This window comes from Nylanderia fulva, unplaced genomic scaffold, assembly GCF_048542155.1.
Source record: "Nylanderia fulva isolate GAGA-0341 unplaced genomic scaffold, ASM4854215v1 Scaffold4, whole genome shotgun sequence".
Lineage (NCBI taxonomy): Eukaryota > Metazoa > Arthropoda > Insecta > Hymenoptera > Formicidae > Nylanderia > Nylanderia fulva.
Genome location: NW_028190476.1, coordinates 7,156,164 through 7,730,550, shown reverse-complemented (window position 1 = coordinate 7,730,550; position 574,387 = coordinate 7,156,164). Strand labels below are relative to the sequence as shown.

General features: G+C 28.3%; 47 protein-coding genes and 6 long non-coding RNA genes across 93 annotated transcripts; 20 read left to right on the top strand and 33 right to left on the bottom strand.

The window, feature by feature from the left end:
- Nucleotides 1–20,528: 20,528 nt before the first annotated feature.
- On the top strand, nt 20,529–28,957 carry LOC114945501 (uncharacterized). The gene is made up of 4 exons (XM_029321753.2): nt 20,529–20,871; nt 21,914–22,030; nt 24,966–25,035; nt 26,239–28,957. Exons 1-4 carry the CDS (start codon nt 20,777–20,779, stop codon nt 26,314–26,316), a joined length of 360 nt encoding a protein of 119 aa, XP_029177586.1. The 5' UTR covers nt 20,529–20,776; the 3' UTR covers nt 26,317–28,957.
- Nucleotides 28,958–33,954: 4,997 nt separating this feature from the next.
- LOC114945517 (uncharacterized) lies at nt 33,955–37,846 on the top strand. The gene is made up of 5 exons (XM_029321779.2): nt 33,955–34,318; nt 34,971–35,090; nt 35,170–35,307; nt 35,526–35,633; nt 37,442–37,846. Exons 1-5 carry the CDS (start codon nt 34,227–34,229, stop codon nt 37,443–37,445), a joined length of 462 nt encoding a protein of 153 aa, XP_029177612.1. The 5' UTR covers nt 33,955–34,226; the 3' UTR covers nt 37,446–37,846.
- A 10,143-nt stretch (nt 37,847–47,989) lies between these two features.
- On the top strand, nt 47,990–61,959 carry Sos (Son of sevenless). The gene is made up of 20 exons (XM_029321754.2): nt 47,990–48,172; nt 49,231–49,494; nt 49,587–49,670; nt 49,779–49,859; nt 51,485–51,634; nt 51,807–52,015; nt 52,093–52,276; nt 52,812–53,055; nt 53,153–53,392; nt 53,492–53,855; nt 53,935–54,127; nt 54,215–54,457; nt 55,164–55,319; nt 55,386–55,568; nt 55,943–56,060; nt 56,135–56,424; nt 56,756–56,972; nt 57,475–57,764; nt 58,747–58,996; nt 59,457–61,959. Exons 1-20 carry the CDS (start codon nt 48,062–48,064, stop codon nt 59,540–59,542), a joined length of 3,957 nt encoding a protein of 1,318 aa, XP_029177587.1. The 5' UTR covers nt 47,990–48,061; the 3' UTR covers nt 59,543–61,959.
- A 392-nt stretch (nt 61,960–62,351) lies between these two features.
- Nucleotides 62,352–77,142, bottom strand: LOC114945544 (anoctamin-4). The gene is made up of 14 exons (XM_029321801.2): nt 76,948–77,142; nt 75,395–75,731; nt 72,541–72,688; nt 69,966–70,248; nt 68,249–68,400; nt 67,757–68,002; nt 66,996–67,195; nt 66,340–66,477; nt 66,050–66,267; nt 65,663–65,971; nt 64,481–64,790; nt 63,999–64,204; nt 63,449–63,739; nt 62,352–62,771 (listed from the first exon to the last, which is right to left on the bottom strand). Exons 1-14 carry the CDS (start codon nt 76,987–76,989, stop codon nt 62,484–62,486), a joined length of 3,168 nt encoding a protein of 1,055 aa, XP_029177634.1. The 5' UTR covers nt 76,990–77,142; the 3' UTR covers nt 62,352–62,483.
- Nucleotides 77,143–83,032: 5,890 nt separating this feature from the next.
- On the bottom strand, nt 83,033–86,955 carry LOC114945539 (uncharacterized). 3 transcript variants are annotated; one of them, XM_085485857.1, is made up of 9 exons: nt 86,812–86,955; nt 85,823–85,942; nt 85,593–85,710; nt 84,924–85,185; nt 84,552–84,668; nt 84,337–84,431; nt 83,413–83,569; nt 83,164–83,296; nt 83,033–83,083 (listed from the first exon to the last, which is right to left on the bottom strand). In XM_085485857.1, exons 1-9 carry the CDS (start codon nt 86,953–86,955, stop codon nt 83,033–83,035), a joined length of 1,197 nt encoding a protein of 398 aa, XP_085341983.1. The 3 variants fall into 3 exon arrangements, with proteins under 3 accessions (XP_085341983.1, XP_085341984.1, XP_085341985.1); XM_085485858.1 differs by having other exon boundaries at nt 83,413–83,549; nt 84,341–84,431; XM_085485859.1 differs by having other exon boundaries at nt 83,413–83,533; nt 85,593–85,704.
- Nucleotides 86,956–88,228: 1,273 nt separating this feature from the next.
- On the bottom strand, nt 88,229–95,747 carry LOC114945525 (uncharacterized). Its single transcript, XM_085486110.1, has 10 exons — nt 95,542–95,747; nt 94,551–94,670; nt 94,321–94,438; nt 93,656–93,914; nt 93,284–93,400; nt 93,073–93,163; nt 92,002–92,138; nt 91,754–91,886; nt 91,575–91,660; nt 88,229–88,349 (listed from the first exon to the last, which is right to left on the bottom strand). The coding sequence occupies exons 1-9, from the start codon at nt 95,683–95,685 to the stop codon at nt 91,607–91,609; spliced, it is 1,173 nt and encodes a 390-aa protein (XP_085342236.1). The 5' UTR covers nt 95,686–95,747; the 3' UTR covers nt 88,229–88,349; nt 91,575–91,606.
- Nucleotides 95,748–98,564: 2,817 nt separating this feature from the next.
- LOC114945526 (uncharacterized) lies at nt 98,565–103,176 on the bottom strand. Its single transcript, XM_085485897.1, has 11 exons — nt 102,905–103,176; nt 101,915–102,034; nt 101,685–101,802; nt 101,472–101,482; nt 101,021–101,331; nt 100,649–100,765; nt 100,438–100,528; nt 99,167–99,303; nt 98,920–99,052; nt 98,741–98,826; nt 98,565–98,631 (listed from the first exon to the last, which is right to left on the bottom strand). The coding sequence occupies exons 1-10, from the start codon at nt 103,124–103,126 to the stop codon at nt 98,773–98,775; spliced, it is 1,314 nt and encodes a 437-aa protein (XP_085342023.1). The 5' UTR covers nt 103,127–103,176; the 3' UTR covers nt 98,565–98,631; nt 98,741–98,772.
- Nucleotides 103,177–106,664: 3,488 nt separating this feature from the next.
- On the bottom strand, nt 106,665–114,978 carry LOC114945527 (uncharacterized). Of its 3 annotated transcripts, none has more exons than XM_085486108.1 (9): nt 114,630–114,978; nt 113,636–113,755; nt 113,406–113,523; nt 112,739–113,000; nt 112,360–112,476; nt 112,149–112,243; nt 107,081–107,237; nt 106,796–106,928; nt 106,665–106,715 (listed from the first exon to the last, which is right to left on the bottom strand). In XM_085486108.1, exons 1-9 carry the CDS (start codon nt 114,849–114,851, stop codon nt 106,665–106,667), a joined length of 1,275 nt encoding a protein of 424 aa, XP_085342234.1. In that variant the 5' UTR covers nt 114,852–114,978. The 3 variants fall into 3 exon arrangements, with proteins under 3 accessions (XP_085342234.1, XP_029177620.2, XP_085342235.1); XM_029321787.2 differs by having other exon boundaries at nt 107,081–107,217; nt 112,153–112,243; XM_085486109.1 differs by having other exon boundaries at nt 107,081–107,201; nt 113,406–113,517.
- Nucleotides 114,979–116,382: 1,404 nt separating this feature from the next.
- LOC114945538 (uncharacterized) lies at nt 116,383–122,558 on the bottom strand. The gene is made up of 9 exons (XM_029321796.2): nt 122,085–122,558; nt 120,654–120,773; nt 120,399–120,516; nt 118,965–119,226; nt 118,149–118,265; nt 117,998–118,088; nt 116,794–116,939; nt 116,537–116,669; nt 116,383–116,433 (listed from the first exon to the last, which is right to left on the bottom strand). The coding sequence occupies exons 1-9, from the start codon at nt 122,226–122,228 to the stop codon at nt 116,383–116,385; spliced, it is 1,182 nt and encodes a 393-aa protein (XP_029177629.1). The 5' UTR covers nt 122,229–122,558.
- Nucleotides 122,559–125,220: 2,662 nt separating this feature from the next.
- LOC114945535 (uncharacterized) lies at nt 125,221–130,188 on the bottom strand. The gene is made up of 9 exons (XM_085485896.1): nt 129,994–130,188; nt 129,156–129,275; nt 128,865–128,982; nt 128,249–128,510; nt 127,874–127,990; nt 127,645–127,807; nt 125,606–125,751; nt 125,360–125,492; nt 125,221–125,274 (listed from the first exon to the last, which is right to left on the bottom strand). Exons 1-9 carry the CDS (start codon nt 130,135–130,137, stop codon nt 125,221–125,223), a joined length of 1,257 nt encoding a protein of 418 aa, XP_085342022.1. The 5' UTR covers nt 130,138–130,188.
- A 2,739-nt stretch (nt 130,189–132,927) lies between these two features.
- On the bottom strand, nt 132,928–137,968 carry LOC114945537 (uncharacterized). Its single transcript, XM_085485926.1, has 10 exons — nt 137,454–137,968; nt 136,622–136,741; nt 136,327–136,444; nt 135,704–135,965; nt 134,498–134,614; nt 134,339–134,429; nt 133,506–133,651; nt 133,283–133,415; nt 133,104–133,189; nt 132,928–132,994 (listed from the first exon to the last, which is right to left on the bottom strand). Exons 1-9 carry the CDS (start codon nt 137,595–137,597, stop codon nt 133,136–133,138), a joined length of 1,185 nt encoding a protein of 394 aa, XP_085342052.1. The 5' UTR covers nt 137,598–137,968; the 3' UTR covers nt 132,928–132,994; nt 133,104–133,135.
- Nucleotides 137,969–138,996: 1,028 nt separating this feature from the next.
- LOC114945536 (uncharacterized) lies at nt 138,997–143,847 on the bottom strand. Its single transcript, XM_029321794.2, has 9 exons — nt 143,668–143,847; nt 142,150–142,269; nt 141,872–141,989; nt 141,219–141,480; nt 140,383–140,499; nt 140,224–140,314; nt 139,380–139,525; nt 139,157–139,289; nt 138,997–139,066 (listed from the first exon to the last, which is right to left on the bottom strand). Exons 1-9 carry the CDS (start codon nt 143,809–143,811, stop codon nt 139,013–139,015), a joined length of 1,185 nt encoding a protein of 394 aa, XP_029177627.1. The 5' UTR covers nt 143,812–143,847; the 3' UTR covers nt 138,997–139,012.
- Nucleotides 143,848–145,209: 1,362 nt separating this feature from the next.
- LOC146721915 (uncharacterized) lies at nt 145,210–151,243 on the bottom strand. The gene is made up of 9 exons (XM_085485846.1): nt 151,088–151,243; nt 149,557–149,676; nt 149,279–149,396; nt 148,656–148,917; nt 146,599–146,715; nt 146,440–146,530; nt 145,589–145,734; nt 145,366–145,498; nt 145,210–145,272 (listed from the first exon to the last, which is right to left on the bottom strand). Exons 1-9 carry the CDS (start codon nt 151,229–151,231, stop codon nt 145,219–145,221), a joined length of 1,185 nt encoding a protein of 394 aa, XP_085341972.1. The 5' UTR covers nt 151,232–151,243; the 3' UTR covers nt 145,210–145,218.
- A 3,954-nt stretch (nt 151,244–155,197) lies between these two features.
- Nucleotides 155,198–159,543, top strand: Lac (septate junction protein lachesin). Of its 3 annotated transcripts, none has more exons than XM_085486053.1 (6): nt 155,198–155,554; nt 155,729–155,970; nt 156,420–156,676; nt 157,106–157,509; nt 157,902–158,014; nt 158,093–159,543. In XM_085486053.1, the coding sequence occupies exons 1-6, from the start codon at nt 155,509–155,511 to the stop codon at nt 158,225–158,227; spliced, it is 1,197 nt and encodes a 398-aa protein (XP_085342179.1). In that variant the 5' UTR covers nt 155,198–155,508; the 3' UTR covers nt 158,228–159,543. The 3 variants fall into 3 exon arrangements, with proteins under 3 accessions (XP_085342179.1, XP_029177585.1, XP_029177584.1); XM_029321751.2 differs by having other exon boundaries at nt 155,199–155,554; nt 157,902–158,013; nt 158,109–158,240; XM_029321752.2 differs by lacking the exon at nt 157,902–158,014 and having other exon boundaries at nt 158,109–159,543.
- Nucleotides 158,779–165,266, bottom strand: LOC114945542 (uncharacterized). The gene is made up of 5 exons (XM_029321800.2): nt 165,080–165,266; nt 163,664–163,921; nt 161,999–162,236; nt 160,593–160,771; nt 158,779–160,245 (listed from the first exon to the last, which is right to left on the bottom strand). Exons 1-5 carry the CDS (start codon nt 165,218–165,220, stop codon nt 160,042–160,044), a joined length of 1,020 nt encoding a protein of 339 aa, XP_029177633.1. The 5' UTR covers nt 165,221–165,266; the 3' UTR covers nt 158,779–160,041.
- Nucleotides 164,533–165,072, bottom strand: LOC146721914 (uncharacterized). The gene is made up of 2 exons (XR_014925466.1): nt 164,704–165,072; nt 164,533–164,625 (listed from the first exon to the last, which is right to left on the bottom strand). It is a non-coding gene; the product is annotated as an uncharacterized LOC146721914 (long non-coding RNA).
- A 926-nt stretch (nt 165,267–166,192) lies between the features above and the next one.
- LOC146721913 (uncharacterized) lies at nt 166,193–168,079 on the top strand. The gene is made up of 2 exons (XR_014925465.1): nt 166,193–166,373; nt 167,163–168,079. It is a non-coding gene; the product is annotated as an uncharacterized LOC146721913 (long non-coding RNA).
- Nucleotides 168,080–173,717: 5,638 nt separating this feature from the next.
- LOC114945543 (uncharacterized) lies at nt 173,718–182,966 on the bottom strand. 2 transcript variants are annotated; one of them, XR_003822422.2, is made up of 6 exons: nt 182,494–182,617; nt 175,332–175,792; nt 175,167–175,237; nt 174,988–175,105; nt 174,809–174,926; nt 173,718–174,745 (listed from the first exon to the last, which is right to left on the bottom strand). It is a non-coding gene; the product is annotated as an uncharacterized LOC114945543 (long non-coding RNA). The 2 variants fall into 2 exon arrangements; XR_003822421.2 differs by having other exon boundaries at nt 173,718–174,926; nt 182,494–182,966.
- LOC114945540 (tyrosine-protein phosphatase non-receptor type 5) lies at nt 182,739–191,823 on the top strand. Its single transcript, XM_029321798.2, has 8 exons — nt 182,739–182,973; nt 183,499–183,691; nt 184,023–184,200; nt 184,397–184,615; nt 185,342–185,752; nt 186,337–186,632; nt 187,705–187,914; nt 188,065–191,823. The coding sequence occupies exons 1-8, from the start codon at nt 182,859–182,861 to the stop codon at nt 188,177–188,179; spliced, it is 1,737 nt and encodes a 578-aa protein (XP_029177631.2). The 5' UTR covers nt 182,739–182,858; the 3' UTR covers nt 188,180–191,823.
- Nucleotides 191,824–193,288: 1,465 nt separating this feature from the next.
- Bx42 (Puff-specific protein Bx42) lies at nt 193,289–197,241 on the bottom strand. The gene is made up of 8 exons (XM_029321799.2): nt 196,782–197,241; nt 196,384–196,537; nt 196,033–196,200; nt 195,580–195,887; nt 195,343–195,478; nt 194,996–195,254; nt 194,392–194,773; nt 193,289–194,283 (listed from the first exon to the last, which is right to left on the bottom strand). Exons 1-8 carry the CDS (start codon nt 196,793–196,795, stop codon nt 194,073–194,075), a joined length of 1,632 nt encoding a protein of 543 aa, XP_029177632.2. The 5' UTR covers nt 196,796–197,241; the 3' UTR covers nt 193,289–194,072.
- A 988-nt stretch (nt 197,242–198,229) lies between these two features.
- LOC146721912 (uncharacterized) lies at nt 198,230–200,278 on the top strand. The gene is made up of 2 exons (XR_014925448.1): nt 198,230–198,298; nt 200,141–200,278. It is a non-coding gene; the product is annotated as an uncharacterized LOC146721912 (long non-coding RNA).
- Nucleotides 199,690–237,681, top strand: LOC114945516 (myelin regulatory factor homolog 1). Of its 4 annotated transcripts, none has more exons than XM_085485916.1 (18): nt 199,690–200,375; nt 219,752–219,845; nt 224,165–224,392; nt 224,637–224,728; nt 224,806–225,113; nt 225,187–225,450; nt 225,949–226,127; nt 226,208–226,427; nt 226,937–227,095; nt 231,533–231,859; nt 232,418–232,677; nt 232,972–233,307; nt 233,398–233,572; nt 233,833–233,908; nt 234,246–234,358; nt 234,645–234,898; nt 235,013–235,229; nt 235,644–237,681. In XM_085485916.1, the coding sequence occupies exons 1-18, from the start codon at nt 200,327–200,329 to the stop codon at nt 235,719–235,721; spliced, it is 3,429 nt and encodes a 1,142-aa protein (XP_085342042.1). In that variant the 5' UTR covers nt 199,690–200,326; the 3' UTR covers nt 235,722–237,681. The 4 variants fall into 4 exon arrangements, with proteins under 4 accessions (XP_085342042.1, XP_085342043.1, XP_029177611.2 ...); XM_085485917.1 differs by having other exon boundaries at nt 199,691–200,375; nt 226,223–226,427; nt 234,243–234,358; XM_029321778.2 differs by having other exon boundaries at nt 199,691–200,375; nt 234,243–234,358.
- Nucleotides 237,682–238,912: 1,231 nt separating this feature from the next.
- tweek (transmembrane protein KIAA1109 homolog tweek) lies at nt 238,913–277,079 on the bottom strand. Its single transcript, XM_085486041.1, is given in 52 exon segments — nt 238,913–240,536; nt 241,358–241,569; nt 242,127–242,257; nt 243,082–243,105; nt 243,445–243,654; nt 243,965–244,153; nt 244,363–244,647; nt 245,296–245,519; nt 245,631–245,823; nt 246,092–246,403; nt 247,058–247,387; nt 247,943–248,346; nt 249,446–249,828; nt 249,999–250,203; nt 250,281–250,460; nt 250,949–251,104; nt 251,180–251,251; nt 251,842–252,060; nt 252,135–252,364; nt 252,843–253,054; nt 253,125–253,285; nt 253,923–254,620; nt 254,768–255,015; nt 255,088–255,532; nt 256,363–256,778; nt 257,600–258,106; nt 258,686–259,084; nt 259,224–259,527; nt 259,656–259,685; nt 260,016–260,272; nt 260,520–260,765; nt 261,801–261,939; nt 263,669–263,794; nt 263,893–264,054; nt 264,593–264,975; nt 265,553–265,781; nt 265,867–266,048; nt 266,616–266,949; nt 267,184–267,260; nt 267,350–267,685; nt 267,946–268,204; nt 268,737–269,240; nt 269,839–270,036; nt 270,038–270,224; nt 270,364–270,675; nt 271,018–271,321; nt 271,563–271,849; nt 272,610–274,884; nt 275,350–275,676; nt 275,759–275,902; nt 275,968–276,290; nt 276,888–277,079. Coding segments are annotated over 51 exon segments (15,123 nt in total). The 5' UTR covers nt 276,224–276,290; nt 276,888–277,079; the 3' UTR covers nt 238,913–240,316.
- Nucleotides 277,080–277,243: 164 nt separating this feature from the next.
- Nucleotides 277,244–278,906, top strand: 140up (RPII140-upstream gene protein). Its single transcript, XM_029305947.2, has 5 exons — nt 277,244–277,393; nt 277,523–277,742; nt 277,897–278,151; nt 278,235–278,483; nt 278,747–278,906. Exons 2-5 carry the CDS (start codon nt 277,543–277,545, stop codon nt 278,871–278,873), a joined length of 831 nt encoding a protein of 276 aa, XP_029161780.1. The 5' UTR covers nt 277,244–277,393; nt 277,523–277,542; the 3' UTR covers nt 278,874–278,906.
- A 384-nt stretch (nt 278,907–279,290) lies between these two features.
- On the bottom strand, nt 279,291–285,379 carry twf (twinfilin actin binding protein). Of its 2 annotated transcripts, none has more exons than XM_029305944.2 (5): nt 285,171–285,378; nt 284,940–285,017; nt 284,072–284,731; nt 283,864–283,982; nt 279,291–279,640 (listed from the first exon to the last, which is right to left on the bottom strand). In XM_029305944.2, exons 1-5 carry the CDS (start codon nt 285,193–285,195, stop codon nt 279,470–279,472), a joined length of 1,053 nt encoding a protein of 350 aa, XP_029161777.1. In that variant the 5' UTR covers nt 285,196–285,378; the 3' UTR covers nt 279,291–279,469. The 2 variants fall into 2 exon arrangements, with proteins under 2 accessions (XP_029161777.1, XP_029161778.1); XM_029305945.2 differs by lacking the exon at nt 279,291–279,640 and adding an exon at nt 280,047–282,472 and having other exon boundaries at nt 285,171–285,379.
- A 732-nt stretch (nt 285,380–286,111) lies between these two features.
- Nucleotides 286,112–289,650, top strand: Arl8 (ADP-ribosylation factor-like protein 8). Its single transcript, XM_029305946.2, is given in 4 exon segments — nt 286,112–286,304; nt 286,307–286,380; nt 287,005–287,321; nt 287,426–289,650. Coding segments are annotated over 4 exon segments (558 nt in total). The 5' UTR covers nt 286,112–286,258; the 3' UTR covers nt 287,547–289,650.
- Nucleotides 289,071–310,777, bottom strand: Asator (tau-tubulin kinase asator). Of its 4 annotated transcripts, none has more exons than XM_085485945.1 (15): nt 310,763–310,777; nt 306,129–306,261; nt 304,983–305,130; nt 304,655–304,869; nt 304,125–304,394; nt 303,942–304,028; nt 303,524–303,793; nt 303,166–303,352; nt 302,223–302,560; nt 301,640–301,942; nt 299,932–300,195; nt 298,565–298,832; nt 296,783–297,157; nt 295,631–295,949; nt 289,071–294,709 (listed from the first exon to the last, which is right to left on the bottom strand). In XM_085485945.1, exons 2-15 carry the CDS (start codon nt 306,183–306,185, stop codon nt 294,655–294,657), a joined length of 3,156 nt encoding a protein of 1,051 aa, XP_085342071.1. In that variant the 5' UTR covers nt 306,186–306,261; nt 310,763–310,777; the 3' UTR covers nt 289,071–294,654. The 4 variants fall into 4 exon arrangements, with proteins under 4 accessions (XP_085342071.1, XP_029161782.1, XP_085342069.1 ...); XM_029305949.2 differs by lacking the exon at nt 310,763–310,777 and adding an exon at nt 310,626–310,719; XM_085485943.1 differs by lacking the exon at nt 310,763–310,777 and adding an exon at nt 306,817–307,176.
- On the top strand, nt 307,285–311,844 carry LOC146721911 (uncharacterized). The gene is made up of 3 exons (XR_014925451.1): nt 307,285–307,441; nt 307,667–307,773; nt 310,719–311,844. It is a non-coding gene; the product is annotated as an uncharacterized LOC146721911 (long non-coding RNA).
- On the bottom strand, nt 311,728–341,226 carry sff (BRSK family serine/threonine-protein kinase sugar-free frosting). 3 transcript variants are annotated; one of them, XM_029305939.2, is made up of 14 exons: nt 340,634–341,226; nt 338,116–338,292; nt 328,731–328,911; nt 328,516–328,656; nt 328,259–328,409; nt 327,902–328,117; nt 327,432–327,631; nt 327,077–327,307; nt 326,306–326,607; nt 325,460–325,608; nt 324,976–325,128; nt 323,904–324,078; nt 323,050–323,279; nt 311,728–322,044 (listed from the first exon to the last, which is right to left on the bottom strand). In XM_029305939.2, the coding sequence occupies exons 3-14, from the start codon at nt 328,820–328,822 to the stop codon at nt 321,820–321,822; spliced, it is 2,265 nt and encodes a 754-aa protein (XP_029161772.1). In that variant the 5' UTR covers nt 328,823–328,911; nt 338,116–338,292; nt 340,634–341,226; the 3' UTR covers nt 311,728–321,819. The 3 variants fall into 3 exon arrangements, with proteins under 3 accessions (XP_029161772.1, XP_029161770.1, XP_029161771.1); XM_029305937.2 differs by lacking the exons at nt 338,116–338,292; nt 340,634–341,226 and adding an exon at nt 334,629–336,556; XM_029305938.2 differs by lacking the exons at nt 338,116–338,292; nt 340,634–341,226 and adding an exon at nt 334,629–336,556 and having other exon boundaries at nt 323,068–323,279.
- Nucleotides 338,101–342,666, top strand: LOC114933409 (uncharacterized). The gene is made up of 3 exons (XM_029305941.2): nt 338,101–338,423; nt 340,625–340,756; nt 342,083–342,666. The coding sequence occupies exons 1-3, from the start codon at nt 338,324–338,326 to the stop codon at nt 342,115–342,117; spliced, it is 267 nt and encodes an 88-aa protein (XP_029161774.1). The 5' UTR covers nt 338,101–338,323; the 3' UTR covers nt 342,118–342,666.
- Nucleotides 342,552–345,422, bottom strand: rept (RuvB-like helicase 2 rept). The gene is made up of 7 exons (XM_029305940.2): nt 345,339–345,422; nt 344,791–344,898; nt 344,200–344,634; nt 343,688–344,120; nt 343,101–343,369; nt 342,902–343,007; nt 342,552–342,833 (listed from the first exon to the last, which is right to left on the bottom strand). Exons 1-7 carry the CDS (start codon nt 345,342–345,344, stop codon nt 342,799–342,801), a joined length of 1,392 nt encoding a protein of 463 aa, XP_029161773.1. The 5' UTR covers nt 345,345–345,422; the 3' UTR covers nt 342,552–342,798.
- A 294-nt stretch (nt 345,423–345,716) lies between these two features.
- Nup98-96 (nuclear pore complex protein Nup98-96) lies at nt 345,717–359,407 on the top strand. The gene is given in 21 exon segments (XM_029305936.2): nt 345,717–345,783; nt 346,948–347,015; nt 347,102–347,326; nt 347,713–347,955; nt 348,209–348,409; nt 348,492–348,578; nt 348,687–348,866; nt 349,279–349,403; nt 349,478–349,790; nt 349,906–350,089; nt 350,368–350,479; nt 350,546–350,686; nt 350,952–351,247; nt 351,475–351,716; nt 352,018–352,260; nt 353,038–354,005; nt 354,007–355,325; nt 356,145–356,456; nt 356,759–356,856; nt 357,210–357,459; nt 358,036–359,407. Coding segments are annotated over 20 exon segments (5,766 nt in total). The 5' UTR covers nt 345,717–345,783; nt 346,948–346,984; the 3' UTR covers nt 358,232–359,407.
- Nucleotides 359,408–360,767: 1,360 nt separating this feature from the next.
- Nucleotides 360,768–388,217, top strand: stol (voltage-dependent calcium channel subunit stolid). 2 transcript variants are annotated; one of them, XM_029305942.2, is made up of 24 exons: nt 360,768–362,140; nt 364,141–364,222; nt 364,712–364,822; nt 365,677–365,893; nt 366,705–366,836; nt 367,145–367,747; nt 368,121–368,257; nt 368,431–368,511; nt 368,802–368,882; nt 369,118–369,192; nt 369,455–369,469; nt 369,604–369,711; nt 369,801–369,872; nt 370,221–370,362; nt 370,449–370,670; nt 370,998–371,097; nt 371,706–371,738; nt 374,789–374,896; nt 375,224–375,336; nt 376,046–376,182; nt 377,139–377,311; nt 377,813–378,018; nt 378,553–378,847; nt 379,436–388,217. In XM_029305942.2, the coding sequence occupies exons 1-24, from the start codon at nt 362,040–362,042 to the stop codon at nt 379,734–379,736; spliced, it is 3,645 nt and encodes a 1,214-aa protein (XP_029161775.1). In that variant the 5' UTR covers nt 360,768–362,039; the 3' UTR covers nt 379,737–388,217. The 2 variants fall into 2 exon arrangements, with proteins under 2 accessions (XP_029161775.1, XP_029161776.1); XM_029305943.2 differs by lacking the exon at nt 371,706–371,738.
- On the bottom strand, nt 387,342–390,143 carry LOC114933427 (uncharacterized). Its single transcript, XM_029305971.2, has 3 exons — nt 389,465–390,143; nt 389,064–389,184; nt 387,342–388,979 (listed from the first exon to the last, which is right to left on the bottom strand). The coding sequence occupies exons 1-3, from the start codon at nt 389,604–389,606 to the stop codon at nt 388,652–388,654; spliced, it is 591 nt and encodes a 196-aa protein (XP_029161804.1). The 5' UTR covers nt 389,607–390,143; the 3' UTR covers nt 387,342–388,651.
- On the top strand, nt 389,760–395,226 carry LOC114933426 (solute carrier family 35 member E1 homolog). 2 transcript variants are annotated; one of them, XM_029305969.2, is made up of 3 exons: nt 389,760–390,242; nt 392,653–392,861; nt 392,950–395,226. In XM_029305969.2, exons 1-3 carry the CDS (start codon nt 390,050–390,052, stop codon nt 393,457–393,459), a joined length of 912 nt encoding a protein of 303 aa, XP_029161802.2. In that variant the 5' UTR covers nt 389,760–390,049; the 3' UTR covers nt 393,460–395,226. The 2 variants fall into 2 exon arrangements, with proteins under 2 accessions (XP_029161802.2, XP_085342077.1); XM_085485951.1 differs by having other exon boundaries at nt 390,174–390,242; nt 392,634–392,861.
- Grip (Glutamate receptor interacting protein) lies at nt 393,737–400,152 on the bottom strand. The gene is made up of 5 exons (XM_085485950.1): nt 399,133–400,152; nt 396,503–397,014; nt 395,850–396,169; nt 395,243–395,452; nt 393,737–395,165 (listed from the first exon to the last, which is right to left on the bottom strand). The coding sequence occupies exons 1-5, from the start codon at nt 399,650–399,652 to the stop codon at nt 394,844–394,846; spliced, it is 1,884 nt and encodes a 627-aa protein (XP_085342076.1). The 5' UTR covers nt 399,653–400,152; the 3' UTR covers nt 393,737–394,843.
- Nucleotides 400,153–401,615: 1,463 nt separating this feature from the next.
- On the bottom strand, nt 401,616–407,880 carry LOC114933423 (uncharacterized). The gene is made up of 7 exons (XM_029305965.2): nt 407,844–407,880; nt 406,495–406,935; nt 405,821–405,987; nt 405,245–405,332; nt 403,925–404,368; nt 403,237–403,683; nt 401,616–402,732 (listed from the first exon to the last, which is right to left on the bottom strand). The coding sequence occupies exons 1-7, from the start codon at nt 407,861–407,863 to the stop codon at nt 402,537–402,539; spliced, it is 1,803 nt and encodes a 600-aa protein (XP_029161798.1). The 5' UTR covers nt 407,864–407,880; the 3' UTR covers nt 401,616–402,536.
- A 5,399-nt stretch (nt 407,881–413,279) lies between these two features.
- On the bottom strand, nt 413,280–415,937 carry LOC114933424 (uncharacterized). The gene is made up of 4 exons (XM_085485895.1): nt 415,921–415,937; nt 415,601–415,767; nt 415,003–415,121; nt 413,280–414,396 (listed from the first exon to the last, which is right to left on the bottom strand). The coding sequence occupies exons 1-4, from the start codon at nt 415,935–415,937 to the stop codon at nt 414,358–414,360; spliced, it is 342 nt and encodes a 113-aa protein (XP_085342021.1). The 3' UTR covers nt 413,280–414,357.
- A 6,522-nt stretch (nt 415,938–422,459) lies between these two features.
- LOC114933418 (uncharacterized) lies at nt 422,460–425,169 on the bottom strand. The gene is made up of 4 exons (XM_029305954.2): nt 424,922–425,169; nt 424,057–424,503; nt 423,197–423,640; nt 422,460–422,675 (listed from the first exon to the last, which is right to left on the bottom strand). The coding sequence occupies exons 1-4, from the start codon at nt 424,978–424,980 to the stop codon at nt 422,480–422,482; spliced, it is 1,146 nt and encodes a 381-aa protein (XP_029161787.2). The 5' UTR covers nt 424,981–425,169; the 3' UTR covers nt 422,460–422,479.
- Nucleotides 425,170–427,299: 2,130 nt separating this feature from the next.
- On the bottom strand, nt 427,300–433,673 carry LOC114933416 (uncharacterized). Of its 2 annotated transcripts, none has more exons than XM_029305951.2 (9): nt 433,592–433,673; nt 432,286–432,579; nt 431,424–431,867; nt 430,557–431,003; nt 429,693–430,139; nt 428,995–429,179; nt 428,594–428,663; nt 427,954–428,141; nt 427,300–427,602 (listed from the first exon to the last, which is right to left on the bottom strand). In XM_029305951.2, the coding sequence occupies exons 1-9, from the start codon at nt 433,618–433,620 to the stop codon at nt 427,490–427,492; spliced, it is 2,217 nt and encodes a 738-aa protein (XP_029161784.2). In that variant the 5' UTR covers nt 433,621–433,673; the 3' UTR covers nt 427,300–427,489. The 2 variants fall into 2 exon arrangements, with proteins under 2 accessions (XP_029161784.2, XP_029161785.2); XM_029305952.2 differs by having other exon boundaries at nt 427,954–428,099.
- A 12,151-nt stretch (nt 433,674–445,824) lies between these two features.
- LOC146721909 (endoplasmic reticulum aminopeptidase 2-like) lies at nt 445,825–449,957 on the top strand. 5 transcript variants are annotated; one of them, XM_085485989.1, is made up of 5 exons: nt 445,825–445,955; nt 447,911–448,005; nt 448,288–448,743; nt 449,173–449,356; nt 449,888–449,957. In XM_085485989.1, the coding sequence occupies exons 2-5, from the start codon at nt 447,989–447,991 to the stop codon at nt 449,900–449,902; spliced, it is 672 nt and encodes a 223-aa protein (XP_085342115.1). In that variant the 5' UTR covers nt 445,825–445,955; nt 447,911–447,988; the 3' UTR covers nt 449,903–449,957. The 5 variants fall into 5 exon arrangements, with proteins under 5 accessions (XP_085342115.1, XP_085342117.1, XP_085342113.1 ...); XM_085485991.1 differs by having other exon boundaries at nt 447,522–448,005; nt 448,368–448,743; XM_085485987.1 differs by having other exon boundaries at nt 447,522–448,005.
- LOC114933422 (aminopeptidase N-like) lies at nt 449,898–455,791 on the top strand. 2 transcript variants are annotated; one of them, XM_085485992.1, is made up of 10 exons: nt 449,898–450,026; nt 450,236–450,317; nt 451,086–451,426; nt 452,075–452,361; nt 453,846–454,036; nt 454,172–454,489; nt 454,572–454,638; nt 454,752–454,856; nt 455,013–455,508; nt 455,600–455,791. In XM_085485992.1, the coding sequence occupies exons 1-6, from the start codon at nt 449,969–449,971 to the stop codon at nt 454,185–454,187; spliced, it is 975 nt and encodes a 324-aa protein (XP_085342118.1). In that variant the 5' UTR covers nt 449,898–449,968; the 3' UTR covers nt 454,188–454,489; nt 454,572–454,638; nt 454,752–454,856; nt 455,013–455,508; nt 455,600–455,791. The 2 variants fall into 2 exon arrangements, with proteins under 2 accessions (XP_085342118.1, XP_029161797.2); XM_029305964.2 differs by lacking the exon at nt 455,013–455,508.
- A 6,797-nt stretch (nt 455,792–462,588) lies between these two features.
- Nucleotides 462,589–467,025, bottom strand: LOC114933421 (uncharacterized). Of its 2 annotated transcripts, XM_029305961.2 has the most exons (5): nt 466,935–467,025; nt 465,572–466,006; nt 464,898–465,064; nt 464,228–464,417; nt 462,589–463,697 (listed from the first exon to the last, which is right to left on the bottom strand). In XM_029305961.2, exons 1-4 carry the CDS (start codon nt 466,970–466,972, stop codon nt 464,275–464,277), a joined length of 783 nt encoding a protein of 260 aa, XP_029161794.2. In that variant the 5' UTR covers nt 466,973–467,025; the 3' UTR covers nt 462,589–463,697; nt 464,228–464,274. The 2 variants fall into 2 exon arrangements, with proteins under 2 accessions (XP_029161794.2, XP_029161796.2); XM_029305963.2 differs by lacking the exon at nt 464,228–464,417.
- A 3,520-nt stretch (nt 467,026–470,545) lies between these two features.
- Nucleotides 470,546–475,341, bottom strand: LOC114937832 (uncharacterized). Of its 3 annotated transcripts, none has more exons than XM_085485984.1 (5): nt 475,276–475,341; nt 473,538–473,972; nt 472,864–473,030; nt 472,192–472,383; nt 470,546–471,658 (listed from the first exon to the last, which is right to left on the bottom strand). In XM_085485984.1, exons 1-4 carry the CDS (start codon nt 475,311–475,313, stop codon nt 472,376–472,378), a joined length of 648 nt encoding a protein of 215 aa, XP_085342110.1. In that variant the 5' UTR covers nt 475,314–475,341; the 3' UTR covers nt 470,546–471,658; nt 472,192–472,375. The 3 variants fall into 3 exon arrangements, with proteins under 3 accessions (XP_085342110.1, XP_085342111.1, XP_029167330.2); XM_085485985.1 differs by having other exon boundaries at nt 472,265–472,383; XM_029311497.2 differs by having other exon boundaries at nt 472,864–472,988.
- Nucleotides 475,342–479,914: 4,573 nt separating this feature from the next.
- Nucleotides 479,915–483,458, bottom strand: LOC114937833 (uncharacterized). Its single transcript, XM_029311498.2, has 4 exons — nt 483,388–483,458; nt 482,003–482,445; nt 481,329–481,495; nt 479,915–480,158 (listed from the first exon to the last, which is right to left on the bottom strand). The coding sequence occupies exons 2-4, from the start codon at nt 482,227–482,229 to the stop codon at nt 479,962–479,964; spliced, it is 591 nt and encodes a 196-aa protein (XP_029167331.2). The 5' UTR covers nt 482,230–482,445; nt 483,388–483,458; the 3' UTR covers nt 479,915–479,961.
- A 347-nt stretch (nt 483,459–483,805) lies between these two features.
- LOC114937829 (uncharacterized) lies at nt 483,806–489,430 on the bottom strand. Its single transcript, XR_003820943.2, has 4 exons — nt 489,368–489,430; nt 485,348–485,791; nt 484,478–484,929; nt 483,806–483,963 (listed from the first exon to the last, which is right to left on the bottom strand). It is a non-coding gene; the product is annotated as an uncharacterized LOC114937829 (long non-coding RNA).
- Nucleotides 489,431–490,363: 933 nt separating this feature from the next.
- LOC114937757 (uncharacterized) lies at nt 490,364–505,086 on the bottom strand. Of its 5 annotated transcripts, none has more exons than XM_085485841.1 (7): nt 504,779–505,083; nt 498,318–502,426; nt 495,924–496,025; nt 494,598–494,734; nt 493,534–494,028; nt 492,686–492,940; nt 490,364–492,555 (listed from the first exon to the last, which is right to left on the bottom strand). In XM_085485841.1, exons 1-7 carry the CDS (start codon nt 504,859–504,861, stop codon nt 492,349–492,351), a joined length of 5,388 nt encoding a protein of 1,795 aa, XP_085341967.1. In that variant the 5' UTR covers nt 504,862–505,083; the 3' UTR covers nt 490,364–492,348. The 5 variants fall into 5 exon arrangements, with proteins under 5 accessions (XP_085341967.1, XP_085341968.1, XP_085341969.1 ...); XM_085485842.1 differs by having other exon boundaries at nt 498,336–502,426; nt 504,779–505,082; XM_085485843.1 differs by lacking the exon at nt 495,924–496,025 and having other exon boundaries at nt 504,779–505,082.
- Nucleotides 505,087–513,314: 8,228 nt separating this feature from the next.
- On the bottom strand, nt 513,315–516,708 carry RanBP3 (ran-binding protein 3). Its single transcript, XM_029311357.2, has 5 exons — nt 516,452–516,708; nt 516,108–516,227; nt 515,869–515,946; nt 515,004–515,695; nt 513,315–514,472 (listed from the first exon to the last, which is right to left on the bottom strand). Exons 1-5 carry the CDS (start codon nt 516,465–516,467, stop codon nt 514,161–514,163), a joined length of 1,218 nt encoding a protein of 405 aa, XP_029167190.2. The 5' UTR covers nt 516,468–516,708; the 3' UTR covers nt 513,315–514,160.
- Nucleotides 516,709–516,964: 256 nt separating this feature from the next.
- Nucleotides 516,965–525,448, bottom strand: Syt20 (synaptotagmin 20). 5 transcript variants are annotated; one of them, XM_029311421.2, is made up of 12 exons: nt 525,023–525,447; nt 523,925–524,159; nt 523,562–523,716; nt 522,126–522,155; nt 521,917–522,036; nt 521,075–521,163; nt 520,565–520,696; nt 520,207–520,401; nt 519,198–519,350; nt 518,705–518,825; nt 517,924–518,096; nt 516,965–517,674 (listed from the first exon to the last, which is right to left on the bottom strand). In XM_029311421.2, the coding sequence occupies exons 3-12, from the start codon at nt 523,701–523,703 to the stop codon at nt 517,468–517,470; spliced, it is 1,362 nt and encodes a 453-aa protein (XP_029167254.1). In that variant the 5' UTR covers nt 523,704–523,716; nt 523,925–524,159; nt 525,023–525,447; the 3' UTR covers nt 516,965–517,467. The 5 variants fall into 5 exon arrangements, with proteins under 5 accessions (XP_029167254.1, XP_029167255.1, XP_029167256.1 ...); XM_029311422.2 differs by having other exon boundaries at nt 525,303–525,447; XM_029311423.2 differs by lacking the exon at nt 523,925–524,159 and having other exon boundaries at nt 525,023–525,448.
- Nucleotides 525,449–527,245: 1,797 nt separating this feature from the next.
- Nucleotides 527,246–530,423, top strand: snsl (snustorr snarlik). Of its 4 annotated transcripts, none has more exons than XM_085485911.1 (6): nt 527,246–527,306; nt 528,395–528,534; nt 528,766–528,846; nt 529,056–529,183; nt 529,261–529,434; nt 530,111–530,423. In XM_085485911.1, exons 2-6 carry the CDS (start codon nt 528,477–528,479, stop codon nt 530,333–530,335), a joined length of 666 nt encoding a protein of 221 aa, XP_085342037.1. In that variant the 5' UTR covers nt 527,246–527,306; nt 528,395–528,476; the 3' UTR covers nt 530,336–530,423. The 4 variants fall into 4 exon arrangements, with proteins under 4 accessions (XP_085342037.1, XP_085342039.1, XP_085342036.1 ...); XM_085485910.1 differs by lacking the exon at nt 527,246–527,306 and adding an exon at nt 527,377–527,442; XM_085485912.1 differs by lacking the exon at nt 527,246–527,306 and adding an exon at nt 527,467–527,536.
- A 1,709-nt stretch (nt 530,424–532,132) lies between these two features.
- On the top strand, nt 532,133–565,315 carry Wdr62 (WD repeat domain 62). 3 transcript variants are annotated; one of them, XM_029311358.2, is made up of 25 exons: nt 532,133–532,319; nt 536,470–536,617; nt 537,990–538,081; nt 539,694–539,916; nt 540,352–540,567; nt 540,680–540,862; nt 541,002–541,162; nt 541,294–541,630; nt 541,741–541,907; nt 542,527–542,851; nt 542,950–543,157; nt 543,450–543,699; nt 544,389–544,839; nt 545,377–545,445; nt 545,815–545,922; nt 546,211–546,380; nt 546,465–546,752; nt 547,493–547,631; nt 547,708–550,081; nt 554,739–554,878; nt 554,959–555,163; nt 555,239–555,365; nt 555,949–556,136; nt 556,357–556,377; nt 557,601–565,315. In XM_029311358.2, the coding sequence occupies exons 2-25, from the start codon at nt 536,534–536,536 to the stop codon at nt 557,975–557,977; spliced, it is 6,903 nt and encodes a 2,300-aa protein (XP_029167191.1). In that variant the 5' UTR covers nt 532,133–532,319; nt 536,470–536,533; the 3' UTR covers nt 557,978–565,315. The 3 variants fall into 3 exon arrangements, with proteins under 3 accessions (XP_029167191.1, XP_029167193.1, XP_029167192.1); XM_029311360.2 differs by lacking the exon at nt 545,815–545,922; XM_029311359.2 differs by lacking the exon at nt 556,357–556,377.
- Nucleotides 562,349–570,445, bottom strand: GlyS (glycogen [starch] synthase). Its single transcript, XM_029311395.2, has 12 exons — nt 570,295–570,445; nt 569,314–569,479; nt 568,455–568,639; nt 567,656–567,852; nt 566,597–566,789; nt 566,265–566,527; nt 565,974–566,184; nt 565,719–565,855; nt 565,373–565,505; nt 564,812–565,198; nt 564,138–564,338; nt 562,349–563,951 (listed from the first exon to the last, which is right to left on the bottom strand). Exons 2-12 carry the CDS (start codon nt 569,450–569,452, stop codon nt 563,919–563,921), a joined length of 2,079 nt encoding a protein of 692 aa, XP_029167228.1. The 5' UTR covers nt 569,453–569,479; nt 570,295–570,445; the 3' UTR covers nt 562,349–563,918.
- Nucleotides 570,446–571,236: 791 nt separating this feature from the next.
- Nucleotides 571,237–573,205, top strand: Pex19 (peroxisomal biogenesis factor 19). The gene is made up of 5 exons (XM_029311413.2): nt 571,237–571,422; nt 571,715–571,915; nt 571,997–572,148; nt 572,383–572,613; nt 572,683–573,205. Exons 1-5 carry the CDS (start codon nt 571,350–571,352, stop codon nt 572,902–572,904), a joined length of 879 nt encoding a protein of 292 aa, XP_029167246.1. The 5' UTR covers nt 571,237–571,349; the 3' UTR covers nt 572,905–573,205.
- Nucleotides 573,206–574,387: the final 1,182 nt, after the last annotated feature.

Here is a 574,387-nt window from a genome sequence, read left to right as displayed (position 1 = left end):
TAACTTTTATAATGATTATTAATGCAAATTTTATAAAATAAGAACGTAGATATTTGAGAATCGCCAGACAGAATTTAAAAAAAAGTAAGAATTATAATTTTATATTTATTTTTGCAAATCACATACAATTTTTTTATATTTTTTATATTTATAAGTAAAATTTATTAGGGGAAGGAGGAAGGAGAAAACTTCTGGACGGCAAGGGGTGTGAGGCAAGGTTGTCCGATGAGCCCACACTTGTTCAATTTGTTGATAGCGGATATAGAGGAAGTGCTGAAAAAAGGAGGCTGGGGAGGAGTAAAGTTGGGAGGGGAAAAAGTGCACTGCTTGGCATATGCTGATGACATGGTGTTGTTGGCGGAGGAGGAGGAGGGGATGATACATATGTTGGGGAAAATGGAAAATTACATGGATAAAAAAAGGCTAGAGGTAAATGTTGATAAGACAAAAATAATGAGGTTTAGATAGGGGGAAGGAAGAATGAGGAAAATGGAGTGGAGATGGAAAGGGAAAAAATTAGAGGAAGTGAAAGAGTTCAAGTATCTAGGATATAAGTTACAAAGGAATGGAGGACAGGAGGCGCAGGTGAGGGACAGAGTGAGGAAAGCAGGAGCGGTGATGAGACAAGTATGGGGTATGGGAAAGAGAAGATTTGCAGGAGACTGGATGAAAAGAGTATGGTTAATGGAAAGGTTGGTGGGAACGGTGATGGAGTATGGGGCGGAGATATGGGGGTGGAAGGAGAGGAGAGAAGTAGAGGCAATGCAGGAAAGATGGATTAGGTGGACGCTAGGAGTAGATTGGTGTACGCCGGGGTATATGGTAAGAGAAGAGATAGGAAAGGATAAATTCAGGATAAGAGCAGGAAGAAGAGCGATAGGGTATGAGAAAAAATTAGAGGAAGGAATGGGAGGAAGTTTAGCGAGGAAATGCTATGAGGAGATGAAGGAGAGGGTAAAGGAAGGAAAGGAGAAAACGGTGTGGGAGGAGGAGAGGGCAAAATTTTTTGAAGGAAGGGGGATAGAAGAGAGGGAGATGGAGGAAAAAAGAGAAAGGGGGGAGGAAGTATATGAGGGATGGGAGCAGAAGGACAGAGAAAGGCAAAAGGAGGAAAGATGGGAGAAGATAAGAGAGTCGAGATACAATAGATGGTATGGAGAATGGAAGGAGGAGGGTTTACCGGAATACTTGAGAAAGGGATGGGGGGAAAGCAGATGGAGAAGGATAGTGAGGTATAGAATGAACAATGAAATGAGGGGGGCGAGATACTGGGAAGAGGAGGGGAAAAGAAGATGCAGACTATGTGGGATGGAAGACGAAACTTGGGAACATGTAATAGGAGAATGTGGGGGAGAGGGGAATAAGGGAAACTGGTGGGAAAAAATGAGGGAAATACTGCAAGAAGGAGGAGAGGGAGAAGGATGGATGAGGGAATTAGAGAAAAAGAGGATGGAGGGGAGGGTGGAAGGGGAAGAGGAGGAAGGAGGTATGAGGAGAATGTGTGAAAGTATGAATGAGGTGTTGGGGAATGTATGGGGAACTGGAAGCCGAGGCGAAGCGAGAAATAGGTTAGGGACAGCTCTTTCTCTCTCTTAATTAGTAAATAGGTAGTTTAAGTTAGAGATAAGATAATTGTAAGATAGATGTAAGAGTAGAATGTAAGAGTAGTCTATAAGTTAAGATTGTAAGAAATTTGTAAGGTTTGGGTACGCTCCTCAAAAGCGCCTTTAATCCCTGAGGGGGCAAATAAAGTATTGATTGATTGATTGATTGATTGAAGTAAAATTTATTATGCAACTTATTGTATATGAATTATTTTTTTTGCACGTATAAGTTTTATAATATTATACGTACACACAAAAAATACATATGTTTATATGTGCATATGTTAACATAAAATATTCATTAATTTGATTTTATATTCTTAATTGAAGTATAAAAATAATACAAGTTTATTTTTTGTTAACTTTTATAATGGTTATTAATGCAAATTTTAAAAATAAAAACGTAGATATTTGAGAATCGCCAGACAGAATTTAAAAAAAGGTAATAATCTTCTCTCGACCGTACTTGAGTCCTTATCAAGTGATTTGTAAAAATAAAAATAAAATTATAATTTTATAATGGTTATTAATGAAAATTTTTAAAATAAAAACGTAGATATTTGAGAATCGCCAGACAGAATTTATAAAAAGGTAAGAATCTTCTCTCGACCGTACTTGAATCCTTATCAAGTGATTTGTAAAAATAAAAATAAAATTATAATTTTATTTTTTATGAAATATATTAAAAATTATAATTATAATTTTTTGTGATTTGTAAAAATAAATATAAAATTATAATTCTTACCTTTTTTTAAATTCTGTTTGGCGATTCTTAAATATCTACGTTCAATTAAAAATATAAAATCAAATTAATGAATATTTTATGTTAAAACATATGCACATATAAACATATGTATTTTTTGTGTGTACGTATATTATTATAAAACTTATACGTGCAAAAAAAATAATTTATATACAATAAGTTGCAAAATAAATTTTACTTATAAATATAAAAAAAATAAAAAATTTTTTTTTATAAATATGATAAAGATAAAAAAAGGTATTCATAAATTGTTATAAATACACATTTCAAAAAATATAAGAATAATTAATAACACATAGATCTGTTAACTAAATTTAATAGTATATCAATTTTATAATAAACACAATTCACTTATCAATCACTTAATTTTTGTCGTATATTTCTATACAAATGTACATATATAATATAGACATCATTAATAGTATTGCCTTCATTATAGAGTGCACTTTATTTGACTTTACATATGTTCGTCATCTATATCAAAGATTGAACTCAACTTTTTCTGACCTAATACACATTCATATACATTTACGTATACACATATCTCTATCGATCAGTTAATAAGAGAACGCAAGTCAAATAAACTATCGTAGGAATGTAATCTGCAATAGATTAAAGCATCATCGATTTATAAGACAAAATGTTTGTTTGTTAAAATCAACAATTTTATTATATTTTTACGGATGACACTTTTTTGATTTTTTCATATCTTTTCTTTATTTCGTATTGTGTGTTAAATTACGTTACGAGTAATTTAATTTATACTGCGATTATTATAGTAATTACGTCGTGCTCAATTCGCTTGTATCAACATCATTTATATACAGGAGGTCCTGGAATTAGCGGATTACCTGTTGAAGGCAAATTTCTGAAATCATTTGGAGGCAATTTGTCTTCAATAAAAATGTTGAGGCATCAATAATTTTCGAATTATAAACGACTGAAAATAAAGAGTTTGTCGCAAACTAATCTAAATAGTAAATATACGTCAAATAATGTCAAACGTCAAAATAACGTAATTTTGACGTCTAATGATGTCATTTTGCTACTTGAGAAGCCTTGTAGAAATAAAATATTACAAAATCACATTTTTCAATTAATTTCCAGTAGAGTTTACTTTAATAGTAGAATTTACTTTAATGACGTCATTTTGACGTCAGTTTGCTACTTAGGAAGCCTTGTAGAAATAAAATATTAACAAAATCACACTTTTCAATTAATTTCAAGTAGAGTTCATTTTAATGACGTTATTTCGACATCTAATGACATCAGTTTGCTACTTGGAAAGTCTTGTGGAAATAAAATATTAACAAAACCACATTCTTTAATTAATTTTACATTTATTTTAATAAGAAATTTTAATTTAAGGGGATTCTAAACGTCCCTTAAAGTCTGTTTTTTCCTGTTTTATCGACAAAATGTGAGGTTATATAAACTATAAATTTATTTATTGGTTATACAGATTGTTTTTTACCTGAAATTAGACGAAGACAGATTTGGCATTGGATAAAGGAATATAAATGAATGTTTAAATATCGATTTGGAATTTGCCAAATCCGCCCTGGTCTAATTTCAGGTAAAAAAAATCCGTATAGCCAATAAATAAATTTATCTAACCTCACATTTTGTGGATAAAACAGGAAAAAGCAACAGATATTTCTCAAGGACGTTTAGAATTCCCTTAAGACTTATATTAACAAAAATACATAATGGCAAAAATTAAGAACAATATTGCAAAAAATGATATCTCTCTCGACATTTTTGTCTCTAAATAATCCCAGGAATCTGCCATTAACAGGTGATTCTGGGACACCCTGTATGTACGTAAATTTCCGTGACTAAAGGTTCCGATAGCGTATTCGTGTGTTTAAATTCGAGTCAAGATTTTGTGCATTATCTCTATGCATACCCGCCCAATTGTGAAATATCTTCCTGCGTTCGCGACCCCGAACGAGATATCGACTGCTGAAGACATAACGCATTCCAGGATATATGTTATTAATAGTTCTGAGTCGCGTGCCTACCGATAAACCCTGTAACTGTTTTTGCTTATATATAGCCGGGATTTATTATTTTAACATTTTTTTCTAACGTTCGAAAGAGCGTATTTTCATATTAAGTGCATCGACTCACAATAAGATTATTTCGCGCCGAACATCTGTGCAAACTGCACTGTAAAACAGTAAATTACATTAAAAATATGTAAAATTACATAAATAACAAATGTAAAATTACATAAATAACAAATGTAAAATTACATAAATAATAAATGTAAAAATACATGATAAATAATAAAAATAATGATAAATAATGAAAACATTTCTATTATTTATCGTGTAATTTTACACTTATTATTTATGTAATTTTATATATTTTTGTGTAATATATTACATATTTTTTTACAGTGTATATATTGTCTAATTATACTGGAAAAAATCCATGTACTTTTACATGGAAATTATACTTGATTAAAACCAGAAAAATTATTCATCAAAAAATTACTGTAATTTTTTTCCATATTTTTTAAAGTAAAAATACATATTAATGTAAAATTACTATAACACAAATATTTTTTCCAGTGTACGAACACGTATTAATTCTAATGTAAATCATTTCTAATATATTTCATTGTTTCTTCTATATTAAAAATGTATAAGAGATACAATCGAAGACAAAAGTCCAATTATTGCAACTATTCATCTTATGGAAAATCTTATAAAAAATTGTTATAATTTTCTAATTTTCAGCTGTAAATCGGGAAAAAAGCCAGAATTTCAACAAATTATTTTCTTCTAAACTGTTTAGTAAATATTAATGTAATTTTGCAACATTGTTTAATTAAAAAGTTAAACCTTAAACCTTAAAGTTCCAATTATATACATGTAAAAATTTGAAATACATGGTACAATTTTTTCAATATTTTTAACGTAATATATAATCGATCATAGTTAGAAATTTTTATAAGATTATATTAAAACTGAATTGCAATAACTTTTAAATGAGTTAGTGAATTAAATCCTAATTTTTTGACATCAATAGCTTTAGTATAAAAGTAGAAATGATCTATATAATTTTTATGAATTTTGTATTATTTTTATTATAGAATATCTCCCACACATCCTTAACTTTGTATCTTATAAATTTTAATGTTTGCCCTGTCATCATCGTAATCATATATTTTGTTCTTAAATAAATAAACGTTTTTCTTATCACAAATATGAAAAAACTGAGCTATTGGAGAATTTTGTGATCTCAATTTAGTTTCAGACATTAGAGTTATTTTTATAACTGTTCTCTTTTCGTGTCCGGTATTTAACGCAATTCTTAAAATTATTGATATTTTAAAAGCTCGGGATTCGAGGAATGTGATGCCGAAGATGTATTCGACATTCGCTATGAATCGTAAATTCGCTTCGGAATCGTACGAAGAAATATACGTCACAAGTTCGAGCACTATATCGAGAAATGTAATATACAAAGAAGATGATTCTTCGTACAAAAATAAATTGAAGAATAATATTTCATTCTTAAGAAAATTGATTTAGATTTTGCGGAAAAATGTGAATACTTTTGATTAATATTTAAAACAATCAAATGTCTGACTATAATTTTCAGAAACAAATCTAATACCTGGATACATTCAGATACTTATTGTGGAATGATTTCTTATTGAGTATTCTTAAATAAAATATAAATTTTAAAAAATCTGTATCATAATGATTTAATAAATATATTTATAATATTAACAATAATATTTATCGTAAATATTTTCTGATATTTATGATAAATATATATGATCTATTGAATTTAAGACTCCAAAAACATTTATAAAATATTGAAATAATTATTATAAATATTCTATAAATATTTTATAAATATTCTGTGCTGTCTGGGTATATAATATTCATTCCTATTTCTAATTTATTCTTTAAATAAATATAACTTATAATTCACAAATGCTCGTATATTATTTTTTGCATACGATTATTAACAAGAATGTGCTTCATTCGAAATAGATTTATTTAAAATAAAAATATAAAATGCAAAATATCTTGATTTTTTTTTTTGCATTTTATTTATTTTTTTTTTTTTTGCAAATTAAATATTAATCGAGATATCGATAAAATATGTATACAATAACAGTTAAAATATTATTAAAAAAGTCATTAGATAAATGTCTATAAATAATAATAAACATTTTTTTGTAATTTCATATATGTAAATATGTTTTGTATAATTTCTTTATTCTTTCATTTATATCAAAATTTATAAAAAGTGATATAAAGTTTATAAAAGTTTTAAAAATTTATAAAGTTTACAAAAATTTAATAAAAAATAAGAATTTAAATGTAAATAATAATATTGTAAAAAGTAAATTTAATAAAAAATAAGAATTTAAATATATTTTATATATAAATGTTAATATTTCCAAAAACCATTTTTATTTTTAAAAAATATTTAAAAAATGCCTATTTTCCATTTTTTTAAATGGATGTCCAAAAAGCATTTTGCATTTTACGTTTTCGAATGAAAAGCTTCCAACAGTTTTACATTTTTTTATTTTAAATGGATTTGGATATTCTACACATCTTTGATTATTAATTTTTCAAAACGTATATATGTCCTTCGCAGCGAAAGTATTGAGGACGCGTGCAAGATGCAGATATATTGATACACAGTTGTCAAAAGCTGAAAATGATCGTGTCATATTGTTAAATTCAACAGCTAAACGTAACCATTGATACTCGTAACAATGTAATGCGCGATAACGATGCATGATTTTATCGAGAAATCAATATCGAGCGAAAACCCAGAAATGATTCACGACAATACAATGCATATACATGTGTTCTATATTCCGATAAATACGGATCGTTCGCATTATCGCGACGCGTGCGTTTTATCTTGCAAAGAAATTTCAAGTATTTTTCATTTTCTCCATATCGTAAAAGATTTCTCCCCTCCTCTAAAATCTGAAACGACGGAAATGAAAAAATTATCTACTTCGCTCTTTCAAAGAAAAATCATTTTCTCGAATCTCTTCATGTTCATTTTCGTGGAAAAACGAACTGTAGAAATTTTGTATTATGAATTGTATGATAAAAGAATTATTATTATATGTTATATTTAATATGCGTTTTCATACACAGTAATTGAATCTTTTAAGAATATCTTTTATTTACATCATCGACGTATTTGAAGAGTTCGCTATATACTTTATATAAAGTGTATTATATAAATGTATATTATGCATATTATATAAAACGATTATATATTATTTAACCGAAAACATTGTATTGGCATACGAGCGAAGTGCAGTACATATTTGTAACACCAAGTGTATGTATAGATATACAGGGTGTCTCAGAATTAGCGAATCACTTGTTAATGACAGATTTCTAGGATCACTTGCAGACGCAAAATATAAAAGCAAGAATTAAAATTTTAATCTTGAAATAATAAGAGAACAAAGAAATATATATGCTCTAATAAATTTTGATCACGTGACTAATTTGTTGCTGCAGCATGCTGTGTATGGAAAGACACCTCAATGTTCTAACCACATGGCGGACAATATGAACAATATTCTCAGTCGAGGACATTCGAGAATACGTGTCGACCTTCGCGCTGATTTCAATTCATATCACGTTTTACACGTATATATATATGTATGTTTGTACATACAATCCACCCTCGTGTTATTTTTCTGCTTAAAAATTAATTTTTGCGCAGATTCTGAGAAATTTCTCGCTACGTTAAAAATGCAAAAATCCTTTTTGTGCAAGTAAAAAATCGCTAAATAATGTTTTTTAATAAACGCAGTGTTTGCTGTTATCTAAGTAAAATTATATAGATGATCATTTTATAATTTACATTTTCTAGATTTTTTTATATATATAATTTACACTTAAGCTGTCTTAAAATAAATTATATTATTATTATTTATAATATATTATATAAATATATTATAAATAATAAATATAAGTGATATTATTAAAACTAAAAAATAATATTTTCTAAAAATTATCTAGATGAATCGCCATATATAATTTTATCTAAATATATATTTAAAACAAAATCGTCTTATCTAAGATACATTTACATTTTTTTATCTCATCTTTATCTAACAACCATGTATTTCTTTTTTTAGTGTAAAAAATCCAATATGTATTAATATTTTTTTTCCTTGTTCATTTCCATCTTCATCTCCGCGCATAGCTTCTCTACTATTTCAATTCCTCTAAATTTCTTGCGTCATTTTCAATCATCCTCGCGATTATTGCTCGCATCCGTTGCGAATAAAATTTATTCTTAACTTACTTAAAGCTTTTACCGGATGTCTCTTCCGTCACTGCTTTCGTTCTCATTTATGCTTATGACTAACTCCTTTCTCTTCTCTTTCCCCTTCCTTTGCGACGGTATAAGTGACTCTCTCAAATGTCTGAACCGAATACTTGGAAGTAAGAGAGTGTGATGTAAGCGCCGCATACTCATCAATCAAAAATACATATTTCATACGAGGATACAGTGTATCCCAAAACGAGACGAGCAGCACCTGTACTTAAAGTGCGATCCATCTACTCGCTCCGCTCATTTTTATCTGGAAGTCGCTGACGCTCGTCAATTGTTTCGCACGTAAGGCACTTTCACGAGAAACGTTTTCAAATAAATTCTGGATTTTACGTTCCGGTGTGTCACGCATATATTTTGTTCCGAATATTCTTACCGAGTGCTATTAATACGATGACTATAGCTATTTTTAATCCAGCGAACGTCATTGCTTAGCTATGAAGGAGGCGGAAGACGGGAAAGTCCCGAGAGTTACTTGACCGAGAGATGTACGTAGCAGAAGAGAGAGAGAGAGAGAAAGAATTGGGTCAAAAGTAATTTCGGGATTTTCCTTTTTTTTATATCAAAATTTAACGGATTATCATATATCGCGATTCGATACCGATAAAAGGAGAAAATAAAGCACATATTTATATAGTTAAAAAAAATTTTTTTTTTCCATCTCAGTAGAACATAAAATTCATAATGACGTCATCATGATTTCATTCTTCCCTTAAAAGTTATCTCGACAAATGATTCAAACATTATTTAAAGATGACGAAAGAAATCATAGATTTAAAGCTGTCTAATATCCTAGATAAAACATATAAGACTCGTAATGACATTATAATAACGTCACTTAAAATTCATTTTTGAAAAAAAATTTTTAAAACGATTATCTTATATTAGGAAGCTTTAAATTTATGATTTGTTTTGTAATCTTTAAATCATTCTTGCATCACTTGTTTAGATAATTTTTAAGTGATAGATAAAATTATGATGACGTTATTATAACGTCATTATAAGTTTAATTTTATCTGATAAAATAATCGCTTTACGACTTTCAAAAAATTTATATTGCTTGAATAAATAAATAATTGTAATGTATAAAAATTGTTTCCAATATGATTTTTAAGTGACGTCATCATGATATCATTACGAATTTTATGCTCTACTTTAGACTGTTATGTGATTTATAAGCTTATAGTATGCTCAAAGAACATTTATTTATATATTTTAACAATAATTATTGTTAAACATTGTGCGAGATGATAATTGCCGCACATAGTTGGAAATTTTCGCTTTGGAAATCTCGGATTATATAAATCATAGATCCGAGCAATTTTGCTTACTTGTTAAGAAAGTCATGTCTTCCTATTTTTGCGATGTGTGCTTTCTTATTCGATTTTTTTTTAAATAAATTATTAATCGACATGTTAATTAATAACGGACCGACTTTCGCGATTCCGCAATGGAATTTCCGCTACAAACCGGATCGTGTTTTTGCGGGAACGATAGAATCATCTATGGGTGCTTTTAAGTGGGGAAAATGCGAAGAAGGGACGCGCGCGTCGTGACAAGAGTTTGATGACGTAATAAGGAAGTCTCAATAACGAAGCGCGCGCATATTCCGATGGACTAAAGAATATCGCATCGTATCTGCGTCGTACATGCATTATTGATTGGAGAGATCTTACGCACATATCTAATTTTTACGTCATTTTCAAAAATACATGTACTTATACATTAATAGCTTTGCGGTTATTTATTTAGTTATAGATTTTTTATTAACATTTTTTTCTCTCGAAGAAATATATTCCGGAGAAGAAAAGGTTCGTACGAATAATCAAACAATATATATAATTGTTTATGAAATATGTATGATCGTATATGTTTTCTTTTTCTGATAATTTCTGTCTATATGTATAAAAAATGAAAAGAATATTAAAAAAATAATTAGAAGAATAAAAATATAAATTTATATGTAGTATAGGTAATTTTTTTCAATTTTTCAAATTTTATTTTTTCTATAAAATGCGAAGAGTGATTTTTCTAATTATTCTTTTTATTATATTTTCTGTACATATACTCGTACAAAAAAAAGAAAACATGGATATATATTTGGTATATAATTAGGAATGTACATTATTTGAAATAGAAGCATTTAAAATGGAAATGTAAAATGTAAAATGCCTATTTTTGTATTTTGCATTTAAAATACATGTTTTCAAAAACTATGTTATCTTTACATTGAAGTGGTTTTTATTATCCATTTTTTATTTTAAGTGCATTTTTGTTGCAAGTTAAGAATTAATCGAGAATCCATAATATTAAAATCAAAATGTTATTAAAGAAGTTATTATAAATAAAAATATGTCTGTAAACAATATAATAAACATTTTTTTGTAATTTTACATGTAAATATATTTATGTCATCTTTTCTATTAAAAAACTTTTTTATGTTAAAAATATATAAAATTTATAAAAGTTTATACAAATTTAATAAAGAATAAATAAAAATTTAAATATAAGAAATAATTAATATAGAAGAAGTAAATAATAAAAAATAAGAATTTAAATATATATTTGAAAAAATTATTTTTATTTCAAAAAATTATTTGAAAAAATGCCTATTTTCCATTTTCTGTTTTAAATGGATGTCTAAGAAGCATTTTGCATTTTCTACTTTTAATGGGTTTTATCCATATTTTGCATATCCTATAATTATAGTATATATATATATATATATATATATATATATATATATATATATATTCATATTTTTAAGTATAAATATTTTTCCTAGATTAGATTACGATGAAAAATGACGTAGTAGATGAATATCCTATAACTATAGATTCCTGGCATTGAAACATACTAAATCATAGGGTCACTGTGTTAATATGTTAGTCCAGTCTTAGGTATTTCATTACCATTAACAAATGGCACAATGACATTCTCTTTGCGATGAGACGCATGCGGAATCGTTTAAGAGAGAGATACACCTTGCTAAGACGGATATCGGCCTTTCAAATTAAAATTACATTTCCTTTTGAATCGTACAATATCTCTCCGGGGAGAGCGTTTAGTTCCTGATAGTAAACAAAATTACGACGGAACAATAAACAATCGCGAAAGAGCGTCGGAAATTTCTTATCGTTATTATGTGATAATACGAATCGTACACGTCTTCGACTATTTATATTTGTCTTAATTATCTTTACATGCCGCGCTCACTCATCATTCACATGTGAGCGCGTCTCTTTTCCAAAGTACAATTGCGGTATAATAATTAATATTTAAATATTAATATGTATATATATATATATATATATATATATATATATAAGAATTAATGCGATAAAACATCATTTTTAAAACACTCTTTTCTTTTTATTCGTTGAATAAAATAATAAATGCTTTCCCGCAATTAAAATACATATAAAAAGAAAACCGGAATTCTATCGACTTTATTTTATAAGTAAAAAAATTTTAATTTAAAAAATTTTTTAAACTTTTAACAGAAAATCGGTAGGTTTCGGCTTTGTTTTTATATGTATACTTTAATCGTGGAAAAGCGTTTAATTCAATCAATATAACAAGAAAAACGAGCAGAAAAATAATTGTTTTATCAGTAATACTAGCGTTTAGAATTTTCTTAAAAAAAGAGAGAGAAAGATGTAATTTGTAATTAGCGTCTACATATTTTTTTCCAAAAATAATTGTGTTTTCTTTACACCAATTGATTCCTCTCATTATTTTATATAAAGTATTAAGGTAAGAAAAATGAATATTTTACAAGGCATATATATTTCATATAGTTTATGTAAAATTATATCAAATTAAAAAACAAATATGTGTATTTCGTAAACTATTCACTTTTCGGTCATTTTTATGCTAAATATTGCGAGAAATCGATTTATAAAAAAAATTAAGACAGTTCCATTTAAAAAAATAGATTAATTTTTAAGTGACCTTGAAAAACGTTATCTTAGAATAATTGTAGGTCCTTCTCGACATTCTATAAATTTTGCCTGACACATTTTTTTCTAACCCCGTGATTTTCAAATATTTGCCTATTAAATTAAAATGAATCACTTTGTACATAATACAATTAATAAAATTAATTATTTATTTTTTTTATTAATAAATTTTTTTATTGATAAAATGTTTGATTAATAAAATTAATAAATTTAATAAAATTAATAAAATAATAAAATTATAATAAAGAAGAAAAAAACAGAGAGATTTCTTGTTTCATCAATTTAATTTAGCTATTAATACCGTGTCAAATATAAAATTCATATGCTTATCAACGACGTGATACGCGAAACATCTAGATGAGAACTAGATATACGAAGATATGTGTATGTACAAATTCATCGATTACAGATAAAATACCGATCGTATCCATGCGACAAATCATTTTTTTTTTTTTTTTTTTTTTTTTTTTAAGGCGACACCCTACACAAATAATCAGCGATGCGTGCAAACTCGAGTACATATTTCTTCTACTTTAGCATCTGTTGCATCAGTCATTTCTCGTATCCTTTGTAAAATATTTCCAGCATTCTATATCAGCGCAGAAATGTGCTTCTTCTTATAAAATACGTTACGGAAATGAATAACATCTCTTCACAATATTGATAAATATTGAACGTCTAGAATTGTTGAAAGAGAGAGATAAGGAGGCTTTTTTCTTCTTTTATAAATGAGATTAAATTAAACCGGATTCGGAACGTGTACATGTGACCGATTTTTGATCACTCACACTTACATTACACTTGCATTACATAAACATTACACTTACATATGTAACATAAGTTAACTTGTCGGAAATAATCTTTGATCACCGAGAGACGTTTATCGTCGAGACAAGAAAAATTCCTTCCTGATCTTCGATCAATTTTTTTATTAACATATACTATTAATCGATCTGTTTGATCTGACGGTTAAGATAAGAAATAAATAATTTAGAATAATTTCTATCGCTCTCTTATCATTGTACGCAACACTAATTAATTACGTTACATTTCATAACTCGAGTTTTACATATACATAATACATGATGCATTTAGTCTATTTTAGTCGATTATTCGAGGATTTAATAAAATAATAGTGTAATAATTCTCGATCTCTTCTGAATTTAGATTTTTTACTTATTCAAATATTTTTAATCAATTTTATGGTGAATATTTGAAAAAAAATTTAAATAATAAAATAATAAATTAAAATAATAATAAAATAAAATAATATTCAAATATTTGTAATCAATTTTATGGTGAATAAAAATGTGAAAAAATTTTTGAAAAAAATAAAATAAAAAAAAAGAAAATTTGAAAAATCGGAAAAAATAAACTTGCTAATTTGAATTTTCTACAGTATGAAAGTATCAACAATACCGATTTCAACACACATTACTACGCCTACATTCACCCTTTAAGCAGACCATCGCCCCCCTTTTTTCCCCTTCTTCCCCCGAATGCCAAAACGATGTTTCACGTCTTTTATTAAGCGTTTCTACGAATTTCGCCGCATAAGGTGTGACGAATTCACAACTATTCGAAGGATTCCTCTGTTTGCCAAACAATTTCGAACATTACCCGTGCATTTTTTTGCTACCGAAAATATCAAGTTGTAAACCTGATCAAATTGTCGCCACGTGACTAAACGTATGCGTACGATGCGATACGCGCAAATATGTACGTAATATATGTGTGCTTTATATTGATTATATAATATGTCACACGCAGACTAAAGTGAAAGAAAGAGAGAGAGAATGAAAAATTCAAGAAAATTTTAATTGAAAAACGAACCGTAATAATAAGCTCGTATAATAATCAATATATAAATTTTATATTATATTTTAAGTTTTTTTTAACAACAATATTGCCGAAATAAATATACTGATAATTTCCAGATTATAAGAAATTAAGAAAAACGTTTTATTGTTTTTTGACAAGTCAAATTTTACAATTAATTTTTCTTGTAAATTTTATTGTAATAAAATTTTAATTTAAGACTTAAAAATTGTAAAAAAATAAAAATATAAAAATATAAAAATTGTAAAAATACATACTGCCAAAAATTGTTGATTTTCATGATATTTTCACCGATTAAGAGCAATTTGAGATTGGCTAAGAAATCTGTCATTGAAATTAATAAGATAGCGCAGAGTTTTGGTACATTTTGTATATGTATATCAATTACAATTTTATTGCGCAAAATATATCTAATTTTATGAAAATGAATAAAAAGCGTTTTCTATTAAATACACATATGTGTTGTATTTTATTATACACACATGTATAATTTTAATTATTTTAAAATGAATAGAAAACATTTGCTAACGTTAAAACACATATATGTTGTATTTATTTCTTTTTTTAAATTTTATTACATTTTGCGAGTCTAGAAATTTTCGATTAAAATATTTTACTTGTGTCAGCAATTGCACTCATGTACCAAAAATAATTATGTGCGTCGTTCACAAGTTAATATTATATATATCTCGCTTCTGAATTATCTCGCAGATGTGTTTACGAGAATTTTGGGCAAAGTACAAATTTGCGTCGCAGGTGGCAGCGACTGCGTGATTTCTTTCCATTTTATTGACGTTGAAGACAAATTATTTTTTTCATTGCAAAAAAAAGACAGCGACAGTAAAGTAAACTACAAAGTGATACGTGGAAACATTTCTTTTGTATAATAATTTTGTGTATTTTACGACGTTACAAGGAACTCACAGTTACTTATAAATACTGTTTCTCTATAAAAAAAATATATTTTTTTTCAATTAAATTTCACATAATTAAATCTTGGAGAGAATTTAAAAAATGTAATTTAATTATACTTGATATTATTATTATTTTTATTAAAAGCTATACCTTAAAAGTCCCATACTATGAACAAAATATGGTAAATTAGAAAAAAAAAACAATTTCAATAAATTTTTATAAATATTGTTTTTCTATAAAAAATTAATTTTTTTTCAATTGAATTTCTTATAATTGAATCTTGAAGAAAATTAAAAGAATGAAATTTAATTATACTTGATATTATTATTTTTATTAAAAGATATACCTTAAAAATTCTCTGAACAAAGTAAAATTGGAATAAAGGAACAATTTCGATTTATTAAAATAGAAAATTAATGTTAGAACGTTAAGGGATTTTTAAATATAGAAAATGCGTCTGAAAGTTCAATAAAAGTGCATATTAATCGACATGCTATACATATTCTTGATAACTATCGAATTCCACGACTGAGGATTTCTATGGCTCGCGTATACATCCGTATTAAATACTATTCTATAATAGATAAAAAGATGAGATTAATTTGAGAGCACAATTTATGTCGAGTCATTGACGCTTGAAATACTTGACGACCCTTGATTTTTAGCGTGAAATATATATGAGAGTATGCGTTCAATGTTCCGCGATAACCGGTTGTCAACGCGCTTAATAAGTATCAATTTGTACGTCATCCGTTGTGGTATTTGCGATTCAAATGCGATAAATTGACAAAGTAACATAAGGCAATCCACTATCAAATTCGAAAAGTAGAATGAATAGATGTTCTATATAATAATTGCTATAGCAGCTATCGCTCCGGGGCTTATTGTGTCGCGTCGCGAGAAAATAATCAGGAATTACAATACAAATCTGTACAAAGTACGTGAGATAACATTTAATAACATATTTATAATTCGATCGATGCTTTTAATTTCACAGATTTATGAATTATTTACATTATACAATATATATATATATATATATATATATATATATTTATCAAAAATTTTTTAATATCAAAGAATATAATAAAAAAAATATATATATATACGTATATTCAGGATGTTTTAGAACTGGAAAAGTTTTTAATGGCAGATTTCTGGGATTATTTGGAGACGATTTTTCCTCAGTGAAAATGTCCAGGCATTAATAATTTTCAAGTTATAAGTATTATTGAAAATGAAGGCTTTTTTGTAAATTAAGCTTTATGGAAATAAAATATTTAGAAGACCACAGTGTAAAAAAATATGTAGTATACTACATAAAAATATGTAAAATAATATAAATAATTAAATATAAACACGACAAATAAAGAAAAACGTATTTCATTTTTTGTAAACTAAATTTTATGGAAATAAAATATTAACAAAACCACAAAATATGTAATATATCACATAAAAATATATAAAATTACATAAATAGTTAAGTGTAAAATTACATGATAAATAATGAAAATGTATGCAATTTTATTATTTATATTGTAATTTTATTTATATTATTTGTGTATAATATATTTTTATGTAAAATTACATAATTAATGTAATTTTACATATTTTTTTACAGTGTACATTCTTCAGTTAATTTCAGGTAGAGTTTACTTTAATAGAATTTCCAGGTACAATTTACTTAATAGAATTTTAATTTAAGGCTTAGTTACATGGTGGCAAAAATTGGGAACATGAAAAAATGAATCTGCCATAAAATTTTCCCGCCAATTTTGAATCACCCTGTGTACACACACACACACACACACACACACATACACACATATATATATATGTATATATATATATTTGAAATTTTGCTTCAAAATTTTAATTAATAGTTTGATAAATATTCTTCCAAATGTTCTACATATATTTTTTCCTTAAACAAATGTATTGCATAATAATATGAGATAAATGTATATATAAACGCATATTATGCAAATCACGCTCGAAATACGTAACATATATCGCTCGAATAATTGGTACACATGTACATAATCGAGAGTGATATGGAAATATGTAATATTAGCGCGGCAGATTAAAAATAGATCGACAGTCATCGAGTATAGTTGAAGTTGATAACCGCGCGTCTGCAAACAGATCTCGGGAGATTATAGAATGAACTATCGCATACACGTGCGCAAGTCGCTTGTCACATTTCCTAGTATCTAAGAGGTATTTCCCACTTCAGCTCCGCAGTTTTACGTCAACCGCAATATGCGCGGGAGTACTTATACAAAAGAAGTTGACATAAAAGAATGCGTGATCGCGTATCCGTTTCGCTTATCTCTTACAATCTTCAATAAAAATATTCAAATCATGAGTAATTTCCGTAATTAGTATTTTTAATTACAAGTTTTTCTTAATTAGAATTTTAGTAGCAAAATGTAATTTAATTTTTTATTTTATTCGCAGATTTTGAGAATTAATTTTACGATATAATACTTTTTTATAAACTCAATATATTATTAAACAATAATTAATATATTATTAAATAAATCCACGGATGTTTGTTCTCCACTTTGCAAGAGTTTTGAGATAAATATTTCTTTAATCATATTTTTTTAATTTCTCGATTATTTTCTCGTTGCATTTATTAATATTATTTGGACGAAATAAATGAAATAAAATTAAATAAATTAATAAATTAATTTTGAAGTATCAAATATTTGCCTTATATTTACATATACTATTATTATAAAATAGGATCAAATTCTTATATAAATATATCAACAATTGTTGATTTTTATAGCAAAATGATTATCTTACAGTGGGATGTATCCGGGTATTTCCCAAATTATACAAATTGTTCGATTACATGTACAAAAAATACATGTGTTCCTGCAATATCTTCTCATGCGGAAAACTTTTCACATATAGTAAAGGTGTAAATTATTAATGACGATAAACGGGATAGTAAGAAAAAGAGAGAAGAAAGAAAGAGAGAGATAAAATTACGGATGAACCATGAACGACGTAATACTAGTGTATTCGCGTTAATTTTATTGTCTGTCTTCAGTAGTGTTTCGTTATTTGCGTCTCGCGATAAGATTCTGGAATCGAAAGAGAGTAAAATAAACTATTTAAGAATGAAAGTCTACAATACACTGCCCTACATACAGATCTTTTAATTTAAAGATGGGATTCGCTTCTTCTTCATCTGTCACTTGATTGTCACTAAAAATAAATTATTAATCTTCTATCACTCATCCTCGCGTGTGTGTCGCTAAAAAAATATGTCGCTGTCGGGAATAATAGAGAAGAAGCGTCATGTCACTTCAGAAAAGTGTAATGGATCCTGAAAGCAGGACCTTTGTCCTCGGATTCGCGCGACATAGACGCGCATGACGCAGAATTGCGTAAAAAAAAAAAAGAATAACTAATTTGTGTATTATACAAAGAAAGTAATTAAAGTTCTTTTTTTTTTTAAGTACACGGCATCGTAATTAGTTTTAAAGAGCTCGAGATATCGCTTTGAGTCTCTCGGCTAATCACAAGTCTGGCAAATTTAAGTATGCAAAGGAACAAAAATTACTATAAATTAGAAAATTCGTTCTATAATCAGTGTTTGCTCTGTTATCTAAATAAAATTATATAAATGATCGTCGAGATAAAGTTTTGGTGGCACATCTTATCTTTATATGGATAATAAAAATATGTTATCTATATATCCACATTTTAAAGAAAAAATGTTATTTTTATTATATTATTTAGAATAATGTTCAAATAATTTGGTTTAGAACCACATATAAAAATATTGAAGCAGCAAACAATAAAGCTTATAAATAAAAGTATGAATATATTTTCATATCTTTTATAATTTACATTTTTTTATAACTGTTTAAAAATAATATTATCTGGAAGTTATCTATAAATCGCCACCTAATTTTGTTTTGTTTTATTTAAATATATTTAAAACTAAATCATCTTTATTTTATCTAAAAGATAAATGTACATATTTTTATTTCATCTTTATCTAGCTAATTTTAAAATCATCTAAGTACAACACTGAATGTAATGAATGCCACAATGATGATGACATCATTTATTATTTCTCATAATAGTATGTATGTGCGATTTTCTTTCGATTTTAATTATTAAGATTTTGAATTTCAAAAGTACAACAATTATTTTAAATAATTTTAAATTTTAAAATTAACTATTGTAGATAAAGATGAGATAAAAATAAGTAAATTTATCTTAGATGAGGTTTTAAATATATGAAGATGTTTCAAATATACTTAGATAAAAGATAAAATAATATGGTAATTCATCTAAATAACTTCCAGATAATTATTTTTTTAGAACAATATTATTTATATTTATTATTTATAAAATATTTATGTAATATATTATAAATAATAATATAAATAATATTATTTATTTTAAAACCGCTTATGTAAACAGTTATAAAAAAGAAATTATAACAAGAATATAAAAATATATTCATACATTAATTACTTTGTATGTGCTTTAAACTAAATTATCTGAGCATTATTCTACATAATTTAGTAAAGTTAACATAATTCTAGATAATTTTTTTCATTTCAAATATAGATACATATCATATATTTTTATTACACAGATATAGATTATACATACATATGTATATATAAAAATAAGATGACGCTAAAATTTCATCTAGATGATCCTCTATATAATTTTATTTAACAGCAAACACACTGAATATAATTAATATTAATTTTCATATAATATTAATTACATTAATATTATATATATTACATTAATATTAATTTTCATATAATATTAATTATAAATAATTTTTTTAAATATGTTAGACACATAGATATACAACAAAAATATAAATATAAATTAAATTTCCCGTATACAGGAAAAAAGAGTGAAATTGGTGAACCCCGAGAAAAAAATTAGAAAGCAGGTATCGCGCGTAAAACGCGAGGGTGGATATGCGCCAAAGAATAAAAGTGGGGGCGATCTAGTCGTAGAGGGGTGGGGATGGGGGGAGGGCCGGGTTACGCCGGGTATATATGCTCGATGCGAGAGAGTAGCTACAGTTCACCAGGGAAGACAAAAGCAACGTAAGAGAAAGAATCGTGGCAAATCGAGTCGGGCTCGAGATCATACATAGTGAAGAAAAAAAGAAGTTATATATATAAAGAGAACTTCAACGGAGGTTTCAAAAAAAAAAAAAAAAAGGAGACAGAAAGAGCGACAAGTGTGTGACGAGATCGTGATCAATTACACGTGACAGTTCTTTTTTTTTTTTTTTCGTTTTTTGGTACTCCGTTGTTCGAATTGATTTTGTGCGTGCGAAGATGAATCTTTCGATCAGCGCGACGATCCTGTGCGTCCTGATGGTGGCACTAATGTCGGAAACGGCGTACATCAGGCCACCCGATTGGCATCTAAGGTACGGAAATTTTTCAGGAAATTTTCGCGATGCCGGAGATTAAACAAAAAAAGCGGTTTTTGAACAAGAACGTTTCTTACTTTGCGTTTTTAAGGCGCTACAACATGAGGCAACTTGCGAAATTGTTGCGACACACACATCGTTTCTCTTCTCTCGTTACCGGATCATTCACATTAGCCTTCAAATCGCGCCCCGATTTTTCTATTTTATTTTGTAATATTCTGTTATTTTGTATTTATTTTTCTATTACTTTCTCTACTAACGACCTAATATTTTTATCGTCAAATTATATATATATAACTTCCAGATAATATTATTTTTAAACAGTTATAAAAAAATGTTAATTATATAAAAGATATGAAAATATATTTATACTTTTATTTATAAGCTTTTATTGTTTATAAATATATTTATACTTTTATTTATAAGCTTTTATTGTTTGCATATAAAACTCAATTTATTTTAAATAAAATCTGAATGTTCAAGATAATATAAAAAATAATATAATATAATTAATTAATACTTGGTGATTAAAAATAATATTATATTTTAAATAATATTATATAATATAAAATAATATTATATTAGTTTTAAATAATACATGTGATATATAATTAAATAATGTTATCGTGTGAATTAAATATAACTGCGATCGATTTTATAATATATAATTTAATGATTATCATTTGGACATCAAATAATAATAATACCGCGAATCTAATAATCTCTGTAGTTTTCTCTCTCCTTTCTGAACCTTCCCTTACGCGTTTATTGAACATCGCCGAAGCTTTGTTTCAGGTACGCTTGTAAGATTAGCACGGTTATTAAAGAGATGAATCTTTTGCCACGTTTCGAGATTAAAATTAATTATCGCTGATTCGATCGATATAATCGATTGTTGACGACTTAGGCAATCTAAGGGATTTGCATATAAAAAATCAATTTTAAAAATAATTCTCTTTTTCTCCAGATTTATAATATCTCTTTACGATGATCGCTGTGAAAATATTCGATTAATTTGTAATCTTTCTTTTTGTTGCAGTCGATACAGACGCCTTTCCGATCAGAGACTCGCCGAGCTCGAAACGATTTTGGCGCTACAAAATGTGAAGGGTGTCGCGGTTCCCGTAGCATTTGGAAAAGTGGATCCAGCTGTCGTGTAAGTTTGCTCTTTTTATTCCACTAATAAAGTAGAAAAAAAAAACAAAAAATAAATTAAAAACAAAAAAATTTAAATTAATTAATTTTGCTATAATTGTGATATGATATAATTCGGTTTCAAGATGTATGGGAGATATTTAAAAATGATACAAAATAATTATGAGAAAAATTATATAGGTCGTTTTCACTTTGATATTAAAACTGTAAAAATTTGGATTTAATTCACCAATTTATTTAAAAGTTATTGCAATTTAAATTTCCGCTGATTTTACATTTAATCTTATGAAAATTTGTTACTATGCTCGATTATATTATGTTAACAATATATTGATAAAATGGTACCGTGTGTTTCAAATTTTTTACATGTATATGGAAACTTTAAGGAACATATATAAATATATATGTGTGTGTGTGCGTGCGTGTGTATTTGTTCATATATGCTAAACTTTTTCTTGAACGTATTAAAAGGCTAAATAAATTATCAATTGTCTTAGAATTTTTTAATTATATATTAACCGATTCAACTTTCATCTTTGCACTGTCGTAACACAGACACGATTAAATTGCAAAAACGTTAGTCATAATTATGATAAATGATATCTTTTCCTTAACTCCGGAAATTTTATAAAGTTCACGCCATCCTTTTCATAAGTCTATCGCCACTATGCAGATATGCTTAACGCGAAATTCTACTTTTTTCGAGAAAAATATGATAAAATAATCACTCGAAATATAATTATATATAATATAACTTTATCTTCAGGAAATATTCAAATATACTTTATTTTTTTTTATTAATGATAAGATCTTTAAGAAAAAATAAAGTTAAAATTATATATATTTATAATAATAAATAAATAAAAATTGTATGTTATTTTTTTATTTCTTCAAAGTTTTAAATTATTATGTAACTAAAAAACATTTAATTTAAAAAATGAACGATATAAAAAAGAGTTACGCAAGTAATCTAACATCGAAAAACTATAATGCAAGTAAAATGAAGGACGCTTTGAATATGTACAATATTTGCTAAAAGAAATATCTTCACGAGAAATAATATAAAATAGCACAACGGAGTATAAAAGACTTTTTTTAATAATAATATCTTGTCCCTATTCTTATATGACATCAACATTCGCTTTGCCCGCATTATTGATCTTAAGCATAAAAAGAATTGAAAGAAAGAAGAAGAAGATGAAAAGCACTTTCAAATACAAATTGCGCGAACGCGTATGCGATGGTGCCTACTGAATAAATAACATATATAACTGCATCGAGGTGAAAGAGAAAAAAATACGCGATTGTGCGAGAAAAGGAGAAGAAAAACGAATGAAGCTAACGAAGATGGCAGCCCTAAACTAGGTTAGGTTACTACACGTCGAACGTTTCGTGAATAAATTTCTATTATTCCCAGATAGATATTCTCATATATCTGTATTTTCTTACGTCTCTGCAAACGGTTCCATGTAATCGAATGTTAACTGTTTACACGAGTGAATTAATTTACTCCCAGCACATCATTACTGTAATTATAACGCGGGATGTGTGAACATCGCGAGTAATATTCTACCATATATTCTTCAATTAATAAATGGAAATGTGAAGCAATTCCATTTCTCTTCTCTCTCGCTTTCGTATCTTTTTGATGTATTTTAACACATTTTAAAGTAATAGCTGTAATACTCAAGTAGCAAACTGCCGTCATTAGACGTCAAAATGACGCCATTTTGACGTCATTGACGTCTAATGACGTCAAAATGACATATGCTTGCTATTTGGGCATTCAAAAAAGGTGTATGCTAAATATATGATATATTGTACACTGTAAAAAAATTTTGTAAAATTACATTAAAAATATGTAAAATTACATAAATAATAAATGTAAAATTACATGATAAATAATGAAAAGGTAATCATTTCTATTATTTATCGTGTAATTTTACACTTATTATTTATGTAATTTTATATATTTTTGTGTAATATATTACATATTTTTTTACAGTGTATGATGTAATACATACTTTTTGGAAGAAATTTGAGACACATATTTGAAAACTAATAAATATGTTCTGAGACACAATAATTTTTACGGGGATTTTTCTGAACACTATTCTTTTCAAATTTAAATAATATAGAGAGAGAAAGAGAGACAGAATAAAAAATTGAAACACACAATTTAAAGGAACACCTGTTGATAAGATTTTTTTCGCTAGTTATATTTATTAATAGAGATCTCTCTCTCTCTTCTTTTTTTTTTTTTTTTTTTTGCGACTTATCTCAACGACGACATTATCAGAAAAGCAATTAATTAAACTTCAATAAACAAATTATGCGTCATAATTTGCATGACTGTCATGTTTATTTGTCAGCGATAAAGTTTGAACGTCTGATATCATATAGTAAATTGACAGATCCTCAGTGATTGCATGACTATTGCATAGGAAGGCGTGATCTTTTCGTTTTTTGTATGTACATGAGCATGATATGAATATTTCGATAACGTGGCACTTGCTTTCGATAAAAAAAAATAATATCAAAAATAAAATATTTAAAAATGGTACAAAATTCATAAAAAAATATATAGATATCGTTTCTATTTGGATATTAAAGCTACTGTTTATCAATTTTGAATTTAATTCATTAACTTATTTAAAAATTATTGCAATTTAAATTTCCGCTAATTTTACATCTGAAAATTTGTTACTATATATATAATCGACTACATTAAAAATAAAATATCAAAAAAATGGTATCATGTGTGTCAAATTTTTTACATGTATAATTGAAACTTTAAAGAACACAATGTTGCACAATTACATTAACATTTCTTAACATTCTGGTTTTTTTTTTATATAACTTAATTTGACAATCGATATATTTCTTCGCACAATTTACGGCTCAAGTTTTAACATAATCTCATTATTGTTGTTTAGGGGGCGTAAACGAAGATCCATCACGGAATCAATTTTGGGTCAATCTAATCGGATTCGTCCCTTAGTTTGGGTAAGATAATATAAACTGCCATACCCACATGCGTCCTTGTTTCGCGTAACATTTCATAATATATCGTCTATTTGCTGATAAATTTTACGCACGAAAATGAATGTGTGGAGCGCGAGAATTGCTTATATATTATACATTTCTGTGACAAATGTTTTATATGAAAAGTACAATATGAAACACGCCGTCACATGCAACACTTTCGGTTTCTGTAGTGCTTCGTTCTCTCTCTCTCTCTCTCTCGACTCATTTGTCATATGTTCGTTCTCGGGTAATAATTCTACGACAAGGAAAGATCGACCGAACCGTCAGCGCGTGCTGTGAAGTCTAATGAACTTTCGGAACGTAATTAACGATTTCTCGACATACGTGATATACTCCGACATTTCGCGTTTCATCCTTCATTCCCTTGTCCTCCCTTTATTTATTTACTCTTGTCGTTCAATTATCGGTAAAGCGAACAGCCGTTACTTCGTGACATTCAACAGGTAGTTAAACAGAGTTTGCGAAATGCTACGACAAACTTGTAGGATACATTCCTTACGTTAATAAAGAAAACAAATTTATATAAATACCAGGGTTGGGTTATAGCTAGTTAATTAGTTAAAAGTTAAAAAAAAAGTTAATAACTTTTTTAGTTAATTTAAAATGTATTAATTTTTAACTTCAACTAATTATTTTTGACTTTAAACTTATATTAACTTTTTTGCTAAATTACTTATTATTTTTAATTTAAAGTTTATTAATTTTTATGTTTGTTTGTCATAAATTACTAAAAAATATATTTTTATATAAAAATCAAAATTATTCTGTTATTTGTTATTATAAATTTTAAAAAAATTAACAAACAAAATTCTAATTTAATATAAATAATGTTTTTAAAAATTAATTCCTGATATTTAACTCCAGTTAATTTAATCTTAACTTAACTTTAACTAAGTTAATTTTTTGATTATACAACTTTTAACTTAACTAAATTAGTTTTATAAGCAACTATAACTTTAACTTAACTTAGTTTAAAAAAATAATTAACTTACCCAACCTTCATCAATACTCATGTGAGCATTTCTTGTCAATTAAATGCGATGACGATTTATTTTAATAATAACGTTAACTTAATAAACTTTGTTTCACTATAATCCCATCTTTATAATAATTATCTCAAGATTCAAGAATTAATTTTATTTTTGTATATTTTAATTGCAGACGGAAGATCAACGGGAGGAACAGAGATTATCGGACGATTATTTAATTCAGAAGCTTTTCGGACTCACTCAAGGATGAGACGGAAACTAGAAAAAAGGAGCAGAAGAGAGAGAAAGAGAGAGAGAGAAAGAAAAAAGTGAAGAACGCAAGAGAAAGGGAAAGCGAGAGAAAGAGGAAATAGAGCAATTAAAATGGATATACACACTAACACACACATATGAACACACACGTACACGCAAACACACAAACTCGCATTTAAATTAATTTCTCAGTGGTGATCCGTCAGTCATGAGCTTTCAGTTTGTTTTATGTACCTTTTTTACGCCTTGAAGAAGTAAATAATTAACTTTCAACAAGCAGAAATTACTGCGTAACGTGTGTAAATAATGGACTAGAACGGCAACAGCGGGAGATAACGAAAATGTATATAGGGCATAAATTACCGTGTAAAGTAACACGGTAGTCTTCTCCTTGGGACGATCGTATCCCCGGACTGCGTCCTCTTTATTTTAAGTATGTATTTTAGAGAGACTTAACGAGAACACACAGTATTTTATATATATATATATATATATATATATATATATGCGAATATTAGCTCAGTATTTTTGTGACAATGAGCGTAATTTATTTCTATAAGGTATCCAAGTAGCAAAGTGACGCCATTTTGTCGCTCGATGACGTCATTCAACGTTAAAATGGCGCGCGCTTGCTACCTAAGAACTAAATCTCTTTCGCGATTTGATTTATTATACGATCGCGTTAATTTGTTTATTCAAGATGCTTAGATTAATAATTAAAATATAGTAATTTCGTAAAAAAATAGTGAAAAATTATTCAGTTTTTAAATATCGCAGTCCTTTCTCGACTGCGTCGGATGTTTAAAACGATATATATTGCTGTATCTATTACATGCAGACATCGCGTAATTTCGTAAGAAAACGCAATCGTTATTCTAAACTGGCTTTTCTCGATTACGCCAGTTTGTTTCGCGGAACGCGTGATCTCTCGATTATTCACAATATGACATTGAGACTTGGAAAGAGACTTCTGTTCTTTCATTTGAGATAAAAAATTACAGAATCTTACGAAATTTTTCCATTTTCCCAATAAATAATTTTCATTGGAAATTTTATTATTTTTATTTTTACTCATCGATTCGTTGAATACGCCATCGCGATCACTTTCAATTGTTCTCTGAGAATGGTGACACAAAGCTTTGAAACAAAGGAAAAATGGAGCTTAATTGTATTATATCTCTTTCTAGAATGCACAAGAGAATCAGAGAATAGTGCGGGATCTAAATGCAGCTTAATTTCGCACGATATAGCATTTAATGAGAAAATATCTATCTGAGTTTTTCCTTGCGACAAATTTAATTCGACAAATTTATTCTTACTTTGATGAATCTCTTTCCAATTATAAGATACAATTGTGTTTGTCCAAGCGAAATTACGCGTCCGTTCTGTCTTTCGCGTACAAATTTATATCGTGCTCGCCGGTATAAATTTTTTTCTCCTCCGTTATAACACGCAAAGTGCTTGTTGTACTTTATTGTTAGCATAAAGGACCAAAATTAATATTAATCGCTTCGAAAACTTTTACGTTCGCCACGCGAGCGACATACGTTGCATTCCGGGCTCGGCCATGTTTTCTTATTTAGTCTTTATTAGATTCTTATTTAGTCTCTTTTTTTTCTATATGCTGATGTTTAAAAAAAATGAGACTTTATGTCGGACAAGAAAAAAAAAGATTATTTGTTTGTCGATTAGGATTTATCGCAGATGCGACTGCGTATTGAGAAATGTTGCGCGAAGTGTTTTTGACATTTGACGAAATTATCTTTTAGCAAATGATTAATGACTCGTCTCTAGACGAGTTTTATTTACTTTTCTCAAGTTTTTTATTTAGAGAAATTAGTTTAAGTATTAATTGGACTCCGTTTCATGAGTCTTTACGTTCCTTACTATTTTTAATATACTTATTTAATATACTTATTTATATGTCTACTACTTATTTGTAAAGGAAAGAGAGATACTAAAACCGACATATATACAATTTTTGAACGGATATTCTTATGAAATTGTATTGCAATTTCGATGATTTCATTTCTTTTATATTTTTCTTTGAAAGTGAATGAAAATTGAGATCTAAGAAATTGGTTTTCAAAATCGACTCACTAAAAATCCACAGAAACACAACAAATAGATAAAAATAAAAATAAAACAAATATAGAAATCTACAACTAATATTGTAGAAAAATATCATATGAAAAAAACATTTTCTTATTACTACTTTTTTTTAATTATGTAATTTGACAGAAAAAAATTGTTATAATTATTGGAACTTTAATTAATTAAATGAACCAAATTCTCATAAAGTGCAGCATTTAAGTGCTGAAAATAAAAGTACGTCGGTTTGAGTATCTTTTTTCCTCTCAATATATATTTATTTATTATAATTATTGATTAATTTATTTATTTATATATTTATTTATTTATTTATTTGTGTATTTATTTTCTTATTACATGTGTAAATGCGTCTACATTGTGCAAATGAACTACAAACTACAAAATCTTAGGAGATTTTCACAATATCATACAAATACACACAAGCACTGACACATTTTCATTTTCTTTCTCATTTATTAATTATATCGATTACTTTGAACAAACATGTATACGCAATTGTGAATGCAATAAAATGAAATAATCGATTATTTGTGTAATTTGTTCTTTTCTCTTATATTTGTTCTTACAGATATAACACTTGATGAACAAAAATATCGTTCAGATATTATTGATTGTTGTTCAACAATCTTCTTTTTTTTTTTAAATCTTATTATCTCGTCATGTCATTTAATTATTTCGATATATATTTATTTTATATAAATAAGATATCATTCAAAAATCACGTAATTTTTCAATTCAAATATTTCGGTTAATATCTAATGTGTAATAGAAATAAAAAATGTTATTGAATAAATATCATTTTTTTTTTTAAAGAAAAAGAAGATAATCAGAATAATGCACTTATTTGCTAGAGTTTGCATTAATATGTTTAATAGCTGGCATTGCAAAGATTATGTATTTTAAGCTTGAATATTTATTGATTTATTCATTTATAGGCATATATAAATTTTTTATATCAAATTTGTGTTCGCAGCATAAAAAGGATAATTAAAACACATTTTGAATGATTGCCTTGAAGTATTCATGAAAATGACATGTAAAAAATAATATATATATTTATAAAAGACATATTATTTTATGTGATATGTATATAATAAAAACTACTAAAATTAGGCGCACAAAAATTACATTACGACTCCCTCTAGAAAGATACAGTGAAGAGAGAAGAGAATTGTACCTTTCTGTCGGTAAATACAGAATTCTTTCTTTGTGTACGTAGAGTTTTACATTATTACATCGTTATATTACCTTATATGTTACCACACATAGATCTTTTTACCAAAGTAATAAGTTTATTCAATATTATTATAAATTTATACACAAAAGACAGAATTGCCTGCATATAAGTTTGATATATATTTGTTAAAGGTAGATCAATTTTTAAGCACTTTATACTCTTTTGTAGAAAGAAAAGTTACACTCGATATTCTCACTAAAAATATTACATTGAAAGCATCAGCTAGTCTGCAGATATTTTATATATTATAACCGATAATGATTTAATCGGCGCAAAAATTACATATTTTCTTTAATAGCGAGTCAACCTGTCGAGCCAATATGTCGGACCAATGATGTTTTATACTACTTGCTTTCTGGAAAGAGGCGAAAACAACGCTAAGCAATCTTCATAAGTAGATTATCATTAATTGTCCATATACAGGGTGTCCCAGAATTAGCGAATCGCCCGTTAATGAGAGATTTCTGAGGTAATTTGGATTTTTTCTCATCGAAAATGTTGAGAGAGAGATCATCATTTTTTTGCACGTTTCCAATTTTTACAATCATGCATTTTTAGAACTAATCCTTAAATTATAATTTTATTTTTAAAAATGCAGTTCTGTTAATAATTTATTTTCACAAGACTTTGTTTGCAAAAATCCTTTATTTTCAATCAATAATTATTATTGATGCCTCGACATTTTTGCTGAAGAAAAATCGTTTCCAAATCAGATAAAGATTCAGGAATTTCCCATTAACGGATGATACGGTAAGTCTGGAACATCCTGTATATATTATAAAATATTAAAATGTACTTCAGCATGTGTGAAAAAATAAAATAATAATTTATAAATGAAAAATAAATAAAAATTTATTCCGCCAAAAATTAAATTCAAAAATTTGCAATTATTTATTATTCATTTCGGATTCGAGTAAAAAGAGAGAGAAAAATAACGCGCGAGAGAATGTAAATAGTAAATAAGAAATATTATTATGTGTATAGTACGCAAAAATATCGTAATCTAATCGTCATCCATTGGGAAATGAAACACAACAAGTAAAATTATGATCCGATTTCGAGGGGTTTTTTTCGTCATGTGTCACCCAATGATGCATTCAACATTTATCTAATAATATACAGGGTGTTCTAAATTTACCGTATCATCCGTTCATGGATTTCAGATTCCTAACGTCATTTGAAAACAATTTTTCCTCAGCGAAAATGTCGAGCAAAGTCATTATTTTTGCATATGTTCTTAATTTTTGCCATTATGTATCTTTGCAACCAACCAAGTAGAAAAAAGTCAAAATACTATTATTTTGACGTCATATTGATCAAATTTGGTGTCCAAGTTGACACTTGGGCAATAAGCCTTAAATTAAAATTCTACCAAAGTAAACCTAATAAGTAACAAACTGACGTCATTAAGGGGATGCTGACCATGTCTGTTTTACCGACTTTGAGTTCAAAGGTTTTTCTTTTTATTGGCTGTACAAATTGAAAAATCCTTTTCCACAATTAAAGTATTAATAATAATAAATGGGGAGCGCTGCTTCCGTATAAAAAAACAATAAAAATTTAAAAAATGCAGTTTTTTATCGATCACTTCCATCAGCTCATAACAATAGTTATTTAATACAAAAGTTCTGCAGTTTATTTGCACACAAAATATGGCGCTCCCAATAGAAATGACATGAAAAAATAATACAAAAGTAATAAAAATGAGATTAAAAGCCTGCATCAAAAGATTCGTACTTGAATTAATTATGTACGTATATTTGCGTAAGAAATCAATGTCGAGGCATAAAATGGCAAAAATTAATTGCAGGATAACGCTCCCCGCATTCATTATTATCAGTACTTTCATTGTGGAGATTTTCAATCTGTATATTCAATAAAAAGTGAACCTAACCTAACTTAAAGTCGGTAAAACAGAACTACGGCAGCATTCCCTTAAACGTCAAAATGACGTCACTCGACGTCAAATGACGTCATTTTGACGTTTAATGATGTCAGTTTGCTACCTAGGGAACTGTAGCTAAAATTAACTGAAGCATATGCTTTTGTTAATTTTTTTCCACAAGATTTAATTAATTTGCGAAAAATCTTTTATTTTCAAACACTTATAACCTAATCTAACTTAATCTAATATAATCTAACTTGAAAATTATTGATGCCTGGATATTTTCGCCGAGAAAAAATCGTCTCCAAATGACGTCGGGAATCTATACTGTAAATCGGATTCACTGGATACAGGACACCCTATATATACGAAATTGTGTGACGAATTTATTTCACGGGTGACGCATATTTCGCAACATAAAAAGAGGGGATCAATGTATATCATATCTGGCGGTGGTTACGTGTAACTCAAAACGTTACATGTACGCGCCTCTGAATGATCGCGCAATCGGTTCTTTTTTTCTGTCATTTTTTTTCTCCTCGACGAGGATCGGACGTTGTTAATATAGTCAACTTAATGATCAATGAAGCATGTAACTACGACGAATTGTGAAAGTCACACGCATATCTTTCTTTTTTTTCTTTGAATGATTTGCGTCTATCGAGAACGTCATTTCCGTTGCTGCATGTTAATGCAATAATTGTAAGGGGCTTTTTATCACGTTATTGCGGCATGTAACGTACATCTTCGATTTCAACTGCGACTTATTTTGCGACGGAAAAAAATTAATGATAATCGAGGGCGAGTTGGCTTTTGCTAAATTGATTCTTCTTTCGAAAGAGAAAATCGAGTTGAGATTATCGAGTTGATGCGTACGCATATTATATATATACATATATATATATATATTTCCAGTCTGGAACATGTATATAAAATTCCGAGCTTCAGCCTTGCTTCTCCATGTCGCGTGCGAGATAAAGATTTAACGAATTATAATAAAATCAATGCCGGAAGTGAGAAATAAAAATGAAGAGCGTAACGTTCAGCAGTACTAGAGCGGTTTCGTAATGATGACAGTCCAATGTTGCGTGATTCGTCTAATGGAGTTGATGGTATAACGAAACTGCGCGATTAGAGTATAAAATAAAATTAAAAAAAGATGCGCATTAAATAGAAGAAATTTCGAGAGAATATCGCAATTTAATCAATAAAAGTGGCAATTTATAAAAATATTAAAATTACATTTGCACACAGCGCAGCATTAAAGTGGTTTCGTAATGACATCACGTGATTCATTTAATAGCATTAATATATAATAAAATCCTGCGCGATTAGAGATAAAATTAAAAACAATAAATACACACACACATACGTACATATGCATATATTAATTAGATTTTAGAAAATTTAATGAAAAAGGCGTCAGAGTGTTTATAAAAATATTAACATTTTTATAATTAATTAAATTATACATATAAATACACATAAAATATTATAATAAGATTTGATTAATTATTACTTACGTTATTTTTTAAATTAAAATTTGTCACAAAAATTTTTTCTTGCAACATAAGTTCAATGCAAACGGTGTCATATAAAAGCAACGTAATTACCGGATATAGCACATAAATTACGTACATTATCTCTACCCAATCAAAGTTTTATATCATAATGAGGTCAAAAGTTCATTTTCTGCTTCTGCGAAACTGTCGAAATTACGTTTGGATCATTTCTCAACAAAAATTTATAAATTGTCACGTATTCGTTATATATTGAAATTAAAACTACGAAGTGAACGAACATCTCATGTACTTTGCTTTCTTACTTGACAGAAAAAAATTGAATCTGCGAACGATGTTGAAAATATACCAGATTAAACTAGAAAAATCAGCAATTACTACTATGCAGATTTTCCGCTGGAACAAGGAAAACGTACCATTCGCATCGAATATCGGGCATTTATAGGTTTGCTTTTGATGCCACGTTTCGATCAAGAATATTAGAGATTATACATTTATAAAATTATAAATAAATATTTAAAAAAGAGGAAAAAAAAGGAGAGTGCACGATCGCGAAATTTTTGCGATTGATATATGACGTCGATGACATGAATTTTGCTGTTTATATGCATATTTCCTATTTATAGATATTCTATTTATTGAATTTATAAATCTAGAATTTTCTTCTAGAAAGTGTCATCATATCCGGAATGATTTTCGCTTCAATTTATATGAATTTCCAACAGTTTCGCTTTCAAAACAACCGTTCATAACCTCTATAATAATCGAACTTGTTCGATTTATGTTCCAAGAAAGGATCACGCGAGATGAAATCTCTTCTGGAAATGATTGCGCAAATCTGCGCGTTATTTATATTGCGGAAAAGCTCATTGACAGACATTGACAGACAGAATAAGCGAGTACAAAGTAGCAGAGTTGCAAATGCGTTGACGCTTGCAAGATGGGAGGGGATAAAGGATATCGTCACCCTATATATATGCGGTGACGATCGTTACTCCAACTTAATAGTTTACATACAACGAACGAAGCGAGGGAACCTTTAAAGAGATTAACTCTCTCCGGTACGTCGCCTGATTTTTTCTAAAAACGAATTCCTCGAATTTTCTCCTCCTCGGTGAGAATAAGAAGAATAAATTAAAAAAAAAAAACAAGAGATGGGACACTCATTAATGGCGATCTGCGTCCTCGTGGCACTTATTGTGCTGGCGAGATTTATTCATGGACGTCCTGCGGTCGACGAGAGCGGGTAATTAACAAATTTATTATATTTTTGAAAATCCTTGAGAACAATTTTTTTATATATAACAATATAAAATTATATAAAAATATATGAAATTGTGTACATATAATAGCAAAATTATATATGAAATATGTCCATACATAATTAGATAAAAGTGCTTTCTATATATAATTATATATATAATAAATATTTTTTTATATATATAAATATATATGTTTCATATATAATTTGACATAATTATATATATGAACCCTTATAATTTATATATAAATTTATATAATTATGTATAAAAATGAACATATTTCACATATAATTTTCTGATTATATGTATAATTATGCAATTATTTATATATAAAAATTTTTTTTTCGGGTCGCGATAAAACCGAAAAAAAATTTAATAATAGGTCGGTTTTTGTTTTGACCTCTTCTTCTTCCGTTTGAATTTTCTCCACGTCTCCGCATACGCACTTATTACGTCAGAACATTATTAGCCATATTTTAACCTTATTACATCATATTGACGATAACATCGGCCCATCTGGATATAAATATTATCAATTATATCACGACTCTTCGAAGAAAAAAATCGACATTTTTCCGATTTCTCAAATATCGAATATATCTCGTTATTTTTATAATTATTTTTATTTCACGATAGATTGAACTTGAGCATGTCAGAGTCACGTGCATCAAAGTTGGAAGATGTCTCGAGATTCCACGAGTTAAAAGCAATCTCGGCATCAATCTTCCACGGAAGCTCATCATTTCCGGCTAAATCGTAAGTCGCGAATTAATTAATTCAATTCGATGTTCGTGTTGTGGCGTTAAATTAAAATTCGTGGCTCTTTTTTTTGCAGAAGACAAAAACGAACGTCGGACCAGAGAATAGCCGAGCTGCAGACCCTTATGAGTTTGTATGCGAAGTACACCGGCAAACGATCGTTGAACGCGACGCATGAAAATTGGCAAAACATTCCGTTGGATCCAGAAAAAATGTAAGAAAAATTCAATAAAAAATATTTTAAAAGTGATAAAAAATATTTTTAAAATATTTAAAAATTATAAAAAATATTTAAATAATATATGAAAAACTTTTGTTAGATATATATTATACAATATATTTTTTACTTTAAAAATAACTTGTGTATATTTTTTTATAATTTTTTTTCTCTCTCCAACTCTCTTCTAATTATGATAATTAATAATTTTACAGCGGTCGAAGAAAACGTTTTGTGAACGAAATTCCAGCCGAATCGGTAGCCACCAGCCGTCTGATCGAAAAACCGAAACGCGACGGTGATCCTACATATCCTCTGGTTAGGTAAGTCGTTTCTCTTTCGATTATTAATATAATAATATTATCAGTGTTGTGCTTAAATAATTTTAAAATCAGCTAGATGAAGATGAGATGAAAATATGTAAATCCATCTTAAGATAAGACAAAGACAATTTTGCTTTAATTATATAAAAAATAAATATATAAATTAAATATATAAATAGATAAAAGATAAAATTATATAGCGACTCATCTAAATAATTCTATTTTTAAGATTGCTCATGTAAACACAGTTATAAAAAAATATAAATTATAAAAGAGATATAAAAGTCTTATTCATACTTTAATTTCTGTTTATGTGCTATAGCTCGAAAACCAAATTATCTGAACATTATTCTAGATAATTTAGTAAAGATAATACTTTTTTTTCATCCACGATGCAGATATAAATAATATACATATTTTTATTATTTATATAAAGATAAGATGATGCCAGATTTTCATCTAGATGACCATCTATATAATTTTATTTAATATTAGATAATTGCAAACACTGAGTATTATGCAAGTCGGATAAATCTTCGTCGTACAAAATTAATTCCGACGATGCAAAAAGATCGGCGGAAGAATAATATTTCAAGGGTACGAAAGAGCGCAGACGATAACATCTCTTTCGCGGGAACGCTTTTTACGCGTGCGTAAATCATCGCGTGCTTTCGATAAGTATGTATACGCAATTGCGTAGGTCATAAATTCGAGAAAGCGAGGAGAGTCGTCGAATGTCGAAACATTAAAATCTATGCTCTAAAAGTGACGCAAGGCTATCGCTGTATCAGCGCTAAAGTCTTGCGATAAGTCCTCGGCGGTTCGTTGGAACGTGCCATCTTGCCTTTTTATCGCGTCGTTGCGTCGCGACATTTCGCAATTATTTCGATTTACATCAAAAGAAGTAATCGACCCCGACGATTACGTTCGAAGATGTTAATGAACGGGGGAAAAAAATTTATACACATATGTATATATACACGCGAGCGTTTCGCATCGAGTCTGCTTATTTCCGACGATTTCCACTGCGCACGCGCGATTCATTGATAAGGATATAATCTCTGATATATGTCTTCAAATGAAAAATTATCCTCGTGTTGTGTGATATATAAATAATTTCGTTTTTTATTATGTATATATTTAATATATACAGCGTGTGTCTAAATAAGTGCGAAGAATTTTCGGAGATGATTCTTTATCGAAAATTAAGGAAGGTTTCTTATATAAACTATCTATATATAAACTATCTATATATAAACTATCTATATATAAACATTGGATTTTTATATCCCTTCCTAAGGAATTATACTTTTCTAAAGAGAGAGAATTTTTTTTTCAAATTGTAGACAAATTTAAAAAAATGAAATTTGGTGGATATATTTTTCACTAATAAGAAATATTAAAAAAAGAGTACCTATATATGTTTATATACCTCCCTTAATAGAATCATCTAAAATTTTTTGCACTTATTTAAATACACCTTGTATATACAAAATATCATTCTTCAAATTTTATGTATATATATCTTTTTAAAATTTTATACATATATCTTCTTTAATTTTATATATATATTTTAAAAATTTTATATATAATTAAAAAGTTATATATAAAATTTTAATGTATATATATATACATTAACTTATATTTTAATCGAATAATATTTTTAATACATATCGCGCGCAAAACTTAAAAAGGAGTCAAATTCTGAAAAAACCTAGTTTTTAGCTTCGGAGAAAAAATTGATTATATTGCTAATTCATATATTTTTGTCGAAAAAAAATGTAATTCTTTTTATTTTTTGTTTTTAGTTGAGTAAACCGCTCTGATGTCCGAAGAAAGCGTGCATTTTTTCACAAGGGATGAGCCTGGCATATTCGAAGAACAATCTTTGAACATTGCATCGTTTCGACACCGCTTAGGAATCAATCGCGGAATTATGGAAATAGAAACGAAGATTTAAAATCATATTAAAGCGTTAATTATGATCGTGAGAAGAATACTCGGACAGTTCCATATATGTATTAGATTCGTTCTCACAAATCATCGAGATTAATGAGTACATTTTTTGAATGTATATTCGCATATCTTTAAAATATGTAAAGAAATATATACATTTTTTTTTTAATCTGGCTTTAAAATTTTAGGGGATATATAGCGACTATTTACATTTTAATTATGACTAAATTACTAATAAATACTTAATAAAGATCGAATACTATAATAAAATTGTATCCACAAAAAATTCTTAATCAAATTAAATTAGATTAGAATTTTTAATAATCATGCAGAGTTACATGTAATTTTTTAACAAATTATATTAAAACGTTTGATAAAAGTTTTTATTATATTAGTTAAGTCTCTTTACTTAACAAATCATTGATTATTTTAACTAATAATCGAAAATTGCAAATGTATTCACCTCTTTAGAATGTAAAGGAATATATATATATTTTTTTGAAAATCTTTGAAATGTAAGAGAATATATAGATTATTTATCTTTTTATATAGATTAGACATTTTTAATAAACAAAATTATTGTATGTAGTTTTGACAAATGATATTATAATAAATTATTTGATAAAAAAAATTTGTATTTATTATATATATATATATTAATCTTTACCTTAAACAATAAATTTAACTAATAATCGAAAATTAACCATAATTATGAATTTTTAGAAAAGTCGCAAAATATTTATTATTAATGGCACTAAGTCACCACACAAGTCAATTATATTTGTATCATTTTTATTGCCCCTTTCCCACACAGCACATGATATTATTAGAATATTCTATATGTATACTGTGAATATACGTACAGTATACAGGGTGTCCAATAATTGTCGCCTCAACCATCGTGTGCAGGTAAAGTGAGTTAAACCGAATAGGAAAGTCCTCTACCGTTTTGCGATTTTCGCAATAATTATTGAATTATTAAATAAAAAAAATCGGCCAATCCACGCGAATAGAAGCGCGCGACGAGAAGAGACGTCCTACTGTAACACGATACACGGCGCGCCGCAAAGCGGAAGGAGGAGCGAACGATGACTGTCTACGAATCGTGTTTGAAAAATCTTCGTGTATCGTGTTACAGTAGAACGTCCCTTCTCGTCGCGCGCTTCTATTCGCGTGGATTGACCGATCTTTCTTATTTAATAATTCAATAATTATTACGTAAATCGCAAAACGGTAGAGGACTTCCCTATTTGGTTTAACTTACTTTACCTGCACACGACGATTGAGGCGACAATTACCGGACACCCTGTATAATATACTGAGAACATCTCTTTAATGTCTCATGTGGTACATTATTTTTCGTATATTGTTAGAATATACTTATAATATCTTTAGCAGTATATTATTTAGTTATATCATTTTTCGTATATTGTCGAATAATCTCAGAACATACGTTAACATTTCTAACGGTATTATGATTTTCTGTATATTTCCGTATATTCTTAGAACATACTTTTGAGTTACGTACAGAATGTATAGCAAAATAGCAACGCCATCTTAGATACATGTAACTTCCGATCTTACCGTCTTTTGTCAATACTGGTCGATAGTGGCTTGGCCATCGGCCATTTTCGTTTTCTGAGTTGTGTGCTAATGTGCGACAAGATCAAACCTACGCAACGATTTTAATTTAAAGTAAGTAAGTCGATCCTTTTTCTTTGTAAAATTTATATCATTTAATTTTGTTAATGCTTTACAACTCTGTTAGTCTCCCTTATTTCTGAATTGTGTAGTGGCTTGATACATTTTAGATGAATGAGATTATTCGATCATTATATGCCCAGCAAACACAGTATATAAATGTTATATACTTAAGCATGTTACATGTAACGTATATGTTAGTTGTAATTTCCCACTCATAGATGTAACATTTTTAATATTACATATATTACATTGTAGTAGTTATATTGTCATTATATCCCAAGATAGCACTGACTTATCAATATATCAATGTGCTATTTGGTATATAATTACAATATAACTACAATGTAATATATGTTATATTAAAATGTTACATCTATGAGTAGGAAATTACAACTAACATGGATGTTACATGTAACGTACACGTTATATTACCTGTTATATTCCGTTTTATTATAGCAATGTAACAATTATATATCGGTATTTGCTGGGTGCTTACATGATTACATGCTTCATACATGTACTAGCACTGCAATGTATCTAATAAATATGTACCCCAAGACGCTATGCAATTCAATTAGAAGAATACATAATACATTTATAAAGTATTAGCGAAGATACTTCTACATATATATGTGATACATGTAAAGTTTGCTATCTTTTTATATTATGTATTTTTATATAATTTTATAGTATGTATTACATCAATCTAATCTTTATAAACATATTGTATTCGCTCTTTCTTGATTGCATTGTGTAATGACTTATTAGCACAGCTTTTAATATACTACAGTATCAGAGCATATATGGAGAACTTATATTTGTGTTACGCAATACAAATATAAATGCTCTATATTTGTGTTGACACTGTAATGTATCGAAAGCTGTGTTAATAAGTCACTACACAATGCAATCAAGAGAGAACAGACACAGAGTATACAGTTTTGTCACTAATCATTTATCGAAGACATGTATACATATTTATTTTTTGTAATTTTTTAATTTAAATTAAATTACAATTAAAGAATTTGTTTTATTTCTTAATAACTAAAAACTAATAATTTAACAAATTTTTCAGCTACAGTAAGAAGATTGCATACAAATGCAACGGACCAGGAAATTTCGGCGCCAATAAAAATATGGCTAGCTCATGCAAGAACGAATGCAAAAGCGATCAGCTCAGATGAGTAGACAGGATCAAACTGAAAGTGAACAGACTTAATTTATTTCTATCATATAACGATGTATATGTATACACGCACTAGCGGATCCTGACATCGATAATGAGGGAGTTTTGACGAAAATGCTTGGTTATATATCATACTTTCACAGTTAAATCTTTTTTTTTTCACTCTTAGCATCTTCTTAAACTCAGTTACAATAGAAATGGGTGCCATGTTTTTTTAACGCAAGTACATCAAATATTTTTATTTAGATTAATTTAGCGTCTAGCATTTAATGCTTTATATATGACTGTTAAAGATTTAAAACCGATGCACATGCAATGTAAAGCATCATGCTTCTTTGGGAACTTGAATGCGTCGCATAAACGAAATATAGTTGCACGTAGTAGAATTCTGGAAAATTAACGTGTAATTGCGGCTACGCTTAACAATGCAAATTTTGTGTTGTTTTGTATTATTACTAATATGAAGAAGTTCAAAGTTTATTTTTTGCGTTTTAGTACATAACACACATATTTTGCAAACAATTTTTAGATACAGCGTCTGTGGGAAGACAATACAAAATGTTTTGTGTTAGTAAAACAGTGCAATTTTATTACATCTAAAATATATAAAGAAAAATAAATAAAATATTTGCACTTATATATACATTTTTGTTTTATATTTTCTATTAAAATATTTTGTAGTACATGCGTTTTTTAATTTTTTCTATTTATTGATTTCTTAATTATTTTTTATCAGCAGTGCCAAAGAAACGAAAAATTCACAACGTAGTAGAAGATTATTTAGAAAAATCTTTAGAAATAAAAGCAGAAAAAGAGATAAATGCTAAAAAAAGACATGAAGGAAAAAATGACTCGTCTAACAAGTATTGAAAATTTAATAACAGAAATACTTAAAAAGTAATAACTCTTATATAATTAATATTTTATTGGTTCTTATAAAAATATATAAGACTGTTATGTATTCTCAAAATATATAAGACTGTTATGTGCATATAAGACTGTTATGTCACTTTCAGGTAAAATTATGATAAGAGTTTAATTTTATTTTAAATAATGTAAGAAAAACTGTAATAGTTTCTTTAATAAAGTTTATTATACATACAAATAAAATTATATATGTAAATTAATTGTGTATGTGGCTAGATCCCGTAAAGTATTTATGCGTGCATTTATCTATAGTACATGTATTGTAAAAGCTCTAGTACTATTTAAAAGTAATAGGAATAGGATCACGGAAAGAACGTAGGAAAGTACTCTCTTGCTTTCCTATGTTATTCCTTGTTCCTGTTATTTTTTATTGTGCAAAAGCTTTTTACTCAGCTTCCTTATGATTGTATGCGTGTGTGTGTAAATATATACATAATCTTATCTATTTTTTAATTGTATATTATATGGTATGAGGATCTAAAAATATAAAGATAATATAAGAAAGAAAATGTTTTATAATTTCATACATCTTTATTCAAAATAATTTTCATTTTGCAAATGATATACAATAGTGTTACGTTTCTCAATACCTTCTTCTCGTATTGAGGTATATTTTTGATTTCATATTGTATAGGTTCATTTGGCTCTACAATAATTGGAATATCATCAATGTTATTATTTCGTATTAAGCAAATATTATGTAAAACACAACAGGCACAAATATATTTAGGTATCAAATCAGTTCTTCTGATAGGTAATATATCCAAAAGAAATCTTCCTTTTAACAAGCCTATTGTTCTTTCTACCATCATTCTCGCTTCAGACAAACAAGTATTATATTTTACTTGTGCATCTGTTAAATGTCCGTTATCTTTAAACGGAACTATTATATATTTTTGGATGCTATATGTGGCATCACCTAATAAATGGCTATCTGGGAAGTTTTCTACAGTACACATGTCTTCAAAGCCAGATAATCTAAAAACTCTCATGTCATGCATTGACCCTACTTGTCCTGCATAAACATGAGTGATTTTTAATTCATTATCACATATTATCTAACAAAAGAGGAGATAATATTATTATTACATATGTCTGTAGAATTTTTATTTATAAAAAATATAATTTAACATTTTTACAAAAATGCCTGTGTCTGTATAGAGTGATAGCCTTTTCTATTTATGTAAACTTCTAGATGTAATTTCGGTGCTGCAATTTTTATATGAGTACCGTCTATCGCTTCTATCACTTTTGGAAATTTGTATTTGTTTTTAACATGTGTCCAAATATTTTCTGCTCTTGCTCTGTCTGGCCATGTAATGAATGTATGAAGATGTGAATATAATGCATTCACAACTTTGTGAACACATCTCCAAGCCGTTGTTTTTCCGACATCGAATCGATCAGCAACACATCTATAGAGTTAATAAATAAATGCTAAATATTAATATAAATTATAAATGTTATAAATTAAATACTAATGTCATTCAATAAAACTTACCTATACGAATTGAGAGTTGCTATCATCCATATTGCCAAGAATAATGTCTTCTCTGGTGAAATAGTATGCCTCCCACATCCTTCAGACTGTTTCAATAATTGTGGAGTTAACAGCTCCAATAAAAAAGTAAATGTTGGTCGACTAAGGCTATGGAAAAACATTAAAATATAACATTTTCTATTTAAATGAAACGTTATATAGTTTATTATTAATTATTACTTGTTATTATTAATTAATAAAAAACATAGTAAAAATATTTTATCTATTGTTTATTGCATAAATTAATAATAAGCAATTAATAATAATTTATTTTTATTAAATAAATAATTTACCGAAAATTGCTTTTAAAAGCATTGCCAGTATAATGCCACACTACATTTTTAACATAATTTTGGCACCGTACTTTTAGGTACACGTTTCACATTATTTTTCACTAATAAATTTAATACTTCTGCCGAATCTGAATCATCGTTTGATGATTCATCAGATTCATCTATTAAATTTATATATGTTGCAATCAAAAATATTTTTTGTTGATAGCATGCTTTTATGACGTCACGCTCACGGCACTGGCAGTGAATTTTGGAACATACCCTTTGTTCTATATTCAACTACATACCTGTATAGTATAATAAAAAGAATAGAATGATGTTCACAGCATTCAAAGCGTGCTACTCGACCACAGGCTATATTAGCAAAAATTCAAATTTGAATTTTTACTTATAAATAATGCGAAAAAATAGAAATAGAGTCTTTACGGTAACATCGATATAATTCATAGTATATAATTTCAAGAATATAAGTATATTCATAGAATGTCTTGAGTATGTTATCAGTATCTTATATATATAAACTAATAACATACTCAAGATATTTTACAAATATATTGAGTATATACGAAAAAATATTGTCAGTATGTACTGAAAAGCAGAAAACTCGGACATAGACGTATTCTTAGTACGTACTCAGGATATCGCAGTACGTATATCGAACGTTCTCAGAATATACGTAATATACTTCTCTGAAATTCTCAGAACATTCTCAGAATATACTTGTGCTGTGTGAGTTACTTTGTGTCGATAATTAAAATTGATTTTTCTAACTCGACAATAAATTAAAAAAAAATAAAGACAGGGAGCAGAGAGAGATAAAAATACCCATACAGCACCGAAAGATTGCAAAAACATTACAACAATCTTTCACCGCAATATTGCAATATTGCAAATTCACTGCAAAATGTTGCTACATCATTGCTGTTGAATTGCAGCAATGTTAAAATGTCCGCTTTTTGGAAGATTGCAACAAAATATTACAACAATATTGCAATATGTTATGAGTTTGCAATAATGCTTGTTATTGCAACCATAAACTAATGTTGCATATACAGGTATATAAATGTAAATAAATCATTAATGAAAATACGTTGTAGTTCATTTATATATATTACAATATATAAATTATAGAATTTGGATTACATGCAATATTTCCGAAATAATAATGTCATGTTGCTACAAGTGTGCTGGAATTTTGTGCACTTATATCTCTGCAATGTCTTTATAATGTTGCATTGCAACTTGCAACATTGCAACGTTGCTGCAATATAATTGCAATAATCTGTGCTGTATGGGTATAAAGAGAAAAATAACTAAAATATGTATCTATAAAAATGTATACTTATATATGCAGAGCATAATTAAAATGATAAAAAAACTTACATTCGTGTTTCTATTAATAATTATATTATCGGACACACACACAGACACACAGAAATAAATTAATTTTACATATACGTTAACTTACCTTCGAGACATAAAAACCGCGCTGTATTTTATTTTATATCCTACCGACACAGAATAAATATCGACGACAAAAATACCTCTATTCCTTACTCTATCCCAAACAACACGTTTATAATTAACACATTTCTCAACTCATCCGCGACACAAATTCAACAGACTATAAAAAAAGGGAAAAACCACGCACTCGAGTATAGATATGTAAATCGCGGTATGTATATATATATATATATATATATATATATATATATATATCGCGATATATATCAATCTCGATGACTTGAAGTTTGCGCAAAATAATGGCCACCATCTTGGATCCTTTGTCGCGACCGCGATTTACATATCTATACTCGAGTGCGTGGTTTTTTCCTTTTTTTAGTCTGTTGAATTTGTTTCACGGATATATATATATCCCAGCAAACACAGTATATAAATGTTATATACTCAAGCATGTTACATGTAACGTATATGTTAGTTGTAATTTCCCACTCATAGATGTAACATTTTTAATATTACATATATTACATTGTAGTTATATTGTCATTATATCCTAAAATAGCACTGACTTATCAATACATCAATGTGCTATTTGGTATATAATTACAATATAACTACAATGTACAATAATATATGTTATATTAAAATGTTACATATCTATGATTCGAGTGGGAAATTACAACTAACATGGATGTTACATGTAACGTACACGTTATATTACCTGTTATATTCCGTTTTATTATAGCAATGTAACAATTAATTATATATCGGTGTTTGCTGGGATATATCGATATATACCCCTACACCACGAAATATTAACGGAATATTGCAAAAATATTGTTTTGCAAGATTGAAATATTGCATGCAATATTCCTGAAAGCTTGCCAATATATAGATATGTCCGCCCTCAAACTATATTGTGCAACATTTCTGCAATGATACTGATTTATTTCTACAAAGATGAATATAATATTTATAAACTATTGCAGAATATTTATTTTTTTCATTTATTCAGACATTTATTTGTCTGATTTCTGAGCAATCAATTTAATATTTGAGTTCCCTGTATTAGGATCGTATCAGAAAAAATTAATTTGATTAAAAGTATTGATTGTAATTGCTACTTTTTGCATGCTTTATACAGGGTGTCCGGTAACTAACAGACCAATGATTAAGGGCGGATTCTCTGGCCAATTTGGAGACGATTTTTCCTTAGCAAAAATGTTGAGAAGTCAATGATTTTCGAGTTATAAGTGATTGAAAAAAATGGGTTTTTTGAAAACTAAACGTTTTGGAGTTAAAAGTCTAACATAATTACATTCTTCAATTAATTTCAGGTAGAGTTTACTATAATAAAATTTTAATTTAAGGCTGTTATAAAGATACATAATGACAAATATTGGAAAGTTGTAAAAAATGATGACCTTTTTCGACGTTTTCGCTGAGGAAAAATCGTTCTCAAATTGACCAAAGAATCCATTTGTAATCGTTGGTCCGTTAGTTACCGGACACCCTGTATAATTCTCGGGACTAAAACTTAGTGCAAGTTAGATCCCAGCAAACACCGATATATAATTAATTGTTACATTGCTATAATAAAACGGAATATAACAGGTAATATAACGTGTACGTTACATGTAACATCCATGTTAGTTGTAATTTCCCATATTTTTATTATAGTAAACTCTACCTGAAATTAATTGAAGAATGTAATTATGTTAGACTTTTAACTCCAAAACGTTTAGTTTTCAAAAAACCCATTTTTTTCAATCACTTATAACTCGAAAATCATTGACTTCTCAACATTTTTGCTAAGGAAAAATCGTTCCCAAATTGATCAAAGAATCCATTTGTAATCGTTGGTTCGTTAGTTACCGGACACCCTGTATAATTCTCGGGACTAAAACTTAATGCAAGTTAGATCCCAGCAAACACCGATATATAATTAATTGTTACATTGCTATAATAAAACGGAATATAACAGGTAATATAACGTGTACGTTACATGTAACATCCATGTTAGTTGTAATTTCCCATATTTTTATTAGATAGTTACATTTGCAAACAACATATATTATTGTTACATTGTATAATTGAATATACAAAAAATATAAAGTGTATTTTAACGATATCAAGTTACATGTAACATCCATGTAAGTTGTATTTCCCGACTCGAATCATAGATATGTAACAATTTTAATATAACATATATTATTGTACATTGTAGTTATATTGTAATTATATACCAAATAGCACATTGATGTATTGATAAGTCAGTGCTATTTTAGGATATAATGACAATATAACTACAATGTAATATATGTAATATTAAAAATGTTACATCTATGAGTGGGGAAATTACAACTAACATATACGTTACATGTAACATGCTTGAATATATAACATTTATATACTGTGTTTGCTGGAATAGTTCAGCTTGCGGCGCATAGTGGTAAATGAAAGAACTATATGATTGCATTATAATATATCAATAATATTTCGCAATGTCTCCAATAATAAAATAATAACTTATTATATTTGCACAATATTAAATTGCTGCAATATTTGTAATATGACGCAATATTGAAATATTTATACAATATTTAGTAATATCAGAAGAGAAATAAGTCTCTGGTAATATTTCGTGCTGCAGGGGTATCGATATATACATATATATCGATACATCGACTCCTCGCGCCATCGATCGAGCCGAGTGCGAAACGGAGCGAGGCGTGACGTGATGAAACGAGACGAGCCAGCGTAGTGGTGGGAGGTGGAGCCGAGGCGAATGCTCGCGCGAGGCTCCGCTAGAGTAGAGTGGCGCAATGATAGCCGTTGGTGATATTACGACCGCTGCTGATGCCCGTGGATTTTAAGGAAGGAAGACAGGCGGGATAGATTCGTGCGCGCGCGAGACGGAAGATGCATCAGTGCCGGAGCCCTCGGACTCTAGGCTCGCTCTTGGTGGCCGACAGGCCGAGAGCAACAACCGGACTGAGACAAGCGCGAGGATACGATCGGGCGGTTTAGTAAGCTGGCTATCGAACGTCGGGACAGACGGAGAAAGAGAAAGAGAGAGAGAGAGAGAGGGGGCATCCGATGAAAGCGGAACGGTCCGCGCTCCTCCTCGAGAAATGAAACTGATCGACGTCTCATCCTCCTGCGAACGATGCTCCTCCTTGGAAATTTCGTGAACTCTCAGCCACGGGTGGTCCCTCGTCTTCGCGGATAAAGCGCGCGTGTGTGTGTGTGTGTGTGTATGTGTGTGTACATGCGTGTGTGTGTGCGCGGGTGATTTTTTTTCTTTCTTTTTTTTTTTCAATTTTCTTTATTCTCCTCTCGAGAGCATCGGTGCGAGGAAATGTTCTCGTCGCCGGCGTCGGTGGTGGGTCAGGAGCCGCCTGGCTACGATTTTCAGAAGGAGGAAAACGCCGCCAAATGGAAGGGGGTGTTTGTCAACTCCCTGCGCAAGGTACATATCGTTGTTGCACGACTCCACTTCTGTGTTCCGAGCCTCACTCCGATGATTTTCTTGTCTCTCCCTCCCTTTCTTCTTCTTTCGCTCCGTGTCCTTCTTGTATTTTGCTTCCCAGGGAGCCACAGGAATTATTGACGTCACTTTGACGTCGAAATGCGTCATTTTGACGTCAAAGTGACGTCGATAATTATTTATATATTTATTATTTATTTTCATGCCGAATTTCATGTCAAAATGACATAACTCATAATTTTGCCGTCAAAATGATATGTCATAATCATTCCCGTGGCTCAAACACAATAAGAATACAGGAGAAAGAGCCGCAGGAATTATTGAGACCTCATTTTGACGTCGAAACACGTCAAAATCACGTCAAAATGACGTAAATTTCGCGTGAAAGTGCGTCGTTTCGCCGTCAAAATGACGCAATCGACGTCAAAACCCACCACTTTTTGCTCTATCTGGGTTTCTTATTGTCTTCTACTGTCCCCTCCTCTCCGGTTCATCTCCACCTTTTTTTTTTTTTTCTATATTTTTCCTTTTTTTTGTTCGCTCGAACGCTCGATCATTTTTCGTTCCAATGATTTTACGTCGGGGCTGGATCGATCAATGACACCGACCGACGTCATCGGTGCTGCGTGCGTGACCATATGACTTTTTTTTTCAATTACGCTCTGTACTTGTCGGTTGTCAAATCTGACAGCTGTGCAAATCGAATAGATGTTTTATGAATATTATACTTGTCAAAAATTGTCGCTCGACACGAGTATTCAAATTTATTGTTACTTAAGAAGAACAGAGAAAGTCCAAATGATGTCAATTTGATGTCATATTGACCAAATTTGAACATCAATTGGATATAAACTTGATCAACGTAACGTCAAATTGACATATTAGACTTATTTGTTTTCCTGGGATGATTTTATAATATAAGCATACATATACTATTTGTTTTATCTTTTTTTCTTGGCCAACGACAATTACCGGATCTGATATACGGTATATAGTTATTTTGTTGATTTGATTGCCAAAGAAAATTGTTAATTTTGTAGGTACTAGAGCAAGTACATCCTAGTCTCGAAGCTCGACAAGATGCATTAGATTATGTGGAGAGTTTAATTTTAAGAATGCTAGGCATGCTTTGTGGACACCCACCTCCTCAAACCCCTCAAGATGTAGAGGAAAGAGTAAGACGAACATTTCCTACTCCCATTGACAGATGGGCGCTGCGTGATGCAAAAGACGCATTAGAGAAAGGAAAGAAAAAGTCTCCGTTAGTGCTACCTGTCGACAAGATTCATCAGTTACTGCAAAAAGTAAATATCCGCATGTATACAACAATCAATTTACTTAAATTATACAGATTTTACAAAGTGTCTCAATTGTCTGTGATTTCTTTTTTCCACAGGAAGTATTACAGCACAAAATTGATTCGCAAGTCAGCTTATTTGTAGTTGGAGTTTTGGAATATATTTCTGCTGATATTCTGAAGGTATGTGCGATCCATTCAATTAAATTGTTTTAAATCTGTACTATCTTTTTTTTTAATTTATTCGATACTGTTAAATGAAATGTATAAAATTGTCTCTTACCTTTACAGCTAGCTGGAAATTATGTGAAGAACATTCGCCATGTAGAGATTTCGTGCGAAGATATACGAGTTGCAATGTACGCGGATATGGTAAGACATTGTTCGTGGAAACGTAGAATCTGTATTGTATCTCTGTATTGCACCTTAATTCGATCATCGTACACTCTCTTTATCATATTTTGTCATTTACATTTTTTTTTACAATTGATTCGAGTATATCCACGTACATTTGAACCAGTAAAATGTATCTGTATGTATGTTGATATACTCTATAATTGTGATATTAATAATGTAGTTTATATTGTGTAATACTTTATAATTCGATTCAGTTTTTGTTTACGAAATATTTTTATGTACAATGATATATTGTATACTCGATTAAAAAAAAGCAATACATAGAAAAATTGAAAAAATTGCTACAATTTTTTCTATTTTACTTCCTCATAGAGGAAGCTTTGTTTTTCTATTATACTGCTTTTTTTTTTATCAATTATTATATAGAGCTTATATAGAAATTTGTTAATATACGAATGGTATTACATCATGCATAAACTAGAAAGTAAATGCAGTAGAAAAATATGATACCTTTGCTAGTGGCTTACTTCTTGTTTACAGATCCAAGTTTTCTTTGTTTATATTATTTAATTTATTTGAGAATTTATTAAGTCTTTTTCTATTATATTAATTTAACGAGTGCAAATTAATTTGAGAAGTGCTAAATTTCTTTGTAATCTGTAACTCGAAGCATCTGCTACTAGCAACAGGTAAAATAATGAATTTCATAATTGGCTACATTAGGTTAATTGTGGCTGCATATATTCTATGCTTGATTACATGCTTTCCACTAATATATAACAACTCCAACCATGTTCATTCTTCGCTCATGCTGTTCTAGGTGGTACGTACTCGTGATTGCACAGAAAAAAATTTGAAATATCACGATTTAGTATCTTTCGATTATTTTTACAAAAGTTGCATTTATATTCGACATTTATTCCTAAATTTTTATTCTTTTACTTTTTACTATTCAATAAATATTTTCTTTATATATAATATTTATTATCCGTTAACAAATTTTTTAAATATATTTAATACATTTATTTTATATATTTAATATATTTTATATAACTCATTTTTTTTCTTTAAAGAATTGCTTATTAGAATATTTTTCTTGTGCAGTATTTATAAATTATTTGTACTAACATTTTTATATCAACAATAATGTTACAAGTTAGAAAGTAAAATTCTTAACATAAATTTTTAATTTTTTTTACTACAATTTTTTCTTTTCTTTTTAACTGTAAAAACTGTATAAATCTAGCAAATTGCATAACTCACTTTGCAAAGCATATTTCTCTGTTACTTATGTACAGTTTAATATAAATAACAAATGCAATATAATATATATAATTACTGTTTTACGCTACATTATACTAATGCATTTAATAATATGCGAATTGTAGGTCGACAGAATGTCATAGTAACTTAATGGTGCATCTAAATAATAGTTTCTTTTAATTTTACTTTTAATCTTACTTAAATCTTTAATCTTGCATGCTGATATGGGATGCATTAAATTTTATTCATCAATGAAAAGTTATCAACCAACTCTGATTATTATTAATTATTTCTTTTCTTTTTTAATATAAATGTTTAAAGATATAAAAAAAAGTCAGAGATTATTATTTCTAATATGATGTGTAATTGATCGATAGGTACTAATGGATATGTTTCATCAAGACGATTGTACAGAGGGTCCACAAAGTAGCTTAGGTGCAGTTGTTTCGCAGACTTATGAAGAATCTATGCGGGATCTCATTCACGATGAACGTCATTACATTCGTGACCTACATATGATTATCAAGGTAATATGTAAAAAAATATTATTGGAATATTTAAACCTTAATTATATATATATATATATATATATATATAATTAAATAAAATTAGTTTACGTTATGTAAATAATTAAATTAATAATTTAATCATTAAATTAAATTAGTTCGTGCATTATTTTATTTTATTTTTATTTTTTAGGTATTTCGTGAAGAAATTACGAAGTTGACACAAGATAAGAGTGAACTCGAAACGCTTTTCAGTAATATTACAGATATTTATGAGATTACTGTGACATTACTCGGCAGTTTAGAAGATACAATGGAAATTGCAGAGGAGAAACAAACACCTACAGTTGGTACATGCTTTGAAGAATTAGCAGAGGCGGCAGAATTCGATGTTTATATAAAGTGTGTATCACTTATGTTATGGCGCGATATGTCATGTGTATACAAATTTTTTGTTAATTATATTTGCATCTTTCTAGATACGCGAGAGATATTAATAGTCCCGCTAGTCGGGAAGTTTTAACGAATTTATTATCAAGACCAGAAGCTAACGCGGCTCTGCGAGCAGCAGGCCACGGTTTTAGAGAAGCTGTTAAATATTATTTGCCAAAACTTTTATTACAACCCATATGGCATTGTTTCCTGTATTTCGATTATATAAAGGTATTATAATTTACTTATTAATATTACACAGAATTATTTAAGCTTATTTTTGTAACAATCTTACAATCATTATTGAGTAATAGCTAGTTAATTAGTTAAAATTTAAGTTCATAATTTCAATTTAACTTAGTTAATTTAAAATGAATTACTTTTTAACTTAAACTTATTTTTAACTTATTAACTTTTAAAATTTTAAGTTAAAAATTTTTTTTATCTCTGAATACCACTTTTTTTCTATAAAATGTTAAGCATTGGTCAATTAAATTTTCAATAACGATTAAAGTGTAATAAGAGCATCATTCTATAATGTATGTCATTTTTTTTATAATTGTAATTACAAAGAAAAAATACATTCATCCTATATAAAAACAAATTTTTTTTTTCGTTATTCGTTATTTTATATAATTTTAAAAAATTAAATAAAATATTAAAATATAAAATATTAACTAAGTTAATGTTATATGCTATTAACTTTTAACTTAATTTAGTTTTAAAAAATCCTGCTTACAATACTTACTATATCTTTCAAATATAGGTTTTACACAAACGCACACCTAACACAGAAGATGGCGAAACGTTGGAACAAGTACAAGGTTTGTTAAGACCACTACAAATGGAATTGATGCAATCTGCAAGTCTTCCAAAAAAGGATACGGGCTTGCCAATGCAGAGCAGAGCGAGGAGGCAGGCGGCATTAGAAAAGATTAGCGAATTACAAAAGACTGTAGATGGTTGGGATCAAAGAGATATCGGGCAGTGTTGCAATGAGTTTATTCGAGGTAATAAAGAGGAACATCTTTTTAATATATACTTCTTGATATTCAATTCATCACCTTCAGCCCTTAATGTTTATATATTGCTAATTTTGTATTATAGAGGATACGTTGGGAAAAATGGCTAGTAATGGACGAAGATTAACTGAGAGAAAAGCCTTATTATTCGATGGATTGCTAGTATTGTGTAAACCAAGTAGTAGTAAAAGAGTTAGTGTTACTGTTGCAGCGGGTATTGTTGCAGTTGGAGTAGGTGGGCATCCGACTCACCAAGGTGAACTCCGACTGAAAGAAAGATTTTTCATTAGAAAAGTTGATATTATTGATAGAGAAGATACCGAAGGTAAAGAAATGTGCATCTAAATTTTACTGCAATTTTTTTGCATAAAATATACAAATGCATTTTCTTTTTATATATATATATATATATATATTATTACAGAGTTAAAAAATGCTTTTGAGATTGCACCGAGAGATCATCCTAATGTTATTCTTGTTGCCAAATCTGTGGAGGACAAGAATAATTGGATGGCGGATCTAGTAATGTTAAATACAAAGAGTATGTTAGAAAGGACTTTGGATAGTATTCTTTTGGATGAAGAAAGGAAGCATCCATTAAGGCTACCTCCAGCTCACTTGTATAAATTTGCCGAACAAGATAGTAAGGAGAACATTGTTCTAGAAGCCAGAGAAAATGGTGGTGTTCCATTGATTAAGGGTGCAACTTTGATAAAATTAGTAGAGAGATTAACTTATCATATATATGCTGATCCAGCTTTTGTAAGAACATTCCTTACTACTTACAGGTAAAGAAACATTGTTTTATTATACCAATTCTCTAATATATATAACAAATTGCTAATTTTTTAACAATTTATTTTGCAGAAGTTTTTGCTCACCTCAAGAATTATTAACGTTGCTGATAGAAAGGTTTGATATACCAGATCCTTCGTTAGTCTATGGTGAAGAAGAAACACCCTCTGTATGTAAAACGACGGCGCGAGAAGATTGGAAAAGATACAGAAAAGAATTCTGTCAACCGGTGCAGTTTAGAGTTCTAAATGTTTTAAGACATTGGGTTAGTAACATATATTTTTTTTACATTCTGGACGAATTCCACGCAATTCTTAAAACGTTATCTTTTTTTCTCAATTTTTTCCTTTAGGTGGATCATCATTTTTATGATTTCGAACGCGATCGAAATCTTTTGGAAAGATTGCAATCGTTTTTAGATACTGTTAGTGGCAAGTCTATGCGAAAGTGGGTTGATTCAGTGCTGAAAGTTGTACAAAGAAAGTGCGAACCATCAGAACAACGACCTATCACGTTTAGTTTCGAACGATCTCCTCCGCCGATTGAATCGCATCTTAAAATTCCGGAAAATAATGAAGAATATGGAATACTTACGGTATATATATATATATATATATATTTATATACAGAGTGTTCCATAGGAAGCTAATCAGCTATGGTTTTTTAACGCATGTAGTTATTGAAAAAACAAAAATTGTGTTGAAAAGAGGAAAGTCTACAGTTTTTAATGGATATAAATAAAATGTATATTAGTTTATTTTATTGAAAAAAAAGTAATGAAAAAAATGCGAATAATCACATGTAAACTAATGATAAATATTTTCGAAGTGCGCATCATTTTAATTTGTACAAAATTCTGTTCTTTTACGAAAACTCATAAAAATTGTCTTCTAACATGTCATTTTTAATATTATTTGCAATCCTTTTAACTGCTATTAAATCTGGCACTGTTGAAAATATTTATCATTAGTTTATGTGATTTTATGTGATTATTAGCACTTTTCATTATTTTTTATCAATAAAATAAACTAGTATACAAATATTTTATTTATATCCATTAAAAACTGCAGATTTTCCTCTTTCCAACACAATTTTTGTTTTCTCAATAACTGCATACATTAAAAAATGACAGCTGATTAGTTAGTTTCAGCAATTTCTTATAGGACATCCTATATATATATATATATATATATATATATATATATATATATATATAAGATTATGTCATCTTTCAATTATGTTATTTCAGGAAGTATTAGTCACTCAATTACTTATACTGAGAAATAACTTGTCAATTACAGATACATCCTATCGAATTAGCAAGACAATTGACACTATTGGAGTTTGAATTGTACAGAGTAGTGAAACCTTCTGAATTAGTTGGGTCTGTATGGACAAAGAAAGACAAGGAGAAGACGTCACCAAATTTAATGAAAATGATTAAACACACGACGAATGTAAGTTTTTTTTGTGGTTTAACAAAAGATGGGAAATGTAGCATCACTAAAGCTTGAGTTTTATAGTTTACAAGATGGCTCGAGAAAACGATAGTGGAGGCTCAAAATTATGACGAGAGAGTAGCCATCGTATCGCGCGCCATTGAAATAATGATGGTGCTGCAGGATCTCAACAATTTCAATGGTGTTCTGGCGATTGTTAGCGCTATGGGATCAGCATCAGTTTTTAGGCTAAAATTCACCTTTCAAGTATGTATCATGTACAAAAAATTATATATGTTGAGAGTGTTGAAAAAAAAGGTAAAATATTTTAAGAGGATTTCATATATCTCAAAATAAGTTAAAAATTGGTCTTTAAATGAGCCTTTTTTGCATATTTACAATATCTCACAATTAAAAAAATAATATTAAGAATAAAAATTTAAAACAAATTATGAAAATAAAAATATCTCAAGAATGGTTTATTTGCCCAAATATTTATTAGGCTTTTGTTTTTGGACATACTAAATCCCCTTAAAATATTTTATCCTTTTTTTCAACATCCTATATAAATGTACATCAAATCCATTTCATAATTCTTTTGCATCAAGTTATCATTTTTTTATACGCGTTTATTTTCACAGCCGTTACCAGCACGATTGGAAAAGGCTTTGGAAGAAGCACGAGAGCTTAATAACGATCATTTTCGAAAATATCAAGAAAAATTACGATCCATTAATCCACCTTGTGTACCATTTTTAGGTAAATATCGCAAAGTAACAATGATCTTTTATAGATGACAAAAGATTTAATCCTTTCCTTTTATACATTCTCAGGTATGTACTTGACTAATATCCTGCATATTGAAGAGGGAAATCCAGACTACTTACCGGGAAGTCCGGAGCTTATCAATTTTAGCAAACGGCGAAAGGTAGCGGAGATAACTGGTGAAATACAGCAGTACCAAAATCAACCCTATTGTCTTTCAATGGAGTCTAAAATAAGACAATATATTGAAAATATGTGTCCCTTCGATCCTAATATGTCAGATGCAAATATAGGCACTTATCTGTATAACAGAAGTTTAGAGATAGAGCCAAGGAAATGTAAAGCACCTACACGATTCGTAAGTGTTTTATATATTTTATTTGATATTTAAATAATTATATTATTTCACTCTCTCTCTCTCTCTCAATTACGAATTATTATTATTACAATATTATATATTTTGTACATATTTTATTTGATATTTATATATTTATTTTATATATTTTATTTGATATTTATGTATTTATTTTATTTCATATTTAAATAATTATATTATTTTACTCTCTCAATTACAAATTATTATTATTACAATATTTTATATATAATTTTATATATTTTATTTGATATTTAAATAATTATATTATCTTACTCTTTCAAGTTCTTACCAATTATTATTATTCTTACAATAGCCACGTAAATGGCCCGAGATAAACTTGAAATCGCCGGGCATCAAGGCTAGTAGAAGTTTGAGCGGGAAGCTGCCAGCTCCGTTGCAGACGGTGACGTCTAGCGTAAGATCGCACGATCCTCCGGCAGAAGCACCTCAACCTTCCGAATTGCCAGAAACACCGCCACATGCATCGCAAATAGGGGGGGACTACAGCGTTTTTGCACCTGTCTTATTAGGTATATTTATCAATCTTTAAGGCTCCTCGCTGCGGTTATGTCAGATTGTGACGTCAGAGGCGAGAAAGCACGCGTTGTAAATTCTTAGATGCCACTTTTAAATGAAAAGATATTCAATGACTATACTTCAGGAGTGTTAAAGCCATCTAAAGTGCTGTTTCATCGAAATATCCTTATTTATTATTTCGAAAAAGCATCTAAGAATTTTTAGCGTCATAATGACGTGTCATCATAATTTTATTTATCACTTAAAAGTTATCTGAATAATTATTCAAAAATAATTCAGAAAGAATCATAAATTTAAAGCTCCCTAATATAAGATAATCGCTTATTTATATAATTTTCAAAAATTTTGCAAAAATTAAGCAACGAAAAATTGTTCTTAAATATTGAACAATAGAATAAATAAATAATTGTAATTTTTTTTTTTTTTTTTCTCCAAATGAATTTGAAGTGACGTCGTTTTTAATAACGATTACAACTGAAGGTTTCCTTACTGCAGGACCTTCTGGAACTGTACCTCCAGGATCACCCAGTCCGCCTAGCATGTCGGGGCTTTCGATCGCTTCGTCGAGTAGCAGCCCTCAACTGGCATCCCCCGGACATTTCCCTTCGCAACAGTTTCAGTTCGCCTTTAATCCTGGCATGGTGAATACGTCGTCGTCAGGTGGAAGCCCAGGTGGGATGCCAACGCCACCATCTCCCGGTAACATACCTAGCCAACGTCCACCACCTCTACCGCCTAGAACCCACAGAAGACGAGAGAGTTCATTTAGCGAATCATCGCAACAGGTAAGATTTCGAGAGATCAATCCGGATTTTTAATTTTGTTTAATTGAGTGCTCTTCGCGTCATGTTAGATTGTAACGTCAGAGGCGAAAAAGCACACCCTGAAAATTAATTCTTAAATGCTAATTTTGAATGAAAAAAAGAGTTTTCGAGGTTTTTTAAGAATGTGTTAAAGTCATATTAAGTGCTTTTTCATCGAAATGGCATCTAAGAATTTTTTCGCCCCTGACGTCACAATTTCAACATTAGAAAATAATCAGAAAGGAATCAATTGTACAGAAAACACATAATTATTTTTAAGAAAAAATATGTAGTTGCTAGTTGCAAATATGAATATCTCTGCAGCGAGATTTATTGAAAGTAGAGTAATCATAGATACAGGGTGTCCCACAGAAAATTGCTAAAACTAATCAGTTTTTATTTGTTAATGCATACAATTATTGAGAAAACAAAAATTGTAAAAATTTTGAAAAGAGTAAAGTATGCAGTTTTTAATCGATATAAATAAAATATTTGTATATTAGTTTATTTTATTGATAAAAAGTAATAAAAAGTGCCAATAATCACATAAAATCACATAAACTAATGATAAATATTTTCAACGTGCCAGATTTAATAGCAGCTAAAAGGATTGTAAATAATATTAAAAATGACGTTAGAAGACAATTTTTACAAGTTTCCGTAAAAGAACAGAATTTTGTACAAATTCAAATGGCGTGCACTTTGAAAATATTTATCATTAGTTTACATATCTGATTATTAGCATTTTTTTCATTACTTTTTTCAATAAAATAAAGTGGTACACAAACATTTTATTTATATCCATTAAAAACTGTAAACTTTTCTCTTTTCAACACAATTTTTATTTTCTCAATAACTGCATATATTAAAAAATAACAGCTGATTAGCTTCAGCAATTTCCTATGAGACACCCTGTATGTTACATACGATAAAGTTTAAGAAAATCACTTTTAAACAAATGTAGGCAAGACAAGCGCCAAACGCACCAATTCTTCCGCCGAGGGATGATATATCTCCACCACCCTTACCACCACGAAGAGACGTACCGCCGCAGATTCCGTCAACGCTGAGCTCCAGCAGCTCGGCGTTATTGGCGCGCCGAAATTCTACATTAGAAAGCACATGCCCTGCCGTCGGTCATCCACGGAGGCACATGTCTTTCAATGGTCCTAGTTTCAATAGCCCCACGAAACTTCCATCGACGCAGCCTAACGGTAAGCTAATGATTTTTTAAAAAAAAGGTAATTATTCAATAAAAATTTACTTTAAAGAAAAGGAAAAAAACACCAATTGTGAAAAACTGTGTTATATGTAAAATACGTCTTACAAAGATGGTGAAAATTTTTTGTTGAAAATATGTGAAATGTAAATAATTAAGTTTGATACATTTCAATAGATATACATATGCATATATCCTGAAAAGATTTATTTAAAAAAAGATAATACAAAATACAAAAAAAACATTAAATTAAAAATTAATTTAAAAAATTGAAAACTAGGAATTAATACAAGAGGTGTTAAAAATTTATACGAAGATGAAAAATTAATACAAATAAGAAAAATAAAAATTTTTATTAAAATAATTTGACACTGCTAAATTTCAAAGTTTATATTATTTTGCGCCGCTTTGCTTACAATCATTTATTTTGATGTTTGATTATTTTTGTATTTCAGGATCAGTGACACCGAGGTTACCACCAAAACCGATAGGAGGTTCATCTACCATGTTTAATTTCAACGCTCCTCCTGGACCTAGTTAAGTGTTACTCTATGTCTCTCTTTCCTTTTTCTCTTTCTCTTCCTATCAATTTTCTTCTTTTTTTTACTTTGTTGGAAAAGAATATTTTCAATCGAAGCTTAATCCATTCAGTAAGCTGAATTAAGCTAAAATTTTCTTGCCGCATAAATTGTAAGAAAAGAAATTCTAACAACACAAACAGATTAGGTAGAATATTTATCTTTGACTATAAAAGTATATATTGTTAGTATTTTAAGTTGTGTTTGTTTTTTATAAAGTCAATGTTATGATTAAAAAATCATGCATTATGAAATTATGTAAATAATTGTTTTTATGTTCTGCTTATTTTAATTAGTATAAGAAAGTTACCAGTTCTCAAAAGATGTATATAATAAAATAGAACTCAAAATCAGGGAACTATCGATTACAGAATTGTTTTTTATCAGGTTTTTTAACATTTAAATATGTTGAAAATACTCGAGCAGAATGATATAATTTTAATTTGTGTATCATTCATTTGATCATGACACATATTTGCTAGAAGCAAAATGCATAAATATTTTATGGACGACAGAAATTCGTTTTTATTCAATTATATGTTATATAATTCATGCTTTTATAGTTAAAGATATTTATAAATTTATAATAGCACTCCTTAATATAATCCGATAACTTTGAAAATATAGAATTTATAGGACACATGTATATTATCAGGTGCTTATTTGTTTGAATAATATAGCAGAAATATTTCATCTATATTATTGAACTATAATATACATTACATAACTATATAACATACTGGAGCAAACTTTCAAGGAATGCGGTTCATTCTTTTTTTATTATTTTTTTTTTATTATTGATCAGCCACTGAAATTTATTATAAGAAAAACTTCTAGTATGTTATACGTTATTCTAATGATCTATTTGAAATTATTTATGCATTAAGGCTACTATTTGTTTCGTGTTTATATAAGAATATACATAATTATGATGTAAAAAAATAAATGTAACGTTGTCCAGCATAAGGATTATTAAATTATTGGCTAGCAATCAGAAATAATTTGTAATGCGATCGATGTAGCCGTATTTGGGATCATTTTAATCAAAGTACTTTGAATCATCGCGTATTCACGGAATGTTACATCTTATTACATCATGCACGCGTCATCCCTTGGATCATTTATATTCGATAGTATGATATAAAAGTCATATCATATAGAAAGCACATCAGTGTTAGCACATGCAAGCATCTGCAAAGAAATCAAAGTTATCGGGGTCAAACTAAAGGGGTTCTATTAGAATGTTGAATGTAAATATATCAACCCTTTGTGCTTCAAGTGTCGGTACAGTTTGAAGATTTTGGTGTCAATATTTAGTTGACAAAAATAAAATTTTATGTGATTTAAATAAAATTGCATAACAAGTACTATCATTGATGACAGATGGTGTCATTGATTTGAACTGAACATTTTACAAGATATTTTACATTTTATGCCAAAAAATTGTAAACTTTAAACTTTTATAATTTGAAATATACTTCATCAAACAACACTTTATTATAGGGTTTTGGAAAGCTCGTTAGATAAGCTATAAGAATATGTAATAAAAAATAGTAGGTTCCATTTAAGAAATTGAAGGTAACCTTCACGTGACTTTGAAATGATTATACAAGATTAAATCAATAACACCATTTTATGTTCCCCTCATAATCAACAAACTTTTGTTGTAAATATTTTTTTCCATCTTGCTTACTATACGAGATATTTACGTGCGTTGATTAAAATGGCTCACGATGTATATCTAATATCGTGTAATATGAAATATTTTTACAAAATATTAACATCTCTTATTTTGATATTATAATATTCGGAAATGTATAATTTTATATATTTTAATTTTTGTATATTTTCTAAATTAAAAAAAAAAATTGTGTACGAGAAAAACAATAGATACGACGATATAAAAATATCTATATATAATATATATATATATATATATATATATATATATATATTATATATATTATATATATATAAGTTTGATTTTTATTCTTCTTTTTTCGAAAATTGTATATGTATGATAAACATTATATAACATAATTATATATTTACATCATATAATTATAAATATTATAATTATATAATATGAACATAAAATTCATTATTTCTTTTCATACAAATAGGGGTATAAGATATACATAAAATTAATAATACATTATTACAATATTAACATATATGGAACAAACATCGCGCGAAAATTTGCAAAGTGCAAAGGGTAAAATAATTCGTTAGATTTTGACAATTCAGTCATTCTCAAGTTTACTATTTATTATAGTTAACGGTTTGGGTTTGCTGTATTTCATAATCTTACTGAATGGACTATGCTCAAGTTCCGATTATTCGAATGGCTTTCTTCCTATCTTTCTTTAAATCTATGTCTTTCCCTCAAACACAACTGTGATATAGTTTGAACATAAAAAATATTTTAATGTAATTATAGACGTTTAGATTTTAAAGTAACTGACGTAAGAAAGTGATGTGTATTGAAATAAATATACAAATAATTATATATAAAGAAAAATCAATGGAATCAATACCAACAAAGAAATATATATATATTGTATATAATATATATATTTATATTATATACATATATACATATACATGTATATTATAAATATATTCTCTACATAATAGCGATTGTAATAATTTCTAGGAAAAAATATGGCATTATGTAAAATAAAAAAAATATATTGTGTATAACATTTCGTGGTAACTTTTACCTTATCTTTACGTGTTTAAGATAATAAGACTAGAGGCGTGAAACACGAATATTGAAAAACATGTCAGTTTATTAACTTTTGAATTACAGATCTTTTATTATCATCTTACGTAATCGAACATTACGAATGGAATGCATGTATATAACAGAGTTACAGCTCTCTCCTCTGCTCTCGAGAGTCACTACGGGACTTCCCATACGGTGCTATCGCTGCGTCTGCTATGTCTAATGTTGTCACCGTGAACATCCAGAACGTCGCTCAGTTTGCTGAACCGTCTGGCCCAGCTTCCTCTGCCGATGCTACCGGCTTCTCTCAAAACCGAAATCAAATCATCCTCGTCCTCCTTTCCCTTTATCTCCTTATCGTATTTCTCCTCCTGTGCGATCAGCCGTTCGCGTTGTAACTGAGTCGACAGAGAATGCGGCACGGCTGGTATAACATAACTCATAATACCGGTGAGTGCAAAAACCTGTAAGATAAATTTTTTTGAAGTGGTTAATTTCCTATCTCGTCAATTTTCAAAATATAAATATCGGAAAATTGTGAAAATATTAAAAGTAAAATATCAGTATTTTAAAACTAAACATACATTAAAAATAAAAGAATACTTTAAAGATTTATTTATAATTATTTTATTATGCATAAAAAATAAATAAAATCATAAAAATAATAAAAATATATTACAGAAATAAATTACATATATTGTATATGAAATAATATATCCATTATAAGAATATAAAATTATACAAATTTATTTTATTAATAAAATAAACAAGTATGCACAAATAAAAATAATCTTTAAAGGTATTATATTTTTATTATTCCGCAAAAATTATTAAAATTATATTTATACATTAATAATAATAATTCGCATTAAAAAAACAAAATAATTTGTATCGAAAATAAAATTAAATAAAATAATTTAATGCAATAAAAATAATGTGTACTAAAAATAATAAAATAATAAATATAAAAAATTTAAGAATTAAATTTAAATATAACAATTTTGTGAAAATAAAGTCTTAAGCTATACTATATGAAATATATTGTGAATAACATATATTTATAGTCATACTGTATATCAATCTATTTTAATATAAAGAATGTAAAACTGTATTAAACTGCTGTATTAAATCGCGTACTTACAACGTGTTCGAAAACAACGACGAAGGCCAAACGTGCGGCGAAGACGTGCCAGTATTGCGGACTGAGCCCGTAAGGTTCTTTGGGATCATTCGGACCGTTTCTGTAGCCTCTATATTGACATGTCTCAGGATGTTGGTCCTCCACGTCGCTTTTCATATCCTCGCGATAATCGGAAGTATTGAATTCTGCTAAGGAGCTGTCGATGTAACCCACTAGGTCCTCAGTGGGTGAGTAAACGAATGCGTACACACTTCGTGGAATAAAATCGGAGGTATACGCAATAACAAAGGCCTAAAAAATATATTTATATATATTTAAAAAAATATATATATATGTATTTATTATAACGTATATAATATACATATATTTTATTTATTTATTATATATATATATATATATATATATATATATATATATATATATGTATTTAAACAGAATGTAGCATTTTTTATTTTCGACTTCATTTTCCAAAGATGGGATGTGATTTATACTATACAATACAGGGAGGATTAAACATCCTAATTTAAAATATAAATTTAAATATGCGTACATTTGATACTACCGCTACGTAAGTAACACCCCTGAGAATACCAAACCAGGCGCCGATATCTTCTACTCGTTCGGCCAAAGGTCGTCTTGCTTCCTTCACCATTTTGTATGCATCCAGTCTTATCTCGGCGATATTATTTAATAAAGCGAATAAAGGTGCCAATGGAAACGCTGCGACGAACAATGTTACAAATCCGTACTGCAAAACTATAAACAGAGATCGCAAAAAAAATGAAATATTCTTAAAAAGATATAAAGTTCACATATAATAAAAAGTGTTAAAACAAATAATCGGATGGTCTTTTAATGACAGATGTTTTTATCAATACTTGAAATTAACAAATGTGGTTTTGTTAATTTTTTTTATTATACAGATCATTTCAAATCCGGATTATTGATTACATCTTGATATTTTTGCTGAAGAAAAGTCATCATCAGATAGAAGAAAAATCTGCCAAAGATTTTATATAATTATATACTCACTCATTTCTAAATATTCATCGAACAAAGCTAGTCTTCCCGGATCTTGGAGCTGATAATTTTTCTCCCAAGAAGTATATCTTCTATCGTGATCCTTCGTCGCGGCAACTTGTGTTCTCTTGCGCCACCAATTCCATAATTTCGGCGATAGAATCTCGACGAAGTTATTGAAGCACTGCTTACCGATCATTATAATCGCAAGTTGAATGCAGACCTCCGAGAGGCAACCAGCGGGATCGCATACGTCTGTCTTGATGCGATAAAACTCCGAGGCTCTCGCGTCCGCGTCGCCAGGATGGACGAAAAATCTTCCCTAAAAAAATTGATCAGCCGATCAGTGATCAGTGTATCAGTAGTCATTGGCTGCGTTTAGTAGAAAAAGCAGCTGTGCAACTATTATAAGATTCCTAAATCTGATTGATGTATGCTTTTGATCTTATAATTAAATGAATCTAAGAGCATGCACCAATCAGTTTCACGAATTTTACAAGTGTAAAGCAGCTGTTTCTGCTGAACGCAGCCACTGGATCAGTGATCAGTGAATCAGTGATTACTTTAATAGCACACCATATCCGAAAGACATTCAGAGGACATTCGAACATCCTCAGGATGTTCTCTGAATGTTTTCGCGATATGTGTGCTGTTAGGGTAAAGATCAGTAATCAATGAATTAATAATCAGTGAATCAGTGATCAGTAAATCAGTGATTAGTGTATCAATAATCATCAATGATACACTATAATGACTGATCACTGATCATTGATAATTGATCCACTGATTATTAATCCTTTGATCATTAATCATTGATTCACTGATTACTGATACACTGATCTACTGATCATTGATAATTGATCCACTGATTACTAATTCACTGATCATTGATCACTAATCACTGATCCACTGATCACTGATTTACTAATCATTGATCAGTGATTAGTGATCAATGATCAGTGAATTAGTAATCAGTGGATCAGTGATCAGTGGATCAATTATCAATGATCAGTAGATCAATGTATCAGTAGTCATTGGATCAGTAATCAGTGAATCAGTGATCATTGATGAATGGATCAATAATCAGTGGATCAGTGATCAGTGATAAATAGATCTGTGAATAGTGAATTTCGAGAAATGAGAGTTTTCAATGTACACATATATCCTAATATATCGTACGTTTATATATCTTACTTTGAAAAAAGCGATGTAAATCAAGGAGGAATAAAAGTTGACGAACTCGAATAGAAAGATCTTGAACGTATAACTGGCTTCGTATTCAGTTTGCGTCCTCGGATTCTCCATATTGACCATCCATAGCGCCAATCGGTGATATATCCGTGTGAGTATCATTATTATCACCAGATTAATGAGGGCAGCGGTTACTGAGGTGAATATCTTCGCGTGTCTCTGTAGGAAAGAACCACCGCCGCCGTAAAAGACAGCGACCAACGAAATACGGTATACGATCGTCCCTAAGACCGCTCCAAGAACTACGCATATCTGTACGTAAACATAAATAAAGGTAATTAAATAATATGATATTACTGAGAAAAACGCGCATAGAGATGTACTAATTACCATAAAAAACACCATCGAGCCTGTAGCCAAATATCGTATGGCTTTAGAATACACGGGTAAATATGGTTCTCTTTCCTTTGTAACGGGATTTGTTCGGAACGTTTTCACGGATGTTTCGAATTCGGGTCTGGGCTCTTCGTCGTAATCGGTATTCTGGAGATCCCATTCCCAAACAATCACGGCTTGTCGTCGTTTCCAAAGCTCAAGAAACGTAGTAGCTGTGTTATGTCATATGAGAGATTAAAATCTTAACATTAATGTACAGAACGTATTATTTTTACGAGTCTTACCCCAGAAAGACATAAAAATAGCGAAGAAGACAGTTGCGGGATTATCGAATAGATAAGTCAATTTCGAAAATATACAGGAATCACCGAGTATCTGATAAGCACACGCTTTATCACAAAGAGGACATAGAGTGATATTTCCTGAAAAATTTAATATAATTAAAGTGTTTTTTCTGATCATGTGCTAAAATTCGAAGCAAATAAAATTCCAAGTAGAACAAAAAAGTTAAAATAATGTCAATTTGACGTCATATTGACATTATTTTAACTTTCTGTTTTACTTCCCAAACAGCACTATGTCCAAAATTGGTGCATAAGATATCATTGAGAGACATCTTTAAGAAATCTTATGATATGATATATCCCAAAAACATCTTAAAGATGTCCCTAATAGTACAATATATCCGAAAGATATTCAGAGAATATTCAGAGGACATTCGAACATCCTCAAGATGTTCTCTGAATGTCTTCGGGATATGTGTGCTGTTAGGGGTTTAAAATTGATGCATAAGACATCATTAAGAAATCCTTTAAGACATCTTTAAGAAATCTTATGATATGATATCCCAAAGATCTTAAAAATGTATGCATCAATTTTGGACGTGGTGCTGTCTTAACAGCACGACCCCGTCGTGGGATTGGAATATGCGAAGTTTTACCAGCTATATTAGGGTCGCAAATCTCTTTGCTAGGTACGTTGTCCTCGCCATCCATGCTTCCGAGGCCATAAACGAAGCACAAGAGTCCCACCACCGCCGGCGGATATAAGCATTTCGTGTAAAATCCTAGCCAGGCGAAGTAAAGGGCAACTTTCTCGCCGAAGTATCGTCTTATCAACCATAAGGGTTGTTTCTTATACCTAGAAAGCGCGTGAAAACACATAATTAGCCCGAGGCGTACTTGAAAATATTTGCATTACACAGTGTTGTGCTTTGATGATTTTAAAATTAGCTAGACAGGAATGAGAGAAAAATATATAAATTCATCTTAGATAAGATGAAGATGATTTTGTTTTAAATATAGATAAAAGATAAAATTACATGGCGATTCATCTAAATAATTTTCTAGATAATAATTTTTAAGACTGCTTATATAAATGCAATTATAAAAAAAATGTAAATTATAAAAGGGATATAAAAATGTATATGTTCATATTTTTATTTATATAAATGTTTATCGCTTACTACTTAGGTTCTACTATTTAAATATTTTTATGTGCTACGAGTATAATTCTAAACCAAAATTATCTGAAAATTATTCTAGATAATTTAGTAAAGATAATACTTTTTTCATCTAAGATACAGATATAAATAATACATTTTTTTATTATCTATATAAAGATAAGATGACGCCAAAATTTCATCTAGATGATCATCTATATAATTTTATTTAGATAACAGCAAACATTGGTATTATATACCATTGCGAGGGTCTTGCCCATATCAGATACAACAGGTATCTGTCGAGAATGTCTCCATTGGGCATGGGTTTATTGTAAGGACCTTCGTGCAAGGAGAAGCAATCGAGATAGGTTCCATCTGCTAGCAGCCTGCGAATGCCAGACTTCTCATTGGTTTCGTCGTATCTCGCTCGTAATAATATTTGCATCACTATCAATGATCTCTGAGCAGGTGTGTAAGCATTATCTCTCTCCTTTACAATGAACCTGTAAAATTATATTAAAATTCAATGTAACGATAAAATATTCGATTTTGCGGGATGTTTATTAGAGGATGTTCCCAAAAACCTCGGATATGTTACTTTAACAGGTTTAATACGAGGAAAAAACGTCTCCAAATATTAGCCAAAGAATCTGTTATTAAAATATCATCCAGTGGTTTGGAATGCTTTGCATAAATATATATATATATATATATATATATATATATATATATATATGTATATGTATTACCTCTCCTCGAGATCGCCGGAATCTATATAGTCGTAAAAATTCGGTTCCTGGGGATACTTCGTCTTGTCCCAAGTATGTATTTCACGTATCCACTGGAGGCATCGACTCCATCTGCCTAAGAATTTTGATGTTCCTTTGGCACCGTCTGCATCCTGCTTTCGCAATTATTATTTTATAATACAGATTAGTTTATAACCAGGGTTGGCATGTTTTAAACAATTTGTTTAAAACTGTTTAATTAAAACTTATTTAAAACAGTGGATATTGTTTTAAACATATTTGTTTTAAACAGTTTTAAACTACTGTTTAAAACAGTTTAAAACATTGCAATTAATAAAATATATGATTATTTGGAAAAGAAACTGCATGCAAAGAAAAACTAATAGACGTGCATGTTGCGAAAAGATTTTTATTTTAATTTTTTTAGTTTATCTATATTTATATGTAACCTTTAGTAAAATTAAAAATATAAACATAAATAATGAAATAAAAATAATAAGATAAGTATTATTTTAACAAAATATTTATTTTTGGATATTAAATATTAAGTAATAATAAATATAATTAAATATACAACTAGTGATAGATAAAAAGGACAACTTATCGAGCAATTATTAGAGTTGTTCTGTCAAATAAAATTTATTCCATGTATAAACTAAACATAAAACATTATGTGAAAGCTACAAACATTCTATACTCAAACTTAAGCAAAAATTACAATCATTATAAAATAAACGTTTCAACCGCACGTGGTCTTCTTCAGTATTATACATATTACAGTAATTATTAAAAAATACAAAATCATACAAAAATTCCACATAATATCGAAAATTAATGTTAGTTCTTCAATAAGAGTCGAGAATTTATAAGCAATTAAAGCGTGTTTCAATCCGTCATATCCAACAAATGTTCGCCTCTTATTGAAGAACTAACATTAATTTTTGATATTATGTGGAATTTTTGTATGATTTTGTATTTTTTAATAATTACTGTAATATAATACTGAGGAAGACCGCGTGCGGTTGAAACGTTTATTTTATAATGATTGTAATTTTCGCTTAAGTTTGAGTATAGAATGTTTGTAGCTTTTACATAATGTTTTATGTTTAGTTTATATATGGAATAAATTTTATTTGACAGAACAATTCTAATAATTGCTCGATAAATTGGCCTTTTTATCTATCACTAATTGTATTTACAATATACGAGCGAAACTTCGTATCAATTAATTTATAATTAAATATATTAATTAAAGATTATACATATATAAAGATATCTGCACAAAGCACAAACTATTCAAATTTAAATTATAACACATTGCATTTTACATTTTATCTATTGCAAATATAAAATAATGTAATTCCTTTAACTAAAAAGGTAACAATAATATATTGGAATTGCATTGCAGTCATTGCGTATTCCTACTATTATAAATTGAATTAAAATTAAATAAATTTTAAAATTAATAACTTAAAATAAAATAATGAATATATAAAGTGCTTACACAGAAAGCTATAAAATGTTTTTTTTGCTTGTTTAAAACATATTTTTTTGTTTAAAAAATATTTTTTCTTACTTTACTTAAAAACACGTATAAAACAAAAAACGTTTTAAATAAAAATGAATGTTTTTTGTTTAAAATGAAAAAAATAAGTTGTTTACCAACCCTGCTTATAATCCAGAATCTTAAGATCTAGCTTTGAAAAAAAAGACATACCCAAGTCTTCATAGGAATGGTCTTGAATCTCTTTGTGGGTAGTTTCAGATTCATCACTTCCGCGTATTGCACCTTTATTTTCCAAGGTATATGTAACTTTAAGAAATATGTTTTTCCATCAAACGAATTCGCTTTTGGTTCTAGCTCCAGTTGCAGTCCTTCCCTCAACAGATTTTGTTGAAAAACTTTTCTCTGTTCTCGCCGACGAGCTTCTATTTCAGTCATGACTCCTTCATTTTCTTCTTGGTAGACTAATACCATATCGATTCTCCGATGACCATCACTAAAATTATCATATTGGCTCAAATCAATAAGTAATAAAAGCCAAGAAGTATTAGATGTTAAGTATTAGAAATAATACACTCTCTTTTATTTTTAAGCTCGAAACTCTCTTAGCTAAAAGTTTAAAATAATAAAAATATATATTTACAAATATTTACTAAAGACTGATCTCTTATATTATATCGCACTTTTGATAATATAGTTTTCAAACTTTTTTTCAGCAAATACTTGAAAAAAATCGAACAAAGTTTCAGAAATTAATCCTTAAAACCGACATATTTATTGAGAATTATAGAAATAATAAAAATATAAAAAAAATACACTGCAATTATTGAATTAGACAAGTTTCTTGAAATTGTAAAATAAAATTATTTATTTTCTAATTTTTTATTTATAGAAATAAAATAATTTTTACGGAAAGAGACATTTTTTTTATTTTTCAAAGTTAAAATTTTTAATTTATCAAGACATTTTCATGTACGCACACATATTTAAAAAAATAAACTATAAAAATATAAATAGTCTATATTTAACAAATAGCATTCATTTAGATATCTACAAACATTTAGAATAATAGATATAATTATTATAAAAGATATATTTTTATCGCTATTTATTATCAGATTAGATACTTTGCCAGAAAAAAATAGAAAAAAATTTAACAAAATTGCAAAAATTCAATAAAAGCTAATTTGACAGATAAACAATTATACAAATTATAAATTTAATAAAATATAATATGATTGAAAAAAAAAAACCAATACAATCATTCGGCTCTATTAAAATTTTTAATAAATATTTAAGTCTCACTATGAGTTAACGATGAGAGCCAGGGCACAATTAATGAGGCGCTAATATTTCAAATTAAAAAGATTAAATTTTATATGTATAGTTTTTATATTATATGTATAATTTTTTATGATAATTAAAATTTAATCTTTTTAATTTGAAATATTAGCGTCTCATTAACTGCGCCCTGGCTCTCATTGCTAACTCATACTGAAACTTAAATATTTATTATAAATTTAATGTTTAAAATTAATAAGAGACCAAAAAAGGAGATCTATATTGACTTTTCCTCTAATTGTAAGAAATCGTTTTGAAGAACGACGCAATGCAATAATTCTTTTTTCCATACGTATATGCTATTACATTAAGTGTGCCTAAAAATAAACTAGACTTGAAATTAAATGACTTTCTCTATTCGTGTCATTCGCTTATATTCATGTTCACGTAACGACACAGGTAGCATAAAATATGTATATACGTATGTATATGTACATACATATAATGTGTGTGTCTGTGCACTATTGTAAATTAAGTATTTATATTGAAATAAATGAAATTGACATTCACAATATATATAATATAATATTTTATAAAGTTTTATAGAAAAAAACGTAAGTACAAAAAATTACTTATGAAAAATTAGTCTAATAAAATTGCAATTTATAGTCCAAACATTTATTTTTATATATTTAAAATTTTGTTTTATTTTATAATATGTCTAAAATTTTATAATATATCTAAAATATAAATTTTCTTAAAAATATATATTTGTGTATGAAATATATTTAAACGTGTGACCCGGGTACATTAAGTTTTCATATCTAACTTTAGTCTGAAGGCTTAGTTTACGACTTAGAATTTGTGTAAAACTTTCTTTTAAATTACATATCATAAAAGTGGCTCAAGAAATTTAATTTATTTAGTGTCGATTACAAATTGGTAGCATATAATTTACTATACTTGGCATTAATATTGATCTCATATCTGTATTTATTTTTTCAAATTTTTGTTGTATAGTAGTTGAAATATTTTTTGTGTATACTTAATGTACTTTTAAAAAAATTTTGTGTGTGTATATGTGTGCGTTATTTTAGTGGAATTTTATTAATTTCTCTAAAAGTAAACTTGTTTCACGGATAAAAAATCATTCTTTATTTTTAAAAAATTCTTTTATCGAAAAAGAAACATATATTTTAACTAGTGAATATTTTAATATGAAAAACAATTTTAGAAATCAGTTTTAAATCAATATGTATTTTTGAGACGTGTCTAAAATTACATGTTTATCTGAGAATAAAAAAATGATAATAAGACAATTGCCTATTTCTGAAGAATCGTATTAAGCTTGACATAATAGAAAAAAGATGCCTATAATATATATATATATATATATATATATATATAAGTGCATCTATGTATATACATGTATATCTCTATGTACTCGATCGCTTCATCGAAGAAAACTTAAAATAACTCTTGACATATGGCAGACAACTATACTTACCGAAAATAAAGTGTCTCGGAATCGATTCCTATTTCTCCTTCCTTTGGCGGCAATGAATTTCCGGTATTCTCGATAAAATCCAGCGACACCGGCGTGTCTGGTAACGAGGGGTTAATTTCCGGGGTGGCGGGTGCCGTGAGCTTAGGACCTTGTCCAAAAAAATAAAATAATTTTTTATTTTTTTAATATTTTTTTATTTTATTTTATTTTTTTTAATTAAAATTTTTAATTTAGCAAAGCATTTTTATGCACGTACACGTATTAAAAAAGAAATAAAACTAAAAAGTATGTAAATATAGTTTACATCAGCAAATAGCATTTATTTAGAATCTACACACAAGCATTCAAAATAATATAATTATTTATAAAAGATATTTATCGCTACTTATATATATATATATATTAATCAGATTAGATACTTTGCCAGAAAAAATTTACAAAATTGAAAAAATTCAATAAAAACCACTACTTTTTAAATAAAATTCTTTTTACTGTTTATTTTCATATCTATTTTCCATTTTTCTGCTTTCATATTATACTAAATTGTTAATTTTTAATTACAGTGTCAGGATTGCGTAAATTAATGATTTTTTTTAACTAAGTTTAGTTAAAATTATAGTTGCTTATAAAATTAATTTATTTAAGTTAAAAGTTGCATGAACAGAAAATTAATTCAGTTAAAGTTAAGTTAAGATTAAATTAACTGAAGTTAAATCAAAAGTTAATTTTTAAAACATTATTTATATTAAATTAGAATTTTGTTTGTTAATTCTTTTAAAATGTATAATAACAAAAATGACAAAGAAATTTTGATTTTTATATAAAAATATATTTTTATTTTTTTCGTAATTACAATTGATGACAAATAAAAATAAAAATTAATAATACTTTAATTTAAAAATAATACGTTTATAACTTATAAAAAAACAATAATGGTATTCAGAGATAAAAAAAATTTAATTTAGGAAAAAGTTAATAAGTTTAAGGTAAAAAATAGTTAAAGTTAAAATTAATACATTTTAAATTAACTAAGTTAAGTTAAAATAAGTAACTTTTTAAAATGTTTAATTAACTAGTTATTACCCACAACCCTGATTAATTTATTCTTTGTTTTCCTAATTAAAAATCCCTCTTGTTAATAAGACGATAAAGCAAGAGCGAACTGAATTAATAGCCTCTTTAAAAATTTTGCTTCTTATTTAGAAATTGTTAGTAAGGTGCAAGTATAATTTTGCAAGGCTACTGTCGCTATTACAAAAAAAAGTGCATAGAATTAAACGCAGAGTTGAAACGTTTATATAGAACTCTTCTTATAATATCGCGCTATCAAGAACCAAGTCTTAAGCGTTGCATTATTAATATCCGATATTCGTGACACGCTGACATTCGTATACGCATATTGATCGTGGTTTACTGACATAACTTTATTGCTATTATAGACGTCGGTTGCACGTTTCCACACGAGTTTCTCGTTTTTTTTATTCTTTTTATATACTTTTTATATAGATCGTATCCCTCGAGCTACTTTCAGCAAATTTCAAAGTTATTAAAGTGCGAAACAAAAATGAAAAAGGAGTTAAAATTAGTTTTTATTATCATGTAAATAATATAAGAGTTTGCGAAAAAAATGTTGCCAACCGGTATAAAGGGTGTGTCAAAAATCTGGATGAAACATGGTCGAATATTTCATAAACTAATATGCATTTTAGAAAAATAATGTTTCTCCGAGATATTGTAGGGTTTAAAAATATCTATTCATCAGGGTTTTAACAGTTTAATTTGACCATAGATGGCAATGCCCAAGGTTACGTGCAAGTCATCTTGAATTTTTTAAATGCAGAAACCCTCATTTTTTATTGTACATTCTTTTGTAGTTTACCTCGAGAGCTTTCCAAAACAATATAATGAAGTATTTTTTCGTTAAGAACTTTTTGAGCAAGGTTGAGTAGTAATAACTAGTTATATAATTATAAAAGTTAAACAAAGTTAGAAAGTTAAACTTAAGCTCATTAAACTTTTTTCCTAAGTTAAAAATTTTTTTCATCTTTGAATTAGTTTTTTTATAAAATAATCTTAGAGATATTGAACAATTTTTTAATGATGATTAAATTTTAATAAGAGATAACCATTCTATGACATATTCTTACAAGAATTATGAAATAAATAAAGATACTATTAGTTTTTTTAACATAATTCTAATTACAAAGAAAAAATATATTTCTATATAAAAACAAAATTTTTGTTATTTCCTTATTTGTTATATAATATTAATTTAAAAAATTAAAAATAATAAAATAAATTAAAAAATTTTGAAGTTATAACATTTTAATTTAATATAAATAATATTTTTAAAAATTAACTTTTAATTTAACTTAAGTTAATTAAATCTTAACTTTTAACTGAGTTAGTTTCTTGTTCATGCAACTTTTAACATAACTAACTAAAACTAAATTAATTTTATAAGCCATTAAACTTTAACTTTATTTATAGTTTTAAAAAATATTATACTTATTCAACTCTGTTTTTGAGTTATAAAGCAGTGAATAAGTTTACTAAAAGATTGGAAATTCATTTTTTGACATAAAATATAAAATATAAAAAATTCAAGATAACCTTGGCATCGCACTACTTATTGTTGTCAAACTGGTAAGACTGATGAATAGATAGATATATTTTCAAACAACTGAATTTGTCTGAAACTTTTTTTCTAAAATGCGTAGTTTATCGAACATTTGATCATTTCCAGACTTTTGACACATCCTATATGTTATATACTCGTATTAACCTTGCCATGAACCTCGAAATAAGTCTGTACGCGAGCGTTTCAGTTGATTGTTGAATTAAAAATTCTCACCGAAGGCATCCTGCGCGATCAGGGTCGTTCCGGAGGGATGGATCACGCTGGCCCTGGACAATTTCCTTTTGATGCTCGCCGGTGTTCCTCCGCACGAGAGACCGCCATTTTTGTCGAGCTCGTAGACGATCTCCCTGGTCGAGTGAACGGACAGATTAGCACATTCCGGTGATTTTGGAGCGCTGCGAGACCCATTTCTCGACGATTTCGCTGATGACGCGCGAGAGTTGGTGTTCCCCGAAACGCTTGACCTTTCCTCGTGATGATACTCGACTGGGCTGTTGTCATCGGGATGAGGAAAGGCGCCCCAGCTGCTACGCCTTCGGCTATGGTTGTGCTGAAATTATTCACAGATGGATGTTTAGAGGTCTCTGTAGCTATCACATTGTTCAAGTAATAACCTGACGTCATTTTAATGGTTAATGACATCATTAGATGTCAAAATGACGTTTGCTACTTGGGATCGTTCGATATTGAAATGACGTCGTTAAAAATAACGCCATTTTAACGGTTAATGACATTATTTGACGTCATTTTGATGTTTAATGACATCATTTTGATATCGAATGACCGCAGGTAGCAAATGACATTTTGACGTCTAATGATATCATTCAATGTTAAAATAATATCATTTTATTGTCTAATGACGTAGTTAGATATCAATATGACATTTTCTTGCTACCTGTCATTAGATCCTAAGTAGCAAACTGACGTCATTAAATAATGTATGTTTGCTGGTATATCTAATGATGTCAAAATGACGTATGTTTGCTACCTGGGTCAATTATATATCTTATTCATATTTTTCATATTCGCGTCCGAGAAAAAATGCAATAAAAATTATTATCGAAAATTTTAATCCCATAATGGAAAATCGATGATAAATGCTAATAAAATGCGTTCGCGAATAAAATGTCGGACGATCGATGTCTTAATCGTCTTTAAAGATCGAAAGTCAACATACATTAATGTAATATATGTAGCAAAAAGGTATTACGCTGAGTTAATATATTGTAACTTAAACACGATAATTTACATATGCGCATTAGTTATTGGAATAAAAAGAGCACTTTTTTCTTACAACTCTCTTGTGATGGCATATCACGATATAAGCTAATCAGATTAGATATTATTAAGATATAAGTGTTTTTCCTAAATGTTTTGCACGAATCTTTATTTTCTTTTACGTTTTACACTTTAGATGTATTTTGCACATATACGCATAATCTGACGAAAAGGGGCAAAAATTAATTTGTTACATGCAAACTATAAAATAATTTCAATACAATTTCTTTGTGAAGAATTAAAAATTAGTTTGACTCTTTATATTAGAATAATATATAATTTCTTCTTTATATCATATTGCATGTGCATGCATGTGCATGCGTTTAAAATGCATATACATATATGTATGTGTATGTAATGTATATATACATATATACATATATACATATATATATATGTATATGAAACATTAAACGATAACTCACTATGAGAAATATTCTCACATGCGCGGGATGTAAAACCGAATTTTGGGACAGTGTTAAGTATACCTGATGACTGTCATCGTCTAGTTGCAGCTTGTTATCGTCCATTATTGATCTCTTCGAGTTTCTTTCAAGATACGCAGAGGTAGATGAGAAGACTTCCGGCGAACAGTGTTCGTAGTGTTGCTGTATCGAATAACATATTTCCTTCCTTTCTTTCAAGAATAACTTTTCAAAATAACTGTTCAAACGATTACTCCATTAATTCGCACGCCGAAACACTGTCGAAAAGAGTATTTCGTTCCTAAAGTAGATCATTCTAGAATGAGATCTGATACTTTCACGAGGTCGTCCCCAGGATATTCGCATCCGACACTCTTCCTCCGATGGTTAATCGCAAGAAAACCAACATCGATCAGCGTCGATGGCGCGGGACAGCTTGCCAATGGCCTCGATTGGTTAAAGATTTAATTATGAACGGGTCAGGATTCAATCTAGCTCGAAGAAATATTAGTGGTCAGAGATAGATGTTTTCGCTGCTGGATCTTCGGTTAGGTTGTGCTCACGAGAGAAGAATCGAAGATTTCGAAGGAATTTTGGATTCAATCGCCACGAATTCATCTTCACGCATCGGAACATAGTGGGTTGGATCTTCAGTTTCAAATGTCATTATTGGATTCACGATTACGTCGATTGTTTATACACTATCTGATTAATTAGTCACATAGTAAGTATACGTCATTTTAACATCAAATGACATCATTAGACGTCAAGAATCGAAGATTTCGAAGGAACCTTTTTACCGATTCAATCACCACGAGTTTATCTTCACGCATATGTTCATAGTGGGTTGGATCTTCAGTTCCAAATGTCACTTTTGAATTTACGTTTACGTTAATTGTTTATACACTATCTGATTAATTAGCCACGTAGCAAGTTATGTCATTTCGACATCAAATATGACATTATTAGATGTCAAAATAACGCCATTTCGACGTTTGATAACATCAGTGTGCTACTTAGGTCGCACCAGTTGTCATTTCTTTAACTTTGGATTTCTTCTACACCTTCGCGTAATATTTCTAGGTATTTCTTATTTTTTTGTAATTCAAAAAATGTCTGCCACCCCTTTCTTAGATGATTCTTGCCGATAGGCGGGTGTGGAAGGATCCGGTGTCCAAATGAAGCGGCTGGAAGAGTAAACGATCAAGCAAGTAGCTCTCAGACTACATTGAAGAAACTCGTTGATTCGTACGAATGAATTTTCCTCGATCGAACTGATACACCGCACTTTCGCGACGGTAGTGTGACATATACTAGGCCAATAAAGAGCACAGTGATACTTATATATTGCACACATGTATCGTCCCATCAGTCCCTTATTTATGTGCTTGTACACGGTTCCGCGGCGAGGATATGTATGTGTATGTGTGTGTGTGTGTGCATTACCTTTGTCGGGGGGTGAAGATTTCACCCCCTCTCACGCGGGGGCGAAAGCAGCCGAGAGGCGGAATGTCGAGGCTTTCGAAATTGCTATGGTTACTCGATGGACACAACATGTGTTACATACATACGTCATGTTAAACACATTACTGGTTCTTCTTCTGAGCTTGAACTTGAAGAATGTCAGCGCGTGATCTAGGCAAGCTTCCTTTTGCTATACCATATTGTGTTAATTATCGTGTTGACAAAAAATAAATTAGATTGAACCCAAAGCTGAAAATCTTATCTCATTATTGTAACATTATTTTTTTTTTTTATTAAAACAATTACTGTATTTTGGTCAAATGTTCATCACATTTTAATATTGATTTTGACATCAAGTTTTTTATTTGAACAAAATTGTATATTATTTAAATTATAAAATTATATAAATTATATAAATTATAAAATGTATAAAATTATAAAATTATATAAATTATATTATTTCTTTATTATTATCATCCTACTAAATTGAAGAGAAATTTTTTTATTTTCTTGAATCTCTTATACGTATACACACACACACACACACACACACACACACACACACACACACATATATATGTGTATATATATATATATATATATATATATATATATATATATATATATAATACTTTGCTGAAATGTATTCGATGAACAAATATGATTATCTCTGAGGGAGTTTGAGACAATAAAAATGTATTAATGATAAATGTTGTTTCGTACATCTATATAATTGTCATCATGATTTAATATAATATTAAAATTCATAAAAATATTTAAACCATCTATTTAAAATATTATAAAAAAAAACACACAAATATATATTTGAAATTATATTTTATCATCTATTTACCATATGAATTTAAAATAAAGGTAATATAATAATACGTAAATGTCAATTTCATTGAAAACATATTAATAGAAAAAGATGATTAGAATTATTAGATGTTTCAAATGTCTGATTTGATCACTATCTATTTTTATTCTCATCTTTTCTATTTTTACTCATCATTCTATTATTTATTATCACACAAGCGCTTATTATATTGGATTTCAGTCTATATATTTTCTCTATATTACTCATATTTATTATAGTTTCTATATATTTATATTATGCGCCAATTTATTATCATTATTAAAATCAATCTTGAGAAATAATGCAATTTAATAAATAATTTTGAAAATCAATGTGATAATCATGACACTGTCTATATATAGTTACGATTCTTAAAAATTTAGATGAAATTTATTTTGAGAACAGCCTGAATTATTATGATTCTTGTAATTCAGTTCAGCGCAAGGTATTAAATTGCATTAAAAAGTTATAATTGTAATTAAAAGTTAAAAAAAAACTTAAAAAAGTTAAATCTTTGAAGACGCTATGTAAAGTGACCATATAGTGTTATTGTGCTTAGATGATTTTAAAATTCGTTAGATAAAGATGCGATAAAAATATATACATAAATTTATCTTACATAAAATGAAAATAATTTTGTTTTAAATAATATAGCTAAATAAAAAAAAATAAAATTATATGGAGTTACATTGCTAAATAACTTTTAGATAATATATAATATTTTTAAGACCATTTATGTAAACAAAATGATAAAAAATTGTAAATTATACAAAAGATATGAAAATATATTCATACTCTTATTTATAAATTTTTATCGTTCACTGCTCAAGTATTTTTATGGGCTATGGCCCTAAAATCAAATTATCTCACCATATATTCTAGATAATTTAATATAAATAAAATATTAGAAAGATTTTTTAATCTAAGATATAGATAATAAATAATATAATAATATTAATAGTATCTAATATTAATAATATTAATATCTTAGATTTATATTATCTAATATTTATAAAATATTAATATTAGATAATAGATAATATAAGGAATGCAGATATAGATAATACATATTTTTATTGTTTATATAAGGATAAAAACGATGTCAAAATTCCATCTAGATAATCATCTATATAATTTTATTTAGATAACAGCAAACACTGAAAGTGACTGCTTTGCGATCTGGCGATAAAGTAAAAAAGCAAATTGTCAGCGTCCCGGCTATAAATCGACGTTGTAGCACGTGTGTCACACAGTGTATGTATTCCGGTGATGGAAAGCACATGTAGATTGACAGTTGTGGGTACACCGTCAAGTTTCACATATGTTTGACATTGCCGACAAAAGCGACTGCATTAGATGAACGAGGTGAGTCCGAAGATCGGATATTTTGTGAACTTTCTACCGAACCAAGTGAGTAAGAGAAAAAATTGCAGTATATTTTCTTATTAAATAAAAAGAATAAAAACAATATACGCGCAGTCATTAAATGTATCATAATATCTAATTTAATTATTAAATTCTTTATTAGACTAATAATCAATTTTTTTATCATATAGAAAATTTACTCCACATTCTTATTCATATGTATAATAAATAATTTTAAATAATTTAAGTAATATTAACAAATTCATTAATTTTGTTTAATTAATTTATATATAATTAATTAATATTTATAATATAATATTATTAAAATTTTTATATAATATTGTATATTTTTATTCATATTATACACAAAATTTAAATATATTATTATATTAATCATGTTACGAATTAAATTTCTAATTTTTTTGTACAAACAATGTCTCGTCGAAATAATTTTATTCTATATTTTAACTAATTTTTCACGAATTTTTTTACTTTCTTGCTTTTTGAATTCTATTTCATTTTTGTACTATATATGTATATGTGTGTGACTTTTTATAATATTTAAATTATAATGTAATACAATATAAATAATTGTTATGTATATAATTTTTTATTTAAATTACAAATATAATTTGATATAAATATATAATATCTAAATATATGATAATGAGTAAAAACCTGTTATAAATCATATTGAGCTTAGCTTACAATATGAATAAGTGTTTTAGTGATTTCTTCTATTAAATAATAAATTTAAAAAAATTTATTATTTAATAGAAGAAATATATATATACATATATATATATATATCCGTGAAAAAATGATTTGATCAAATTACATCAAATTATATCTGATCACATATAATTTTTTATTTGATCTAATATGAATAAATCTGATTAGATATAGGACATATACGAATAGATCAAATTTGATATAATCATATCTGCTTATATCTGACCTTTGTCTATCATCATATGTGACTAGATCAAATTAGATTATAGTTTCTTTATTTGCCGCTATGCGACGCATGACTCGCTATATCTTTCTCGTATTTAAATAGTCAGAATTATATAAAGTTGACGAAATTGGCTCAAATAAGACTAAAAGTATTATACTTGTTTTATATCAGTTTTTTGTCTCGATTCCAACACAGAGAATTTATTATTTAAATACATTATATATTATATAATACATTTAATTACATTAAATTACTTTAACAAACTTTCAGTGCTGTATAGAAGATATTTTATGAAAAATATGATCATTCGCGGTTTTTATATCTGTTCAGATCTATATCTATCCAGATCTACATAAATCTGATTAGATAACTCTAAAATGCAAATCTGATCATATCTTATAATTGAGGTCTAATTTGCCCAAACCATATATGATTATTTTTTCCCGAGAAGAAAGAAAATAATTAACATAAACATTCTATGAAAACAAAAATATTACGTCGCGATACTGATCTTTTTTCTAAGATTTTCAAAATATGTCATTCTTTTTTCTTTAGTATTTTCGCGTTTTATATTAGATAACTCACAACTTCTTTTTTTTAGTATAAATTTTAGCGCAATTTATTTTAGTAAAAAAAAAAAAAAGAAAAAAATGATACGCAAAATATCATAGTGAGAATAGAACACGTGCAATTTAAAAATTTCCCCCTGAGGTGTCTACGATTACACGATCGATATAACACTAAAAGTGTTATTTCATAAATGTCCTTTTCCCACGAGTGGATGTGTATATTCCCCTATAGCCATTTTCCCCTCTAATTTTATTCTATGTGTACAAACACACATGTTTAGTCGTCGAATAAAATAAAATTTAACTCGAATATTTTGAAGCCGGATGATGCATTCATAGTGAAATTTAAAGTTATATTAAAATGTGGTTATGTAATAATAATTAATGCAATTTTGAATTAAAAAAAAATAAGTTGACGATTGATACAATTAAGATTTTGCTGCGGCCAAATTAATATCATTTCTTATTAAATATTTACGTAAACTTTTATGTAATTATATTTTTCTTGTTTTAACAAAAATATACATTATTAATTATTGAAAGCTCTAAATTTTTAAATGTTTCTACGAATGCTAAAATTAATCATTTATTCGAAGTTTAACATGTTAGATAACATATTGCATATTGTGCACTGATGATGTTGAAATTGAAAACAGTGAAAATGATAAAACATTTATATTCGATGCAAATTATGTGCAGTATTTAATTTCAATGTGTTGAAAGAATGAAATACATAATAATATCTTAAAACAACTTTATTTCTTACCTTTTTGCATAAAAAAAAACTACTTCTAAATTAGATGGACAAAATAGTTTTAGAAAAATACGTTTTTATTTTTTTAATATATAAGAAATATATAAATAAATATTAATGTTCTCTATTATAACAATATTCTTGTACCGTAATTATATTTAATTTAAATTTTTATCGTCTAATCACTGTGTAGAATATATAACTGTAAAATAAGATACTGAAGTCTTTAGTAACTGAAAATTGAAAGATATTTTAATATTATCTTTATGATATGTGTGCTGTTTTTATAAATATATATTTTACTATCTTATACCGTCGCAAAACACTCTATAGATGCGGAAAAAAGTCCTCTGACGTTCAAAGTAAAATTTTTGACATTTCTTTGCATCAGAAACAGTATCATTCTTTGTATACTTAATGGAGCTCTGTACCATTTAACGTTATATCTAGAAAAAGTTAATTTATAATGATTAATCTATAAAGAGATAAAATTTTAAACGCATTATGAAACAGTTCTTTATATATATCCTTATACATGCTATTTAGCAGATACGTTTCTTACACGGTAATAAATATATGCTCATTGTAATTTGTTACGATTTGACCGAGATAATTTGCTAGAAACATATACAAGATATAGACAAATGCGAATAAAAAAGGCAGTAATAATTCCTCAACATTTTCTTTGAATGACATAATCTGAAAAAGTTCAGACAAATCTAAGATATTTCATACAATATACATTATACATTTAACAAAAAAATTTTTTCTCAACAATAAGAAAAAGGATGATCATTTCCTATATTATTTTTGAACATTAAATATATACGGTTCTATTATTATCTATGTGATTTAAAATTTTTTAGAATTGTATTTTGTGATGAAGAAATTAAAAAGATAAAATATCAAAATCAATATTTAAAAAATACGAAAAATGATTACACTTTTCCTTTGCGTTTTTTGTTGAATTCTACATATAATCGTATATTCGTACGAAATATTCTGTAATCATTACGTTAACATAACATAAATAAACTGATTAATATTTTGTGGAATGTTGTTGCTCATTGTTCGTTCGATACGATAGTAAATAATATTTGTGTTCCATTTATACATAATAAATTCTTATATAAAATATTTTTAATTTTAATGCTAAAATAAGTAACTGATTTTATTCAATTACTTACGAATAACGATAATATTACGCTCTCTATTAAGAAAGAAGGTCATTTGTAAATTATATGTTTCCGAATTATAATGATTCTGACCATTCTTAATAAAAAGTAAGGAGATAACGAAGTCATCTCAGGTAGCAAGCGTATGTGATTTTGACTATATTAAACGTCGAATGACGTCATTAGATATCAAAATGACGTCATTATGCTACTTGGGACCTAATATACTGTGCAGTTGATCGTGTAACTTATTGTAAACTGTGGAAATTATCGAGTACGTGCTCAAGAATAGATTTAACAAAACAGAAGACTTACTCGAAACAGATTGAAGCTCACCGATAAAACTCCAAATATTATTAAACATAACATCATTGTCTCAATATTAAACATGAAGACTGTGGATAAGCTATAGAAATAAAAATTTGTTATTATGTGTATATAGCAACCCAAGTAGCAAACTGACGTTTAATGACGTCAGCTTGCCACTTACAGTTGGAGTAGGTACGCATATTATATATATACCAACTTCATAGCTTGTCGATGAATGTTCACAGCGCAAATTAAACCCTTGTATATGAAAATGTATTTCAACTGATTAATATTTTGTAGAATGTTGTTGCTCATTGCTCGTTCGATACGATAGCTATAAATAATATTTGTGTTCCAATTACACACAATAAATTCTTATGTAAGATATTTTTTCAGTTAAACAATTGCCCAGGTAGCAAGCGTACGTCATTTTAACATTAAATGACGTCATCACACGTCAAAATGACATCATTTTAACATTTAACAAATGTCAATTTGCTATTTGTGTGTTGAATAGTATTGTTTATAAGTATTCGTTCAAAAGTGTATAAATATTTATGGCGTATTTCGTGTTTACATCCGCACATACCTGGCAATTTTAAACATTCCACAAACAAGTTGAAGATACGTAATGAACATTGTTCCTATTGCTACCATTGCAGTCACCCCAATAATAAACGCTGCAATAGTATGCAAGAGTATAAAATAAAAATATTTTTGTTGATCGATAAAATACTCCGTCATGATTATCAAATGATGCGATCTTGACTCGTTTATCGATGAAATAATATTTAAAATATCCGACCAAAGTGACGCAAAAATGCCAAGAAATATGCTACAAATGGCAAATACTGAAAAGGTATCAGAAATATTATTTAATCTTCTGTCATATAAGTTTTTAAATTATCTTACATATTATCTAATTCTAATTGCATATTTTAATTGAATCCTTAATTTTCTTTCATTAACCAATGTGTGATTGATCTATAATATTAATGGCTGCCATTTTTATCACTTTATTCCAGTTTTGAAAATATTTGTTACAGATATATAATCTACACAAAAAAACTATTATATTGTATATCCTAAAAATGTTGCAATATTCTATGGATATTTTCTGAATATCTGTCGAACATTTCTGCTGTTAGGGTACTTTGTTAAGAAATGGATTTTTTAAGTTTTCAAAAGTGAAATAAAAAGTGAATAATAAGAAAATAGTATAATCGTATTTGTGTAAATTCTAAAACGATTATCTTACCGGTAAGTAACATAGTATAACGTACGCCATAACATCCATATTTGTTTATAATAGCAATTTCATTTTCGTCTTTCAATTCATTACACACATGCAATAATCGTTCCAATAAGTCCTTCATCTATTTCAATAATTTCATATCTTATACAATAAATAATAATGTCAGAAAACATGGCATAATAATAAGTTATTGAACAAATTTTTTCCGTCTTATAAGTTAGGTATCAACTTACACCGTTGATATTAACATAAAACATGTTGTATTTTATTATAAAACTTATAAAGAAAACTATAGAGGATAAAACTTTAATGATGAGATCCGTAGTACATTTTTGAGAAATAAATACTGTACACTGCAAGTAAAAATTAAATGTGTTTGCATTAAAAAATTATTAGGTTAATGTCATGTGTGCATATGGACACATGAACTGTATAATTTACATTATATACCACTAATTTTAAAAAATTATAATTATTTTTGATAAAATTTTATTTACAATAGAAGTATTTAATAAAGTCAAAAGCACATGTATTAAACACATATACATATATATACGTGTTTTGATATTTTGTATGTGTGTATGGGTGTGTAAATAATAAATATTAAAAGGTAACACTTCACCGATTATTTTAATTTTTATATCAAGAAACGCGATAGCATTTCATTAATTGTAAGACTTTATTCGCAGTCTCATCAGAAAGAGACTACCTCGTATTATTTTCTGAAATATAAAAACGCTTATTTAAGAATAAATTAAAATGTAATAAAGTAATTAAAGTATTATATATATCTAAATAATAAAATTAAATAATACTGACATACTTATTTGTACATGTGTATATATTATATTTATTTATATAATATTTTTCTATGTAATTCTATAAAAAATCTAGATTATTTTTGTATCTTAAATAAGCAGTTTTATTTAAATAAACAATTCATATATTTCAGAAACCATATTGTATGTATTTGCGGATTTAGTTGTTTCTAATACAATATATGTAAAAATCAAAATGATTTATAAGTGTAACCTTTTCGGACAATATTTACCATATACACAATTAATCTATATATAAAAGCAAAATTATGATTATATACAATTATCATGTAATTAATATTATTATTCGATGCTAATCTAAATTGTGATTTATAAATTTTATGGTAAAAATTGCTTGCCGTAATTCATATATTACACGATATTAGTTATTTATTAATACTTACTTGAAATATCATTTGTGTCGTTAAAATACTAGACAGGAAAATAAATTGAAATCGAGTGAGATTTGATTGTTGTAAGGGCCACACGCCTAGAGCGAGCAGAAGAATTTTATGTATACGAAAATGGTTAATCTTGACGCCGGTCATCTCTTCGCAAAGCCTGAGACATGAATGATTGTGAAGAGCAGCCGACGAGAGTCGGCTTATCCCCCTCTTCTTCTTCATCGTTTACCTATTATCTGTTATTTACTTATCACCTTTGGTGTAAATTCTAGCGCATAAATTACTTAATTTCGTATAATACAAGGTGGTATAATAAGATATCTTGCCTTACTATATTACCTTAGAGTCGGAGTATTCGTATTTTTTTAACACTATTTTTCGAAATTAAGTAGAATTACGCAATCATTTTAATAACAAAAGAAATTTACCTAAAATTTTTCTTCCTTAAAAAAAGGGGAGAAAATATTGATAGAATTATGTATAATTACGCGATCAATTTATATAACAGAAGAAATTTACTTAAAGTTTTTTTCCCCTACAAAAAGGGGAGAAAATATTGGTAGAATTATGTACATACCTATATTTACGCGCAAGTCGCGCATGCGTAATCGTCACCTTTTTGTAACAAAAATTTCACAGCCTTCATTTCATCGCGCGCTTTCGTGACATACGTATGTTTCTTGAGAATAATATTCAGCTTTCAGTGGTATAGTATGTAATAATATGTAATAATATAGGTGTATAGTATGTATCGTAATTTTAGCACACGGCATTCAAAAGATTATATTGTAGTTTATAGCAAATTTTATACCCTTGTAACAATTTTTAAATTGTAATGTTTTCTCGTCAGAGGTAGTGGTCCGCAGGTGACGTGAAATTACTCATATGGGAACCAAAATTTCCCGTTAGATTAAAATTATATTTGATCTTATATATATAGAGAGAAAAAAAGTTATATATATAGTTTTATATTATTACACAATTCATTTAATAACAGAAGAAAATGTCTTTTTCCGATATAAAAAAATAACAAAATATCAAGAGACACGGTAGTGTCTCGTGCTAAGTCCAAGAAAGAAAAAAAAGACACGCCATGTCTCTTTACGCGAGTCGAATAGTTGAGAGTATTCGATATTTTCAGTTCACATATAACCGCTGAATGGATTGAGTTATTTCTAGGCTCAATCGATAGCTTGAATATGAATTATGTAATGAAAGTGTCTTTATTTTTGCGCTACGTGCTCTCTAAACGAAGCTATTACGATACAAAGTTGAAATGTCAAAATTTTTCATTAAGAAACGTCGCGGCCCACGTATGCGACGTACTCTTCATATAACTGACGCAAGAAGGCGCTAACGTTTTGTGATGTATTAATTTATTGATTACCTGGTTTTAATAATTCATTATCTAGTTTTGACAGGTATGGGTTAATATAATAAATTTGTTTGAAAAAAATAAAATTACAGACGTAGTATGTATACAATTATTATTTTGCTTCGGCTTGATGCAAGCAAATGAATCTGTGTGGAATCGGTTTCTGCAAAGAAAAAATAAGACATCAACAAGTCATGTCAATTTTTTTGGTAGTTCGATTATGTTTGAGAATCTGCTAAATGTACATGTGATTGATATCATTATTATAAAATATGAAAAGATTGCTTCAGAGTAAGTAATTTTTGCTTTTATGTAATTAATATTTTTTAAATGCATGCTTTATTTTCTTCTCTTTCTGAGATTTTGTTGCATGATATAATTATACTCATGCCAAATATTTACGTATATGAATAACTTTTTTATATCCGATATTCTAATCTACAATTTATGTAGATAGATATTAAAAATTAGAAATTAAATAAAATAAATGTATAGTACAAAAAGGAGTAATATCCCTAAAAAAATTATCTTTTTAAAAGAAGATAAAAAAGGTGCTAAGTCCGCGTAATGTCCCTGTAAAAACCTATCCTACAAGAACTATTAATATAAAAATATTATGCTAAGTAAAATTAAAAACTCTAAAATATTGTAATTTTATTTAATTAACCAAAAAAATTATATAAAATAATTTTTTAATTTTCTACATCCTACATAAAATAATATTAAAAATTAACAATAATTAAAAAAATTAAACTTTAAAAATTTTTTAAAAATTATATAGAAATTAAATATGTAAAAAAAATTAAAAAATAATTTTAAAAAATTAAAAAACTTAGCACAGCTAAACTTTAATTGAAAGACATTCAAGCGAAGAAATACATTAATTTTTAACATATTGTTTGTTTAATTACGCAGTAATTTGCAAATTTTTAACATTATTTTTGGTAGGATGTAGGAAATTAAAAAATTATTTTATATAATTTATTTGGTTAATTAAATAAAATTAAAATAATTTAAAAAGTTTTTATTTTTACTTAGCATAATTTTTTTATATTATTAATTTTTGTAGGATAGGTTTTTACAGAGACGTTACGCGGACTTAGCATCTTTTTTTTACCTTTTTTTAAAAAAGTAATTCTTTAGGGATATATATTTACGCGAAAGTCGCGTATGCATAATCATCACTTTTTTGCCAAATTTTACACCTTTTATTTTATCGCGCGCTTTCGTGATATATACGTACATATTCTTAAAGAACCATTCAACAATTAGTACTTTAATATTTGTGATTAAGATGATGTTATTTTTGAAGACGAATTAATCAGATTTATTTTCAGCATTTTCAAGTCCTAAATTGACGTGATTAAAATTTTAATATTTTAGGAGCTATATATATCGATTTCTTTCTTTTCGCTTACAATATCAAATTATTCAGATAAACTCTTACTTCTCTCTTTAAATTGTCAAATTTCATACATATTAAAATAGACATTATTAGTATACTAATATTATAAAAAAGTCTGAGAAAATACAAATGTACAGATGAAATTGAAAGTATATAGTGTAAAGTAACTGAGTAATTATTTTACTTTATTATATTTTATATATATACATATATATATATATATATATATATATATATATATATATATACAGGGTGTCCCAGAATTGATAGTAGAAAAAAAATAGGCATATTCTACAAGTCAAAATAAGGTAAAATTGTTGTATAAACATATGTCCGGAAACGCACCCCCTTTGAGTTACACTCCTCCAAAGTTTCCCCAAAAACTTGAATTTTTCGTATATTGTCTAAACTTGGACTTAGAATTTTATGAAAATTGGTACATACACATTTCTTTATGCGTTTTATTCATTTTTATTGTCAAAAATTTTCTAACAAAATTTCGAAGGGGGTTTTAAGGGGGAGGGGCTACTTTTCAATATGACAAAACTTATGTGTGGATGCAATAAATTTGAAATACATTACAGTTTATGATGGAAAATACAAAAATAAGCAATTTTTGACTCTTTGATTTTTTTCATACGACAAACCGTTTTTGAGATAATCGACTTAACAATAAAGACACCTGTATTTGTACCCTACGCCTCAACCTACGGGCAAGTTTTACGCGAACTATGTAATGCTATTTTTGTTTTATGTTTGTTTTTATTTTTTGTAATCTACCATTTGTGAATTGAGCGGATAGTGCTTTGCGCGCGAACTACATAGTTCGCGCAAAACTTACCCGTAGGTTGAGGCGTAGGGTATAGATACAGGTGTCTTTATTGTTAAGTCGATTATCTCAAAAATGGTTTGTCGTATGAAAAAAATCAAAGAGTCAAAAAATACTTATTTTTGTAATTTCCGTCATAAACTGTAATGTATTTTAAATTTATTGCATCTACACATAAGTTTTGTCAATTTAAAAGTAGCCCCACCCCCCTAAAACCCCCTTCGAAATTTTGTTAGAAAATTTTTGACAATTAAAATTAATAAAACGCATAAAGAAATGTGTATGTACCAATTTTCAAAAAATTCTAAATCCAAGTTTAGACAATATACGGAAAATTCGAGTTTTTTGGGGAAACTTTGGGGGAGTGTAGCTCAAAGAGGGTGCGTTTCTAGACATATGTTTATAGAACAATTTTACCTTATTTTGACTTGTAGAAAATGCCTATTTTTTTTACTATCAATTCTGGAACACCCTGTATTATGTGCAGCATACAATTTCAACAAGTTAAAAATATGTAACGCATAATAGTACCTTCCCATACAGCACAGATTATTGCAATTATATTGCAGCAACGTTGCAAGTTGCAATGCAACATTATACAGACATTGCAGAGATATAGGTGCACAAAATTCCAGCACACTTGTAGCAACATGACATTAATATTTCGGAAATATTGCATGTAATCCAAATTCTATAATTTATATATTGTAATATATATAAATTAACTACAACATATTTTCATTAATAATTTATTTACATTTATATACCTGTATATGCAACATTAGTTTATAGTTGCAATAACAATGCATTATTGCAAATTCATAACATTGCAATATTTTGTTGCAATCTTCCAAAAAGCGGACATTTTAAAATTGCTGCAATTCAACAGCAATGATGTAGCAACATTTTGCAGTGAATTTGCAATATTGCAATATTGCGGTGAAAGATTGTTGTAATGTTTTTGCAATCTATCGGTGCTGTATGGGTTAAAATAACTTTGTTCCTTTCTATTATATTTTCTTTTCCATGAGAAATCATTTCTAAACTAGACGAATGAAATAATTTTAGAAAGTAATGTTTTTATTTTCTTCATATATAAGAAATACTTTATAAATATTATTTATATTTTTCATTATGATTATATATTCTCTTACCGTAATTATATTTAATTCAAAAGATTATCGTCTCATCCTTGAGTAGAATAAATAACTGTAAAATACGATATTGAAGCCTTAAAAAGCTGAAATATGAAAGACACATTTTATTTTTATACAAATCATAATATGTCCTATTTTTATAAATATATATTTTATTACTGTCTTCTCTCTACTACCGTAGCAAAAGTCTCTAGAGATCCACTGAACAGTCCACCAACATTCAAATTAAAATTTTTAGAACTTCTTTGCAACAGAAACAACATCATTTTCTGTATACATAATGGAGCTATATACCATTTAACGTTATATCTATAAAAATTAATTTATAATGATTAATTTATAAAGAGATAAAATTTTAAACGCATTATAAAACAGTTCCTTATATGTATCTTTATACATGCTATTTAGCAGATACGTTTCTTACACGGTAATAAATACATGCTCATTGTAATTTGTTACGTTTTGTCCGTTATAATTTGCTAGAAACATATACAAGATAAGGATACATGTGAATAAAAAAGACAGTAATAATTCCTCAACATTTTCTTTGAATGACATAACCTGAAAAAGTTCAGACAAATCTAAGATATTTCATACAATATACATTATACATTTACCAAAAAATTTTTTAACGTATAAGACGGGCAACAAGAGCCAAATCGCGGATGACAATACGTTATCCTAACGAAACTAAATAATTCTTCGTTAGAATTAAATACCGGTGCACAAGGCACCAAATTTTTACTTGGACATTACATTTAACAAAAATACTTTTTTTCAACAATAAAAAAAAAGGATAATCATTTCCTATATTATTTTTGAAAATTAAATACGGTTCTATTATTATCTATGATTTAAAATTTTTTAGAATTGTATTTTGTGATAAAGAAATTAAAAAGATAGAATATCAAATTCAATATTAAAAAAGTACGGAAAATGATTACACTTTTCCTTTGCGTTTTTTTGTTGAGTTCTACATATAATCGATTATTCGTACGAAATATTCTGTAATCATTATGTTAACATAACATAAATAAACTGATTCATATTTTGTAGAATGTTGTTGCTCATTGCTCATTCGATACGATAGTAAATAATATTTGTTCCAATTATACATAATAAATTCTTATATAAAATATTTTTAATTTTAATGCTGAAATAAGTAATTGATTTTATTCAATTACTTACGAATAACGATAATATTACGCTCTCTATTAAGAAAGAAGGTCATTTGTAAATTATATGTTACCGATTAATTATAATAATTTTGACCATTCTTAATAAAAAGTAAGGAACTAACGAAGACATCTCAGGTAGCAAGCGTATGTGATTTTGACTATATTAAACGGCGAATGACGTCATTAGATATCAAAATGACGTCATTATGCTACTTGGGACCTAATATACTGTGCAGTTGATCGTGTAACTTTATTGTAAACTGTGGAAATTATCGAGTACGTGCTCAAGAATAAATCTAACAAAACGGAAGACTTACTCGAAACAGATTGAGGCTCACCGATAAAACTCCAGATATTGTTAAACATAACATCATTGTCTCAATATTAAACATGAGCATTGTGGATAAGCTATAAAAATAAAAATTTGTTATTATGTGTATATAGCATCCCAAGTAGCAAATTGACGTTTAATGACGTCAGTTTGCCACTTTCAGTTGGAGTAGGTACGCATATTATATATATACCAACTTCATAGCTTGTCGATGAATGTTCACAGCGCAAATTAAACCCTTGTATATGAAAATGTATTTCAACAGATTAATATTTTGTAGAATGTTGTTGCTCATTGCTCGTTTGATACGATAGCTATAAATAATATTTGTGTTCCAATTACACACAATAAATTCTTATGTAAAATATTTTTTCAGTTAAACAATTGCCCAGGTAGCAAGCGTACGTCATTTTAACATTAAATGACGTCATTACACGTCAAAATGACATCATTTTAACATTTAACAAATGTCAATTTGCTATTTGTGTGTTGAACAGTTTTGTTTATGAGTATTCGTTCAAAAGTGTATAAGTATTTATGGCGTATTTTGTGTTTACATCCGCACATACCTGGCAATTTTAAACATTCCACAAACATATTGAAAATACGTAAGGAACATTGTTCCTATCGCTACCATTGCAGTCGCCCCAATAATAAACGCTGCAATAGCATGCAAGAGTATAAAATAAAAATATTTTTGTTGATCGATAAAATACTCCGTTATGATTATCAAATGTTGCGATCTTGACTCGTTTATCGATAAAATAATATTTAAAACATCCGGCCAAAGTAACGCAAAAATGACAAGAGATATGCTGCAAAAAGCAACTGAAAAGGTGTCAGAAATATTATTTAATGTTTTGTCATATAAGTTTTTAAATTGATTTACATATTATCTCATTCTAATTGCATATTTTAATTGAATCCTTAATTTTCTTTTAGTAACCAATGTGTAATTGATCCATAATATTAATGGCTGCCATTTTTATCACTTTATTCCAGTTTTGAAAATATTTGTTACTGATTTATTATCTACACAAGAAAACTATTATATTGTATACCCTAAAAATGTTGCAATATTTTATGAATATTTTTTGAATATCTTTCGAACATTTCTGCTGTTAGAGTACTTTGTTAAAAAATGGATTTTTTGAGTTTTCAAAAGTAGAATAAAAAGTGAATGATAAGAAAAAAGTATAATCGTATTTGTGCAAATCTAAAACAATTATCTTACCGATAAGTGATATAGTATAACGTACGCCATAACATCCATATTTATTTATAATAGCAATTTCATTTTCGTCTTTCAATTCATTACACACATGCAATAATCGTTCCAATAAGTCCTTCATCTATTTCAATAATTTCATATCTTATACAATATATAATAATGTCAGAAAACATGGCATAATAATAAGTTATTGAACAAATTTTTTCCGTCTTATAAGTTAGGTATCAACTTACACCGTTGATATTAACATAAAACATGTTGTATTTTATAATAAACATTGTAAAGAAAGCTACGGAGGATAAAACTTTAATGATGAGATCCGTAGTACATTTTTGTGAAATAAATACTGTACACTGCAAGTAAAAATTAAATGTATTTGCATTAAAAAATTATTAGGGTTATGTCACGTGTCCATATGGACACATGAACTGTGTAATTTACATTATATATCACTAATTTAAAAAATTATAATTATTTTTGATAAAATTTTATTTACAATATAAGTATTTAATAAAGTCGACTGCACATGTATTAAACACATATACGTATATATACGTGTTTTGATATTTTGTATGTGTGTATGTGTGCGTAAATAATAAATATTAAAATGTAACACTTCACCGATCATTTTAATTTTTACATCAAAAAACGCGATAAGCATTTCACTAATTGTAAAACTTTTAATATTCGCAGTCTCATCAGAAAGAGACTACCTCGTATTATTTTCTGAAATATAAAAACGCTTATTTATAAATAAATTAAAATGTAATAAAGTAATTAAAGTATTATATATATGTAAATAATAAAATTAAATAATATTGACATACTTATTTATACATGTGTATATATTATATTTATTTATATAATATTTTTCTATCTAATTCTATAAAAAATCTAGATTATTTTTGTATCTTAAATAAGCAGTTTTATTTAAATAAACAATTCATATATTTCAGAAACCATATTGTATGTAATTCCGGATTCTGTTGTTTCTAATACAATATATGTAAAAATCAAAATGATTTATAAGTGTAACCTTTTCGGACAATATTTACCATATATAAAATTAATCTATATAAAAGCAAAATTATAATTATATACAATTATCATGTAATTGATATTATTATTCGATGCTAATCTAAATTGTGATTTATAAATTTTATGGTAAAAATTGCTTGCCGTAATTCATATATTACACGATATTAGTAATTTAGTAAAACTTACTTGAAATATCACTTGTGTCGTTAAAATACTAGACAGGAAAATAAATTGAAATCGAGTGAGATTTGATTGTTGTAAGGGCCACACGCCTAGAGCGAGCAGAAGAATTTTATGTATACGAAAATGGTTAATCTTGACGCCGGTCATCTCTTCGCAAAGTCTGAGACATGAATGATTGTGAAGAGCAGCCGACGAGAGTCGGCTTATCCCCCTCTTCTTCTTCATCGTTTACCTATTATCTGTTATTTACTTATCACCTTTGGTGTAAATTCTAGCGCATAAATTACTTAATTTCGTATAAAACAAGGTGGTATAAGATATCTTGCCTTACTATATTACCTTAGAGTCGGAGTATTTTTTCAACACTATTTTTCGAAATAAAGTAGAATTACGCAATCAATTTAATAACAAAAGAAATATATTTAAATTTTTTTTCCCACGAAAAAAGGGAGAAAATATTGATAGAATTATGTATAATTACGCGATCAATTTATATAACAGAAGAAATTTACTTAAAGTTTTTTTCCCCTACAAAAAGGGGAGAAAATATTAGTAGAATTATGTACATACCTATATTTACGCGCAAGTCGCGCATGCGTAATCGTCACTTTTTTGTAACAGAAATTTCACAGCCTTCATTTCATCACGCGCTTTTGTGACATACGTATGTTTCTTGAGAATAATATTCAGCTTTCAGTGGTATTGTATGTAATAATATGTAATAATATAGGTGTATAGTATGTATCGTAATTTTAGCACACGGCATTCAAAAAATTACATTTTATAGCAAATTTTGCACCCTTGTAACGATTTTTAAATTGTAATTTTTTCTAGTCTGAGAGGTAGTGGTCCGTGGTTGACGTGAAATTACTCATATGCGAACCAAAATTTCTCGTTAGATTAAAATTATATTTGATCTTATATATATACAGAGAGAAAAGTTATATAAATAGTTTTATATTATTACACAATTCATTTAATAACAGAAGAAAATGTCTTTTTCCGATATAAAAAAAAAGTAAAAATAGCAAAATATCAAGAGACACGGTAGTGTCTTGTGCTAAGTTCAAGAAAGAAAAGAAACGACACGCCATGTCTCTTTACGCGAGTCGAATAGTTGAGAGTACTCGATATTTTCAGTTCACATATAACCGCTGAATGGATTGAGTTATTTCTAGGCTCAATCGATATCTTGAGTATGAATTAAATAATGAAAGTGTCTTTATTTTTGCGCTACGTGCTCTCTAAACGAAGCTATTACGATACAAAGTTGAAATGTCAAAATTTTTCATTAAGAAACGTCGCGGCCCACGTATGCGACGTACTCTTCATATAACTGACGCAAGAAGGCGCTAACGTTTTGTGATGTATTAATTTATTGATTACTTGGTTTTGATAATTCATTATCTAGTTTTGACAGGTATAGGTTAATATAATAAATTTGTTTAAAAGAAATAAAATTACAGACGTAGTATACAATTATTATTTTGCTTCGGCTTGATGCAAGCAAATGAATCTGTGTGGAATCAGTTTCTGCAAAGAAAAAATAAGACATCAACAAGTCATGTCAATTTTTTCGGTTTTTCGATTATGTTTGAGAATCTGCTAAATGTAGATGTGATTGATATTATTATTATAAAATATGAAAAGATTGCTCCAGAGTAAGTAATTTTTGCTTTGATGTAATTAATATTTTTTAAATGCATGCTTTATTTTCTTCTCTTTCTGAGATTTTGTTGCATGATATAATTATACTCATGCCAAATATTTAAGTATGTGAATAACTTTTTTATTTTAATTTATGTAGATAGATATTAAAAATTAGAAATTAAAAAAAATAAATGTATTGTACAAAAAGAAGTGATATCCTTAAAAAAATTATCTTTTTAAAAGAAGATAAAAAAGATGCTAAGTCCGCGTAACGTCCCTGTAAAAACCTATCCCACAAAAATTACTAATATAAAAAAATTATGCTAAGTAGAATTAAAAACTTTAAAATATTATAATTTTATTTAATTTACCAAAAAAGTTATATAAAATAATTTTTTAATTTTCTACTTTCTACAAAAAATAATATTAAAAATTAGCAATAATTAAAAAAATTGAAAATAAAAAAATTAAAATTAAAAAATTAAAATAAAATTATATAGATATTAAAAATGTAAAAAAAATTAAAAAATAATTTTTTTTTAAATTAAAAAATTAAGAAACTTAGCACAGCTAAACTTTAATTGAAAGACATTCAAGCGAAGAAATACATTAATTTTAACATATTATTTGTTTAATTACGCAGTAATTTGCAAATGTTTAATATTATTTTTTGTAGGATGTAGGAAATTAAAAAATTATTTTATATAACTTATTTGGTTAATTAAATAAAATTAAAATATTTTAAAAAGTTTTTATTTTTACTTAGCATCATTTTTTTATATTATTAATTTTTGTAGGATAGGTTTTTACAGAGACGTTACGCAGATTTAGCATCTTTTTTTTACCTTTTTTTAAAAAAGTAATTTTTTTAGAGATATATATTTACGCGAAAGTTGCGTGTACATAATCATCACTTTTTGCCAAATTTTACACTCTTTATTTTATCGCGCGCTTTCGTGATATATACGTACATGTTCTTAAAGAACAATTCAACAATCAGTACTTTAATATTTGTGATTAAGGTGATGTTATTTTTGAAGACGAATTAATCAGATTTATTTACAGCATTTTCAAGTCCTAAATTGACGTGATTAAAATTTTAATATTTTAGGAGCTATATATATCGATTTCTTTCTTTTCGCTTACAATATCAAATTATTCAGATAAACTCTTACTTCTCTCTTTAAATTGTCAAATTTCATACATATTAAAATAGACATTATTAGTATACTAATATTATAAAAAAAGTCTGAGTAAATACAAATGTACAGATGAAATTGAAAGTATATAGTGTAAAGTAACTGAGTAATTATTATACTTTATTATATATTATGTACAGCATACGATTTCAACAAGTTAAAAATATGTAACGCATAATAGTACCTTGAAATAACTTTGTTTCTTTCTATTATATTTTCTTTTCCATGAGAAATCATTTCTAAACTAGACGAATGAAATAAATTTAAAAAGTAGTGTTTTTATTTTCTTCATATATAAGAAATACTTTATAAATATTATTTATATTCTTCATTATGATTATATATTCTCTTACCGTAATTATATTTAATTCAAAAGATTATCGTCTCATCCTTGAGTAGAATATATGACTGTAAAATACGATACTGAGGCCTTTATTAGCTGAAATATGAAAGACACATTTTATTTTTATACAAATCATAATATGTTCTATTTTTATAAATATATATTTCATTACTGTCTTCTCTCTACTACCGTTGCAAAATTCTCTAGAGATCCATTAAACAGTCCACCAACGTTTAAATTAAAATTTTTAGAACTTCTTTGCAACAGAAATAGCACCATTTTCTGTATACATAATGGAGCTATATACCATTTAACGTTATATCTAGAAAAAATTAATTTATAATGATTAATTTATAGAAATAAAATTTTAAACGCATTATGAAACAGTTCCTTTTATGTATCTTTATGCATGCTATTTAGCAGATACGTTTCTTACACGGTAATAAATATATGCTCATTGTAATTTGTTACGATTTGACCGTTATAATTTGCTAGAAACATATACAAGATAGGGCTACATGTGAATAAAAAAGGCAGTAATAATTCCTCAACATTTTCTTTGAATGACATAACCTGAAAAAGTTCAGACAAATCTAAGATATTTCATACAATATACATTATACATTTAACAAAAAAATTTTTTCTGAACAATAAGAAAAAGAATGATCATTTCCTATATTATTTTTGAACATTAAATATATACGGTTCTATTATTATCTATGTGATTTAAAATTTTTTAGAATTGTATTTTGTGATAAAGAAATTAAAAAGATAGAATATCAAATTCAATATTAAAAAAGTACGGAAAATGATTACACTATTCCTTTGCGTTTTTTGTTGAATTCTACATATAATCGATTATTCGTACGAAATATTCTGTAATCATTATGTTAACATAACATAAATAAACTGATTAATATTTTGTAGAATGTTGTTGCTCATTGCTCATTCGATACGATAGTAAATAATATTTGTTCCAATTAATTAATGAAAGGCTCGTATAAATTAACAAAATTAAACAAATCAAATATAGTAGGCCAACTAAACGAGCAAATAAATCAGGTGTAAAAATTTATTAATAGTTAAATAATTAAATTAACATTCTGTTACAGAATCGATATAAATTGTAAACGTTTCGACTGCACTACAGTCTTTATCAATACATAAAAGTTAAATATTAAAATACAAAGTTAAATGTTAAAAATACAAAGTTAGTTAAATATTAAAATATAAAATTAAAACGATTCTTCGCTGTTGACCAATAGATATTGGTATACCAACACTGGCTTACAATTTATATCGATTCTGTAACAGAATGTTAATTTAATTATTTAACTATTAATAAATTTTTACACCTGATTTATTTGCTCGTTTAGTTGGCCTACTATATTTGATTTGTTTAATATTTGTTCCAATTATACATAATAAATTCTTATATAAAATATTTTTAATTTTAATGCTGAAATAAGTAATTGATTTTATTCAATTTTTAATAAAAAGTAAGGAGATAACGAAGTCATCTCAGGTAGCAAGCGTATGTGATTTTGACTATATTAAACGTCGAATGACGTCATTAGATATCAAAATGACGTCATTATGCTACTTGGGATCTAATATACTGTGCAGTTGATCGTGTAACTTTATTGTAAACTGTGGAAATTATCGAGTACGTGCTCAAGAATAGATCTAACAAAACGGAAGACTTACTCGAAACAGATTGAAGCTCACCGATAAAACTGCAGATATTGTTAAACATAACATCATTGTCTCAATATTAAACATGAGGACTGTGGATAAGCTATAAAAATAAAAATTTGTTATTATGTGTATATAGCATCCCAAGTAGCAAATTGACATTTAATGACGTCAGTTTGCCACTTTCAGTTGGGGTAGGTACGCATATTATATATATACCAACTTCATAGCTTGTCGATGAATGTTCACAGCGCAAATTAAACCCTTGTATATGAAAATGTATTTCAACTGATTCATATTTTGTAGAATGTTGTTGCTCATTGCTCGTTTGATACGATAGCTATAAATAATATTTGTGTTCCAATTACACACAATAAATTCTTATGTAAAATATTTTTTTAGTTAAACAATTGCCCAGGTAGCAAGCGTACGTCATTTTAACATTAAATGACGTCATTACACGTCAAAATGACATCATTTTAACATTTAACAAATGTCAATTTGCTATTTATGTATTGAACAGTTTTGTTTATGAGTATTCGTTCAACAGTGTATAAATATTTATGGCGTATTTTGTATTTACATCCGCACATACCTGGCAATTTTAAACATTCCACAAACAAGTTGAAGATACGTAATGAACATTGTTCCTATCGCTACCATTGCAGTCGCCCCAATAATAAGCGCTGCAATAGTATGCAAGAATATAAAATAAAAATATTTTTGTTGATCGATAAAATACTCCGTCATGATTATCAAATGATGCGATCTTGACTCGTTTATCGATAAAATAATATTTAAAACATCCGGCCAAAATAACGCAAAAATGACAAGAGATATGCTGCAAAAGGCAACTGAAAAGGTGTCAGAAATATTATTTAATGTTTTGTCATATAAGTTTTTAAATTGATTTACATATTATCTCATTCTAATTGCATATTTTAATTGAATCCTTAATTTTTTTTAGTAACCAATGTGTGATTGATCCATAATATTAATAGCTGCCATTTTTATCACTTTATTCCAGTTTTGAAAATATTTGTTACTGATATATTATCTACACAAGAAAACTATTATATTGTATATCCTAAAATTGTTGCAATATTCTATGGATATTTTTTGAATATCTTTCGAACATTTCTGCTGTTAGAGTACTTTGTTAAGAAATGGATTTTTTGAATTTTCAAAAATGAAATAAAAAGTGAATGATAAGAAAAAAGTATAATCGTATTTGTGCAAATCTAAAACGATTATCTTACCAAGAAGTGATATAGTATAACGTACGCCATAACATCCATATTTATTTATAATAGCAATTTCATTTTCGTCTTTCAATTCATTACACACATGCAATAATCGTTCCAATAAGTCCTTCATCTATTTCAATAATTTCATATCTTATACAATAAATAATAATGTCAAAAAACATGGCATAATAATAAGTTATTGAACAAATTTTTTCCGTCTTATAAGTTAGGTATCAACTTACACCGTTGATATTAACATAAAACATGTAGTATTTTATCATAAACATTGTAAAGAAAACTACGGAGGATAAAACTTTAATGATGAGATCCGTAGTACATTTTTGTGAAATGAATACTGTACACTGCAAGTAAAAATTAAATAAGTTTGCATTAAAAAATTAGTAGGTTTATGTCACGTGTGCATATGGACACATGAACTGTGTAATTTACATTATATATCACTAATTATAAAAAATTATAATCATTTTTGATAAAATTTTATTTACAATAAAAGTATTTAATAAAGTCAAATGCACATGTATTAAACACATATACATATATATACGTGTTTTGATATTTGGTATGTGTGTATGTGTGTGTAAATAATAAATATTAAAAGGTAACACTTCACCGATCATTTTAATTTTTACATCATAAAACGCGATAGCATTTCACTAATTGTAAGACTTTTAATATTCGCAGTCTCATCTGAAAGAGGCTACCTCGTATTATTTTCTGAAATATAAAAACGCTTATTTAAGAATAATTAAAATGTAATAAAGTAATTAAAGTATTATATACATGTAAATAATAAAATTAAATAATATTGACATACTTATTTATACATGTGTATATATTATATTTATTTATATAATATTTTTCTATCTAATTCTATAAAAAATCTAGATTATTTTTGTATTTTAAATAAGCAGTTTTATTTAAATAAACAATTCATATATTTCAGAAACCATATTGTATGTAATTCCGGATTCTGTTGTTTCTAATACAATATATGTAAAAATCAAAATGATTTATAAGTGTAACCTTTTCGGACAATATTTATCATATACACAATTAATCTATATAAAAGCAAAATTATGATTATATACAATTATCATGTAATTAATATTATTATTCAATGCTAATCTAAATTGTGATTTATAAATTTTATGGTAAAAATTGCTTGCCGTAATTCATATATTACACGATATTAGTAACTTAGTAAAACTTACTTGAAATATCACATGTGCCGTTAAAATACTAGACAGGAAAATAAATTGAAATCGAGTGAAATTTGATTGTTGTAAGGGCCACACGCCTAAAGCGAGCAGAAGAATTTTATGTATACGAAAATGGTTAATCTTGACGCCGGTCATCTCTTTGCAAAGTCTGAGACATGAATGATTGTGAAGAGCAGCCGACGAGAGTCGGCTTATCCCCCTCTTCTTCCTCATCGTTTACCTATTATCTGTTATTTACTTATCACCTTTGGTGTAAATTCTACCGCATAAATTACTTAATTTCGTATAATACAAGGTGGTATAAGATATCTTGCCTTACTATATTACCTTAGAGTCGGAGTATTCGTATTTTTTTAACACTATTTTTCGAAATAAAGTAGAATTACGCAATCATTATAATAACAAAAGAAATTTACTTAAAATTTTTTTTCCTTAAAAAAAGGGGAGAAAATATTGATAGAATTATGTACATATCTATATTTACGCGAAAGTCGCGCATGCGTAATCGTCACTTTTTTTATAACAGAATTTTGCACCCTTTATTTCATCGCGCGCTTTCGTGACATACGTATGTTTCTTGAGAACAATATTCAGCTTTCAGTGTTATAGTATGTATAATATATGTAGTGCTATTTTTGAAGGCAAATTAATTAGTTTTTGCTATATGGCATTATCAAATCCTAAAATTTGCGGGATTAAGAGTTTAATATTTTCAGAGCAAAATAACATTATCGATTTTCTCAGATCAATGCGTTGAAAAATGTAATACATAATAATATCTTGAAATAACTTAATTTCTTAATCTTTTTTTACATAAAACATCATCTCTAAACTAGATAGACAAAATAATTCTATACAAGTATATTTTAACTTTTTTAATATATAAAAAATATATATATATATAAATATTTATGTCTTTTATTATAACTATATATTTTCTTACCGTATTTAACCCAAATTATTATTGTCTCATCACTGTATAGAATATATAACTGTACAATAAGATACTGAAGTCTTTATACTAACTGAAACATGAAAAACGTTTAATTATTATACTTATGATATGTGTGCCATTTTTATAAATATATATTTTACTATATCTTTTCTCTTATACCATTGCAAAATACTCAACAAACACAGTAAACAGTCTACCAACTTTCAAAGTAAAGTTTTTAACATTTCTTTGCAACAGAAACAGTATTATTCTCTGTATACATAATGGAGCTCTGTACCATTTAATGTCATATCTAGAAAATAAATTTGTAAATGATTAATCTCTAATTTCTTACACGGTAATAAATATATGCTCATTGTAATCCGTCACGACTTGACCGACATAATTTACTAGAAACATATACAAGCCCATGACAAATGCGTGTATGAAGCATTATGCATTCCTTGATATGTTTGAACATTACAACCTGAAAAACCTAAGACAAATCTAAGATATTTCACGACACATTTAACAAAAATATGTCATTATACATTTAACAAAAATTACTACTCAATCACAAAAAAAGGATAATCAATGCTTAAACTGGTCCAAACGTTAAATACGGTTCTATTATCTCTGTGACTTTAAATTTTTCAGAACTTTATTTTGTAATAAAGAAATTAAATGTTTGAATATCAAATTCAATACTAAAATCTACGGGAAATGATTACACTTTTCGTTGAATCTTTCTGTAGAATTATATAATCGATTATTCATGTTAATCGATATTTTGTAATCATATGGATATAATATAAATAAGATCAATCAAAATTAATATTGGACGCTAGTGATGAAAATAAACTTGATTAGATTTAATTTTATATATTATTATATACTTTCAATTTTAATTCCTAAATGTCTATTATGTACATAATTTTAATTCGCCGAATTTCTATTATGCACTTAAAAATTCGCCAAATTTCTATTATGTACATAATTTTAATTCGCCGTATTTCTACTATAAACATAATGTTAAATCAATGAATTTTTATCATGTACATGATTTTAATCCATCGAATTTTTATTGTGAGCATAATATTATTCTCGAATTTCTATGTACAGTTATATACATAATAAAAATTCGACAAATTAAAATTATGTCCCTTTTTAAAAAAAGCATTCTTGCAAATATTGTTGCCGGTTTTCTGCGGTGCTGTTTGTTTCTCTCGATTCGCTTTGTTGTTAAATTGAAAGTATCAAGCTCTGTCATCGCGAATATTAATAATTAACTTGACTATTATAGAACCTATATAGACATAATACCAATGGCGCGAACGAAGCGGGCGCTTGTGTTGTCTAGTATATGTAAAAATCAAGATGATAAAGTGCAATCTTTTCAAAATATTTACTATAGACACAAATTATAAAAGCAATGTTATGATATATTACAATTATGATATAATTAAAATTATTATATTGGTGCTAATCTAAATTCTGATTTATAAATTTCATGGTAAGAATTACTTGCCACAAATCATATTACAGGATATTATTATTATTATTATTATTATGCAGTAATTTATTAAAGCTTACTTGAAATATAAGTTGTGTAAAATATATAAAAGAATGCAAATTAATTGAGTCCCAAATTCATTTATAGGAATTATATTGATTACATAGATAATTATAATTTATAGAATAATTTAAAAAATATACATATATATATAAGTAGACAAAAAAAATATATGATTATTTTTTCTCGAGAAGAAAGAAAATAGCTAACATAAACATTTTATGAAAACAAAAATATTACGTCGCGATACTGATCTTTTTTCTAAGATTTTCAAAATATGTCATTCTTTTTTCTTTGGTATTTTCGCGTTTTATATTAGATAACTCACAACTTCTTTTTTTAGTAAATTTTAGCGCAATTTATTTTAGTAAAAAAAAAAAGAAAAAAAAATGATACGCAAAATATCATAGTGAGAATAGAACACGTGCAATTTAAAAATTTCCCCCTGAGGTGTCTACGATTACACGATCGATATAACACTAAAAGTGTTATTTCATAAATGTCCTTTTCCCACGAGTGGATGTGTATATTCCCCTGTAGCCATTTTTCCCTCTAATTTCATTCTATGTGTACAAACACACATGTTTAGTCTTCGAATAAAATAAAATTTAACTCGAATATTTTGAAGCCGGATGATGCATTCATAGTGAAATTTAAAGTTATATTAAAATGTGGTTATGTAAGAATAATTAATGCAATTTTGAATTAAAAAGAAATAAGTTGACGATTGATACAATTAAGATTTTGCTGCGGCCAAATTAATATAATTTCTTATTAAATATTTACGTAAACTTTTATGTAATTATATTTTTCTTGTTTTAACAAAAATATACATTATTAATTATTGAAAGCTCTAAATTTTTAAATGTTTCTACGAATGCTAAAATTAATCATTTATTCGAAGTTTAACATGTTAGATAACATATTGCATATTGTGCACTGATGATGTTGAAATTGAAAACAGTGAAAATGATAAAACATTTATATTCGATGCAAATTATGTGCAGTATTTAATTTCAATGTGTTGAAAGAATGAAATACATAATAATATCTTAAAACAACTTTATTTCTTACCTTTTTGCATAAAAAAAAACTACTTCTAAATTAGATGGACAAAATAGTTTTAGAAAAATACGTTTTTATTTTTTTAATATATAAGAAATATATAAATAAATATTAATGTTCTCTATTATAACAATATTCTTGTACCGTAATTATATTTAATTTAAATTTTTATCGTCTAATCACTGTATAGAATATATGACTGTAAAATAAGATACTGAAGTCTTTAGTAACTGAAAATTGAAAGATATTTTAATATTATCCTTATGATATGTGTGCTGTTTTTATAAATATATATTTTACTATCTTATACCGTCGCAAAACACTCTATAGATGCAGAAAAGAGTCCTTTGACGTTCAAAGTAAAATTTTTGACATTTCTTTGCATCAGAAACAGTATCATTCTTTGTATACTTAATGGAGCTCTGTACCATTTAACGTTATATCTAGAAAAAATTAATTTATAATGATTAATCTATAAAGAGATAAATTTAAAGAGATAAAATTTTAAACGCATTATGAAACAGTTCCTTATATGTATGCTATTATATATGTATATATATATATATATGCTATTTAGCAGATACGTTATTCTTACACGGTAATAAATATATGTTCATTGTAATTTGTTACGATTTGACCGAGATAATTTGCTAGAAACATATACAAGATCAAGACAAATACGATTACAAAAGGCGGTATTAAGTCCTCAACATTTTCTTTGAATGACATAATCTGAAAAAGTTCAGACAAATCTAAGATATTTCATACGATATACATTATACATTTAACAAAAAAACTTTTTCTCAACAATAAGAAAAAGGATGATCATTTCCTATATTATTTTTGAACATTAAATACGGTTCTATTATTATCTATGTGATTTAAAATTTTTTAGAATTGTATTTTGTGATAAAGAAATTAAAAAGATAGAATATCAAATTCAATATTAAAAAAATACGGAAAATGATTACACTTTTCCTTTGCATTTTTTGTTGAATTCTACATATAATCAATTATTCGTACGAAATTATCTGTAATCATTATTTTAACATAACATAAATAAATAAACTGATTAATATTTTGTAGAATGTTGTTGCTTATTGCTCGTTCGATACGATAGTAAATAATATTTGTGTTTCAATCATACATAATAAATTCTTATATAAAATATTTTTAATTTTAATGCTGAAATAAGTAATTGATTTTATTCAATTACTTACGAATAACGATAATATTACTCTCTCTATATTAAGAAAGAAATACGAAGGTCATTTGTAAATTATATGTTACCGATTAATTATAATAATTCTGACCATTCTTAATAAAAAGTAAGGAAATAACGAAGTCATCTCAGGTAGCAAGCGTATGTGATTTTGACTATATTAAACGTCGAATGACGTCATTAGATGTCAAAATGACGTCATTATGCTACTTGAGACCTACCCAAGTAGAACATATTAGTCACAAAAACATCAAGATGACATCCTTTTTTGATCATTTTTTTGCATCACGGTGACGTCAAAATGACCCACCGGAGCACCTATTCATGACATCATTAAGACATCAAAATGACGTAAAAATGATCTTGTTTTACAAAGCAGAATTAATTAGATATTATACATTAAAAGTAAATTAAAGTAATATAATAGTATTTTAGCTAACAAATGCCGGGGATCGGAAATCGGTCGAGAGTGCGGAAATTGGGCGCAAGTTGTTGACTACAATATATTATGCGATCAGTGCCTGGAAAAGGATCCCTTTCTAAAATCGCTTCATGTACGGAAATGGCCACTTTTCAAGCGCTGATTGCATAAAATAAACATAATAACATGTAAGACATATAATTACGTGTAAAGAGATTTCTCTTTATTGGAATTTACATATGGAATTTACATGTATCATATAACAGAGAGATAAAGAAATTATATAAATTTTGAAGTATATAAAATAAAAAATATTGAAGATACTGAATAAAACTAAAATGCACTAATAATCCATACATAAACCAAAAAGTCTGTTAATTATTAAAGATATTTAGAAAAATTAAATGTACTAATACTATCTACTAATAATAATTGTTAATTATTAAAGATATTTAGAAAAATTAAATGTACTAATACTATATACTAATAATAATTGTTAATTATTAAAGATATTTAGAAAAATGTACTAATACAATTTGGTATTTAAAAAAAAATAACTGAGTAATTAAATATATTAAAAATAAAATATATATATGTATACATATATATAACGAAATAACTTCAGGTATTAAATACCTGATTAAAAAATAAAATAATTTAATATTCAAATCATGAACAAAAATTAAATGTTCTTACACGTTCTATTAATGCACAATGTGATTAAAAATTTTAGTCGTGGTTTTATAATATAAAAATAAAAATCTCATTAATACTAAATATCACAAAAGCAACTAATTTTTAAAGCAACTTATTTTAAAGCAACTAATTTTAAAATAATTTAAACTAATTTTCCTGTGTAAAGCCATCTTTGTATTTTTGACTTTACTGTTTTTAGGTCACTTTTTGGATGGTTTTTCAGAACAGCGCCTGCAATTTTTATTTATTATTTATTTCCTATCTATTATTTTAATAAAAAAACTATAATTTCTATAAAAGTATACTTACAGTAAACAGCCTCCATAATTTTACTATTTACTAATGCGATCTTAGTGTCCTTAGTACCTCCCCAGCTTATTGCTCTTGCCAATTTATTACTTATTAGTAATTTTGATTTCAAATATACAGCACTTTGTCAGTCATTACCTTGACTGATCGTGCGACCCACAAAGTATTGTACCTAAATCATATTTATTTGACAAGTTTGTTTGAGTATGTACAAAGAATAAAATCATATAAATTATTAATAAATCTTATTTACTTTAAACATACCGCTGTTGAGAGACTTGTACCATTATTTAAAAACTCTTCAAATTTGTCATATTCGTCAATTGTGTTTAGAGGAAGCGTTGGAAAGTTATCTGGTCTTAAAAGAAGACTTTCTTCTGGTAATAAATAAGTAAGAATTTTTGTTGTGTTCATTATTACAAAGTCGAGTTTGCTACTTATTTCTTGAAGCAACTCTGTCTTAATTTGATTTATGGCAGCAACAGTAGTGTTATCACCTAATTATTAATACAAGCAGAAATTATTAATATAAAGTATTAGTAGTTAATAAAATTTTAAATAATCTATATATATATATATATATATATGCTTATTTGATCGATTATTTTCAGAAGACTCTACTTTAACAAAGCTTACACTTTTCACTGCCCATTCTTGTAAATTTGTTAATAGATACAATTGCTTTTGATCGTCATTCTGAAGAAAATCATTTTGATTTTCAAAATTTTTTTCGAAAATTTCACTATCACTACTTAATACTTCACGTTCACTATCATCGCTACTGTGAATATTATTGTTGTCTATTTCAAATTCAAGCCTATCAGAATTATTACTACTTATATTACTATCAACTCCATTAGAGTTATCTGTGTTAATACAAAAAAATATTGTCATTTCTATTCTCATATCGATTAATATTAACACTAGATGTACTACTACTGTCACTATCATTAAGCAATTGTAAATTAATATGCTCTGGAATTCTTTTCGCTTTAAAGCCCAATTCAGCCACTCTAATTTTCTGCATTACTTTCTGTCTAGCATATCTTGCTCTACGACGTTTATTCTATAAAAATTATTGATATAAGATATTAGATAAAGATATTGATTAAGACTTAAATTCTGTCTGCAAACCGCTTCTATCTTTGTTTGATAACATTAGAAGTGAGAAATTCATGCCAAAAATTAAATTCTTAATATATATGTTAATATAGATATAAAATGAAATAATAAATATAGATATAAAATATGAAATAAAAATGTATATATTTGCATAAGATGACACTTATTGGGTATTTTCTTATTATAGCGACACAAATTGACACAAGCTGACATAAGCATTATTCTGTTTTTTTTCAATATTCAATATAAAAATAATAAAAGATATTAGAATAATACTTATGTATGTTAGCTCATGTCAATTTGTGTCGCTATGGAACATACCCGTATTGTAATCACTTTAGCATATTTATAACATATATTTTTCTTTTTATTCATATCAAATAATCAGTAAATAGCTAAAATAAAATATGTAAATATGCAATAAAATAAAATATAAAAAAATCATGAGAGAAAATAAATTATAATATGATTTCTTCTTTCTGATGTCAAAAGCAAAGTTAGAATATCAAAATGCATTAATTCTAATAAAGGATTGCATTAAATGAATTTTATATGTTAAGAGTTTAACACGGCTCTGTAATATAAATATAAATTTAAAGTGTAAGAACGGCAACAAGAGCCAATCGCGGAAGACAGCGCGCTATCCCAACGAAACTAAATATTTTCGTTAGAATTAGATATCTGTACACAAGGCACCAAATTTTACTTGTAACGGCCAAGATTTTAAAATATGAAATAATCTTATATTTAAGATTTAATTTCAATAACCCTTTAACCCCCCTACGGAAATAAATAAATGCAAGAGAAAAATATAGATCCCCGGTAGGGTTCGATTCCCGATTCAGCGACTTTCGGATCTATATTTTTCTCTTGCATTTATTTATTTCCGTAGGGGGGTTAAAGGGTTATTGAAATTAAATCTCAAATATGAGATTATTTCATATTTTAAAATCTTGGCCGTGACCAAGTAAAATTTGATGCCTTGTGCACAGATATCTAATTCTAACGAAAAAATTTAGTTTCGTTGGGATAGCGCGCTGTCTTCCGCGATTGGCTCTTGTTGCCGTTTTTACACTTTAAATTTGAATTTTATATGTTATATTAATATAAAATATGAGTATTTGAATGCAAAGCGTAAAAATATTAAAAGCAAATAAAATAGTATTTTTTTGGAAAAAGCTCATATGCCATCTAGTACACGTGCAATATTTTCACAAAAAGTTTATTATACTTACAGGTTTATCAGTCATATTAGAATTTTACAATATGCACACATGTACGATGATATCAGGAATCGTAACTATATAATCACTTTTTTTGCATAAAATTCTGAGCACATTGAATAAAATTCACGAATAAATACGACAGACAAAAGACTACATGGGCTGCGATCGGAACGCAGCCATGAGATGCGACCACATGGCAGATGATGCAAAATAGCGGGAAAAGTCACGCAAACGCATTATAAGTTTGTGGTCTATTCGTCTTTGCTGCGCACGCGCATTATATATATATATATATATATAGCTTACATTTTACTTCTCTCATTTTGACTGTTATATGACCTTTTGTTATTCTTTAAAAATATACCTTAATATTCTATAAAACTCGCAGAAAATTATAACAAATCATGTAATTTGTAATAATATATTATTATACACATCATAAATATCATAAAACTGCATGTCATAAATCAGTCTTTGCAAAGTAAATTTTGATGTCAATCATTATTTTATGACATAGAATTCATCATTTTAACGTCACATTGACGTTTTTGTGATTAACTTGTTCTACTTGGGTAATATACTGTGCAATTGATCATGTAACTTTATTGTAAACTGTGCAAATTATCGAGTACGCGTGCTCAAGAATAGATCTAACAAAACAGAAGACTTACTCGAAACAGATTGAGGCTCACCGATAAAACTCCAAATATTATTAAACATAACATCATTGTCTCAATATTAAACATAAAGACTGTGGATAAGCTATAAAAATAAAAATTTGTTATTATGTGTAGCATCCCAAGTAGCAAACTGACGTTTAATGACGTCAGTTTGCCACTTACAGTTGGAGTAGGTACGCATATCATATATATACCAACTCCATAGCTTGTCGATGAATGTTCACAGCGCAAATTAAACCCTTGTATATGAAAATGTATTTCAACTGATTCATATTTTGTAGAATGTTGTTGCTCATTGCTCGTTCGATACGATAGCTATAAATAATATTTGTGTTCCAATTATTATACACACAATAAATTCTTATGTAAAATATTTTTTCAGTTAAACAATTGCCCAGGTAGCAAGCGTACGTCATTTTAACATTAAATGACGTCATTACACGTCAAAATATGACATTATTTTAACATTTAACAAATGTCAATTTGCTATTTGTGTGTTGAACAGTTTTGTTTATAAGTATTCGTTCAAAAGTGTATAAATATTTATGGCGTATTTTGTGTTTACATCCGCACATACCTGGCAATTTTAAACATTCCACAAACAAGTTGAAGATACGTAATGAACATTGTTCCTATCGCTACCATTGCAGTCACCCCAATAATAAGCGCTGCAATAGTATGCAAGAGTATAAAATAAAAATATTTTTGTTGATCGATAAAATACTCCGTCATGATTATCAAATGATGCGATCTTGACTCGTTTATCGATGAAATAATATTTAAAATATCCGACCAAAGTGACGCAAAAATGACAAGAAATATGCTACAAATAGCAAATACTGAAAAGGTGTCAGAAATATTATTTAATCTTCTGTCATATAAGTTTTTAAATTAAGTTACATATTATCTAATTCTAATTGCATATTTTAATTGAGTCCTTAATTTTCTTTCATTAACCAATGAGTGATTGATCCATAATATTAATGGCCGCCATTTTTATCACTTTATTCCAGTTTTGAAAATATTTGTTACTGATATATTATCTACACAGAAAACTATTATATTATATACCCTAAAAATGTTGCAATATTCTATGGATATTCTCTGAATATCTTTCGAACATTTCTGCTGTTAAAGTACTTTGTTAAGAAATGGTTTTTATGAGTTTTCAAAAGTGAAATAAAAAGTGAATGATAAGAAAAAAGTATAATCGTATTTGTGCAAATCTAAAACGATTATCTTACCGGTAAGTGATATAGTATAACGTACGCCATAACATCCATATTTGTTTATAATAGCAATTTCATTTTCGTCTTTCAATTCATTACACACATGCAATAATCGTTCCAATAAATCCTTCATCTATTTCAATAATTTCATATCTTATACAATAAATAATAATGTCAGAAAACATGGCATAATAATAAGTTATTGAACAAATTTTTTCCGTCTTATAAGTTAGGTATGAACTTACACCGTTGATATTAACATAAAACATGTTGTATTTTATCATAAACAATGTAAAAAAAACTACGAAGGATAAAACTTTAATGATGAGATCCGCAGTACATTTTTGTGAAATAAATACTGTACACTGCAAGTAAAAATTAAATGTATTTGCATTGAAAAATTATTAAGTTTATGTCACGTGTGCATATGGACACATGAACTGTGTATTTTACATTATATATCACTAATTTAAAAAATTATAATTATTTTTGATAAAATTTTATTTACAATAGAAGTATTTAATAAAGTCAAATGCACATGTATTAAACACATATACGTATATATACGTGTTTTGATATTTGGTATGTGTGTATGTGTGTGTAAATAATAAATATTAAAATGTAACACTTCACCGATCATTTTAATTTTTACATCAAAAAACGCGATAGCATTTCGTTAATTGTAAGATTTTTAATATTCGCAGTCTCATCTGAAAGAGACTACCTCGTATTATTTTCTGAAATATAAAAGCGCTTATTTATAAATAAATTAAAATGTAATAAAGTAATTAAAGTATTATATATATGTAAATAATAAAATTAAATAATATTGACATACTTATTTATACATGTGTATATATTTTTTATATTTATTTATATAATATTTTTCTATCTAATTCTATAAAAAATCTAGATTATTTTTGTATCTTAAATAAGCAGTTTTATTTAAATAAACAATTCATATATTTCAGAAACCATATTGTATGTCATTCCAGATTCTGTTGTTTCTAATACAATGTATGTAAAAATCAAAATGATTTATAAGTGTAACCTTTTCGGACAATATTTATCATATACACAATTAATCTATATAAAAGCAAAATTATGATTATATACAATTATCATGTAATTAATATTATTATTCAATGCTAATCTAAATTGTGATTTATAAATTTTATGGTAAAAATTGCTTGCCGTAATTCATATATTACACGATATTAGTAATTTAGTAAAACTTACTTGAAATATTACCTGTGTCGTTAAAATACTAGACAGGAAAATAAATTGAAATCGAGTGAGATTTGATTGTTGTAAGGGCCACACGCCTAGAGCGAGCAGAAGAATTTTATGTATACGAAAATGGTTAATCTTGACGCCGGTCATCTCTTCGCAAAGTCTGAGACATGAATGATTGTGAAGAGCAGCCGACGAGAGTCGGCTTATCCCCCTCTTCTTCCTCATCGTTTACTTATTATCTGTTATTTACTTATCACCTTTGGTGTAAATTCTAGCGCATAAATTACTTAATTTCGTATAATACAAGGTGGTATAAGATATCTTGTCTTATTGTATTACCTTAGAGTCGGAGTATTCGTATTATTTCAACACTATTTTTCGAAATAAAGTAGAATTACGCAATCAATTTAATAACAAAAGAAATTTACTTAAAATTTTTTTTCCACAAAAAAGGGGAGAAAATATTGATAGAATTATGTATAATTACGCGATCAATTTATATAACAGAAGAAATTTACTTAAAGTTTTTTTCCCCTACAAAAAGGGGAGAAAATATTGGTAGAATTATGTACATACCTATATTTACGCGAAAGTCGCGCATGCGTAATCGTCACTTTTTTATAACAGAATTTTGCACCCTTTATTTCATCGCGCGCTTTCGTGACATACGTATGTTTCTTGAGAACAATATTCAGCTTTCAGTGGTATAGTATGTATAATATATGTAGTGCTATTTTTGAAGGCAAATTAATTAGTTTTTGCTATACGGCAATTATCAAATCCTAAAATTTACGGGATTAAGATTTTAATATTTTCAGAGCAAAATAACATTATCGATTTTCTCAGATCAATGCGTTGAAAAATGTAATACATAATAATATCTTGAAATAACTTAATTTCTTAATCTTTTTTTACATAAAACATCATCTCTAAACTAGATAGACAAAATAATTCTATACAAGTATATTTTAACTTTTTTAATATATTAAAAATATATATATATATAAATATTTATGTTATTTATTATAACTATATATTCTCTTATAGTAGATATAGATTAAAACAATTTTATGGAGATAATTTTATAAAAGAACTAAATATAAGTGAGTGACAATTTCATGTATTGAAGTTGTTATATTGATTTCAAAGATAATTATATTATATAGAATAATATGTGTAGGAACACAAATTGTTTTAGATCGATTTATTAATTTGGAAACTTTTATATAATTATATTTTTCTTATTTTTACTTTTAAATTTTAAATATCTATACAGATGCTAACATTAAATATTTATTAGAAATGTTAGATAATATATATAATATGCACTGTTGATGTCAAAATTGAAAGCAGTAAAGTATTTATATAAATATATGTTATATTTTATTATATTCAATGTATATATATATTTTTTTTTTATTTATTTATATACTATATATATATTTTTTTTTTATTTTATATATATGTATATATATAAAATAATATTTTGTATATATATATATTAAATGCAATATTCAATTTTAATGCGCTGAAAGAATGTAAAGCATAATATAATATCATGAAACAATTTTATTTTTTTATTTTTTTGCATGAGAAACTATTTATAAACTAGCAGGCGGACAAAATAATTTTAAAAAGGTGTATTTTTATTTTTCTAATATATTAAAAATATATTAATATCATTTATGTTCTTTATTATATTCTTATCTATATTCTTTTACTGTAATTATATTTAATTCAAATTACTATTGTTTCATCATTGTGTAGAATATATGACTGTAAAATAAGATACTGAAGTCTTTACTAGCTAGAAAATAAAAGACATTTATTATTTTTATATTTATCATATATGCTATTTTATAAATATATATATATATATATATATATATATATTTTATTATCTTCTTTACCGTAGCAAAGCACTCTATAGATGGAGTAAACAGTCCACTGATGTTCAAAGTAAAATTTTTGTAATTTTTTTGCAACAGAAACAGTATTGTTTTCTGTATACATAACGGAGCTATGTACCATTTAACATTATATCTAGAAAATAAATTTGTAAATGATTAATCTGTAAAGAGATAACATCTTTAAACGCATTATAAAACAGTTCTTTATATATAGTATATCTTTATACATGCTGTTTAGCAGATACGTTTATTCTTACGCGGTAGTAAATATATGTTCATTGTGATTCGTTATAACTTGACCGATATAATTGGATAGAAACATATATAAGACAGTAATCAATGTGAATATAAAAGGTATTACGCATTGTTTGACAGACTCTTTGACCGATAAAATCTGAAAAATCTAAAGCAAATCTGAGATGTTTCACGATATATTATACACGTTTAACAAAAAAAAATTTTCCTCAATTACAAGAATAAAAAGAATTCCTATATTATTTGCAGCGTTTAATATGGTTTCATTACTTTTTGTGGTTTAAAATTTTTCAGAATTGTAATGTGATAATAGAAATTTATAAATTAGAATCATTTTTGGTATTAAAAATGACTACGAAAAATAATTACACTGTTCTTGTATTTTTTTTTGTTAAATTATCTAATCGATTATCGTGCAGTATAATTTGTGACCATATCTATAACAAAATAAACTCTCCTTTTTTTCTTAATAATGTTCCTGGAATCTCGTTAACCATGTTGGAATTGTGATGTCAAAGGCGAAAAAGTAAACGCTAAAAATTCTTAGGTGCTTTTTTTAGATAATATATTTCGATGAAACATGATTTCAGATGGCTTTAACAAACTTAAAATATTCCGAAAACTTTTTCCCTTTATAATTATAGTCAATAGCTGTAAAATGACTAATCTAATAACAAAATAATTTTACAGTTGTTGATTAACTGTCAAGAGAAAAAAATATAGGAATTGTGTTTCGATCAATATATCATTTTATCTAAAAATGGTACACAAGAATTTTCAATATTTATTTTCTCGTCTCTGACGTCACAATCCAACATGGCCGCGAGAAATACCAAGGAACATTAATGCTAAAATTATAGATTTTATTCGATTTATTCGAATATAGAATATTATCTAGTGTCAATTACTTATGAATAATCAATCGATAATATTACGTTCTCTATATTAGGATTAAAATAAGACCATTTATAAATTATATGTTATCGATTAATTAATGATTCTATGACCATTTTTAATAAAAATAAAAAGTGACGAATTAACGAAGTCACCTGTAGCAAGCGTACGTAATTTTGATGTTTAATGACGTCACTTTGCTACTGGGACCTAATATAGTGAGCAGTTGATCTTATAACTTCATACATATATATCTCATGAAAATTATCGAGTGTTTTCTCAAGAATAGATTTAACAAAACTGAAAACTTACTCGAAACAGATTGAGGCTCACCGATAAAACTCCAAATAATATTAAACAGAACATCATTATCTCAATACTAGACAGCAAGTCTGTGGTTAAACTTTAAAAATAAAAGTTTGTTACTATATTATACCGTACGCATTATCGAGCACGTACAAACCTCATAGCTCGTCGATGGATATTTACAGCGCAAATTAAACCTTTGTATATGAAAATGTATTTCATCTGATTAATATTTTGTAGCATATTGATGTTCATTGCTCGTTCGATACGATAGCTACAAATAATATTCGTGTTCCAATTATACACAATTATTTCTCATATAAAATATTTTTTTAGTTTAAGGGGATCCTAAACGGTTGGCCGAACTCCGACGGATGCTTTGAGAAATCTTTTGTTTTTTTCCTTTTTTATCGAGAAATATAAGATTAGATATAAACTATAAATCTATTTATTGGCTATACCGATTGTTTTTTATATGAAATTAGATCGCTTCCTCTTTTGTTAATATTAATACTTTAATTTGTACAGGGAGGGAAAAAGATAGTCTCATATATCTTAGTTACAGAATTATAAATTAATAATTATATAAGCATTCATAATTTTGTAACCAACATATATAAAACTATACAGAATGATAAATCTTTTTCCTGTACAAATTAAAGTATTAATATTAACAAAGAAGGAAGCGTTCTAATTTCAGGTAAAAAACAATCCGTATAACCAATAAATAGATTTATAGTTTATCTAATCTCACATTTTGTCGATATAAAAAAGGAAAAAAACTTTTCGCAGCATGCGTCAGAGTTCAGCCAATCGTTTAGGATCCCCTTAAACTGCCCAAATAGCAAGTGTACGTCATTTTGACATTTAATGACGTCAGTTTGCTATTTGTGTGTTAAACTGTTTCGTTTGTGAGTATTCGTTCAAAAGTACATAAATCTTTATGGCGTAATTCTCGGTTACATCTACATACCTGGCAATTTTAAACATTCCACAAACATAATGAAGATATGCCAAAAGCATTGTTCCAGTCGCTATTATTACAGTCGCCCCAATATAAAGCGATGCGATGGAATGAAACATTATAAAATTAAAATATTTCTTTTGATCGATAAAATATTCCGTCATGATCAACAATTCATCTGATCTTGACTTGTTTGTCGGTAAAGTAATATTAAAAATATTCAACCAAAGTAGGAAAAAAGTAGAAAAGAATATGCAGCAACCGCCAAGTACTGAAAAAGATAATAAAATTGTCACTTAAATTTCTGTAAGTTTTTTAAATTGATCTACATTTTATCTCATTCCCATTGCATATGTTCCCAGACAGCACACAATATTTATAATAAAGAAAGATTTATGAATATTTATGAATATATATTTTTTCTAAATATTATATAAATATTTTCAAAATGTGTTATAAAAACCATTATTTAACATATTATTAAAACATAGATTAAATATTTCATATAATATTTATGGTATGTAAAGATAAATATTTATAGTAATTATTTTGTAAATATTTTTAAACTAAATTGTTAGTTCTTTCATTTACTGTGATGCTATGTGACGTAACTTTCTCGTATTTGATTTTTGTCGCGAGAATTATATAAGGCTGGCAAAAACAGAAATTTATAAAATTAAAAATAAAATTATTTCTATTTTTGAGCTACATTCTGCAACAGAATGTCTAATAACAAAGAAAAAAATTATATATATATCGATGTGTACATAAATTTATTTGTTAAACTATTCTGTTGCCTAAGTATATTCACAGTACATATTATAATTTTATATTCTATTTTAAAATAAATATCTAATAAGTTATTTATAAACATTTTTAACTTTTTATAAATGACTAATAGAGTTTGAAAAATACAAAAATATCTAATCGACCAAATTTTAGATTAGATTATATTAACAAATCGTTTTGATTAAAAAATCGTTGATTATGTTTTTTTAACTTATCATTATTCTTACTGAGTATTTATTAAAGAAAATATAAATTTTAAAAAATCTGTATCATAATGATTTAATAAATATATTTATAATATTTATCGTAAATATTTTCTGATACAAATATTTTTTAAATATTCTATACTGTCTGGGTTAATTAGAATTTTAATTTCATTTCGTTAAACAATTGATTTATAATCGATGAAATTAATGGCTGGCTTTTTTATTATTTTACTCGAGATATAAAAATATTTGTTATTAATTCAATGATAACTTACTAAATAAATTTGTTATTAATTATTGATCTACACAAGAAAATTATTGTATATTATGTTGAAAAATAGATTTTCTGAGTTTCCGAAAGTGAAATCTTCCGAAAGTGAACTCTTGCATTTTAGCACTATTAAGGAGAAAATATATCGTATTTGCAAATCTAAAACAATTATCTTACCTGTAAGTGACACGGTATAACGTTTGCCAATACATCTATATTTGTTCATAATAGCAATTTCGTTTCCGTCTTTTAACTCATTACATATATGCAATAATTGCCCCAATAAATCCTTTACCTATTTCAATAATATTATATCATTTCTTATACATAATAATGTCAGAAAACAAATGATATAAATTATTCAACAAGTTTATGCCATTTCACCAGTAAGCTGTCAATTTACGATAGCAATAATTTAAGCTGTCAACTTACAGTTTCAAGATTAACAAAGAACATGTTGTATTTTATCACAAAAATTGCAAAGAAACATACGGAAGATAAAATTTTGGTGATGAGATCCGTAGTACATCTTTGTGAGATAAATACGGTACACTGCAAATAATAATTTTATTTAATTTGCATTGAAAAATTATTGTTTTAATGCCACGCGCGCATCCATACATATATACTGACACATAAATTGTGTATTTTATATTATTTCTATAATTTTAAAAAATTGATTATTATTTGTGATAAAATATTATTCATTATAAAAATGTTTAATAAATTAGAATGCACACATGGCTTTAACACATATTGGTATTTTGATATTCTATAAGTGTGTTTGTGTGTGTAAACGATAAATATTAAAATGTTACACTCATCGATCATTTTAATTTTTACATTAAGAAATGCAGTAGCATTTTGCTAAGGTATTTTTTAATAACTGTAAAGTTTCCTCAAAAGATACTATAATTTTCTGAAATAAGAATGCTTTTAAAGAATAAATTAAGATATAATAAAATAAAATAATTAAAATTCATTTGTATATTTCATTAATTAAAAACTTGAAAAAAACATTCCCAAAAATTTGTAAAATTTTGGTACCAATTTCGAAAAAATCGATCCATAAATATGTAGATGCGTGGGTAATTGAGGGTGTAAAACTTTGAAAAAACTACATAGTAACAATCCCCGAAAAATTTGCAAAATTTTGATACCAATTTCGAGAAAATCAGTTTATAAATGTGTTGGTGACGGACAGTACCAAAGTTAGAGCAACAGACATTTCGAAAATTCAAAATTTTATTAAAAATAAAACAATGTATAAATGTATAAATAAAAATTAAAAAAACAATAAAACAATGTATAAATTTTTATAAAAATTAGACTAAATAAAAGAGTTGTATTACTTTACTTTTATATCAATTTGGAGTGCTGTAAGTCAAATATAGTTCTTGAGATATTTAAATTTAAATTTAAAATGGGCACATACATGTACTCATACATACATACACACTCACATACGGACATTTAAAAAAATCGTTCGATGTTTTGGAACATTCTGAACACACTGGCATAGAAATCGAAAAAAATATTTTCACGAAAACAGAATTTCCTTTAAAATTCGATAAAAATAAAAATTAAAATAAAAAAAGTTATTTTTCGACGTTTTGAAACATTCCGAACACACTGGCATAAAAATCCAAAAACTTTTTTTTCACGAAAACAGAGCTTCCTCTAAAATTAAAAAAAATTTTTAAATTTAAAAATAACCCACACAGCATCTTATTTCGAAGAATTTGCAACATTTTGATGAAAATTCGTTTATAAATGTAGTTCGCGGTCAGACAGAATAGACAGACCGATGGTACTTATATATATAAATTATTATTACATATATAATAATTTATTAAAACTTACTTGAAATATAACGTGTGTCGTCAAAATACTGGACAGGAAAATAAATTGAATTCGAGTGAGGTTTGACTGTTGATAGGGCCACAAGCCAAGAGCGAGCAGAAGAAATTTATTTACACTAAAATAGTTAGTCTCGACGTTAGTCATTTCTTTGCGGAGTCTGAGACATATATGACTGTGAAGCAGCCGTCGAAAGTTACGCTCATCCCCTCCTTCTTCCTCATTCGATTATCTATTATCTATTATTTACTTACCTCCTCTGATGTAAATTCTATTAAATTCTATCAAGTTACTTAATTTCGTATAATACAAGGTGGTATAAAATATATTACCTTACTGTTCCCTTAAACTCTAAATATTGCCATTTTTTCAACAGTGTTTTTCGATATAAAGTATAATTATGCAATTATTTTAATGATAAAAAAATTGACCTATTGTCTTTTTCCCGTAAAAAAAAGAGAAGAAGATATTGATAGAATTATGTATATTTACGCGAAAGTCGCGCATGCGTAATCGTCACTTTTTTTTGTAACAGATAAATTTCACCCTTCATTCTATCGCGCGCTTTAGTAACATTCGTATGTTCCTAAAGAGTACTGTTCAGCTTTCAGTGCTATGTATCTATTAATAAGGTGATATTTTTGAAGGCGAATTAATCAGATTTATTTACGGCATTTTCATATCCTAAATTAGTGTGATAAAAGTGTTAATATATTAAATATTATAAAATATATCGGTTTTCTCTGTTCAAATTGTCACTGACAATATATCATTTTCCTCAGATGTATTCTTACTTTTATGTGTAAATTTTACATATTAAAATATAGACATTATTATATCACAATTATTAATTTTTATTTATAATAATTAGTATTAAAAATGAATCAACGAAAGAAAAATTATAAAACAATTTTAAATTAAAATAGTTTAATTAAACAAATAATGTATGAAATTAATGATAGAAAATTAATTTTATCTTAAATAATTATTATAAACGTATACATTTATTTATTTAATGTTTAAAACATATTTTTAATAATTAAAAAATCTTAAGATTAATTATATATCTTTAAAAATAAGGTATGCTAGATAACTCATTAATATTATTTCAATTATTTAATTTATAACTGTCAAACTGTTAATCTTCGCGATGACTATTGCTCAATGCTATGATATGACTATAATTTTAATTCGGCAAATTTCTGTTATATATGTACATAATTTTAATTCGCCGAATTTCTAATATGTACATAATTTTAATTCATCATTTTTATATTTTGTATTATTTGATAACTATTGTGTATATATATGTATCTCTTTAGACATATTTTTTTTATTTCGTTTAGTATAATCAAATATAATTACGCACGCGAAGCGAAGTTATGCTATTCTCTGATAATAAAACCTTAAAAATTGCAACGTATTAATAAAATTATTATTGCAATGCACGCATAGAAATATATATTTATAAATTACGTGATTCATAAAAATTCAATATATAAATTTTTAACAAAAAACAAAAAAATTGAATTTTCTACAAGAATCTTACTACTTTAAATAATATAGTAAATAAATAACTTACATATTCATACAAAAGAGACACATATCTATTTATAATTCCTAATCATTCTTATAATTACTTGATCATTCTGTACAAATTTCCATCACATAATTTTAATCAATAAAAATTTCGTTTGATCGTATTTCATGAAATGTAGTTAAATCAGTTTATTCACGTTAAAGGCGGATATTTAATAAAATTACGATAAGTTTAGAAGTATATTTAGAAAAATACGCTGACCGCGCAAGATTTTGCCCTTGTAGAAATTTATCACTAGTAATGCCAATAATTAATCACTAATTATTTCGAGTACTTAAAATACTGAAATACAGTAATTTAAGTACTCAAAATAAGTGATTGAGTACTCGAAATAAGTGATAAATTGGCGTTACTAGTAATAAATTTCTATAAGAGTAAACGATAGTGATGTCGCCATGCGACATCCAACTTCACAGTCAATAATAATGAACCGAACCCGACGAAAGCACTCTCCCTATCCTTTCCATCAGATTGATACATCCCACATGTCCATCACGCTGCGCGGCTCGCGCGAGACTGGTTCTCAAGCGGAATATCGCGAGCGCGGGAACGATGGTCACATGACCAGTGAATCTAGTGGTCACGTGATCTCGGCTTCACGCTCGCGATACCTCGCACGGGAATCAGTTCTGCGTGAGCCGCGCAGCGTGATAGATGTATGCGGTATAGAGTCTCACGCGAATCTAATGAAAGCATAGATATTTGATCACAAAAAATCCTTGTAGAAAATTTTATTTCTTTGTTCGTATTTTCCGTTAAAGATTTAAATATTAAATTTGTATACGTTGCATAATTAATTAATATATTTTTATGCATTAATTGCAATAATAATTTTTGCATGCATGCGTCGCAAATTTTAGACTTTATTATCAAAGGATAATACAACTTCGCTTTGCGTATGTAATTATATTCGATTAAATTAAACAAAATGATATTGTATATATATATATATATATATATATATGCTACATAAAAATTTAGCATTTATAAGCAAATTTGTTAATACAGCAGAAAGTTACATGTGAAAGCAATTGTGTCGACTCATAAATAAACTCAGTTTTGTTATCAAGTTCAATTATGATAGCAAATTATTGTTATAGTATAGTAAACTGCGAAATTTGAGAAATACAATTCAATAATTTTCATTAAAAAATAATGCAAATATAAATGATGCTACAGTATGATATTAAACAGTTATACAAAGTGTATCAGACCCGTGCCAGCCGAATATTTCAAAAACCGAGAACGGCAGACAAAAATGTTTTCTACAAAGATTAACTTTTGTATTTTACCTTCTCAATTTTTGTGCTAAACAACATCTAACTTTATTAACTTAATATTATACAACATAGGTTATTCCCTAATTTTTTCTTTTGCATGAAAAATTATTTCTAAAGTAGACAAACAAAATAATTTTACAAAATAATTTTACGTTTTTATTTTTTTTATATAAGAAATATATATAAATATTATTTATGTTCTCTATTATAACTATATACTCCCTTACCGTACTTATTTTTAATTCAAAATATTATCGTCTCATTGTTGAGTAGAATATAAAACTGTAAAATAAGATACTGAAGTCTTTACTAACTGAAAAATGAAAAAATTTTATTTTTATATTTATCATATATACATTATTTTAGTAAATATATAATTTACTATCTCTCTGTACTACCGTAGCAAAAGTCTCTATAGATCCATTAAACAGTCCACCAACGCTTAAAGTAAAATTTTTGTAATTTTTTTGCAACAGAAACAGTATCATTCTCTGTATACATAATGGAGCTAGATACCACTTAACATTATATCTAGAAAATGAATTGTAAACAATCGTTTATTCGATAGATAAAATCTTTAAATGCATTATGCAATAATACTCTATATGTCTTCATACATGTTGTTTAGCAGATACGTTTCTTACACGGTAGTAAATACATGCTCATTGTGATTCGTTATAGTTTGAGCGATATAATTGGCTAAAAACATATACAAGCCAACGACAAACACGAATAAAGAAGGCAAAAAGCATTCCTTAATATTTCCTTCGAATGACATAATCTGAAAAATCTAAGACAAATCTAAAATGTTTCATGATATATTATACATTTAACAAACAAAGAATAATTTTTTCTCAACCACGAAAAAGAGGCTGAACAATTCCTATATATTGTTTTCCGGTAAAAAAAACAGTTTTATATAATCATATAAAACACTATAAAGTTATAAATATATAAAATACTGTATAAATTATGTATAATTGTATAAATATTATATATAATTATACATAATTTATACAGAATTTTATTTTATATGTATATTTTTATAGGAGTCAGTAAATATATTTAACATAAAATTATATGCAATTATATAAAGAGTCACGTAAAATTGTATATAATATTATACATATACATATAGCTAATATAGAATTTTATATATTTTTATTTTGATATAATTATAAATATATTGCTATATAATATGATTATATATATATATATTAATGTAGCATGTTTGAACGTTAAATAATGTTCCATTATATCTATGTAACTTTAAATTTTTCATAATTGTAATATGAATAAAGAAATATAGAGATTAGAATCATATTTAATATTAAAAGAGGACTACAGAAAATAATTACAGGTTTTCTTGTATTTTTTTATTGAATTATATAATCGCGATTATTCGTACGATATATTATGTGACCTTATTAATAACACAAATAAGCTCTCTTTCTTTTTTATTTTTAATGTTAAAAATTACTGATTTTCTTCCAACACATAAACTTATAAACTATTGTTATTCAGTGTGAATTACTTATAAATATCAATAACATTAAATTGTGTTTGTCAGAGTAAAAATACGAATGCTGTTTGAAAATTATGTTCTTGGTTAATTAATGATTCTTATAGTTCTTTAATAAAAAGTCTTTTCACATAATAATAAAGCCTAATATAACACAAGAAGTATAAGCAGTCTTATATTCTTATAAAGTGACCGGCAAAAATAAAAAGACTGATTTGCTTCACAAAAGTAAAAAAATATGTTATAGGTTTTTTTATATATAGCTAAAATTGAAAATCTCTTAATTAAATAATTTTTTAATTAAAAAAATGATTTTTTATTTAATATTATATTTATTTGCAAATAATTGTATATTTAAGAATGAAAAAGAGCCAGTTAAGATAACGTAGTATATTTAAAAAAACATTATTTTAATTAATTTATTATAATTAATAATTTTTTATAAATAATATTATATATATAATTATTTATTATAAATATTATTATATAATTAATAAATTTTTTAAATGTTATAAATTCAAATTCTCCCATGCTAATTTGACATTGATATAATTATAATTGAAGAAAATTTGGAAATATCTGTTAAATCTCAAATTAGAAAATAATTTTATTTTGTAAAATAATAACCAGCAAAAAAGTCAAGCTTCTTTCTGTCAAATCAAAAAACTCAAACAACCTCCAGATACGAATCTAATCAAAAATCTGTGGGCAATTCTGGATAATAAAATTAACAAATGCAAAATATTTAATAAAAGATTTTCTATTTTCAAACACTATAAATAATATTAAAGAATATTAAATCATAACATTTGAAAAATTAATTTGAAAGTATACGAGAAGACTTAAAAAAGTAAAAAAGCCTAAAGAAAATCAGATTAACTAAACAAATTAATAAAAATAATATTATTGTTTATCTTTAGATTAAAATGCTATAATCTAACGAATTTTTTGTCACTTTTAAATACATATATACTATTCAAAAATAAATATTATATTCCAACTAAACCTTCTCTTCTATGATGAAGCAATACAAATTATTCCTTTTTAATTAAAAACACCTTATTAACTCTTAAATTTTCAATTTTAGTTATAAAAATATATACAACGCATTTTCTTTTACTTTTATAAAGCAAAATCGTTTTTATATGCGATGCCTTTTTATTTACTGTATATCTTATGGAAGTTATCGAGTGTTTTCTCAAGAGTATAGATTGAACAAAACAGAAAACTTACTTGAAACAAATTGATGCTCATCGTTAAAACTCCACATACTAATAAACAAAACAGCATAGACTCAAAACTAGATATCAAACATGTTGATAAACTTTAAAAATAAAAATATGTTACTATATGTATACAGCGTACGCATATTTTTATAGCAAATACGAACTTCATAGCTTGTCGATGCATGTCCACAGCGCAAATTAAACCCTCGTGTATAAAAATGCATTTCATCTCATTAATATTTTGCAGTAAACTAATGTTCATTGCGCGTTCAATACGGTAGCTATAAATAATAATTGTGTTCTAATTATACACAACAATATATTATATCAAATATTTGAACTGCACAGGTAGCAAGCGTACGTCATTTTAACGTCGGGCGACATTAAATGGCAAAATGACGTCATTAGAAGTCAAATGACGTCATTTTTACATTTAATGACGTCAGTTTGCTATTTGTATGTTTAACTCTGTCTTGCTTGAGTATTTGTTCAAAAATTATAAGAATCATTAATGGCGTAACTTGCGTTCATATCCATACCTGGCTATTTTAAACAGTCCACAAGTATGTTGCAGATATGTAAGGAGCATCGTTCCTACTGATACCGTTACAATTGTTGCAATAGAAAACGATAGAATGAAATGCAATATTATAAAATAAAAATATTTCTTTTGATCGATAAAATATTCCGTCATGACTAGAAAATTATGTGATCTTGACTCATTTGTCGGCAAAATAATATCTAAAATGTCCGACCAAAATGATGCAAAAATGCAAAGAATTAAGCTGCTAATGCCAAAAACTGAAAATGTGTCAGAAAGAATTATTATTTAATATCTAACATAAGTGTTTAACTTGAATTACATATTATTTCATTCTCATTGCATGTGTTAATTAAAACTTTAATTTTTTTCCGTTAACCAATCTGTGATTAATTTATAATCGATGCAATAATAATAGCTGCTTTTTTAACACTTTATTCGAGTTTTAAAAATATTTGTTGCTCATTATTATTATTATCTATACAAGAAAACCATTGTGCAATTTGTTGAGAAATCGATTTTCTGAGTATCCAAAAGTGAAATTTTCCCGAAAGTAAATTCGCAATTTTTAAAAAGAAATAATTATATTGACAAAACTAAAACAATTATCTTACCTAAAAGTGATATAGTAGAACGTATAGCATAACATCCATATTCGTTTATAATAGCAATTTCGTTTCCGTCTTTTAATTCATTATATATATCCAATAATTGCTCCAATAAATCCTTCACCTATTTTAATAATTTTGTATCATTTCTTATACATAATCATGTCAGAAAAAAAATGGCATAATACGTTATTCAATAAGTTCATCTTATCTCATAAATAAGCTATCAATTTATGAAATTAGCAATTGTATATACATATATATAAAAGTATTCAAATCTTTAAGTTATTAACTTACAGCTTTGATATTAACAAAGAACATGTCATATTTTATCACAAAAAGCGCAAACAAAATTCCGGAGGATAAAACTTTGGTAATGAGATCCGGAGTACATCTTTGTGAGAAAAATACTGTAAACTGCAAATAATAATTTTATTTAATTTGCATTGAAAAATTATTGTTTTAATGCAACGCGCGCATCCATACACACATATTAACACACATAAATTGTGTATTTTATATTATTTCTGTAATTTAAAAAAATTTATTGTTATTTGTGATGAAACCTTGTTTATAATAAAAATATTTAAAAAGAAAAATGCTTTCTTAAGAATAAATTAAAATATAATAAAATAAAATAATTACAATATATATGTATATGTAAATATATTTGCTAACATATTTATCTATACATGTGTGTATATATATTATGTACAAAAATATAGTTCTATTTATTTTCTAGGAAAAGTCTATTATTATTAATTTAACTTTTAATATGATCTTAACAAAACGTTGAACTGATAATCCAGGTAGATTAATTTTGTGTCTTAAATAAGCAGTTTATATATTTTAGAAACTTAAATGTATGCAATTCTAGATTCTATTGTTTCTAATATATGTATATAAAAATCAAAATGATTCACGATGTGTAATCTTCTTGCAATGTTTACATAAAAACCATATACATAAATTATAAGAACAAAGTTATATGATTATATACAATTATGATATAGTTGACATTAATATTTGATCCTAATCTAAATTGTGATATATAAATTTTATGGAAAAAATTGCTTCCAGTAATTCATATTATACGATATTATTATTATTATATAGTAATTTGTTAAAAACTTACTTGAAATATAACGCATGTCGTCAAAATAGTTGACAGGAAAATAAATTGAAATCGAGTGAGATTTGACTGTTGATAGGGCCACAAGCCAAGAGTGCGCAGAAGAAGTTTATTTATACTAAAATAGTTAGTTTCGACGTTGATCATTTCTTCGCGAAGTCTGAGACATGAATGACTGTGAAGCAGCCGACGAGAGGGGATTCATCCCCACCTCCGTTACCATTCGATTATCTATTATCTATTATTTACTTACCACCTCTGGTGTAAACTCTAGCACAAATTACTTAATTTCGTATAATACAAGGTGGTATGAGATATCTTGCCTTACTGTTACCTTAAAGTCAGAATATTTGCATTTTTCCAACAGTGTTTTTCGAAATAAAGTATTATTATGCAATCAATTTAATAACAGAAGAAATTTACTTAATGTTTTTTCTCATAAAATAAGAGGAAAAAATATTGATAGCATGATGTATATTTACGCGCAAGTCGCGCATGCGTAATCGTCACCTTTTTTTAACAGAAATTTCACAGCCTTTATTTCATCGCGCGCTTTCATAACATTTATGTTTCTTATTGAGAACAATATTCAGCTTTTAGTGTTACGGTATGTATAATATAGGTGTATAGTATGTATCGTAATTTTAGCATACGGCATTCAAAAGATTATATTTTTTAGCAAATGTTGCACTCTTGTAAAAATTTTTAAATTGTAATTTTTTCTCGTCAGAGGTAGTGGTCCGCGGTTGACGTAAAATTACTCATATGTGAACCAAAATTTCCCGTTAGATTAAAATTATATTTGATCTTATATATATATAGAGAAAAAAAAGTTATATATATAGTTTTATATTATTACACAATTCATTTAATAACAGAAGAAAATGTCTTTTTCCGATATAAAAAAAGAAGTAAAAATAACAAAATATCAAGAGACACGGTAGTGTCTGGTGCTAAGTCCAAGAAAGAAAAAAAAGGCACGCCATGTCTCTTTACGCGAGTCGAATAGTTGAGAGTATTCGAATATTTTCAGTTCACATATAACCGCTGAATGGATTGAGTTATTTCTAGGCTCAATCGATAGCTTGAGTATGAATTATGTAATGAAAGTGTCTTTATTTTTGCCCTACGTGCTCTCTAAACGAAGCTATTACGATACAAAGTTGAAATGTCAAAATTTTTCATTAAGAAACGTCGCGGCCCACGTATGCGACGTACTCTTCATATAACTGACGCAAGAAGGCGCTAACGTTTTGTGATGTATTAATTTATTGATTACCTGGTTTTGATAATTCATTATCTAGTTTTGACAAGTATAGGTTAATATAAAAAATTTGTTTGAAAGAAATAAAATTAGAGACGTAGTATACAATTATTATTTTGCTTCGGCTTGATGCAAGCAAATGAATCTGTGTGGAATCAGTTTCTGCAGAGAAAAAATAAGACATCAACAAGTCATGTCAATTTTTTTGGTTGTTCGATTATGTTTGAGAATCTGCTAAATGTAGATGTGATTGATATCATTATTATAAAATATGAAAAGATTGCTCCAGAGTAAGTAATTTTTGCTTTGATGTAATTAATATTTTTTAAATGCATGCTTTATTTTCTCCTCTTTCTGAGATTTTGTTGCATGATATAATTATACTCATGCCAAATATTTACGTATATGAATAACTTTTTTATTTCAATTTATGTAGATAGATATTAAAAATTAGAAATTAAAAAAAATAAATGTATAGTACAAAAAGAAGTGATATCCTTAAAAAAATTACCTTTTTAAAAAAAGATAAAAAAGGTGCTAAGTCCGCGAACGTTCCTGTAAAAACCTATCCTACAAAAATTACTAATATAAAAAAATTATGCTAAGTAAAATTAAAAACTTTAAAATATAATTTTATTTAATTAACCAAAAAAGTTATATAAAATAATTTTTTAATTTCTTACATCCTACAAAAAATAATATTAAAAATTGGCAATAATTAAAAAAATTAAAATTAAAAATTAAAAAAAAATTATATAGCAATTAAAAATAATAAAAAAATTTTTTAAATAATTTTCTTTTTAATTAAAAAATTAAAAAACTTAGCACTGCTAAACTTTAATTGAAAGACATTCAAGCGAAGAAATACATTAATTTTAACATATTGTTTGTTTAATTACGCAGTAATTTGCAAATGTTTAATATTATTTTTTGTAGGATGTAGGAAATTAAAAAATTATTTTATATAACTTATTTGGTTAATTAAATAAAATTAAATTATTTTAAAATGTTTTTATTTTTACTTAGCATAATTTTTTTATATTATTAATTTTTGTAGGATAGGTTTTTACAGAGACGTTACGCGGACTTAGCATCTTTTTTTTTACCTTTTTTTAAAAAAGTAATTTTTTTAGGGATATATATTTACGCGAAAGTCGCGTATACATAATCATCACTTTTTTACCAAATTTTACACCCTTTATTTTATCGCGCGCTTTCGTGTATATACGTACATGTTCTTAAAGAATAAGTCAACAATCAGTACTTTAATATTTGTGATTAAGGTGATGTTATTTTTGAAGACAAATTAATCAGATTTATTTACAGCATTTTCAAGTCCTAAATTGACGTGATAAAATTTTAATATTTTAGGAGCTATATATGTATATCGATTTCTTTCTTTTCGCTTACAATATCAAATTATTCAGATAAACTCTTACTTCTCTCTTTAAATTGTCAAATTTCATACATATTAAAATAGACATTATTAGTATACTAATATTATAAAAAAAGTCTGAGAAAATACAAATGTACAGATGAAATTGAAAGTATATAGTGTAAAGTAACTGAGTAATTATTATACTTTATTATATTATATATATATATATATATATATATATATATAAATTATGTGCAGCATACAATTTCAACAAATTAAAAATAAGTAACGCATAATAGTACCTTGAAATAACTTTGTTCCTTTCTATTATATTTTCTTTTCCATGAGAAATCATTTCTAAACTAGACGAATAAAATAATTTTAGAAAGTAATGTTTTTATTTTCTTCATATATAAGAAATACTTTATAAATATTATTTATATTCTTCATTATGATTATATATTCTCTTACCGTAATTATATTCAATTCAAAAGATTATCGTCTCATCCTTGAGTAGAATATATGACTGTAAAATAAGATACTGAAGTCTTTACTAGCTGAAATATGAAAGACACATTTTATTTTTATACTAATCATAATATTTAATATTCTTATAAATATATATTTTATTACTGTCTTCTCTCTACTACCGTAGCAAAAGTTTCTATAGATCCAATAAACAGTCCACCAACGTTCAAAATAAAAATTTTAGAATTTCTTTGCAAAAGAAACAGTATCATTTTCTGTATACATAATGGAGCTATATACCATTTAACGTTATATCTAGAAAATGAATTATAAATGATTAATATCTATAAATAAAATCTTTAAATACATTATAAAACAGTTCCTTATGCGTCATACGTTTCTTACGCGGTAATAAATATATGTTCATTATGATTCATTATTGTTTGAGCGAGATAATTGGATACAAACATATACACGACACTGACAAAAGCGACTATAGAAGCCATTAGACATTCCATGATATCTCCTTCATATGATAGAGTCTGAAAAATCTAAGACAAATCTTAGAATGTTTCACAATACATATACATTTACAATTTTTTTTCAACCTCACGAAAGAAGATGAATAATTCCTATACCTATATTGTTTCCCGGTAAAATATTTATATATAATCGCACATAAAACTACCATATAAATTAATTTGAAATATATAAAATTTTGTATAAATTATGTATAATTACATATATTATCTTATACGACTTATTATATATAATTATTAATAATTTTATAAAGAGGAATCAATAAACATTAACATAAAATTATACATGTATAATTATAAATCATATATAAAAATTTGTATAATTATATAATACAAAATATAGAATAAAATCTAAAATTATATAATATTTTAAATTATAGAATAAAAAATTTTAAAAATGCAAATAAACTCTCCCTTTTTATTTTTGTTTCTAAAAATTGTTGATTTTATTCGAACACGTAGACCATTATTATCGTGTAAGTAAATAAATATCTAGACATTACATTCTTTGTTAGAATAGAAATACGAAAGCTGTTTGAAAATTATGTCAGCGGTTAATTAATGATTTTATCATTCTTTAATAAAAAGTTTGTCACATAATAATAAAATCAAATATAACACAGTAGAAGTATATTAGTCTTATAATTTTATATATCGAGTGTTTCCTCACGAGTAGATTTAGTAAAACATAAAACTTACTTGAAACAAGGTGATGCTCATCATTAAAACTCCAAATATTATTAAACAGAACAACATTGTCTCAATACAAGATAGCATGTCTAAGCATAAGCTTTAAAAATAAAAATTTGTTACTGTGTATATATAGCGTACGTATATTATAATAGCACATATACGAACTTCATGGCTTGCCGATGAATATTCACAGCGCAAATTAAACCCTCGTGTATAAAAATGTATTTCATCTCATTAATGTTTTGCAATATGTTAATATTCATTGCGCGTTTGATACGGTAGCTATAAATAATATTTAAGTTATAATTATACACAACAATATATTATATAAAATATTTTTTCAGCTAATAAATTTGAACTGTCCAGATAGCAAACGTACAGGTTTGTACGTTTTGACATTAAATGTCAAAATCACGTTATTAGAAGTCAAATACATCATTTTGACGTCAAATGACGTCATTATACGTCAAAATGCTGTCATTTTGACATTTAATGATATTATTTTGACATATAAGGACGTCAGTTAGCTATTTGCGTATTGAAATGTCTCAGGTAGCAAACGTACGTCATTTTGACCTTGAATGACGTCATTAAACTAACATTATAACATTTAATAATATTAGTTTCTCATGTAGAACATAAAACTCATTATGACATTATAATAACGCCACTTAAAATTTATTTTGAAAATAAGTTTTTACATATTACAATTATTTATTTATTTTAATGATCACACATATTCCAATAACAATAATATTCAAGTAATATTATTTTTTTTAAAATTATATATAAATGATTATCTTATTGTAAATGTAGAAAATTTGTTAAAGTGTAATATTTGGTCTATGTATATCTATATGCTTATATCTGTGAACAACATTCACATAAGCGAAGAAATTTCAATAATCTGTTTGTAACGACTTCTCCACTCCGCATGTCTCGCTCTCATTAGATCATATATTCGCGGACGGCGTTGTGCGCCGCTAGAGTAATAGAACCGCGGAATTCGAAAGTCGTTACGAACAGATTATTGAAATTTCTTCGCTTATGTGAATGTTGTTCACAGATATAGGCACGTAGATATACATAGACCGAATATTCCGATTTAACCAATTTTCTACATTACACTTATATTACGGAACTTTTCTTAAATTTATCATTCCTTTTGTCATATTTAAATCATTTTTGAATTGTTTTTATTCAAATAACTTTCAAGTGATGAATAAAATTATGATAACGTCATTATGACGTAATTTTGAGTATTATGTTTTACCTGGGTTATGCTATTTGTGTGTTGAGCTGTTTTGTCTGAGTATTTGTTTAGAAATTATATAAGAATCTTTATGGCATAATTTGCATTTATATCCATACCTGGCTATTTTCAACATTCCACAAATATATTGAAAATATGTAATGAGCATCGCTGATATCGCTATTACTACAGCCATTCCAATAACAATCGATAAGATATAATGCACTAGTATAATATAAAAATATTTTTGTTGATCGATAAAATATTCTGTCATAATTAGAAAATTATGCGATCTTGACACATTTGTCGGTAAAATAATATCTAAAATTTCCGACCAAAGTGACGCAAAAGTGCAAAGAAATATGCTGCTAATGCCAATTACTGAAAAAAAGTGTCAAAAAGAATTATTATTTAATTATCTAACATATAATTTAAGTGTCTAAATTGAATTACATATTATCTCATTCTCATTGCATGTGTTAATTGACACTTTAATTTTCTTTTATTAACTAATTTGTGATTAATTTATAATCGATGCAATTATAATAGCTATTTTTTTTAACATTTTATTCGAGTTTTAAAAATATTTGTTGCTGATTTTATCTACACAGGAAAACTATTGTGCACTTTGTTGAGAAATCAATTTTCTGACTTTCTGAAAGTGAAATTTTCCCGAAAGTGAATTTGCGTTTTAAGAAAAAAATATAATCATATACTAACAAAGCTAAAACGATTATTTTACCTATAAGTAATTTAGTATAACGTATACCATTACATCCATATTCGTTTATAATAGCAAGTTCGTTTTCATCTTTTAATTCATTACATATATGCACTAATTGTTCCAATAAATCCTTCACCTATTTCAATAATTTTATATCATTTCTTATACATAATTATGTCAGGAAACAAATGGCATAATACATTATTGTACATAATACATAATACATTATTCAATATATATATATATATATATATATATATACATATATATATATATATATATAACTACTCAAATCTTTAAGCTATTAACTTACAGCTTTGATATTAACAAAGAACATGTCGTATTTTACCACAAAAAGCGCAAACAAAATTCCGGAGGATAAAACTTTGGTAATGAGATCCGGAGTACATCTTTGTGAGAAAAATACTGTAAACTGCAAATAATAATTTTATTTAATTTGCATTGAAAAATTATTGTTTTAATGCAACGCGCGAATCCATACACACATATTAACACACATAAATTGTATATTTTATATTATTTCTGTAATTAAAAAAATTTATTGTTATTTGTGATAAAACCTTGTTTATAATAAAAATATTAAATATAAAAATGCTTTCTTAAGAATAAATTAAGATATAATAAAATAAAATAATTACAATATATATGTATCTGTAAATATATTTATTAACATATTTATCTATACATGTGTGTATATATATTATGTACAAAAATATATAGTTCTATTTATTTTCTACAAAAAGTCTATTATTATTAATTTAATTTTTAATATGATCTTAACAATATGTTGAACTACTAATTCAGATAGATTAATTTTGTGTCTTAAATAAGTAGTTTATATATTTCAGAAACTAAAGTGTACGTAATTCTAGATTCTAATGTTTCTAATATACGTATATAAAAATCAAAATAATTCACGAGATGTAACCTTCTTGCAATTTTTACCATATATACATAAATTATAAAAACAAAGTTATATGATTATATACAATTATGATATAGTTGACATTAATATTTGATCCTAATCTAAATTGTGATATATAAATTTTATGGAAAAAATTGCTTCCAGTAATTCATATTGTACGATATTATTATTATTATATAGTAATTTGTTAAAAACTTACTTGAAATATAACGTGTGTCGTCAAAATAGTTGACAGAAAAATAAATTGAAATCGAGTGAGATTTGACTGTTGATAGGGCCACAAGCCAAGAGTGCGCAGAAGAAGTTTATTTATACTAAAATAGTTAGTTTCGACGTTGATCATTTCTTCGCGAAGTCTGAGACATGAATGACTGTGAAGCAGCCGACGAGAGGGGATTCATCCCCACCTCCGTCACCATTCGATTATCTATTATCTATTATTTACTTACCACCTCTGGTGTAAACTCTAGCACAAATTACTTAATTTCGTATAATACAAGGTGGTATAAGATATTTTGCTTTACTGTTACCTTAGAGTCAGGATATTCGCATTTTTCCAACAGTGTTCTTCGAAATAAAGTATTATTACGCAATTAATTTAATAACAGAAGAAATTTACTTAATGTTTTTTCCCATAAACAAAGGAGGAAAAAATATTGATAGAATTATGTATATTTACGCGCAAGTCGCGCATGCGTAATCGTCACTTTTTTGTAACAAAAACTTCACACCCTTCATTTCATCGCGCGCTTTCCTAACATTCGTATGTTTCTTATTAAGAGCAATATTCAGCTTTCAGTGTTACCGTATGTATAATATAGATGTATAGTATGTATCGTAATTTTTAGCACACGGTATTCAAAAGATCATATTTTTTAGTAAATTTTACACCCTTATAATAATTTTTAAATTATAATTTGTTCTCGTCTCTGAGAAATAGTGGTCCGCGATTGACGTGAAATGACTCATATGCAAACCAAAATTTTTCCGTTAGATTAAAATTATATTTGGTCTTATATATATTTGCTTACCACCTCTGATGTAAATTCTAATATCAAATTACTTAATTTCATATAATACAAGGTGGTATAAGATATCTTACTTTAATGTTCCCTTAAAGTCAAAATATTTGCATCTTTTAACAGTGTGTTTTCGAAATAAAATATGCAATCAATTTAATAACAGAAGAAAATGACTTAATGTCTTCTTCCGATATAAAAAAGAAGGTGAAAATATATATATTTACGCAAAAGTCGCGTATGCATAATCATCACCTTTTTGCTTTTAATAAATACACCCTTTATTTTATCGCGCGCTTTCATGATATACGTACATGTTCTTAAAGAATAATTCAATTATCAGTACCTTCATATTTGTGATTAAGGTGATGTTATTTTTGAAGACGAATTAATCAAATTTATTTATAGCATTTTCAGTCCTAAATTGACGTGATTAAAATTTTAATATTTTAGGAGCTATATATGTATATCGATTTCTTTCTTTTCACTTACAATATCAAATTATTCAGATAAACTCTTATTTCTCTCTTTAAATTTTCAAATTTTATACATATTAAAATAGACATAATACTAATATTATAAGAAAAAAATCTAAAAATACAAATGTACAGATAATGTCAAAATTGAAAGTATAGTATAAGTAATTGAGTAATTAATATACTTTATTATATTATATATATATATACATATATATATATATATATATGTGTATATATATTTAATTCAAAAGATTATTGTCTCATTTTTGAGTAGAATATATGACTGTAAAATACGATACTGAAGTCTTTACTAGCTGAAATATGAAAGACACATTTTATTTTTATACTAATAACATTTAATATTCTTATAAATATATATTTTATTATTTTCTTCTTTCTATTACCGTAGCAAAAGTCTCTATAGATCCATTAAACAGTCCACCAACGTTCAAATTAAAATTTTTAGAACTTCTTTGCAACAGAAACAGCGTCATTTTCTGTATACATAATGGAGCTATATACCATTTAACGTTATATCTAGAAAATGAATTATAAATGATTAATATCTATAAATAAAATTTTTAAATACATTATAAAACAGTTTCTTATGCGTCATACGTTTCTTACGCGGTAATAAATATATGTTCATTATGATTCATTATTGTTTGAGCGATATAATTGGATACAAACATATACGCGACACTGAACAAAGCGACTATAAAAGGCACTAGACATTCCTTGATATCTCCTTCAATTGATAGAATCTGAAAAATCTAAAACAAATCTTAGAATGTTTTACAATACATATACATTTACAATTTTTTTTCAACCTCACGAAAGGAGATGAATAATTCCTATACCTATATTGTTTCCCGGTAAAATATTTATATATAATCGCACATAAAACTACAATATAAAATTATATAGAAATATATAAAATTCTGTATAAATTATGTATAATTACATATTATCTTATACGACTTATTATATATAATTATTAACAACTTGTATATTAGGAAAATTAATATAAACATTAACATAAAATTATATATGTATAATTATAAATCATATATAAAATTTCATATAATTATATAATACAAAATATAGAATAAAATATAAAATTATATAATATTTTAAATTATAGAATAAAAAATTTTAAAAATGCAAATAAACTCTCCCTTTTTATTTTTGCTTCTAAAAATTGTTGATTTTATTCGGACACGTAGATCATTTTTATCATGTAAGTAAATAAATATCTAGACATTACATTCTTTGTTAGAATAGAAATACAAAGACTGTTTGAAAATTATGTGTCAGCGGTTACCATAATTAATGATTTTGTCATTCTTTAATAAAAAGTTTTGTCACATAATAATAAAATCAAATATAACACAGTACAAGTATATTAGTCTTATAATTTTATATATCGAGTGTTTCCTCACGAGTAGATTTAGTAAAACATAAAACTTACTTGAAACAAGGTGATGCTCATCATTAAAACTCCAAATATTATTAAACAGAACAACATTGTCTCAATACAAGATAGCATGTCTAAGCATAAGCTTTAAAAATAAAAATTTGTTACTGTGTATATATAGCGTACGTATATTATAAAAGCACATATACGAACTTCATGGCTTGCCGATGAATATTTACAGCGCAAATTAAACCCTCGTGTATAAAAATGTATTTCATCTCATTAATATTTTGCAATATATTAATGTTCATTGCACGTTCGATACGGTAGCTATAAATAATATTTAAGTTATAAATTTGAACTGTCTAGATAGCAAACGTTTAGACGTACATTTAGACATTTTGACGTTAAATGTCAAAATGACGTCATTAGAAGTCAAATACGTCATTTTGACGTCAAATAACGTCATTATACGTCAAAATGCTGTCATTATGACTTTGATATTATTTTGACATATAAGGACGTCAGTTTGCTATTTGCGTGTTAAAATGTCTCAGATAGCAAACGTATGTCATTTTGACGTCAAATGACGTCATTAAACTGACATTATGACATTTAATGATGTCAGTTTCCCATGTAGAACATAAAACTCATTATGACATTATGATAATGCCACTTAAAATTTATTTTGAAAGAAAGTTTTTACATATTACAATTATTTATTTATTTTAATGATCACACATATTCTAATAACAATAATATTCCAGCAACATAGATTTTTTAAAAATTACATGTAAATAATTATATTATCTTACGAAGCTTTTTTTAAATGTATGATTCCTTTTATCATATTTAAATCATTTTTGAATTGTTTTTGTTCAGATAACTTTCAAGTGATAAATAAAATTATAATGACGTCATTATGACGTAATTTTGAGTATTATGTTTTACCTGGATTATGCTATTTGTGTGTTGAGCTGTTTTGTCTGAGTATTCGTTTAGAAATTATATAAGAATTTTTATGACATAATTTGCATTTATATCCATACCTGGCTATTTTCAACATTCCACAAATATGTTGAAAATATGTAATGAGCATTGCTGATATCGCTATTATTACAGCTATTCCAATAGCAATCGATAAAATAAAATGCACTAGTATAATATAAAAATATTTTTGTTGATCGATAAAATATTCCGTCATAATTAGAAAATTATGCGATCTTGACACATTTGTTGGTAAAATAATATCTAAAATTTCCGACCAAAGTGACGCAAAAGTGCAAAGAAATATGCTGCTAATGCCAATTACTGAAAAGGTGTTAGAAAGAATTATTATTTAATTATCTAACATATAATTTGAGTGTTTAAATTGAATTACATATTATCCCATTCTCATTGCAGTGTTAATGGAGACTTTAATTTTCTTTCGTTAACCAATCTGTGATTAATTTATAATTAATGCAATTATAATAGATGTTATAATAGATAGATAGATAAATATAATAGATGTTTCTTTTTAACATTTTATTCGAGTTTTAAAAATATTTGTTGCTAATTATTATCTACACAGGAAAACTCGTGCAATTTGTTCAGAAATCGATTTTCTGAGTTTCTGAAAGTGAAACTCTCCCAAAAGTGAATTCGCGTTTTAAGAAGAAAATATAATTATATACTAACAAAGCTAAAACAATTATTTTACCTATAAGTAACTTAGTATAACGTATACTATCACATCCATATTCGTTTATAATAGCAAATTCGTTTTCATCTTTTAATTTATTACACATATCCACTAATTGTTCCAATAAATCCTTCACCTATTTCAATAATTTGATATCATTTCTCATACATAATAATGTCAGGAAACGAATGATATGATAAAAGTTATTCATCAAGTTTATTCCATTTCACAAGTAAGCTATCAATTTATGAAATTATCAACTGTATAAGAATTCAACTCTTTAGCTATTAACTTACAGTTTTTACATTGACAAAGAACATGTTGTATTTTATTACAAGAATTGTGCACGCAAGTCCGGGGGATAAAACTTTGGTAATGAGAAGCGGAGTACATCTTTGTGAAATAAATACTGCAAACTGCAAATAATAATTTTCTTTAGTTTGCATTGAAAAGTTATTATTTTAATGTCACGCGTGCATATGGACATATATAAACTGTATATTTTATATTATTTTTCTAATTTAAAAAAAATGGTAATTATTTGTAATATAATTTTATTTATAATATAAACATTTAATGAATCGAAATACAAATGTATAAAACGCACGTACTGTATGTTTTGATATTCTGTAAGTGTGTGCATGTAAACGATAAATATTAAAGAACTTATACTTCATCGATTATTTTAATTTTTACATTGAAAAACGCGATAACATCTCGCTGAAATATTTTTTAATAAAAAGCAAAGAGATTTTATCATTTTCTGAAATAACGCTTTTTGATGAATAAATTAAAATAAAATAATTTAAATATATATATATTTAAATATTAACATGTTTATCTATGTGTATAAATATTATATACGAAAATGTTTTTAACATATTCCTATCAAAAATTAATTTCTATTAATTTAACTTTTGATATAATGTTAACAAAATGTTAATCTAATTATTCGGTAATTGTCTTAAATAAGCAAATATATTTCAAAAACCTAGGTGTAATACATAATTCTGGATTCCATTGTTTCTAATATATGTAAAAATCAAAATTCATAAGAACCTTATAAATAATTCATAAGATATAATCTTAATTATCGCAATATTTATGATATACACAATTAATAAAAACAAAGTTATGATTATATGTAATTATACAGGGTTGGGTAAATTAATGATTTTTTAAAACTAAAAGTTCAGTTAAAGTTATAGTTACTTATCAAATTAATTTAATTAAGTTAAAAGTTGCAAGGACAAAAAATTAACTTAGTTAAAGTTAAGTTAAGATTAAATTAACTAAAGTTACATTAAAAATTAATTTTTAAAAACATTTATATTGAACTAAAATTTTATTTGTTAATTCTTTTAAAATTTAGAATAACAAGTAACAAAGAAATTTTGATTTTTATATAAAAATAAATGTCTTGGTAATTACAATTGATGACAAATATAAAAATTAATAATACTTTAATTTAAAAATAATACGTTTATATATAACTTATAAAAAATCAATAATGGTATTCAGAGATAAAAAAAATTTAACTTAAAAAAAATGTTCATAAAAAATAAGTTAAAATTAAAAATTAATGTATTCTCAATTAACTAAACTAAGTTAAAAGTGATTAACCTTTTTTAACTTTTAATTAATTAACTGATTATTACCCAACTCTGCAATTATGATATAGTTGACATTTATTATTTGATGCTAATCCACAAATTGACATTAATAAATTTTATGGAAAAAATTGTTTGTCGTAATTCATATTAAATATATACACGATATTATTGTTATTATATATAGTAGTTATTAAAACTTACTTGAAATATCACTTGTGTCGTCAAAATAGTAGACAAGAAAATAAATTGAAATCGAGTGAAGTTCGACTGTTGATAAGGCCACAAGCCAACAGCGAGCAGAAGAGTTTTACTTACACTAAAATACTTAGTCTGGACGTTGAACATTTCTTCACAAATTCTGAGACATGAATGACTGAAGAGCAGCCGACGAGGAGCGGCTCATCCCCTCTTTCTTCCCCATTTGAATATCTATTATCTATTATTTACTTACCACCTCTGGTGTAAATTCTAGCACAAATTACTTAATTTCGTATAATACAAGGTGGTATATAATATTTTGCCTTACTGCTACCTTAGAGTCAGGATATTCGCATTTTTCCAACAGTGTTTTTCGAAATAGAGTATTATTACGCAATCAATTTAATAACAGAAGAAATTTACTTAATGTTTTTTTCCATAAAAAAGGAGGAAAAAATATTGATAGAATTATGTATATTTACGCGCGAGTCGCGCATGCGTAATCGTCACTTTTTTGTAACAGAAATTTCACACCCTTCATTTCATCGCGCGCTTTCCTAACATTCGTATGTTTCTTATTGAGAGCAATATTCAGCTTTCAGTATTACGGTATGTATAATATAGGTGTATAGTATGTATCGTAATTTTTAGCACACGGCATTCAAAAGATTATATTTTTTAGTAAATTGTACACCCTTGTAAAAATTTTTAAATTGTAATTTGTTCTCGTCTGACAATGAGAGGTAGTGGTCCGCGGTTGACGTGAAATGACTCATATGCAAACAAAAATTTTTCCGTTAAATTAAAATTATATTTGGTCTTATATATATTTACTTACCACCTCTGATGTAAATTCTAATATCAAATTACTTAATTTCATATAATACAAGGTGGTATAAGATATCTTACTTTATAATGTTCCCTTAAAGTCAAAATATTCGCATTTTTTTAACAGTGTGTTTTCGAAATAAAATATGCGATCAATTTAATAACAGAAGAAAATGACTTAATGTCTGCTTCCAATATAAAAAAGAAGGTGAAAATATATATATTTACGCAAAAGTCGCGTATGCATAATCATCACCTTTTTGCGAAATACATTCTTTATTTTATCGCGCGCTTTCATGATATACGTACATGTTCTTAAAGAATAATTCAGTTATTAGTACCTTCATATTTGTGATTAAGGCGATGTTATTTTTAAAGACGAATTAATCAAATTTATTTACAGCATTTTCAAGTCCTAAATAGACGTGATTAAAATTTTAATATTTTAGGAACTATTATATCCATTTCTTTCTTTTCGCTTAGAATATCAAATTATTCAGATAAACTCTTATTTCTCTCTTTAAATTTTCAAATTTTATACATATTAAAATAGACATTATACTAATATTATAAGAAAAAATCTAAAAATACAAATGTACAGATGATGTCGAAATTGAAAGTATAGTATAAATAATTGAGTAATTAATATACTTTATTATACTATATATATAATATATGTATATATATATATATATATATATATATTAAATGCGCAAGATTACCGTCTCATCCTTGAGTAGAATATATGACTGTAAAATAAGATACTGAAGTCTTTACTAGCTGAAATATGAAAGACACATTTTATTTTTATACTAATCATAATATTTAATATTCTTATAAATATATATTTTATTACTGTCTTTTCTCTACTACCGTAGCAAAAGTTTCTATAGATCCATTAAACAGTCCACCAACGTTCAAAATAAAAATTTTAGAATTTCTTTGCAAAAGAAACAGTATCATTTTCTGTATACATAATGGAGCTATATACCATTCAACGTTATATCTAGAAAATGAATTGTAAACGATTAATATCTATAGATAAAATCTTTAAATACATTACAAAACAGTTTCTTATACGTCATATGTTTCTTACGCTGTAGTAAATATATGTTCATTATGATTCATTACTGTTTGAGCGATATAATTGGATACAAACATATACACGACACTGATAAAAATGATTATAAAAGGCACTAAGCATTTTTTGATATCTTCTTCGATTGATAGAATCTGAAAAATCTAAGACAAATCTCTTTTAAAATGTTTCACAATACATATACATTTACGAAAAAGACGAATAATTTTTTTTCAACCACACGAAAGAAAATGAATAATTCCTATACTTATATTGTTTCCGGTAATAAAAATTTATATATAATTGCAAAACTACAATATAAATATATATAGAAATATATAAAATTCTGTATAAGTTATGTACAATTACATATTATTTTATACGACTTATTATATATAATTTTAATAACTTGTATATTAGGAAAATTAATATAAATGTTAACATAAAATTATATATGTATAATTATAAGTCATATATAAAATTTTATATAATTATATAATACAAAATATAGAATAAAATAATTATATAATATTTTAAATTATAGAATAAAAAAATTTTTAAATGCAAATAAACTCTCCCTTTTTATTTTTGCTTTTAAAAGTTGTTGATTTTATTCGAACACGTAGACCATTATTATCATGTAAGTAAATAAATATCTAGACATTACATTCTTTGTTAGAATAGAAATACAAAGACTGTTTGAAAATTATGTCAGCGGTTACCATAATTAATGATTTTATCATTCTTTAATAAAAAGTTTTGTCACATAATAATAAAATCAAATATAACACAGTACAAGTATATTAGTCTTATAATTTTATATATCGAGTGTTTCCTCACGAGTAGATTTAGTAAAACATAAAACTTACTTGAAACAAGGTGATGCTCATCATTAAAACTCCAAATATTATTAAACAGAACAACATTGTCTCAATACAAGATAGCATGTCTAAGCATAAGCTTTAAAAATAAAAATTTGTTACTGTGTATATATAGCGTACGTATATTATAAATGCACATATACGAACTTCATGGCTTGCCGATGAATATTTACAGCGCAAATTAAACCCTCGTGTATAAAAATGTATTTCATCTCATTAATATTTTGCAATATATTAATGTTCATTGCACGTTCGATACGGTAGCTATAAATAATATTTAAGTTATAAATTTGAACTGTCCAGATAGCAAACGTTTAGACGTACATTTAGACATTTTGACGTTAAATGTCAAAATCATTAGAAGTCAAATACGTCATTTTGACGTCAAATAACGTCATTATACGTCAAAATGCTGTCATTTTGACTTTTAATGATATTATTTTGACATATAAGGACGTCAGTTTGCTATTTACGTGTTGAATTGTCTCAGATAGCAAACGTATGTCATTTTGACGTCAAATGACGTCATTAAACTGACATTATGACATTTAATGATGTCAGTTTCCCATGTAGAACATAAAACTCATTATGACATTATGATAACGCCACTTAAAATTTATTTTGAAAATAAGTTTTTACATATTACAATTATTTATTTATTTTAATGATCACACATTCTAATAACAATAATATTCAAGCAACATAATTTTTTTAAAAATTACATGTAAATGATTATATTATCTTATGAAGCTTTTTTTAAATTCAGAAATAAATATTTTTATCGGCTCTCAATATAAATAATATAAGTATGCTGTCTTCTAAGCTGGGCAATAGAGCCAAGGAAACGAAACGAAAAATTAATTAAACGGAACTGTATCTCAATTTGAGATCCCAAAGTTCCACATATAAATTAATTTCGAAACTTACATATGGAGAAATAAGCGAGAAAAATATAGGTCCGAAAAGTCGCTGAAGCGGGAATCGAACCCGCGTCTTTCACTTTCCGGGCGACTGCTCTTACCAACTAAGCTATTCAGACCCTTTCGATCCTATATTTTTCATTTGCCTTTTTAGTAGATGTTAGTAAATACCGCCGTGATTAGCCCAAGGCGTGAATAAACTCAGAAATAAATATTTTTATCGGCTCTCAATATAAATAATATAAGTATGCTGTCTTCTAAGCTGGGCAATAGAGCCAAGGAAACGAAACGAAAAATTAATTAAACGGAACTGTATCTCAATTTGAGATCCCAAAGTTCCACATATAAATTAATTTCGAAACTTACATTTCTGAGTTTATTCACGCCTTGGGCTAATCACGGCGGTATTTACTAACATCTACTAAAAAGGCAAATTGAAAAATATAGGATCGAAAGGGTCTGAATAGCTTAGTTGGTAAGAGCAGTCGCCCGGAAAGTGAAAGACGCGGGTTCGATTCCCGCTTCAGCGACTTTTCGGACCTATATTTTTCTCGCTTATTTCTCCATATGTAAGTTTCGAAATTAATTTATATGTGGAACTTTGGGATCTCAAATTGAGATACAGTTCCGTTTAATTAATTTTTCGTTTCGTTTCCTTGGCTCTATTGCCCAGCTTAGAAGACAGCATACTTATATTATTTATATTGAGAGCCGATAAAAATATTTATTTCTGAGTTTATTCACGCCTTGGGCTAATCACGGCGGTATTTACTAACATCTACTAAAAAGGCAAAATGAAAAATATAGGATCGAAAGGGTCTGAATAGCTTAGTTGGTAAGAGCAGTCGCCCGGAAAGTGAAAGACGCGGGTTCGATTCCCGCTTCAGCGACTTTTCGGACCTATATTTTTCTCGCTTATTTCTCCATATGTAAGTTTCGAAATTAATTTATATGTGGAACTTTGGGATCTCAAATTGAGATACAGTTCCGTTTAATTAATTTTTCGTTTCGTTTCCTTGGCTCTATTGCCCAGCTTAGAAGACAGCATACTTATCTTTTTTTAAATGTATGATTCCTTTTATCATATTTAAATCATTTTTGAATTGTTTTTGTCCAGATAACTTTCAAGTGATGAATAAAATTATGATGACGTCATTATGACGTAATTTTAAATATTATGTTTTACTTGGGTTATGCTATTTGTGTGTTGAGCTGTTTTGTCTGAGTATTCGTTTAGAAATTATATAAGAATCTTTATGACATAATTTGCATTTATATCCATACCTGGCTATTTTCAACATTCCACAAACATGTTGAAAATATGTAATGATCATCGCTGATATCGATATTGTTGCAGCCGTTCCAATAGCAATCGATAAGATAAAATGCACTAGTATAAAATAAAAATATTTTTGTTGATCGATAAAATATTCCGTCATAATTAGAAAATTATGCGATCTTGACACATTTGTCGGTAAAATAATATCTAAAATTTCCGACCAAAGTGACGCAAAAGTGCAAAGAAATATGCCGCTAATGCCAGTTACTGAAAAAAAGTGTCAAAAAGAATTATTATTTAATTATCTTACATATAATTTAAGTGTTTAAATTGAATTACATATTATCTCATTCTCATTGCATGTGTTAATTGACACTTTAATTTTCTTTCATTAACTAATCTGTGATTAATTTATAATCGATGCAATTATAATAGCTATTTTTTTTAACATATTATTCGAGTTTTAAAAATATTTGTTGCTGATTTTATCTACACAGGAAAACTATTGTGCACTTTGTTGAGAAATCAATTTTCTGACTTTTTGAAAGTGAAATTTTCCCGAAAGTGAATTTGCGTTTTAAGAAGAAAATATAATCATATACTAACAAAGCTAAAACGATTATTTTACCTATAAGTAACTTAGTATAACGTATACCATTACATCCATATTCGTTTATAATAGCAAATTCGTTTTCATCTTTTAATTCATTACATATATCCACTAATTGTTTCAATAAATCCTTCACCTATTTCAATAATTTGATATCATTTCTCATACATAATAATGTCAAGAAACGAATGGTATAATAAAAGTTGTTTATCAAGTTTATTCCATCTCACAAGTAAGCTATCAATTTATGAAATTATCAACTGTATAAGAATTCAACTCTTTAGTTATTAACTTACAGTTTTTACATTGACAAAGAACATGTTGTATTTTATTACAAAAATTGTACACATAAGTCCGGGGGATAAAACTTTGATAATGAGAAGCGGAGTACATCTTTGTGAAATAAATACTGTAAACTGCAAATAATAATTTTCTTTAGTTTGCATTAAAAAATTATTATTTTAATGTCACGCGCGCATATGGACACATATAAACTGTATATTTTATATTATTTCTCTAATTAAAAAAAAATGGTAATTATTTGTAATAAAATTTTATTTATAATATAAACATTTAATGAATCAAAATACAAATGTATAAAACGCACGTACTGTATGTTTTGATATTCTGTATGTGTGCATGTAAACGATAAATATTAAAGGACTTATACTTCATCGATTATTTTAATTTTTACATTGAAAAACACGATAGCATCTTGCTGAAATATCTTTTAATAAAAAGCAAAGAGATTCTATCATTTTCTGAAGTAACGCTTTTTGATGAATAATTTAAAATAAAATAAATTAAATATATATATATATATATATATATATATATATTTAAATATTAACATGTTTATCTATGTGTATAAATATCATATACGAAAATATTTTTAACATATTCCTATCAAAAATTAATTTCTATTAATTTAACTTTTGATATAATGTTAACGAAATGTTAATCTAATTATTCGGTAATTGTCTTAAATAAGCAAATATATTTCAAAAACCTAGGTGTAATACATAATTCTGGATTCCATTGTTTCTAATATATGTAAAAATCAAAATTCATAAGGACCTTATAAATAATTCATAAGATATAATCTTAATTATTGCAATATTTATCATATACACAATTAATAAAAACAAAGTTATGATTATATGTAATTATACAGGGTTGGGTAAATTAATGATTTTTTAAAACTAAAAGTTCAGTTAAAGTTATAGTTACTTATCAAATTAATTTAATTAAGTTAAAAGCTGCATGGACAAAAAATTAATTTAGTTAAAGTTAAGTTAAGATTAAATTAAGTGAAGTTAAATTAAAAAAATTAATTTTTAAAAACATTTATATTAAATTAGAATTTTTTTGTTAATTCTATTAAAATTTAGAATAACAAGTAACAAAGAAATTTTGATTTTTATATAAAAATAAATGTCTTGGTAATTACAATTGATGACAAATATAAAAATTAATAATACTTTAATTTAAAAATAATACGTTTATATAACTTATAAAAAACCAATAATGGTATTCAGAGATAAAAAAAATTTAACTTAGGAAAAATGTTAATCAAAAATAAGTTAAAATTAAAAATTAATATATTTTCAATTAACTAAGCTAAGTTAAAAGTGATTAATTTTTTTTTAACTTTTAATTAATTAACTGGTTATTACCCAACTCTGCAATTATGATATAGTTGACATTTATTATTTGATGCTTCCACAAATTGACATTAATAAATTTTATGGAAAAAATTTTTGCCGTAATTCGTATTATATATATATGATATTATTGTTATTATATATAGTAGTTATTAAAACTTACTTGAACTATCACTTGTGTCGTCAAAACAGTAGACAAGAAAATAAATTGAAATCGAGTGAAGTTTGACTGTTGATAGGGCCACAAGCCAAGAGCGAGCAGAAGAGTTTTACTTACACTAAAATACTTAGTCTGAACGTCAAACATTTCTTCACAAAGTCTGAGACATGAATGACTGAAGAGCAGCCGACGAGGAGCGGCTCATCCCCTCTTTCTTCCCCATTTAAATATCTATTATCTATTATTTACTTACCTTCCTCTGGTGTAAATTCTAGCACAAATTACTTAATTTCGTATAATACAAGATGGTATACGATATTTTGCCTTACTGCTACCTTAGAGTCAGAATATTCGCATTTTTCCAACAGTTTTTTTTAAATAAAGTATTATTACGCAATCAATTTAAAAACAGAAGAAATTTACTTAATATCTTTTTTCCATGAAAAAAGGGGAGAAAATATTGCTAGAATTATGTATATTTGCGCAAAAGTCACGCATGCGTAATCGTCACTTTTTTTACAGAAATTTCACACCCTTCATTTCATCGCGCACTTTTGTGACATACGTATATGTTTCTTGAGAACAATATTCAGCTTTCAGTTGTATAGTATGTATAATATGTATAGTATGTATAAGTGGTGTTATATTTGAAGGTAAATTAATTAATTTTAGTTACGGCATTATCAAATCCGAAAATTTGAGCGATTAAGATTTTAATATATTCGGAGCATTAAATTCATTAATTTTGTTTAATTAATTTATGTATAATTAATTAATGTTTAAAATATTATATTATTAAATTGTTTATATATGATATATTGCATATTTTTAGTCCTATTATACACAAAATTTAAATTATATACAATATATTATTGCGTTAATCATGTTATATATATGTATTTATGTATATTTATATATGTTATTTTTTTTCTTTGTTATGTTCTTCTTATATGAAATAACTCACTTTTTTCTAACATAAATTTTGCGCAATTTATTTTAGTAAAAAAGAAGAAAAAGTGATACACAGAATATCACTGTGAGAATAGAACACGTGCAATTTGAAAATTTCCCCCTGAGGTGTCTACGATTAAACGATCGATACAACACTAAAAGTATTATTTTATAAATGTCTGTTTCCCACGAATGAATGTATACATAATATTCCCCTGTAGCCATTTTCCCCTCTAATTTCATTCCATGTGTGCAAACATAAATGTTTAGTCTTCGAATAAAATAAAATTTAACTCGAATATTTTGAAGCCGGATGATGCATTCATAGTGAAATTTAGAGATATGAAGCGCGGATCTCCTTTCGGACGCGGGCGATCCTGTGATTCAGTCTCTGAAGCACTTCCTTGTAAAATTGAGCGTTGACAGTCTGGCCGGGGGGTACGAATTCATGGTGCACTATCCCCTTTGCATCAAAAAAAACAATGAGCATTGACTTCACCCGGGACTTGCTCATGCGAGCCTTCTTCTGGCGCGGCGACGACGTCGTGTGCCATTCCGCACTCTGCCTCTTTGACTCCGGATCGTACTGAAAGACCCATGACTCATCCCCAGTGATAACGTTGTTCAGGAAATTGGGATTATCTGCACAAAACTTTATCGCATAGCGTTGCTCTATCGTTCTCTCCATCACAAGTTCGACGCGACCACTAAGCAGAGGTTCACAGAATAAGCCGTCCTAACCCTCCAAGCGCATGGAAACAATTGAGCGACCTACCGTTGGAAAGCTAAGGGTACCCCCCTTCCTCCCCAACCGGTCCCATCGCTCTGCGATGTATAGTCGCGTCACAAAAAATTCGACGCATTACCTTTCCGTGACAAACCCTGTATATTAAAATGTGAGTGTGAGAATTAATGCGATTTTGAATTATTACAAAAAAAAAGTTGACGATTGATACAATTAATATTTCGCTGCGGCTAATCTAATATCATTCCTTATTAAATATTTACGTAAACTTTTATGTAATTATATTTTTTTACCAAATAGTATATATATATGCACAAAAAATTTGTTGTATGGCAAATGCAATATCACTTTTAGCAGATATCTCTGCAAAAAAGTTAAACCATCATAACATCTTTAATGCGTGTAACAGAGGTGTAACGATGATTTTGTATATCAATCATGGAGAATATAATATATATTTTAATAGATTATTACAATCTATGGGCATGCAAAGCGTTTATTGTATACCGAAAAAATTGAATACACTAATTAAACGTGTCAAAGATCCTTTACCTTTAAAAGAAAAAACAAGAGTAGTATACAAAATTAATTGCGCAAATTGTTCCTCATCATACATCGGTCAAACTAAACGACAATTAGGCACACGTATAAAAGAACATTTCAATAACATTAAGGTACACAATAGTAATTATTCAGTCATTAGTAATTATAAATTGGATAATGGTCATGATTTTGATTGGTCCGCTCCTGAAATTTTACATTATGGGAAATATGTACGAAAACGAGAAATCGCGGAGATGTTTTTTATCAAAAAATTTGACAACACAATCAATTTACAAAAAGACACGGATAATCTAAATATTGTTTACGAAAAACTAATAAAGATCGTTTAGTTTGATCAAAGTAATGAGTATAAAGAGCTTGAAACCGACACAATAATATAGTTAATTGTTTCACATTATATCTTGTCACATTCTAAGATCAAAAATTAAGTTTTTTATAAAAAAAGTTATGTTTTAGGTAGGTTTACATATTATTGTGTGGAAATATTTATTGTTTTATTACAGTTACTTTGTTACTTTCTAATTTTTTAATTTTCTAATAATTGTCATTATTATATATTGTAGCACTTGATAAGGGCCGAAACCCATGGCCGAAACGTCGTGAATATTAAATAAAGATCACTTAAATTGCCAGAGTTGGTTGATTAAATTACTACCATTTATTATGCAATCAATTTAATAACGGAAGAAATTTACTTAATGTCCTTTTCCCATAAAAAAAGAGGAGAATTAAATGTCACTTTTTTATAGCAGATGAATTTCATCCTTTATTCTGTCGCATGCTTTCGTAACATGCGTATGTTTCTTGAAAACAATATTAGCTTTCAGTGTTTTAATATGTATAATTAATGTGGTGTTATTTTTGAAGACAAATTAATTAGTTTTATCTACGGTATTTTTTTATTTTAAATTAGCATGATTAAGATTTCAATATTTTAGGATGAGCTATAAATACATATATTGATTTTCTCTGATGAAATTGTCGTCGACAATATCATTTTCCCAGATATACTTTTACTTCTCTCTTCAAATTTTAATTTCAACACATATTAACACACTTATAGATATTAATTAATATAATATTTATATGGAAATACAATTTTTTGTATAAAAGAAAACAAGGTTAAAATTTTTTTATAATAGCATATACAATATAAAATTATATTAAAATATATAAAATTCTATATAAATTATGTGTATATAGTTATACATATATAATTAATTACATAAGTCATATAAAATTATATATAATTATACATAACTTATAATTTTATACTGTTATAAATAATTATATATAAAAAATTTATCGAGATGCGCAGAGTGATTTATATGTATGTATATATTGGCATTTAATGTTAAATTATCTTAATTATATAAAATATATAAAATTTAATATATAAAAAAGTTTTATATAAATATATATTAATTATTTATTTATATATATTAATTATATATATATCAATATTATATAATAATAAAATAAATAACTTATTATATAATATCATATAATACAATAAAATATATAATAATAAAATTATATAATTATACAGAGCTTTGCTGAAAAAGCAAATGAAACATTTTGCACACAATAGAAACGTTTTTCTCAATATTCACTAATCCTGTCATCTTTCGAACTCGAGATTTTCATATTCGAATATTCAAACCACTCGCAAAAGTAATCGAATTATGTTAATATTTGTGAAAACTGTATCGCAGAACGTCAACGCTAATCAATTTCAATCTTATAATTACAGATTATAATTTCCACACTGAAATATCCTCGTAATCGCGAGGAAATAAGATTATCGGCGAAGTGACACTTGATCTGCGACTTGACTAGAGACGTAGCATCACTCCGCCATATTTCCAACGCTCACGTCAGTCAACAGACACCTACCTGCATCATCCCGCCTGGTGGACGCTTGGGACGCGAGTTGCTCCTTCCTCTCACTCTCGATCACGGCAGCTGAATTGTTTCGCGTCATCGGTCGGATTCGCGCGCGCATCGCCTCGTTTCTCGAATGAACAGAGTCGAACTCGCGCTTCGTCACAGCCAGAAAGGGGAATCCTATGTTGAGAAATAGGAGCGTCGGTCCCATCGTGCAGAGAAGCTGAGGAGAGAGAGGTTCCTTCCGAATCGAGTGCTCCGTACTGGGTGTGTCACAATGCGCGCTGTTACTTTAGCTTTGATCTGCGCGTTTCTGCAAACAGGTATATCAATCATAATATTAATTTTTTGTATTTAAAATGATACCCTTAATGTTAGAGAATTAAGTATGAGGAAGAAATTATTCAATAATGAACAGAAAAAGAATTGTCAATGCTATATATATTTAATTGAGATGGAAAAATGTTCTTACATAAGGATTCTCAATGTTGTTTCAGTTGCGGCTCAGCGTACTCCAACAATATCTTACATATCGCAGGAACAGATTAAGGATATAGGAGAGACTGTGGAATTACACTGTTCGCTTCAGTATGCGCAGGATTATCCTGTTTTGTGGATTAAAGTCAACAGAGATAGTGTGAATGAACAAGTTGCTCTTACTACCGGCACTGCATTGATTATTAGAGACAGTAGATTCGCCATTAGGCATGACACGTCATCTGCTACTTATGTTTTGCAAGTAAGACTATTGAAATATGTTCCTGCGACCACAACCAATGGCTGCGTTCAGCAGAAAAAGCAGTTTTACAACTGTTGTTTATGAATCTGATTGGTTTATGCTCTTAGATTCAGCTAAGATGTATCTATTGATGATGATTTTTTATCATATTAGAAGATATTGTATTATATATTTTATATAATATTTTATTATATAATATTATATATGTAATTAATATATATTTATATATTATATTTTTTTATATATTTTATACAATGAGATAACGTTACATTAAATGATATTATATATGTATATATGTACATATAAATCACTGGGCATTCCAAAAAATTTTTATATATAATTATTTATAACAATGTAAGATTCACGAATTTTACAACAGTTGCAAAGCTGCTATTTATAAATTGTACAACAGTAATGATACAGAATTGATGTATTTGATATGTTTTCAGATTAAAGATATACAAGAGACAGATGCTGGATTCTATCAATGTAGAATACAAATATCTGTGAACAATCTTATAAATGCAGAAGTGGAATTGCAAGTTCGTAGACCTCCGATAATTAGTGACAACTCGACTCAATCTCTGGTAGTCAGCGAAGGACAAGCTATTATGCTGGAATGCTATGCCAGTGGGTTTCCGCTACCAAGAATATCATGGCGCAGGGAGAATAATGCCATTTTGCCTACTGGAGGATCAATTTATCGGTAAGGAATAAATTAATTTAATAAATTATTAATATATTAATATCTAAATATACAAATTAATATATTAATTTAATAAATTAAACCACATTATTCTTATATAAGTCAACTAACTGGCAAAAAATTTTTTATTTCTGATAACACGACGGGTTATATTTCGGTCCTTTTCAAGTGAAGCAATAGATTTACATATACCTAAACAAACAATATAAAATTCACATTGCAAAAAAACAAAAGGATAACAACAGTTGGTCGACTTATATAAGAATAAAGTGTTTTAATTTTTTCACTGGCGAACCAAAAGTCTACCTCGTTTATTTAATATATATATAAATTAATATTAATAAATTAAAAATAAAATTAATTTAATAAATTAATTTAAGTTTTATTATAAATATTTGATGTGCTGTGTATAAAATGGAAATATTATAGTGGTAATACATTGAAAATATCTACCATACGAAAAGAGGATCGAGGAACTTATTACTGCGTTGCTGAAAATGGTGTTGGACGTGGTGCTAGACGTAATATCAACGTAGAAGTCGAATTTGCACCAGTGATAACAGCACCGAGGCCACGACTTGGACAGGCTCTGCAATATGATATGGATTTGGAGTGTCACGTAGAGGCATATCCTCCGCCAGCCATTACTTGGGTCAAGGATGACGTACAATTGTCGAATAATCAACATTACAGCATATCGCATTTTGCAACCGCGGACGAGTATACCGATACAACGATTCGAGTTATTACTATAGAAAAACGACAATACGGAGAGTACACTTGTCGGGCAGCCAACAAATTGGGCAGTGCTGAAACAAAAGTCGAGCTTTTCGGTAAGAAGAAAAAGGAAAACACTTCTCGTATTTTTATGTATTGTATATGTTACCTGTAGATCATTTTATGTTTCATATATATATATATATACATATAGTGTATAAATTTATATAGTTGTTAAAGAGATTAATTATATTGGATCCAGACTTGTCAATATGTTGACTGGTGCATGGTAAAAAATTTATCCATCTTGTTATCTACATTATAAAATTCAATGTGCATATGAATGTGCATTTTACATCTTTTATTACAATTGTCTTTTAATTTTTATTTATCTTTAATTACAATTGTCTGTTAATTTTTATTTGTTAATTTATTTTTCTTAGCTATTTATAATACATTTATTTTAGTAGGTAGCATGTTAGATTTGTTCCCTTGTTTGTTTGCGCAGAAACCATTATTCCTGTTTGTCCACCAGCTTGTGGTCAAGCTCATTACGGAACTGGCGTAATTCCAGTTTCTTCGAATTTGGTAGTTCTAGTTTTATTAATTACAGTATTGAGGTAAGTCATTTTTCTGTTATGTCTTCTGATAATAATAAAAATTAAAATAATTACATTAAATATATATGTGTAAACGTACGTTGTGTTATTTACAGAAATCTCTATGCCAAATATTAACTACCCAGGCCTTCAGTGGGCAACAGCTAACAGGTGCGACTTCTTAAAATGGCCTTATGCAATCATTAGCTTTATTGTTGTCGCAATAATGCTATAAAAAACCTAAGCTACATGGGCCTCAATTAATGTTTTACTAACTGACCTTGTTTATTTTATATCACACAATTATTTTTAGAGTTATTTACGAACGAAACGATTTATATCATCGGTAAAAGAAAAAATACGTGCGCGTCGTAACATGTGATTGTATCACCACATGTTTATTATTTTTATCAACAATTGCACAGTGCAATCATTGATAAAAATTTCATATCATTATTTACATATTCTAGACTTACTACAGTTTTTTACGATACTTCCATTTTTTAAATCAATTTTTATGTATATATTATATAGATATGTTGTATAATTTTTATTGAAATTTCTATATATCTGTATATTATATATTATAATATATATCTAATATATATTATAATATATAATATCTATATATTATATACGTTTTACTTAAAAATCTCTGATTAATCTTGTCTTTTTATATTGTTTATAATTATGCTGCTCAATTTTTACAAATCGTACATCGAAATTTTAAACTTTATCGAAACAATATTAAACAAAATCGTGAATAGATTAGGATAGAAGAAAGTGTATGATATAATATATGTAATATATTTCTTATCTATCTATTATGCTAATTTACTACTTGTTAACATTTTAAGTTTTTAGAAAATAAACTTTCATACTTATGCATAGAGGGATCAATGATATACAAAAATGTTGGTAAGATACAAATCATAGCATGTAACATTCCAGTACACTTTTATGATGATACACGATATTATGCAACGTCGCGTGCAGATAGCATAACAAAAACATCTCTTGGCCTTTAACAGCTGATAAACGAGGAGCGAATAATAATGACGTTATAAAACATAATATTGGCTGCGTTCAGCAGAAAAAGCAGCATTGCAACCGTTGTAAAATTCGTGAATCTTGGTGTATGCTTTTGATATAGCTTTTGCCATAGCTGAATCTAAGATACATATTCTACGAATTTTATAATAGTTGTGAAGCAGCTTTTTCTGCTTAACACAATCATATTATCATATAGATAGTAAGATAAGTAGTTATTGGTAGATGCAAATCGACAATATGGATTTGTTAATATTATATAGGAGAAACCTGACAGTAGAATTTCCCAGCTGCTCTATTATTAACGAAAGGGTTTTGAAACGTCATGAACAAAGAAAACAATGTTGATTTTAGTGCCTTGTTCGTGATATATAATTCATATTGCAAGTAAAATTATAAATGTGTATATTATAGGCAGTATATGTGTTTATTATTTGTATCGCATTTATATTTATGTATGTTACTTGTGTCCGTACATAAATAAGATAATATTTAATTTTATCGAGCATATATTTCTTGACTATTTACTCTGCACGCTTATAACTGAATCTTTTTTAACAAGACGTATCATATGATATATAATTCTTGATAAGTAAAAATAAAAGGATAAAATCTTAATAAAAAAGAATCTCATCAAGGTTTTATATATATACTCTTTATACAAATTTATATCGTTTTATACTTGTTAATATAGCAATTTGTATTTGGAATCGAAACCATGATACTCATAATATCTGTAATAATTGTAGTATTTATATACATTGTAACACACAATTATATGTATCATCAAAATATATTATAGCTTTAAAAACAATAAAATAAAGTTTTATACAGATACTCATATACAATATATTCTACAATTGCATTTTATTATTCGAAATTCCGTGCATTTAAATATTATAGAACTTGTGTACGAAGAATTAGTAATAAAAACTTCATAAAAATATATATCCTTTTCTTCTTTCCATTTCAACGTATAAGAACGTATAGAATCTCATTTCATATTTTGAAAACAGCTTTACTTATGTCTCCCTTCTTCAAGGCATCCAGAGCTTCGTTATATTGAGACAAAGAGAATACTTTAATTCCTAACTTCTTGTAATCAAGATATTTCTCAGACATTGATTGCACCAAAGCTAATCCTTTAAGGAAGCTGTAGGGATTTACATTCACACCTAGGATGGTCAGCTCTTTCTTATAAATCTGTCAAGATACAGAAAAATTATAATATATAATTTTATATAATAAATTAATTTTAAATAATAAATAATATACACATATATATATATATATATATATATATATATATATATAATATATTTATAATATATTTTATATAATAAATAATTAATTTTATAATATATAATATCCCAGATAGCAAACTGACGTCATTAAACGTCAAAATGGCGTCATTCCACGTCAAAATGTCAGTCTGACGTTTAATAATGCCAGTCTGCTATTTGGATAATTTTATAAAATAATTTTATATGATAAACATATAATTTTTCGTCAGAATAATACTAGTTATTGGTGATGTGCGATGAGTTTACCTGATATGGTTCAATTGCCAGCTTCGCTTTCGGATTAGCGACCCCAAATACACAAAGGCGACCTCCGTGACCTAATAAAGAAACGGCCGCTTCCATAGCTGGAGCGGAGCCGCTGCAGTCCACGGCCAAGTTAAACTCATCTTTTATATCGGCTGGACTTGCAATTTGATAATCTAGACCTATAGATATATATATATATATTCGCGTGAAAATACATTTCTCGGTTAGAATTATTCTCCAAAATTGTCGCGTTAAAACGTAATGGTGTGTAAAATAACGCTTTAAGACTTTTGGCTTTTCACTAACCATATGTTGAAATTGTGACGTTATAAAAGCGAGAAAATTCCCAGAATATTAAACTCGTAATGATATTATGATAATATCACTTAAAATTCATTTTAGAAAAAATTTTTTATATATATTACAATTATTTATCCAGGTAAAACTCAAAATGACATCATGATATGACATCACTTAAAAGAAATTTGGGATTTTTATGTTACAATTATTTATTTATTCTATTGTTAACATATTCTAATAATTCAAGCAACAATTTTTTTGAAAATTATACATATAAAGCGATAGGAGGCATCAAATCTATGATTCCTCTTGTCATCTTTAAATCATTTTTGAATCATTTTTGTGGTAACTTTTAAGTGATAAATAAAATTATGATTGTCATTATGAGTTTTATGTTTTACCTGGGCATTTATATATTCTATTCACACTCCAGATAGAATATATAAAACACTCGTCATAATGATGTCATCATGATTTTATTCATCACTTAAAAGTTACCTGGAGAATGATTAAAAAATAATTTAAAAATGACATGAGGAATCATAAATTATAATCCCCCTAATATAAGATAATCGCTTTATATAATTTTCGAAAAATTTATGTTGCTTGAATATTAAATTGTTAGAATATATGTGAACAATGAATAATAAATAATACCCAAGTAACAAACTAACGTTATATTAAACGTCAAAATAACGTGTGCTTACTTGGGAAATAATTACAACATATAAAAATTGTTTTCTAAAATCAATTTTAATAAGTGACATCATTCTGATTGTGAGTTTTATGTTCTACTTGGGATATTCTAACAATATTTAAGCTACATATCAATTTTTTGAAAATTATATAAAGCAATTATATGTATAATTAGGGAGCTTTAAATCTATGATTCCTTTTGTCATTTTTAAATCATTTTAAGTTATTTTTGTCCAGATCATTATAAGTGATAAATAATAAAATCATGATGACGTCACTATGACGTCATTATGAATTTTATATTTTACCTGGCATCTAAGAATTTTCAGTGTGTGCTTTCTCGCCTCTGACGTCACAATCTAACATGACCGCGGCGAGGACCCAGAAGTCTTAATTTTTTTTTAAATTACCAAGCTGGGCAGCGATTTCTCTCCGTCCTTTTTGCGGTTCACTGATGGTGACGGTCTTCCTGAGACCGTGCAGATGAAGTTGAGAGGCCCATAGTAAACCTATGATACCGGCGCCTATTACGAGAACTTTATCTCCAACATTTACGTTAGTTAGCTTGTCCCAGCCGTGAGCAAGACACGACAATGGCTCACTCAGCACCGCTTGATGCATTTCTAAGTCATCTGAGAGCGAATAAACCTACAAACCGCAGATGCAATAAATTAAGAAATGTATTATGCTATAACGAAATATTATGTATATATATATATATATATATATATATATAGTAGTTATAATAATATACAGGGCATTTAATTTTAATATATATATAATTAATATAATCGAATATTGCTGAAACTGTTGCAGTAATTAAAAAAAATTTTATACTAAAATTAAAAGTTATTAAAAAAATATATAGCTGCTAATTTTAAATTGTCTTTTTTTAAATAACTGTTTTCTTTCCATCAATTAATTATTTCTCTCATTATTTTTTGCATAATAGTATTGAGATAAAATTATCGAAAAATAAATATATTTTACGAGGTATTTATTATATATAATTTATATATAAAATTATGTCACATTAATAAAATATCGCGTAAACTATTCGCTTTTTGGCTATTTTATGCTTGTAACTTTTATTTGTCAAATTTTGCGAGAAATTAATTTATATAAAAAAATTAGATTTACATTTTAAAAATCCTAGATTGATCTTCAAATAATCTTGAAAAATGAATACATATCAGTTTAAATTTAATATTATCAAGTTTTTCCCTCTTTGAAACCTTTTAACTTTTATATAAAATATTTTCTTTACACAGCCATAGTTGCAGCAATATTGAATTATATTATTTAAAATAAAACATCCTATCTAGTATAAAAGATAACCTTTTGACAATGTAATATATATTATGAAATAGTGATAAAGTAGCGCAAGAAAAAAAGTAGTAAAAAATAGAAAAACAAAGAGTAAAGAACGGAGTTTCAATTATATATTAAAATGTTAGATCCTGCATGTTTGTATAAATAAGCGTCAAATAAACAAAAATTTTAAATTAAATATCTGATAAAATTATCTGATAAAAAAAAAAATATATATATATATATATATATAGGTGTGTAAAAAAATGTAGTTTTTAATTTTAGTTCACTTATAAAGTCTTTTCTTTTCATCAAAAATTATTTTAGGAAAAAAAGTTAATAACCTCTACAGCACAAAGTATTGACAGAATATTGCAAGAATATTTCTTATTTTATTTCTGCAAACGTGAATATAATATTTACAAAATATTGCAGAATGTTTCTTATTTTTTATTTTCTTTATTTATATTCAGACACTTATTTGTTCGATTTCTGAGCAATCAATTTAATATTTGCACAATATTGCTGCAATATTTGTAATATGGCGCAATATTGAAATATTTATGCAATATTTTAGCAATATTTCGTGCTATAGGGGAAGTTTAAGGTCAAGAATAACTATAATTAAAGTTAAAAATTAATACATTTTAAATTAACTAAGCTAAGTTAAAAATTACTAACTTTTCAACTTTTTTAACTTTTAACTAATTAACTAATTATTACACAACCCTGATATACATATATATATATATATATTACTGCACCTGCGATTCCGGGATAATCGCGTGTGTGGCCCATCCTCCGTCCCTAAAAATTCCTATCCCATTATTTGTACCGCCGCACGCACAAAAATGATAATTCGCACTGTGACAGTGATCGCATTTATTGCATCCGCTGTTAGGATCGACGGCAACCCGTTGACCGACCTTAAATATGGTCACTTCCGATCCAAGCTCATCTATTGTACCTACGAACTCGTGTCCAAGAGTTACAGGTCCATTCTCTTTACACGGAAAGGAACCCTAAAAGACGTAAATAAGAATGCCTTAAAATCGCGAAGCTCATACAAAAAATAATGACAAAGTTTTTTTTATTGTATATTCTTTATCATAAATTATATTATTTCAAACAAAATATTGCATTACTGAATGCATTAGCAAAAAAATAGTTAAAAATTTATTAATATTCAAATATTTTTTATATTATATATTTTGAGATATGGCACGATTTTTTGATATTATTTAAAAATTCGTAAAAAAACATACTTGTTTGTAAAAAAAAAGTATGTAATTTATAACTAGAAGTTGTATATTTTTTCGCAGAAACATCTATATGTGTTTTCGTTATATTAATTGATTCTCTCCACTATTTTGTGTATAATAGTATTGAAATAGGATTATGGGAAAATGAATATTTTACGAGATATTTCATATAATTTATATAAAATTATTTCGAATTAAAGTATTAAAATATCTCGTAAACTATTCACTATCCTATCCTTATATTTTTCTTGGATATTATGAGAAATCAATTTATATAAAAAAGATGGTAATTTTGTTTAAAAATTCAAGATAACCTTGATATGACTTTGGCAATGTCATCTAAGGTCAAACCATTTAAATCGCAATATGGGTTCTTTAAAACATGACAATTTTTATTTAAAAGATTTTTTTATAAAATGCTTTTTATCCAAAATATTAGACCATTTCGGGACTTTTTGCACATCCTGTATATAAAACATAATTCATTTTAACCGGCAAATATATATAGAAACATATAGAAGATATGAAAAAACATTTCATACAAAAGTTTTATGACTTCAACGAAGATGTAAGATATGGTACTATTTGTTTGACCTTGGATAATCATTTGCAGGTCCCGTGAATGTTACCTTCAATTTTTTAGATGGATCTTTTTAGATAGAGAGCTCCGTTTATCACTGTAAAAAAATATGTAATATATATTACACAAAAATATGTAAAATTACATAAGTGTAAAATTACACGATAAATAATAGAAATTTTTACTTTTTCATTATTCATCATGTAATTTTACATATTTTTAATGTAATTTTACACATTTTTTTTTACAGTGTAGATGAATTATTACGAATTTTTTACATTTATAATTTTGATACTGAAAAAATGATGTATATTTATATAAAATATAATATTACATACTTCCAAAATATGAAGATCCGTCCCGCAGATTCCGGAATACGCAACTTTAATTCGTACTTCATTTGAGGCCGGTTTAGGAAGAATACCTCGCTTTTTCAGAGTAAGCGACTTCGTCGACGCATCGAAGCTTAAGTATTCCATTGTAATTTGCTTTGAATAGTATCACGAGAACACTAACAGATTCTATCACTCTCGTCTGATATTTATAAGTTCGTCAACACGTTATCAAATCTGGTGGTTGAGGAAAAAGTACATATACTTGGAGATTGTTTGTAACAGCGTGTGACGTCAAAAGATCACGATACATACTTGAGTGTAAGTCGTCTTCATGTCGTCAAATATCAATGTTACAGAGTAAAAGATAACGTATTTTGTACGCTGAAAAAAATTTGTTGACTTGACAAAACCTTCCAACTAAATTTTATTTTGTTACTTGAATAGAAATATTTAAATTAAATATAACATATATTTTTAACGTATAATAAATAATAAATAAAAAATAAAAACGTGATTAATATCGAAAATATATAAAAAGAAAATTTAAAAAACACAATATCTTCAAAAGTTTAAATTAGTCAAAGTGTAACGTATGAAAAAGTAATAAGAATTTAATTCTATAAGCAAAGCAGCTATTTGAAAACAATGAGAATCTAATAAAATATAATGTTGATTAATAATGAGCTAATAAGTGTTACAAAAATATAATTTATGTGTGTATAATCATTGCTCCAACATAGATTACATAATTCAATGTCGTCAAATATATTTTTAACCATCTTCTAAAACGTTTCAATTTTTATTAAACTGATTAAATAATAAGTCAGAAGATTATCAATGTTTATAAAACAAGTGAATAATATTTATACATATATTAAAAATTTTATATTTTTATATATTTATCTTACCTTTTATGTAGACACGTATTTATTTGAAGTAAACGGTCTGAATAAGAAAAAATATTTGTAAGATAAGATACTGTACAGATCAAACGAAACACCGAGATTTATTGAACAGGTCATATTAAGATAGTATACAGGTCAAAACACACAGATAAACAAATAATTAAAAATTCGAGACGTGCTAATGCAGCAAAAAATGTAAATATATTCGCTTGGAAACAAGAGAGTTCTCATTTCAACATTTATTGTCGTAAACGTTTCAATTTTTATTGATATCGTAAAATTATCTCTAAAATAAAATAAAAAAATAATTACAAATATTATAAATTAAAAACAAAAAGAAATAATTGTGTATAAATATTAATTAAAATCCGAATATCAATCAAAATACTACGGTAATAATAATATATAATTTTATTTTTTTTTAATATTCTAATATACAAATTTTAAAAATTAAAAATCTAACAAATAATCGTGTTTTATATGTTTCAGCTCTAAACCTAGTTTTAACTTTATTAGCATTACTGCCAGTTACAACTCTTACATTTGATTTATTGGCAGTTTTAACGCTAATACAATTTCATTTTTGTTTCACTTGTTTTCCAGTCTTTATACAAACAACGATATTATTTAAAACTTGGCATTTTATGTTATCTAACTTTAGTACTTCACGTTTGACTTTAATATAAGTTTTAACTGTATTAACGCTACTGATTAAATTTGACTATCTGGATAATAAATCACATAATTAATATAAATTGATTAATTTAAAAATTATATTTATAATTGTATTTTTGCATAATTTGCCGCAGTTTTATTTATTATTGACTTTACTCCCTTCTGCATTTCAATCACTGATTTCAATCTCAACAAGATTGCGAGATATATTTTCTGTAATAAAAATGACAAAAGAGGCTATAAATGACCTAGTGAGCTGATAATTTATTAAGTTTCGATAAAGTACGTTAATTCCACAGCAGTTTGGCACCTAGAAGTCTCTAAGGACTCCAAATGTTTCAGACGCGCATCTTTGTTTGGATAGCCAATATTTTTCTTCGTTCACAAAGTAAAAAAAAAGAAATCGCAAACTTTCAACATAAAGGAAACATCATTATACATCGGATCACGATCCTCAAACATGAGCTAATTATTTTTTCTTACTTCGATGTAAAATTGTGATGCAGAAGCAGAAAATCCATTCATGCATGGCAGATCGACTCGTTATGAACGAATGTCCTTCAATTCATGAGAAATTTCGGGTCAACGGGACACGAGAAGCTAGGCTAACTGGTTGCACTGGGGAGACCGGAAATGGGGTCGAGAATGACGTCATCTGGCGTTCAACACCGTTCATTCAACCCCCGGGGATAAACTGGGTCAATAGGACAAGCTACCCCTTTATCCTGATCTCTTTCGTAAAAGGGAGACTTCTAACTCTTCTAGAAGAGATAGAATCTCATGTTTATTATTGTTACAATACATGTAAGAGATGGTATCAATTATTCCGCAATCCTGAATGTGTTAACATCATTCCTTAATATGTTAGATTACCCAATATACCAATATACCAATTTCTCTATCTACCAATATACCAATTTATCTATCTGCTTGAAGTTTGCTGTGGAATCAAGTATTCCGATAGATCGATTATAATTTGGGATCGATATATGAGGAAATTATCGAATACAACTGCTCATCAGTTCTAAAAATTTAATTATGTCGCTTAGAGCTTGCAATTTCGCTTCTGACGATCTGTCTTCTCTAGACGAAAAAGTCATTCAAGAGGCAAAAATCTAATTCACCACTTCGGCGCGTTTTTCCAATGGTCTAAGAAAAATGATCAAAGCTTTAACGACCCACGGACTGACATTTAACCGGAGCAATACGGGCAGAATAATCATGTAATAGAGTGTAACTTAAATGTTTGCATATTTATTTTTATATCTTTCTTTTCCTCAAGTTTGCTGAACAAATGAACAGTATTTGTTGTTATCTAAATAAAATTATATAGATGATCATCTAGATGAAACTTTGGCGTCATCTTGTCTTAACATATAATAAAAATATGTATAGATAATAAAAATATATATATTCTAATAAAGTTGTATGTCGGTTCATTTAGATAATTTTTAAAACTCTTAAACGCAGTTAAAAAAAATGTAAATTATAAAAGAGATATGAAATTAGATGTATTCATATTTTTATTTATAAACATTCTTACCCCTTATACTACTATTTAAATATTTTTATGTGCTATAATTCTAAATCAAAATTATCTGAAAATTATTCTAAATAATTTTAGTAAAGATAATATATTTTTTTTCATCAAGATATATACAGATATAGATAATACATATTTGTATACATCTTATCTTTATATAGACAAATATGTATTATCTATATAAAGATAAGATGACACCGAAATTTCATCTAGATGATCATCTATATAATTTTATTTAGATAACAGCAAACACTGCATCCTCTATTGAAAATTAAATATTTCACGGCGTTTTCGGGCATGTATAACGAGATTAGACCATTTCCCGGATAGAAATCGCTCCCTTGAGTATTTCTAGGTAACCAATGATGGCACGTGCTTTGGTTTCTGAACGAGCTACAAGGTGAATGGACCATTCGACGTCACCAGCTTCCAAAGTAGGTCGCCGTGGACGAGTCCGGGTCGCCTTGTCCCTTGTACATCGCCATTAGCTACGGCAGTGCAGTTCATTGAAAAACCGCGAGTCGATCAATATTCTGTGGATAAATACATTAATAACAATCCACGAAGCGAATGAATGCCAGAATCCACGGTCCTTTGAGCAATAACGAATTCAGCTGCACTGAATCGCGACTACAAACAAAAAACCTGTTGGGAGAAGATGGGGCGAAACAAGGGTAGAAAAAGGGTCGCGCATACACACATATACACGTGGCGAAGGGAAAGGGAAAGAGGCCGCGAGCTGTGTTCAATGAAAGAGCTCTAGCCCCGTGAAACGGATGCGAATGGGTCGACCATTCCATTGAAGGTTACATTTCGCATTGCGTATGCGCGGTGCCCTGACGTGTTTCTCTCTATCTTTATCCCTGCTCGCCTTGTTTCGCATATTTATCACCTTCACTCTGTTTCTCTTCACGAGCAGTGTGTTTTGTGCTTAGATAATTTTCAAATTATAGCTACACTGATAACAAATTTGTTAACTTATGACTTTCCAGCAAACACCGATATATAATTGTTACATTGCTATATAATAAAACGGAATATAACAGGTAATATAACGTGTACGTTACATGTAACATACATGTTAGTTGTAATTTCCTACTCATAGATGTAACATTTTAATATAACATATATTACATTGTAGTTATATTGTAATTATATACCAAATAGCACATTGATGTATTGATAAGTCAGTTCTATCTTGGGATATAATGACAATATAACTACAATTTAATATATGTAATATTAAAAATGTTACATCTATGAGTGGGAAATTACAACTAAGATATACGTTACATGTAACATGCTTGAGTATATAACATTTATATACTGTGTTTGCTGGGTTATGACTTTCCAGCAAACACCGATATATAATTGTTACATTGCTATAATAAAACGGAATATAACAGGTAATATAACGTGTACGTTACATGTAACATCCATGTTAGTTGTAATTTCCTACTCATAGATGTAACATTTTAATATAACATATATTATATTGTAGTTATATTGTAATTATATACCAAATAGCACATTGATGTATTGATAAGTCAGTGCTATCTTGGGATATAATGACAATATAACTACAATGTAATATATGTAATATTAAAAATGTTACATCTATGAGTGGGGAAATTACAACTAACATATACGTTACATGTAACATGTTTAAGTATATAACATTTATATACTGTGTTTGCTGGGTTTCCAATCACTCATTTTTACTAGAAAAATATATGAATATATGAACTTTTTTTTACTTTGACGTAAGAAATCCGCTCTAGAAGTTTGTCCAAGTATTTTATAAATACTCTATACAAAACAAATAACAATTTTATTTTATCAATTCTATTTGAAAGAAAAATAGAACGAAATTGTAAAAGTCATATTGGATTTAAATCTTTTTCAAAATCTAATTCTAAAATTGTGTCACGTGATATAGATAATATCGAGCTACATATGAAATTCTATGTCGATTTAAAAATTAACAAATTCTATTGGATTTCTCTAGATTAATGCGAAAAATTACTTAAACTATTGTTAGAACTGCAATGTGTTAAAATGAATATTCATGGTTAATATTAATGTGATTCATCTTCTAACGAGCCATTGTTATCGAAAAGCTAATTATAAAAAGTAATAGAAAAAATTGAGACCAGAGACGTCTAAAAACCAAGTCATGTACAAAGACTCTAATAAGTTCCATTCATGTCTGGCTTACAATTAGATAATCTTTATAATCAAATAATAATAATAATAAAGCGAAAAAGAATTTTAAGACTACCAATCGAAAATTGATGAAAATAATCGGAGAATCTAAAATTTACGTCAGCTTTTTATCATTTTCTTAACGATGAAATTTCAACAATAGCATCTATTCTTTTCAGATTCCTCTTTTTCACTTAATAAGGCAACATAGAGTAAGATCACGTGCCTCAAGATCCTTTTTATAACACACATACATACTTTTTATAACAAAATCAAATTTCTGCCTCTTCCATATTAATAATAACAGATTATAGAAGAGATATGATAAATAAATTTGTGAATGAATAAAAACGTCAAAAATATTTTAAATACAAGTTGTAGTTTACTGGAAAAAATATATTATTAATTTAATTTTAAAAATTATTATTTATTTAAATAATTATTTTTTTCAAAAATTATGTTAGCCTCAAAATGACATTGTTAATATATAACATTGTCATTGTATTATATATACATATATTTCATCAGGTCACTACATTTTCTATTGCCTTCAAAATTTTAAAACATTTTTGAATTTTTTTTTTGTAACTCTTAGTTTTCCAGATTGAATATTTTAAAATGTATAAAAATAATAAATATATAGGATAGAATAAATAAAATATAGATATAGAGATATAGAGATTAAAATATTTCTGCATAATTTTTTTGATATATATAAAATATAATTTTTATAAAAAAAGTCTCTTCATAACGATTTTATTATATATTATATATATTTTATTTATTATATATTATATATATATATATATATTTTATTATATATATTTTGGTTTTAGTCATTAAAAAAGAATTTCATTCTCTCTTCTCCTTAATTTTGTAAAATCAGATAAGCTGCTATAAAAAATTATATCGCTATATCGCAAGCAAATATTTATCGCAAATTATTAATAATACAAATATTAAAAAACGGAAGAGATAAATTATTTTTATCGAATCAATGTTCAAATATTATCAATAATCTAATTATTTTTTGTTACGGAAAGATTATTTCCGGAGATATCTTATATATATTATATAAAAATATAAAAGAGATTATTTGGCCAATTTTTCAAGTCATTTTATATTTTTTTCTAAATTTTTATTTTTTTCCATTATCTAGCTGTATTATAATCAAGACTTGAATTAACATTCTATTAAAGATTGTAATTTTGAACTTTTTTATTCTACAAAGTTTAGTTTGTGAAATCCTTTTTAAAGCTCTTTAAAATCCCCTTTCTCAATCATTTATTCGTAAATTATTGATGACACTTGATATTTTCGAAGGAAACATTATTTCCAAATTTGGCCCGAGAATCTATTATTAAAAGATTCTAGTAGTTTTTTGGGATATCCTGTATTGTATATTTATCGTCAAAAACTACATTATATGTGTGTGTATATATAGGAGATATATATATATATATATATATATATATATTTAAGAGACAATAAGTGTATTAATGTCACAAATAATATATGTCCATATCTACAAATGTATCTAACAATCAAAATGTGACAGAGAGTATACATGTATACCTATATGTATTACAATACAGAATACATATTCTAAAAAAACTGTTGCGCGGTTGTAAATTACATTTTTGACGCGTTTAAAATTAGTTTTTGCATTTATGGAAAATATTTATTTAAAATCCATACTTAATGCAAGATATTAGTAAAAATACCATATATGTCCAAAAAAAATAAAACTTTTTTAAAAACGTGTTTTTGATACTTTAGATTTAAATACTATTAAAAAGAATCATATTTAAAAACAAAAACTATGCTTTTGAAAGATTTTGATATGTTATATAACATTACAAAATAAATATTCCACATATATATATATATATATATATATATATATTTAATATAATATATACATTTTATATGGACACATATTCTATCAAAATAGAGAATATTTCTCTATATTCTAATATATTTTTTTCTCTGTATGTAATAATTTTAAGAGTATTATATTCGCGTTACAACAAAATGTGTGCGCAACAATTTAAGAATTGAAAAAGCTTCAAAAGTATAGTATCTATTATTAAAAAACTAAGACAAAATAAAATAGACATTTAAAAAATTAAATGTAATAATATAAATATATTAAAAATGTTTAATATAATTGTTTTAGTAAATATTATTAAGAAATAATTTGCAATCAAAATATAATTATATTTACTACGATTTCATAAATTTACATTAAACACGTCTTTTAGAAAATTATATTTCAAATATTTGTTTAATAACGTAATATATATGTTTTAAACATGGTGGAACATAATCCTGCCATAAAGAATACGCATATATATACATATATATATATATAATATCATTGTCACAAATTGCGATCCACGTATTATAGCGTCATCAAAATAATGTTCGCAGCCCACAAAAAAAAAATATATTAAAAAATCCTGCCTCTTTTCTTCTCTCGCTTTAAGCTCCTTTGTACAATTTTACGTTAATTTCGCTAGTTAAGTGTAACAAGATGAAAAATTGACAGAGGCGGGTGGAAGAAGCATAAAAGTTTGTTGTGTGGATATCGATTGGGGACGCTGTTCGCCGACGAGACTAACCTACATTCTATCTCCTTTCTTCACCCTTCCCGAGCCGGTTTGTCCCTCCAACCCTCCTCTTTTCCACCCTCTTGTCGACCTCAAAGTTCTCATTCAACGTCTCTCCCTCTCTTTCTGTTCTTGTATCTACCCTTACGCTTTCTCCGTCTCTTTTTATCTGCCTCGTATAATCGTATATTCGACGAGCATTTGAAGAAAAATAGAGGCAATGAACACAGATAAAAAATATGAAATATACTTATAATCAAAAAGCGACGAATATGTAATATGTATGTGGTGTGTGACGCATTAATTTTTAATTTAAAAAGACATTTTTTAATCTATTTATTGAAATAATAAATAAATTTTAAATATCGAACAAAACATAATAACATCATAACGTTATCATAATTATTCATCACTTAAAAGTTATCTGGAGAAAAATTATTTATAAATGATTAACTATAATAAACAAAAAATATAACCCTTGTAGAAATTTATCACTAGCAACGCCAATTAATCACTTATTTCGAGTACTTAAAATACTGATATACAGTAATTTAAGTACTCGAAATAAGTGATAAATTGGCGTTACTACTAGTGATAAATTTCTATAAGGGAAATGAAAGAAAGAACAATTATAATAAACAATTGTAATATCTATAAAAACTTTTTCCAAAAATGTTTTTCCAAAATAATGATACGATGACGTCACTTAAGAGTTATTTTAGAAAAAACTTGTATATATTACAATTATTTATTTATTCTATTTTCACACATATTCTAACAATATTCAAGCAACATAAACTTTTTAAAAATTATATAAAGCGATTATCTTATATTAGAGAGCTTTAAATCTATAATTCTTTTTGTCATCTATTTTTAATTATCCCAGGTAGCAGACTAATATCATTAAACGACGTCATTTTGATATTTAATGACGTTATTTTGACGTTTAATGACGTAGTCTGCTACCTAGAATTTTTGTCCAGATAATTTTTAAGTATGATGAATAAATTTTTAAGTATGATGAAAAATTTTTATGTTCTACCTGGAGTAGCTTAATTCCGACCTGCCAAACAAAAAAAATAAAAATAGGCTCAAAGCTAAATAACAAACATAAAACCCATAACAACGTCATCATAATTATTCATCACTTAAAAGTAATCTGGACAAAAATAATTCAAAAATGATTAACTAATAAACAAAACAATATAAATAAAAAAGAATAACTAATAATTGTAATATAACTATAAAAACTTTTTCCAAAATTTTTTTTCTAAAATGATATCATTATGACGTCACTTAAAAGTCATTTTGGAAAAAAATTTGTATGTATTATTTATTTATTCTATTTTTCACACATATTCTAACAATATTCAAGCAACATAAATTTTTTGAACATTATATAAAACGATTATCTTATATCAAAGAGCTTTAAATCTTTGATTTCTTTGTCATCTTTTTTTAATCATCCCAGGTAGCAGACTAAGATCATTAAACGTCAAAATAACGACATTAAACGTCATTATGATTTTATTCATCACTTAAAAGTTATCTGGACAAAAATTTCAGGTAGCAGACTATATCATTAAGCGTCAAAACGTTATTTTGACGTTTAATGACGTAGTTTGCTACCTGAGATTTTTGTCCAGATAACTTTTAAGTGATGAATAGAATCATATAATGACATGATTATGAGTTTTATGTTCTGGGAGTTGTAGCTTAAAATTCCGACCTGCCGAACAAACCAAAATAGAACAAACTCAAAGCTAAACAACGAACAATATTACTGACTTACAATCAATATCAGACACTATATAAATTCGAGTTCTCCGTGAGAGTTCTTCGTTTTTTCTCTCCTTCCGTTTCCTGCAAATGAGTTTTATGTTCTGGGAGTTGTAGCTTAAAATTCCGACCTGCCGAACAAACCAAAATAGAACAAACTCAAAGCTAAACAACGAACAATTACTGACTTACAGCCAATATCAGACACTATAGAAATTCGAGTTCTCCGTGAGAGTTCTTCGTTTTTTCTCTCCTTCCGTTTCCTGCAAATGAGTTTTATGTTCTGGGAGTTGTAGCTTAAAATTCCGACCTGCCGAACAAACCAAAATAGAACAAACTCAAAGCTAAACAACGAACAATTACTGACTTACAGCCAATATCAGACACTATAGAAATTCGAGTTCTCCGTGAGAGTTCTTCGTTTTTTCTCTCCTTCCGTTTCCTGCAAACGGACGAGAGAATCTCATCTGAATAATTTCTCGCATAATTTTGTACTTTGAATAATTTCGGGGGGGATGTTCCATGTATATACATACGCGAGAGTCTCTCTTTTTCCCTCGACAAAACCGTGTATACGCAGGCGATAAAGCGAGGCTACCTGGCGAGGAAGAGGGTGGGTCGGTCGGATCTCGTATCCGTGTCACGAATGCGCGCGTCTGCTTCCTCGTATATGCACTCTCTCTTTCTCTCTCCACCCTTTGCCATCCCCTCTTCGGGGCGGCATAGTGTGTGTGCCCGCCGAAAGAGGTGAATGCAGTCGACTTTTGCGATCCGTTCAGACGCCATTCAGATGCGTCCGACGCGTGTCCGTTCCAACGCGCTCGTGCGATTCATCCGCTGCAGAGCCATGTTCTTATTACCATCCACCCCGGTGTCAATGTGCGCTGGGTGATGCCGGCGATCGCGGAAACGTCTTAGCGACACGTGACAGAACGCCCCGAGAAGAGGGAAAGGCTCGTCGTCGTCGTCCTCTCCCATCCAGCTCCTGCGTCTTCGCCTCGAAAAAGTATACGGCCAAGGAAAATGCAAGTGTGTATATACATATATATATATATATATATATATATATATATATATATATATATATTTGTATGCAGTAGTATTATTTGCTTGTCTTCTAAAATAAAATTATATAGATGATCATCTAAATGAAACTTAAATTTGACATTATCTTAATTATCTTTATGTAGATAATAAAAATATGTATTATATCAGAGTGTTTGCTGTTATCTAAATAAAATTATATAGATGATCATCTAGATGAAACTTTGGCGTCATCTTATCTTTATATAGATATTTTTTTTATATAGATAATTTATATAGATAATAAAAATGCAAAAGGAAAATGCAAGTGTGTATATATACATATATATATATTTGTATGCAGTAGTATTATTTGCTTGTCTTCTAAAATAAAATTATATAGATGATCATCTAGATGAAACTTAAATTTGACATTATCTTAATTATCTTTATGTAGATAATAAAAATATGTATTATATCAGAGTGTTTGCTGTTATCTAAATAAAATTATATAGATGATCATCTAGATGAAACTTTGGCGTCATCTTATCTTTATATAGATATTTTTTTTATATAGATAATTTATATAGATAATAAAAATGCAAAAGGAAAATGCAAGTGTGTATATATACATATATATATATTTGTATGCAGTAGTATTTGCTTGTCTTCTAAAATAAAATTATGTAGATGATCATCTAGATGAAACTTAAATTTGACATTATCTTAATTATCTTTATGTAGATAATAAAAATATGTATTATCAGAGTGTTTGCTGTTATCTAAATAAAATTATATAGATGATCATCTAGATGAAACTTTGGCGTCATCTTATCTTTATATAGATAATAAAAATATGTATTATCAGTGTTTGATGTTATCTAAATAAAATTATATAGATGATCATCTAGATGAAACTTTGGCGTCATCTTATCTTTATATAGATAATAAAAATATGTATTATCTGTCTGCATCTTAAATGAAAAAAAAGGATTATCTTTACTCAATTATTTAGAATAATTTTTAGATAATTTTGATTTAGAATCATAACACAAAAATACTTAAATAGTAGAACTTAAAAATTATTATCTAGAAAATTATCTAAATAAACCGCCATATAATTTTATCTTCTATCTAGATATTTAAAACAAAATTATCTTTATCCTCCCCCCTATCTAAGATACATTTACATATATTTATCTCATGTTTAGCTAGCTAATTTTAAAATCGTCTGAGCACAACACTATCTATACCTCTTGCATTTTAGATGAAAAAAAGTATTATCATTACTAAATTATCTAGAATAATTTTCAGATAATTTTGGTTTAGAATCATAGGACCGAAAAATATTTAAATAGTAGAACTTAAGCAGTATAAGCGAGACAAATTTATAAATAAAAATATGAATACATATATTTTTATATCTCTTTTATAATTTACATTTTTTTATAACTGTATTTATATATGCAATCTTAAAAATTATTATCTAGAAAATTATTTAGCTAAACCGCCATATAATTTTATCTTTTATTTAGATATATTTGAATTGAAAATCATCATCTTCATCTTATTTAAGATGAATTTACATATTTTTATCTCATCTTTAGCTAGCTAATTTTAAAAGCATCTAAGTACAACACTGTTAAGTAGTAGAATTTAAACAATAAGCTATAAAAACTTATAAATAAAAATATGAATATATTTTTATATTCCTTTTATAATTTATATTTTTTTACTGTTTACTTGAGCAGTCTTAAAATTATATATTATCTGAATATATACATATAATATTAACTGGAAATTATCTAGATGAATCGCCATATATAATTTTATTTTTTATTTAGATATATTCAAAACAAAACAATAAAATGAATTTACATATTTTTACCTAATCTTTATCTAGCTAATTTCAAAATTATCTAAGTCAACCTTGTCTGTATGTATATATACATATCCAAAGAGAATAGAAAGTCCAAAAAATGTCAATTTGACGTCATATCAAATTTTGACATCAATTTGATGTCAATTTGATCGATATGACATCAAACTGACATCATTTTGATTTATTTGTTTTCCATGGGTATTATTATTATTATTATTATTATTATTATTATTATTATTATTATTATTATTATTATTATTATTATTATTATTATCTGTGTTATTTCTCGATATAGACTCTCTGTCAGAGTATTGACAGTTATACGAAAAAATCATTTATTGTCAGATATATATATACAGGGTGTCTCGTAGAGACTAAATCAACGCTTAAGGGTAGATTTATTATTTGGAGACGATTTTTTCTTATTGTTAGCGAAAATGTTATAAGCGACTGAAAATAAAGGGTTTTTCACAAACTCTAAGCCTTGTGGAAATAAAATATTAACAAAACCACATTCTTCAATTAATTTCAAGTAGAGTCTACTTTAATAAAATTTTTATTTTGCTTAGTTACAAAAATACATGATGGCAAAAATTGAAAACTCGCAAAAAATGATGACCTTTCTCGACAGGTTTTTGTTGAAGAAAAATCGTCTCCAAATGATCCCAGGAATCTACCCTTAAGCGTTGATTCGATTTTTACGGGACACCCTGTTTATGTATAGTTTCATTAATATATTGTATATGACATATAGTCAATATGAACGGAACACAATCTTTATCATTTAGACGTATTTTCCCCTAGAAGTTTATTAAAATTATAATTTATAAAAATTATTATATATTGAAGATTAATTTATAGAAAATTTTCTCGTAAAATAGTCAAATAATTTATGACATCGAAAATAAAAGCAATTATAAATTTCCATATTTTCTATATTAATTTTGTATATACGATACGAATTTGAATTAAGTAGAATTTATTTAATAGAATTAAATTTATTAAATATAGAATTTATTAAATATTAAATTTATTAAATGTAGAATTATAAATTTTCATTTAAATAGAAATCGATATGAATAATTCATCGAAAAATTGATATATAAAATATTAATTCGATAACTGACAATTTATTATAAACAATTTATTATTATATCTCTTTCGCTATTTCTCATTAAATTAATATTTTATTCAATTATATGATTGTACACAGAAAAAAACAAGAAGTTTCAAATCAACTTATCTATTTATATGTACGCAACAATATAAATAATTTTCTAATAAGAGTCTACAAAAATTTTCTAAATCTTAAATTTTAATAAACGTTACAATCTTATCTTAATATTATATATTGTCTGAAAAATATGTTATTTTATATGAAGATAAATTATTTTCTATCTAACATGTTTCTTTTCTATTAAAAAAAAATTATTCTTAAATAATATAAGATTAATATTTTTCTTGGTTGAACTCTATAAAATGTTTTCATTATTAATCAAGCAAATTTGAAAAAAAGTGTTGATTTGACACATCTTTTTTCTGTCTATAAACTTTTTACCAGAGTATTGACAGTATACGAAAAAAATAATTTATCGTTAGACATATACACGCATACATAATATGTATATATTATATGTAAATATAGTTTTATATCTTTTCATCAAGTATATATTTTAATAATAAAAATCTGTTATCTATAATATAAAGAAACTCGTATAAAAATGATCATCAAAGATTTATTTAGAAAATTTTCTCGTAAAATAGTCAAATGATTCGTGACATCGAAAATAAAAGCAATTGTAAATTTTTCATGTAAATTTTATATATAAGATATGAAATTGAATTAAATAGAATTTATTTAATAAAGTTAAATTGATCCATTAAAGAATTTTCAATTTATTTAATTTGATTATAAATTGTCATTTGAGTAAAAAGCTATATGAATATCAAATGCATCGAAAATTTATATATAAAATACTAATTCGATAATTGACAATTTATTTTATACAATTTATTATTATAGTCTTTTTCGTTATTTTCTCATTGACTAATATCCTATTCAATTATATGATTGCGGATGTAATGAGTTAATTTTAGGCTTAATTTCTTATGACTCAACATCACAAGAAGATATCTGTTTCAATTTAAACTTTATATCATTGAAATAGCGAAATTTATTAATATGAAATAATTTTTTTATTTTTGAAGAGAGAAATAGAGAGAAAGAGAGAAAATTATCATAAATTTTAATCCTCTGTAAGCACATTTGATTTTTCTTTTTTCAAACAATTATCTTAACGCAATTTTACACGAATATGTGAATATATTTAACACATAATTTTCTATTACTATATTTTTATTAATTTCGAACAATTGTGCAAAAAAATAGAAAAAAATTTAATCGAATCGTTAGAAAAATATAAGAAAATATTTAAAAAATCGTTTAGTTACTTTGTCTATAATTTTATTAAGATGAAAGCATCACAAAGTAGCATTAAAGAGATTTTTATTAATTTCAAGCAATTTTCTTAAAAAAAAATAGAAAAAAAAATAAATCGAATCGTTAAAGAAATATAAGAGAATGTTGAAAAAATCGTTTGGTTACTTTGTCTATAATTTTATTAAGATAAAACATCACAAAATAGCATTAAAGAGATGTAGAAAAAGAGATGTAAAAGTAAAACGCAAATAGTGTGATTTGTAGCGAAATGAATGTGATGTTTAAGCGACCGTGAACGGCAAATACGTATATCCGGTTTCATGAATCATCGGTATATTCTTGAGAACTACATAGGCGCGTAAAATATTCGTGCAGGAAGATATTCATCATGAATGTCGCAATTATTTATATGATTGAGATCGATCATAATAATTTATATCAGAATTTTTATTAGAATTATTTTGTCTTATAATGGCAGTAAACTTATTTAGATCAAATAAAAAGTAAAAAAACTACGATTTGTCCAGGGAGAAAAAATGTCTGTATATAATCAGATATAAATAATTATGTGTTTTCTTTTCTTAAAAAAATTTTGTTCGTATGTTACAGAAAAAATAATAAAAGGAGTAATTGAAATATAATTAAAAGAATAATTTTCATATTGGTTTTTTTTTAAATAAAATTTGAAAAAGTGAGAAAGAATTGTTCATAAATATAATTATATATAAATTTATTATATATGTGGATAATTTTTTTACTTTATCGAATTTTATTTTAAAAAGCTATGAAAATTGCTCTAATTATTTGTCAATTCTTCTTCATATTACTTTTCTATGCATACGGACACAAATTATACATATAAGAAAAAGGAAAAATATATAAATATATTTTGTATTTGAATTATATATTTTTTGTAAATTTATAGTCTTATATGCACAAATTAATTCATAATAATTTATATGCAATCAAGATAACAAATTTAAAAAAATAGAATATGTAAATTTTATAAGCTATAACTCTAAAAAAAATATATATACATATGATTTTTTAATAAAAAAAGAAACAATAATAATAATTTTCAATAAATAATTCTAGAACAAATATGTATACATATTTATTTATATATATTTATTTAGAAATTTCCTTATATATTATATTTAAATATAGTAGAATCAAAATTAATAAAAATTTATTTTGAAAATTATTTATCAAAATTAATTAAAAAATGTAAAAATTTATTTATAAAATGACAAAATTATTAATTATTTTATAAATTTATTTTAAAAATTACTTCTCAAGATTAATGAAAATTTAAATAGAAAAAAAGAAAAATTTTTATCTATAAATAAAACATTTTTTCTCGAACGGCTGTTGGAGATAATACGGAAAGACAAAAAAATCGTGAATCATCCTACATAATCCGTATAAAAGCCGGAAAGGAACTTTAATTCATTCAGATCGTGACGGCAATGACGCCAATTCAAACGACATACGAGACAATGACTTCTCTCACTTTTTTCCATTATATGGAAAACACATATATACATGGTGTCCCTATTTAATGTCCCACGCCAAATAACTTTATTTTTTTATTGTAGAACAAACTGTTTCAGACAAAAGTTGTATATGATTTCGAGGATATAAAGGTAACTAAATATTTTACAAGATACTTCCCAAGTAGCAAACTGACGTCATTAACATCAAAATGACGTTATTTTGATGTCAATTTGTTACTTGGGTTAACATTTTACATCAAAAAATTGTTAACTTTCCTAAGTAGCAAACTGACGTCATTAAACGTAAAAATGACGTCAAAATGACGTTATTTTGACGTTTGATGACGTCAGTCTGCTACCTCCCTATAAGCGCATGGATATTATTTAATATTTAAGCAATATTCTAGGCGTATTTGTAGAATATTTAATATTCTAAGAGTACGCCTAAAATATTAAATAATATCATGCGCTTATAGGGCTGCGGGTCGAATCTTTATAACTCAAAAAGTGTACTTCATGAAAAAGTACTTTATTATAGGGTTTTGAAAAGCTCTCGAGATAACCTACAAGAATATGCAATGAAAAATCCGTGTTCCCATTAAGAAATTGAAGATGACCTTCACGTGACCTTCAAGCAACTATTCAAGGTCAAACCAATGGCACCCCCTAAAACCATCCAAACCTCTTGTCTAAATAAACATTTTCCCTTCTACATTGAAAAATAAAAAAATTTATTTAAGATATGAGACATCAAATAATATAGGACACTCTGTATACACATATGCACACACACACACACACATATATATATATATATATATATATACATCGCATTGATGTACAAAATCCATTGTTACCTGAGAGAACAATAAACGCAGCCTCCCTCGTCGCATTAATACCTGGCGTGCGCGCCGGATAAACGTGAAATGTCGATCCGATTGACGCCGTCGCATTAATCGCACGTGCTGGCGGGCGCTCATTCACGCTTCCCCCACTCCGGCGCGCGCGCGCTCTGATTGGTCGGCGCGGATGGGCCGGTGGCGCCAGCGCGCGCCCGATTGGCGCGCGCCTTTACTCCCGCGTACTACGCGCGGCGAGAGAGAAAGGGGGAGAGAGAGAGAGAGAGCCGGTCGCTAACACTATGAATAGAAGCGAAGCCCAGGTCAAGGCGCGCGAAACTCTTCTTTAAGCAGCCAGTTTTTCGATCTCGATATTCCGCAACATGGCCGCGATTTCGTCCTGTCACACGCGGTTGGCGCCTCCGGCACGCCAGACTCCCGGATCGCACGTCAATCACACCGTGCTCGCGCTGCTGGCGTATCTCCTGTTGATGAAAGGTATCGATCAAACCGATTTTATATGTATATATGCGCACGCGGACGCTCCGCATATCCGTTTCTCTGGTATAGGTATCGCGCATCGCTGGAAAACAGGATGTGATTTATTTGTGACCTCCAGATATGTAGTGGTGTTCTTCAGGATGTGTGTGTACACATGCATACGTTACATGTATGTGTATGCTACTGATCATGGCTGACAAATGACAGTCGGCATCTGTCTTATCTCCCCCAGCCTTATTTTCATCTGCTCTCGTTTATTTTAGACTTAATTAGCTCGTTTATTGCTTAATCTTTGGACGATAAAATTTGTGAAATTTATTCCTTTGCTGAATCACGAAAATGTGTGCTTATGCAACTTAGAAATATATCTAAAGTTACAGTATATACAGAGATCTTGTGTATAATTATATAAAAAATTTGCATACAATTGCCACACTACAATATTTTTGTAATATATGTAATAAAATATATATATATATATGTTCAAGGTATCTAATATATTATTTGTGTTGTTGTTTATAGATGGTACGAGCATTTCCTTGACTCATTATGCAAACGATGTAAATTATTATGATTCAACGATCAACAACAGCGATAATATAATTCCTGTAGAGAAATTCTATTTCGTGAGGGAACAGACGTGGCATAAGAATACAGTAGTGCCAATCTCCTTATTGCCATCTACAAAGGGAATGCCTGCGAGATCTCATCACAGGTACTGCTTAGGTGTTGCATAAGAATTCGTCGATATATGTATCAACAATAATTTTATTAAAAGAATGAATATTATACCACATTTGTAAGATTTATTAAATACATAATTGCCAGTATTGATGGAGAAATATTTATTCTTTTAATTTGGTGGTGATAATAAAGAATTCTAATCAGTAATAATTTCACAATATTTCATGAAATATTTCAAGTAGCAAGTTTGATGACAATATACTCGATGTCAAAATACATTTGCTATCTGGAATATTTCAGACACTATCTTATGAAATATTTTAAGATGTACTGTCTTTTATCTCAAAGTACTTTAAATGCAGGATCCGGCAGTCCATGACTGGACTGGATGATGCTGGAATGGATCTCCAAGTGGCTCAGCTCAGCAGTCAATCAGACAAGGGAGTGCATTCTAAGATTGCGCTATCATGGCTAGATTGGCAATTGCCTTTCTTTGTGACGCTTTTTGTCATCACAGGCACTATTCTTTTTACATTTCTAGTAAGTACATATTTATCATATTTCAAGTATCATATTTATCATTCTTTACATAAACAGATGTAAATATATACATAAAGAGAAGTCTATTTTTTGTCCTTGGAAGACAAAAATATTTGAAAAACTTGTATAAATACAAGGAGATGAACGATTTGGATTCTTTATAATCATATAATACTAACTTAATATTTCTTAACAGATCTTGTTATGGCTGCGGAAACAAATGTCGCGTGAAAAGGATACCGAAGATGGCGATCGGCACGGTTTAGTAGAGGAAGGTGCCATTTGCCAGTCAGAGAAGCCGAGTAAAGATGCAAAGGGATCTGTAGAAGCCAAATGGGTTCACGAAGTATTTGCAAAGCAATCGACATCCACACACTCGTTACAACCGGTTGTTCAAACAACAGGTTTACCAGAGGTAACAAATCTTATCTATATTATTTTATTATGTATCAAATTACAAGGTGTTTACTTCCTAAAAAAACCAAGAATTATCAGAAATTTTTTTCCACTTTAAAAATTTTCATGGAAACTTTATTGAGATTCAGGCAATTTTTACGCACAGAAATTATTTTTGATAATTTTATCTTTATTTAGTACATATGAAATATGTGCCTAATAATATTTTTATAATTAAATTGTTGTTATTAAAATTTTGTGTGAGTTTGATAATCTTTTTTCAATCATGGTCATACGTAAGACTCATAGAAAATTGTTTAATTTTTAATAATATATAAATAAACTAATACTTCTTAAGATGTTTATAATATATTATTTTTGTTTTATATTTTAATTTATACTTTTCTGCATACATTTTTAGTTTTGATAGTAATATATTGTACACTTCGTTATTGTCAAAATTAATTTTATAATTAGTAAATTTTATGATTAATAAATATTAAATGTTAGAAAAACTGCATTCTTGGTAACTTTTTTTGCAATTATATAAGTAGAAAATATAAAGAAATTATACGATAAAGAAACTTATTTAATAAATTTTATCATCTTTTCACAAATTTTTTCTTCTATCTTATCTGGAATTTTAAATGACAAGACCTGAAAGAATCAGGCAATGCTTTTAAGATTAGAGTAGTCAAATTATCTCGTGATAGAAATGCTCATATATTTCTTTTCACATTAACAGGTAATGTCCGTCGCGACACCTGAACGTAGACCGGAAGCGATACGTATAAAAGCGAAGGGATTATTGGAACGACGTGGTTCAAGCACAAGTTTGACCATAGAATTAGCACAAGCTCCTGAAAGTCCACCGCATATGGTCACTCCCACTCGAGAATGTACGGCGGAAGAATTTTTATTAAGCGCAGGAAACGTATTGTCGAGGGCTCAGCTGAAGAGAGCTGTTAACGACCCACCAACGTTGTACAAAGAATTTTGGGAGGTGCCATTGAATCTCCCAGACAAGGTGGATGTTTGCGGTGCAGGAGTGAAAAATCGATACGTCTCTGTTTTGCCCAATCCGCAATCAAGAGTGATTCTACCAGGTTTCTCCGATGATCCTCTTGGCGGCTATATAAACGCCAATTACATCCGTGTATGTAAAATTATATATACAGGGTATCCCAGGAAAATGCTGAAACTAATCAGCTGTTATTTTTTAATGCATGCAGTTATTGAGAAAACAAAAATTGTGTTGGAAAGAAGAAAGTCTGCAGTTTTTAAGGGATATAAATAAAATATATACCAGTTTATTTTATTGATAAAAAGTAATAAAGAAAGTGCTGATTAGTTTTAGCATTTTCCTATGGGACTTTATATATATATATATATATATTAGTCATTATATGTTTAGAAATGTCTAATAAGAGCCAAAATGCGAATAAGAAACTTCTAAATAATTTTAGGCAATTTTATTAATTGAAAATTAAACGTTTCGGTCTCACTTTGGACCATCTTTAATAATTTTGTAGCAAAAAAATAGAAACATACAAAAAAAAATCGTAAAAAAGTACTCTAAAAATATGTATATGTATTAGATTGATGCACAAAACTTGAAAATTTTTTGATATATATATATATATATATATATATATATATATATATATATATAACGATGCATAAGTATCTCTTGTCAAGTTGCACGAATTAAAAACTATTAATAGATTAAATAAATTGTAGGGATACGACGGCGAGGACGGTAGATATATCGCGACACAGGGACCATTAGCTCACACGATAGCGGATTTCTGGAAAATGATCTGGGCAGAAAAAGTTCCTGTAATTGTCATGATAACTAGATTGCACGAAGCGTCTAAACCCAAGTGTGACGCATATTTTCCCTTCGACGTAAACAACCGTATACAAGCTGGATCCTTCACCATTATCGTTAGCTGTATCGATATGAAGGATGGATATGCCATCAGAACATTAGAAATCAAACACGAAGGAGAACGGAGGCATTTGCGGCATTATTGGTATAATAATTATTATTATCAGATTATCTTTTTACAGGATGTCTACTCAAATTTTTGTTTAAAAAATTCCGTTAGAATTTTCTGATTTTCCGGATATTTTTGTTTAAAATTTCGGGTAAAATAAGGGAATAGATGCAGCTTTTTAAAAGTTCCTTTATACGTTTCTTAATGTTTTCTATTCATATGATTGAAAAGTTATCAAGAGCGCAGTTTTTCTAGCATTTTATATTAATTTATTAATTGTAAAATAATTTGGATAATAGAGTGCGATATATTATTATATTTAAACGCTAAAAATACATGCAAAGATCTAATATAAAATAAAAATAAAAAAAAAACAAATTTATTATAAATATCTTAAAGAATATTGATTTATTTAAATATTATCTATTAAAAAATTGAACAATTTTTTATGAAACTTACATAAGATATCTTGATACTGAAATAGATCTTGAATAAAAAAATCATATAAAATTTTAATAAAAAGTTAAATATTGCAAAGATATATTAAATATATATTTCTTAAGTGCTAAATAAGAATAATTATCAATAAGACAATTAAAAAAAAATTCTCTGAATCCCAATCAAATTTCATAAGAAATCCCTGATTTTTCAAGGTAAACAAAACTTCCTGAGAATTTATTCAGGTTTTTAAAACATTTTTTTCAAGAGTATGCACCCTGTTTTATTTTTAAATACTCTAGTTTTTGCTTAAATTGTTCAATTTCTCATTAAATTTTTTTATATTCATCTGACCAATAAATTTGATTGTAAGAAATTCTGATCCGATCTCTGATGATCAATTTTTTTGTAGCTCATGGATATTTTGGAATGGAATATTTTATGTATATTTTATTATTGGATTTTATATTTTTCTATTATATATATTTTATATATATTAAGGCTTCTGGAGCCTTAATATATATAATAGCCTTAATATTGTGACGTCAGAAACTCACACACTGAAAATTCTTGTGTGTTCTCTCACCTCTGACGTTACAATCTTACATGATCGGAGAGAAGCCAGGAACTTAAATATATAAAAAAACTAAACTTTAAAATGTATCAATAGGTACGATTCATGGTCAGATCATGCTGTACCTCAAACCGCAGATGCGCTCGTCAGCATGGCTGCAGAAGTAAACTCTTTACCAGGACCAGTGGTCGTTCATTGTAGCGCCGGTATAGGACGGACCGGATGTTTTATAGCATTAGCGATAGGAATGATACAACTCATGAGAGATGGAAATGTCGACGTGCTGGGTATTCTATGCCAAATGAGGTAAGGTTCTTCAAATAAGTTTTCACTTGATAGATTTCTCGCGAAAATATAATAGTATCTTTTTTAATGTTTTCTTTACATTACTTATTTTATATATATATATATATATATATATTTTATATATTATATTATTTTTATTTATTTTTTTAGATACGACAGGGGAGGAATGGTGCAAACAGCTGAACAGTATGAATTTCTTCATAGAGCACTTTATCTTTTTGAGCAGACGTTAGACAGTAGTAAACCGTCGACCTCGAGCGATTGAATGGATCATTATTTTATATTCAATACATTTTTCTCTTTTTTCTTTTCTTGAAAGGGGATTTATTATTGCCTATAACGAGAATATCACTTCACACAGATGTGCATAAGTGTGCGCGCATGTGTGTGCTGTAAAACCGTGTTAATTCATAACGAATCTCAATCTATGAACTGGCGCTCCGATCTTTATCTGAATATTCGAACGACTTTAAACTCGTTTAACAAGCTGCCATTTACTATACTGCCATGACAAATCGTTGACAATTAATATCAATCGCAAAGCTCAAGAGGAGAAAAAGAAGTGCATTTTTTTAAGCAGATGCTTCTTTGAAACTGAGGTATCATAAATAGCTTAATATGGAGAAAAAATATTTATGTTTAATGAAGAGTGACGCGCACGATATGAATCGCGCAATGCATACGCTTAAATCAAGATCACATTATGCTATATATATGTATATATATATATACATGTATGTATGTATACATATATATAAGTTATGAAGATGTTAATATATAATTTAAAAAATAATATAAAATCTTCACAGAGACGCGGCGATAATATATTCGCGATTAGTATCATAATTTGTTTTTAAAGATCAGTTACTGAATCTAAAATCTAATTTTTCTATACATTCCTCTGTATATTATAAATTAGCTAATAAGTTCTAATTAACTTCTAAATGCGCAAACATATATAGAAAACCCGTTTTTGTGACTATAGCAATTATGATACTAATATTACGATATTCTTCGCTTATTCACTACAAAATAGATATAAAAAAATTTATTAAACTGTTCCAAAACGTAAGAATTAAAATTAATCATAATATAACTACTTTAATGGAATTAATAGTTATATCCATATAACACGTGAATAACAGAAAAATAATTACTAATTTATGGGACCCAATCGATTAGATATTGTCCTATTTCTAGTTCCTACTTGATTTTAAAGTATTCCTTTCTGATTTTTACTTTCGTTTAATTCTCATTGACTAAGACTGAAGGTAGTACAACATAATAATAGAAAAAAATTGATCTTGATTAATTTTAAATTAATTTTATAATATATACATATGCAATCATTACATTGAACAAATGTTAATTTTTGTTAATTAAATATGAAACAAATTGTATCTATATATAGTCTATACAAGTCTGAATTATATGAAACTTTTAAGTTGGAATGTATAGCATCTTGATAATTGTATAAATCACATATTCTCTGACTAATTTGGAATCATTTTTTCTCTACATAAATATCCAGGTACTAAGTTTTTAATTTAAATAATTAATTTAGTTGACAAATATGAGGGTCTTTCTATAAACTAAGCTTCAGAAATATTATAAGAAATAGATAACAAAATCATATTTTTCAATTAGACTTTTTTAAATAGACTTTGTCTTCATTTTGAAAATTTGAATTTAAAACTTAAAAGATATGTAACATTACAGATTAAAAGAATGACAAAAAAACAAATAAAATTTTCCTCTACATTTTTAAATATCGACTTTAAATTGGCCAAAGAATATACTATTAAATTTTCGAAATGTTGGCAAGACACTTTGGACATGAATATATTCACTTTAACAACAATGCATTTAGCTTGTATTTGTTTATCAAATTGACATTTATTTAATACAATAATTGCTTAGATTACAAATTAATAACTGAATAATTCTTAGCAATTAAAAATGAATTTTTATTAATTCCAAAAGAATATTATAAACAAATGATATATAAATTGATATCATATACGTCTATATTTCTTGTTCTTGTATTTTATGTATAGAGATATATTTAGGTATCATTTGTTTTATATTAATTAATTTTATATTAATATATTATTTAATTAATTAATATATTAATTAATACGTTCTATTAATATCTTATTATTATTTTATATTAATATATTAATAAATTTAATATCAATATATTAATTAATTAATTAATAGATTAAAATTGACATGTGTTAAAATAATCAACTGATAATTATGTAAAATTAAAAATATATTTTTGAAAGCGTAAATATCCATTTTACGCTTCCAAAATATTACACTTTATATATATATATATATGTATACATTTTATTTAAATGTGTGAGATGCACTGGATTTAATATAAATTTGGATTTTGATTGCGAATTTAAATGACAATAAACGATTATTACATCATTAATATCTTTTGTTAGTTAAAAGCGTTTGATTCGGCTGCTAATATCTTTTAGGCTATTTATTAATAGAATAATAATCTTATACACACACAAAAAAGACACACATACATATTAAAAATTTTTTCGATAGTGTCAGCTCGAATTATACCTAAAATCCATGATAAATAGTATACGTGCATTTTGCGAGATTTTATAGCGACTATATAGTTCTCTTCTTGTGTCGTCAGATTTTGACTCATTCTCGACTTATCTTCAACAAACTCAATCTATCAGTTCAAACGGAATAAGATGTATTTAGCTTTTGTGTGTACACAAAAAGCATATAACAATTTCGTGCATGTACTGCAAAGAAAGTGAAGCTCTTCAATATATCTAGATTATTCATCTAGTAAATATATGAGCGGTCGAATCTTTTTTCGAAAATTTTCAAATCATTCAATATTACATATAAAGATTCAAATTGCTTTGAACATTATTTGAAAAGAGAAAATCTTGAAAGTCATGAAAATTTGACTTAAAAATGTTGAAAGAGTTTTTTAAAGGAAAAAATATATTTTGTTATTGTTTCTATAAAAACAGTATCTTGCATTGAATCTCTTATTAATAATTGTGTCTGTTTTATAGAAAATTTTTTATATGGTATTAATGTTATAAATTATTACTTATTTTCAGAGACAGAAAACATTCATTTTCAATTTTTTCAATACTCTAAGAATTGTATTTTAATTGTTCTATTCATATAAGAGTTTCTGTAATATAGATTTATATAAAACAATTATTTATAAGGTATTCCTCACGATTAAAAAAGCATTCGTTAAGCTGTTTCTTGAACAAAAAATAATTTAATTAAAAATATGAAATTTTAAATTATATGTTTATATTATATTATATTTAAAACTATATTGTAACAATAGTTGATTTCTGAAACTTTCTAAGATTTTCAATATTTTCATAATCTCTTGTCTTCGAATAATATTTAAACCGATTCAAAATTTTTAATATATATATATATATATATATATATATATATATATATATATTTATTTATTTGTGAAGTAATTAGCAATGTATTTGAATCTATTGCTATCCATATATCGCTTGTTATTAATTCAAATTATTGATGCCTCGAGAAACATTTATATATATATACTTACATGCATACAACAAACATGTAAATATATCAATATACATGTGTGTATATATATTAATATGTACATACATTGTACAGAAATGAAAAGTATATCTATAAGAGAGTATGTATTTGTGTAAGACAAAAAATATATATATTTATGAATGCGCAAAGCCGCAAGTGACTTAGCATAGATGTATAAATAAGCGATGGTAAAATAACAATAACAACAATAATAATAACAATGGTAAATAACAACAATAACACAACAATAATTTAGTAACCCCTTGGTGTTCAATTGTACTTATGTGATGTAATAAATGTTTATAGTATCCATGAAAATATGTATCAAATCTTTGATATTTTAGCAATAAGAGGAAGATGGAACAAACACATCACTCTTTACCATATAACTTTTCTAATTTAATTTAATTTAATTTTTATTTAATTTTTTGCAACATTTACAGTTATTTTTAACTATTAATTTGCAGCAAAAGGAACAAAATGGTAAAATTGCTGTTAGTTTCAATTTTTGAACATTATTAATATATGACAAAGAATATGAAATTTTAATATAAAAAATGTCTGTTTAATTACGAAGTTAACATTAAATTAAATAAGTTAATAAATTGAAATAATTTCCAAAATTTTAACAAATTTAAATTTAATTCAATTGTTTACAACAAACGGCTCGAATACTTTCTAATATTTTTTTCTTATATAAGATAGATATAGTTTTATTAAATTTATAGCTTATTAAATTGATATATATTTATATCTCTTGTTTATTAATTGTTGTATACGGTAATTTCCACAGTACTATATTTTCTCTTGCATTCACATTAAGGTGATAAAATTAATCATAGAGAAGATAGAATTAATATTATATTAAATATAGAAAATGTGTAAATAAATTATAAAAATTATTAGTGATTGTAAGACAAAGTTTCACTTTATTTTGCTCTATAATTATATTATTATTAGAGGCATCATTTTTGATGTTTAAACTTTTTTGCTTTAAACTGATGCGCTTATCTTTTTGAGATATTTTTCTTTTGAATTTTCCCAAATTTTTTGGATAACATTTCCATTTAATTTTTCAACAAATTTTCATATATACTTATTTCTTGCGCGAATTTTTCGAACGAAACTAATTTTGAATTACGTGATCCGCGTTCTTTGTTACATCAAAGATATATTTATCTCTATAGCCGCATAAAATAAAAATGCTATAATAGAATCACATTATTCTGAGACCCTCGGAATCAAGGTTGCCTGGTATTCATCTGTGGAATCTTAACTTCCATTCTATTTTAATGATACATATGCAAAATGGAAATTGCTCGTTTTATTTTCCATTCAATTTCTCGCTTTACGCATGATCATGTGGTCACGTGATGAATGAAGTAGGTGATAAAATTCCAATTTACAATTAAATAACTGGTTCGAATAAATAATGTCATTCAGGATAGCAAAGAGCACACAGAATAACTCGCATTTTGTTAAATATCGTAATTTTATCGATTTAAGTAGAGCATATTAAAAATTCTAGCTTAATAAATTTAATCGTATAAAAAATATAAGATTTGTTACATTGAAATATTATTGTATTGTAAGAATTTATAATAATCTATAAAAACGTTAAGAGATCTTTAATAAATATTGCCATTGTTTTAATATTTTAAAACAAAAATTATATTGTTATAATAATTACTCACACACAAATCAAACACAATCACAACAATTAATCATATATAATTTCGAGAGTTCTGCCATTACTTAATTAAGTAAAATAATCAAGAATTAATTAAATAAATAACATTTTTTATTATTATATTATTTATTATTATGTACAAGAATGTACATCGTTATTCATTATCATTTATCATTATATCACATTATTTTTGTTATTATTCATAAATATATCTTTTCCTTTAATATTATCTATCGGCTATTTCAACTGATCCAAGCAATCTTTCATTAACAGAAAAACTCTTCAAATCGTTAAAATGCGCGCGCAGATAAAAAAGAAAATAGTTAACAAGAGAAAGAAAAATCATTTAACTAACGCAAAAAAAGAGTGACCGAGAAAAACGCGCTGATCTGAAATCTAGTTTTACGTTAAAGTTGTTCATTTTCATATAAAAATAAAGAATATTTATGTAAATGAAAACTCTGTAACAAGATAGAACTACATAGAATGATTATATACTATATTATTTATTATAATAAATATATATATTATTAATTAATATACAACCTAGATATCGTACATAATTTCCATTTTCTATTTTTATAGTATATTAGCTAACAAGTGCGAGGGATCGTAAATCGGCCGAGAGTGTGGAAGTTTGACGCACGAGGCGACGCCTCGTGCGTCAAACTTCCACACTCTCGGCCGATTTGCGACCCGCACATGTTGGTCATGATATTTTGTGACCGGTGCGTGGAAAGGAAGCCCTTTCTAAAATCCCATCATGTACGTAAAGGGCGACTTTTCGTGCGCCAGCTGCACAAGACATTTGAAAGATTCAAAAGACAATAATAAAAAAAAAAATAAAAAATAAAATCTAATTAAAAACGAAAGAATTTTAATGCTTTCTTCGTTTACTTTCACGCTCATCCCTACGTAGTTCGCGCTCATCTTTGCGCTTCGTCGTTGTTGAGCTACTACTGGCGCGCTTGGCCTGCTTCAAGAACTGATCTAAACCGAAGGGATCTTCTTCCTCCTTCTCAAACTGTACCGGTCCTGATCGGGTGGCCGATCTGTCAGTGCCACCAAATTGTTTATCGGGAACGAATCTAAAATAGAAAATAATTTTGTGTTAAGTTTACATATATATAATATCGTGCAAAATATTTTAAGTGTTGCGCGCTCTATAAGAACAAAAATAGAAATAGAAACTTTACCTATTTGTTTTGATCAATTTTTCTAAATCGTCCCCGTACGAATCTTTGTCAATATTTTTACCAGGACGGTAAATATGTGAAGCAATTGAATTTCCATCCTTCCATGGTTTATCGTACACATTATATTCGTCCTCCTGCCCATAGCCGCTATCCAAGCCTTTACTGCTATTAAAGAGACGCTGGTCGAACTGCGCCTCTCCCGTATTGGGTATACTCTTCGCAGGTAAGCCGAGTGCTATCTGCTCGCTAATGTCACGCTCACGTTCGCGTTGCAAACGAGAACGTTTGTCGGGAGCAGCACGAGCTAAATTACGTTCGCGAGCACGATTTTTATGCCGTTCCTGTCTAAGTTGGTCCCGTTCGCGAATTTCTTCAGTCTTATCTGTAAAAAAAAAATCATGCCAACATTTGTTATTTAAATCTTCATTGCAATAGATTTTATATATGCAAATATATATATATATAACATAATAAATATAAAAATATAAATGTCTAATATAAAATAAATATAATATAAATATAAATATATATAAGTATATATAAAAATATACATATATAATAAATATTTATATGAAAGTAGCAGATGGAATACATATATACAAACCTAATGTCGCGCTAGATTTCAATCCGGCGCGCTCCTCTCGGGCCTTTTGGGCGAGCTGCCTCAAATGATCCTCTTTCTTCTCCTTTTCCTTTTGAGCCAACTTTTTCTCCAACTGTGCACGCATTTCAACAGCTTGTCTGGCTTTTCTATCAGCGATATATAATGCTTCAGCCAACTTGGCAAAATTTTCGTTGATATGCACCTGCTGCAAACCTCTACCGTCCGCGGCAAGACGTTTGTCCAACGGAATGGTGTAACCCTGTCAGCAATATATTTCGTATTATATTTCAGTATTAATCTTTCATATATTTCGCTATATATATCGAGTTTAAAATTTTTCAAAATACCTTTGCATTCTTCCAGTTGGAGATGCAAGGAGGGATTTTCCACTCCTTTTGCTCCTTCACCGTGACTTTCCTGGTTGGCGAATGCATCACCGGTGCTGGAGGTGATGGAGGTCCTCTGGGAATCTTTTTGTTAATCCTGTAATAGAAAATGTTTATATTAATGCACTTAAGTTTTTATATCTGTTAAATTTCATACAATTTTCATTAATTAAGTCATCTTATTTTCACTCTACATACTTGAATTTCGGCGGCTCCATCGGATCCACCTGTGCCTCCACCATGCGAATAACTCTCTGCTTCGCCCCGGAATTGAACGATTGTCCTTGCTGAGAGGGCGTGTAACGTATATATTGAGCCGGAGCTTGTTTCTCCGCGCATCTGACTGGCATAGCAGCCGCGATTTTCGATCTTGTTATTTTCTCCAATGCCTTTCTCGTTCGATCCGTAAGTTCAGCAAGTTCGTCATCGGGTGGTCGTTGCAAAGTAGGATCTTCCTCATTTGTTATTTCGGATGGCAATAAATCGGTCAGTTTGCTGTACACTATCTATAAAAAATTAAGTAACAGATTTTTATAAGATAATTAAGTAACAGATTTCTATAAGATAATTAAGTAGCAGACAGTCACAAAAGATAAATATAAAAGAAATACTAGATTTTTTTAAATGTAATCATAAAAAACCAAAACTTACTTTGTCTTTACTATGGCCCTGTTTCGCTATAAGATCATATTTTACTTTTCCCTGACCATCGAGTTGTACTGCCAAAGCATTGCTTGTGATTTCTTTGCCTTTAATACCCATTCCAAGTGGATATTGTGCCACATGAATTTCTGGGAATGCTCCTCCATCTCCAAAGTCCTATTCATAATGTATATGCATTATACTTTGGAATATTTTATGCATCATTCATTAATATACATCTTTTATTTAATCAAAAATAGTTAAAGTTATATTTAACCAAAATACTAATAAAAATTATACTAATAAATATTAGTAATATAGTTTCTAAAATGTTTTTAGCAAATTGCAGGCAATACTCACTTCTGGATTGCGTGGAACCCATCCTCTTCGCTGTCCATAAGGTGGAGCTGTAACAACAGCTTTCACAAGTGCCGAAACTGGTCTTTGACGGAGTTTCTGTTCACGTGCTTCATCGTCTTTGTCCCATACTACTTGAGTAGGAGCAGGTAACAAACTGAAAAATAAAAGAGAGACTATTATCAGAGATAGTACTCTACAACTCTATATAATTAATTTAAAAAATTTTTTTTTTTTTATCAATAATGAAAAATTATTAAAAATACTTTAATATATGTATATATATACATATATATATATTAATTATACATATATATATAATATATATTTAACTGTGCGAAAAATGTATATGAATGAAATGCTTGAAGTAGATAATATAAAAATATAAAAATTGCTCTTACTTCGTTAAAGACATCGTGATTAATAACGCTGGGCAGGAATGGCGGCGGCGCTCGGCTACGTGCTCTCCTTCCGGCCGTAGACCCTGTGTCTCGTGGCGTCAAGGGCGTGGTGGACGTTTCACTGTGGCACTCGGCCTTCTCGCCAGGGTCGTCCCGTGCGTGTACAGACCTTCGTCGTCGATTAATTGCCAAACTCGTCGTGTCCGCGCTGCAATCCTTCTCGAAGGACTGTTTGGTAACCTCCACGTGTTGATCACGTTTCCTGTTCTCGCGTGATCGGACGAGATCGAGAAAACGGAATGCTTTTTTCTAATTTTCACTGACTATCCGTTTTTCGTAACGTAATTATACACAGAATTTCTCGTGGGAACTAACAATCGCGCGTACTTACACGAATATTTCACAGATGACGTCACTCGGTTGAGCGACGAGACAAGAAAGACGCTTTAGACGCTGCGCATTACAGCGCATGCGCATCAGCGACGCGCCGCCTAAAGTCACTAGATTTACAAAGGATTTGTTTTCTGTTTCTGCACTAATAAACTAGTGCACACTGGTGCAATAGAGACAAGTATATTTTGTCTCACTCTAACTTAAGGCCGGTTGTTCCAATTCTCTATAAGTTTCACCCGACAAGTAATTTATCTTTGTCTCTTTTTTTAGAACTTATCTGAAAAGAGACGAAAGTATGCTACCTGTCAGATAAAACTTACCGAGAAGTTGGAAAAATCGGCTCTTATTGCATTAGTGTGCACTTGTGCACTAGTTCATTAGTGCAGGAACAGAAAACTATCCTAAAGTGCAATCCGTTGTCCTAAAGTCACTAGATTTAGAAAGTACCGTAATCCATTGTCCTCTTTGGAGTCAAAATGGCGTCAGAAATGAAACAATGCACACTTTGTGTAAGCTTTTGTGCAATTTTTTGTGATTTACGATTTTATTTTTCTTCATTCGCAAAAAATTAAATTATAAAATACATTTCAAACAAATATATAAGCTCGAAATTGCGTCAAAATGGCAATTTTTGTTACTAATTGCGGTACTTTGTAAATCTAGTGACTTTAGTACAGGAAGTCGATTGTGCAACTTTTTCTAAAGTAAAAACGTAAAAAGTGAAAAATTTCCAATCATGCATTGATTTTAAAATAAAATCGATGTACGATTGGAAAAAAATTTTCTCTTTTCACATTTTCACTTTAGAAAAAGTTACACAATTGATCTCCTGTGCGCAAATGAACCTCTCCTGGGTATCGATTCTGTAACTTTTTCTAAAGTGAAAACGTAAAAAGTGAAAAATTTCCGCCAATCGCATATCAATTTTATTTTAAAATCAATGCGTGATTGGTGAGAATTTTTTATTTTTCACATTTTCACTTTAAAAAAAGTTACAGAATCGATACCCTGGGATCTTCGGACTCCGATTGGCCGGTTAAATTCTGCACTTTGACGGACGGATTTCCGAACGTTTTTTTTAACGTAATATGGCGCCGTTTACGAGTCGCTTGAGTCATTCGTCTGTGAGTAAATGAGTTTATTTATTAATTGTTGTGTTGTAATGTGTCTGTGTGAGAGATGTGTATTGTGTATATATATATATATATTACTTAATTGAGTTATTGTGTTTAGTGAGACAAGAGCATTATTTCAATTATTAGATGAAACGTTTTATTTACGTTACTCTGTGTCGATGATTCGTGAGTAATTTTGTTGTTTTTCTCGTTTTCATAGATTTTTCGTAATACACGTAGTAGCAAAATCTATTCTTCCGAGCTATATTTTTTCTTTTTCTAAGCATTATTTCTCCCTACCTGTTCTTTTACATCTTTCTAACCTCCAAGTATAAAAAATATATGTATAATATCGGTTTGGGTTAGGTTATATATTATATATATTTTAGAATAATAAATATATATATATACATCATAAACTCACAGACGTAAGAAATAATTAATAATAATAATATGATGGTAATAATGATAATAATTTGATAAAAATAATAATAATTTTTTGTATTTAAAAAAAAAATTTTTATAATTTCCTACGTATATAGAAAATATATTTTCTATATTTTTCTATTTATTTTTTATTTATATATAATATTTCTTATTTTAATTATAAAAAACAAATAAAAGAAGACAGCGACAATTTTAAATTACAGATCCGTGTTTTTTTAATAAAAATATACAATATAATATGATTCCAAAGAGGAAAACAGCTCTCCTTTAGTATTATAAGCAAATAATAATATAGAAAAAAAATGATTAACATAGAATGAATATTAAATATTAGGAATTTTATTTAAAATAAAATATAAAAACTGATGTACAAATACAGACATAAAGCTCTTACTACTAATTTTTTAGCCTTACTAGTCCTTTTTTATATCCAAATTTATGTATTTGTTGTATACATATATATATATAATTTTTATATATAATTTATAAAATCTTCGAATTTAAAATTTTAAAATAATTCTTATTCCTAACATTTAATATTTACTCCCTACATTTTCTTTAATAATCAAAAGTTTGATTTAAAAAAAAATAGCGTTTTCGAATAAAGCGGATTTGATCGATCCGAGATCGATAATTAATCGCAGTCATTTCTCTGAAGAATAAATGCTGTAATTGGTCGATCGCATCATTAATCGATCTCGAATCGATCGAACCTGCTTTATTTGAAAACGCTATAACATATCCCATCAAGCATGTCTTTAGACGTCAAATGTCATTTTGACATTTAATGATGTCAGTTTGCTACTCAGGATAGAAGAGAAACTTGGGCCTCGAAAGCGACAGAGACGGCCCTGAGAATCGTCCGCTGCATTACATCTCTCTTTCGCGCGCGCGTGTATGTGTGGATACGTATGTATATGTGTATGTGTGTGTGTGTGTGTGGTATCGCGCGAGGAGGCTCGGATTTTAGTCCGTGACACGGTATTACCGCGACTCGAGCGCGGAACAGCAGTTCGCCGCGACTATATAGAAACAGGACGCCACGCACGACGGTATAAAAACACATCTACAGTAGTAATTGTTCGCATAAAAAGAATTTTACATATATATTTTTATCCTCGCGAGAAAAAGCGGAGTGCGCGCGCGCGCACGCGTAATAATAAACGCGTATGTTCATCTCTTCGTCCGCGCGAAACTATTCGTTCGGCCGCGTCCGCCGTGTATCGATGACACGCGTAATCGGTAGTCGCTCGCGCGGATTCGAGGCGAGTAGTTAGTGAGAAAGAGAGCGAGAGAGAGAGAGAGCGAGAAGGGAGCCAAAGTGCGTAAGGATCGAGCAAAGGAGGGCTCGCGCGAAAGGGTTACGCGTGCAACGAGTTAATATATAGGATATCTTTAAAAAAGAAAGAAGAAAAAAACGGAAGAAGAAGAAGAAGCGAGATTGCGAGCGCGGAGGAGCTTTGTCAGGTGGCTATGTGGGACATCGCGACGGAGCGGGTCTTCATCGCGGCCGGAACGTCGCGGAATGGACGAGCCCGTTGATCGGGTCCGCAGCAACGGGCTTCGACGAGGACCATCGACGCCGAAGGTATGGACGTCATCGGGGACGGGGACGAGCAGACCCTTCAGGCGATTCTCGGTGAGTTTTTGCTTCTCTTTTTTATTTCTGCGCCTCAAAGCAGCTGAACGCTGGATCCCAAACATCATCTCTCTCCCAGAACATCCCAGATAACATGTTCAAAATTGGTGCACAAGACATCATTAAGAAATCCTATGATATGATATCCTAAAGACATCTTAGAACCATCCTAAAGATGTCTTATGCGCCAATTTTGGACATGGTGCTGTCTGGGATATGTCATTTTGACGTCTAATGACGTCATTAAATGTCCAAATGACGTATGCTTGCTACTTTTAGGATATGCTGTGTCCCAAACATTATCTCTCCCTATAACAGCATCCCAATAGTAGCAAGTATACGTCATTAGACGTTAAAATAACGTCATTTTGACATTGAATGATATCCCTAATAGCATAACATATCCGAAAGATATTCAAAGAATATCCAGAGGACATTCGAACATCCTCAGGATGTTCTCTGAACATCTTCGAGATATGTGTGGTGTTAGGGATTGTTTTGACGTTTAGTGACATCAGTTTGACGTTTACTGACATCAGTGTGACGTTTAATGACGTCAATTTGCTTGGAACATATCCGAGAGATGATCCAAAGGATGTTTTTTCGATATCCTCCGAACGTCTCTGAGATCTGCTGCGCTGTCAGGATTGCGCCTTCTTGTTTGCGTTGCATATTGAACGATGTGTATAGATTTGTTCATCGCACGAATTGTTTGCATTGAGGTGTGTTACGCGCATTTTCTAAACGCGATTCATTAACCGTATAAACGCGGATCGTTCGAAGCGACAGCCGAGCTCACGGTGATAGCTACGGAATGTCGCGCGAATTTGACACCAACACCGTTATTGTACAGCTCGCTCGGCTGGACGCTTCTCTTCTCGAGTGTTGTGGCCACACGAGCGCGTACGTTGACCTTAAACGCACACCGGATGCGTTTTCATCCTTCAACGTAGATACAGTTAAGAGGAGCTGAATGTGGCCGACGTTGTTGGTTGGTCCAGTGATGCCTGCGATCGAAAATCATGAAATGGGATCTATTGGAATCGGTCCACAGTCTAGGACCCAATTGCAAGATTTCCTTATAGTGTTTTTCCACTTTGCGTCGCTCCATTTAGGAAGAGAACGAAGAGAGTCGGTTTTGCACTGACACCTTTTTGGTCTTTTTTTAGATCCATAAAAAGACAACAATGAAACGCGGTTGTCAGTTCAACACTTGCTCTTTATTGTTCGACATTATTTAAAAAATTTGATAAAAAGTGCAAAGAACCTTTTCTCTGTATTTCGCAAACAATCGAAAGATTCTTAATCTTTTGTTTACTTTTGATTATCTTTCCTTATAAAGTTTCCTTCTTAAATTTGATGATAAATAGCTGAAAAAACAAACTTACTGATCAGATATATAAATATAAATTAGATAGAAAATAGGATTAAAATTAGGCGCAACAAGAACTTGTTTAAAGATCCTTTATTCTGGTTCTTCCATTAGACTATCTTCAGATTAGCAGAAACATTCATTATGATATATTTAAAACAAAGACGAAATGAAGAACAAAGAGCGCTGGAAAAATATTCCAGCAACGATTTCAATTTTATTCGAAGCATAGTATAAAGATACACTAATTATTAGGGTTTCTCTAGTAAACCCAAAGACAATCTAGACTTCAAAAGATTAAAAGAGGAAAGTCATGCCGCTTATATGTATACGTTCATCCTACTTTTTCCTTGACTGCGGTTCTCTCCTCTCTTCTATACCTGTGGAAAAACCGCCTTCACATACTTGTTATGCACCTCTCTTAGTTTGATGTCTCGAGCATCAGCGTCGATTTTCTCGGCTGATGCGAGAATACGTCGCTCTCCGTATCCGCGTGTTCCACGCCGCTGAATAATTGCGATTACAAAACTTGGGACACCTTTCAAGACAATCGTTATATCTCACTCTCTCGCGGATATATTTGTATTTCTTTCGTGTGCACTCGCAATTTACCGCGTGTTCCACGCCGAGTGCATTCACCTGTAACGAGTCCAGCGTGGTATTCTTTATGTAGGTCGGAGGTTGTAACGCGCGTAATGTCTCCTTCGCTTCTCTTTCTCTTCTCTCGAGATGGATGTATCGTCTCGTTTAATAGCGCGATCTTTGAGATAAGAGCTCTCGTTAAATTTTTTTTACGTCATCAGTTCATTAAGTCGGATTTTATGGATGCATTTCATTTATTTATACGAAAAATCATAGATAGAACCCATGAAATTCATCCAAGTAGCAAACTGACATCTATAATGATGAATTTTTTGACAGTTGTCACTTTGACCTCTAATGACGTCATCGATGTCAAAATGACATGTGCTTGCTACCTGGATTATTATTACAAGTTATGTTTTTGCGACTTCTTTCAATTGGACATAAAGGAAATTTCTTATATAATTAATTTTTTTTAAAGATTTGAAGTATTTTCTTTGAAATGTTGATATGTGGACTCCAGGAACTTAATTTTTTTCTTTCCTAATTATGTCTTTCCAACCGTGTTTTATATACATAAATTTCTTGTTCTTTGCCTCCCGCATTCTGTCAGCATTAAAATGCTGTATTCTCCAGCCTATTCATCAACTATTCCACTGTTCTCTCTATTGCTGCTGCGAACCGATAGTGAAAGTCGCGTGGTGAATGTGCTTTTCCGTTTATTTGGAATTGGTGGTTTGATAATTCACGGTAACCTACCTATACCAGAACGGACAATGTATCGCGATTATGCATTCACTTTTGAAGGGTCCATGTCTCTATTTTAGTTAGCTTGTTTAGTTACGCTCTTTTAGTCGTATCTTTTATCTCTATCCTGTCACACAAATGACTTTTTAAAAAGATTGCAATGAATAAGAATAATGTATTTAATAAATGTAAAGCGTATTCATATGTACTGCTTGTTTTTATACTTATGTATGTGATAAAACACGTCGTGAGAGATGTGATTTACATGATGACAAAACGCAAATAGAAAGATACGAACTTAACCTCATTTTTTATTTATTTTTTATTAGCAAATAATATGATTAAACATATCTGGCAACTATATTGCCATATAGTAATAAATATTTAATTGCAATCTTTTTTACCATCTTATTGCTTTATAGATTTATATTATATAAAACTTTGATTGTGAAGAAAATCAGAGAAAGGAAAGGAGTCTTTATTTGTACGTGTATAATCTGTTTTATATTATTTTATTTTATTTATCGGAACACTTTTCCTTGAAAGAGAGAGATTGGAGAATAAATAATGCTGATGAATTTCGCATTTATACATATCGTTTATAAATAGTATAGCAAGTGGCTCATAAGTTGTTTAGCTTGTTACACTAGATATAATAATAGCAGACATAAATTGTAATAAGCGGTATGTGTTATCAAGAGAATCAATTTACTACTTAGAACTTACGCGCTCGGATGAGTCAAGATTCTCGCAATATTTCAAAAGCTTCGCTCTTTTTTTTTTAATCCTTATAAATCCCGACAAATATCCTCGATTTCTGGAGGAAGACAAACTCGCTTTATAATCGATAATTTGTTCCTGCGATTTATTTATTTATTAATTTTATTTTTTAATAATTTATATATCGAAACTTGACCTCCATTTGACCCTCGCAAATTTTTTCCGCTTCGAAGCTTAATCGAATTTCCCTGCAATTATTCCTCGCAGCAATTATATCGATGAGATCCGTTGGAGGGGATCTCGTCAGGTCGGCATCGATCGCGGCCTAAAATTTATTTCGGAACGTTTTTGCGACGAATTTAAATAAAACGATAATGAAAGCCGCGTTCGATCGTCCCGCGAGCTTAACGGCAATAGTTGAAGCACGCGGATGAATTATGGGATTTTATCGCGCATAGTATGGCCGCGCAAGCCAGAACCACCCACGAAAGCACATTGGTCGACGAAAAGCTACGCCAGATCCGCCTTTCGCGAAAAGCTCAGGCATGCGCGCTTTATACTCGCGGATTGAGTGGGAGAATAGTTTATTTACACCGAGTGTGTATTGCTGGCTCTTTGTATATAAAGAAACAGTCTTGTATATATGTAAAAATTGTTTTAATTAAAAACAATCAGGGTTGGGTAATAACTAGTTAATTAGTTGAAAGTTAATAATTTTTAATTTAGCTTAGTTTATTTAAAATGCATTAATTTTTAACTTTAACTAGTTATTTTTTATCTTAAACTTATTAACTTTTTTTCTAATAAGTTAAATTTTTTTATCTCTGAATACGATTATTCTTTTTGATAAGTTATTAACGTATTATTTTTAAATTGACGTATTAATTTTTATGTTTATTTGTTATCAATTATAATTACCATAAAATATATTTCTATGTAAAAATGAAAATTTCTTTGTTATTTGTTGTTATACATTTTAAAAGAATTAACAATCAGAATTCTAATTTAATATAAATAATGTTTTTAAAAATTAACTTTTGGGGTTTAACTTTAGTTTAATCTTAACTTTAACTGAGTTAATTTTTGATCATGCAACTTTTAACTTAACTAAATTAATTTTATAAGCAACTAATTTTGACTGAACTTTAGTTTTAAAAAATCATTAACTTACCCAACCCTGAAAACAATCAAAAATCAAAAACAAAATAATAAACATGTAGGCATAAACATTTGAAGGGAGAGAACAAAAGGGAGAACAAAACTCTTATCTCTTCTTGGAATCAGTAAAAAAATTAAACATTATTTGCTCTTTTTTTGAATAAACACTGGAATTTATTTCCATATTTAATATAAAAAAATAAAAATAAACAAAATTAAATTTAAAAATTATGGAAAAATAAAATTAAATAAATTTAATTATCCTCCCTCCTGGAAAATATCCTGCGAAGGCTTATGCTTGTATATACATATATAACTTCTGTATTTAATGTTGTACGATAAATAATATCTCTTCCGAGAGATTGTCGTATTTTTATTACATTCATAAATTAACTTTTAATTTGACAAATAACTCTTTTCCGAGAAAAATTCGAAATAAATTGTAGGTATATATCGAATTTTTTGTTCTCTCTATACAATTTTGTGACGCATGAGATTAATATAAAATAGATTAATAAGTCAATTAATGAAAAATATAAATTTATTAATGTAAAATTAATTAATAATGAGAAAATTGTGTCTTAGAAGATCTAAAGTTAAACTATAAGGATTAAAGATATGCACCTATATATGTACAGAATTTATATTTTAATAATAACATTTTTTTAATTTATAATACTTTTTTATTTATAATTATATTATTATAAAACTATTAAAACACACAAAGCATGGCATGTTAATAATATATATTATAAATTAATAACAAAGATGTTAATGATAATGTGTGTGCCTACACACATATTTTTTATCAGACACACTTTATTCGTTTCGTGATACTTGAAGAAAATATATACGTCAAAACACTTATCAGAATCAAAGGAGCTTATTATTACAAACAAATTATCCCATTATGTTTTCTACGATACATTGTATATAAGGAGGTACATCGTAAACATATCGTAACCCTCGTGAACCTAAACATAGACACGTGTCTCAGACATAATGGGGCGATTTGTTTAATCGATGATAAGTTCCTTTGATTCTGGTAGACGTCACGATTAACGATCACGTATTTTCTTCAAGTATCAGAAGTGAATAAAATGTACATGTGATAAAAAAAGGTGTGTAACATTATTATTAATATTTTTGCTATTAATTTATAATGTTATTAACATAACGTTATTTTAAATATTTTAGCTATATAATTGCAGAGTAATTTTTTAACAAGTTTTGTTACAAAACAGCCTTTTTCCGTTTTAATTAATTTATATTAATAAAATCAGCAATAATTATATCAGCTACTGATTTTTTTTTAATTAATTGGTACGAAAGGATGCTCGATAAAACTTTCAAAAATTCGACTTTCGCTTTTGATAATATAGCATTACGAAACTTCTATCGGTAACATCAACAATAATTAGTTGAGTTTTATAATAAATAATTTTAATCAACAAAAATGCCTCTATTTTTTTATCGAGGAGGAGTAGGATTAAATATACCAAAATTATCAAATCAATTAATCTCCCGTTTAGAACTAAAATAAGCTGTTCCGCATGCTATCCGCAGTTATTAAATATCTATAAATGAATATTAAATGTTAAAAAATGTTTAATTATTAAATGGAATTGAGACTCGATCTGCAAGTTTTAATCTCAACAATAGTTCTCTCTATAAGCGTCAACCAACACGTCATTGCGAACTTTAACTACACCGGCTGCTCTAGATTTTCATGGGAGATTGTTTATAATGCAAGAGAGAGGATGTGTGGACTACTTTTGTAACTTGCGAATCATTGCTGTTGCCGACATGATTGTTCAATGTACAAACATTCTATACACAAACTGGTCATAAACTGAAGGAAGTGATGGTGCTTTTTATTAGAATTTTTTAAAATCCGTTTTCAATTGCTTGTACGTTGTCGAAGTAAACCTAAGAATCATTTATTGAACCATAGAATTATTTATTGAAAATAATTTATGAATTTCGAATGCTGATAAAATTTAATGACTATAGAATCAGAGTTATCTTTGGCATCTTTAATAATAAATGAGAAGCATATATTTCATCAATAAGCATTTTATATATGTAATTTGATCAAACATCAATTTTAGATATTATTATATATTATTATGCATAATTTTAATAATTTAATAATTTTCATATATATTGAGATTGATACAAACTCTTTCCGAACATTTTTTATTGTCATTGCTTCGCAAAAAACTTCGACATATCACAAATGGTAATTTAACTTAATTTTGAAGTATAATCTTCTCTCTCGAAAAAATTCAAATTACTAGTTTGTCATTATTCCAGAAAGCTTTACTATTTATTTAATTTGAACGTCATTCATGATTCGACGATTATATTTAATCGTATCATCATATAAAGTGGCGCAGTGGCTAGTGAAAGCCGATGAATTCCATGAGCTAAAGTTCAGGGGGCGTATCACTGTGGGAATCATATGACTTTTCTCTCTGTGCATTGTGTAAATGTGTGTGTGTGTACATTTTAGGAAAATTATAATACTTCATTGAATATTGTTTATTATTATTTCAACGCAATCTAGTATATAACGCGTTGTCATTTACGCTAATTACGTCAAAATAATATTTATAGCTGCATCAAAATATTATAACAGTATCAAAATATTATATATTAATTTATATATTATTTTATATATTATATTTATATTAATATATTTTATTATATATTTTATATAATTATATTTATTAATATATTTTATTTATTATATTTATTAATATATATTTTATTATATATTATATATTATATATTATATATTATATATTAATATATTTTATTATATATTATTCACATATATTATATATATATATTATTCATATATTATTCATATATAATATATTTCCATATAATATTGTGATGCTGATATGAAATATATATTAATATATATAAATATATTAAGTTTCGTGTTGAAAAAGTATATAGGGAATTTATATATCCCAGTCTCCGCAAAAATTCCGCGAGCCTATCGATCCCGAAGACGGGGGATGCTTTGCTAACGTTGCTCGTGGATTCTCCAAGGAGACTATTATACGGTAACAAAACGATGTGCTTTGGGCTGAATATCAGTGACATACAATGAGACACGGTTCAACATGCGCATGATCGCGATGAGGTAGAGAGAATGTGGTTATTATAGGAGGAAACATGGCCTCGCCTGTTTTCTGTTGATGTCCCGATGTCATGTTTCCCGTTCGAGTCACGCTAAGTTCTCTTGCTCGTTCCCATTTTTTTTTTTTTTTTTTTTTTTTTTTTTTTTTTTTTTTTTTTTTAAGACTCTTCCGAGATTTGTGTCGATTTATAATATAATATAATATGTAACGCGCGAACCAATAATAATCTGTCGCGTCTCTTTTTATTCCGCAAATGTATACGTATGTGGGTACGCACACCCACATTAGCACTCATTACCATATTTATTGCTTTGGCAATAACATTTACGCTCGTAGGCGAGTGTGTCATGGTTGAGCGATGTATGGATAAGGTCAGGCGTTTGATTAAACGCGCAAGTGTAAGAATTCCCGATGCGAACCTATTATTGTGGTATATCAATAATAAATAGTATATATATATACTTTTTAAAATATTTTTTTAAATTATAAATTAGAAAATCTCTGCAGAAACTGGCGGGTCCTCGCCGCGGCCATGTTAGATTGTGACGTCAGAAACGAGAAAGCACATGCACACTGAAAATTCTTAGATGCCATTTTTATTTTAAACGATACACTATTTAACACTATTTTCTATTTTCGATGAAAATCAGACGGATTAGACCTCACATTATAGTCTGGCAAATCCTCGCCGCGGTCATGTTAGATTGTGACGTCAGAGGCGAGAAAGCACATGCACACTGAAAATTCTTAGATACCATTTTTATTTTAAATGAAACACTATTTAAACATTATTTAAACACTATTTAACACTACTTTCGATTTTCGATGAAAATCAGACGGATTAGGCCTCACATTATAGTCATTTTACAGTTGATGATTGATTATAAAGAAAAAAAGGATAGTTTTAAGGTATTTTAAGAGTATATATTAAAGTTATCTGAAGTGCAGTTTCTTCGAAATAGTAGCTAAGAATTTTTAGCGTGTGTTTTCTCACTGACGTCACAATTTTAACATGGTCTGCGAGAAACCAGGAGTCTTAAGATTTAATAAGAGTATGACTGAAAAAATAATGAATTCTTTTGAATTTGATCAAATAAATCAGTGTATATATCAAAGTAATTTGTTCACGCGCAAACTAAGACGTCGGGTGAAAGTTATGCAGGTGTGGCTAACGTAACAATTCATACTGCACAATAAAGTAAGACTTTAAATAATTCGCTGCTTTGGTACAGAATTACACATGCACTAAAAAAAAATATTAACTTGATTAAACCTTTCAACTAAATTACTATTTTAATTGAACATATATTAGTATTTAAGTCAAATATACATATGTATGTTTTGTTAGATTTAATATTTTATATTTAATTTAAATATTTTTATATGTTATTAATTAACAAAATATTATTTAGCTGAAACGTTTAGTCAAGTTAACAATTTGTTTTCAGTGTACATTTACTTTTTAAAACTATGAATCGTGAATTTGTGCAAAGTGTATATATTATATTACCAAATAGACAATCCAAAACTATAAACAAACTATGATTTACTCAAAACTATGATCACTGCACGTATTATTTAAAGTATACTAAGAAAGATTTTTTAATTAATTTTTATATTTTTAAGCATTTTAATAATAAATTTTTTTGATCAATTTTAAAGTTTTGATTTTTTGCGAAAATGTCAAGACATCTTATAATTTTTATAATGATTTACAAAGAGAATTTTTTAATCAATTCTTAGAGTAAAATAGATACTCAGACTTCATTTTTCAGTTTATTTTAGGTACAGTTTACTTGAATAAAACTTTACTTTGAAGTTTATTAATAGAAATATATACCAAAAATTAGATTACACAAATTGCTCAAAAAATTATTATTAAAAAGAACTTTATAAAATTTATACATATATGCATTTAAAATATTCGATATTCTAATACAATATTCATAAAAGCTAAGTTACTCAGATTTACGAATGTACGAAAATTATTGCAAAATATATCGTTAAATAATACGTGGATTGAAAAATCTGAATCGTAAAACAATACAAATCTCAATTATGGATTTTGAATCTTGGATTTTATAATTCTATGAAGTTTACAATTTTTAAACATTTTCTTTGAGTCGATGGACAAGCAAAAAAGATCAGTACTTTGAAAATGATTTTTACACATGATACCTTTGATAAATACAACGAATGATTAGTGATAATGACATCTGTAATTTACTTTTTGAAAGTGCGGACAATCGAGTTGGATGATTGTTTTCACAAACTTTGATTATAAAGTAGAAAATTTTACACTCTTCTTTTTTTTATATTCTCGTCACTAACTTCTACAATTATGAATCATAAATCATTTTGACACCTACATCGGTGAGTAGCCATTAATTGCATTCATTGTACTAACATCGAAACTGATAATTGCGCGCACGAAGCTTGCATGATTTAGACTGTTTAATTAATATTAATTATATATATATGATAGGTAAAAGAAATATTTGCATATTTATTGTTTTAGGATATATATATATATATATATATATATATATATGTGTGTGTGTTATATGCTATAAATAGATATATACTTTTAATAATATAATATATAAAACAAAATATTATAATTTAGTCTGATGCATTTTGTAACATAAATATATAATTTAAAATTATTTTTAATTATAGATATATAATTAAAAATTATTTTAAAATTATTTAAAATTATTTTTAATTCTAGATATATAATTAAAAATCATTTTAAATTATATACCTTTATGTTACAATCTTATTTTAAAAAGTTTACCATCTCTACTTGCAACAAAAGTTGTGCTAATCAGTCTTTTTTGAAACTATTTTCGCAATTATCTTTTTCCAATTTTTGTGATAAGCTTTGGATGCATTATAATCTAGGTAAAAGAGGCACGTATTTTTTATTTTTTTTTTATATTCATCAAGGAGGTCTTCTCAAAAGAGATAAGCTTCTATTTTTAATATCGTCGAAATAGTAAGAAATTATAGAAAAAAATGTTTTATAAAAGTTTTATAACTTAAAAAGATATTAATATAAAATAATATATTTAAATTTTCCGAAAATTTAAAATTAAAAATAAACACTTCTCTTTTTTTTAATTTTTTTAGGACAAACATTGAGGAGCATTTTACTTCAAATATATAATTTCATGCATGATAGAATTATTTTTCGAAATAGAACATAAATGCTCTTTTAGTTTCTTTTTTAAGATTATGATAAATTTTATTTGCTTTTTTCTCTTGTTACAGAGTTTGTGGAAGAATAAACTGTTATTTTTTTTAATTAGAGAAATTTTATATTTTTATGTAAAATTTTTATATAATGTTTTTTAATGTTATAGCATATAGCAACATTGCTATATTTTACAAATATTACATTATCTTTACGCGAGAATTTTCCGTCAATTATCTTTACATAAATTTCGCTTGTACAAAGAAAAAAAATAATGTTGTATGCAACATATTAATACATTTTTGCAATATACATTTTCTAAGTTTTACGTATTAAGTAACTATTAATTCTTTTACTAATTAGTTTTTTCACAAATTCTGTAACAAGAGAAAAAAATATATAAAAACTTATCACACATGAACTGAAAAGACATTAAGAAGAATAAAAATGTATAAAATAATAATTACTGATAATAAACTCCTATAAAAGAATAAGTAAAAAATATATATGTGCCTCTTTCTTCTAGATTACATGTCCAAATTTAGAACAGAACATTTGTGTTACTCTTGTTTGTATACGTAATTTTTCTTTACAATAGATTTTTTATATTTTATTACATTTTTTATATTTTATTATATTTTTATATTTTATATATTTTATTATTTTTTCATATTTTTTATATTTTTTAATCAATCACATAAGACATATTTACGCGAATGGTCCCTTTGTAAATTTGACAGATTTATACAGAGGGACGATTCTCTTATTTGTACGTAATTTTTCTTTAAAATAGATTTTTTTATATTTTATTATATTTTTATATATTTTATATTTTATTATTTTTTCATAATTTTTATATTTTGTATATTTTGTATATTTTTTAATCAATCACATAATACATATTTACGCGAATGGTCCTTCTGTAAATTTGACAGATTTATACGGAGGGACGATTATCCCTCTTACACAGACAAGAAACAACGAAAGACAAATGTAATCCGATGAATAAGTAAACGAGCGTTTAACCAGGAGCAAACATTTGCATATTATCGGCCTGCCGCCACCGCCGCTCTTTCTCATTCAATTGCAAGGGTTCCAAAATCAAGCCTGGGAATGTTCGCTCGGTCCCCGATCGCGTTAATGGTAATATAAACGGAGGGTTGATACACACAACATATGTATATGAAAGAGAGACGGACGGGTGGGTAGACTCGTAATGCGTGTCGATTACACGCACCCATGAACATTTACGCACGCGACGAGAAATGGATTCGTTCTTTCTCTCTCTTTCTCTTTATCTCTCTCTCTCTCTCTTTTTCTCGATGCACCCGAATGATAGACGTACGAACAGCAGGTGCTCTCATCGAAAAAATTCTGATGGAATAATTGGATGATCTATTATTATTATTATTATCATCCCTTTAACGCGACTTGCCGCGGCTATGTCAGATTGTGACGTCAGAGGCGAGAAAACGCACGCTGAAAATTCTTAGATGCTATTTTTTATTAATGAAAAGATATTTCGATGAAACACTATTTCAAGTGGCTTTAGCACACTTTTAAAATACTTGGAAAATTATTTGTTTTTATTTCGAAATGGCATCTAAGAATTTTTAGCCTGTATTTTCTCGCCTCTGACGTCACAATTCCAATATGGTCGGCGAGAAACCAGAATGTTTTGTTCGTGTTACTCTTGTTTATACGTAATTTTTATTTAAAATAGATTTTATTATATTTTTTATATATATTTTCTATATTTTATTATATTTTTATATTTTCTATATTTTTTAATTAATTTAATTAATAAATCGCAAATGAGACGAAAATAAAGATGGGACACCTCCTCTGTATATATGTTTTATATTTAGAATTTATAGCACATAAAAGGAGGCGCATTTGATATGCGATTCGTAAGAAGACATTGGTCTTCGAAGTTGCATCACAAAGTCTTATATGTGTGCGGTAGTATATACATTTCAAAGAAAGGGGTTGCGCGCATATAACCACCCCTTTCAACCCGAAATAAGCGCCGCCCTCCGGCCAAAGAGGAAATCCCCACTATACTTGGAATTGTGGAATAGAGGCACTCTTGGAGTTCTACTCCGATGGAAGAGACTTAAATCGCGAACCACCGTGGACTGTTGTAGTTTGTTGCTCCGGAAAATCAGGATTACGCGACTTTACTTTTTCGCGATATATATAAAAATAAATTTTTATAAATAAAAATTAATTTTTTTATTCCCTCCTCACAATCCGAAAATATAATTCTGTGACGAAATGTTCTAATAATCTTTTCGATCGAAAAGAAACAGCTTATAAAGTGCTATGTAAAATGTAAAGATTTATATATCCGAGCAATTATATGCAAACGCGAGATGATCTTTATTTTATACGAGCTTATTCAAGACGATAAATTTCGAGCGCGATGAAGTGTCATTCCGGTCTTACGTCACAAGGAACAATTTTCCGAAAGTGATCGAAGTTCAGTAAAACATTTCGTTGCCATGGAATTTTCATGGGCTCTTCAGCATCAAGCTAATGATCAGAACGGACGAAATCATCCAGAGAATCATCATGAAGATGTTAATATTATTAATCAAGTGAGCGCTCGTCGACTGCTCACCGTGACAGGTATTATAATTAAATACGTAATTTATGCAATATAAATTTTATTAAATATCGATATATAAGTTATGTAACTAGAGAAAAGGGTACTTTTTTATTTTTTTATTTTTTAACATTATAAATTTTAATAAATTTTAATATTATAAATTTTAAATATAAATTTTAATATTATAAATTTTAAATATTTTTAAAATATTATAAAATATAAATTTTTTAAATAATTACGAACAATATTTTTATATAGCTCATTTTAGTATATAAGTTAAATTGAGAAACGTATTACAGAGTGTTATAAGTAAAGAATAAGAATTAATGTTTTTTCTTTTACAAAAATGCATTTAAAGTGCAAGGTTTTTTCAAGATATTGTAATTTTTAGTGAATAAATTAATATACTAAAAATTTCTGTTTTTTGAAAATAATTACAAGACGCAGCGATAGCAATAAATCTTTCTGCGAAGATGCAATTTTCATAGAAATCGGCCGCGACTTTGAATATTTATTGGATTAATGCTATTTAAAACTTGCAAAAATATATAGTTTTTTCAGGATTACTGACATTTTCAAACGAAAATTTTTCTTTATTATATTAATCTAATTTTGTTCATTAAAAATTGTAAATAATCGATATTTTTGAAGCGAAAAATCTATTTTTTTAAAATAAGGAATTTAAATAAAGTAACATTAATTTTTACTTGTCTGTCTACATTCTGAGTATAAACTATCCATAATATTGATAAATATTACTATTTATCGAATTTTTTCTTTAGACGAAAACAGGGTTTGATTAACATATCAAATAATTTTAAAAAATCTAGAAATAGAGACAGAAAGAGAGAGAGGGATACGATAAAGCATAAAGTAAAATTGATATTAAATAATCATAGAGCTGATGATTATATCACAATCAAAAAAGGAGGAAATAAATTTTTATTTTTAAACAATACATTAAAGATATGCAAATATGGCATATATTTATGTTCGATTAAGTCAATACATCAATGCTATTTTTCCTTGTATCTCGGAATTCGATTTCATCATATTCTTTAGAAAAATATTTATAAACATCTTATATATAGCATGTATGAAAGTTATCAATATCAGGCAAATAATGTTAATCGTCATGAAATTTAAAATAATTGAAAATTGAAGGGACAATATAACGTCAATTTTCATTTTTTTACATTTAAAATATATATAGTTATGAAAGCTTTATTAAAAATTCTGTTTATAATCAGTCAGTTTCCAAATCTTTTTATTTTTAATTTTTTTAATTTATTATTTTGCTTATCTTTTCTAACAATGAAATATTCTATATATCTGTAATTGACACTATAATAAAATTGTATGCGTATTATAAAACTATATAAATGATATATGGCACAAATTGTAATTACCAGTGAATTAAAAAATGTATGTATTACGTCGTTTATATGTTTATACCAGCGCGTTTTGCGTCAAACATATTGCAATGCAATACATAAATTTTATACGATAATTATTTTTATGTGTCGATGTCATATATCGATACATTTTTGCAGGGATGAATAAAAATTAGTTAAAAAGTTTAAAAAAAGTTAAAAAGTTAATAACTTTTAATTTAGTTAATTTAAAATGTATTAATTTTTAACTTCAACTATTATTTTTCACCTTAAATTTATTAATTTTTTCCTAAGTTAAACTTTTTTATCTCTGAATACCATTATTATTTTTTTATAAGTTATAAACGTAGTCTTTTTAAATTAAAGTATTATTAATTTTTATGTTTATTTGTCATCAATTGCAATTACTAAAAAATATATTTCTATATAAAAATCTATACATAAATTTATTTAAATGTATCTATATATCTATATAAAAATCAAAATTTCTTTGTTATTTGTTATTATAAATTTTAAAAGTATTAATAAAACAAAATTCTAATTTAATATAAATAATGTGTTTAAAAATTAACTTTTAATTTAACTTCAGTTAATTTAATCTTAATTTTAACTGAGTGAACTTTTTGTTCATGGAACTTTTAATTTAACTAAATTAATTTTTTAAGCAACTAACTTTAACTTAACATAGTTTAAAAAAATCATTAACTTAGCCAACCCTGCATTTTGTGACTACACGTGAACGGTGGTTTAACACCTGTCCGCAACTCGTTCGAGAGCCCCTCGATAGACCCTTAATAGCCGTGAAAAAAAAAATGCTATGCACCCTGCTAATCGTTTATAGGGTTCAGGTGGGATTCGTATTTACAACGTGGCAGCTGCATCGGCTCTATTAACTATTAACAGGGGTGAAATCGACGACCGGGCATCGATTAACTTCTTCCGTTTATGATACGATCGTGACAATTCGCATGTCGAAAGTGTATATACATATATGCGCGTTAATATTACGTTTCATCGCCATGTAAATTACGCGTCGCGTATTTTATCATGAAGGATGAAAGCCAGTCAATTTTCATAGATGTGTCGCCATTTATATACCGGGTGTCCGATAATAATCTCTTGTACGCATATCGAACCGATCTGTTTTAATTAATATCCTATTATTAATTATTAGATCTACCTAATATATAATTAATATCTAATTATTAATTATTAGAAGATCGCAAAATGGTGAGGCTTTCTTTCCTATTCAAACTCCTGCTGGATGCACTCCTCGCCGCGGCCATGTTGGATTGTGACGTCAGAGGCGAGAAAGCACCCGCTGAAAATTCTTAGATGTAATTTTTTAATGAAAAGATATTTCGATGGCTCTTAGCACACTTAAAATACCTTGAAAACTATTATTTTCCCTTGACAGTGAATCAACAATTGTAAAATGACTTTGTCATGACGTCATTTTGACGTCTAATGACGTCAATTTGTCACTTGGAAAAATACAAAGGGTTTTTGTATTCGGAAATTTAAAATACGTAGTTGATATCCATACATTGATGAAAAGATGAAAAAATTGTATATTGATGACGTCATTCGACGTCTAATGACGTCATCAATATACTATTTTTCATCAATGTATGGGTACTAACTGCGTATTTTAGATTTCTGAATATCCTTTACATTTTTCCAATTTCAATAGCAAATTGAGTCATTAAACGTCAAAATGACGTCATTTTTGCTACTTGGGTGCGCATGCGCAAAAACCAGACAGACTGGGTCTCATATTACAGTCATTTTACAGCTGTTGATTGATTATAGAGAAAAAAGGATAATTTCCGAAGTATTTAAGTGTGCTAGAGCCATATGAAGTGCTGTTTCATCGAAATATCTTTTTATTTGGCATCTAAGAATTTTTAGCGTTTTTTGCCACCTCTGACGTCACAATTTCATGGTCGACTAAGAGTCAGAAGTCTAAAATCTCATTAATTATCACAAATTTCGTAGAACGGTAGAGAACTTTTTTTATTCGGTTTAACTTGCTTTACCTGAGATGTGCACAAGAAGTGAAACGATTGTTACCGGACACCCTGTATATGTACAATATACCATGCATTTCTATTTGCCTCGCTGGAGAAAGTAGTCGTTGCTTGATACATGGGTCGAAAACTTATATTACACGAGGATACTTGCATTATGATTATTCGGGAGTCGATCGGTTGGAATAGAGACGCAATTGTTTTATCGTACTATTGCTTTATCAAGAATCGGATGCATCGCTTGCGTGAATGAAAATTGACATTAGCATACACAATCGCATCGGCGAGGGAATATGTATACAATTGTATTCAGTAAAATTCCTTTGTGTCGTTGCGAATATTATAATTAATTCAAATTTACTACGAGTTTGAAAATTAGTGTTTTTCTTCTACTTTTCACATTTCAATTTATTTTCAACTTAAATTCAACCTATACAAGTATATGTATCTTCAAACTTTAATATACAAACGTAGATAATAATTTTCTGTAATAATTAAAAAAATTTTTTTTGTGTAAAACTATTAAAAAGAAATATAAGAGGTGTGCACAAATATAGTTTGATTCACTTATATGAGATATTTATATACATCTTAAGAAATTACGTGTATGCAGATTAGAAAAATTCGTTACTACGAGGCACAGAATAATATCGACCTTTCTAATTTTCATATATTGATATTGACTCGATAATTTATAACTGTGGCGCATATCTGGTACAATGTGATATTCACATTTAAACAGCCACCCATCATGGGGGGGTGATGTTTGGTCGATACCTCGATAAAAGCTTGTCTGGCAACGACTCACCATCGTAACTCACCCCTCAAATTCTTTTCTCAAATATATATTAAGTACTATCTTAGACATTGTGTTTGCCTAATTTAAAAAAAATGATAGTTTTTATTAAATGATAAATGGCGAAAAAAATTAAAAGTTATTTCTAAAGACATTCTTATTTGTCGAATTAGCACTATTGAAAATAATTATGTTCCTTTATTTTTATTAGCTTTTCCTAACTTATATAATACCTCTAATATTACATAATAATTTATAATATTAATTAATGATTTGATATAATATTAATTAATTATTGATTTATTATTTATTTATTTTTAATTATATTATTTCCATTTCTTTTCTCTTTTTATGTACTATTTTAGATTTTTATTACTTTGTATTTTTATATATAATTTTATTATATAATTTAATATAAATTATTATATATTTTCGAAATCTGCTTTTTTTACATATATTATTATTATCACTATTACTCTAATAAAATATAATATTTTCTTATTAAGTTGAGAATAATTCTTGAAAAATTCTTATATATAAAATTATATACTATATGATATAATGTTAAATAATAAATTGTTCGACCGGAAAAACACATTCGGCGAGACAACACGACGCGTCGTTACATCTCGTTATTCACTTGCAAAGTGCTCCCAACGACGTTGGAACGTCTATGAATATTTGACCGGAAGTAACGTATTACAACACTTAGATTGCAGTCTTAAGCGCTTAAACATATACAAAGTCTACATACATGCTGGTGTTCTTACATTTCAAAGCAAGATCAGAAGTCTCAACTTTCCTTAAGCAGCTTAATGACTGCTTCAACGATTTTTGACGAGCAATTTTTTTCCATTTAATTTCACGCAATTTTCATCACTTCAGAAAATTGGAAATATTGTAGTAATTATGTAATAAATAAATTATAATAATTATGTAATAATTTTTTTTTATCGATCATAAAAATGAATGTGTCTATGAAAACATGGCAATAAGAAATTTGGTTTTGTTTGCACGATTAATTTTATTTATTTATTGCTCTATATTCATTAAACTGCGTCATCTTTAAATCGCAATCATCCACGAAATTTGTTTGCATTCATTTCCATAAATTAAATAGACTTTCTACTTTCCCTCTCTAAAAATCGTCAAGAATGATAACATGCAATATTCTTATCTGAAATCTTTTTCTCATATGATTACATGCTTTCCTCACAGCTCTTGCATCTTATGACACAATAAATGACGACGCAGTTTGTGCGAAATATTGTGCATGACACAATAATTTTATGAATAAAATTATACATATAATATGCAAATTATATATGATATATTATGCAATATATTTTATATATAATATTAATATATAAGTAATATATATTAATATATAATATTAATATATATTATATCCCACAAAGAGCAAACGTACGTCATTAAACGTCAAAATGACGTCATTCTGACGTTTAATGACGTCAATTTGCTTAAGATATTATATATTACAATATATGTTGCAATAAAAAGAAAATGGCTAAATAGTGACATTATACATATATTTAATGTAAAGGACGACGATTTAATTTCACGCTAATACAGAATAATTCTTGTCTTCTTTCAGGTCGTGGTGATTTTGTCGGGGGTATAGACAACGAGGCTCTAGATTTTTCTCAGTTGGAGGACTTCATCAACAGTGATAGTGAACAACCTGCAACGTGAGTCTAAAGAACGATTAATCTTGTCTGCAGGCACAATTATTATTTTTTTTAATTTTATTTTTATTGTTACGCCTTGAGTTGGCTTGAACAAAAAAAAGAAAGAATCGATCAGACGAGAAACCTGATCTCGAGCATTGAAATATTCAATCTGGCAACAGAGTTTAACCACATTTAGAAGCCATGGTTAACGCCTACAACGCGCGTGTCTCTCTGTTACACGTGAATACTGCGTGTCTCGCAATAATCACAAATTCGAATTGTTTCTCAGGGAATACTACATGGCACCGATTTAGCAATTTATATCGATGAATTGCTGTATTTTTATGAAATTTGCGTCAACGCGATATTTCTCTCATTTCTACATATTTTATATTTTATACACTGAAACAAATTTGTTTCTTAACAAAATAAATATTTATTATAAATATTTGTAAATTATAAATTTATTATAAATATTTATAAATATAATAATTATTAATAAAATTATAAAAAAAATTATATATATAAAAATAATAGAAATAAAAATTATAGAAAAAATTATATGTATAAAAATTATTTGATAAATTTTCAAAATTAATAAATATACAAGCTTCAAGAAAAAAAATGTTTTCTCTATTTAACACAATTTTCTTAAAAAGAAAAATAATGTCTAAAGTGTAAGAAAAAATATATACAAGCTGTTATAATGAATTCACGTCTATTAAATACATATTAATATTCCGTGAAAAATAAGTCAAAAATTCTAATGAGAAGCGTAGAATTTCTGCGAAAACAGCCTTGCGCGACGCCACTTCCGCACTTGCAGGCGCCCCTTTTCAAGTTATGCTAATTAACGAATTTAGATAATATGGTTTTACCGTCCAATAGCGCAGGAGCACGCGTTTCCTGCGAACGACACAACCAAGTATCAAGCTAAATTCCTAAATTGCTCTATCTTGATTCTATATGTATTCAAGCTGTTCTGTTACTACGGAAGATTATCATGGGAATAATTTTGCTGTGTTTTTATAATTCCATATTGTGTATTAGAACTGCAATTGTTGCGATATATTTTAATATTTTTACATACTTTTGAAGCAATGGAAAACATACAAAACATGCAACTAAAAAAAAGAGATAAATCTTCGCCATCTCTTTATATTTAAAAAATGTTATTATTTAAAATATTATTTAAATTATTATTAAAAATATTATTTGGAAATTGAAGTATTTGTTAGATATAATTTAAAGATAATATATGATATAGTATGCTTAAAGTATATATGATTTTAGTAGATTTAGTGGTTTAGTAGATTACAGTATATTTATAATATATTTTAATTTTTAATATATTATATATTATTTATTTTATTTTACACTATTTTGTATAATATAGTATATTTTCTAATATACTAACAATAAATATAGAAAAAAAAACAAAAAATGAGAGAGAGAGAGAAGCAAGAAACTTAAAAACAAAATCTCAATTTCAAAAACAAAGAGCAAATAGAGGAAGATACAATCGATTCTGTTTTCCATTTATTACTTGAGGCACTGAACATCTTATTCCAAACCTGCATATATACTGACGTAATCATACATATACCCAGGAAACGCATCCTATTCTTTTATATGCAAACACAATCTCACGTGCGTGTGTACACTCGGTTCACATATACAGATATCTATGCAGATAACGACCGCAGAGGTGTAATGATATAATGGCACAGACGGAACAGAATTGATGGAATCACAGTGTTGTGCAGTGTTGTAACCCTGCTAATCCAACTTCCAACACTCGTCTTCCATTAAGAGGAATCATATCGCAACAGTAAAGAATTAATTGAAAAAATGAATTCACTTCTCTCTTAATAGTATAAACATGAGAAATTGTTTAATTAAAAAATTTTTTATTTTAAAATATATAATAATTGTAAATCACACTTTTTGTCTGCTAAAATATTGAATTATTTTATCTATTTATCTATTTATTATTATTTACCAACTTTACACTTTAAAATATCCTTATTCCTCTATTAAAATATTTATACGGTTTTTACATACATAATTAAATTTCCTAGACCTATATGAAAATTATTTTCCTTTATTATTATTTTGCTATTTATTAATTCCTATTTCAATATTCTTATTTTATTCTTGTTATTTGTTTTTAACATTATCTATTATTATTTATATTTGTTTGTTACGGTTTTAATTTGATTTTCGGCACTTTATTTGCATTTAAAAAAATGCTTACGATCTTGTCTCGCAGTGTTAGGATTCGAATTTCGATACTTGTATATCTATATAATTATCTCAATCTTCATATACTTGTATAGATAAATTAGTTATATTTTTTTACAATTTTAGATATGCTAATATTCTTTCTTTTTTTATTAGTATTTCTATTAGTATTTTTATTAGTATTCTATTATTTTTTTTGATATTTATACTTATCTTATTCCTGCAATTTTGTGTGAAACGCATATTTTGATGTGTACACGTGCATGCATCGTGATTGATCAATTCGCAACAGATATGTTATTTAAAGAAACATTAGTTAATAAGATAAGCGGAGAAAATGTATCGTGACGTAAATGCGAAATAATTTTGTACGAAATGGTCGCTTAGAGAAAGAGAAACCTATAAAAACGCTTATATCTTATTTTTTCCGTTATGTAATTAATACGTTAGTTGAAAAAAATGGAAAATATCAAAGTGAAAAAATAATATGCATTAGAGAGAATAATAATGAAAACAATAACTCGGCTATTAATTTATATTTAAAGACTTTCAAGAATTCCCAACTCTCTGACAGTATAATTACTAATTGCATGACTTATGCAATAAAAAAGAATGGGTTATTTTGCATGATTTTTTTTTTTTTAATGTGATCGATAGAGATTACGCGTTATCGAGTGAATGTTTTTCAATTATTTTCTAATCAAGAATTCGCGGAAAATTCATCAGACTAAAATGTAAATTGTGCGGCCAAGTCTTCAACACGGAAATTGCATAATATAATAGTATCCGTATACATCACATATGTGTGTGTACATTTACAGTGAAACATTCACGAGTTTTCTCAATTCGCGGGACAAAAAACACGAATCGTCAAAGCATCATTTTCCGCGAAATACCGAATCAAATGATAACGATATCTCGTGTTTTGCAAATTCAATTGCACTCTCAGCACGCGAAAGATCAGTAGGAAGTCGCTGTTATAACACATATACAATATTGTATAGCATATACACGGTTTTTATTAAATAACACATTGTTTTATGAAAAGAAGATATAAATTTATATCTTTCTTCACTATACACTGTCCACAAAATTTAATTATACATATAATTTATATAATAAAGATATATAAATATATATAGATATGTAAATATATATAACTTTTTTTTAAAGAAGATATATACTCTTACATCTTTAGTATATAAATATTATATAATTAATTTTAATTTATTTAATTTTTAAATTATTTAATAATTATTTTTAAATAACATTATTTTACATACATACTTATATCTTCTTTTCTATATTATCCACAAACATTAGTTATATAATATTTATGTAATAAAGATAAAAGTATGTAGTTTTTTTTAAAGAAGATATATACTTTCATTTCATCATTATATAAATATTATGTAATTAATTTTTAAATAACATTATTTTATAAAAAGAAGATATCTTCCTTCATTATATTGTCAAAATTAATTATATAGTATTTATATAATGCAGATATAAGTGTATAGCTTCTTTTTAAAGAAGAAATATACTTATATTTCCCTTTACTGTACTGTCTACAAAAATTAATTGTATAATATTTATATAATGAAGATATATAAATTTATATTTTCTTTTTAAAGAAGCTATATACATATACATATATATATATATATATATATATATATATATATATATATAAGTATATACAGTATATAAATATTAATGTTACAATTAAACATTATAATTAATTTTTATAGACTATAGGTATAATAAGGAAGATATAAGAAAATATAAAAAGAAGATATACGCATCTTTTTTTTAAAGAAAAATTTTCTAAGAAGAAGGTATAAATATATATCTTCTTTAAAAAGAAAGTAGAAAGATATACACACATTATATAACATATATACAAGATTTTTATCAAATAGCAAATATATATATTTTTATCTTCTTTTTATATCTTCCTTTTCCTTTCTTATATCTTATATCTTCGTTATATAAATATCTAAATAAAATGGTAAATGATATAATTTAAAGACATTTTATAGAGGAAAAATAAAAGAAACAAGTATATATCTAGATTTTATGTTCTGTATTAGATACTTTGCGGACACTCTCGCGCATAACGAAAATGGGGGTGCAACGGCGCCTCACAATGGCCGGATCGAGGCACCTACGTCGCAGCCGGTTGTCGTCCAACAGCAGCCATCACCGCGATTACCTTCGCCGCAGATGACACATCCAGTATCGATAGCATGCATTTCCGGTACTACGACGGTGCCGAACAATAACAATGGCTACAAAGATCCGCAATCATATGTTCATCCGTAAGTTGAGCTCACATATTAGAATTATATTCAAATTTAATCAAACCTAAATATTATCCTTTCCATCCCTAATAACACAACATATCCGAAAGCTATTCAGAGGATATCCAGAGGATATTCGAACATTCTCATGTTTTCTAAACGTCTTCGGGATATGTGTTGTGTGCTGTAAAGGATATTCTTCTGTAGGAAATTAATTTCGATGAAAAATTATATATTCAATTATGATTTTTAAATATTTCAGACATGCATTACCGGAAAGTCCACCGGACAGCGGAAGCGAGCCACCATACTCACCACCAGGACACAATGACACTCAACATGTGCATTCGCCACGTGAGTTTAAATTACGTAGAATATTTTACAATAGAACATAAAATTGCAATTCAACAATCGTATATAAATAATTGCAGACCAAAAGGCGGCTTTGCAAGAGATCCTTATGCATCACCAGAATAACCAATACACCCCAAATTTGTTGCCACCTTCTCCGAGAGCGTTGCCTTCAACGACGACGGATCCTCTGCTATTGACGCCGGTTTTGACGTCGCATCTTACGTCAGGAACATCGAGTCTTCCTACGCAGCCTCAGATAGGACCGCCTCTGCTGCCATTGTCGCAAGAACACAGCTCGACTGGCATCAACACCTTATATTCATCTCTGCAATCGGCTCCGAAAAAGAGAAAGCTCAGCCAAGATGGTCTCATCCACGTCAAACAAGTACTGGAACATTTTTGGGTTTGATTTTTCGATTTGAATTGAATTATTTTTGCAATAACTTCTTCTTCTTCAGGAACCTGAACTGGGCACCGTGGAGCACAGCTGCAGCAGCAGCAGCGCGGTGCTGGATAGCGACGAGGTCACCGACAACAGTTACATCGACGCCAGTTATCAATGCATCCGGTTCCATCCCTTTCAACAGACGTCCTGGCACGTTCTCTGCGATCATAATCTCAAGGAGTTGCCGGTGCCGCATTACAGGGTGGACGCGGACAAGGGATTCAATTTTAGCAATTCGGACGATGCGTTTGTTTGCCAGAAGAAAAATCATTTTCAGGTAAAAGAAGGACATCTAATCAAGAGTAAAGAATCTGCAGATTTTAAAACATAATCGCACAATTTAAGTCTCAATCGGTCGATTAATCAAGAATCTATTTCGGGTTGTCTGATATTTTTGATATATGTGTTCCTATCTTTCCAAGTAACAAACTGACATCATTAAACGTCAAAGTGACGTCGTCTGGCATATAATGACGTTTGCTACTTGAGACATCATTTTGTTGTCAAAATAAATACTTTTGCTATCTGGGTAGCGAAATAAGGCAAGGCAGAAGGTTCCGTAGCTAGATGGGAACAAAATAATGTAGGATGTACTCATGAGAACCTATATAGGTGATATAGTATAGCCTCGAACAATATTAACTACATTTTATATCAGGAAACTTTAGGAATAAAATCTTATTGTCTTGCTGTTGAGAATATTCAAGAAGCTGAACTAATAATGGATTATATTATTTTCTTAAACAGTATATCTAATCAGGAGTTGCATTTTTAGATAACGTGTCACTCGCAACTTCAAGGAGAAGCCATATTCGTTAGGACTGGCGAAGGTCTGAAAAAAATAAGTGGTTTTCAATTACACTTTTACGGAGTCAAAGTGGAATCTCCGTCGCAAACGATCAGAGTGGAACAAAGTCAGAGCGATAGAAGCAAAAAACCCTTTCATCCTGTAACGTAAGTCTATATACAAACGCAATACATATTATAGAGGTTTCGGTGATGTAACTGGATATTGCTGAATTACGCTACGATAGATATCGGTATTACAGAATCGAATTAGGCAGCGAGCGTGTTACGAAAGTGACGGTCGGTCGATTACACTTTAGCGAAACTACGAGTAATAATATGCGTAAAAAGGGAAAACCGAATCCGGATCAGAGGTATTTTCATTTGGTTGTCGGATTGCACGCCCATACCGCGGATCAAGCAAGCTATCAAGTGGTGGCTCACGCATCAGAACGCATAATTGTCAGGGTATGTCAAATCATGGGAATAAAGTTCTAATTTTGATGAAATTTTACACATAATAAATTTAGAAATTTTTAATTACGGTTTAAGAACGATTCTAAGGGATGAAACTACCCCTTATAAGCTTTCTGTATTTCTCAAGATATCTCAAAAAGTATTCTAGATAATAAAAATTGTTCCCTAGAAGAGTTTCATGGTAAAAACACTTCTATTTAACCACATTAATATTTTGAAAAAATAATTTTTATACCAAAAATTGTTTTAAATCTGAAAAAATTATTTTTGATATAATTAAATAGAATAAGTGTTCTTACCATATAAAATTTTTCAACCCCTTATAGAATCATTTTTAATTGTAACTAAAAATTTCCAAATTTATCTATTTATTTAATTTCCCTACAAGTGCGTAAAGATTCATTAAAATCAGAATTTTTGGGTCTGCGAGGTTTTCTTGTAAAATATTATACTTTAAGAAGAAAATGTAGATTGACTCTCATACGTTTTACACGTTACAGGCAAGTAATCCAGGACAATTTGAATCAGAAGGTAGTGGTGTAGGTGCTGAAGGTGGATGGCAAAGAGGAGCAGCTCCGGATAGTGTGTATCATGCTGGCAGAGTTGGAATAAATACGGACAGGCCAGATGAAGCTCTCGTTGTACATGGTAATATGAAGGTATGTTGTTTATTCTTATTCTGGAGTGTCTCATCTTTTATGCATTAATCAATATTTTCTTTAACTTTATTATTTGACGTTGCTTATATAAATTCCTTTGGTAAATATTGCTAAATTTTAATATCTTGCTAATATGGTATCATTAATTTAATATTATTATTATTACACATATATAAAATAAAAAGTAAGAGATATTTCCTATTCACAAATTACAATATTTATTATTTGAGTATATATTTATATTTTTTTGCACATATACAATTATATTTATTTGCATAGAATATTGCATAAAATGTAGATAAACGTATCTATAATTCAGCTTTTAGTTAAAGAAATTTTTATACTCTAAAAATAAAATATCTCTCTAATCAATATACAATAAAAATTTTTATTTATATCATTATTCTTTATATAAATAATTATTATTTACAATGAAGATAATGAATATTGAAAATATATTATTGGAACAAAAATATATAATAATTATTTATGTTAATAGCTATATTTTTATCAATTTTTGATTTTCATATATATTTTAGAAATATATAAGTCTATTTATATTGATTTAATCGACGATCTTATATAGTTTTCAAAACATATAAATGTTTAAGAAATATGTAGGCGAAAGGGAAAAATTCTACATAGCAGAATCTATATATAATTATACAATTCCATCAATTTATAATTTTTTATGTGAAGCGAAATATCCGATATCGCTTGATCTATAATTGTATAGTACATGATACATTCCATCGTTCGATGCTTATAAAGTGATATTTATAATTATATAGTTTCACATAAGTTTGTGACTTTCCATACAAAGTAAGGAGATTTTACTATTGTTGGTTCGCATCGAAAGTATCGCGTGAGTGAATGGAAAGAGTGAACTTTTACGCTTCGCGCAAAAAATTATAAATTCACAGAATCGAATAATTATACCCAGCTAGCAAAATGATACAAACTTTGCACAAAGATTGCGGCAAACTCGAGCAGGCCTTTGTAGCAAAATTGCAACACGGTGTGTCCGTATTAAGCTGAGCTTTTGCTGGCAAGGTTTGTCACAACAGCGTGACGCAAACTTCCCGTAAATAACAGAGCAAGCTTTGCCGTGCGCGTCATGATAGCAAATTTGTGGCAAGAATAGGGCAAGGTTTGATCTGGCACTATAAAACGCAAAATTCACGCAAATAACAAAGCAAACCTTGCCGTGCACGATGTGATAGCAAATTTGTGGCAAGAACAGGGCAAAGTTTGCTCTGACACAATGAGACGCAAAATTCACGCAAATAACAAAGCAAACCTTGCTGTGCATGACTTTAATAGCAAATTATAGCAAGAACAAAGCAAAGGTTGTCGTAACAGTGCGGATTGTAATTAATATAATAATTTAATGAATTAATGAGCTCATTAAAAAGATTTTAATTAATAGTATATTAAATTTTATATAAATAGATAAAAATAATTAAATTTTCTTTATATTTTATTATTATTATTAATATTAATAAAAAATATATAGAATTTTAATTATTTTTATATTTATTTATTTATATAAAATTTAATTAATGCTATTAAAGTCCTTCTAATGAGCTCATTATTTTATTATTAATTACAATCCGCACTGTTAAAACCTTTGCTCTGTTCTTGCTACAAATTTGCTTATATATTTGATTATATCAAATTTAATTAATACTATATATTAATCTCTCTAAATAGAGGGATAATACTTAAGCAATTTTTTTAAAGTTTCTATTATCAAAAATGTTTTATATTTATTTCCATATATTTATCTTCAAATTTTTATTTTTAAAAAATCGGATATCTATAATTTATAATCATATATATAAAGACATAAGCGTTTTATATGTATATATAGACCGCTATTTAATTAGTATATATATCACTGCTCAATCCTGAAAAACTCGATCAATCGGCGTCACGAAAGGAACTGACCGAAGCTACCTTTTCTTTCGCTATTATAATGATATTACATATATCGTACGACGAGTTTGTCGAACGTAGCAATTGGTTAACGAATAGAGAATTTCTAAAGTTTCTATCTAATATTCAATCGTTACGTCCGACCACCATCATTTTGTAGTATGAATGTAATATCGGCCTTAGACAATTGTGCTTTGCTTCACGCGTATTTAGACGGCGGGAAGATTGACACCATCTATTGCAGAATTATATAATGACCTTAAAGGTGCGTACAGACTTACAACAGAACATCGTAACGTAACACCGTCGCGTAACACCGACGAAATGCATGGACAATACCCCGTAACGCTTAAATGTTTGGTGCGAGGTACTGTCCATACATTGCGTCGATGTCACGCAACGGCGTTACGTTACGATGTTCTGTTGCAAGTCTGTACGCACCTTAATATAATCAACATAGTTAATTTAAAATCTTGAGCCTTAGAATTATTCGTAACATGTTTAGATTTTTAATCTCTTTTCAAATATAATAATTATAGACAAATATAAATATATTATCTATATAAATATAAATATACTGTCTGTAGATATATATTTGTCTATAATTATTATATTTGAAAAGAGATTAAAAATTTAAACATGACAAATTACTGTAGTATCAAGATTTTAAATTAACTATATATGTTAATTATATTAAAGCCATTATAATTCTGCAATAAATAGTATCAATTTTCCCGCCGCCTAAATACGCGTGAAGTAACGCATTATTGTCTAATAGCGAAAAAAAAGATGTTCTGTCAGTTCATCTGCGACATCTGATTGATTGAGTTTTTCAGGCCTTAACGGTGATATATCTAATTATTGAATAACGGAAACGATTTTTATTTCTTGACGATGTTATTGGACGCTGAGCCAAGTTGAACACCATTAATTTCGTCTTGGGAGTTCTGAACTAATAATAACAGCAACACCTGAAATATACAATATATACAATAGTACGAATATATCTAATACTATATTGTCCGTAAAAGAAACTTTATTGTCTGTCCGAAAAGAATCAGCAACGTTAAAGGAAGCAGCATTATCCAACTGTTTGTGCGTAACAGGATCTTGTGAAACATTTGAATGTAAAGTATTTTTAATTTCCAAAGTAATTCGCTTTCGTTGTCTCGCAGACAACCAGTGGAAAGATTTACGCGAAACAGAATATTTAACTGATTTCATACTTGCCTGAAAAATCTTCTAATCCTCTGCGATACCTTGCGGCACTTAGAACTTGGAAGGTCGTCTCAAAAATGTGGGAAGCTTCTAGAATTATAACCTCTGTGATAACCTTGCGGCACGTATGGTAGCACTCACGGTGGTTGAATTTAGAAGAACGCGGGAACAGTGCTGGAGGTTACAGGACAAAAATTCGCGCAAACGTAGTAGCGCGCATTAAAAGCGCGCAAACGTATGTGACACATGACTACGCCATGCACGGCAAGGTTTGCTCTGTTATTTGCGTAAATTTTGCGTCTCATCATGCCAGAACAAATCTTTGCTCTATTTTTGACACAAATTTACTATCACGCCATGCACAGCAAGGTTTGCTCTGTTATTTGCATGAATATTGCGTCTTATCGTATCAGAGTTAACTTTGCTCTATTTTTTTCGTAAATTGTTTGTTATACCGTGCATGGCAAGATTTGCTCTGTTTTTGTCACAAATTTGCTTTATATCGTGTATCACAAGATTTGCTATTATTGACGTAAAGTTTGTATTTCACCATGATACCATCATTTGCTCTCTTCTATAAGTAAAATTTACGAACAAACTTTTCTCTGTTAATTGCAGCATCATATAACGAAAAGTTTTGCCGTTAATTTGTTCGAAATATTTAGACAAGACGAAGCAAGGCAAATGTTTGCCAGAAAATTGTTGTTAAAATTAAAGCAAACTTTGCCGAAAAGCTTTAACGAAACGTGATTTTATCACTCTTGGCTAGCTGGGTAGATTCTGTCTTGCGTCAAAAGATCACGTAAATCTCACTTGATCACTTTATGCAAAAAATTGCAAATCTCTATAAAATCTTTCTCTCATTTATAATATATTGTATATAGTTGCACAAATTATATACTTTTTCTTAAAAACAATGTTTTTAAAAAAATATATATATATATCTTTACATCAATTAATTCTCTTTATTATTTTGCGTATAAAAATAATGAGATAAGCTCATTTAAAAATATTTTACGAGATATTTTATAGTTAATGTGAGAGAGAAAAATTATGTCATTAAAAAATATAAAATATTTTTTTTCTAATTAAAGTGATTCCATTAAAAAAAAAATGGGTTGAGCTTGAAAAAAAGACCTTAGTTAAAATTCAAGATTATCAACTTTTTTGTTACAACCATAGTTTCAGCAATATTTGACTATATGATTAATTAAAATGAGACGCTCTATAGTTAGCATTTTAATACATACATTATACAATAAATCGTTAAATTTGTTATAGGTAACAGGCCATATCGTTCAGCCTAGCGATGTGAGGGCGAAGCAAAGCGTTCAAGAAGTGGATACGCGTGAACAATTGCGAAATGTACAGCAGCTACGTGTCGTTCGTTATCGATATGCTCCGGAATTCGCGCAGCACTCGGGTCTGGATGTAAAACAGGAAGACACTGGTGTTATAGCGCAGGAAGTTCAGCAGATTTTACCGGAAGCGGTACTACCAGCAGGCGATATAGTTCTACCGAATGGTCAGAGGATCGAAAATTTCTTGGTAGTTAATAAAGAGAGAATATTTATGGAGAATGTTGGTGCCGTCAAGGAATTATGTAAAGTAAGATTCTAAAAAAAATTTTTTTGTATAGTACATATAAGATGCAAATGACTCCAAAACCATCATAGATATCTGTTTAATTGTAGATAAATTTGGAGACGATTTTTCTTTGGCGAAAATGTAGAGACATCAATCATTTCCGAGTATTTTAAACGAAAAAGAAGAGCATTTTTCACAAAAACTGAACTTTGTAAAGTTAAAAAATTTTTTTAAACTATATTCTTAATCAATTAGTTAATTTTAAGTCGAGTTTACTTTAACAGAATTTTTATTTGAGGCTTATACGGTTACAATTATTATATATATGAAATTATTTATAAATTAATAATAAATAAAATAATAAGAAACATAAATATGAAATATTATATATACGGAAAAAATTAGGAACTTGCAAAATATAATGATATGTATCTCGATATTTTTGCCAAGGAAAAATCTACTTTAAGTTGCAGAAAATCTACTATTGATAAAAAATACATTTGGTTTTGTGACATATATATATACATATATGAATAAATTTAAAAGGTACATCTTTTATATATAACGAATTAATTGCAGGTGACAGATAGTCTAGAAACAAGAATAGATCAATTAGAGAGAATAAATAAACGATTAGCAAAATTGAAACGGGGTGATAGTCTAAAAAGCTCCATCAGCACAGTATCCAGTATATCGGGCAATAAATATCCATCCTCTATCAATAATAAATCGTCTTTGCATGGAAAGACGAAAAGGCTCGAAAGAGAAGAAGAACTTCTCTGCAGTAATAAATTTATTCAAATTATCATTGTTATACTTATTCTCATCATGGCATTTTGGTAATTATTTTCTTAATTTATGATATTAATTATATTCATATCCTCAGCAAATTTTCCGACTTAACTACATTATATTTATTTATCTAAAAAGAAAATAAAATACCCAAGTAGCAAACTGACGTCATTAAATGTCAAAATGACGTCATTTGAGTATATTGATCCTATCTAAATAATTATCTAGATACTTTTATCTAGAAAAATAACAAAAAACAGATCCAAATAAATCTACTGGATGGAGTTTCCAATTTTATTTCCGTAAAATATCTTCCAATTAATATATTAAAATTTTCACAGCCTAGTTGCAATGGCAACTTTATATTTCTTGGAATATCAGAAACGCAGTAACATTGAATGGTCGACCATGGCAAGCAATGGGATGTTGGCCATTGGTCCAGCTCATCCATCGACGATGTCCACCATTTCTAATTACGAGCACCGATACAATTCATTGCTGCATAGTACACTATCACCTTTGTATACGAAGCATGGGTCTTACACGAGGGGATTAGACATTAAAAGTAATTCCCTGACCACACCACCACCTCATACGAAACAGCAATTGTACTCTCAGGAGATAACATGGTATCCGATAAGTCATGCGGGTTCCCAGCCTAAACTTGAAAAAAACAAGTCAGTAAATTTCTTGTTAAAAAACAAAAGAACTTTTCATTATATGTATCCTTTTTAAAAGTTTTTTATTCTCGTAATTTTGTTCTTCAGTGAATTTCCTGGAAACTGGCTCAGTAGAAATGGCGCGGGCGCCGTTCCTAGCAATGTGGATGAAAACGATCAGAGTTCAGACGTGGAGTCTTCGCCTGTTAACAAAGGTCCGATTCCATTAGGGAGGCCTGAAGAATGTCCCGCGCACTTTACCGAGCTCGAAAGTCCATGTCAGGTATCTATTTTTATCTGTTTTCTTAAGGCTTCTGGCTCTTCGCTCTCGCTATGTCAGATTGTGACGTCAGAGTCAAGAAAACACGTGCTAAAAATTCTTAAAAATGGCATCTAAGAATTTTCAGCGTATATTTTCTCGCCTCTGACGTCACAATCTAACACATGGCTGTGGATTTAAAGGAGCCTTAAATTTTTAAATAAGAATATTATTTTAGATATATATTTGGTATTAATTAAATTGCATAAACACTATTTTTTTAGATATATTGTTGCACAGCTGAGATCCATCAGTTGGAAGATCCTCAGCCTGATCATCCGGCAGAGAAGAAATCCATTTGTAAGTGTCATAGCAGTTTCTCTGTTGAATTTCAAAAATTATAATGGCAATACTTGACAAATTTTATTCAGTATAAATCTCTACGTTAATATATTTTATCAAAACTTAAAATAATCTCAAACAATTTGAGTATAGTAAATAAAAAATTCATTTTCTTCGAACCATGATTCGTATCAATTTATAAATAATTTTAAATGAGCAAATGGCTTTTGTTGGTTAGTCAACATGGTGATTTTGACAATATATGTCAAGATCATGAAGGGAGAGGGAAGAGGGATGAAAATAAAATCCCTATTAATGTATAGAAGTTTACCCTTTATTTTGTTATTTTTAGCAGATCATTTGGAACAGCCATTGAGCATGCCGCATGAAGAGAAACGGAAATTAGCTAAGGGTTTTCAAAATGGCATTAGTCCATCCAATCCTAGTACTCAAACTCTTGTAAAAGAGGTAATAATAATTAACATAAACTTTGTTTTATTGTAACTTACAATTACTCATTTTTTACTATGAATATATATAATTTTTTTTCTTTTGAGAAATATGTCTTCGAAGTTTATTCAAGTATTTTGTAAATATTCTATATTATATGTATATTAAATATTATATATCATACTATATTATAAATATATGTTATATATACTATATGTATTAAATATTATATATTAATATTATATATTAAATATTTTATAACTCCATATATGTATATATATAAATTCATATATCTATTTTACAGATTAATTACAAGTATTTACCGCATAAACGAGTAAGACGAGAGACTGGTGGAGATTGGGGAGAAGTGGCGAGTAACGCCGCAGGATTATTGCCACCGGAACCCAGACCACAATTATTCGTGGTGGCGAAAAATTTCAACGCTTCCCTAGATCAGAGATATTGTTCGCCATCGTCGCCGGATACCCCCAACAATATCAGTTGTATCATACCTTTGTCGAAACACATGCCGGATACGCATTTAACATTACATTTCGTGTAAGTTTTTCAAATATATGCATATTAATGTATATATATTTTTATCTGCAAATAGATAATACATATACATATACTAAATTTCTGCTCGATATATTAATTAATATGCAATTTTAGCGGCATGCCGTATTGGCAGATCGTGCAGCAGTGTCCCTTTTCGCCGAACTCTAATATTGACGAAACGATGGTGTGTGGCTGGAGTTACACTGTGTCCCAACAAGCTCAGTACATCGAAAATAATAATCAACCGGGCGATCAGTCCTTCTCACTTGACGTCGCTCATTATCTTAGGAAGACTTTGAAGTTTCGAATACCTACGATACAACCTCAAGAGGTAATTATACTGATTTTATTATATATTTATTATATTATATTAATATTTATTTATATAATAAATATATTAATATAATAATTAATAAATCATAAATATTATATAAATATATTGTATAATGTAATATTATATAATATAGGTATATAATATAATTATATATATATATATATATATATATATATATATATATTATATAATGTATATAGATATATCATTTATTATATTAAATATATTAATGTGTGTGATATATTATATTAAGTTTCTTCACAATGTTTATACAATGTGAGCCATTTTAATGTCCCACCCTATATATGTATACTTTTTTCATAAATAAGAAAGATTATTATTACTTGAAAATGACATCTTGTTTAATAATATTGAGTGACTCTACATACTAATTTTGTTATTTTATTACAGAATATTTGCAGAAACAAACATGGTGTCGATTATTTAGAATTTACATTGCACTTTTATCGAGATTGCGAAGAACAATAAATATTTTTCTTTCCTGTACAGTGCACAAATGTTGTTGTAGTGAGAAATTTCTAAGAATCTAAAAAAGTTTAGACTTTTCACCCTAAGAATAAAGAAGCCTTCGTGCCTTTGTAATCTTTGTTCTCTGCTTTTCGTAGTTTCCAGTACACACATGTATTTTATATATCATTGTATTGCATTATACACACATAGTATATTATTTACTAATATAAACATAAAATATATACATAATTTAGAATTCTAATTAACATAACATCATATTATGCAGGAAATTTCTTTAAATATTACATGCGAGAGAAAAGATATATATGATAATTATTTTATTCATTGCAAAGTATAGATAGCAATAATATGACAAACGAACAATCAAGTAGATTTTTTGATGGGTATATTTCTCACGTTATAATTTATTCAATATCTTAGCATATTTTGCTACATTATGTTAACAAATTAAATTTGATGCATCAATAGAAATATTGATACCTCAAAATTTTTGCTAAAAAAATAATTTTCTCAAATTGGTTGAAGAATCTATTACTAGTATTAAAAAGACATTTAATAGATTTGTAGAACACTTGTATATTATTATATATATATATCTTGTATACATCACGAAATGTATATATTAATAAGTAATTCAGAGATTTTATTTTATACATATATTTTATTTTATACTATATTTTATTTTATACCCATCAACAAATTACATATTTTCAATTAATATTGTTTATACTCCTTTTGAAACTTCTTTATAGCATAAAAAGGTTGCAAATATATTACAGAATAATTTCATTCAAAGATTACAAAACATTGCTGTAAGATTGTAAGAACGTTAAAATCATTTTGTAAAAGCATGTATTTATACATTTGGTACATATATATCTTTTATGTATAGGTGAGATTTTAATTTCTGAGATACACACTGACTTATAAATAACATTTTCTTATATTGTATAATATATATGATATATCATCCATAACGGCATTTTAAATATTTACAAAAATTGAATAAGCTTATTATCATAAAAAAATGTGTCGCATGAAAAAAGTATGATATAGTATTTAGTTGTAAAAAGTCATACATGTCTGCTATATATAATATAAATTTTATTTCATAATTGTGTAAAAATAACAATACTGATAAATTTAATGTAATGATAAATTATATAATATTGTTACTAAAAAACTACATAATTTACCGTTAATGTCGACTACAAGCATCTACAATTATAGTTTGAATTCTTTCATTCAAAGTAATAAGAATAGATATCTCATCGAGGCAACTAATCGTTTTAATATTTCAGTTCGCAGTATATAATACTATTTGTGTTTATATATTATACGATATAGAATTGCGAGTTCCTAAAAATATTGTACAGTAAATATTTAATGCGTATTAGAGTCTATATACATATATGCACATACTTTGCCACACTTTTATGTTAAAGAGTAAATAGGCATAAATATCTTATAGAGTAAAAAAGCAGTTTATTATCATTATTCAATAAACATATATATATATATTCGGCTGATTATGTACGCGTGTGCTGACTTTAATTTTTATATAATCGAATAAAAAACCTTTTTTTTAATTTAAAAATAATAGTCAACGGTATATGTGTAAATTATATATGACAAACATTTGAATTCGCTTTAATGGCGATATATAAGCGCACTTTCATTATCAAAATGTGAATCATGTTATCAAAATTGTTTAACTAGCGATTTTTAAGCGGTTTAATTATATATATATATAATAATTATATATACATTCTTGCCGTCCACGCGTATATTCTGTATGAAGGGAAGAGTAATTTATATATACACATTATACTGAACATTATACTTTATCGATTGATTATATCTGTAACATATATACACAGCTCAGTGCACAAATTTGTGATGTATTGTAGAGAAACTGAAGAATTTTTGGATAATTAATATATATATTTAATTATAATTATTATATAGTGTAGAATAATATAGAACATTGTTAAACGCGATATTTTTTGTAGATTTTATTTATTGATTGAATTTGTTGTTATAGAGTATGTAACAAATGTTGTTACGTTACATAAAAGTTTTTTTTAATTTATTATTTTAACAATTTTTTGTTAAAAATATGTTTTTTATAAGATATATAAATATCATATCATTTTTACGATGTGATAAAGAAGAAAGAAATAATCTTGAAAAACAAATTATTATTTTAGGATATGAGAAATTCATTTATTGTTTCATTTTTCTGTATTCATATGTATATTTCAATATTTTTTTTTATACTCTTCTTTAATCATTCTTTTATCATTATTTAATGTTATTGATACACTTTAAATTTTAATGCAAACGCTGTTATTATAATTTTTGTATCTTGATTTATAAAACAATAATCTATAATAATATTATACAAAATAGAATAAGATACACATGTAATATATAAAATTATGTATAGTAATAAGATATATCATGATATGAGTAAAAATATTTTTAAGCTCTACTCTTTTGCGCACATTTTTTTCTGCGAATGAATTTATATATTCATAATTATATTATGTTTTTATCAAATAATTTGTTTATTATTTATTATTTTATTTAACAGAATAATAATTGTGCATATACACACGCATATCACACATTTGTGTGTGTATATACATATATCTTATTAAATATGCATTGAAATAATGATATATAAATAAGTGATATATATATATATATATATATATATATATATATATATATAATAAAAATAAAAATTTCTAAAAATTAAGAAATTAAATTCATATATCATAAGTTGGATAAAATTTGATAGAAATTAATTTAGCATGTCGTGGATATCTATTGTATCCTTCTGGAAGGACAATTCAGAAGAAAGGAAGAATTTAGCACATTGTTACGAAATGGAACAATGCATGAAGTTTTGTTTTAAACTTATTGGTAGATTAAATAAATATCTAGAAATTAATAGATATTTTCTTGAACATAACTTAATAAAATAATTTTGATAAAAATATTTAATTTTTGAATTTATAATCAACTGATTTGGTGATTTCAGAAGAAAAATATTTCTTCTAGAGCTCTTTCTAGTATGAAGATCTATTACTTTGATAATAAAAAATTATATAAATTATATAAATTAATGTGATTAATGTAATTATATAAATTAATGTAGTCTGAAAATAATTTCAAATAGATATTTATAAATGCACATTTATTCCAGCATCGGCAAATACATATTCAATACATATTACTGTCAAACAAAAAATTCATATTTAAAGAACTGTGAGTTTTTGGATATATTTAGTGATTCGTTATTAGATATTTTGAGAACTGTGTGTGTGTGTCTATTGAATAAGAAATGCATACATTTTTCTCGGTTTAAATCTTTACAAAGCAAATATTTTTAAGATACATATCCTCAAGAATATATTCCTGTGATGGTGCTGGATAGATTTAATTTTTAATTACTTCAACTACTTTACGTATTTACACGCATATCAATATAAAACTTTTTACATTTTATTTAAGTTAACAAGGTGCTCTTTCTAGAACTTTTTCATGGTCGATAATGATCGTAGAAGAGAAATATAGAAATCTACTTATATATATATTTAAATCATATCAAATAACTTTCAAGAGATTTGTAAATAATTAAATCGTAGCGAATACATGTATACACAATATGTATAAAATAAATATAGAAAAATCACAGATAACATTTTACAGTCTAAGTCTTTAAGAAACGTATATATAATATATATGTATAAAATCCGTATTATATTATCGAATATAATTCACAAATTCATACTTACAATAAACAATACATGATAAACATTACAATTTCTTACGTAATTCTGCTTATAATAATATTCCATTGAACATAATAAGGATACGTATATTTTTCACATACTTATTTGCATATAAAATATTGATTTTAGAATATATATCCTGCATTATTATACATTACAATCATTACATATATACATAAAATTATATCATTATAATTTATAAAACAAAAAAACAAGTAGAAGACCAAAATGTGGATAATTATGTATTGTTTCATCACAGAAATTCTTGAAATATTCCCTGTATGTAACAAAAGTATATAATTAAGATATACTAACGTAATACCATTTCTTTAATTAAGATAAAAAATCTAATGTCTATGAACAAAAATTATATGTATATTGATAATATACAGTTGCTTAAAAATACACATTATTTTACGTTTTATTGTAATTATATTTCTCTATATTGAAACACATTTCGTAGTCTGAACGTCAGTTTTATAAATGTTTCACGTTGTTCTTTACGAAGAACGATTATTACCAACCACTATGGTTCTATTTTCTCCAATCATACCATTAAAATCTATTTGAACTACTTTAAATAAACGATAAAAAAACTATACGTATAGGCTTGATGTTACTTTATGCATAGATTTTTTTATCACATCTGAAGTAACACTGATTAATGTCGATTGTGTCGTTTATTTTGCGCCAGTTAATGCACCATTGCTAATATATAATTCGAATAGATATGAAGAAAAGAGATCGCGTTATATACATTGGACGCTTTAGTTACAAAAAAAAATCAAATTATTTCTCTCTTTTGTGTTCCTTTTGTTCGTCCGATGGCTCTTCGCGAACGGCTAATACCATTCTTAACATAAGAACGGCGAGCAATTTGTCTAAGGGATCCATAAATCCTCGTTGTATCCATTTTGGGATCGTTGTACGTGCATGAGAGAATCCCAATTTTTGAAGGATATAATCGATGCCATAAGGTTCTATACTTTTGCCGGCCCATGAGAGCAGCCTTAAATGACAGAGGAATACATATAATTATAAGCTTTATCTTTATTTATCCTATTATTGTCACAATTATTTGTGACAAAAAGAGATCTTATTTTAAGACTCCTGGATCCTCACCGCAACTATGTTAGATTGTGACGTCAGAGGCAAGAAAATAAATGCTGAAAATTCTTGAGATGCTATTTATTTAAATGAAAAGTAGTGTTGTACTTAAACTGATTTCAAAATTAGCTACATAAAGATAAAATAAAAATATATAAGATAGAGATAATTTAGTTTTAAATATATCTAGATAAAAGATAAAATTATATGACGATTCATCTAGATAAACTTCCAGATATTATTTTTAAAATTGCTTATATAAACGCAGTAATAAAAAAATGTAAATTATAAAAGAGATATAAAAATGTATTTATATTTTTATTTATAAATTCGCTTACTTCTTAAATTTTATTGCTTAAGTATTTTTATGTATGATGCTAAATCAAATTATCTGAATATTATTCTAGATAATTTAATAAGATGACATTTTTTTCATCTAATTGTAAGATATAAATAATACATATTTTATCTATATAAAAATGACGCCAAAACTTTATATAAATAATCATCTACATAATTTTATTTAAATAACAGTAAACATTGATGAAAAAAAGATATTTCGATAAAATTGAATTCGATGCTAAAGCCATTTGAAGTGCGAAATATCTTTTTATTTCGAAATGGCATCTAAAAATTGTCAGCTTTTGTATTTTCTCGTTTCTGACGTCACAATCTAACATAGCCGCGGCGAGGTTCCGAGTTCTTTTAAAACTAGTAACTCACCTAACTGTCGGTTCCAAGTGCCACGTTTTACATCTATAGGATCGCCAATCTTTTATGAACATTTCAGCCGGATCAAATTGTTTGCGCTTCTTCTCATCTTCTAAAGTTACACTGGATACGTTGGATACATTGGTCGTTGCACTCGCATTTACATTTTTTCTCTCTTGCTGATCAGGACTGTGTGCTCTCGCACCCATGTTTTGCATCGTGTGCTATAATAGAAAGAAAAAAAAATTTAACAGAAATTAAGAGTACGCCTTTCTTCCTCTGATAGATAAAAAGTCATTTTAAATGTACAGGGTGTCCCATAGGAAATTTCTAAACCTAATCAGCTGTTATTTTTTAATGCATGCAGTTATTGAGAAAACAAAAATTGTGTTGGAAAGAGGAAAGACTGCAGTTTTTAATGGATATAAATAAAATGTTTGTATACTAGTTTATTTTATTGATAAAAAGTAATGAAAAAGTGCTAAGAATCACATAAACTAATGATAAATATTTTCAACAGTGCCAAATTTAATATCAAATTTAAATGATACGCACTTCGAAAATATTTATCATTAGTTTACATATGTGATTATTAGTACTTTTTTCAATAAGATAAACTCGTATACAAACATTTTATTTTTATCCATTAAAAACTGTAGACATTCTTCTTTTCAACACAATTTTTGTTTTCTCAATAACTGCATGCATTAAAAAATGACAGCTGATTAGTTTCAGCCATTGGGACACCCTGTATCTTGAAATTTTTCTAAAAGTCCCTTACCACTCTCTCCTTTTCTTTTACATATGATGTAATGAGATCATGTAGGAAAAAGAAGGCTTCAGCGTCAACAGTAACAAATATGTGATCTTCAAATTCCGTTATGAAACTGCATTCGACTAATGGTTTCTCACCTGTAAATCGAAATAATAGTTAAGACATATAAACATGTATATAAAATAATGATTTTATTAAGTAATAAATAATTAAAAATCTTAAAAAAATATCAATTATTAAATCTGAACATTTTTGTATACTATTATATATTAAAATTATATTCTACAACATACATATCTGTTATAAATACATCTAAGTAGTACAACTAATTTCCCATGCTTATTGAAGCACTGCTAATCATACAATGTCGATTATATCAAATAATTATAAAAAAAGATGTTAAAAAGTGCTGATTTTCGTCTTCAATATTCGAATATATTTCGACTTTCATACATTTGTTTTCTTTTATTGTTTAATCCATTTCTAATGATTTAAATCTCGATAGAAACGCTAATAAATTATCCTTAGAAATATATGTAATATTGTAATATCTAATAAATATATATAAAGATAACAAATGGGAAACGACTTTAAAAATTATTATAAATATTTCTTTATTTTTTAAATCTTTTTTCATTAAAAATCATTAAACAAAATTTTTTTTATAGACGAAAATGTGAGTTGGCATTAGCCTAATACAAATCATGCAATATATGGTATAAAAGTATCTAAAATCCGCGATTCAAAATTATCTCCTATTCTATGTGATCAATATTTTTTAATTGTTTGCCACTGTTTTCAGAATAATTAAAATAATAATTACTAAAAATTTCAAAAATATTCAAAAAGTGCTTATTGCGATCTATCAACTATCTTAAGCATCTACGTAATAAAGCATTCTAAACAGGTTCCTTTAAAACCTTTTTCCAGATGTAATAAACTTTACATTCTCTGTACTTACTGTATAAAATATGCTTAGGAAGTCCTAAAATTATATGAAAGAAACCAATTGCAGAATAATTCGCGCAGTGAAAACATGTATAAATATTTTATTAAAACAATTCAATAAAAAAACTTGATGAGATATATACTTATATATTTATATATAATTTAATTTACGTTTCTGAATAAAACAATTGCAAATAATTAACTGCGTTCGTATCATTATGCGTGTGTATTTATCTTTTAATTTCACATCTCGGCAAATTATTTACTCGATAGCAGTCAATTTTTATATGTAAGGACAAGTAGATAGATTGACACAGAGATGCGTTTTAATAATTTTTACACAGCAATTATATTTAAAAAATCGACTTATACATACCTAAAACATCCGGCGTTCTGGCAGTTTGCAGATGCTCAGTTTTCAGGTGCAACTGCAACGAAGGCAAGGCAAATATCACCTCTCGGGTGTGCGAATGTTCTTGCAGCTTGCCGGATATCGCGGACGTGCTTCTTCCACGCGACGTGTTATTTCCATCCACCGATGTACTTTCCATCTTATCTCTCTCGACGCATGGAAATCTATCTACCGCTATATAATAAAAAGAACAGAGAAAGACATGAATATACACTATTAAAGATAAAAAAATTCATAAAATAAAGGATTCCGCACCAAATACATAGGATTTTAGCTTTCGAATTAGCTGTTTTTTTTTCATACCTATATAAAACCTATATAAAAATCCATATCTAGATCCTAGAATCTTAGAAATTAAATCCTAATAAAATCAGCTAATTTTCTCACATGTATTTGATTTATGACTTGCTGAATAAATTTCACCGAAAGCCAAAATTTATATATTTGGTGCGGAGTCTTTTTTATATATAGATTAAATATATACCATCGATCTCACTGCTAGCGAATGCATAATGAAACCATTCTTGCAAAGATTTAAATTGCGGTGGGAATAAAACGCTTCGACTTAATCTACAGACAGTTGCCATGGAGTGATGTCTCGCGTGCTGCTCCTGCTGATGCCCCAGGCTGATGGTTAACGTTTGCACGACGTGAACGTCGTATGTGTTAGGTGCTGCAACAAGAAAATAAAAATTTATAATAAATAAATTGATACAATTATAAATAAAAATAGTTCAGCACACAATATTTAATATATAATATACATATTATACAATATATAATACAACATATAATATAATCTATAATATATAAGTTATATATATAAAATATATAATATTTAATATATTTATAATATAGGTATTATTTAATATATATATTTACTTTCAACACTTGGTATCTCTTGTGCTTCAGTAGCGAAGCTTATACAGGGCTCTTTCAGCGAGAATATGGCCCAACTCTTGCTCTTGAAGTTAATTCCATGGAAACATGCTAAACTAATGTTAGAACCATGAAGTTCCATCGTGCCTCCTAGGACGGTGCCAGTTGACGGTAAGGAAAATCTTAAGCTTCCCAATTGAAGACCGGCTACTTGGGCTAATACCCTCTGCCAGTGTCTATGATGTCTAGCATCCGAAATCGCAGTCTGATTTAAGCTCCACGGACCCCCTATAATAAGTTATCAGCACTATATATCTTTACATCATGAAAAAAATGATCTGATCAATCATAACAATTTGTACAGGGTGTCCCATAGGAAATTTCTGAAACTAATCAGCTGTCATTTTTTAATGCATGTTGTCTGGCTAAATCGTTGATTACTAATTGTGTTGGAAAGAGGAATGTCTACAGTTTTTAATGGATATAAATAAAATGTTTGTATAGGAGTTTATTTTATTGGAAACAGTAATGAAGAAAGTACTAATAATCAAATATGTAAACTAATAATTAATATTTTCGAAGTGCGCACTATTTGAATTTGTACAAAATTATTCTTTTACGAAAACTCGTAAAAACTTTTTCTAACATGTCATTTTAATGTTATTGATGATCCTTTTAATAGCTACTATTAAATCTGACATTGTTGAAAATATTTATCATTAGTTTATGTGATTTTATGTGATTATTAGCACTTTTTTTTATTACTTTTTATCAATAAAATAAACTGGTATACAAACATTTTATTTATACCCATTAAAAACTGCAGACTTTCCTCTTTCCAACACAATTTTTGTTTTCTCAACTAATCAACTGGATGCATTAAAAAATGACAGTTGATTAGTTTCAGTAATTTCCCATGGGACACCCTGTACTTACCATCGGATCTCTTCTTCTGCTGCCTCTTTTTAAAACTACTATTATTTATTCTTTGATGTTTTGGTTGCAACGAGCTAAATACACGTTTGCTACTCTTGAATTGTTGACTGAAGAATTCGTCCAGTTTGTAAAACATCTTCAGTAAGTCAGCTGTTGTCGACTTGCTGATCATGATTTGTAATTGATCCCAACCCAGGTCACCATGCATGAAAATGATGGCAGGCCTGTATTAACATAATTAAAATTTTATTTATATATATTATTATGCATTGTATAAATATGATAATGTAACGTTTGCCAATTTTATTAAAATTAATAAAAACATGTATTTATACCTTCGTGTTGGCATAAAAGCATCACCATTACTGCTACGATTAATTTTCCACTCATCTCTGAGAGTAACATCCAACGAAGACACTCGAGACATTAACACACTTGTTCCCATATAATCCAATCGCAATTCTAATGCAAATAATTTCAATCCCACTGTATGATCAGGTTCTATTCCAGGTTCCTCTCGAATATATACTACAATACATAAACAAATAAATCAAATTCTGCATTAACTTATCAATATAAATATTAAATATGTATTATAATTATTAATATATATTATAATTATTATATATATTAAAATATTTAATATAGGGTGTCCCACTTTAATTAATATAGTCGAATATTACTAAAACTATGATAATGTAATGAAAAAATATTTCAAAAAATAGTTAAAAGAATCTTAAAGCAGTATTCGACTATATTAATTAATGAGACCTCGTATAACAAAAAGAAAACTCACTGTAAGTATCAATTTTACTCAATTCGATTGTTCCACCGACTATACCACCTTTCGCGTCTAGACTCGATCCTCCGAGACCGATACCTATGTACAGATTTTTATGACCTGTGCTGCCGATAGACAGTCTACCATCCGATCTAAAATCTTTTGTCATCCAGCTAACGTTGCCCATTACGTTCCCCATATTCATATGCACGTTCAAACGTGTAAAATTCACGGCGAATAACACCAAGGTCTCCCACGCAGATTCTCTCAATTTGATCTCCGATGATATTTGCTTGTCTGTAGTGAAACTCCATGCTTTCCCAATATCTGATAATAAACATGATAATTATATTTATTAAAGATGTGATAATTAATACTTATTATATATTATATTAAATTATTATTATAGTCATTTTTGTAGAAGCTTCAAGTTTGTTTTATTTTATTTTATTAAATATATTATTTATAGAGCACCCAATTTTAATCGATCATACCCAACAACTTTTTTCTTTATTTTTAATTGTATAACAAAATGTTTCAAACAAAAGTTGTTTGATTTGAAGAGAGGCAGAAGATGACATTACTGACTTTTTTGAAGAGCACTTTTCAAAATCATTTCAAGATCTTTTTATTTTTTTCTTTATAGAATTATTATAATTTCTTATATAAACTAATTTCTTGCAATTTTTGGCACAAAAAGTTATAAAGGTAAGATAGCCAAAAAATGAAGAGTTTATGAGATATTTTATACTTTAATTTTTGACTTTATTTTATACTTTGATTTAAAAAACATAAATGGCCTTCAAATGACCTTGAAAAGCATCCTTCAAAAAAGTTCGTAAGGTCATCTTCTGTCCCCCTTCAAACAACTTTTATTTGAAACATTGCTGTACAATCCAGAAATAAAAAAGATGTTAGGGTGATCGATTAAAATAGAACGCTTTGTATTTTTTTTTTTTTTTATAAAGTGCGCGTGGATACCTTTCAATCGCGCTGGTCTCGGCGGGTCGTTCTCCAAACTGAGCTTCAACTTTTCCCTATTCAACACAGGACTCCTTTCAGGCGCGCTCTTCGACAACGCGTCGCACGTGTGTCTATCGTAATGTTTCAGCAATGAGCTACCCATGACCGCCTCTTCCTGGTTCAACAGAGGGCTCCCGTCTCCCTCCGAGTACGCGGCGACCGAGCTCAGGTCCCCCAGGAATAAGCGTCTCACTATACTGCGTCTGTACCAGGCCTTCGGGAAGGCCAGGATCTCCGTTAATCGACGCATATCGTACTTAAAGGAAGCCGATCCGATATCGATGATTGCTGAAATGATGATTAATTGCTTGGAAAATCTGTCATTTTTTTTTAGATCTTTACACATACTTTATATATATATAGTGTTGTACTTAGATAATTTTAAAATCAGCTAGATAAAGATGAGATAAAAATATGTAAATTCATCTTTGTTAGATAAGATGAAAATGATTTTATTTTAAATATAAATATATCTAGATATATAAATATATCTAGATAAAAGATAAAATTATATGGCGATTCATTTAGATAATTTTTAAGACTGCTTATGTGAACACAGTTATAAAAAATTATTTATCAATTTTTATCGCTTACTGCTTAAGTTCTACTATTAAAGTATTTTTATGTGCTATGATTCTAAATCAAAATTATCTGAAAATTATTCTAGATAATTTAGTAAAATTAATACTTTTTTCATCTAATTGTAAGATGCACACACACACAGATATAGATAATAGATATTTTTATTACCTATATAAAGATATTATAAGATGACGCCAAAGTTTTATCTAGATGATCATCTATATAATTTTATTTAGATAACAGCAAACACACTACACATACTTGAGAATCTTATGACGGCGCGGCTGGTGTCCGAGAGCTTTTTAAGCTGTTCGCTTTGGAAGTTCAGTTTCTTGCTTCTGGATAGGTGGAATTTTACGAACTCGACATTAATGCTCAGCGAATCCTTCCTCTCGCTGTCCGACAAGGGCGACCATTGCGCTTCCTTCAACCCGGTCTTCTTCCCGCCACCGTAGGGATGAAAGATGTACACAGAGAAATCTGCTAGACAACCGGTGACGGATAATCCACCAATGGCCGAACCCGTTTCCTTTCCTGATGCGCTTTGGGATTTGAATTCCCGGAACTCTATCAGCTCTTCCTCGGCCCGCTTCGACGAGAACACAATGTCCAGGGACGGTAACTGCAGCATGCACTCTACTCGTGAAACTGGTAAGCACGAGAATCTAGAGAAGGAAACGATAATTTATTAATAATAGTATATAAATTATAATTTCTAGTAATATAATTAATATTACGAATTAAATTTAAACATGATTCACATTTTTAATTCAATGAATATTAAATATTAATTAATATTAATATAAGTAATAAAAGCAAAAATTGTTGATAAAGGACTCCGCACCCAATACATAGGATTTTAGTTTTCAGCAGAATTGGCTGTTTTTTTTTCTTCTTTTTTAATTTCCTTATTTGGAGACAATTTTTCCTCAGCAAAAATGTCGAGGGAGGCCATCACTTTTTGCATGTTCCCATCATGTATCTTTATAAATAAATAATTTTTGCCATCATGTCTTTATAAATGTCTTTATAAATAAACCTTAAAATTTTATTAGTAAACTCTATTTGAAATTGGAGAATATGGTTTGTTAATATTTTATTTCTACAAGGCTTAGTTTGCGAAACCCTTTATTTTCAATCGCTTATAACTCGAAAATTATGGATGCCTCAATTTTACTGAAAAAAAATTGTCTCCAAATAAAATTTACTTGTATATTTTCGGTATAACACCTTATGATATATATATACAACAATTCGCAAAGTCCTAATTTTTCGTATTTGACTATAAATCTGTAACCATCTATTATTTAGCTTAGAGTCTATTACATTTTTGGTTCAACAAGTTATAAGTTACATATGAGAAAATCGGCTGATTTTACCAGAATTCAATTTCTAGGATTCATCTAGGATTTTATGTAGGTTCAAAAACCCCTGTACTACTCATATAAAATTAAATCTTGATAAGATCAGCTGATATTCTCATATAATGTAGCTTAAAATCTGCTGAACAAAAAATGTAATAGGCTCAAAGCTAAATAATAGACGAAAAACTTGGGCTTTACAAGTTGATTGGCTATAACTTATTGTTAGTAACTATCTAATATTTAGCTCAAAACTATTATGTTTTTTATTAGGCAGGGCATAAGCTAAAATATATGGAAAAAAAGAAAAATCAGCCAATTCCAAAATCTTATGTTTTTGATGTGGGGTCCCCTTTTTTGAATTTCTCTTTTAAAAACTGAACATTCGGATCTCTTCTTTTACCTAAACGTGGACGGCTGCATATGAAAATATACTATAACATCGACGGGAAAACTGGCATAAACGTAATTGCTATTCGCAGCCGTGGCAGCCCACAACGTGTTCTCTGTATTTTCCGACAGGAAACTAGCGTTCGTTTGCGCGCTACTTTGGAAGTTATTTTTGCTTGGAATTGGCTCTAGAGTTTGCTCGAGAAATTCGAGAATATGAGGACTAATAATAGTCTCCTCCGGAATGCTCTGCAGAGTCATCCAAGCGAAGAGGCTGGCTTTTTTGGTGCTAGATTTTCTGAGCATCGTCATCGTGATCGGATTCAACAGGCTATTTTCCGCAGATACACGGGGAGACAACGATTCCTCTGGAAGAGTCTTGGATTCATAATGAACCTGTAAAAGAATTTTTTATTATACTTTTTTATTATATTTTATTTTATTTTATTTTATTTTATTATATATAATATATTATTTTTTATTATATTATTTTTTTATATCCGCTGTTTGAAAAAAAAATTTTGTTGATATATTCTAATAATAAATAATATCTGAATTTTTTTTACCTTAACATCTAAGCCGGGAATATGAAAAATTGTTAAATCTACCAAAGGCACATTTGTATGCTGCAAATATCTCAATCGAGATGTGCTGGCTACTGACGGTTTCTCTTTACTGTTCAAGTGTTTTCTGCTGCTATTGGGACTGCCGGATTGCTGAAATTCGAACATACCACCAGAACACGATCGTTCTTTCTTCATTCTACTCAAGCTGGAAGAGAGGAATTGATGTTACATTGAAAAATTATATTTCAAGAAATCAAATTAAAATCTGCTATAGATATTTACAATTTAATTTCGTCCTCCCTTCCTGGATCTTTTGTATGTAATACACATTTTCCACTATTAATTAGAACTTTGACATCAAGTTCGAAGTCTATATTTGGTTCTTGAGCTTTCTGAGAAGTGATGTATGGAGATGAAGTCGAGGATGCTTGCTCCTTTCCAAATGAATCGAGCAATGGTGCACTGAAAATGAATGATAAGTCTAATGTATTTCTGTATAATCAAATGTTGTAAAGAAATTCCCTGATCTTCCAAATTTTCATTAAAATTCTTAGGCAAAATAAGAAAATTTGTAGCTGCAGCTCTACAAAATAAGTTTCTTAAGTTTCTTTATTGTATGTGTTATACGATTGCAAAAAAAATTATCAAGAATGTAATTTTTCTAGCATTTAATATTGTTTTATTAATCAAACTTAATTTAATTAAAATAATTTAAATAACAATAAAAATCTAATATAAATATCATATCTAAATGTTAAAAATTTATATAACAAATATAAAATAAAAATATTAAATATTAAAATATAAAATAAAAATACAAAATATAAAAATATAAAATAAAAATATAAATTATAAAAAAATATAAATATAAAATAAAGTATAAAATAAAATATATATAAAATAAAACATAAAATAAAAATATGACATCGATAATTATTAAGACTACATACTTTCCCTCCATACTGTCATAACTAGATGTACAACTGGTATCTCTAGTCTTCTTTCTCAATTCAACACGTTCTCCTTCTATCTCAATAGTTTCTGGCCATTCTAATTCCCCTTCTGGTAAACTCAAGTCAGAACTAGCGCTTGGTAAGGATGATTGCCTAATAAAAGTAAATACTTATTTCATGCAAATACTTCTTCTTTCTTTATGACTAATGTGATTTTTTTAAACATACCTGCCCATTGTATGTGTATCGCTAAAGGTAACTCGTGGTCCACCAAGTCCCTTTATACGCAGGGAAGCTGATCTGTAATAATCATTTTTTAATATGAGAGCTTATAATTTTTGTAAAAATTTACTTAAATTAAAAACTTATTTTTGCAAATATTCATGGTGTCTATTCTCAAATTTTGTAAAAAAATTTCTTGATACTTCCTGAGATATTTCCTTTCTAGTATCTCCGTTTACAATTTCATTTAAATAAGAAAACAAGAAAATTTGTAGATACAGCTTTTTAAAAGTTCCTTTTTTGTATACGTTTTATAATGTTTTTCTATTCATATGATTAGACAGTTATCAAGAATGCAATTTTTCTAGCATTTAATATTGATTTATTATTTGTGAAATTAATTTGGATAATAATAAAGCAATATATCATTATATCTAAAATTATATATGCAATATAATTATAAAATAAAAATAGAAAACAAAAAATAATTTATAAATGTTTAAGAAATATTAATTTATTTTAATTAATTAATTTATTTATTAGTTTCAAATTATTTTTATTTTTTTATTTATTATTAGTTTCAAAAATTTATTTATTAGCCTTTCTGATTTTCAAAATTATTTATTAATATAGGGAGCTTTTCTTTAGTATTATAAAAAAATGCATACCGACTGGGGCCGCTTCTGGGGCTGCTCTCGTAACTAGCAGAATTTGCTGAATTAATTTCCGTATTCACGTCTTCTGGGCTTTCTAAATGATGTTCCGGTGTAGGTGAAGGTACAATAAATGATCTCGAGCGATATGTATTCGGTTTACTACCAAGACCTAATTTACCCTTGATACTGGAAGCTTTAACCGACTGTCTCCTCAACTTTTGAATCATGTCCCTGATAACAAAAAATATATGTAATATTTTTTTAAAAGGTCAAAATATGGAAAGAGGAAAAAAATTACAACATACCTTCTAAAATCTTTAAATACCATTGCTTCTAATTCGTGCAGACGTTTCATCTCTTGCTCGATCGTTCCGTGCGAAGCCCCCAGTGATCGCAAATCGTTTATAATTTTGGCCTGCTCGTTCATTTCCTTCTCTATCAATTGCGATCTCTTTTTTGCATCAAGTGTAGGATCAAAAATAAAGGCCGGTAGATTATCCGTCCAATTCTTTGATTTTTTTATTAATATACTTTCCTGTAATCACAAACAATATTGATTTTAAATAAGACCACTGCAGTGTAATTCTGAGATCTTTTTTAATAACAAAAGATATTGCAAACTTAAGATTTATTTCTTTAATGCAAGTTTAAAAATAAATAGGTTATACTGTTCTTTTCTTTATTATATATTTTTCATATAATTCTTTAAAAATAGTTCTATATTTTAAATAAATATAATAAAGAAATAATAAATAAATATAATAAAAATTAATTAATATAAATATTTTATACTCTCCTTTTCTTTGTTATATATTTTTCATATAGTTCTTTAGAAATAATTCTATATTTTAAATAAATATAATTAAAAAATATTAAGTAAATATAATAAAAGAAATAATTATATATATAAATGACATTTTGTTCTCATTATACCTATATATTACTTACTTTTAAATATAATACAGAAGTTACGCATGTAAAAATGGCGAAAAATAAAATTAATTAAACCATACTTTTTTTTTAACCTGGCTAGTGCTATGTTCCGGTTGATCTCCATCGTCGCTATCATAATCCGCAGGAACGTGAATATCATCTTCCTCTTCAGAACCAGTTAACATCGTTAATGTATGTCCAAGAGCCGACAGCTGTTGTCCTACACTGACATCAAGATGAATATCAACTCCTTCCATTTGCCATTGAACATTTAAGATCCATTTGGCATTATCTAGAAAAAATAATTATTAATTTTATTATTAGAATAATATCAACTTTATAAAAAAAAGTAAATTACACACCAGACTTGTCTTGTTTCTGTGCAATAGTTCTGCTACAAACTTCATAAGTGCCTTCTGATACAACACATAAATTCATTATATTACTATCAGTCATATCTGGCTTCCAATCATCCAAAGAAGTTTCAAAGTCTTCTGCGAATCTCAAACATAATCCTACAAATCTACAAAAAGATGACAAAATATACATTAAATTTTATATATATAATATAAGCCTATGTTCTAAGAATTTAAAAAACAGCAAATATAGGATGTTCTATTTTCGAAGAAAGTTTAAATGTATAAAACTTCTTCCCTCAGAACCAAATAATTTTTATTTTTGATTGTACAACAATGTTTCAAACAAAAATTGTTTGATTTAAAGAAAGACAAAAGATATTTTATTAACTTTTTCTAAAGATTTTCAAAGGCAACACCATATTTTTTTTCAAATAAACCAATTTCTCAGAATTTTCGACATAAAAAGTTATAAGAGTAAGATGACCAAAAAATAAATAGCTCAGAAGATATTTTATACTTAAATTTGACATAATTTTACACAAACTACAAAATATCTGGTGAATATTCATTTTCAGATGATTTTATTTCAATACTTTTATGCACAAAATAACGAGAGAAATCAATTGGTGTAAAGAAAACAAATGACCTTCAAATGACTTTGAAAGGCGCCCTTTAGAAAAGTCAGCAGCGCAATCTTCTGTCCTCCTTCAAATCAAACAACTTTTGTTTGATTCGAAACATTTTATTGCACAATCAAAAATGAAAAGGTCTGTAGGGATGATCGATTAGAATGATGCGTACCTTCCTTTGCTAACCAGACTACCGCTGCTGCACGCGGATATGCTGGTGTTTTCGAGCGTCACCACGACAGCCCCTCGCGATTCTCCGTCGTAAAGACTCCTGTTCAATCTCCAATTGTTCGGCGGCAATGGATTAAGTGGCACGCAGATGCCCATATCGTCGACTGTCAATTGCAGGAACAAAGTTCCGAGATGCGGCGCGCTCAGTTGACTCGTCAGCTGCCCGAACGGGACCTTCTCGAACACCTGCTGGGTGGCGGTCAACACCTCCTTATTCAAATTAGACCTCTTCTCGTTCCAGTACTCGTACGCGTTCTTGTAATTCAGCCAAACGAGTATAGCTTTATCGATGGCCATGGGTTGTATATAAATTAGCGGGCGTTTAAGGGTGATAAGGACCACTTCCTTGTCCTGGCCCTGCGCCATCTCCTCTTGGAACGCATTTCGCAGCCCGATTCTGGTATTAAAAAAGGCGAACTGCTGGAATTCTGGCTCCACCTCCTCGAACAGGACGTTCTTCAACAACTGTCCCAGACTCAAGTTGATATCAACTTGCGCTTTGCCGAATAATTTCATGTAGGGATTCGGCTGGGTGGACCCGGAAACATTTTGCACTCTGTTGGATAATTGAAATTCGACCGCGCCAGTTTCCAGCCGCACCGCCGAGCTTGTTGGAGTCGTTGCGGTCAATTGAATTCTCTGCGAGCAAATAAATAATGAAATTCTCCCTTTTCCTATATATGTACCTTTTAATGATCAAAGCGACTGCTACAAATTAATTCACGATTTTTATTGTCGATAAAATAAAGAAATATAAAGGGAAAACTTGATGAAGATTCTTCTTACTTTAATACGTATAATCAGCGAGAATAAGATTCGTTTCAGAGTAGAGTTGGTGGATTCGTCGTCCTCGAGCCACAAAGGCACCGGTTTCTCGCCTCCATAAACCTTCTGCACCACCTCATTTACCTCTTTCATAAATACTTTCTGCACAAATACTAAATGATTTAGGAGATCCGTCGTCAAGGAATGTTCAAATACCCCGATATCGGCAGTTGCGCTTAAATAGCTACCTTGTCTCAACACAACACCATCTGTGAAACAGGAAATTTGTTAAAAAAATATAATTATTAAAATTGAAAAAAAAACACGATCAACTGATTTACCTGCTAATTTACTATCATTCAAGTTTCCGCTTCCGTCTTGAACGTATTCGGCCGAAACGTGCACTTTAGGTAATTCGATGCTGGCTTCGGACGGTAGATTTGCCTCCGTTACTTGCAGTTTCGTCGTGAAACTCAGATTATGATGGGGCAAGTCTATGGTAAACTTAGCCTTACCGCCTGTTATGCCGGAACTATTCACCTGATCCATCTTGTACTGGGCTTGGAGGGACGGTAACAACGCCGCGGTTATGCTCAGGCTTTGAAGGATTATGTGGAATTGCATGACAATGGGCTCCAAAAGACCCGACACGGTCTGCCCCTTCTCCTTTTCCGGATCCACAGACGGAGCTGGCGCATAATGATGCGGACTCCCCGGAACAGCGTCCACGTCATCCTGTTGCTGTCCTCGCGACATTCTCGACGACGTTCTGGTAACTCTTAGTTCCTACAGACAAATAAAGCGTCCTATTTTAATCGATCAGTCTTAATTTTTTTTATTTTTGATTGCACATAATATTTTAAACAAAAGTTGTTTGATTTAAAGGGAGACAGAAGATGCTCCTGACTTTTTTTAAAGGACGCTTTTCAAGATCATTTGAAGGTCATTTGTGTGTTTTTTAAATGGTATCACTATATTTTTATATATAAATCAATTCCTCGCAGTATTTATTCTAAAAAGTTATAAAGGTAAGATGGCCAAAAAATGAATAACTTAAGAAGTTAAGAAAACACGTAGTTGTTTTATATAAAAAAAAATATTGTAAATTGTAACTAACAGCTACATATTTTTTCTTTCAAACTGGTTTTTTTGTACCAATTGATTCCTTTCATTATTTATACATAAAAGTTATTCAGGTAAGATTCTTGAAAAATAAATATTTTATAATTCATGTGTGTAAAATTATGTAAAAAAGTATAAAATATCTCAAAAACTATTCAATTTTAGACCATCTTTTATAACTTCTTATGCCAAACGTTACGAAGAATCAATGTATATAAAAAAATATAGTGGTTTTTTTTTTTTTTCATCAAAAAAACAAATTATTTTCAGATGAGCTTGAAAAGCGGTCTTTAGAAAAAAGTCTGTAGCAGCATCTTATTCTGTCCACCTTGAAATGAAACAACTTTCGTTTGAAATATCATGTACAATCAAAAAATAAAAAAATTATACCAAGCTGTTTGGTTTTGAAAGGAAAAAATACTGACGACCTCTTCTGATAAATTAAACTTATTCTTCAACAAATCGAACGAGCGTCGAGTAAGATCGACGCCTACCTGGAGCGTCGACGACAACTGCTTGCTGCCTCTGGTCATCATTCCGTGCAGGGCTACGGGATGCTGCGGAATATCGATGTTGACAGCACCGACGGTCAGCAGACCGCTGTTCTTGTCCTTCTGGCGCCTCGTGATGCTGGAATACAGCGCCTGCGACTTTCCCACGGTGACTTTTACGACCGTCTGCTGATTCGGGGCGACGCCCTCCAACAAAACGATCATGGTCCTCCCGATCTGTCCGGTCAGGCTGCACTCTAGGCTCGCGGGTCGCGACTTCTTCCGGCAGGTCAGACTGGCGTGGAGACTAGTGATCTCCGCCTCGAGCTTCAGGCCGCTCAAAGTGGCCAGTAATCTGGTCCTGTGGATCCTGGCGACGCCGAAGATGATCAATCTCGTTCTCTCGCCCGTCACGATGTCTAAAATCACGAACAGTGATGGGTAAGATACATTTTAAATATATATCTCGATACAGATACAGATACGTGTAAAAAATATATCTAGATACAGATACACAAATTTAAATGTATATAGATGCAGATACTTAGATACTTTAAAAGTATCTTAGATACATATCAGATACTTTTAAACTATGTTTTATTATAACAATGATAATATGCACAAAATGTACTCAAACTATTTCGTTATAGTACTAAAATTTGACCAATGCTTAATAATAGCTCAACCGATGTTGATAACTTGCAGTTTTGATCTTTTAATAATTTAAAGAATTAGGCTACTCAAAAAAAATATGTCTAAAAATGTATCTGAAAAAAGCAATTCAGATACCATGTTTTGTATCTAGATACAGATATAGATGCTTTAATTCGAATATATCTCAGATATAGACTCAAATACACAAAATGTATCTAGACACTGTATCTAGATACATGTATCTAGATACAGTATCTAGATACAGTATCTAGATACATGTATTCGAATATATCTCAGATACAGACTTAGATACACAAAATGTATCTAGATACATGTATTCGAATATATCTCAGATACAGACTCAGATACATAAAATGTATCGAGATACTGTATCTAGATACATGTATTCGAATATATCTCAGATACAGACTCAGATACACAAAATGTATCGAGATACTGTATCTATAGATACATGTATTTAAATACTATCTAGATACATGTATCTAGATATTACTCAACACTGATCACAAAGATGTCGATATTGATGTTGAAGAGAGGATAAAGAGTACCAAAAAATAAATCTCACTTAATTCTCTCGACGGAGGGACGGGCGTGGAATTGTTCTCCGCGTTCAGTCCCTTCTCGATGTCGATGTCCTTGGCCTCGTTCAGGATTTCGTACTTCCTGCCGCTCTTCCCGTGGTCCGCCGCGTCCGCCGGGATCGAGAATCGGTGAGTGATGGTCTTCGTTTCCGGCCGAGTCGCGTACAAGTCGAGAAGATAGTATATCGTCTTCCAGCATCGCGGCGTCAGGTGTCCGCTGTCCTTGCGGGCCGCATCCGTGAATTTGTCCAGGTTCGATCCGCTGGGGCTCGCGCCGAAACTGGGCGTGATAACACCCTCGCTCAGATTAATGTAGCCCTTCACGCTTTTACCGGTGCTGCGTAATTTCTGGGCGAAACTCTGCGGCCGCGAACGTTGCACGACCGTCGTGCCCGGCACCTTCTGTTGGTTGGCCTCGGCGAAGCCGCTGCCGAGCAGCGGCACTTCCATCTTCTTGCCACCGAGGAGAAACTGCTCTTGCAGATCGGATGCTAGAAATCAAATGTTCATCTCTTTTATCGTACGAAGTAAAACAAGTATTATATAGCTTTGAAGCTATTGTACATCTTTTGTTCAGCAAACCACAAGCTACAATATATAAAAAAACTAGTAAAAAACTATGAAAAATTGATTCAATTCCATCTAGGATTTATCATATAGATTTTCACACTAATTCTATATAAAATTAAATTTTGGTAAAATGAGCTAGTTTTCCCTCAAGTTGTAACTTATATGATCTGCTGAATAACTTACATCTTTTATTCAGCAGGTCACAAGCTACAATATATGAAAACTATGAGAAAACCAACTAATTCAATTCCATCTAAAATTCATCATATAGGTTCAAAAACCATCCACACTAATTCTACCTAAAATTAAATTTTGGTAAGATGAGCTAGTTTTCTCTCAAGTTGTAACTTATATGATCTACTAAACAACTTACATCTTTTATTCAGCAGGTCACAAGCTACAATATATGAAAAAACTAGCCAAATCCACCGAAATCCAATTTCCACAACACATACATAACTTTATTCGCTTCATGACTCTGGTAAAAATATAATACTTACTCGACGACGAGCCATTCTTCGCAGTGGTATCGTTGACGATTATATTAGCGCTTCTCTTCCGTTCAGGCTGTTGCTCCTTCAACTCCATCTGCGTTTCCTTAACGTTCTGATACATGTTACTTATCTGATGCAATAATCGGAGAAGAGGCATGTTCACTTGCTGACTTATGTACCGGATATTCAAACTAATGTTGACCACCGTGCTAGTATGCTTCTTTAATTGACCCCTTGATATGTATAAAACATTTTGCTTCTGTATCATATCGTCCACCGTCATATCGGCCATTTTTTTCACATCAATATCCACGCCGATTCTTTCGCACAGAAATGCTGGCGTCTCGGGTGGTATATCGAGATAAAACTTCGAATTAGTTTCTTTTCTTGACTGATACTTATTATCTGTAAAATTTAAAAAAATATATATGTATATACACAAAAATCTTATTAAAATTCAAGATTATCAACTTTACATATATATTATTTATAGAGATACTCCTGATAGCTTAATAAAATGGTTTTAATAATTTTGCAAACTTACTTTTCTTCTTTTCCATAACCTTTCCAAACTCGCTCACGACTATATCGATGCGCATCGTATCCATATTGCCTACAAGAGACAAGTTCGATCCTAACGAATCTAAGGAAGACATGTTATTTACATTTCCTGATCCGATAACTGATAACATCTGTTGTGGCATAACTGACAAAGACGACAAAAGTGGCTCAAATATCAGATGTGCGTCTAATAATCTAAGAGAATCTTTCATTGGATACAAAAAGGCACCGCTCTGTATATCTGAATCTTCGGTATCGTCGGTAGTCATAGTGTTGATTTTTGAGTCCTGCAAAAAAAAAGTAAAAATACTTTAATTAATTTTTATATCACAAAGCAACGTATTGTTGAATAGAGCACAAAACATTTTTAAACACATAATGTAACTAAAATACAACTAATTGTTTTTCAATGTACCTTCATAGATTTTTGCTCTGTACGAAAGACCTATGTAGCAAGGAAATGTCAACATAAAAGAGTGAACACTCAATTTTTCAATATATATAATTTTTTAATATATATATATATATATATATATATATATATATATATATATATATATTTATAATTTCAAAAATATATATATATACGTATACACACACATTATATATTATATATTTCAACATACATACATATATATAACATGTGTAATAACATGGTTAATATTTTCAACATATATAAATCTTTACATTTTCACAAACACGTCTCTTGCATATTTAATTAAATAATTAGCAGACTATAATAGTGTAATAATATATATACAAATATTGCACTTACCCAATTTCCCTTTAAATTTCCTTTGTCATTGTCTTTTATAAATTCTTGCTGCTTTGCCATCCAGCTGTACAGATCCTCCCCTGTATTTATAGGTTTAATAGAATGATTTGTGGGAGATGTTACTTGTTCCAGACTCCCAGTGCTATGTTGACTACCGTGTCCTATGCCTCCGGAATAAATGCTAGGATTGGAGCCAAGCTGATGCGAATGCGAGATATGAATTTGCGGGGTCTTGTCTTCTCTCAAGGTCCCATAGCCTGTGATACAAGAATAATTTAATAATGAAAATAAATACAATAAAAGATGATATTATTAATAATAATTAAAATAATTAGGGATAGTTTTTCATGATAAAAATGAGGATTAATATTTGAAAAATAAGAGACATACACACATGATAATAGTTTTTAATTGTCGTTACTCCAAGCAAGACAATTTACCAAAGATCAAATTAACTTAATGTTAATTACAACAAAAAAATTGACATCAGTCCCCCTTACTTACTTATATTATTCGCTTCTCGGGTTTGACCAAACAGTCCGCTGCTGGTAAGTAAAGGGAAAACAATACTCGCACGAGCACTAGCGGGTACTTGCGTCTGTTGCAACGTTTTTCCTCTCTTTGCGACAGCTACGGGCGGAGAAGGAGAGGAATATGAATCCGGGCCTGGAACCGGTGTTGCTATAGGAGTTGTATCTTTCCCGCGAGGCGAGCTTACGGGAACCGTCAAACCATCGCCACCACATATACCTAAGCACGTTATCGCACCAACAAAAAGCGTTTGTATACAAGGAAGTATAGTGTTACGTTTGTTAATTAAGAGGACAGACTCGCAAAAGCTCGGTTTAAAAGGAAAAGAGACACTTAAACGAAAGCATGCACAAGCATTTATATATGTACACAAGATTAAGCTTTTATGAAAGCAACAGAATCAATTAATGACGAATTACTGCACACCTCAATATATGGAAATGTGTAATTTTTTGTTCTTTTTTTCAATCAAAATGTAGGAAAAACGTGTATAAAAATATAAGAGCCTGATATAATTTGTTTAAATATGTAAAAAACAAGCTAAAACATCTTTAATTATTTTGTATAATATATATATACGCTCCTTTAACTGTAAAATCTTTTTTAAGGCTCGTAGGTCCTCGCCGCGACTATGTTAGATTGTGACGTCAGAGGCAAGAAAACACATACTGAAAATTCTTACATGAAACACTATTTCGGATGGCTTTAGCACACTTTTAAAATACCTCGAAAACTATTTTTTTTATTTCGAAACGGCATCCAATAATTTTTTTTGCCTTTGACGTCAATTCCAACATGAAACAAGAATCCAGGAGCCTTAGAACCAAAGAATTATTGTTCAAAACATTGTTTTCTACAACACAATAATTTTTATATATATTTAAGCATTTAAAAAATGAGACACTATAATAAATAATACCAACCAAAAATAATTATAAATTTAACATAAAAAATAATTATATTCGCTAATTAATTATACAATGCAGAATTAATATTAATATCATTATAATATTATATATATTATATTGATATATATTATACATATTATATTAATATATATTATATATATTATATTAATATATATTATATATATTGTATTAATATATATTATAATATATATATATATATATATATATATATATATATAATATTAATATTTTTTCAATTATTAAGAAAATTTTTCTTTGCAAATCTTTTGCCCTATTTTCTGTTGATACTTGTAATGTTATGAATGCTTGCTGTGATTTGTAGTACCTGATGTTTTATCTTGTCCGCTTTTGATATGTGCATGTTTATGCATATGGTCCGTATGGATGAGCATAGCACATTCATCTGTGACTTCCTGATCATCAATATCTCCCGCGCTACCCTCTCCATCGGTTAATAGATTCTCCTAAAAGTATCAGCAAAAAGCACCACTCAAAATAATTTTTTTTTTAAAGCTACATTTTTATTTGAGGAAACAATTTTATAAAAAGTAATATTTCACTGACATTAAATGTGTATAATAACTTTTTCTCTTCTTCCCTGTAGTTGTAATATCTAATTAAATTGAAAAAAATGCCTTAAAGCTGATTTGACGTATAGCAGAATGTAGCGTTACAGTTAAATCATTTTTTAAAATATAGAACATAAAAATATAAAAAAGTTTTATAATAATAAAAGATTTCAAGCTATTCCACATAATTGATTATTAGCGACATTTATTTCTTCCAAGCATAGCCGCACCTGTACACCTGATTATTCAATATAAATAATAATAAAGAGATAGAAAATTGTTATATTAAATATATATATTACAGTTTGTTAAAAGCATATGTGATACAATTCTCTGACAAGAAAACATGTTCTTTTCTTTCGATTCTGATAGAGACTTTGATAGACTTTGGAAATGATGTAAAAAACAAAAAGATATTTCTTATATTTTAAGTTCGTCAAAATCGGAAAAGAACACTTTCATATGTTTCCTTGTTAGTCGGTATTTAATATTTTTCAGTATTTAACAATTTTGCAAGAAGAATTTTAAAGCGTTTAGTCCAATTTTATTTTTAAGAAAGAAAAAATATATAAACGATTTTGTTATATATTGCACAATACAAAAATTCTGTAAAAAGTATTTTTACTGAAAAATTCTTACTCCTTTTCATATCGATTTCTTCCTCCACTTTTGTCTTATTTACTTGCTGAAAGAAAAAGTTCCTGAGTTTATATTTTTTAAAAAGTTTATATTTTTTTATTGATGACTCTTCAAGATCTTAAATATTTAAAAGACAAAACAAATAAATACAAGGTGCATATAAATTAAATATTTATATTGTATATTAATTATCAATTTTAATATTTACAATAATAATGGGCCGATACAACATAAAAAATATGCTCAAAAAATACTTTTTTTATAAAATAAATTAATAGAAAGTTGTCAAAATATGCTTTATTTATATAAATACGATGTTTCAGTTCTAACTAATGTCTCTTCAGTCACAAAGTATATAAATATATACATGCATATATACATGAATATATTTTGTGACTGAAGAAACATTAATTAGTGTAGGAAAGATTCCACTTATATCAATTAAATATATTTTCACAATTATCTACATTTCATTTTATAAAAAAAAAAAAATTATTCTTTAATAACTTTTTCTAGGCCGCATCAATTCATTTAATATTGGACTTATTTTTTCAATATAACGAGTTTTATTATATACTTATTTTTATTATATTTAATCAATATTTGGTAATTATTTAATGTAACATTTACATTTGACTTTGACTCTAAAATATACTGTCAAGGTCATAATTATTATTACTCTTTAAAAGATTTTAACCGCTTATTGTTTATTAAAAAATTATTAATAAAAATATAAGTTATTAACAAAGTATCGCATCTATATTTGTTAAGTTTTTAAATAAATAATGAACTAAAATTATTTAAAGATTTATTAGAATCTTAACTTTAATATATATAAAAGTTAAGGTCATCTGTGGATTTCATGCTAAAATCAATAATTATCTCCTATTTTTTCAGCATTTTTAAAAAATTTAACTATCAATATTAATGTTTAAATCAATAAACCCTAGAATATTTATTAATCTGTGCAATATATATATCTTACCTCATCTGGATCTGACACAGCAAATGTAACGTTCAATGGTTTAACATGTTTAGTTTTGTAATTATGTTCCAACAATAATGGTGTATAAAGCACATTCTTCCATTGTCTGCTCAATACGATGACACCCTAATAAAAAAATAACAATAATGAAAAATTTATATTGCAAAACCTAAATTATATTCATACATATTTTACAAAAAAATTATAGTCTTTAAAATTCTTACCTGTCGAAGTGTTGAAAGAAGCGGTAAATCGGATTCTTTTAAGTTAGCTTCAATATTTGTAATTTCAGACAGTAAAACGTAATTCTGTAATATAGTACATAATTGACAAGATGGATCTTCCTGTAATGTTTTTGCTAATGGTGTCAACCTTCCATAACGACTCTGTTAAAACATACAAAAATGTTAACATAAAATTAACAAAAAAATGCGTCAAGCAATTTTCAAAACGTCTATTCAAATTATGTAAAAAAATGTCCTGAGAATCCCCTGTTTCTCTATTTATTTTTTTCTTTAAAATTCCAAGTATAATAAAAAATATGTATAGATACTTTTTACAATAAGTTTCTTTATTGTATGCACTTTCTAATGTTTTCTATTCATACGATTGCAAAAGAGTTACGGTAAAGAATGCAGTTCTTTTAGAATTTATAACTCCTCACCATGATTAGATTGTGACGTCAGAGGCGAAAAATCAAACACTGAAAATTCTTAAAAAGAAAAGGGTAATTTTGGAAATATTTTAAGAGTGTGCAGCCACCTGAAGTGCTGTTTCATCGAAATATCTTGTTATCTTAGAATTTTCAGCATATGTTTTCTCACTTCTGACGTCACAATCTAACATAGTCGACGAGGAGCCAGGAGGCTTAATTTATTACTCGTAAAATTAATTTTGGACCATAAAACAAACTGCAATGTATACCTTCATAGGCATGTGTATTCCTTGAACGTCCAATGCTTCGGCCATGAGGCAAGCCACGATCGCGGTGGATCTCCGATACATGGTTCTGAACATATGAACGATCCGAATTGCAAACTTGTTACTGGGATTCATCCACGCGTTTATCGCCGGCGACGCTGTGCTGAGCAGATTCCAGTCCAGTCTCGTATAGTCGATCTTCCTCGTTATCGGGGTACGTGGGGGTGCAGCGAAATTAAACCAGACAGTCTTCAATTCGATGACGCATGACACCGTGTTGCCATTAGCCACCTTGGATGTGAGACTGTTGCATGTCACACTCATATTCATCTGAGTGTTGGCCGATGCAGTTGTCGGCTTCGTTTCCGCCTCTGTAGTAGCTGTTGCTGAAAGTAGATAGATAAATGAAACGAGTGGACGAGTGCAATAATAATTTTGCATCAAAATCAAGGTTGGCAGAAAACTTGCTTTTTGTTTTATATGTATTTTGCAAATTGCAATAGATAAAATGTAAAGTGCAATGTGTTATAATTTGGATTTTAATAGTTTGCGCTTTGTGCAAATAGCTTTATATGTATAATCTTTAATATATTCGATTATACTAATTGTTATTGTGTATTATTATATTAATTGTTACTTACTATTTAATATCCAAAAATATTCTGTTAAAATAATACTTATCTTCTTATTTTTATTTCATTATTTATATTTATATTTTTAATTTTATATTTATAAATATAAACTAAAAAAAATTAAAACAAAAATCTTTTTGCAATATGTACGTCTATTAGTTTTTCTTCGCAATTCCTTTTTTCAAATAATCATATATTTTAATTGCAATGTTTTAAACAGTTTTAAATAATAGTTAAACAAGTTTTAATCAAACAGTTTTAAACAAATTGTTTAAAACATGCCAATCCTGATCAATATTATTGGAATACTGGGGTATAGGTATTTTTTTACCAGCAGTATTGTTGTCCAATTCGTCTTGGCTCTTGATGCTATCCGTACAAAGTATTTCGGTTTCGCTCTTCTTATTAGTATCGCCGTTTTCGTTCTTCTCAAACTGAGATCTCTTAACTACTTTTAATTTAATTCCCTCTAGACCGCACTCGAACATGATAAATCCCAGTCTATCCTCTCCGCATCCCATAGTAAACTCTTCAGTCGCTTGCGGTAATCCAGTTTGTTTCTAAAATACAATAAATTATTTATTTCTCTCTTATTTTTAGATTTCCAATAAAGTATAATATTCGGAAAAAAAGATCTGGGTATACTTTTAGTTTTTCTTTGTCATCAATTGCATGATGCAAATAATAATCGATACATTTTAGCGGAGACGTCATTCTTGTGCAAGTAAATAATACTTTCGAATAATGAGCAGGAATAGCAGTTATAACAGCGTCCTTCAATATCGAAGATTCGTTTCTTAGCCTTCTTAATTGAGTATGCGCTTTGCCTATCAAAAAAGAAAAAAATTACATGCTAAAATGCGATATACAGGTTTGATTTTAATTAATATAGTCGAATAATTAAATTAAAATTATATAAAGTAATTTATTAAAATTATTTATTAATATGTAATATATAAAATAATTAAAATAACGTTTTATTTAAAGATCAATTAAAAAATGACTCGATATAAAATTATATAAAGTTATATAAAAATTATATAAAATTATATAAAGTAATTTTTTAAAATTATTTATTAATATGTAATATATAAAATAATTAAAATCATGTTTCATTTAAAAGTCAATTGAAAAATGACCCTAATTAAAATTCAAAATTATCAACTTTTATTTCTCCATCGAAACTTTTCAACTTTTGTATGAAATATTTTCTCGTTATAACCAAAGTTTCAAAATTAATCAATATAATCAAATATCTCTAAAATTATGATTGTAACAAAAAATATTCCATACAAAAGTTGTTTGATTTTGAGGAGAAAAATAAGCACAGTTTCAGAAATATTCTATTATATTAATTAAAATAAAACACCTTCTGTATTTTGTCAGTTATATACCGATATTTAAGGTGACTAGAATCTCTTCCTGTTGCTTCTCCGACGTTTCTATGTACACCGTTTCTCCGCCTACGTCAGCCACTACAGCAGCAGTTTGATGCCCGGGTAAGAAAGCTTTGCTGATCTTGTTCACCTTCTTCTGATTCGGCAATGCGGCTGGTTTGTGAAACATTTGAACAACCTCGCGGGCCTGTTTCCCCAGATAAAACCTCGCGGTGACGTCGTCCAGGCAAATCGCAAATAACGACACACACGTCAGATCGCGGATATTTTCCAGCGCGGAGAACGATATGATCTCTTCGACGACGGACGCTTGCAACAACGTTAAATTCAACTAAAAACAATAATAAAAATTAATCAAAAATGAATAAAAATTAAATTTATTATTAAATATTATTAATATCAATATAAATATTATTTTAAATATAAATAAAAATATAAATATTAATAATATGAAAAAATATAAATATTATAAATATTATTATTAATATTAATATTAAAACGTATAATTAAAGAACACAAAAATTTGTGGAGGCTTTTTTACAGTTTCTGTAAAATTATTATGTACCTTTGGTAAAATAATACTGCCTTGTACTTGTGTCGTGATACTTTCTTCATAAACGTTCGTCTGTAACGCGATTTTACCTGTTGATAAAAAAATTAATCTATATAAATATCCATTGCAGGCAGCAGGATAACAAAATGTCATCTTAAAAACTAACATTTGTCATCACCTTGATCGCTTTTGAGATTTCTTTCCGCTGTCGATCGCTTTGAACTGGTTTGGACTTGACTCCAATACGACAAACGCTGATCTTGCTTTAAAATATTCGCATCCTCAACCTTGCCTATGCATTCATTATGAAGGTGATTCAAGATCGTTAATGGATGCAGACTAGCCAGGGTCGGTATAATACTGTCGATGAAACGCTGAAGCGATTCTAGAACCATGGGGCTCAACATGATATCGACGTCTCCTTTAAATTTCACGATGACAGTTGTACGCAATCCAGTTTCGTGCAGTATCGCCAATAATTCCTCCTCATTATGCATCGCACTGTTCTCTTCGCCTGCGTAAAAAAAATATCTAGTTTTTCTGATGATCTCAACTCATACTTTTATACATAAAATAATGAGAGAAATAAATTAGTGTAAAAAAAACAAATGACCTTTAAATAATCTTCAAATGACCTTGAAAAATTCCCTTTAGAAAAAAGTCAGTAGCGACTATTCGAATATATGTATAATTTTCTATCGTAATTTACGTATATATTTTATAATTTTCTATTTTAAATTATGTATAATATTTTCTCCATAATTAATACAGTACCTTCTGTTCGGTTCAAAGATATGTCGTCCCACAAGTAAGGATGCGTAGGTGTTTTGTTGGACGAGCCCGCGACAGGCGAGCCATCGGAACGTGTTATCATCTTCAACGATGTGAAACCCTCGGTGACGGTCTCCAATTTCGGCACGTATCGTCCACCGACGTAAACCAATCTGCCGTCCTCCGTGCGTTGGAATACAGGAGTGGTGAACGCGTCGCCACCCGCCGGTAGCGAGGATTGATTCCAATTTGTACAACGAACCTAATCAAATTTGTTTCATGTTTTAATTTTATGTAGATTATATATGTATAAGGTGTCCCATTTTAATCGATCATTCCCACAAATTTTTTAAAAGGGGACAGAAGATGGCGCTACTGACTTTTTTCTAAAGGGTGCTTTTCAAAATCATTTGAAGATCATTTGTTGTCTTCACGTCAATTGATTTCTGTTATTATTTTGTGTATGAAAGTATAAGATAAGATCATCAGAAAATGAATATTTTATAGTTTTTTATATATGTAAAACCTATTTATTTTTTCATCTTATAATTTTTTATGCCGAAAAAATTACGAGGAATCATATTTTAATTTAAAAAATATGGTTTCAAAAAATATTACATTTAAAAAATGTAAATAACCTTCAAATGACCTTGAAAAGTTGTCCGTCCCCCTTCAAATCAAACAACTTTTATTCTGATTAAAATAGGACATCCTGTATAGCACACATTAATTATATTATTAGAGTATATTCAATGATTAATTATTAAATAAATTTCGCGACATCAGCTACAAACCTGCGTCAGATGACTGACGTAACTCGACATCAGTAACGGCGAGTCCACGATCGGCTTATTCACTTGCATGTGCAAGTTCACAAGCGTGACATCCTCTTGGGACGACACGGCGGAAATGAAACTGGTGGACGATATCGAGTGGCTGTCCGAGGAATCCTGCATCCCGCGACCGTTTTCCACTTGATCAGCCTCATTTTGAAAACTAGTGTTCCTGTTGATCCTGGGGCTTCTCTTCGTGCTCAGTATCTGCGTCTTTGCTCTCTCCAACGTATGCGCTTTGTCCGTCACCGCGTGATTCACGTTGGTCGAGCTCTCGACGATAGACAGATCCGACGAGAATTTCTTCTTCATGCTATCGTTGCGATTCAAGACGCAACCGGAACCGACGATCGACTGCCGCAAGCTAGACGTTCGACTACCGCTCAATCCGTGGCTCACATCCTCGTCGGCCGAGTAAAACGCTTCCGAGTGATTCTCCGAAGACATGGAAATCGTTCGTTGTACCTTTCAGAAATATAAATCCAATTAATAATGAAGCACAGTATTTAAAGTTCCTCACCGCGACCATGTTAGATTGTGACGTCAGAGGCAAGAAAACACGTTTAATAATTCTTAGATGTCAAGTAAAAAGATATTTCGATGGACCAGTACTTCAGATAGCTTTAGCACTCTTAAATGCGAAAACTATTTTTTTTCCTAAAAATTTTCAGCGTGTGCTCTTTCGCCTCTGACGAAGACTATTATTATTCTTTTTATTATTATTATTTTTCCTATTATTATTATTATTATTATTATTCCTATTCTTATTATTTTTCCTGTTATTAGTGTATTCTTCCTATTATTATTATTATTATTATTATTATTATTCCTATTATTATTATTATTCGTATTATTATTCTTCCTATTATTATTATTCCTATTATTTTTTTCCTATTATTATTATTCTTTTTCTATTATAATATTATTTTTCTTCTTCTTATTATTATTATTACCATTATTATTATTATTATTATTATTATTATTATTATTATTATTATTATTATTACAATCTAACATGGTCGAGGATTCAGGATCCTTAAAAATCTCGCGTTTATCTCTTTACCTCCTGTTTCAGTCGCTCTTCCGAGTTTGTTCTCGCATACAACGAGTGATGAGAATCCGATACGTTCACTCCTTCGCGTTGTTCGTCCTTTCTCATCGAGGATGCAGGTGCGGAGATGTTGAATTCGGTCGGAACCACCGGTAAAGATTGCGGGCTGCTCGCAGATTCGAACGTCTCCACATTTTCCGACGCGGTGAAAGTAATCCACAGCCAATTTGGAATCGGACACGCTGCTCTTTGGCGCAGTTTCGATCTCCGGGACGTTTAGGATGGATTTACTCCGTTCTACATTTAGTTTAGAATCGGAATCCAGTTTCTGAGGTAGCTGCGTTATAGGACTAGCGTCGATCAAACGAGAATATGGTACATCTTTCACATTTGGCCCTCTGCAACACCGAAAAGAATTAATTACACATCAAGATTAAAAAATAATTAAATGAAATCATATGATACCAGAAAGAGAACAAAATATATAATTGTATGTTCAGAAATGTTTTAAGTAATTAAAAATATGCTGAAGATTACCGCATTGATGTGTAAGAAAATCTTCTGTCCAGCGGCTTCCTGTCGTTACTAGATATCAACGGGCTCGCAACGTTTAACTTTGTACTAGTATTTTCTTCCTTATTATGATCGGTTACAGACTTGGGACGCTCGACACCCTTCTTCGTTTGCGAACTATCTTGATTGAGCGTTACTTTTAATCCTGCCGTAGCAGGATGAGATACGTCTTGTAAAGATATATCTTGCAAACTGTATGGCGGTGTATGAAATGTCAATTGTCCATCATGTAAGATGGATTGCCCGAATCCTTTCTCTTTGCCAGGTTCGTAAATCCTGCAATAAAAATATTTTATATAAATTACATATTTTTTATTTATATATTATATATTATATTAATTATATTTTTATATAATTAATTATATTATTAATTATATTACATAATATATATAATTATATAATATAAATATTATATATATATATATATATATATATACATATATATATATAATATATAAATATATTAATATAAATAATATACATATATATATATATATATATAATATATAAATATATTAATATAAATAATTTATATTTATAAATAATTAAATTGAGAATATTCCATTATTCATTAAATTCCAGAAGTTTATGCTACAACGAGAAGAAGCGAATATCCACCTGTAGGCTGCGATGTTGATACCATCCTGAAGATCGTGATAGCTCGGCTTGAAGAACCTCGGTCCGTTTCGATTATTACCGAAAAATACGCAGCCACCTATGCAGCCGCACTTTGTCGCCTTCACCCCGCTCTCCTGCGGCCACAAGAACCACAAACGTTTCGTCGTCTCGTCATGCATCTTCAGATATTTATTTTGTACTAAATGCAAGTTGTGCTCTGGAGCTGGAAGGGAAATCGCGGCTTCCAAAATCACCGGACCCAGAGATATCGAGCCTACCTCGAGCCATATATCCGATCCGTCACCTGTAATTACATGCGTATGAAGAAAAAAAATATAATATATATAATAATAAAATATATATAATAGTAAATAAATATAATTAAATATAATATATATATATATATATATATATATATATATATATATATATATAATATAATATGTATATTAAATTTTTTATCAATTAAAAAAAAAGATTCATTCACGTTTATAGTATTTACACATAATTTGGATTCATGATTCGCAGATACATACGAAAAATACCTGACATCCGGCTGCTTGCGTTATTGTGGGACCTTCCGCTGCCAGTTGTATTGGTGTTGCTTGTGTTTGCGAAGTAATCCGCCGCGGATACAAACTGCCGAATCGATATTGTGGGTAGAACAGCGGTGACGCCCGATTTCACTTGGTGTCCGTGAAGATTGCAAGTGGAAACGCGAATCGGGGATACCCAAAATTGTACAGCGGTACCTGCTTCTTGCAGATACAGATCAACGGCGTCTATGGATATCCTCGTCATTCGATACTTTATATCCTCAGAACTCGGGCATCTAAACACGTTGCAAAATATTTTAATTCATTGAAAATGTTATTAAATATTAACAAATATTCAAATAAATAATAAGAGAAAAATTCTTGATAAAGAACCCCAAATACATAGAATTTTGGCTTTGGATAGAATCGACTGTTTTTTTCCACTTGCTGAACAAAAGATGTAACAGCTTCAAAGCTAAATATTCGATAGTTACTACTGAGTTATAGTCAATCAAACAAGTCACACAGTCCTAATTTTTCGTGTTTGACTGAACTATCTATTATTTAACTTTGAGCCTATTACATTTTTTGTTCAGCAAATCATAAGTTACAATATGAGAAAATCAGCTGATTTTGCTAGAATTCAATTTCTAGGATTCTAGGATTTTATATAAGAAAACCCTGCACTATTTAATCATATAAAATTAAATTTTGGTAAGATTAGTTGGTTTTCTTATATGTTGTAGACCTTATGATCCTTTGTTCAGCAGGACATAAGCTACAACATATGAAAAAAAACAGCCAAAATCGTGTATTTGGTGTCCTTTCATTATACAGGCTTGTTCCATTTTCATTAATATGATTGAACTATTAATTAAAATAAAACACCCTGCATACTAAAGATAAAGAAAATCCTATATATTTAGTGCAGAGTCCTTTCATTATAAAGGTTTGTTTCATTTTAATGAATATAATTAAATATGATTGTAAAATATTCGACTATTAATTAAAATAAAACATCCTGCATACTAAAAATAAAGAAAACATATCATATACCTATAATGTTTATCAACATCGCTTTCTGGACATTGCAGCGGAGGGAGACCATGATGACATTGAAACGGTAAATTGGGTGGACGTAGACTGTTTTCAGTATTTTTCGCCATCAACAAGAAGGTCTCCAACGACGTAACAAAGTGATGCAGCTGTGGGGAGGTGATCTTTCCGCTCAGTTTGCCCAATTGCACCTCAATCAGCCACGCGTACTCCAACGTCTCCTGATCCAGGCTCCGTCCCTCATTGCTGAACATAGCGTGTCCTCTAACTTGCAGCGCACTCAGCATCAAATGCCCCTGATTCAAATGACGCTCTTTATTCGACCTCACCACGTTATCCGTAAGCAGAGCAATAGCAGGAGAGAGCAACAACTGCAGCTGCGTCTCCTTGTAGCTCTTCCTCATCTCAAACCCGAAGCGTTCCAGAATGATAATCGGACAGGACGGGTCGTCCTCGTTGCAATTCTTGATCAGATGTGCCTGAATGTCGTGCATGGTGACACCGACGGTCACCTCCAGGGGTCTGTAATCCCTAGGATCAAACGGTTTGGACTTGATCTCTTCATCCTCCATGGACACCTCAACGCTGCTGTTTTGCACGTCCTTGTCCTTGCTCCTTTCCGCGTTGATCGGCGTCGAGCTCGCTCTGCTCTGTTGCATGTCGGTGAACGTTTGATAATCCCCGAATATGTTCTCCTTCAGGTGCATGAAGTTCTTCAGCAGCGAGCCGTAGAGAATCAGCACGGACGGCCCAATTTCAAGCTCCAAACTGACTTTGTCAGGTGCTATGGATTGCGGGTCGAACTTCTGCGCCCCGCTTCTCGCCCACTGCAAGCCCGGTGATTTCCTACATTTGGGAATTCGCATGGGAGACAGAAGGATCTCCTCCTTCTCCGGAGTGGTGATATTCGCTTGCGGAGTGGGACCCAGAGGTGGACACAAGTGATACGTATAGTTGATACTCAGCGCTACAATTGGTACAGACCAGCAATCGACCCAGCCTGATTCCTTCTGGCAGAAGTTCCTCCACTTCTTGCCTCTGTTCAACTCGTGCAAGTGCTTGTGAGACCCGTCGCGCGTCATGATCTTCGCATTCTTATCCAACGCTAGTAAAATAATACGATTGGTGTTGACCTCCGGTAAATAAAAGGAGAGATCAACGCTCTCGCCTTGGATCCAGAAACGCAGTGGTATTGTAACAGGTAGGAAGTCCACAAACGGAAGATCAAACGACAGATCGAAGCACTCCCCGCAGAAGGCGATGTGCGCGTTCTCCTGGTTCTGGGACGAGCAGTCGATCCAGTTGTACTCGTTGCAGATCGTGATCAGTTCGAATTCCTTCAAGAGTAAACTAAATTTCCAGGTGTATGGGACGAAGTGTAGGATGTCGGGCCTTGCTTTGCTCGCCCAGTCGTTGATCATATCCTGAAAGAAGTCTTTGTGCAGGTAGACCAAATTAGCAGTAGCCTTGCATCCGGTTAAATTCAGCGTCCACTCTTGATGATCGTTCCATCTGATGGGATAATGACACTTAACTCCAAATTCCAGGGTCTCGCTCTCGACCAGACTGCGATACTGCAGACTAGTCGTGGCCTCCAGGTGCAGAAGCTGACCCGTTATCTTCGTTGTGTAACCATCCTGTAATACTATCCAGGGCATTGTAATTTCCAAGTACGAGCCTGGCCCTACATTCACATGAACAGCATTGGTCTCTCTGTTTTTACTGAAGAGTACATCGATGGTCGCTTCATTCAGCGTCGACAATCTGATATCAAACGACTGAACCTGTCTCTTGTCCCCTGGTTTGGGTGATTTGGTGATCTTCAATGGTTGGTAATTATTGGGAAAGAAGAATTTGAATAAATGCTCTCGCTGCCTGTCGGCCCATGGACCGTAACTGAAGTCAGTACCCTTTCCGCACTTGATGTCGATGCCCCAGATCGGAGGCATCGCCTCAACCATGTCCCCGTTCACCAGTCGTATCATTTCGGGATGTTCCGGTACGACGCCCGGCTCGTCCATATAATAATAAACCTCTATATTATTCGAACTTAGAATCACGAAACCCTCTCCCATGTATCTGGGCGGATCGTCAACCATCCCGGTGTACTTCGGGCTCGGGGCCAAAATCACTTTGAAGTTCTCCGCCTTACACTTGGTGAAGTGCATGAAATGATCGTGCCTGGACGCCGTTGGTTTTGTGGAATATACAAAATGCGCCTCCTCCACAGTTATGGAGAGCGTAGTGGGTACCAGGCGATTACCAAATACCAGTCCTTCCCTAGAGAAATGCAAATAGTATTTTTAAAAACTTTCCTTGTCGTCAGAAGTGCGCGTTAAAATGGAAATACAGGGTGTCCCATAGGAAATTGCTTAAACTAATCAGCTCAATAAAATAAACTAATATATATATATATATATATATATATATATATATAATACAAACATTTAATTTATACCCATTAAAAACTGCAGACTTTCCTCTTTCCAACACAATTTTTGTTTTCTCAATAAGCGCATGCATTAAAAAATGACAGCTGATTAGTTTCAACAATTTCCTATGGGACACCCTGTACAAAATGTAAAATAGCTATTTTGCATTTAAAATACACTTTTTCAAAAACTATTTTACATTTCCATTTAAATAGTTTCTTTTGTTATTACATTTCGTATTTCAACATCCATTTTACACATTCCTGTCATGAATAGCAGAATTTAGATCAAAATAGAAAAAATATTACTAACTGTGCAAATGTCTAGTTTGATAACTGGTATCAGATCTCTCCAAGTACGAGCGATCACATGAGCCTCCTTTTTTCTGATGTTATCTACATGACGAGATACATCGATTGCATTGATTTGTGAATGACGAGTTTCGTTGGCTGCATTATTTATAGATTCCCCATCTTGATCGTCCATATTTACATTATGATCCTCTTCATCGGGAAACATTTGTGGCGAAAGACCAAAAGATTTTTCCAATTGTGTGTAAAGTTGACAGCGATTGTACACATGTAACTCAAAACCATTTAGCATAACCGATAATCGTGTATCAGAGTGTGAAAGATCTACAATTATAAGAAAATTTAATTATATTATTTTGTCATAAGATTTATTATATGAAATATGGAAAGAAAAAGTGTTTTATACCTTCCGATACGTCTTTGGGAACGTAGCTTCTCCACCATCTGAATATAAGCCAGCCATCCTGGATTCTAAAGCTATAATCCATTGTAATGTAATCAATGTCCCTGAACATTATTTTTCCACTTAATGCACTTAGTGTGAAGGAACCTGCAAAGTAAAAATAAAGTAAATACTTTGATACGAATGATCCAACACAACAATTGTGTCCTTACCAACTTTAACGTATCCATCTCTAATGACAAATCGATTTAATAATTTTGTTAAAATATAACCAGCCACTCTGCTATTATAATAAGCAATATAAACAATCCAAGATATGGCGGATACTAATGAACACAGCAACCATATGAAGTTGCTGTCCATTTTAAGGTCATCCAGGATGACATGACTGGAAATATTCCAGACAGTCTTGGCTGCCTCTTGAGAGAAAGATGAGATTGTAGCATTGTATCCTTCGATTTCCCCCATGATGGTGTTGTTTCCCTCCGCCAGTTAAATCAAGAATTGTTGCTCATATCAATTTATGTATTTTTTTCTAAAATAACAAAACAAGATTTGTCACAACTATATAAATATGTAATATAAATATATATGCAAATTATATATGTGTTCAATTGCTAAGTTTTATACAATCATTAATATAATAAATGAGTATAAAACAAATAAAATTAATATGATAAATATAAATTAACTACAAATATTATAATAATAATATAAATTAAATACAAAAATTTTAATTTAATCTTCTTTATTTAATATGTATTTATTCAATTTATTTTTATCGAAAGGTTGCAATTATTATATATTAATATACATTTTTTTAATCTCTTTGTTTCGAATTTGCCTAAATTATGAACATAATCTTTACATTTGTAACAATGTATAAAAAAATTAATTATTTTGTAATTAATAAAGTTTGGCATATAAAAGTAGCCAAAATTTATGTATAAACATACGCAATAAATAACTGTGATAAATATATATTAAATCGTACTGAAGCAACTATTTATTCATACAACAAAGACGCGATCTAGAATTTTGTATCTTTTAAAAAATAATTCGTCGCAAATAGTAAAACTCTCTCTACGTGCAAGAAAAATATCTATAAGGACATTTCAATTCGATGATTCACCTTTATTAATCACTCGGATATAAAGTGCATCGAAACGTCGACGTGCGAGATCTCTTCTTCATGTTTTTATGTTTATCATTTTGCAGCGACCCGAAAATATATCAGAATTGTCATCGATGAATAGGAACGAATAGTGATAACGCATAACCACTGACATTTTATATCATGGATAAAATAGGAAACCTAGATAAGGTAGCTGGATATTTTTAGGTTAGGGTTAGGTTAAGTTAATTAGGTTAGGTTAGAAGTGCCGTGATTGGTTGTCGACTAGGGAATTTTTTAAGTCCCCAAAATTTCTCCATTGACAGCCAATCACGTAATACGTCAGTAGAAACAGCTGATGTCCAGCTGTGACGTCATTTGCTCAAGAAAGCTCGCATGGGAAGAGATCCCACTGGAGTAAATTATTTTTAAACAAATGTCACCTATGTATATTTATTGCTGAAAAATATGCAAAGTGTTTTGAATCTCATTTGAATATTTATATTGACTTCATAGTTGAAGAGGTGATGTAATGTGAAGCGTAAAATATTTAATTATTCGTTGTTGTATATTCTATTATTTACATTATTTTTTATTTTATATTATTTTTTTATGCTTATGTAAATGTTTATATACTTCTAATATTGTTGCAGGTTTATTATTACATTTGTATATGTATACATATACAATTTGCGATAAATTCTTAAGAACTGTCAGAATGATGCGCTTAGGTCTGGTCAGAAGTCCAATATTAATGGGATTATTTCCATTTTTTGATAATAATGAAAATTTTGATAAACCTGTGAATAATGTAATAAAACCACTGGATGATCAATTGGGTTGGGATAGAGTGAAAAATATATTTCATCGAAAGTATTTATCTACTTTATTATTGAATGAATTATATATAATAATTATATATAAGAAATTATATATATACAATTGTTTACTTGTATTTGTTTTATTTTTACTTATATACAGATCGAATTTATGTTGCACAATTGTTAGAAGTAATTTGATTTTACAGCCAAGATGGTTACTTGACAAAGGAATTAACATCTATCGTAAATATAACACTATCGGGTGGTGTAATTGGTGTAGTCTTGGGTGGCATGAGTGCAACTAAGAATACTGTGGACAATTTTATCTCAAGTAATGAAGCAACAAGGTTTATAAGTCATTTTGATGCAAAGTGGCATCTTCAACAATCAGTTACTCAAAGTTTTATAAAAAAGGGTGGCAGAATGGGAGCAAAACTTGCGCTATTTTGTTTTTTATTTAGGTAAGCACACATCTCTATGGTCTCTATGTAAAATTTGTAGGAATATTGTATATACTATAAATTGTAGATATATTCTTTTACAGTACTATAACAACAAGTGCAACGGCGTATCGAGGAAAATTAACAGTAGGCAATTATATGTTAGGCGGTTCTGTAACAGGATTACTATTTAAAATAAATTTAGGATTGCGAGGAGCGTGCGTTGGAATGGGACTTGGTGGTATATTAGGTGGAATATGCGGCGGTGTATCAGTTTTTATTCTTAAACTGTCAGGAGTAACTATAGATGAAGTACTAGAAGCACAATATCAATGGGTAAATTCAAGAGATGAGTAAGTATCAAAAAATATCACTTTTTTTGTAATTTAAATTTATTTTTTTCTATAAAGAAATTTTATAATATATATAATTCATTATTTTGTTACAATGTTATATAGAAATTATAAGATGTATCTAGGTATCGATTCTATAACTTTTTCACATTTCACGTTTTCACTTTAGAAAAAGTTACAGAATCGATAACCTGTTTTTATTATCTATTTACCATTATACTCCTGATATTAGTATTGATATTTCATGTATTCAATAATCACAGGACTCTACAGAAGAAGATAAAAGAATGTATGGCTACTGAATTACCAGAAGTGAAACAATTATATCAACAAAATCAACAAATGCGCACAGTTCAAGAAAAAGTGACTGTTGAAGATCATAAGACATGAACTTATTATGTAAATAAATCTTGTACATAGATATATGTGTGTTTATTATATTCATCTATAAATCTTTTACATACATATTACCTACGTTTATTATTTGTCTATTAATAATTAGTACAAATTTTGAAAGATGACAAAATGATTTAAAATTATTCCTTAAATACATGTACAAATTTTACAAATAATTTATCATAGTAAGTGCAAAATTCGATGCATTTTTATATATCATGTAAAAATTTAAACAATAGAATAAATAATTATATACTTTTTCAGAATATTTACAGAACAAATCAAAATATAAATTGTGCTTAAAAATTTAAAGTTTGATAAAATTTTTTATATCATGTAAAAATTAAAATAGAAATTAAACGATAGAATAAATAATATATATTTTTTAATATATTTACAGAATAAGCCAAATATAAATTGTTTGCTTAAACATATTTATAAAAAATACTAATACTCTTCATTGAAAATAAATGAAAAGATATGCATATTTCAATGATAATAGATGTGCAACAAGAAAGTACATTAGAAAAAATATTCTAATACCATCCTGTTTTTATCCTGATATTAATTTCAAATTTTAATTTAATTATTTAATTTGTTTGATCAGAAGATGCTAATTCTTGGACTTTGGTTATACGCTTAGCACCTCTGTTCGGTGGACCCTTGGGTTTAGCAAATTTTGGTTGATGCAAACTAATTTTTGGATGCAATTCCTCTTGAAAAAATTCTTCGGTAAGTTCCTTTCCGTCAGTTATTTCAAGCTATATAATTTAATACACGATTTAATAAGAAAAAAAAACAATAACTGTATATATAAGAAATTACATGTACACACAATGTACACATTTTTGCAAATATATATCCCAATTTGCAAAAAAAATGTTCATATGACATTGTGTGTGCATATAGATAGAAAAATTTGTAAATTAATTGAAGCTATAGGTCATATATGGCAGGCCTATTCTGTAAATTCTATAAGAAACATGCTTTCAAACTTGAAAAGTAATCACATACCCATTTAAGGATCCATTTATCATGAAAAGAATCTTTTCTTTGTTAATTGCAAATACATATACGTACCTAAAAAGGTCCTTAGCAAATTAGATTGTATGCACCTGGTATAAATATGCATGATACTGAATATGATATAAAAAAAGAAACACCAAATTGTAAGTTTAAATTGCATAATGCTTTATTATTTCCAGTATATTTGATATTGACAAGATATACAATTTCTTTGAATGAATCTATATAACCATATAATTGAAGAAGAAAAATATCAGAGTTAAAATAAAGTTAAACAATTACAGAATAGGCCTGATATGATTACTTAATTAAAACATGCTAGATAACACTGTGCGTCATAATCTTGTAAAATAGAACACCGTAACTAGATTATTTTTTTTAACATAGTATTAACTAGATCTATAGCAAATATGTGAGTCAAATATCACTTTATTTCCTCTTCCAGCTTTATAGATAAACTGTTATAAATAGAATTCTTCATAACTTTTATAATTTATAAATTTCTCTAAAATCAGAAGAAACATTATTTATTTATACAATATAAGAAACTTAACTGTGCAAGGAAGAGAAAAAATTACAAGAATCTAACTCACAAATTATCTTCACAGCGCAAGAGTAGACCTACCAATTTCTCATTTTCTTTCTATTTTATACTAAAATATTTGAAGTTTTTTTTTATAAAAAGCTACGGGTATTAAAAAAATACAGATTACAAAAAATAGAATGCCTCTTGTATATTTTGTTACTGGTTATCAAATTTTAGTCCTATCTGCTGTAAATTGCATAAACCCACTTAAAAATGTTTAAGAAAATTCTTTTTGAAGGCATAGAGATGTATTTAAAAATAAAATAAATACATTAAATGTGTAAGAATTTTTGATATAATGCGACTTTTTGCGAAAATTCAAAAATAAAAGAATAATTTTAAACTAATCTTGCAAAAAAAGTTATGTAAATGTTTAACAGCTGATAGGACTCGCCTCAAATCAGTCTTATTTCATACGTATTTATATAGAATCTAATATTTTTGTAGCATTTACAATATATATAGAACATGATATAAAATTTTATATGTAGAATAACTAGAGTGTTATTAATTATTTTATAGCTGAAATATATATATATATATATAATATATAGTGCAAAAAAAATATATTCATGTTAATATGGTGCTCGCGTATTTATCACTGTCCGCTACATTATCATCATATTGAAAATACGTATATATGTGTAGAGAAGTTAGGTGAATGGCTTTAGCTCTTTATCTATCTCTTCTTTCTCTTTATCTCTATCTAGAGCAAATATGGAATTTTTCCTAACTCTCTGTCCATCACATATTATATGCAAATTACTACATATCGATATTAAAAATATTGCATTACTAAATTTTATATATATATGACTATTTGAATGAGCTTAAAAGCCAAGCCTTCGAAATCTACTTAAAGAATACTTAAAATAGGATACATATCACTTTTTATAAGGAATTAATTATAGGAACTAACTATAGGAACTAATTCGGGACTGAATATAATGGAATTTTGTATATTTTGTATATTTTTATGAAGTGTGTGTATGTGTGTGTATACATGTGTGTGTGTGTAAACATATACAAGGTGTCCTATTAAATATAAGAATTACAAATGTGTATAAAAAATATATAAAATAAAACATGAGGGAACTATATAAATGGAATGTTTTGATTACATTCTCTATATAAAATTAAATTACACTCACATTTCATTTATCACATACATATAATGCTTATATGTCAACTATAAAAATCCAAATAAAAATGAGGCTTAGCTTTTAATGTCAAACAAAGTGGATTTCATTCTATTTCAGCACAATATTTCATATAAAACAAAAATAGTATATGTCTTTAAAATAATACGAAATATATAGAGGTTGTATTATATCTCACATTAAGTTATTTTGTAGATATAATGGCGTTTCACAACAAAGAGCCTTTCATATGTCTGACACTTTTGCCTTTATAATTTAGAAAAATACATTATTTAGTTCATTCTGTTTTCATTAAATAGATATTTACGTTTTACTTTGACACATAAATTAATTCTAAATGTTGATTAACAACATTGAGATTAATATTCTTTTCTATAATACGCGCTTTCTTTCTACTGCCCTTAAATTAATTTGCAATATATATATATATATACATATATGTATAATTATATATAATTGCAATTTTAATTTGTTCTAATATTTGGAAACATTGGAAATCCATCAAATAAATTCTATATCAAATGAGCCATCAATGATGTCATAATATTATACTACTATTCTATTCATGGAAAAGATATTTGATGCGCAAAACATCACAAACATTTTTAATTAGCGGAAGCAATAATAATGACAGAGACAAATACTTTAGGCCAGTTTTAGCTTAAAACACAAGATCGTTTCTGTTTTGATTTTTTCTCGGCTATAAATTGAGTAGGGGCACAAGGTGTTGATGGAGTTGCGGGAGTTATTGCAGCTGTGTCTTTTATGCTTGAAGGATCTTCTAACATATCTGTTAACTCTTCCCCACTATTTACTTCCAACTGGGATTGCATTTATATAATACAGAGATGGCAATTATATATACATACGTTTATATTTGAAAAATATTTCAAATATCAAATAAAAAATAATAGATAAAATAGCAATATTGTTGATATTGTTGATGCAATATTGTTGCATGATTTAGAAAAGCAAGCATTACATAGATCAAGGATATATATTATAATTGTTGAAAATTATTATTATAAGCATGGCACAGTATATAATTTACATTTAAAGCATATTAAATTTTAAGAGATTATAGATTATGTACAGTGTCCCATTTTAATTAATATAGTCGATTATATTAATATATACTCGACTATAACATATTACATATATTATATATAATATGTTAAATATTATTATAATACATTTATATATGTATAATAAATATATAATATATATTATATATAGTATATATAATATATAATATCCTCCTTCCTAATCCCCTGTTAGTTCTAAAGAGATATTTAAATTAAATTAAGAAAAAGAGAGAGAGTATATGATATACATACAGAATATATTATGGTATATTGTATAATGTATTATTATGATATATAAACATACACACTTCCTCAATTTAAAAATGGGATGGAACACATACATATGTGTGTATATGTCATTCATATAAATTTAAGACAATATTGATGTGCATGGTATTTTAACATCAATCTCCAATAAGTTTTTATGCAGCTATTATGTTCTCAATGGATCAATTATAAATATATAAATAAGATAAATTTAAGAATTAACTTCAATATTACATATAACATAAAATTATATCAATATTCGAAAATAAAAACAATTTTACAGGAATTTCTACTGTATACTATATTATACCTGAATATTCAAAATTTATCCAATCTAATTAATCAATTTTAACATCTCTCTCTTTCTTCTTAATACTTTAAACACTTCCTATCAAATACTTTTAAACTTCCTTTTTAGTTTGAGACATTTTCTCTCTATTTCTGTCTCTGTATAAATGTATTATATGTGTGTGTGTGTGTGTGTGTGTGTGTGTGTGTGTGTGTGTGTGGGTGGGTGGGTGTGTGTGGGTGGGTGTGTGTGTGTGTGGGTGTGTGTATGTACATTTTTGAAATAATAAAGTTTAAAAGTTTGATCAATATTACAAATCTCACAAAAAATTATATATAACTTTTTATGATTTTTATATCAGTTTTAAGCCTCTTATTATTTCAAAAATATATCCATTTAATTGCAATATTATCTTCAAACTAACTTAAACTAGGAACATTGATGAAGAAAGATATTTATATAAAAATGAGACAAAATAAAAATATATACTTGTGTAAAAAATGAGTAAAAACAAAACTAAGATAATAAAATAATTAAAAATAAATTATTGAAAGATTAAATATATACTAACCTTTTTTGCTATAGTTACTCCTAAAGACTGGATAAGATCAAGAAGAGGGGCTTTGCATGATGAATATAACATTCTTTCTTTAATACTGCAACTATATCCCGGCATGCTATATATAAAAACTAAAAAAAATAAAATAATAAAATTACTTGTACTATATATTGGTATATACACTTACTATAAACTTACTAAATTATTTATCATTATTTACCTATGCTTTCTGTGTAATCTCCTTCATGAGTATGTTTAAAATTATAAAGATGATATCTAGCAGCATCAGATGGAATTTTAGTTGGTAATTTATCTAATGAAATATCACAAGCCATTACTAAATGTATCTTTTCTTCATCCAATTCAATTTTCAATTGAACATATTCATGAATCCCCTTATTCAATTCTACAATAGCCTGTTTAGCTTCATCCGTTACTGGAAATGCTACGCCGCTCAATGTCTGATGTCTCGTTTCCACGCTGTAATCTGTCGTTGCGGTAGTCTTTTTCAATTCAGCCAACTCCTCCTCGGCTGTTGTCAATGGCACAGGCACCGTATCATTTCTCTTATGCTTATGGTAACCATCCAGTGTGATATCTTCCGGAACAGTGCCATGCAGTTCTTCCTTTATCGAAGATGTGCCAAATTCTTGCTTCAACGTAGCTTTAGTAGATGCATAAAGCATCTTCTGTCTCACCGGTGCGGTATCTGGAGACCAAGATATAAATAACCAATCATAACCAGAATCCGGCGACTTTGTATCCAATCTATAAAGAATATAAGCCGGCTGATTTTCCTCAATTAATGGTTTGATCATTTTATCATAATCATCTTGCCACTTGTGTATTGGCTTAGAACTAGACACCGGAGTTAATTGTTCTGGAAAAGAAAAAATAAATAAATAAATAATTATATATATATATATATATAAAAATATATATAAAATATATATTTATATATATATATATATTTAATTTCCAGATCTTAAACTGTAAGACTTTTAAGTAAAATGTTATAAGAGAAATTTTATAGAAATTAAAAAGAAACTTAATAGAAATGCAAATTTGCATAATTCAACGACACTTACCATTTTCTATCGAAATTTTTAATACTCGAATTTTTCCGTCACGGCATTTCGTGAACAATTTTTTTAATGCATCGTTGGCTGAAACAAATCAATCTTATCACAAAACGTTGATAACGATGACACACAATTACAAAATATCTTTACACAGACGATCCATTGGAATGAATCTTTGCCATGGAGAAAGGGAGAAAGATGCATTATGTATAATAAAAGGTATATAAATATACTCACCTTTGATTCCTGTCTGATGTGACATTTTGCGAGACAAGTTGCTCTATTGCTGCGTTGAAATATACGTCGATAATTTCCGAGAAATATTTTTTTTCCTGTCTGCCAAAGTTTTCCGAGGAGAAAGTACCACCGAAATTCTTTCCTAAATTAAAACTAGAGACTTTCACAAGAAAGGAAAATATTCATTTCCTTTGTCCATAGAGTACAATTCAACTAGTTTACAAACTGGAAAAATCACGTGACATACCGCCATATTCTCAATAGGGTAAAGCGCCAAATTTCAAAATGTAAATATCGATTAAATTAGAAATAGTAGAAAATATTAATATTTGAAAATTAAACATATTTGCATTTATTAGAAATAAAAGATTTCAATTGTTTAGAGATTTATTTATCATTATATTTTATTGTTTATAAAATATATAATAAATAAAATGAATTGTAAAAATAAATATATTAATTACAAATATAAATATAAAATATAAATAAATATATATTATAAAATAAATTATAAATAAATTATGAAAATAAATAAATAAAATAAATTATAAATAAATTATAGAAATAAATATAAATAAAATAAATTATAAATAAATTATAGAAATAAATATAAATACAATAAATTATAAAAATAAATATCAATAAAAAAATTATAAAATTAAATATAAATAAATATAAGTAAATATAAATAAAAAAAATAAATTACAAAGACAAATTTAAATAAAATTAATTATAAAAATAAATACAAATAAAATTATAAAAATTAATATAAATAAATATACAAAAATAAATTATAAATAAATTAAGAATACAAATTTAAATAAAGTAAATTATAAAAATGATAAAACATCAAAAATGAATATTCTTGTTTCTTTGCGCAGGGCCTTTAGTGTACTGCGTCTGCTGCGCCTGCGTTATCGCGCATGCGTGGGATTTGTTTCTCGATCTGGGAAACGTCAGACGTAGCCTGACGGCGGATACAGCGAGATCTATACGTCAAAAGGTTTAAGCGGGTCGTAATTTGAAGGAGTTTCCATTTTAACCTCTTCCGAAGCGGAGCTGGATCTGATCGCACGTAACAATTCGACATGTTGGCTCTTATTAATCGGATCTTGGACTGGTTCAAGTCTCTCTTCTGAAGGAAGAGATGGAACTCACCCTCGTCGGTCTGCAGTACAGTGGCAAAACTACATTCGTGAATGTCATAGCGGTATGTGAGTCATTCGTGATTTCCTTTTATTTGTCATGTCATATTTTTGTTTGGACGTCAAAATACCAGGAATGTTTGTTTACATTCGGTGGCGAGTGAAATTGCTGGAAAATTCAAAAAATTCGGAAAGTCGATATCTTGGGGGTTATATTCCCGATAATCCGTTCGGAGTAACTCTCTTTTCGTCGCTCTGATAATGTAAATCGTATACGCCCTGTACTTATGTGATTTAACGTTACGTTCGAAATTATACGATCAGTCATAATTATTAAATTTAATCGATGCTTGTTTGTCATTTCTCTTCCATATTTTTGTACTTTTTTTCTACAACGATAATAGATATATGTAAACAATATTTGATGAAAGTTGGTTTTTCTCTGTCTTAAGTATTTAATAAATGGATTTTATATTGCTTATAATTAATTTTCTCTTTTATCGATAAATTAAAAAAATTAATTTGCAAACCTTGAATAATTTTATTACGTCAACCAAAATTATGTTAAAAATTATTGCAATTATTGTATTATATTATTAGAATTAATAATAATAATTATATATATATACATATGTTGTTTTCAAGTTTTAACAGCAAACCAAAATAATTCTTCTCTTTTATATATTTAGTCAGGGCAATTTAGCGAAGATATGATACCGACTGTAGGCTTTAATATGCGCAAAATAACCAAAGGCAATGTCACTATAAAAGTGTGGGACATCGGTGGTCAACCAAGGTTTAGATCCATGTGGGAAAGATATTGCAGAGGAGTGAACGCCATAGTTTACATGGTGGATGCAGCTGATTCAGAGAAAATCGAGGCAAGCCGTAATGAATTGCACAATTTATTGGACAAGCCACAATTGTCTGGGATACCAGTATTGGTTTTGGGCAACAAAAGGGATCTACCTCATGCGTTAGATGAGAACGGACTCATAGAAAGAATGTAAGTTGCATATTACAATTTCAATATAGTATAATGTAACATTCTGCAAGTACATATGGATATATATATTTATATGCACATACATGATGACACATATGTTTTAGGAATCTATCTGCGATTCAGGATCGCGAAATTTGTTGCTACAGTATTTCGTGTAAAGAAAAAGACAATATTGATATTACGTTACAGTGGCTCATAGCGCATTCAAAAAGTGGAGTTCGCTAATACTCTTAAAAAATATCCTATTATTTGTTAGTATCGCGACGAATCTTTGATACTGATAATAGTATTGGGATCAAATTGTAAAATGAGCGTATTGGGCAAGTTTTGTTCAAATGTGTCATTATTGTAGAAAATTACTTGAGCTTTAGCTGATCTAAGTTGTGGATGGTGCAGATACCATTAAAATATTAACAAAAGAAAAAAAACGGAAAAAAAGAAAAAAAAAGAAATCGTGCTTATATGCCAAGAAATATGCTCGTGTGATTTATATCATAAGGCACTCACTTCCCACGAGCACATTAGTTAATAAGGGACAATTTTTTATATTTTCGTTCATAGGTAAGTCCGAGAATATATATATATATATATATATATATATATACATATATATATATATATATATATATATATATATATATATATATATATATATATTATATTCCAATATTAACAGTTAAATCTAATTAGTATTTCTGTATTTTCTATGATTGCTATTGTAAAGCTGAAATAATATCAACATAATTGCAGTTAATTATTGTGATATCATAGTCTAGATGTCGATACTCTGATTTTTCTCTTGTACTCTCAAAAGATACCAAGCACTTCATGTATAAATTAGAGAAATGGTAGCTATTATATGAAATATAATGCGCAAAGATATATCACTATTGATTATTATAAAACTCTAATACACCTCAGAAAACTTTAATAACAAATAAAAACAATATTACTAGTATTGCAAATATTACTTTTGTTCTTTTCTATTTCAAGAGAGTGAGAATCCTAAGTCCGTATTACGTTCTCCTGCATAATTTAGGCAAAATTATTTATAGTAAATTTTAGTAAATTATTTGTGTCAAATATATTTCACAAAACAATTAGTATAGAGAATATAAGTGAAGAGAAAGAATACAATGATATGAAATAATGAACGGCTTACAAGAGAACCTCGCAAATTTTGATACAAAATAAATATAATAAAATTAAATAAAAAATTTGTTTCTCCTACGTATACGTAAAATTTCATCAAAATTAGAAATAAATTTTCGAGATTGCGAGGTTCTAAATAACAGAATGTCTATAAAAGGGGAGAGGAGGTCCTAGGGTTCTTGAGTCTCGATAGGACCTTGATTATTTTTCTGCTCGAAAAAAGCTTTTAGTAGAAGATACTAAAAATTTAAAAAAAAAGAAAAATAACTCTGCTGTAAAATTATCTGAGAATTGAGTAGATTTTATGTACTTTATCAAGATACATCAAAACATATATATTTGCCTATTTTTCATTATTTATTCTATAATTTTTTGTATTCGTTTCTCTTTATCTATCTATAAAGTGTCACAGGCACATAAAAATTTCTAGTCCAGTTTAAATTGCTTAAAACAATATAAGTTTTCAAATAAATCAAGTTGATTGATTTCTTATTTATAAAATTATGTCAATAAGAGTCATTTTGTGTGTGCATTAAACCATTTTAATATTATTATATATTTATACGATATTATATAGAATTGATTTCAAAGTATGCATATTTTTTAAGAGACAGGAACAGTGAACTGCATATATATAAAAATAGTAAACAATAAACAAAAGGGGAGAGCTTTTTAAATCCAAATTGCTGAAACTTCAGCTATATTGAACTTCTTTATATGGCGATACAATATTTCATTTTCTAACGGTGTTCGTTACAGCCAACTTTTGTTATATTTTATTAACTACACCTGTGGACTCACTCTTAATAAAGTATAGCCACACAATTATATATATATATAAGTTCCTGTAAAAGATCCGTTAAATATTACAACAAAAAAACAACTCGCTTTTCCCTCAAGGTCTCGTCATACATGTACATTGTAAAGATAGAAACGATCTCGTGTCTTCTATTTCGTAATGCATATGTTATGATACAAAATTATGGATGGAATCATCATATATACTTTTCCATCTATCAGAGACAGAAAATATGCTCATGTATACGTACGATAGTCATGATGAAAATTCGAAGCTCAAGTATTATAGTACAATAGAGTACACAAATGGAGAATTTCATAAAATGTATAGGGGGGAAGGGAAGAGAATGTTAGAAAAATAAATAAATGTGAAAATATATTAGGGTGATATTCTCTTTATGGAAGTTGAAAATAATTTTATCAAATTCTCGAATAATAATTACTGACACATTTCTTTCAGAATTTATATACGCAGAATACCACAAGCAGGAAATATTTGAAAAAATATAAACTTTCTTGATTTAAAAAATATCAATATTCATAAAAACTGAAGACACAATTCTAAGTTTAAATTATAGCTAATCAGAAAAAATTATACATGTAAGATACGTAAAAACATAATAATATAAAAAATGAACAATATAGATTTTATTTAATTTCATTCAAATAGACTTTACCTCTCAAAATTTTAAAACTTAACACTTAATCACACAATATTTAATAAACTAAATTCTGTTGCGATAAGTTAGCTCATATAATTTTCACTTATAATTAATAATTGGTTTTAAAGCTTGTACCTTTCAAATGCTTTCCAGATGTTGGTATCCTGTATATTTATAATCTGTCTTTATATCAATTATATCTGTTTTTATATCAGCTTTACAAATTAACTCATTAAAGTCCAGTTAAAGTTAGTTTTAATTATTGCAGAGCTTGGTATTGGATAAAAAGATAACAATTGTTGTTATATTTAACAGTTGTTATATTTATTTAAAATTTTTTAAAATTTGTGTAATTCCTATGTATCTCTAAAAAAATTGTATATTTTATTTTAAATTATATCTTATGAATTGTGACATAAGAAAATTTCATTAAGAATTTTTGCACTAAAATAATGGGCTTAAATGAGTTAATCTTTCGAACATTTATTCGTAATTTCCTGCGCGCGTTTAATTATTGTATTATATTTGAATATCCATAAAATACAGTATATATATACGCATCTATATGCATATATGTATATATGCATTTATTATAAACTATATCTACATATATATGCATACATGCTATTTATTTACATAAATTTGAAAAGACGATACTATATGTTTCCTTTCCTATTTTTTTTTCCTTTGAAAAAAGCGATAAAACTTCGAATTCAATTATACATGCATATCGAATAATAATATTTTACAATTGTAAGTCTATATTTGTTATGTTATATTTGCATGAATAAGATACACTTTTTTTTATATCTGACTTTGTATATAATAATGCTATCATTAATAATATCGCAAAATTTATCAATTTTGATCTTTTTTTTATCTTTATTCAATCTACATCGTGTTTTATCCGTACTTCGTATACATTTACACGAAGATATATTGCTGCATGATTAATAAGCGATATAATAAGTCGATGATAAAGATTCTATTAATATAATCTCTTTTGTTGCGCGTTATATCCTCTCCGAACAAAACGATTAAAAATTTGTTAATTTAAGTATTATTATTTATAGGGCGTCCACAATATTGGAGATGATAAAAGTGGTTGCGTAGTAATTTTTATCTTTTTTTTAGTGAACCCTGGATTCAAGTTTTCCTCGATAAAAAATTTCGAAGAAAATTATTACTCGCTGTTTTGTCGTATTTACTAAGAAAATAATCGACATATTTTATAAGAAATTACACGCTACGTGTCCATTTTTTCCAACACTAGAATACATTTTTATATATATATGTATACTTAATCTTATATTAATCATTGCACAGAATTATCTTCCTATTTTTACACAAAGTAATACAACTCCATATTTAAAATTCGATTTTAACAATAGCACATTATAAATAATTCTATTTTGACTAGCTTTATGCATCACTAGACTTCACTCAAGATTCGTATTTATATAAGAAAACTCGCAAAGCTTAGCTCGATCTCGTATTATGTGCATGAGAAATGTTTAAATGTTTGCCACGATTACGGTTTTTTTCTTTTATATAACTTAAACCGATTATCTTTGATACTTTATACATTACTGTGGTATATTTCGTACCATCTTGAAATGTGTATGCATACATATACACATATTATATATATATGTAATATAAATATATATACACATACATACATATACATATGTATACATACATACGTGTGAATATACACATGCACACGCATGTATATTATATTTTATATTATACGCTGCTAAAGGAACTTGTGTTTGGTACGTTGTTTGGTACAAACATTATTTGAAAGTTCCTATTTAAAATATTTCTCGCACTCACACACACGCAAGTACACACATCCTTTCAATTCTTGCCTATATGTGCTCATACGTGCAATTTCCTAATTTTTTTTCTTCATCTATAGATTTTTGACAAGTTTCAGAATACATTTTCTCTCTTTCACAAAATCCTTATGATAGTTTTTATTTTGAACTAAATAATTTAAAACATCAAAACAAACTTCAAAAATAGCATGTAAGAATAAATGTAATCATTCAGTAGAATTTTTATTTAAAGATTAAAAATAATAAAATAAAATTACTACAATTTTTAATATTTTTATATTAATAATTTTTTATATATATATATATATATATATATATATATAATTCATATATAAATATGTATATGCATAATTAATATAATAAAAATATTAAGCATTTTAATCTTTAAATCAAAATTAAAGTTGCTAATATATTTATGTTATTAATTAATTTTTATAATTAATAAGAAAAATTACTATATGTTTATATTCTCGAAGATTGCAAAAAATTTTTCGATTTTTAAAAATTATTTATAACTCAAGAATTGAAGATCATCATAAAATTTTTGTGAAGAAAAATACACTGCATAAAATCTATATATGAAAAATAATAGAACAAAACTGAGAGAGCATTTTTATATATACATACATGTATAGATGCACACACTTATACATACGTATTTACAGGATATCCCAGAAAAGCGGAAGTTGTTTTAATGAAAGATTCTTTAACTGATTTGGAGTGTCGTTTTTTTTCCTCGAAATGTCAAGTTATTAATAATTTTCAAGTTATGAACGACTGCGAGAATATTTTTAACAAATTAAATTCCAAATGAATAACAAAACTACACATTCCTCATCTAATTTTAAATTTGATTTAAAACTTAATTATAAAAATGTATGTAGTGCAAACATTTGTGAAAGTTGTGACAAATGACATCTACGAGAGGGAAAACTTTTTTCCAAATCGTCAAGGAATCTTTAAAAAAATCTTAATGGAAGATCCTGTATATATATGCGAAAATTTCATTGACTTTAATAATGGACTATTAAGGGGACTAGGACGTCTGGCCCGAATTTTATAATTATTCTAGAGCTATGTGTCTTTCTCTTCACACGTTAAACTCCTCTTTTTCTTCTGCGACACTAAATCTATTATGCTTTAAATCTGTATGCTTTTTATATATGATCTTTAATGTGTGGCATATTCATGTAATTTTTATTCATTGCAAAATAGGAATTCTAAAATTATTAATAATTTAAAGTATGAATTATGAATTACTTGAGTATAACTTTGTTGAGTATAACTTTAATGAAATTATCATTCATTCCGTTTCGAGATAAAATATTGATATTATTTTAACAAATAAAATATGTTTTAATGTAACTGTTATAATAGTTACATCGTTATATAACAAAAATGTTATATATTAGTTTTTTGTGACTCTCTCACATAATAGAATAAAATTAGGAATCTTATAAAACTTGTCTAGAAAATTTTAGAATGGATAAATTGTGTAAATAATAATATATAAGTGCATTCGACTTATTTCTGTGCAAAGAAAAAGAAATCAGATAAAAGCATCGAGTTCTCTGGTAATATGTACAATATGCGTGAATAAAATTATGCAAAATACACGCATACACGCACAACAAACGTACGCACAAACACACATACGCGCACACATACACATAAACGGAATATATAATATCATATATAGAAATTTAAAGATACTGGATGGATACTGTAACACAACTGTGCTAAGTGTATAAGTAAAGAAAGAGTATATAATCCCTATAAAGTGACTATTTCAAATCACTAGATTGTTGTACTGTTTGCACATTTTAAGCAATCTCACATTTTTATTCCATTTACTGAAATTTATTGAGCGCGTTCCAAAATCTCTCGATTATATATATATAATTTATTTACTTTAAAATATATATATATATATATATATATATATAATTATATATAATTATATATATATATTTATAATATAATATATAATAATAAATACGTAATTATATATAATATATATATATATATATATATATATATATAAATATAAGTTTAAAGTGTAAGACAGGCAATAAAAGCCAAATCGCGGATGACAGTGCGTTATCCCAACGAAACTAAAATTTTTTCCGTTAGAATTAATTACCTGTGCACAAGGCACCAAATTTTACTTGGTCACGGCCAAGATTTAAAGGATCTGAATAGCTCAGTTAGAAGAGCAGTCGCCCGGCAAGCGAAAGATCTCGGGTTCGTTTCCCGATTCAGCGACTTTCGGATCTATATTTTCCCCTCGCATTTATTTCCTTAGGGGGAAAGAGAGAATGTATGGAATTAAATCTCTTGTAGAGATTATTCCAATTTTAAATCTTGGCCGTGACCAAGTAAAATTTGATGCCTTGTGCACAGATAATTAATTCTAACGGAAAAAATTTTAGTTTCGTTGGGATAACGCACTGTCATCCACGATTTGGCTCTTATTGCCTGTCTTACATTTTAAATTTATATTTATATTACAGAGCCTTGTTAAACTCTTAATTTATATATATATATATATATATATATATATATAATTGATTTATTTGAAAAATTCGCTCAAGAACTTCAGTAGTTAATTAAAGCAGCATTATTAATTAATATGCATTCACAGACAGTTACATTTTCACATACTAAATGAATAACTATCAATATGTTCTCTATCTTTGTAGATATACAGATATGCACTTTCGCAAAAATTTGTATATGTACCCAATGACATGAATCAGAGAAAGATTGCGTATTTCCGTTGCCTCAAGTGAGTATCACATTCTTAGTTGGTTGAGCAGTAAAACCTTCTCAATCCTAACACAAAGTGAGACTATTCGTCATTTTGAATACCAAATCTCACGATTCTCTGCTAGTAACCGTTGGATCTGGTATGGGCCAATAACGACGGCATCTATAATTATACAGAAAAATTTGCATCTATAGATTTACAAAAAAAAGAAGATTACATATAATGTCATTACACATGTTTTTATTTTTTCCACGAAGTAATGTAGAATTTAATGCGTCGAACTGGAGAGGAAATAATATATCTTGTGACTACATGGCGATGGGATTAAGTATGTTACAAGTAAATTCGAATTTGTTTGCATGATTTCGAACTCTACGATTTTTATTAAAAAAAAATTAAATAGACTCGAATTAAATGTTGAAATTTGTTATTATTATTACTTTTTAAGAGTATTATTCGAGTTCTCTCTAGAAAATGAAACTTGATTCGATTCGGGTTTCTAATACATTTAACATGGAACTTGATCCCATCTCTAATACATGATGTTCCATTTTAATCGATCACCCTTAAAAACTTTTTCATTTTTAATTGTACAACAAAATGTTTCAAACAAAAGTTGCTTTTGATTTAAAAAGGACCAGAAGATGGTGCTATTAACTTCTTTCTAAAAGGCGCTTTTCAAGGTCATTTGAAGGTCAATTGAATTTTTTAAATAGAACTACTCTATTTTTCTATATATAAATCAATTCCTCGCAATATTCATTGATAAAAAGTTAAACTTTTTATGGTAATATAATCAAAAAATGAATAGATTATTTTATTTTTGTAAAATTTTTTGGACATCTTATCCTTATAATTTTTTATGCCAAAAATTACGAAGATTTATATAAAACAATTACAGTTCTATTTAAAAAAACACAAATGACCTTCACATGATCTTGAAAAGCGTCCTTCAGAAAAGTCAGTAACATCAGTAGCTCACAATTAAAAATAAAGGTTTTCGAGGATGATTTCGATGAAAAGTAAACATCCTGTACAGACTATATACGGATTACACATTATATAATTGTGATACGATCATACCTAGCATTATTTTCTGCTATATGAGGTGGCAATGATGTAGGCGGGGGTGGTGGCTGACGAGCGGACTTCGGCGGTCCGCTACTGTTAGAATCACTCTCGCTGCTCTCCTCGGACTTTTTGTTCGGCTCCCGCAGAAGGTGCGACGGCACTCCCCTGGGAGATAGTCTCGGCAATATCTCGGATTGCGGTCTAGTTCTATGTTGCGGTCTTTGGAACTGGAGATTCAGCTGACTAGCGTCTGTCACGTACTTTTCATTCTGCCTTCGGCGGCGCAGAGCGGGCGTGCATCCGGTTAAATTTTCATCTTCGGCAGAGCTGGCTGAAGTTAAAGATGATATGATTGGTCTAGCATCAGATAATGGCATGCAAGTGACTAAATGCTGGCGCTTTAGCTCTGATAGCTCGATTTTGCAAACATTAGTATGGCGCGAAAAACTATACACATATTATTTTTTCATTTAACTTATACATAAGAACAGTCTCGTCTTTTTTTCATATAAATTATAAATTTTTCGATAAAAATTGTTATAGAATTCTTTAGATTACAGATAAATTCTTTTGGGATATTTAAAATTCGTGTGTTTTATTGTTATATAATTTGTGCATATAGCATTGTTACATATTTTGTACAGTTAATAACGAAAGATTAATATTCATGTTTTTTGAAAAAAATCTTATAATTTGAAAAAAATTTTAAGATTTAATCTATATAAAATAAATTTCTGGAAATACTTCAGAAAGTAACTCCTGAAAAAGTTTTCGGCCGTAATTATTTTGTCCCAGAGAAAATTCTGGGACATAATAAACTCTTTTGCATACTCTCTTCTCTATAATAAAGCTATACATGTTAATATTTTACAAAAACTTTCCTTTAAAGATAACAATAATATAATTATGTGAATAAAAATAATCTTTAAAATTTTTAAAACAAAACGCCTACATAATAATAAATTATTAATAAGTATTCAAGGTGAAACATTGCTTACTCTATGTACTTTTAAAAATTACTTTTAAAAACGATATTATATGCCGATTTTTATCACAATTTATACATATCATAGCGATCACAAATCCAGCTATAAATATCATATCGACATATATAGTTTAAGCAAATTTTTCTTTAATCCATTATGTTATAATAATTTTACTAACTATTTTCTTTTTCCTTAGTTGCGGTCATAGGCACCGGTAGTTTATCTACGTCACTTCCAGTTCCCTTGGTATTCAGGGTATTAGTTTCGGGCGTCGACTCGGACAACGAGCATCTTGGACTCTTAACGGGAATCGGTATTTTACTGTGAGCGATATACGTTCTATTAGGTGTTTCCTTCTCCTTATTGTCCTTATTATCACGAAGCGGTACTGCATTTTGTACAGTGGTCGAGGCAGTAGTGACGCTAGTCGCTTCCTTTTGCAAACTCGCGTTTGCAGTCGGTCGATTCTCGGTAGCGTCGTAATATATCGATGGTTCTTCCGGTCCCGGATTGGGACTGGCCGGACTACCTGCCATACCGTTCGCCAATTTTTCTACAAATTCGGACAAAGCATACTGATGAATAAGCGATATTGATCAATTTATTTCGAATGAATGGGCAATAAAAGAACTCTGCACCAAATACATATAGGGTGCCCCATAGGAAATTGCTGGAACTAATCATTTTTAATGCATGCAGTTATTAAGAAAACTGTGTTGAAAAAAGGAAAGTCTACAGTTTTTAATGGATATAAATAAAATGTTTGTATTCCAGTCTATTTTATTGAAAAAAGTAATGAAAAAAGTGCTAATAATCACATAAAATCACATAACCTATTGATAAATATTTTCGAAGTGCGCACCATTTGAATTTGTACAAAATTCTGTTCCTTTACGAAAATCCGTAAAAACTTTTTCTAACGTGTCATTTTTAATGTTATTGACGATCCTTTTAATAGCTGCTATTAATCTGACACGGATAAAAAAATTTATCATTAGTTTATGTGATTTTATGTGATTATTAGCACTTTTTTCATTACTTTTTATCAATAAAATAAACTGGTATACATTTTATTTACATCCATTAAAAACTGTAGACTCTTTCCAACATCATTTTTGTTTTCTCAATAACTGCATGTAAGAAATGATAGCTAATTAGTTTCAGCAATTTCCTATGGGATACCCTATAGGATTTTGGCTTTCGGTGGAATTGGGTTTTTTTTAATATGTTGTAGCTTATGACTTGCTGAATAAAAAATGTAACAGTCTTGAAAGCTAGATATTCGCTAGTTAAACAACAGAGTCCTAATTTTTTATGTTTCACTAGCTGCAAATAAATAATCATCTGTTATTTAGCTAAAAGCCTATTTATTTTTCCTAATTAATCCTTGTTTAACAGATTATAAGTTATATTATTTGAGAAAATTAGCTGATTTTGCCAGGATTCAATTTCATATAGGATTTTATATAGGTTCAAAATCTCGTACTAATATAAAATTGAATTTTCAAATACATATAAATTAAATCTTCAAATTATTTTTCAAATTATAACATTTTTTTCAAAAACATGAATATTAACCTTTTGTTATTAACTGTACAAGATACGTAACAATGCAATATGTACAAATATTATATAACAATAAAACATACACAAGTTTTAAATATCCCAGAAGAATTTATCTATAATCTAAAGAATTCTGTAACAAAATATTTTTAGATAGCAGAGAATAAAATCATAATTTTTATAAAAAAAAATTATAATTTATATTAAAAAAAATAATATATGACTGGCTGTAACTCAATAACTATCCAATATTTAGCTTTGAGGCTGTTACATATTTTGTTCAGCAAGAGGTAAGTTACAACATATAAAAAAACAGCCAATTCCATTGAAAGCCAAAATCCTGTACATTTGATGCAGAGTCCTTTGCAAGGAAAGAAAATAACTGTCACACACATACTTTGTAATGGTTCCCTGTCGGCACTGGTTTGCACAATTGTGGCACCACCAGTAGCATCCACCACCCTGATTTCTAATCTTCCCGCCACTGCTTCTTCCTCTTCTTCCCCTTTCTGAGCGTTGAACGTTGCGTCGAAAAGAGAGAAGGCTACTGCTGGTAGACTAGTTCTTCTGACTGGTGCGGTCTGTCTCGGCTCGTCATATCGAGTGGCAATATTCCTCATAACATCAACTTCATATAGCAAATCGTCAAATGCTGCTTGTTGAACCTGTTGACATATCAAAATTATGATACATCTATGTATCAAAAACCAGGGAGTGTCTACTTAGATCTTATAAAAAAAATCCCCCGAGAATTGTTTGATCTCATCCAGGTATTTTTGTTTAAATTTCAAGTAAAATAACAAAAATGTGTAGATGCAACTTTTTGAAATAAAAATTTTAAATAAAATAAATTACTTTATTGTATGCGTTTTCTAATATTTTTTTATTCATACGAATGCAAAGAAAGTTACCAAAAGTGCAATTTTTCCAGCATTTAATATTGATTTATTAATCGTAAAATTAATTTGGACAATAATATAAAAAGCAATATATTATCTAAATGTTAAAGATATATATACAAATGTACAATAAAAAATATAAAAAGATAAGAGAAAAAATAAGTTATTATAAAGATCTTAAGGAGTACTAATTTTTTTTTAATATTATTTTAAAAATCAATAATTTTCTATGAAATTTGCATAAGACTTTGATTCTAAAAAAATATTATCAATACAAAATCGCATAAAAATTTAAAAATTTAAGTATTACAAAAGTGCATAAAAGACAATTTTTTATAAAAAATTGTGTTTCAATAAAATTTTATAAGAATTCTCGGATTAATTCAAGATGAAAAAAAGATCCCTGACAATTCCCGATTTTTCCTCGAATTTTCAGAGAATAGATAGAAGCCTGAAAGCTACCAACAGTGATGAATACATATGGTGACTATCTGCTCTTCATTTTACAAGACAGGTCTTTATTTCAAATCAGCTGTCTTTTATATTCATAATTTTTCTAAAACTTAATTTTGTCCTTTATTTTTAAAAATTTGTTCTTCATTTTTTATTTAGTATTTTAATGTCTAATATCGTATTAAAGTATTAACATGAGAATTTGTACAAGAACAACGAAAAGAACCTATTTAAGAAACCAGGAGTTTGTTTCAACATAGTCAAATTAGTTTCAAACAATAAGAATACGTAGACTTTTGATAGTCACACAGAATTATTTTATTTTTTTAATTTTTAGGTCCTTTATTTTCTCTCGGAAAAAATGATCACCGTATGAATACATCACAGAATGATGCATACATAGAATACGAACCAGTGGAGCTTCGAGATGAGCTCGAACATGGGGTGCTAAAGCTGGAACGCTCCAAGCTCGCGGAAGCGCCCCTTGGAGTTCCGGATACTTTTCGATCCCCGCGATGTTTAAGCATCTGTGCGGCGCCGCTGGCTTCGGAGAATCCTCGCTTATTTTGGACAACGCAGTGGGAATCAAGGATTGCTGGCACACGTTCGATGCGTTCGATTGAGCCGCGGCAGGTTTTGCATCTGATTGCTGTATACTTTCGACGATATCTGTGGACTGTAATAAAAACTCATTTTGAAACATCACTTGTTCCAGTGACATATCATGCTTGCCTTCATTATATTTCTGTCATGATCAGAGTTGGCAGAAAACTTGTTTCTTTTTCATTTTAAACAGCATTGATTTTTTTTAAATAAGATTTTTTGTTTTATGTGTTTTTAAGTAAAGTAAAAAAAACATGTTTTAAGCAAGCAAAAAAAAAACACTTGATAGCTTTATTCTGTGTAAGAATTTAAATATGAATTAAATAATAATTGAATAATATAAAATTATAAATTCTTTAAAGTGTAAGACAGGCAACAAGAGCCAATCGCGGATGACAATGCGTTATTCCAACGAAACTAAATTTTTTCGTTAGAATTAAATACCTGTGCACAAGGCACCAAATTTTACTTGGTGCCTTGTGCACAGCGTGAAAGTATAGAATCCAAAGGATCTGAATAGCTCAGTTGGAAGAGCAGTCGCCCGGCAAGCGAAAGATCTCGGGTTCGATTCCCAATTCAGCGACTTTCGGATCTATATTTTTCTCTTGCATTTATTTATTTATTTTCGCAAAGGGGTTAAAGGATTATTGAAATTAAATCTCAAATATGAGATTATTTCATATTTTAAAATCTTGGTTGTGACCAAGTAAAATTTGGTGCCTTGTGCACAGGTATTTAATTCTAACGAAAAAATTTAGTTTCGTTGGAATAACGCACTGTCATCCGCGATTGGCTCTTGTTGCCTGTCTTACACTTTAAATTCATATTTATATTACAGAACCGTGTTAAACTCTTAATTTATAAATTCTTTATTTTATTTTAAGTTATTAATTTTAAAATTTATTTAATTTTAATTCAATTTATAAAAGTAGGTATTTAAAAAATACCCAATATGCAATGACTATAATGCAATTTCAATATATTATGTTACCGTTCATTTTTTCTTACTTAAATGTATATTAAAGGAATTACATTATTTTATTATTTGTAATAAATAAAATATAAAATGCAATGCGTTATAATTTAGATTTTAATAATTTGTGCTTTGTGCAGATAGCTTTATATGTATAATCTTTAATATATTCAATTATATTGATTGTTACTTAATATTTAATATCCAAAAATAAATATTCTATTAAAATAATACTTATCTTATTATTTTTATTTCATTATTTATATTTACATTTTTAATTTTATATCTAAGTTACATATAAATATAGATAAACTAAAAGATTAAAACAAAAATCTTTTTGCAATATGCACGTCTATTAGTTTTTCTTTGCAGTTTTTTTATCATATATTTTAATTGCAACAGTAGTTTAAAACTATTTAAAAAATACAAAAATGTTTAAAACAATGTCCACTGTTTTGAATAAGTTTTAATCAAACAGTTTTGAACAAAATGTTTCTATTAAAACATGCCAATCCTGATCATGATAAATGCACTTCTTTTTTACCTGCGGCGCTATGGACGGGGCGTTTGTTCCTTTGTGTTCGGGGCTCTGTAAATTTTCTCCCTTCCATTCGTTATCCGTCTCCTCGGAATCGTCAAATTGCGATTTCCATTGCGAAGCCAAGGTCAACCCCCCGCCGCCTTTAGTCACCTGCTGCAAGGCGGACACGTTGTCGTCGTCGATTTGTGCAAATTGCGTGATAGAGCAATCTCGTACGAGATATCCCGAACGTCCGGCTCTCATTTGTTGCCGGTTCTCCGCTTTTCTTCTGGGTTCTCTTCTGAGAGGTTCCCTTTGTTCGGTTACCTATAAAAACCGTCCAAGTGTTCATAAATGAAAGTGATAAGTCGAAGAGGCTCTAATAATAATATTATTGCAGAATTTCATCTAGGATTTTATATAGGTTCAAAAAAAAACCTAAAAATTAATTATATAAAAATGAATTTTGGTGCAGGGTCCTTTTGGACAAATTAAAATTTGGTGAATATTTTTGACTAGTAAAAAAGATTCTATATGAAAGACCCTAGTTTTTATTAAAAAATAATCTAAAAATTCTTCCTTACTACATCACCTCACATGTACTTACCGGACTTTGATTTCCAACGTATTTAGTATTAGTTACATCGTAAGAACAATAGGAAGCGTCGACTTCCGTTTGTATGCGAGGACTAGGTAATTCACCGGATGCACCTCCTTCAGGAGTAGCTATACGCAAACGCGCAAGCGTGGCAGGCAATGTAGCACCGCTTGCTGATTTCCTAAGCGGGGCTGTTGCGTTCGTTACAGTTTTAAGTCGCGGAACGTCGGATGCGGAACGTGCGGAAGCCATCAATGCGTCTCCCTCGTTGTCCACCTGTTTTTCTATTGGTGCGGGAATTTGAGATTCTACTGCCATCGATACGGCGCGTCGTTTTTTGGGAGATCCTGTATGCGATGAATGATATATTAGAAATTATAGTTTTATTACGATACATCTATATGCAGTGTTATTTGCTGTTATCTAAATAAAATTATATACATGATCATCCAGATAAAACTTTGGCGTCATCTTATCTTTATATAAATAATAAAAATATGAATACATATATTTTTATATCTCTTTTATAATTTAATTTTTTTTATAACTGTGTTTACATAAGCAGTCTTAAAAATTATTATCTAGAAAAATTATTTAGATGAATTGCCATATAATTTTATTTTTGATCTAGATATATTTAAAACAAAATCATCTTCGTCTTATCTAAGATGAATTTACATATTTTTATCTCATCTTTATCCAAGCTAATTTTAGAATCACCTAAGCACAACACTGTTTATAAGATAAAAACGTAGATATTTGAGAATCGCCAGACAGAATTTAAAAAAAGTAAGAATCTTCTCTCGACCGTACTGGCAAATATTATTTATTCAATCACAACGTTTCGACCCTTCTTTGAGTCCTTATCAAGTGATTTGTAAAAATAAAAATAAAATTATAATTTTATACTGTTTATAAGTATAATTTATTTGAATGTAAATTATATATAAACCTTGAGTTGGTAGAGGTGGCATAGTCTGCTGTGCGACTTGTTGATGCGTGTTATCCGTCGTTGGGATCGTAGCATTACAATTTTTGTCCCTACCATGATTGCTAATTGCTGCTGCAAATGGCACTGGAGAACCTTCTATCCCCCGTTGCCTATTTCTTCTATATATGCTTTCGTAATCCAATTGTGCCTGTTGCATAAAATTATTTTATAATGAATAAATAAATCATATTTAAATTATATATGATATATATAAAAAATAATTTAAGAGATTATTAGAATTAAAATATAATTAATAAAATAACGAACTTTTTGCATCAGTCTAATATAAACTTAAGGATAGATTTTTATAATTTTTTACATCCAACTCCTTCCTGTTATCTGGCTCCACGTTCTCTTGATTGTTTGTGTCCACATTCGTAAGTGGAGGTTGATTGATAGTAGTAGCTGTAGTAAGTGCAGGTGGTACAGTTACTGTAGGTAATGATCTAGTAGTTGATAAACCTTCATTAGCTATTAATGGCCTTTCCCAATCATAAGGATCATTTGACTTTACACCTCTACGCTTCATACAACGTTCAAACAGACCAGCTAACATTCCATAATCTGGTTTATCCGCATACTCTAAATTCTATATAAAAATGTTTATAAATATTTCATTATTACAGAAATAAAAATGTGATAACAATCATTATAAAAATGTTCAACAAAAGATGCAGAAAAAAAATTAATTGCTCTAAAATTAAAATATTGCATAATATTCTTCAATCCATATGTACCTGAATATGCTCTAAAAAAACTCGTAGATCAGATGGGAGGTGTTTCAGAAGCAATCGATGATCGTACTTTTCTTTCATGAGACCCACCTGTGCAGAAAAATGTTACGCTTTATTGATACTTCTAATTATGTACGAGACTGTTTATGCATCTGGTAATTACGTAGAGATTTCTCGCGGACTTACTTGCTCTTTATCTTTTATTTTCCGCCATGGCAATTGACCATTAACAAATTCGACTAGCATATAAAATAACGACCACAGATCATCGTGTCGACCCATCTCTTTATTTTTATGTGCATTTACTGACGCATATCGGACGGTTCCTCTAAATCCTGCAGCGGCACGAGGCGGTCGCACTTCTCCTGTGCCAGTTGTAAATTGTCGGGCTAGACCAAAATCTAACATATACACCAGCCTGGAGTTATAAGGGTGTCGGCCGATTGAAAAATTAGACTGTAAACAAAAAAAAAGTCATTATTTTTTTCAAATTATAATAACCATTATATTATAGAAATAAATTGTAACTATTCAACTATAAAAATTACAGGAAGATACATTCTACATAAATCTTACAATGTAAGGTTTACACAATGCGCAACATTTTATACTTTTACTTACAAAATGACAAAATCGATAATTATTTTTTAAATAATATCACTGTTTAAATACACCAATTAAAGCACCATATCATAAATGTATATGCAAAAACGTACAGGTTTAATATCTCTATGCAGGAATCCCACTTGATGAATGCTTTCTATAGCTTTCAAAATTTGAAGACCAAGACGTAACGTAGTGGAGAGTGAAAAAGCACCTCTCGGTTGCGCCCTGCGCAATTCCGCTAAATTCTTTCCTTGTAATTGCATCACAACGTAATTAAATCGATCATTACGTCCACAGCCAATAAAACGACACACGTGATCTTTACCTGAAAGTTTTTACGATAAGCCAATATATTGAGAGAAAAAAAAAAAGAATAAAATTTGTTTTAATTTTTTATATGAAAATTTCAATCGATGGAAAGAGCAGTTTCATACTGACCCTGTAATTTTTTTAGTACAGCCACCTCCATCTTTAAGACTTGCTTAGGCTGTCTAGCAGATTCAACTTTAAGTGCGACTTGTTCCTTGGTCATTAAATCGAGACCTTCGTAAATTTCGCCAAATCCGCCGCCACCTATTTTCCTCACCTACATTTACAAGATACACACATGTTTTCTTAATACATCTCGCTTGTTTGCAATTTAGGGGTGGGCGATACAATGAAAAATATCGATATTTTATATCGATACGTATCACAAATAAAAATATTGATACAGCAAAAATATCAGATAGAATGTATCAATATTAGTAATATCGATACTCGATACTGTTAATAGTTAATATCTCTATTATTGTATTTCAAATATTTGTGTGTTCAGGGAATCAATGTGTATTACTGAAGGAGTAAAAATGCAAAAATTGAGCAGCTTACTGATAGGTATATACTTATAGGTATATAAGTATATTACACATGTACACTAATCAATGTTACTCACTTTTCGTATATTATTATCAGATATATACGATCTCAGATATTGGAAAGTGAAATGTCAAAGAAAAATATTAAGAATTTTTAGCTCAAATCTTTGATAATTTATTTCTGACATTATCTTATAACTATTATAAGCTTTTGAAGCAATTACAACAGATTATACTTACAAAAAAAAAACTATAATGGATGAAAAGTTATAATAGGTGATAACTGTTAGAAAGGGAGTAAATTTAAATAGTATAAACTTTTTTAGTTATGTAAGTATATAAAAAAGCTGAGTAAAGAAGCAAACATACTGTGATTTTGTATAATAATACAGTAGACTGTCCATAACTTTCCGGAAAGTTATGGAGAGTTTCTCATTTCTCATCGTTCAGTAATCACGTAATCAGGCTGATATCGAAAGCTAAAATATCGATATTATAATTTAAAAATATTGATATTTCAAATATCGATACCATATCACCCATCCCTAGCTTGCATTCGCTACTAAACAGAACAGAAGTTACGTATGTATATAGCATTGACGTAAGTCGTTTTATCCTTTCAAAGTAAAATACTGATAAAATAAAAACCAAATATTCGTCGATCTACGTTGTCAGAAAACGATGACGTTGAATGTTTGTAAGAAATAAAAGATTGAATAAAACTCACAACTTTCCACCGTTCCTTGACCACATGGCCAGGCTGTAACAGATCCTCACTCGTCATGGTTATATTATTATTTTGATCCGTGCTTTCGTCGTCTACATTCCTCAACACCAGATCCTCCAGATAATTTGTAGGCCTGGAAAAAAGAAGCGAGAGAGTGACAAGATTACAATAAATTGCATGTACATGCGACAGATATGGATCGAATTCGCGTGGACGGTTCCCGCGAGCTGTCAAAAAAAAAAAATGACAGCTCGAGCGAGGGGGATAATTTATAATTATTCTCCTCTCGAAATTTAATTTTAACTTCTCGCAGCACGGACATTTAATAAAATCGGTTCGATACGCGCCCTGTGCTAGGCAGCCATGATTGCTCGCGAGCGAAAGGTGTTGCTGGTTTCGTTATTCGGTCAGCAGAATTTTAACTTCCACAAATCCAGCGATCTTCCGAGACCTCGACGCGACACATGAGGAACGACGAGAAAAAAATCCCTTTTATCGCGACAAATTAATCTCCGCATTGCGGTGGAATGTTGATTATTACAATTATTACGTGCACCTCTCGCCGAGATGCCCCACTCTCTCCGTCTCTCTCTCTCGCTCTCTCTCTCTCTTTCTCTCTCTCTCTCTCTCCCAGAGGGAGATTGATCCAAATATATAATATGATAGCGTGTATCTTATTTTTACTAACAATGTCGTCTGCTAGAAATACCGCTTTTACTTCTCCGCCCGACGTGTGTTATTCTCTCTCTCTTTCCCTTCCCTGCTAGATCCTCCTCTTCCTCCTCGACCGCGTATATACAAAATAATATATTTTATTCGCGCGCACAGTTCCGCCTCACAGTCCCGCGGCAATCCGTCATTCTTCTCCCGCCCGACAGTGTCCCGTGTCGGCACGAACAGCTGATCACACTCGCCCGTCACGGCTGGGGCCGGGCAAATTCACGGCTGCCGTGAAAATTCTCGTCAAATGCCAGCGGGACGGCCATTTTTCGCACATGACGAAATATGCGCGATATCGCCGCGAGAGCGCGCGCGAGGCGCCACGATCGATGCGCTCCTCCTCTCTGTCTGTCTCTCCTTTTTCGCCGCGCCGTCTCTCCCTACTCTCCCTCCCCCCCCCCCCTCGTTCCATGGTCGCCCCTCGCCCATCCTCGCGCATCATGTGCTCTCTCTCTCTCGCGCGCGTCAGCGTCGCCCTCCTTCGCGCGCGTTTATTATTGGTTTATTATATATCTCCTATATAGATCTTTTTTCCGCTCTCTTTTTTATCATGTCGTGTGAATATATATATACACGCGTCAAAGTTCCGCATGGTATGTAGGTAGATAGGTGTATAATATATATATGCAACATCTCTCGTTTCATGGTTCGTGAAAAAGAAACGGGAGATTTTCGTATTATCTTCGTTTTCCCCGCGCACGATTTTGTGTCGTCACGCGAGTATAACCTCATCGCGTTATTTTGCGATGGGATTATAATTTTTAGGTACTTCTTTGGCGAGTTTATGTATATATTATTATATTTTCTTATTTTTGCAGTTGGATTTAGTCGGTTACTCAGTTCCACGAGGGTTAATGATGTGCAATAATCATTTATATATGCATCGTTAAGAAGCTTATTTTATAGAAGCATCGAAAAAAATGAGGTATACTATAATCAATTCTAACAATAAATATAAAATTATGTATGTGCGTACATTGTAATTAAATATATAATGATCAAATATAAATATAAATTAATATATATAAAATATAAGTGTCTAAATATACAGAAAAAATAAAAAAAAGTAATTGCAAAATATATTGTAATAATTAGAATTTATTATAGTAATTATTATAATTATATATTATAATAAATATAAAACAATTTTTTATACATATTTTTTTAAGTAAAATTTAAAGAAAGAATTGTGTATTTATATATATGATTAAATAATGCTCATATATAATTTATGTATGATTATATAATATGTGATTATTATTATATATTTTATTATTAATTTTACATAAATTTATATGATTTATTTAGGTAATTTTTCCACTAAATTATTTTTTTCTAAAAAACAGTAAAAAATTATTTTTCAATTAATCTTATTTTTTTTCTGCACACATGCGGACAAAGATTATATTATATAAGGGAAAGAAAATATATGAGGGGACATATTTTATATATAATTATATATATTTATATTTAAGTATATATATATGTACTTTCTTTCTAAGGAGTTTATATTGATTATAATAAGTTAGAAAGAATCAAACGCAGGGGTTAAACAACAACCACATGTTTCTATCTTGTCTCTCTATTTTTAGAGAATGAAGGAAGTGTTTGAGTAAAATAAGATAAGTGAAATCAAACAAAAAGATATACGTATAATATTTCATTTGTACACTGAAAGAAAAGATTTGTTAACCGTTCAACTAAATAATATTTTGTTAATTGAACATATAAAAATATTTAAATTAAATAAAACGTATTAAATCTAACAAAATGTACATTTGACTTGAATAATAAATATATACGTTTAATTAATAAGATAGTAATTTAGTTGAAAGGTTTGGTCAAATTAACAATTTTTTTCAGTGTATGTATGTGCGCACAGAATTGTATAATAATTTCTAACTAAAAATTCGGTCATTTATTATTTTTGTCTGCTAAATCTAAATTCAACTTCATAAAAGAAGGAAATGCAATTTGATATGTCTGATTCTTGTTACGATGCTTTCGGTTATATCGAGACATAAAGCGCTTATAAAATTTTGACCGCTCGCTCGCGATTCCCTTTGCTAGAGAGGGCATAATTTAAGTTTAAACATCTATTTTTAAACGACCCCACTCAGTATATAATACACTGAGCAGCATATCTTCCTCTGTGCCAGAGAACTTTTCCATTTTTCTTACATTTTTTCACATTCTTGTGAACTCTAACAACAATCTAATGTTGCGGATATCCGCATATAACAATAACAAAGACTGTTTAATAATAATTGTTAAATCTAAATAAACAAAATAAAATATAGGTGTTATTATTATTTATATTAGATATTTGTATACATATTTTTATATAAATACATAGGATGTTTCATTGACTCGTAATCAGTTTATACAATTTTCTAAATTATTGAAAATGTTGATATTATTTTTTTAAATTTTATTGAATAAAATATTCTTTCATATTATATAATAATACTGTAATTATATATTCATTGTAAGAGGACAATTTATATATTTAATAGTTATGTTTAAATTTAAAATATAACTATTATAATTTAATAATATAATTACTATATATATATATATATATATTTATATATATATATATATAGTTTTATAAAGTGTATATATATTTATTATTATATATTTAGATATTTAGATATATATAATGTATATATGCTTTTGCAATTATAATATTTTATAAAACTATTATATTGTACTAAATACCCACACATATCTATATATACATAGAAAAAGAGAAAATTAAATAAAGAAAGAAAAAAAGATAATTGATTTATTATATATCAAAGACAATGGTTGCTGTTTAAAAAGTATATCATGCTACAGGTGCAATAATTATTTTAAGTGTTTTTAATAATAGTATCTTAGAGATGAGATACAAATTGTATTACAGGTAGAGACCTCGACACTAAAATAGGTAGTTGCAATTATATCATTATATATAGCATGTATTAAGAGTTGTATATATTTCTTAATTATCTTGTTTTATATCCCTAAAGCTTAAGTTATTAAAATTTTTAATTTTTAAATATAAATAATTCTATGATTAAAGAAATTTGAGAAAGTAAAAAAAAATTTTGCCAGATAAAATTACAAATTTATTATTAAAACATGCAAGTATGAAGAAATGACTTTCAACTTTTAGCTACATTTAGATTTTACCAAGAAAAGACAACTAAGCACAAAAAGAAAGAAAAAGAAAACTATTTTATGAACAACTTCTGATCTTTAAACATAGAAATTTGCAATTTTGTTTTAAAACAAATTTTTATTAGCTCTTTTTTTCAATTTGAAAAAGCGTGTGTGAAAAAAATACATTATTTTCTTCATCTTTGAAAATATTACTAAATATTTTACATACAATTCTAAGAAATAAAATTAAAAAAATTAAGTTTTATACTCTGACACAAAAGGCTTAGTTATCTCTTGAAAATATATGCTTCAGAGAAAATATACATTTGTACAACTTCACATGCTTTTACAAACAATTATAATGTATGCTTTGCGTCAATTAACATTTATAAAAATGTGTACACATTATTATACAATTATATATATATATATATATACATGTATTTATATATATACTAATTTTAATACACAACTATTTTTAATACACACAAATTAAAAATAGCAAAAATAATTAAACACACAACACAAAGACACAAAGATAGCGTATATAAAAATTGTACATAAAAATAAGAAATCGCAGCACAAGTTCGATGACATTAATTAGAAAGTGCACCTTACATACATACATACCATTTCATGATTTTGACGAAAACAAACGGGAAAAGAAATATATAACCGAGCGAGGACACTAAATGAGATTTTTCGTGTATATTTCGCAAATAGAGAGAGTTCGATCGTTGGAACGTTCAACTGGTTAACAAACTCACTTCGACTTTCGACGATGATGACCAAGCCGAACACGAAATTATAATAGCACCTCGCTCTGTGGCATCGGACCGGCGAGTCAGCATCGCGACCATGAAGATTGCGCTCGATTTGTTCATCCCCTTCCATCCTTGCCGCGCCGTGTTTCTTTTCGTCCCGATTCATTTCATCAAGTCGGTTCCATCTCAGTCAATTTGTCTCATTTATTCGTCCAATTTCAAACAATCTATTTAATATATTCTGAATCCCTTGTTTGGATTGTGTCAGAAATTAAATTGAGAAAAAGATATATCGCTTTGGACCTTGTTTTGTGTTGATAGCCGCTCTTTGTAGGTATTATTTGCTGTGTTCGTATAGTGGAAACTTAATATAATGAAATAGTTTCGCCTGGTTTCACCGCGTAGCGACACGTGTCCTGTTAAAAAAAGAAGTTTCGGAATATAAGTATACATAGATATATATTTTATATAAATAATTATGCTGTAGGACCATCAGAGATAACATTCCAGGTAGCAAACTGCACGTCATTAAACGTCAAAATGACGTCATTTTGACGCTTAGTGACGTCAGTTTGCTACTTGGGATGTTAGGATAGTAAAACTGCAAACATACGTCATTTTGACGTCGAATGACGTCATAAGAGGTCAAAATAATGTTATTAGAAGTCAAAATGACGTCATTTTATCGTTTAAAGGCGTCAGTTTACTATTTGAGATGTTAGGATAGTAAAACTGCAAGTTTACATCATTTTGACGTCTAATGACGTTATTAGAGATCAGAATGTTATTAGAAATTAAAATGACGTCAGTTTGCTACTTGGGGTATTTTGACGTCAAATTACATTATTTTGAAAATGATCTCCAAGGTAGCAAACTGACGTCATTAAATGTCAAAATGACATTAGTCTGCCACATGGGATATTTAATGTCTAATCCAACATGGTCGGTTAACAAAAAAAACGAGCAAATTTAATAATATTTGTTTATTTTGGTAATGTTGCATTATTATTACTTTTATACATATTTGATATTGGCCATCAACAAATATGTTACAATTTTTATCTCTCCATCCTCTCGTGTTTTATTCGTTTACCGAAAAAGCACGATTTATTTTTATAATAATAATAATATAATAATAATAATAATAATAATAATTCTCATAGTAATTTATGTGGATAGTCATTGCGTATTTAACAAATGACTATCAATATTATAATTATATCGCGCTAAATTAATTATAGACACATCATTCTCAATTCACTCCGTATTAAATAAAAATGGCGCGCGTATGATGTTATAAATAATAAGTAAATGCAGCGCGTGAATTAATATATATATATATATATATATATATATATATATATATATTCAACAAATAAGACTTAAATAATACATGCAACGATAATATACACATATACTATGCAAATATTGATGCAGCGATAAATTGTATGACAAATTAATATCGCAAAAAGCATGTATAGATTTATATGGATTTTTGCGCTGCATATAGCTGCATCATTTTATTTATTTATTTTTTTTCGAATGAAAAAAACAGAATTTTGTACGTCGCATATTTAACTTTGTATAATTATCCCTATGAAATTATGCATTACGCAAGATATTGCTGCGTTGTACAAAATTATTATTATTATTTTTTTTTTCGAACAATTCATGACACGCGAATAATCGCTAAAAACTATATGTATGCATATGCATGTATATTCTGTATTCGTGTATATACCTTTCTGTGTATTAGTTTGCTTATACTTCGTCGACCTGTGAAATATATTACTCAAATTACAATACGTATACATATATATCGTTTGTAATTCGCGTGTAGTGAAGAGGATCTATTAATCATCCACAGTGGATCATCGCTTATTATAATCAGTATCGGCATATAATCGCGTAAGGGCAGGATTCATCCTTCGTAAAAAAATAGTTCACTGTGAATGCATCAAATTTCAGCGCTTTTTTTCTTCTTCAGGCTAAAACTGCATGAATCTGGTACGACGTGTTCGAGTGAAGTATATAATATATAATGAGCCCTTCATTATTACATCTTCTCGAAACGTGGTTTTATAATAATGAGATGCTAAAACGCAGCTCCTAGATGTTTTTTTGGGAAATTACAATTAAAGTGTGAATAGAAATTAATGATATATTCTTGCATTTCGAAGCAGAGATCGGTGTAATTATTGGCCCGCGCAGGCTGTATCGACCAAAAGTTTATATTGTAATTCCGATAGTATATAAATTATTGATGCATGTGTATGCGTTGGATACGCTTTTATAATCGATCGGACGTGATGTGGTGTCGTCCGATTATTTAAATAGGCAGATCAAGCGAGATGCGATTTACGCTAGAATATAGAGATTTTTGCTGAAAAGAATACTGTTCACTCACACAGCCGTTATTGTCAATTTATCTGGACGTCACTAAATATTTTCAGCACATACTACATACGCGTGATTACTATAAATCGAAGCTCATAGATGCGAGGAAAATTTAAAATATTGCCCAATTTTTATGTCTAGCGGCATTTTCTTATCGTTTTGTTATTTGACGAAAAATCTATTTCAAATGTTATTATATAATAATTGTAAGAGAAAATATACCATTTGGAATTGTGGATATAATTATGCAGAAAAAGAGAATAATGTTTATAATTATTCAATTTTTGGATTAAAAATTTTTTTTTTTTTAAGTAATTGAAACCAATTCTATTATGCACACATTTCGAGAAACTGATCATTTTATTTTTAGTTATCCCACAACATTTTATTTTTGTTCATATAAAAAATAGTCGTATTCGAAAAACACTATATTCTTTTTATTACAATAATAAATTTGACTCAATTTAAATTAGCTTCAAGTTGATGCTGATTTTATATGACAAAAAAATTTTGCTCCTTTATTATTCGACTTGGTCGCGAGATTCATTCGTTGCCGCTTTAATGATGCACAATTAATATGACAATCATTATTTTGTAAATTTGAATTCGAGAAAGGTATTCCTGTCGCTGTGAGAAAGCTATATACTTTTATTCTCTTCGATTATCAGCGGAACTTGATATGACTTCTCGCATGCTATTTAAATTTTGTACGTAACCTATAAACGATGGGAAAGTCCCGTTAGCACACATCCACATCGATGCCAGATAGCAAAAGTAGTCATTTTAACGTCAAAATAGTGTAATTTGATGTCAAAATACTTCAAGTAGCAAACTGACGTTAATAAACGTCAAAATGACATCTTTTTGACGTTCGATGACGTCATTTTAACGTTTAATGACATCATTTTCACGTTTAATGACGTCAGTTGTCTACTTGGGATATTTTGACGTCAAATTACATTATTTTGGCGGCAAAATGATGTCCCAGGTAGCAAATTGACGTCATTAAACGTCAAAAAGACGTCATTTTTTGACGTTAAAATGACGTCATAATAATTACTGTGGCTGTCTGGGACGTCTTGTATTGGACCACGATTGTCCAATCAGAGAGACCTAGGATTCAATTGGCTAATTAGCAATGTGAGCTATCGGATCTCTCCCTAAACGATGATAGGGAGATGAGGGCTGCGTATTAATATGCGATCAACAATGTATTACTTGCAACCAATAAGCGTGATATGATATATACTGTAAAAGAAGCATTTTGTTTCGAAAATGACTTGACAATTACATATTATTTCCGGGACTTCAATTTGATACGTCATCATTTTTATAGAAATTTTTTATCAGAAGAAAAATGTCGCAAACCACCATAATAATTTCGTATTTCACAATTAATGATACTATTTGTATATACATTTGAGAAAAAATATATTCGGTGGAATAATTTATATGTTATGTACATATTTATTTGAAGTAAAATCGGGGAAGAAAAAATAAAAGGCTCAGCTCTTTCCCCTGCAACCCTCGAAAAATTTTAAACCTAATCCAAATCCATTTCTAATTAAATTAAAATTTGTTATATTAAGAAATTTAATAAAAAATCTTTGAAAATAATTAGTCAAAAAATTTTTATTTTAATATATTAAAAAATTTTTCTTTTAACTCTCAAAAATTATTGCGTGCATCAGTTTGTGATCGACATTCTTTTTCTCGATAAAAAATTTATGAAACACATCTATTGAATTGAGAGGTCCCGGAACTGACATTCTTTCCAATAACTTTAATCGTAATTTGTCTCAATCGCAATTTTCTAGATGGATATCTAAAAAAAGATATCATCCCTCAAACATTCCTCTTTATCTGGGTTAATCTTGATGACTATAAATATACATATATGTGTGATGAATGTTCTTTTTCTTCTCCGCTTTTACTAAATCTTGCTAAAACTAATTGGACCTCGTTTGTCGCAATTACAAAAGGTCAAAAGCGATAAGGAAATAAAAAAGTGATAAAGTAATAAATATATATGCACACGATATAAAAGCGCAATTAGTCGCGCCGAGAGATTGTGCGAAACGCACGATGAAGTTTTGAATATATTATATATATATGCGCAAGCATATCAATATAAGCATAATAATAATAATAACATGTGATTCTCTCACTTACAATTAATAAGAGCGTATATCTTACAATAGGTAAATCGACGCGAGGCACATCGCCTTTTTCTTTGAATCCTGATGAATCCATATTCCTGGTTTGTAACACTTTATTTAATTTTCTTTAAAACCGATAAAAAAAGAAATTTCTCTATTTTTTGCGTAAATTATTTTAACACAATTAAATATAAGACCCAAGTAGCAAACTGACATCATTAAACGTCAAAGTGACATCACTTTGACGTTTAATAGCGTTAGTCTGCTACTGGGATAATAATCTCTTGAAAAGCAATTGTTTAAGATCTAAAGGACTTATATATCACTCGATTATTCATCAAATTTTCAACATAATGACCCAAGTAGCAAGCATGTGTCATTTTTACGTTTTACAAAATGACGTCACTTCGACGTTTAACGACGTCAGTTTGCTACTTGGAGAAATTTGTGAAATTCAACAGAATACACGCTTCGAGGAATCCCAAATAGCAAACTGACGTCATTAAACGTCAAAATGATGTCATTTTAACGTCTAATGATGTCATCGACGTCCAAATAACGTACGCTTGCTACCTGGAATACAAATGTACATTTAACGAAACGCCAACAATGAGGAAACACTTAATAAATCAATCAATTGCAATCATGTGCAAAATTTACCTGGTCTTATAAATCGTATAAAAATTTCTTATATATTCGATCTAGCTTATAATTAACTTAAGAATACGATATATTTTGGGGGGAATTTGTTGTTTAATGCCTGCCTTTTTTGCAACGAGAAACATTTTGTCACGATCTGATCGCATAAGCTCAATTTATCTATCTTTAGGAAAAAAGTACATTATTTATTCATCATCGTCGTTGATTTCCGGTTACAAGATTAATTATATACAATATATTTTCGCTCTCGTACGACAGATCGTGGCGCATTTCTCGCAAAAGCGAATCGAAAAATAAGTCAGAGATACGCGAGAGAGATAGCGAGTATTCTTATTCTTTTTTTCTCTTTGTAAATAAAATTTTGCAAGTACAAGCGGTAATTAAGGCGTCGTAATTAAGGCGAGTGCAAGCTTCAGGGAAGCGCAATTAAAAGTAAAAAAAATTTTTTAATAAAAAATTTCTTGAAAAGATTAATTGTCAAAAAAAATAGACATATATTTATTTGCAGCGAATGAGCGTCCTTTTTAATTTCGAAATTTATTTTTTTTAATTGTAGGTTTTAATTGTAATTAGAAAGAAGGACGCAGAAAGTTGAGCTGCAATGCAAACTAGTTTTGACATTAATACGATAATAGCTATCGATGAGATATTTGATCGAAAATCGCCTTTATAAGTTCTATATTCGCAAAATATCGATCTATCATTCAATTCGCCACCAAATTATCATATGGATTTTTTTATAAAATTAATTTTTACTCTTTTATAGAGCACAATAAAAGATAAAAATGAACAAAGATGAAAAAATGACAATATTTCAAAGAAAATTGAAAAAACTTAAAATTCATAGAAAATACATTATTTAATAATAAAAAAATGATTAAAAACTCAAAATTAGGAAAAATTGTTGAAAAATCTGAGACAAAAATATTTGTACCGAATCACACGGTATTAATTTGAAAGATATATTATCAAAAAAATAAAAAATGGTTTTTTCAAGTAGTTCTCAAAGCTTTTTAGCATACAAAAAATTACTAAATAAAATTAATTTCTCAAAACGTACACAACGTGACTAAATGATCTTTAAAAAAGATATAAAAATATAATTTAATATTTACTTTTTCGAAAATAATGTACCCAGAATCGAAAAAGAATATTAAAAAATAATTTGTTTAACATATATGTGAAAGTAATTTAATAGTAGTGACGATTAAATAATTTTTTTCGATTATTAAAATTACTATTTCTGCTAAGAAAAATAGATCAATTTGTTTAATGGGATAATTTTTGTGTTAAAAAGCTATAAATTTTTTTCAAAAACCTACGTATTTTTTTAATTTGTCGCAAACCCTTATCTTCAAAATTAATGTTGTAATTTAGTACAAATAATGCCGTTTCAGATTTCTTAATAATTTTTTCCAATTAAAAATTAGGGTCATTTTAAAAAATTATTATAAATATATTTCCTACGAATTTTAAAATGTTTTGATAATTATTTACATTAATGGACACTCCTCCGATGATTATTATTACCCTCTTTTAATCCTCTTTGCTCACAATCAAATTTGCAAAATATAAAATCTTAATTTAAATATATGGCCGGTAATTGTTTTACATTCTTTTTCTCTCTCTTTTTTCTAATCAATCCTTATTTTCGTTCCCTGTTTCACTCTCTCTTTTTCAACTTTTCATTATTATAGTATACTTATTATATATTATATATATATAAGTTTATATTTAACCGCAATTAGTAAATATAATAATTGCAAGCTTATACTAATTTAATTCATATTATTTACATTGTTTGTGTATGTTTATGTTCAAATATTAAATCCACATTCATCTTCTATGCAATGAGAATCTCTCATTTTTTTCTTATTCTTTCTTAAATCATTAGCTGTCTCTATTACTTTCATTTTCATACATTAATAAACGATTCACTTATAATCAAACTCGACAAATCATGAACAAAAAAAATATTAAACCAGGGAAATTTATTTATACCGTTAAAAGTGATTTTAGATTGTAATATTCTATTTATGAATAATATGCAAAAAATAATATCTTTTTTATCGCGGATTAATCTCGTTTATATTCGAATTATAGCATTGTTAATTATTTTCTAATTACTTCTTGCTGATATAATTATCATACAACTAGAATAACGTAATAAACTCATAAGTTATTCGAACTTGGTGGTTTAATATTTAACTACTACCGCTAAAACTCGCTCTCTTTTTAACAATATTTAATGATTTATTTCTACGGCGATTAAAGGCAATAATTGGAAATTGATTTCCGGAAAGCGATAAAAAAGAACGGAAACATTTACAATTTATTCGTGTATAAATGGATGTGCGCATTGACGTATAAATAATAAAGGCACGTCTATATCCAAATAGCAAAGTGACGTCATTAAACGTCAAAGTAACATCACTTTGACGTCAATTTGCTACTTGGATATAGACTTGTTTAATTGCATAATACACGATATATACACAAAAAACTCAACCAATCACGCGTCTATATAAAAAATACAAGTTATTAATGTTCATATTAGACACTAGATTAATTAATTTCTCTCTGCATTATGCGGTTATGCAAATGTGTCTAGATAAAACTTAAATGATTTTTTCAATAACTCTTTCAATTGTAAATTGTTTAAATTTTCAATGTTTTATGCATTATTCAAATAAAGATGGAAAATATAAAAATTTTAAATAGATGAGTTAAAAGTTAACAATTGATAAAATTTTATCCTCGGTTTTTCCACTGTAACAATATTTTCGATACATCCTGCTAATTTGTTTACAATACTAATACATATATCTGCTTGACGAGGCGGAGTATTAATAATGCATGTCTATCTTTAGCTGAGAAACATCGCTGCGCTTTTAAAATGCCGCAAAATTGTACTATTTGCAATAGAAAATGAAGATCGCTAGTTCTCTCCTTTTGCATTATTTATCGATTGTAAAGAGTAGTCTACAGACATTTATTTATTTGAATATAGGAACGAGTCGCCTTATCGTAATAAGAGATTTTAGATTAATATTTAAAAAGAGAAGCTATGCCGGAGAAGCCAAAATGCTCGCTAAAAAATCATAATTTTGATTCATGTGAATGTTCTATACATATTATTATTATATAATCTAATTGTAATTAATAAGAATCTCGAAGATCGCGATGCTAGTAAGAAGTATCATATTAATTTAGCATATCCCAGATAAGAACATCATCTTTTCCAACTACCTATGTACATCGCATTCTCGAAAATCGATGAGTTTCAAGATATTCGGGCGCTCAACGCTCGTTATTTTCCATCCGTTTTATTTTTCTATATATCAAGCCTTTTCTCTTCTCTTCGTGAACATCTATCACGATGTAGCCTTCTATAAATCTTTACTTAAAAACAGAGTGCTCAACATGCATTTACGGTATAGACCTTACTATATCATTTTTCTCACTAAGAAGTCGATAGGGATAATCTCGAGATATGTCTTGTGTTAAGAATAATCGTTATAATTATATACTTAACTCTCGATTTGGGAAAGTGCAAAATTTTTTACTGCTTTTTCTATTAATATACATATACACTATACATTGTATACATACACTATGTATACAATGGATATTTCCAACAATAATTTGTAAATAAAATAATAATACAAAATCTTGATGCGCTTGTTTGTTCAACAGTTTTTTCATTTCTGTAATGTTTGAATTTTGCCTTGAAAATACTTTAATCAAATTTAATAATTATTTCACTTTTTTCTTCGTTTGTACACAATAAAAATAAAATTAAATATTCCAAAAAAAAAAAAGTGATTGATGTAAAATTGATATAATCTTAAAATCTGAAATAGATAAATTAATTTTGAAAAAATTTAAAAATAATTTGATATAAAAAATAAAGAAATTTTTTTGAAAGTCTTCTTGTTTCGTTTAATAGTTCTTTTAAACAATTCTTTTTCACTTTCAAACATGCAGAACACATTTTGTATATGTGCATATATTATACATGCATACATACATGTACAAGTAAATACGTATATTATATATATACATATATACATATGTATGTACACATACATATGTTTATTTCTTTTTCTATACTACTTATATTAAATAACGCATTTTTTAATTGTTTTATTGTGGATTTATTATGGATTTCAAGTATATCTTCATCGAGTCAATTTTCTTTTTGCAAGGAACGAGAAAAATTATATATATATTATAAATATACAGAATGTTTCAAAATCACGGAATATCATTTTCATAACAGATTTTCAAATTTATTAAATGGAGACCATTTTTTCTCAGCAAAAATGTTAAGGCATTAATCATTTCCAACTTCTAAACAATTTGCGAAAAAAGAATTTTTCGCAAACTAACTTTGTAAAGTTAAAAGATTAACAAAACTAATTTCTTTGGTTAATTTGAAGTTTATTTAAATGAAATTTTAAATTAAAAAGTTTATTTACAGGACTGTATATGACAAAAATTTGGAAATTTTGCAAGAAATGATGAGCTCTCTCGATATTTTTGCTGAAGAAAAATGATCTCAAAAATCTGTCAGCAGGTGATGTGTCATCCTGTATATATAATATATGTATATATGTATATATTTATTCTTTCTCCCGCATATTATTATTGACGTACTTATATTTGTTATTAATATTTTCTAATGTATGGAAACCTGCTCTTTCTCTCTTTTTGTTCATCGTGCGTGGAAAAAATCTCTCGGCGCGTTTTTTGCATTTGATCATATGATTTCATGTTTCTAAATGGATGTGGAAATGCAAATTCGATATAAATTTAGTCGGATTGCTTTGAGAAGAGATTTTCATATAATAGGATTAAAAATTTGATCAAGAAATTATATCACATTTTATAATAATAAATTATAAATAAACAGAAATTATATATAATTTGCAGGATAATATATAATTTATAATTTATCGAAATAACAATAATGTATTCCGAGCAACGGCGTTTGTAATTTTTCTAGCTAACGAATAAAACATGCCTAAATGCAAAAGCATTATTTATAAACTTAACAGACGAAAAAATCAGCGATTATTGCACAGAAAAATGTTTTGCAATAATATCCAATGTGAAAAAAAACAATATCAATGTGTCATATTATATTGCACTTAAGTCTCGTTATTTATAACAAACACATTTCTTTATAATATACTTTACACTTCATTTCCTGAATCCCTTTCTTCGTATGATTCTTCATGTGTCGCACTATGTAGGCTTTTTTTATTTAAATACACGCCACTGATTCCGTGAGATTCATGACGATGTTCGATCTGGAGGCGATTTGGAAATATATATCTTTCTCGGAGAGTTATTTATTTTACGAACTGAATAGTATAATATCAATTCTTTTTAATATTACTGTATTCTATATAATAACTTTTTCTGTATGTAATTTTTTTTAGATTCCAAGTTCAAAGAAAATTCACGCGCGCGCATGTATTTCTCGAAATATAATCAAGTATATGTGTGAACTTTGAAAATGAAAATAAATGTAGAATTCGCACTAAAAATTTCGATGTTTCGAAATTTCGTTCACATAACAAATGACTGCACTATTCCCATTTATTGTTGCCTCTTGATCTTCTCCCTATTACTGCTGATGGAAAGATTAATTCATATTTAGACTTCATAATCTTCTACGGCGTATAGATGCGGTTCATACGCTTTTTGTATTTCTCTATCAAGACGACGTTCCAAAGGAGCGTCCTCTTGTCGAAGGAAACCTCACCAGAATCTCTGAGCACTGTCCCATAAATTTTTCAGACTCGATCGGAATTCGAAGCGAAGGTTCTGATAGTATCACGCTATGTTGTTACCACTCATCGTGGTGACACATTTCTTCTCGGGCGTGTTCTGGCTCTCCGAATTACTTCGCACTGCTTTAGGGGAGCTGCCCGGCGTGGACGTTGCGTCGCTCGGCAGGGCATTGTTATTATTCGTCGACGTCGAGCTTCTTCGACCGTTTTCGCGAGTCGGTGACTTCACGTCAAACACCGACGTGTCCGACTCGATGTCCGAATCGATCTGAAATACCAGATTTTTTTTCATTAATTCTTTATTTCGTATATAGGAATATGGGAGTCCGTGTATGCACAAGACTCAACGTATTCCTTGTGTTAAAATAAAAAGTTTATATAACATAAGGAATATGTCCTACAAAGTCCTAGTATTTCGTAAACACAAATAAGCAAATATACAAATAATATTTTATATATAATTAGATATCCAGATAGGAAACATGTTATATTGACGTCGAATGATGTCATCAGACATCAAAATGACGTCAGTTTGCTACTTGAATATAGTATTTTATTATATATATGGACTTTATTTCCTCGAGGTTTTATAAACAAAATAAGATGAACAAGATTAATATTTTTTTATGTCTTTGTTAATTGATGTACATCCAGTAAGAATTAAATTAAACTTATTAAATTCGTGAAAAAAAACGACCAATACTGGACTACAAAAATTTTTCTTTATTTATTTAATTCATGACGTTTCGACCTGTGGTTTAGGTCTTTATCAAATGATTAATTCTTTTATAAGATGTCAATATAATTAAAGTGGTGTTAATTTTTTTAAAAAACATTTCAATCACACTATGTATTAAAACTTGTGTCTCTCAGGACATCTCGTTGTTATGTGAAAATAAGATTTTATCCCAAGTAGCAAGCATATTTCATTTTGACGTCAGTTTGCTACTAGATAGTCACAGTAATTATTATGATATCACTTTGACGTCAAAATAACGTAATTTGATGTCAAAAGGACTACTTTTGCTATGTTTCATAAAATCTGATACAATTAAATAATTTTAACTTCTAGAGAGAAGCTCTAGACAGAGGAGAATAATTATTTAATAATTAAGAAAATGATAATATTACACTATTATGATAACGATGAAGATCTATAAGTAAAGCGGAGTGGGCTAATTAAGAGCCGTAAGTGCGGACTGTTTGTGCATATTTAATATCAGAGCCTTCTACTTCAATTTCGATGACGATGATGATGAGGATGATGCACTACCTTGTTAAAACAGACTACCTGTCTGGTAGCTGGATGAGGACTAAGGAAGAGTCGTTCGCTGGTGTCGCTGCCGCAGCTGGAACTCTCACTCATTTCTGTGGTGAATTTCCTAGAGGCTCTCGGACTCGGGGGTGCGGCTCTACTCTGTCCTCCCAAACTTATACCCACATTTCTCGAACATACTTGGGACTGGATGTGCTCGCACACTCGCCTGAATCTTCGGATGTTCCCTGCGAATATTAATCAATTGCATTACAACTAATTCGACAGTCTATATGTTCCCTTACGGAAATGTTCAGAAAAACTCCCAGACAGCAAGCATGCGTCATTTTGACGTTTAATGACGTCAATTTGCTATTAGAGTATTTTTTCTTAATTCTATTTTCTAGTAAAAACAAAATTCGAATAAAATTAATATATAAAATGAATTGATGAAAACAACAAAAAGAAAGGCTACCGGATTCTATTCGTCGACTTTATCATTTTATATATACATATGCAAATGCATACATAAGAATATACATGTGCAGATAAGATGTAAGGCTGCATGTATCTTACTGACATGAGCCAAGGATGCTACCACCGATCGATAGTGCGCTTGGATGACTGCCAAACATCGAACAATGAAAAATATTTCATCGAAATCGAAATTTTCGGGTTTGTGAAGTTCCTTATTAATGTTTACTAAGTATTTTTGCAAAGACTTTGTACATTTTTCGCTCTTTAGTTATTCAAGTAGCAAACTGGCGTTATTAAACGTCAAAGTGACATCACTTTGATGTTTAATAACGCCAGTTAGCAAAACGATATTCCTAATTGAAGAAAAAGAAGCTAAGCAAAAATGGTGTGCTTACCGCTCAATAATGTGAACGTGATGGCGAAGAGGGGCTCGTTTGGTTGCTTCGAGATCGCACTAATATCAACTTGAAAGCGCACTTGTCTTTGGAACATGACAGGTGCGGTGCTACCTCTCTTGTACTCCACTCTGAACGACATCGGTGAGCTTACACTGTGAGATAATTCTGCTATCTGCAGGTATAAGTTCGTTCCAAATTAAAATATTAAAGATATTATTGAAAATATTCAATAATGACAAACAAATTTACTATTAAAAAATAATTAAATGTACAGTGTAACAAAATAACATTAAATTTTTAGGAAATTGTGCACATAAAGAGAATTATGTTCTGATTCAGCAAAAATTCTACCTAAAATTATTAAAGACTGAAAAAATTATACATACAAGACATCAAATATTTCAAATCATAAAATTTCTTTAAATTTTTTAAATATTATAATTTTTAATGGAAAAAGAATTTCGTAGTTTTTAAATATATAATATGTATGCAGATTAATCTATCTTAAATACTTTATTTGTATTGCACAGATGTTTTGTTTAAAATAATTATTCCTTTCTCTCTCTCTCCCAAATATATAAGATTAACTATTATTTTACTTTTTTTATTTTTAAAAATTACTCCGAAATTGACAATGATTGTTTGGACTAAACTCCGATTAACTTAATCGGATTAATATATCACGCAATACCCGCATTTTATTAATTCAGAATAACTTCAAAATTATTATTAATTATTTGTCATCCGATGTGCGGAGAGAAAGATAACATTAGAATCAATAAGTATATAAAATGTGAAATTTCACTGAAAAAAATTGTTAACTCGATTAAATCTTTCAACTAAATTACTTAATTTTGTTAATTGAGACATGTATTAGTATTTAAGTCAAATATATGTTTTGTTAATATATTATATTTAATTTAAATTTTTATATTATTTATAATTGAACAAGGTTTAGTCAAGTGAACAATTTTTTTCAGTATAAATAATTTCATATATCAATTGAATTGATTACCGAGTACGTTAATCAGACTTTAATCGAAGTGATCTCTGATCTCGATATACTTACGGACAAGAAAGCATGGATCAGATCAGCCTTGACACTGGCCAGTGGTTTTCCCTTAACCAGGACGGTGAAAGTCTCGTCTTTTTCCGTAGTCATCAAGCTACCGAACCACGATTTCTTTGTTAGTTCCGGAGAGGAATCTGGCGTGAGGTGTACCTATATGCAGTAGGAAGCTTACTTTGTGATTCCTCCTGAGATATATATGAATAAAATTAATTTTATATTTAATGTCTATTCAAACTACATCATATTATCTATTACACTCCGCTAAAATGTTCAAAATTCATTTTTCACTGGAATTTTACTGTGCATGGAAATATATTTATTGACTTTTAAATTGTATCAGGATTAATCGGATTATTAAACTCATCCATCAAATTTAATATGCTGTAAGTAACACGTGTTGCGATTGAAATACAATACAGTGTCATAATACAAATGATAATAAAAAGAAATTATTTATACTTTTTTATCTACTATCGCATACCTCCTCGGTACTAGTGAGCAATTTACGACGATGAAACCTGGGACTGCCTAAGAAGGAATTCTTGATCGTGGTCAATCTCGATCTCCAGTGATGAGCTCCGGATCCTGCTCCTGTGTGAGGCGATCCAGGGGGTGTAATACCGACCGCAACTATTGAGAAACAAGCTACGTTTTAATACAGCGGGCTTATCTTAAGCACAATTAAATAATACGTCATAGTTTCATCTATTCCTTTGGAAATTAAAAATTATTTATTTCTTCAAAGGATTCCGCACAATCTTTATAGAAATTGGCTGTTTTTTTTCATATGTTGTAGCTTATGATCTGCTGCACAAAAGATGTAATAGCTAAATAATGAACGGTTAGGGAGTTGTAAACCAGTGAAGTAACTTGCAGAACCCGAGCTTTTCACGTTTAACTGGTTATAAATCAGTAACTGTTTATTATTTAGCTTTGAACCTATTACATTTTTTATTCAGATCATAAGCCACATGTGAGAAAATCAGCTGATTTTATCGGGATTCAATTTTATATAGGACTTCATATAGATTCAAAAAGCCTGCACTAATCCTATATAAAATTGAATCTCGGTTTATAGGTTGAAAAACTAAATAATAGACAGTTACCGATTTATAACTATAGTTAAACATGAAAAATTTGGGCTTTGCGAGTTGTGTGAGTGACTATAACTCAGTAATTGTCCATTATTCAGCTTCGACGTTATCTTTTATTCACCAGGTCACAAGCTATAATATATGAGAAAATTAGCCAATTCCAAAATCCAATATCCATAAAAATTGTGCGAAGTTCTTTACTTGGAACTTCCAGTGTTACTGTAAAAACTCACCAGGTTGCATCTCGTTAAGTTCAATGCCGACACTGGTGAGCGCCGACGCCGACGCCGGCGTTGGTACGCTCTGACTCGTAGGACTGCCGTTTCCAGCGGTGGTAGTAGTACTACTGCCTATGGACAACCTGTGCGGACTGCTGGTAACCGTTTGGCCTACGTGTGATATCGGCGCTCGGTGAGGACTCAATAGGCCCGCAGGCGCGTGCAACGGCGAGCTACCCGGAGTTGACGCGTGCGAATGAGAGCTGTGAGTGTGACACCCGCCTGTACTTGGTGATCGGCGCGCGTGGTGTCTCGTGCTGCAACAATCAGCGATACCATTAATGAAACAGCGCTCACTTAGACACTTTAATTGATGTTCCCATTGGTATTAATTGTTTTGTGTTTTATTTTGCGGAAGAGCTCAACCCAGGTAGCAAGTGTACGTCATTTTGACGTCGAATGACGTCATAGACGTCAAATTGACATCATTTTGACTTCTAATGATGTCAATTTGTTACTTGGGAAGATTCCAAACATGATACGAGAGCTAGTCCTAAGCCTGTACAAAGTTCAGATCTGACGGAAAAGAAAGTGAAATGAAGGAAATATGTACAAAACACGCGACATAACTGACGCTGTCATGCAATGTCAATTTCAAGTGAACCAACTGCCTGACATTGCAGAACTCTTTCATTAAGCACATGAGTTTTATTCATAAAATGCACGAATCTCTTCAGTATTACTTTCTGGACGCATCTCGTTTATTAAAATTCACTTGAGGTCTACCTGGACTGTCTTCTGGGCGTCAATGGCGATCCATGACTGATCTGTCCGAGATTGAGCGCGGTACTTCCGTTCACTCTACATGTGTCCACTCGTTTCCTCGGTGGATCAGCTTCCAATTGTCCTGCGGATCCCCTCATGCCACCCCTCATTACTTCCAGCTCGTCCTCGCACGCCGGTCTCCTTCGCTTCCTCTCCAGCAACAGGAAATATATCACTTTTTCCGTGTTGTGGCTGAGGAGAAGTTTTCTCGTTACTTTGTAAAGTCTTTTTTTTTCACGATATATTTCCAATCATTAGCTAGATTTAAATCCTTTAGATAGATTTAAGTTAAATATAAAGTCTCTGATCATCTTACTTTGGACTGAGCAGTTCCTGAATGAGTTTGTCGCGCTCTTTGAAGCAACCAAGACTCGCGATCGCTTGCAGCACGTCGGGATCGATCGCATCCACGGACGGAATAACGTGCGTCTGCACTACATCCATCATCGACATCTCCAACTCCAGCTCGCCCTTACCCGCCGCCGTTACCCAGATATGTTTGTTTATTTCCGCTAACTAAAACAAAAAAATAGCCTTGCTTGTTATTTACAAAATATATATTTCAGCACTAAATATTAAATATAATATATCTAATGTTTTTCTATATATTTTACTATTTATATTTTATTCAGCACTAAATATTAAATATATCTAATATGTTTTTTTTATATATTTTACTATTTATATTTTATTCAGCACTAAATTTTAAATGTATCTAATATGTTTTTCTATATATTTTATTATTTATATTTTATTTAAAACTGCTTTACGATTAAAGCGTCTCACCGTCAGTCTTTTCTCAGGATCAACCTCTATCATACCCCTGAGCAAATTCTGACACTCAGGCGGTACGAAGTGCGGTATGTAAAACAGTCCCCGCTTAACTTTCTCCAGTAATTTTCTCAGATTGTCATCGTCGAAAGGTAACGCACCTACCAGAAGCGCGTAAAGTATCACCCCGCAGGACCAAACATCCGCCTTTCTGCCGTCATACTTTTCACCCTGAAAAAAAGAGGAAATGCTTTTATATAAATGATGTATATACGCTTATTAGTTATTACTCGCTTCATTTATCACTCTTGTAATTCGATACGCTATCGATTAGCCATTAGGGAGAAAATTAATTATAAAAGAGGTCCTTACTCTAATGACTTCGGGACAGGCGTAATGAGGCGAGCCGCAACTAGTCTCCAACATGGAACCCGCAGGTTGTAAAGATGCCATTCCAAAATCCGCTATCTTAATATTATTCTTCTCATCCAGTAATAAGTTTTCAGGTTTCAAATCTCTGTGGCTGTAAAAATGACGACAAAAATCAGTCTTATCGTAGATAATATCGAGAAAGAGAAACAATAATAAAAAAAAATACGATTATTTATGTTATGAATAACGAGACTCACCATATACTATGGCTGTGACAAAAGTCTAATGCGGAAATTATTTGTCGAAAAAATCGTCTCGCTTCCTTCGGAGTCAGTCTACCCTTTTTAACCAAATAATCGAACAGCTCCCCACCCGAGACGTGTTCCAGTACAAGATACCTTGAAAGAATAATATTGGTATTATAAGAGGTTTTTCTCATTTGTAAAGATATTTTTATCAATTTTTAGCTTACAAATATTTCTTGTTTTCGTACACATCCGACAGGCCGAGCACGTGAGGATGGTCGATCAGTTTCATGATTGCGATTTCGCGCTCCACTTTCATCAGCACAGATTCCGAAAGCTTTTCACGATTGATAATCTTGATTGCTACCTTTTTGCCCAACACACAGTGTACGCCAAGCTTTACCAATCCTAAAATAAAAAGGAAAATCTCTACTTTATACATATTAGCATAGGAAAAACAGGAAGATAAAGAAGAAAGATTTCTCTATTTTTTTTTAATTTAACTGCGATGTGCCTTAAAAACACAAACAGCTCTAATTATTTTGGTCTCATTATTACATTAAAATAATAAAATTTTCTGCAATTTTTGCAATAATAACAAATTGAAAATATATTATTAAAAAATATTTTGAAATACATTAATAATTCAAATATAAATATATAGTGAGTAAGTGCGTTATTATAATTATTTGCGCCATATATTATCCTCGCAATCTACTCTTAATTATTATATAATGACAATTATATATACATATAATGACACAACCATATTTGTACGATGATATTATCATTGAACGTAAATGTACAGAATACGTATTAGTAATTTAGCAACGCAGCAAATTTTTTTGACTAAAATTTTTTTTATATTTTTTCTATTTTGTATTAATTTTTAATTTCCGCAAATTTTTTAATTTTTGTATTTTTTATTTATTTGTCGCAATTTTTTATATCGTTATTTTTTTTTAATATTAATTTATTAGATTAATAATTTATAAAACAAAAGTGATTTACTTGAATCGTCCCAAGTAGCAAACTGACGTCATTAAACGTCAAAATGACGTCATTAAACGTCAAAATGACGTTATTAAATGTCAAAATGACGTACGTTTGCTACTTAGGGCAGCCTGAAATTTATAAATCGCATCAGACAATGTTTTTATCCACTTAAATAGTTGAACCAACGATGATTGTACCGTTTAAACGAATATACAAAGAGAAAAAAGGGAGGAGAAAAACAGCAGGAAACTGTTCGTCGTAAAAGCGATAATGGGGAGCAATTAAAAGTCCTTATAATGAAGTTCGCATCTAATTGGAGGTAGAAAAGGATTAATCCTAGATGAGGAATTTGCATAGCCTTTACATAGCAATTATATGAAAACTATTAACAATCTTGCAGGCGCTCGATTATCACGAAGTGATCAACGTTTTTTGATTACTCGAGCGAAACATAATTTTTTCACGTGCGCGTTGGCTTCCCTATATATCTATCGCATGTGCACTTATTTACATGTCGTCTAAAAATATATTATATATTTCTGTGACGTTATATCGCAACGTTATAAATAGCCCGAAACACTTTTTATGATCGATGATTATCTTTTAGACAGCCTCAATAGAGCCACATGAAATGAAGTCCGATGTTAAGTCCCGATGATTGACGACATGACATTTATGTATAGAGATGTTAAATAGAACGCAGCGTTTCCATCAAATCTGATGACAATTGCATTAACAGCACCATCGAGAGAGTTAAAATCATTTTTTTTCTTCGCAATCCGTAATTAAACAATGTCGAAAGTAGATGCATTCGAAGAATAAAATTTCCGAATATTTTTTTACGCAAAACTAATTTCCCAAATTTAAGTATCTGAAACGATGTGAAGAAATGAAATTCGTATTTGCAAAATGTTTCAAAATTTAATTTTTTTTTAATATTTCTTTTTTAATAATTTCAAAATTTTTTGTCATTTCATAGAGATTTTTTATCTAATCTTTTAATGCAACAAATATAATATTAATTTATGTGACAAACATAATTTTAATTTAATCAGAAATGAATTTGAATTAGGTTTGAATGTTTTTCGGGATGGGGACAACTTCTTTTAATAAACATTCTATAAGAATGACTTATCAAATTGAGCAATTCCAGAAGTAACCCCAAGTAGCAAACTGACGTCATTAAACATCAAAATGTCATTTTGTCGTCTGATAACGTCATTCGATGTCAAAATGACGTATTGCTACCTGAGAACATTCTTGCCCTTCTCAAATAGCAAATTGACATCATTTAACGTCAAAATGACGTCATTTTGCTGTTTGATGACGTCATTCAATGTCAAAATGACGTATTGCTACCTGAGAACATTTTTGTCCTCAAATAGCAAATTGACATCATTAACGTCAAAATGACGTCATTTTAACGTCGAATGACGTCATTAGACGTCAAAATGACGTATGCCTGCTACCTGGGTTGTCTTTTCACCCAAATAGCAAACTGACGTCATTAAACGTCAAAATGACGTACGTTTGCTACCTGGGTAGTATTTTTTCGCGCGAAAACACGTAAGAAAGTCTGAAAATTGTTATATTCTTCTCTGTAACTTTTCATCCAGATCTAATAACCACTTGGTTATAATTCAAACTTGTGCCAGCAAGCACGAGCGGCAATTTCATTACCCGTTTGCGCGTGGGTCACAGAATTCAAAGCGTGGAGAGGAATTCATTCGTATGATTAACGCACCGTATTGTCACGTGCCGGAGCATGCACCCCTTCCAAGGTGCATATGGGATCGATATAGTCTGCCAGAGGAAATGACCACTACGAGACTCATTCGCTGAAAGCCAACCCATGTGAATTCATTAACAAGTTCTTGCGAAACACTACACACGTTGATCGCAAAAAAATTCGCATCTCTATATAAACTTTGCATTTGAAGGCTCTGCCGGTAAAAATTTGGATACAGATCTAAAAAGAAACGTAAAAGTCTAATAAAAAGTTCTATTTAAAACAGAAGTCAATTATCTCTCCTCTTTTCATTTTAATACCACCAATTTACGCTAGCATTCATATGCAAAATACGCACGTTGGCGTTCTCTTCTTTCTTTGGTTCATTGTCATCGACATTATATTATTTCCTATAGTCTCTTCGTCGATGGTGCTTAATTAGAAACGCTCGTTAAATACTTAATAAAAATTTGCAATCATTATCAAGGATGTTTTTCTCTTCCAGTCAATGCAATACAGAAATTTAATTTTAGAATTTTAATTTTACATTTTCACATTAATTCTGTAATTACATTTGTTATTAAAATACTGATTTACAAGCTGATTTATCCAAGTAGCAAACTGACGTCATTAAATGTCAAAATGACATGTGTTTGTTAACTGGGGTATGTAATGCATTTCTTTGTGTTGCGTAGAGAGATATTTAACGAAAAATATTTAAAAATATACAATGAAATGTATAATCAAAATATACATATATGTCAATTCTTTTAATTACCAGGTTTTTCAATTATTTTAATAATATTAGTGAAATTTCGCATTTTATCCTTTTTTATTACAACTTTTTCCTATAATTGAAAACAAAATCTTGGATCAAATGCTTTGATATCAATATACTAATTTTAATTCTAATTTTCTTATATGTATTAAGCAATATTCTTAAAATATTTCGATAAAAATTTTCCTTTCTATTTATCTTGTTTTTATATCATCTGTAACCGACTCAAATTTTGAAAAATAGTACAATTTAGTTCTACCAATTTATAATTGGACGCAGTTATGTCATATGGAACCAATCACCATTTTTTTTATTTCAAGATTTTTATTGATATGGCCAAATGTATCAGGCACAATTTGCAATAAAAATTTCGAAATAGAAAATTGATGATTGGTTCCCCATATTGCATAACTGCGTTCATCTGTGTGACAATATGAATACACATATACATATTTTTGTATACATTTCAATTATTGCTCTCAAACATTTCTAGCTCTCTATCTGCCCATAACCACTGTATAATTAGTATGTCATCAGTATTGATCGCATAATAGCATAATAGCATCGAATACCTTCGAGGTGAGAGCAAATTAGTGCGGCATTAACTTCTCCGCAAATATTCTTGATGTACGAGCTTTTTATAAAACACATTTGTTCTCTCACTTATTTTTTTATGATTCATATCGTGAAAAATTTTTTAACCATTAATTATCTATTTTTCCTCGAATTATTGCACTTATGGTATTTTTATTGTGCCACAACAAACATAATTTTGCTATAAAAAGCATTTTGTAATAATTACAATTGTAACATTTGATATTTGCAGAAATATATATATAGTGTTATTATTTATGTATGCATACATATTTATACACACAATATTTATATTTTATTATATATAAATAGTACATATATAAATATATAACATATAAATAATAAATGTAATAAATTATATAAATATACATATATATATATATATATATATATATATATATATATTGTTTATAAAATGTTTGTAAAAAATGTTTATATATAAACAGTATTCTCAAAATATTATTTATCGTATGATTTTCCTTAATGTGTATATAAGATGTATGGAATATGTATCTATTTTAGATAAATTTACTATATATATAGCGTGTCGTAGTAACGACGAAAGACAATACCTAAGTTTTGTTTGGGCGAAACAATAGACCGATGGACAGAGAGAAGTTAATGAAACAATCAAATCCGTATCGAGTTGGAAAATGTATTTAACTGAATATTACCATAAAGCTGATATTCATTATTTATGGAATGACTATTCGATCTTATGTGCCGGAAACGCGAGTTGGTTTCATTATACAAAAAAATAATAAACAAAAAAATATACGAACAAGACTAGTCATTTCTTGTATTTTTTTTACGCTGAATATGATTCCAGTTTTTAAAGTGTTTTATTATATCACAATTTTGAGAAATTAGCAGTTAAAATTGTAAGAATTGCTCTATTTAAATATGTTATATATTATAATTACAGTATATTATAATTATAATATATTATAATTACAGTATGTGACGTATTGTGTGGAAAAATTTTATTGCAATTAAAATTAAGTGCTGTTAAGATTTTTAACCCACAAAAGAAACTTACTGTATCGATTACGCGTAACAAGATATTCATAATTAAATAAAATTAACATGATTAAGTATATTTTCAATTATATTTCATTTAAATTTCAGGACTTTTTTAAGCTGCCGAATACAAATTCAATGTTAAAATGAATAATATTTGGAAATATTTGGATATTTTGCAAAAAATTTATATATCTTTTTTTAGAGCTGAAAGTCTGAACAAGTTACTTCATTTTTATTGCAATAAAACCAATTCATATCGTAGCTATAATAATAAAATATGTTATAATTATAACTCCATTTCTTCCAATTTTAATTGCAAAATTTCCAAAATTATGGAGCAATTTGTAAACCGAAATCATCTTTAGCGTGAACAAAACTAGAAACGATTAATTTTGATCTTGTATCTGAAAAAAGTTGCTTCTTGTAAAATGATATTCGTAAAAAAATCTTTTTTCTCGTAATTTGTTATGATATCAGAATTCGCAATCTTTTGCAGATTTGCAAGATCTCGAAGAAGATATCTTTGTTTCATAAGTATACGGATAATTAAATAATCCATGAAACTTGCATGTGTTCTATATATCTCTCTCTCTCACACACACATACATACGTACAAAGGACGCCCTTGAAATCGCGCGAGAAAGTTTTGCAGCAAATTTATATCGATCAATGTATTCATGCGCACCGACTTCGATAAGTTTTGGGTAAGCAAGAAACCGCGACACCATCGACTCGGACAGTCAATTTCACACATATGTGCAATTATACAAATTCCTATAATCGCATGTGCAAAGTTATACATCCTACGTCCTCTCAAATACGTGGAACTTGCTCTGATTCTTCAACCCCTATTTAACTAGATATTATTCTGCGATTTGCCATCCAATATAAAGATAACAATTATGTTAAAGATTTTGCGACACAGAACAAAAGAGGGAAAAAGATAGATAGATAGATAGATTAGATAGAAGGGTGGAGGAGAAAGAGGGATGATGCACCACCCACCGGTCTGGCCTTTCCCCAAGGTCTTCTCCAACCGATAAGGGCCGACGTACTGATGAGTCTCCTGGGTGTTGGACCCGATAGGGCTCTCTTTGCCCTGCATCGCTGCCGAGCCTCCACCTTCCTCTTGGTCCGCCAGGTTGAATGATTGTTTTGTACAAGCCACGGGGATCGAACGGCCACGCAGATCCTTCCTCTTCCTCTTCTTCAGCTTCCTGTGTCCTCCCACAGGTTCGTCGTGTATCACTTTCTCGCGGGATTGCTGTGTTCCACTGCCATTTTACCTCTATGCACTTTGTTGGAGTGATTTGAAGGCGCAACTCTTGCGATGGGATTCGAAGAAAACGCTCTGTCAAAGGCAACTCGAGAAATTAATGATTTTTTCCAGGTCCATTCAGACACAAACAATCCGGAAAGCAATGATGTTCCAGTCTGTCTCGAATTATTACTGTATACATTCTGAATGAAACTTTACCCAAATTATCTACAAATGTTATTTGGAATATTTTGCCTTTTCGTTTCTAATGAACCGAGAACGATCAAAAATCACGTGTCACGTACACATCCATAGTTTAGTTAGCCTAAATTCTTATCCCTCAAAAGACGACGTTTTCACTTTCGACGATGAAATAAGGGAGCACGAAATACTTTCAGAGGCAGAGGCATCATATACCTACAAATACACACTCGCGCTAACATTATATCACTGTCGTAAGTGTTCTTTTATCTTCGGTGGATGTATCTTGCGAATTTGTTCCATGCTGTCTCCTTGCAAGCTCGCCCGGGATATTTCGAAGAACTACACTAGCTGATTCGCCCATTTGAGTTAGCGAGGTATCAAGCGAACTATATAGATATATACATATAGAAGTAGTTGGAGTTGATTATTTAGATATTTATGAAGGTAGTATCTGCAGTTGCTCCTGCATCAGTCGTTCACGGCCAGGCAGGATTTCACGAAAATGGACGCCATTATGATTCGCGCCATTTATGAGAAAAGATCCCACAGCACCCGGGTCTAGCCTCGCTCGGGCTAAGCCTCCAAGGAAAATTGGCCGTTTTTAGCCCTCGCTTGCGATCCCGCAGACTCCTCCGCTTCACGAAGACTCCCCTCGTTCGTCCATCAGCCTCAAGCGGATCGTCGAGTCCGCTTCCATTGATGATACCTTCTGGCTCCGCTGACAAAGTTGGCACCCGAGAACAGAACGAACTCGATGGCTTCCTCAAGACTTCCTAGACACCCTCGGGGCTCGGGCTGGCACGTATGCATGGGCACCCTCCTCCGTTTGAGTCATTCTACCCTGCACGCATTCACGCATCGGTGTCGCTATAATCTAGCTGATAAGCGGCGTGATCGTGTTCCGGCGATCCGAGTGTCCCTTTTATCGCGGATCGGGAGGAATCCGGATCCTCGGCGCGAAAATCTTTGGCCCTTGCCTCGTCTCGTATCAAATTGTATATACTTTCCACGGCTCTCTCTCTCTCTCTCTCTCTCTTTTTTCTCTCCTCTCTATCGTGATTACATTACCATTTTTAGCGATGAAATATAGCCCCGTTTTACGGAACTGACGACTACTACGGCGCTCCCAGTTCGATTACGTGCCGGGGCGCACAAAGGGGGGTAAGGTGGTGCGCGCGCACCCCCACGCCCGCTAACGAACAGACCCTTTCCACCCTCTGCGCGCATGCAGAGAACACGATCGCCGACCAGCGGAGAACGGCGATAGATATGCGAGGGTGTCAAATCAGGCTCTGGAAAACGTGGCGGACGGAACGGAGCCGCGTGTCCGTCCGTCTTCGGGGTGGCAAAGTGTGCTCGCGCGAGGGGTTGATACCTCCACCGTCGATACAAAGACAATTGCCGATGGTTCGTGTCCGGGCTTCGTGTTATGCTTGAATGGGTTCTTCATCGTGCGAGGGTGCTCGTGGCTTATTTTGGTTTTTTTTTTCTTTCTTCTCTGCTGTTGATTTTATCTTATTTAGAAGGTGTATATATATATAATCTTCGTTTTATTTTTACCCACCTAAGGGATGATATATTTGTATTTCGAGCACATGTCAGAATTGTTACATTCAATGAATATTATAAATTTAAGTGGAAAAGACAAAATTGTCGTCATGAATAAATTATTCGAATAGTTATATCATCGTTTCTCTTTCAATCTGGATCTTTTCACTTTTTAATCCAATTTCCATTCTTAGACCGAAGTCTGTTTTTCTATCATGTTTATTATGACTATATGGAATTATTTATAATTACGCTTAAAAAAATTTGTTGACTAAATCGTCCGACTAAATATTATTTTATTAATTGAACGTATATATTGAAGAAATATTTAAATTAAATATAACATGTTAAATCTAACAAAACATATATTTGACTTAAATATATATGTTCAATTAATAAAATAGTAATTTAATGAACGATTTAATCAAGTTAACAATTTTTTCAGTGTAGTATTATATATCATTGACATTTTTTTATATTTTTCATTATCGTATTTTTCTTTCTAAATTTAAATAAATAATACAATTGATTTTTATTCAATTCTATCTTCAATAAAATTGTATTATTATGCAACATAAATAAAAAATCAAGTTTGTCATAATTTTATGTCTCTTTTATCTTCTATATATGTATATATAAGTTGACGGAGAAACAAAATACGACGTAACGTATGTAAAGAATAATTAACACAAATCCTTGACGCTCCCTAGCCATTGCTTACATTGCTTACAAGCATCTTGCTTTTGTCACAATTCACTTTCAAGTGGAATAAGCCGCGTAGGCGTGTCGCGTGACGTATAATTTTGTTCCAAATACTTTTTACTTATTTTCGAGAAGGAAATCGCATAAATTAACTCGCTCAAGCTAAAATATCTTTAGAGTATAAAGAGAGTATAGAAAGAACATCTTAATATTCCCAGATAGTAAGCATGCGTCATTTATTCGACGCCGAATGACGTCATTAAACATCAAAATGACGTCATTAGATGTTAAAATGATGTTATTTTGATATTTAATGACGTCAGTTTGTTACTTGCGTTGTAATACAATACATGATCATATTAAATATTTATAGTGCAAATATTATTTGCAATTTATCACAATATAATAAAAAATTATATACCCAGATAGCCACAGTAATTATTATGACATCAAAATGATGTCATAATAAAATATTATATTATATATAATCTTTGTGCTTATATTATATATATTATAATAAAATATATATATAATATATATAATAAAAATAAAAACTTTTTGTCAAGAGAGAGGAAAAGAGAAATAAATATTTTTCCATTTATATAATAGATGAAGATCGATCCAGGTCAGCGATAATGTGATGTAACAACGTTTTTGCTGAAGAGTAAAATTTTCACATGTCTCTCCGGAAGTGCAATGAAATTTGTGATATTTTCTCGATTTTGCTTTTCCTCGTCGTCATGCTTTCTATCGCTGACATGCTATAATATGCCAACTTACCACAATCGCACGATCTCCCACGGATTGCGCCAATTCCCTTATATATTCCCAAGTTTCCCCACTCATGTTTTCATCTGTCTGGGTCCATGGAGAAGGTGCGCGAGGCGTATTTATCGTAGTATCGTAACGAGTACCGAGGTGTTCAAATACTCGCGCAGAGAAATCTCGAAGAATTTCCTGAAATTTAAAAAAAATTAGTGAATTAATTATGAGGACTCTCTGGACCGTCGTCCTTCTTTCTCTCGTCGTCGCGATAAACGCCAAGTCTATGATTTATAAGAAAAACGGGGACAACATCTTTGAACCAGGTGGGCGAACAATCTGTCATTTATTTGTCAGGAATTTAAATGTGTTGTTCTAAAGAAAAATTAATAAATTGAAATTAAACGTATTTCAATATTTCACGAAGATTTTAGTTTGAATGTCCTCTTCTGCTGCTGTTATTTATTCTCACTTTCACGCGCGTGCTAGAATGTCCTCTGAATATTTCCTGTGAAATCTAAACTTTCATTAGCACGCGAAAAAATATATACACAATAACTCGTGTGTTTTCCAATGCACATCATCTATCTATAGTTTTAGTACGAAATAAACAATAAAAAAATGAATTCACTTTTCGCGTCAATATCTGTATATTCTAATAAAAAACTACATACGAACAAAAATTGCTATTAGTTTCCGAAAAATTTTTAGTCAACAAAGATATAATAAAATAATTTTTTCTTATTGTTATTAGATCACGTAAGAAACGCATTATTGTTCCATAAATAAAACATAATTAAGAAAATAATTTTTCGTTTTGCAAAATAATAAAAATATTTCAAAAAATTATTTATTATTATAAAAAATAAAATACATTTTAATATAATAAAAATTAAGTGTTTAAATATAAAATTTTTTTTTTCATTAAAAAAATCCTAAGGAATCGCATAAAAGTAACACATCATGAAAAAGTGAACGTGAAAAGAACTTTCACCGTAATTATATATCGTTGAGGCTAATTGATACTGTTCTCTCTCGTACTATTTACATTTTTCATATACATTATCGTTTTGTGTATCTCAAGAAAAAGTGCATATTAAAAAAAAGGAAAAGCCGAGAGAGAAAGAAAATAGTTAAAACGTAAAATACAAATATCATATAAAAATATGTAATAAAATACACGTATACATTAAATAATGTTGTGACGCATAAAATTATAAATAGAATTCTCTTTTGAATTTTGTCACGAATATGAATCGTCTAAAGAAGCCTTAACAGAATGGTGATGTCAGTCAGAATAATGTGTAGGTGTTTGATCATATTAAAGATTTACATATTATATTTTACAAGATTACAAAGAGAGAAAGAGAACCTACATATATTATATTGTATATATTATTATCAAAGTAAAATACTCGATATTGCATCCTACACAAATCTGTTTTTGTTTCTTTATTCTTATCCATATATCTAGATCGCGAAATTTTTACACATTTTGCTGGCGCAATAAAACGTAGTAAAATTTATGCAGCCGAGCTTTGAAACATCATCCTTGAAGCAAAAATTTAATTTAGTAATAATATAATAAGCAGACAAAAATGGTTAAATATACGTACATATATAATATTAAATGTACGATAAAATTTTTTTTGTAATAATAAATGTACGTATAAAAATTTTTTAATCAAATAACAGAACAAAAGTCATACACTAAAAAAAATTTATTAACTTACTAATAACTACCTTTCAACTAAATATTATTTTGTTAATTGAACATATAAAAATATTTAAATATATATAACATATTAAATCTATATAATAAAACATATTTCACTTAAATACTAATGTATATGTGTTCAATTAACCAAATAGTAAAATTTAGTTGAAAGATTTGATCAAGTTAACAAATTTTTTTTCAGTATATATTATATATATATAACATCTTTAAAAATTTCAGGCAGTTATCCCTATATTTTGTACCAAAAGTGACACCTTTTATAAAATTATCTGCAATAAAAAAAATTATTAATAAAAAATAAGATCCAGGAAGAATTATTATTTCTACTTATAACGATATTATAATATACGAATATTGTAATAAATACATATATTATAAATGGCCCTCTTTGCAACTTTTTCTTTTTTGACAATTATTTTTTATCAAAAATTTAATCTCAAAATATATATATATGTCAGTATTTGTTTGTACAAAATGCATAAATGACTGATAAATTTTTTTAAATTGTATACATACAATTTTGATATTTTGTAGCTATTTACTTATTTAATATTTTTATTATTTTATAAATGTATATATTATATCTTATAATATTATATATAAATATTTTATATTATTTATAATTATTAATTGTATATATATAATTAATAATTATAAATGTATTTATATAATAAGTATACATGTGTATATATACATAAAACTATTAATTAAATTATTAATTATTAATTTTATATGTACAATATACATGTACATAATTAATAATTATAAATATATTTATTCTTTCTTTAGTAATGATACCTGTATCATCCACGGTGATTCCATTACCCGTGTACAGGGTAGAATATGGCTTAGGTTTCATATCAAAAGATAAAAAGGCCCAATCGTCCTTCAAACCGGAAGACAACATAAAACTGATAACCAGTAAGTATATTAGCTTGTAAATGAGATTAGAAAATCTTGTTTCTGCGGACTTTCTTCTGCCATTTATGCCTGCTTCTCTTTCTTAAAAATTTGCCTTGCAAGTAAAACTAGAAGCTGAAGAATTATAATCCCAACAGATATCTTCAGACGTTTTAGCCCAGATTAACAAACGCCCGTTATTTCTGCGTGCAAATGTTTTCTTAGCAGAGGTGAACGTGATTGGTTCTTTGCTTTTCGAGCTAACCAATCAACGCTGTCAACTCAACAGTTGTTCCGCTGAACGCGGCAATTTTGAAATCAAATGTGTTACTATATAGAATATTGATATTCAGAAAAAATTTTCTTAAAAATATAACAAATAAGCGCTTCAAACTATGCCTAGAAATATTTTCTAGATATTTTATTTTAGAATTCTAAAAATGTCTTCAAGATAGCTTCAAAATATCATGAAGAATCTATATATTATATGAATCCTATATAGGGTGTCCTATTTTAATGTCCCACCTCAAATAAGTTTTTTATTTTTGATTGTAGAAAAAAATGTTTCAGACCAAAATTGTATGATTTCGAGGACATAAGGTGGTGCCATTAGTTTGACCTTGAATAGTTGCTTGAGGGTCATGTAAAGGTCACCTTTAATTTCTTAAATGGAACCACCTACTTTTCATTACATATTCTTGTAGCTGACATCGAGAGCTTTCCAAAACACTATAATGAAACATTTTTATCTCAAGTACTTTTTGAGTTATAAAACAAGATCTCCTCACCCCAAGGTGACCTTTATGTGACCTTCAAGCAACTATTCAAGGTCAAACTAATGGCATTACCTTATGTCCTCCTCGGAATCATACAATTTTTGTCTGAAACATTTTTTTCTACGATCAAAAATAAAAAACTTATTTGGGGTGGGACATTAAAATGGGACACCTTGTATATGGAATATTTATAAAGGATATAATTAAATAATATATTATATTATTTAATTATGTAATAATTAAATAAAATACATTATATATACCTTACAACTAAAATTAATATTACATGTATGCACATTAAATTTTCACATAGATATTTATAAAAAGTTTAAAATATTCTGGACATTTTGGATAAAGTGATATTTTGTGCTATTTTTTATTAGAAAATTATTTATTAGAATATTTATTAGAATATTATACTATTATTAGAATATTTTATTAGAAAAGGATTCAATTATTCATATTCAAATTACATAAAAAATACATTTGCACGGAAACAAGTTTTCTATGTTATTTATGTAATGACTTTATATAATATTTGTGATGATTAATGTCAACTTTTTCTTTCTAGTCAAGAAAACTCAGGAGAAAAAGACGAAAATTTAGTACTAAACTACATTCTACATCAAGTATTTATGAAGATAAATATTGCATTTAAGTCATTAAATTGAATACTTTATGCACTATTCAAAATACATCGCATAAAATGAGTTCTTATAGTAAGATTTTCATTATTTTTTTTTAAATTCATGATAAACTTATATTCAGCAACCCAGTAAACAAATCTGAAGGCAGATCAAAACATTTGAATAATGAAAGTAAAATACAAAAATACACGTTTCATTGTATAATATATAGTTAAGAGAAAAATCACACCAAAAATATAATATACCTCCTTTATAAATGTTATAATTACCAATTATTGCTTATATCTCTATTATCAAAAGTGTATTATTATTATCCAAGATAAATCAAAACTAATAAGTAGAACTATATATATATAAATATGGAAATGTTTGCATATCTACCTTACTAAACTGTAAAATATACAAATTTATTTATTAAGAGACAATAATGCAAAGCATTTATTTTTGATATTTTTCATATATAATTAATATATAAGAATATTTGTACTAATAAGTAATAGCATTAAGAAATGTGTCTCGATTGTTTTTCATGTAATAAAAATAAAACATTCTAATATAATTACTCTTTGATAATTATAGATGAATATTGTAAAATATAGAACTTAATGAAAAAAATTCGACTTCTATACTTTTTAATTCTCTATGGAGAAACATCCATATCCCCAGCTGCAGTAGCTGCAATAATTAAACAAACTTTAAACATGTAGTCTTAAATTACGCATAATAATAACATTTTTACTTACGGAATTCATTGAACATAAAATCATCTTGATATTCCTTAAGAAATTGCGTAGATCTATTTTCATCAAGAAATAGAGAATAGACACGTTTTACGTCGTCAATATTAACCTAAACATAAATTAAAAATACAATTATAATAACAATAATAATATCACAATAATATTATTGAACACATAATAAATTATGTCATATACTACTTACTTCTGTACTCTTTCTTCGGCGACTAACCAGAGAAGCCGTAGTAATTAATTGTATTGCGTATCTTAGTGAGGTTTCCAAAGCGATCCTTGTTAACACTGTCAGAGCATCATCAGCCATTTCACAATCTTCTTCCTCGCATCTTATTTTCAAGATTTCCTTTAGGTCTTTCTCTTGATATGGAATTGTCGGAACAATAATCATACGATCCAATAAATCAATTGGCATTCCATGAGGACTTTTATAATTTGTCCCTCTGATTCTTGTAATACCTACACAATTACAGAATTTTAATTCATAACTATTAATTTTTTTCTCTTAAAAACAATGTTTTCTTTAACAATTAATTTTTTTTAGTTTTTTGTACAAAATTATTGACAAGATTATCGAAGAATGAATATTTACGAGATATTTTATTAATATTATTAATTAATTTATTATTATTTTTATATTATTAACTTTAATATTGATAATATTAATATTAATAGTGTTTATATTTTATGAAATATGTAAAATTATGTGTTAAAATTACAAAATTATAATTATTTTACAGCTCTTTAATATATTTTATTATTTCCACATTTTTGTACCTCTGTTTGTTGCCATGATCACAACTGGAGCCATTTCATTTTCCAGTGCCCGATTGAGAAATGAAAAACATTCGATGTCCAACATGTGTACCTCGTCGATAAAAAGTACGCCTGGCACGATTTCCGCTTTACCCTCCTCTCGCCATTCGGCAACTTTAGCATTTATTTGATCCCGCACTTCCGATTTAATCTCTCCGGTATCTCCGGCGAACAGCGCTAAGAATCCATGAGTTCTGCTATTTATTACATCAATTTCATGTAAAGTCACCGTATGAACAACTTCTTTGCGTTTCTGCAATTCGCCCTCCGGACATTGAACGAAACGCGTTTGAGAACCAGTTGCATCGTAATCTCGAGCTCTCGTAAAGGACCGTCCGAGTCTGTTGATCTTTCCTGTTGCTTTATCGATTGTTATAACATCACCAGCTTGCACCTAGAGACAATGAAAAACCGTAATTAAAAAAAAAATCGATGTAAAAAAATATTATCTAATGTGATATAAATGTACTAACTTTCTCCTTCATCAAACAATCGATCATTTTGTTTCCTAAATCATATATCGTTTCCATTTCAGTTGTTTTTAATGTCAGTTTGCCAACTTTCACTCCCACTCCAGTTGCCGGCCTATCAACTTGGATCTCCACCACCTCGCCCTCTATAATTTCTGTCTCCTCTTTGATTCTAACACCAATGGACTTTCTGATAGACTGAAGTAGGGCCTCCGTCTTACTCATTTCTAAAGAATAAATCTCAGAACCAGCCATCGACGTGAAAGGGGTATCTGCACCCAGGGCTTGCGCCAGTCCCATAGCAATGGCTGTTTTTCCTGTGCCAGGTTGTCCGGCTAGCAAAACCGCACGACCTGCTATCTTGCCATCTTTTATCATCTCCAGAACAACGCCAGCTGCCCTACGGGCCATTTCCTGGCCAACCATACCTTGGGATACCTATAACATAATGTAAAATTAAAAACAATAAAATTTAAATTGCTTTATTTTTTGTAATTAATAAAATATAAGTAATCAACATATAATTATATATGTAACATAACATAATATATAAATGTAATTAATAAAAAGTCTTTGTCCAATGCAGATAATTACATGACGAGCTTCCAAGTTGTCGCTCAGTCCTAAACCTCTGATATGGGAATGAGCACCGATGCGCTCAATTTTGGTAATTTCACGAACATCTTGGACATTAGTAAGAACCTGAAATAAAAAATAATAATTAGATACTTGATGACGAAGAGTTTCAAATCTGCATATTGTAGAATTGTGATCAAAGATGCATAATTATAATAAAATTGATCAAATTCTTGGTTGCTATGTCAACCAATATAAAGCATAAAATAATATCAATATTTAGCTATTAAAATAATATTAAGTTATTATAAAAAATTTATATTAAAGCAAAACATTAGTAGATTAATATTTTCTACAAAGCGTGATTTGTGCGAATAAAATATGTATTTTAGATCGGTTATACAAGAAGTATATATATGTATAGGTTAATCGACGCTAAAGATAAGAAATTGCACTTGCCGCATCAAAATTGCAAAATTATGAAAAAAGATGCATATCATTTATTTTCATAAAGACATAGAATTTATCTATAAATATTTATAATTTATTTAAATAGAGAAACTTACCGCCATGCTCAATGATAATAAACATGTGTATCTTCGCCGGCGAAATAAGAGAAAATCATAGAACTCGTTCCCCTTCCATATTATGACGATATACCGTTCCAGCGTGTGACGTCACAGTCTTTGTGCCGCCAGCCAATCACGTCGCTCGCCGACCTAGGGGGGAACCAGAGTCCCTAGCGGCGCTCGGCCAATCGGAGCGCTCCGTCTCCCGAGTCGACCAATCAGCGCCGCGGGATTCGTTCTCTGTTTCTAAACCCGTCGCAGGATTAGAACGCCGTTGCTAAACTGTGACGAAAACATACATGTTGAGTTGTTAAAGCCGTCGTTGGGCCATTTCGTGCGATTTTGTATAATTGCGTTACAACTACTCGTGCGTGTATAAATTTGCGGACAATCGTACAATTTCGCGCCTCGCGCGTTTATTCGAGCGAGTTTTATTTGTTAGGTGAGTAAGGGACCTCGAGACTCCACCGAGAAGTGGATTTTCTCCCAACAATAGAAAGGACTGCGAGTTCATAACCAAAGCGAAATTGCGTATTACGCGCTCTTATCTCGGAGAAATTTTCTTCTTTTTGCTTACTTGTTTCTTTAATTCGCATATTTTATAGATTCGTAGACGCAGGAACAGAATCTGTTCGGAAAAAAAATTAGCTTTTTTTTTTTTTAGCGATTTTATGTGCCTTATGTACTTTATTAAGCATCCATAAGCATTGTTGCTACAGCATCTTGCAATAATCTGTTTTAGTATTCATATTTTGATGTGAATTGTATTTTATAAATTATAACATTCTTTTAAATTGTAAAAAAAAATTATTAACATTAATAAAGCATAATATTGAACTGTTCCGCAACAATATTTAAGATTAGATATTGTATATATATTTTTATTAAAAGGTAGCATATAGTTTTATCTTATATAATTACTGTATTTAATTGTATTGAATTGCATATAATGCGTTTAATCAATTATCAATTACAGAAAAAAATGAGCAATTTTGTTTAACAGATTTAGTATCGATCAATAAAAAATATATAAAATATATATATAATTAAACTATTTTTTTTACTTGAAACTCGTAAAAAATTGCAAATATATGTTTTTTTATAAATACTTTGAAATAATCAGATTTGTAAAAATATATACATATATCATAAAATATTAACAGTTTATCAGTATATCAGAATAATTATTATTAACAGTGTATCAGAACTTACATCATGTATTTTAATCAATATATTGGTGTTATAAGTATCGTAAATTACAAGAATTTGTAATTTGCGATAATTGTAACACCAATTGTAACAGCTTTATAACTACTTTTTTTATATTACTTGCTCGTTAAGGCCTTATAATAAATCTTTTTATTATTAATAGTTTAATTATATATTAAATATATATTATCAAATTGTTTATAACATTTGCTACATTTTTTTAGGTTAATGGTTAACATTAATAAAAATTATAAATTAGTAAATGTATTAAAGTTGTGAATCCACTTAATAGCATTCGATATGTTCTGAAATATAAATAATTTTTCTAAATATATTTTTATATGAAACTTTCTATAAAAATATAGAATCAATTTTAATCTAATTTTTTATTTTTCAGACTGTGAGCCAGATTTTGGCACAATTTCACTGCAAAAATGTTTGGGCAAACTGGAAATACATCTTTCAGTATGTATATTTGAGACGTAGATATTATTCAAGAGATTTTATTACAGATTGTATTTAAAAAATGTGCATTTTTATTTTTTTTTAAGGTGGATTTAGTACAACACAAAACAGTCCATTTGGTCAGTCTGCTTTTGGTAAACCAATTACTACGACAAGTTTTGGTAGTGGTGCAGCACCTGTTTTTGGTAGTACCAATACTTCATCACTCTTTAGTTCTAAGCCCACAGGTTCTACTACAGGTGGCTTGTTTGGCAATACCACAACGCCACCGGCATTTAGACAGCCAACTAACACACAACCATCTTTTGGAGGTAGCAATTTATAAATTATTTTATTACACATAGGCATCAGTTGTATTGTACATCTTTTACAAAAATTTATTTAACAAATTGGAGGAATTTTCAAAGAATTTCACAAAAATTTCAAAGACGATTTAATATAACTCTTAAGTTTGTAAACTCTGAAAAGCATTTATATTTAAAAAACATTTAACAAAATTACAAATGTAAACAATTGGTTTAAAACTTTTTTTATATTATGTATATATTTCTTACACTTTATTTTGACATTAAGTAAACAGATAAAGGAGAGAAAAAGATAAAATTAGTAATTAAATGTTTTGTAGATAATAAGTCATCTTTTTGATAAATGTATAATATTAGAATATGTTTTTGAAGTAATAATTTTATTTTTATAGGCTTTGGAACAACGAATACAAGTACTAATCTTTTCGGTACTCAACAAAATGCAGGCACAAATCTTTTTGGCACAAGTACAGGAACTTCGGCCTTTGGTCAAACAAACAAACCTGGTAGTTTCAGCTTCGGTACAACGTCTGGAACTAATTTATTTGGGCAGCCACAACAGAATACACCGCAAACTACTCCATTTGGTCAAACTAACACTACTACAAATACAAATCTTTTTGGTACAACTGCAGGTAAATTATAAACTATATATATTATACATATTAATTTTATATATTAATTACAAATATTAAATAGAAAGCAACAGTCATTTAATAGATTAAAAAATATTTAATATATTACAAGAAAGAGTAAATAATTAGAAGAAAAAATGTTTAAGAGATATTTTATAGAAATATGTATTATCTCTCGATACATTAATCATAATTATAATCTATAACAATATTTTCTTTGAAGTTTAAATTATTTTGATTTTTTTTTACACAGGTTTTGGCAATACTAATACTACTACTGTACCAACTGGTACTGTAGTAAAATTTACACCTGTCATTACAACTGATTCTATGTCAAAGAACGGAATATCACACAGCATTTCTGCGCGTCATTGTTGCATCGCATCTATGAAGGAATATGAATCAAAATCGTACGAAGAATTACGTTTCGAAGATTATCAAGTAGGAAGAAAAGGTACACATTGTAATTCATATTTTTAATTATGAAAAAATGAAAAAAATTAATTGATTTTTTTCCTTATGTTTTACACAAATAGGTCCACAACAAACAGGACTTTTTGGAGCACCAGCACAAACATCGCCGTTTGGCAATACAACGGCTGGTACTAGTACAGGTGGAACAGGTAATTTAAACGATATAAAACATTTTTATTTATAATAAAAATTTTTATATAAGCACTTTTTTAATACTTATAAGTAAGAGGAGATCTAACTTATTTTGTTTGTTAAAGGATTTGGATCAATGAGTGGTGGTTTTGGCACTACCAGCCAATCTGGATCAACTGGATTATTTGGAAAACCTATTACTAATTTTGGAGCACCAGCGACTACAACAACCAATAACTTTGCATTCAATTCTACACCTACTACAAACTTGTTTGGTACTAATACACAAACAAAACCATTTGGTAGTAAGTAATCTATCTCTACGAATATATGGTGCTTTCCATTTAGCAACACAAGTCGACACAAGCATCATTCTATCTTTATTCTTATAGAATGTAGAACAAAGATAGAATGACGTTTGTGTCGTTTTGTGTTGTTAAATGGAAAGCACCAATAGTATACAAATATATATACATATCAATATATATTAATTATTTTTATATATTAAAAATTAATCACAAAATTGAAAAATTGAAGATGTTAAATTTTCGTATTTTTGATATGCAATTTTATTTATCTCATTTATCAAGGACATTTTTATGTTAATAAAAGATTTATTATAATATAAAATACGAAAACGACATATACAAAATATACGAATGTGAAAATAAAATATATAAAGCAGTGTATATAAAATATGAAATTTTCTATTTACAGCAGCTGCCCCGACGCCGCTTTTTGGTACCAGTAATACAAATACTGCTGGTACAGGTTTTGGTAGTATTAATACTGGTCAGACTACAGGTTTTGGATCTACATTTGGTTCCACACAACCTAACCAGGTAATACTTGATAAATATATATTGTATATACATAAAAGTCAAAATTATTTTTATATTTTATGCATTTTTTGCAGAGCATTGGATTATTCAACCAAAACAAGTCGGCTTTTAATATTCCATCAACATCGACTAGCACTGGCTTTACTAGTTTTGGACAACCAGCTACAAATAACACTACTACTCCATTATTTGGTAACAAAACCAATACGACTGGATTCGGAACAACATCTACATTCGGTGCCACTGCGCCTTCCACATTCGGAACTAATACTGGCTTCAATTCTGGTACCAACACTGGATCCTCATTATTTAATTCATCGTTTAAACCGGCTGGACAAACATCAGGATTTTCTTTTGGAGCTACACCTGTATCTTCAACTGGACTAGGTAAATACATGTTTATTTTGATTTAATATTTAATTCGATTTTATTATATTTACAAAATTAACACTCCTGTTAATTAATATCGACATTTTTTAAATTAATGTTAAATATTTTACAGGCACAAATACTGGTTTGAGTTTAAATAGTGGTTCTTCGTTATTTGGACAACAAAAACCAGGCAGTCTGTTTGGAAATACTGGAACTAATACGACGTTTAATAATCCTGGAACATTTGGATCTTCCACCTTTGGAACAGGCTCTAATATGATGTCTGGAACAGGAATGGGTTTACTTAATGGAGGGTAATGTTTATACATTTTTCAAATAATAAGTTTCATATAATAAGAATATATATTTTATATATATATATAAAATTATTATGAGATAGATTATATCTGAAAGCACAAACTTTGGATCTAATTTATCAATTTTATAAACACACTTCCCATTTAAAAATATTGACATTTTTATTTTCGGATTTTCTTATTTGAACTGAGGAATATATCCTCAAATTTACAACTATAAATTGAGATATTTTGTGTGTTTGTGTACATAAATTGAATAAACATTTATTTTTTAGAATGGTATCTAATCAAACCAAAACAAACGGTTTAGTACCAGTGCATCAACAAATCTTGGCTCTTGTTTCTGCACCATTCGGCGATTCACCATTATTAAAGAATCTCTTACCAGTAAGTATTATATTTTACACATGTACATTTAGGATAATTATATTTTTTATTTTTCTATTTTTATAGGCATCTGGAAAGACCGAAGAACTTTTAAAACCTACAAATCCAACATCAAAAATACTTAATAGTCCACATTATAGAGTTACCACTAATAACAAATCTCCAAAAATCAAGGCAAAAGTTGTCAATTCTGTACAACTATCTAAGGTAAATTGTTTACTAAGTTATTTAAACTTATTTCAATTTTTTTTAAACATTTGAAAATGATTGAATTGCATATTCATGTTGATTGAAATTTTTTTATTTTAATATTATGTCATTTATCAGTCTTTACATATTTATCATTATAAATGTGCTTTTAATAACACTGTATATGGATAATAACATTTAGCTTTATTTATGCTTATATTTTTAATCATATATGCATGATAAGTATTACATTCTTATTAAATGGAATATTTTATTTTTCTAGAAATCTTTGTTTGATGGTCTTGAAGAGGAAGATCCTGTGTTAACAGAAGCTTTCCAACCCCGGCCAAATGCAAAACGTTTGGTATTACGACCAAAATCGACAACAAATTCCTCGATTCAGTCTCCTACAGAAAACGGAGAATCTGTGGCAAAAAATAATTCTAATAATTCTATAGAAGATAGAGCGGATACATCAAATATATCAGTACACAATAGTAGTATTGAAGTTAATAATAAAGAAAATCACAGTCAAGATAATAATCGAATTGCAAACGATCGACGATCATCAACATCTTGGTAAGATAATATTGATATGTAAATTGTTCAGATTTTCTTTTCTCGTAGTTTTTATTTTTTTATAGAAATTTTAAATAAATTATAATCATTCAATTAAATTTGGAATAATATTCAAAAATTGTTTATATATTTTCTTGTTTTCATAATTCTTTAAAAAATTGAAAGCGAGAACGAGAAAAGAAAATGTGGAAGATTTATATATTATTAATAATAATTTCCATTTATAGGTTGAAGTCGACACTTCCGCGGAGAAATAAAATTCCAGATGACGAATTACTTGAGGGCCAGCGATCGCCATTTTCTGCACTAAATGTACCCGAGGAAGTGAACAACACGGTGGCAGAATTGAGACCACAAAATAATATGTTAAATACGAATCATTCCGATAATACGATTAATTCGATCGAAGTACCATTAAATTCTTCTTTCGATGATAAAAGCTCTGGAAATCTTTCCCTCCAAAATACAGGTAAATATTTTTCAATTAAGGTTTCTGGCTCCTTGTCGATCATATTGGAATTATGACGTCAGAGGCGACAAAACACTCTAAAAATTTTTGATACCATTTCGAAATATTTTCATTTAAAAATGGTATCTAAGAATTTTTAGCGTGTACTTTCTGTGACGTCAATCTAACATGGCTGCGGCGAGGACCCAGGCCTTAATTTAATTGAAAAAAACTTTATGTATAATAAAAGATTGTTTTGAATATTAGATTAAGTTATTATGTTAGGTGGTTTTTAAATTTTTAATTTGACTTTTCTTCACAGATTTAAGTCAGGAAGCAAATGAAAATTCCTTTTTGATGTTGCAATCAAGTTGGAGCTTAAATATGGCTAAAGTCACATTACGACGAGCGGGTTATTACACCATTCCGCCACTCGATAAATTAGACGATTTCCTTTGTGGCGAGACATGTATCGTGCCAAACTTTACCATTGGCCGTGAAGGTTACGGCAATGTCTATTTTCCGGATTCGTTCGATGTGTACGGTTTGAATCTTGATGAAATCGGTAAGTTAATTAATAGATATATTAATCTATTTTTTTACAACATACAAATTACTATTATATGATATGTATTTTATTTATCATTTAATATGTGTATTTTGATACTTTACTTTATTCTAATTTTATTGTAAGATTATCAAACAATACACACATATATATATATATATATATATATATATATAGTATATAAAATTTTATTGCAATTAATTTTTTAATTATATTTAATTGTATTTTATAATTTTATATGTATACAGGGTGTCTCATTTTAATCAAATAAGTTTTTTATTTTTGATTGTAGAAAAAAAATGTTTCAGACAAAAGTTGTATGATTTCGAGGAGGACATGAGGTGGTGCCATTAGTTTGACCTTGAATAGTTGCTTGAAGGTCACGTGAAGGTTACTTTGAGATGAGGAGATCTTGCCTTATAACTCAAAAAGTACTTGAGATAAAAGTGTTTCATTATAGTGTTTCGGAAAGCTCTCGATGTCAGCTATAAGAATATGTAGTGAAAAGTAGGTAGTTCCATTTAAGAGAAATTAAAGGTGACCTTCACATGACCCTCAAGCAACTATTCAAGGTCAAACTAATGGCACCACCTTATGTCCTCCTCGAAACCATACAACTTTTGTCTGAAACATTTTTTCTACAATCAAAAATAAAAAACTTATGGGGTGGGATATTAAAATGGGACACTTTGTATATAATTTTATCGCGATTAATTTTTAAATTGTTTGTTAAAGTACATCATGTTGAGTGATATTTTGCGCTTTATATTACAGTTCATTTCCGTCATAAGGAGGTGATCATTTATCCCGACGACGAGAAGAAGCCGCCAGTGGGCCAAGGTTTGAATCGAAGGGCGCAAGTTACATTGGACAAGGTGTGGCCGCACGACAAATCGCTACACGAGCCGATCACGGACCCGCAGCGCCTTGCCGCGATGAACTACGAAGGCAAACTGCGCAGAGTATCCGCGAAGCACGACACCCGTTTCCTCGAATATCGGCCGGAGACCGGCTCCTGGGTGTTCAAGGTCGAGCACTTCTCCAAGTACGGTCTCAGCGATTCGGACGAGGACGAATCCAGCCAAGTCCCGGCGGCCTCGGACGCGAAGAAGCTGAAGGGGTTTCCGGTTGCCCCGCAGAAAGGAAAGCTCGCCGATCCATCTGCCGCGAATAAGGACGCGATAAACGGGGGAATTAACGGAGCGGTCGGTGGCGGAAAGCCGGAGGGCGCTAACAAACACGCGAACCTCGAGGAGAATTTTTTCGAGGAAACCCCGATTCCGTTCATCCGCGAGCGCGCTTACGACAAGTGGGACAGGTTCGTTCGTCCAGTCAGGGATCCGCCTGCGGACCGTTCCGTTTTCATTTCCAGGGATTACAATTACGAGAAGCGCATGACGGTCAGCCCGGTCGGCGATAACGCTCGAATAGCGGGTACGGACAGCCACAAGGTGCAGCTTATGAAGGCGAGCTTCTTCGACGCGAACGAGGATGACGACGATATGATGAGCGAGGAGATGAACCACGACATATTTCCCTCCGTGAAGAAGACCCTGACCCGTTACTTCCCGGACGTCGCGGAGCTGAAGAGCGACGAGAGCCTGCTGCGCTCGAGCGTCGTCATGAACGAGATCCCGTTCTCCACGAGCCAGGAGAGCCTGCTCTATGCCCCGAGCAATAAGCTGCAGCTGTCGACGCGGCTGAGCGCGCAGAGCAAGCAGTCCGTCGTCGAGAGGGCGCTTCCCTCCGTCCACGGTTGCTCCGATCACCAGCGTGTTGAAGTACCACTACGAGGTCGTGCCGCTGAAGGAGTCGAGGCTGAACAAGCTGCGCTTCCGCTGCATCGCTGACGCCGGGATACAAATGGGCAGGATGTTCCGGCCCAGCTGGGGAGCCGGTTTAACCCTGCTGTCCCTGAGCACGCAGGAGCAGGCGACCAAGGTGCAGCTGCAGGGCGCGTTCAGCCAGCTGAGTCACTACGTCTCCGGGCGTCTGGCGAACGACACTTCTTCCACGGCGATCGTGCAGCGGTTGCAGCTCCTGGGCGGCGACGAGGACGACGCGAGGATGTTTCGGGACAGCATAGAGCGCCACCTGAGGATCCAGTTAGACCACTGCGTGATGGGTCATGAAGGGGACTGTCCCGTCTTCCACGTCGCCACGGAGAACGCGAACAAGGCGCTGCAGCTGCACTGCACCTTGGCCCAGGAGCTCGCGGAGAAGGAGCAGCGACTGAACGAGAATGTAAACGACGAGCAGCTGCGGGACCTCGGCGAACGCTCGTTCCGCCAGTACGCGAGCATCGTGTGGACCCTGTGCGTTGCGCTCTGGGGAAATTACGCGGATCAGGATGCTGGACAGGCTAACGAGGAACATTGCAACGTGATGCTGAGGAGGGAGGCGCTGAGCGAGTGGCTGAAGAGCGTGGTGCAGCAGACGGTGGAGCGGGAGATCAGGAACGTGGACGGCCAGGTGAGGAACTCCCACGAGAGGGTGATCCTGTCGTTGCTCTCGGCCTGCAAGCTCGAGGACGCCTGCCAGGAGGCGCGACAGGCCGGGGACCACTGTCTGGCGTTGCTGATGGCGCAGCTGAGAGGCGGTTCCCCGGTCAAAGAGCTGATCAAGCAGCAGCTCGCCCTGTGGCAGGAGATCTACGCGGACGAGAATCTGACGGTCGAGCGGCTCAAGCTGTTCATGCTGATCGCGGGCGAGCCGCTTATCTCCAGCAAGCACGGCACCATCAACGTGTGCGAGGAACTAGACTGGAAACGGGCCTTCGCCATCCACCTCTGGTACCTGTCGGCGCCCACTTGCTCGATCACGGACGCCCTGGACCTCTACCAGGCGTCGTTCGACGCGACCGACGACTCCCAGAGGTACGCGGCGACACCGGAACCCGAGTACAGGAAGAGCTACGATTGCGACGCCGAATTGAGCAACCGCAAGCAGTCCTACGACCTCTGCTTTCATCTCTTGAAGTTGTACTGCACGGGGAATCACAACCTGGGAGAGCTCTTGAATCCGCTGTCCTATACCGCGAATCCTTTGGATTACAGAATGAGGTAAACTCGAAACCTGCCGACGTCTTGCCTGGCATTTGGCCGAGTGTTGAATCGTAATAATCAATTATAGCACGATCAACAGCAAAAAATCATGTAGTTTTAATTATAAGATATATATCAGAAGACTTTTGTTTTGGAATATTATTATTTAAATTTGTGGGAAAAAATATAATGAATACCGAGGTGTACTAAAAATGTCTTAATGTAGAAGTATTATCAAGAAATATTTAAGAGTCAAATTGAAAAAATAAAGACAAGTAGATATCAATCGCAAGTTACAAAATTATTGCGTAAATATAATTAGTTTAATTTTACAAATATCTTTGGATAAGAATCAATCAGAGCCATTTTAAGTTAAAAAATAGGTAATTTGCAGCTACATGTTTTTTTCTTTAAAACAATCATGCATTTTCTTCACAATTGATTTCTCTCATTATTTTGTACATAAAAGAATCTTGGGGTAGGATTATCGAAAAATGAATTAAAGAAAACGATTTTCAAATTAATACCTTGTGAACTATTCATTTTTTGATTATTTTACTATTAATGTTTTATAACTTTTATAACTTATAATGTTTTCTACTTTTTATGTCAAATTTGGTAAGGAATCAATTTAAGTAAAAAAAGTGATTTTATTTAAAAAACAAAAATTAGATTGAATTTTAAATGAATTTTAATTGAAAAGTGACTTAGTTTAAAATGCAAAATTATCAATTTTGCTCTTCCCTCGAAACCTTAACTTTTGTATGGAATATTTACTCGATACAGCCATAGCTTCAGCAATATTCAGCTAAAATATGAGAATTTTTTTTTTGGCAGCTGGTTGATACAACAGATACTCATAGCTCTGGGTTACACGCATCTTTCCGATCACGTTGCCGCGTTAACACATGCAAATTTTGCGACGCAATTAGAGGCATACGGACTCTGGCACTGGGCGATCTTCGTAATGTTGCATCTAAGAGATTCATCTAGACGACAAATCGCTGTACAGGATCTGCTCTTGCGTCACATAGAGATAGACGATTCTTCAGAATATATGGAACGTGAACAATTCCTGAAAGAAGAGCTCGGTATATCATCAGTTTGGATTAATCAAGCTAAAGCCATCAAGAGTAGTATCAATAAAAGGTATCTTTAACTTATATTTAATATTAAGATTTTTGTGTGCTTTCTCTGTCATGACTTTTTTTATAAATAATTAAATCTTATCAATTTGTTAATGAGTGATTGCTATTCAATTTTTAAAAATTAAAGCCGTGACTTTAATAAAATATGTCAAGCTCAAAATTATTCTACATATTTATTGTAAATATTAAAAAGAAAAAGAACTGCTATATTTGTAAATACATAAATACGTTTGTCGATTGTAAAAAAATTCTGAGCATATTTACTTTTTTTTTCTTTCTTTTTTTTTTTTTTTTTTTTTACAGATTTGGTGAAGCAGCTTGGTACTACATTCAAGCGGAACAATGGACTCAAGCTCATGAAATTATTATAGAGCATTTGGCAGCTGATGCTATAATAAATGGTACTATTAATTTACATTTTTCGTATTTTAATGTATTAAACGATTATAAAATATTATATATATATACACAAAGTAAGATCCACACTAAACATTATCTCTTTGAGATTAATTTTGCTTTCCGTAATGTATCGAAACTATGTAAAACTATATTTTTAGACCAATGTTGTCCAAAACATTAGCTTACTACTAACTATGTTTATATTTTGCAATAGGCAATTAGTGACGATTAAAACCTTTTGAGTATTGCCATAATTTTCACCACGTATTTCAAAATCATTGAAATAAGCAAAAAGCCATGTTCCGATATACTCAACTTTGTCCAAACAATTTCACAAACTGTCCTGTTTTTTCAGAAAACTACGAATATTTGAAATCATTGTTAATCACGCTAGTACCAGCCGAATGTAGTGGTACAATTAACAAATGGGCACATCAAGGACAGCTCCTGTGGGAATATATGGAAATAACTGCTGAAATTCAAAATCTGTTAAAATCCACTCCAGATTTTCATGGAATTACTTATCAACTGGAAGCATTAAAGCCACGTTTAATGAACTTGTGTCAAAAGATCGACCAGTTTCCATGTCCAACTGCTAAACACAGGTATGCAAAATACATATTATTTCAAGGTAATTATCAGTGTTATGCTTAGATGATTTTAAAATTAGCTAAATAAAAAAGAGATAAAAATATGTAAATTCATCTTAGATAAGATGAAGATGATTTTGTTTTAAATATATCTAGATAAAAGATAAAATTATATGGCGACTCATCCAGATACTTTTCTAGATAATAATTTTTAAGACTGCTTATATAAACACAGTTATAAAAAAAATGTAAATTATAAAAAGGATATTAAAATATATGTATTCATATTTTTTAATATCCTTATTTATAAATTTTTATCGCTTACTGCCTAAGTTCTACTATTTAAGTATTTTTAGTGCTATGATTCTAAACCAAAATTATCTGAAAATTATTCTAGATAATTTAATAAAGATATACTTTTTTCATCTAAGATGCAGACATATAAATAATACATATTTTTATTATCTAAGAATATAAAGATAAGATGACGCCAAAGTTTCATCTGGATGATCATCTATATAATTTTATTTAAATAACAAATACTGGCTATTACGTTCTCAACTTATATTAATGCAATTTCCATATTTCCAGATTATGTCAGGCTGAAATTGCAAAAAGAACTCTTCATTTGGCTAGAAATCTGTTACTACTGCAGAAAAGTGAACAGAAATCCGTCACAAAATTGTTGGTTCGCCTACTATCTCGGCTACCATTACCGGAGGATTATGCGCAGCAAGAACTTCGACCCATCGTTAATATGCGCGTAACAGAAGTGATGTCGCAATAAATAACACACATAAATTAATTTATTGATTATTAATATAGTTGTAAAGCTTTTACGACTTTTTAACGCAATAGAGAAGGTACTGACTTTTATTTTTTTCCCACAATTAAGTTATAATTCCACATAAACAAGTAAAAAGCTTTTTTTTTAAACTTCAAGCAATACAGATATATAATACATATATTTAGTAAACTGCGACATGATGATGAGATAAATCACGCGATTCATCCAGTAGATAAAAAGCTGAAAATTTTAAACTTGGCAAAATACATTAACATGTGATATCACATTTAGATCTTTTTTACATTTTTATTAATTAAAAATTCGTGCATAAAATTATATTAAGTAATTTAAGAAGCGTATGTGGCGATATATATAATGCAATTCAGTATGTATTCAATAATAGCGTGTAGTTCAGGAAAAAGGTGCACGAGAAATAATGAGAAATAACTGTATTCTTTAGAGAAACATTTCATACATATATATATTTCTTTTTACAATATCTTATTTGAGAAAGGATGAATCATATTGGATATCTTTTGAAAGATTATTCAAAATAGAACTTTTCTGAATGTATTTTGTATGTATTACGACATATATGTATCATAATAATATAATCATTATTTGCATTAGTTTTTATATTAGTTATTTGTTCAACATGATTATATTTTTGAGTATTTGCGTTTCATATTAATAAAATTTAGATAAAATCACGTATAAATGTAATTAATAAGTAAAAGTAATTAATAAGTATAAATTGTTTTTCTTCACATGTGCGACAAACTTGTACATTATGTTAAAGTTGAAGATGTTCGAAGAGATATATTTTGATGCATTCTTGAATGTATGCTATACAAGTGTAAAAAGTTTTTCCATTATTGGCAGGTCAGATACTTTTATGAAAAGCATCAATTATATTAGCAAAAAATGAAATACATATATATGTATAAAGAATATTTGTATAAATGAAACCAAGTTTTTTACTCTTTTCAAGATTGAAATAAACATAGAATATCTGCACGTATATACAATCTTACACACACACATACACATACTCACTGCTTTTACATTATATAAGCGAGTGTGTAAGTGGAACACATTTTGTAGACAGAAGTATAAATAATCAAGAGCACAGTATAAAATTATATATGAATAAACATACAAGTGTTACAATTGAAATATTTCAACTTTATTAGCGTAGTAGTTCGAGAGAGGAAAAAAACATTAAAGTTTTTTGTTTTAATCTCTAGAGTACTAGCGATTAAATCTCCAAATTAACTCCTTCGATGAATAAGCCTTCTCTCACACTTTTCTTAGTACATAAGTTGCGCGTATAACGCTAATTCCTGTCGCACTTGAACAATTATAATGCGATGCCACCTCGTCTCGCCATTATAGGAAAGGATCTCTCGCTGTCTTTATTGTAAGATATAGATATATGTTAAATCAATGATACCGGGCTTGCGCTGCGTTAAACCCCCCTAACGTCGCATAAGGTTTGGGACTGTGCCATCCCCGCCAACGGGGTAGCGAAGCCGGGTAGTCGACGCTACCCCTCTACTATCTTCTGTCGCTTTTATCCCTCCTTTCTTCCCCACCGTACTCCACCGACCTATATATGTATATATATATATATATATGTACAGGGTGTCCCGTTTTAACTTACACAATAAAATATTTTGATGTGTAATTTTAGAAAAAAAAGATTTGACCTTGAACAGTCATTTGGAGGTGACTTTCAATTTTTTAAGAGAAACCTACTGTTTTTCATTGCAGATTCTTGTAGCTTATTTTGTCTCGAGAACTTTCCAAAAGATATTTTTCTCTTAAATATTTTTTGAGTTATATAACTTGACAATTTTTTATGTCAAAAAATTATTGACTTCGATAACTCAGAGTAGTTGAAAGAAAAATATACTTTATTATATTTTGGAAAGCTCTCAAGATAAGCTACAAGAATACGCAATGAAAAATAATAGTTTCCGCTTAAGAAATTAAAAAGGTGACCTTTAAACGACTATCCAAGGTCAAATATCTTACGTTTCTCTCGAAGTCATATTTTTTTCTAAAATAACGTAACATCAAAATAATTGACTGAAAATTAAAATAAAACACCCTGTATATACACTTTTCCCTCCCTCTCGCCCTTTCCATCTTTCAATACACGCGAATACTCCGAAAGCTTTACAAAACGAATCACAATGGCCGAGGAAGCCTTTCAACAAGTTTCGATTCCAATCTCGAGGGGTTGGCTGTGTGACGTCATCAAAGCATAAATTAAGACATGTACATATCCTTGTAATTTTTCCCAGCGAAAACAACGAAAGGATGCGCACTTTTCCCACTTCCGCTTCCGTTCCTACCTACCTACCTACCCTCCGGAATAAACGTACTTTCGAAGCGCGCGAGAGCCGCCTCATAGCCGTAGCGAGAACCGCGCATGCGCGCGCCGCGAGTGGGGGAGATAGGGGCGCCACGCGCGCGTGGTGGGGAGTGGCGGTAACCATGGCGACGCGCAGCGGCGGCTAGCGGCGACGGACGGAGATGACAGACAGAGTGGCGCGACGCGCAGCGTGATACTACGTCGCCGCGACGCGCGTTTCTGCGAGATTTTTTACGTCACCGTTTGGGGTGGCCTCGTCGAAGAAATTTCGCGAAATCGTGCGTCGATCCCGATATCGCTCCCATCCCTTTATTTCGCTTGATCAAAAAACAAGTACACACATATATATATATCCATATATATATATATATATATATATATATATATACATATATATCTCCCCGAAGAAGCCCCGCAGTCTCTCCTTTCCCGCCGCTTCCACCCTTTCCTTCTCCCTCTACGGGGTCGCCACCCCTTCTCTCTCGTCTTCCATTCTTTCTGGTTCTCTGCGCGTTACGGCGTGAACTATACCGAATTCGGTACGGAATCGTATCGGGGTAGTATAATAGTGGAGTGCGAATATATAAAATCGACGTGTGTGTCGGGGTCGCGATCTTAAAGAGGGTTGAATACGTAATATGCCGCAATAATTCGGTAAGCGCGATGAAATCATGTGGTCGCGCTCGGCTCCGGAGGAGGCAGTGACATTTATTTATACGGACGCACATATACGTGTTCCGGAACGTAGTTACTACACCTAGCCCGGAACGCCGCCGCCTTCCTCATCCTTTCCGCCCTCTGTTGAAATGATCGACTCGACGGACGGGCGATCCGTCGTCGTGGCGTGGACGAGCGATATCGTCGGGGAAAATGGAGAGACGTCGAGGATGAAGATCGAGGAGTCCTTATTTCGTCGCTGTGTGTGAGACCCGGAACCTTTTCGCGATATACATATATATATATATATATATATATATATGTATACATATATATAGATATATAGATATATCTGGTACACATGAGCGAGTGACAGGTTTTGGGAGAGAATTTTCCTACTGCAGTTCGCGATATTATAGTGATAATAGGATAGATAGATAGAGAGAGAAAGAGAGAGAGCGAGAGAGAGAGAGAGAGAGGACTAGATGCGCCTGAGATCGATCCGGAGGAAGAACGAGAGAGGAAGAAATCGCGGACGCTTCTTAGGCGACGACCTATGGACGATGCGCGAAGATCATCATTAAATCGACGGGTGTCGGAGCCGGTACCTGGTCGCTGCTCCCCGATTCGACTCATCGATCGCCAATCGCGCGAGATTATCGCGAGGAAAGGGGCTTTACTACGCAGAACCCCCCGAGAAAGAGGGAGAAGGAGAGGGAGAGAGAGGAATTTGAGAAATATAATTGTCGAGAGCTGTTGAAATATATAATAATGTTCCTGCGCATCGACGACAAGCTACTACGCTTCGGGATACTACTTCTGTTGTGGATAGGCTCGAGCTGTCAGCAGGAGGAGGACATACCTCACAATGAGTAAGTATCAGTCCCAAAAGTAGCAAACTTACGTCATTAAACGTCAAAGTGACGTCAGAATGACGAACGCTTGCTTTAAATGATTCCTCATAAGCCTCATAGCGATTGAGGGACAGTAAAAGGGTATGAAGAGTATCCGGCAGAGACCTTCGTCGTCAAAATGACGTTTAATGACGTCAAAATGACGAATATTTTGTTTTAAATGATTCCTCATAATCCTTATAGCGATTTAGGGACGATAAGAGGGTATAACGAATATTTGGTAGAAACCTTCGTCGTCAAAATGACGTCAAAATGACAAACACTTGCTTTAAATGATTTCTCATAATCCTCATAGCGATTTAGGGATGATAACAGGGTATGAAGATTATTTGGCAGAGATCTTCGTTGTCAAAATGACGTTTAATAACGTCAAAATGACAAACATCTGTTTTAAATGATTCCTCATGATCCTCATAGCGATTTAAGGACGATAAAAGGGTATGAAGAATATTTGGCAGAAACCTTCGTCGTCAAAATGATGTTTAACGACGTCAAAATGACAAACGCTTGTTTTAAATGATTCCTCATGATCCTCATAGCGATTTAGGGACGATAAAAGGGTATGAGGAATATTTGGCAGAAACCTTCGTCGTCAAAATGATGTTTAACGACGTCAAAATGACAAACGCTTGTTTTAAAATGATTCCTCATAATCCTCATTGCGATTGAGGGACAATTTAGAGGGTATGAAGAGTGTCCGGCAGAGACCTTCGTCGGACTCGGACATCGATGACGCATATAGGGGCCTGAAAGAGAAAAAGGGAACCAGGGAGCGAGAGAGGAAGGGAGTTAGAGTGGTGGGGTGGTGGCGCGATGTGGATATGTGAGCGATCGGACGGATGGGGTGCATAAAGCTCGACGAGCAAAACTCGATAGGGAGTAGAAGGTGCGCGAGGGCAAAGGGCGAGCGGGTAGATGAAGGCGAGAACGAGCATGCGGTAACAGGGTGGGGAAATAAAGGAGCGCGCGCGAAAGGGTGGGAAGGAGGGCAGGTAAAAAGAGAGGGATGAGGGCGATGAGGGACGAGAAACGCGTTGCTCTCTCTCTCAAGAAAGACGAATATGTAGGATCGAGAAGGGGAGAACGAGGTGGCAAAGTGAGAAAAATAAAAAGAATATAAGCGGAAAAGTCTAAAAAAAATAAGAGGATAGGTAATATATGAGGAAATATAGGGAGAAATAAGAAGAGGCGACTATATATTTGAAAAGCGTGAAAGAAAGCAAAGAGTAAAAATGGAAATAAGGAAGAGCGTGAGACATGAATAAATAGAAAAAGAAAAAATTAAGCATGAAAAGAATCAAATGTAAAATATTTAAAAAAATTTTTTAATTTTATTTTTTAGTCTAAAAAAAAAGACAGTTGAAGATCAGCAAACAAATGGCAAATGTGCAAATCAAATGTGTTTATATATTTTTTTAATTACAAGAGATCCATTATACTTGATGTACTTCTAACTACTTTAATTTTTATTATAATTAATTTGTAAAGTATAAATTTTATACATGGATAATATCTCATATTGATTCATTATCTCAAGGATTTTTTCATATGTATCACAGTTTTAATAAAGATGTGCAAAAACATACAGTATTTTCCATAAGTGTTTGGAAACACTTTACATTTTACAGTTAAACAATCGCATGGCAGGGATCTGTCATAAATAAAAATGTTATTTAAATATTTTACGATTTATTGATACAAAAAATCTACACAGATTGTTTAACTGTAAAATGTAAGGTGTTTCCAAACTTTGGAGGGTACTGTTTATTTAATGCAATTATGAGTAATATTTTATTAATGACTTTTATTAATTAGAGTATAAATCAATGTCATAAGTTTAATAAAGTTAATAGAGAAATCTTAATTATTTATTTTATATTTTATTTGCAAATGATTTCATTTTTTACTGAATATGCATGTATTTGAAATATAATATTGTATTATTAAAATTGTTGCAGAGTGAAAAACTGGGCCTTAAAGTTTGGAGTGGATTTATGGGAGTTTGGGAAACAAGTAACTAAAATGAATGAGATACAAAGGGTAAGATATTATATTATACTTAACTAGACTTAATATTTAATTAATTGTACACATACATTCAGTATTATAATATTACATTCATAATTATAATAAATGTAATTTAATGACATGCATACGCATTTAGTGTTATATTAGGTCTGTTCTTTTCAGCTGAACTGGCTACACTAGTTCAAAGGTTATCTTTTTCCTTTCAATGTCGAGCAAAAAAGATGACCTCTGAACTAGTGTAGCCAGTTCAGCTGTGAAAAAAACCTAATATTACATTTGATTCAATATTACATTCAAAATTATAACAAATATGTCCATTAAACAAATCATATGAAGATATTGTTATTATATACACAAAGGTTTATATATATATTTGGATAACATGTAAGAGAATATATATGAATCATATTTTATAATTCTTTCGCAAAGTCACTCTCTTTAATAAAAAAAATTCTTATAGTTTTATTTCTTATGCACTGATGTTTCTTACTTGACATTTAGAAATACCATGAGGTGGATGCAGATGTCAGAAAAAGAGATGGTCTTGTTCTTGTTCGGGAAATGGCCATGGAAGTGAAAAATATGATTGACTTTAAAATGAATGCTGTAATGGTACGTAATTAATAGATATCTTTTTTTCCTTGTGCTTCAATTTTATATCTTTATTTATTAAATTAGATATCTGTATATTAAATTAGATATCTATATATTAAATTAGATTTAATACTATATAAAAACTGTCTTGATGAAAATTAGATAGTGTTCTTTTTTTCTGTAATATTTAAAAATTCACTGTGAGTTATCAAAAATGAGAGAATTTCCACGACTCAACAAAACGAAATTATATAATATGAATAAATATGAATAATATGGCTGCTACACAATTTATATATTATATATTGTAGTGAATATGTAAGTGAACAGAAAGAGTAGACTCACCAAGGGAACCTCGCAAACTCAAAAATGTTGATAAAACTTTATACACATATAGGAGAGATAAATAGATCAATTTAGAAATTTTTTAATGCGGCTCAAAATGATTCTAAGAGATGAAATCACCCCTTACATATAAAACTGCTTGTTGTTTTTCTTGTTGACTATTTAAATAATAATGTAAATGTATTTAATATTACACAAAACTTTGTCAGATTCTGTTGGTAAATCTTATGAACACTCCATATTGTAAAATATAATAAAAAATAATAAATTAATAATATAATAGAGCTTCACAGGCAAAAGTCTATTTTTAAAAAACCTGCATGCAAAAACATACATATTTTTATAGAGATACAATATAATTACTCTACAATATAATTAATGTTATAATATCATTAATTGAATAAATTCTGACATTCCGAACGTCAATTGAATTGATTTTTTAATGAAACTGTTACATTTGTGATTAAATAGAAATGCAAATAAAATGTATATAATCTATTTGTAACACATAATCTGTACATTTACAGAGATTGGTCGAGAGCGCCGAGCAAGCCGCGGTGTCGATGCCAAAAGAAGGGAATGTATCGCCTAAATATTATGCTTCACATCGGCTTAATAACTTTGTTAGTGACGGAAAGGCCGGCTCGCAAGAAATGTTCCTCACTGTAAATCGTCATTTTGACCATTTAGCAGTGAACGTTAGTTTGTCTGCCGTGCTTTTGCCAAGTGGAGTTAAAGACAGCGGTGAGTATTGTAATAGAGTTTTTATTTTACAGTATAAAATAAATAAACCGAAAATACAAATTATTAACAAAAAATGCAAGAACAACGGAGAGAAAGACTTTTATATAATTATAGAAATTTTTATATATTTTATAAAGTCTGATAACGAATTTGAAACTCGCACTACTTTGCATTAATATATGTTAAAATTTACTAATATGTATATAAAAAAATAATAGAATAAGAAAATATAAAAATAAATAAATATAAAATTTAAATACATTGTAAAGAATTAAATTCAATATGATATATATTGTCAAATTATATATTTAATAGAATATATATTGTTTTATCATTATAACATATTATGATGCATATTACTTTAAAGCTATTTTATTGTTGTTTATAAAAGTCGCTTCATCATTGAATATAATTTTATTAAATATATAACATATACTTTATAACATTATTCTTCACTTGATTGGATTATTTCATGGTCATTTCAAATAAGTCTGTTGAATTTGCTTTCATGTACTAAATATAATTAACATAAATCTATTGTTCCAATTGAAGAAACAAAATAACTTCAATAATCTTAAAAAAAATATAAAAAAATAAAATTGTATTATTAAGTTTACATAAAATTAATTTAATAAAGGAAAATATTTCATTTTCTTTTTACCTGTTTTATTACGTATCAGTCGTTATTTTTGTAACTGCTACAATTTAAATTTAAATAAAAAAATATTAATAAAACAAGTGTCGATTAGTAATTGAAGAAAATAATTTAGCTTAATTATTTTTATTATAAAAAATGATCGTTTATTTGCAGAACGTGATGTTGCTGCGGGCATTCAATGGAGCGAATATTTAGATCTCTTGTTTGTTAATAATTATGAGAGCGATCCTACACTATCATGGCAATATTATGGATCGACGACAGGATTTCTACGTCGTTTTCCAGGTATTTATAATTATCATAATTTTATAATTTTTTAATACAAATTTTATTAATTTTGTCTAAGATATATTAAACAATATATTAAACTATTTATATTGTTTAATATATTTTATATATTAAACAATAATAAAATAATATAATAATAATAATATAATAATATAATATTATATTAAATATATTTTAATATGATGTTGCCTTTTACAATATGTAGTTATTTTCATAAATTCTATTTTATTATTTAGATAAGTTCTGGAAAAATGACATGAAAATATAATAAGATATATAATATAATAAGATCATTTTTATTACAGCGATATCGTGGCCGCCGATGGAAGCTACATTCGGAAGGTCCAAGTCCTCGCACCATCGCTCTGTTCGCGACATATACGACTTTAAAATGCTGAATTGGTTTATCGGGGCGGCGAATAGCCCAAGGGATCTAGCAATATTGATCGACAGTGCGACTTATTCATCCGATAAGAATCGGCGATTAACAATAGCCACAACGAAGGTCATTCTGGACACCCTAGGACCGAACGATTACGTCAACGTATATCGTTACGGTGAAAACGCCGAGGAGATCGTGCAATGTTTCAAGGACAGCTTGGTGCAGGCTTCGCCGGAGAATATTCACGAGATGAAGGTCGCATTGGGCTCGGTGAAACACGAGGATCCAGCGACCAACATCTCAGCTGCGCTCAGCACTGCCTTCGAGATCCTGCAGAAATATAACCGGACCGGCCAGGGGAGCCAGTGCAATCAGGCCATTATGTTGATCACTTCCGACACCAGCAGCCCGCCTATGGAAGTCATAAAACGTTACAATTGGCCGCACATGCCTGTTCGCATCTTCACTTATCTCATCGGCGGTGATAAGAGTCCCGAACTCCGAAATACGGCTTGCACCAATAAGGGTAACGTTATTTCGGCTGATAACTTGCAAATATACAGGGTGTTTACTTAGACAAAATAAAATAAAACAGATTGTATACAGAGTATCTGATAAAAATTGTAAAATCCCACTGTTATGCAGTTGTTAGGCAGGAATAGCCTTGGAAATTTATCCAAATATTTTGTAAACACCCAGTATATTATAAATGAACTATAAATAGATATTCGAAATATATAATTAATTGTGTTTTATTAAATCTATCTATGTAAAAGTTAAGAGAAATTAGGAAAAGGTATATATATAGGAATTAAGAGAAAAAAATTAATGTCTCGTTAAATATCTGAAGAAAATAAACTTTTATAAATATTTTATATCCAACAATAATGACCTCATAGGATTTTATGCGAGAATAACAAACGTGGACGAAATCCATGATAAAGTCTTTGAGTACGTGAAGGTTCTAGCGCGGCCTATGGTACTTTATCAGCATGATCATCCTCTCCACTGGAGTCCTGCTTATATAGGTGGAAAGGTAAGCCATTTAATTCACGTTATTAATAAGTTGTCATAAAATTATTATGTCAATTTATCATATTAATTAATATTAACATTTTCGCGAAATATTCTTTGTAAATATTAATATTTTCTTGATATCACATGTGATAATCTATATGACATTTTACAATAATAACGATTGGTTTTCAGAGTAGTATGTATGGCAAAGAAAATCGCGGTCAACTAATGACGTCTGTGACAGCTCCAATCTTAGATCGCCGAAATTATACGGTAATTATCTAAAAATAATGGGTCTTGTTTTAATGTTGCATCAACGTTACTTTAATATTTTATTATTAAAGTTAAAATATTTATTCATTCATAATCTTACTCAGGTAGCAAATGCACGCCAGAAGACGTCAAAATGACATTATTTGACATCAAAACGACCCAAGTAGCAAGCATACGTCATTTTGACATTTAATGACGTCAGTTTGCTACTTGGGGACGTGCATTCGCTATCTAGGTTGCCTTGCAATTCAATTTACATGTTACTTTATTGTATGATTATCGTTTTTAAGGTAAAAACAGCCAATTTATTGGGTATCGTTGGTACTGACGTACCTGTTGAGGAGATTCAGAAACTCGTGCCGCCTTACAAGGTACAGATTAATACTTTATTTCATAAGTCAAATTTGATTGCATCAGCTAGCTTGATCAAACTTGATTCTTTCTTTGTAAAATTAGAATTTCTCACATTTTCTTATCCATAATATAAATATAGAAAAAAGATGTATTTAATAAAAGTTAGAAGATTGATATAATTAACTTTAATTATACAAGTTATTTTTTTCTTGGTTTGATTATTATTTTTAATGTACGGTATTTTAATTACAGTTAGGAGTTAATGGATATTCATTTATTGTTGACAATAATGGCAGAGTTCTGTATCATCCTGATTTGCGGCCTCTCGTAAGTATTAATATTATTATAATAACAAATATATAATATTACCGAAATTTTTTTATTTCAAAAATTTTTAACTAGTAATGATTGGCTTATTTTCATATCTTGGCATACATTACTTTGCACATATAATGCTTAATTGTTTTAAAAGTAATTCTTGATTTCAACAATAAAAGCTTGTACAGACTAAATCTTTAGTTTTTTGTCTATATTTTTTGCAAAAATATATCATGATATTATAATCAATAAATTTTTGTTTTATATGCAGCCTGGAAATATAGAAGTAAGTAATGAAAATCATATAAACATAATAATACATATAAAAAAATTATTATATTTATATTCCAAAATTATTGGAGATTACATTTTATTTGAATATATGAAAATTTTGAAGAAATATATATATATTTTTTTCAGTATGAAGAAACGCTGAAGCCTTCATATATAAGTGTGGATTTATCGGAAGTTGAACTCGCAGAATATGATGGCCCTTCGACCCCTCCAAACAATTCTCTCCTCCTCGATGTAAGTTCGATATATGCGTAATGCGTGTTTCGATTATTTTATTGTTATTTATAATGTATACTAATAAGTGTGATATTATTCTTTTTTAGTTGAGACGTGATATGATCGATCAAAAAGAAGGAGAGACAGATTTTACAATCAAAATTCATTATGACAATATGGTAAGACTTGAAAGATTGATAATTAAATAACTATTGCGAAAAGATTACACCTCTAACTTATCACTTTGACTTTCACGTATTTTTTCAATCATACATCTTGCAGAGTTTTAAAATTTCTGAAATATATTATTTAAAAATTTTTAACTTATAAATAAAATGTAAAATTAATCAGCACTCTGTATTTCGATTATAATAAAAGTAAATAATATAATAATAATATATAATAAAAGTAAAAAATAAAAATGATTGATGAGGTGTAATTTTTTCATAATTACCGAAATTATCTGGGATATTACGAAATATAAACTTGTATTTGACTATACAATATATATTCATATTGCTTTGCAGAAGAGAGTTACGATTAGACGGCACAATTATTTTTACACGCCGATCGAAGGTACTCCATTTTCTTTAGGCCTAGCTTTACCAGAAGGGTACGGCATGTCCGAATTGCGTGCCGAGCACGAAATCAAACTCGCTATTGTAAATGGTAAGTTTTCCACTAATATTTTAGAGTATCAAATAGTAGGAAATAAATTAAGATCTTTATTATTATTATTATTATTATTATTACAGTAACAGAGTATTTCAAAGGGGGCAACTGGAAAGTGCATCCCGATTGGGTCTACTGCGAATATAATTCGGCTTCCGATAAGTTCTTTTCTTCTCCCGAGGAACGCGTCTTGCATTTTCTAGCACGAACGCGTAGACCGGGTTGGAAGTGGATGTCCTTGAGAGCAAGGAGTCCTAGCTCGCACCATAAGCAAGCGAGCAAGACGGATAAAGATGCTTATTATTGTAAGTATTTGCATATTAATAATTTATTATCTTTAAATCATGTAGTTCAAGATGATTTTGAGAAAATAAATAAATATTAAACTAAGACGAGCAAAAATAGTAATTATTTACATTAGGGCCGATATATATAAGATCATTGAAATCTATTGAGGCTCTAATGCAAATTATTGTCATAAAAATAATACAATATTGCAAATAAAATTTTCTAATTTTAATAAAAACAATAATTCTAATTTTAAGGAGCCTTAATAAAATAAATAAATAATTTTTATTAATAAAATAATTTGATTTTTCGTTGAATTAAGACGATACTGTCATATTTTCCAGGTGATAAGAAACTAGTGCAATCCCTAGTCATGGATGCTCTAGTGACAGATGGGTTTGATAAGAGGGAAGGACAAAGGATGCACAAGGAGGAAAATGAAAAGTAAGTTCTCGGTCGGTAGTAAGCAAGAATGCACGTCTGTCTCTTACTCTCACCCGTTTCACACCAATATTGCAAATTGCGATCGAGCACAGCAATGCACAAGCACGCGGTTCATTACCACGCACCGTATATAATGCCGGTTATTTTTGCAAATTATTATTCACCTGCCACTCTGCGCCTTGATTATATATAGCCCGTGATATACGTCCTGGTTTGCACATAATTGTTTTGCAAGGTGTAGAAATAAACTTAAAAAGAAAGATGCAACCTATTCCTCTAGTGTCAATAGACGGATAAAGTTTCTGACAATCGCTGAACATTGTTCAGAACTCTTTGTCAAGTCTGTATACGGATATATATAAAAGAGAGAAGTGCTTTGTATATTCATATATATACGCATAATAAGATATCAAAGGTGATAAAGATTGTTCGCACGTTATATTTTTATATATATATATAAAAAAGAGAGATCAGTGTGATCAGTTATCACTACTCGAAGTAATATGCGAAATGTACTTTGAGCAACACCGTCCAACATTTCATTTTACAATATTATCTTTTATTGCATATTTTTATTACATTTTATTATTGTGTGTCTCCATCGCTAGCCCTATTGCCATACTGATGGCTCTGCTGCACAGGTAATCCATTATGCACAATTATTTGTCTAACATGTTAAACACATTTATCAATAATGCACGGTAACACTCACTTTTTTAATGGCCATTTATTGGTTGAAATGTGTTTATTATTTTTGATGGACAAAAAATAGAATCGCAATTGTTTTTAGCAATTTTTGTTATATAAATGTAACAAATCTGTTTTTGTGTATAATAAGAAAATATACCAAGTTGTACGTGTTCTGGTGATAATATAGCTTTTGTATGTATGTGTGTACATACATAGGTACATATACATATATATATACATAAATAAAAGCTATACTATACTAAAACTGATGGTACAATCGAAAAGATCCTGATTTTTTATGAAGAAATATAATCAAATCACACAAGAAATTTAAAAAACATATTATATACTGTGACTATATATATATATATATATATATATATATATATATATATATATATACATACTATATAATAATATATACATATATAAACCAAAATTAAATCGGGACCAAATTTGAAGAGACTATTATATCCAATTTTTCATTTTAAATATTCCAATAAAATATTTGATATATATAATTAAAGGATATCAGGAAAAAACTTTAATATGTTGATGATTGTACGCGTATAAGTGTTAGTTGTGGGAGATTTCATTTTAATCAAATAATTGGAGACACCCGCAAATAAAATTATAAATCTGAACATTAAATAGTTGTAATATAAAGAAATAATAATCTTTGATCATTGACTATAGTCGTTAAACGAGCTAAAAGGAACGTTTGGCAGCCGTCGACTATAGTCTTTTTATTTTCGGAAAGATTCTGCTGTGGAAAAAAAATAAGTGAACCGAAAAAATCAATGGAAATTTGTTTAATAAATAATTCAATTTTATTAACTATAAATTCTTATTGATTTTTTTTACAATTTATTTATTTTTTTTACACAATTAGTCCGAAACAAAATAAGAACAAGCAAAGCGATTATCTCCGAATTATTCATAAATATAATAAGTATAGACGATTTTGAATTAAAAGAATGAAGAGAAAAAGTTTTAGTGAATATAGCCTTTTTCTCTATATATTCTCATCCAGAGTCAAATTAATTAATTAAGGTTCCTTATTGCAACTATTGAATTATAATTTCAGAAACGAGAAATATAAGATTTTTTCTTGAAAACATATCAAAATAAAATTTTTGAATGCAATTATTTGCATGTTTGAGAATATTAATTAATTCATAAAACACACTAAAATGTTCTTTGAATTATGAATTAATAAATAGCTATAAATCTCGATCAATTGTTATAAATTTTTTTTCTGAAAATGGACATATACAGATAATATATTTATTAATACAGGATAATGAAAATGAAGATTTTGACGTATTTTATTAATTTATATTATTGCATATGAATAATAACAAAAAAAATTTATTTTTTAAGAAAAAAATTTATATGATTTCTCGTTTTTAATATCATAATTCAATATGACACCAAAAAAAGAGATAAAAAGCCTTAAAGAGATGAAAAAAAAAAATATATATATATATATATATATATATATATATTAAAATATACACATATATATATTTTAAATATTTCGTTCTTTTTTTAATTTACGATTAGAATAAGAGATGTTTAATACCTTACTGTGTGTCTATATTTATTATATTTATTATAAAATCAGTATGCTTATAGAATTTCCTAAGTTTATAGAATTTCATGTTACAATAGATCATTGCCGGAAAATTAAATGTGATTATATGTCAATATCAATACATCGTATTTTCATTAAGAAATCATTTTTTCCGATTTTACCATCATGTATAAGAGACAATCTGTATACAATTTATATTACAATTATTGATGAAGTAATATTTAATATAAACTAAAATATAATATTGCGTACTTTTGCACGTATTTATGTAATAAATATGTCGCTGTCTCCAATTATATTCAGATTAAGCCATTAAATTATGCCAAATATCGAACTTGATAGTTTTACTTAGGAATAAAAAAGTGTCAAATGTATATAGTTCGAATATATCAACAGTTTTGTAATTTTTGTTTTACTGAATTTTTTATTTTAACATCAGCGAGAACTGAGAGTAAATATATTGATAAAAGAAGATCCGGATAATTTTAATTTTGACATATATATTAACAAGATTATCACTCTGAGGTTTTAAACATCACTCATTGTTTATCCAAAAGTTTTTAACAAATAAAGTTTTCTGAAAAGCAAGATTTTAACAAAAACCGGATATGGAAAATTTAATATTAAATTTGTATTCGAATCTTGATTTTCATAAATCTTTGTTAATAATTTTTTAATAATCAATTAGCGACAGAGTTTTAAAACTTTAGGGATTACGCAGGGTGATATGATTGTCACAATATATGTCAAGATTAAAGTCAACAGAACGGGATCTTCATTTATTAAATATTTACTGAATTCTGAAAGAACTGTTAAGGCTTCTGGCTCCTCACCGATCATGTTGGCATTGTGACGTCAGAGAAGACATTCGCTAAAAATTCTTAAATTCGAAATAGAAAGATATTTCGCACTTCAGATGACGTTAACACTCTTAAAATACCTCGAAGACTATCCTCTTACCTTTGTAATCAATCAACAGTTGTAAAATCACTGTAAAATGAGCAAAATACATCATTTTACCTTCAAAATGACGTAATTTGACGGCAAAATGACTACTTTTGCTATCTGGATATAATATCACTCTCATTTTACGATTATTGATTGACTGTCAAAGGAGAATACTCATTTTTGAGATATTTTTAAATGTTTTATCGAAATAAAATTTCTTCTCTTTATTTAAGACATTTCAGCGTATGCCTTTTTCTCGCGTCTGACGTCATAATCTGACACGCGACGAGGACCTGGAAGTTTTAAACGAAAATTACTCCACAAACCACGATCAGAACGATTAGTTTGACTTGCAATTCGGCTTTTGGACGTACAAATAATTGCGTACCGGGATGTGGCAATATTTGTTATATTACCATGGACACTATTTACATGGCTTATTATGTGCATTTGCAGTCAAGGCAAGGGTAGATTTGGCGTCACGAGAAGTTTCATTGCAACCAGAAGTGGACTCCTGCGATGGCACGAGCATCAGCAGCAAACCGACGACAACGTTGACGAACCGTGAGCTTATTTAACAATAAAAAATGTCGAATAAGTAGCTGTAAAAACTGCATGAAACACTATTAAATTAATGGGCGCGTTCGAGCAAAATAAACCGCTTATTGTTAGTGACAATCGAACGTAATTGACTCTTGTAGATCCAACAAATCTGCAATATTTAATATGATATAATGAATGTTGATAAGCAGTTGTTCTGCTGAACGCGATTAATATTTTTAATTATTAGTATAAAAATGTATGAAAAACGACAGATTTTATATGATAAATACTGAATCGTCAAATTTAATTAAACAAGATCGGCTTTTTATAATGATTTGAAAAATACAGGCGATTCGCGGAAAAGCATTCTAGAGCTATGGATTCAACGTGGTATAAACGTGCAGTGGATCAACACTCCATAGAACCAGAAAGTTTCGTCTTCAGCGTACCATTTGATGCGGGTAAATGTAAATTTTAACTACAAAAATAATAATTTTTTTATTAGATAATTCTTGCTTACTATTTGATGAAATTAATAAAACTAAATGTGAATTTAAATTTTTTAAAATTTGGATTTTTTAAAATATATTTATTTTATAGTTTTTTTTTATATAATTAATTTTTGAGGTATTATTTTTTATGAGAGAAGTAAGTTATAAATACATTACACAGATATTTTAAAATGCATTTTAAAATATATGTATATATAATAAGAGATATACTACTATAAATATATTAATTATTGATATTTTATTCTTATTTCTTATTTTATCAAATATAAACAAAGAATAGAAAGTCAAAGAAGCAATTCTAAAAATTGTATATCATAATTCTTATCATTTGCAAAGCATTTTTAAATTACCGAAGCATTTAGAATAAGCTATACATCAAGACAAATGTTATTTGATAATCTTAATTTTTTTAATAATAATAAATCGTAATTACCCTTCTTTTAATTTGATTGACTGATAAAAATTAATTTATTACTAAATTATGAAATTATAAGTGCTGTATTTTAGAGTAAAGCAAGCGATGATCTAATGGACGAATTTTATTATATTATTTATTAAATTATTACTATATGTGAATTTTGTATGACATTCCAAGTACATATAAAAGAATTTGTTTAATTATTATTATTTCTGTAATTAATTATTCATTCAATTATAGCCGACACAGCCGATCCGCTTGTCACCGCCACTCACGCGGTATACATCGGAAAAAGTCACAAAGCTCCAGCGGCAGTGGTGGGTTTGCAATTTCAACACTCGTCTTTGGCAACTCATTTCGTCAATATCACTTCTACGGTAAGCTGAAATATATTTCTTTTCTTTTATATAATTATACAGGATATTTGCAAAATTCTTGGACAATTTTCTAAGGCAATTTCTTGCATCAAAATTAAAAATATACCTATATACATATAGGGTGTTACAAAATTAGACCGACAAATTTTGAGTTTAAAGAGTTTGTGACTTAAACAATAAACACATATACAGGATGTCCCATTTTAATGTCCCACCTTAAATAAGTTTTTTATTTTTGATTGTAGAAAAAAATGTTTCAGACAAAGTTGTATGGTTTTGAGGAGGACATAAGGTAGTGCCATTAGTTTGAATAGTTGCTCGAGGGTCATGTGAAGGTCACCTTTAATTTCTTAAATGGAACCACCTACTTTTTATTACATATTCTCGTAGCTGACATCGAGAGCTTTCTAAAACACTATAATGAAACATTTTTATCTCAAGTACTTTTTGAGTTATAAGACAAGGTCTTCTTACCTCAAGGTGACCTTTACATGACCTTCAAGCAACTATTCAAGGTCAAACTAATGGTACCACCTTATGTCCTCCTCGAAATCATACCATTTTTTTCTACAATCAAAAATAAAAAACTTATTGGGGTGGGACATTAAAATGGGACACCCTGTATATAAGTGGAAAAATTAAATTGTATTTTAATTTTGAACAAAAGAAACTGAAAAGTCACAAACTCATATCACATATCATGTGTTAAAATTAAACGTTACAGACAAAATTAGTATTAATAAAAAATGTTAATTTTGAAGTTTTCTTTCTCCCTTCAAAGTTTGTCGGTCTAATTTTTTAACACCCTGTATATAATGAAAAATGAGCGGCTGTAAAGTTATGGTAAAATACGACCTAGAAGTTTGTCTCAAGTAAATATCCTATATATATGTGTGTGTGTGTGTGTGTATGTGTGTGTGTGTGTGATACATTTATATTGAGTGTTTGATTTTTAGTGCACCGGTATGACAGGATGCAAAAAGAATTGCGCGTCTGAAGAGCTCGACTGTTATATTCTAGATAACAATGGATTTATCATTATAAGCGAACGTCACGAACATACCGGAAAGTTTTTCGGCGAAATAGATGGGACAATAATGGATTCTTTAGTACAAGATAGGATATACAGGTAATATATTACATATTGTATAGTGTCATAAAAATGTTTATCCAAATTTTTGAACTATGTGCTAAAATAAGCACCTTTAAAATGAATCCTAAGTCAAATTTTTTAAATATAATATATTTAAATATTATTGTTTTATCATCAAATAATTTGATTAAAAAAAAATATGAAATTAAAAAAATACTAATATTCAATTTTAGAAAGTATAGCTCTTGATTCTCGAAAAAAATTCTAATTTATCCAGCTTTAATACTACTTATAATTTGTATTCTTTTATTTCTTAAGTAAAAAAATTAAAAATTCAAATCCATCTCGTCGAGATTCGGGTCTACTACTTGTGCAAAAGTACTGCTTTGATTTTTTTAAGTATAATTTTCGAGTATAATTCTCGTTTAAAACAAACAGATTTGAATTAATTTGTATTATAAGGTACTCATCTGTAAGATTAATAATAATCGGCACTATTTATTAAATTTAATTAATTTTGTTTATGCGATGTTTCAGAAAAGTAACTGTTATTGATTATCAAGGAACCTGCAGTCCTCAAGAATCTCATCAATCGTCAGCGCCGCGAACTCCAGCCAGCTCTGTTATAAAAACAGCGGTGTCATTCGGCAATTTTCTTTGGACTCTGGTCTTAAGCCTCAGTATTCAAGATTTTTGGCGACCAACATTGGCATTTGCTAAAGAGGCAATGCATTCGTTAGACGGTAATATCTCATAAATGCATTTATAAATAAAAACTTTCGTATTCTCAATATATACTCTCAAATAGATTTTTAATTAACAACTACAAGGTAAATATAGTTTTGGTTTGTAAAAATTGTTTCTATTGCAAATAATTTTCATTGAGATCATTTTCAGATGAAAGATATAGAATTATATAGAATTTATAATTTCAGTTATTAAAATATTTAATGCAGAATATAATTATTTAATATAATAGTTAAAAATTAAAGTGTGGATTAATTAAATATTAATAAAAAATATGTTTTATAAATAGATAAAAACTTTCTATTAGTTATTATTTTATTTATCATATTATTCTATTATTTATTATATTTAATAGAAATTATGTTTTTTAGAAAAATGTCTGCTTTCTCTTGTAATCTTAAATATATAGGCAACTTTCCTTTCATTGATATATATTCTAAGCTTGCAAGTTCATTTTCATAGAAGATCTGATTATTTCAGGTTCATTATGATTTTTCACTAATTCAAGAAATTGCATTTACCTTTCCCAGACGATATAATATTCAACGAAGGCGAAACCCACGATTTTGAGTCACTTGCGCCTGTCGATTCGACAGAGGAGGCGACATCGGACAACAACAACAACATATATATGAGATTTCCGATGGTTGCGCCGGTTTCACCACCGACCACTCGAGCCACTTCCGCTCATTATCCCCGAAAATTGCGCTCCTGTGAGAAGAAGACAGATTTGTATATTCTGCAACCTGAACGGCTTAATACCAGCGGCCAAAGTAATCCTTTGAAGGGAAAGCTCACCAATTGTCACGTTACTGGATGCGAAAGGTAATTTGTAACGATTACGCACACGTACAAAATAAGCTAAATCACGATCGTTTTTCTAAAATTAAAAAAAAAATAAAATTAAATAAAATTATAAAACTAAAAAAATATATATACATACATCTTATATATTATTTCCAAAAATATTAGATGAATTTCAATGAAACTGGATAAGCTTTTAAAATAAAGAGCGCGGAAGGCCAAGTTTCACCTGATTTCTTGTTAGCTGCAATTATATTATAATATAATTACGTAATATATACATTATATAATACATATTATATTGATATATAATATATTAATAAATATTATTAATATATATATAATATATATATATATATATATATATATTAATAATAAAAATTAATAATTAATTAATATATACTAATAAATTATAATATAATTATAGAATATATTATATTAATAATATAATTATGAAAACTTGACCATATTACAATTTATATTTAGTCTCAAAAAGAGGTAGAAAAAACATACATTATTTTAATGTTACATGACATGATGTATGTATTTAGGATGAAACAGAGAATTTTTAATCTAATATATTTTTCTTTTTCTGTTATCGCTATGTAGACCGTTCAGTGTTCAAAAGATTCGTCACACCAATTTAATATTGCTGGTGGTCGACACCTTGTGTCCATGCGGCAGTAAACAATTGAGTATTGAACCCATTGAGGCTTTGACAGAACCCGGAGCGTGCACGGCAAGGAGAGAACGCTTGTATCGACGAAGACCACCGAAATGTATAAACTACCATCCTGAAGAGATGGAGATTAAATTCTGCGGCGACGCGGGTCGTCTTATTGTTAGTTTCTCGTCGTTAAATCTTATAGTTCTCTTATCCATCGTTACAGTGCGGCTGTTACTTGCGTGACTTTATCGTCATTATTAATTAATATATTGCGCGTGCATTACGCGCGCAAATACATATATACACACACACACACATATATATATATATACACACACATGTTTATAAATTATCTTTTTAAAATGAATTTAGTATTATTGTTTCTATGAAACAGTTATAAAGGAGAGAAGTAAAAAGAGAAAAAGAGAAAGCAAATGCATTAGATATTTCGAGGTGAAGATAAAATGGTGATATACACACACATACATACATAAAAACATACGTAAAGTTATCGATGTTAATTTGAGTGTGCCAAGTGTGGAAATACGCTAATACGGTGCACAATAAAAAGTTGAGATTTCAAGCATCTATTATCGCAATTCAATATCGCAAATCTCTAATGGCCTTAAATATGTTTCAAAAACGTTTCTGATATTACTTCCCAGCTAACCATTTGTGGACTGTTAACAATCTGGAAACAATTTTCTGCCAACTGCAGTTGCAAATCCAGGGTCTACTGCGTCCTCAAGTTTGCCCTAATTGCAATTAAAAGTTGAAAGCATATCCTAACATCAAGTTGGGTGTAACGCCAGAGCAGATCTGTCACTAACAGTGCGACAACAGATTGACGCAACAAACTGAGAACAGATTTGTCAACTGCAAACTAAAAACAGATTTGCACCAAATACTCAACAAATCGAAGAAAAATGATTAAGTAAAAAAAAAAGAAAAATCAAATAAAAAACATTTAATAATTTATAATAATTGAAAAAAGTAAAAATAATCTATTATACTGTATAAATGATTTTTGTTAGTCAAAACATATTTTGAAAAAAACGTATATAATCTTTTAACACTACTTTTGTGGCACATCTGTGTGCTTTTTGTTGTCAATTTAACATTTCGACAGATATGCTTGTTATTCATTGCCACTTTGTCAAAATAGTCTGCAAACTGATATTGGGAAATATTTACTGAATTTATGCTCACAGCATTTGCAATGACAAAATATGTTTCTCATCTGCGGCCATTTAACAAACAAAATTTGTAGCCTACATTTGCCTCAACAGAAATGGTTAGCTAGGTTTATTATTAGCAGAAAAACGTAACATTCCCGGACACAAACTGTCATTTTAAAAATGCTTATTTTATCATTTTCTTTTAACTCTTAAATGTTGGTCAGCGTTGTTTTAAAACACTGTCTCTGTGTATGTATGTGTGTGTGTTTGTGTGTGTCTGTGTGCGTGTATGTGTACACATATACATATCCAGATAGAAAAATACTAATAATAGTAGTATACCCGAAAATTTAATCATGATTTTGCAACATATTTTGATGCTTCCTCATTAAACTCAATTGCTCAGTAGCATATTTTGCTGGTATAATGTGACAATAAAAATGCAATAAAAATCGAACATTGATTGATTTACTATCATGTTGTGGCAACAAATATGAAAGAAAAATCAAGCACTTATTTGTTAGTTTGAATTTACTTTCTATTAGTATTCTATAATATATTATGCCACGCAATTTGAATTTTATTTCTACGCCAGTCTAAGTTCTACTTAATACTTATAGTATTTTTTAAAGTATGTTATGACGCAAAATCTGCTCGATTGCAGATTTGGCTATCTGGATATATTATACATATGTATATATGTATGTGTGTATGTATGTATGCATGTATGTAAGTAGGAAATGTATGTATGTACATATATGTATGTATATGTATGTATGTATGTATGTGTATATGTACGTATATGTATGTTGTATATGTTTATATATACATACATATACACATATATGAATATACATCACATCTATGTTATAATGTTGAATTATGATTTTTGTTAGGCGAGAAAGTCTTGTATATTTATACCTATCTCGTCGTACATACGTCAAAATTTATTATTCTCTCACTAAAAGCAATAAATACTCTTATAATTTGACGATCTAAAAAATGAAGGATTTGAGCAACACAATTAAAAGAAGCTCATTAACATAATATATTTAATGCTGTTGTAGCAAGTTTCCTTAGTTTTAATTTGAATAGTAAAAATAATTGGAAAATTTAACTTATTTAAAATGGATTTTGTCGACTTGCAAATTATAACAAATTGATATTTATTCTATAATGACAATTTTGTTGCAATAGGAATTTTTCTTAGTAGATTGCTTTGACAGTAAATTGGTGTTTTTCTCACCAAATTTTTATTTTAAGATTTTTTGTTTTACGATTTAAACATTATAATTACAAGATATTATTAAAACAAAAAAATCATTAAAGTGATACTGGCTATAAGATATTATTTAATAATGAATAATTGATTGTAATGAAACGAAGTTTGTAAACTTTTTTTATATTAAATAGCAGCAGCAGCAATTTTTTGAACGATTTTAGTTAGCGATTCTTTCTTTTTTATTTTCTACTAATTAATGTAATAAACAATTGCAAACGTAAAAATCAAGAATTTTTGAGAAAGAAAATAGAGAATATTTAATAGTTGTATAATAGCTATCTTAAATTTTTTTTTTTTTTAATTTAAACTTGTGTTTTATTTTTTTCCTGGAGAATACATATTTTTGTTTGGCATAAATTATTTTAGAGAGAGAATACTAGATAAATTATTTCAATTCATGATTTTTTTCTTGTTCTCATATATTTATTAATTATTCTAAGGTAGTTCTTTCCTCTAAAATAATACCAGCAGAATTGCTGTCTTTCACAAAAAAGTCTTCCTTATTCATATCTATAATCATATCAATATTGAATATTTTTATTATTCTTAAAATTATAGATAAACTCTGATATATAAAACACAAATTACTCAATAAATGAAAGGTTGAGTTAATTAGCCTGTCAGATAGACATTGGTTTTTTCCACAACAGAGAATTGATGGTTTTATTTATTGTCATAATTATTGAAATGCCTAAAACTAGATTGCTCATTATGCAATATCAACAAACGAGAGTTACTATATTATATATTATATTATTATATAGTTCAATAATTATAGTTCTATTATGCTAGTGAATCATTTGCAATAATATTATCGAAACAGTCAATCTGATTCAGAATCATCAATTGCGATGATATTATTATACTAACATTCGCTGTCAAATATTAATAATATTTGAGTTTCTTATTTTTCATTTTCTGTTCTGTTTTATTAACCACTTCTCGCTCTGCTCTTTTACTATTTTTATATTTGCATGGCTATGTGACTGTGCATTAATTATTCACTTTTTTCAAATACTACTCTATACAAAATATAGTAAGAAAGCAGTGTACAAAAGAAGTGATAAAAATAATAAAGAATAAAAAAAAAACAGAATTTGAAAAATGAGAGCCTGATTATAATTGTTTTAATATTTAATTAATTTGTAATATTTGTTCCAAAGTGTTAATTTTTTAGAGTTATTTTATTATCGTGCTTATTCTTTGTTAATTATTGAATTACTTATTAAATTATAATAATATTCCAAAGAGATGTGAAATTTGAAAATGTAAAGCACTGTACTGGATTTTTTGAGTCCATGTCACGAAGAAAATTTCATGAAATAGTCGTTACACAATTTTGCGAATTGCATATCTATATTCGCATTTGTTGAAACATTTTCAGGGCGACGTTAAAAGTTTTTTATTCATCTTCTAGGAAAATGAAGATGATTAAAAAAAAGAAAATGATAATTGATCTAAAAAAAGAGAAATTTTCCATCCGTGTCACAAACGCACACATACGAAAATTACATTAAAAAGAAGTGTATTTTGCGACAATTGTACAGTGTATCGATTATTTATTCCGTATAAAGTAAGGCGTATAAACACACATATTAGTATCATCTTTACAATCGAATAACAATTAAAAAAGTAACATTATTCCGGTTACTTCTTCTAAAGCAACATTTTCTTCCAAAGTAAAACTTTCTTCTATATACGTTGTGTGTATGTGCGTGTGTATGTGTGTGTGTGTGTGAAGAAAGAAAAGAGAGACTCTTTGTGTTATCTTGTAAATTTACCTGGTACACGTCAGAAATAGCCGCAGAATCGTATAGATACAATTGATTGCATAACAAAGTTTCTATGGAAGTGTAGAAAGCGCGATACAGTTGGAGCAACGAAATAATCAATAAGGAAGTAAAAAAAATCGCAAAACAGAAGAAGAGAGAGAAACAAGTAATCTAATAATATTCATCGTTTCTTATTTGACATAAAACAATGTGAATAAGATAATGTTCTTGTTGTGAATAAGACGCGCAAAGAAACTTGTAGGTTGACGTATTCACAATGACATATAATTCAGAAGCAACAACAAAGAATAATACGTATTCAATTTTAATTGATATTTTATTATCAGATTATCATATCAGAAGATACGCATCATTTCGTAATTGAGTGTTGTATGCACTGAAAAAATTGTATTCTTTCATTTTAAGAATTTATTCCCATTTGTTATCAGAATGCTCTGTTCCGAAATAGTCATCAAAAAGGGACGTCAGATATTTCTAATTAAAAATTGTGGACGAAATTTAATTTATTTTTACATTAAGGCTTCTTGGTCCTCGCTATATTAGATTGTGACGTCAGAGGCGAGAAAGCACACGTTGAAAATTCTTAAATGCCATTTTTAAAACACTAAGTCGCTCAAGAAATATAAATAATAAATATATAAAGAACAATTATTAGTCAACTTTTTAAGAATATATCTGTTAAAAAGGATTTTATACAATTTTCTTCGAGAGTACATTTTTTTGGTGTAAACTTCACACAGAAATTATGACCATATAACGAAGATAATAATTGATTAACATATAATTATTACTAGCAATGATTATTATTATTAGCATGATTAATAGAGTTGTTGGAGTATCACGGATACGGAAATGATACACAAATCACGCAATAATACATTCTTATAGCTAGTTGCGTGCTATCACTTCTATTTTATTGTTTTATAATACTGTGATTGTAAGATATATAAATGTGAGGACAGAAATTTTGTTTATCAGGATATCGGTCAAACCGAACCTGACTTCCTAATTCGATGAGATATTGATTCCCCCCACAAGTGATCTTAACAATTTTCTAAGGAAAACGATGAAGATCGAGAAACGGAAGTACAGAATAATTTGCATTTTTATGGGCGCGCGCGTACGAAATATTAAAATCAAATTTTTTATTAAAACTTGAAAAATAAGAATTTCTTATGAGAAAATGTAGGAATGTTGATTTTTAAAAACGAACATTTTTTTTCAATTCCAATCTTTTTTATCGCAATTACCAAAATGCTTAATATTGAAAATCACTGATATTCTAATATAAGAAATGGCGATAATATTTTTTTTAACATTTTTCTACAAGGATTTTAATTTTAAATTGACATATCGATTTTGCTATTAATCTTTATATACATATTCTAGTTACAATGCATTGCTTTATAATTTGCATTACATTTGAATGCGATAGGATTATATACTTAACGAAAGGAATGCATTATCTCTTTGCAAATAAAACTCTACGTTATAAAAGCGAAATCACACACAACACACACATATCTCCAATTTTGTTTAGTTTATAAATGACTCATTATTCGTGAAATTTGTATTCCTCTAAATTTTTATATAGTTTGATTATTATAGACTGTTATATATTTTATGATTAATTTATATATATACATATGTTGATTAAATTTCGATGATGTATAATAATTATTATATAATTATTATATACCATCAATATCATTTATATAATGTACTTTCTCACATTTTTTTTGTAAAATGTAAAATGTTATAAATTGTAGATTCCTTTATTAAGATAAGCAAATTATTAATTTATATATATACATATGTTGATTTCGATGATGTATAATAATTATTATATAATTACTATATACCATCCATATAATTTATATAATGTACCTTCTCACATTTTTTGTAAAGTGTAAAATGTTATAAATTGTAGATTTCTTTATTAAGACAAGCAAAGGTAGAATTATAGAGCCAAAGAAAAATATGACTTATTGTCAAAGTATCGGTCTAATAGCCAATAATATGTCATTAAAAAGTAGCCCGACCATGAATGATTTCAATGCGGGATTATGTGTGAGGAAGGATTGAAAAATAAAAGAAAAACTCAAATGTTTGTTGAGAGCTTAGTTGGCTATTCGTTCGATTTAATTGTAAGTAAGAAATGTTACATTATAACGTATGTTAATATATATATATATGTACGCGTCGCGGAGCGTCACAAGACTTTAAAATCACAGTGACACAAATTTTACCAGAGTATTATTAGAGGTGAACTTCAAATGATATACAAACAACAATTGCTGTAATGTTGCGATATTATACTTTGCGGCAAAATCGCGATGTAGAATACTGAGCGTCATCAGCATTCCTTGAAAGAAAGATTATTACGTTTTAGGTATTTGTAATTAGACAAATTCAAGACAATTTAATCTACTTATTCAAATCAAAATCCAATATCAATTATTTTTATCAATTTATAGTGTTATAAAATATTTATTCCTCTTTATTTTAAAGTGTACGTCATTTTGTCGTCGAATGACGTCATTAGATATTAAAGTCAGGTCAGTTTGTTACTTGGAATTGTATTTATATATACATATATATTTTTTATTTTTTGGTAATCTATGCTAGGCAACTGTCTATTTTTTATAATTTGTTTGTTTTTTCTTGTTAAATATTTTATTTTTTGTCTTGATCTTGATAGATAATTATTTAAAAATAATGCATTTTATCAAAAACTCTATATGATAATGGGAATATATATATATATATGTATATTTATGTGTGTATATGTGTGTGTATGTATGTACACACACATACCCACACATATCTATGTAAACTCAGTATATAATGCGAACAAAACGCGTGCAACACTAGATCACGCAAAATAAAGATAAACGTTAATAACTTAAAATAACAAAAAGTTCTATAAACGTGTTAGATAAAAAATCTTTCGATCGGCACTTTTAGTGCTGCCATATGTCTTCCATTATTTGTATATTAATTAATAATAAAATTGACTATAACGTATTATATAAAATTACACACACAAATCATACACAAACACACAATCCAAATATACCGAAAATAATAATGCGAACTTATTTAATATTGTCTATGAATAAGGATACGATGTAATTTACGTAACAAACAAACAAAAATGTGAACGCAAGGAAAAGTTGATATTTTTCACAGGATTTTTAAGATCGAAGTCGTGTTTATTATTTATTCTCATAGGTTTTCAATGAAGAATGTAACTTGGCTATATATTCTGCGTACGTTGCTGAAATAGTGCGAAAGAGATTGGAAGAATAAGTTAACTCGTTTTTACATGAGTCATAATCCTTGGAATAATGTTATTAGAGATATGCGAATTATTCGAATTCGAATCGACGTAGTTCGAAATCGAAAGATTCGATAACGTCGAATCACTGCAATTCGAATTCGAATCAAAGAACCGCGTAAGAAGACTTAAAATCCATTTAATTCTATCGTTTAATTCTATACGCGTTGATTCGATTCGAATTCGAAATATGGGTGATTTGATTCAAATTCGAAATATGGGTAATTCGATTCGATTCGGCGATATTTTTGTCGATTCGATTCGAGTTGTTTTTTTTTTGCAAATTTGATTCGATTCGATTCGAATTAGAAAATCTTGATTCGCACATCTCTAAATGTTATTATATTTGCCAATCATGTATTTGCATTTTTGGAATAGAATCTAGGAGATGTATTGTTTGAAATGTAGATGAGATTACAGCGCAAATTTTGCTTAATTTGTAATTGTACATATCGCACTGAAATTGTCGCATCTTCTCTCATATAATAGAATTCCAATTAGGAAAAGTAACAGCGTAAAACAATTTTAGAAATTGTTTCTTTTAACCCAAATTGGACATTTAACAACTTTAATGACAGTATTAAAAATTTTGCATATGTATAAAGAGAACAATTGAAAATTATTGCAAAAGAGAAAAAAAATTTTGTAATCGACAAATTTACTTTTCGCTTCAATTTCTTTCCATGTACTAGGCACCTCGATGAACAATAATGCGTTAAAATAGAGAAAATATATATAGAACAAATTATGAAATAGTTTCAGAAACGTGGAACAAAGAGCGAAATGCGCAAACTATTACGATTCAACGTACGCATATTATAATTCTACGATTTACTACAATTTACGATTTTTATTTTGTACAATATTTAATCTTTAGGTAAGGAAGCAAGCGATATAAGAAATATTAAGAATAATGAAAAATTCGTGTTATGGTAGCGGTAAAAGTGAACACACATATCGCTCTGCGATATTATATAATCGTATAATATACATTATACACATAACACGCTTTAACAGTCGGAAAAAAAAGAAAACTTGTCAAATAAAACCTTTTACTTGATGTATTTATCGGACATAAATACAATGACGTCTAATATATTGCAATAAAAAGGACTAAAATCACTAACAAAACCAGTTGTTTTTATGTAAAACACGAAGATGCAGCAATGGATCAAATATTTAAATATACATTTATATATATTATAATATATTTAAAAATATATAGATTATATAATTTAATATATAAATTGATTTTTTCATACATTATCAAAAAGATTGAAATAGACAAATCGAAGCGTTTAATAAAACATTAAAAATTGTAATTGAAAATATTCAATCCACTGCAAGATGGCAAATATATACCATTATTAATATTATACTCATAGTGAAATTAATTAAATCATAAACCTATACAAAACTATACATTTTTATAGTCTGCTTTTCATTGATATAATAGGGTGTCATAAACAATTCGATAAGAAAAATATAGTAAACATGATTTTAGTTTTGCATATAAAATATTTATATACATATATACAGTAATTGTAGATAAAAAAAACTTAACGCTACACCTCAATTAAAACGCCATCTTTTAATTTCTTATATTTAAATTCTGGTTCTGAATATTTATCATTATAAACTATCGTATCTGATGGATTCAATATACTTTCTGGACTGACAGCAGCTTCTTGAAATTTCAATAAAGTATCATCATCTTCCATCGGTGAACACCTTCCGAGTTTCTCTTTGTGCTTTGTAAACAATTTTGTGATTTCTTTAGTAGTTACAAATTTTTTAGACGTGCTCAACAGTTTTATTCCAGAATTTTTATTCCTTTTCCGTTTCTGTTTTATGAAACATTCAGTAGTTTTGTTTCTTTTTAATTTAATAGTCCTAAGAAAGAGAAAATTGATATTTACACAGAAAATAATAATTCAAATTAAAATGGCATTTGTAGATAATTACTCTGATACTTGCCTCTCCAAAATTCCATCCAACTTATTAGCGACAAAATTTTGGAACGTGTCAGTAACACCAAAATTTGTAAATTTGTCCTGTTTTGAGATTCTGAGAGATTTTGGTTTGTTGATCTCCGAGTCTTCAACAATTATAAAAAAATAATTAATATATATATATTAATAAATATAGAATATATATATATATATATATATAATATATAAACAATATAATAAATATAATGAATAATACAATAAATAATATAATAAATTAATATATAAAGAAATAATAGATAAATAAATCAATATATAAAATAATAAATATAATTTCGCGATCATAAAAAAAGGTAATATATAAATACTTATTTATTCCATAATAAATTTAAACAAAAATAATACAAGAGCAAGATCATGTTTGTTTACCAGATTCAGGAGCAACTTTGGTTTCCCCCGTCTTATAAAAAGTGTTTTTCAAAAATTGTTGATCGATCGCTTCCTGGAGAACACTTGCAGATATTTCATCCTCCGAGCTCGACGAATTCACCAGTTCATCGGCTTTTTTCATTTTCAATTCTAAATATTCTAACAGCAATAACCTCGCAACACAACATCAACGCAAAGCTGAAGAGGTCATTTCTCAGCCTGGCGGCCGTGGACCTAGAACTCGAAGTTTCGACTTTTCGCCGCGCGAGGGCGCCACCTGTCAAGTAAAATGATCAGGATCTCCCTTATTGATGATTATATGAGAAGCACCGGCGTAGCCGGGTTCTCAGACTTCGCTGTGGCGCAACCCGGGCTGGGAGTTGCGAATTCGGATGGATATCGCGTAGTGTGAAAAACCGGGAGTGAGTTTTGACAGCTCCGAGAACAGGATGGATGACAGACGGAACAATCGCGAGGTGGTGACGGTGCTGTTCCTGTGTCTGCTGTGGTACGTCGTCTCCAGCAGCAGCAACGTCGTCGGGAAGATGTTGCTGTCCGAGTTTCCGTATCCCTCTCACCGTCACCATGGTCCAGCTGACCTCGATCACCCTCTACTCCGATCCGTTTTTCAACCTCTGGGGCGTGAGACGTTACACGTCCAATATTACGTGGAGCTATTACCTGAGGCTCATCGTCCCCCTGGCCTTAGGCAAATTTCTCGCGAACGTGTTCAGCCACGTCAGCATCTGGAAAGTACCTGTCTCCTATGCTCATACTGGTAATGGATATAGTAATACCCCAGGTGGAACGTCAAACTCATATAATGACATAATGATAACTTATGTCACTGATAACTGATAACTTGAAAGTCATTTTGGCGATGAATTTTTATGGATCTACAGGATTATTTATTTGAATAAATGTTCAAGCAACATGAATTTTTGGAAAATTATATATTAAGTGATTATCTTGTATTAGGGATTGGAACGTTAAACTCATATAATGACATGTAACTTGTGATGATGTCACTTAAAAGTCAATTTTGGACAAAGATTTTTATATACCATTATTTATTTGTTCTACTGTTCATGCGTATTCTGATAAATATTCAAGCAATATGCATTTTTTGAAAATTATATTGAGCGATTATCTTATATTAGGGAACTTTGAATCTGTGGTTTTTTTTGTTGTCTTTAAATCATTTTTTAATCATTTTTGTTGATGAATTTATCACTTAAAAGTTATTTGGATACAAAAATCATGATGACGTCACTTAAAAATCACTTTGGATAAACTTTTTATATATTACAATTATTTATTTATTTTGTCGTTCAGAGATACTCTAACAATTCAAAGACAAAGAATTGTTGCTTGAATTTTTGTATAATTTTTATATAAAGTAATCTTATATTAGGGAACTTTGAATCTATGATTTCTTTTGTCATTTTTAAATAATTTTTGTCCAGATAATTTTTAAGGAGAAACAAAAATTATGATGACACCATTATGAGTTTCATGTTTTACCTGGGTATAATATAAGTCTTCAATGACAATCTAGAATAGCTTATCGTTGCATATATATATATATATATATATATATAAAGTGATTTCGAACAAGTAACTTTGATAGATTGTCATTCAAGAAATTAGATTTTCTGAGAAAATATCAGTGAACATATGTTTTGTTTGAGAAGAAGTTAATAGGTCTGTTCTTTTCAGCTGAACAGGCTGCTCTAGTTCAGAAGTTTATCTCTTAACTTTCATGAAGTAAACCAGATAAACTCTGAACTAATGCGACAGTTTAACTATAAAGAACAGATCTATTTTGAAAAAGTGTCGAAGAACGTAGATCCTACTTTAAATGTGCAATTCAGAGTTCTTGATTCATCGTTGCGATGCATGCATTCAAATTCAGAGAGTATATTTTCAGCATTTAATATAAAACTGAATTATAATAAATTATGTTTACCTGTTTTTGTTTTGTTTTAATTTTTGAAAGATTACTTCACTTACCAAGCATGTGATTTGAACTATATAATTATTAAAAATAAACATATGTTTATCGACATTTCTTTATTCAGAATGATTAACCCAAACAATCTGTCAAAAAATTATTACACTCGTTTTGAATCAACTTGTAGTTCTGAAATAAAATATCAATCTTTTACATGTTGCCGAAAGTATTTACAATTATTGTTAAATATTATGCAATATAAAATTTTAAAAATTCGACACTATGAAATATCTAATATGATTCGCGATGTTCGAGTTGCATAATCTTAAGTCTCTTGGCAAGATTTTATATTATATAAAGAACTATTTATATATATAACAGTTTTTGATGATAATTATAGGTGTATTCTATTTTAATTAATAGGTCTTTTTCTAGCAAGAAAACAGGGAAAGACATAAGTTGCTTTCCATTTACATAAAAAATCAGATAAATCTCACTTTTGTCTTTCTTTAACATGGATGTTGATTATTAATTTACATTAAGTAAGTTGATTATTAATGTAAGATTTATTTGAGTTTTGATGTAAATGAAAAGCAACTATAATGTGATATAAATAATTGTCGAATAAAGAATTTTTAAAAAATTGTTCTATTTGAAAACTAATCATGTTTATGTTTGTTTCTTGCTGAAAAAATTTCTATAACTTTTTTATTTGATTGTTAGAATGTAGAATAGCTACTCCTTTCAATGTAGAACAAAAAAACTCTTTAATTAATGCAGTCAATTCAGACAAAAAACAGACCTTATGTTAGATAGCTGAAAAGCATCCAATAATCATCACATATGAATGAGTATGTATGAGTATGAATGAATGCGTGCATGTGTGTACATGTATGTTTGAATAATTTATGTTACAAATACTAGCAGTCTATTGAAACACACACATATATTCCTCACGTAATATGGTGTCAGAAAATGATGAGTAAATGTACAAAATTTAGAAAAAATATTTATGCATTTACGCATATTATTTTAGAATTGTCAAATAATATTACTGTAGTGTTAAAAAAAATTAATATATATGTATTATTAAATAATCTAACTACATGATTTTTATAGTAAAATTTTGAAAATATAATTCTGTAAAAAATTCTGTATGTCGTGTTTGCTAAATTAATCTTATATTATCAGTCTTACATTATTTCATATTAACAGAAGTTTGGCTCTGTCCCAGTGAAGGCTACAATGCCCCTCTTTACGGTAGCCCTGTCAAGAATAATACTTCGGGAGCAACAGACATGGAGAGTCTACCTGAGTCTGGTACCAATAGTGGGTGGCGTAGCAGTTGCCACGTTGACAGAGCTTAGTTTCAACATGATTGGCCTGATAAGTGCGCTAGCATCCACCATGGCATTTTCCCTGCAGAATATTTACTCCAAAAAGGTAAAGTGACAAAATAATTTAATTCTATTTTAACGATTTAATTATATGTCTTATGTCAACTGAACCTTCCAATTTATTCGTTTTCCAGGTACTGCATGACACAGGGATACATCACTTACGGCTACTGTACATCCTTGGTCGTCTAGCTCTGTTTATGTTTCTACCGATTTGGGGTATATGCGATTTGTACCGTTTGATATACGAACCGATGATAAAACCATCGACAGAGACAAGTTATTATATATTAGGATTGTTGTTTTTAGACGGCATATTGAACTGGTTTCAAAATATTATCGCGTTTTCCGTGCTATCTATCGTGACTCCTTTAACATATGCGGTGGCCAGCGCGAGTAAACGTATATTCGTGATCGCAGTGACGTTATTCGTTCTCGGCAATCCGGTTACGTGGCTGAATATATTCGGCATGACTATGGCCACATTTGGAGTACTGTGTTACAATAAGGCCAAGTATAATCAAAGAATGGAGAAACAAAAGGAGACGGTTCTTCCGAAGTATCATAATTTAAGGCAGAATGGTAACAGTTCTTTCATGGTGAATGGATTTGCCAGTAAACAGTATCAATCATTTGCAATCTAGTCTCAATTCATAGTTTTATTTTGACGATTTCATGAGTCTTCTGGAATATTTATTTCTGCCCATGAATTAGTTTCATTCAGCGCGCGACAAAATACTAATATGATTTGTTATGTTATGTGGAAGAAACTCATGACCAATTATTGTGTATGGATGGGTGTGTATTTTTGACTTGTATAAGTATTGCAGGAAAAAGCGTGATTTATATTGCTCGAATTTCATCGTGAAAATCACTCGATATTTCTTAGCTAATAAAAAATATTATATTTTCGTACTGCGCTCGTTGTGAATTCGATTTAATTTCTCCATTCTGAACCTGCGGGTAAGGTATGATTACATAATTCAAAAATATAGTCTTCTAGCTGATTGCTGGTTCAATTAGCATTAATCACGAAATTACATTCCTGCAAATCGCTTAGAATAATGAAAGGTACGCAATGTGTTACACACTAACGACATCCTGTTATTTGATATATGCGATGCAGTATTTATTAATACATAGAAATTGAAAATTCTGTTAGATACTAAATAATTCAACTGTTATAACACGGTTTATGTACTTTTGAACGTTGTACTATATTCAGTGTTGTGTCCAATTTTATTTAAACAGTTCTTCAGGTTTTAATCCATTATACGAGAGAAAACTTATATAAATATGTTTATAAAATGTCAATATACTGTACAGGCGCATTGTACGTTGAAGATGTGCGTGCGTGCGTGTAAGTTCTATTTAGGAGAGGACGTTCTAGCTGAAAAACCAATCTATACATTTATTTTTATAAATATACACGTGTACAAAAATATATTGAAAGCATTATATATATATGCTTATTATGTTCGAGGCAATTGCTCGTATATAGAAAATTGCAGTCATGCCCCAAAAATAACTGCCAGTATCAACAGTGTTCAGTTTATTACATAAATCTTCCACTTATTTAATATAATAAATGATAAAGTATTCTCTAAGGCTCCTTGGTGCTCGCCGCAGCCATATGTTAGATTGATGTCAGAGATATAAAGATATTTTTGGAGAAATTCAACTTTAGATAGTTTCAACACATTTTTACAATACTTCGAAAATTATGTTTTTCTCTTAACAATCAACAACCATAAAATAATTGAAACATCAGATTTATTATATATTTTATATTGTATATATATATATTTATATTTTAAAAATATACAAAAGTTGTTTTTCATCAAAATATCTTTTTACCTAAAAATGACACGCAAAATGTGCAGCGCGTATTTTCTCACCTCTGACGTTATAATCTAACATTAAAGTAATAAGATTTTACATTGAGTCACAATGACATACTGGCAGTTGATTAGATAGACGATCATGATTATTGAATCACGATTAGATCATTGTAGATATTTGATCGATTTACAAAGTTTTTATAATGTTTTGTGGAAATAAAAGTCTCGCTACGGTCAGATCTAGACGCGATCCGGCCGCTGCGATGAGCGGAACCGTCAAACAACAGTCGCAGTCTTCCGTGCTGGCCTCGTTCACCCGAAGAATTCTGTCATACGGTCGCAGAACGCCGTCGCAGGGTCCGCCAGGTCGCAAGCGATTTATATAGACCCCGCGTTCGTAAAGACCATCCGACACCGAGAAGCCGAAGTCTTCGTAGACGGGGTCCTTGCGCAACGACACGTGCACTATCTGCTGGGCTTTGTTGTCGGGATCGCCGCATTCTTGTACACTGAAAAGCAAGAAACATATATTATATGAGGATTATTGTGAAATAAATTGTTTCATTGTGAGTCGATGAATCGATACCCTGGATAAGACGGCATTGACAGGTCTAATTGTCCGCTGTCTACAGAGACGGTATCCCAAATTCTCAATATCTCTGGCATAGTAGTACTCTCTCCCAACTCGCCCCAAGAATCCACCGCGCTGTCCACACTAGGAAGACTCTCTCTAGCCGAGCGTAACGCGTTTGCTGGAAACTGTGGCTGGACTGTATCGCTTCCTATACTAAGCTTCCTGCAACAAGTAGAGTCTCTTTTCTTTCAAGTATCTTGTGAGTAAACAGCTTTCTATTTCTGCATAATTGTCGAAAAATTTATTTTAAACATTCTCTTATTTATGCCAACTTTCCTAGTAACAAAGTGACGTCATTAAATGTCAAAATGACAATTTTGACGTCTAGTGACATCATTTGACATCAAAATGACTTACTTTTGTTGTCTGGATTTACTACTATGACCACTTTTTACTTTTTCATTTTTTTATATTGCATATTCTTATTGCAAGTTATGTGCATCAAGATCCCAGGTAGCAAATCGACGTCATTAAACGTCAAAATGACATAATTTTGACGTCTAATAACGTCATAAAAATTCAACATTTATAAGAAATATTTTAGTCATCCTAAATATACCTTGTTTCTGAATTAGGGTCTGACTTTCTGACAGTTAAGGCGACTACCGAGCTGCCAGGTCGATGTAACAATTGGGCGGCTTGTCTCAGATCTCCAGAATCTAGATTCTCTCCGTCTATTGCGAGCAACCTGTCGCCAGATGCCAAGCTGCCTGTTCGATAAGCGAGTGATCCACGACGGACTTCCGTGATTATCAAATCCTCGTTCACCGTAAGACCCAAATCGGGTTGACCACCCAGCGGCCTCGTGACTCTCACTGTGAAAACTCCGGAATTCGGAACCACTGGTCCACCCACTCTGTATTCTATCACCAGCTCGATCTGATTGTGCCAAGGTAAATCAAACGAATTAATCAAAAGGATTAATTAATTAAACAATTTTTAATTAATTATTTAATGTTTTATTAATTAATTCATTAATTTAATTAATTATATTAATTTTATTATAATTATCTTAATTAATTATATATTAATATTATATATTAAAATTTATATATTATATTATTATATAGTATATATATATATATATATATATTTATTTATTTATAATATTGATCATATATTTAATTAATTATATTAATTAATTAAAAATTAAAAATGTTAATTAAGTAAAAAAATGGTTGATTTATTTTTTGTACAAGTTTAAACGTTTACCAATTGCGATGTCTCAAGTATATTAGCTACTTCAATCGGTTGCAGGTCGCGCAACATCCTCCGGTTGATCGCGACAGCCTTGTCGCCGGGCAGAAGGACGCCGCTTCGTTCCGCCGGGCCACCAGCCTCCAGGAAGCTGACGATGTAGTTCATGCGATCCTCGACCAGCTTGAGCGCGAGGCCGAAGCCCCGGTGATCCGGCCGGAGAACGACCGTCAGGCTCTCCTTCATCTGCAGGATCTGACTCGAGTTCTGCTGGGCCTGCGGCTGCGCTCTTCTCTTCACCGTCCTCGGCGGTCGCGGCAATATTTGTAGCCTAGCGATGCGGCAACTCTCAGAGTTGCTTCTGAGCAACTTCGCCGCGGTCGCCGCATCCTGGACAGGCGTGTCGTCCACGGCCAAGAGCCGATCTCCCACTTGCAGGGCGCCGCAACGATCCGCGGTGCTCGCTGGACGGAGACTCTCTATGTAGATTCCGTTTGAAGTCTCCCTCACGGTTAATCCCAGCTCTCCTGAGGATTTATGTTCAGATTTCAAGTTAGTGTTCATTCGAATGTTCATATTTTTAAAGCCAGACGGCGTCGAGATCAAAATATATGTTCAAACTCGGGTCATAAGACGTCTTTTAGATATCATCCCAGGTACGTCATTTTGATGTCAATTAACATCATTATAGATGTCAAAATGACGTCATGTTGACTTCTAATAACGCCATTAGATGTTAAAGTGACGTCATTTTGACACCTAATGACGTCAGTTTGCTACTTGGGATGTCTTAAAGACATCTTTAAAATGTTTTTTAGATATTATGCGTTTATTCTTTTTAGCTGAACTAGCTGCAGTTTATCTTTGATATTTTTATTGGAAGGAAAAAGATGAACTCTGAACTATAGCTGCACGTTCAGCTGAAAAGAACAGACCTCATATCGTAAAATGTCTTAAAGACGTCTTACATAGTCCCAAGTAGCAAGCTGACGTCATTAAACGTCAAAATGACGTCATTTTGATGTTTAATGACGTCAGTTTGCTACCTGGGGTGTTTGCTGTTATCTAAATAAAATTATACAGATGATCATCGAGATGAAATTTTGACATCATCTTATCTTTATATAGATAATAAAAAAATATATGTATTATCTTAGATGAAAAAAGTATCATCTTCACTAAATTTTCTAGAATAATGTTCAGCTAATTTGATTTAGAGTCGTCATAGTATATAAAATACTTAATTAGTAGAACTTAAACAGTAAGCGATAAAAATTTAACTTATAAATCAAAGTAATTTTTGTAATTTACATTTTTTATAACTCTGTTTACATAAACGGTCTTAAAAATAATATTATCTAGAAGTTACCTAGATGAACCGCCATATAATTTTATCTTTTATATAGATATATTTAAAGTTATATTTAAATCTAGATACATATAAATTTTATCTAGATATATTTATATATTTAAATCATCTTTATATTAATCTAACAAGGGAAGGTCATACGATGGCCAAAAAGTTAGGTGACGATTTTGTGCTCATCTGATAAGGCACCCTTCAAAAAGTAATATATGAAGTCCGTTTGCTAATGTAACGTCAATTATCAGATTATCGGGCAAAAAAAATTTAAAAAAAATTTTTTTTTTATTAATCTCGAAAATTACTGGAGGTATAAAAAAAATGTTTTATACAAAAGTTTTATAATAAAAATAGCTTCATTTAATGACATTAATACAATTTAAAAAAAATTTTTTTTTTGAAATTTTTTGAAAAATAAAAAGAAATTTTTTTGAATTTAATTATTTTGTTTATCAAAGAAATATGCAGTAAAAAAAAATTATGTCAGAATGACCACTAGAAACAAAAAGAAATGGTTTTTTTTCTCTGTGTGTGTGTGTGTGTGTGTGTGTGTGCGTGCGTGCGTGCGTACGTGCATTGTGTGTGTGTTTATTAATAATGTGTACAGTTAATATGTAAATTTTCAAGCAAGCAATGTTTGAAACAATAGCACCGTGTGCAGCGTGCACATGTCAAATCAAAAAACTGCTCACAGTTAAAATGTGAGCATATAGAAAATTTTTCAAATGAAAAAAATGCAGTTTTCTGATTTGAAATGTGCTATTGTTTCAAACATTGCTTGCTTGAAAATTTACATATTAACTGTACACATTATTAATAAACACACACACACACAGAGAGAGAGAGAGAGAGAGAGAGAGAAACATTTCTTTTTTTTACTAGTGGGTCATTCTGACATGATTTTTTTTTGACTGCATATTTCTTTGATAAATAAAATAATAAAATTCAAAAAAATTTCTTTTAATTTTTCAAAAATCCGATAATCTGGTAATTGGCGTTACATTAGCAAACGAACTTCATATATTACTTTTTGAAGGGTGCCTTATCAGATGAGCACAAAATCGTCACCTAACTTTTTGGCTATCGTATGACCTTTCCTTGTAAGATGAATTTACATATATTTTCATCTCATCTTTATCTATACCTAATTTTAAAATCATCTTAGCACAACACTGTGGTCTTATATAAAAATGCCTCATGTCCCAATTTTGGAAATACTGCTTCCTGTGATATATTTATTCTAAACGAGAAGTTTGAGGGGAAAAATAGCAAAATTGTATACCTGAAAAACTACGTTCCAGCTGAATGAGCAGCGGACCGGAAGTGGCCGCACGCGCCTCCTCCATGTTCGCGACGTCGTACTCGATGGTGAGAGACGCGACAGGTGCGTCCGAGCTCTTCTTCAGGGCTCGCTGCGCCTCGGCCAAGGTGAGGCCCCGCAACTCGGTGTCATCCACCGCCAGCAACCGATCTCCAGGTCTGACTCTTCCCTCCTTGGCGGCCGGCCCGTCCGCTTTCACCCCGGTCACCGTCAGGGCCTTCGACACTCCACCTCGAAGAGTCACCCCGAGGCTGCCGCCTTCCCGCTCGACCCTCACCTGGGCGACCTTCGAGGAAACGCTGAACGACGACAGGCCGATGACGTTCGTCGCCTCCTGATCGTTCAGCAGCAAGAAGCTGTGAGGATGATGCTGGATCTCCTCCGCTCTGCTCGAGTCCGAGTTCGCGGACGCGGCGATGCTTCCCGGTCTGGCGCGATTCTTGTGCGAGCGCATAGTTGTCAGCCTCAATGAACTGAACATCTTTCTTGATCCTTCCGTGCTTCCTCGGGGTCGCGAGCCGATGTATATACTTTGCCCAAATTTAATTCAGCGAAACAATTGTCACTTCAAGGAAGGAGATCTTTCGATGATATGTGAAACATATTCTATATTACGTTATACTCATCTCGTCGAATATGAAGAATATTTTTCATTTGAAATTAAAAGCGATTTTATCAACGAAAAATATTTATAGAGGATCTTTAAATTTGCTAAGCTCTAACACTCGTTTGAAAGATCAAAGATATGTGTCTAGCCATCTGTAGATGAATTTTTAGCTTAAATTGGTAAAAAATAGATCTTTCACTGAACAGAAGCAAAAAGACGACACGTATATATATATAAAAAATCAGATCTCAGTGGCACAATCACGATTCCTTTTGCTCATGGGGTAAACAAGTTGTCTTTGTTCGATTCTCTATAGGCGCAGCGTGAAACCACCGCACTCTTACCGCGAAGAAACTCCTTATAACTGAGTGCGGAGCTATAACAACTCACGAGATGTGGCTTTCAAAAATAACTCCTCCAATATAGGGCCGTATCATCGTGCAGACGAACGGATCTATTTATACATATGATGACGTGCACACTTTCGTTTTACGTGGGAACGTTCATGCGGCCCTGTGCGGACACTTCTTCGCGGTTGCTGTAGCGTTAAATGAGATTGTGCGTTTCTTATTAAAACTTAGGCTTAGCTGCATTCGTCCGAAGTGCCTATGCACGATATAAGAGTTCAACGTACACTTCATTAGCTATAAGAGCATATATATATATATATATATATATATGCTCTTCTGTAAGCGCATGTTAAATGCACTAATCAATCAAATTTACAAGTATAAGTCATACACAATGTTTGTTATCTAAATAAAATTATATAGATATAGATGATCATGTAGATCAAACTTTCGCGTCTTCTTATTTTTATATAGATAATAAAAATGTGTATATTATCTATATATCTCTGCATTTCACATGAAAAAAAGTATTTATTATCTTTATCCTAAATTAATTAGAATAATTTTCAGATAATTATGATTTAGAATCATATTTAGCACATAAATATACTTAAATAGTAGAACTTAAACAGTAAAACAATATCGGCAATCAAGAGAATATCATTGCCGTTTATGATTATATAAATGCAATGTAGCTTTTACATTAGTTTATATAAATTTTAAAAAATGACCCATTCCATAAATATACAAAATCTAAAATATGTATAATACAAGTTTAATTATAATAGAAAAACTGATAACAATCATTCGTTCTTAATAAATGGAGCAATAAAAATAAGAGAGCTTACTTGTATTTTAAGAACTAATTGTAAGTACTTTTTTTATAATATAGCGAAAAAGAGAGAAGGCCCTATAACACTGCATATTTTTCACTGCCAATTACTACAACTATGACTATGTCTCAATGACGGGTCGATTGAAATATTAGATTGCTGTCCAATTAATTTTAGTGTATTTTTAAATTAATAAACGAAATACGTGTACATGGTTATTTACATGTTTGAGAATTATATGTTCCGTGACTTTCGTTTGCTTCTATTTGATTTGTTTCATTTCACTATTCGTGCGTGTTAACAATATAAATTTATTCTTGGCATGGAGTGCTTTATTAATAACGGAAAACTATAATTGAGTTAATCAAAATTAATAAATAAGCGAACATATACTATGCCGAGACAGGCTTTGTCTTTTGCTATCACAGAGAGTTTTATAGACTCAGAACTAATAATGTGTTTTTCCTAATGTCGGACAGACATTCACATACTATTTACATTCACTCACTCCATTTTATATTTTCATTTCCATCGATATTAACCAAAATGTATATACTTACAGATTAAAATTTGTACGGCTCTATATAAATGTATAACAAATGTAATTGATTAAATAACTAAAATTGAAACACTTGTACAAAAAGAACAATGCGATACACGATATGGAATCAAGTTTATTGTGAATATTTGTTACAAATTAGATACATTGCGCACATCAATTATTATTTCAATATTCTTATACCCGATTCGTCTTCCAATTTTGAGAAGAATTGAACCGAATTTATTAAACCGAATATAAAATATAAAATTATATTTAATACATTCTCTTTACTATAAATAATTCAAAAACAAATACGTATTAAGCAATGCGATGAAAACAAACACAAAAATATTATATTTGCTTAAATAAAATATCTTTGTTAACAATACTTTTAAAGTAGTAATTTTACAGAATTACTAATGTAATTTGTTTTATAATGAACAATGTCTTATAACAAAAGCAAAAGTATTATAAATATAAATAATTTAAAACGGCTGCCTGATAAGTGGTTAATTAGCTTACACTATGTTCGCAAAATAATCATTATAATTTCGTACTATTTCGCTTTATATTATATTAAAAAAACAATGTTAATAATTATTCATTAGATTACATTAAATGACTCTTTTCTCCACTACATTCAAATAACTGATTTACTTTGCTATTAAAAATCGAATCAATTTAGTCACTATCAGCGGGTGCAATATCTTCAAGAATATTAGCAATTGAAATATTTGATAATTTTTACATAATTATAACAATAACAATAACTGAGTTTAACAATACCAATATAAATTCTCGTTTATATAGGTATGTAAAACGTTTTATGTATAAAATAACTATTAAGCACAAATAATATATATGTTAAAAACAATATTTTTAAAAAGTATTTACAAAATATAAAAAAAATAAAAATTTCGCTCTGTCAATTATGCTTGATATATAGATAATTAAAAAATTATGAGTTTGCAACACATTTGATATATTTATAAGTTTGTGTTATATCGCTTTATGTTAAATCGAAAAAGCAGTTGTTAATAATTACGCTTAAGATTAGTTCTATTACCTTCTTCAGTAGACTCCACTGCCCTATCAGAATTTAAATCGGAACAAAAATTATCAACGTAAATTCTCTTCTTACAAGTTTGCAGCTGATTGCTGCTAAACGTTGAAATATCTGCGGTGTTCCTATCACGATGAAAAAGATTGTATAATCTTGGTGATAATAAGCTGGAACAATTAACAGTACAATATTATGAATTAGTCAGTGTTATAAAGTCTTACTTGAATTGTGTGCATAATGCATAATTATTGAATACAAACTATTAATATTAATTTAACGCTTTTATTATATTAACACTTCTCGCTGTAAACTTGAAATACTAATATAAATGTAACGTATATAAATATTGTTAAAATGTAACAATTTTTGTCCGGTTATTTAATATTAAAAACCCTGATTCACAATTTATATTAAAATAAATATTTAATTAAATAAATTCTTACAAATTACAATTACAAGAAATACAACAGAGCAAAGCAGGTCCGAAAGTATATTTTAATAAAGTATGAACTAATTAAAATAAATTGACGTAAATATAAATATATGTAATAAACACATTCCAAAAGATTGAATTTTATTTTCTTATTTATTATAAACAATTCTGTTCATTCTACACAAATGTACGTGTAAATAATAAGTAACAATATAATTAATTTATAGGAAATTCTTACCGTGTTGGTATAAATTTTGGAGGTACGATGACACGATGAGCTTCGACTAAATGTACCATTATATTAAAAATATTAAATTTTTTTAATTGATTGCACGATTCGCATTTCTCAATTAAAGGAAGTTGGACGTTTACCCAGGTTTTGAGTTCATTAGCTATATCTTCGTTAAGTTTATGTTTTTCTATTATATGCCATTGTATCTTCGTACATGGATTCAAGGATGGCATACAAATTGTAGAACAATAATTACATTTTAATCCGTTTGTTTCAGTAGGAGTAAAAGTATTATCTAATTCTGAAGGTTGATCCTTTCCAAAATGTAAGCCTGACACATGCCCAAGCATTTTGGAACGGTGTGCAATGGTATTCTGATAATCACAAATATTGCATATTTCAATCTTTGTATCATTTTTCAAATAATACCACATCCATGTACAATTTTTTAACCTGTGAAGAATAAAAAATACAAATTGCTGGAATAATTAATATTGTAATGTTTGCTTGTTGAGTAATGTTTACAGTATAATATATATTATACTGTACACATATTAATATAAATATATATAATAAGCACATTTTTAATGTTTGAATTTTATTTTTTTATTTATTAAAAACAATTCTGTGTACACAAATGTACGTATAAATAATAAAAAAACAATATAATAGATTTATCGGAAATTCTTTTTACCCTGTTGGTATAAAGTTTGAAGGTACAGTGACATCATGAATTCTGTGTAAATGTACCATGAAATTGAAAATATCCAATTTCTCAAATTGTTTGCAAGTCTCACATTTCTCAATTATATCAAGTTGCTGATTTACCCAGATTTTGAGTTTATTAGCTATATTTTCGTTAAGTTTATGCTTATCTATAATGTGACGTTGCATATACCAATTTAGACGAAAAGAAGGCTTATAAATTTGCAGACAATAATTACATTTTATTTCGTTGTTCCTTATTGTAAAAAAAGGTGTTTCTTCCGATTTATTATGAATATCAGGATGTTCTTTTTGTATATGTGCTTTCATATATACAATGTGAGTCGAACAATATTTCTCATCACAAATATTACATATTTCATACTTCGTATCTCTTCTCAAATAATACCACATCCATCTATAGTTTATTGAGCTATATAAAATAAAAAATACAAATTGCTGGAATAATTAATATTGTAATGTTTGCTTGTTGAATAATGTGTACAATGTAAAATTACTGATAACAAATCACAACTAATATTATTAATAAGATCTTAATTATCTATTTAAACTTTATCCCCTTCATATAAATTTAACTTTCAATATTCTTAAAAACATGAAAATTATCCAACTACGAATATCTGTATCTTTAAATTAAATTGTACATTTGTTCATACCTATAAAGATTGTCACAAATTATCGATTATAAAAATTTTAAATATAATAGGACGCAAATTTAAGTTATAAAAAAAGACAATAAACACAAATAGAAAGATAGCCAATATCTTCAACGATATTAATTGTAAAACTCATGTTAATTAGACTTTGTTTTCTTGTTTTGACAAATAATATTATCTCGAAATATGTGACCTTTTTTTGCACCTTGTATATATATTTATACTTAACTTTATGAGTATATTTATAACTTAAATATTATAATATATTTGTGATAAAAACGTCCTAAATATTTGAAATCATGATACTATTCGTTGTACATGATTTTATTAAGTGACCATTATGATCTTTCAAGGTTTTCAATTATATTTTTTCTATATTCAATGGATTTGATAAAAATTATCACAAATATGTTGCCTTATTATTTTCGATGTGATACATAGGCCAATTTCCCATCTCCGATTATTTTCATCGACCGATTCAATTTAAGAATTTCAAACAACAAAGTACAGATTATTTTAAATATAGATAAAGTTGATCAGTTTTAAGTTGGCAATTTTTAAATTTAATCAACCGATTAAAATGCACGACAGAAATGATATAATTGGCCCATAATCTCATAAACTGGTGTTACCTTGCCTGAACATCTGACATATCTTCAGCAGTATAAGCAGAGGGTAAGCTGCTTGATGGTGCAATATCAGAAAGATTGCCAGTATCATCTAAAATATTTGATAATTTGTACAAAATTATATAACAATATAATTATCGAATTAATCAATAACAAAATAAATTCTCGTTTATATGAATATGTAAAATGTTTTATGTGTAAAATAACTATCAAGTACAAATAATAAATAATTATAAAAAAATTATTTAAAAAGTATTTAAAACACCGATAGATTTAAATAAGTCGCTAGTGATGAGTAAAACCATACAAGTTATTAATATTTCGACCTAACTGGCCAGTACAAATTATTGCCAACATTTCGTTTTAACGGTCGAAATATTAATAAACTTGTATATTTAATAATTATTTAAAAAATAAAAATTTTGCTCTGTCGATGCTTGATATATAAATAATTAAAAAATTATTAGTTTGCAACACATTTGATATTTATAAGTTTTGATTTATAAGTTTGTGTTATATCGCTTTATGTTAAATCGTAAAAGCAGTGTTAATAATTACGCTTAAGATTAGTTCTATTACCTTCTTTAGTAGACTCCACTGCCCTATCAGAACTTAAATCGGAACAAAAATTATCAACGTAAGTTCTCAAAGTGTTACAAGTTTGCAGCTGATTGCTGCTAGACGTTGGAATATCTGCGGTGTTCCTATCACGATGAAAAAGATTGTATAATCTTGATGATAATAAGCTGGAATAATTAACAGTACAATATTATAAATTAGTCAGTGTTATAAAGTCTTATTGGTATCATGTGCATAATGCATAATTATTGAATACAAACTATTAATATTAATTTAACGTTTTTATTATATAAACACTTCTCGCTGTAAACTTGAAATACTCATATAAATGTAACATATATAAATATTATTGAAAAGCCACAATTTTTGTCCGGTTATTTAATATTATAAACCCTGATTCACAATTTATATTAAAATAAATATTTAATTAAATAAATTTTTACAAATTACGATTTCAAGAAATGAAACAGAGCAAATCTGGTCTAAAAGTAAATTTTAATAAAATATTAACTAACTCAGATAAATTGACGTGATAATAAATATATGTAATAAACACATTCCTAATAATTGAATTTTATTGTTTTATTTATTATAAACAATTTTGTTCATTCTACACAAATGTACGCATTAATGATAAATAACAATATAATTAATTTATTGGAAATTCTTCTTACCCTGTTGGTATAAATTTTGGAAGCACGATGACACGATGAGTTTCGACTAAATGTACCATTTTATTAAAAATATCAGAATCTTTAAATTGATCGCAAGATTCGCATTTCTTAATTAAAAGAAGTTGGTCGTTTACCCAGATTTTGAGTTCATTAGCTATATTTTCGTTAAGCTTATGTTCATTTGTCAAGTGATTTCGTGTATATTTACTCAGATTTATGGATGCCATATAAATTTTAGGACAATAATTACATTTTATTCCGTTGTTTTGTGTTAGAGTAAAGTGTTTTTTCAAAATTGTAATAGGATGTGCGTGTGCGATATGGTTAAGCATGGTGAAATGGTGAGAACTAGTATATGGCATATTACATATATTGCATATTTCATACTCCGTACTCTCATCTCTTCTCAAATAATACCACATCCATCTATATTTTATTGAGCTATATAAAATAAAAAATACAAATTGCTGGAATAATTAATATTATAATGTTTGCTTGTTGAATAATGTGTACATTGTACAATACAATTACTGATAACAAATCAAAACTATAATATTATTGACAAGATTTTATTATCTACTTAAACTTTATCTCCTTTATTTAATTTTAAATTTTCAATATTCTTAAAAACATAAAAAATTATCTAATTTCGAATATATGTATATCTTATTAAAAAATTATATTGTACATTTGTTCATATCTATAAAGAATGTCACAAATTATCGATTATAAAAGTTCTAAATATAATAACATGCAAATTTATATTATTAAAAAAGACAATAAATAGGAAGATAGTCAGTATCTTCAAAGATATTTATTATAAAAATTAAATAATTGGACATTGTTTTTTTGTTTTGATCAATAATATTATCTCGAAAGTTGTGATATTTTTTCGCACTTTGTATATATATTTATACTTAACTTTACGACTATATTTATATGTTAACTTAAATATTATAATATGTTTGTGATAAAAGACGTCCTAAATATTTGAAATCATGATTCTATTCGTTGTACATGATTTTACTAAGTGACCATTATGTACCTTTTTAAGGTTTTCAATTATATTTTTTCTATATTTTATGGATTTGATAAAAATTATCACAAATATGTTGCCTTATTTTTTAATGTGATATATAGGCCACTTCACCATTTTCGATTATTTTAATCGACCGATTCAATTTAAAGATTTCAAACGGCAAAGCACAGATTATTTTAAATGTAGATAAAGTTGATCAGTTTTAAGTTGACAATTTTTAAATTTAATCAACCGATTAAAATGCACGACAGAGATGATATAATTGATCCATAATCTCATAAATTGGTATTACTTTTCATCGTATTCTGACCTATTTGACTTTTCTGCCATGATGATTGCTCTGTAGATCGTGCACTACTGTGGATTATAAAGGAAAAATTATTTAAACGAAAAATATATATGTCAAGAAATGTTGATAATAGAAAAAGTATAGAGGTTGCGAGAAGATGTTGATTCGTTCTAAAAATGTAAATATTGATACACAGATATTAAAACTGCCTAATGTGTTTTTCAATTTTCACGATTATATATAGTAATAATCCAATGCGGATAATTTCACCGTTTAGGAAACAATTTAAAAAATTATAATCACTTATATAAAAATATATAAGAACGTTAGAAACTTTCCAAATTATGAAGATTTTTTTTTTATTCATCTAAATTTTTTTCTGTCAAAATATCGCGTTCTCGTTGTACTCCGGATTCTTCGCCAGTACCATATTCATTTCTTCTACAGGAGATCAACTTCTGCGTCCGAGAACTATCCTCGTAAAAACACTACGAAATATGCTTTCGTTACTTTTTTTCATTCGCAACTCAAGGCAACGCCCGGGTTTTAGGTTTAGCACATTTTCGACGCGTTTCGGTAAAACGCGAAAATATGCGAGAGTTTATTTGCACGCGAATAAAACCGATGTTTTCGCGTCACCGCTTTTTTTAAGATTCTCTTATCGGAGGACATTCCCGAACCTCATTATATATTATATTCCAAAATTCATTTCACTTATTCCAGAGAATTAGCCACTACACTCACTATATTTTATCTTTCACTGAACATTCGGCGAAGAAATCGCGAATATCGCGCACGAACCTCGTCGATTTATCAGCGCGTATTTCTATCCGAAATTTTTTAATTACATATTAAAAGGCTGAATGTGTGGTGTGTGTTTCTGAAATTAACGGTCCTTTTTATATTCTAAATTTGGAATTATATATTTCTCTAAATATTTCAGGTAATTAAAATTTTTGTTTAATTGTGTTATTGTTATAAAATTTATTTGAAAAGAACTTTTATTAAGAGCACGTTACTAACTTACATTATTAGACAGCTAATCATTTTAGTTATATTGCCTGCTCTTTAAACTTTAATTTTTGTTTTTTAAAAGCATAAATATTTACGTAAATATTTTAATAACTTTATTGAATATATACATATGTTAAATATCCAAAAATGTTGTATGTGTTTAGATGATTACATACTTTACACAACAATTACAATACTTGCTTCTATCCGTCAATTGGAAAAATTTTAGCGTTAAAAAAATGTGGCATTTTGTTTCATTAATTTTACTACAAAAACAGAGAGCTAGAAAGACTGCTTTCATGTTTTTCGAAATAAGTGATATGAATTATTAAATAATGCACAATTTATTTGATTAATTGAATGAAATTTTCCTCTATATATTGTACCTCTTCTTGAGCTTTCTAAAATAATTTATTAAAGCAAATTACACGTAATCAAAATAATATTTGAAATACAAAATGTACAGTATTGTTACTATAAGAATATTTAAATTAGAAAATACTATTTGTTTTTTTATAATCTGAATTAAATTACAAAATATTTTATACATTATAAAATAGAATAATTATTTATTGTATTTATTTAAAAAATATAAAATATAAAATATAAAATTTTTTGATTTTTTAAGAAAAATTTATATTTAAAATATATTGTTGTGTAATACTAAAAAAAAAATAGAGGAGAGACAAAGGTATCTATACAGGTTTTGTTGACTAATTATCTACGTAATGTAACATTTCTGCCATTCTCATTCGCCATTTCATTCTTATTTTGAGTTCGAGACACCGAGGCGTCGAGAAAGCAAATGTTCATTCTCAGAATAGCAAACAAAGAGAATTGACGTCGTTTGAATTTTTGAACACACGTTAAAATCGTTGCTCGAATGCCGCGTTATTAAAAATTAAAATTTAATCTATATTTATAGAATAAATTATATATCACAAATTTAGGAGAAATTGAACAAAGGCAAATTAAAAGAGTTTTGTATTTGATCCTATTTAAATTTTCTGCATGCAATCGCGATTGTCTTGCAATCGCAAACTATAAATTTATTAAATATATATTAAATATATTATAAATTAAACTTCGGCTCGTATACAATTAAAATATGTGATACAATAAAAGGCCAACTTAACGAGCTTATAAGATATTAATTTAAAAAAAAATTTTTTATTATTTTACGTCATAATATAATGTTACAAAAGATAAACGTTTCGACTGTACGACAGTCTTTTTCAATATCATTATCTCTATGCTAATATGTCAAAAAATTAAATTATTTAGTTAGATCGAACTTATTATAAATACAACATTTATGGAATTATAATGTGAAGAACACAGTACAATATTCATGTTTTGTTGGCTTGAGTTAAAGCGTCAGATTTCTGTATTTCATGCTGTTATATTATGTAGCAACGCTGTGAATCAATTAATATATCAACTCAAATATTACATATTAATTATTAGATTTTTAATAAATAGTGTTAACTTACTTCTGTGTCACGACCATAACACTTATTTAAAAAATTATTTCTTTTTAAATGACATAATCACAATGTGTACTTTTTTTAAAAAAACAATTTGATATCTGTATTTTGCAATGTCGGCGCGCTGTATATATACCCAATTCCTTAGATGACGTAGACAATTTTTCTAAAATATCAAAATAAGAACCGTCAAGACGCTCGGTGTCCTTTTTTAGGTTGATACTGTTTTTTTCTTCTTTAATGTGTATCATTTCTGATATCAACCTTTTGTAATAATTCTTTTCGTAATCTAGGATTTTTGTGTCGTTCCAATTGAAATTATGCGTAAACTTTACAATATGATTCGAAACCACCGAGTGTCTTGCAGAATCCAATCTAATATTATTTTTATGTTCATTTACTCTTGTGCCTAATTGTCTTTTCGTTTGTCCTACATATGTAGCATCACAATTATTACACGATCTCTTATATATGACCCCCGAATTATTTTGGAGCTTATCTCTGTCTTTTTGTGTTTTTATGACTCTCTTTAATTTTTTTAGACATCTGTATCCTACTATTATATTCGATTTCTTTAATTCTGATGCTACTAATTCCGAGATTCTTTCAATATATGGTATCGCTATGAATTTTTTCTTTCTGTCGTTATTTATGTCTTCGTTATTTGTATCTTGAGTCATCTCTTTGTTTAATCTATTACCAATAAGGAACTTTAGTCTTTTATTAATTTCTGAGAAAATGAGATCAAGAGGATAACTATTGCTCAATAAAATCTCTATGATTAATGTTAAATTTTTACTATGAAAACTAGAATGTGATAATAATATTGATCGGTCTACTAAATTATATATTACACTTTTTTTGTGGCACATAGGATGATTTGAATATGAGAGTGTTCTACCCGAAAATGTTTTTTTCTGAAACCAATCTATATATATTATGTTATTTATAATTTTGAGTGAAATATCTAAAAAACTTATGCAACGGTTGTCCTCTCTTTCCATTGTGAATTTTAATCTATCGTGACAATCATTAAATTTTTCTACTAAATATGCGACCTGATCATCCGGCATGCAAACCAAGATGTCATCGACATAGCGATAGTAAAATTTTAAATTTACATTTATGGTATCAAGAATCTTAGTTTCTACATCTTGCATGACAATATCCGCAATGATTGGAGATAAAGGCGATCCCATAGGAGTTCCATGTATTTGTTTATAGATCGTATCATTGAATGTGAAGAACGTTAAAGTTAAAATGAATTTAATTACATTAACAAATTCATTTTTGCCAATTGATGTGACACAAAAGTAAGTTAACACTATTTATTAAAAATCTATATATAGGTAATATGTAATATTTGAGTTGATATATTAATTGATTCACAGCGTTGGTACATAATATAACAGCATGAAATACAGAAATCTGACGCTTTAACTCAAGCCAACAAAACATGAATATTGTACTGCGTTCTTCACATTATAATTCCATAAATGTTGTATTTATAATAAGTTCGATCTAACTAAATGATTTAATTTTTTGACATATTAGCATAGAGATAATGATATTGAAAAAGACTGTCGTACAGTCAAAACGTTTATCTTTTGTAACATTATATTATGACGTAAAATAATAAAAAAATTTTTTTTAAATTAATATCTTATAAGCTCGTTAAGTTGGCCTTTTATTGTATCACATATTATAATTTTATTGTGAAATATCTGATTTGAATACAATATTGTGTATAACACTTTTGAATAAATATAATTAATCTGAATATATATTATGTAAAAAAATCTGTATAATTATTTAAATGCAGATTACTAAAATTATTTTTTTTTTTTTGGGAGGGAATTATACTGCAATATGATTTCTCTTTTTTTCAATTAGCTAATATTAAAAACTAATATTAGAAAAAATAAAGCTAAACTATAGAAAAGTAAAACAAACCCCAGGTGAAATAATACTAAGATTAGGAAAATTAAAACTAAAAAAAAAGTTAATTAAAATTATGTACGCAATAAAAATTCAGCGAATTAAAATTATTTGCATAAAAGAAATACGACAAATTAAAATTTTGTGCATAGTAAAAATTTAGCAAACTAAAATTATGCTCATAATAGTAATTCGGTGAATTAAAATTATATACATAATAGAAATTCAATGACATAAACATAAAATTATGTGCGTAATAGGAACTCGGCAAATTAAAATAATATTCAGTTTAACCACAAACTGTAAAGCTGTAAAACGATTTGACTGTGATTGAAGTCGCGAAGCAAACGTCGAGACAACCCGAACCAGCATCGCGAAAAAGTGGCCTCAATACTTCGATTAAAATTAAATTTACTCTATTAACATGTCTTTTTTTAAAGAAAGAATACAGCAAAAAGGGTCATATAGCGCTGCATATTTTACACTGCCAATTTCTACAGCGAATATGTAACGGATCGATTGATAGAAAAATATCAGATCGTTGTCCAATAAATTTTCGTGTATTTTTAATTTAATAAACAAAATACACATGTATACATTCAAGAATTATACGTATATTCCGTGTTTCGTTTACTTCTATCATTTGATTTGTTTCATTTCACTTTTCGTGCACGTTAACAATATAAGTTTATGTATGGCATAGATTGCATTATTAATAACGCAAACCTATAATTGAGTTAATGCGAATACCTACTACGCAGAGACAGACTTTGTATTTTACTATAACACAGTTTTATAGACCCAAAACAAATATAATGTGTTTTTCCTAATGTCGGACGGACAGTCACATGCGTATCCACATCCACGCACACGATTTTATATTTTCAGTTCCATCGATATTAGCCAAAATGTATCCACTTACAGATTAAAATTTGTACGGCTTTATATAAATGTATAACAAATGTAATTGATTAAATAACTAAAATTGAAACACTTGTACAAAAAGAACAATGCGATACACGATATGAAATCAAGTTTATTGCGAATATTTGTTACAAATTAGATACATTGCGCACATGAATTATTATTTCAATATTCTTATACCCGATTCGTCTTCCAATTTTGAGAAGAATTGAACCGAATTTATTAAACCAAATATAAAATATAAAATTATATTTAATACATTCTCTTTATTATAAATAATTCAAAAACAAATACGTATTAAGCAACGCGATGAAAACAAACACTAAAATATTATATTTGCTTAAATAAAATATCTTTGTTAACAATACTTTTAAAGTACTAATTTTACAGAATCACTAATAAATTTGTTTTATAATGAACAATGTCTCATAACAAAAGCAACAGTATTATAAATATAAATAATTTAAAACGGCCGCCTGATAAGTGGTTAATTAGCATACACTATGTTCGCTAAATAGTCATTATAATTTCGTACTATTTCGCTTTATATTATATTAAAAAAACAATGTTAATAATTATTCATTAGATTACATTAAATGACTCTTTTCTCCACTACATTCAAATAACTGATTTACTTTGCTATTAAAAATCGAATCAATTTAGTCACTATCAGCGGGTGCAATATCTTCAAGAATATTAGCAATTGAAATATTTGATAATTTTTACATAATTATAACAATAACAATAACGTAGTTTAACAATACCAATATAAATTCTCGTTTATATAGATATGTAAAACGTTTTATGTATAAAATAACTATTAAGCACAAATAATATATATGTTAAAAACAATATTTTTGAAAAGTATTTACAAAATATAAAAAAAATAAAAATTTCGCTCTGTCAAATATGCTTGATATATAAATAATTAAAAAATTATGAATTTGCAACACATTTGATATATTTATAAGTTTGTGTTATATCGCTTTATGTTAAATCGAAAAAGCAGTGTTAATAATTACGCTTAAGATTAGTCCTATTAGCTTCTTCAGTAGACTCCACTGCCATATCAGGATTTAAATCGGAACAAAAATTCTCAACGTAAGTTCTCAAAGTATTACAAGTTTGATTGTTGATTGCTGCTAGACGTTGGAATATCTGCGGTGTTCCTATCACGATGAAAAAGATTGTATAATCTTGGTGATAATAAGCTGGAATAATTAACAGTACAATATTATGAATTAAACAGTCTTATAAAGTCTTACTTGAATTATGTGCATAATGCATAATTATTGAATACAAACTATTAATATTAATATAAATTTAAAGTGTAAGACAGGCAATAAGAACCAATCGCGGAAGACAGTGCGTTATCCCAACGAAACTAAATTTTTTCGTTAGAATTAAATATCTGTGCAATAATCTTGAGAAGAATTTGTCAAACCGAATATAGATCATGCAAAATATAAAAATATTTAATACATTCTATTTACTATAAATAATTAAAAACAAATACGTATTAAGCGACGCGTTGAAAATAGACATAGAAATATTATAACAGCTTAAATAAAATATCTTTGTTAATTCAATACTTTTAAAGAACTAATTTTACAGAATTAACAATAAATTTATGTTTTATAACGAACAATAGTATTATAAGTGTAAATAATTTAAAACGCAGTTGCCCGATAAGTAGTTAATTGACAAATATGTTCGCAAAACAATCATCATTATAATTTTGTACCATTTCGTTTCATGTTACATTAATAAAGCAGTGTAAATAATTATTTATTAGATGACTCTTTACTCCACTGTACCGATTTAAATAACTTGTCCTTGTCAATACTTTTAAAAAACGAATCAATATCTTCATTATTAGTATCAGCAGAAAAAAAGTTGCTTGATGGTGACATATCAGGAAGATCGTGATAATCATCTACAATATTTGATAATTTTCACAGAATTATATAACAATAACAATTACTGAATTAATCAATAACAAAATAAATTTTCGTTTATATAAATATGTAAAATGTTTTATGTGTAAAATAACTATCAAGTACAAATAATAAATAATTTTAAAAAATGATTTTAAAAAGTATTTAAAACATACCGATAAATTTAAATACGTCGCTAGTGATGAGTAAAACCATACAAATTATTAATATTTCGACCTAACTAATCAGTACAAATTATTGCCAACATTTCGTTTTAACGGTCGAAATATTAATAAACTTGTATATTTAATAAATATTTAAAAAATAAAAATTATGCTTTGTCGATGCATGATATGTAGGTAATTAAAAAAATTATGAGTTCGCAACATACTCAATATATTTATAAGTTTGGATTATATCGCATTATGTTATATCGAAAAGCAATGTTAATAATTACGCTTAAGATTAGTTCTATTACCTTCTTCAGTAGACTCCACTGCCCTATCAGAATTTAAATCGGAACAAAAATTATCAACGTAAAGTCTCAAAGTGTTACAAGTTGGCAGCTGATTGCTGCTAGACGTTGGAATATCTGCGATGTTCCTATTACGATGAAAAAGATTGTATAATCTTTGTGATAATGTGCTAGAATAATTTACAGTACAATATTATGAATTAGTCAGTGTTATAAAATCTTACTTGAATTATGTGCATAATGCATAATTATTGACTACAAATTATTAATATTAATTTAACGCATTTATTATATAAACACTTCTCGCTGTAAACTTGAAATACTCATATAAATGTAACATATATAAATATTATTGAAATGCAACAATTTTTGACCGGTTATTTAATATTATGAAACCTGATTCACGTTTTAAACTAAAATAAATATTCAATTAACTAAATTCTTACAAATTACAATTACAAGAAATACAACAAAGCAAATCTGATCCGAAAGTATAGTTTAAAAAAATATTAACAAACTCAGATAAATTGACGTAATAATAAATATATGTAATAAAAACATTCCAAAAGATTGAATTTTATTTTCTTATTTATTATAAACAATTCTGTTCATTCTACACAAATGTACGTATATATGATAAATAAGAATATAATTAATTTATCGGAAATTCTTCTTACCCTCTTGGTATAAATTTTGGAAGCACGATGACACGATGAGCTTCGACTAAATGTACCATTATATTAAAAATATCAGATTCTTTAAATTGATCGCAAGTGTCACATTTCTTAATTACATTAAGTTGCTGGTTTACCCAGATTTTGAGTTCATTAGCTATATTTTCGTTAAGCTTATGATCATTTGTCAAGTGTCTTTGTGTATATATACTCAGATTTATGGATGCCATATAAATTTTAGAACAATAATTACATTTTAATCCATTGTTTTGTGTTGGAGTAAACTGTTTTTTTAAAATTGTATTAGGATGTGAGTGTCCGATATGTCTAAACATATTGGAATGGTGAAAACTAGTATATGGCATATTACATATATTGCATATTTCATACTCCGCATCTCTTCTCATATAATACCACATCCATTTATAGTTTATTGAGCTATATAAAATAAAAAATACAAATTGCTGAAATAATTAATTTTACAACGTTTGCTTGTTGAATAATGTGTACATTGTATAATTACTCATAACAAATCAGAACTATAATATTATTGAATATAAATATTCTGTTTTCTAAGTCGGGCAATAGAGCCAAAGAAACGAAAAATTAATTACTCGGAACTGTATCTCAATTTGAGATCCCAAAGTTCCTTATATAAATTAATTTCGAAACTTACATATGGAGAAATAATCGCGAAAAATTCCCGCTTCAGCGACTTTTCGGACCTATATTTTTCGCGTTTATTTCTCCATATGTAAGTTTCGAAATTAATTTATATATGGAACTTTGGGATCTCAAATTGAGATACAGTTCCGAGTAATTAATTTTTCGTTTCTTTGGCTCTATTGCCCGACTTAGAAAACAGCATATTTATATTCTTTATATTGAGAACCGAAAAAAATATTTATTTCTGAGTATAATATTATTGACAAGATTTTATTAGCTACTTAAACTTTATCTCCTTTATTTTAATTTAAATTTTCAATATTCTTAAAAACATAAAAAATTATCTAAATTCGAATATATGTATATCTTATTAAAAAATTATATTGTACATTTGTTCATATCTATAAAGAATGTCACAAATTATCGATTATAAAATTTCTAAATATAATAACATGCAAATTTATATTATTAAAAAAGACAATAAATAGGAAGATAATCAGTATCTTCAAAGAAATTTATTATAAAAAATAGTTAATTGGACTTCGTTTTCTTGATTTGATCAGTAATATTATCTCGAAACATGTGACTCTTTTTTCGCACAATATATATATATTAATACTTTATAACTATTAAATTATTATGTATATTATTATATATATAATATTAGCTATGTTTAAGTTAACTTAAATATTATAATATATTTGTGATAAAGACGTCCTAAATATTTGAAATCATGATTCTATTCTTTGTACATGATTTCACTATGTTATCACTATGTACCATTTCAAGATTTTCAATTATATATTTTATTAAATTCGATGGATTTGATAAAAATGATCAGAAATATGCTGCCTTAATATTTTTCGATGTGATATATATGTAGGCCATTTTCACCATCTCCGATTATTTCAATCGATCGATTCAATTTAAGAATTTTTAGCTGAAAAGCACAGATCATTTTAAATGTAGATAGAATTGATCAGTATTAAAGAGGCAATTTTTTAATTGAATCAGTCGATTAAAATGCACGACAGAAATGATATAATTGATGCATAATCTCATAAATTGGTATTACCTTTCATCGTAATCTGACCTATCTGACTTATCTGCCATGATGATTGCTCTGTAGATCGTGCACTTCTGTAGGTTACAAAGAAATAATTATTTAAACAAAAAATATATGTGTGAAGAAATGTTGATAATAGAAAAAGAGGTCACAAGAAGATGTATGGTTCCTTCTAGAAATGTAAATATTGATATACAAATATTAAAACTGTCTAACGTGTTTCTCAATTTTGACGATTATAGGTAGCAATAATCCAGTATCGATCATTCCACAGTTTAAAAAACGATTTAAAATATAATTTATAATCACATGTATTACAAATAATTTCAAATAAATTAAAAATGTACCGTCACATTTATTTTTTTATAATGTTATGTTTATGTATTTTATTTATAAAAATTGCATTAACTTTATATATTACTTTTATTGCAGTCAATACAAATCGAATGAGTCTACTAATTATATAAAAAACAAAAAATTTATTATTTGTTTATATGTTATTAATACAGTAATTAACACAATACTTTCAAGAAATTGTTCTTGCATGACAAATAATAAATTTATATCCATATAATAACTTGGCATGTCTTGAGCCTTATTAGTTAACACAACGAGAATTATGTATTATTTTGATATATATACCTATTTTTGAATGTTTGTTTCGTAAAATACGAAAATTGATGTTTTTTAAAAATGTGAAAATATACAAAAATATATATATATATACAAAAATGAACAACCTTAACAATACTTTATTCGAGCAATATAATTAATTTGATACCTCAAAATTTGCAAATGTTAATAAAAAATGCACTTAACACTCAAGTTCATAATTTCATTAAAAAGTTAATTCTTTTACCAATTCTCGCCAAATTCAATAATACCAATTATTTTTACGCATCCATATTTTATATTTTACGTAAATATAAAATTTAATTCAATACCTAAAAATTTATGGAAGTTAGAGCAATTACGCAGACATTTATTTTAAAAATTCAAAATTTTATAGAAAAAATTACTCTTTTGCATCGATATTCTAATTCAATACCACATATATAATAATGATTATATATGTATATAATAACGATTATAGTAATTTATGTAAAAAAATTTATTCCGATATTTCAAAATTTGTAGAAGTTAGAGAAACCACAAAATATTTTTTTAAAAATTAAAATTACATTAATATTTGTAACATTTTATCAAATTTTATATATATGAATAATAAATATTTAATTTTACGCCAAATATTAAAGCACTACAACTCAAACAATAATGTTCTTGAAAAATTAAATTTTCAAGGGATAGACACGTATATTCTTTTTTAATATAATTTTTCGACATTTTAGCATATTTTGAACATATTCTCATAAAAATTAAAAAAATTATTTTCAAGAAAACAATTTCCTCTTGAAAAAGTAATTAATATTAAACAGCCGCACGGCCAGCCAGTTATATGCCACGTGTCAACGTACGTGGCTGTCACGTAAAAATTATATAGTTCTTTCGGCATTATATCATAAACGCATCGCGGAAAAATCACTTCTTTTATCATCACCACACATGCAAATATTAATCAATAATAATAAATATGATATTTTAAACCGGCCAATAAAGCCCAAGCGCGAAAATTAAGTTTCTCAGAAATGTATCTCTTCGTACAAAATTACTAAATTTCATATATTAATTAACTTTGAACTTACACATATAGAAAAATAGGCGAGAAAAATATAGGTCCGAAAAGTCGCTGAAGCGGGAACCTATATTCGGACCTATATTTTTCTTGTTTATTTTTCCATATGTAAGTTCAAGGTTAATTAATATATAGAATTTAGTAATCTCGTACCAAGAGATACAGTTCTGAAAAAATTAATTTTTGCGCTTGGGCTCTATTGGCCGCTTTAAAATATCTTATTTATTATTTAATACTGAGAGCCGATAAAAATATTTCTTATTTGCAAAAATTAATCATTTTTTAGACTATTACGCTTGAAGTTGCAAGAAAATAAATTACATTTATGATTTCGTCTAAATTGTGTTTCACAAACTATATGTATTATTAAATAAATAAAAGAATAAAAATCTAAAAGTTGAATAATTTTAAATATAATATAAACAATAAAAATTTGAAATACACTAAATAATATTCAATTAACCTAGCCAATTTTGTTAGCCAGAGTTGCGTATAATTCTTCAAAATAATAATTTTTTTTCGGATAAATACATCTTTTGCGTAAAACATTGTGTCGCGTGTATAAAACAATACTTAGAAAAATCATCCGTACAATAAAATAAGTTAAATAATTAATGTATTTATTACTAAAAGGATGACTTGAGATCCACATTGCAATCTGTGGCCTTGCAAAGAGTCTACAAAAAATATATATCGATCTGGTGATCGTGAACGAGCAGGACTTTGCCAATACGTTCAGACAGGTGATTGCAGCATTGGATGTCTTAACTACGGAGCAACGATATGGATGCCACCAAATTTTGGATTTACTAATTGATTCTCGAATGCAGCACTTGACGTAACAGAAAAATAATCAATTAAAATAGATCTGTGCTCGTTGCTTACTCGTGAATAAACGAAGATTCTGTCACATTTGTGAACAGTGAGATTGCACTATACAGAGTGTAATTAATTCTCAAATATTCAGAGTAAAATCATCCGTTTATGGCGCAACTAAGAAAAAAATAGTACGTAGATAAGAGTACAAAAATATTACACTTTGTGCCGCAATCAAGAGAATATCATTTCCATTTATATAAATGCAATGTAGCTTTTACATTAGTTTCTGTAAATTTATTAAAATGACCGATTCTATAAATGTACAAAATCTAAAATATGTATAATACAAGTTTAATTATAATAGAACAACGGTTAACAATTATTCGTTCTTAATAAATGGAACAATGAAAATAAGAGAGCTTACTGGTATTTAAGAACTAAGTACTTTTTTATAATATTGCGAAAGAGAAGGCCATATAGCGATGCATATTTTTCACTGCAATTTTTTACAACTACGACTATGTATCAATGACGGGTCGATTGATGGTAAAATATCAGACTGTTGCTCAATTAAATTTAGTGTATTTTTAAATTAATAAACGAAATACGTGTACATGGTTATTTACATGTTCGAGAATTATATATTCCGTGAGTTTCGTTTACTTGTATTTGATTTGTTTTATTTCACTATTCGTGCATGTTAACAATATAAGTTTATTTCTGGAATGGAGTGCTTAATTAATAACGGAAAACTATAATTTAGTTAATAGGAACATTTACTATGCCGAGACAGACTTTGCCTTTTACTATCACAGAGAGTTTTATAGACTCAGAACTAATGTGTTTTTCCTAATGTCGGACAGACAGTCACATACGAGTGCACATCCACTCACTCGATTTTATATTTTCAGTTCCATCGATATTAGCCAAAATGTATCCACTTACAGATTAAAATTTGTACGACTTTATATAGATGTATAATAAATGTAATAGATTAAATAACTATAAAATTGAAACACTTTTACAAAAAGAACAATGCGATACACGATATGGAATCAAATTTATTGAGAATGTTTATTACAAATTATATACATAGCGCATATAAATTATTATTCAATATTTTTATACCCAATTCGTCTTCCAATAATCTTGAGAAGAAGTTAACAAACCGAATATAGATCATGCAAAATATAAAATTATTTAACACATTCCCTTTACTATAAATAAATAAAAACAAATACGTATTAAGCGACACGTTGAAAATAGACATAAAAATATTATAACAGCTTAAATAAAATATCTTTGTTAATACAATACTTTTAAAAAACTAATTTTACAAAATTAACAATATATTTATGTTTTATAATGAACAAGAGTATTATAAATATAGATAATTTAAAACGCAGTTGCCCGATAAGAAGTTAATTGACAAATATGTTCGCAAAACAGTCATCATTATAATTTCGTACCATTTCGTTTCATGTTACATTAAAAAAGCAGTGTGAATAATTATTCATTAGATGACTCTTTTCTACACTGTACCGATTTAAATGATTCGTCCTTGTCAATACTTTTAAGAAACGAATCAATATCTTCATTATTCGTATCAGCAGAGAGAAAGTTGCTTGATGGTGACATATCAAAAAGATTGTGATAATCATGTACAATATTTGAAAATTTTCTCAGAATTATATAACAATAACAATTACTGAATTAATCAATAATAATATAAATTCTTGTTTATACGAGTATGTAAAATGTTTTATGTGAAAAATAACTATTAAAGTACCAATAATAAATGATTTTAAAAAAATACTTAAATAGTATTTATAAAAAATATGGAAAATAAAAATTTCGCTCGGTCGCTTAATATGAAGATATTTAAAAAATTATGAGCTTGCAACACAATCGATACATTTATAAGTTTGTGTTATATCGCTTGAGGTTAAATAAAAAAAGAAGTGTTAATAATTACGCATATATTCAGTCCAATTATCTTTTTCAGTAAACTCCACAGTCCTATCGGTATTTAAATCGGAATCAACATTCTCAACGTCAGTTCTCGAAGTATTACAAGTTGGCTGCTGATTGCTGCTTAACGTTGAACTATCTACATTGTTTCCATCACCAAGAAAAAGATTGTGTACTATTTCTGTTACGCTGGAATAATTAACAGCACAATTCTATGAATTAGTTAAAGTTATAAAATCTTGCTTGTATCATGTGCATAATGCATAGTTATTGAATAGACACTATTGATATTAACTTTACGATTTTATTATATAAACACTTCTCGCTGTCAACTTGAAGTACATTCATATAAATGAAACATATATATAAATAGTATTAACATACGACCATTTATAATCGGTTATTTAATATTATTAATATAAAACCTGTGATACACGTTTTAAACTAAAATAAATATTTAATTAACTAAATTTTTACAAATTATAATTTCAAGAAATGCAACAGAGCAAATCTGGCTCGAAAGTATATTTTATTAAAATATTAACTAACTGAGATAAATTGACGTGAATATAAATATATATGTACTAAACACATTTTAAACAATTGAATTTTATTTTCTTATTTATTATAATCAACTCTGTTCATTCTACACAAATGTACGTATATATGATAAATAACAATATAATTAATTTAGTGGAAATTCTTCTTACCCTGTTGGTATAAATTTCGAAAGCACGATGACTCGATGAGCTTCGACTAAATGTACCATTTTATTAAAAATATCAGATTCTTTAAATTGATCGCAAATGTCACATTTCTTAATTATATCAAGTCGCTGGTTTACCCAGATTTTGAGTTTATTAGCTATATTTTCGTTAAGCTCATGTCTACTTGTCAAGTGTTTTTGCACATTCGTACTTGGATTCAAGAATGGCATATAAATTTGAGAACAATAATTACATTTTACTCCGTTGATTTCAATAAAAGTAAAGTTATGTTTTTCTAATGGATTATATGAACGAGGATGTGAAGTTGACCCATGCGCAATAATACTGAATCGGTGTGCAATGATATATTCCTTGTTGCAAATATTACATATTTCATTCTCCGTATCACTTCTCAAATAATACCACATCCATGTACAATCCTCTAAACTGTATAAAATAAAAAATACAAATTGTATGAAATAATTAATATTGTAATGTTTGCTTGTTGAGTAATGTGTACAGTATAATATATAAATATTCACATACGACCATTTTTGACCGGTTATTAACATTATAAACACTAATTCACAATTTGTACTAAACTAAATACTTAATTTAATAAATGATTATAAATTACCGATTACAGAAATACAACAGAGCAAATCTGGTCGAACGTATATTTCAATATAAAATATTAACTAACTCAGACAAATTGACGTGAATTTCAATATATATGTAATAAACACATTTTAAACAATTGAATTTTATTTTCTTATTTATTATAATCAACTCTGTTATTCTACACAAATGTACGTATATATGATAAATAACAATATAATTAATTTATTGGAAATTCTTCTTACCCTGTTGGTATAAATTTCGGAAGCACGATGACTCGATGAGCTTCGACTAAATGTACCATTTTATTAAAAATATCAGATTCTTTAAATTGATCGCAAATGTCACATTTCTTAATTATATCAAGTTGCTGGTTTACCCAGATTTTGAGTTCATTAGCTATATTTTCGTTAAGCTCATGTTTACTTGTCAAGTGTTTTTGCATATTCGTACTTGGATTCAAGAATGGCATATAAATTTGAGAACAATAATTACATTTTACTCCATTGGTTTCAGTAGGAGTAAAGTTATTATGTTTTTCTAATGGATTATATGAACGAGGATGTGAAGTTGACCCATGCGCAATAATACTGAATCGGTGTGCAATGATATATTCCTTGTTGCAAATATTACATATTTCATTCTCCGTATCACTTCTCAAATAATACCACATCCATGTACAATCCTTTAAACTGTATAAAATAAAAAATACAAATTGTAAGAAATAATTAGTATTGTAATGTTTGCTTGTTGAGTAATGTGTACAGTATAATATATAAATATTCACATACGACCATTTTTGACCGGTTATTTTATATTGTAAACACTAATTCACAATTTATACTAAAGTAAATACTTAATTAAATAAATTGTTACAAATTACCGATTACAGAAATACAACAGAGCAAATCTGGTCGAACGTATATTTCAATATAAAATATTAACTAACTCAGACAAATTGACGTGAATTTAAATAAATATGTAATAAACACATTCCTAATGATTAAATTTTATTATCTTATTTATTATAAACAATTCTGTTCATTGCACACAAATGTACGTATTAATGATAAATAACAATATAATTAATTTATTGGAAATTCTTCTTACCCTGTTGATATAAATTTCGGAAGCACGATGACACGATGAGCTTGGACTAAATGTATCATTTTATTAAAAATATCAGATTCTTTAAATTGATCGCAAGATTCGCATTTCTTAATTAAAAGAAGTTGGTCGTTTACCCAGATTTTGAGTTCATTAGCTATATCTTTGTTAAGCTTATGTTTTTTTGTCAGGTGATAGTGAGAACTAGTATATGCCTTATTACATATATTGCATATGTCATACTCCGTACTCTCATCTCTTCTCAAATAATACCACATCCATCTATTGTTTATGGAGCTATATAAAATAAAAAATACAAATTGCTGGAATAATTAATATTGTAATGTTTGATTGTTGAATAATGTGTACAATGTATAATTCCTGATAACAAATCGAAACTAATATTATTAATAAGATTTTATTATCTACTTAAACTTTAACTCCTTTATTTAAATTTAAATTTTCAGTATTTTTAAAAACGTAAAAGATTATCCAAATTTGAATATGTATACCTTATTAAAAATTTGAATTACACATGTGTTTATATCTATAAAGAATGTCACAAATTATCGATTATAAAATTTCTAAATATAATAACATGCAAATTTATATTATTAAAAAAAAACAAATAGGAAGAGAGTCTGTATCTTCAAAAATATTAATTATAAAAATTAGTTAATTGGACTTAAAATATAATTTATAATCACATAAATATAATTTATAATCACAAATAATTTATAAAATATAATTTATAATCACATAAATTACAAATAATTTCAAATAAAATAAAATGTACCGTCACATTTATTTTTAATAATGTTATGTTTATGTATTTTATTTATAAAAATTGCATTAATTTTATATATTACTTTTATTGCAGTCAATGCAAATCGAATGAGTCCACTAATTATATAAAAAACAAAAAGATTCAATATTTGTTTAAATGTTATTAATACAGTCATTAACACAATACTTTTAAGAAATTGTTCTTGCATGACAAATAATAAATTTATATTTATATAATAATTTGGCGTGTCTTGAGCTCCAATAGTTAACACAACGAGAATTATGTATTATTTTGTTATATATACCTATTTTTAAATGTTTCTTTCGTAAAATACGAAAATTGATGTTTTATTAAAAATGTGAAAATATCACAGAAATGAACAACCTTAACTATATTTTATTCTAGCATTATAATCAATTTGATAACTCAAAATTTGCGAATGTTAATAAAAAGTGCACTTAAAAATTTTTAAAGTTCAAAATTTTATATAATTAATCCTCTCATCAATCCTCGCCAAATTCAATAATACCAATTATTCTTACGCATCCATATTTTATGTTAGGTTTAAAAATAAAAGGAAAACACTTTGTCGCATATAAAGCAGCAATTAAAAACAAATATTTATTACAATAAATAAAGTAAGTAAAATATTTAATTAATTTATTAATAGTAGGATGACTTGACATACACATTGGAGGAATCTGTAACCTACGAGAAATACATATCCATCTGGTGAACGAAGACTTTGCCAATACGTTCGGGCATGTGATTACAGCATTTGATATCTTAGCTATGGAGCATCATAATGCATGCCAGCCAATTTAGCATTTACCAATTGGTTCTCGAATGCAGCACTTGACGTGACAGAAGAATAATGAATTAAATATGCTGTGTGCCCGTTTTTACGCGTAAATAAACGAAGATTTGATCACATTTGTAAACTGTGAGATTGCATTATAAAAAGTGTAAAATTATTCTCAAATATTTCGAGTAAAGTCATCCGTTTATCGCGCAACTACTATATAAAAAAACATGTATGATTAGAGTACAAAGAATATTACACTTTCTATTGCAATCAAGAAAATATCATTGCCATTTATGATTATGTAATTGCAATGTCGCTTTTGCATTAGTTTTAAAAATTGATTATACAATTTATTATATGAATGTATAAAATCTAAAACATTTAATATACACGAAATTAAGAGAGCTTTACTTTTATTTAACAACTGGACACTTTATTTATATGTAGCAAAAGAAAAAGTCATATAGCGCTGCATATATTTTTCACTTTTCCCAATTTCTACGGCTATGCATAACAGCTCGATTGATGGTAAAATATCAGAATGCTGTCCAATTAATTTTATTATATTTTTAATTTACTAAACAAAATACGTGTACATACATGAGTATATACATACATGGAATAATCATGTAAAATATACAATTATTTAATACATTTTCTTTACTATAAATAATTCAAAAACAAGTACGCATTAAGCGACGCGTAGAAAACGAACACAAAAAATATTATATTTGCTTAAATAAAATATTTTTGTTAATACAATACTTTTAAAGATCTAATTTTACAAAATTGATAATAAATTTGTGTTTTATAATGAGCAATTTCTTATAACAAAAACTAAAGTATTATAAGTATAAATAATTTAAAACGCAGTTGCCTGATAAGTAGTTGATTAACAAAAAATATGTTCGCAAAACAGTCATCATTATAATTTTGTACTATTTTGCTTTATGTTACATTAAAAAAGCATTGTAAATAATTATTCATAGAATGACATCGGATGACTTTTTTCTCCATTACATCCAAATAACTTATCCACTTCGATGTTATAAATAGAATCAATTTCCTCACTATCAGCAGAGGGTGCAATATCTTCAAAAATAATAGCAAAATATTTGATAATTTTCACAGAATTATAACAATAGCAATTACTGAATTAATCAATACCAATATAGATTCTTGTTTCTATAAGTATGTAAAATGTTTAATGTGTAAGACAACTATCATCCAAGTACAAATAATAAATAATTTTAAGAAAATATTTTTAAAAAGTATTTAAAAAAAATATGGAAAATAAAAATTTTGCTCTGTCGATGCTTGATAATTGATTTTTTAATTATCTATAGATAATTAAAAAATTATGAGTTTGCAACACAATCGATACATTTATAAGTTTGTGTTATACCGCTTTATGTTAAATCGAAAAAGAAGTCTAATAATTACGTATATAATCAGCCCAAATATCTTCTTCAGTAAACTCCACTGTCTCATCAGGATTTAAATCGGAACCCACATTCTCAACGTCAGTTCTCAAAGTACTACAAGTTGGCAGCTGATTGCTGCTAGACGTTGGAATATCTGCGGTGTTCCTATCACGATGAAAAAGATTGTATAATTTTTCTGATAATGTGCTAGAATAATTAACAGTACAATATTATGAATTAGTCAAAGTTATAAAATTTTGCTTGCATCATGAGCATAATGCATAATTATTGAATACAAACTATTCATATTAACTTTACGATTTTATTATATAAACACTTCACGCTGTCAGCTTGAAGTACACTCATATAAATGAAACATATATATATATATATATATAGTATTCAAATACGACAATCCTTGTTCGGTTCTTTAATATTATAAGTGTTGATTCACAATTTATATTAAAATAAATATTTAATTAAATATTTTAATGGACCGATTTATTTTAAGAATTCCCAACTGCAAAGCAGAGACATCTCATTTTAAATGTAGATAAAGTTGATCAGTTTTAAATTGGCAATTTTTAAATTTAATCAGCCGATTAAAATGCAGGACAGAGATGATATAATTGGCCCATAATCTCATAAATTGGTGTTACCTTTCCTTGACATCTGACATATACTTATCAGTATCACCATATGAGGAAAAGCTCGTTGATGGCGAAATATCTGAAAGATTGTGATAATCATCTACAATATTTGATATTTTTCACAGAATTATAACAATAACAATTACTGAATTAATAATCAATACCAATATAAATTCTTATTTATATGAATATGTAAAATGTTTTATGTGTATAATAACAATTAAATAATATTTAATTTTAAATAAAATATTTTCAAAAAATATTTAAAAATATTAAAAGAATAAAAATTTCGCTCGGTCGCTTAATATGAAGATATTTAAAAAATTATGAGCTTGCAACACAATCGATACATTTATAAGTTTGTGTTATATCGCTTGATGTTAAATAAAAAAAGAAGTGTTAATAATTACGCATATATTCAGTCCAATTATATTTTTCAGTAGACTCCACAGTCCTATCGGTATTTAAATCGGAATCAACATTCTCAACGTCAGTTCTCGAAGTATTACAAGTTGGCTGCTGATTGCTGCTTAACGTTGAACTATCTACATTGTTTCCATCACCATGAAAAAGATTGAGTACTATTTCTGTTACGCTGGAATAATTAACAGCACAATTCTATGAATTAGTTAAAGTTATTAAGTCTTGCTTGTATCATGTGCATAATGCATAGTTATTGAATAGACACTATTGATATTAACTTTACGATTTTATTATATAAACACTTCTCGCTGTAAACTTGAAGTACATTAATATAAATGAAACATATATATAAATAGTATTCACATACGACCATTTTTGACCGGTTATTTAATATAATGAAACCTGATTCACGTTTTAAACTAAAATACATATTTAATTAACTAAATTTTTACAAATTACAATTTCAAGAAATGCAACAGAGCAAATCTGGCTCGAAAGTATATTTTATTAAAATATTAACTAACTGAGATAAATTGACGTGAATATAAATATATATGTACTAAACACATTTTAAACAATTGAATTTTATTTTCTTATTTATTATAATCAACTCTGTTTATTCTACACAAATGTACGTATATATGATAAATAACAATATAATTAATTTATTGGAAATTCTTCTTACCCTGTTGGTATAAATTTCGGAAGCACGATGACTCGATGAGCTTCGACTAAATGTACCATTTTATTAAAAATATCAGATTCTTTAAATTGATCGCAAATGTCACATTTCTTAATTATATCAAGTTGCTGGTTTACCCAGATTTTGAGTTCATTAGCTATATTTTCGTTAAGCTCATGTTTACTTGTCAAGTGTTTTTGCATATTCGTACTTGGATTCAAGAATGGCATATAAATTTGAGAACAATAATTACATTTTACTCCATTGGTTTCAGTAGGAGTAGAGTTATTATGTATTTCTAAGCGATTATATAAATTAGGATGTGATTTTGACACATGCAAATTCATACTGCATCGGTGTGCAATGATATATTCTTTGTTGCAAATATTACATATTTCATTCTCCGTATCACTTCTCAAATAATACCACATCCATGTACAATCCTCTAAACTGTATAAAATAAAAAATACAAATTGTATGAAATAATTAATATTGTAATGTTTGCTTGTTGAGTAATGTGTACAGTATAATATATAAATATTCACATACGACCATTTTTGACCGGTTATTAACATTATAAACACTAATTCACAATTTGTACTAAACTAAATACTTAATTTAATAAATGATTATAAATTACCGATTACAGAAATACAACAGAGCAAATCTGGTCGAACGTATATTTCAATATAAAATATTAACTAACTCAGACAAATTGACGTGAATTTCAATATATATGTAATAAACACATTTTAAACAATTGAATTTTATTTTCTTATTTATTATAATCAACTCTGTTTATTCTACACAAATGTACGTATATATGATAAATAACAATATAATTAATTTATTGGAAATTCTTCTTACCCTGTTGGTATAAATTTCGGAAGCACGATGACTCGATGAGCTTCGACTAAATGTACCATTTTATTAAAAATATCAGATTCTTTAAATTGATCGCAAATGTCACATTTCTTAATTATATCAAGTTGCTGGTTTACCCAGATTTTGAGTTCATTAGCTATATTTTCGTTAAGCTCATGTTTACTTGTCAAGTGTTTTTGCATATTCGTACTTGGATTCAAGAATGGCATATAAATTTGAGAACAATAATTACATTTTACTCCATTGGTTTCAGTAGGAGTAAAGTTATTATGTTTTTCTAATGGATTATATGAACGAGGATGTGAAGTTGACCCATGCGCAATAATACTGAATCGGTGTGCAATGATATATTCCTTGTTGCAAATATTACATATTTCATTCTCCGTATCACTTCTCAAATAATACCACATCCATGTACAATCCTTTAAACTGTATAAAATAAAAAATACAAATTGTAAGAAATAATTAGTATTGTAATGTTTGCTTGTTGAGTAATGTGTACAGTATAATATATAAATATTCACATACGACCATTTTTGACCGGTTATTTTATATTATAAACACTAATTCACAATTTATACTAAAGTAAATACTTAATTAAATAAATTGTTACAAATTACCGATTACAGAAATACAACAGAGCAAATCTGGTCGAACGTATATTTCAATATACAATATTAACTAACTCAGACACAAATTGACATAAATTTAAATATATATGTAATAAACACATTCCTAATGATTGAATTTTATTATCTTATTTATTATAAACAATTCTGTTCATTGCACACAAATGTACGTATTAATGATAAATAACAATATAATTAATTTATTGGAAATTCTTCTTACTCTGTTGGTATAAATTTCGGAAGCACGATGACACGATGAGCTTGGACTAAATGTATCATTTTATTAAAAATATCAGATTCTTTAAATTGATCGCAAGATTCGCATTTCTTAATTAAAAGAAGTTGGTCGTTTACCCAGATTTTGAGTTCATTAGCTATATCTTTGTTAAGCTCATGTATATTTGTCAGGTGATTTTGCATCTTCTTACTTGGATTCAAGAATGGCATATAAATTTGAGAACAATAATTACATTTTACTCCATTGGTTTCAGTAGGAGTAAAGTTATTATGTATTTCTAAGCGATTATATAAATTAGGATGTCTTGACACATGCAAATTCATACTGCATCGGTGTGCAATGATATATTCTTTGTTGCAAATATTACATATTTCATTCTCCGTATCACTTCTCAAATAATACCACATCCATGTACAATCCTTTAAACTGTATAAAATAAAAAATACAAATTGTAAGAAATAATTAGTATTGTAATGTTTGCTTGTTGAGTAATGTGTACAGTATAATATATAAATATTCACATACGACCATTTTTGACCGGTTATTTTATATTATAAACACTAATTCACAATTTGTACTAAATTAAATACTTAATTAAATAAATTGTTACAAATTACCGATTACAGAAATACAACAGAGCAAATCTGGTCGAACGTATATTTCAATATAAAATATTAACTAACTCAGACAAATTGACGTGAATTTAAATATATATGTAATAAACACATTCCTAATGATTGAATTTTATTATCTTATTTATTATAAACAATTCTGTTCATTGCACACAAATGTACGTATTAATGATAAATAACAATATAATTAATTTATTGGAAATTCTTCTTACCCTGTTGATATAAATTTCGGAAGCACGATGACACGATGAGCTTGGACTAAATGTATCATTTTATTAAAAATATCAGATTCTTTAAATTGATCGCAAGATTCGCATTCCTTAATTAAAAGAAGTTGGTCGTTTACCCAGATTTTAAGTTCATTAGCTATATCTTTGTTAAGCTTATGTTTTTTTGTCAGGTGATTGTGAGAACGAGTACATGCTTTATTACATATATTGCATATGTCATACTCCGTACTCTCATCTCTTCTCAAATAATACCACATCCATCTATTGTTTATTGAGCTATATAAAATAAAAAATACAAATTGCTGGAATAATTAATATTGTAATGTTTGATTGTTGAATAATGTGTACAATGTATAATTCCTGATAACAAATCGAAACTAATATTATTAATAAGATTTTATTATCTACTTAAACTTTAACTCCTTTATTTAAATTTAAATTTTCAGTATTCTTAAAAACGTAAAAGATTATCCAAATTTGAATATGTATACCTTATTAAAAATTTGAATTACACATGTGTTTATATCTATAAAGAATGTCCCAAATTATCGATTATAGAATTTCTAAATATAATAACATGCAAATTTATATTATTAAAAAAAACAAATAGGAAGAGAGTCTGTATCTTCAAAAATATTAATTATAAAAATTAGTTAATTGGACTTCGTATTTTTGATTTGATCAGTAATATTATTTCGAAACATGTGATTTTTTTTTGCACCATATATATATATATATATATTAATACTTTATAGTTACATATGTATATTATTGAATATATTATTATTATGTATATTATTATGTATATATATATTATTACTTTATAATTACTAAATTATTATGTATATTATTATGTATATTATTATGTATATAATATTAGCTATGTTTAAGTTAACTTAAATATTATAATATATTTGTGATAAAGACGTCCTAAATATTTGAAATCATGATTCTATTCTTTGTACATGATTTCACTATATCATCACTATGTAACATTTCTAGATTTTCAATTATATATTATTTTAAATTCGATGGATTTGATAAAAATGATCAGAAATATGTTGCCTTAATATTTTTCGATGTGATATATATGTAGGTCATTTTCACCATCTCCGATTATTTCAATCGACCGATTCAATTTAAGAATTTTTAGCTGGAAAGCACAGACCATTTTAAATGTAGATAGAGTTGATCGGTCTTAAAGTAGCAAATTTTTAATTTAATCAGTCGATTAAAATGCACGACATTAATGATATAATTGATCCATAATCTCATAAATTGGTATTACCTTTCATCGTTATCTGACTTATCTGCCATGTTGATTGCTCTGTAGATCGTGCACTTCTGTGGGTTCCAAAGAAATAATTATTTAAACGAAAAATATATGTGTGAAGAAATGTTGATAATAGAAAAAGGAGAGGTCACAGGAAGATGTATGATTCGTTCTAGAAATGTAAATATTGATATACAAATATTAAAACTGTCTAAAGTGTTTCTCAATTTTGACGATTATACATAGCAATAATCCAGTACCGATAATTTCACAGTTTAAAAAACGATTTAAAATATAATTTATAATCACATGAATTACAAATAATTTCAAATAAAATAAAATGTACCGTCACATTTATTTTTAATAATGTTATGTTTATGTATTTTATTTATAAAAATTGCATTAATTTTATATATTACTTTTATTGCAGTCAATGCAAATCGAATGAGTCCACTAATTATATAAAAAACAAAAAGATTTAATATTTGTTTAAATGTTATTAATACAGTCATTAACACAATACTTTTAAGAAATTGTTCTTGCATGACAAATAATAAATTTATATTTATATAATAATTTGGCGTGTCTTGAGCTCCAATAGTTAACACAACGAGAATTATGTATTATTTTGTTATATATACCTATTTTTAAATGTTTCTTTCGTAAAATACGAAAATTGATGTTTTTTAAAAATGTGAAAATATCACAGAAATGAACAACCTTAACAATATTTTATTCTAGCATTATAATCAATTTGATAACTCAAAATTTGCTTAGTTAAATAAAAAAAAAGTATAATAATTACGTATATAATCAGCCCAAATATCTTCTTCAGTAAACTCCACTGTCTCATCAGGATTTAAATCGGAACCCACATTCTCAACGTCAGTTCTCAAAGTACTACAAGTTGGCAGATTGCTGATTGCTGCTAGACGTTGGAATATCTGCGGTGTTCTTATCACGATGAAAAAGATTGTATAATTTTTGTGATAATGTGCTAGAATAATTAACAGTACAATATTATGAATTAGTCAGTGTTATAAAGTCTTACTTGAATTATGTGCATAATGCATAATTATTGAATACAAACTATTAACATTAATTTAACGCTTTTATTGTATAAACACTTCTCGCTGTAAACTTGAAATACTCATATAAATGTAACATATATAAATATTATTAAAATGCAACAATTTTTGTCCGGTTATTAAATATTTAAAACCCTGATTCACAATTTATATTAAAATAAATATTTAATTTAATAAACTTGTACAAATTACAATTACAAGACATGCAACAGAGCAAAGCAGGTCCGAAAGTATATTTTAATAAAATATGAACTAACTAAAATAAATTGACGTAAATATAAATATATGTAATAAACACATTCTAAAAAATTGAATTTTATTTTCTTATTTATTATAAACAATTCTGTTCATTCTACACAAATGTACGCATAAATGATAAATAACTATATAATTAATTTATTGGAAATTCTTACTGTGTTGGTATAAATTTTGGAGGTACGATGACACGATGAGCTTCGAATAAATGTACCATTATATTAAAAATATCAGATTTTTTAAATTGATTGCAAGATTCGCATTTCTCAATTAAAGGAAGTTGGACGTTTACCCAGGTTTTGAGTTTATTAGCTATATCTTCGTTAAGTTTATGTTTATTTGTCAGGTGATTTTGTGTATGCCTACTCGGATTTATAGATGCCATATAAGTTTTAGGACAATAATTACATATTATTCCGTTGTTTTGTGTTGGAGTACAGTGTTTTTCTAAATCTTTAATATGATGTCCTTTTGCAATATGGGTAAGCATGTTGGAATAGTGAGAACTAATATATACTATATTACATATATTGCATATTTCATACTCCGCATTTCTTCTCAAATAATACCACATCCATTCGTATTCTATTGAATTATATAAGATAAAAAACACAAATTGCTAGAATAAATTAATATTGTAATGTTTGCTTGTGGAATAATGTGTACAATGTACAATTACTGATAACAAATCAAAACTAATATTATTAAAAAGATCTTATTATTTATTTAAACTTTATCTGCTTCATTTAATCAATTTGATAACTCAAAATTTGCGAATGTTAATAAAAAGTGCACTTAAAAATTTTTAAAGTTTAAAATTTTATATAATTATTCCTCTCATCAATCCTCGCCAAATTCAATAATACCAATTATTCTTACGCATCCATATTTTATGTTAGGTTTAAAAATAAAATAAAAACACTTTGTCGCATATAAAGCAGCAATTAAAAACAAATATTTATTACAATAAATAAAGTAAGTAAAATATTTAATTAATTTATTAATAGTAGGATGACTTGAGATACACATTGGAGGAATCTGTAACCTACGAGAAATACATATCCATCTGGTGAACGAAGACTTTGCCAATACGTTCGGGCATGTGATTACAGCATTTGATATCTTAGCTATGGAGCATCATTATGCATGCCAGCCAATTTAGCATTTACCAATTGGTTCTCGAATGCAGCACTTGACGTGACAGAAGAATAATGAATTAAATATGCTGTGTGCCCGTTTTTTTACGCGTAAATAAACGAATTTCAATCAATTTTATTACATTTGTAAATTGTGAGATTGCATTATAGAAAGTGTAAAATTATTCTCAAATATTTCGAATAAAGTCATTCGTTTATCGCGCAACTACTATATAAAAAAACATGTATGATAAGAGTACAAAGAATATTACACTTTATATCGCAATCAAGAAAATATCATTGCCATTTATGATTATGTAAATGCAATGTAGCTTTTGCATTAGTTTTAAAAATTTATTAAAACAATTTATTCTATGAATGTATAAAATCTAAAACATTTAGTATACACGAAATTATAAGAGAGCTTACTTGTATTTAACAACTACACACTTTTTTTATAATATATAGCGAAAGAAAAAGTTATATAGCGCGCGCTGCATATATTTTTCACTTTTCCCAATTTCTACAACGATTATGCATAACAGCTCGATTGATGGTAGAATATCAGAATGCTGTCCAATTAATTTTAGTGTATTTTTAATTTACTAAACGAAATACGTGTACATACATGGGTATATACAAACATGGAATAATCATGTAAAATATAAAATTATTTAATACATTATCTTTACTATAAATAATTCAAAAACAAGTACGTTAAGCGACGCGTTGAAAATAAACACAAAAGATATTATATTTGCTTAAATAAAATATTTTTGTTAATACAATACTTTTGAAGAACTAATTTTACAAAATTAATAATAAATTTGTGTTTTATAATGAGCAATGTCTTATAACAAAAACCAAAGTATTATAAGTATAAATAATTTAAAACGCAGTTGCCTGATAAGTAGTTAATTAACAAAAAATTTGTTCGCAAAACAGTCATTATTATAATTTCGTACTATTTCGCTTTATGTTACATTAAAAAAGCATTGTAAATAATTATTTATAGGATGACATCGGATGACTTTTTTCTCCACTACATTCAAATAACTTATCCACTTCGATGTTATAAATAGAATCAATTTCCTCACTATCAGCAAAGGGTGCAATATCTTCACAAATATTAGCAAAATATTTGATAATTTTCACAGAATTATAACAATCCCCCAGTTACTGAATTTATCAATACCAATATAGATTCTTGTTTCTATAAGTATGTAAAATGTTTAATGTGTAAGACAACTATCATCCAAGTACAAATAATAAATAATTTTAAGAAAATATTTTTAAAAAGTATTTAAAAAAAATATGGAAAATAAAAATTTTGCTCTGTCGATGCTTGATATATAGATAATTAAAAAATTATGAATTTGCAACACAATCGATACATTTATAAGTTTGTGTTATACCGCTTTATGTTAAATCAAAAAAGAAGTCTAATAATTACGTATATAATCAGCCCAATTATCTTCTTCAGTAGAGTCCACTGACCTATCAGGATTTAATCGGAACCAAAATTCTAAACGTTAGCTCTCGAAGTACTACAAGTTTGCTGCTAATTGCTGCTAAACGTTGGAATATCTGCAGTGTTTCTATCACGATGAAAAAGATTGTATAATTTTGGTGATATTATGCTGGAATAATTAACAGTACAATACTATGAATTAGTCAAAGTTATAAACAGAATTGTTTCTAATAAATAAAAAAATAAAATTTAAACTTTAAGAATGTGTTTATTACATATATTTATACATAAAGTCATGCATTATACATAAAGTCTTGCTATTATCATGTGCATAAAGACTACAAGAAATAACACAGAGCAAATCTGGTCGAACGTATATATTTCAATATAATATATTAATTAACAAAGATAAATTGACGTAAATATAAATATATGTAATAAACACATTCTTAAAGTTAAAATTTTATTTTTTTATTTATTAGAAACAATTCTGTTTATTGTACACATATGTACGAATAAACGATAAAAAACAATATAAAAAATTTATCGGAAATTCTTCTTACCCTGTTGGTATAAATTCTGGAAGTACAGTGACATCATAAATTCTTTGTAAATGTACCATTACATTGAAAATATCAAATTTCTCAAATTGTTCGCAAGTCTCATATTTCTTAATTATATCAAGTTGCTGATTTACCCAGATTTTGAGTTCATTAGCTATATTTTCGTTAAGTTCATGCTTATCCTTAATGTGACGTTGCATATTACAATTTTGACGAAAGGATGGCTTATAAATTTGCAGACAAGAATTACATTTTATTTCGTTGATCTCTATTGTAGAAAAAGGTGTCTCTTCCGATTTGTTATGAATATCAGGATATGTTTTTTTTACATATGTACTTTCATATATAGAATGTGAGTCGAACAATAATATTTCTTATCACAAATATTACATATATTTCATACTCCGTATTTCTTCTCAAATAATACCACATCCATCTATATTTTATTGAGCTATATAACATAAAATATACAAATTGCTGGAATAATTAATATTTTAATGTTTGCTTGTTGAATAATGTGTACAATGTATAATTACTGATAACAAATCAAAACTAATATTAGTAATAAGATCTTATTATCTATTTAAACTTTATCCCCTTCATTTAAATTTAACTTTCAATATTTTTAAAAACATGAAAATTTACCAACTACGAATATCTGTATCTTTAAATTAAATTGTACATTTGTTTATACCTACAAAGATTGTCACAAATTATCGATTATAAAAATCCTAAATATAATAAGACGAAAGTTTATATTATAACGACAAATAATAAACACAAATAGAAAGATAGCCAATATCTTCAAGGATATTAATTGTAGAACTCATGTTAATTAAACATTGTTTTCTTGTTTTAATCAATAATATTATATCAAAATATGTGACCTTTTTTCGCACGTTGTATATATATTTATACTTAACTTTATGAGTATATTTATAAGTTAACTTAAATATTATAATATATTTGTGATAAAGACGTCTTAAATATTTGGAATCATGATTCTATTCGTTGTACATGATTTTACTAAGTGACCACTATGTACCTTTTTTAGATTTTCATTTATATTTTTTTCTATTTTCGATTGATTTGATAAAAATTATCACAATTATATTGCTTTATTATTGTATTTTTCTATGTGATATATAGGCCAATTTTACCATCTCCGATTATTTTAATTGATCGATTCAATTGAAGAATTTCCAACTGTAAATCACAGACATTCTATTTTAAATGTAGACAAAGTTGATGAGTTTTAAATTTGCAAATTTTAATTTAATCAGCCGATTAAAATGCATGACGACGGAGATGATATAATTGGCCCATAATTTCATAAACTGGTATTACCTTTTTTGGACATGTGACATATCTGCCATGTTGACTGTTCTGTAGATCGTGCATTACTGTGGATTATAAAGGAAAAATTATTTAAACGAAAAATATATATGTGAAAAAATGTTGATAATAGAAAAAGTATAGAGATTACGGGAAGATGTATGATTCGTTCTAAAAATGTATAAATATTAATACACAGATATTAAAACTACTGCCTAATGTGTTTTTCCAATTTTCACGATTGATCTATAGTCATAATCAGTGCGGATAATTTCACCGTTTAGGAAACACTTAAAAAGACTTATAATCACTATATTAAAATATATAAATGTTAGAAACTTTTCAATTTATGAAGATTTTTTTTTTTTTATTCATCAAAGATTTTTCTGTCAAAATATCGCGTTCTCGCTGGTTTTGTACTTAGATTCTTCGCCGGGGTACCATATCCAGTTTTCCTACAGGAGATCGACTTCTGCGTCCGAGACATATCTTCGTAAAAACACTTCGACATATGCTCCCTCGTTACTTTTTTTTATCCTTCGCAACTCAGAGGCGACGCCTCCGGCCCGCCGGTGTTTTAGGTAGCACATGTTGCGACGCGTTTCGGTAAAACGCGACAATATGCCGAGAGTTTATTCGCACGCGAATGAAACCGATGCTCCATTTTCCGCGTCACCAGCTTTTTTCAAAGACTCTCTTATCGAAGGATATTCCCGAAACCTCCATTATATATTATATTCCCATATTCGTCACAGTCACTGATAGTTTATATTTCACTTATTCCAGAATTAGCCACTACATTTCACTTATATGTATCTTTCATCTGAACATATCAGCGAAGAAGAAATCGCCGAATATCGCGCATGAACCTCGCCGATTTATCAGCGCGTATTTCTATCCAAAAGTTTTAATTAACATGTTTAAAAGGCTGAATAGTGAAGGTGTTCCTGAACTTAAACGGTCCTTTTTATATTCTAAATTTGGAATTATATATTTCTCTAAATATTTAAGGTAATTAAAATTTTGTTTAATTGTGTTATTGTTATAAAATTTATTTGAAAAGAAACTTTTATTATATAAGAGCACGTTATTAACTTACATTATTAAACAGCTAATAATTTTAGTTATCTTGCCTGCTCTTTCAACTTTAATTTTTGTTTTTTAAACGGCCTACGTGTCGTGAACATATTTACGACGCAAATATTTTAATAAACTTTATTGAATATATACATATGTTAAATATCCAAAAATGTTGTATGTGTTTAGATGATTACATACTTTACACACAATTACAATACTTGCTTCCTATCTGCTAATTGGAAAAATTTTAGCGTTAAAAAAATGTGGCATTTTGTTTATTATTTTACTACAGAAACAGAGAGCTAGAAAGACTGCTTTCATATTTTTCGAAATATGTATATAAATTTGTAAATGATGCATAATTTATTGTATAAAATCTAAAACATTTAGTATACACGAAATTATAAGAGAGCTTACTTGTATTTAACAACTACACACTTTTTTTATAATATATAGCGAAAGAAAAAGTTATATAGCGCGCGCTGCATATATTTTTCACTTTTCCCAATTTCTACAACGATTATGCATAACAGCTCGATTGATGGTAGAATATCAGAATGCTGTCCAATTAATTTTAGTGTATTTTTAATTTACTAAACGAAATACGTGTACATACTTGGGTGTATACATACATGGAATAATCATGTATAATATACAATTATTTAATTCATTATCTTTACTATAAATAATTCAAAAACAAGTACACGCATTAAGCGACGTGTTGAAAACAAACACAAAAAATATTATATTTGCTTAAATAAAATATTTTTGTTAATACAATACTTTTAAAGATCTAATTTTACAAAATTAATAATAAATTTGTGTTTTATAATGAGCAATGTCTTATAACAAAAAGCAAAGTATTATAAGTATAAATAATTTAAAACGCAGTTGTCTGATAAGTAGTTAATTAACAAAAAATTTGTTCGCAACACAGTCATTATTATAATTTCGTACTATTTCGCTTTATGTTACATTAAAAAAGCATTGTAAATAATTATTTATAGGATGACATCGGATGACTTTTTTCTCCACTACATTCAAATAACTTATCCACTTCGATGTTATAAATAGAATCAATTTCCTCACTATCAGCAAAGGGTGCAATATCTTCACAAATATTAGCAAAATATTTGATAATTTTCACAGAATTATAACAATCCCCCAGTTACTGAATTTATCAATACCAATATAGATTCTTGTTTCTATAAGTATGTAAAATGTTTAATGTGTAAGACAACTATCATCCAAGTACAAATAATAAATAATTTTAAGAAAATATTTTTAAAAAGTATTTAAAAAAAATATGGAAAATAAAAATTTTGCTCTGTCGATGCTTGATATATAGATAATTAAAAAATTATGAATTTGCAACACAATCGATACATTTATAAGTTTGTGTTATACCGCTTTATGTTAAATCAAAAAAGAAGTCTAATAATTACGTATATAATCAGCCCAATTATCTTCTTCAGTAGAGTCCACTGACCTATCAGGATTTAATCGGAACCAAAATTCTAAACGTTAGCTCTCGAAGTACTACAAGTTTGCTGCTAATTGCTGCTAAACGTTGGAATATCTGCAGTGTTTCTATCACGATGAAAAAGATTGTATAATTTTGGTGATATTATGCTGGAATAATTAACAGTACAATACTATGAATTAGTCAAAGTTATAAACAGAATTGTTTCTAATAAATAAAAAAATAAAATTTAAACTTTAAGAATGTGTTTATTACATATATTTATACATAAAGTCATGCATTATACATAAAGTCTTGCTATTATCATGTGCATAAAGACTACAAGAAATAACACAGAGCAAATCTGGTCGAACGTATATATTTCAATATAATATATTAATTAACAAAGATAAATTGACGTAAATATAAATATATGTAATAAACACATTCTTAAAGTTAAAATTTTATTTTTTTATTTATTAGAAACAATTCTGTTTATTGTACACATATGTACGAATAAACGATAAAAAACAATATAAAAAATTTATCGGAAATTCTTCTTACCCTGTTGGTATAAATTCTGGAAGTACAGTGACATCATAAATTCTTTGTAAATGTACCATTACATTGAAAATATCAAATTTCTCAAATTGTTCGCAAGTCTCATATTTCTTAATTATATCAAGTTGCTGATTTACCCAGATTTTGAGTTCATTAGCTATATTTTCGTTAAGTTCATGCTTATCCTTAATGTGACGTTGCATATTACAATTTTGACGAAAGGATGGCTTATAAATTTGCAGACAAGAATTACATTTTATTTCGTTGATCTCTATTGTAGAAAAAGGTGTCTCTTCCGATTTGTTATGAATATCAGGATATGTTTTTTTTACATATGTACTTTCATATATAGAATGTGAGTCGAACAATAATATTTCTTATCACAAATATTACATATATTTCATACTCCGTATTTCTTCTCAAATAATACCACATCCATCTATATTTTATTGAGCTATATAACATAAAATATACAAATTGCTGGAATAATTAATATTTTAATGTTTGCTTGTTGAATAATGTGTACAATGTATAATTACTGATAACAAATCAAAACTAATATTATTAATAAGATCTTATTATCTATTTAAACTTTATCCCCTTCATTTAAATTTAACTTTCAATATTTTTAAAAACATGAAAATTTACCAACTACGAATATCTGTATCTTTAAATTAAATTGTACATTTGTTTATACCTACAAAGATTGTCACAAATTATCGATTATAAAAATCCTAAATATAATAAGACGAAAGTTTATATTATAACGACAAATAATAAACACAAATAGAAAGATAGTCAATATCTGCAAGGATATTAATTGTAAAACTCAAGTTAATTAGACTTTGTTTTCTTGTTTTAATCAATAATATTATGTCAAAATATGTGACCTTTTTAGCACTTTGTATATATATTTATACTTAACTTTATGAGTATATTTATAAGTTAACTAAAATATTATATTATATTTGTGATAAAGACGTCCTAAATATTTGAAATCATGATTCTATTCGTTGTACATGATTTTACTATCAATAAGTGACCATTATGTACCTTTCTAGATTTTCAATTATATTTTTTTCTATTTTCGATTGATTTGATAAAAATTATCACAATTATATTGCTTTATTATTGTATTTTTCTATGTGATATATAGGCCAATTTTACCATCTCCGATTATTTTAATTGATCGATTCAATTGAAGAATTTCCAACTGTAAATCACAGACATTCTATTTTAAATGTAGACAAAGTTGATGAGTTTTAAATTTGCAAATTTTAATTTAATCAGCCGATTAAAATGCATGACGACGGAGATGATATAATTGGCCCATAATTTCATAAACTGGTATTACCTTTTTTGGACATGTGACATATCTGCCATGTTGACTGTTCTGTAGATCGTGCATTACTGTGGATTATAAAGGAAAAATTATTTAAACGAAAAATATATATGTGAAAAAATGTTGATAATAGAAAAAGTATAGAGATTACGGGAAGATGTATGATTCGTTCTAAAAATGTATAAATATTAATACACAGATATTAAAACTGCCTAATGTGTTTTCCAATTTTCACGATTATATATAGTAATAATTCAGTGCGGATAATTTCACCGTTTAGGAAACAATTAAAAAGAATTATAATCACTTATATTAAAATATATAAGAATGTTAGAAACTTTTCAATTTATGAAGATTTTTTTTTTATTCATCAAAGATTTTTTCTGTCAAAATATCGCGTTCTCGTTGTACATTAGATTCTTCGCCGGTACCATATCCATTTTTCCTACAGGAGATCGACTTCTGCGTCCGAGAACTATCTTCGTAAAAACACTTCGAAATATGCTCTCGTTACTTTTTTTCATTCGCAACTCAAGGCGACGCCCGGGTTTTAGGTAGCACATTTTCGACGCGTTTCGGTAAAACGCGAAAATATGCGAGAGTTTATTCGCACGCGAATGAAACCGATGCTCCATTTTCGCGTCACCGCTTTTTTCAAGACTCTCTTATCGAAGGATATTCCCGAACCTCATTATATATTATATTCCATATTCGTCACGTCACTATATTTTATATTTCACTTATTCCAGAATTAGCCACTACATTTCACTATATTTTATCTTTCACTGAACATTCAGCGAAGAAATCGCGAATATCGCGCATGAACCTCGCCGATTTATCAGCGCGTATTTCTATCAAAAAGTTTTTAATTACATGTTAAAAGGCTGAATGTGTTCCTGAAATTAACGGTCCTTTTTATATTCTAAATTTGGAATTATATATTTCTCTAAATATTTAAGGTAATTAAAATTTTTGTTTAATTGTGTTATTGTTATAAAATTTATTTGAAAAGAACTTTTATTATATAAGAGCACGTTATTAACTTACATTATTAAACAGCTAATAATTTTAGTTATATTGCCTGCTCTTTCAACTTTAATTTTTGTTTTTTAAAAGCATAAATATTTACGCAAATATTTTAATAACTTTATTGAATATATACATATGTTAAATATCCAAAAATGTTGTATGTGTTTAGATGATTACATACTTTACACAACAATTACAATACTTGCTTCTATCTGCTAATTGGAAAAATTTTAGCGTTAAAAAAATGTGGCATTTTGTTTCATTAATTTTACTACAGAAACAGAGAGCTAGAAAGACTGCTTTCATATTTTTCGAAATATGTATATAAATTTGTAAATGATGCATAATTTATTTGATTAATTGAACAAAATTTGAATATGTTTAATTGAGACAACTGTTAAACACAAATGCCGACACACACACACACACACACACACACATACACACAAATATACAGGGTGTTCGGCAACAGGTGGGCCAAAATGTAAGGAGTGGTTCTACATGATAAAATGAGACGAAAATCAAGAATGACAAAATTGCGTCCGAGACTTCGTTTATTAATTATAAATATTTTAAACTTCGCATTAAGGGTGCCTGACGCACGGCAATTTTCCGATATTTCGCGTGCGTAAGATACATCGGTAGAGTCGCCGTCAAAATACACTGTGACGCATAAGTATACAAAAACTTACATCGTAACAGTTGATGTATATTTTGCAAAGTGTAAAATATTTATAATTAATAAACGAAGTTTCGAACGCAATTTTGTCATTCTTGATTTTCGTCTAATTTTATCATGTAGAACCACTCCTTACATTTTGGCCCACCTGTTGCCGAACACCCTGTATATATATATATATATATATATATATATATAAACGACCTGAGAAATTTTGTTGACATCATATTTATCATGATGACACGTATCGAGACTCAGTCAGTCTTTCGTCGTCTTTCGAACCATATCTCGTGATAGATATAATGCTTGTAATAAAGTGTATGTGAATATATTATATGCTTTCAACATTGCGTAGTGCTAGAGTATTAATTTGAACAGGTAATTTTTAAAAAATATAATTTATATATTATATAAATATACTTTTGCAACTAACATACGGTTCTGAAATATTGGGTAAGTCAAAATATTAAAACATATATTTGTCTACACACAAGTATACTATAAATATAGTATATAATATACTATACTGTACTATATAATATAATATACTATAAATCTTTATATTTTAAATAATATTCTATAAATTTTATATGTATATAACTTTTTCACGATGAGATTAGTGATTTAAAGAAAATATAAAATATGTTGTAAATTTAATATATTTATATTGCTATCAATTACAATATCTAAGACACTGAAATATATATATATATATATACAGGGTGTCCGGTAATTCGCGCCCACGGAGTACATAGCGATATTCCTCATGGAAAACTGAGTCAAAAAGTTCTGAGCCATTTTTTTCTATAATGCATAATAATTTTTATAATTAACGATAGAAAAAGGCATGTCAAAGGCGCGCGCAAAAGAATAGCGTCTTGCCATAAGCATAGTGCCTTGCATAGTGTGCTCACGCACATCGCTACATGCGCGGTTTACCATTATTAGTAATAATGATTAATGTTATTATGGCTTAACATTATTAGTAATTACGGCTTTGTTATGCATTATAGAAAAAAATGGCTCAGGACTTTTTGACTCAGTTTTCCATGAGGAATATCGCTATGTACTCCGTGGGCGCGAATTACCGGACACCCAGTATATATACAAAGTGTCTGACGTAAAGTGTAACCCGAAAATATACAAGTAGATCTCGGTATTTGGAGATGATTGTTCCACAGCAAAAATGTCGAGGAAGGCCATCATTTTTTGGATGTTCCCAATTTTTACCATCATGTATCTTTATAACTGAGCTTTAAATTAGAATTTTATTAAAGTATATAAACTCTACTTGAAATTAATTGGAGAATGTGGTTTAGTTAATATTTTATTTTCACAAGGCTTAGTTTGCAAAAAACCTTTTATTTTCAATCGCTTATAACTCGAAAATTATTAATGCTTCTATATTTATGCCGAGGATAAATCATCTCCAAATAACGAGATCTACTGATATATTTTCGGTGTGACAGTTTACGTCAGACCCTGTATATATGTATTGTGACAATTACATCGTCACATGCATCCCGAAAATTAGCGATCGAAAACACTTATACGAATACGGCCACACACATGCAAAAAGTACCGCGAGACACAAATAAATATAAATAATTTAATTAGTAAAGTCTTTTAACTTAATTTATAAAGCCTTTTCGTTACCGGTGAATATACCGCATATTTATACGTAATTAACGTCTCTCTTTATTTCAATTCCTGACTCGCATCGTCCGAATAATAATTCTTCTACGGCAGTTAAAGTATATAATTTTATTTTAAAAAATTGTGCAAATGGAAGTTTGCATATTACTTTCTCACCATATAATATTTTGCTAATTAGGATGGTATCTCAAATAATAATTTTAATACTTTTTGTATTTATTTTTTGTTTATATATAATAATCATTAAAAATGACATCTAATATTTAATTTCTTTGTTTCTTCGTCCAGAGTGCTTTACAGATCTGAAATAAATATTCCTTTTCTCCGACATGATAATATTTCTAAAACTATTAATAAGTAGCGGATTAATTTTTATCGCTACGACGGCTTCCACTCGTAATACATCTTTATGCTACCAAAAATCAAAATATGTAATACCAATGCATTACGATATTGAGTTTACATCATATATGGAAGCAAAAATATTCTATGGGGAATACAATATCAACATAAACATTCTTAATAGAACGCAACACATATATTTACATTCGGAACAAATAAATATTACATATATAGTTCTAATTACAAATTTTAAAAGAGATAATAAGACTGGTAAAGATATAATTTATAAACCGACATATGATACTGAAGAAGACCCAATTAATATTTTCTTTAAGAATAAGTTATCACCAGGAAATTACACTTTAAAAATAAAATATTTTGGCTTTGCTGACAATGTCTTCAGAATTTTCGACATGGAAGAAAAAACTACGTAAGTAAATAATAAATATTTATTAAAAAGAGTACACAATTGCATAAGACATTGTAATTAATATACTATTTATGTATTAAATGTCCCAAAAATTATTATATATCGCGGAATTTAAATCTGTAAGAGTGAACTATCTTTGCCTTTATTATTATAATAATATGTAATATAGTCATAAAATATAATATGTGTTGACGCATATCACATTTATACATTATTTAATTCCCAATATTTTTATGCTTGTAAAGAAAGTTTCATTAATTTATGTTCTTTGAAATGTCGTAGTTGGATAGGTGCTCCGCATTTCCAGATAATAGGCCCCCAACCATTGTTTTCACATGAATGTTTGCATCTACATGATTTAGGATTAGAAGCAACCTTTACCATTTCTATAAGATGTAAGCGATGCACGGCTTTGTCAAGTATGCCATTGCAAAAAACGGACATGAGTGAGCACAATATGTTATGGTTACACTTCGATACCTCACCTATAACGTGGACTGATCAGGCAACAATGATTGTGTCTAATTACTTATTCCGTGATTATAAAACTCGAAACATTAAAATGTGGTGCAGATTTAATACTAAATATCACATGGAATTTGCAAAATATGTAGCTGAAAAGATCACGTCGTTTTTTAAAAATGAATGGAAACATTCGGACTATACTTCGATAGTGTCTCATATTGCAATTCCAAATTTCCATGACAGAAGCACATATTTCGGACTTGTTCTTTATAGGTGAGTACTTAATAGTGAATACTTAATATTTCATTAAGATTAAAATTATATTAGCATAAAAATTTATCAAATTTAAAAACTTGTATATCTTTCGTTTCTGTACATTCGAAAGTATAAGAAATTGTGAAAACAAACAATTTTAAGGAATTAAGTTTATTCGTATAATTCAAAAAGTTGAAGTTTATCGTTTCACTATACATACATAAATGGGAAAGTTTTTATGCTAACTCGTATCCTTATAAAGTAAATGTTAAAATAGTAACAAAGGTATAAAAGAAATGACATTTTTTTATTCATTTAAAACTATATATAGTTCTTCATCAATGATATACGCATTAACACAAAATCACTGCTTCATATTTAAATTAAAAATTAAAGAGAATATTATTAAATATAATTAAGTTCTCAGTCTTAACATATAACTTTCAGGGAAACAGATATCGTCTACGTTAAAAATATATATCCTATTGCTCGCAAGATTGAAGTAGCTCAATTAGTAGGACGTAAAGTAACACAGCAATGGTTTAATAACATAATGAACAATGCGTTAGTGTCGGATTTTTGGTTTAAAAATGGTCTTATTACATTGCTTGCAATGCATGTTATCAATAAGGTCAGTTTAAATATTTTCAACGCTATCTCGCTCCAAATTTCTTGCAAGATTTTCTTAAATCAAACCCTTCTTACAAAACGCATTCTATACGCATTCTTTGTGAATTGTCTTAAAAACATTATATAAAATAATCAACTGTTTTTTTTTAAATACTGTTTTCACGTATTTACATACATATAATCATAATTTAGTTTATTTGTTAGATTGTTAAATATTTTTTAATTGTTATAAAATCTAAAATAAAATAAATTAATTAAAAACTAGTACACATGATACTTATTTAAATACACATGATAAAGAGAAGTGTGCAATATAATATCATGAGACAATAATTTAAAAAACATATGTAATATTTGTTAATTATATTAATACAAAATTTTAGATTTTATTATTATATATATTTTAATGTTTGTTTTTAAAATGAGAAAGTGTTTTGTTTTAATAATGAACGTTAATAATATTAGTATTTGTATTTAATGCAAGTATCTTTAGAACGGTTATATCGATATATTAATTATTTTTTTTCTACAGGCATATCCAAATTAACGAATAATAAATTTATTTGTTGTTCAAAATCAACATTATTCTTTTAATTTGGATAGTGATTATCATATGTGGAATTTTACTTCACAAGTTAACAGTTCATTGGAAATCCCCAAGTCTATCAGAGGTACGTAATATAATAAAATAGTCCGTATAATTTTATAACTCTTTATCTACATTTTAATTAAATTTTGTTTTCATAAAAGTACACACACACACACACACACACGTATGTACATACATATGTGCGTATTTATGCATATTCTTTACAAATAAACATTATAGTAAATATATATTTATAATATATCAAATTTATAATTTTGATGTAAATCGTAGCACCCTTTATACTGCGCATGATGCAACACGTTTTCACCGAAGAAATATTTTGGAAAGGCATTCGCTCATATGTAAATACCATGTGAGTAATTCAATATAAAATATAATATCAAAAAATTAAAATTGTGTAACAAAAATAATGCTTAATAATAGAAATGTTATAAAATGTCTTTTACTTTTTGGCTTCTTCTGACATTGTTTCTGAATCTTTCTTTTAGTCTAACAATATTCCGCTATTTTCCTAGATCTGCTACTAAATTTATTTTTAATTTCATTAATTTTTTTATAAAAACCGTTTCTGCAGAAAGAAATTGTTGTTTTATTGTTGTCTCTTTTTATATACATACACAATGTTGTTTTATTTTTGTTTCATAATTTGTAATTTTCAAAATAATTTTTATTTTTTTCTTATTATTTCCTTTATTTCTTTATATCGTCTATAATTCTTATAATTTCTTTTCTTTTAATTGCATTTTGTGCTACGTTTGTTTTTAAAACAAATGTTTTTATTCTTGTTTTCGTTTTGTCTTCAACTTCTTTGTTTTATTTCTTCTTTTAATCATTTTATAACTCTCTCAATACTTTACTGAAATTTGATCTATATTAATGATAATAATGCCTAAAAAATTTAATAAAATAATTAAATTTTAATTAAAATTATGTTATATTCTTTATTATCATAATATAAATATAAGATACATAAATGGAAGTGCAATTTTATATTTTGTTTCTTAGTATTTATTAAAATTTTGTATAATATTAACATTATACATTAACATTATTAATTTTAACATATTTGTAATGTATTTTTACATATTTAACATATATATATTTTACTGTGTGAATTTAGCCAATTTCATCGTGATAGTTTTGTGCATTTTTGGAGAGAAGTTGTTGATGCTGCAGAAAAAACAAATATTTCTCTAAAAACAATGAATTATTGGGATATGGAAAAGCATTGTCCTATCATAAAAGTAATACGAAATTATGATACAAACGAAGTAAATGTATCGATACAAAATATCGACACATTAAGGATTGACTGCCTTCCTGTAACTTTTTCTACGGAAGCGTCGGCCAATTTTAACAATTTTACTCATCATATGGTATGCGTGTCAAAGGATTTAAAATTATCATTACCATATAAAGAATTTGAATATAATTGGATAATATTCAATATACAACAAATTGGTAAATATCGAACAATAGATTTATTATGACTTTTATCTCGTCTACATTTTACACACACATAATTGACATTATTTTATATTTTTATCCATTTTATTTATTGCTCTATAAAAATCTGAGATATTCATGTATATAACAGTTTTAAAATGTTTTGTGTAATTCTCTGCATTATTATACATATATAATTAAAATATAAATCAGCGTTTTATTTATAATATCAATCAATATTAAAGTTATATTTTTACAACTATTTTATTCTAATAATAATAAAAATGATAAAAAAGTTTATTATATTTATAAAATTAATATAATAATAAGTACAACTAAAATATACAATTTTCGTATAGCTACATGTTACTGCAATTTTATTGATTAATATAAAAGAATTATTACATAATTTATGCACAACTAGAATCAATTTTATTTTATGCTATACAGCAATATCTTGCACAGTTCTATTTTTTATTTATAATTAATGTTTTATATGTATATATGCAATTTATTTATATGTATTAAATTTTTGATTTGTTTCTAATTTATAATTTATATTAAAAAAAGTATGAAACCAAAATGTTTGAAAATAAATACATTATAATGATATAATTATTCAAAATAATAAATAATTTATAAAATTTATTTACTATTCGACAGGATATTATCGCGTGAACTATAATGATGAAAACTGGCGAAGAATTTCAAAATATCTATGCTATGTTGATTACACGAAAATACATGTTCTTAATCGTGCCCAAATTATAGATGATGCATTTCATTTTATGATAGCAGGCCAACTCCATTCAACTATATTTTTTCATCTCATATCATATTTGCATCTAGAAGAAGATTATATAGCTTGGTATCCTATGTTTAAAGCTCTGGAATACATGTATAGTAGTTTTCCCGCAGCCATGCTGGAAAGTGGTGTTTGGAACTTTAAGGTAAATAGTAATAGATTTCAACAAAACTGTTATATTTCAGATATTTGCACATACAGGGTGTTTCAGAAGGAAACGTACATACTGCAGAAGGTTGTAGTACGGACCATTTTGAGTACAAAAGTTTATATCAACATGCGTGAAGTTTTTAATAGCTGTGGAGTTACAGCCGTTTGAATGTTAAGTATCAACGAAATCTACCACAAATGAACAAGAGTATAAGGATGACTTATTTCTGCAAAAAACTTATAATAATTAATGACGACCACATGAAGAACTTACTGATGAAATTCGTGATTTACAATCAGTCAAATAATTCGCAACAGTTCAAAGTACATTTTCAAAAATCCCACCACCGACTTCAATGTACTTTTCAGTACTCTGTGCAACAGAATGTGTAGCTCGTCTGAAGTCGTTTTCAGGTTCTTTTATGCGAAAAAAAATGACCTGAATGCGAACAATCAATTCTTCTTTTGTGTTAATTTTTTTCTGTGCGTAACTGTGCACAGCTTCTTTAAACGTCAAACGGCTGTAACTCCACAGCTATTGAAAATTAACCACATTAGAATATGAACTATTTTACTCAAAATGGTTCATACTACAACCTCCTGAAGTATGTACCTTTCCTCCTAAAACACCCTGTATATACTCATTCATTAAAAAGTTTAAATACTCACAGTAAAATATATACCGCAACGATAAAATTTCACATACTATTAATTACATCGCAAATAAATGTGCAAACAAATTCAGTTTAATAATCACTCACGCGAAGAACAGGTCTCAAAGTGTATAATTTTCACTATAGTCAATCTTATTGATATATAACATTGTATATAACATTATTGAATATATAGCTAGGTGCTTAAAATCTTTGCCAATAAATTATAATTATAAATATTTCGCACTTTAATTATATTTTTGGGGAGGGCTCCAATTGGCTACAAAGTGATTGTCAACAACATCGATTGCGAATAGTCCATTTGCCAACAAAATAGTTTGCGCACAAATAAAAAAATTAAAAAGCAAATATATGTATTTACACACATAATATTATTATCTACAAACCGATTGCCTACAAGCTCTACTGCGCACAAAAAGAAATTAAAAGATAACATATATTTGCACACACGAATTATTGCACAAGCTGCACACATGATTGTATCAGCTAATGTTCCTTTTTTGAAAGTAATACTTCTTTTAGTATTTACAAAACACGTACAATTTCTAACTTCTAATAGTTTTTTGCATTTATATATGTCATAGGCAAATAGTTATTTTAGAAAAATTGCTTTTGACTAGACAAATGCAATCTGCCTGGTCAAATGGCTTTCCCCTGTTTATGTGTGTCCAAATGCTATTTTTTAGGCAAACTTTTTTAGGGAAATAGAAATAAATTTGGATATTGTTGCGAATAAGACTTAGGCTTAAGGCGCGAACGCAAAAATATTAATTAAACAGAGAAATAAATATTTAACGATTTTTAGAAATTTATAAGCAGCAAATTATACAATGTACTTGAACGAATCACATACGAAGAAAATGATGATAATGACGAACTTAGAAAATGTTTACGGCAAGAAGCTGCAAGATGGGCATGTTTTCTCGGTAACTACTATTGTAAGAAAGAAGCCAACAATAAATTAAAACAACATATTGAAGATCCTAAAACACACGGGTAAATATTGTTATATATATGTTTAGCCTTTCTTAATCAAATTTTCTTGTAGGTATCGTCTATAATATTCAAATGATTTTATCAAAAGGTTACATGTTAATTTTTAATAAAAACATTTAATTTTTTATATTTTAGACTTTTGCCATGGTGAAAGGAATGGACATATTGTAACGGTTTGATGACAACTACCAAAAAAGAGACCACTTGGCAATCAGTGTATAATATAGGATTCAAAAAATCTGACACTAAATTTTTAGAATACCTGGCTTGCTCTGAAGATACTAATATCATCATCAACTATTTAAACCATACAATATACTATGAACAGTACAATTTTACAGAGAATGAATATCAATATCTTTTCAACAGTTTTTTACATATTTTTGCAAAGCATACAAAAAATCCAATTATACTAGAGTACATATTACATCATCTTGACGAAATAAAACCAAAGTAATGAGACATATTTTTATAAATATTGTGTACAAAAGTTTATTATGTGTAATATATATACATCTGTTATTGTTGTTTTTAGAAATGTTAATATAATTGCAGTATTAATTATTATTATCAATAACGTATATTCCAAAAATCGAACTGAGGTAAAAATTTTACATGTTTAAATATGTATACAAAATGTGATAATATTACGATATAAATAATTATTATTTAACGGTTAAAATAATTTTGATAATACAAAAATATTACATTTTAGCAAATATTAAGAAACATTAGAGATATTATAGAATATTACTTAATTGAATTGCATATCAAAGATAAATATTTTCGTAGAAGGAAGTATTACTATCAAATAAAGGAGGTAAATATAATTAAATATTATTATGGAAAGCAAAAGAAAAAAAAATTTTGTTTTAGCTTATCAATTTTTGAATATTATTTTTATATTTGTTTTATCTGTTTTATATAAAGTATGTTGATTTCATTGTGTAAATCTTTGTTTATTTTATATGCCCAGCTAACCATTTCTGCGGTGGCAAATGTAAGCAACAACTTTTGTTTTGTAAAATGGCCGCAGATAAGAAACATATTTTGTCATTACAAACACTGTGAGCATAAATTCAATAAATATTTCCCAACATCTGTTAGCAGACTATATTGACAAAGTGGCAATGAGTAGCAAGCAGATCTGTCGAAAGTGTTGACAACAGATTGATGCCAAAAATGCAGCAGATCCTTCAGATCTAGGATTTTTCTTCGATTTGTTAAGCATTTGGCGCAATAATCTGTCCTCAATTTACGATTGACAAATCTGTTCCCAGTCTGTTGCCAATCTGTCGTCGCACTGTTAGTGACAGATCTGCTCTGGCGTTGCACCCAACTTGATGTTAGGATATACTTTCAACTTTTGATTGCAATAATTGGAGCGCACTCGAGGACACAGTAGGCCCTGGATTTGCAGCCATATTTGGTCGTATTTTGTTTCCCGATTGTTAACAATTTCCAAGCAAATGGTTAGCTGGGTGTATATATTACATTTACATAATGCGAAATGAGATTACTATTTATTTAATTATATTACAATTAATAAAACGTTTGTTTTAGATGAGTAACTTTACGATAGATAAGGATTACTTGAAATTATATTACCAAATTATAGAACAAATTAAAATTCGGAACAAACAAATCGAAAGACAGAGTCAGTATATTGAAAGATTGTTCCACTAAATCTATGGATGTAAAAAAAATTGCAGCTTTGCATACGTGGACATACTATAAATAATTTTTTTATATTGATTGTACTATTTTTTTTATTGCTTTAATTATTGATTATTTAGATGTGTTACTATCCGATGCCTCTGCATTTACAAAACTATGTGACTGCATGCATCAAATTTTTTCTTGCGATTTTGCTGAAAGTAGTTGAAACAAATGTATATTATTACCTGTGTAGTAGCAAGACAGTGTAATAGCTATATAATATTATAATAAATTTTACTGTTTGATATAATATAATAATATAAATGTGCAAATATAAATATATAAATATGTTTGTTAAATGATAAATGCACCTATCTATTTATTTTGAATTATATATTGATTTGTTTTTACTTTTTTACTTTAATTAATAAAATTAGATGTTTGCGCGCGCGTACACACGCACACACACACACATTAAAGTATTATTTAATTATTATAAACATTTACAGCCAACATATTTATATTTATACGTACTATTAAATTTTAATTATTTAAATTATGTATGTATATAATTGTGTGTATGTGTGTATGTATAAGATAATAATATATTATAGATATATTATTACCGTGTATTATATATATAGAGTTCATATTATATATTAAATATATATCAATACATTACAATATTAATGAACATATGTATATATAAATTATGTTTGCATAACAATAAGAATTAGTGATATGTCAACGTTATATGTAAACTAATTTTAATTATATATGTGCTATAGGTTCAAAATTTAAATATTATTCACATTTAATATATTATTATATAAAATTTGTGATGGATTATCATTTTTTAGTTTACAATAAATAAATAAATGAATAAATAAAATAAAAAAAATCTCTCTCTATCTCTCCCCCCCCCTACGCTTTTCTTATGTAAATCAACATTATAATTTCATAAAATTATTTAAATAAAATATTAATTTTAATATTATTATTTATATAAATTTATATTATATAACTTTAAAATCGTGCAACATAATTCTGCGTGCCTTCCTAATTTTTTTAATAGACTTAAAAATACTGTAAGATTTGTCAATCTAAATTGTAACTCACAATTATATTTAAAAAAGATATAAGCATATAGAAGATAAAAAGTACATATATACACATTCGCAATCAAGAGAATCGCATTGCGGTTTACAATTATAAATTAAACGTAACGTTTGCATTCTTTTTCTAAATATTTTAATGTAATTAAAACTTTTGTTTAATTGTGTTGTTATAAAATTTATTTGAAATATACTTTTATTATAAGAGCACGTTACTAACTTACATTATTAGACAGCTAATAATTTTAGTTATATACTGTTCTTCTATCTGCTCTTTCAACTTTAATTTTTTTTTTAAAAAAGCATAAATATATTTACGCAATTATTTTAACAACTATATTAAATATATACATATGTTAAATATCCAAAAAATATGTGCTTAAAAGTATTACATACTTTACACAACAATTACAAGCTTTTATATTCGCTAATTGGAAAAATTTTAGCGTTTAAAAAATGCGGCATTTTGTTTCATTAATTTTACTACTAAAAACAGAGAGCTAGAAAGACTGCTTTTATGTTTTTCGAAATAAGTGATATAAATTTCTCAATAATGCACAATTTATTTGATTAATTGAATGAAATTTCTCTCTATATATTGTACCTCTTCTTGAGCTTTCTAAAATAATTTATTAATGCAGATTACACGTAATCAAAATAATATTTGAAATATAAAATGTACAGTATTGTTACTATAAGAATATTTATATTAGAAAATACTATTTGTTTTTTATAATCTGAATTAAATTAACAAAATATTTTATACATTATAAAATAGAAAAATTATTTATTGTACTTATTTAAAAAATATATAGTAAAAAAGTATTAAATTTTTTTAAGAAAATATATATTTAAAATATATTGTTGTGTAATACTCGAAAAAAATAGATGAGAGAAAGAGAAATCTATTCAGGTTTTGTTGACTAATTATCTACGTAATATAACATTTCTGCCATTCTCATTCGTCATTTCATTCTTATTTTGAGTTCGAGACACCGAAGCGTCGAGAAAGAAAATGTTCATTCTCAGAATAGCAGACGAAAAGAATTGACATCGGTAGAATTTTTGGACACTCGTTAAAATCGTTGCCCGAATGCCGCGTTATTAAAAATTAGAATTTAATTTAAAATTTAAGAATAAATTTTATATCACAAATTTAAGAGAAATTGAACAAAGGCAAATTAAAAAAGTTTTGAATTTGATCCTACTTAAATCTTCTGCATGCAATCGCGATTGTCTTGCAATCGCAAACTATACTTTTATTGTGAAATATCTGATTTGAATACAATATTGTATAACACTTTTGAATAAATATAATTAAACTGAATATATATTATGTAAAAAAATTTGTATAATTATTTAAATGCAGATCACTAAAAATTTTTTTTTTTCGGGAGAGAATTATACTGCAATGATTTCTCTTTTTTTTAATTAACTAATATTAAAAACTACTAGGAAAAATAAAGCTAACCTAAAGAAAAGTAAAACAAACCCCAGAAAAAATAATATTAAGATTAGGAAAATTAAAACTAAAAAAAAATTAATTAAAATTATGTACGCAATAAAAATTCAGCGAATTAAAATTATTTGCATAAAAGAAATATGACAAATTAAAATTTTGTGCATAGTAGAAATTCAGCAAATTAAAATTATGCACATAATAGTAATTCGGTGAATTAAAATTATATACATAATAGAAATTCAATGACATAAACACAAAATTATGTGCGTAATAGAAACTCGGCAAATTAAAATAATATTCAGTTTAACCACAAATAGTAAAGCTGTAAAACGATTTGGTTGTGATTGAAGTCGCGAAGCAAACGTCGAGACAACCCGAACCAGCATCGCGAAAAAGTGGCCTCAATACTTCGATTAAAATTAAATTTACTCAATTAACATGTCTTTTTTTAAAAAAAGAATACAGCAAAAAAAGGTCATATAGCGCTGCATATTTTACACTGCCAATTTCTAACGAATATGTAACGGATCGATTGATAGAAAAGTATCAGATCGTTGTCCAATAAATTTTCGTGTATTTTTAATTTAATAAACAAAATACACATGTATACATTCAAGAATTATACGTATATTCCGTGTTTCGTTTACTTCTATCATTTGATTTGTTTCATTTCACTTTTCGTGTACGTTAACAATATAAGTTTATGTATGGCATAGATTGCATTATTAATAACGCAAACCTATAATTGAGTTAATGCGAATACCTACTACGCAGAGACAGACTTTGTATTTTACTATAACACAGTTTTATAGACCCAAAACAAATATAATGTGTTTTTCCTAATGTCGGACGGACAGTCACATGCGTATCCACATCCACGCACACGATTTTATATTTTCAGCAGTGGCGGATTATACACGAGGCGCATGAGGCGCACGCCTCAGGGCCCGGTCGCTGCGAGGGCCCGGCCTTGCAGCGTATACTGCTCGGTTGGTCCTCGGCGGCGGCCGGCGGCGGCGGCCGGTGGCGGCCGGCGGCCGATTCGTGCGTGCGCCGTGCATGTCACTTGTTAGTCGTGACTCGTGTGATCGTGTCTTGAAGCATTATATCAGAAACGGAAACGAAAGTACGTATACTATATAAATAAAGGAAGTTTAACTTTAATTAAAATTAACATTATTCATTCATATTATTTATTATTTTAGATTTAGACAAAATGAATTATAAACACGCTTCTGGTTTTGAAAAACGAAAAAAACGAAAAATTCTCGAAGAAGCAAAAAAACAATTGCCAAAAATAACAAACTTTTTTATGGCAAAAGATGAAGTACACGATGAAAATACATCAGATTCAGAAAAAGACGAAGGCGAAATGATCAACAAAACCAGTAAACATTTATTATTAGATGAAATTGGAGATTCTGGTTCTTTTATACCTGCATCGAGTGAGGCACATGAATTTATCGAGACTGATAGTAATAGAAACCGAAAAGAAGAAAAGAGCGAAGCTAGTCTACAAATAGTACAAGAACCTCAAGAAGAAAAGAGCGAAGCTAGTCTACAACGAGTACAAGAACCTCAAGAAGAAAAGAGCGAAGCTAGTCTACAACGAGTACAAAAACCTCAAGAAGAAAAGAGCGAAGCTAGTCTACAACGAGTACAAGAATCTCAAGAAGAAAAAATAATAAATAGTAATGAAATTAAGAAGGTTCTCAAAGTGTCTGAATGGTCTGCTGAAATTATTAGGAATAATAAATTTATAGAAAGTATAGTTAAAAATAAGCCAAAGAGCGATACTATCGAAGATACGGGTAAAATATACAAAGATGGCAATCGTACTTACTATAGATGTTTAAAAGAATCCGATTTTTATCGCTTTAAACCAAATGGAGAAAAACTAAAAAGAGAATGGCTAATATATGATTCGCATAATAAATCTGTGTACTGTTATCCCTGCAAATTATTTTCGAAGGAAATTACATTTTTAAGTGATTCCGGCTATAATGATTGGAAAAATCTCACAAGAACACTTAAAAATCATGAGGAAACTAAATCTCATTTAAGCGCTATGGTAACATTAGCTACAAGATCATCTTTAGTCGGAACAGTAGACATAAAATTAAGGTACCAAATTCAGGAAGAAGAACAATACTGGGGAAAAGTCCTAAAGCGTATACTCGCCACAGTCAAATTATTATCCAGACAAGGTCTAGCTTTTCGGGGATCCGATGAAAATCTTGAAAGTCATTTCAAGCAATTATTTAAGTTGCTTAATATATCTTGCCGAATTCGACGATTTCTTAGCAGAACATCTATGCCGCTATGGAAATCAAGGAAAAGGTTCTACCAGTTATTTATCTCATCATATATGTGATGAATTTGTTCAACTGATGAAGGATAAACTACTTGATACTTTCACGGCTGAAATTAAAGCTGCAAAATATTTTTCAATTATAGTTGATTCCACTCCAGACATAAGCCATTGTGACCAACTAACTTTTGTTGTAAGATATGTACATGAAGGGCAAGTAGTAGAAAGATTTATGGGATTTCTTAAAATTGAAAAACATACCGCTGAATACTTGCAAGAGATTGTTTTAAATAATCTTAAACAATTGGGACTTGACATTGAAAATTGTCGTGGTCAAAGCTACGACAATGCCGCTAACATGTCGGGAAAATACAATGGTTTACAAGCAAGAATAAGAACTCTATCTCCCACTGCTGTTTATATACCTTGTACCAATCATTCCCTTAATTTAGTTCTTAATTTTGCCTGTGAAGCTTGTTCCCAAGCTGTTGACTACTTTAATTTAGTTCAAAATATATACACATTTTTTTCTTCGTCCACACATAGATGGCAAAAATTAAAAGAAAATTGTAGTCCCGTCCCAAAAAGATTAAGCGATACTAGATGGTCTGCTCGACATGATGCAATACATGCTTTAAATAAAAATTATAAATCTATTCAAAACATTTTCATGAATTTTGCTCAGGATGATAATGAAAAACCTGTAACCAGAAGTGAAGCTTTGTCTCTGCTCAAAAAGATGGAAATTTTTGAAACCATGTTTTTAACGATTATATGGTCAAAATTATTGGAGAGAGTAAATGCAACTAGCAAGGCTCTGGAAAGTCCAACATTAAATCTTATCTCTGGAGTTCAACTTTTAGAATCACTTGTTACTTTTGTTGACGAATTTAGAGAAAAATTTGATGAGTTGGAAAATACAACTAAGTTAATGACTGGAAATGATGTACAATATAAAAACGAAACAAAGAGAACAAAAAAAAAGAAAAATATTTGCAGACGAAATCAGAGAAAATGAAATTCAGTTGAGTGGGCGTCAAAATTTCAAAGTAAATGTATTTTATGTTATTTGTGATGGTTTAGCACAGGATTTAAAAAGAAGATTGAAATCATATTCAGAAATTGAATCCACTTTTAAATGCTTTTTTACAAATAACGACAACATTATCGATGAATCTTTGGCAAATCTTTCTGCAAAGTATCAAGGAGACATTGAAACAGTAAATTTAAAAGAAGAGTTTCAACATTTTAAAATCCTGTGCAATAACACCAATTCCGATACCATTTATAAAAAATTAGAACAAGCGCAATGTGTTAGATCAACATTCCCCAATATTATTACTTTATTAGAAATTTATTTAACCATCCCGTTATCCAATGCCTCTGCAGAGAGATCGTTTTCGACATTAAAACGAATAAAAAATTACTTAAGATCGACTATAGGGCAAACCAGACTGAATGCGCTTTCTTTGCTATACATAGAGAACAAAAGTATGGACAACATTGACTGTGATGCTATTATCAAAGATTTTGCTTTAAAGAAAGCAAGAAAAAAATATATTTGTTAATTAACTTAATTAAGTACTAAAGATTAAGTAGTAGTAGTAAAACTACTTTTACATTATTATTTTGCTTTTTTATTTTATTTTAAGTTCTTATGTAAACAAATATGTTTATTTTATTTTAACAATTGTGTTAATTTTATTTTAACAAATGTCTATTTTAATAAATGTCTTTATTTTATTATAGTAAATAACAAATAAATTTATAAATGTTTATTTTCTGGTCATTTGTATTTTTTTAAGAAAGCAAAAGGGGCCCGGAAATTTTAGCGCTTCAGACCCAAAAGTTCCTTAATCCGGCCCTGATTTTCAGTTCCATCGATATTAGCCAAAATGTATCCACTTACAGATTAAAATTTGTACGGCTCTATATAAATGTATAACAAATGTAATTGATTAAATAACTAAAATTGAAACACTTGTACAAAAAGAACAATGCGATACACGATATGAAATCAAGTTTATTGCGAATATTTGTTACAAATTAGAATACATTGCGCACATGAATTATTATTTCAATATTCTTATACCCGATTCGTCTTCCAATTTTGAGAAGAATTAAACCGAATTTATTAAACCGAATATAAAATATAAAATTATATTTAATACATTCTCTTTATTATAAATAATTCAAAAACAAATACGTATTAAGCAACGCGATGAAAACAAACACTAAAATATTATATTTGAATAAATAAAATATCTTTGTTAACTATACTTTTAAAGTACTAATTTTACAGCATCACTAATAAATTTGTTTTATAATGAACAATGTCTCATAACAAAAGCAAAAGTATTATAAATATAAATAATTTAAAACGGCTGCCTGATAAGTGGTTAATTAGCATACACTATGTTCGCTAAATAGTCATTATAATTTCGTACTATTTCGCTTTATGTTATATTAAAAAAACAATGTAAATAATTATTCATTAGATTACATTAAATGACTCTTTTCTCCATTCAAATAACTGATTTACTTTGCTATTAAAAATCGAATCAATTTAGTCAATATCAGCGGGTGCAATATCTTCAAGAATATTAGCAATTGAAATATTTAATAATTTTTACATAATTATAACAATAACAATTACTGAGTTTAACAATACCAATATAAATTCTTGTTTATATAGGTATGTAAAACATTTTATGTATAAAATAACTATTAAGTACAAATAATATATATGTTAAAACAATATTTTTAAAAAGTATTTACAAAATATAAAAAAATAAAAATTTCGCTCTGTCAATTATGCTTGATATATAGATAATTAAAAAATTATGAGTTTGCAACACATTTGATATATTTATAATTTTGTGTTATATCGCTTTATGTTAAATCGAAAAGCAGTGTTAATAATTACGCTTAAGATTAGTTCTATTACCTTCTTCAGTAGACTCTACTGCCATATCAGCATTTAAATCGGAACAAAAATTATTAACGTAAAGTCTCAAAGTGTTACAAGTTGGTAGCTGATTGCTGCTAGACGTTGGAATATCTGCGGTATTCCTATCACGATGAAAAAGATTGTATAATCTTGGTGATAATAAGCTGGAATAATTAACAATACAATATTATGAATTAAACAGTCTTATAAAGTCTTACTTGAATTATGTGCATAATGCATAATTATTGAATACAAACTATTAATATTAATATAAATTTAAAGTGTAAGACAGGCAATAAGAGCCAATCGCGGAAGACAGTGCGTTATCCCAACAAAACTAAATTTTTTCGTTAGAATTAAATATCTGTGCAATAATCTTGAGAAGAATTTGTCAAACCGAATATAGATCATGCAAAATTTAAAATTATTTAATACATCCTATTTACTATATATAATTAAAAACAAATACGTATTAAGCGACGCGTTGAAAATAAACATAGAAATATTATAACAGCTTAAATAAAATATCTTTGTTAATACAATACTTTTAAAGAACTAATTTTACGAAATTAACAATAAATTTATGTTTTATAACGAACAATAGTATTATAAGTGTAAATAATTTAAAACGCAGTTGCCCGATAAGTAGTTAATTGACAAATATGTTCGCAAAACAATCATCATAATTTCGTACCATTTCGTTTCATGTTACATTAATAAAGCAGTGTAAATAATTATTTATTAGATGACTTTACTCCACGGTACCAATTTAAATAACTTGTCCTTGTCAATACTTTTAAAAAACGAATCAATATCTTCATTATTAGTATCAGCAAAAAGAAAATTGCTTGATGGTGACATATCAGGAAAATCGTGATAATCATCTACAATATTTGAAAATTTTCACAAAATTATATTACAATAACAATTACTGAATTAATCAATACCAAAATAATTTCTCGTTTATATAAATATGTAAAATGTTTTATGTGTATAGAAACTATCAAGTACAAATAATAAATAATTTTAAGAAAATATTTTAAAAAGTATTTAAAACATACCGATAAATTTAAATACGTCGCTAGTAATGAGTAAAACCATACAAATTATTAATATTTCGACCTACCTGGCCAGTACAAATTATTGCCAACATTTCGTTTTAACGGTCGAAATATTAATAAACTTGTATATTTAATAAATATTTGAAAAATAAAAATTTTGCTCTGTCGATGCATGATATGTAAGTAATTAAAAAAATTATGCGTTCGCAACATACTCAATATATTTATAAGTTTAAGTTATATCGCTTTATGTTAAATCGAAAAAGCAGTGTTAATAATTACGCTTAAGATTAGTCCTATTACCTTCTTCAGTAGACTCCACTGCCCTATCAGAATTTAAATCGGAACAAAAATTATCAAAGTAATTTCTCAAAGTGTTACAAGTTGGCAGCTGATTGCTGCTAGACGTTGGAATATCTGCGGTGTTCTTATCACGATGAAAAAGATTGTATAATTTTGATAATAATATGCTGGAATAATTAACAGTACAATATTATGAATTAGTCAGTGTTATAAAGTCTTACTTGAAATATGTGCATAATGCATAATTATTGAATACAAACTATTAATATTAATTTAACGCTTATATTATATTAATACTTCTCGCTGTAAACTTGAAATACTCATATAAATGTAACATATATAAATATTATTGAAATGCAACAATATTGGCCCGGTTATTTAATATTATAAAACCTGATTCACGTTTTAAACTAAAATAAATATTTAATTAACTAAATTCTTACAAATTACAATTACAAGAAATACAACAAAGCAAATCTGATCCGAAAGTATAGTTTAAAAAAATATTAACAAACTCAGATAAATTGACGTGATAATAAATATATGTAATAAAAACATTCCAAAAGATTGAATTTTATTTTCTTATTTATTATAAACAATTCTGTTCATTCTACACAAATGTACGTATATATGATAAATAAGAATATAATTAATTTATCGGAAATTCTTCTCACCCTCTTGGTATAAACTTTGAAAGCACGATGACACGATGAGCTTCGACTAAATGTACCATTATATTAAAAATATCAGATCCTTTAAATTGATCGCAAGTGTCACATTTCTTAATTATATCAAGTTGCTGGTTTACCCAGATTTTGAGTTCATTAGCTATATTTTCGTTAAGCTTATGTTCATTTGTCAAGTGATTTCGTGTATATGTACTCAGATTTATGGATGCCATATAAATTTTAGAACAATAATTACATTTTATTCCATTGTTTTGTGTTGGAGTAAACTGTTTTTCTAAAATTGTATTAGGATGTGAGCGTCCGATATGTCTAAACATTTTGGAATGGTGAGAACTAGTATATGGCATATTACATATATTGCATATTTCATACTCCGCATCTCTTCTCAAATAATACCACATCCATCTATAGTTTATTGAGCTATATAAAATAAAAAATACAAATTGCTGGAATAATTAATTTTACAACGTTTGCTTGTTGAATAATGTGTACATTGTATAATTACTCATAACAAATCAGAACTATAATATTACTGACAAGATTTTATTAGCTACTTAAACTTTATCTCCTTTATTTAAATTTAAATTTTCAATATTCTTAAAAACATAAAAAATTATCTAAATTCGAATATATGTATATCTTATTAAAAAATTATATTGTACATTTGTTCATATCTATAAAGAATGTCACAAATTATCGATTATAAAATTTCTAAGTATAATAACATGCAAATTTATATTATTAAAAAAGACAATAAATAGGAAGATAATCAGTATCTTCAAGGAAATTTATTATAAAAAATAGTTAATTGGACTTCGTTTTCTTGATTTGATCAGTAATATTATCTCGAAACATGTGACTTTTTTTTCGCACCATATATATATATTAATACTTTATAACTATTAAATTATTATGTATATTATTATATATATAATATTAGCTATGTTTAAGTTAACTTAAATATTATAATATATTTGTGATAAAGACGTCCTAAATATTTGAAATCATGATTCTATTCTTTGTACATGATTTCACTATATCATCACTATGTAACATTTCAAGATTTTCAATTATATATTATTTTAAATTCGATGGATTTGATAAAAATGATCAGAAATATGTTGCCTTAATATTTTTCGATGTGATATATATGTAGGCCATTTTCACCATCTCCGATTATTTCAATCGATCGATTCAATTTAAGAATTTTTAGCTGAAAAGCACAGATCATTTTAAATGTAGATAGAGTTGATCAGTATTAAAGAGGCAATTTTTTAATTGAATCAGTCGATTAAAATGCACGACAGAAATGATATAATTGATCCATAATCTCATAAATTGGTATTACCTTTTATCGTAATCTGACCTATCTGACTTATCTGCCATGATGATTGCTCTGTAGATCGTGCACTTCTGTAGGTTACAAAGAAATAATTATTTAAACGAAAAATATATGTGTGAAGAAATGTTGATAATAGAAAAAGAGGTCACAAGAAGATGTATGGTTCCTTCTAGAAATGTAAATATTGATATACAAATATTAAAACTGTCTAACGTGTTTCTCAATTTTGACGATTATAGGTAGCAATAATCCAGTATCGATCATTCCACAGTTTAAAAAACGATTTAAAATATAATTTATAATCACATGTATTACAAATAATTTCAAATAAATTAAAAATGTACCGTCACATTTATTTTTTTATAATTTTATGTTTATGTATTTTATTTATAAAAATTGCATTAACTTTATATATTACTTTTATTGCAGTCAATACAAATCGAATGAGTCTACTAATTATATAAAAAACAAAAAATTTAATATTTGTTTATATGTTATTAATACAGTAATTAACACAATACTTTCAAGAAATTGTTCTTGCATGACAAATAATAAATTTATATTTATATAATAACTTGGCATGTCTTGAGCCCTATTAGTTAACACAACGAGAATTATGTATTATTTTGATATATATACCTATTTTTGAATGTTTGTTTCGTAATATACGAAAATTGATGTTTTTTAAAAATGTGAAAATATACAAAAATATATATATACAAAAATGAACAACCTTAACAATACTTTATTCGAGAATATAATTAATTTGATACCTCAAAATTTGCAAATGTTAATAAAAAATGCATTTAACACTTCATAATTTCATTAAAAAGTTAATTCTTTTACCAATTCTCGCCAAATTCAATAATACCAATTATTTTTACGCATCCATATTTTATATTTTACGTAAATATAAAATTTAATTCAATACCTAAAAATTTATGGAAGTTAGAGCAATTATGCAGACATTTATTTAAAAAATTCAAAATTTTATAGAAAAAATTGACTCTTTTGCATCGATATTCTAATTCAATACCACATATATAATAATGATTATATTTGTATATAATAACGATTATGTAATTTATGTAAAAAAATTTATTCCGATATTTCAAAATTTGTAGAAGTTAGAGAAACCACAAAATATTTTTAAAAAAATTAAAATTACATTAATATTTGAAACATTTTATAAAATTTTATATATATGAATAATAAATATTTAATTTTACGCCAAATATTAAAGCACTACAACTCAAACAATAATGTTCTTGAAAAATTAAATTTTCAAGGGATAGACACGTATATTCTTTTTTAATATAATTTTTCGACGTTTTAGCATATTCTGAACATAATCTCATAGAAATTAAAAAAAATATTTTCAAGAAAACAATTTCCTCTTGAAAAAATATAATACTATAATACTTGCAACTTATTAACATGAAAATGGTATTAAAACCTAATGTATGTCAAATATTAAATGACTGTAATTAATATTAAACAGCCGCACGGCCAGCCAGTTATATGCCACGTGTCAACGTACGTGGCTGTCACGTAAAAATTATATAGTTCTTTCGGCATTATATCATAAACGCATCGCGGGAAAATCACTTCTTTTATCATCACCACACATGCAAATATTAATCAATAATAATAAATATGATATTTTAAACCGGCCAATAAAGCCCAAGCGCGAAAATTAAGTTTCTCGGAAATGTATCTCTTTGTACAAAATTACTAAATTTCATATATTAATTAACTTTGAACTTACACATAATAGAAAAATAGGCGAGAAAAATATAGGTCCGAAAAGTCGCTGAAGCGGGAACCTATATTTGGACCTATATTTTTCTCGCTTTATTAAGTTCAAAGTTACTTATTATATAGAATTTAGTAATCTCGTACCAAAGATACAGTTCTGAAAAAATTAATTTTCGCGCTTGGGCTCTATTGGCTGGTTTAAGATATTTTATTTATATTATTATTATTTAATACTGAGAGCCGATTAAAATATTTCTTATTTGCAAATATTAATCATTTTCCAAACTATTACGCTTGAAGTTGCAGGAAAATAAGTTACATTTGTGATTTCGTTTAAATTGTGTTTCACACACTATATGTATTATTAAATAAATAAAAGAATAAAAATCAAGAAGTTGAATAATTTTAAATATAATATAAACAATAAAGATTTGAAATACACTAAATAATATTCAATTTACTTAGCCAATTTTGTTAGCCAGAGTTGCGTATATTTCTTCAAAATAATAATTTTTTTTCGGATAAATACATCTTTTGCGTAAAACATTGTGTCGCGTGTATAAAGCAATACTTAAAAAAATTATCCTTACAATAAAATAAGTTAAATAATTAATGTATTTATTACTAAAAGGATGACTTGAAATTCACATTGCAATCTGTGGCCTTGCAAAGACTCTACAAGAAATATATATCGATCTGGTGATCGTAAACGAGCAGGACTTTGCCAATACGTTCAGGCAATTGATTGCAGCATTGGATGTCTTAACTACGGAGCAACAATATGAATGCCAGCAAATTTTGGATTTACTAATTGATTCTCGAATGCAGCACTTGACGTAACAGAAAAATAATCAATTAAAATAGGTCTGTGCTCGTTTCTTACGCGTGAATAAACAAAGTATCTGTTACATTTGTAAACAATGAGATGGCACTATACAGAGTGTAAATAATTCTCAAAATTCAGAGTAAAATCATCCGTTTAAGGCGCAACTAAGAGAAAAAAAGGTACGTAGATAAGAGTACAAAAAATATTACACTTTGTGCCGCAATCAAGATAATATCATTTTCATTTAAATAAATGCAATGTAGCTTTTACATTAGTGTCTGTAAATTTATTAAAATGACCGATTCTATAAATGTACAAAATCTAAAATATGTATAATACAAGTTTAATTATAATAGAACAACGGTTAACAATCATTCGTTCTTAATAAATGGAACAATGAAAATAAGAGAGCTTACTAGTATTTAAGAACTAAGTACTTTTTTATAATATAGCGAAAGAGAAAACCATATAGCGCTGCATATTTTTCACTGCAAATTTTTACAACTACGACTATGTATCAATGACGGGTCGATTGATGGTAAAATATCAGACTGTTGCTCAATTAAATTTAGTGTATTTTAAAATTAATAAACGAAATACGTGTACATGGTTATTTACATGTTCGAGAATTATATATTCCGTGAGTTTCGTTTACTTGTATTTGATTTGTTTTATTTCACTATTCGTGCATGTTAACAATATAAGTTTATTTCTGGAATGGAGTGCTTAATTGATAACGGAAAACTATAATTTAGTTAATAGGAACATCTACTATGCCGAGACAGGCTTTGCCTTTTACTATCACAGAGAGTTTTATAGACTCAGAACTAATGTGTTTTTCCTAATGTCGGACAGACAGTCACATACGAGTGCACATCCACTCACTCGATTTTATATTTTCAGTTCCATCGATCTTAGCCAAAATGTATCCACTTACAGATTAAAATTTGTACGACTTTATATAGATGTATAATAAATGTAATAGATTAAATAACTAAAATTGAAACACTTTTACAAAAAGAACAATGCGATACACGATATGGAATCAAGTTTATTGCGAATATTTGTTACAAATTAGAATACATTGCGCACATGAATTATTATTTCAATATTCTTATACCCGATTCGTCTTCCAATTTTGAGAAGAATTAAACCGAATTTATTAAACCGAATATAAAATATAAAATTATATTTAATACATTCTCTTTATTATAAATAATTCAAAAACAAATACGTATTAAGCAACGCGATGAAAACAAACACTAAAATATTATATTTGCTTAAATAAAATATCTTTGTTAACAATACTTTTAAAGTACTAATTTTACAGAATCACTAATAAATTTGTTTTATAATGAACAATGTCTCATAACAAAAGCAAAAGTATTATAAATATAAATAATTTAAAACGGCTGCCTGATAAGTGGTTAATTAGCATACACTATGTTTGCTAAATAGTCATTATAATTTCGTACTATTTCGCTTTATGTTATATTAAAAAAACTGTAAATAATTTTTCATTAGATTACATTAAATGACTTTTTTCTCCACTACATTCAAATAACTGATTTACTTCGCTGTTAAAAATCGAATCAATTTAGTCAATATCAGCGTGTGCAATATCTTCAAGAATATTAGCAATTGAAATATTTAATAATTTTTACATAATTATAACAATAACAATTACTGAGTTTAACAATACCAATATAAATTCTTGTTTATATAGGTATGTAAAACATTTTATGTATAAAATAACTATTAAGTACAAATAATATATATGTTAAAACAATATTTTTAAAAAGTATTTACAAAATATAAGAAAAATGAAAATTTCGCTCTGTCAATTATGCTTGATATATAGATAATTAAAAAATTATGAGTTTGCAACAAATTTGATATATTTATAAGTTTGTGTTATATCGCTTTATGTTAAATCAAAAAGCAGTGTTAATAATTACGCTTAAGATTAGTTCTATTACCTTCTTCAGTAAACTCTACTGCCATATCAGCATTTAAATTGGAACAAAAATTATTAACGTAAGGTCTCAAGATGTTACAAGTTGGTAGCTGATTGCTGCTAGACGTTAGAATATCTGCGGTGTTCCTATCACGATGAAAAAGATTGTATAATCTTGATGATAATAAGCTAGAATAATTAACAATACAATATTATGAATTAAACAGTCTTATAAATTCTTACTTGAATTATGTGCATAATGCATAATTATTGAATACAAACTAATAATATTAATATAAATTTAAAGTGTAAAACAGGCAATAAGAACCAATCGCGGAAAACAGTGCGTTATCCCAACGAAACTAAATTTTTTCGTTAGAATTAAATATCTGTGCAATAATCTTGAGAAGAATTTGTCAAACCGAATATAGATCATGCAAAATATAAAATTATTTAATACATTCTATTTACTATATATAATTAAAAACAAATACGTATTAAGCGACGCGTTGAAAATAGACATAAAAATATTATAACAGCTTAAATAAAATATCTTTGTTAATACAATACTTTTAAAGAACTAATTTTACAGAATTAACAATAAATTTATGTTTTATAATGAACAATAGTATTATAAGTGTAAATAATTTAAAACGCAGTTGCCCGATAGATAGTTAATTGACAAATATGTTCGCAAAACAATTATCATTATAATTTCGTACCATTTCGTTTCATGTTACATTAATAAAGCAGTGTAAATAATTATTTATTAGATGAATCTTTACTCCACGGTACCGATTTAAATAACTTGTCCTTGTCAATACTTTTAAAAAACGAATCAATATCTTCATTATTAGTATCAGCAGAAGGAAAATTGCTTGATGATGACATATCAGGAAGATCGTGTTAATCATCTACAATATTTGATAATTTTCACAGAATTATATAACAATAACAATTACTGAATTAATCAATACCAAAATAAATTCTCGTTTATATAAATATGTAAAACGTTTTATGTGTATAATAACTATCAAGTACAAATAATAAATAATTTAAAAAAAATATTTTAAAAAGTATTTAAAACATACCGATAAATTTAAATACGTCGCTAGTGATGAGTAAAACCATACAAATTATTAATATTTCGACCTACCTGGCCAGTACAAATTATTGCCCACATTTCGTTTTAACGGTCGAAATATTAATAAACTAGTATATTTAATAAATATTTGAAAAATAAAAATTTTGCTCTGTCGATGCATGATATGTAAGTAATTAAAAAAATTATGAGTTCGCAACATACTCAATATATTTATAAGTTTAAGTTATATCGCTTTATGTTAAATCGAAAAAGCAGTGTTAATAATTACGCTTAAGATTAGTCCTATTACCTTCTTCAGTAGACTCCACTGCCCTATCAGAATTTAAATCGGAACAAAAATTATCAAAGTAATTTCTCAAAGTGTTACAAGTTGGCAGCTGATTGCTGCTAGACGTTGGAATATCTGCGATGTTCCTATCACGACGAAAAAGATTGTATAATTTTGGTAATAATATGCTGGAATAATTAACAGTACAATATTATGAATTAGTCAGTGTTATAAAGTCTTTCTTGAAATATGTGCATAATGCATAATTATTGAATACAAACTATTAATATTAATTTAACGCTTTTATTATATTAATACTTCTCGCTGTAAACTTGAAATACTCATATAAATGTAACATATATAAATATTATTGAAATGCAAAAATATTTGTCCGGTTATTTAATATTATAAAACCTGATTCACGTTTTAAACTAAAATAAATATTTAATTAACTAAATTCTTACAAATTACAATTACAAGAAATACAACAAAGCAAATCTGATCCGAAAGTATATTTTAAAAAAATATTAACTAACTCAGATAAATTGACGTGATAATAAATATATGTAATAAAAACATTCCAAAAGATTGAATTTTATTTTCTTATTTATTATAAACAATTCTGTTCATTCTACACAAATGTACGTATATATGATAAATAAGAATATAATTAATTTATCGGAAATTCTTCTTACCCTCTTGGTATAAATTTTGGAAGCACGATGACACGATGAGCTTCGACTAAATGTACCATTATATTAAAAATATCAGATTCTTTAAATTGATCGCAAGTGTCACATTTCTTAATTACATTAAGTTGCTGGTTTACCCAGATTTTGAGTTTATTAGCTATATTTTCGTTAAGCTTATGATCATTTATCAAGTGTCTTTGTGTATATATACTCAGATTTATGGATGCCATATAAATTTTAGAACAATAATTACATTTTAATCCATTGTTTTGTGTTGGAGTAAACTGTTTTTTTAAAATTGTATTAGGATGTGAGTGTCCGATATGTCTAAACATATTGGAATGGTGAAAACTAGTATATGGCATATTACATATATTGCATATTTCATACTCCGCATCTCTTCTCATATAATACCACATCCATTTATAGTTTATTGAGCTATATAAAATAAAAAATACAAATTGCTGGAATAATTAATTTTACAACGTTTGCTTGTTGAATAATGTGTACATTGTATAATTACTCATAACAAATCAGAACTATAATATTATTGAATATAAATATTCTGTTTTCTAAGTCGGGCAATAGAGCCAAAGAAACGAAAAATTAATTACTCGGAACTGTATCTCAATTTGAGATCCCAAAGTTCCATATATAAATTAATTTCGAAACTTACATATGGAGAAATAAGCGCGAAAAATTCCCGCTTCAGCGACTTTTCGGACCTATATTTTTCGCGCTTATTTCTTCATATGTAAGTTTCGAAATTAATTTATATATGGAACTTTGGGATCTCAAATTGAGATACAGTTCCGAGTAATTAATTTTTCGTTTCTTTGGCTCTATTGCCCGACTTAGAAAACAGCATATTTATATTCTTTATATTGAGAGCCGATAAAAATATTTATTTCTGAGTATAATATTATTGACAAGATTTTATTAGCTACTTAAACTTTATCTCCTTTATTTTAATTTAAATTTTCAATATTCTTAAAAACATAAAAAATTATCTAAATTCGAATATATGTATATCTTATTAAAAAATTATATTGTACATTTGTTCATATCTATAAAGAATGTCACAAATTATCGATTATAAAATTTCTAAATATAATAACATGCAAATTTATATTATTAAAAAAGACAATAAATAGGAAGATAATCAGTATCTTCAACGAAATTTATTATAAAAAATAGTTAATTGGACTTCGTTTTCTTGATTTGATCAGTAATATTAACTCGAAACATGTGACTCTTTTTTCGCACAATATATATATATTAATACTTTATAACTATTAAATTATTATGTATATTATTATATATATAATATTAGCTATGTTTAAGTTAACTTAAATATTATAATATATTTGTGATAAAGACGTCCTAAATATTTGAAATCATGATTCTATTCTTTGTACATGATTTCACTATGTTATCACTATGTACCATTTCAAGAATTTCAATTATATATTTTATTAAATTCGATGGATTTGATAAAAATGATCAGAAATATGCTGCCTTAATATTTTTCGATGTGATATATATGTAGGCCATTTTCACCATCTCCGATTATTTCAATCGATCGATTCAATTTAAGAATTTTTAGCTGAAAAGCACAGATCATTTTAAATGTAGATAGAGTTGATCAGTATTAAAGAGGCAATTTTTTAATTGAATCAGTCGATTAAAATGCACGACAGAAATGATATAATTGATCCATAATCTCATAAATTGGTATTACCTTTCATCGTAATCTGACCTATCTGACTTATCTGCCATGATGATTGCTCTGTAGATCGTGCACTTCTGTAGGTTACAAAGAAATAATTATTTAAACGAAAAATATATGTGTGAAGAAATGTTGATAATAGAAAAAGAGGTCACAAGAAGATGTATGGTTCCTTCTAGAAATGTAAATATTGATATACAAATATTAAAACTGTCTAACGTGTTTCTCAATTTTGACGATTATAGGTAGCAATAATCCAGTATCGATCATTCCACAGTTTAAAAAACGATTTAAAATATAATTTATAATCACATGTATTACAAATAATTTCAAATAAATTAAAAATGTACCGTCACATTTATTTTTTTATAATTTTATGTTTATGTATTTTATTTATAAAAATTGCATTAACTTTATATATTACTTTTATTGCAGTCAATACAAATCGAATGAGTCTACTAATTATATAAAAAACAAAAAATTTAATATTTGTTTATATGTTATTAATACAGTAATTAACACAATACTTTCAAGAAATTGTTCTTGCATGACAAATAATAAATTTATATTTATATAATAACTTGGCATGTCTTGAGCCCTATTAGTTAACACAACGAGAATTATGTATTATTTTGATATATATACCTATTTTTGAATGTTTGTTTCGTAATATACGAAAATTGATGTTTTTTAAAAATGTGAAAATATACAAAAATATATATATATATACAAAAATGAACAACCTTAACAATACTTTATTCGAGCAATATAATTAAATTGATACCTCAAAATTTGCAAATGTTAATAAAAAATGCACTTAACACTCAAGTTCATAATTTCATTAAAAAGTTAATTCTTTTACCAATTCTCGCCAAATTCAATAATACCAATTATTTTTACGCATCCATATTTTATATTTTACGTAAATATAAAATTTAATTCAATACCTAAAAATTTATGGAAGTTAGAGCAATTATGCAGACATTTATTTTAAAAATTCAAAATTTTATAGAAAAAATTGACTCTTTTGCATCGATATTCTAATTCAATACCACATATATAATAATGATTATATTTGTATATAATAACGATTATGTAATTTATGTAAAAAAATTTATTCCGATATTTCAAAATTTGTAGAAGTTAGAGAAACCACAAAATATTTTTAAAAAAATTAAAATTACATTAATATTTGAAACATTTTATAAAATTTTATATATATGAATAATAAATATTTAATTTTACGCCAAATATTAAAGCACTACAACTCAAACAATAATGTTCTTGAAAAATTAAATTTTCAAGGGATAGACACGTATATTCTTTTTTAATATAATTTTTCGACGTTTTAGCATATTCTGAACATAATCTCATAGAAATTAAAAAAAATATTTTCAAGAAAACAATTTCCTCTTGAAAAAATATAATACTATAATACTTGCAACTTATTAACATGAAAATGGTATTAAAACCTAATGTATGTCAAATATTAAATGACTGTAATTAATATTAAACAGCCGCACGGCCAGCCAGTTATATGCCACGTGTCAACGTACGTGGCTGTCACGTAAAAATTATATAGTTCTTTCGGCATTATATCATAAACGCATCGCGGGAAAATCACTTCTTATATCATCACCACACATGCAAATATTAATCAATAATAATAAATATGATATTTTAAACCGGCCAATAAAGCCCAAGCGCGAAAATTAAGTTTCTCGGAAATGTATCTCTTTGTACAAAATTACTAAATTTCATATATTAATTAACTTTGAACTTACACATAATAGAAAAATAGGCGAGAAAAATATAGGTCCGAAAAGTCGCTGAAGCGGGAACCTATATTCGGACCTATATTATATTTTTCTTGCCTATTTTTCCATATGTAAGTTCAAGATAAATTAATATATAGAATTTAGTAATCTCGTACCAAGAGATACAGTTCTGAAAAAATTAATTTTCGCGCTTGAGCTCTATTGGCCGCTTTAAAATATCTTATTTATTATTTAATACTGAGAGCCGATAAAAATATTTCTTATTTGCAAATATTAATCATTTTCCATACTATTACGCTTGAAGTTGCAAGAAAATAAATTACATTTGTGATTTCGTCTAAATTGTGTTTCACAAACTATATGTATTATTAAATAAATAAAAGAATAAAAATTTAAAAGTTGAATAATTTTAAATATAATATAAACAATAAAAATTTGAAATACACTAAATAATATTCAATTAACCTAGCCAATTTTGTTAGCCAGAGTTGCGTATAATTCTTCAAAATAATAATTTTTTTCGGATAAATACATCTTTTGCGTAAAACATAGTGGTCGCGTGTATAAAACAATACTTAAAATAATCATCCATACAATATTTGCGTAAAACATTGTGTCGCGTGTATAAAACAATACTTAGAAAAATCATCCGTACAATAAAATAAGTTAAATAATTAATGTATTTATTACTAAAAGGATGACTTGAGATCCACACTGCAATCTGTGGCCTTGCAAAGAGTCTACAGAAAATATATATCGATCTGGTGATCGTGAACGAGCAGGACTTTGCCAATACGTTCAGACAGGTGATTGCAGCATTGGATGTCTTAACTACGGAGCAACGATATGGATGCCACCAAATTTTGGATTTACTAATTGATTCTCGAATGCAGCACTTGACGTAACAGAAAAATAATCAATTAAAATAGATCTGTGCTCGTTGCTTACGCGTGAATAAACGAAGATTCTGTCACATTTGTGAACAGTGAGATTGCACTATACAGAGTGTAATTAATTCTCAAATATTCAGAGTAAAATCATCCGTTTATGGCGCAACTAAGAAAAAAAAGTACGTAGATAAGAGTACAAAAATATTACACTTTGTGCCGCAATCAAGAGAATATCATTTCCATTTATATAAATGCAATGTAGCTTTTACATTAGTTTCTGTAAATTTACCGATAATTAAAATGACCGATTCTATAAATGTACAAAATCTAAAATATGTATAATACAAGTTTAATTATAATAGAACAACGGTTAACAATTATTCGTTCTTAATAAATGGAACAATGAAAATAAGAGAGCTTACTGGTATTTAAGAACTAAGTACTTTTTTATAATATTGCGAAAGAGAAGGCCATATAGCGATGCATATTTTTCACTGCAAATTTTTACAACTACGACTATGTATCAATAACGAGTCGATTTATGGTAAAATATCAGACTGTTGCCCAATTAATTTTAATGTATTTTAAAATTAATAAACGAAATACGTGTACATGGTTATTTACATGTTCGAGAATTTTATATTCCGTGAGTTTCATTTACTTCTATTTGATTTGTTTCATTTCACTATTCGTGCATGTTAACAATATAAGTTTATTCTTGGAATGGAATGCTTTATTAATAACGAAAAACTATAATTGAGTTAATGTGAACATCTACTATGCCTAGACAGACTTTGCCTTTTACTATCACAGAGAATTTTATAGACTCAGAACTAATAATGTGTTTTTCCTAATGTCGAACAGACAGTCACATACGAGTGCACATTCACTCACTCGATTTTATATTTTCAGTTCAATCGATATTAGCCAAAATGTATCCACTTACAGATTAAAATTTGTACGGCTCTATATAAATGTATAACAAATGTAATTGATTAAATAACTAAAATTGAAACACTTGTACAAAAAGAACAATGCGATACACAATATGGAATCAAGTTTATTGCAAATAATTGTTACAAATTAGATACATTGCTCACATGAATTATTATTTCAATATTCTTATACCCGATTCTTCTTCCAATTTTGAGAAGTATTAAACCGAATTTATTAAACCGAATATAAAATATAAAATTATATTTAATACATTCTTTTTACTATAAATAATTCAATAACAAATACGTATTAAGCAACGCGATGAAAACAAACACTAAAATATTATATTTGCTTAAATAAAATATCTTTGTTAACAATATTTTTAAAGTACTAATTTTACAGAATCACTAATAAATTTGTTTTATAATGAACAAGAGTATTATAAGTATAGATAATTTAAAACGCAGTTGCCCGATAAGAAGTTAATTGACAAATATGTTCGCAAAATGTCTCATAACAAAAGCAAAATTATTATAAATATAAATAATTTAAAACGGCTGCCTGATAAGTGGTTAATTAGCATACACTATGTTCGCAAAATAGTCATTATAATTTCGTACTATTTCACTTTATGTTATATTAAAAAAACTGTAAATAATTATTCATTAGATTACATTAAATGACTCTTTTCTCCACTACATTCAAATAACTGATTTACTTCGTTGTTAAAAATCGAATCAATTTAGTCAATATCAGCGGGTGCAATATCTTCAAGAATATTAGCAATTGAAATATTTGATAATTTTCACATAATTATAACAATAACAATTACTGAGTTAATCAATACCAATATAGATGCTTGTTTATATAGGTATGTAAAACATTTTATGTATAAAATAACTATTAAGTACAAATAATATATATGTTAAAAACAATATTTTTAAAAAGTGTTTACAAAATATAAAAAAAATAAAAATTTTGCTGTGTCAATTATGCTTGATATATAGATAATTAAAAAATTATGAGTTTGCAACACATTTGATATATTTATAAGTTTGTGTTATATCGCTTTATGTTAAATCGAAAAAGCAGTGTTAATAATTACGCTTAAGATTAGTCCTATTACCTTCTTCAGTAGACTCCACTGCATCAGCATTTAAATCGGAACAAAAATTCTCAACGTAAGTTCTCAAAGTATTACGAGTTTGATTGTTGATTGCTGCTAGTCGTTGGAATATCTGCGGTGTTCGTATCACGATGAAAAAGATTGTATAATCTTGGTGATAATAAGCTGGAATAATTAACAGTACAATATTATGAATTAAACAGTCTTATAAAGTCTTACTTGAACTATGTGCATAATGCATAATTATTGAATACAAACTATTAATATTAATATAAATTTAAAGTGTAAGACAGGCAATAAGAACCAATCGCGGAAGACAGTGCGTTATCCCAACGAAACTAAATTTTTTCGTTAGAATTAAATATCTGTGCAATAATCTTGAGAAGAATTTGTCAAACCGAATATAGATCATGCAAAATATAAAATTATTTAATACATCCTATTTACTATAAATAATTAAAAATAAATACGTATTAAGCGACGCGTTGAAAATAGACATAGAAATATTATAACAGCTTAAATAAAATATCTTTGTTAATACAATACTTTTAAAGAACTAATTTTACAGAATTAACAATAAATTTATGTTTTATAATGAACAATAGTATTATAAGTATAAATAATTTTAAAAGCAGTTGCCCGATAAGTAGTTAATTGACAAATATGTTCGCAAAACAATCATCATTATAATTTCGTACCATTTCGTTTCATGTTACATTAATAAAACAGTGTAAATAATTATTCATTAGATGGCTCTTTACTTCATTATACCGATTTAAATAACTTGTCCTTGTCAATACTTTTAAAAAACGAATCAATATCTTCATTATTAGTAGCAGAGGAAAAGTTGCTTGATGGTGACATATCAGGAAGATCGTGATAATCATCTACAATATTTGATAATTTTCGCAGAATTATATAACAATAACAATTACTGAATTAATTAATAACAAAATAAATTTTTGTTTATATAAATATGTAAAATGTTTTATGTGTAAAATAACTATCAAGTACAAATAATAAATAATTTTAAAAAGTATTTAAAACATACCGATAAATTTAATGAAGTCGCCAGTAATGAGTAAAACCACACAAGTTATTAATATTTCGACCTAACTAATCAGTACAAATTATTGCCAACATTTTGTTTTGACGGTCAAAATATTAATAAACTTGTATACTTAATAAATATTTAAAAAATAAAAATTTTGCTCTGTCGATGCATGATAATTAATTCATGGTAATTAAAAAAATTATGAGTTCGCAACATATTCAATATATTTATAAGTTTGAGTTATATCGCTTTATGTTAAATCGAAAAGCAGTGTCTATTACCATATTCAGTAGACTCTACTGCCATATCAGCATTTAAATCGGAACAAAAATTATTAACGTCAGGTCTCAAAGTGTTACAAGTTGGTAGCTGATTGCTGCTAGACGTTGGAATATCTGCGGTGTTCCTATCACGATGAAAAAGATTGTATAATCTTGGTGATAATAATCTGGAATAATTAACAGTACAATATTATGAATTAGTCAGTGTTATAAAGTTTTACTTGAATTATGTGCATAATGCATAATTATTGAATACAAATTATTAATATTAATTTAACGCTTTTATTATATTAACACTTCTCGCTGTAAACTTGAAATGCTCATATAAATGTAATATATATAAATATTATTGAAATGCAACAATTTTTGTCCGGTTATTTAATATTATAAATCCTGATTCACAATTTATATTAAAGTAAATATTTAATTAAATAAATTTTTACAAATTACAATTACAAGAAATACAACAGAGCAAAGCAGGTCCGAAAGTATATTTTAATAAAATATGAATTATCTAAAATAAATTGACGTAAATATAAATATATGTAATAAACACATTCCAAAAGATTGAATTTTATTTTCTTATTTATTATAAACAATTCTGTTTATTCTACACAAATGTACGTATAAATGATATATAACTATATAATTTATTTATTGGAAATTTTTCTTACCCTGTTGGTATAAATTTTGGAAGCACGATGACACGATGAGTTTCGACTAAATGTACCATTATATTAAAAATATCGAATTCTTTAAATTGATCGCATGTGTCACATTTCTTAATTATATCAAGTTGCTGGTTTACCCAGATTTTGAGTTCATTAGCTATATTTTCGTTAAGATTATGTTCATTTGTCAAGTGATTTTGTGTATATGTACTCAGATTTATGGATGCCATATAAATTTTAGAACAATAATTACATTTTATTCCATTGTGTTGGAATAAACTGTTTTTTTAAAATTGTATTAGAATGTAAGTATCCGATATGTCTAAACATTTTGGAATGGTGAGAACTAGTACATGGCATATTACATATATTGCATATTTCATACTCCGCATCTCTTCTCAAATAATACCACATCCATCTATAGTTTATTGAGCTATATAATTGAGCTATAAAATAAAAAATACAAATTGCTGGAATAATTAATTTTACAACGTTTGCTTGTTGAATAATGTGTACATTGTATAATTACTCATAACAAATCAGAACTATAATATTATTGACAAGATTTTATTAGCTACTTAAACTTTATCTCCTTTATTTAAATTAAAATTTTCAATATTCTTAAAAACGTAAAAGATTATCCAAATTCGAATATGTATATCTTATTAAAAAATTGTATTACACATATGTGTTCATATCTATAAAGAATGTCACAAATTATCGATTATAAAATTTCTAAATATAATATAACATGCAAATTTATTTTATTAAAAAAGACAATAATTAGAAAGATAGTCTGTATCTTCAAAAATACTAATTATAAAAATTAGTTAATTGGACTTCGTTTTCTTGATTTGATCAATAATATTATTTCGAAACATGTGACCTTTTTTCGCACCATATATATGGTATATATTAATATTTTATAATTACTTATGTATATTATTATGTATATTATTATTATGTATATTTTTATGTATATAATATTAGCTATGATTAAGTTAACTTAAATATCATAATAGATTTGTGATGAAGACGTTCTTAATATTTAAAATCATGATTCTATTTCTTGTATATAATTTCACTATGTTACCACTATGTACCTTTTCAAGGTTTTCAAGTATATATTTTTTTTATATTCGATGGATTTTATAAAAATTATATGTTGCCTTAATATTTTTTGATGTGATATATAGGCCAATTTCACCATCTTCGATTATTTTAATCGACCAATTCAATTTAAGAATTTGTAGTTAGAAAGCACAGACCATTTTAAATGTAGATAGTGTTAATCAGTTTTAAAATGGCAATTTTTTAATTTCATCAGTCGATCAAAATGCAGGACAGAGATGATATAATTGGCCCATAATCTCATAAACTGATGTTACCTTTCTTTGACATCTGACATATACTCATCAGTATCACCAAATAAAAAAAAGCTCCTTGATGACGCAGGAAGATTGTGATCATCTACAATATTTGATAATTTTCACAGAATTATAACAATAACAATTACTGAATTAATAATCAATACTAATATAAATTCTTATTTATATAAATATGTAAAATGTTTTATGTGTAAAATAACAATCAAATAATATATAATTTTAAATAAAATGTTTTTACAAAATATTTAAAAATATTTAAAAAATAAAAATTTCGCTCGGTCGCTTAATATGAAGATAAGTAAAAAATTTATGAGCTTGCAACACAATCGATACATTTATAAGTTTGTTATATCGCTTTATGTTAAATCGAAAAAGCAGTGTTAATAATTACTTTTAAGATTAGTTCTATTACTTTTTTCAGTAGACTCTACTGCCCTATCAGAATTTAAATCGGAACAAAAATTTTCAACGTCAGTTCTCGAAGTACTACAAGTTGGCTACTGATTGCTGCTTAACGTTGAACTATCTACATTGTTTCCATCACCATGAAAAAGATTGTATACAATTACTGTTACGCTGAAATAATTAACAGCACAATATTATGAATTAGTCAAAGTTATAAAGTCTTGCTTGTATCATGTGCATAATGCATAATTATTGAATACGAACTATTGATATTAACTTAACGATTTTATTATATAAACACTTCTCGCTGTAAACTCGAAATACTCATATAAATGTAACATGTATAGAATATTATTGAAATGCAACAATTCTTGTCCGGTTATTTCATATTATAAACATAAACCCTCATTTACGTTTTAAACTAATATAAATATTTAATTAACTAAACTTTTACAAATTACAATTACAAGAAATACAACAGAGCAAATTTGGTCCGAAAATATATTTTAATAAAATATTAACTAACTCAGACAAATTGACGTAAATATAAATATATGTAAGAAACACATTTCAAAATATTGAATTTTATTTTTTTATTTATTATAAACAATTCTGTTCATTCTACACAAATGTACGTATATATGATAAATAACAATATAATTAATTTATTGAAAATTCTTCTTACCCTGTTGGTATAAATTTCGGAAGCACGATGACACGATGAGCTTCGCGCGACTAAATGTATCATTTTATTAAAAACATCAGATTCTTAAATTGATCGCAAGATTCGCATTTCTCAATTAAAGGAAGTTGGTCGTTTACCCAGCTTTTGAGTTCATTATAGCTATATTTTCGTTAAATTTATGTATGTTTGTCAGGTGATTTTGCACCTTCATACTTGGATTCAAGAATGGCATATAAATTTGAGAACAATAATTACATTTTACTCCGTTGGTTTCAGTAGAAGTAAAGTTATTATGTATTTCTAAGGGATTATATGAACGAGGATGTGAAGTTGACACATGCACAATCATACTGAATCGGTGTGCAATGATATATTCATTATTGCAAATATTACATATTTCATTCTCCGTATCACTTCTCAAATAATACCACATCCATGTACAATCCTTTAAACTGTATAAAATAAAAAATACAAATTGTATGGAATAATTAATATTGTAATGTTTGCTTGTTGAGTAAGGTGTACAGTATAATATATAAATATTCACATACGACCATTTTTGACCGGTTATTTTATATTATAAACACTAATTCACAATTTGTACTAAATTAAATACTTAATTAAATAAATTGTTACAAATTACCGATTACAGAAATACAACAGAGCAAATCTGGTCGAACGTATATTTCAATATAAAGTATTAACTAACTCAGACAAATTGACGTGAATTTAAATATATATGTAATAAACACATTCCTAATGATTGAATTTTATTATCTTATTTATTATAAACAATTCTGTTTATTGCACACAAATGTACGTATTAATGATAAATAACAATATAATTAATTTATTGGAAATTCTTCTTACCCTGTTGGTATAAATTTCGGAAGCACGATGACACGATGAGCTTTGACTAAATGTATCATTTTATTAAAAATATCAGATTTTTCAAATTGATCGCAAGTCTCACATTTCTCAATTATATCAAGTTGCTGATTTACCCAGATTTTGAGTTTATTAGCTATATTTTCGTTAAGTTCATGCTTACTCTTAATGTGACGTTACATATTAAAATTTAGACGAAAAGATGGCTTATAAATTTGCAGACAATAATTACATTTTATTTTGTTGTTCCCTATTGTAAAAAAAGGTGTTTCTTCTGATTTATTATAAATATCAGGATGTCCTTTTTGTATATGTTCTTGCATATATACAATGTGAGTCGAACAATATTTCTTATCACAAATATTACATATTTCATACTCCGTATTTCTTCTCAAATAATTCCACATCCATCTATAGTTTATTGAGCTATATAAAATAAAAGATACAAATTGCTGGAATTATTAATATTGTAATGTTTGCTTGGTTGAATAATGTGTACAATGTACAATTACTGATAACAAATCAAAACTAATATTATTAATAAGATCTTATTATCTATTTAAACTTTTATCTCCTACATTTAATTTTAACTTTTAATATTCTTAAAAACATGAAAACTATCTAAATACGAATATCTATATCTTTATTAATTAAATTGTACATTTGTTCATATCTATAAAGATTCCCATAAATCATCGATTATAAAAGTCCTAATATAATAGCACGCAAATTTAGATTATTAAAAAGAGACAATACGCACAAATAGAAAGATAGTCAATATCTTCAAAGATATTAATTGTAAAACTCAAGTTAATTAGACTTTGTTTTCTTGTTTTAATCAATAATATTATGTCAAAATATGTGACCTTTTTAGCACTTTGTATATATATTTATACTTAAATTTGGAGATTAAAGGAGATTTGGAGATTATACTTAAATTTGGAATTTGGAGATTAAAGATTTGAACACAAACCTAAATTTCATTCGGTGTAAGATCTCTAATATAGTGAAAAAATTGTTTGATTCTTTACCTAATAACGTGGTAAATCAGTTTTTTCGTTTAAGTAAACAACGACTAAATAACTTTAATTATAGAATAAAAAGTAGGATGATAAAAAAGTTTGATAGGATGAAACAGAAATATATGGTATTGTCAAATCCGTTGGAAAACATCGACAATTCCAACTGGTTAATAAATATCAGCTCTAAAGTGTTACCTGATACTGTATCTAAACTCTTAAGTTTAGGCGATACGTTTGCCTTACCGATTCATTGCTCAAATAAGAACGATCGACTAAATTATACTGTTGAGGTGATAAAGAATTTTGAATCGAATTGTCGTTATGTTCCTGAGGATGCTTTGGAAACAACTAGAATATCCATTGCCAATTCACTACAAAAATTTCTGTCTAAAAGTAAACATATCAATTATAGTGACAGATTTATTCATGATGCGTTTAATATTTCTAATAAATATCTGCAGAACAATAAAGATTTAATTGTTACCAAAGCTGACAAAGGACAAGTGACAGTGGTTATGAATAGAAATGATTATGTGACTAATATGGAATTATTGTTAAGTGATTCGATGACATACAAAAAATTAAATAAAAATCCGATTACACGTCTGACGAACAAACTTCATACGTTAGTAAAGTCATGGCATAATAATGAGATCATTGATGATCAAACATATAAATTTCTGAATTGCACAAATGGTAATTTACCACGGTGTTATGGACTCCCGAAGATCCATAAGAGCGGGTATCCATTGAGGATCATTGTGTCATCGTTAGGCAGTCCCTTTTATAATATTGCCAGTTACATTCATGAGATATTAGTTAAGTCTGTTAAGAAACCGGATTCTAATGTTAAGGATGTTTGGACTTTTGTGAATACTATTAAAAATACAATGGTTAATGACGATGACGTAATGATTTCCTTAGATGTTTGTTCGTTGTTTACAAATATTCCAAAAGATTTAGTTTTTTCTGCAATTGAGGGTCGTTGGAGTGACATAAGTCTAAAAACTAAATTTAATTTGCAACAGTTTCTATACGCTGTTGATGTAATACTTACTTCAACGAGTTTTCAATTTAACGAGCAGTATTATGAACAAATTTATGGAAGCCCTATGGGATCCCCTCTATCACCGATACTAGCTGACTTAGTAATGGATGACTTGGAAACAAATTGTTTAAATTCTTTAAGTTTTAAAGTTCAGACTTTTTATAGATATGTGGACGACATTTTTGTTATTTTACCTAACTCTAAAATAAATGAAATTTTAAGTACATTTAATAATTATCATGAACGTTTAAAATTTACACATGAAATAGAGACCAATTCTTCTATTAATTTTTTAAATTCTACAGTTATCCGCAATGGGAATAAATTGACAACTAATTGGTTTAGGAAACCTACATGTTCTGGCAGATACATCAATTTTCTTTCGAGTCATCCTATTAAGTACAAAATTAATACGATTTACAATTTAGTAGACCATGCAATTTTACTTTCTAACGAACAATTTCATAACGAATATTGAGATTGTAAAGAACATTTTAATTAATAATTGTTTTCCGGATCATATTATTAATAAGTATGTAAATAAAAGAATTAATGTACTGAAGAACAACAGGAATGGTAACGGTCACAATGCGGATAATAACGACAGTTTGAGTAACGATTTAGATAATAACGTTAATGTGAATTCGGCTCAAGATAAGAATTATGTAATTCCACTCCCATACGTTAAAGACGTTAGCGACAGTATTAAAAGGTCACTTAATAGTGCTAACATAAATGTCGTTTATAGTTTGCCAAAAAAGTTGAATAGGCTGATAAAACGAGGTAAAGATTTAATAACTAATGATATTAAAACGAATGTAGTTTACAAGATTAACTGTGAAAATTGTAATGCATCATACATTGGACAAACAAAAAGACATTTATGCACTAGAGTGAAGGAACATGCCAGCAATATTAAATTACATGAGTACTAATCATTCGGTTTTGAGCAAACACAGATGTGATTTTGGGCATAACTTTGATTGGAAATCACCGACAATTTTACATAACGAGAAACATGTAAGAAAGAGAGAGATATGCTGAAATGTTCTTCATAAAGAAGCATGACAATACAGTTAACCTACAGAAAGACACCGAGAATTTGACAAACATTTACGACAAAATAATAAAGATTGTTTAGTGGCGCGTTTCAAGTTTAGTCGTTGACGAAACATCATAACGATGGGACGTGTTCCTCTTTTAATTTTTAACTTTTAACATCATAACGATGGGACGTGTTCCTCTTTTAACGTTTAACTTTCGATTTCAAATAACACCGGTGTGATGTTATGTTAACCTCGGTTTAATTGATGGTATGTTTATAAAATTTATACTTATTTTATTAATTTAACACTTAAATGAGTTTTCGTATGTTAAAAAATATTGTGTAACATTATGTTGTAGAAATTTCACTTGAAAAGGACCACAACCAAATGGTCGAAACGTCGTGAAATAATCAAATAAAATTGCTAGTTACGTCGTAGTCAAGTCGTTTAAGCTTATTTATACTTAACTTTATGAGTATATTTATAAGTTAACTAAAATATTATATTATATTTGTGATAAAGACGTCCTAAATATTTGAAATCATGATTCTATTCGTTGTACATGATTTTACTAACAATAAGTGACCATTATGTACCTTTCTAGATTTTCAATTATATTTTTTTCTATTTTCGATTGATTTGATAAAAATTATCACAATTATCATGCCTTATTATTATATGTGATATATAGGCCAATTTCACCATCTCCTATTATTTTAATCGACCGATTCAATTGAAGAATTTCCAACTGCAAAGCACAGACATCCTATTTTAAATGTAGACAAAGTTGATGAGTTTTAAGTTTGCAAATTTTAATTTAATCAGCCGATTAAAATGCACGACGGAGATGATATAATTGGCCCATTATCTCATAAACTGGTATTACCTTTCTTGGACATCTGACATATCTGCCATGTTGACTGCTCTGTAGATCGTGCACTACTGTGAGTTATAAAGGAAAAATTATTTAAACGAAAAATATGTGTGAAGAAATGTTGATAATAGAAAAAGAAGTCACAGGAAGATGTATAATTCGTTCTATAAATGTAAATATTGATATACAAATGTTAAAACTGCCTAATGTGTTTCTCAATTATTTTGACGATTATATGTAATATATAGCAACAATCCCGTACCGATAATTCCACAGTTTAGGAAATGATTATTCCATGTTAGAATATTTATATATTTCGAATATATTAATATTATAAAGTATATTTAGTTGAATTGATATTCAAATGTTTATTTGAAACATTACTAATTATTTCTTGTTATAAATATATATTTTATTTATTTTTTAGTTTGTCGCTTAGTTATTTTGTTATTATAAAAGTTATATTTATTAATTGTAAAAGCAAGACTTCGAAAATATATTTTATCACATAATATATGTTATTCTTTTATCTTTTTTTTAATTAAGATATTTATATGTGAAGAGCTAGAGATCGAAATTTGAGTCTGCATTTTTGATAATCTAAAGTTAATATATATATATGTAAGCATCCAAGTAGGAGCAAAAAAATACATGATCTAAAAGTTAAAGGAATAAAAAAACAGATTGTGAAAGTCTATTTGTAAAAAATATACATTTATGAGAAAAAAATTATTTATAATGATAAAATAATATTAAAAAATTTGAAAACAAATTTAAAAAAGTTCATAATTTAAAAAATAAATTTCATAGAAGTAATAAGGAAATAAAGAGAGACAAAAGACGAGAAACTATTACTATTAATACTATAACTATTAGTATAAAACTATTATTATATAAGCCTACGGTTTTTATTCGTAAAAAAGGGAGAGAACTGTATTTTAGACATTGGAAGAATAAGTGAGAATTGATCGAAAAGGGAGGAACAAATAAAAAGTAATGCAAAACAGATTTAAAGATACAATTATAGTAATGATATACACCAGTGTAAGAGCTAGTTTTCGTTAAAAAGCTCGACATTATATCATTATAATGAAAATAAAATAATAAGACATTTCACATATTAATAATAATAATCTGGCTGTAGTAACAAATCGAGACTTATATTCAAAGCGGTGAAGTAATTACGCTATAGCCGAAATTTATATCATAGGATAAAAGTGATCAACACTTTCCGCCTATCTCCCTACAATGAGAGCATGCAGAAAAACAAATATGTAATTAATAAAATTTAAATAATACAAAACAATTTAATTTACATAATTTCACAGGTACGATGCATATTACATTGACGTATAATGGATTCAAAATTGTGTGTAAATAAATGCATTTTACTCATTTGATGAAATATCTTGCATATATTTACACGCAAGTTATTTTAAACATGGATTTTTTTACTCCTGAAAATAAAGCATTTATATATATCTTATGTATTATATAATATATCTCTCTATTGAACTTGATTGCTTAAAATTATATATACTTGAATTATATATATATGTATATCTACTGATGAACACGTACATGTTTAAAAATTATTTCTAATTTAATTTTAAAGTGTACTTTTTCCAATTGATTTATATAATTAATATCTTAAATGATAATGGAATCTTTAACTTTTAACAGACTAACTAGAGGATACATTTAATAAAAAGAAAATCAGGAGCAATTGCGACTAGAAAAACAGTTCACTGAACTAAATAATATTTAATTGTGTATAATTGTTACATCTCTCTATTATGCTTTGCCTACAATATAAAAATTTATATGTTCTTATACGTTTACAGTTTGTATAAGAAAACAATCTTATACTAAGCTAGCTATCTAAAATCTGCATTAATTTTTTAATTACATATATATATATATATATATATATATATATATAATGTACCAATAAAATATATGAAACAATTCATGATATTAGCAATAAGTGCATCGCTTATTGCTAATAACTTATCGATATACTTTTGTATATCAGTAAATGTACAGGATAACAAAACAGAAAGTTGCTGAAATTATTCAGCTATTATTTAGAAATAAATAAATGAAAATATAAATTATTTTGAGTAAAAAATTCATTAATTTTATTAACATATAGCAATAAAATTATATAAAGCAATTTGATAAACAAATTTTACATTTAAAAAAAAGAGTATAAAAACGATAATGGACAAAATTTGCTTATCAAATTTGCTTTGTATAATTTATATTATATATTTATATATCGATAAAATTGACAAGTTTTTTATAGTCAAAATTATTTGATTTGTTCAATTTTCATTTGTTTCTAAACAACACAGCGGAATAGTAAGTGATTACTATCAGGTATTGTATAATGTTGATTATAAAAGCAATGTAATAGTCAAATTTTGCTCACTATTGTTTTTAAATTATTTTAAGATTTAAAATTTAATTATCAAATTACTTTATATATATATATATATATAATTTTTGCATAGATTAAATAATATTCATTGTGTGCTATATAATAAAATTGACATACAGGTTCCTTGTCAAATTTTAATGTTTTTAATTTTAATTTATTTGTTCCCAAATATAGCGCCATTTTCTATAACTGTCATCCTGTACGTTTATTTTTAAATATCTAGTTATATATTATTCCTCCCTCGTGATTCGTTTAAAGACAAAATACATGTCTTTAAGATGTGATTCATTTATATGTTGCATCTCATTATTATATTATAATAGTAACTTTAATGTGCGAGCTCAAAAGAGCATAACACAGCTTTTTTCTCGTTTTCGTATGAAACAAGAAAATTAATGACAGACATTAATCTCCCATATAGTCACAATAATTATTACGATATCATTTTGATGTCAAAATAACATAATTTGACGTCAAAGTGACTATATTTTTGCTGGGTCTGTTAAAAATTTATTAACATAACACGTTCTTTCCACTCTTAATATACATATCAGTCTGTCGCGTTCGGATTCGTGTAAGAGAATCCGCGGAAAACATCTTGATCCATCGAAGTCAAAATCTGCTCGGGCACCGGGGTGAGTCTTGGACGTTCAGTTGTAAAAGCTGTATCGAAATATTTTGTGTCCAAGGTATGATCGAGCGCGGGCTTAAATGGCGGTTCCAATTGCCTCCTCTCTAACCGATCCCAAGGCAAACTCTGCGAAATTGGAAATACATATTTATATTCCCAGGTAGTAACCTGACATCATTTTACTAGCTGGGTTTATTTAAGCTCTGCGCGCGAAATATATTTCTGCGCTTGCAAAAGATGATCATCAGCGAATTACCTGAAAAAAAGCGTGCATGGCAATTTCGTGAGCAGGCGGCCTTTTTCCAGAATCCTTCTCCAATAAAGAGATGAGTATGTCGGTAGCCTCTTGACTCAGATAACGAGGTATAAACGGTCGTTCGTTACAAATGCTCCAGAATAGCTCGTCCTCATCGCATCCGGAAAATGGCGATTGACCGGTTAACATTTCGTACAACAGGACACCATATGACCACCAATCCACGGCATGATTATACTTAAGTCCTTTTATAATCTGTAAATATAAATAATTCAATAATTTCATAAATAGAGAACCCAATTCGCCTCCAATAATCTTAATCTTAACAACATATATACGTCAAGATCATGATCCTGAGGAACATATAAAGGGTTTTATCAAATAATTTCTACTCGGAAAAGTCCGAAATATCATATTTGATTTGTTCTTATCGTACAATTTAATTGTTAATAATTTTTTAATAATAATAAATTAAAACTTCTTGGATATTATTTATTATTATGACGTCATTGAACGTTAAAATGATGTCGTCTTTTTCTCTACTTTCTCCGCTTATTTTTAATATATTAACAGATATTTAATAATAGACAAAATTATCGGCAAATATATGTATATCCCAAGTAGCAAATTGATGTTATTTAACGTCAAAATGACATCATTTTATTTTATTTATCCCAGCAAGTTTACGTTATTTTGACGTCAGTTTGCTACTTAAAATATATAATTATATATTATATCTCTAAGTATATTTGCCTATAATTTGGTCTATTAAAAATATCTATTATAATAAATTAAGTACGTAGAGAAAATAAAAATAAACCTCAAGCAAATAATGATAATATATTTACTTCTGGTGCCATGTAATCTGGTGTACCACAAAAAGTATCGGCCATTCTGTCTAGAAAGATTTGAAGCTTGCACATGCCGAAATCCGCAATTCGAATATGGCCTTCGAAGTCGAGTAATACATTGTCCAACTTGAGGTCCCGATAAACGATGCCCTTTTTGTGCAGAAAACTCAGTCCGGACCATATCTCGGCGGCGTAAAAACGTGCGCGCGACTCGGCAAATCGACCGGACTTTTGTATGTGAAACATCAGATCACCCCCGTTGAGGTACTCCATAACGAAGAAGAGGTGGGACTCGGTCTGGAAGGTGCAGAACAGATGGCAGAGATACGGATGTCTCGTCGCCAAGGTCAGAACCTTCCTCTCGATTAACGTGCACTCGACGTCGTCGTCCTCGAGAACAACGTCCTTCTTCAGACACTTCACCGCGTATACGCATTCCGTGCCGCACAATTCAGCTAACAAGACTTTACCAAAGCTACCTTTACCCAAGACCTGCAAAATAGAATCAACATTATTTAAAATAGCGCTCCAGTTTATCCCAAGTAGCAAATGACGTCATTAAACGTCAAAATTTTGGGTAACATTATTTTGATGACATTAAATTTGGGTGACATTAAATTTTGATGACATTTAATGACATTAAATGTCAAAATGACGTCATTCGACGTCAAAATGTTATTTTAGTGACATCAATTTGCTACCTGGGATGCAGTGATTATTGTTATCAAAATAATTAAAGTAGCAATCTGACGTCATTAAACAAAGCGACGTCATTTAATATATATAATATTATCTGCGGGAGGTATCTAGATGAATCGCCATATAATTTTATCTTTTATCTTAGATATATTTATTTATTTAGATATTTATCTTATTTATTTAGATATGTATATCTTATTTATTTAGATATGTATATCTTATAGATTTATTTAAAACAAAATCATCTTCATCTTATCTAAAATAAATTTCCATATTTTCATTTCATCTTTATCTAGCTAATTTTAAAATCATCTAAGCATGCATTTCATCATTGATGAAATTTGTTCGATTAATAAACTTACTTTGAGGAAATTAAAATCTGTGACGGCATATTTCTTGAACCTTGGTAAATTCGTTGCTGGAGGTGTTATTCGACCACTTGGATAACGATCCGAGATGTCTGAGTTTCGTTGATTGTGATCCGATGACTGCGAAGGCGCTAAGAATAAAAATATATGATAATTGCATCAACTTCGTTTTTCAATTGGTATTTAAATAAGTAAAATAAAAGTCGAACAACATGCATATCTGTAATTATATTATATTAGGATATATTTTTCCTCAGACTCAGTCATGCACTCAGCTTTTGATAGATAAGAGACTTGTGATTCCAACTCCTAAATACAATAACGAACATAAAAATATTAATTATCATTAAAAATTAATTAGGCAAAGATAAGGAGCCACTCGTGATTTTAATAATTTTCAAATATGTTATTAAAAGTAGCAAACTGACGTCATTAAACGTCAAAATGACGTATCCTTGCTACCTGGATGTTTAATAAAAAGTTAATAACAAAGAAAATATAATAAATAATATATAATTCACCATATATAGATTATGTTTTTATATTACATTATTCACTGAAAGTAAATTGTTGAGAAGCCGAGGCTTTTATTATAAAATTATTTTGTTAATAATTTTTTAATAAACAACGAACGCGGGCTGAAACTTTCACGTTAATCAAGATGATGATCTTGATAATATATTTTAAAAATTATATAAATCAAGAATGGCTCCCTGTTTTTGCATAATTATCAAAATTAGGCTTAAATGGAACTAAATGCGATTGTTAAAGTATATTCAAGAAAAAATCATGATAGTAATTCATATAAACATTTTGGTTTTTTATTTTGAACCTTCTTTAATAATAAAACAATAAAAATTAATATATGTTATATACATTAACAACCGTATTTAGCAATTATACAAGCTTATTTTCAATCATTGATTTGTATCATTGATGCAGTTTAATCGTTTTTGAAAATATTAATGTTAAAAATTTTTTAAATATATCTGCACAATGTCATATGTATATGTGTGTGTATAAAATTTGCATTTATATGTATATAGGATGTCAAGATTTTTTCTTCGCGTGCATCAAGAAAATTTTTCACATTTTTTACTAATTGTCATCTTTGATATATTGCGATTAAAAAACCTAAAAACCTCTGACTTTCTATGCAATAATTTGGCTGTATGACATTTTTTAAAAATAACTGACCATTCAACATAAAACATATATATATATACTGAGCAAAAGGTAGTTGAATTATAGTTCTTTAAAAAAATGTTGAAATTAAAATGGTCAGCAAAAAATATTTTATTTTATTTATTTACTACTCACCTCTTTTCAAAGCTTGCAACGCTTCTGCAACTAGTTTTTGGTTTAATCCACATAGATTTCCAGTTAGCTTTTCGCACTTCTTATGGCAGGCCATGTCACAATCTATAGGAACGTTTTATTGCAGAGCGATATAAAAATATATCCCTTAAATCCGCTTAATATCAAAACATAACTTTCCATTTTTTTTTCTTTGATGTCTTTTAACGGCGTGAGCAGCACAGACTCGATTTATGACATTTATATATTAAGCTGCTGTGTTATAAATAGCATATATCATATATATACATATGCACATACGATGATGTACAATTTGTGATGAAAATAAAGGAATGGTAAAGTAAAAATATTTGACAAAATTTACACAAAAATATAAGAATAAGAATAAAAGAGAATATCTTTCTAATAAACTCATTTACTCGCGTTTTAATTTTTTCTCAAATATATATTTAATATTTACTTAAATTTGTGTAAAAAAATTTGCTTGAATGAATATTTAAAAAATATCTCAATATAATATTTCTCTAAATTTAAAAAGATTGGACTGTAAAAATATTTGTTAAATATAGTATCAATATTATTTTTAAATGAGATTTATATAATATTTTCTTGTGGCTTGGACAAATATTTTCGTAAATGTGACTATATATATACTTGTGAAGTTTATCCAAGTGAAAGATTTTCTTTCTATTAAAATTTACAATTTTAATCTCTTTGATGAAAGAGATGACAGATTTATATCTATATCACATATTTTTTCAGTAATGTGATATGTAGCATATATATATATATAAAGTTTATCCAATTCTATATATATGATCTATTATATTCTTCTACTTAAATTTAAAATGCCAGATATTTCTACACAAATTTTTTATACATAAATTTCTACATAAAATTTTACACATAAATTTCTACATAAATTTTTATATCTCGTTTTATATGAACGTTATGGATTTTATAACGTTTTCATTAATTTTTATAAATTTTTAATAGTGTTCGAACATAATCGCATCCATTGCTTCCACCATTAGAAACATCAGCATATGATCTTAAAATAAAATACAAGTTCAATACAAATTCACGTACGAAAAAATAATAATGTAAAGAACGATAAGTTTCATATTCCGGCGTATTGAAAGAAAAGTTCTTGACTTGACCTAATTTATGAATTCTGTCTGCAGTGTGCAAATTTGATCATAAATAAAATTCTGAGTTTTCGACAATATTTTCTTACGTCTTCAGCAATAGCTTGTTTATGTGTATTATATGTATATTAACAAGAATGTTATTTTCAGGACTTCTCAATTTGATATAAGTTATTTTCATATAATTTTTTATCAAAAAGAAAATGCAAATCATATGCGATAGGATAAAAGTCGTAATAATTCTGAAAAAATTCAAACCTATTCCGAACTTACTTCTGATTAAATTAAAATTAGATTTGTTACATTAAAAAATTTGATAAATAATTATTACAAAAATACTCTAATTTTTTGAAATCCAAAAATTTTGAAATTTCAATATAGTTAAAAATATATAAAAATATTTTTTTGCGAAAAAATTAAAATTGTGAAACAATATTTTGAAAATTATCATAACGCATCAAGGTTTACGATATTTTTATCGATAAAAAATCTATCAAACACATCTATCAAATTGAGGGGTCCCGAAAATTCTCCCAAACATTCTCCCCTATTTGTCGATTTAAAATCAACACGTGTAAAAATAATTCTGTTTAAAAGTGTAATTGTTATTTTACAAAAACATAAACACACATAAATGTTAATTAACATTAATTATAAAATCCAAGCATAAACACTTAGACATATTTTTAAAACTTTCGCATAACAATTATTATTTAACTAGAGGTTCCATATAGCCACATACACACTTTAAATAAAAAATTACGAAATAAGCAGAATACTGACAAATAATTCACACGTGAATTAATAAATTAATATTAGCATCGCGTTAATATTTTCAAGATGTCTTCTGAATATTTCGTTAAAGTTATATTAAATAATATTTTATATATAAAAATAAACAATTATTATTTAATATATATATTATTATTTAAATAATATATTATATATATATATATATATATATATATATTATATATATTATATATTCTATTGTATATATTATATATGTATATATTAAATATATTATATAAATATTAAATAGTATATAATAATATTATATATAATAATATTATATACATTAAATAATATAATATTATATATAATAATATTATAAATATTAAATAATATTTTCTGTGTAAATTGCGATTAAAGATATAAATAAAAAAGAATATTTGAAACTATATCTGAATATACACATTCAACAGAACAAAATTCTGACGTGTGTAGATGATGATCGCAAAATAAATACTCAAGATTCTGGGCGAACCGTCGAATCCGGAATCGTTGCTTCTTGTCGAGTTCATTCTCTTGTGCTCGGACTCTTCATCCAGTTCGACGCAAGTCGACCCACTTCCGTTCGTACTCCCGGTCGTGGCGGTACTGGTTGTACTTCCGGTACTATCGCTATTCACGGAGGACGCCTTCGAGTGATGTCGCCTCCTCTTGATCTTCGCTCTTCTAATCTTGGTGAGATCTCTAGGTGTGGCTGTCAGCAACGCCGACGGCGTCGTGTAGAACATCCTGATGAGATCCAGCGGACGTTGCGAGGGCGAATTCCTCGGGCTGGTGCTGGGCGACGTTCTCGGTAAAGGTTTCCCCAGGAACTGCTTTTCGGGAACGAGCGTGTTCTGCTGACTCGTCGATTCTCTGTTACGGCTTTTCGGTTCCTTCTCGCTCTTCGTGGACGGAGCCTTCTTGCTCGACGACTGCTTCTTCTTCTTCTTCACCGAACGCTTCGTCTTGAAAGACTGCGAATTGATGCTGGGATTAGGACTGGGAACCAAACTGGTGTCCTCTGACGCGATCGGGGTTTCCACGTCGTCAGCGTTCGTCAGATTGTCCTGGTTGCTCCATTTGGAGATTTTCCCGGTGAAAAGATCGGAAGCCGGCTCGTTCGTCGGAGTACTCAGGTTCCCCTCGTCGATTTCGCGGTCTTTAGGTTCCTCGGCTAGTTTAAATTCCTCGCCCAAGTTATTTATTATACATACCATGACTTCCGGGATTGAAGGAGATGCCTCCGAAGCTGCCGGAGTCGTGTCGGATTGCGTCGAGATCGAATTGGAATCGTCATTTTTCGAGGGAGCCTTCTTTAGGGTTGAACTCCTTATTCCGGAGTCCTTAATTCCAGAGTCCTTAATTCCGGAGTCCTTGTTGGCACCAATTGCTGTTGGAAGGTTCTTCTTCTTCTTTAGCGGCATCTTCGGCACGTTTTTCTCATTCCCTGTGATTTTGACGGGTTTCACAGCTTCCTCCTTCTTCACTTTTGGAAATTGTAAAACGACTTTCTCCTTATTTTCATTTTTCTCCTCTGCAATAAGGCTTCTAGGCTCAACTACAGAATTATCGAGTTCTCCTTTATCTTTCTTATCGTCAAGTTTCTTCACTATCACCGACTTCTTTCTTACCAATGTATGATTGAATAAATTGCTCGGGTTCGTTGAATCGTCGACTTTGGTAATCGCAGGCTCGCGAGAGGGAAATCCGCTTTCTCGTTTCGATTTAATCTCTTCGGGATCGCTCGTCGCTTTGATCTCGCTCCAAAAATCAATAGATTCGGTAGAAGCGCTCTTGGATAGCTGCCCACCTTTCTCCTGCGACTTGTCGTAACCCGCATCGACTATCACTGGCTTCTTATCCGTTGCTTTATTATTCAGAAGTTTGGCGGGTTCCAATGTCTTCTTAATTGGTACACTTTTGCCTCCAGTTTTCTCATCAACGGATACAGATTGTTGCAGATTGGGAAGATTATTCGACAAGCAATTATTTAAGATGGTCTTCTTCAGGATTTTCGGCTCATCGAGGTCTTTCTTGGGAACCGATATCGGCTTGTCGTCGTTAATTTTTGCTACTTCAACCGTATCCGACTCTTTCTTAACTTTCGAGCTTAACTTATCGGCTTCATTCACAGCCGGTTTCGGAACATTTTTCATCTTAAAGGGAACTTTGGGTTTTGCAACATCGAGTCTCGGTGCCGCTTTGTTTTTGAGATTGGGTAGGTCGGACGAGTCTTTTTTCACGTCGCTACTTATTTTTTTAACATCAATTTTCAACGGGGTCGAGTCTTTCGGCGCTGATTTTTCAGTGGCATTTATTTCTGCGTCGACTTTGGGCGAATCGGTCGTCTTTTTGATGGATAACTTGCGTAATGGTTTTTCTATTTTATTTCTGGGCGTCTTCGTCAGATCCTGTTTGACATCCGTCGTAATCGATTTTGGTTCCTCATTGCGATCGTTATTACGCACTTCGCCGTTCATTTCCTTGAGCAAGGTCGTTTCTGCGGTCACCAAATTGGCCGTGTCATCGTTGCCGCGAATCGGGGCAATTTTAGAGGCCGAAGCTGGTTTGCTCGTGTCTACGCTATTGGGTTTGAAGAAGGGGGTCTTTGCCAAACCCGACGCTTTGTTCACCTTCTTTTCCGGCAACGTGACAGTCTCCTCCTCAACACTTTCAGGTGGATTTGCCAGGTACTGTGCTGCGTCTCGTAACGAAAGCTCTGGCGCTTCTACGACATTATTTCTATCCGCATTAATTTTAGACGCTTTTGGCAGACGACACGTCGCGCTATTGGCGCTGTTTTCCCTAGCATTATCGTCGGCTTCGATCATGACAACGGTATCTTCACGTAACATCGCCAGGCTCTTTGGTTTATCTTCCTCCTGCATGGGTTTATCCGTCTTCGAGGGAAAGGAATCCTTAGCACTGAGAAATTCCGGCGTCTCGGTGGTCGACAGTTTCAGATTTTTCGTAACATTAATCGAATTATTTTCATTCTTTTGACCCTTATCTTTCTTCAGATCCGTGATAACATTTTTTGACAATTTATTCGGCGAAATAAACTCCGATGACGCGCTCGATTGTATAGAATTCACAATTGGTTCGGCAGTCTTCGGAAACGTTGCACTTTGCTTCAGATCAGTTTTTCGTATATCGCTATTGTTTATTTTTGGCATCTTACTTGGTATGCCCGAGTTATTTTTTGAAGTTTCCAGTTGCTTAGAATCGTCTGTGACTTTATTTGACGTCAAATCCTTAGCGTCACTTGTCGTTTTTACCTCGTCGTTCGATTCCAGTGAATCTTTATTACTCGTTAAGCTCTTCAGCTTTTCGTTATCTTTGGGAACATTATTTTTCACGTCGACAAAACCATTCGTCAGGCTTAATTGATTTTCGCTTTGTTGAATTTCCTGACCGAGACTCTCGATTTTCTCGAGCTTCTCGTCCAGTTTCTCCGTAGGCTTCTTCACTGTCAAATATACGCTGTTCCTTGAAGAATCCAAGGCATAAGGTTTTCGAACAGGCAACACGATTTGCATCTCCGCTTCGTCCGTACTATTTTTCGGAGAAGCGTCTATCTCAGCTTCGAGAATCCTGGGAGTGGGGACCTTCGCGCTCTCCCTGAATTGCTCGACCATCGATTTGCGCTTTTCGTTTTCGGAACCCGCGTTCACCCAGATCGTAGAAAAATCCCCGGCGCTGTTGCAAGCTTCAATCTTGTACATCTGAGGCTTCGGTCCGTTGCTCTCCTCTTCGATCTCGGAATCGATGGACATGTCGCTGCTCGACGATCGCCTGTTATCACCTGGCCAAGGCTTATCGACAACCGACTTCTTCTTCCTCTTCGTTTTCGCGGCTTTCCTTATTCTCGTTGTAGCTTGTTTCTCCTCCTCGTCCTGACTTATCGCATCGGAATCGGTGTAATAAGAGTGGATCGAGCTCCTGATCCCGGTCTCCTTTCTCATCAGGGTACCACGTCGCACCTCGTTCTCGATCTGAGCCTGCTCCTCGGCCACGAGGCTGTCCAGGACCTTCGCTTGAACCTGGGCATACGTGGCCTTTCGCTGCAACTGTTCGGGATTGAGCTGCAGATCAGCGGAGGATCTGCGTCGCGTGAATCTGCGAGTGATTCGCCTCTGCACGGCTTCCTCCTGCTCCTGGGGCTCCTCCTGACGATTCAGATTGACCTGGTGGTACAGACGCACCTGCTGTTGCTGACCTCCGTCGCCGTTCAGCTTCTTGTCCTTGATAAAGAACTTCTCCATCAGGAGCTCGCCCACCGACTTCTCGTGCTTTTCATTGTGCTCCCGCAACACCGGATTATCCTTCAAGGCCTGCGACCTGATCTTGATGGTCGGGCGGTTGCGTTGCAGTCGATTCCTGGGACGGTTCCCGCTCTGCGGGAGAATTCTCGGCGATGAGACATCGATGTCCGCCGTATCTATCACTCGCCTCGCGTGTGATCTCACGGACGTGATCGGTGGCGATCTCACAGGAAAGCGGTGCAAGTGATTCAGATGCGGAGATTCCGAAATAGTCGACAGATGCGGCGAGAAACGCGATAATGGAGTGTGAAAGGGTATTCTGCGCCAACATTATACACATTTGTTTGTTTGTAATCGCGATCGTAATTTTTATATTTTGCATAAAACACCTAGGTAGCAAGCATACGTCATTTTGACGTTTAATGACGTCAGTTTGCTACTTGGGGACTCGACAATCCTTATAAAAATTGGATTTTGATAGAATTGGCTAGTTTTGTAGCTAGTGACCTGCTGAACAAAAGATGTAATAGCTTCAAAGCTAAATAATAAACAGTGACAGCTAATCAAACAACTCGCAGAACCCAAATTTTTCGAGTTTGGCTAGCTGTAAATCAGTAATTAGGGGTCATTCCACAATAAATTGCAAATATCCCAATTGCCAATTGATAGTTGACTGACCAATTAGAACAAAACAACCTGTCAGCTGATTGGTCAATCCGCAACTGTCAACAGGCAGCTAAAACATTTGCAATCTATTGTAGAGTGAATTATCTAGTATTTAGTTTTAAATCTATTAAATTTTTTTATTCAGATTTTTGTAGATCATAAGCTGCAATATAGGAAACCAATTAATTTTATCAAGGTTCAAGCTTTTAAACTTATATGAAATCCTAGATAAAATTGAATCTCAATAAAATCAGCTAGTTTTCTCACATGTAGTTTATGATCTGCTGAATAAAAAATGTAGTAGATTCAGTAATTGTTCATTAATTAATTTTGAGGCTATTATATCTTTTGTTCAGCAGATCATAAGCTACAATATATGAAAAAACCAATTTTTTTACCAAAATCCAATTTCCATAAGGATTATGCGAAGTCCTTTACTATTATTTTGGGGATAATTGTGCAAAGACAGGGTCCCACTTTCAATTTCAAGATGTCATCATCTTGAATAATATGGAGGTTTCAGCCAACGCTGTTGTTTATTAAAAACTTCAGAGAAATTAATAAAACAAGTTTAATAAATTTAATAAGACGTGGATGAGGGAGAGGCTCAATCTCTTTCCCTATACTTTCATCTAAAAAAATTCTCTCCTAATCTAAACTCATTTCCAATTAAAATAAAATTAGATTATAAATTATAATAGATTCTAAATTAGAATTAGAATTTTTTCAAGATAAGGGTCTAAAGAAGAGGAACTTCCAATATCTAGTGCCATCTGATCTCTTTCTGTCTCTGCATAATTATGATTTTTGGTGGATACTTTTCTTGTAAATCGTTCAATGAGCTTCTTTTGAGAGTTTGACTTGTCATGTGCAAAAATGATCATTAAGTCTTTCAGCCTCTAATATTGTGCGAAAAATATTGTTGCCAATGTAAAGAATTTATCGCATAATTTTATAAAATATTATATTATAAGAAAGAATATAAAAATCACATAAAAAAGCAATAATTAACAAATGTAACTACAATTAAAAAATCTATATGATTAGTAAAGTCTCATTTATCTGATAAAATCTTATATTCATAATTAAGTCCTTTAATCGACTACCACATATTTACCTCAATGTCAAATAGTTATTTTTGTTTCCTGGTTACGTTACGTAGTGGAAATATTTCACGAACATTTGTTGGGTACACATTGATTGTATGTACACTTATGAGAAAAGCTTACATGGTTCGCATTTAATAGCACGTATAATCAACGCATAAAGTCATGCTATTTCTATGCATCATCACATAAAATTCCTCCAAAAATTTTTACTATAATTTTTTTTATTTATATATCATCTCAAAAAAAAAATTATTTATTATATGTTGTTTCTCTTACATATTTGGCAAAATAAAAATGTAAGAAACAGTAAAAAAAATATTGGCACATAATATTCGTTAGGATAATTAAATGCGCAAAAAATGTTATTACAAAAGACTTTTACAATACTAATAATGAAAATGAAAACATTTTACATCATTTAATTTTTATTTCTGATAACAAGTAATAAAGATTTCAGTTTCGAGTAACTCCTAAATTTATCGCTACATATATATATATCGTGCGATAATAAATAATTTGAAGAGTTATGTGAGTCAGCGACTTGTCTTGCCAAAATCTCTAGCATGAAAAATGAGGAAAAAAATTTGCATATTGTAATTATACAATCCATTTCGTAATTTTCGAAAAATATTGCGCATAAAATATTTTACCCATAATGTATGTAGATACCTAAAAAACGATCTCTAAGAAAAATTTCCACCAATCAACGTCCGCTCAAAGACACAAATAACAGGAAATAAAATATAAGAATAAAAAAATAAAGCTATTCGAATTTCTCTCTCTCTCTCTCTCTCTCTCTCTGATATACTCTAAATATTAAAAATACAAACAAAATGACATTTATCCGATGTTTTACACTCGCACTAATAAAATAAAATTTTGCTTCACATCCTTACCGTCCTGTGCCTGTCATTAACGAGCTATGATTTGAATAAGTCCCTCCTCCGTAGTAGTACGGTACGTCGTTGTAGTACGGCATTTTTACACTTTCTTTTGTTTACACTGCCCGATAATGAACTTGTAACAATTGAGGGGCGAGAAATAATGAAAAAGTGTCCTGGCCGAAAGGACGATCGAGCAATTGCGTTGTGCTTTTAGCAGCGGATCGGCCGTGGAAATTCACTCTCAGGTGTGCTAAAAGCAAATCCGTTCTCACGGTTCAGGGAGCCAAGACCAACTGAGTTTAAGCCGGCGACCCGATGTAATAATAGAATTCTAGTATATGAGGCTTCCCAGTGCGCGTCTAACTATACACCACCTAAGACTCTAATAAACCGAAAGCACGGCGGTTATTACAGCTGATAGTTGCAATGGTAAGGAATGCGGAACAATAAGCTACCTTACATATATCTTATTATTAAGTGTTCTGCGTGTAAAAATTCACTATTGGTACTAATGAGATTATTAGAATTAGGAAAAAATACATTTACGCACAAAAATTTTAAAAACTAGGTAGTAATTAATAATAATGTGAGATACGTAAACAAATTTTACTTATGTTTTGTTGTTTGGTATTTAAAATTAATTATATCTCTACTAGAAAAAAATTGTTTAATTACCATAAAAATATTTAACTTGTGTTTACAGATTTCTTTATAGAAAAATTATAATGGAATAAATTTTATAATGCCGAACAAAAATGTTAATTAAATCCATTTTGTTTTATAAATCAAATAATTAGATTATTCCGGTCAAATGTTACGTTTAAAAGATTATATTAATAAGAGTTAATTTTTTAAATTAATTGTTATATTTTTGCAAACAGAACTAATAATTAAATATTACAATGAAGAAAATGACTTAAACTTTCACAAACAATAGTTTATATAAACAAAATGTATAAATAAATTTAAATTATTATTTTATTATATTTTAATATAAATTATATACCATATTTTATATTAACGATATATTTAGTTTCCATCAAATAAAAATTTCATATATTTTTCATACATTTTTCGTGTTTATATTAAACTAAAACATTTAATTTTTAGATAAGAGAAAGATAGAGAGAGAGAGAAAGAGAAAGAGAAATTTAATAACTAAATTTGATAAAAACGATTAAATAAAAAATTACTTCTCACGATAACAATCAAACTTTTGGTTACATAAAACAAGTAACTTAGATATATGTATTTTTTTTACATATTTTATTTTTTTTTATATTACTCTGCGAAAAAAATAATTGTTCTTAGCAAAATTGTTTTGCATTTTAAACACAAACTCATCTATATAAAACAATCTCTCGAGAGATTTTGTGCTGGGGATTCATAGACCAGACTTTTTGCCGATAAAATATTACATATATTTTCAAATAATACAATAATATATATTATATAATAATATAAAAACATATTATTATTAATATATTAATAATGTATATTAATATATAATATCTCTCGAGTATTTAAGCACGAGAAAAACTACAGCAACATAAAATACAAGTAATCAAGCTTTTTAGCAATTAAATTTTTAGAACTTTCATATTTCAAATTTATGTTAAATATCTAAGCGGGTGCATCTTTGTGTGTGTGTGTGTGTGTGTGTGTGTGTGTGTGTGTGTGTGTGTGTGTGTGTGAATGTGCATTGAAAAAAAAATTGTTAACTCCCTTGACTAAATCGTTCAACTAAATTATAAAAACTATTTTGTTAATTGAATATATGTTATTAATATTTAAGTCCAATATTTTGTTAGATTTAATATGTATATTTAATTCATTTATTATATATTCAATTAACCAAATATTATTTAGTTGAACGATTTAATCAAGTTAACAAATTTTTTCAGTTTTATGTGTGCGCGCGCAAAGCAAAAAAGCATGTTTGCACATGCTAAAGTAAAAATAATTGTATGATAATTATCATTCTCTATATATGTACATATTAAAAAAATTATTAAAATCGAATAAATATTTATTTCAATACTGCCTTATAAATCATTTATTTAAAATTATAATATTGATTCAATGTGAATAAATATTTAATGTAAGAAAATCCTTTTCAAAACAAATACATATTTATTTGTTTCAAATAAATAATTTAATAAGGCAATATTGAAATAAATATTTAATTTAATAATTTTTTCAGTATATTAATTAAATAAAACATTGTACTTGCGCATGTCGAATCAATTCACGTTAGTTAATCGATATGCAAATAGAAATGATTGTATACTAGTCAAGATGCATTAAAGTTTTTTTTGATTATATAATATATACTGTTAAATATATATTTTTAAAATACGTCTAAAATACTCTTACCGTCGCATCTTAAACCCTGTCGAAACAATCCATACAGCATCGAGCCACAATGATCACAGAAAGTCGGTGACATAAAAGTGTGAGTTCGAAATCTATGAGGCACGTCTATCTTGAAACGTTCTTTCAAGTACTATAATGAAAAACAAACATAATTTAATTATAATTATTATAATATATATTATATATAATGTCATAAATTATACATATATGTATAATATATATAATTTATAATATTCTATAATTTGGATATATATAGATTTCCGAATTCGCAAATTAACACAGCAGGAAAATTGTCGAAAATTAAGTAATTAAAAATATATTTCCGCAACTTTTTATACAAAAACTTTCTTGATATAATTATTTCGGCAAATATATTATAGGAAAAAAAATATATATATTATCTTTTTTTATATTAATATTTTATATACCAAAGTTGACACTACATTACAATATGTTATTTGTAATATCAAATCGATAAATTATGTGAATATATATATGTATAAGTAGTAAATTTAAATAATTTATCTTGAAGATTACAACTTTTTGAGCAATCCTATTTTTATATTTATTTTTCATTGCAATCAATTAATAATACTCACTATAGTATTTTCCGATTCTCTCCCGCTCTCTGGACATTTAGTTAGTAATTTGTCATGACATTTTTTGTGCACCGCGGTTTGACACGCTGTAACGAAAGAAAATTCTCATGTAAATTTCATTAAATCAATAAATTTTGTAAAATAAGGAATAAAAATACTTTACCTTGGCACTGATATCCTTGTTTACCGAAACCCCTGGAATAAAAAAAATGATTAAGAATGGTCTCTCTATATTTTAGTAAAAATATGTATAATATTATATATAATTTCAAATTGCAGAAATGTGTGAATATGCACGCGCGCAATAAAGAACAAAATATAATATTTATATGTAAAGAAGAAAAATGTCTAAAGTGAGATATTACCATAAAAAGTCTTTGCAAAAGGTGCAAAATGTCGGTTGTCGAAAGTATTTAGCTACAAGTTTGTGGCCTCGTACAATATGTACTTTGTTATGCTTAACAGCTCCTCTTCTCTTCGTGATAGCACGCCCGACGTTATTCTCTCGCGTCGGAGTGGACGTCTGTGTCGTCGTCGTTTCCGCGGAATCCCTTCGAGGAACTCTAGTTCTGTAGACATAAGTCTTGCCTTGCGTTGAGGTTGTCGGTGACGATTCCACAGAATTCAAAAGCGTCGGAATTCTTGTTCTAAAAATTATTCGATTACTTCATATTCGACTTTTCGTCAAATTTTCATGTGCATTTTACAGTACAAAATTGCGCACAATATTCGGCATAAAAAGTAATAAAAGTAAAATTATCAAAAATTGAATAGTTTACGAGATATATTTTTATTTTTTATACATCAATTTTGACAATTTTAGATCAAATATTGTAAAATATCTCGTAAAATATTCATTTTGTAATTTACTTTTATGCATAAAATAATGAAAAAACAATTGGTAAAAAAATGTGTTAATTTGACTAAATCTTTCAACTAAATTAGTAATTTTGTTAATTGAACATATATTTAGTATATTTAAATCAAGTATACGTTTTATTAGATTTAATGTCATATTTAATTTAAATATTTTTATATGTTCAATTAACAAATTTTTTTTAGTATATAAAAAAAAATATATAGTTGTTTTTAAGACAAAATATGTAATGTGTAATTAGCAGTTACGTATTTTTTTCTTAAAAATAACTGTGTTTTCATTGATATATGTGTACATATAAATAAAGAAGCTTATTAACAAAATATTTTATTAATAATTAAAATTAATTAATTAATGAAAACAGTACAATACAAAACAAAATCTTATATATATATATATATATATATATATATATATATATATAAGTGCCAAGTTTTTTTATTACTATAATCAATAAAATTTTTGGATTTATTTTTTCTCTCAAGCCAGGAATTAAAAAATAATAGGAAAATTCAATTTGGAAATTATTTGATTATCTCTGTCCTATAAATTGCATAGAAATATTTCTTAGTTCAAGGAAAGCCTAATTGAAAAGATTATCAATTGTAACAATTTTTAAATACAAATAAGTACACTAAAAAAAATTGTTAACTTGACTAAATCGTTGAACTAAATTACTATTTTATTAATTAAATATATATTAGTATTTAAATCAAATACATGTTTTGTTATATTTAATTTAGATATTTTTATACGTATAATTAACAAAATATTATTTAGTTGAACAGTTTAATCAAGTTAACAATTTTTTTTCAGTATATTGTTAAAATATAATTTGCGCATTTTTTGCATAATTTTTTGCACCGAAAAAAAATTTATTGAATTCAAATAAATATTTATTTCAATACTCCTTTATAAATAATTTATTTGAAACTAATAATATTGATTTGATGTGAAAAAATATAATGTAAAAATAATCCTTTTCAAAACAGGTAAATATTTATTTGTTTCAAATAAATGATTTAATAAAGCAGTATTGAAATAATAATTTATTAATTTAATAATTTTTTTCAGTGTGTAATTATTATAAAATTTTATTGTATACTTATATATATATTACTCTCGAACATAAATGCTAATATTAAAGTGTTTAAAATATTGAAAAATTTTTTTATTAAAAACTTCCTAAATTATAAAAAGTACACTGAAAAAAATTTGTTAACTTGACTAAACCTTTCAACTAAATTACTTATATTTTATTAATTGAACATTAGTATTTAAATCAAATATACATTTTGTTAGATTTAATATTATATTTTAATTTAAATATTTTTATATATGTTCAATTAGAATAACAAAATAATATTTAGTTAAAAGATTTAGTCAATAAATTAACAAATTTTTTTTCATTATTCAAAATGTACCATATAAAGATTGCCTTTATATTTTTTATATTTGTATGCAAATAAGTAAGTAAATAAGATGTTTTAAACTTAAAAAGTTTTTAATACAACTCTTTTCTCTCTCTCTCTTTCTTTCTTCTTCCCTCTCTTCTTCTTTTCTTCTCTCTTCTCGTTCTGCTATATATACAACCTTTTAACTTTGCTTTTTTCACTGTCATCATCTTAACATAGATATTTACGTACCGAGTAGCTCACCTATACGTATATCCTTCGGCACCTACACAGCGTATCGGAGGATTCCGATGGTCCACGGAGGACTTCCTTCCGGAGGATCCATATCCGCTGCTGCTGCTGGCGGTTCTCCTCTTCGCATGCGAGCCACCGGTGAACATCATCTTCACCAACAACCCGGTTGAACTTCACTTTATTATTATACTTCACATCGACAGCGCCATCATTGCGCTTTAATTGATAATCCATGATTCGTATACTCGCGCATTATTGGAGCATTCACATGTCTTATTGTGCATTTTGGTGCTCGAGTTATTTGATCGGCAAATTGAAGAAATGTCGAATAATCAGCGACGTAAACACAATGAAAACTGAATATAAAATCTCATTATTTTACACATTCCAGAAATAATCGAATTCGAACGATATCATCTATTATGCGTGAAATGCACTGCTTTCTGAGAAATGTGTTTTTAGTTGTATCAGTTTGCCGCATCCTCTTCCATCTGCACTTGTCAGTGATAGTTGGTGTTATATTTTTACAAAAATTAAAAATAGCGAGACTCTAAAATTTGCATTTCTCAATGTTAAGTCAGAGTACATGTTTTCTTGAAGATTAATTCGTCATTTAGTATTCACTTTTGTTAGCTTTGCACATTTTTTTGTTTTCATACCGGATATATTATAATTAGTACAATTTTATGCCGAAGATTTTTCCTAAGAAAATAAATGCCCTCAATTATATTATTATATGTAAAAACAAATGCAAAGAATATTTTATATCGCTTTGCTTATTGCAAAGAAAAGTATACATAATTTTCATATATTCACTATAATAAAAAAATGTGAGAGAATTATAGAAAAATCGTGAATAAGTGCGCTACCACAATATTTAAAAAATATTTGGAGAACACAAAAATTTGCAAAATTATTCAGGGCGATTGAATATAATCATCATTCCTCAAAGCAAATTTTTTTTATATAAAGCGTTCTCACTCATATAAAACTATATATATATTTATATATATATATATATATCTATAGAGACCGCACGATATTTATCCGATCCATTTCGAACTACCGTCATCTGCCACAGGAATATATATATGTGCGGAGAAAATTCTTTTCTTCCTTTGCGGTTTTTCAAACGGATAGGATGAAGATGACGACGATGATGGTGGTTGTATCGTTGACATTATTGCGGCGATTATTTGACATCAAATGGGAACAGCACGCATTAATATATCACTGAGAAACAACGATGCGACTTGTAGCAGCACACAGCTTATCGTCGCAGTCTTACAGTAGAATTCTCGTAATTTTCTTGGCGGGATCAGCGATAAACTCGTCGTTTCGCCGCCCGAGAAGATCGTGTCGGTGTCGTGTCATTTTGCGCATATCATTAAATCAAATTCGACGGTCATCGGACGAACGTCGGGAATAAACGTAACGACTAGATTTTGACGCTTAAAACGTTGCGAAGCTTTGCAGAAAACTCCGCCGCAGTCTATAAATATCAGCCTGTGTGTTGAATACCGCCCGCCATAAGCGACATCAGAGAGATCGTTGTGCCACCTTCGCTAAATATCGCGAGATAGGCTCAAAGAGTTATTCAACAGCTCCTCATTGTATATATTTTCCAATATAAAAAATACAATTTTATATTAGTATTTTTTTTATAATAAGAATGCATATTTTGACAGCGCTTTATGAACAATACATACATATAATAATATTTCATGCAATCTTTGTATATAATTGGGAAGGTTCTGTAAATAATATATCGATTATACACACGTAAAACGTCAGTGTGTAAATGTATACATATATATTTATATGTATATATAGATTATAAATACTCTGTCTTTGAGTATTACCGAATTTTTCGCTTTTACACCTTATGTAATTTTCTAATGCATAATTTTGATGTGATAAAATGGAGAGAGTGGTAATAATGTATTATCATTCCTTTACAAAAGCTTGCAAAAAAAATTAAAGGAGCTTTCCCTTTATGAAATATAAAAATGTTTAATTTATATTGATTTAAAAATAATCTTTTAAATAATATTAGTTTCATTCAAAACATATTGTTGATTTATTTTTTCTGGAAGAACAAAAGTTAATATATACTTAATTATTTTGTGTGTGTATATATATACATATAAAATAATAGTAAGTATATATACTTTTATTCTTCCAGAATATATATATATATATATATATATATATATATATATATATATACTGAAGAGTTTAACTTTTGACTAAACCTTCCAACTAAATAATATTTTGTTAATTTAACATATAAAAATATTTAAATTAAATATAACATATATTAAACCTAATAAAACGTATATTTGACTTAAATATTTTAATATATATTCAGTTAACAAAAATAGTGTAATTTAGTCGAAAAGTTTAGTTAAGAAAATTTTTCGATATATATATAGTTTTAATAGTTTAAAATAAAAAATTATCAACTTAATTCATTTTTAAAATTATATTTATTCTTAAAATATTTAATATTTTTCCTTTTCAATCATTATATATAGTGTAATAATATTCTATAAATAATTATAGAAAAGGAAAAATATTAATTATCCTACAAATAAACAACTTCAAAAATGAACTGAGAGTTAATAATGATCATTTAAAACCATTGTCTTTATTGAATGTACTTACTACATACTCTTCTATATTTAAACAATAATTTTTATAAGAATAATATATATTAAAGAAAAGTATATATATTAAGAAAGTTTCTATATATATGAACATTATTTTCATATAAAAAATGAGCAATACATTCTTCATATACCACATATACAAATTGAAATATATATTAAAAGTATACATACACAATTATTTTTTTGATAAATAGAACAAATTTTGTAAAATAAATATTGCCAGGAAAAATCAAAGATTAATTACCCAGATAGCCACAGTAATTATTATGACATCGTTTTGATGTCATAATAATTACTGTGGCTATCTGGGTAAAACTAGTTTTATAATATAGAGGAAAATCCAAACCCCTTCTACCCAACAATATACACACTACATACACACTATAAATCGAAGATTTTATTTACATCTAAAATAACATTTATAACAGTAGTAATAATAATAGTAAGTGTAATAGTAATAATAATGGTAGTAATTGTGTAATAGTAGTAATAGTAGTAGCAGAGTAATAATAGTATTGATAATAATGCCGTTGTATTGTACATTTCTACAAATCATCCCTCAAATACAAGTTAACATACAGATAACGGCAATATTACAGTTACATATATCTTAAATCTTTTTTTTCTAGCTATTTTCATGCATACCTTAAATATAAATCGTATATTCAAGCTGTTCATTTAAATCAATATTAAATTGATACAGCACATCACCTTTTAAAAAAAGAAATTGCTAATTGCAATAATTACACAAGGTTCAGTGTAAATATAAATCTATTGAAATCTTTATTTCAAGAACTAAATTGCTTTTTATAACTTGTAACAATTTTAATTGATCTTATGCTATCTTTAAAAATCCCTATTTTTTCACACACGCACTTTTATTTAAGAAATATTAAATTTCAAATAAAAGAATATAAAATGGGAATGATTAGCCATTTTTTGTTCATGAAAAAAAAGGAAAAAATGTTAATTTGTACAAGTATATTAACTTATACATGCAAACCACGACTTAATCTTTTTTGTCTTGCAGCAAATACTGGTGTCAATAGGGTTGCAATTTCTGAAGAAAGGCACAAATCATAGCCATTCTATTGCGCATATGCTAGATAGAGCCTTATACTTTTGAAGCTCCTCTCACATATTAGTGATTTCTATTGTAGTTTGCTTGAATTAAGCTGATGCTAATGTGGCTAACGCCCCATCCGAATTACCAATTGGTTGTCAATGATCAGTTGCTGCTTTTTTAGGATGGCGTTCTTGCGCGCGCTTAAGTCGCAGCAACAAAAGATTATGCAGTTGATCGACTTCCTTAGGTGCCGCTTGGACGATAAAGATTCGAACGTCTCCATGAACATCCATCGCGGTTAGTCTTAATGATTTAGGTCCAGCACGTTCCGCTGTCATACCCGGCCATACTTTCGTATTCAGAATCAATCTTTGCGTTCCAGCAGTACGGCCAACTAAACGAGATTCTTCATCTCGGTCGTTAAGTCTTAGTGTACCTCTTCCCCTCTCTTGCCAACTGCTACTGGTCTGCAATATGGTATAAATTAAAAATTGAGAAAATTCAGGAATACTAAAAGCAGCATACATACACATTTAACTAAAGGTCTCTAAATTCTACAAATAAATATAATAAAAAAGTTTTCTTAGCTTTTCTTAACAAACTTTCAATATGATCAAAATTTTGGTCTTAAAATTCGATGTCTTAATTAATTAGTTAAAAATCAAATTCGTTTTTCATATAAAAACTGTATAAAAATTTATCTGATTAAAATAAAATTCATTCAATTTAAATTGTTAATTAATTTTTTACAGAATTTAATGTTTCATTTTATGTATTTGTATGGAAATTATATCATATAGATTCGAAAAATAAAAATGAGTAATTGTTGAATTCATTGCTCGTTACTGAAAAAATGTATAAGTTACTTTTTCTGTTATAGACAAAATTTATAATTTCATTACCATTGTAGTTACAAAAAAAATGAATGATTACAAATACACATCATTCTTCCTAATCCTGAATTTATCTATTATCTAAAACCCTTTCATTATATATACCTTATCAAATGCAAATAACTTGCAATTAATTTGAAGAATATTTGTTTCTCCCTCTTCGCCAGTTAACAATGTCACTTGACTATATTTTCTTTTGTTTGCACGATTAGCCTCTTCTAATACCTGTGCCGCTTGTGTTAAAGTTAAACCTGGCCTTACAGTTGCACGACAATTTGCAGCTGCATTTGAAAATAATAATTTAGAAGATCCATTTTCATTACTCTCTTCAACTTTTGTCTCTTCTTTTTCAGAATTATCTGAACTTTCTGTATCATTTGAAACAGTAACACGTTCCTTTAAATTCTGACCAAACACAAAACTAGGAGTGTCGGTACTGGGTGTCACAGTATTATTTACATTATTTTCATTTTCCTTTGTATTCACGCCCAAAGGTAAAAATTTTGGTTTTATCTCCTCCGCAGATTTTTCTTCACTTTTAGATTCTGCATTTACTTCAGTTTTATTATTTTTCGTTACAGACTCATCCTCTATAGAATCATCAGCGACCTTTGTAAATGGATTGTGAAACTTTGCAGGTTGTAAAACAGTTTTGTCGGTGGTAGTTGCAGAACTATTGGTAACTACAGTTAATTGAGATGGTCGTAATATAGATGACTTCAATTGACTAGTTACAGAATTTGAAAATTCATTGCCACCAAATAAATTTCCAAATTTTGGAGCAACTAGCACAGGACCTGTAAGTGTATTACATATAGCACATAGGTATATAGGCACACACATTATATATATATATATATATATATATATATATATATATATATATATATATATATATATATATATATTATATATATGTATACATATAAATATGACTATACTGTAGTCTTTTTAGATTGTATAAACTCACTATGTTTTTTATTAGAAGACTTAATAGGTGCCACTGTACATTCTTGACTATTCGATTCCATTTTGTGGTGTGTTTCATCTACAAATCCACAAGTTTACTCCATTATATTATAATAAAAAACAGTGTAACAAAAAAATATAATTTATGATACTCTTTTTTTAGCTTCCTGAATTTCTGAATAATGTTAATATGTAAAATATCTTAATATTTTAGAATACTTGTAAAATAAGCATATATACCCTTATCAGATGGAATGGCTGAATTACTATTCGACGAATTGTCGCTGATGTCTTTCGGCGACTCCTCGGGCGGGTCAACTTTTAAGACAAGCGGTGGACGATCGATTTCCTCTGTAGTCTCTAAAAACAGCATAAAGAATTAAAATTATGGTCGTGAATGGTTAGTTCGTTAGTCCGCGGACTATGTAAACATGGAAATTTCGGGGAAAAAAAGCAAGAGTATATTTTTAATTGAACACCACGTCGTAGAAATTCCGCGACATAAAATACTTGTAACATTCACTCGATTAATTCACGACATTTTTGCGTAATACAATTAAATTAAGAGAAAACACAAAACGCACCCTTGCAGTCCGCCATTTTTCACGTCGAAATGAGAATACAGACGAAGGCTATCAAGGTGCTTTTCCATGTCATCCATACTGGCGTCTGATGTTCATCTTCAACGTCATAAGATATCAAATGACTAAAAATACAGATGCCAGTTCGTTTTCTTTAATCACCTGATATCTTTTGATGTTACAAATGAACTTGAAATATTTATTGAAATAGGTATTCCTCATTCTTATCCAGGCAGCACCTCTATATATATTCTTCTATCTATGGTCGACATCTTTGTAGTACCACGTGACATACCGTCATATTTTTATTTGAATAAAGCGCCAAATTTCAAAACGTCAAAAATGACGATAAATATATATCGTCAAATAATTGAAAATTATAACATAATATAAATATTTATAATAATAATTATACTATTACAATATTAATAAATATATAATCACATTTATAAAAATTATATCACATAAATATAATATAATATTGAAATTTTGTTATACCACAAAAAATATCAATAATTGTAGTAATATTAAAAATTTATTTTTTTTTAATTAATTGAAGTTAAAGCCTTAAAGTTTAATTTACAAAGTCATCTTTGGTTGCGCGCTACACATGTATACATTTTTCTTTTAAAATAAAATTAATAATAAATATAAAACCGCGCATTTACAATTATAAAAAATGCGCGCAATTATACGTTGGAAAACAACACTCGCTAAAAATTTTTTTATATATAATCATATATAACAATATAAAATCATGAAAATATATAAAATTATGTGTAAAAACTATATATATGTATAATTATACCTGACTCCTCTATTATATATTTTTTATATATAAAATTATATATAAATTATACAAGTCAAATAAAATTATGTATAATTATAGTTTATACACAGAATTTTGTATATTTCTATACAACATTTTATATTGTTTTATGATTATATACAAAAAAATTTTTACCGGGCAATATTTTATATACATACATATATAATAACATATAAAACAATGGTCTTTATTATTTCAGAGTATGCCACACACTGACAAGTTTCCTTGGATTTTGAAGTACCGAGAACCAATGCAACCTTTCTGTTGAACCTCTTACTCCTTTTCCAAGTGCCACTTTACCAATGGAAATATTAGCAGAGCTTCTGTATGAACTGACAGAATCCTCGCTGTCGCTTGCATGGTCGGGAATATTAATGTGTGATCCTTCTGGTAAAATCTAAAATTTTTGAAAAATCTCATATAATATACTCATTAAAAAATATTCTTATTTTACATCAACTGCAAATTTGCAAGTTTCGTAATCCAAATGTTGCAAATACCAAGTAATCCCTTAATTGTTTTGATGATTAATTCATGTGACAGACAACGCACATATATAAACACACATATATGCACTCAAAATAATACATATATTTTTATATTTAATCTTGGAATAATTGTAAATTTTTGTAATTGTAATTTTTACCTTGTTACAAAGCACAATTAAAAACTGGACAGTATCAAGTTGAGTGACTGGCAGATCAAACGTCAAAGTCTCGTTAAATTCAGGTTGCGCAACAGCACTTAAGACTTTGGTTTTCTTTTTCTTTATCTTTTTACCAGTCTTTCCATTTAACATTAATATTCTAACGTATGGATCTATAAATAGATATAAATTTTAAAAACATCTTTTTGCTAGATTAATGTCAATTTTTTTATTTAAGATTATTTTATTTAAAAAGTAATTTTTATTTCTCTTGTGTATTATTTATTAATTTATTTCATACTGCTATCATTTTTAATCCTGTAAAAAATAGAATCTTTACAATTTATATCAAATATTTATATGATTTAAGCAACAAAAAGGTGGTGCAAGTTCGGAAATTTCGCAATTTTTAATATTTTAATTAATTAATGAGCTGCTATTAAATACTTCTTAAAAATATGTGTGTATTACTCCAAATAAATAGAGTAAATATAATAAATCTTCTTTTCTATTTTTTACAGGAACATATGGAAAAAATAACTAACATATTTTCAAAACTCATATACCATAGTAAATGATTTGAAACTATAATTAAAGTATCCTAAGTGCGATTCAAATCATAATCTAAATTTTATTTAGATCGATTTCATCTATGTGAATATCTAGATTATTAATTAATCTATTAAATGAGATTTAAATATAGTGAATGTACTTATATGCGATGATGCAATCTAGAAGTCGATGCCATTTTTTCGGCAACTTTCTTTTATTAAAAACTTACTAAATTTATTTAAACTTGGCACCACTGGTGTAAATTTGATATTGCGCAATTTCATAATGTTAATAGTCAACCTCTGTGCGGTGGGCAGATAGCTTATGGCTAATAAAATATTGCCAAACTCCTAAAAGAAATATATATATATATAATAGTTATACACAATATGCATGAACAAGAATACTACTAATTAAAAAATACATATGCATAAAAAAATATAAAGGGGACATTTGAATCAGTAAAAAAATTAAGAATTTGCTCTTCTTTTGAATAAACACAATTTATTTGCATATTTAAATATAAAAAAATAAAAATAAAATAAAAAAATCAAATTTTTAAATTAAGAAAGAACAAAAAATAAAATTTATTATGCTCCCTCCTGGAAAAAATCCTGCAGACGCCCATGTATGTGTATAATAAATACATGCGACCAGCACTAATTTACATAAATTCATATATTAAAATATTTCTGTATTTCCTGTATGTAATAATATATTACCTGATAGGAAGGCTTCATTCTATAATTGAACAAATGAATCTCTGGACTGTAGAAGATCTTCTTCGCATCTTTTACTAATACTTTAAGCGAAGACAATTCCGTATGATTTGCATATCTGTCATGATCGTATGCAGTGATATCCAAAATCCATTCCTATTAAACCAAATAATCATAAAAAAACTTAAAAACTGATTCAAAATGCTTTTTTATTCCTAGCAAGTGTAATTCTATTTATAACACAAAAGTACTATTTACATATGCATTTACATATGTTAAAATATATGTAATTTCAAATTTAATAATACATATGGTAACACAGACGCTATATTATCTCTTTGCAAAATATATTAATTTACATGTCAAAAAATTACATTAATAGACCAAAAATAAAACGTTTTTTTATGTAAGCACAAAATTATACACAGAGTGTTCCATAGGAAATTGCTGAAACTAATCAGCTGTCATGTTTTAATGCATGCAGTTATCGAGAAAAAAATTGAATTGAAAAGAGGAAAGTCTACAGTTTTTAAAAGATATAAATAAAATGTTTGCATACTAGTTTATTTTATTGAAAAAAAGTAATGAAAAAAGTGCTAATAATCACATGTAAGCTAATGAAAAATATTTTCAAAGTGCACACCATTTGAATTTGTACAAAATTCTGTTCTTTTACGAAAACTCGTAAAAACTTTTTCTAACATGTCATTTTTAATGTTATTGATGATCCTTTTAATTGTTGCACTTAAATCTGGCACTATTGAAAATATTTATCATTAATTTATGTGATTTGATGTGATTATTAGCATTTTGTTTTTCATTACTTTTTATCAATAAAATAAATTAGTATACAAACATTTTATTTATATCCATTAAATACTGCAGACTTTCCTTTTTCCAACACAATTTTTTTCTCGATAACTGCGTTAAAAAGTGCATTAAAAAGTGACAGTTTCAGCAATTTCCTATGGGACACCTTATAATATATGTATTATTATGATAAATAATTTACCTTAGCTTCTTGCACCTTTGCATTCGCAATAACGAAAGTCTCCTTGTAAATTGGATTGGCGGTATGTCTGATGCTCCTTGTTCTGAAACTGTGCAATTTCTGTTTCCTATGATTCCATGATTGTTTCACAATGTTCAATGCTACATAAGGTTCTAATGTACTGTTATACTGCTTTGGAGGAAGACCGGACAATGCCTGTAAAACACGTACATAATGAATTTTCTTTTCATTTCAATGATGCGTCAGCATACACGAGATTATTAGTGTATTTTAAATATTTATTTTTATTTAGTATATTATTTATTAAAATTTTTTCATGTGTTTGCATGTAGAAAAATGATTGATATTAAGAACGCACTTCAATACCAATTACAAATTTCCCAGTGATAATGTTGTCACAGGGTGGTAGATATTGCAAGCTCATTGTCAATTCAATCGGAAACTCTTTTATTTTCTTGTCGTTCTTCTGCTTATCTATCTGAATCAAATTCTGCAATTTTCATAGATAAATTAATGTCAAACGCGATAGCTCAATGTTCCAAGTGGCATACGTCATTTTGACGTTTAATGACGTCAGTTTGCTACTTGGAGTACATACTATGTACTCCAGTAAAAAATATGTAAAGTATTACATAAAAATATGTAAAATTATTTAAATAATCAGTAAAATTACATAAATAATAAGTAAAATTGTATAAATTATATAAATAATAATAAACATAAAATAATGAAAATGTATTTTCATTTTCAATTTTTATCGTGTAATTTTACACTTATTTATTCATGTAATTTTACATATTTTTATGTAATACTTTACATATTTTTTTTTACAATGTAACTTCTTCAACTCGATTAAATGTGTAATTACCAGCGTGGAAGAACTCTCTACGTTCTCGCATTGTGCATTGACAGAATTTAATGAATCCTTCTGAGATTCCACATTCTCATTGATCGTACCTACATAATATTTTTTTATTATTATTTTCTTACAATTCTCAATAGATAGATATGTTGATCAAGATGATTCATTTTATTGTAAGCTAATATTTTTGTGCTGCGTTTGATTTTTTCTCCAACTCAAATTTTATCAGAAAGATATTTTAAAAAAATAAATTAAAAATTATATAAATATAAATGAGAGTATATTATTATTTATATAATATAAAATAATATTTGATAGTAAGAGAACAAAAATTCTCTCTATAAAAATATGGATATTTGTTCTCTTGTTTATAATCCATACAATAAATATCTTCAAAAAATGTCTAAAAATGGCGTAAAGATGTCTTTTAATTTTTCTTTGTTGTATAGAAATAAATATAAAATAAAAATTGAACAAAATTTTATCAAATATAATATATTTTTCGTGCAAATCATATTTAGAATTATTTTATACTAATAATTTATTATAGTAATATAAACATATTAATTTAAAAATGCATTTTAATATTCACAATATGCCACAATAGCGTTTATCGTAATAGATATTATTTACAAATACATAAATAATCATAACATAAACATAATAAAAATAACAAATAGTATTTGTTAATGATTTGCACTTTCGCTTTTTTAAGTTTTGATATAACAGTTTACAAGATGGTAAAAATAATATGGAGAAAAATTTTTTAAATAATCTAGATAAACTTGGAATCAAAATATTAGGAATCTTTCTATTGTTTAAATTAAATGCAAACTAAGTTTACATACCATTGTTGTCATTTTCGTACAAACTACCCAATCTCCAAGATCTATAGCTGATATCATTTAACTTCAAATTTTTTTCCTCTTGATTTTTATCTCGTATATGAACATTTTTGTCCTCTTTATCTGTAGAAAATCACTTTAAAAATATTTTTATAATTATTAAATTATATTATTATTAGATCACGCAGCACAATCTAAAAAAATGTTCTCACATTTTTCTTTCGTTGCGTAGGATTTCTGCACTGAAAAAAATGGTTAACTCAACATTTCAATTAAATTACTATATATTTTATATATTTTACTATATATACTATATTTAATTGAACATATATATTAGTATTCAAGTCAAATACATGTTTTGTTAGATTTAATATGTTACATTGAATTTAAATATTTATATATGTTCAATTAACAAAATAATATTTAATTAAAAGATCTAGTCAAGTTAATAAAATTTTTTTCAATGTACTTTTTCAATATATTACCTACTATGATATATATTTTACATTTGCTTAATTTACCTAAATATTCTCATTACATATCAACTTTAAATATTAATTAAGCAATTATCAGCGATCTTGATGTGAAGGCTATGAGAATCTAACCATTATGCGATAATTGCATCTATAACATTGCATATGCTAAATTAAATATATAAGATATTTTTACATTTTCTTACATCACAACATATACGTTTTTTTTCATTTTTATGGAAGATATCCATATAGAAGTTCGAAATGATGATATAACGTTATACGGGCGTTTCCTGCAGCATTATCGGAAGATTATTGTGCATTGTGTGTCGACTAGTTCACGTATATACTTAATTATATAACGCTGCAGAAGGAGCAAAGTCATGAAGCGTCACTTATTCAAGTGTATATATGTTATGCATACGATATGTTATGCAAAGGCGTAATTTTGCGCGTATTTGTAGAATTATTACATGTATAGAAATTTGTAACAAACGATATTGTTGTAAAAAATTATAATAAATATTTATTCCTAGACATACAAGTGTAATAAACAATGCTACAATTTAAAATGCTTGTTGTATAGAGATACCTAAAGAATTGAATCATATATATTGCGACATTGCATATACAGAGTGTTCAAAAAATTAAAAGGAAAAGACTTCAAAATAAATATTCTTATTAATACTAATTTTCTTTACAACGTTTATTTTTAATACTACGTCGAAGTTTTGTTCAAGATTAAAATACAATTTAATTTTTCCACTTATATGTTTGTTTATTGTTTAAGTCGCAAACTTCTATTTCATACCATGTAGTATAAAACTAAAAACGTCGTAGAGAAAAATTTTATTAACAAAAGAATATTTATTTTCGAATTTTGTATTTTCTTTTAAAATGTATCGGTCTAATTTTTTAACACCCTGTATATAAAGTATGAAGAAGTATAAAAATTTGTATACGTGGCTGCGTGAAAAACGAAATGTGAAACCGATACGTTGATTGAACAGAAATCGATGTCAAGTACTTTAATATACGACTTGTGATAGCATAAAAAAATCAATGACACTAATTTTATTCTTAATTTCCATTTTGCTATTAGCTCAGAAATTGCTCGTAAATTATACGTATGCTTATAACGACGAGGAAGAAAAGTAAAAAATTAATGTTCTTACTTCGTTTCCTGAAACATTCATAACCGATACAACCAGGAATAAGGAAGCAAACGAACAGGAGCAGCGCGATCAGGATAATTCCTACTCCTATCAGGATTATAATTAGCAGGCCCCATGGGCCCAAAAAATCCTTGTATAACATTCACTGAAATGTGCTGAAATTAAAATTTAAACAATTAAAATTTACACATACATAAACATGCATATACTTCTTGCATTTTTATTTTAACGATGTTATGTAATAAAATAATATTTATTGTTTTTTTACTCCCATATTTTTGAAAAGAAAAATAGTAGCTGATGTTACATAAGAAGCAAAAATGTTTAATTCGGTTTTATAATGAAAGCACCGATGTTACTTACATTTAAAAAGACTCGAGTCTTCACCGCATAGCTGCCAATTGGTTTCTTCCGACATAAGAACGCGAAAAATAAGCCATATTAGCGTGCATACATCGAAGGAAACACTTGTGTCACCAATAATCTCCGTTACGTCCAAACAAAAGTGAGCACCACGAATGATAACGAGCAACGATAAGGAAACACCGCATCAAAACGTATTAGAATAGCTGTTCATTTTTTCCATTTCGTTGAACAACTTTGATCGAGAAACAAATTAGAGACAATATATTTTTGTTTCTTAGAAAAACAAAAATACATTATATATTCCTAAAACTTAATTTTCTTTTTAAATCTTTCATCTTCTTTATAAATACGAAAATAAGCATCTTAGTTTTTTGCATTATTATAGATTGACCTCACTTTACTGCGTAGAAGGAATCACGAAGATTATATAGATAAATTTTTTTATATACGGAAGCAAAATGTAAGAATAATTTATAAATAAATTGATTTTCAAATACTTCTTTGATCAAAACGAAAATAAATCTCGCTTCTTAAAATACTAGGTTTATCATTTTTTCTGTAAAAGTAACAATTCATGAAATTGGGTGAAAGATTAATTATCTCTTTTAAATGCAATAATCAATCGTTGTCATTTAAGAAAGAATTAAATATTTTGCATACAACATTTATAATTTGTTAATATTAGCTAACCAATGTACCTAATATTCACGCACGATAAAAACAGTCATAAAATCAATATCACTTGATTTGTTAAAAACAATAACAGATAACATAGATCGATATATAAGTGTAGTTATGGATCTGAGCGCATATGAATTTAAAACTGTATGTAATATGTCATAATACTCTCTTTAAACTCGATTAATATTTTTGACAGTTATCAGCTGATTTCTGTCAAAAAATATTAATCGAGAAATAAGGTATTATAGCATATTATTGATAACATATATTATTATACTAATATTTTTAATATATTATTTTGTCGAAATTCAATTAGCAAATTGACACTTTATTAATATTTCTTGATTAAAGCATTGATTAAAGCGTTAATTCAACCTTGATATATTTTTATTAAAATTTTTTACTCTATTTTACCTCTAAGATACACTATTGTACAAAGTATTGTACAAAGATTGCGAGACACCTTGTACATTCGAGTTTCTTGTATTGAAATTTGACAATTCGTTCAAATTCTCGTTAACAAACAACAATCGAGATATCACTTGCGCGATTACAAAAAATACCAATCCAAAAAAACGAATTATTCCAAATTCAATGATCAATTTTGCTCTTCCGCATCTTGGTTGCAAAATTCATTCCATCACATTGTAACAAAATAACAGATGAATTAAATTCAGCTTGCTTTTGCACTCACAAATGCGATATCATGATCGCGATTAGTCGATTGAACGTTTTACTTTACTCCTCGTAATAAGCCACATTTTCATACGTGGTCGTTCGCGCGTTTCTGGCCTGGCGAACAAACAGCAAATGTATGTATGTATGACAACGACATCCCCCCTGCAAAGTTCTACGTTTCTGATTATCTCGCCTGCAGTTCGCGAATAGATGAGTAATACATTGGCGGCCTCAATCAGGGACTTATGCATATATCTGCAGTTATTCTGCAGTCTCAATGCCGGCGAAAATTAAATAAAATACTGTATCGAACTTTTTACATTTAGCCAATTCTTCTATAAAAAAGACATGTTGAGGCATTGTTGATTCTCGAATACATCGAAGTCCTCTCGAAAGTCTCGAAGACTCGATTCATTCTGTCGTTGCGCTTAAGTATTTTGTAAAATGAAATAAAATTGAAAATAGCCGAAAAGTCAAGATATTATGTTATTTACATATAACTTATTACTACTTAATTTTTTTAACATAATATTTTAAAATTTATAATTAGCAAATTAACGCGTTTTATTAACATTTTTTGAAAAAAAACAACCATTTAAAGCGTTAATTTTACTAATTAAATTTTCAAATAATATGTTATAGAAATTAAAATTGTAATATGTTTTAAATAATATGTCATAATACTCTCTTTAAACTCGATTAATATTTTTGACAGTTATCAGCTGATTTCTGTCAAAAAATACTAATCGAGAAATAAAGTATTATAGCATATTTTGATAACATATATTATTATATTAATATTTTTAATATATTATTATTTCAAAATTTAATTAGCAAATTAATGCTTTATTAATATTTCTTGATTAAAGCATCATTGATTAAAGTGTTAATTTGATAAATAAATTTTAAAAAATAATATATTATAAAAATTAAAATAATAATATGTTTTAAATAACATATTTAAACTCGATTAATATTTTTGACAGTTATCAGCTGATTTCTGTCAACAAATATTAATCGAGAATACGATATTATAGCGTATTATTGACAACATATATTACTGTATTAATATTTTTAATATATTATTATTTCGAAATTTAATTAGCAAATTGATGCTTTATGTTAATTTGTTTATTAAATTTTAAAATAATATTTTATAAGAATTAAAATGTTTTAAATAATATGTTATAATACAATACTTTAAACTCGGTAGTATTTTTGACAGTTATCAGCTGATTTCTGTCAAAAAATATTAAAGTCTCAATTTGCAAATTAAATTTTAAAATTATATTAAAAATATTAATATAATAATACGTTCTCAATAACATGTTATAATATCCTTATCCACGAATATTTTATAGATCTTATTATAGATCTTACTATTATTCAAATTTTAAAGTATTATAACACATTATTTAAAACATATTATTATATTAATTTTTATAATATATTATTATTTTAAAATTTAATTAGCAAGTTAATGCTTCGATCAACTGATTTTTGCAAAAAATATGAATAAAGTGTCAATTTGCTAATTAAATTTTGAAATAATAAGTTAACAATATATTAAAATAGTAATATGTTGTAAATAATATGTTATAATAAGTTATCCACACAAATAATACTTTTTGACAAAAATCAGCTGATAACTGTCAAAAATATTAATTCATTTTAAATTATTATAACATATTATTTTAAAACATTATCTTTACTTTTGTAACATATATTATTAATATAAAAATTTAATTAGCAAATCAGCATCTTAAATAACTAATTTTTCAAAAAAATATTAATTATCATTAATTTAATAATTAAATTTAAAAATCTCGAATATGCTGTTCCTGTACATAGGCAAAACTATTGACACGCAGAAAGCAATTTTGCTGCACTCGGGGTCGCATTTGATTGTGATAGTCCTTCAATAGGCACCTACCTACATCGCAAAGTAACGATCTCCAGTCATAGATCAGCGATGGCGAGGCCATTTAACGACGGCGTCAAGTTTCTATTCAAATAAAATGTACAAAATTATTTTTTTTGCATATAATAGGGGACACAAAAAAACGTGCATAGGAAAGAGAGAGTTTACCGGGCCGATATCGACATTTAACCGCGGATGACCTCGATCTCCGTCGCTTCTCCTTTCACTTTAAAACGTACGTCTATAAGCACTCTTTCTCGCATTGGCGTGGCACCGAAAGCCATATACATTTCGTAATAATATTTCAGTTTATCTTAGAACGTTGATCGGTGAGCTATCTATTATCGACTCTCTCTAGGTTTCACTTTCGTTTAAGTCGAAGGACGAAGTCGCGCAGTCCTTTATTTTGCGGCAAATTATTTTTTTCCTTCCTTATAATTAATTCAATTTAATACGGTCATTGAACGGTATTAATTAAAAAGGCGGTCGTCTCTCGGAACACGTGTACGATATTAGTGAATAATATAGAAAATCAGCGAGCGGTTTAAGAAGTAAACGTCTGCGCTTTCTCGGGAAAATGCACATTGCACGCGATCATCCGTTTCAATTTCGTTTTTAAATTTTACTTTCGTGCAATTCTAATCGGACTTGAAATTAGTAGATCGTACAGTTTATTACAAAATTGATAACATATGCGAGTGCAAATGTGAATATAGTGATAATTTGCAGTTTTAATTCAACAGAAACACAAATTTGTGTGATTTTAAATCAAAATATAATAATACTTTTAATGTGTCGTATAAAATTTGTGTATATCTATTTTGTATCGAATTTCTGATTTAATATCCCAAAACAATAATTTAGTATGTGAACTTTACTTAGTTCACAAAATATAATATTGGTCTACGAAACTGTTACGCAGATAAAAACATATTTTTAACTAATATAAATATTGACAAAATTAATAAAATTTTAACTATTAATATTTATTAATATATATCACTATAATATATATTAATATAATATATATTAATATATATTAATATAATATTAATATAATTAATTGTAATAAATATTAATAAATAAATAATAATAAAAGTTAACGCTAGTAAAGTAGATGTTATCCTTTATAATGAAAAAATTATGTCATGTTCCAAAGATTAATCTTTGCTTATATTCGATTGCAGAATACCTATGAAAACTAAGTCACGCATTGATTGAACACATGAAAGTGATTGGCATATATGCAGGAATTTCCCTTTCAAAATAATGACAATCATGAAAAGTGCAATCGTGCGGCTACTGCTTTTGCTAATTTTCTTTGAAAGTAAATGTGATTTGTATTTGATTTATATAAGTCATCATTCACTAAAATTTAAATAAAAATAGTATTATGAAAAAAGAAAACTTCTTATACATATAATGTATGAAAATCGAATAATTTATTAAAATAAAATCATTTACTTACGAATTAATATACTAATTTAGATGATTTTCACGGAATTTCTCGCTATTTTTTGTTACATATAACATAACCGATTTATAAAAAAAATTACAGATGCAACAAGTTTGATTATACCTGAGGAAGTGCCAACAATTTTAAGTTTGATCTATTCAAATATTCCTCCGATCAAAAAAGGTATCTCCTTCTTTTTCTCTGCTCACAAAAATTCATCTTTTATAAATATATTACTGAATTAAAGAAACTTTTTATCTCATATAAGACTTAAACTTTGTAAATCTATTTTTAAATATTTATATTTTTTTATATATCGTTAAATTTTAATTTTTATATATTTTAAATCGTTAACTTATATTTAAATTGCTATATAAAATTAAATTTTTCAGGAACCGATTCCAGACTTGGTTTAGGATTTCGATTAGGTGAACATGCGGATTTCCAAATTGTTATCGAATTGGGACCACAAAGTGAAACAAATCCGATAGGTACAACTGACAATGCTAAAAAAAGAGAGGTCAAAATTTTTACAATTTTTGTATGTCACATAACTCATAAATTTAATTTAAAAAATATAACTTTTTTTGTAAATAGGTAATGTTACATGCCGCGATGAAAGGAGAATTAGGACCATTAGCACAACAAATAGCCAAATATCAAGTGGAACGTAGAATCCAAAAGGAAATGGAAAAACTTAAAGCAATGGAGGCGGCATTTAAAAAGATTCAAATACAGAATAAACAAGAGAAAGAGGGAGAAAATCAAAATGTAAATAAGAATTTACATAACTCGATTTTTCGCAGTATTTGGCATAAAAAGAATAGGATAGCTAAAAAGTGAATAGTTTAGAGATATTTTGTATTTTAATGTGACATAATTTTACATTGATTTTACTTTATTATTTTTTTACATAAAATAATGAAAAATCAATAGAAAACATATTTGTTTTAAAATAAAATATGTAGCTACTAGTTGCAAATTATGTCAAATTAAAGTACGAAATATCTTGTAAATTATTCAATTTTTTGCCATTCTATCTTAACATTTTATGCCAAATAAAAGTTGCAAAAAAATTAGGGTGACTTTATTTTACAAAAAAAAAAAAAACATAGGTTTTTGAATAATTGTAAAAAATAACACCTTAATCAAAATTTAAGATTAACAATTCTTTTTTCCCCTGGAAATCTTTTAACTTCTGCATAAAATATTTTCTTGTTGCACCCATAGTTTCAGCAAAATATTTAACTATATTTTGATTAAAATAAAATATTCTAATCATTTATCATATAAAATTATTTAATTCAATAATTTACTTAATAAATGTGTTAAATAATTTATTAAATAATTCTTAAAAAAAATTTTAGTCAAGTAAATTGTTCCTATTTTATAAACACAACCACAGAAAATTCCTGGTCGAAAATAATAAATGTTTTAATTTTCTCAGACTGTTCCTAATAATTGGTTGACGAAATGGAGGCAGGAGATATCCCAATCAACAGAAGACAACGTGCCATTAAATATAGTTCAAGATAAAGATGAAAAACAAATAATTCAACAAAAAATAGAAAAGTTATCAGTTAAATCTGGTATTCGAAAGGATACATTGGAAGAACTAACTAAGTTACATAAACCACAAAATATGGATAAGAAAGAATCAACAGAAATCTGATATTGGTATCTTTCTCTTTTGTTTGTAATATTATTAATATTGTAATGCATTCATATGCAATAAATATGTATATACTTACGATAAAACATCTAATTGTTTTAAATAAATTGCTATATATACCTCTCATCAATATTTTTTAAGTATATAATAGTATTTTTCTCAACATTTTTAGTATATTTTAAATAAATTGTATATATTATATTTAATATCTTTGATAATATTGAAGAAAATTAAAATTGTCGCTTTCAAGTAAAAAAAGTTAGTAGGTCCCCTTTGTACAATAGAAGAGGCCAAGAGGTTTCAGGTACAAAAATACACATAAAATATTGTAAAAAATTTCGATAAAAATAGAGAGGATTTTTGCAAATAAATTATTACTCAAAATTTCAGTAAACATTAATAAGACTCACTGATATGATGTGCAGCAGCAGAGTTGTAAACTGTAAATATAAAAATACATGGAAATTATATAGCGGAATGTAAAATAAAATTAATATATCAAAAAATAAAATTATTAAAATATATAATATATTACAAAATAATAGTATATTAAAATAAATAATAGTAATAATAAAATAACATATATTAAAAATTTTATTTTTAAAAGAAATATATAAAATATAAATAATAGTAATAATAAGATGATAAATATATTCACCATATATACATATATATATATATAATTGCTTCACGGTTACCCGATGCCACTCTGAACCTCCTCTTCCTCGAAGAAGCTTCGAAACACTTTGCACTTCTCGCGATTGTCCTCTGTCGAGTCGTTGCTGTGACGTCACGCGTTTTCGAAGGAGAAAACGTCAAACGTCAAGTGAGATTTTCGCGGACGAGGTCAATCTTGCGCGATGCGATCTGATTCATGCAATTAATTATATAACGTAAATAACAACACTAATTGGTTCACTACACTCATCGTACTTTATTAATTTGCGGACCGGCACGGACGAATATACGAATGTTGATCGCGAACATTCGCAAGTGTGCCAGAGGGCAGCAGCATTCTAGATTGCGTTCGAAAATAATATTCATCGAGGGCGAAGCCCTCGATCGACCAATCAGAACAAAGGGATCCCCGGTCTCCGATTGGTTTGTCAAATTCTGATTTTTGATGAACGGATTTCCGAACATCTTCAAAATACAAATGTTATAGAATATATATATATATATATATGTATATATTTATAGGTATATAACTATTATATTATTATAATATATATAATTATATATTTATAATTTTAATTTTATTTATTTATATTTATTATATTTATTATATTAATTATATTTATTTTATTATTTTATTAAATGTTTTATTATATTTATTTTATTATTATATTATAAATTATATTTTATTATATTTATTATATTTATTATATTAATTATATTTATTTTATTTTTTTTTTTTTAAATAAAATATATATATTTAATAAATAATAATCCTTAAGGTTGCCAGTAATAATTAATAAAAAACCACTCCTCAATGTTTAAAGTCGACCAGACTGGCAATAATTTATTATAAATATTTATAATAAATTATTGCCAGTCTGGTCGACTTTAAACATTGAGGAGTGGTTTTTTATATATATTTAATATATTTAAATAAATATATTAAAAAAAATATATTTATTTAAATATATTAAAAAATATATTTAAATAAAATATATGATTATTCAAGTTTGAATTTGAAATTTCTCGCGTTCAAAAATCGCGCCCGATTCGTGTTTCTCCATCTCTCCGACAGATGTCGCAAGTTGTGCATTTTTGCAGCGAATTGTCTAACGAACGAGAGACTGTGCGAAAGATGATGATTTAGTTTGTTCCGTCTATTTTGTGACGTGTAAACGTGTGTTGTGTTTGTTTCGTATTCATTGTCGAATTTGTCTCACGTACGATTTTTTCCGCGAGTTTTCTCCCCGGGATTCGCCAATTCGAGGTATACATACAATGTTTCCGCCGCGGACAATCAATATATGTAAGTATTGCTTATCACTTAACGATTATCCGTTTGCTAAACGTAACCTCTAAACGTTTACGACGCGTTAATGTTCCACATTGGACGATATCCTTTCATATATGTATACACATATATGTATATTTTTTTTTTTACACGTAATTCTCTTTCTTTCCTTCTCTTTTTTTCTTTCTCTATTTTTTATTGTTCGACTGATGCCGCTACTCTTTGCTTATCTATATATGCATCTATCTAGTGTTCTACGTTTCGATTTCTTGATTTACATAACGAGCATCAATTGTGATCATCGATCATCGTGTACGACGATGCAGCACGTCGATTGAGAATATTTTTATACGGTTGGATATGCATCATTGATTCTCAGGAATTATTTGTATAAAGAAACAATCATAAATTTGACAGATAAATATGAGCAATTTTTCTCATTTTTTTAAGTTTACTTTTTCAAAAAGAATGTATTTTTTAAATTATTTTTTATTATTGCTCTTCTCATTTTTATTTATTTTTCTTACTTAGAAGATGGAAAAAGAGAACATGTGAACATATATAATTATATATATGTGTTCCATATAATTATATGTAATTATAATATAAAGATATGTATAAATATGTAATATATGTCAAACATAATGTATGATGTATGTAAATAGAAATAGGGAAATGAAATGATGAATGCGATGACTTCAAGGTTTTGACAAGTTCAGTCTCTCTGTGATAATTATTCGATAAATAATATTTGAATAATCGATACAAATGTATGCAGAAAAAGAAAGAAATGTCAAATCAGTATTTAATATTTGTATATATGCAACAATATAAATAATCTTCTGATAAGATTCCATAATCTCTTTATAAAAATTTGCTAAATCTTAAATTTCAACATTATTACGGCCTTATTTCAATATTTTATATTATGTTCTGAAGAATATAATAAAATATGTTATATGAAGAAATAAGTTATTTTCTATCCAACATTTTTCTTTTTCCATTCAATTTTTTTGCATACATACAAGTATATAAGTGTTGATTTAACACTTCTTTTTTTTCTATATATACATGTGATCCAAGTGATTAATATTGCTTTAGAAGATTTAACTATTTTTTAATTATGTTTTGGATTACAGTCTTTTGTCTAAAATCGATTCCTCAACCAAAATTTCAACATTTTTTTCTAGGCAAATTCATGATTTAATAATCTATTAAATGTGAGCATAAATTTCTAAGGTCATGGCTTTCTTTTTAATGCAAATTTCTCAATATTTATAGAATAAAGCAATTTGCAATTGTATTTAGTATCAAATAAACTACAGAGATAATGATTATTCTTGTTCTTATGTATTTTTTTGTCGAACTGTGTAATTTAATCCAATTCATAAAAATACAATCGATTGAAAATGCTTTTTTATCCTGAAAATCTATTAAAAAACAATGCTAAGATCAATGAAAAACCAAGAGTTTAATACTTATATGTGAGGAATTTATATAAAATTATTGCAGAAGAAATTGATTACTGATTATAAGTTGAACCAGATAGCACACTGAAAAAAAAGTTAAATTGACTAAATCGTTCAACTAAATAATATTTTGTTAATTAAACATATAAAAATATTTAAATATAACATATTAAATCTAACAAAAGTGTATTTGAATTAAATACTAATATATATTTAATTAACAAAAGTAATTTACAATTAGTTGAACGTTTTAGTCAAATTAACAAATTTTTTTCTCAGTGTATTTAAAAAAAAACTTTGTTTATTTTACCTTTAATTTCTTTAACATTTAAATAATTCATTAATTATTATTTAAATAATTAATAAAAATAGCTCTTAATTGCAAAAACTTAATATGTCACAGTTATTTTTTTTCTTGTAAAATTTCTAAAATAAAATTGTTCAGCATATTTTTTGTAAATTAATTCCATTTCGTGTGTGTACATTTCTACAAATATATTTTTATTATTTAAAATGCAAATGGTATTTGCTTTATTTTTATTGCAAGAATTCACTTGGCAGGCTTTATTTCTTATTTTTATTTTATTTATTTATTTTTATTATTGGAGATTTATTAGAGCTTTGATTGAAACTACAATCAACATTAATTCTTTCTTAGCTAAAGATAGCTGCTTCCGGGTCAAATAATAACTAGATCTATTATATCTAATTATTTGTCATTATGATTGTTGGTTCGAGAAAGAACTAACAATATTGTTTCGAAATTAATTGGACAATAATAAGTATAAAACACAGTTATAACTTTTAGTTTTAGCATTAAAAATCGAGTGTTAATTCAGTGTCCTTGGTAAAAAAAAAACTCCGAAACACCTAAGTTTTGTGCATTGATATTCCTTGATAATATTACTTTGTATTTTTATATTTTTATAATACAATATTAATGTAAATTATTTTTTTAGCTCTTAATATTTTGCTGTAAATTATTATTTTAACAAGAGATCACTATTATATTTCTACTTCTTGTTCTTAAAATTATATATAAAAATGTTAAGATCTTATATATTTCTTATAAATTAGCCTATATATTTCCTTCAAAATTTATAATGCATTTGCAACTAGAGTGAAAGTCAATAACGTAATTTGTACACTAAAAAGATTTTGTAAACTTTACTAAATCTTTTGACTAAATATTATTTTGTTAATTGTTAAATATAAAAATATTTAACAACAAGGAAAGATATATAATTCGCTGAGAGAGCCTATCGCGAAAAAATATTTAAATTAAATATAATATTAAATATAACAAAATGTGTATGACTTAAATACTAATATACGTTCAATTAACAAAATAATAATTTTGTTGCAGGATTTAGTCAAGTTAACAAATTTTTTTCAATATATGTATAGCCAGAAATGTGCAAAATGAATGTTTAAACTCATTGAAAATAGAAAAAAAAGTTTGATTCTTTTAATTTTTGAAAATGCAAAATGCTTTTTTGGAAAGCTCCCATTTTTTAAATTAGAAATAGAAAATAGGCATTTCTAAAATGATTTTTTTTTTTTTTTTCATAAAAATCTTTATAAATATTTATATTTTTACATATTTTTATATTTATTTAAATTTAAATTTCATTTTTATTTTATATTTCTTTTTTACATTTTTTAATTTTTTTCACTTTTATATATATTATTTCTTAAATTCTGTTTTGTTAATATTTTATTATGAATTACAAAAATTGAATTATATAAATTTTTAGATGTAGGATTACAAAAAATGTTTGCCTATTATTATTCACATTTAATTATTCTTTTAAAATGACATTTTGATTGCTTTCGGAAAAGAAGAAGTTTTTCTTTTATAAGAATCATAATTAAAATCCAGCGTGCTGGAATAATGAGGACATGATACCATCATTACATTGTACATATACATATACACATATCACATATCATTGATATCTCAATTTAGTTTATAAACAAAATGCATTTAGAATATAAAATGGGTAATGAAAGTCATTTAAATGGAGATGAAGAAAAATGTACTTTAAATGCAAAATACAAAATAGACATTTTACATTTTGTATTTCCATTTGCATTTATTTCAAATCTGCATATTTTGTTTACATTCTTTATTTTATCGATAGTGTATAATTCTTTATAGCATTATAAATAATCGAGGGAAAATTATTTAACTTTATATATATATATTTTTTTTTATATTAGCTGCACAATCTGACATAAAAAAATTTGCATAAAATCTCGATTTTTCATTATCGAGACGTATTTATTCTTACTTTCACTTAACTATCTATCATCGTATCATCATGATAACCGAGAGGCCTCGTAAAGGTTCAAGAAAGTTCAGAAATTTTGATATATTATGCCAATTTTATACTATTATAGATTCTATCTTGTCATCTAATCATAAATTTCTAGCAAACACATGATTGCAGATGCATGAAAGTGCAAAAGATTGTGTTTGAACAAAATTGAAATAAATATTGATGCAACTACTTTGCATTCGATAATATGAAATAATCAATCATTTTCACAAGCTTATACAGAGAAAAAAATTTACTTGTTTAAAGCTAATCTATTTCTTCTGTTTATTATACGAATGGAAAATCGCTTGTTTATTTCTTCGCAAAAGTTATATTTAATGCGCAAAATATATAAAAATATTATTTCTGTTACAGAAAATGAAATAAAATCTGAACGTTCATTCAGAAATGAAATCCTGAGAGAACGGAATTTATTACCATGATGGAACCACCACTTACCAGCAAGGTTCTCCGGGCCCCTAATTTAAAGAGAGGTCAAGAGAACGTTAGGATACAGAATAGAGTAAGTGATGATAATGATATAAATTTTTATATATATTATATATATATATATATTATACATATATACATATATATATATATATATATATATATATATATTATATATGTATTATATTTATATGTATATTATTTTTGAATATACATATACACAGTAACATTAATCCATAAAATTGTTATGATTTTGTTAGACGTCTACATCTACATATATATTTATTAGTTAATTTTTCATTAATTTTAAAATTCATTTATCTGTCAATATGCTCTAAGGATATAAAATTTGTATCTAAAATTTTGACATTTTAATTCTGTCTGTTTTAATTGGAAATTATAATGGTCTAGTTTGGCATTTGAACATTAAGAAAAATTATTGTGCTCAATTAGCACAATTTGGTACAACTGGAGAAAATTCGAAATATCAAATTTTTTTCAATCTTATATTTTTCGAATGGATCTTTAACTAATCCTTGAAGAGACTGAGTCTTGCATGGTTTTTATTTGTTTTGTGGATTAGTACAATTTAGTACAAGTTGAGAAATTATATTATCTGTCACATAACACACATATATTTTGAAAATTATGAGGATATATTATAAGGATACACAGTTTGAAAATCATAAGGATATGTGGAGTTTTATAATTTTGTAATTTTTTCGGTAAAATATAAAATAGTTAAAACTATATTCAACACACATAAATATCAGCAAATTGTCAAGTCATGACTTATAATGTGTATCTTTTATCATTCACGCTAATCACGCTAATCTAAATTTGACATATTTCACACACAACACACATATATTTTATAATGAAATGTATGTACCTCGTTTTCCTCGACAAAGAAAAAGCCACATAATATTGCAGAATTCAATGGTGAATGCCTGGGGCTAACAATAAGTGTGACACAAGTGCCATACTAACCCACAAAACATTAAAATATGTTACTATACAATATATATACATTCATATATGTATATTTTATAGATATACATCCTCGATGTAATATAATGTACATCTAAAAAATGAGAAATGTATATACAAATGTAACTAATTGTAAAATAATATACATAGAAGATCCAAAACACATCAAATGAAAATTATTTAAACACTTGATATCGCATCGAATATATAAAATTTGTTCTTTATGCACAATCACTTACATCATTAAAAAAATTAATCTCGTTGAAATTTCTTTGTTGAAGTGCTTATTTAAAAAAAAAAAAATTAAATTACGAAAAATTGTACTATTAAATTATCTCATTATTTTGCAATTTTATCACTAATCAGTTTATTTGGAATCTTATTAATAATTATTGAGTAAAAATTTTACTTTGTTACAGTAAGTATTGAAAATATTTTAAAAAAATTTATTTTAGATCAAATTAGAACGAGTCCTGGGAGTAACTGTATCCAGCAATGCAGCCCTTGATTGTGACGTCACACTTGACCTGGTCGCTTATCCAGCTGGGTAAGTTTGATTCCTCTTTCATTGAATTGAAACAATAAAATGTAGATAATAAATAAATACAATAGAGACACTTTAGACAATTTAGATATGTTTAAAAAGAGCAAAACATAAAAATGCACAATTTTCTTTTGAATCTCTAACAAAATAAGGAAATACTTGTATTAAGACTATGGATGTTTTCCAGCAAAATATACAAACGAGTGTGTAACACAGTATACAATCCATTTGCTTTCTAACTACGGCACAAGTCGACACATCATGCATATGTATGCTGTGCTCGACTATGTCGTTACGTCACTCCATGAATACGGTCATTTCTACATTGCTATCATTTTTTTCTACGAAGTATTCCAATACATAAGAGATAAACTTTTAAACAGAGTAATAACTAGTTAATTAGTTAAAAGTTAAAAAAACGTTAAAAAGTTAATAACTTTTAATTTAGCTCAGTTAATTTAAAATGTATTTATTTTTATTTCAACTAGTTATTTTTGACCTTAAACTTATTAATTTTTTTTCTAAATTACATTTTTTATCTCTCAATACGATTATTGTTTTTTATAAGTTATAAACGTATTATTTTTAAATTAAAGTATTTTTAATTTTTATGTTTATTTGTCAGCAATTGTAATTACCAAAAAATATATTTTTATATAAAAATCAAAATTTCTTTGTTATTTATTATTATAAATTTTTAAAGAATTAACAAACAAAAATTCTAATTTAATATAAATAATGTTTTTCAAAATTAACTTTTGATTTAACTTCAATTAATTTAATATTAACATTAACTGAGTTAATTTTTTGTTCATGCAACTTTTAATTTAAATTAATTTTATAAGCAACTAACTTTAACTTAACTTAATTTAAAAAAATCATTAACTTATCAACCCTGCTTTTAAAACACTTAAAACTTTTTGATTTACTGTAAATAAATATATTTTTTATTTTTTAATTTTTTTATCGCACTCTCAACCACTATATCTCTAATCTCTAATGAAAATACTATCTTATCATATAAAATTTTAAAAATTATGGGGAATTAATCAGCAATATGGAATGTCATTTATCATATTGAACTGTATAAAATATAATACAATTTTAATTTTTAATTCTTAGATATAAATTTGATGTAACAGCAAACAATAATGATATTGTAAATTAATTTAAAATTGTGCTTTATAATTATAACATTTGTATATATTATAGATTGTATACAGGGTGTCCCAAAATTCGTGAATGAGCGAAAATGTCGAGAGAAGTCATCATTTATTGCATGTTTTCATCCTCAGTTTTTACCATCATGTATCTTTATAACTAAATCTTAAATTAAAATTTTACTAAAGTAAACTCTACTTGAAATTAATTGAAGAATATAATTTTGTTAATATTTTATTTCCACAAGACTTAGTTTGCGAAAAATCCTTTATTTTCAATCGCTTATAACTTGGAAATTATCGATATTCGCGAATTTTGGAACACCTTGTGTATTATAATTTGTATTAAAAATTTGTAATCGCACTTTCTTAACGACGAGAATAAAATTGTTTCGATTGGTTGCATTTTATAAATACGTAGTAACAATTAACAATATTTCCATTGCATATTGCAGCTGCACCGTCGTGCTATTCAATCCACGGAGGAACACTCAGGCACACGTGTTGAACGCTTGTCGCAAAACCGTAACTTCTCTGGCCCTCGCCGGCGATGGCAAGCTTCTGGCCACGGGAGAATGTGGTCACATGCCAAACGTTCGTGTCTGGGACATCTCCGATCCGCATAATGCCGTGCAGATCGCGGAATTTCCCGGACACAAATATGGCATCAATTGCGTGGTGAGTGCTACTTAAATGATTTTTCATCTCAAATGTATATAGTTGCAAAATCTGGGATATTTTTTACTTCTTATCTTCAAGCCTCATTTTTAAGCCAAGATTATTTTACATCAATATTCTTTTTTTTTGTATGTTTTTCTATCAAGGCTCCTTTTGGTACTTGCTATGTTAGATTATGACGTCAGAGGCGAGAGAAAAATACACGTTCAAAATTTCGGCGTGCCATTTTTAGATAAGAAAATATTTTCATTTAAATATGGCATCTAAGAATTTTCAACGTGTATTTTCTCGCTGCTGACGTCACAATCTGACATGGCCACAGCGAGCGCCAAGGAGTCTTAAGATTAAAATGCAATATTCTGTAGATGCACAGGATGTCTCGAAAGTGAATTGCAGTAAATACATGTACAAAAAAATATTTGTATCTGTTTTAAGGCATTTTCGCCGAGCAACAAGTATGTTGTATCGGTCGGCTCGCAGCACGACATGATCGTCAACGTCTGGGATTGGAGGAACAATATTAAAGTGGCCTCTAACAAAGTTTCGAGCAAGGTCAAGGCTGTCTGCTTCGCGGAAAACGGCAACTATTTTGTTACCGTGGGTAACAGACACGTCAAGTTTTGGTACTTGGAATATTCTCGCAGTGCCAAGGTACAATAACTTCTTTCATTTAATCGATTAGATCAATCTTTTTCTCTCTTCTCTTCGCGCGACAGAGAGCTTAACTTTCTAACATATATGTATATGGTATTTTCTTGCGCAGTATAAGGAACCTGTGCCTTTGATGGGCCGATCTGCCATATTAGGGGAACAAAGAAACAACGACTTCGTCGATGTAGCTTGCGGCAAGGGGGAAATGGCTGATTCCACATATGTGATTACCAAAACAGGCCTGTTGTGCGAATTTAATAATAGGAGACTTTTGGATAAATGGGTCGAACTCCGAGTAAGTTATTCTAGTCAAGATTCTTTCTATACACAATTATATGCTGATCACAACAAAGCAAAAAGAAAAGAATGGAATGTAATCAATCTACTTTAGGCATATCCATGTGAATGAGAAGAGTTTTTTACTATTTTTCCAGACAAGCAGTGCCAATTGCATGACCGTCGGAGATAAATATATTTTTATCGGATGCGCTGAAGGAATTGTAAGGTGTTTCAGTCCTAGCACTCTTCAATTTATCACTACACTACCGCGGACGCATTATTTGGGGGTCGATGTCGCGCAAGGATTATCCATCAGGTTTATAGCAATATTGCTTTAATTCTTTGCCGAGTAAATTACGTCATTTTGACGTTTAATGACATCAGCTTGTTACCTGGGTATCTCATAATGCACAAGACCTATAAATACGTTTTTATTCATTTTTCCAGTCATATGTCCCAACATCCACCGAACGCGAGGTATCCGGATACAATTGCGCTGGCATTCGACGAACGAAACAACAAGCTGACCTGCATCTACAACGACCATAGTATCTACGTTTGGGACGTGAGAGACATTAGGCGGGTCGGCAAGTCACATTCATTTTTATACCATTCGGCCTGCATTTGGGGTGTCGAAATGTATCCAATCGGCCCAGAATCTGTCGGCGCGATGCCTCTTGGGAGTTTCATCACTTGCTCCAGCGATGACACAATAAGAATTTGGAATCTGGAGAAAGATATCTCGCCAAACGATACATTGTATAAGCGAAACATTTACAGCAACGTTAGTATATATAGGCATACGCTTTATTTTTTTTCCTTAAAATATAACAAAATGAAACGCAATCGTATGAAATCTATATCTTATTTCACAATTTTTCTTCTTATCAACAGGAATTACTCAAAGTCTTGTATGTGGATCCAGAATTGACTTATCTGAAGGATCTGGATTTAGCTGCCGCAGGATCCACCGAAAAAAGTGACGCGTCTTATGATGGTCGTAATGGAGTAAGATCTATAAGAGTCAGTCCTGACGGTAAACATCTTGCCTCCGGAGATAGGTAAGGAATTTTTTAAATTTTGTTAATATAGAAGGAAAACAACATCTTAAGATTTCTATAACTATGAATTTTGGAAAACTTGCTTTATAATTAGACTATTAGACAAAAGTTACAAATATGATGTATATACATATATAAATTGCGTCATTTTGACGTTGGATCTTTGTGTAAATCATCTTGAACTGTTTAAATAAGAACTCCTATTTTTATTATATATTTTTTTAATTAATATCGAGGCGTTTCCAAAATATATGATTATAAATTCTTTTTTAGTAAGAATTTTTTAACTCATACTGTCAATATTTATATATATTTATTAATATTATATCATCAAAACATGAACATGATCCAAGCTCAAAATGACCCCAGATAGCAAAATTAGTTGATGCTAAAATGACATCAAAATGATTAATTTTGCTATTTGGGACATAACTGCTGCATAAAACATTGTGTTCTATAACTTTTGTCTTAAGTATTGTATTTTCTAAAATCTAGTTTTCGAAATATCAGAGCAATTCCTTACTTTTCCATCATTTTGTGTACATAATATGTACATACAGGATCGTTTATGTAAAGTATTAAAGATAAGAAATGTAACATTCACGTATTATTCTTACAGATCCGGCAACATCAGAATTCATGATGTACCTTCGTTAGAAGAACAGTGTTTAATAGAGGCGCATGATGCCGAGGTGCTGTGCTTAGAGTATTCGAAATTTTCGCAACACTCGGTGAATGCTTCCAGATTATTGGCAAGTGCGTCGCGAGATCGGTTAATTCACGTTTTTAGCGTGGATCAGGGATACAATTTCTTACAAACGCTCGACGATCACAGTTCGTCCATCACCGCAGTCAGATTCTTCAATCAATCAAATCAGGATAATCAAATCCAGATGGTATCCTGCGGCGCAGATAAGAGTATTATTTTCAGACAGCTGCAATCGGTAAGAAAAAACAATCTAATTCATTAATCAATGATAAATTGAGATTGTATTCGTCAGAAGAATATATATTAATTTAATTTTCCTCTTTTTTTTTACAGACAGGTGGAAATCCACAATTCGCGAGAGATCACAACGCTCAGGGAAAAACTACTCTGTACGACATGGAAGTTGATTCCGGACAGAAGCATGTCTTAACCGCGTGTCAAGATAGAAATATTAGGGTTTACAATGTTGCTACGGGTAAACACAATAAAACTTTCAAAGGCTCCGTCAGCGACGATGGTTCACTGATCAAAGTCGTTCTAGGTAAGATTTCCTTTTTTAAATTATTTTTATATTAAAGAAATAAATTTATAATTTTTATTAAAGTGATATAAATAACTCTTAAATTTATATTATATAATTATTATTATTATAAAAATGATATTTATAATTATTAATATAAAAATGATTAATTATTGTAACGATGAAAAATTAATTTCGCAAAAAATGGGTTAAAGATATTTTATTTGTATTGAATTAGAATAGCAATATTCACATCTTGAATTGCTGAAATGATCATGATGTGCAAATATTTTATTTAATCGTTTATTTTCAGATGCGTCCGGTATTTACGTGGCTACCTCATGTACAGATAAGACACTTTGTGTATACGATTATTACAGCGGCGAGTGTATGGCCACTATGGTGGGTCATTCGGAGCTGGTGACAGGTTTGCGATTCAGTCCTGACTGTCGACACCTCGTATCTGCGAGTGGCGATGGTTGCGTGTTCGTATGGCGCGTTCCACACGATATGGTTGTGACCATGCAAGCTCGTCTGGCTCAACAGGCGATGCGTGCCGGCAAGTGAGTAGTTTTCTTCTGTCCCTACTTAATAAAAGTTTAACACTCTTGCAGGGTATTCCATAGGAAATTGCTGAAACTAATCAGCTGTCGTTTTTTAATGCATGCAGTTATTGAGAAAACAACAATTGTGTTGGAAAGAGGAAAGTTTTTAACAGATATAAATAAAATGTCTACTAGTTAATTTTATTTAAAAAAGTAATGGGAAAAGTGCAAATAATTATATAAAAATTATGTTCTTTTACAAAAACTCGTAAAAACTTTTTCTAGCATGTCATTTTTAATGTTATTGACGATCCTTTTAATAGCTGCTATTAAATCTGGCACTATTGACAATATTTCTCATTAGTTTACGTGATTTTATGTGATTATTTGCACTTTTTTCAACAAAATAAACTGGTGTACAAACATTTTATTTATATCCATTAAAAACTGCAGACTTTTCTCTTTCCAACATAATTTTTGTTTTCTTAATAACTGCATGCATTAAAAAATGACAGCTAATTAGTTTCAGCAATTTCCTATGGATCATCCTGTATTAGGTCCGTTCTTTTTAGCTGAACTGGCTGCACTAGTTCAGAGTTTATCTATTTCTTTCCAATATGAAATAAAAAAGAAACTCTGAACTGGTGCAGCCAGTTCCTGAATTTGATTAAAAACTGTATTATTATTTGGTGTTGTATTCATCTTAGGAGACCGCCTCAGGTCAACGTTGCCAATATCGACGTGCAGTTGGACAATGATACTTTCGGATCACCTTCACCGGACTTTCTCGACCCCAATGCGAATCCGACGCCTCAAGGGATCGGCTTGGATTACAGATTTAGCGTGGGTCAGCTGCCGCTATGGGCGAAGAAACAAATAAATACAAGCGCCGATGAGCAAGGTGCGGCGCACGACCTGAATGTCAGGTCCCTCAATGTCGATTTGCCTAAAGGGAGATGGGCGCAGAGAGTCCAACAGACGGACGGTATCACGGTAAAGTCCGTCTACGACAGCGATGAAGTTATACCATTTCCTCCGTCACGTGCAATTGATTCGGATGGCGGTGGCGGTGGCGTTGATTCGAAAGACAGCTCCATCGACAGCGGCACCGAGACAAAATACAGCAGCGAATATCGCCAAGAAATAGCAGCTAAAAAGGTCACTGTTATCAAATATACAATTTAATTAAACGTGCAAATTAAAACTCCTCGCCGACCATGTTAGAATTGTAACGTCAGAAACGAGAAAACACGCTAAAAATTCTTAGATTATTCGAAATAAAAAGATATCTTTAGATGGCACACTCTGAAAATACCTCAAAAACTACTGAGGCTCAGTTTGTCTTGTCAAAGTCTGATATTGTGATGATTTTACAGTTGTTTGACTGACAAAGGAAGAGAAGTGTGTTTTAGTTATCTAAAATAGTGTTTCATCGAAATATCTTTTTATTTAAAAATGGCATCTAAGAATTTTCAGCGTCTGCTTTCTCGCCTCTGACGTCACAATCTAACATGGTCGCGTGAGGATCCAAAAACCTTAAATATTTGATTTTTTACGTGATTTGTTCTATTAATCATATTCTCTATAACTATTGTGTTTATTCGAAAATAATAATATAGATGTTAATAAAATAGATAATATTGCTGGGTTTTTAATTTAACAATAGGATATTAACACTTTTGATTGTGATTTTAGGGAGAGGAAAGAAACGTATTTCAGCCTTGTCCTGAAAGTTATAAAGAGATAGAAAATGAAACAAAACAGGTATTAATTTCTGAATTATATAATTAATAGGAAATAGGCTGCTGAAGGCTAGGTGCAGTTAGCGAAGCGCATTAGATTTTTCTAATGAAAGTTTATTGATTAATTCTGTACATTTCAATATTCACTAACTGCGTTTGGCTTTTAATAGCCCACGTTTCCAAATTAGTTAGATATTTCATGTTTTAGACTTTGTTTTTGCATGCGTTCTTGTTTTCTTAATTTGCATTGATTGCAGTGATCTTGTTAATTATTTTTCTTTGCTCTTGTCCCTTTTTTAATCACTTTCTTTTTTTAAATTTATGTTGCTCTTTAATTTCATCATCATATTTATATTTTGCTAAATGTATTTTATTTCGATCGCTGGTATAGATAATCGATGATAAGGTAACAATAAGAAACAGTATGACGGAATTAACACGTCAGTCAAGGAGTCGTCATCACACCGACGATAGCAGTCTTGGCAGCTTTAAATTTGAGGTATAACGTCTGAAAAGTAAAGCATTCCTAGAAATCATTATTCAAAAAAAAAGCTTTTTATACAAAATGATTGATAAAACGGCTTTTTTAACATAATAAAATGCACCATATATTGTGTAAATAACATTTCCACTGATATGATTTTAATTGGCATTATTATTTTATGCTTATAGCTTGTGCGTTATCTGTTATTTTTAATTGTTAGTTTTTAATTATTGTCTGTCATTAATAACGGCTCGTTCTTAATTCGTATATTATTCAATATCATAAAAAAAATATGTTGTTCAGGATCATGAGAGCACTGAACATGATGGAGATGTTGAAGATTACTCCGAAGGGGAAAATGGAACGACTGGTTCTGAGAAATCGCATCACAGATTAATATATTATCCTCCATCGGAAGATATTATATCAAATCAATTCACCGTTAACGCAATAGATGTTGAGGAACTTCGAAGGTTGTTCTTTCGTTCATTAAATATATATTCGTAGAATAATATTGTAAGTATCTTATAAATAATAAGTGCATTTTGAATGCGCAGATCGCAAAGGCGACAGAAAAGATTAAAGAACGCGGAAAATAGGACGAGCGAATTGACCGCGTCCGGAAGTCAGGATGAGTCTGACTCGGAAGGTGGTGCATCGACTCCCAGCGCCGAGAGAAATCCTCTATCCATATTGTCCGAGGCCAGCTCGGAAGGTTTCGATCAGCTCGCTAAGCAGAATCATAGGGAAAAATATCTGAAGAACGCCTTTGAGTCGCTTAGCGGAGCGGAGGAGCCTCTAAATCGTGTAAAAACCACGAGCATCAGTTCCCAATTTCACGGAAGGTAAAATAAATTTGGTTTTAACTATCGATAAAAAATGAAAGGTGAAACTGTAGAAAAACGGAGCCTTTCAATGACTTACATACATATGTTGTCAAGGTCACTCTGTCCTGAATATTTTTCAAACAATTTTAAACGTCGCTCGATATTTATTAAAAAGCAAAGTTGAGTAATAACTAGTTAATTAGTTAAAAGTGAAATATATATATAAAAAGTTAAGAACTTAGCTTAATTAATTTAAAATGAGTTAATTTTTAACTTAAACTAGTTATTAACTTTTTTCCAAGTGGGCAATTAAATCTTTAATAAATTTTAATAAGAGATTATCATTTTATAATATATATTCTTACAAGAATTATGAAATAAATAAAAAATACTATTTTTCTTTCTATTCTATTTTTTTATATCTTAAAAATACTAATTTTTTTCTTCATAATTCTAATTACAAGGAAAAAAAATACATTTCTATATAAAAATAAAATTTTTGTTATTTTCTTATTTGTTATTTTATATAATTAAAAAATTAACAAATAAAATATTAAATAAAAAATTTTTTTAATTATGACATTCAACTTTTAACTGAGTTAATTTTTTGTTTATAACTTTTAACGTAACTAAAATAATTTTATGAGCCATTAACTTTACTTTAACTTAGTCTAAAAAAATAATTAACTTAGCCAACCCTATTAAAAAATTATTAAATCGTGTATTTACTAATTATCGATTGAACCAAATTATTGCAGACTTAGTGGCGGTGAAGGCAGCACTACGATGCGTAATGCAACGATAGTTAACGCGACCAAACGAGGCGATGTCGACGTGGTAAAGAAACGAGAAGAGTTGCAAAGGAGGATAGAAGAAACTAGAAAAAAATTGCAGAGCGTAAGTAACAACTTCTGTTGCGTAAAAGAAAGAAGAATATAGCACGAGAGATAAAACTCGATTATTATTCGCACAGGTCGGCTACAGATCGTCCTTGAAATCCAGCCAAAGCATATCCGATCTGACCAGCCATATCCAAACGAAGCATCATCGTTCGCGGCTCAGCACAGGTAACAAATTCGGTCAAAAGAATCAGTATTCAAAACCGACTAACTCCTGCAAACCCATACTAACTCCAAAATCCACACTTAAACCCCAACAACTTACTAACAAGGTTCAAGGTATGGGGAATGCATTATCTAAATTAGAGGTACCAAATGAAAACTACTTGTCGAGAAGTCAGACTATGTTGTATATCAATGAGAAAGCGAAACCAAGTTTTAGCCGTCCGTTGACCTTGACGTTAAAGAAAACTGAAAAGTACAAGTTGTCCTTGAACAAGGCTAATCAATCCTTGCCCGAGTCTCCCGTATGCGAGGAACTGAAATTGCTGAAGGAGCAATGCAAGAACACCATGTCTCGGTTCGCGCGATTCGCCCAGAAGAGAAGATCCTGCAGCTACTTCATCGGCCTGAACGAGGATATGGAGAACGTCGCGAAGTCCGTCGAAAGTTTACCGGCCATGAACGAGCGTAATAACGTGGAGAGTCTCAAGGAGACGCTGGAGAACGATGCTGAAGAAAACGGGAATTTCAGTGACGACTCCTTGGAGGGTGACTTCAAGAATCCACCTCGCCGCTGCGTCAGCGACTACCAAATAAACGTTCACATGAACGACTATAGAAATTATTCGAATTATCAGAACTTCCAAAGAAGAATCTCCACGGGTTCTCAGGAGAGCATTCTTTCAGACGCCTCCATCGAGTCGTTCTCCAAGGAAAGCGCCGAAATCGATTACAATCATTACGATCACGACAGACACTCGAGCGCGAGCTTCTTCTTGTCTCAGCGGAAGATGCAGGCTGGCAGAAGCCAGGAGAGCATTCTCACCGACGAATCGGACTACCAGATGTTCCCGTTACGCGAAAACAACGCCGTTCACCAAAGCACCGAGAGCGTACTAACCGATGACTCGGATTCTCAGGTGAAATCCGCGCCTCTGGAGATGTTGTTCGACTCGCATTACAAACGGAAGAGGCAGAACTCGGAGACCTACAGCGAGAACCCCGAAAATTACGCTGCGAGAGCTGTTACAAAAGACAATGCTCAAGGCTCCGTCGACGAGGACGCATCGCATCGAACGGTGTTCAGATCCAAGTCCTTGCAGGACACCAGAATCAACAGAGCAACGAGGAACGACATGAGTTTCCTAGAAAGCAAAGCGTCGCCGGAGACTCGAATTTTCTACGAATTTAACTTCGACGACGAACGACAGAGGAACGTCGAGCCGGCGATATACGGCGCGTTGGACGCGATCTCGTGCAACAGCGGCTCGAAGGTGCTGGAAGGGACGAAGCCGGAAGCGACGATGAACAATTTCGTCGCCCACAAACCGCCGAAACCCAAGAGAAATTTACCCCGCACTCAGAGCATGCGCAACAGAATGAAACCGAACTGGAAGTGCGTCGACGTGACGCAGCCCTTGTCATCTTCAGCGAAAAGCTCGGCGGACCCCGAGAATTACGCGGCCTCTTCCATCATGACCTCGTCCTACTCGGAGTACCGACTCGCGCGAAGCAATTCGGACATTAAACGAGATCCGATCAACGCGGAAGCGATGGAGCAAGCTTTGCAGCCCGCGCAGGACTCGGACAAGGACGGCAGACACAAGTTTTACAGCTTGCAGGCTCATTGCGCCGACCCTTCGCGTTTGATGAAGAGCCATTATCTGGGAAAGATTCATCACGACACGATGGAGAAGCCGGGCGGGTCTTCTTCCGACAAGGAGCGAAGCTGCTTCGAGAATGAAATCCCGACGAAAGACACGGAGACCTACGACTCTTTGGAGTCCGGCGGAGCCTTCTGCGACTCGAAAGCTAAAGGCTTGAATTTACAGTCCGACAAACGAGTCGGCGACCTTGGCGCGAGCATGGACGTCAGAATAACTCGCGCCATCGAGGGCACCGTGAAGCTGCTCTCGAAGGAGTTCGAGAACTTGGTGAGGCAGAAGCAGTACTTCGTAAAGGAGAAGTGCTCGAGGTCGTCGGCGCAACGTCAGACCAGAAGCGAGAACTTCGCTAAATTGAAGGCCGAACGGGAGAGCAAGTTTTGCTTTCACAAACGCGACGCGAATGTGCATTCGTGCGGCGATGAGTGCGACTGCGTCGACGTCTTGTCGACGATGGACAGATCGCTGATGGAAAGCGGCTCCTCCACGTCCGCCTCGAGTTGCACCAATTCACCGAAGAGAATGTGGCCGCCCGCGTCGCGATGCCAGAGTCACATGAGGTGGACGAAAACTCTGCCGACGATCAATCAAGCGATTCTCCCTATGAAACATCCTTACGCAGGTATTGAGCGAATAAAAAGAATGCTTGCGTATATTTTTACATGTTACTCGATGTTACGGTTGATATACATCTCTAAAATTTGACGTCATTAAACGTCAACATGACGTTATTCGACGTCTAAATGACGTACGCTTGCCACCTGGTCAACAATCAATGTCGCAATTACGAATGCACAAGTAATTCGCATCAGTATTTATTATATTATATCATTACAAAAGAGTTAAAGCTGTTATATATGTAAACATATAATTATTTTTAAGAAAAATTATGTAATTTGCAACTAGTAGCTGCATATTTTTCTTAAAACAATTATATGTCTCTTTTACACCAACTGATTGCTCTCATTATTTTGTGTATAAAATTATTAAGGTAAACTAATCAAAAAATTAATATTTTACGAGATATTTTATAATAAAATTTTTGTTGTTTTATGTAAAATTTTTAAGTAAGAAATATCTCGTTTATTATTCACTTTATAATTTTTTTATGCCGAATATTGCGAAGAATCGATTTATGTGGAAAAATTAAATTAATTTTCAATTAACTTTGAAAATTGACATTAGTTACAATTTAATATTATCAATTTTTTCTCTCTTGAAATCTTTTAACTTTTGTATAACAAATTTTCTTTAAAAAAAAGTCATAGTTTCAGATATATTCGACTATATTAATATACATTTATAGAATGAAACATCCTGTATTATATACACATATGACAGATATTTCTCTCTTGATTTCTGTAATGATATATGTATATATATATATATAGTAATGACGCTGATGCGACCTAAAATTTATTTTCTCAATGCTTACAAGCAGTTATATCCAATTTTATTTCAAGGCGACAGCAACTTACTTTTCAGTTTAAATGCTTTTAGTCATCATGATATAGTTTTATTCGTATTATTATTATTATTTTCATTTGGCACGAAAATGCAACCGCATGCTTTTTTCATTAAATATAACATTATCCTTCTCTTCTTCCTTTGTCATTATTCCTATCCTCTATTTATTTACTATCATAATTTTTATTTTATGTTTCACATTTGTGCAAGAAAATCGATGTTAACCAAAATAGCAATATCTTGCATTAATTCAAGAAAATTTGCAAAACTAGAATTATGCTTTAAACTTCAGCGTTTTAATAGAAAATATATCTTAACAATCTTATTTGTTTTTACATTTTTATATATTATATTAATAATACAAGCACAAATGCTATTTATATTATAATTTATTGTTACGTTACTATATATTTGACTATCAATGAAAGCAAGTGATTTTTATATCGCATTTGTTTGAGAACTTAAAAGGTGAGCTTAATATTTTCTTTTAAAAAATGCCCTGCTTAAAAAATCCAATAGAATCAGATAAAATATCTGTATATTTGAATTGTGTTTCTGTTAAATTGTCGAATGTGTTTCTTAAATATCAGATTTCTTATATGTTTGATTTTTCTTGTATTATACAGACTTGTATTTTCTATTTTTGAGATTCGAATTATCTAACTTTTATGTAGATTTCATTTTTAACTGTAACATTTGATTAATTAGTCTGAAGTTTCCATCTCACAAAAAATAATTGCCTTAACTTTATTCTTTCCACAGCTTTTTTGAATATTCTAGGAAGTTTCTATCCCAGATAAATCTTCAAATGTAGGTTTGGGATACTCGGAAAAATGTCTAAAAGTAGGAATATTGTGTATTTAATCGCTTACACAGAGAGAATATTTTATTTATTCTATCAGATTTGACTTGCGCACTCAATTTGGCATCTTAGAATATAATATATGATATTTCAGAGTGATATTGAAATACTCAATGAAAAAAGAAATTCGTGCTACAAATTTAACAAGATCTGTTTTGAACAGACTTGGCTGATTGAGTGTTTAATAATTTTAAATAAGATACGATTATATAAAATTGATCCAGATACTTTTGTTATCTAAGGAATAAATAGATAGCTTTTCTATATCAGCAGAAACACAGATTGAAATAATATACAGAGTGTCCCACAGGAAATTGCTGAAACTAATCAGCTGTCATTATTTAATGCATGCAGTTATTGAGAAAACAAAAATTGTGTTGAAAAGTGGAAAGCAGTTTTTAATAGATATGGATAAAATGTTTGTCTACCAGTTTATTTTATTGATAAAAAGTAATATAATGAAAAAAGTGCTAATAATCACATAAAATCACATAAACTAATGATAAATATTTTCAACAGTGCCAGATTTAATAACAGCTATTAAAAGGATCGTCGATAACATTAAAAATGACATGCTAGAAAAAGTTTTTACGAGTTTTCGTAAAAGAATAGAGTTTTGTACAAATTCAAATGGTGCACTTCGAAAATATTTATCATTAGTTTCATTAGTTTACATATGTGATTATTAACACTTTTTCATTACTTTTTTTCAATAAAATAAACTGGTATACAAACATTTTATTTATATTTGTTAAAAACTGCAGACTTTCCTCTTTCCAACACAATTTTTGTTTTCTCAATAACTGCGTGTATTAAAAAATGATAGCTGATTAGTTTTAACAATTTCCTATGGGACATCTGTAGTTTGTCATGTAAAATTTGAAGAAAATTTGAATCTGTTTCTATTATTTCAACCTTTTAAGCAGGGCACATTATACAAATATTGTAGTGGCTATTAGTGCATGTGTATTATGCACGTTGTTAACAGTTGCCAGTAAAGGGACAGGAATTTCACCAAAAGTTATTGATAGCGAAGAAGAAGGGGGTGGCATGAGACGTACCTGCTCGCTGAGTGATCTTTCCATCAACCCTTCAAATAAGTTACTGCATGGTCCTGTGCAAGGTATCTTTTATCATTTTGTATAGATAACGTTTAGATAACGTATTTTGATTTTTTATGTGCTTCTATACTAGTATTATTGTAAGTTCAATAAGTTGTAAGTATATTGCTATTAGCAAATTTAGATATTAAAATTAAATGCGAAATATTCTGTCATATATAATTATATACAGGGTATTTAAAAATGCTAGGATTTGATTTAAATGACATGTTTCTCAAATGGAGACAATTTTAATAATATCTAAAACTAAACAGAAAACAGAATTAAAAATTACACAATTACTTAAAATATTATATATTCTATATGTATTGAAGGTGTCTCAAAACTATCTTTATTTTATAATAGATTTTCTGGTCAATTGGAAGATTTTTCCTCAATAAAAATCTTGAGGAAGATTTTTCTTATAAATTTCCATTTTTCATCATTATACAGAGTGTCCTATTTAATTTGAGCATCTTAAATATCTGGTTTTTACTGATAAAAATTGTCAGAAGAAAAACAATATTTATTTAAAACAGACAAATATTTTATAAGCAAACAATTTTTCTTAAAGTCATTTTTTTCAACAAGATATTTTTTTAAACCAGATTACATGTTTTTATCGTTTTATTATAATAGCTGAGATCAAAAGTCAATCCAATCACCTATGATAATATATTTTTATATAACTTTAAATACAAAAAATCTTGAAATTTATATGAATAAATATGAAATATAATTAAACTTAAATGATGAAATATATAATAGAGAGAGATTAATGAAAAAAATTTATTTTATTAAATATTCAAAAATGGCTGGTCCATTAACTTCGGTACATTTTCGTAGACAATGAATGAATGATTCTCTACTTAATTATAAGTCTTACTTATAATTTTCTGATTAATATTAACACATGCAATTCTAATATATTTTTTCATATTTTTCAGTTTTGTAAAAATATTATTATAAAAGATTCTTTGTAATATGAAAATTTAATATTTTACGTACTATAAATACCTTATATATATGTCAACTAAAACATCCATTATGTTGATATCACATGACTTCTTTTGAGTTAGGAAAATTTCTTCTAATAAATTAGATAACTTAATTATTAAAAAACTTGTGCTTAATTAGTCATTAATTTTAGAAATGCTTCTTTAAATTCTCTTATAACAATATATTATGCTTTCCTGTCTCTTTGCATCATGGCTTGACTGTCTTTTTAAAATTCTAGATTTTTTGCTTGATAGATGCAACTAATGCTTGATTTTCAGATTATAATCTAACTTTCTTTATTAGTAATCTATCTTTATTAATAAGTTTATTGTTATTTTTATATCATTTATTGCTTTGCATGCACATATATTTTTAATGCGTAAGACCAATTGATTATTTGTAATCGGTGGGATCATTTCTAGACTTTATCCTATACAGAATGTTCCAGAACCCTTGTTACGAATTTAGAGAACAGTAGGACTCATCGAAAGCATAGATTTTCATTAAGCAACCCCTCCGATGCATCTTACTAACCCTCAAAGTTTATAACAAGGGTCCTAAAACTCTTTGTATGCCTTTTTGAAAGTTGGTGAACTTATTTGCATAGGATTAAAAGTCTCTGAAAGATTAAAAATTATTAAACGAATTAAGAGTTGACATAAATTCAACGCTTGAATGAAATTATACCAGTCCTCTTGAATTATAAGCACTTTTTATTAAAATAACAATAATAATGAAAGAACTAAACAACAAAGATATTGAGTTTGGTAATAAACATCTTATGTGCATTTTATTAAAAGAATATATGTATAAATCATGTCCGAGATTTTTTTTCTAATTAGTGATAATAGTTTCAGGAAAATTAGGGAGTAAAAACATAAGTGCAACATCAAGAACAGGTTCTGGAAGTGCCAATCTTAGCAGTCAATCCAAACATGTTTCAGGAAAATCATATATAATAAGAAGTAGCAGCGTTGGTGTTTTAAACCAAGTAAGTTTCACAACCGCAAGAAAAAAAATACAAAGAAAAATTAAATGTGCACTAAATAAAAATTGTAATCATTTCTACAGAGCGATTCAGAATCAGACGCTGGTATATCAGGGGGAAATAATAGAGGATGGAATAGTCAGTCCAGCAGCAGCAGAATCAGCGGTTTAATGAGGCCAACAATCAGTTCTCAGAACAAAATCAATCATCAAAATAAATCAAGCTCCTCTGGCAGCAATGCTTCGTCAATTTTAAGAAGACGGGGAATGCAAGGAGCTTTCTCAACCAGTATTTAAATTTTTATTTTTTGTAAAAAAAAACATAGATATTGCTGTTTATTTAACATGTACAATTGTTTTGCAGTTAATCTAAGTCAAGTAGGAAATCAAGAAGACTCGAGTTCAGAAGATACTTCTTCGAATGGACATGGAGGAAAACCAGCATTGCCACCAAGACCTAGAAGTATTAGTATTGATCATTCTTCTGCTAGGTAAAGATTTAAATAATTCTTAATTTTTAATATCACGAAGTTTCAACAAAAATATAAAATATTACTGTCATTAAACATACATTTAATAAGCAAATATGCCTACAATAATTCGGTATTTTAAGTTCTTATTATTTGATTCAATTTTGTGAAACTTTTTTATTAATGTTTTATATAAATTTAATAAAATGATGGAAATAATTTAATTTTTAAAATTTATAAAATTCAAATCTAATTGATATTAGAATTAAACTCCTACTTTATACTTTAAATATAAGTAAACAGAATTTATTCTACCAAATTTATTCTAATCATTGTATCTCCTGTTAAACTTGAGCTTGAATCAGATATAATGAAACATTATTAAATTGATAAAAATTACTACAATTTTTTAAATTTTATCTTATGCTTTTTTTAATTTTATCTTATATCGTGATTTTTTAATATTATGATCACATTACAAATCCTATTCAATTTCTACTATCAATCGATAATAACAATTTTAATAAAAAATAAAATATTAAACACATTAAACTATAATAACAATATACGAACAATTATAAAATATTCTCTATCTTTATATTAGTTTAAGTTTACCCAGCACAACAATGAGAAGGTCTGGCTCGACAATTATAAATGGTCGAAGTGGTGCTAATATTATCGAGCAAAATGGAAGCAAGATATCTGCGACAAATAGAAATCAGCTGGAACCTAGTCCACATGAGTTACCAGTCAAAGATACGGATCGTACTATTGATGTAGCTAGTGCCGAATGTGAGTATCTAAAATTCATCATTATAAGCATACAGTAATCATCCTTTCATCGCCATGCAAAAGTGTAAAAACATGCAAGATTGCAGGAACCATAATACTAGAAATTAGTTTTTCTCTTTCCACAATTTGATTTTATATGGCTTGACGAATAATTGGTATTTGGTTCTCCTTTAATTAATAGGCCATATACCGATATCTAATATTACTTTTATTCTTGCAGTAGGCATGGATAAAGCATTAGGTAATCTAAAGATGTCTATTAAAAATGATGTGCCGCGAATATAATTTCACTGTATCGAAAATTTGTAAGTGATCATGCTATGATAGGAAAATTGTCAAGTTCATAATAGCCCAGATTACTAAATCTGCGAAGATCACGTATTGTAAATGACATAATTTGCGTTACATAACATTACATGGGTATTATGTTGGCAGCAGTCGAACACCAACTGCCATTTCAGCTAGTATCAGCAGAAATGCAGAAAACGAATAATTCCAGAGTCATAATATGCTACACAAAATTTAATTGGCAATGTAAGTCATCGGATCTTGCTTTCAACATAATGACAATACATATGTTACATTTATGAGTAGGAACTTACAACTAATCGATAGTTTACATAATTATCATGTTCTGGGGATTAATACTGAATTGAAAAATGTGTGCATAGATAATTTAATTTAATTTAATTTATACAATTAAATGCCTCCGTCACAGATAGATGATTGCTAAAGTCTTGAAATTCTTATTACATATATACTCTTGTTTATTTAGAAATACAATATATATATATAATCTATTAGTAATATTTAATTCTCTGTTGTATTTATATAAAATGTAATGTTATTGAATCATTTTCTTTAAATGAAATTAACATTAGTAAAAGAGTTTCTTTTTCTTGGTAAGCAATCAGAGTCTGACGATAATAATCCATGATAAAAAATATGTAATACAATTCTGCTATAACAATTTTTTTCATTTAAAACCTCAAATTACTTTAAATCCGAAAAAATTTTTATTTCTTCCATTTTATATATTTCTCTTAAAACCATGCAATTTTAATTCAACTAATTTTTCTTTTCTTTAAATAATAACATCGATATAAATTAAGATGACAATTTCAAATATTCCCCATCTGTATATAAATTTGTATTATACTTGTATAGTTTCGATTATTACACACCATAGGAAATCATAGGTAGATCATTGAAAAGTCCACGACAATATTTCTTCGAATCATCAATAGACCTTTTAAAAAATTTCTTATTAGAAGATTATATGATATATATATATATATATCTATATTAATTATAATATAGCATGATCTCATACGGATTTTAGAAGCAATGTTAATCTGCCCGCTTGCATGATATAATCATTTACTCATATCATGTATATACATTCTTTGTCCTGTAAAATTTATACTATATATGTATATCTAATATTAATGATCATTTTCACAGTGTCCACACAATTATGCAACACGATCGCGGACGAGCTCATGCGAACCGCGGACAATGTTGTGCAGCTGTACAAACGTCTGACGATAAACAACGACGATGACCCCTCCGCGGAAGCGATCGACAAGGATACGATGCTACGAGGATTAGAATCGTCCGTGAACGAGACCATGCGTACCCTGAGATTGGTCATTACCGGTAACGAGAGTCACGACGAAAACAGCAAGAGTATCATCACCAACGAGGCGACCGCGAAGTTTCAAGAACTGCTCGCGGGTCAGGATCAGGGCAAGATAGTTAATATGATGCAGCAGTATTCCGAAATACTTTTGACCATGATGCAGCAGCGGATGGGAGAGACTCAACCGGGTCATACATAAAATCCGTCCATTGATATGAGAGGAATACGAATCATTTTCATATTTAATTGTATTGGCATATCAGAGATGAAGAATGCAAAGAATGTGTCTCGTGGCAATCTCCTTTTGAACATTGTATTCTTGAGAATTCTCCAATTTTTTGATTCAAAAATTTAAATATGTTTTAAAAGTGAAAAAAGAAATACGATCTCGCAAAAAAAAACTTATCATATGCTTATCATAATCGCATGAAAATTTTATTGCTGGTTCGCGCTTTTGCGATTAATTCGTTCTTTAAGGCTTCTGGAATTGTGACATCAGAGGCGAGAAAACAAACGCTAAAAATTCTTAGATGCCATTTCGAAATAAAAAGATATTTCGATGAATATCGCAAACACTATCCTTTTGCCTTTATAATCAATTAACAGCTGTAAAATGATAATATCAGTAGCTAACAGATTGTCGATATGACGGGAGAACTTTTGTGTTTCTATTTTTAATTAATGTAATTGCTGAATAAGAACAAAACTTGATAAGGACCACAATATTGGTCGAAACGTAATGTTTACTTATTTTTAAATATAATAAATGAATTAGCCAGTTTTTGGTCGAATTAATTTGTATCTCATTAGTGTTTTAAAATTGTCACTGGCGATCAACAATTATTTGTGAAATTGATAATATGAGGCCCAGTTTGTCTGGTCTTTGCACTTTGCACAAGATAAATTCTGATTTCAATTATTTTACTATTGATTGACTTTCAGAAGGAAAAAAATAGTTTCCAGACTATTTTAAAAGTGTGCTAAAGTCATCTGAAGTTGTGTTCCATCAAAATATCTTTTTATCTAAAAATGGCACGTAAACATTTTTAACTTGTATTTTCTCTTTGTGACGTCACAATCCAATATGGATCCAGCAGTCTTAAATCCATAAAATATTAATATTCGATGTACGCTATTGCATAAATATAATTAATATTCGATGTATGCAATAGCGCAAAATTTGTTGTCATCGTTTTTATATATGATATTGAGAATATAAATCAATTATTTTCAACTAGTATCGATATTGCAATTAGTCTAATCTATATTTGCTTAGCAAAGTCATAACATAAAAAATTGAGTAAATATAAACAATAACTGGATTATATTTCACTGTTAAATATAGAACTGATCATGACTCATTCATAGTATCTTGAGGTCATATGCCATGAAATGCCAATTAACTAAAGACTAATAGAATAGGTTTTAAATACATGTATGTGTTTATGCGCGTGCGCGCTGCGCATGGGCATACTTGTATGTGTGTGTGTCGATCAGGTTTGTATGATAACATCATAATTAATATTAATGTTCTTATGTAACCAAAGGTTGTATGTATTAATTAATAATGTAATATCAGTTGAAAGGAGGAAATACTATCCTTTCTTCATGGATTAAAGCTTTGCAAAAAAATCGTAATAAAAAGTACGCAGCATAAACTTGCCAGTAAATAAAATAAAAGCATCTAATTATAAAATAAATCATTGCATTAACGAAGCTTCTCAAGTCGACGATAAAAAATTACCTCGATAAGTGACTATTTCAGAATTACTGAAGTATACTTTAATAGGATTTAACATTTTTAAACGCATAAATTGTGGAATTATTTTTTTTTAAATTATTACATTTATTGACTAACAAGGGACATATCACAATTGTTCTGAAAACGATCTGATTTTCCTTGAAATCTATTGTTAAGCAGAAAAATCTTAGAGAAACGTACTTTTGTTACGTACTCTTTTTGAGATTTAAGAGGTAAAATAATCCCTTGAGAACGCTTATATTTGATTCTGAGCAATTATCGATTAGATAAGAAATATAAAAAATGTTTTAGACCAATTTTTATAATTCTGTAGGTAATATATAATTGTGTATTTAATTGTTTTCCAAAATTAATATTTAATATTTTTCAAAATAATAGTCCATTATTTTTATACATATTATTTTTCTGAAATTTAAACTTTTGTCATATATGGATAAGATACTTGTATCAATTTGTATTCTTAAAAATCTAAATTTCACATAAATAATGGATATAAGGATATATATTTTAAAAAATATTAAATTTTTGGAAAAATCAAAACACAATTATAAAAAACAAGTTTTGTCTAAAAACTTTTTATTTATTTATCTCATCATTTCGATGTTGCTTAGAATCAAATATAAACGTTAGCTTTGAAGAGTTGTTGCCTCTTAAATATTCAAATGAGCATTTATTTAAAATATGATGAGCAAATTCGATCTTACATCACATTAGTGGATACTAAAAGATTTTACACATATATATATATATATATATATATATATATATATATATATATATATGAAATATCTAAATGCAATGGTATAATATGTAAATATTTGATGATGAAAGAATTTATGTATATTTCGTTAAATAATACTAATAATATATTATTACTTAATTCTTTAAAATGTTTATCTCTTTATATTTAAATGACTTTACGTACATATTGTTTAAAATATTATTTTAAATAATATATAAAAGAGGAGCCAAGTCCATATAACTGTCTAGAAAATTTGTATACAAAAAGGTTTTTATATGTACATTTTATTCCATCAAAAAATAATTGTACAAAGAAGTACTTTATTATATCGTAATTATTTAATATAACGTGAAGATTATACAGGTATATAATTTTTATACCGATCTTTTTTAATTAGCTTCTCATTAATTATTACGAATATGATATGAAGGACTTCCTTTAGTTTAACTTGCTTTACTTGCACACGAGAAGTGATTAATAAAGTGATTATTACTGGACATTCTGTATATATCTATAACAGCGCCGTTTTGTGTATATTATATTTTTGTTTTGTTTTTTAATTAGTTTGTGTTATCTTTATACTTCGAGAAATTCTTTATCTGAAAATATCTTGTTATGTATTTATGTGATTTATATCTAAGCTTTTTTTAGGGGGACAGAAGTTTATTATACACTTTTTAAAAAGCTTGAATAAAATGTAATTTCTTGGTATCGGATCAAGAAAAATTAGTGCCCTGTGCACAACGAATCAGTTTCGCGAAAATTAATTTCTTGAACTACCATCTGCATCTGATTCTTATTAGTCGATGAAATTTAAATATGTATTTTACATTGAGAGCCTTGCTAAAATCTTAAGTGAGTTTATGTGAGTTATATACATGTTTAAGCATGAAATATATATATATATATATATATATATATCTTACTGTGAAGTATACAATCTTATTATACGGTTTTAGATAAAACAGTTTTAATACAATATAAGATTTTAGTGTATATTATTTTTATTCTTAATTGTCGGTTTTTTAAATTATTATTTTAGACAGATTTAAGCACAATAATGTATACAGCAACGCTTCTTTGTACAACTATTTTTGGAAAAACAAAATCCTTATTTAAAAAATTTTTGTACAACAGATAGACATATGGACATGGCTTTTTTTTAATTTAAAAGAAAAGAAATTTTTTAAAAGTATATCACAGTTTTTTAGTTATATATAATATTGAATTTATATACATATGTTTGCGTATATATGTTATGTTTGTATAATCAGTATTATTCAGTATAACATATTTTCAAAGCATCTTATAAAAAAAATTCAAGGAAAGTTAAATCGATACTATTATTCATAAATGTTCCTTTAGAAACAAAAATATTGTATTATTATTATCATTATTATTATTATTATATTAAATATTGTATTCTTCAATCTTATGATCTTTCGAGATGCTATCTCATGTGTTAAGTTTCGGAATGATAATTTTTTGTGACTTTTTATGTCCTTCCTTGTGAGACACTATATACATTTTAGAATTCAGGATAAGTGCAGGTGATTAAATTTGCAATTAGATTGTTTCTAAAAACATATTTCAAGGAGCATCAAACCGATTCAAGATAATTGTGATACATACATATGTCCTTTATAAGTTAATTATATATATAACTTTCATGTGATAATATTAAACTTCTTAAAAAATAAAGCATAGAATGAGAAAATCATAATTGATATTTAAGTCTTCATAAATTATGCATGTAGTAATTACATATTATATCATAGAAATTAAACTACCTTTGCATATTTTTCATATAAACATATTTTAAAAAAAGACAGGCTTCTGCAGTTTTTATAAACTTATCGATTTTAATTCAACTATTTTATGCTCAATTAACAAATATATCAAAGTTATAAAAATACATTTTAACTATACATAACATTATACAGTTTTTCGCGTTTTATAGCTTTTATTTTAATGTCCTATTTATTCTTGCTTAATGTTCTTTGTAAAATTTTAGTATTTACATACATAAGAGCGCCATTTAGATTAAAACAATGTCACATGCAGTAGTATTTATATGCTTGTATATTAATTTATTTCTTACAGAAATATTAATTTTCACTCATCTGAATTGTATTTCTAAGACAATGTTCATGAATATTTTTAATCAATTATAAGTTATAAAACTAGACTATATATTGAATGAGATCAATCGCTTTTCTAGTATGTGGATGCCAGTTTCCATAATTTTTTTCTTATTCATATGTAATATAACTCAATTTACGAAACAAAAGTCTTAGTATAGAATTACTTAATTCCTGATTAATATACTACGTATATAATTAACATATTAGAAATTACAACATTTTGTACTTAATGTCAACATTTTTAACATAGTTTATTAGTATAGGAAAATATTCAATGGATGAGTTAAATAATATACAGATTAATATAGAATCTCATTACTAATATGATAGCTAGCTCAATGAGAAAGTCATTCCAAATTATCACTCTTATTGTTATGATTATTGTTATAATTAAATACGCATATTTTCAAATTATACAGAATTTTATGGTATATTTTGTATATTATTGCATTTATTGTAATAAGGTATAAAGTTATGTAATGTATTACTTGTTTTGTAATGTGTAAATATTTATTTAAAATTTACATATAGATAAATTTGGTCTGATAAATGCAAATGTATTCTATAATTTTGTCATACAGGAAGTAGTTTGGCCATTATATATATATATATATATTATTTTGTATATTATGTTAATAATTGATATAAAGTAAAATTTCTAATTATTATTCAAATAACTTTTATTTATTATAGTTTCTGTTTATTTAATATAATTTCTGTTATCAATTATATTTTTACAATATGGTAACATGCTATTATAATACTATTTCTTATATGAATAACCGGGCGAGTAATATCATAAGAAATAACTCCAACTTTATAGATAAAAACTTTTTATTCAAGTACCAATTCTAATAAAAGTATAATCTACATAACAGAAATATATTCTATTCATTGTGTAATTATGTGTGTGTGTGTGTCTGATATATATATATATATATATATATATATATATATATATATATATATATATATCAGATTCACATTAACTTGTATAACTCCTATAAATATAAACACAACATATAAACGCACATCTAAAATATGATGCGATGCGCGATAATTTTCTCTTTTATTCAAATCTTTGATTATATATTAGTATATATTAAAATTATCGATATATTAATTATTTGAATATACTAATAACTATATGATCAAGAACATTTGATCAATCAAATAGATAAATCATGCCATAACGAAATATAAAGCTTTAATAAAAAGTAATAATATTATTGCATAATGATCATAATTATGAACCAGAACTTTACCATTATTGCTGCATGTAGTTTCACATTCTTAACTATTTTTCTTTTGCATGGCAGTGGCAGACAGCAATAACAATCATTTGAAATTTAAGTATATATAGATATATACATTTTATGGAGGAATCAATTGTTTTAGCACTATGTATTCCACTTCATATTATCTTGAATCTTATCGTACGTTATTTTTTAGTTTAGATCCTTGTCGCTTTATGTTATCCATTTTCATATATTTATCTTCCGTTTGATTGCCTCAATTCTTCTAACTATAATAAATGAAGTCGTCAGTGATGAGTAAAACAATACAAATTTTATTGAAATTTAGACCTAACTGGCCAGTACAATTTAATTAGAAACACTACATTTCGACCCTTCGAAGGGTCAAGTTTTGCAGTTAGGTCAAAATTTCAATCCACATTTTATATTTATTAATTTTATAATGTTATACTTACCTCTTTTTCATCATCGACCTCATCCTCGTCATCTGAACCATGTATAGAAGCAGCCGGTGTCGTATGCCGTGAGGATGATGGAGAAGGTGGTTCGCTAATTGGCCTAGGATAATTAAATCGACCAATTCCACCCTCTGCATATTCCGATGCCAATTCCGGATACACAGTAGTCAACGCTTTTATTCTCGCTTGACGATAATACTGGAAAAGTACATAAAAGACAATTTACAGGGTGTCCCATAGGAAATTGCTGAAACTAATCCAGCTGTCATTTTTTAATGAATGCAGTTATTGAGAAAACAAAAATTGTATTGAAAAGAGGAAAGTTTGCAGTTTTTAATGAATATAAATAAAATGTTTGTATACCAGTTTATTTTATTGATAAAAAGTAAGGAAAGAATGCTAATAGTCACAAACTAATAATCAATATTTTCAACAGTGTCAGATATAATAGCAGCTATTAAAAGGATCGTCAATAATTTAATTACATTAAAAATGACATGTTAGAAAAAGCTTTTACAAGTCTTTTTTTCAATAAAATAAACTGATATCAATAACTGCATGCATTAAAAAATGACAGCTGATTAGTTTCAGCAATTTCCTATAGAATATCCTGTAAGAGAAAGAACAAATTAAAAATGAATATGGAAATCTCTATGTATTCTGATCCTTACAATGCCAAGATTTCGCCAATCGAGGAGATCGCTGAGACGTTCTGTACGATTTCTCTGAATGATACGTTGACGACGACTAAGTCGCGCAAAGTCGAACATGTACTGAGCAAGCTGCTGCACGCTCCCTTCTAAGCTGATGTAACGTCTATCGACGATGTAAATACCGTAACTCATTGGGTCTGCTATATGTTCCTCCATAAAGCATCCGAATCCCGATAAATTGGTAGTAATACTAGGAATACCCATAACTGTGCATTCAGCCGGGGTATATCCCCAGGGTTCATAATATGAGGGGAAAACGCCCAAGTGACATCCTCTGACAAACTCTTCATAATCGAGACCGAATAGCGGATTTGTTGAGGACAGAAATTCTGGATGAAACACCATCTGTAAATGATATATATTATTTATCAAATAAATGACACGCATGTTGATCTCGCTTGATTCTCTTTTTCAAGTCTCGTAGAAATGTATATGAAGAATAAAATACAAAGTTGCACACAGCATGTTTCTGAACTATAAAACAAAAAATGTTCTTGTATTCCTGTATATTGTATATACCTTAACGCGATCATGGACGGTATTGAAAAGATTACATCTTCTGACAGCATTTAGCACTGGATCATTCCAATCATCGACGACATTATGTGTCGTAACGGGTGGTAGTCCATTCCTTTGAAGAGCATACAGACACCTGCAAAGTAAATCAGTGAATTAAAGCTCCTCGCTGACCATATTGGAATTATGACGTCAGATGCTGAAAATTCTTAAAAGTGTACTAAACCCATTTCAACATATCTTTTCATTTAAAAATAGTATCTAAGAATTTTCAGTGTGTGCTTTCTTGCCTTTGAAGTCACAATCTAACATGACCACAGTGCAAATATTGTTTTGATAATTAACGAACCGTTTTATTTTAATAGTATCCTCTTTTTGCAATAAGTCTTGAGCATCGGGCATACGACCGGAGAGGCATAATTCGTACATCCGTTTTCCTATTTTCTGCTGTATATCACTGATAGTGTCTCGTAAAGATTTAGTTACCTGATGATAGTAATTTAAGACGATATTAATAAATTAGCTTGTCAATTATATATATATATATATATATATATATATATATATATTAATATTATTTAAAAAAAGATAATATCAAACTAACAGCATGACCACGAAGAGATTCAACATTGAAGTTATTGGTTCTCGCAGGAAAGATGAGGAAAGCGACCACTGTTAAATCAGGTCTGGATGATTTTAAGTAATGATTCAATCTTGCTAGAGCTTCTATGAAAATATCGGCGCCTTTGTTTCCGAATTCGTATCGACCAGCGGTGAAGAAATATAACGTTTTGTCTAAATCAAAATCGTAATGTCTGTAAAAAAACATACATAAATCAAATATAATGTAAATATAGTATCTTAGAGAAGATATATATATATATAAAGTACAGACCCATAAAAATGACCTCGCACAAATTCATGTATTTTTTCTTTACTAATAGCATGTAAATTCTGAAATTCGTGCAGTGCTGCAAATTTCTTGACATTTAATCCATTTGGCGTGATAATATCAGGTTTGCGTTTAAGCAAATGTTCGGCTTCGAAACCAGTGATGTCCGAAACAGTTGTAAATACATGGGCTAGATGTGAAGCTGCACGTTCCATACAATATCTATGATATATCTGACGCTTGCCTGCCTCTTCATCAACACTGAACTATAAAAAGCATATATAAAATGACGTATTATCTGTATGTGTATATGTGTGTATGTTTCAATTCTTTACCTTATCTAAGTTGTTATAAAAATCTGTCTTTCCTGCACAAAGATATCTACCCAAAAGTGTAGCATGAGTGGTGAACACCGTGGCTACATCCACATGTCTTGTTCTCAGAGCAATCAATCCTACACCTGCTTGCCATTCATGGCAATGTACGACTACTTTTGGTGAAACACTTGAATAGTTTTCAGCTGCTTTTCTATTATATCATTGTTATAACATTATATATAGTAATTAATAACTTATATATACAATATAACACATAATGGCCATTCCATTTTAAATTAAGAAAGGAGAGCTACTGCATGATTTTTAATTTTAATAACTTTTGCTTGTAGCATACACTTCCTAAAACATAAAAATTTTTTTTCTCTTTGTTATTGATAATTTTATGCATCACAGCACAGTAAAATATAAATTTTTCATACTTTTTAAAACTATATAGCTTATTACATAATAAGGCGAAAAAGAGAGAAAAAGCTATGCATAGTCTCATATAATTTTTTAATGTGTAGTAGTTTCTTAAAGTAAGTGCATAACTCTCAAAGTCGTAATTACAATTTTTTGTCAAAATTAGGTAGGATTATATTTTTCATTATAAAAAACAAAAATAAACCTAATTAATTTTATATTAATATCTTAACATAAATGCTTTTTGTGAAAAAATGTGAATTTTTTTAAAATCCCCTTTATAATGAACAAAATGCATAAACTTTGAAAAAATTATAAAATTTACCAACTTTAAAATTAAAAATTTTTATTTTGTGAGATTAAATTTAATCTAAAAAATTAGTATACATAGTACTTTTAGTATATATTAGATTAATACAAAGTTTGAGTTATTTGTGAAATCCTTTTGGCAAGATTTTTAACTTTTTCAAAATTGGGGCAATATTTTTACAATAATTTTTATGTTTTAGAAAGTATACATTACAAGCATGTAACAATTATAAAAATAAAAAACCATGCAATAACCAATTAATTTATTTTTTGTCGATTCAAAAATAGAAAAAGACCTATATAATTGTAAAGCTATATATAATTGTAAAAGTAATAGTATTTTACCTAAATTCAGTAATAAATTGACAAACTAAATATCCGAGAATCACGGCATCATTAGCTTCAATATCGAGATGAGGTATTCCAAGATTACAAGTACTCCATAATTCTTGTTTATATTCGTCTAATTTCCAGGCGGCACTTCCGATATCAAATAAAATTATTTGAGGATTTCCATCCACCAACCATGTTCCTGTTACAATCTCAATAATAATTTATATTTTAAAAAATATTCTAAATTGCAACACTAATTATTATGCATTAAAATGATAAAAGTAAGTAATATATAAGACACCAACAAGTTTAACAGATTGATAGAAAATTGAATTTTTATTTAAGTCAAAGAAAAATAATTAATAAAAATATTAATTTTTAATAATTATGCTATGTAAGTATATAAAAAAATAAATAATATATATTTGAAAATACAATGATGTACTTTTTCTGTGATATAGTATAATCTAGTGCTATTACATAATCTTTAAAGTGATATATAGGGTAATCTTTATTTCTGAATAATAGAAGATAAGTATGAAATGATGATATAACTGTCATTTGAGAGAAAATATTATACATGTATATTGCTGAATCATATTTGTTAGATCTATTATATAAGACAAGTATAACAAACTCTTTTTATTCTTAGTATGTACATGACAAATAATATAATCTATTGAAAATATTAGTGATGAACATTTACAGCCTCTTAAATGACTGGTTCAGAATTGGCAATAATTTATGTGTATGTATTCGCGCATGCGTACATTTAAGTGTATAATTTAAGAAATTTATAATTAAAACTTACTTTATACCCTTGATCACGTAGAACTTGTACTGCTTGTTGTAAAGGATTGTGAGGAGGAAAGTCAGCCTCTTCAATTTCAGTACGTGCTGAGTATTCCTTATATGGACCAATAAGACAATATTGATCACCCATTTCTTCAGTTGAAACATAAGCTTTAGATCTTATTACAGTGTAAATGCCACCCACTAAAAGAAGAATTTATAGAATTCACAGAATTTGTGAGATAAACAAATATAGTTACAAAAAAGATATACATACATATATATATATATATATATATATATATATATATATATATATATATATATATAATGTGATGAAGATATAAATTAAATTATAAAAGAGAGGAAAGAATTCTTGGATAAATAAATAACACTCAAATAATATAAATTTGGCTAAATTTTAATGGTAAATGTAGAAAAAAAATGCAAATTAAATAAAAAAATTAAATTCTAAAAATAATAATAAATGTAATTTAAAAAACTTTACTTTCTTCAAAACATAATCCTAATTTTAATCAACTTCTTCAATATATTAAAACTTCTTTGCTGATCCTTCTTTTAATGCCACCACTCATTTTTTTCATTAAGAAAATATATTGTATTCCATTATTCATTATTAATGTTTTGTACATTTTTTAATTATCCTAGAATTTTGGTGTATGATGGCTTTAAATAAAAACTTTATCACAATTCAACATATTGAATTGCTTAGTCAATTTTGTGTGAGAGGAATATCTCAATTTAATTACACTATAAAACTTACTTAATTATAAATAAAATCTAATTTTTGTGATTTTCACTGTTTTGCAATACAAAATTGATTTAATGATTGATAAATAAGACATATGATATCATACCTTTGTTGGCTGCTTCCCAAGCAACTTCAAAATTCCATCGATTTTCATGTTGGGCTGAGTAGCCACGATCCATGAATTCGAACAAATCATTGGTACTTTCTACACGATAAAACCTTCTGGAAGCTCGTTCTCTCGACATTTTGTTGATTGTTCTTTATTCTGTCAACTGTAATACACATATATTTATTCAATTTAAATATATTTAATAAAATTTAAAATATATATCTATTAAATTTGTACTTAATAAAGTTATATTACATTATATAGTCTATTAATTTTACTATGTTTAAATTTAAAAATATAATATATATGTAATAAGAATAATTATCTATTTAAAGTATATATATAATATTAAAATTTCATAAAATATAATTTTTAAGTATTTTTTATTTAATTAAAATCTTTAAATGGAAAAAATACTTCTTAAAATATAGCTTAAAATATTAATAAATTAAGTAAAAAATAACATCATTGTACATTAAAATAATAAATATTCTTTCTCTCTCTCTCAATCATTGAAACAGAGAGAGAGAGAGAGAGAGAGAGAAAACAACTTGTATTTCTTCAAGTGTTGGATTCAATATTTTAATTAATAAAGAAGTAACAAAAAGAAAACTTTAGTGCTTTCTATTGAACAATTTAATTGTATTTATTTATTTATATATAATTTTTTTTATGATTTGGTGTTCATTCAAAAACACAGATTATTGATATCGCAAATTTTTATATGGTAGTTATAATTATTATTACATAAATTTCATGAAAATGCAAGTCCCCTTGGCATAATCAATCTTTATCTATTTCGAATGAATTATATAACTCACGAATTATAATCGCGAGTACTATAAAACAAATGTCGCGAACAAACCATATATTCGAAGGTCAACGAGAAGCATTTCATTGACCATATGCGGTGATGTTGAACAAGTAGTTTCATAAGTGAATCAGAGAGAAATACAACTGATATATTATTCGACTTACCGTTTATGATCTCTTCCACTAAAGAAAACGGATGGAACTGGTGAACTTTAATATTAACTATATAATTGCCGGCCAGAGAACACTGTTCCACGGTCAGGTCAGGTTCAAACGAAGGTCATCGCAAACTACGCGAATGTCAGCAAGATGTTCCTGCACGCGTTGAATTCATGAAGCTAAAACCCTACGCACAATAATGACAAATATTAAATCCCACGTACAATAGAGAAAATAATAAATATATAATATATTAATATAATAATAATAATAATATATAATACATAAAATAATATAATATAAAAATTAATGATATAAATATATACTATATAATATAATAATATAAATATATAAAATAATATAAAATATAATATAAAATATATAATATAAAATATATAATATAAAATATAATATAAAATATAATATAAAATATATATAATATATACTATATAAATATAACATAATATTCAATATATTATAATATTTAATATATACTATAATATATAATATTATTAATATTAAATATAATAGGAGTAAAAATATTCTAAAATATTAAAATCAAAACCCAGGTAACCAGCTGACGTCATTAAACGTCAAAATAACGTCATTCAGTCTTTCCCAGGTTGCAAACTGACGTCAGACGTCAAAATGACGTCATTTTGACGTCGTGACGTCAGCTTGCTACCTGGGAAAGACTGATATAAAAATACAAATTCGGATATAAAAGATTAATTAGAACTAATAAATTAATAAAAGCCTTTTATACCTGAATTTGTATAATCAAATTTTTTATTATTTTAAAATAATTTCTAATATTTTTTACGAAATTCAAATTGTTTATTGGTCATTGAACAATAGAACTCTCTGATTGGTCAATCATTGGTACCATTTGATTGGTCGATTCTGATTTCTAATCGATACATGCGGACGTGTCTTAATGAGAAAAATATTGGAATGAAATTCCTAGGATTGCAAATTGCAACACGAAGTTTATTTGCTTATCATTCCTATCGATCCAAAAGAAGATTGAAGTGATCTAAATATTATAATCGTATACAAATATGACTGACAATACCAAACAATCAAAAGATGAAGCTCAGGAGGAAGATCAAGAATTAAATGTTTTGCTTGATAGTAAATACAATTATTATATTTTATTTAAAAAAAAATAGATTGAACTAACCTTTTACATGCAAATTACCTGCCACACACAGATTCGTATTTCTGTAACCAATAACAAAATTAGAATAATTATATAATAAATTGTAAATAATTATATAATAAATTGTAATTTAGAGATTTCACGAAAAATATTTTTCATATTAAAAAAATTTGACATTTAGTTGCATTTTATATCATTTAAGCTATCAAATTTTGAAATTTGACAATATATTGCATATTCTAAGATATAAATTTTGTTTCTCAGGTGCTTTACAAGATTTTGACAAAGTGGCTGTGTCAAATACTGAAAAGGACAATACGACAAGTACATCAGATTCGCAGAAGCAAAGTGATAAATGTGAAACATCTGAAACGTCTGAAACGTTTGCAGACAAATGGACAGAAGATTTTCTTAAACAAACAGCTGATCAGTTTGAAAAAAATTTGCAAAACTTATTACAAAATGGTAAGTTTAAATAAAATGTATAAAAAATATACGTATATATTATACTATGTATATATTATACTACTAAAATGAATTGTTTAGGTAACAATGAACTAGAAGCTGCTTTGCAAAAGCTTGGAGAAGCATCGGCCAGTGATATAACAGATGAAGCTAAAGACAATATTAGTGCAGATTTTCAGTCAACTATTTCACAAGTCTTAAAGGACTTGACTACAAATTCTGAAAATTTACAGGTATTTTAATTCTTATAGTAATGCTATAATATATAAATAATGACTTTTAATTAAATTGTTTTAATTCTAAAAAGTAATAGCATTGATTCATTTATATTATTTTTATTTTACATCATAGTAGTAATAATATGTAGTAATAACAATAAAAAATGTGTGTATGATAGCTTGTGATATATTATTTTTAGTTTATTTTTTAATAGAATTAAATGATAAAGTAATTAAAAATTTTTTTAGAATGATACAGACTTAGCTGCTATGCTAGGGCGAACCTCTCTTGATGGCGACAGTGGTGATATATTACCATTTATGCAAGGAATGATGGAACACCTTTTATCAAAAGAAATTCTTTATCCATCATTGAAAGAATTATCGGATAAGTATCCAGCATACTTAGAGGAACACAAAGCAACTATGAATCCTTCTGATCTGGAAAGGTATACAAAACAAGCGGAGTTGATGCAAAAGGTATGTTTTAATAATAAAACAATACATTCTGAATTTATTTACGATTAACATATTTATATCTGATATAAGGTGTGTACTGAATTGGAAAAGGAGAACAAAGATGATACGGAAGAAATTAAAAAGCGTCGCTTTGAATCTATATTGAAGCTTATGACACAAATGCAATCTTATGGTCAAGCACCAGAAGATCTTGTTGGTGAACAATGTTCATTTTTTCAATTTGATTCTGAAGGAAATCCCATTCTTCCATTACCTGGAATGGACTCCCAACAAGATTGTTGTGTTATGTAAATTTTTTAAGTATACCTAAAATATTGTTTTATTGATTTTTATTTTTGTAGTTACTTTAGCAAAATTTTATTATTCATTTCAATGTGATAAAATTTACTAATATACAAATATATATATATATATATATATATATACAAGATATAACAAAATTTGCATTTGGTTGAAGCAGTAAAGTAAAAGGTTGATTGAATAGATTTTTTTTATTTAAAGATGATTTTACAATAAAAGTTTCATTATGTGCAAAATAAACTTAAATTGTATTTTATATAGTTGTATGCAATAAAATTTTAATTAAAAACTATTTGCTAAGTACAGAAGATATAATGATCAATTAATAATTATAATTTATTATATAATATAATATATAACATTATAATTATATAATATAATAATTATAACTTATATTAATATTAATGTATTATAATATTTGTAATATAAAAAAATTTTTAATGTAATAAAGTTTATTTTTTTCTGAAACTTAAAATGTGTTAAGGGTCGGCAGTACACCCAGGCAAACTCCGAATTGATATTGGAGACCTCGTGCGGTGACAACGCGAAACTCCGGTTTCAGTGTTGCCAACGCCGAGAAACCAATTCTCGGGTTTTATGTAGTGGTGTATGTCTGTACACGTACATACACCACTGCATCGCTCACGCGGACGCACGTAAGAGAGACAAGGACCGATAATCACGTGTTCTCCTTGTTCCACTACCGTGCCGGTATACGCGAGATGCCGCCTGAAAATGCTTTCTGGCCTTCCGTAGCAGAAAGCAGTAACGTAGCAAGACTAATAAGCACCCATTTTTGTAAATTTTATATATGCTTATGCACATATGTGGATATATTATTTATATATAAATATATATATATATATAAAATATACTAATTTACTCTCAATTATATATGCTACTGTTATTATTTATCATTAGACAATTATAAAACAGAGGTTATAGATTTGGTCTGACTACACTGGCCTCAAATTAAAGTTGTATATATATTTATTTTAACGTTTCGACCATACGGGATGTGGTCCTTTTCAAAAATACAGATTGGAATATTAGAGAGTTACAGCATTTCGTCTTTAAGATGTAAGCGCAAATTATGATTCGGAGAGATTTAACTTGTCAAATAATAAAATATAAAATAAATTATAAAACATATACATATATAATTTGTAGTGCTATATATATATATGTTTTATAATTGTCTAATGATAAATAATAACAGTAGCATAATTGAAAGTAAATTAGTCTACAATGTTAGACACGGGTACTTGTTAGATTTGATAATTTATTGCTTATACTTTTTCGAGAGACAAGAATAAGAGAACGAATATAAATTATTATTAGCTTGTATAGCAATCATAGATTGACGAATATGCATTGGTTATTCTTGATTTTTTTTCTATTATTGATGTTATTGTATAATTTGCTCCATAAATACTTATAACATAAAAGAACTTATGTCGAGTAATATTGATCA

Excerpts from the sequence above, each read along its gene's own strand:
- LOC114945501 (XM_029321753.2), top strand. The coding sequence starts at position 20,777 with ATGAATCTTTCGATCAGCGCGACGATCCTGTGCGTCCTGATGGTGGCA. Across the intron at positions 20,872-21,913 it reads CCACCCGATTGGCATCTAAG|TCGATACAGACGCCTTTCCG; the intron begins GTACGGAAATTT and ends TTTTTGTTGCAG. Across the intron at positions 22,031-24,965 it reads AAAGTGGATCCAGCTGTCGT|GGGGCGTAAACGAAGATCCA; the intron begins GTAAGTTTGCTC and ends ATTGTTGTTTAG.
- LOC114945517 (XM_029321779.2), top strand. The coding sequence starts at position 34,227 with ATGGGACACTCATTAATGGCGATCTGCGTCCTCGTGGCACTTATTGTG. Across the intron at positions 34,319-34,970 it reads CCTGCGGTCGACGAGAGCGG|ATTGAACTTGAGCATGTCAG; the intron begins GTAATTAACAAA and ends ATTTCACGATAG. Across the intron at positions 35,091-35,169 it reads TCATCATTTCCGGCTAAATC|AAGACAAAAACGAACGTCGG; the intron begins GTAAGTCGCGAA and ends TTTTTTTTGCAG.
- Sos (XM_029321754.2), top strand. The coding sequence starts at position 48,062 with ATGTTCTCGTCGCCGGCGTCGGTGGTGGGTCAGGAGCCGCCTGGCTAC. Across the intron at positions 52,016-52,092 it reads GAATTCGATGTTTATATAAA|ATACGCGAGAGATATTAATA; the intron begins GTGTGTATCACT and ends GCATCTTTCTAG. Across the intron at positions 53,856-53,934 it reads ACATTCCTTACTACTTACAG|AAGTTTTTGCTCACCTCAAG; the intron begins GTAAAGAAACAT and ends TTTATTTTGCAG.
- LOC114945544 (XM_029321801.2), bottom strand. The coding sequence starts at position 76,989 with ATGGACGATAACAAGCTGCAACTAGACGATGACAGTCATCAG. Across the intron at positions 70,249-72,540 it reads TCCGAGACACTTTATTTTCG|TGATGGTCATCGGAGAATCG; the intron begins GTAAGTATAGTT and ends TGATAATTTTAG. Across the intron at positions 66,478-66,995 it reads TTGCGACCCTAATATAGCTG|GAAATATCACTCTATGTCCT; the intron begins GTAAAACTTCGC and ends TAAATTTTTCAG.
- LOC114945539 (XM_085485857.1), bottom strand. The coding sequence starts at position 86,955 with ATGACCGGCGTCAAGATTAACCATTTTCGTATACATAAAATTCTTCTG. Across the intron at positions 85,711-85,822 it reads TTTATGTTAATATCAACGGT|ATGAAGGACTTATTGGAACG; the intron begins GTAAGTTGATAC and ends TTATTGAAATAG. Across the intron at positions 83,084-83,163 it reads CTATAGAGTGTTTTGCGACG|TTACTAAAGACTTCAGTATC; the intron begins GTATAAGATAGT and ends TTCAATTTTCAG.
- LOC114945525 (XM_085486110.1), bottom strand. The coding sequence starts at position 95,685 with ATGACCGGCGTCAAGATTAACCATTTTCGTATACATAAAATTCTTCTG. Across the intron at positions 93,164-93,283 it reads ATTCATCGACAAGCTATGAA|CTTATCCACAATGCTCATGT; the intron begins GTTGGTATATAT and ends TTATTTTTATAG. Across the intron at positions 91,887-92,001 it reads GAGCATGTATTTATTACCGT|ATATAACGTTAAATGGTATA; the intron begins GTAAGAAACGTA and ends TAATTTTTATAG.
- LOC114945526 (XM_085485897.1), bottom strand. The coding sequence starts at position 103,126 with ATGAGGAAGAAGAGGGGGATAAGCCGACTCTCGTCGGCTGCTCTTCAC. Across the intron at positions 100,766-101,020 it reads GGAATGTTTAAAATTGCCAG|CTATCGTATCAAACGAGCAA; the intron begins GTATGTGCGGAT and ends TATTATTTATAG. Across the intron at positions 99,053-99,166 it reads GAGCATATATTTATTACCGT|ATATAACGTTAAATGGTATA; the intron begins GTAAGAAACGTA and ends AATTTTTTCTAG.
- LOC114945527 (XM_085486108.1), bottom strand. The coding sequence starts at position 114,851 with ATGAGGAAGAAGAGGGGGATAAGCCGACTCTCGTCGGCTGCTCTTCAC. Across the intron at positions 112,244-112,359 it reads ATTCATCGACAAGCTATGGA|CTTATCCACAGTCTTTATGT; the intron begins GTTGGTATATAT and ends TTATTTTTATAG. Across the intron at positions 106,929-107,080 it reads GAACATATATTTATTACCGT|ATATAACGTTAAATGGTACA; the intron begins GTAAGAATAACG and ends AATTTTTTCTAG.
- LOC114945538 (XM_029321796.2), bottom strand. The coding sequence starts at position 122,228 with ATGACTAACGTCGAGACTAACTATTTTAGTGTAAATAAATTTCTTCTG. Across the intron at positions 120,774-122,084 it reads CGACACACGTTATATTTCAA|TGTACCGTATTTATCTCACA; the intron begins GTAAGTTTTAAT and ends TATTATTTGCAG. Across the intron at positions 120,517-120,653 it reads TCTTTGTTAATCTTGAAACT|GTAAAGGATTTATTGGGGCA; the intron begins GTAAGTTGACAG and ends TTATTGAAATAG.
- LOC114945535 (XM_085485896.1), bottom strand. The coding sequence starts at position 130,137 with ATGATCAACGTCGAAACTAACTATTTTAGTATAAATAAACTTCTTCTG. Across the intron at positions 128,511-128,864 it reads TTCTACTATATCACTTTTAG|TTTTTGGCATTAGCAGCTTA; the intron begins GTAAGATAATTG and ends ACACATTTTCAG. Across the intron at positions 127,991-128,248 it reads GGACTGTTTAAAATAGCCAG|CTACCGTATTGAACGCGCAA; the intron begins GTATGGATATGA and ends TATTATTTATAG.
- LOC114945537 (XM_085485926.1), bottom strand. The coding sequence starts at position 137,597 with ATGATCAACGTCGAAACTAACTATTTTAGTATAAATAAACTTCTTCTG. Across the intron at positions 136,742-137,453 it reads CGACACACGTTATATTTCAA|TTTACAGTATTTTTCTCACA; the intron begins GTAAGTTTTTAA and ends TATTATTTGCAG. Across the intron at positions 133,416-133,505 it reads GAACATATATTTATTACCGC|ATATAACGTTAAATGGTATA; the intron begins GTAAGAAACGTA and ends TTCATTTTCTAG.
- LOC114945536 (XM_029321794.2), bottom strand. The coding sequence starts at position 143,811 with ATGTTCAACGTCCAGACTAAGTATTTTAGTGTAAGTAAAACTCTTCTG. Across the intron at positions 142,270-143,667 it reads CGACACAAGTGATATTTCAA|TTTGCAGTATTTATTTCACA; the intron begins GTAAGTTTTAAT and ends TATTATTTGCAG. Across the intron at positions 140,500-141,218 it reads GGAATGTTGAAAATAGCCAG|CTACCGTATCGAACGTGCAA; the intron begins GTATGGATATAA and ends TATTATTTATAG.
- LOC146721915 (XM_085485846.1), bottom strand. The coding sequence starts at position 151,231 with ATGTTTGACGTTCAGACTAAGTATTTTAGTGTAAGTAAAACTCTTCTG. Across the intron at positions 146,531-146,598 it reads ATTCATCGGCAAGCCATGAA|CTTATGCTTAGACATGCTAT; the intron begins GTTCGTATATGT and ends TTATTTTTAAAG. Across the intron at positions 145,273-145,365 it reads CTATAGAAACTTTTGCTACG|CTAGTAAAGACTTCAGTATC; the intron begins GTAGTAGAGAAA and ends TTCATATTTCAG.
- Lac (XM_085486053.1), top strand. The coding sequence starts at position 155,509 with ATGCGCGCTGTTACTTTAGCTTTGATCTGCGCGTTTCTGCAAACAG. Across the intron at positions 155,971-156,419 it reads CTGCTACTTATGTTTTGCAA|ATTAAAGATATACAAGAGAC; the intron begins GTAAGACTATTG and ends ATATGTTTTCAG. Across the intron at positions 156,677-157,105 it reads ACTGGAGGATCAATTTATCG|TGGTAATACATTGAAAATAT; the intron begins GTAAGGAATAAA and ends GAAATATTATAG.
- LOC114945542 (XM_029321800.2), bottom strand. The coding sequence starts at position 165,220 with ATGGAATACTTAAGCTTCGATGCGTCGACGAAGTCGCTTACTCTGAAA. Across the intron at positions 162,237-163,663 it reads CGATTATCCCGGAATCGCAG|GTTTATTCGCTCTCAGATGA; the intron begins GTGCAGTAATAT and ends TGCGGTTTGTAG. Across the intron at positions 160,772-161,998 it reads AGAAATCGCTGCCCAGCTTG|GTCTAGATTATCAAATTGCA; the intron begins GTAATTTAAAAA and ends ATATATCTATAG.
- LOC114945540 (XM_029321798.2), top strand. The coding sequence starts at position 182,859 with ATGGCCGCGATTTCGTCCTGTCACACGCGGTTGGCGCCTCCGGCACGC. Across the intron at positions 182,974-183,498 it reads GTATCTCCTGTTGATGAAAG|ATGGTACGAGCATTTCCTTG; the intron begins GTATCGATCAAA and ends TGTTGTTTATAG. Across the intron at positions 184,201-184,396 it reads CTATTCTTTTTACATTTCTA|ATCTTGTTATGGCTGCGGAA; the intron begins GTAAGTACATAT and ends ATTTCTTAACAG.
- Bx42 (XM_029321799.2), bottom strand. Across the intron at positions 196,201-196,383 it reads GGGTTCCACGCAATCCAGAA|GACTTTGGAGATGGAGGAGC; the intron begins GTGAGTATTGCC and ends CATTATGAATAG. Across the intron at positions 194,774-194,995 it reads GAAATCTAGCGCGACATTAG|ATAAGACTGAAGAAATTCGC; the intron begins GTTTGTATATAT and ends TTTTTTTTACAG.
- LOC114945516 (XM_085485918.1), top strand. The coding sequence starts at position 213,810 with ATGGAATTTTCATGGGCTCTTCAGCATCAAGCTAATGATCAGAACGGA. Across the intron at positions 225,114-225,186 it reads GTCTCATCCACGTCAAACAA|GAACCTGAACTGGGCACCGT; the intron begins GTACTGGAACAT and ends CTTCTTCTTCAG. Across the intron at positions 231,860-232,417 it reads CCGTCAAGGAATTATGTAAA|GTGACAGATAGTCTAGAAAC; the intron begins GTAAGATTCTAA and ends AATTAATTGCAG.
- 140up (XM_029305947.2), top strand. The coding sequence starts at position 277,543 with ATGTATACATATACAATTTGCGATAAATTCTTAAGAACTGTCAGAATG. Across the intron at positions 278,152-278,234 it reads CTATTTTGTTTTTTATTTAG|TACTATAACAACAAGTGCAA; the intron begins GTAAGCACACAT and ends ATTCTTTTACAG. Across the intron at positions 278,484-278,746 it reads TGGGTAAATTCAAGAGATGA|GACTCTACAGAAGAAGATAA; the intron begins GTAAGTATCAAA and ends CAATAATCACAG.
- twf (XM_029305944.2), bottom strand. The coding sequence starts at position 285,195 with ATGTCACATCAGACAGGAATCAAAG. Across the intron at positions 284,732-284,939 it reads AAAAATTTCGATAGAAAATG|AACAATTAACTCCGGTGTCT; the intron begins GTAAGTGTCGTT and ends TTTCTTTTCCAG. Across the intron at positions 283,983-284,071 it reads AGATTACACAGAAAGCATAG|TTTTTATATATAGCATGCCG; the intron begins GTAAATAATGAT and ends TATTTTTTTTAG.
- Asator (XM_029305949.2), bottom strand. Across the intron at positions 302,561-303,165 it reads GCCACCTCTACCAACTCAAG|GATCTCCCAAAAAACGACGC; the intron begins GTTTATATATAA and ends CATCGCATACAG. Across the intron at positions 294,710-295,630 it reads ATAGCAGAAAATAATGCTAG|ATGCCGTCGTTATTGGCCCA; the intron begins GTATGATCGTAT and ends GTATAATTATAG.
- sff (XM_029305937.2), bottom strand. The coding sequence starts at position 334,728 with ATGCAGGGCAAAGAGAGCCCTATCGGGTCCAACACCCAGGAGACTCAT. Across the intron at positions 328,657-328,730 it reads TACGAAAACAAGAAATATTT|GTATCTTGTACTGGAACACG; the intron begins GTAAGCTAAAAA and ends TATTCTTTCAAG. Across the intron at positions 324,079-324,975 it reads TGATCCATGCTTTCTTGTCC|ATAGCAGAATTATCTCACAG; the intron begins GTAAGTATATCG and ends TTATACCTGCAG.
- LOC114933409 (XM_029305941.2), top strand. The coding sequence starts at position 338,324 with ATGAGGACTCTCTGGACCGTCGTCCTTCTTTCTCTCGTCGTCGCGATA. Across the intron at positions 338,424-340,624 it reads GGACAACATCTTTGAACCAG|TAATGATACCTGTATCATCC; the intron begins GTGGGCGAACAA and ends TTCTTTCTTTAG. Across the intron at positions 340,757-342,082 it reads CAACATAAAACTGATAACCA|TCAAGAAAACTCAGGAGAAA; the intron begins GTAAGTATATTA and ends TTTTCTTTCTAG.
- rept (XM_029305940.2), bottom strand. Across the intron at positions 343,370-343,687 it reads GATCATGGCAACAAACAGAG|GTATTACAAGAATCAGAGGG; the intron begins GTACAAAAATGT and ends GTAATTGTGTAG. Across the intron at positions 342,834-342,901 it reads TTTTATGTTCAATGAATTCC|CTACTGCAGCTGGGGATATG; the intron begins GTAAGTAAAAAT and ends TAATTATTGCAG.
- stol (XM_029305942.2), top strand. The coding sequence starts at position 362,040 with ATGTTCCTGCGCATCGACGACAAGCTACTACGCTTCGGGATACTACTT. Across the intron at positions 368,258-368,430 it reads CTGCTTATATAGGTGGAAAG|AGTAGTATGTATGGCAAAGA; the intron begins GTAAGCCATTTA and ends ATTGGTTTTCAG. Across the intron at positions 371,098-371,705 it reads CACAAGGAGGAAAATGAAAA|CCCTATTGCCATACTGATGG; the intron begins GTAAGTTCTCGG and ends CTCCATCGCTAG.
- LOC114933427 (XM_029305971.2), bottom strand. The coding sequence starts at position 389,606 with ATGAAAAAAGCCGATGAACTGGTGAATTCGTCGAGCTCGGAGGATGAA. Across the intron at positions 389,185-389,464 it reads CAAAGTTGCTCCTGAATCTG|ACTCGGAGATCAACAAACCA; the intron begins GTAAACAAACAT and ends TAATTGTTGAAG. Across the intron at positions 388,980-389,063 it reads TTGGATGGAATTTTGGAGAG|GACTATTAAATTAAAAAGAA; the intron begins GCAAGTATCAGA and ends TCTCTTTCTTAG.
- LOC114933426 (XM_029305969.2), top strand. The coding sequence starts at position 390,050 with ATGGTCCAGCTGACCTCGATCACCCTCTACTCCGATCCGTTTTTCAAC. Across the intron at positions 390,243-392,652 it reads TGTCTCCTATGCTCATACTG|TGAAGGCTACAATGCCCCTC; the intron begins GTAATGGATATA and ends GCTCTGTCCCAG. Across the intron at positions 392,862-392,949 it reads AGAATATTTACTCCAAAAAG|GTACTGCATGACACAGGGAT; the intron begins GTAAAGTGACAA and ends TTCGTTTTCCAG.
- Grip (XM_085485950.1), bottom strand. The coding sequence starts at position 399,652 with ATGTTCAGTTCATTGAGGCTGACAACTATGCGCTCGCACAAGAATCGC. Across the intron at positions 397,015-399,132 it reads GCTGGAACGTAGTTTTTCAG|GAGAGCTGGGATTAACCGTG; the intron begins GTATACAATTTT and ends ATAAATCCTCAG. Across the intron at positions 395,166-395,242 it reads TCAATGCCGTCTTATCCAGG|TGTACAAGAATGCGGCGATC; the intron begins GTATCGATTCAT and ends CTTGCTTTTCAG.
- LOC114933423 (XM_029305965.2), bottom strand. The coding sequence starts at position 407,863 with ATGGCAGAAAAGTCAAATAG. Across the intron at positions 405,333-405,820 it reads AGTGGAGTCTACTAAAGAAG|ATGATACTGGCAATCTTTCT; the intron begins GTAATAGAACTA and ends CAAATATTTTAG. Across the intron at positions 404,369-405,244 it reads ATGTCAGATGTTCAGGCAAG|CTCAATAAACTATAGATGGA; the intron begins GTAACACCAGTT and ends TATTTTATATAG.
- LOC114933424 (XM_085485895.1), bottom strand. Across the intron at positions 415,122-415,600 it reads AGTGGAGTCTACTGAAGAAG|ATGATTATCACGATCTTCCT; the intron begins GTAATAGAACTA and ends CAAATATTGTAG. Across the intron at positions 414,397-415,002 it reads AGGACAAGTTATTTAAATCG|CTTATTATCACCAAGATTAT; the intron begins GTACAGTGGAGT and ends TAATTATTCCAG.
- LOC114933418 (XM_029305954.2), bottom strand. The coding sequence starts at position 424,980 with ATGATACATTTAGTCCAAGCTCATCGTGTCATCGTGCTTCCGAAATTT. Across the intron at positions 424,504-424,921 it reads CCGAAATTTATATCAACAGG|TTTAAAGGATTGTACATGGA; the intron begins GTAAGAAGAATT and ends TATTTTATACAG. Across the intron at positions 422,676-423,196 it reads TCGAAATTTATACCAACAGG|CGTAACAGAAATAGTACACA; the intron begins GTAAGAAGAATT and ends TAATTATTCCAG.
- LOC114933416 (XM_029305951.2), bottom strand. The coding sequence starts at position 433,620 with ATGGCAGATAAGTCAGATAACGATGAAAG. Across the intron at positions 431,868-432,285 it reads CCGAAATTTATATCAACAGG|TTTAAAGGATTGTACATGGA; the intron begins GTAAGAAGAATT and ends TATTTTATACAG. Across the intron at positions 429,180-429,692 it reads CCGAAATTTATACCAACAGG|CGTAACAGAAATAGTACTCA; the intron begins GTAAGAAGAATT and ends TAATTATTCCAG.
- LOC146721909 (XM_085485987.1), top strand. The coding sequence starts at position 447,563 with ATGATAATATTTCTAAAACTATTAATAAGTAGCGGATTAATTTTTATC. Across the intron at positions 448,006-448,287 it reads GACATGGAAGAAAAAACTAC|TTGGATAGGTGCTCCGCATT; the intron begins GTAAGTAAATAA and ends GAAATGTCGTAG. Across the intron at positions 448,744-449,172 it reads TTCGGACTTGTTCTTTATAG|GGAAACAGATATCGTCTACG; the intron begins GTGAGTACTTAA and ends TATAACTTTCAG.
- LOC114933422 (XM_029305964.2), top strand. The coding sequence starts at position 449,969 with ATGTGGAATTTTACTTCACAAGTTAACAGTTCATTGGAAATCCCCAAG. Across the intron at positions 450,318-451,085 it reads CGCTCATATGTAAATACCAT|CCAATTTCATCGTGATAGTT; the intron begins GTGAGTAATTCA and ends GTGTGAATTTAG. Across the intron at positions 452,362-453,845 it reads GTGGTGTTTGGAACTTTAAG|AAATTTATAAGCAGCAAATT; the intron begins GTAAATAGTAAT and ends AACGATTTTTAG.
- LOC114933421 (XM_029305961.2), bottom strand. The coding sequence starts at position 466,972 with ATGGCAGATAAGTCAGATAGGTCAGATTACGATAAAAG. Across the intron at positions 465,065-465,571 it reads TCAAAGTTTATACCAAGAGG|CATATTATTATCAAAATTAT; the intron begins GTGAGAAGAATT and ends TAATTATTCCAG. Across the intron at positions 464,418-464,897 it reads AGTGGAGTCTACTGAAGAAG|ATGATTATCACGATTTTCCT; the intron begins GTAATAGGACTA and ends CAAATATTGTAG.
- LOC114937832 (XM_085485984.1), bottom strand. The coding sequence starts at position 475,313 with ATGGCAGATAAGTCAGATAGGTCAGATTACGATGAAAG. Across the intron at positions 473,973-475,275 it reads AGGTCAGATTACGATGAAAG|CTCAATAAACTATAAATGGA; the intron begins GTAATACCAATT and ends TATTTTATATAG. Across the intron at positions 473,031-473,537 it reads CCAAAATTTATACCAAGAGG|CATATTATTACCAAAATTAT; the intron begins GTAAGAAGAATT and ends TAATTATTCCAG.
- LOC114937833 (XM_029311498.2), bottom strand. The coding sequence starts at position 482,229 with ATGGCATCCATAAATCTGAGTACATATACACAAAATCACTTGACAAAT. Across the intron at positions 481,496-482,002 it reads CCAAAATTTATACCAACAGG|ATTATTATCACCAAGATTAT; the intron begins GTAAGAAAAATT and ends TAATTATTCCAG. Across the intron at positions 480,159-481,328 it reads AGTAGAGTCTACTGAATATG|CTTATTATCACCAAGATTAT; the intron begins GTAATAGACACT and ends TAATTATTCCAG.
- LOC114937757 (XM_085485841.1), bottom strand. The coding sequence starts at position 504,861 with ATGCCGTACTACAACGACGTACCGTACTACTACGGAGGAGGGACTTAT. Across the intron at positions 496,026-498,317 it reads CGGTTCGCCCAGAATCTTGA|ATTGTGACATGGCCTGCCAT; the intron begins GTATTTATTTTG and ends ACGTTCCTATAG. Across the intron at positions 492,941-493,533 it reads CAGATTACATGGCACCAGAA|ATTATAAAAGGACTTAAGTA; the intron begins GTAAATATATTA and ends TTATATTTACAG.
- RanBP3 (XM_029311357.2), bottom strand. Across the intron at positions 515,947-516,107 it reads AGCCATTCCATCTGATAAGG|ATGAAACACACCACAAAATG; the intron begins GTATATATGCTT and ends GTGGATTTGTAG. Across the intron at positions 515,696-515,868 it reads GTCTTCTAATAAAAAACATA|GTCCTGTGCTAGTTGCTCCA; the intron begins GTGAGTTTATAC and ends ATACACTTACAG.
- Syt20 (XM_029311423.2), bottom strand. The coding sequence starts at position 523,703 with ATGTTATACAAGGATTTTTTGGGCCCATGGGGCCTGCTAATTATAATC. Across the intron at positions 518,097-518,704 it reads GCCAAGTTTAAATAAATTTA|ATCCATACGTTAGAATATTA; the intron begins GTAAGTTTTTAA and ends ATCTATTTATAG. Across the intron at positions 517,675-517,923 it reads TAATTGTGCTTTGTAACAAG|ATTTTACCAGAAGGATCACA; the intron begins GTAAAAATTACA and ends CAAAAATTTTAG.
- snsl (XM_085485911.1), top strand. The coding sequence starts at position 528,477 with ATGACAATCATGAAAAGTGCAATCGTGCGGCTACTGCTTTTGCTAATT. Across the intron at positions 528,535-528,765 it reads TTTGCTAATTTTCTTTGAAA|ATGCAACAAGTTTGATTATA; the intron begins GTAAATGTGATT and ends AAAAAATTACAG. Across the intron at positions 528,847-529,055 it reads TATTCCTCCGATCAAAAAAG|GAACCGATTCCAGACTTGGT; the intron begins GTATCTCCTTCT and ends TAAATTTTTCAG.
- Wdr62 (XM_029311358.2), top strand. The coding sequence starts at position 536,534 with ATGATGGAACCACCACTTACCAGCAAGGTTCTCCGGGCCCCTAATTTA. Across the intron at positions 539,917-540,351 it reads AATATGGCATCAATTGCGTG|GCATTTTCGCCGAGCAACAA; the intron begins GTGAGTGCTACT and ends ATCTGTTTTAAG. Across the intron at positions 544,840-545,376 it reads AAGAAATAGCAGCTAAAAAG|GGAGAGGAAAGAAACGTATT; the intron begins GTCACTGTTATC and ends TTGTGATTTTAG.
- GlyS (XM_029311395.2), bottom strand. The coding sequence starts at position 569,452 with ATGTCGAGAGAACGAGCTTCCAGAAGGTTTTATCGTGTAGAAAGTACC. Across the intron at positions 567,853-568,454 it reads TACGTGATCAAGGGTATAAA|ATTGTAACAGGAACATGGTT; the intron begins GTAAGTTTTAAT and ends ATTATTATTGAG. Across the intron at positions 566,528-566,596 it reads TTTATAACAACTTAGATAAG|TTCAGTGTTGATGAAGAGGC; the intron begins GTAAAGAATTGA and ends TGCTTTTTATAG.
- Pex19 (XM_029311413.2), top strand. The coding sequence starts at position 571,350 with ATGACTGACAATACCAAACAATCAAAAGATGAAGCTCAGGAGGAAGAT. Across the intron at positions 571,916-571,996 it reads GCAAAACTTATTACAAAATG|GTAACAATGAACTAGAAGCT; the intron begins GTAAGTTTAAAT and ends TGAATTGTTTAG. Across the intron at positions 572,149-572,382 it reads CAAATTCTGAAAATTTACAG|AATGATACAGACTTAGCTGC; the intron begins GTATTTTAATTC and ends AAATTTTTTTAG.